At 43.0% G+C, this 576,716-nt stretch overlaps 10 protein-coding genes and 2 non-coding genes across 14 annotated transcripts; 5 read left to right on the top strand and 7 right to left on the bottom strand.

The window, feature by feature from the left end:
* Nucleotides 1–57,634: 57,634 nt before the first annotated feature.
* Nucleotides 57,635–185,316, bottom strand: TRIM66 (tripartite motif containing 66). Its single transcript, XM_043972397.1, has 24 exons — nucleotides 185,152–185,316; nucleotides 174,264–174,397; nucleotides 165,118–165,323; nucleotides 139,114–139,451; nucleotides 128,098–128,173; nucleotides 126,714–126,817; nucleotides 122,981–123,128; nucleotides 118,170–118,302; nucleotides 117,391–117,507; nucleotides 115,002–115,116; nucleotides 109,651–109,797; nucleotides 106,352–106,469; nucleotides 99,757–100,655; nucleotides 95,104–95,265; nucleotides 74,769–75,038; nucleotides 74,279–74,504; nucleotides 73,247–73,307; nucleotides 72,379–72,538; nucleotides 67,695–67,999; nucleotides 65,979–66,111; nucleotides 64,930–65,004; nucleotides 64,498–64,650; nucleotides 63,815–64,036; nucleotides 57,635–63,414 (listed from the first exon to the last, which is right to left on the bottom strand). The coding sequence occupies exons 6-24, from the start codon at nucleotides 126,720–126,722 to the stop codon at nucleotides 63,355–63,357; spliced, it is 3,513 nt and encodes a 1,170-aa protein (XP_043828332.1). The 5' UTR covers nucleotides 126,723–126,817; nucleotides 128,098–128,173; nucleotides 139,114–139,451; nucleotides 165,118–165,323; nucleotides 174,264–174,397; nucleotides 185,152–185,316; the 3' UTR covers nucleotides 57,635–63,354.
* On the top strand, nucleotides 185,274–188,071 carry RPL27A (ribosomal protein L27a). The gene is made up of 7 exons (XM_043972250.1): nucleotides 185,274–185,304; nucleotides 185,682–185,752; nucleotides 185,817–185,963; nucleotides 186,249–186,312; nucleotides 186,404–186,479; nucleotides 187,293–187,467; nucleotides 187,905–188,071. The coding sequence occupies exons 1-7, from the start codon at nucleotides 185,274–185,276 to the stop codon at nucleotides 188,031–188,033; spliced, it is 693 nt and encodes a 230-aa protein (XP_043828185.1). The 3' UTR covers nucleotides 188,034–188,071.
* LOC122733152 lies at nucleotides 186,714–186,844 on the top strand. Its single transcript, XR_006353745.1, has one exon. It is a non-coding gene; the product is annotated as a small nucleolar RNA SNORA3/SNORA45 family (small nucleolar RNA).
* Nucleotides 187,645–187,776, top strand: LOC122733151. The gene has a single exon (XR_006353744.1). It is a non-coding gene; the product is annotated as a small nucleolar RNA SNORA3/SNORA45 family (small nucleolar RNA).
* Nucleotides 188,072–197,824: 9,753 nt separating the features above from the next.
* DENND2B (DENN domain containing 2B) lies at nucleotides 197,825–410,320 on the bottom strand. The gene is given in 18 exon segments (XM_043970649.1): nucleotides 197,825–198,671; nucleotides 200,064–200,150; nucleotides 201,841–202,080; nucleotides 204,027–204,138; nucleotides 205,143–205,184; nucleotides 205,477–205,654; nucleotides 212,423–212,571; nucleotides 217,547–217,687; nucleotides 218,583–218,660; nucleotides 230,587–230,818; nucleotides 233,702–233,804; nucleotides 233,807–233,836; nucleotides 251,763–251,899; nucleotides 253,846–255,078; nucleotides 269,947–270,051; nucleotides 341,494–341,588; nucleotides 355,755–356,102; nucleotides 410,215–410,320. Coding segments are annotated over 16 exon segments (2,907 nt in total). The 5' UTR covers nucleotides 341,499–341,588; nucleotides 355,755–356,102; nucleotides 410,215–410,320; the 3' UTR covers nucleotides 197,825–198,636.
* Nucleotides 410,321–446,889: 36,569 nt separating this feature from the next.
* On the top strand, nucleotides 446,890–455,981 carry AKIP1 (A-kinase interacting protein 1). The gene is made up of 6 exons (XM_043971521.1): nucleotides 446,890–447,065; nucleotides 447,170–447,316; nucleotides 448,139–448,219; nucleotides 450,621–450,716; nucleotides 452,483–452,893; nucleotides 455,532–455,981. The coding sequence occupies exons 2-6, from the start codon at nucleotides 447,176–447,178 to the stop codon at nucleotides 455,670–455,672; spliced, it is 870 nt and encodes a 289-aa protein (XP_043827456.1). The 5' UTR covers nucleotides 446,890–447,065; nucleotides 447,170–447,175; the 3' UTR covers nucleotides 455,673–455,981.
* A 69-nt stretch (nucleotides 455,982–456,050) lies between these two features.
* Nucleotides 456,051–472,098, bottom strand: C6H11orf16 (chromosome 6 C11orf16 homolog). Of its 2 annotated transcripts, none has more exons than XM_043971886.1 (6): nucleotides 471,995–472,098; nucleotides 470,139–470,323; nucleotides 468,057–468,210; nucleotides 464,098–464,329; nucleotides 462,611–463,288; nucleotides 456,051–457,123 (listed from the first exon to the last, which is right to left on the bottom strand). In XM_043971886.1, the coding sequence occupies exons 2-6, from the start codon at nucleotides 470,303–470,305 to the stop codon at nucleotides 457,077–457,079; spliced, it is 1,278 nt and encodes a 425-aa protein (XP_043827821.1). In that variant the 5' UTR covers nucleotides 470,306–470,323; nucleotides 471,995–472,098; the 3' UTR covers nucleotides 456,051–457,076. The 2 variants fall into 2 exon arrangements, with proteins under 2 accessions (XP_043827821.1, XP_043827820.1); XM_043971885.1 differs by lacking the exon at nucleotides 471,995–472,098 and adding an exon at nucleotides 471,126–471,431.
* A 5,537-nt stretch (nucleotides 472,099–477,635) lies between these two features.
* On the bottom strand, nucleotides 477,636–479,870 carry ASCL3 (achaete-scute family bHLH transcription factor 3). Its single transcript, XM_043969606.1, has 2 exons — nucleotides 479,787–479,870; nucleotides 477,636–478,387 (listed from the first exon to the last, which is right to left on the bottom strand). The coding sequence occupies exon 2, from the start codon at nucleotides 478,176–478,178 to the stop codon at nucleotides 477,636–477,638; it is 543 nt and encodes a 180-aa protein (XP_043825541.1). The 5' UTR covers nucleotides 478,179–478,387; nucleotides 479,787–479,870.
* A 5,064-nt stretch (nucleotides 479,871–484,934) lies between these two features.
* Nucleotides 484,935–504,746, bottom strand: TMEM9B (TMEM9 domain family member B). 2 transcript variants are annotated; one of them, XM_043973043.1, is made up of 5 exons: nucleotides 504,562–504,746; nucleotides 498,225–498,316; nucleotides 492,428–492,536; nucleotides 490,192–490,326; nucleotides 484,935–486,086 (listed from the first exon to the last, which is right to left on the bottom strand). In XM_043973043.1, the coding sequence occupies exons 1-5, from the start codon at nucleotides 504,685–504,687 to the stop codon at nucleotides 485,931–485,933; spliced, it is 618 nt and encodes a 205-aa protein (XP_043828978.1). In that variant the 5' UTR covers nucleotides 504,688–504,746; the 3' UTR covers nucleotides 484,935–485,930. The 2 variants fall into 2 exon arrangements, with proteins under 2 accessions (XP_043828978.1, XP_043828979.1); XM_043973044.1 differs by lacking the exon at nucleotides 498,225–498,316 and having other exon boundaries at nucleotides 504,562–504,690.
* A 14,296-nt stretch (nucleotides 504,747–519,042) lies between these two features.
* On the bottom strand, nucleotides 519,043–549,459 carry NRIP3 (nuclear receptor interacting protein 3). The gene is made up of 7 exons (XM_043970733.1): nucleotides 549,062–549,459; nucleotides 532,432–532,593; nucleotides 531,357–531,439; nucleotides 523,318–523,457; nucleotides 522,827–522,879; nucleotides 522,637–522,731; nucleotides 519,043–522,268 (listed from the first exon to the last, which is right to left on the bottom strand). The coding sequence occupies exons 1-7, from the start codon at nucleotides 549,233–549,235 to the stop codon at nucleotides 522,253–522,255; spliced, it is 723 nt and encodes a 240-aa protein (XP_043826668.1). The 5' UTR covers nucleotides 549,236–549,459; the 3' UTR covers nucleotides 519,043–522,252.
* Nucleotides 549,460–553,508: 4,049 nt separating this feature from the next.
* LOC122731011 (serum amyloid A protein) lies at nucleotides 553,509–559,162 on the bottom strand. Its single transcript, XM_043970734.1, has 4 exons — nucleotides 559,084–559,162; nucleotides 558,166–558,281; nucleotides 556,957–557,095; nucleotides 553,509–553,767 (listed from the first exon to the last, which is right to left on the bottom strand). The coding sequence occupies exons 2-4, from the start codon at nucleotides 558,266–558,268 to the stop codon at nucleotides 553,626–553,628; spliced, it is 384 nt and encodes a 127-aa protein (XP_043826669.1). The 5' UTR covers nucleotides 558,269–558,281; nucleotides 559,084–559,162; the 3' UTR covers nucleotides 553,509–553,625.
* A 9,278-nt stretch (nucleotides 559,163–568,440) lies between these two features.
* LOC122730487 (serum amyloid A protein-like) lies at nucleotides 568,441–571,163 on the top strand. The gene is made up of 4 exons (XM_043969625.1): nucleotides 568,441–568,595; nucleotides 569,031–569,146; nucleotides 570,067–570,205; nucleotides 570,899–571,163. Exons 2-4 carry the CDS (start codon nucleotides 569,044–569,046, stop codon nucleotides 571,038–571,040), a joined length of 384 nt encoding a protein of 127 aa, XP_043825560.1. The 5' UTR covers nucleotides 568,441–568,595; nucleotides 569,031–569,043; the 3' UTR covers nucleotides 571,041–571,163.
* Nucleotides 571,164–576,716: the final 5,553 nt, after the last annotated feature.

Genomic DNA, 576,716 nt, shown 5'->3' on the forward strand with positions numbered 1-576,716 from the left:
GAAAAAAAAATCTTTTCATTTATCATTTATCCATTTTTATATTTCTTTGTATTTTCTACAAAAGATGAAAATACTTTGGAAACTTAGAAGTTACCTCAAAATTCCAAAATTCACTGAAACAATAATATCATGTTACATAATAGAATAAAAATTGTATAACTCTTAGAACAGAAAACCAAATAATAGCAAGTGCAGGGCATTTGCATTCAGTTGTTGGACTCCAAATACAATATAAATAAAAATCAATTAAGAAGCAATACTCTTACATGACATACAAAATCTTTCATCAAAATGATTTTGTTCTGCACCCCAGGGTTCATTAAATATACATTTTATGGCTCATGACTGAGAAATAGAAGAGGCAGAGAAAATATCAACAAAGATGCACAAGGAATCTTGATTAATGAGTCAGTCGTTTCTGTACTACCATGATGGCCAAGTAAACCATGTCTTAACACGCTTTGCAAAAGCCTTGTCTGTCTCATGGAGCTGTAAGCAGCACAGCCTTGAGGACTTCTGTGTTTAGTTTCCTAAACTATTTGTTGATCTAATCACTTTCCCAAACCCTCCCCCACCCTCTTGAGGTGTTTTTTTGTTTTTGTTTTTTGTTTTTTTTTCCCCCTTCAGGGCAATGAGGATTAAGTGACTTGCCCAGGGTCACACAGCTAGTTAGTAAGTGGCAAGTGTCTAAGGCCGGATTTGAACTCAGGTCCTCCTGAATCCAGGGCCAGTGCTTTATCCACTGCACCACCTAGCTGCCACCCCTCTCTTGATTTTCTTGATTCAGTTGAGAGTACGACCAACTGTAAGCTACATGCAGCCAGGAACCAAGAGGCTTCTCATCTTTGTATTCCTAAAGCCTAACATTAGGGCTCTGCTCATAGCTGATGCTTAGTAAATATTTGCTGAGTTGGAAGTCCAGGAAAATAGTTTTGGGTTTTTTTTCCATTCAGACACACCTCATCTACAGTGATCACCCTGATCCTCATTTCAGGAATACAATTGCATCTGTTCATCCCACAGTGTTTACTTGAGTGTTTTTGATCTTGCCAATGTGTTGTAGTAGAATAAGCAAGGGCTAGCAAACCTGGGCTCAAAGGCCAGCTATGTTCATTGTGGGAAAGTCATTTAGCATGTTTTTGTGTCAGTTTATCCCTCTAATAAAATGGGGGTGATATTTGGACTCCCTACTTTCCATGGTTATTATGAAGAAAGCATATTGTAAATCTTAAAGTCCTATAAAAATATGGGTTGTAATTATTATGAAGACAGTTGCCAATTATGTCATTCGATCTTATCCCAGGAATTTTGTTAGAAGAAGCTAAAAGTCTGACAAATGGCTCCCCCAAATTTCTATTTGCCTATGTGACTGAAATGTGTACAGTACAACAGTAGTTTTAACCATTTCCACAGGATCATCTCCCTGGAGAACTATCGGGCCAACCAACCTTCTCTTCAAGGAATCAAAAGCTTTGTGTCCAATAGGCTTCTCTACTTTTCTCAGTACTTCTTTCTGTATTCTTCTCTGTTATCCCTTTAAAAGCCTGATCCCACTGTTCTAGTCTCCTCATTGTCCAAGAAGCATGCCAGACTCATTCCTTTTTCTGTGTTTTCACTCAGACTATTCCCCTCACTTGAGGGGAAAAATCCTTCCTCCACCCTCCTCCTAATCAAATATTACTCCCACTTCCTTCTCAGATAAGAGAAAGGCTTTCCTCAACTGCTCCAGGCCTCACTGATCTCCCTTTTCTTCTCAATGTCTGTAGTAATCACAGTTTTTGCCACAAAATTTAGTCCCTTCTTATATACACTCAGGGAGCATACATTGTTTTCTCATGGGGGTTCATCTTGTTACACACACACCCCCAATTAGACTGTAAGCTACTTGAGGGCAGAAAGGCAGTGTGATATCATGAAAAGAAAACTATATTAGTAATTAAGAGACTTAGGTCCTAGTCTTAAACCTGTCACTTCTAAGCTATGTGACCTCAGACAAAGTGACTTGAGCTCTCTGGGCCTCGGTTTCTTCAAGTGAATAATACCATCTACCCCAGGTGCTTCCCTGGGTGGTTGTAAAGGAAATGCTTTATTAAATGTAAAATGTGAAATGTGTTATCTATTGCTATTATTATACTTGCTGCATATGGTAAGTCATATTGAAATTATTTTAGGTAACTCTTAATAAAAAGGCCAGTCAATCAACATTTAATAAGTGCTTACTATGTGCCAGGGACTGTGCTAAAGGCTGAGGATACACATACAGGCAAAATGATCATCCCTGTCCTTGATGAACTTCCATTCTAATGGCGAAGGACAATATAAACATGAGACATTATGAAAGCTTCGAGCTCCAGGCAGAATCCAATTCACATGAAGTGATTCACACTCCATAGTTAGTGGTGGTTCTGCACAAAATAACAAAATAAAGACCATTCCCTTCAGCTCTCCACACCTAGTCATGTTGTCATCTTACATCTACCCAAAACCCATCTGGAGCCTTCAGTGCCGGACCTCCTAAGACCTTACCCAACACTTGTTTTGGATTACCACTTGATCTAAGCTGTCCTGATTGGTGAGTGAGTATAAATTCATCTACCCCAGTATATCTAGGCACCCCCAGGTCATGCTTCACATCTGATCCATCAATGTACTTCAGCATTAATGTAACCACCTTGCCCCTCCACATTCCACTTACTCTGAAAACAAAAATCAAATCAGTATTACCAACCATTAGGAAAGGGTGTGACAGATGACTGCCTTAAACCCACTCCCTGTGACTCCCCAAGCCAAAGCTCTCTTTTATGCCTCCACTCCCCTATATGTGTTGCCTTCCCTATTAGAATGTGAGTACCTTCAAGGGGCTGCCTCATCTTTATAATTTGCACAATATAGTGCACAGCCCATGGGAGGCACTTAATGAATGCTTTTCATTCATTCATGTATTCATCTCAGAATCCTTCAACAGGAAGTTCTTAAATTTCACCTAGTCCAGTATTTCTCAACCCAAACTATACTATAAAAAGCTCAAAATGTCAAATTTCTCCACTACTTACATCTCTACCCAGCCTGTCCTTGGCATAGAAACAAACCCTCTGCAACTCAGAAAGGATAAATCAGGAGCTAAAAAGAAGAAAGAGGGAAAGGATGGGAAGAACACCACCCAACAAGAAGGGGGAAGGAAAAGAAAAGCAGGTTGAGTTTGCCTTTGCCTTTGACCTTGAAGCTTCTATGAAGGAAACAAAAACTTCTGGTATGAAAAGTTTTGTGAAATGGCAAAAAAATTGCTAGCGGTCAGCCACTGAGAAGTTCTCATCCAGACCTACTTCCTGCCTCCTGCAGGCATCACAGCTGCAGCATCATTGGCAGGATGGGCCCACAGCTTCACTGAAATGGACTTACCTACTCTTAAATAGCCTGAATATTAGGGAATGCTTCTTTATAGGCTGTGGTCCTGTGGTTTGTGCAACAGGCACAGTGTATCATAATTGAGCTAAAAATCACGCTGTTATTTCATATCACATTCTAAGTTTATCACTCTGCCTAAGCTCCATTTAAAATACCAAACCTTCCTAAGGTTCCATTTTCAGCTCTGTCACTAACGGGCACTGTCTCTTTTTTTTTTTTTTTTTTTAGTGAGGCAATTGGGGTTAAGTGACTTGCCCAGGATCACACAGCTAGTAAGTGTCAAGTGTCTGAGACCAGATTTGAACTCAGGTACTCCTGACTCCAGGGCCGGTGCTCTATCCACTGTGCCATCTAGCTGCCCCGGCACTGTCTCTTTAAGACTCCGATTCCTCAAATCTGGGCTCAGACATCTACTAGCTGTGTGACCCTGGGCAAGTCACTTAACCCTGTCTGCCTCAGTTTCCTCATCTGTAAAATGAGTTGGAGAAGAAAATCACAAATCACTCCAGTATCTTTCCCAAAAAAACAAAAACAAAAAACCCAAATGGGGTCATGAAGAATCAGACACAACTGAAACAATCAGCTGAACAACGACAATTGGAACTGAACAAAAACAGAATAAGGTGCCCAAAGCAGAAAATGAGCTTTATGTATTAAAACAAAGGCTAGATGTCTAATTGTCAAGCAAGATTTATTCTTTAAGTAAAGGTTTCTGGGGAAGCTAGGTGGAGCAGTGGATAGAGCACCAGCCCTGGAGTCAGGAGGACCCGAGTTCAAATACACACACACAAACACACACACACACACACACACACACACACACACATACACAAAGAAAGAAATTAAGTAAAAGCTTCTGACTACCCCTCCACCTCTAAGGATCTAAGGTATCATAGAAGAGTGCAAAAAACACAGGACAGGGGCAGCTAGGTGGCGCAGTGGATAGAGCACCAGCCCTGGAGTCAAGAGGACCTGAGTTCAAATCTGGCCTCAGACACTTGACACTTACTAGCTGCATGACCCTGGGCAAGTCACTTAACCCCAATTGCCTCACCAAGGAAAAAAAAAAAAAGAAAAAACACAGGACCTAAATAGCCAGAAGACCTAGGTTCAAATTCTTTCCTTGTAAATACAGCATTGGAACTGTATTGTTAAATAAATCATATGACCTCTCTGTGCCTCAGTTTCCTCAACTCTTAGTAGTGATCCAATCTTTTCAGGCCTTGGTTTTATCTTCTGTAAATTGGATTATATGATCTCTAAGGCTCCTTCCAGCTCTAATTCCTAAGATCCTATAATTTCTATGCTTTATTAAGAGTTTACTGGATTTATGTATATATGTATATGTATATATCAGAACAAGAGAATTTTACTGATATAAGGATCTTGAAAAACAGAAAGTATATCGAGGTAATTCAATACTGGTGACTAAGGCTCTTGAAGTCTCTGGGGAAGACCTTCTCAGTGTATCACAGAGCCTAACTGTTGTAACTGTCTAGTGATCAGGTTAATATTATTGTGAAAATGGCACAAATCAGCCAGGTAAGGAGGCAATAAAGTTTCCTTTGGCATGGAAGGGAGAAGCAGCCATGAATCTTCTACTTTAAGGCCACTAGAAATCAGAGAAGCTGCCCAAAGAAATCCTTTACTGACATTATGAAAGGTTCGATCTCCAGGCAGAATATATGATCTCCAACACTGAATTGAAAATCAATAATGCCTCATTCATACCAATTTCACAAAAGAGAAGACTGCCAGCCATGACAAAATGGACACCAATGAACTACCAGACTAGTTTCAATTCTCTATGTTTCCCTAAACTCCAAATCATCTGTTACTTTAGGGAACAAGCTCAATCAGTAAGGAAATAACATTTTAAACCCTTGCACACTATGTAGGTATTATAGCTTCCTAACTGTTATAATGTAAATGGCACAGAAACATATGGTCACATTTGTAGCTCAAGGGAAGGGTGATGTGACTTCTTGATAGCAATTTTTTCTCTCATCTAATGTGGAGACACTACTCCATTTGAATTTTCTTTTTGAATTTCTGAACTTTTTGAATTTTCTCATTACTACCAATTATGATGTAATAACTCTACTTATAGTTGAGACACATAATAATAAGTAAGAAATTACCTCATTTAGTCCCCCACTCACCTAAACATGAATCACCTCTATATCACACTTGATAAGTGTTCATCCAGCCTGTGTTTGATTTGAAGGCCTCTAAGGATAGAAAGCTCATTAGTTCCTCAGATAACCATTTCCACTTTGAAACCCCTCTATCAGAAAATCCACCCTGAATCTGAAATCTGCCTCTCTCCTACTTTTTCTTTTTCTTCCAAGTCTGGCTCAGAAGTCAAGCTAAGTAAGTTGAAATCTACCTCATTTAGACCAATGCTCATATGAGTAGGAATCCTCTTCATAGCATCACCTAAATAGCCAAGCAAATTCAACTTGAAGAACTTCAAGGAATGGAAATTCACTGCATTTTTTGAAGTACAATCTTGGGCAAGGTACAGAGAATCTTAGAAAAGGATCATGAAATCTAACCAGTTCAACCTCCTGATGTCTTTCTCTGGATTTGCTCCAATATATTCATTTTATTTCCTAAAATATGGTCCCCCAAATTAAACATAGTCATTCCATCTGTAACCTGACGAGGGTAGAATATAGCAAATTATTATTACCCACATTCTGAATACCATATTGCTCTTAATGTAGCCTAAACCAGCAATAACTTTGAATATCATGTCACACTATGGACTTATACTGAGCTTACCATCCCCTAAAATCTCCAGTTCTTTTTCACAAACACTGTTTTATAGCCCTTCTTTCCTCATTTTGCATTTGTGAAGCTGGTCTTTCAAACCTTAGTGCAGAATAATGCATTTATCTCTATTAAATTTTATCTTATTCAACCTAGTCTATCATTCTAGTTTGCCATGGTCTTTTTGGAACCAGACTCTATCATCCCAATGAGTTAATACATGGACCAAAAGTGTCTTGCAAATCTTAAAGTTATATGTGTTACTTGACACTTACTAGCTGTGTGACCCTGGGCAAGTCACTTAACCCTCGTTGCCCAAAAAAAAAGGTTATATGTGTTAGTTATTATTATTGCATTATCATCATCCAACATACTAGTCATCTCCCTAAACTTCCTATCATCTGCAAGTTTGACAACCCACAATTCTTCCTTCATCTGTCAATATCCAAGTCACTGATAAAAATGTTGAACACTAAAGAGTCAAGGACAGATCCTTCTGCCACGCTGAGAGACATAACCTCTAAGATGACAATAACTTATTAATGATAATTCCTTGGATCTCATCATTCCACTAGTTCAGAAACTGCCTATTATAACATAACCCACATCTTTCCATCATAAAATGGAATGCAGCATGAGAGATATTGCCAGATCCTTCACTGAAAACTAACTGAAATCTATTTACCACATTCTCTTCATCTACCAGTCTGGCTTCTCTATTGAAAAAAAAATAAGTGAGGACAATCTGGTGTAACCCATTCTTAACGAAGTCATGCTGACTTTTAGTGATCACTACTTTACATTCTATAAGCTCACAAACATTTCCTTAACAATTTTGTAAGAAATAAAGTCAAAGTTGTGGTCCAGAGTTTGCAGACTCTACTCTTTTTCATTTTTCAGAATGCTGGGAGAATATATGTCATTCTCCAGTCTTGTGATATCTCTTGGGGTCTAACGAAATCTTTCAAAGATCATCAACAAGTAACCTGGCAATCACATCTCCAACTTCTCTAAGTATCAGAGGATGTAGTTTGCCTAATCCTAATATCTTGAAGTCACAGAGGACAGCTAGATGTTGTCTGACTATCTCATATGTTATTGAAGCCCCAACTAAATGTTTTTGTTTTATATTTCTCAGTCCAAAGATCATTTTCCTTGGAAGAAAAAAACAGAAGTATTGTGCACACTCAGCATTTGTGTACATACATTTGAGGTCATGGTGATTAATGCCCTCTCCTGTGCATCATGGGGCACCTCCACTTGGTATTCTGGCTATGTCTTCCTACTTACTCCTAGCAGGTCTACCAGCAGTCTCAAGCAAGCTGTTTTCTCCCTTGCCTTCCTCTTAAATTTAAAGTATTTTGATAAGACCTACAGATCTTAAGCAAGTATATTCTTTTCAGCCCATGTTAAATGTCCTCCCATCTCTGGCCCCAAAGCCCATCATGTCTTTATTTTTAGCTCAGCTCCAGAAATCCAAATCTTGTTTCCCCAACACCATTTTCTTCCTTTATAACATTGGCTTCCATTGCTGTCTTTTCTGCTCTAAGGTTTCTCTTTTCAACTGGAGACAGTGATAATAATACCCACACTGTTCTACATATTTAGTCTTATACCAAAGAAATTGCAAAAGAGGTATTTATAGAACTGGGCAAAGGCATAACAAACATGAGTTAGAGAAAGAAAAGGCCAATAATATCAAAGCATATAATGAATAAACTGTATGTACATTTTGGGGGGAAAGAGAGAAAGTGCCACCAGAATTTAAACCATATACCAAAGCAGTAATTATCAAAACTAATTGAGGGGCAGGTAGGTGGCGCAGTGGATAGAGCACCAGCCCTGGTGTCAGGAGTACCTGAGTTCAAATCTGACCTCAGACACTTAACACTTACTAGCTGTGTGACCCTGGGCAAGTCACTTAACCCCAATTGCCTCACCAAAAAATAATAATAATAATAATTGGGACGATACCTCATCAATTATCGAATGGATAAGCAAGTTGTGGTATATTTTTGTAATGGAATACTTTCATGCCATAAGAAATGCTGAACAGGATGATTTCAGAAAAACCTGAAAAGACTTAAATGAACTGATACAAAGTGAAATAAGGAAAACTAGGAGAACATTATACACAGTAATAGCAATATTGTACAGGGAAGCTAGGTAGTGCAGTGGATAAAGCACCAGCCCTGGATTCAGGAGGACCTGAGTTCAAATCCGGCCTCAGACACTTGACACTAGCTGTGTGACCTTGGGCAAGTCACTTGACCCTCATTGCCCTGCCAAAAAAAAAAAAGCCAAAAAAAATTGTACAATGATCAACTGTGAATGGTTTAGCTATTCTCAGAAACACAATGATCCAATACAATTCCAAAGGACTTATGGCCTCCAGAGAAAGAAGTGATGGAGTCTGAATGTGGATTGAAGCATATTTTTAAAATTTTAATTATCATTCTTGGGTTTGTTGGGGGGGGATCTGTTTTTCTTTTACAACATGGCTAACATGGAAATGTTTTTGCATTACTGCACATGTATAATGTATGTCAAATTACTTTCCTTCTCAAGGAGGGGGTAGTGGAGGGAGGGAGAGAATTTGGAATGCAACATTTTTAAAATGTTAATTTTGCTTACATAGAATTGAGAAAAATAAAATATAAAAAAATTGATAAAATTAATTTATTTTTAAAATAGAAAAGTTGAGCAGTGGAAGAGGTTAGATAATTAAGACCTAGCACTACATATTGTGAAGTAAGAAATGAAAAATATAAGGAAATCAGAGAAACTTGAGAAGAGCTATAAAAACTAATGCAGAATGAAAAGATTACTATACACAGTAATTACAATAATGTAGAAGAGAAAACTACCAAGAAAAAGTCAAACTCTGAGTATTTGAGAAGCCAATGATTACTCTATAGAAGATAATGCAATATATTTCCCTCCTCACAAAAGGGAGGAAGTAATCTACCAGAGGAGAGGGTTGCATACTCAGTCAGATGTGGTCACTATTGCTTTTTCTTTATTACAATGATGTATTTAATCTGGAGAAGAACAAGAAAAGACTTCTTGCAGAAGGTGACAAGTACAGAGTCTTAAAGGAAGCCAGGGATTTTATTTTATTTTATTTTTAAATTTTTATTTTATTTTTTGCGGGGCAATGAGGATTAAGTGACTTGCCCAAGGTCACACAGCTAGTAAGTGTCAGGTGTCTGAGGCTGGATTTGAACTCAGGTCCTCCTGAATTCAGGGCCAGTGCTTTATCCACTGTACCACCTAGCTACTCAGAAGCCAGGGATCTTAAAAGGTAAGTTTAGAGATAAGCATGAAAGGGAGCTAGAAAATGAGGAGATTCAAGAGAGGAGTATTTATAGGGATAAAGATAGTATTCTGTCTATGCCAGCACCAAAAGGTTTTCTACTGTTAGAAATGCAGCTAACAACTCAAATAGTGTTGGGCAGCCCTAGTGTTAGCAGCCCTAGTGTTGCAGCTCATGTGTTAGTAGCTTGAGTGTTGGCAGCTCTAGTATTGCTAGCAGGTCGCAGCTCAAAGAATCCAAGCAGGCAGCAGAGGGTGAATGAGGGCTTCTTTATTCATCGTTGCAAAGATGGGCACTCTTCTGAAGGTGCCAGAGAATGCACTGAAGTGAGGTCCCTCACCTCTATTTATACCCACCAAGGGTCCTTCTTGACCAATCACAGAACAGTTGCTATTTGCATACAGCATTACAAAAACAACCAATCACAGCATATAGTACCAACCTTCCATATATGGAAACTGTAAGGACCAATCAGATTGTATCAGTTGGCCAATCAGACTGCCCCATTAACCAATCAGATTGCACCAGTCGACCACTCAGATTGCAGCACTAGGCCTTAACCTTATTCTGGGCAAGAATGTCCCCATTCCTCACTAGAACAGTGCTGTGTTAACACACATAACCATACATAACTTGTTAAGAAAGAAAGCTTAAGTGGGGGTTTGAACATTGGGGTCACGTGGAGATAACCTCAGGCCACTCAAGGTATACTCCCAACTTAGCTCGGGTCCCACAAAACACAGACCTCATTCCAGGTCCTGCTCAGGCCCAAGGCCCAGGAGCCTTGGTTCCCCAGAGCCTCATGTGCTGAGCGGCCCCCTACTGGGAGGTTTGGGCAACAAAATGGTAGGGCCTGAAACCAGACTCACTCCCTGCCTTTAAGGCTCTGAGAAGAATCCAAATACAGTCTTTTCTCTCACTACCATCTTTATTACTCTTTTTTTTCATGACCTTTAGCTATATGATATACATGGTTATCTGAAAGCATTTTCCCTTCCTCAGTCTCTTCACATATTAGATTATCATATGATCATATACTTAGGGGTGGAAGGATGTTAGTGGCCACCAAATTCAACCCCTCCTTTTCCAAGAATCTGAAGCCCAAAGAGGCTTGCCTAGCGTTACACAGATAATTAAGTTTTTGAGGCAGGATTTGAATGCAGATCTTCTGGAGTCTACATGAACTGCATCTTTTACTAGCACACAGTAAATTAGGTAGGAATTACACTCAGACTCAGGACTGTACTCCCCTGTCACACTGCCTTCTTCTAGCTTTTTCTATTGATTAACAAGGATCAAAGGGTATGTTGCAGCACACTACCATGAATTTCACTAAATATATTATGAAATTCTACTTCCAGTCTTTTTTTTTTTTTTTTGGTGAGGCAATTGGAGTTAAGTGACTTGCCCAGGGTCACACAGCTAGTAAGTGTTAAGTGGCCATATTTGAACTCAAGTCCTCCTGACTCCAGGGCCGGTGCTCTATCCACTGTGCTACCTAGCTGCCCCCTACTTCCAGTCTTTATCCTTGAAGGACAGAAATATTTCTATAGAAAAATTACTATCATTCCCTCATTTGATTGAGTTATAGATATAATCAGTTGTATCATTTTATCACCATTTGATCTAGAAATGACAGAATTGTTTGAAAACTAAATACCTGAAATCTGCTTCCAGAGAAACTCAAAGTATGTTTTTCAACTTTTAGTGGTTTGCACTTAGTGTCCAATTTTTAAATCAGATCTCATCATTTATGTAAGAAAAGGTTCTTCAAGATGCATTTCATTTAACAGTCAAAGAAAGTCTCCAGGTCAAAATTGCAATGAATTATGATGATCCCACAGACAACTAGAAGAATCAGTGGATTTGGTACTGGGCCTGAAATCAGGTTGATCTGGGTTCAAATCCAGACTCATTAGGAATCTCAAGGGGCTTTAGCAAAGCCTGGTTTTCCAGTGCTGTATTTCAAGAAATCATAAATGAAAGTACATGGAGCAAAAGAGTTAATTGTCCCAGTTTTTTTTTTTTAATGATAGAATAAATAAGTAGAGAAGAGAAAAAAATCTAGCCTGTAAACTCCAAGATATCTTGCAAGGTTTCAGCAATCAAATCTATCCTCATAAACTTACTAACTTTGTAACCCTGAGCAAGTCACTTAACTTCTGTTTGCCTTAATCTATTGGAGAAGGAAATAGCAAACCACTCCAGCATCTTTGCCAAGAAACCCCCATGGACAATATCGGTGTGCTATAGTCCATGAGATCACAAAGAGTTGGATAAGGGGCAGCTAGGTGGTGCAGTGGATAGAGCACTGGCCCTGGAGTCAAAAGGGCCTGAGTTCAAATCCGGCCTCAGACACTTAACACTTACTAGCTGTGTGACCCTGGGCAAGTCACTTAACCCGCATTGTCCCCCCCAAAAAAAAACATTAAAAAAACCCCAAAGAGTTGGATACAACTGAAAAACAATAACAATGAAAAAGATACCATTTGAAACCACTAATACTACATTCAACAATTCAATTCATAATAAATGGGACCTAAAAATACAATCTTCCAAAAGGACTAGAGTTCTTCCACCTCCTGTACTTGAAAAATCTAAGGTGTTAACTGTATATCCATGACATTTTATTTATAGTTCTTTTTTTAATCACTAATTTGTTATTCCTAAGGACTTCTACTGACTCAGAAATTTTACTTAGCTACATTCAAAAATCAATGTGACAAATCTTTCACAATAAAAATAAATTATTTTACTATGAGACCTAAAGATCATTGTAACAAATGGTCATATGATTTGATATCATAAATATAGTTTAACATGATAAAAGGCAGCTTTTTCCAACATCAAGAGTAAATATCAAAACTCTATGTGTGTTGATATTTACTTAGTGGGTTGTTACCATTAGTGTTTAATTTCAGCCTGTTTGTCCCAGCTACCTTCTAGGCAATTTCACACTCCCCATCAGCTGGTGTGTGCTAATATATTATAAACTAATTTTAAAATGTGCCTAAGTCAAACATGACTAAGAAGACAATACCATTTAAAGACAAATCACATGATGGATTTCAAAGCCAAAGTCAAATGCCTTGGAATATCTTTATCATAGGCTTCACAAGATAAATAATTGTGAACTGATGACAGTATTCTTCACACTGATGATAGGAGACATGATTAGAAGAGCTGACATTTCTCATATTGGTAAAAGTAAATATACTTACTTCACCACCATCCTGTGAGGTGGGTCATGCAAATATCCCCATTCTCTGGGTAAAAAAAAAAAGTGATGCTTATAGCAATGAAGTGACTTCCCCCACAGTGGACAATCTAGTGTCTATTAGTTGACAGTCCTAGAACTGGAACCCAGATCTTCAGGCAACAAATGAAGTCCTCCTCCTACCATATCACATTGCCTCAACCACAAACATTTTAGATTTTTTTTTTAATTTTTAGTGAGGCAATTGGGATTAAGTGACTTGCCCAGGGTCACACAGCTAGTAAGTGTTAAGTGTCTGAGGCCGGATTTGAACTCAGATACTCCTGACTCCAGTGCCAGTGCTCTATCCACTGCGCCACCTAGCTGCCCCAACATTTTAGATTTTGGAGATCATCTAATTCAGCTTCCCTCTCAATGGAGGTGTCCCTTCAAAATATTGCTAACAAGTGATTGTTCAAACTCCACTGGAACATTTCTGGTGATGGGGAACTCATTACATTTTATGCCAATATTGGACAACAACAATAGCTAGAAATGTCCTCTTTACACTGAAATAAAATCTGTCTTTCTATATCTTCCACTATTTAGTCCTAGACAGAAATAAGTCTATTCCCTCTTCCACCTGAAAGCCCTTCAAATACTTAAAGCCAACTAATGTGCCTCTCCTAAGTGTTCTCTTAAAATAGCCCCAGTTCATTCAATCATCCTTTACATGACATGATTTCCAGAACCCAGAGTTATTTCAGTTTGTCAGGGTCTCTTTTAAAATGAGGTACCCAGAACAGGGCATTTCACAAAGGACTGTTCTTACCCACAAGCAACTAAGGACTCTGAAAGCTAGCAGTCTGTCAAAGAGTTTGAGAGTGTCTGGTCACCCTGCCCCACCCTCCAAAAAATTAATTCTACTTTATAGAGGCTTTTCTCAAAATTCTTTCAATTTATTCATGTGTGTATGACAAGTGACATGTACTATGAAAATAGAAGCTGGACAGTCAGGAATTATTAATCAATAGCATCCAAAATCAAATGGGGGAAGGAGGAGGAATAAAGTGTGTGTGTGGGGGGGGGTATTATTGGTATGTGTGGGTGGGTGTAGAAAAATTTCCTCAGCATGTTCATTATGAAAAAGGCATTAACTTTTCAAGACCAACATATCTGAGTTAGCAACAGAGTTAATTAAGCTGTAAGATAAATACTAGTTTTAAGTATTGGCAATAAGCTTAATTACATATGTGATAGTCATATCCCTTAAAACTGGCAACTTTCATCACATCTCTGCCACATCAAATGGAATCAAGATTCCAGATGTAATTAAGACTGTTTAGTTTCCTTGAAGATTGTAGCAATTGGGCATGTTAAGTATTCTAGAAAAGAAACATTTGATACAATTAAGTAAATCTTATTGAAAAAATCAGTCTGTAGAACAGAGATAATAAGCTGCAAAGGAATGACTTATTAATAACTTTTAGTGCTGGGTATAATTAATACAGCTACTTCCATATATTGCCAGCTAAACTGGAAAAGCTTTAAAAAAGGCAGATTTCCTTGGAAATCTGGATCTTCGTTATGATTCCTCAAGAAATTTCAAAGTTGATGCTTTAATTCCATTACCTTACAATATTTTTTTCTTCTTGCTGTTCAGTCGTGTCTGACTCTTTGTGACCCCATTTGGGGTATTCTTGGAAAAATTACTGGAATGGTTTGCCATCTCCCTCTATAGCTCATTTTGCAGATGAAGAACTGAGACAAACAGGGTTAAGTGACTTTCTCAGGGTCACACAGCTAATAAGTGTATAAGGCCAGATTTTAATTCAGAGAAGACGAGTCTTCCTGACTTCAGGCCCAACACTGTATCCACTATACCACCTAGGTAATCCTAAATTAATCCATCACCTTTAATTTACCAATAAGGAAAACGTAGTATGGGGAAATTAATTGATTTTCTCAAAAACATTCAATAAGATAGTAAAAGAGCCAAGATTAGACCAAACACAAATATTGTCCTATTGTTGGGGGGGGGGGTGCAGGGAAGGGACGAAGGCAGATTCCCTAAACTACAGTGAGATGAGCTTATTAGAAAACTCTGAAACAGATTTTTATACAGGTGGTTTGTGAGCACTTAGGAAAGTAATTACTCTGAGCAAGCACAGATTTACTAATAAGTCACACCAAACTATCTTCATTCTCTTTTTTTCAATAGATTTACTAATCTGGTGGAAGAGTGAAAGATGGTACAAGGTAAAGTAAAACTAAGCTGAGCATTTACTTGCCAAGTAGTACAGTGGAAATAACTCTGGTTTTTAGTCAAAAGATTTTACCACCCATGCTGTAAGTCACTTATCCTCTCAGTCTCAGTTACCTTACCTAAAAATGAACAGATTGGACTAAAACCTCTAAGGTTCCTCCCAGCTTTAAATTTATGATCCTATGAAGACTCTCATAATAGGATGTGATGGAGAAAGGTAGGCTTACTGGATAGTCAGGGAATTCATAACCAGCTCATCAAGCTGACTCAAAGACTAATAAGTAGATCCAGATTAATTTACACAGTGGTTTCTATCTCTCCCTATCAACTTTGTAAAGTTCAACATTTTTGTCAACCACCTGAATAAAACAGAAGTCTACAAATAATACAAGGAGAAAAACCCATTATCTATTGCATTAAAAGACAAAATCAGGATTGAGAATAGACCTAACAAGGAGACAAAATATAAAGTTCTGAACTTGAATTTTTAAAATTAACTGCATAAATACATAAATGAATTTAATAGCAGTTCATTTGAAAATATGTAGATGGATTAGTTGAATAAAAGCCAATAAAGTAACAACATATGGCTACCCCCCAAAAAAACTATCATTATCTAAGGCTATACAGATAAAATCATAGTATATAAAACAAGGAAGCCAGACCATACATGGAGGATTGTGTTCAGTTCTGAGCACTTATTGTCATTGTTGTTGTTTATCCTTCATTCTTGAAGAGGACCATGACTTCCAGTGAATTGGACTTAAGTGAGGAATGGCTGTACAAAGTCACCAGCCTCACTCTCTCCTCCAGAGCCATCAGGGTCCAGTGACAAGATATATTATCAGGACAACTAGAGATGGCACTGGATGTTTAAGACAATTGGGGTTAAGTGAACTTGCCCTGGGTCACACAGCTTAGTAAGTATATGAGATCAAATTTTACCTCAGATGCTCCCAACTTGAGGGCCAGTGCTCTTTCCACTGCTCCACCTAGCTGCCCTGTCTGAGCACTTAAAGGAAGTGTTAAAAGAACTAAGGATATTCAAACTGGAGGAGAGAAAACTTAGAGAAGACAAAGAATAAAGGATTTAAAGCTACAAAGGACTTTGGAAGCCAGCTAGGCCAGTACTTAAATTTTTTCCAGTCTCGACCCCTTTTATGCAACTCCCGGACATATAGGTATATAAAATAGGTCTACATAAACTTTTACTGTTGCCAAATTTTTCATGACCTCCACATTCAATTATCCCCTATGGGATCATGACCCACAATTTAAGAAGCTTTGATCCAGAGGCAGTTAGTTGACACAGTGGATAAAGCACCAGCCCTGGATTCAGGAGGACCTGAGCTCAAATCTGGCCTCAGACATTTGATACTTACTAGCTGTGTGACCCTGGGAAAATCATTTAATCTTCACTGCCCCTCCAAAAAACAAAAACAACAAAGAAGCTTTGATCTAGGCCAACAGATAAGAAAACTAAGGCCCAACAGGGTTGTGACTTGCCCACAGTCATACATAATTGTTTTCTTTAAATATAAAAGGTTGCCAAATAGATGTGTAAGGCATATTCCATGTAGCTATAAAGTGCAGAATCAGGATAAAGGGGTTGAAGTTACAGAATTCTGTATTATACTCTATATAAAGAACTTTTCTACAGTTTTTTTTCACACAGAATGGGCAACCTCATAGTAAGCTTCCTGTCATTGCAAGTGTTCAGAGGTTAGATTATCTTTTTCTCCAGAAGACTATAAAAGGGTAACCTTCTGTGCATGTTTCCTCATGCCTGATTTATAGTAAGTGCTTCATAAATGTTTATTGATTGATTTATTGGCTGTAAAATGAGGGGAGGTAGATCTCCAAGATCCCTTCTAAGTCTAAATTTTATGATCCTTGAATTGGATATAAGATTGGGTTAGATCATCTCTGAAGTCTTTTCCAAATTTGATTCTATTATTTCATTAATATAACCCCCCAAAATTTACAGTTTTCTATATCATAGTGAAAAATAAATTTAAGCATATAAACAATAAATCAGCATATGTGGAATTAAACATACAAGTCTGGAAAACTTGAGAACCAGATGATCTCTGAGTTCCCTTATATATAGCTCTAAATCCTATGTCATATAAGTTGTTTTAAAAATTTCATCATTGTTGCAAATTAAAAACAACTCTGAGATACCACCTGACACCTATCAGATTGGCTAATATGACAAAAAAAAAGGAAAATAATAAATGTTGGAGAAGCTGTGGGAAAATTGGAACACTAATGCATTGTTGGTGGAGCTGAGAACTGATCCAACCATACTGGAGAGCAATTTGGAATTATGACCAAAGGGCTATAAAGCTGTGCATACCCTTTGACCCAGCAATACCACTTTTGGGTCTCTTTCCCAAAGAGATCATAAAAAAGGGAAAAGGACCCACATGTATAAAAATATTTATAGCTGCTCTTTTTGTGGTGGCAAGGAATTGGAAATTGAGGGGTTGCCCATCAATTGGGAAATGGCTGAACAAGTTGTGGTATATGAATGTAATGGAATTCTATTGTACTGTAAGAAATGATGAGCAGGAGAAGCTCAGAGAAGCCTGGAAGGACTTGCATGAACTGATGATGAGTGAGATGAGCAGAACCAGAAGAACATTGTACACAGTATCATCAACATTATTTGTTGATCAACTGTGATAGATTAGCTTCTTCTCAACAATACAACAGTACAAGAAAGTTCCAAAGGACTCATGATGGAAAAGACTCTCCAAATCCAGGGGAAAAAAAAGAACTGTGGAATATGGATGCTGATTAAACCACACTACTATTTCTTTTGTTTTTGGGGCTGTTATTTTTCTTTTTTGAGGTTTTCCCTTTTTTGCTCTGATTCTTCTCTTATAACATGACTAATGCAGAAATATGTTTAATGTTTTATATATATATATATATATATAACCTATATCAGATTACCTGCTGTCTAGGGGAGAGGGGGAGGGAGAAAAATTGTAGAAGCAAATGTTGAAAACTATCTCTACATGTAACTGGAAAATAATAAAATACTTTTATCAGGGAAAAATAAGATATTTTTTTAAAAAATTCATCATTTTTGGTATTTAAAATTAATGGAGGGGACAGCTAGGTGGCACAGTGGATAAAGCACTGGGGTGGATTCAGGAGGACCTGATTTCAAATTCAGCCTCAGACACTTGACACTGACAAGCTATGTGACCCTGGGCAAGTCACTTAACCCTCATTGCCCCGCAAAATAAATAAATAAAATTAATGCTGAAAATGAAATCATGATATCTTGAACACACTCACACACATACACACTACCACCACCACTACCATCAAATCAACCTGAAAACCATTGAAAGGAAAATTAATACAAATATCATTAAAATTGCAATAATAGAAACTCATACACTCCACCCAAGAGTTCAGTCATACTATTATCTTTAGGGCATAAGAGAGCTGCTTGTACAGATGCTAACAATATTTAGGTCCCTTAAGAGGGAAAGAATTTGAGAGAATTCAACTGTATTAAATGGAGCTTCAAACATCTTGTGTTTGCTGATTGCAAATTGATTCTTTCACAGCAGGCCCTCTATATGTCATTTCAGAGGAACATTTCATTATGATCAAGAAAATATAACTGAGTATAACTTGAAATTACCAAAACTACTACATGGATGTGGATGCTCAGAGGATGAGAATTTTCTTTCAGGGAATTCTGAGACAACCCCCCAAATGAGTTTTGGAAAGACTAAATGCCCAGATCAGGTATAACAGATAGTTAACATCAATCAAGATTTCACATTCCAAAAGAGCATTTTTACATATGCAATACAAAAAGTGAAAAGAAAGTAGTAAAGGACCTCTATTTATGAAGCTCTTTATTCTCATATATTCGAAAGGGTTTTCTTCTGGTTCTGTTTCTTAGGTAATATAGCATCCTCATTTAAATTTAAACTGCCAATAAGTCTTAAGAAAGATAATTAGTCTATTATGTATGGGAATGACATATTGATTAATTTTGTCCCTCATCCTATAAACCCTTCTAACATAAAATAGTTTCAGGTCAATAAAACAGTAGGGATTTGTGAGATAATTAGTTTCTTATACAACCTAATGCTTATCATATTTACTAAATTAATTGGGGGGAAATGGACTAGTTCAGTTAAATAACAACTTGAAACATCTTTTACTTTCTAGAATCCCTAAAATAACTCTCAGAAACTAAATGGCACTGCTACCATTTCTGACCGGGGTCACAATATTGTACGTTATATAGTATATAAAATGGGGAAACGTTTTCTGAAAGTATTTTAAAAGGATACATACATAAGCATGATTAACTCATAGTACAATAAAATCTCAAAGGTCACATAATCTAATACCAACCTGAATAAGAATTACCTATATATCCCCAACTAAGTGGTCATTCAGCCTTTGCTTAAAGGTTTCCAGCAATGGAAACTCAATACTTAAACTCCTTCCTTTTTTGGACAACTCGGATAGGAAGATTTTCCTTAAAAAAAAAATGTAATGAATGGGGTAGCTAGGTGGTACAGTGGATAGAGCACTGGCCCTGGAATCAGGAGGATCTGAGTTCAAATCTGGCCTCAGACACTAAACACTTACTAGCTGTGTGATCCTGGGCAAGTCACTTAACCCCAATTGCCTCACAAAAAAAATGTGATGAATCCACCCATCATCGATCTTAGTTCTGCCCTCTGGGACTAAGTAAAACAAATTCAATACCTCTTCCACATGAGTTTATTAATATTCAATTTTTAAATGTCTGCTTCAAAGCATGGAAACAAAGTTTCTTAATCCACATCACATCATAGGTATCTAATAAATGCTTTTTTCAAAATCACAAAATCATATACAGCCTCTCTTATTTCCTGGAAAACTTCATTAACTTCCTAAAAGGAATAATCATAGATTTAGTTCAGATCTTCAGCATCTCTCACCTAAACTACTGGAGTAGCCTTTTATTGGTCTTCTTATGTCAAGGCTCTCCTCTCTTTTATCCATCCTCCAGACAAATAGTATACTGACCTGATCATGATGCATTCTTGTTCAAGAAGGAACAATGAGACCTTACAGCTAGTCTGTTTTGGTATTTAAAGTCTTTCATAATTTGGCAGACTGATTACCTATTACTCAACCCCATGTGCTCTCTCTTCTAGCCAGACCAACCTACTGTTCTCCATACATAATATTCCATCTTCCACCTCTGGGCTTTTGCATATTTGTGTCCCCCATGCCACTCGCCTCACCTCCACCACCTGGAATTCCTAGTCTCCTTTAAGACTCAGCTCAAGTGCCAACTCCTATGAAAGGCCTTTTCTGATTCCACTACTCTTTAGTGCCCCCCCAAAATCTCCTCTGTATTTACTTTGCACATATTTTGAGTTTACATATTTGTGTACATATTACGCCATGCATATGCATAACCTACAGTAGAATGCAGGCCCCTTGAGGGCAGTAACTATTTCAATTCATATTTGTATCCCCTACTACAATGCCTAGAACATAGTAGGCACTTAATAAGTGTTTGTTGAAAGAATGAATGGATGATGGTACAGCTAGGTGGCGCAGTGGATAGAGCACTGGCCCTGGAGTCAGGAGTACCTGAGTTCAAATCCAGCTTCAGACACTTAACACCTACTAGCTGTGTGACCCTGGGCAAGTCACTTAACCCCAATTGCCTCACTAAAAAAAAAAATGAATGGATGAATGGATAATTGCATAGATGGATGTACTGATGAATGGATGGCCATTTGGGTATCTTTTGAAGAAGCTGGAGATTTGTAGCTTCCTGAAGACTTATAGAGGATAGATAGTCCTTAAAATAGTTGAAGGTAACTATCATATGAAAAGGTTTGATTTGTTCTGTTTAGTCCCAACAGGAAAACCTAGCAGGGAAATGGATCGCAGAAAGACCACATTAGGTCCAATGCAGGAAAAATCTTCCAACCATTAAAGTTGTCCCAAAGTAAAATCAGCTGCCTCAGAAGGTGGTGAGGTTCCTATCAATGGAGAGCTTCAGAGGCTTAATGGTCTGGCAAAGACATCCTATATGGAAGCTTCCTATTCGGATGTAACTAGGACCAGATGATCTCTGAGTTAATTTTCCAACTCAAACTTTTTGTGATTCTGGGAGCATTTTGAGCAACAAGAAGCCCCCCCACCCAGGTGGCTGGCCAGCAGCTGCTGCTACATTTGGCTTCAGCCTATTGCTCAATAGGTCTTCATGACAAGAGGGTATGTTAGTCTACCTCCCATGATACCCTAGGAGGGTAAAAAGGCATTAGCTACCTTCTGAGCACAGACTTTCTCTCACTCTCTTCCCTTTCTCCTGTGGCCACAGTTTCCACTAATATCTTTTTTTGGCCATTCTTTGAAATCCATTCAATGCACCTGCCACATCTCTTCTCTTTCCCCAGACTGAGTAGCTCTTCCTTCTTGGTGCAGTGTCTCTTGTGTTTTCCCCATAATGCTACAGCCTCTTTTCAGTCTCAGATACTTTTAACTATATGAGGCTACACATTCAAATAACCTTTTTAGAAAAGCTTTACAAATAGCTTATAACATAAGGTCACCTAAGGTGCCAAAATAATTTGTAAAGATCAAAGAAGACCCCTCTACCTAATAAAAATCCGTGTTTAGTTAATCTAGAACAAGCTTCATAACTTTTTTGTGTGTCATGTACCATCCTCAGGCAATCTAGTGAAGCCTATGGACCCCTTCCCAGAATAATGTTTTTAACTGCATAAAATACATAAGATTGCAAAAGAAACCACTTGTGTTGAAATAGTTACCAAAAATTCTTTTTATAAAATGAGTTCACAGAGCATAGTTTAAGAGCTCTGTATCTAGAAAGTGCTCTTAAGCACAAGAGATTCAGTTACACTTCTCAATAGTGAATTGTATCTCCAAAAATAACATGCTTGTTAGAAACAGTGTATAGTGCTGACTGATATAGTAGCACAACAATAAGCTCTAATGTCTCTTTTCAAATTTGTGTATATGGTAAAGTCTTTGCTATCAAATTAAGTTACAGCATGAGTTCATTTAGGGGGATGATGTGAACTTAAATAAGTAGGAGTTTAAAGACAAAATGCAAAGAAAGTAGGACAGTAGAACCAAAATATACATGCTCTGAAGAATATTAGTAATATCACAGATAGAAGATATTAGAGCTAAACAGTGCCTCATATCTCATATAGACCAATCTATTTATAGAAGTGGGAAACTAGGGCTTGCAGATTTAAGCCTGATTCCAAATGTTCTAACCCCTGCTTACATTGATCTGATATCTAATTAGATAATTATATTTCATCCTACTTTGGCCTGGAGTCAGGAAGACCTGAATTCAAATCCAATCTTGAACACTCACTAGCTGTGTGACCCTGGGCAAGTCATTTAACCCTGTTTGCCTTAGTTTACTCATCTGTAAAATGAGCTGGAGAAGGAAATGGCAAGCTACTCCAGATTGCCCGCATGGATGTGGGTTAACAGATTATTGTAGTTAGCTTGTAGTAGGTGAAACTGTCTGCTATGGTGATAACAGCCCAAACTAGAAAGCAAAACTAGATATGGAAGATTACAAAGGGAAAATCAAAAGGGCTTAAAGATTGCTGAATAGTGGGTGTGAGGGAGGAGTCCAAGACTGTAGGCTTTACTACTGAAAGGGCCTGGGGGCTCCCTCATAGTATAGAGGTGGTCTGAGAATCCAAGGGTGCTGGTCGAGGCGGGGTGGGAGGGTAAAGGGGGAGTGGAAGGACGGGAATTGACCCGGGTTTTTCTAGCCCACCAGCCTGGGAGAAGGGCAGCAGCACCGAGCGGAACCAGGGAAGGAGGAAGGGAGGGCAGTTTGGGGGAGCAAATGGTACCTCAGTACCGCAGGATATTCAGACCATCTCGGCCCTTGGGCAGCGTGAGGGGGAAGACCACAGACTCACAGAATGTCAGAACTCTTCTCGAGTGGGAGGGGAAAGGGGGGACAACCACAAAGGAGCCGGTTCTTCCTAAGACTCCAAGGCGCAGACCCGACGACGACATGGACGAAGCGGACAGACCGAGTGACGGGCCCTGGTGACCTCAGGAGGAAGCCGCCTCCGGGAAGCCCCCCCGGCTGAGGGGGCGACTGGACCCGGAGAGGGGCCAGGCCGGGGAGGAGGGTGGAGGGCGGCCCCGAGGGGTCCGGGGCTCCTGGCCCAGGCGGCCGGTTTACCTCGCGTTGCCGTAGCAACCGGACAGCGAGCCGGAGGCCGGGCCCGGGACCTCTGCAGACCAGACTGGAGAGAGGGGAGAGGCTGGGCAGTCACTCACCCCGAGACTGCCAGCGAGCGGGCGCCGGAACTGCCGGGCAGGGCGGGCTGGCCGGCGGGAGGCCGGCCCCCCCACAAGAAACTTTCCGCCCGGAGGCTCCTCGGTGGAGAAGACTGGGGCCGCGCGGGGACCAAGCGGGAGCGCGAGGGGCTCGGAGCGCGAGACGTGGGCGCACGAGAGCGTGGACGCGCGCTGAGGGGCCGAGGGGAACTGGGGGGCAGGCTGGGAGGGAGGCACAAGGGGCGATCGCTCCGCCCCTACCAAGGAAAAAAGGGTGCCCGTTGGTTTGGCTTTGTTTTATTAACTGAATTGTTATTTAATTAATACTTTTCCGGAATGTGTCTATTCCAGGTGGGGGCGTAAACAATGACCTCTTCTGGTTCTGGACTAGCACAGCTAAAGGCGATTGGGTGTACTGGAGAAATACTTAACAATTTAATGAAATACTTGCTAGGATTGGCAGTTTAGTGCGTATTAACTATTTCACTCACCATATCTTTTCCAATAAAACTTGTTTTGTGTTTTATTTTCTTAAATGGAAAGGCAGGGAAATCACCTGTACCTTGGATTCTGTGCTGAAAGATGCCTATGGCGAGTATAGGTCTCCCTGTTTTTACGTCTCGCCTGATATTCATGATCAGAGGGTTATGGGACAAGTTCTCTGTCGTTTTCTTTTTCTTTTCTTTTTCTTTTTCTTTTTCTTTTTTTAGTGAGGCAATTGGGGTTAAGTGACTTGCCCAGGGTCACACAGCTAGTAAGTAAGTGTTAAGTGTCTGAGGCCGGATTTGAACTCAGGTACTCCTGACTCCAGGGCCGGTGCTCTATCCACTGCGCTGCCCCCTGTCGTTTTATTTTTCAAGGAATGCTCTTGCAAGCCTTGATGCCCATTCCACCCCGCCCCCCCCCCAAATTATCTAGGATTTAATTTGTACGTGTAACAGGGCTTTCAGCCAAGCCTGGCGTGCTTGGGTTGTTTGGGGATTTTTTTAGAGGAAGGAGAGGTTGTGTATACATAGAATATACATACACACATATACATTTTATGTGTATGCATGTATAATATAAGTATACATGTCATTTTCCCTGATAAAATGTATCCCAAGCTCCTCACCCATTGCCTGGCATATACTCACATGGATCTATGATCTCATCGATTCAGGCTACCCTCTAAGAATCAGATTGCTACCAACCATCCTGTGCAATTCTTGTCTGTGTCCTTCCAGTATGTGGACTCCACAGTGGGGTCCACCCAACATGCTAGAGAGCTTCTTGCAACTTCTGACCATACAATTTCTGATGTTTGGAGTTTCTCATTGCTTATCTGTTTATATTCAACCTCTTCATAAGAATCAGATGCTTCTCCCTTACCCTCTGTATGATACTTTAAAAAAAATTCTTCATAGGTAATTGTACTTGCTGGCATATGTTGAGTACATGATACATAGTAAGCCCTGAATACTCTGCCTATCTTGCAATACTGGTACACTCTTAATATTAAAAAGATAGGCCTCTGCTTTCCAAAGAAACTTGAAAGTTCTAAAATACCTTTACAATTTCTAGAAAGCAATCCAGCTGGCTCTCCTCCACCTGTTCAAATCTGCACCTACCTGGTCCATTTGTACTTTCTGTGCCAGTTAGACATACTGATGAATATGTTCTAGAGAACATCCATCCAGATGCCCGTTAAAATCTGGGGAATAATATTTCATCCACTTGGTTTTTCCTCTGTGAATGGGCAGCCAAATCCCTTTGAATTATTATAGATCTCTTCCAGGAGGCACTGAAGTTATCTTGAGCTTGATGCAGTCGGCACATCATCATCCACAAACAGGAGAATCTGGGAGATCCCACCATACACAAGAAATCCCTTTTTAATCAAACTCTTTGATCACAAAGGCAAATATTGGTTCCTTCCCTACTGCCTTCAAACATACTCAAGTTTCTCTTATCCTAAAAACAAACAATCAAAACAAACATATAAACACCTGTTAGGGGGACCCTACCATTCCCTATTCATTAGTTATTTCTCCTCCTTTTCTCATCCAAACTCCTAAAAAAGTTTTTTTAACACGCATCAACAACACTTCCTTTCCTCTCATTCACTCATCAACCTTTTATACTCGGCTTTCCAATCAATCTCATCACTCACCTGAAACCTCTCTCCAAAGATTTCTTGATTGACAAACCTGGTGGTCTTTACTTAGTCCTAATTCTTTTTTACCTTTTCTGTTCCATTTGAAACCACCCTTTCCTCCAGGATACTTTCTCTGATCTCAGTTTCCATGACATTACTCTCTACTAGTTCTCCCTTTATCTGTCTGACCACTCCTCAGTCTCCTTCGATGGCCCATTCTCCATATCATTTGGCCTAATTACCTGTGTTCTTGATGCTAGTCCCTCTCCTCTCTCTACATTCTCTTTTGGTTATCTCAATAGCTCTGGTGGGTCTAATAATCACCCCTATGGGAAATCTATGTTAAGTTCTTGTACCTTGCCAGAGTTTGTCATGCATCATCAGACACCCGTTGGACATGTCAAACTATTTGTCTGGAGATATGTCAAATTCAATATAACCAAAACAGAGTTCATTGTCTTTTCCCAAAAAGCCATCCCTCTTCCAAAATTCCCTGTTTCTGTTTACTATGCCACCATTCTTCCAGTGTCCCACATTTATAGCTCTGGCATTATCCTTAACTGCTCATTCCCTCACCCCTTCCTCCAACATATTTTCTCAGCCGTCAGATTCTTCCCTACTGTCATAATATCTCTCACATCAAACCCTTCCTTTCTACTCACACAGCCACCACCTTAGTTATCACCTTTCACTTAGACTATTGCAACAACTTTTAATTGGTCTCCCTACCTCAAAACTCTCCCCACTTCAATCCATCCTTCACACAGTGAATGTTTTTAAATGTAGATGCCACCATGTCACTCCACTACTCAGTAAACTAAACTGACTTCTTATCGCCTAAAAGGCAAAATATAATCTCTTCCCTTCAGTTTTTTTTTTTGTGTGTGGGGGGCAATGAGGGTTAGGTGACTTGCCCAGGGTCACAAAGCTAGTAAGTGTCAAGTGTCTGAATCTGGATTTGAACTCAGGTCCTCCTGAATCCAGGGCCAGTGCTTTATCCAATACCCCACCTAGCTTCCCCCTTCCCTTTAGTTTTGAAAATTCTTTATCACCTGGCTCCAGTCTTGTTGCCTTCTGGTAAGTTCCATTTCTGCTACCTCTGGAAATACATCTGGAATTTTGATGGTAGAGTCCAGGTATGATGGTATACTTTCTTCAATGGTGAAAAAAGTTTATTAGAATCTTTGAAAATCTTTCCCATCTTTCTTCTGTCTGTTGTTCTTCCAATTTCATCTTTAACATCCTCAGAATGACTCCGTTTAGTTGGGTCATTTCCCAAACATTTTAAAATGGGCTTTACCCACCAATCCTACTCAATTTTTAAATGAGCCACTATTGCTCATATTCTTTCTTCTCTGTAAGACTTCCTATTCTAAACTGGGAATGCCTTTAGTTGCCATATCTCTCCCCTTAGCAAATAAATCAAGTGTTTTCTGACACTTCTAACAAATAGGTATTTCTTAGGCTCTCTTGGTCCCCTCTAAGAACATGTATTGAAGATAAAATAACATCTTGCCAGATATTTCCCTAGACTAATGAATCACAGATCTAGTCCTTAATGCTATTCTTAGTCTCAATATTATGTCAATTGAATTACACAGCTAAACACAAAAATAGCAAAATAAAATTATTTTAATCAAGGGCCATGCCCTTTATTCTGACCACATCCAATTTTGTTATTTCAGTAACTTCCTTAGATAGGTCAGTCTGTAGATGTTTATATTTCATGTGATATCTTTATTTACATCTTGAGGACAAGGGCATTTTTGTGTGTTCTAGGACACATTGAGTGCCCGTGCAATTTTTAATTACTCCCTGCTCCAACCCTGGCACCAGCACTACTTTTGGTCACTCTGAATTGGAATTTTACAGCCACAGAAGCTTATGAAGACATTCTATCCCCAATTCTAAATTGACTCATCTCCAATTAATTAGTGGGGCCAGAAATGATCAATTTATTAAGGAGGAAAATGGGGTAACAGCAAGAGCTCTAGACCAGGAGTCAGAAAATCTAGGTTTAAGTCCAGGGTGTGCTAATCCCAAGCTTTCTGAACTCACTTTAGTGGCAAGAATCCTGGACTTCAGATCAGAAGAAGTGGATTCGAATCTCAGTTCTGTTACTATCTACCTATGTGACCTTGGAGAAGTCACTAATGTCTCTGTGCTTCAGCTGCATCATCTGTAGAGTAAGAAATTTGGACAAGATGGTCACTAAGGTTATCTTCTGGTTCTAAACTTTAAGGAATCTGTAACTTGCTTACTTTGTGCCAATAAACACTGATGCTGAGTCTCCTCATTTTAATTTCATCAGGAAATATGTTGGTAAGCAGAAGAGTTGAAGTGCACAAGAAATTAAAACTTCATTAGTACAGTGATGTGAATCCTTGGTGTACCCTCTACTCCCTCGTCATGGCTTTGAGGTGACTGTGGGCTCTGAAAGGCTACAGCAGTGCACCACAAGCTTTGGCAGGTCCTACTTGGAGCCATAAAGGCTTCAAGTACAATCCCAGAGATGGACTGTGTTGTAATGGAAAAAACACTGGATTTGCATTCAGAGATTTAGTTTGGATAACAGTCCTGACACTTGTTTAACCTGTGCCTGGACAAGTCACTTAACCTCTCTTAGACCTCAGTTTCCTTATTTGTAAGATAGGTCTAGTTGTTCTATGTGACCTCTAAGGTCTGTTCCAGCTCTGCTCATATGATTCAATAATTATGCATCTGTCTTCTGAGGCAAGCCTAAGTTTAAAGAGGCCAGTCAACACAGGGCTGAATACCCAAGCTTTGGATTTATATGAGAATTATTCGCCTACTTCAGTACTAGGGAAACATTTAACCTAATTAATCAGATTATAAGCAAAAATACCCCTATCCACATGATTATGCTGATGGATGCAGAAAGCACAACACCCATTTATGTTAAATAGTTATGCCAACAAAATCCTACAAAACATGTAAAAAATTAAATAAAATATTAGCAAGGAGACTATAGCAACTGATCAACAATGTACTACAACAAGGTTGGATTTATATCAGGACTGTAGAGTTGGTTCAATATTTGGAAAACTATAAACATAATAAACTATATAAATAATATCAAAATAGTAATAAATGAGAAAAACACTTAAAAGCATAGAAATAATGTATCTTTCCTTTATATGATAAGTAGCATATATCTAAAACCAAGAGCAAGCTTTATATATAATGGTAATAGTAAAAGTTTCTCCAATAAGATCAGAGGTAAAGCAAGAATGTTCACTATTATTTCAATAGTGCTAGAAATGCTAGAAAAAGAAATTGAGGGGAAGCTGGGTGGCGCAGTGGATAGAGCACTGGCCCTGGAGTCAGGAGGACCTGAGTTCAAATTTGACCTCAGACACTTAACACTTACTAGCTGTGTGACCCTGGGCAAGTCACTTAACCCCAATTGCCTCACTAAAAAAGAAAAAAAAAGAAAAAGAAATGGAGGGCATAAACATAGTCAAAGAGGAAACTAAATTATAGTTAGGTCCTGATTAGTACGAATAATGAATCCCCTGAAGTGGGTACATTGTTCAAATTGATGCAAATTTACAGTTCATATTTCCATTGTACTGGAACCAATTACCATATTTTACATAATTATAACTCTATGTAGTACAAATTTGAATATATGTGACCACTTCAGGGAACTCATTATTAGCACTAATTGGGAGCTATTGTAGATGATATGATGGTTTACTTGGAAAACCCTAAGAAGTACATTAAAAAAAAATTGAAACAATTAACCTCAGCAAAGTTGGAGGATATAAAATTAATAATAATGATAATAAATTAATAAATCAGCATTCCTGTATATTACCTACAAACCACTATAGAAAAAGATAAATAAATTCCATTTAAAATAACAGAATCTATAATATTCCTGGAAAACTACTTACCAAGACACACACAGGAATTATATGAATACAACTGCAAATAATTCATTACAAAAATAAAAACATGCCTAAATAATTGAGGAAACCTTAATTATTCATGGGCAAGTTGAGCTAGTATTATAAAAAATATATCTAAGTTAATATTTTTATTTAATGCCATACCACTGAAACCACCAAAGGATTACTTTATAGAGCTAGAAAAAGTAGAAACAAAATTAATCAGGAGGAACAAAAGTTCAAGAATCTCAAGAGAAATAATAAAAAAAAAGAATGGAAAGGAAAGGGTTACTAGCAATGTTAAGTCTCAAGCCATATTACAAAGCAACAGTCAGTGAAATAATTCAGTAATGCTTAAAAATAGAGAGGTTGATCAGTATCACAGAAACAAATTCACTGAGTAGCCCAGCATTTAATAAACCCAAGATCATTTTCTCAGGTAAGAACTCACTATTCAACAAATACTGGGAAAACTGGAAAGCAGTCTGATGAAAAGTAGGTATAGATCATCAACTCACATCATTTAGTAAGATAAGCTTCAAATAGATACATGACTAAATGGAGACAGAGAGTATTACAAAAAATGTAATGGACAATTTTGCTTACATAAAGTTTTAGTTTTTTCACAAACAAAAATAATGCTATTAAAGCTAAAAGGGAAACAACTATGAAAAACTATTTGAAGCAAATTTCTCTGATGAAGGTCTCATTCCCAAGAATTAGAAGAACTGACTCAAATTTATAAGAATAAGAACTATTCCCCAATTGATAAGTTGTGAAAGGATAGGAGCGTGCAGTAGTCATAGAAAGAAATCTAAAATATCAATAGACATGAAAAAAATGTTCCAAATAACTAATAATTAGAGATATGTAATAAAGCACCCCTGAGGTTCCATTGAACACCCATCAAATTGACAAAAATGAAAAAGACTTAAATGATTAATGTTGGAGGGGTTCCAGTATAACAGGCACAACATTATCACTGTTGATGGAGCTGTGAATTATTCTAACTATTCTATGGAGCAATTTTGAACAATGGCCACTAAACTGTGCATATTTTTTGACTCATCATTGCTACTACTAGGCCTATATCTCTACAGAAATTAAATAATGAGGAATGTTTACATATACTTACAAAAATGTAGCAGCTTTTTTGTAGTAGTAAAGAACTGGAAACTAAGGCAATATCCATCAATCAGAGAATTACCAAACAAATTATGGTACATGAATATGATGGAACACTATTGTACTATTAGAATGATGAAGGGGGTGGTTGCAGAGAAACTTATAAGATGATATAGAGTGAAGTGAACAAAACTAGGTGAACCATTTATACACTAAAAAAAATCATAAAGACAACCTTGAAAAGCTTAAGAATTCTGATCAACACAGTGACCCATCATGTTTGCAGAGAAGTAATGATGAGATATGTTTTTGATATCCTGACAGAAAGATGATGGATTCCAGATGTAGATTGAGGCATACCTTTGTTTTTTTTGTTTTTGTTTTTTAACATAGCCAATAAGGAATATGCTTTTCTTGACTAGGATTTTTTCTTTTTTCCATGAGGGTAAGAGTTAGGGGAGGTGGAAAGAAAATAAAATAAGTGCTTGGTATTTTTTAATGAAATAAAAATTACATACGAATGTGTGAGTCAATCAATACCTGCATAAAGGTAATTGCAAAGTGCTTCTTAAAAAAATAAAGAACATCTTGTATCACTAGAGGAGTATTCAATATTCATGGCTGGACTGTAACAATATAATAAATATGACAAATTTTTAACCAAAGTTAATTTACATATTTGGGGCTATAACAATCAACTTTTTAAAAGGATACTTTATAGGAGACAAAATAATTATAAAATTCATTTAAAGATACAAAAGTTCTAGAGCAGCAGCATTCATGGTATATTCTAGAGAGCACTGAAAGGCCCAGGATCCTTTCAGGGAGTCCATGAGACCAAAACTATTTTTATAATAATAAAAAAGGTTTAATTTATGATATGATAAATATTAATATATAATTCACATACAGAAAAGCTTGGCCAGGCCGGGGCGGGGGGGGGGGGAGGTTCAATATTTTGAAAGAATGTAATAGCATTCCAAGGCCAAAAAAGTTTTGAGAACCACTGATCTAGGGTATCAAGGGAAATAATGAAAAGTGTAGGAATGAAGGACAAGAAGTACTTCCAATCCTCAAACTATATTATAGACCAGTATCATAAAAAAAAAACATTTGGTACTGTTTTAGAAAAATAGAAAAGAAGATAAATGGAACAGAGCAGACAAAGGAGAATCAGAAATGATTGAACTCACTATTGTTTAATAACCTGGAAACAAATTACTTAGGAAATAATTCCTCATTTTACTAGGAAAACCGGAAAGCAGTTTGGAAGAAATTAGATTTTGACTAATATTTACACCATATATCACAATAAATGTGAAATGTGTTTGTGACCTGAATGTTATATATCATACCATTAGAAAAATAGAAAAGAAGAAAATCATAATACCTTTTTATAGAAATGCATGTGGATGAATTCTTAACCAAACAAGGTAATAACTGGAACAGATAATTTTGATTACATAAATTGAAATACACATTCATGAATAAAAGTAATGAAACTCGGATTGAAAGGGAAACAGTTGGTGGGGATGGGGGGGAAGATTAACTCATCAGAAATATTTAGTGCAAAGAGTTCAATATTGGAGGAGTTATAGAAAGTTGAGAATGCTAATGCACTGTTGGTATAGCTAGAAAATGGCCTGACTATTCTGGAAAGTAATTTTGAATTATGTGAAGATAGTGATTAAAATGTCAATGCTCATTGCTCCAGAAATCCCCCTGTTAGGTGTATATTCCTCCCAAGAAGGTCAAGAACCAAAAAGAAAGGCCTCAAAACAAAAGACCAGAGACAAAGTAAATGTCCATCAACTGGGGAATAGCTAAACAAATTATGATATGTGAATGTAATGGAATATTTCTGTGCTATAAGAAATGATGGTGGGCAGCTAGGTGGCACAGTGGATAAAGCACCAGACCTGGATTCATGAGGACTTGAGTTCAAATATGGCCTCAGACACTTAACACTCACTAGCTGTGTGACCCTGGGCAAGTCACTTAACCCTCATTGCCCCACAAAAAAAAAAAAGAAAGAAATGATGACCATGATGAATATAGAGAAGCATGGGAAGACTTATATGAATTGATGCAAAGTGAAATAATCACAACCTGGAAAACAATATACAAAATGATTATAGCAATATAAATGGAAAAAACAATGACAACAAAAAATTGAAATTGATGCTATGGAATTATAATGATTGATTTTGCTCCCAAAGAAGAGATATGAGAAGATATTTTCCCTTGTAGGGAAAATAGGCATAGAACACAGCAAATAACATCAGACTTTTTCAATACATTGGTAAATTTCATTGAACTTTTTTTCCTCCCCCCAGGGAAGATAATATTGTAAGAAATGTAAGTGATATTAAAACAAAAGTGATATTAAACAAGAAAGATTTCTTTTTAATCCTACAAAGCACAGTCACAATGGGATCATGTTAAATATCATAAAAAGTATATATCTAAAATAAAAAACTAGCATAGTCTTCAATGGGGAAACATTTAGATCCTTTCTCAGCAAATATAAATAAAGCAAGGATGTCGTATCACCCCACTGTTAATGACATTTCTAGAAATGTTAGCAAAAGAAAAAAGGCAAGAAAAAAAGTAAAGGCATAAACATAAGCAAATATGATAGTTTACTTAGAAAACCCCAGAGAATCAGCAAAGAAGCTGATTTGTATCAACATGTAAAATAAATCCATAAAAATCAACATTTCTATGTAGCAATAACAAAATGTAGGAATAAAAGCCCCAACACTATTTACTTTTAAAACCTTCTGATGCTTCATCATGGTGTGGTGGTTACCACAGAATATTAAAGTTTGAAGTGACTTCAAACGGCATCTAATACAATCTATACCTGCCTTGAGATTCCCTCTACAACATCCCCAACAAATGGCTATCCAGTCTTTACCTGAAAACCTTTAGTGAGGGAGTACCCCCATTACTTCTAGATACAACTTTTTCTACTTTGGGATAATTATGAGCAAGTTTTTGTTTGTTTTACTATAAGCCTAAATCTGCCTTTCTGAAACTTTCAGCAGTTTCTGTTAATTCTTCCCTCTTCGCTTAATCCTTCTTCCACATCAAAACCCATTAAATTCTTAGAAACATTACCATCCTGGCTCTGCCACTTCCTAGCTGTGTGACTCCCTGGGCAAATCCCTTCATCTCTCCCATGAGTTAAATAAGATAATATAGTGTGGTGTAAAAAACATTGGATTTCATAGGATCCTAGATCTAGAGATGGAAAGAAATTTGGAGGTCAGCAAGTCTAACCCCTTCATTTTACAGGTGAGAAAATTGGCTGAGAGCAGTTAAGTGATTTGCCCAGCTAATAAATATCTGAGGAAGGGTCTAAATTCATGACTCCAAGTTTAACATTCTACTCACTATGCTATCTAACCAGAGATTCAAGGACTTGGGTTCAAATCTCTACTTTTTACTAGTTGTGTTACCTTAGACAAGTTATATGACCCTTCCTCACACCTCTCAGAGCTATTATTGTCAGAAGTCCTATCTGTTGAAGAAAAGACATATTGTGTTACCTGAAGTGTATTTAGGGGCTTTGAGTTTTCTTGCAAAATATTTAAGTATTAATGGCTTGGCGTTTGCCCTACAGTGGTAAGATGAACCTGTTTTCTTTTCCCCTGAGGTATTTATGTGGTCTTAGTCCAGGTATATCAAATATTATTGCTTGTTACCATAGCCAGGAGCCATCGATCTCCCATGAAATAATGGGCAGTAGTGCCATGACCTTTATTAAGAGATTGTGAGAGTAAATGGTTTCATCTATCCTGTATTACATTACTCTCATTCTATTCTAGTAATTGCTCATGTGACCCAGGAAAAGTATGGTTTGCTGTTTACTGAAATACTCCATGGTAACTTTTGTGGTAATAGAGTAATCTTTAATTCCTTAAGCTTAAGAAAATAAAATTGAATTGAAACTTTTCAGTTGAGCAAAGCCCAATACCATTGTAGATATCTGGCACTACTGAGCACAGTGTACCTCCAAGTTTGCTGACTCTGCTCATAGAGAATCACCAAGTTTCAAGTAAGGAATTGAGCTTCAATTGTCTATATATTGTTGGTCTATAGTTAAAGCAGTAATAACATTGAATTCTCCATATTACATCAACATATTTTCAAGAAAGAGTTATTGCCCTTCATGACTAAGTGCCCCCCTAATTTAGCTTTTTTAGTAAGGTCAAATGTTCATGTATTCGATTCTTAATGAAGTTTGCCTGCCTGTAATTTTTAAAAGTACCTTATGGTCATACTGAGCATACAATTACTTGGAATAAGAGTAGCTCACATTTGGACCAAGATTTAAAGTCTATAAAAAGCTTTGATACTTGATCCTACTGCCTGTGTGACCTTGGGCAAGTCATTTCCTAAGAACAGCTCACATTTCTATAGTGTTCTAAAGTTTACAAAGTACTTTTCTTACAGCCCTGTAAAATAAACAGTACCCCATTTTGCACATGAGGAAATGGAGGCTCATTTGTGAAGTGTAGTGACACATGGTTTCATCACTACAGCATGTTAGAAGCCAGAGTTGAACCCAGGTCTTCTGATGAGAAGTCCTCTATCCACTACTATACCACTTTGCTTCTCACGTATGCAGGCACACAAATAACTACAATCAAAAGGGAAGTTGTTTTTATCAAGTCAATAATGGTTCTTAGAAATTATTTGACAAATATTACATTTACATAATAAATATCCAAATAAAGAATGTTTTCTCTTTCTTTTTTATTCTTTCTTATAAGGAATGGCTCTCTGGATTCAGTTCAGTCCCTTTCCAGTTGTGTCCAACTCTCTGTAACCCCATTTGGGGTTTTCTTGGCAAAGATACTGGAGTGGTTTGCCATTTCCTTCTCCAGCTCATTTTACAGATGAGGAAACTGAGACAAACAGGGTTAAATGACTTGCTTAGGGTCATACAACTAGTAAATATCTGACACCAGGTCTGGACTCAGGAAGATGAGTCTTCCTGACTCCAAGACAAGCACCCTCTCTACTGCACCACCCAAATGCCTCTTGGTTCTCTGAATACAGGATAAATTTGGTTATTGCTCAGTCATTTTAGTCATGTCTGATTCTTCATGACCTCTGTCCATGGAATTTTCTAGGCAAAGATAATGGAGTAATTTCCCATTTCCTCCTCCAGTGGCATAAAAATGTTAAGTGACTTTTCTAAGGTCATACAGCTAGGAAGTTTCTGAGGCTGGATTTGAAATCAGGTCTTCCTAAGTCCAAGCCTAGAGCTCTATCCAGGTGATAGGGAACAAAAGATAGATGTAATTAGGAATTAAAGTGATATAAAAACAAGATAACTCTTTTTAAAGGTAGAATTCCCTCTGGACTATCCCACCCCCCAATTCAAACTACAAGATTGTGTCCCCTGGAGGATGACTACCTCAGGAGCAAGATACTTTATGCGTTACTATTCCTAAAACTATAACTCACAAGTTCCCACTAATGTGTTGACCTTCACTAATAAATAAGTTACCATAATTAGCTCAAAACAACTTCACTTACTCAAATGGCATAACATGAACAGTAGTAACAAAAGACTCCCCCCATCAATCTGGGATATACTCTCATACAAATGCATACAGCATCAATAGAAGAAGCACATGTATGCACAATGAACACTTGTAGAGAGACATCCATGAGGCCAAAGCAATTGAGACCTTTGGCACCTTGGGGTCCCTTGGCCCTTCTTTTCATACTGGCCCTCCTGGGTCTCAGGGGGAGAACTACTTTGATATAAGCACTCCAATTTATGCATGTATACAACCTCTCTAGCCTTGTAACAGCCCTTATCAACTTCTTAGGGTAAGGACAGGAAGTGCCCACCACCATGCCTATGGTGCATTCTGCCCAGAAAGTCCTTCTGAGGTACTGAAGTCTCTGTCCTACCAAAGGGAGAAGAAAGCCTCAGAACCATGAATCAGTTAAGGCTCTTTCTAGATCTTCCACAAATGATTATTCTCCTTTCCAATAATTTTTTATTGATTGACTGACACCTTACATTCTGAGAGGATTTTGCCCCAATTTATCCCTCTTTCCTGTTACTATGGAGAGCCCTAACAAGGTTCACAACCTTGATGTCATCCTGGACCTCACTTTCACTCACCTCTCATATCTGATCAGTTGCCAAATCTTTTCATTTTTACCTCCACAATATCTCTCACATCCACTCTCTTCTCTTCCACTCACACAGCTACCACCTTAATTAATTATCCTTACCACCTTTCACCTAGGTTATTGCAATGGTCTGTTCATTGTTCTCCATACATCTAGCTTCTTCCCTCTCCACACTCCTCCAAATAATTGCTAAATTGATATTCTATTAAAAAATTGTTTTAGTATTTTATTTTCCCCAATTACACATAAAAATAACTTTAACATTCATTTTTTTTAATTTTGACTTCCAAATTCTCTCCCTCCCTCCATTCCTTCCTCATTGAGAAGGCAAGCAATTTCATATAGATTATAAATGTGTAGTTATGCAAAACATATTTCCATATTAGTCATGTTGTGAAAGAAAACACATACAAAAAAAAGAAAGTTTTTTTAAAAGTATGCTTCAATATGCATTCAGACTCCATAAGTTCTTTCTCTGGGAAAGGATAACATTTTTCATCATGAGTCTTGGGATTTTATTGGATCATTGTATTGCTGAGATAGCAAAGTCATTCACAGTTGATCATTGTACAATATTACTATTACTATGTACAAAGTTCTCCTACTTCTGCTCATCTCACTTTGCATCATTTCATGTAAGTCATTCCATCCTGCTTGTAATTTCTTATAATATAATAGGATTCCTTCACAATCATATACCACTACTTGTTTAGCTATTCCCCAACAGATGTACATCCCTTAATTTCCAATTCTTTACCAACACAAAAAGAATTGCTACAAACATTTTATACATATAGGTGCTTTTCCTTTCTGTTTTTTTATCTGTTTTGGATACAGATCTAGTAATGGTACTGCTGGGTCAAAGGCAATGCATAGTTTCATAGTCCTTTGGGCATAGTTCCAAATTGCTCTACAGAATTGTTTGAATCAGTTCACAATTCCACCAACAATGAAGTATATCAATTTTCCCACATGCCCACCGACATTTGGCATTTTCTTTTTCTGTCATATTAGCCAATCTGATAGGTATGAGGTAGTATCTCAGAATTATTTTCATTTGCATTTCTCTAATCAATAGTGGTTTAGAGCATGTTTTCTCATGGCTATAAATAGTTTTGATTATTTCATCTGAAAACTGCCTCTTTGTATCATTTGACCATTTGTCACCAAATAGATATTCTTAAAGCTCAGGTCTGACCATGTTACTCTCCAATTCAAGAAATTTCATTGGCATCCTATTGAACTCAGCATATAATAAAAGCTATCCCATTTGTCATTTAAATCTAATCATACTCTGGCTCCAACCTATCATTCCAAGTTAATTACACTCACTCAACCTCATCGGGCCATGTTATCAGTGTTGTTAGACTGCATGAGTAGCTATAGAATTCATATACCTGTGTGAATCTAGCAAATACTTTTTTCACAGAGTAGCCCCCAGGATGCATTTTTCTAGAGAAAGACAAGGACAGGCAGAATTGGGGGGGCTTCCATTTACCTCCTTTAGATGTTAACATTAGAATTGCATCCCAGTAAGCATGAGTATAGAACAGCTCACTGCTCTTATTAAAAGAGTTTAAGCAGTACCAAATGCTCTCTCTCTGTGTTTACGAAGCAGGAAAATAAGTTAAATATAAAGCCAGCAAACACATTTGACATTAGTAGCTACAGAATTAATATAGTTGTGTTAATCTAACTAACAATTTCTTTCCTGAGTAGCCCCTAGCATGTGTTTTTCTAGAGCAGAGAGGTAATAAAACCACCCAGGGACCTCATCTCATAGCAACACTTGCTTCTGTAGAAGAGAAAGCACCTTGGGGCCTCCGGGGCCTCCAATGTTTAGCATTAATAACTACATGCAAAAATAATGACTCCAGCTGCCGGCTCTCTCTACACTGTTCTCTGGGTGAGATATATTAGAGGGTTTATTTCTGTGTACACAAGTATTTGAATGCGGGTGCTCCAACACCTTCAGCAATCTCTACACACAGCTGTTTGGATTCCTGAAAGGTGATAGATCATCAAATGTTAGAGCTAGAAGGACCCCTGGGGTCATCCAGTCCAATGTCTTCATGTTATAAGACCCCAAAAGAGGAAGGGGCTGGCCCAGGAGCACATAGCAAGATAGGGAATGGTAGAGCTAGAACCTTGTCAGCCAAACCCTTCACTTCTCCCTTGTTACTCCAGTATATGTTTTACTGTATTGTGCAAACTCAGATATAAATATCTCCCCAATTAATGGGATTTCTGCATTTCTCTGGAAAATGTGGGAAAATCACTTCAAGGACTTTTTTCTCATCCATCTACCAATGTCTGACAAAATTCCTTTTCCCCCAAAGCTACTAGAGGAAAGCTAAATTCCATGTGGGGTGCATAGGACTATAAAAAGCCAAAACTGGAAGGACCCTTTGAGATAATCTAATCCAGTCATTCAATCACAGCTAGGTGTCAAAGTGGATAGAGCACTGCCCTGGAATCAAGAGGACCTGCGTTCAAATCTGACGTCAGACATTTACTAGCTGTGTGACCCTGGACAGGTCACTTAACCCAAATTGCCTTAAATATCCAGGACCATCTCCAGTTGTCCTGATGTATATCTTGCTACTAGATCCAGACAGCTCTGGAGGAGCAAGTGAGGTTGGTGACCTTGCATAGCCATCCCTTGCTTAAATCAAAGTCATGACATCACCCCATGTCATGGTCCTCTTTGAGGTCAAAGGACACACAACAACAATAATAATCGATAAACGTTTATTAAATATCTACTACGTGTGGTAAGGGCTGGGTATACAAAGAAAGGAAGAAAACAAGCCTTGCTCTTAAGGAGCCCACAGAGAATTGGGCCTCAGTTGCATCACTAGGGAAGGGAACCAGATGAATTCTGGGGCCTCTCTAGCTCCAGTGCTCTACCTGGCCATCCAGGGTTCCTTCCACTGGCCCACATTGCCAAAACAAGTATTTCCTAGTCAGCACATGCCCTATATAAACATATAAGTAATAACATTACATTTCTGCATTTTAAAAGCACCTTGTATTCAATCTCATTAGCTATACTTGTTCAGGATGTGATACAGAAGATTCTTACTCACTTATGGGTTGGAGAGATGATCTCTTAGACATCTTCCAACCCCTAAAATTCTGTGATTCTTTGACCTTCTAATAATACTTGAAATAAACAACACTAACCCCATTTTTGAGTAAGAAAGCTGAGGCACCGTTTAATTTTGTTTGTTTGTTTGGTTTGGGGTGGGGGCAATGAGGGTTAAGTGACTTGCCCAGGGTCACACAGCTAGTAAGTGTCAAGTGTCTGAGGCTGGATTTGAACTCAGGTCCTCCTGAATCCAGGATTTATCCACTGCGACACCTAGCTGCCCCCAAGGCACAATTTTAAATGATCAGGTCAGATAATGACCCAATGGCAACCCTGAGTCTATTGCTTCCACACATAATCCTTCTTTTCCCAATCTACCAACTCACTACTACCGTTCTAAACAAAATGCAGAGTAAATAACTTCAAGAACTTTCCCATGTTGTCTGTAGTCATCGGTGTCTGAAAGAAGACCCTATTGTACAATATCCACTATAGGTTTCAAGCTGGGGGTGGGGGGTGGGGCTAGGAAGGGGGCAGGTAAACCAAGAGCATATGCCTTTATCCACACTCCCCCAGTCGATGTCCTGCCCACTCTAAGTGACCCCTCATAATAACACCTTGCTAGTGGTGATCTGCAGGGGACTGTGATACAGTGGAAATAGTTTATTCCGAATAACATGGCTTCAGGCTCCACCTCTACCAACACAAAATTTAGAGCTGGAAGAGACTTCAGAAATCAAACAGTCCAGGCTTCTCACTTTACAGACGAGGATACTGAGCCCCAGAGAGAAGACATGACTTGCCTGAGGTGGCGCAGGTGGTAAGTAGCAGAGTCAGAATATGAACCCAGGTCTTGTAATTCAGAATCCAGGGCCCTTCAGACCCTGGCACACTACCTATAAATGCAAATGTGACTTTGCAAGAAATACTGTGTATGGGGCAGCTAGGTGGCACAGTGGATAAAGCACCGGCCCTGGATTCAGGAGGACCTGAGTTCAAATCTGACCTCAGACACTTGACACTTACTAGCTGTGTGACCCTGGGCAAGTCACTTAACCCCCATTGCCCTGCAAAAAAAAAAAAAGAAAGAAATACTGTGTAACTCTTGGCCTCAGTTTCCTCATCTGTAAAATCCTTACACCATCCACTTCACAGGATTATAGTAAACTTCAGAGGAGATCATGGATGTAAACATCTTAGGAACTATGAAGCAGTGTACACTGTCCCAAAAGTCTTAGTGAAGCTTTAAGTTATTAAGGCTACCGAAACTTTTGGAACACCTTGTATATGTAATATATGTGTATGTATAAGAGACAGAGACAGGGAGAGAGAGAGAGAACAGAGAGACAGACAGAGACATAGAGAGAGACACAGAGAGACACAGAGACAGAGAGACAGAAAGAGAGAGAGAGAGAGAGAGAGAGAGAGAGAGAGAGAGAGAATATGAGTGTGTTTTTATTACTAATTCCCTGACTGCTAACTTTCTGTCTTGTCTTAGACAAATCCCTTCTTCTGAGCTTCAGTTTACCCATCTGTAAAGTGAGGGTTGCAGGGTAACTTATCAGATGCTTTTCAGCTCTAACATTCCATGATTGAATCTGCAACTTTTCTAGAATAAGCGAAAATAACTGGGTACAAACCCTCCGTGGGTTGACAAATACAGGGCCAAGAAAAAACATGGCGTCCACTTCTTAAAGAATCCCCACAGTCTGCATACCTCTGTGTAGGTCCTCAGTTCAGCCTCAGTCTCCCTTTGCTTGGCTCACTGAGAACTCCAGATTCTCCTTTGTGTCCCAATCTGCTTCCACTTAAACAAGCTGACCTAAGATCCGAGTCTACCCAAGCAGCGTCCCATCTAGAGCTTGACTTACTATTTCAGCACTCCAGGGACCTATGACAATAACAAGTATTTGTTAAGCACCTACTATGTACCAGACACTATGCTAAACACCGAGGATACAAAGAAAGGCAAAAAATTTTCCTGCCCTCAAGGAGGTTGTAGTCTCATGGGGAGACAGTATGCAAACAACTCTGTACAAACAAGATATATAAAGGATAAATTGCAGGTAATCTCAGAGGGAAGGCTCTATAAGAGGGATCAGGAAAGGCTTCTTACAGAAGGTAAAACCTTTGCTATGACTTGCAGGAAGCCAGAGAAGACAGGAAATAGAGATGAGGAGAAAGTTCTAGTCATGGGAAACAGCCACTGAAGTAATAGCTATCATTCATATAGGGTTTTAAAGTTTGGGACAACTATCGTAGAGTTTGGGCAGAGGTTTGAGTGCTGGGCCTGGAGTCAGGAAGACTTACCTTCCTGAGTTCAATTCTGGCTTCAGACACTTATTAACTGTGTGACCCTGGGCAAGTCACTTAACCCTGTTTGCCTCAGTTTCCTCATCAGTAAAAAAAAAAAAAGCTGAAGAATAAAATGTTGAACTATTCCAGAATCTTTGCCAAGAAATCCCCAAATGAGGTCACAAAGGGTTGGATACAACTGAAAAGACTCAACAACAAAAGGATTGGGAGAGGGGCCCCTAGGTAATACAATGGATAGAGCACAGGCCCTGGAGTCCGGAGAACCTGAATTCAAATCCAGCCTCAGACACTTGACATAGACTAACTGTGTGACCCTAGGCAAGTCACTTAACCCTGATTGCCTTGCCAAAAAAAAAAAAAAGAACTTGGGACAGCAAAACTGTGGTCACCATGATGCACCATAATCAGTGCTAGTGTAGTCCCCTAGTGGACCAAAAAACTCTTATCTGTGTCTTCCAAACAACCTCATTGAGGCACCAGGTAGAGCACCTCCTGTCTGGAAACATGTTATGAAGTTACTGGTCACAACACAGTCTATTTGGCAACAGGAGACACTAGAGAAAAGTCTAAACAGAGCACTGGATCTAGAATCAAGAAGTCCTGAGTTGAAATCCAGCTTCTGACACTGATTAGTTTATGACCTTGGGCAAGTCAATTTTACCTCTGTCTCAGGTTTCTCAACTGGAAAATGGGGATGATAATAATGCCAGCCACCTCTTCCCTAGGGTTGTTGTGAGGATCAAATGAGATAATATTTGTAAAGTCCTTAGCACAGGGCCCAGTACACAGTGGGTACTTTACTTGTCCCCTAACTACATTGAAAAATTGACCACACTCAAGTTTTAGATAAGATGTATTTGGGGGAGAAGGAGAAGCAGAGGTGCATGTGATTAAAAAAAAAAGTTGCCAGTAGCAGCTGACAATTCTCTGGTGAAATTATGGGAAAGGCTGAACCCATGGATCCTCCAGGGGAACCCTTTGTGACAGCTGCCAATAAAGTCCCAACATGGTAATTTTCCAGAACAGGGGAAACACCTTCCATTGATTCCAGGAAACCAGCTCAGTCCCAGCCTGACTCCAAAGAGCAGCTTGAGAGAAGGAAGCTAATTAAAGTTAATCATTCCAGGTGATGAGTTCCTATTTCTGGATGTATTCAAGCAGGGGCTGGATGAATAATCACCAGTGATTCTATAGAGGGATTCCTGCCCTGAGCAAGAAGCTGGATCACCCTTGAGGCCTCTTCCAGATCTCAAAGTTCATGAATCTATGGTTCTAAACCAAACCCAATTAAAAGGGATTAGGTTGAGATAGAAGTATAAATCAGCTCCCACTAATGCCTGCATATCAGAGGGATACCAAGGGAGGAAGCACCTTGATCCAATTATTCACTTAGTCAATCAATCGATAAACATGTGTTTAACACCTTATGGGGCAGCTAGGTGGCGCAGTGGATAGAGCGCTGGCCCTGATGTTGGGAGGACCTGAGTTCAAAAGTCATCTCAAGACACTTACTAGCAAGTAATCCTGGGCAAGTTACTTAACAACCCCAATTGCCTTAAACATCTGGAGCCATCTCCAGTCATCCTGATGTACATCTTGCCACTGGACCCAGATGGCTCTGGAGGAGAGAGTGAGGTTGGTGACTTTGCACAGCCCTCCCTCACTTAAATCCAATTCAGTGCAAGTCATGACATAAACCCCAATGGCATGGTCCTCTTTGAGAATGAAGGACAAACGGGGCAGCTAGGTGGCGCAGTGGACAGAGCACCGGCCCTGGAGCCAAGAGGACCTGAGTTCAAATCCAGCCTCAGACACTTAACACTTACTAGCTATGTGACCCCGGGCAAGTCATTTAACCCCAATTGCCTCACCAAAAAAAAAAAAAGAGAGAGAATGAAGGACAATAACATTAAACATGTACCCTGTGTTGGACACTGTGCTAAATGCTGGGCTTACAAAGAAAGGTAGCAGACAGTCCCTGCTTTCAAAGAGCTCAAATGAACTCAATAAACCATTAGTAAGTGCCCACTGTTTTCAGAACAAAGACATAATTATTCTACAGTTACCAAAGAGGTGGGGTGGGCGGTGGTCCCCTGAGAATTTGGTTGGGAATCCCAGAATTTGAACTAAAGTTACTAAGAGGAGATTGCAAGGTGCTCAGGGCAGGGACTCAAAGTAGCCTACACATCTTTTCTTCTCTTCTCTTTTCTTTTTTTCAGGGCAATGAGGATTAAGTGACTTGCCCAAGGTCACACAGCTAGTAAGTGTCAAATGCCTGATGCCGGATTTGAACTCAGGTCCTCTTGAATCCAGGGCCGGCGCTTTAACCACTGTGCCATCTAACTCGCCCCCCCCTACACATCTTTTAAAATACATATTTAGGGGACAGTTAGATGGTGCAGTGGTTAAAGCGCTGGCCCTGGATTCAAGAGGACCTGAGTTCAAATCCGGCATCAGACATTTGACACTTACTAGCTGTGTGACCTTGGGCAAGTCACTTAACCCCCATTGCCCCACCAAAAAAACAAAATAAAATACATATTTATCCTTGATGATTCATTGATTGAAATAAACCATTTCTCTGGGTCTTATGGAAGGAACTGGGTAGTCACCTGTTCCTTCCATAAAGAGACCTGCATTTGTGTCCTGGCTCCAACATTCCCTACCTGTGTAGCCATAGCCAGGGATAAGAATACTGCCTATCTCACAGGGTTGGGAGAAAAGTGCTTTACAATCCTTGAAGCACCTAAAAAATATGAACTATTATGTTTTTTTATAAACCTTCTGAACCAACTCCAACTGAGCTGTCCATTCTTTAAGATCTTCAGATAGGCAGAGAATATTCCTTGAAGCAACCTCTGAGGCCCATAGTTCAGGCATTATTGCTCCTATTTTACTAATGAGTGTCAGGAGAAGTAACTTACCCAGAGTCACATAGCCAGTAACTACCAGAGGCAGGATTTGAACCCAGGTCTCTTAATACCAAGTCAGTTCAATTCAACAATTATGAAATACCTACCATCTGCAGAGCATTGTACTAGGTGATAGGGGTCAAAGTTAAAAAGAATCACTACCCACAAGGAGCACATGTTCTTCTGGGAAGACTCAACAATTACATGGATGGAGGAATATAATATCATTTGAGGAAGGAGAGAACACTTATAGTTAGAGGGATCAAGGAAGGCTTCCTGTAGGGGGTGGCACCTGATTTTAAGAGCCAGAATGGAGGAGGGATCACATGCCAGACATGGGGGACAGATTGTATGAAGGCAGAAAGGCAAGAGGCAGAATTTCAACTTTGAGGAGCAGCAAATAGGCCAGTTAAGGACTACAAACCCCAGTTCCTTTCCCAGTACCACTGACCTCTATCTAAGGGGGTCTTTTGGATGATACAGAGTTGGAAAGAAGGGACCATTTTGTTCAGTTGTTTTTCAGTTGTGTCCCACTCTCTGTGACCCCACTAGGGGTTTTCTTGACAGAGATACTGGGGTGGTTTGCCATTTCCTTCTCCAGCTCATTTTAAAGATGAGGAAACTGAGGCAAACAGGGTTAAGTGACTTGCCCAGGGTCACACAGCTAGTAAGTATCTGAGGTATGATTTAAATTCAGGTTTCCCTGACTCCAGACCCCTGCACCACCTAGCTGTTATGGAAACTATATAATCCAGGGGCAGCTAGGTAGTGCAGTGGATAAAGCACCAGCCCTGGAGTCAGGAGGACTTGAGTTCAAATCCATCCTCAGACGCTTAACACTTACGGGCTGTGTGACCCTGGGCAAGTCACTTAACCCCAATTACCTCACCAAAATGAATGAAAGAAAGAAAGAAAGAAAGAAAGAAAGAAAGAAAGAAAGAAAGAAAGAAAGAAAGAAACTATATAATCCTACCCCCTCATTTTATAGAAAGGACCTGGAGCCTAGAGTGGTTAGGTAACTCACTCAACATCCCTCATATAAATAAATAGGTTGGGGCAGCTAGGTGGCACAGTGGATAAAGCACTGGCCCTGGATTCAGGAGGACCTGAGTTCAAATCCAGCCTCAGACATGACATTTACTGGCTGTGTGACCCTGGGCAAGTCACTTAATGCTCATTGCCCTGCAAAAATTTTAAAAAATTAGATAGATAAATAAATGAATAAATAAATAGGTCAAGAATTGAACCCAGACTGTCCAAATCCTATACTTTTTGCCCTGTTCATTCTTCCTGTTCTCTGGAAGGAGAAACAAAGGGAAATTTCTGCAGCACATACATGCTTTTCTTTATATTCTCCACTGACAACCTTGGGTCCCAAATTGTCCATTCAAAACATGCCTAAATGTTGACCTCTCTTGTTCAGCTTCTCCCAATAAGGATCTCCTCCAATGCCTGATCACAACAGGGAGGTGAGCCTGGAAGGTCAAAGGCCACGCCAGCTGAAGATAAGCCATGGCAGTCCTACCCACTAGAAAAGACCTCACAGACAGGCCAGCCATGAACCACTCAACTGTCATCCAAGGACAGGCCTCACCAAATGAACGGAAGCTTAACAGCACCAGTGGTTTACTGGCTATGGATAAATGTTCTCAGCCAAAGAAAATGGAGACATGAATACCAAGGACACCACTGGAAGGAACAGCCACATGGGTAAATTCAGCGTGCCTACTGACTACAAATAATTCTTTCATTGACCCGTGGCTCCACTGATGTGACCCATTTCTCCATCAGTGCTGATTGGAGCCCTTTCTTGCTTTAGGAGACAATTTGGAAAACTGCTGTGACCAACGAATTAATAATAATTATCGTCCCCTGGAGGCTGACCCTTGATGGCCACTCCCAGTGCTTACTGAGGCTGGTTCTATCAGCAAGCCTGAGCCCAAAGCCTTCCAGCAGAGGAGAACCTGGTACAGTTTTGTTCCTCTGGGCTAGACATTGAGAACCTAAGGTTCCCTTCACACCATCATGAAAGCAACAAAAGGGACTATAAAAACAACGCAATGCAGTACAATGTCGATTAAAAAAAACACAAAACAACAAGGCAGGGTTTATACCCAGCAGCTAGGTGGCACAGCGTTTGATCTGGAATCAGGAAGACCTGAGTTCAAATACTACCTCAAACACTTACTGGCTATATGACCCTGAGCAAGTCATTTAACCTTTGTCTGCCTCATTTTCCTCATGTGTAAAATGGGATAATAATAGCACCTACCTCCAAGGGTTGTTGTGAGTATAAAATGAGATATTTGTAAATCACTTAGCAAACTTTAAAGCACTTTATAAATGCTAGTTATCATTATCATTGTTATTATGCATCTCTTGAACCATAAATCTGAGTGCCTCAATGTTCATTGTTGACTAAGTATTTATTTATATATATATATATATATACATATGTAAATTGTTGACTAAATATATATATATGCATACATTGATTGATTGGTTCATTCATTTGTTTATTTGTTCATTCATTCATTTATTCATTAATTAATTTGTTTGTTTGATCTTTTATTTCTTTATCTGTTTATTTATTCATCTATTTATTTGTGCATTCATTTATTGATTTTTTTTGTTTGCCTGTTTGTTTGTTTAAAAGAAAGAAGAATTCAACTCGTAGAGAAGCAAATCATTTTCTGCTCCTTATTCCCACTCAGGGATCTAGGAGAAGTGACAAATGCTGGGTGTGCAGCTGACTTTTTCTAGTTTGGGGGAGTCCTTAGAAGCCCCCTCCCTCTGCAGAGAATATAAAGATCATTCCAACTTCCTTGGACCTCTGCATCAAGTCTTAAGGGAAAAGTTATGTAGTTTAGAAGCTCCAAGGTAGGAACAGGGAATAGGACACTACTGAAATACAACTCTCTTCATACCCTAGCCCTGGACTCCAGGAAGGTTTGGATTGCCTCCACCACCCCCAGTAGGTTACACCCCATTCTTGCTGGGGGTGACTTAGGTTATACTTACAACTCTCCTCTCACCATGGTCTCTTGAATCAGATAAAGTGCTGGTCTTGGAGTCAGGAAGATTTGGGTTCAAATCCTTGTCCAGATACTTCCTAACTATAATGACCCTCGGAAAATCATTTAAGTCCCTTTGTGCCTCAGTTTCCCCATCAAGAAAATTAAAAGTTGGACTCAATGGTTTCTTAGGTCCCTTCCTGATCTGAATTTATAAACCTATGAATCTCTCTGAGACTCCAGCACTCCTAACCCAAGTAGAATCAAAGACCCTTCTGTTCTTAATCCATATGACACACAGCTGGGATTAAAAAATAAAAACTTTTCTGGAAAATTAAGAGGGAAAAAACATTAAGGCAAATAAGGCACAAAAGTTTTCACTGGACTTGTTTGCTCAGGTATAGAGATGCTTTCCTATTGAGAACAATTATTATTTATTATATTAATAACCAATTATTAAATTAGGACTAAGGTTTTTCCCCTTTCTATTTCTTCATTCAAAAACAAGCCCCTGTGGGTTATTCAGCCAGTCTTTGAAGCATAGGGCTGATAATGAGATGAAATCTTGGGCAAAGCTTACCCAACTGGGAAAACTTAGAGCTGATCAAAAGGTAAAGAAATTCTAGTCTAGGTGAATTAACGAATTCCAGCTCGTTGTATTTTAGTCAGATGGGTCTGAGTTGGAAGTGGATTCCCCCTTTTGTGTAGTTTGCCCTAGACTGGGGTGGGACAAGATAAGTCCCTGTGTCCAGGACTGAGTGATCAGTCACATCTGGAGCCCCTTGTAAGAATAAGTCCACCATCATAATAATCATTCTCTCATTAATTGTTAACCAATCAGAGTTGATAGCTGCCTGTTGAGGGCACCCACTCTTCCAAGGGCATATAAGCATTGAGCGGCCTCTATGAGGGGGTCTTTGGTTTATGAGAGATGGCCAAATGATCATCCTTTTATTAATTATGTGTAACTATAATTAATAAAATTATTAGTTACCCAACAATTATCTCAAACTTTTTTATACGTCACATTATATAGCCATCTTTACTTCCAGAGCAACTTCACTTCCTACCTGGGATTTTTTCCTAGCCTGCCTTGTCTCATCAATATAAATGGAAATTGTTTCCACAGATCTCTCCCCCACAATCCCAACATTTCTTCCTGCTGACATACTACGCATCCTTCAGGACCCCATCCCCACGTTTCTTCCTCCAGGAAGCTTTGCCATTGGAGATATTGTCTCCTTCTAGTGATCTCATCCACTTTTTAAATTCTTCTGGCCCAATCATAGTCTAATTCATCCTAGAGTTGTTTCTGTCTTCCCTCCCTTATTTACTTCTGGACTGTAAGCTTCTTGAGGGGAGGCTCCATCTTGGTCTATGTATCCCCCCTCCTCCCTAGCTCTTGGCACTGGTTTTGCACATGTATGTGCTCAATCAATATTTGTTGAATGGGAATCCTAGGAGGATGTCCACGTGAGGAGTGACTGGTGACCTCACACCCTCTCCTAATTTTCTGTGGAAAGGAGTGAAACTGGCCTGGTTTGTCTTCAGTGATGGCCTGCCTCCCAGATAATTCTCATTTACTTGAGGGCCTTCCTCTCCTTGTGACACCAGCACCCTCACCTCACCGTGCCCCCGCTGGCCCTTTTTCTTATTAGCCCCTTCCCACATCCAAACCTACTTTCAAGAAAGGATCAAATAAAATCAATGCACTGGGTGGGACATGAAAGCCTCAGAAGACCTGAGTCTGAAACCCAGCTCCGTTATTTATTCCCTATGCAACCTTAGGCCAGTTATCTTTGCTCTCTGGGCCTCAGTTTCCTCATCTAAAAATAAAGGAGTTACATCAGATGATCTATAACGTGCCTTCCAGATCTAAATACCATGAACTTAAGGTGAGCTGATCTTGCCCAGAGATTTGTATTTCAGAGAACAAAGTGTTCTCTAAGGGTGAAATTCATGGTGGTGACATTTGGGGATTGGGGGAGGGGAATTGTGTTGGCCTTCCCAGACTTTGATCAAAATATATCATTCACCTATGCATATGTGCTAGTATTATCTGGGACTTGTAGAGATCTTAAATTCCAGGTGAGCTTTCAAACATCCTTTCCTTTCTCTCTGAGCATATGCTCCCTTACTAGACTAGAGAAGGACTCATCCTCTCCTTTCACTCTGGGTATATCTTCACGTACTAGACCAGAGAGGGAACTGGCTTTTCCTGAAGCATCACCTTGAGGCCAAGGGCTGTACCTTATCATTGCATCTCTCCTATTGGTAAGCATGAAGCCTGTCACCAAACTGACATATAATAAGCAATTTGTTATTGAATGATGAGGAGGGAGAGATGTTTGCAAATGTCCCGGCAATCCAGTGCCAATTGAGACAGGTTACTAGCTCCTTTTCAGCTACTTGAAAAGGCTTTGTGAAGCCAATTCTAACTTTGTTTGGTCTGCTTTTCAGCTTAGAAAAAAGTCCATAAAAATGATTGCTTCTGTACAGGAGAATTCAAACAAAACAACACCTTCTCTCCCCACCCTGACCCCCACCCCACTCTATAATTGTAAACAGTTTAGAGGTGTTATTCCAGCATAACCTGAAGCCTTATTTGTTGTAACTAACCTAAAGAAAATTGGGAAGATTTCACTTATTCTAGTGTGAATGGCCAAATTGAAAATAAACTTTAGGGGCAGCTAGGTGGCACAGTGAATAAAGCACTGGTCCTGGATTCAGGAGTTTAAATCTGGCCTCAGACACTTGACACTTACTAGCTGTCTGACCCCGGGCAAGTCACTTAACCCACATGGCCCTGCAAAAAAATTAAAAAATAAATATTACCAAAGGCATTTCTGCTTAATTATTTTAGTCACAAAAAAAATGAGATTGTGAAATCTAGCATGAGTCTTCTCTGGAATGAGTGTGCTAGTAGACTTTGCTCCTTCTCTGTCCCTTGCCCCTCCCAACCAGAGGTCTATACAGTTTGACCAACCCCACAGTGATTTATCCCTATACTTAGCAGGCTGTTGAGAGAAGGAAGTCAATTCTGGACCCAACTGCCAGGTAAAGCCTGGGTGTGCAGTTGACTTTAGAGTCACTACAATCCTTCCTAAGAAATGATCCCAACTCAATGGTCAGGTGTTTGCAGATGAAGTCATAGGAGGATCGGTAGAAGAAACTTAAGATATTTTTTCCTGAAAAATAGAAGATTTAAGGAAACTATGGTATCTGTATTAAAGTATTTGAAGACCCATCATGGAGAAAGAGAGATTCAGCTGTGTTCTGCTTGACCTGAGAGGGCAGAACACGAAGCAACTGGTCAGTGTGGTAGCAGATTTAAGCCTGGCGTAACAATAGACTTCCTCAGAATGGAATGGTCGACCTCAGGAGGCAATGAGCTCCTTTCCACAGGAGTGTTCAAATGGAATCTGGATGACCACTTATTGGGGAGCTTGCAGTGGGGATTGATGATTATTAAATGGGTTAGAATAGGTGACCTCTGAAATTCTGTGACTCAGACATGGAAGATTGCCCAGCAGGATGGTGTAGATTATAAAAGCTTTTCACAAGTGAACCTTTGATTTCTTGGGATAGTGTAGTCGTGGGAGTAAGAGGTGCCAGAGATACCCCTGGAGTATGAAATCTTTCATCCACTAGCTGCACAACAAATCTCTTCCCCAATCCCTTTCTCCCTGGATGGCTTCAGATTAAGTCAAAATGAGGGCTAAGGGCACCACCTGCTGGTTCTATGGACACATTGCAGCCTCAGAAGCTATTCTTTCTCAAGAATGCTACCTGTGCCCAACTCTAGGGGAAGAATTGTACAGATGATGTTATACAAGGTTGGACATACTCCCTCCCCACCCCCACCGGTCTCTCTCTCTCTGTCTCTCTCTGTCTCTCTGGGTCTCTCTCTGTGTCTGTTTCTCTGTCTCTCTCTTTCCCTGTCTCTCTTGTCTCTCTGTCTCTCTCTGTCTCTCTGTCTCTGTCTCTGTCTCTGTCTCTCTCTGTCTCTCTCTGTCTCTCTGTCTCTCTGTCTCTGTCTCTCTGTCTCTCTGTCTCTGTCTCTCTGTCTCTCTCTCTCTGTCTCTCTCTGTCTCTCTCTGTCTCTCTCTCTCTCTCTCTCTCTCTCTCTCTCTCTCTCTCTCTCTCTCTCTCTTTCTCTCTAGTCTTCATGATCACCCATAGTTGTGGGTCTTCTTCTATCAGAGAGGAAAGGTTAAGGAAAAACTCATGGAATATTCAAGACTGAGTCATGCCCAAAGGTACTTGTACTTTGAAAGAAGAGACTGGAAAGAATACTAAAAAGAATGAGATTCGATTTAGTGTAGATGTGGGTTCCAATTTGTTTTATCCGTGACTTGTTGTGTAAACACTTGCCCTCCATGGGCTTTAGCTTCTTCACATATAAAATGAAAAAGTCGAATGGTCCTTAGAGTCCCTTCTATCTCTAAGTCTATGGATCAGTATTTGTGAAATTTCAAGTTTTCCACAAAATCCATGAGACCTGGTATCTGAAAATCAACTTAAATGGCAAGGAAAGAAAGCCCCCTCAGGACAGTTAGGGCTGAAAGGGAGATCAGACCAAGGCTGACCTCCAAGAGAACATATTCTGGGGCAACTAATGAGGAAGCAGTGCGCTCATTTATTCATTCATTCACTGACTCATCTAGCCATTTATTCCACAAACAAGCTCCTCTAGAGAATCTAGGATTTTTAACCTGGAGGAGAAAAGTCTCAGGGGCCACAATCATGGTCTCCAAGTATTTGAAGGGCTCCCAGGTCTCTTAGACCTAGGATTAGATTTCCATGTGACCCCAAAGGGCAAGACTGGGAGGAATGTCTAGAAGTTGCTAAAAGGCAAATTGAATGGGCTGTCTTAGGAAATAGTGAGTTTCCCATGTTCCAAAAGAGATCTTCCAGTGGTGGCTGGATGGTCACTTATCAGGGATTCCTGCTTAGGTACCACTTTGACTACATAGTCCCTAAGGTCCTTTCCAGTTCTAGGATTCCAGCAATCTGTAATTTATGAACAGGCACGGTGCCTTGGCTCCCTGAGCTCTCAGTCTAGTAGAGATGCTAAAAAATGTTTACAAACAACCATAATACAAAGCAGATATAGCTTTTTAAAAAAGACTTGGGGGGCTAAGGCACTAGCCTTGGATTCAGGAGGACCTGAGTTCAAACCCAGCCTCAGACACTTACTAGCTATGTGACCCTGGGGCAAGTCACTTAACCCCCATTGCCCTGAAAAAAAGGGGGGGGGGAAGACTTGGAAAGTATGCAAAGAAAGTGTGATAAAATATCCCAGGAGAAAGAGAAAGAGATGATTTTCACTTGAGGAAGATCAACAAAGCCTTCCTGGAGAAGGTGGCATTGAAGCTGGGTCTTAAAGTTTGGGTATCATGTCAACAGGCAGAAATGTTGGGAGAGTACACCCTAGTGGAAAAAAAGGAAAGATCTCAGGGGCAGAGAATATCTCAGGCCCCTTCCAAGTTCAAGAAAATTAAGTTTTTATTTTAAATTATTTTAAAATTATTCTTAATTATTTAAATTGTTTTTAATTATTAAATTATTCTTAATCATTTTTATTGGTTTTCAAAATAGTGTGATGGTGATTGGGGGAGGGGAGTAAATTATTCATAAATTTTTATTTTAGCTGTTAGTGTTTAGGGTGTAAAAGGCAGGGTGAGTTCAACTCAGCCTGGAGACAAACTCAGGGGCAGTAGGTGTGTTCGTAGTGCTCTCCGATCTTCCTGAGCACTTTCTGATACACTAGAGATGATTTTCTGGACTACCAGAGCTCACAGGCATGGTAATTATCTGTTCAGCCTGCACATGGTTCACACCCAGGGTTCACTCCCAGAGAAAACAGAAAACTCACCACCCACAGGACCAAGTCCCATCACCAGCCTTCCTAACCATTAGAGCTGTCCAGAAATGGAAAGGGCTGGCTTAGGAGGTAGTGAGGATCCTTTCACTGGGAGCTTTCACACAGGCACAAGATAACCTTTATGGGCAATGTTGGAGCCTTCCTGCTTCAGGTCAGAGTTGGACTGGATTGTTCCCAAATGAATCATTTAGCTCCAGGATTCTACAGTACATTTGGGGGATGGCACCGAAATTTTAGACACTAACAGAAGCAAAGAGAGGTTTCAGAAGTCTCTAGAGAAAAAGCTTTGTCTTGTCACCCTCCTTCCTGCCTTTCTTAAGAAACTCTTGGAATGGGGAAAGGGACTTAGGACTGACCTCCCTAATCCCTTTATTCATCCCCACCCTTCACCCCCTGGTTGTCAGAAAAACCACCCAGGAACCCCTGGCAAACTCCTGCCTGTCTTCACCTTAAATACAAGTTCAGCCAGGCCCCTTGCTGCCAGGAGCCCCCAAGAGAAGCTTTAAAGGGTCTCATTAGCTTGTTCCAGGTGTGCCTAGTAGTTTAATTAGAAGTCTTTTATTAAATGGCAGGAGCGGCCAAATCTTCCTGGTGGTGCCTCCTGCTGCTGGAGGGCTGCCCAGCTGCAGGGAGGGCTGAGAGAAACGGATACTTCTATGACATTCAAACTTCTTCAGAAATCTGACACTCAACATTCTCTCAGCAACCCTGAGCCAGGTCAGGAAAATCCTCGCCCACCTGGCTCCTTTGCCTGAGCTTTAAGTGTTGATGAGAAAGACAGAGGAGAAACTTGTGAGAGTCATGACTTATACAGCAAAGCTTCACCAACAGCTTTCTGCTGCCCTGTCCTACGGTTTTAAGTTTCTTCCAATGACCTCTGCTTAGCTTATGTGTGATAATCTTTTCCCCCCCTTTTCTATATTTCCAATTCACTTCCTATTTATTCCAGAATATCAAGTTCTTGCTGTTCAGAACCCTTGTGTCTGCCCATCCTTGCATCCTGTCTCCCATGTTGGTGTATTGGTGTGTGATTTCCTCTGTTTACTGTGGACATTTTACCCCTCTATGCTGGTACAAGTGCTAACCTCTCCCTCCACATCTTCTCATCCTCTCATTTAATATCTTAGGGAAGGGGCAGCTGGGTGGCACAGTGGATAAAGCACCAACCCCGAATTCAGGAGGACCTGAGTTCAAATCTGGCCTCAGACACTTGACACTTACCAGCTGTATGACCCTGGGCAAGTCACTTAACCTTCACTGCCCCACCAAAAAAAATATCTTAGGCAAGATGGGGATGTTGTATGATTTATCAGACCAACCTATCTATTGTGGTGAGGAGCATGTAGTAAGATTGAGTGAGGTAAAAGAGGACAGAGGCTGGTTGAGACTGGGCATGGCTATAGCATCAGTGCTATCTGTACCTTGGTGTTTTCCCCTTGCACCATCGTTGTGGTAAGTGGAGATGTTGGTGGGTGAATCCCCCAGTACAAGATCAGTGTTTTTGCTGCTCCAGAGCCCATGTACATCATGCATTAAAACTGGAGAAGTGTGTACTGATGAAGCTGTGGTCAGATCCATCGCCATTGCACAGCTGTCCATCTGAATTGTGCCGTGTGGTCATTCCCAACCCCCATCCCCACAGAAGGCCTGGTAGCAGGCATCCCCATGGAGCCTCCATAAAAGATCCACCCAATAAGCCCAAGATCTTCCTCTTTTTTTCAATATGGGATGATTAGAGCATAGATGAGGAGGAAGAACTTCTGAGTTCATCCAGTCTAATCCTTGCACTTGAAAGATGAAAAACCAAGGCTTAGAGAGGTTAGTGACTTGTCTAAAGTCACATAGTGTGGGATCTGGAACACAAAAAACAGAATATCCATATAAGGGATGGAATGCGGATTCCAAGACATGCAGTATGGGCTATCCATATAAGGAAGAGCCATACAAGCTACTCTTAAAATGCATATAGAATGAGCAAACCATGCTTGAGTTCATGCAGCATTTAAACCAATCAGCATTCTCTTCACAAACACTGCAGTCAATGCTAGTTAGAACAAAAAAGGCTCCTTGCCATATGTAACCTACATATATAAATATCAGAAGGGGATGAGAGGGAATACATGGCAATTCTGCCCGCAGCCACGGATGCAATGACCCCCCTGTAAGTAAATCTCCTTTAAATAAATTCTCTCTCACACACCCAGGAGCTGCCAATGGCTTTCTTTGGCATTGAGTTTTCATCTGGGTATGGGGGCATTACACACCTGACCCCAGCCATACCTCACATATAGGTAGTGAATAGCAGAATTGGGATTTGAACCCAAGCCCTCTGGTACCAATTTAGTCATGCCCTTAATAATATCCTTTATGCCATTTCTCAAAAGCAAGTCTTCACTGATTTTTCCAATTCCCTAATGATAATAAAACATCAGTGTATCTGTATTGTGGAAAGTTGAGATGGTTCTGTTTCTCTTTTTTTCCTTAGAAAGTCAGAAATTATAATCTTATATTTATATATTCCTTTAGAGTTCACAAAAGAACCCTCCTGACAACAACCTTATGAGGAAGGCATATAATTATTATTAACCCCATTTTAGAGATGAGGAAACCGAGGGTCAGGGAGCCATACTTGTACATATGCACACACATGCACGTACATAGGCATATAGCACCATCTCCACAGACCATACTGTCTCTTGTATTGTCTCCTAAAGCCTCTTTGCCCTGTCAAATCCGAAGAACAGGTTCTGCTGAGAAGACTCTCCTCATTTTTGTGTAGAGAAAGCTTCCAAAACCAGGAAAGCTTCCCTGCCCCCAGTCATGCTAAGTGGATGCAGCTAAAGAAGGGGTACACATAGCTCAGGAACCATCAGCTCAGCTCTAAGGACAATGCTTTCTCTTATACCAATTGGGAACTCCAGTTCACGTTACATTGGCATTACCTAAGAGGGACTCCTCCCTCTCCAATCCAGGAAGATTGAGGCTTTGGTATCCCTTGTATAGCCACTGACTGCCAGATTGACTCCCCAGGCTGGGTGCCAGAATGCCTAAGGAGACAATGCATAGGCCTGAATTCTGTCCTTTTTGACACTGCTGTGATTGACAGATCCTCATTCACTAGTCAATGCATGGCCCCACTTCCTCTTCCCCTGTGCTCTAGCCCATCAGGGGCTTAGTCTTCCAGGCTAATAGCTCCAGGCAGAGAATCACAGAATCCTTTGAAAGAAGGGAACTTCTCAAGGTCATCTAGTCACCCATCTTGCCTCTGGACAGTACTGTAGCTAAATTAACGCAAGGAGACAAGCTAGACTATAACATTTCTATTCTGATATGCCTGCCTTGTTGGATGACTTAAGATAAACTGACAAGGCCTGGCCTGCCTTGGCTCAGCCCCTCTGTACTTCCCCCTTCCTACTCCCAGCTCTTAGGATACTGGAATGAAGAACACTTGCTCAAAGATCAATGAATATTTACCAGGACGACGAGGTGAATAACTCAGAGTAAACAAGTGTCAATGTCTAGAGGCCTAAAGGTTATCCCTGGCTAAGGACAGGAATGGGCACCCCCTGGAAAACTTGGGGTCTAGACAGGACTTGTCTTAACTCCCATGTGACCGGATTATGTTTCCTATGAGCTGTACTTTCTCCATGATTTTGGTCAGGATTCTGTTCACAAGGTGGAGGGGCCTAGGAAGTGATGTTTGCAGCGATGTCAGGGCAGGCCCTTTCCCTATACTTGTAAAATCAGCACGCTGAAGAAAGCCGCTGGGGTTGGTGGTTCTTTTAATGTTGCCAGTAAATCCTGTTTTACATTAAAAAAAAATCAAAAGCTTCCTCCCCCCAAAAGACAGCAGTGAGAGAAACACAAGCACTCGATGAACTGCTAATAAACAAAGAGGTGGCTCTATCCAATGAGTGTGAGAAGAACCATTCTCAGCCTCTGGGGAGCTGCCATTCATGACCTGAGTGAGGACTGATTTGAGGTCTCAACAAATACTGCCCTTCCCCCACCCCTTCAGTCCCATCTTGAGGCTGCTGTTTGGTAAGGGTCCTTCTTTTCTTTACTAACCACCGACCACCCAAATCACGCCCAAGTGAGGTCAAGAAGAGTTGCAAAAATGTCTTCCTATCAAGGCCAGGGAAGAGTCACCGAAGGGGAATTAGATTTTGGTCAGCCTGGTGTTTTTCTAGGACAATCAATAGACCGACCAGCAAGGCTCTTCTTCTCCACCCACTCCCCAGCCCCAGAACTCCGGAACAGTGAGTGGCACGATCTAGATAAGGCTTGGTGCTTGGAAAAGAGGAAGACATTTTTGGACCTAGCAACTCCTGCTCAGAGTTTGCTCAAAAAACTCTGGCTCAGTCCTGGGAAAAGGTCTTGGTAGCAGCTGCTACCAGGTGCCAGGATGGGCTGGAATCCCTCTGGATGGAGCTGAGCATGTTTGGAGCAAGGCCCAGTGTAACATGAGTTCATTCTAGGATGGTGGTCATCCTTATTCCTCAGCAACAACCCAGAAAGGAAGGCCAAGGGCAGGAATGGGCAGAAAGAAACCAGGACCTAGGTCATGCTAGGCCTCATGATGAAAGAGTGCTCTTCAGGGAGAAAAATACACACACAGGGATATCCAGCAGGCCCCTGAACCAGCGAGCGAGGTGCCCTGGGAACAGGGGTCAAGCACCAGTGTGTCCTTGCTAAAATGAGGTTTGGAAAAAAGGAGAAGGATCTTCAACATGATACTGAGGCCCCTCAGCACGGCAGTGTTTGGCATATGCTGTGGAGAGAATAATGAGTTATCCGGATGAAAAAGATAGTTGAACCCTGACTCTCCTTAAATATATTCTTTTAGTTCCAAAACTAGATTCTATTCAATTTAAAGCAAAAGTGCCCTTCCATCCCAAGGCAGAAGGGATGGAGAAAGGATAAAATATCAGTAACATCAATTCACAGTGAGAGGAAGGGGACATTTCCTAGGATCAGAACTGATATATGAATTGAGTTCTTTGTTCTTGATCCATTTTGAAAATGAATGCATGCTCACCCCACAATCCAGCTACTCCCCAGTTAGTTAAAAGGCCAGTTGTATCTCTTGGTCCAAAGGCAATAAAATAACCTTAAGTTCTCATAGGTCTACTTCTCCTCCAGCATCACCGAGGGCAGAATCATTTTCAAAGAGCCAATCTTTTTTTCAAATACTGCATGAAGTGACAATCTTCCTGGGCTAGAGGAGAAACAGATCCATCATCTAGGCCTGATGTGGAGTCCTCAGAAGACAAGATTATTCAAATCCTAGTTTGTTTCTGTTTGCTCTAATAAGGAGAATGATCCTCAGACTAAGGACTATGGAACAAAAATAGTTAACAAGGAATCCAAGCCCAAGATTACTGAGGAGATGGTAAGAGAGCTGACATCAATGAGTTTAGGTCATCAAGCCTGGATAAATGATATTCCATATTGTGAAAATTATTTCTTAAGAAAATATATTGGTGGGGCAGCTAGGTGGCACAGTAGATAGAGCACTGGCCCTCGAGTCAGGAGGACCTGAGTTCAAATCTAACCTCAGACACTTCATACTTACTAGCTGCGTGACCCTGGACAAGTCACTTAACCCCAACTGCCTCACCAAAAAACCCCATATATACATATGTGTGTGTGTGTGTGTGTGTGTGATCTTTGAAAAACTGTGGGAAATGGGAAAGTTACTACTGGGCTGGAAAAAAACCCAAATATCCAGATTGTCAAAATAGAAGTTATATTCTTCAGATAATAGGTCAGGCCAGGCATGGTTGGGGCAGGGGGAGAGGAGGGGGGGAGCCTAAGAGTGATGGATCACTGGGACTCTGATATTCTGAGCTGCAGCAGGGCTGAAACCAACCAGGCATCTACACTGTTTGGCACTGGTATGATAAGCCCTGGGAGGAGATGAACACTAGGCTGCCTAAGGTGTGGGGTGGGGGCCAGAACCAACCAAGGTCATAAAAACAGAGCAGGTTAAAGCTTCGGTGCCAGTCAGTGTTGATGCTGGGCATGTGAATGGCCCTGCACTTTCAGCCTGGAAGAGATAGGGAGACCCAGTCTCAAAAACAAAAACAAGCTAGATTTCATTCTAGAATACTTAAAGAGAGAGCTTTTGATTACCTACAAATCTCTGGTTTCCTTTGAGAATCGGTTCAAGCAATACCTCAAGCACAGCTGCTAGTGCTTCCTTCCCAAGGTTACCCGGTATGTGCTCTATAAGTATATATGTAAGGGCAGCAAGGTGGATCAGTGAATAGAGAATTGGGCCTGGAAGACCTAAATTCATATCCCGACTCAGACACTTACAAGCAGTGTGACCCTGGACAAGTCACCTAACCTCTTTGCCTGGGTTGTCTCAACTGTAAAATGGGGATGCTAATGTTCCCTCCCTCCCAGGTTTGTTGTGAGGACTAAATGATAGTATATATAAAGCGCTTAGCACAGCGCTTGGCATTTAGTAGGTGCTCTATAAATGCCTTTGCCTTTCCTTCTCTGTGCCTGCATATGTGTGTATCACATGCCCATGTCATCTCCCCCATTAGATTGTAATCTTCCTGAGAGCACAAACTACGTTTCATTTGTCTCTGTCTCCCCAACAGCTAGCATTGGGTCTAACACACCTGGTACATCCTTCTGATTGACTGATTAGAAAGGGAAACTGAGCCCAATGAAGCATGCTACGTTCATCAAGGACTTGTTATGAAAAAAGTAATTTCATTTCCTTTTCTGACAGGATTGCTAAATTAGCGTATGAGGAGAATTCCATCTACATAACATACCTGTCCTTCAGCAAGACATTTGACAAAGTTTTTCAGAATAACTGCGTGGGCGAGACAAGGGCAACTTGACCAACCAATGACCAGCCTCAAAGAGCAGTGACTCTGTGAGTAATGAGATGGTAGTAGAACCCATCAGTGGTGGAGGGATGCTGCTCATGGAACATCGCAGGGCTCTGTCCTTGGCCCATGAAAAATAACGACATAGTTATGTTTGTCAGAGATTTGCAGATGACATGAAACTGGAAGCAGCGGCTAACCTATTGGACAAAAGAAGCAGGATCCTGAGAGGTCTCTGCTGGCTCGAGAAATAAGCACAATCCAATCAGGTGAAATCAAGAAGGGACAGCTGTAAAAGCCATAAGCTTGCATTTAAAAATCTACTGTAGGGGCAGCTAGGTGGTGCAGTGGATAGAGCACTGGTCCTGGATTCAGGAGGACCTGAGTTCAAATCCAGCCTCATACACTTGACACTTACTAGCTGTGTGACCCTGGGCAAGTCACTTAACCCCAATTGCCCAGCAAAAAACAAAAAACAAAAAAACAAAAATCTACTGTATAAGGGCAGGACTAGGGGTGGAGTATACTACATGAAAGTTTCAGCTTACTAAAAAAAAGAAAGAACCTGGAGGTTTTAATGGATTGCGAGCTCAGTAAAAATCAACAGTGTGACATGCCAGTCAAAAAAAAAAGAAAGAAAGAAATGTAATTTAAGTTCCTAGGAAGCATAGTGTCTAAAATAAGGGAGATGACAGTCTTGCTGTCCTCTGCCCTGGAGTACTATGTTTAGTTCCGGGTACTGCATTTTAGGAAAGAATGAAGCCTATCTAGACAGGGTCAACCAGAAGATCACATAAGGATTAGCTAAAAGAACTGGGAATGTTTACATTGAAGAAGAGAAAATTAAGGGCTATCATAATCGCTATATTTAAGTATTTTAAAGGGCTGAGAGATAAAGAAGACATCGGACTTATTTTGCTTGACTCCAGTGGGCCCTGCTAAAAATAGTGAGGTGTGAGAAAAGCCCCAGACTTGGGGAGTCAGAGGAGCTGGATTCAAATTCTGGTTGCACTACTTCCTAGCTCTTTGACTGTGGGCAAGTTGACTGACTTCCCCTCTCTAGGCCTCAGTTTCTTCGTCACTGTAAAGTACTTTCCAGCTCTAAACCCTTTGACCCTATAGATGGACATCACTGAGAGCCAGATCTCAGTACAGCAGAAGGAAAACCTTCCAAACAATCCGAGCTCTTCAATGGTGGAATGGGCTACCTCCTGAGGTAGTGAGTTCCCCGTTGCTGGTGGTCTTCAAGAAGAAGCCGGATGACCACTTGCTGAGAATGCTATAGAAGATATTCCTGTTTAAGAGTAAGGTGGGTTAGATGACCTCTGGGGTCCCTCCCAGTCCAGAGATTCTATGATTTATGACACAAATGGAAAGCAGAAGGAAGGGAAACAAAATGAGGGCTTGCTCTTTCCTGGACAGATTCAAAAGGCAGGAGATCCATTGAGGCTCCTTCTACAATGTATTCTCCATGATGGTGATGAGGAAAAAGGCATCACTGTGGCCCCTGCACTGGGCCTGGGAGCTTGGCTGAGGGAGCAATCATGCTCTCTCCCTCCCACCGACAAGCCGGAGGGCCCTGGGATCCCAGGCACTATGCAAGATCAGGAAACACAGATCACAAAAGCAACCCCAGAAAACAAAGTCAAGGACTCAAACACAGGTGAAAAGATGGCTCTCAAGTCACAAGGAGACACCTTTGGAGCCAAGAAAAGAAGCTTCGGAGAGAGAGGTGCTTGTCAGGAATGGGAGGTGAGAACAGGCTAGAATCTGTAGGTGTCCTTAATCCCTCCAAAGGGAGACTTTAAATAGTTGTGTTAACGATCCAAGCAAAGCCACAGAGTGCAGACACAACCACAAAAGAGTGAAAAGGTGTGTTCAAAACTAGGGACAGGGGCAACTATGCGGCTCAGTGGATAGAGCACCAGCCCTGGATTCAGGAGGACCTGAGTTCAAATCTGGCCTCAGACACTTGACACTTACTAGCTGTGTGACCTTGGGCAAGTCACTTAACCCCCATTGCCTCACCAAAAAAACCCCACAAAACAAAACTAGGGACAGCTGAGTGATGTCAGGAAAGGAAAATGAAGAAACAGGGGCCCTTCCTCCTGTCTGCCTCATCACAATGAGGAACAGATACTGGGGGGTTCTTGGGGAACACAGGTTGAGGAGACTATCTTCTGGAAAGGCAGAGACTTCGGCCAAAGGTCCCTAAAGTTCCCTGTAAGGATTCTGTGGCCGCCAGGGATGGCAGCTTGGTCTCTGCAACAAAAGGAAGTTCCCAGGGGCCCCTTTGTGTTCTGTGTCAGGGATGACAGGGCAGCCAGTGTCTAGAGAGGCAGTGCTTCTCTCATGCGCCTCTGCACAGCTAAAGAGAGGAGAAGAAGCTGGACAGCCCAGTGTCCTCCCCAGGGCAGAAGCAGCCATGGGCTCGGAGGGCTGGCCCAGCCTGACCAGAGCTGTGCTCTAGACTCTGCCATTGTCGAACAGCAGCCAGACGCGGTCGTCCGCTGGATTCCTTTTCCAGAGTCCACTGGAAAGCTGCTCAGAGACACTCCAGAGGATGTGGCCTGAAGGATAATGAGGAATGGGCAAGGGGCCGGTGCGGTCACAATTCTGGGCTGCCTCCTGTTTCAGGAGCACAGTTTTCTCACACCTGGGGGAAGCTGCTGGCCAGACGGAATGAGAGTCTCTTTGCTCTCTCACTCTCCTGGAAAGAAAACATCAGAGTCATTTAAGACAGAGCCCCACGTTCCTTTGAAGGAAACCTGACTAGGTTTTCCCTAACACCTGGATGTGATCCCACCAAGGACAACGGCTGGGGAGGCTCCTAGAGACCTGGGGGTCTAACAAAAGGCTGTTGCCAAGCCTCCTCAGGGTGGCAGGAGGAGGAAGCATGTTTTTGTCTTCCACGGCCCCCCAAGCCTGTGTCATGGTTATTAGTGGCAATGACCACCCCCCCACACCCCCCGGCCTGACTGACAAATGGCACAGGCTTCCCTCACACTGAGGAGAAGGCAGTTTTTCTGTCAGTGCAGGGGTGATGTTCCCGAGGCCTCCTGCTCTGGCTGTCTCCAGGCCCAACAGACGCAAGCCCAGCTCCCACTCACGGTGTGGCGACGTCTCCTCTTGGGCTGGATGTATTCCTGCCCATAGGCGGGCCACGGGAAGCCCTGGGGAGTCCTGGACCCAGCCCTCTCGTTCTCAGCCTCCTCAGAGTCCGAGTCCTCCTGCCTTGGCCGAGCAAACAGCTTCTCTGGATAGATGTCCTTTAGCCAGCCCTCAAAGAAGACCTCTAGGCACCGGCCAGCCTCAGCTACCTCTGAGTCCGGCTGCACAGGAAGGAAACAACCCAAGGTGACTGGCCCCGTCCTTTGAACTAAAGTGTGAAGGCATGGAAGCCATTCCTTAAGTACAGTAAGATAGCGTGTAGGCCACAGTGGGAGATCTAGGAAGGTCACCATTTGGTCCATTAGCCTATGGAGAACCTCTCTCTGAAACCACCATTTTAAACATTGTGTTTTAACCGGGCAGTCAGGGAATAGGTTGTAACCCCCTGGGGTTGTCTCCCTCCTCCCTGTGTGACCTCAGACAAGCTGCATTACCTTCCTGGCCCTCGAGGTCCTCATGTGCACAATGAGATGGAATTAGACAATCACAAGCTCCCTGATGCCTCTAAAGCCAAGGCGCCTCCTTTCTTGCCCTTCAGTTCACTCGGGCCCAAAGCCTGAACGTGAGGCCAAGAACAAAGGCGCAATGGACGCAAAGGGGAGGAAGTGAGGACAGGACTCACGTAATTGAACTTTGCACAGTTCCAGAACATGAGGCGGACGTCCGCCACCACCTCCTCTGGGCTCGAGTAGTGGGCCATGTCCTTCTTCTGCAGCTTCCTCCGGATAATGGACAGATCCATGGGCCGCTTGATGATCTGGTAATAATGCCGAGCCTGGAGTGAAAGAAGAGGAAGAAAAGAAGAGCATGAGTGAAGGCGGAAGAGGAGGAGGTGAAGAGAACAGGAGGGAGAGGCAGAGAGTGGGCCCAAGGATGAGAGGATGCTGCCTGCAGGCACAGGGCCCGAGGGTCACACTGCCCACATCACACCTCACCCCTCTACAGCCATCCTCACTGGCCGGGGAGGGGCCACACTGCCCGCTGCCACAGGGATCCTCAGAGAAGAAGAGGTGCTCTGGGGATCCCACAGTCCATATGAAGGCCTGGCACTTACCAGTGGGCTGACCGGCTCGTGGAATGGGAGACTGAGGCTGCTACAGCACAGGGACAGCACCAGCTTCTCGCATTTCTATAAAAAGCAAAGTTGACAAGGACGCTATTTGGGGGTAGAGTCTAGGAGGGTAACCAGAGGCGACTGCTGGTATCAGTGCACCAAGTGATACATGAGCGCTTAGAGATCCCCTGCGGAGACTGATAAAGTCTGTTTTCTCCATTGTCACTTATTTTCCTTGCCTAAGAAAGGAGACCCGCCCAAGAAGCATACTAATATACTGCTGGCAGAACTGTGGATCAGTCCAGCCAGAATGACACAGTGCCCTCAAAGTCACTGACCTGTGCATATCCTTTGACCCAGCTATGCCACTAACTAGACCTGTACCCCAAAGAGACTGAGAAAAAGGATACATATACACAAGACGATTTATGGAAACTCTTTTTGTAGTAGCTAAGAACTGGAAAATAAGGGGGTGCTCATCTATTGCTGGAATAGCTAAACAAATTATGGTATGGTAGTATGATGCAAATGACAAAATGGGGCAGCTAGGTAGTACAGTAAATAGAGCACTGGCCCTGGAGTCAGGAAGACCTGAGTTCAAATTTGACCTCAAATAATGACTAATTGTATGACCCTAGGCAAGTCACTTAACCCCAACTGCCCCCCAAAAAAAGAAAGAAAGAAATGACAAAATAGATGGTTTCAGAGAAACCTGAGAAGACTTATGTGAAGTGATATAGAGTGAAGTGAGTAAAATCAGGATAACAATTTATAGGATAACAACATTACTGAAAAAAGGAAAGAATAAAAATAAATTTTAAAAAGGGGACCAGCCCCAGTAATTGACTATGGGCACTAATAACAACAGCTTCAACAAAAAATGGATGAGAAGGCACCACTTCCTTCTGAAATCTTCCTGTAAGCACAATAGGTAGCCAAGTTTCCTTGGACTTCATAAGGGAACTTCTCCCAAAGCGGCATGTATGCCACCCCTGGCCACCAAAGCCCAGTCTCTTTATTAGGGATCCCCCAGAAACATCTGCACCCACCTTCTGATCATACTCGCTCAGGCCAGGGAGTCCACGCCCTCCAGGATTGGCATGGCCATAGCGAGTATTGTCACAGTCATATTCCACCTCTGGCTTTGTTAGGCTCCGGCAGAGAGTACACACCCACTCACCCCTGCAGCACAAGTAACAGCATCAGTGTTGACTTCATTGGTACAAATGCAGAAGAGTACAAACTCATTCGTGCCTATCTGAAAAAATATTTAGACATGGGGAAGGAATGGCTCTTGTAGAAAGAGACAATATGGCTCCCACCTATCCTCCCATTCTGACTTAAAATATTTCAATAATCTAAGCCAACGAGCAGCTGTTAATCATCTTCTGGGGACAAAGCTAGGAAATTGCTGGGATACTAAGAAAAGGTCAAACAGTTTTCACCCTCCAGGAGTTTACATTCAACTGGAGAGAGGAGGCAGAATGCAAACAGATAAGGCCACACAGGATTGCTTGAGGAACAGGGGATGAAGACACCTGTACCACAGCCTCTGCAGAAGAGGCATGAAGGCAAAGCAGGGAATACTCCCCCTCATAAATGGTCCTGTGAGCCATTCCTCTACAGGACCTTCCATCTGCAGCCTCTGCACCTCATGCAGTTGGAATACGCAGCATTCTCAGCTCTGCCTGGTAGAATCCCTACCTTCCTTCAAAGCACAACTCGGGTACCACCACCACCTCCTGAATGAGGCCTTTGCCAATGTCCTTGGTCACCATAGCTCCCTCTCAAAATCCACTTGTGTAACTGTATATTGTGCATCTACACCATATGTGCACTGCATTTCCTCTCCCTTCCTCCCCCCTCAGTTCCTTGAGGGTGGGGGGTGTTTCATTTTTGTCTTTGTATCCCCTATACTTAGCCCTTACTAAGTCCCTCCTAAATGTGAATGAATTGCCGTCTGCCCCTTTATACTTTAGGGCTACAGCCTGATTACAAATCAACGAATCAAGCAAGCATTTATTAAACACCTGCTACAGTCAGACCCTGTGTATGGGTTAGGAAAACAAATGAAGACAAAAACAGGAAATGCCTGCATAGGAGCATGAGAGAGAGCACCATGTTTGAGGAGACCTGAGTCAGCCAGGAGGGCAAGACCAGAGAGTACACGGAAGGTGGGAAGACTTAAGGAGCCTGGAACAGCAGAACAGGGTTGGGCTGTGAAAGGCTTTCAGGCCGAACAGAGAGCTTAAATTGGACATAACAGGGAGCCACTGGAGATTACTGGGGAGAGCGCGACGCGGCCAGCCCTGTGCTTTAGGAAAATCATTTTGCCAGCTATAGGTAGGTTAGGCTGGAGATGGGAGAGGCTGGAGAGAGGAAGATCGGTGAGGACCTGAAGTAGGGTAGTGACTCTACAAGGAGAGACAAGGGGGCATTGGCAAGAAATGTTGTGGAAGTGGAAACAATAAGACTCGGCAAGTTCATGGACATCTGGGGTAGGTGAGAGTAAGGAGTCAAGGGTGGCACCGTGGTCTTGAACCTGGGCACCTGTAAGGATGGGGGGGGGACCTTCAACAATAGTAGGGAAGTCTGGGAAAGGGGTAGGTGTAAAGGATAGCTTTCTCAGGATAGAGAGGGCCTAAATACAAGCACGGTTCCCAGCCCTTCTGCCAGCTCTGGCAGGATGGAGACCTCAGTGCCCCAAAGGGCTGTTCTGTGCAGAATACATCATGGGCATGGTGGTGGGCACTGCACTCCCTTACCCGGGGAAGCTGAGCAGGGCTGGAACATGGCAGGAGAGGTGGTACACCTTGGGGCAGTGGTCACAACAAAGCAGCTCCCCCCCATTCAGACACACCGCGCAGAAGTCCTCATTCTCAATTGGGTCTGTGTTGGGAGCTGACGGAGACTTCTTGGCTCCAGGATTACTGTGACTCCTTTGTTCCCCAGGAGAGGGGGTCCCAAACAACGGCAGTTTTGGCCCCACTGGGAAGCCTACAGGGACATTTCGTGCTTCTGCATCCTCAGCCTTAGGCTTCAAAGCATCTGGCAAATTGTCCTGGTTGACCTTTGGAGAGAAAAGAAGAGCAGACAGTCTTAGCAATTTGGTCTCTAGTCCACTTCTGCTTAGGGCCCTGCAGGAAGATCACTGCCATGGGTGGCCTCACAGGAGACAGAACAGCCTGAGAGACTCAGGAAGAGTGACAGTGACATGATATGTCCCATATTCTTTAGGAAGACTGGTTGGTGGGAGGAGCACGGATTTCTGATGCCTTCTTTTCGATCTGAACTCTTCAGAAGGCAAGAAAGGGTAGAAAGGATTGGAGCAGATCTCCCTCACTCTACTCTGCTACCGTTTTCCTAGGACACACAAACACCAGTCGTTCTTCACATACCCCTCGTGGATATGAACTTGTTCTGGTCTTCTAAGGGGCCACAAGGCTTCAGATATGCACACTGAAGGATACTGTCGGACTTAATGCATGGCTCGAGGCCCAGGTGGAATGGTAAGATGAGAGCATTCAGACTAATGAATAGAGTCAGTGGACCAGGAAAGGGACCCCCTAAACCTGACTATTCGTGGCAGCCCAGGAGTCCCCTGAGTTTGAGGAGAAGTGCGATCATAGTAAAGAAAGAAGAGAAATAGGAGTAGGGCATCAATTGTAAAGTCAGACCAGAATATCTCCAGCGCCTTTCACCTCCTCTCTTTCCACATGATGCAACACCCAAACTACCACTGCATGGTGCCCTAGATCCTTCCTTTTAGAGGTAAAATATCTATGATAAAAGGGCCTTCCCTGATGGCTAGTTTGGGAGTGGGAAGGCTTTTTAATAATGCCAAAAGCATGTTATCTTTGGGATCTGGAATCAGAAACAATATATTAGAGGCATTAAAATGGAATGGGCTATCTTGGGGGTTATGAGATCCCTTTCACTAGCAGTTCATGAGATTGAGAATCAATAGACATATTAGAGGTCATTTAGTCCAGGGCTTCTTAAACTTTTTCCACTCACAACCCCTTTTCACCCAAGAAATTTTTATGTGACCCCAGGTATATCAATATATTAAATTTTGCCAAATTTTTCCTGACCCTCACTTTCAGTTATGTGACCCTATATGGGGTCTTGACCCACAGTTTAAGAAAGTAGGGATTCATCCAAGGCCCTTGTTTTCTAGATAAGGATCCCAAGGACCAGAGAAGCTATGTAACTAAAGCCGCTGGATCAGAATTTAAATGTAGGACTTTTGTTCAGCCAATATTTTTGACACTAGACCATTCTGCTCCTTTAAGGCAAGGCTGAAAGCCCAGTCACTAGGGATATGGTATATGGAATTAAAGCTTCGGACAGCAGGTGAAATAAACCATCTCTCAAGTCCTTCCCAAGACTGACATAGTAACCTTTCCTTTCACCTTTCCCAACCTGCGCCTTGCAGCAGACACCACAGGCCAGGCAGAAAAGCAAGGATGGCAACAAGGATCCATATCCAAGGACAAGTATCTGCTCTCCAGTGTGCTGAGGGCATATCTCCCAGCTCGGCCTAGGGAGCAGACCACAATAGGACACAGTTCCGAAGGAAAGAGAAGCCTAGATTGGGATGGAAAGAACCAAGCTCATGAAAAGAAAGTCTCAGAGGCCTTCCAGCTGTGGGCCTGTGCCACGGGACCCACAGCTGGCTTAGAAGAAACTGGATGATCAAGAGGGGCACTTGCTTCAGGTAGATCAGCAAGGGAAAGGCCAGAAGAGGTGGAAGAAATAGTGATCTCCGGGTCACCAGAGGCCAGGGATCTCCAGATAAGGGGGGAAGGGGCCTAAAATATGAAGGAAATGAATTTATGGCTCATTTAGGGAAGATTTTTTTCCTTATTGGAGCCCCGGGGAAATGGGAGGGGAAGGAAATTTTCTCTAGCTCCACAGTCTTGGGTGAGACTTCCAGTCGCCAACTGAACTAGACTAACTTCAGAGAGGGGCTAGTCCTAGAATCTAGGGTTTGACTCCCGTAATAAAAAGTTGGGAAAGCAGATTCAGGAAGAGTGAGACTGAAATAGTCTTGGTGTCTAAAGCCATAGCAAAGTAACCAGATCAATCACAAGGACCCAACTGGGCAAGTCACTTCACCTCATCTGTAAAATGAGCCGGAGAAGGCAATGGCCGACCACTCCAGCCTCTCTGCCCACAAAACCCCGAATGGGGTCAGGAAGAGTCGGACATGACTGAAACACCTGAACAGCAGCAGAACCTGGCAGGAGACAGTCAGGCAGAAGGAAAGGGGGGACCTCACCCCTGGACTCAGCCCTCTGCTACATGGATGCCCTCCTCCCCATCACTAAGCATGGCCATTCTGCAAGGCTCACCCTGGACTCCGCTCTGCTCTTTTTGCACTCTTTCTTTCCTTTGGTGCTTTCGTCGGTTCCCTTGGGTTCAATTACTCTCTCTCTGCAGATGGCTCCAAAATATACATTTCCAACTCTAATTTCTCTCCTAAACTCAGTGCCAAATTACCACCTGCCCAATGGAAATGCCCCATGGGCATTTCAAATTTTACATGTCGAAGATGGAACCCGTGCCACTTCTCCCCAAACCCATCGTTCCTGCAAAGCTTCCTACCTGTGTTGATGGTGCCATCTCTCTTCCAGGCACCCATGTTCCCAACCCTGGGGTTACTCTTAACTTCCCCTCAACTTCCCTCTTCAATCAGTTGCCAAGTCTTGTTGATCCCATCTCCACAACATCTCACCCATCCACTTCTCTCCACTAAAATGGGCTACAATCTAGCTCAGGACTGAATGAATTCTCTCTTGCCTGGACTATTGCAATAACCTCTGAATTGGTCTCCCTGACTCCAGTCTTTCCTCTTTTCAATCGGACGTCCGCACAGCTGCCAAACTGGCATTCCTAAACTGCAGATCTGACTATGCCACTCTCCCTACTTGAGAACCTTCAATGGCAATAGACACCTAGATAAAATACAAATTCCTTGTCCTGGCTTGTAAGAACCTACGCAGTCCAGCTGCCACCAAATTTCCTGGCCTTATTTCCCAGTCCTCTCCATTCCAGCCAAACTGGCCTATGGGCGGCCCCCCAAACATGGCAGTCCATCTCTTCCTGCATTTGTGTCTTTGCACCATGGACAGTCTCTCATACCTGGAATATACTGCCACTAAATCCAGTCTCCTTCAGTAATCAGCACTTAGTCACATTTGAAATTACTTTGTATTTTGTCTGTTCTTTGTATTTCCTGACTTTTGTACATGTTCCGTCCCTTCCCACTCTCTCCCCCTTCTCAAGGGCAATGAATGCTTCATTTCTGTCTCTCTCTTTCCTTGCTTAATAAGTTTTTAAATCAATCAACAAGCAATTATTAAGCGACCTCCCTGTGCAGGACACAACCCAGGGGCTTACATTTTATAAGGGCAAACATGTCCATATGGAAGTATACACAGTTACTAAAAGTGAGGACCAGATGATCTGGGATGGGGAGGCATGAGCAGCTGGTGGGATCAAGAGAGGCCGCATGGACTAGGCCTTAGGTCGGACCTGAACTGAGCCTTGAAGAAAGCTGAAGATTCCAAGAGGTGAAAGTGAGGACTGGGAGGGAATGAAGAACTGAACCAACAGGAACTGAATGGAATTGGATTGAATTGTTCATGACAGGTCAGCCTTAAAAACTTGTTACACATAAAACCCCTTTGCGCTCCTCCTTAAGAACTGCACAGTATGGGGGCAGCTAGGTGGCACAGTGGATAAAGCACCAGCCCTGGATTCAGGAGGACCTGAGTTCAAATCTGGCCTCAGACACTTGACACTTACTAGCTGTGTGACCCTGGGCAAGTCACTTAACCCCCATTGCCCTGCAAAAAAAAAAAGAACTGCATAATAGAAAATCCCCTTTTTAAAACTGAAGTGGCTGATATGCTATTAATGGGGAGCAGAAGAAAGGAAGACAGGAGGAGGGGAAACCCTACTGTGTTCCTACTGCTGAACCTCTGCAAAGAGGAAAAACTAGGGGGCGTGATGGCAGCCAGAACCCAGAAGACCTCGGACAGGATGTCCAAAGTGGAGTGATGTCACAAGGCGGGGGCAGCTAAGGGAAGCATTGGGGGGGAGGGTTCTTTCTGCCCCCCTCCCCTAATGTCCAAGCCTGAGTCACAAGACCCCACACTGGTGGTGAATAAATTTCAGCGGAATGCCTGCCTAAGGCGCTAGGGCTTAGAACGTCACCCCTCCTTGAAGCCCTGGGAGTTTTTTCAACGCTTCAAGGCTAGGGCAATGCTTCTAAGGCCCGAAGGAATGCTCCCCCAGTGGTGGCGTAAGTCAAAGGAATGTAACTCCACAGGGACACGTCAGGCTGCCCAACAGAATGCTTTCCAGCCTTCCTTTGGAGCGCTCCCCCACCACGCATGCCCTGGCAGTGTCTGGATAGGACTGGTTCTGGCCGGGGGATACCTTGATGGACATGCTGGACGACTCCGCCCCACATTCAATGACCAGCAGGAAGGTCCCGTCCTGCTCCCTCTGCAGCTTAAACACCGGCAGCTCCCCTGAGGCCGCCGCACGGATCTTCAGGCGCTCCAGACGAACGTAGGGCATCTTCAGCTCTTCAGTCCTGAAATCAATGGAATGCTATGAGGGTGGGGTGAGGGCCTCCAGAACTTCCCAGTCCCTGTGGTTTCTAGAAATCTGCCTGGGAGTCCTCCCGTCACTGTTCTTCTTCCTTCAGGACAGACGAGGCTAGCTTGTGCCCCATCTCCAGAGAACTGGCCTGAGCTCCAGAAGCAGGGGTTTCAAGCAATTCCTTGGGCAGAGAACGTAGCCAAGTTCCCCCAGTCCCCTGGAGTGATAAAAAGGTGCTAAAAGTTTAAGAGTTCTCTGCCCCTAACCTGATCCTGCCAGCCTCAAGGGATCTCTCATGGGGCTAAACAATGTCCCTTGGTCATGTTCTTCGGATAATAAAACTGGAAGGCAAGCCCCTGCTGCAACAGGGGGCTTCCTCGTGAGCTACCCATGGCTTCTGCCCATTTTGTCTGGCTAAGGAGCCAGACATCTTCGTGTAAGAAGGTCTTTTTAGCACCATCAGCATTGAACTTGGCGGTTCTAAAAATTATGGAAAATGCCAAAGTCATAAAGAGAGCCTCCGTGTCTTCTAGGGCAGAGATGGATGGGGGTAGGGGGATCAGGGTAGAGGGGCCGTTGAATAGCTGCATCATTATCTCAGTCATTTGGGATCAGCAGCAAAAGGGCAAACCTCTTCTCTCTTGGAGAAACTCACAGATGACGCTTCCTTCACATACTGAGGGGAGACACTATTTGTTACCTGATGTCTGGATTCCCCTTCGTGTGTGCCTCAAAAGGCTGCTGTTCAGAATGGCTACAATCTAGGACAGAGAAGGGGAGAGTCTGTCGGTAAGAAGCCAACCACAGGACTACTGCGCACCCAGCCCCCAGTTCTCATGGCCCCTAAAAGACATCTTTCCCCTTCACAGTGTCCCCCAAAGAAGGGGAGGGAGAGGCTGAATATATGCCAATATGTCTTCATAGTCACACAAAGTAGTGCAGAGCTGCCAGGAACCAGAGAAACAGGTGGATCACTGTGTGCTCAAAGGTTGGGGGGGGGGGCTGAAATATCCAGATGAGCTCACATGAGGAGGGCCCCAAAGAAGCATTAGACACTAAGTGGGTCTCCCCCCTCTCCTAAGAAAGCCCCAGCCACATCGTAACTAACCCCAGCAGGGGATCAGAGCTCACTGTGGAAGGAACTATGATAACTGGAAGGCCTGAAATTAGACTAATTAGTGTGAAAAGTCTTCTCAGAACAGACCTGATGACTCATCTCCTCATTTGGAATGGCAGCAGGAGGCTGATAATAAGGAAACTGACCCAGGTTTTTTCTATAGTCTCCATCCAGTATTCTCCTGAAGCCAGACTTGGGTCTCGCCACACATTTTAATGCAGTAGTAACTTGGCCCCTATCTTCCAGGGAGACAGAGTGGTATAATGGTAAGAACACTGGGCACCTGGGTTCCTGCCCAGCTCTGTCACTACTAGCTACGTGATTTTAGGCAAATCACTCCCTGTCTAAGCCTCAGCTTCCTCCCCTATAGAATGTGGATAATAATTCCATTTTACAGGTTTGTTTGCAAGTGTTGATTGAAATAAGATGCATAAAGGCTTTCAAGTCATAAATATGAATGATCATCACCTAAAGTCTCTGATGATCTTGTCCCCTCTGATGTGTTTTCCTAAAGGACCCAGAAACACTATGAGCCAACAGAGAGGAGAGAGCCTGCCCGACTGGGCTGGGAAGGGGCCTGGAGTCCCCAGGAAGGAAAGGGGCCTCTTGCTGTACCTTCTGTGTGCCAAAGAGGCTTTGCAGTTGTGGATGGCAGAGGAGAGGCATTGACAGCTGGCACTGGGGGAGAGGCAAGATGAAGGGGTTTCTTCACTGAGAGATTAATTGGTTCCTCTAGGATTTTTTGTAAAGGAAGAATTAATTCTTCCTGAGCATCGGGGCAGGCAGTTGCTGTGTTGTGTCCCAGAGAGTCACTAATGGGCTTGGAATCCTCGTTTTCCATCTTGAAAAAAAGGAAAGAAGAAAGAGAATGAAAATGGTACCATTAGTGGCCCTTGTACCATTGAACCTGGGGCTAGGACAAAACTTGAGAGATAACTAGCACGGCAGCAGAGACAGAATCAGAGTTAGGGAAGCACAGAGTGACAGAATCAGAAGGACCCTCGAATATCATCCAATCCAACCCCTCAGCTTAACAAATGGGGACACCGAGGCACAGCATTCTGTAGGCTCCCCAGCCCCACACCCACATATCAGAGAGACTCACCTTGCATGGTACATTGCCCAAGAGAACATCTCCCAAACACAAGTGGCTGGCCCCCTCCCCAGGGTGCAGGACCCGGGTGGCTGGTGGACCATAACTGGGCACCGTTTCCGGCTGCGTGTTGGAAGCAGGGCCCACGCTGTGGGAGCAGGAGCTAGGTGTCAGGCTGGTCACACTCTGGATCTGTGGCTCCACTGCCCTCCCTGTTCTTGGGGATGACAGTTCCATTTCCAGTGTATTGGAGAAGCCCATTATGCTCACCGAGGCTGAGCGCTTGGAAGAAGATAAAATATAGATCAGCTTCCAAAAGAATCCAAAAGTCCACATTACATGGGGCTTTGTGGCTTCAAAAGCCTTGGAAGGGAGCGTGAGTACCCTTACCCATTCTTGCTCTCAAGAAAACCAAGACTGAGGGAAGCTAAGCTCAGATTCAACCACTGATGCTCTAGCCATTCCTCCGCTTCATGCATGACACACCAGCTCCTGTCCTAGGGCCCTGCACTCTCCACTGTGACACCGGCCCCAGATCCACCATCCAGAAGCCCGCCTGCCACTCTACTTTGTGCCTCTGGCTCTGGAGATAAACAATCGAGTCAACGCTGCCATCCTGGAAAGGATGTGTCTGTCAATCAAGCAGCAGCACCCCTCTGATTGCCCTTCTATCTCTATCACTTCCCAGACAAAGCACCATCTCCTGCTCCCCATACGCATTGTATTTCCCCATTTGCATAGAAACTTCTCGCATGCAGGACCATTTGCCTTTTCTATTTGTCTTCCCAGCCCCCAACACAGTGCCTGACATATAATTCATGCTTAATAAATACTTTCTCATTCATTCATTCCATAGGTCATAGTTTCTTCCCCTGTAAAATGAGGGGAGGGGGATGGAGCAGATGGTCCCTGAGGTCCCTTCCGGTCTATGATGCCGTGAGGTCCGGATCATACAGCTAATACATATCAGAGTTGGGATCTGAACTTTACTCTTCTGAACCCAAGTCCAGCGCTCTCACTGCTAGTGAGAGAAAGAACATCTAACTTCACTTTATAATGAGCAAGGGGAGAGGCAGAAGTAAGAAGTGTCTTGCCCAAGCTCACACTGTTCTTAAGTGCCAGAGCTGGAAGTGAACCTCACACTTCCTATCATGCTCTCTCCACTAATGAAAGTATAATTGGGGGCAGCTAGGTGGCACAGTGGATTAAACACCGGCCCTAGATTCAGGAGGACCTGAGTTCAAATCCTGACTCAGACACTTAACACTTACTAGCTGTATGACCCTGGGCAAGTCACTTAACCCCCATTGTCCCACCAAAAAAACAAAACAAAACAAAACAACAACAAAAAGGAAAGTATAATTATCCATCCTCCTTTGCAAGAAGGAAACTGAGGCTTAGCATGACGAGACACAGGACCATAGATTTAGAGCTAGAAGGGGTCTTAGAGGCCATTGAGTCCAACTCTCTAATTATATAGATGAGGTAAGTGAAGCAAAGAGATGTTAAGTGACTTGCCCAAGGTCATACAGCTAGTAATAGTCCTGAGCCTATGTTCAGTGTCCAGTCCACCATTCCCAAGCCGCTCTAAGAGCGATCATATGTCTAGTAAGAGTCAAACCAAGGGACTTGAACTCAGGAGTCCCATGTTTTTATTTCCGTTTTACAAAGGAAGAAGTGGAACTTGAGAGGGCAGTAGTGACTTGTCCAAGGTCACGTGGTTAATAAGCATCAGTGCTGGCTCCTGAACCAGTATCTTCTGACTCCATGGCCAGTAGCAAGCTAGATAAAGCAATACCATTCATCTGGATGGCACAAAGGGGACAGGTGCCATCAACGCTAAGAAGACATTCATGGAACAGTCAGTCAGTCAGTTGACAAGCATTTTAGGGTCTATTATTTGCTGGGCACTGTGTTAAGTGAGGGAAAAACAAAAAAAAGGTAAAAAAAATGGTGCCTGACCTCAGGGTGCTGACCACTCAAATGTGGGGACAACATGCAAATAGCAGTGTAAATGGCAGGTAAGGCACTAGCAGTGCTGGGAGGCACTAGGGAGACCTCTGGCAGAAGGTAGGATTTGAGCTGAGTCCTGTAGAAAGCCAAGGAAGACAGGAAGTGGAGATGAGGAGGGAGAGGATGGCCAATGGAAAGGCACAGTTGGGAGATGAAGTGTCCTGTGAGAGGGGCAAGAAATCCCCAAATGAGATAGCGAAGGTTTGGACATGACTGAAAAACAACTGATCAACAGTAACTTCTATCTCTCTGACCATTCCTTCTCAGTCTCCTTTGTTGATTCAACATCCATTGATTCGGTGGGACCTCTGGATTCAAGTCCCAAGCTTTCCTTGATGTACAGTAAGAACTGTATGTTTATCAAGTCCAAATGACATTTTCAAGCCATATAAGACTTAATATCATCCATGGACATCAAGTGATTAATAATGCCAACATGTGATGCCTTCCTTAATTTGTAAGTCATACTTTTAGTTCTACTTAGGAAAAATAATCATGGAATTGAGTCTGAGCAGAACCATAATGGGTTCAAACTGTCACCCTGAAAAACGCCACATCCTCTGTTAATTGTTCTTAACATTTTTGTACTGGTAGTATACTTGTTTTTCTATGAGTTTTGCATATGGGCATCAAATACTCTGTGTTCTCGCCATCCTTGGATTTGTTTTAGATATTTGCAGTATATAAATCAGCCTTGAATTCGAAACTGAGTGAAAGGCTTTGTTATAATCATCAAAGGCTTTATAACCATTATTCTACTTTGGGCAATTTGTTCATCTAATTATTATTACGAAAACGATAAGTTAATTTTTATGCTCCTGGAACTTTTTGCTTCTCAGCCAATATGTTGTTTTCTTGCAGTTAAAGATTTTTTAATGATAGGAGTTATGAATGTTTTTATGAAGTACATAATCAAGTGACTGGCCTATATTTGCAGGAGTCACTGGTGTTTTCATCTTTTGGTAGTCCATATGTGATGCCTTCTATTAAAAAGTCGGATCAGGCTTATGTATGAGAGGAAGCTGGTAAAACTTTTTGCTAATAATTTGTGTACCATTGTGAAGCCCTTTGAGCCACTAATTATGGATATTATCTGGTCTACAACCTTCTAGTTTTACAGAGAAGCTAGAATTTCAGTTATGTGCACCAACAAAACCATCTGTCATTCATTAAAGATGCTCGAGCTTTCTGTCTCTCATTTGAACTAACTTGCATTTTTATTGTGCTGGATTTCGTGTGACCATTTAGATGACCAGAAATCTTCCCAATGTTCCTCTTTCTGTTGCAGAGAACGCCATCCTTCCAGTAACCTGGGTTTGTAATCTTGTCATTACTCTGGACTCCTGACTCTCCCTCAGCCTCCTTATCAGGTCATCTCTCATTGCTTGCTGTTTCTCATTTCCTTAGTATAACATCTCTCCCATTCAACCCCTTCTTTCTGCTCACACAGATGCCACCTTAAGTCAAGCCTTCATCACCTCTCACCTAGACTTTGTGAAGTCTCCCTTTGCAAAACCTCCCTTCCTCAAGGCTCTCATCTCTGCACGCCATCTTACTCACTTACTTCAGGAGGACTGGAGTTCAAATTCGATCTCCAACACTTGACACTTTACTAGCTGTGTGACCCTGGGCAAGTCACTTAACCCCAATTGCCTCACCAAAACGAACAAACAAACAAACCCTACCCAACCTGGCCAGTGTCTTTCCAGCTTCATTGGATAGTATTCTCCGTCCTGTTTGGGATCTGGCCAAATGGTCAAATTGGTCATGGCGTTCCTCACAAATGACACTCCATCTCCCATCTCTGCCTTTGCACTGACTGTCTCCTATACTTGGAAAGCAATCTCTCCTTTTCTTCAACTCATACCTCTTTTCTTTTAAAATGCAGCTTAGGTATCTTTTTCTGCATGATGAACCCTTTCTTGATCTCCCTAACTGCTAGTACTCTTCCTCCCATACTATCTTGTTTTTAACTTCATTATAAATTTTATTATACATTTATTACAAATTATAACTACTTTATTATAAATTTCATTTTTATTTTAAAAGTTAAATTTTATAAATTTATCAATTTTATTATACTTTATTTAAAATTGTATTACTTTCCTATAAATTTTAACTACTTTATTATAAATACTACTTGTATTAACTTTATATTTAATGATTTAAATATTTAATATGTGCTTGTTGCCTTCCCCATTAGAATGCAAATTCATGAGTAAGGATCAGTTTCATTCTTTGTACTTGTATCCTCAGAGTCTGGCACATAGTAGGGACTTAATAAATACTTGTTGATTATTGATTAAATCTTTAGGGATTCTCTCTTGCCTCTGATTTTTTTTAAATTCTCAAGCCTCTTTGGTGTTGAATTGTTTGTTTTGCTCTTCAAGATGAGTCATAACATTAATTCTTTTTTATTTTTACTTTCAATTGCTGATTAAGGGAAGAGAGACTTCCCGATATGCTTTTATTCTCCAGATTCCTTGGATTTCCATTCCACGGAAATGTTTCTCTTCCATTGTCTTTAATTAGACAACATGGAGTTCAAATTTTCTACTACATATACCAGCTTTACATTGATGCCATCTTCTGTAGCACTCCCTCAGGTGTTACTCTTCCCCAGCTCATACTCACAGGTTGAATGTCCCAGAGAGCTGACAGCTGCCCCAGATGCTATTAGGGGCATGGCCAATCTTCACTCAGCCAATGGCAATTGTAGAGATATAGGGCATAGACACAGCTTTACAGTTAACTTTGTAATGTAGCCCCCTATTTTCTGTGATTCTATCCTGAACTTTTGGGACTAAGGAGTTGGTCAGAGACTAGTTCCCTTATACTTCTATGGTCCTTCCCAATATCTTCAATGGTTCTTTCAAGTCTCTCTGTCACAGTGGTGTTTGAAGTCTATCCTTATAAGTATTCTTTGATAGTGCCACCTTTCCTTCTCTGGGTCTTACTACGACACTGTCTTCCACAAACAATTAAGCTCTGGCATGTTTTTACACTGTCAGATGCAAATTTGAGATGATGATAGCAAATGCTAGACTTTTTGAATTCCAATGTTTCGTTATAACTGATCTGCTAGTTGGTTTCATGCCATTAAAATCAAAAAGGGCTTTTCATGATTTGAGTCTGAATATGCTCATATCCTTTTCAAAATCACTTGAGATAACAGTGCTGATTTTGTCATCTGTTTTGTTAGTAAGTAAAATAACTTCTAGAGTTTGCAATAAGTGTAGATTTTCAAAAGCCTCAAGACTTTGACCTTTTCTCCCTTCAGATTTTAGCAGCTCCTCAGTTTCACCCCTTACTTTGTTTAGTCTAGGGTTAGGGACGACGTTTTTTGGTTTTTTCAATGATTGGACAGCAATGCACTGTTATGTGACTATTGTTGAGAAGCAGCAGCAGCATGAAACACTTGCCTATAACTGGTGAGATGTTTCTAGTTTTTGTTATGATATAATTCTTGTGCATAATGAAAATATTCATATCTTTAGTCCATTTTGTATGTACTGGAAGAAGGAGGCATCTCACATCATGAAGAGGATCTGAGGTCCACTTCATTAGAGGGGACCATGGACCTTTTAATAAAGTGCCATTGGCTCAGAGCTTTGCCTCAGTCTCTTTTATTGTAGGTTAGAAAATATTAATCCCCACATCCCCACCACCTTAGGGGCCATGGGGAGCTGCTTTACATCATCCTACTTGGTTTTCTCTTACTTTATAGTCCCATGCACCTTCAACTTGAACAATAAATTAGGCTTTAAATGAGCTATTATCACTATTAGTATTATTACTAATAATATTCTAGAAAGTCTTTAAAATTTGTTATATTAAAAACTGGGAGAAAAGATTGGGAATCATGACTCCAGGTATTTTATTGAATATAAGGGCATGTAGTTTGTCAAAAGAACAACTTAGCAAAGTTTGAAGAGACTCATTGCCCCTTTTAGTATCCCAAGTACTTAGTACAGTACCTGACACATAGTAGGTGATTAATAAATGTTTGATCATTTGATTAAAATGGTAATCATTTCTTTTGGTCACAGAAACTCATGAGGAATATCTCCTAAGGCATGAAAAGGAGTTGCAAGGGCACTGGTAATGGGAACACTACATGTTTTTTGAAGTGCTGGAGTAAGTACAAAGTGCCCCCAGAAGAAGACCTTCCTGTTATCCATTTTGTGCTGGTGCTTATACTGTTCACCTTCACGTAAAGGCCTTCCTCCTCTTTACCTGATGCATCTCTACTCATCCTGTACAACCCAATTTAAATGCCACCTTCTTCATGAAACCTTCCCTGACTCTTTGCTGATAATAATTTTCCCCTGGGACTCCACGGAGACTTCATTTGATACATAATATGGCAGAATATAGTGATATCTATTTGTGTCTTATCCCCTTCCCAGAATGTCATCTCCATGACAGGAATCTTGTATTATCTAAACTTCGTACCTATTTCCATGCCTGACACAGTGCTCCACAACCAGTAGGTGCTTAATAAATGTCTACAGCATGAATAAATGAATGAATGAATGGATGGATGGATGGATGGATGGATGGATGGATGAATGGATGGATGAATGGATGGATGGATGGATTTGATGTTACAGCCCTCAAATTATAGATCTTTTTTCTGTGAATCAGGAGCCCTTAACGGAAAAAAAAGTATCCCACCTGTTCTTTATACCAGAGTCCTCAGTACCCTGGGACTATGTATGAGGTCATGGACACAGGAGACACTCTATACACAAATCTCTTTGGTTTTAGCTTAGTACCTTCACACAACACACATTTCTGACACTGTGCTCAAACTATCTGGTCACCCAGGCCTAGCAAAGCAGACATTTAATACCTATTTTTGGATTTAGAGCTTATGGGATGGAAGCTACCCTACATGAAGTACATGAAGACACACTCTAAATAAAATTTGATCACCAAGGTCTGACCTTAACAAAGCTTGTTTCTCTAATTACACCACCCCTCTCCATGTCTCGTGTGTACCATAATTTTGAGGCTCTCTCTCCCTGGCCAGTAACTTCACTGTCACCCCCTAGCTGCCCAGAGCTCTCTGCCCAATGAGCTAGCATTCAATATAATCCCATGGCTACTAGATTTATCTGATCCCAAGTACAAGAGAAATGCTGAAAGAACCTCTTAAGGTAACCTCTATATATTTTAACAGAAATTGTCTTCAGGAGAAAATTCTCCTCTCTCTGTCATCTGCCACACACCATTTCCCAATCAAAAAAAAAATGACTGTGTTAGACAAACTAGTTTAGGATGCAAGTTCTGCTACTTCCTAGTTTGATTCCTTTGGACGAATCACTTAATGGGAAGTTTGACCAGAAGGTGTCTAAGGTCCCTTTCAGCCCTGAAGTTTGCTAATTCTGTGACAAAAGGTTTGAACTTGGAAGTCTGGTAGGCAAGGTATTCCTGGGACAGACAGGTGGCACCTTGCACTGCTTCTCCAACTGCATGATGTAAGTAGCTCCATAATCTGTACCTACCACATGTCAAATAAGCTCTGCCATCTTTCATCCATCTCACAGGTAGCCAGGTAGCACAATAGTGCACAAAGCACTGGGCCTGCAGTCAGGACAGACTAAGTTTAAACCCAACCTCAGATACTTATTAGCTGCGTGACCCTAGGCGAGTCACTTAACTCCTGTTTGCCTCAGTTTCCCCATCTGTCAAATAGGGATACTAATAGTTCCTACCTCAGAGGGTTGTTGTAAGAATTGGAAAACACTTAGCACAGTGCCTGGTCTACACTAAGCACACAGACCAAAGTAAAATGGTTTGTTAATAAATGATAGGGATTAATCAGGTCAGAGGTAGAGGGAACTTCTAGATAGGGTCTCCAGCCAGGAACTCTAAGATCCAATGACACTGGCCCCCTTACTGTTTTCCCCAAACACTCCGTCTCCTGACTCTGACTGTTTGTCCTGGCTGTCCCACATGCTTAGAATTCCCTCCCTTCTCATTTCCCATCCTTCCTTAGTATTCCTCCCTCATTCTCTTCAAGTCTCACCTAAAGTCCCATCTTCTACAAGAAACCTTCCCTAGTCCTCTTAATAATGTCAGTGCTCTTACTATCTGTGTGACCTTGGACAAGTCACTTAATCCCAATTGCCTCACCAAAAAAAATAAAAATAAAAATAATGTCATTGTCTTCCCTCTAAGAGCATCTTGAATTCATCCTGTCTATTGCTCATTTGTTATATACTCCCCCATCAGACTGGGTTCCTGGAAGGAAGTCATCTTTTGTCCTTCTTTGTAGGCCCTGCACTTAACACAGTGCCTAGAACCTTGTAGGTGTTGAATAAATGCTTGTTGACTTGACTTCTCCCTCAAGCATCATCTCCAGGCAATATGGGAGCATAGATTTCTATGGTATTTTCTCCCTAGAGCATTTCCCTACCCCCAAAACAGGGATAGTTCATCATATATTATCCTCATTTTATATTTGAGGAAACTGAGGCTGAAGCAGCTTGCCCAAGGTTTGAACTTGCTTTACTTGACTCCAAGACCCACATTCTTTTCTCTTCACATGGACTGTCACAACTCAGGAGAAAGAGCATTGATAAGGACATGTCTCCCACCCTCCATCCTAGTGTCAGCTCCCCCTCTCATATGCCCTGGGGGGGGGGCCTGCAGGTAATGTCTCTGAGACTCCTTCATCCCCAAAATGAGGAGGGGGGCCCTGTCCAGCCATGCCTTAGCCCTGGGCTTTTGTGAGATCAAGGGTAATAATGGGAATGAAGATGCTAAATAATGTGAGGGAGACCTTTATTCTGTTTTTTTTTTTTTTTCAGAAGAGACCTGTGAAAACAGATGGGCACCTGTATGTTTCCAGGGTAAAATTTTTTTAAAACCTAAGATAATCCTCCACACACGCAAAGTCTTCAGAATTCCAAGGGAAAACAAACCTTTATTTTGAAATTACACTTTGAAATTTTCAAAGAAATCAAACTTGCTTTGTTGTACAGAAAGAGCTATTAATGAACATTTCAAAGGACAGAGATAACAAGTGAGAAAATTTACTGATTCCTGTGCCTTCCAAAAGGTATGACAAAAACAGTGGTTAAATAGACACACCCTCACTCTCACCTCTCCTGGCTCTTTTTTCATCCTTTCTTTCTATCCTGGGTCTCTGGGTCTCTCTGCTTTCTCTCCTTTTGTTTTTATTTTGGGGTTGTTGGTTTTTTTGCCTTTTCCTATTCCATGTTATTCCCTTAACAAGCTTGTATTATGGAACTAAAGTGCTTTAAAATTTTAAATAATTTGATAAGTAAAGTTTTATGTCTCCTCTTTTAAGAATGGCAAGATGAGAAAACTAATACATTTCTCTCTTTAAAAGAAAATGAATTTGTTTGTTTGCTTGTTTGTTTTTACCCGTATGTGATCTCTGATTTGTGTGGGAGTGGCTTTTAAGAGGAAAAAAAAGGTTAATTTCCATATTTGCCACATCTCTCCTAGTTGTATAAATTAGAGATGGGAACTATTAATACATTTATGGTCCTCTGTTTCCATAAAATGAAGGGCTTGAACTGAATGATCTCAGAGGTACTTTCCAATTCTAAATCCTATGTTCTATGAATCCAGCATTATTAGCTTCATTGGAAAGAACACCGGATCAAGGTCAGAAGACCGAGAATGCCGGGCCAGCTCTAGCACATCTTTACCTGTGTGAACTTTGGCAAGTCTCTTCCCTTTTCTGAGCTTCAGTATCTTCATGTTGGACTGAATCCCCTCTGACACCCCTTTCAGGTCTAACCTGATGATTCATGCCCATATTAGCCCATACTCTTTGTCTCACACGCCTCTTCTAAGGATCCCGCAGAACAGAAGCATCATGATGCAGTGGACAGCACTGGGTTAGAAATTCAGAGCCTTGAACACTAGTCCTTGCTCTGCCCCTCCCCTGAGGGGCCATCATTTCTCTGGGGTACATTTCCTCACCTCTAGATTGACAGAATTCACCAGATGGTGTCTATGAGTCTATCCCACTGACTTTGATTCCCATGAGTTCAAGAAAGTTTAATATTCTGCCCATTTTTTAAAATGGAAAACTGAGATAGAGTGATTATACATCATCTATAGGGTAGCTCTGACCCACAGAGCAGCCTTGAGAAATATGTACATTTATAACACATGAATTATGACCCTATCTTTTTGCTGTTAATTACCCAGTTACTGATGTAAGGAAGAATGATTAAGGAGAAAATAAACAAATTATATGTGCATATAAACTGAATTTAATTTAATCACTGTTGCTAGAAAATAAGATATTCCACATAAGTCATTTTCCAGATAGCTAAAATATTCCCCTTTAGGTTCGGAAACTTAAAAAAAAATGAACAATCTTTGGTAGAAATCTTTCCTGCCTTTTTAAACGGAGACAAGGCATCATCTGATCTTTTCTCAGTGATTCAGGACTGGAAGATAGGGTGCCCTCAGGGACTGAGGGTGTGCTGATGTTTGCCCAGACATCAAATGGCCCTGAAGAGGTTCTCTTTTTAATTGGTAACTATGCTGTCTTTCCCTTCTTGTCAACTGTTCTTCACAGTATTCTAGGAGCCTCAATGTCTACCACTTCCGTATCCACCACCATCTTTTCCTCGTGATAATCTAGCAAGATCTGAGAGTTGCCAAGGGAAACCAGATAACTAACTCCTTCAACCAGTAATCTTGGTTTTTATCTACCAATGTAAGACATTAGACTTTGATGAGGGAATGGAGGCTGGCTCGATGACTCCTGGAGAAGGTAAAATACACTAGGACTTTGGAGTGGCTATTTTTCTTGATGTTTAGAAGCTTTTTTGCTTATTTCTGTGTTCTGAAGAGTTGAAGTTGCCAAAACTCTGACTTGAATAAAAGTTACCATCATCATACCTATTTGGGGAAAAAAGAACAGGTGACATGGAAATTGAATATAGGAAATATACTAGGCTACTCTTGAATGAAGGAAATGAAAGATGAGCCAAGAAAACTGAATAAACTAGCAATTACAGGATCACCGGTAGTTCTCAGGATTTTTGACCAAGAATCATGATCTGAAGGATCATTGTGAGAAAGAAATATTGATTTGGAATTTATATTGGCTCAGGAAACTGAAGGAATCTTTCTAGCTGGCTTGCTTTCACCAGTTCTGAAGTTATCTTTTGTGTTAACAGAGGGAGTGGCTGTCCCTGAATGTGCCAACTGGATGATGCTAAATGCAAAAGAGTCAAAAAGTGCAAGAGAATACAGGATTCAAAAGATACAGAGGCTATCAGCAAGTTCATCATCAGATGACAAATTTTTTCACAGTAATGCATAGAGAGAATCTCCTATAGCATGGAGGGTGGTTGCAGCCTGATCAGGCTGAGAGTCTACTAGAGCCTACTCACTCAATCAAACCACATACTCTTTAATTATAGTTTTCTCTTTATCTCACATCCTCCCCCCTGACTCTGGCTCCACAAAGACATGTCTTATCCAAAACCTGTGTCTTCTCCAGTTCCTAGCACAGTGCTCTGCACATGTATCAGCATTTAATATGTATGGAATTTTAATTAATTAAATTGAATGGATCAAACTGAAGAGCACACACAGCCATATATAACCCTGAATAGAAGAAATGTGAGCTGTCATCTCAGGACTTGGGGTAGAGGGAAGAAAAGAGTTGTAAAAAAGTAAACGATGAGAGGAATAAGTAGATTAAGAAAAACTAGAAGTGAGAAGTCTGAGAATGCAGAGACTTCTTTGGGAGCATGGAACAATATGTATGTAGCCCAAGTTTGGCCAGGAATTGGGGAAACAATCTGAAGATACTTAGCCAGGAGAGAGCTTTATTTTGAGCTGGAAATAAAAATAATAATGGGTAAAACCTAGAAGACAGACTTCTCAGAGTAACAAGAGTGGGCTGGGAAGTGGCTGTACTCTAGCTGCTAGACAAAGGGAACTACAAAGAAGGCTTGCTTCCTAGGCTGAATCACACAGGACCACAGAATCATATAGCAGAACAGGCAGAGACCTTACCCTGTCTTACACTGAGAAACTCACAATATCTCTGTAGTTAGCATCCCTATAAAGTCTGTGACTGGTAAAATGACATCTCTTCTAGTCCTCCTGAAAGGGTTACTGTGGTTATTGTACTACTATTAAGAGGTCCAGGAGATAGAGGGAGACGTCTATAATGTCAGAGAGAAGAAAATGGCAGGATAAATGTCAATGAAGACAGGTAATTTGGGGATTCATGCCTAACCCTTTGCCTCCTGCTCTGACACCTTGCCATCCTCCTCATGACCACTTTCAATGGCCTCCTTTCTCTGTATGCAGCAAACTGTGTTACACAGAAGGGAAGAGCCCACGTGTATAAAGAAGTGGTGGAGAAGAGAGTCAATGCTGACCAGTCCAACATTATACATTTCTGTTTCACACAAACTACTCCCTGTCCATGGCTTCCATATCCTATACTTGGAAAGTTTTTTTTAAATGTAAGTGTCAGGGCTTTACATTTGAATCCATAAAATCTCACTTTGTTAGATATGGCCCATCGCTCTAGCCTATCGAGTTATTTTTGTATCTTGGGACTTTCATCCAACATGTTAACTCTCCCAACTTTGTCATCTTAAAATCTGATGATCCTGCTATCTGTGTCTTCCTTAAATTCACTGATGGAATGACTGACTAGAAGAGCCAGGGATAGATCCTGGGGTATTTATTGGAGATTTCTCTTTACTGTTTGCCTTCTTGCTGCTCCTCAAACATGACACTCCGGCTCACATCCTAATGCCTTCATGCCTACTGTACCATATGCCTAGGATGGACTGTCAACTCCCATTCTCACAGAATCCCTTACTTCCTTGAAGACTTAGCTCGGGCGTCAACTTCTTCTACATGAAGACTTTCCTCACCTGCTCAGGCCCTCCCTCCCCAGAACTACCCTGTATTTATATTGAGCTCGTTCTGTGCATGTTTGCAGATATATGCACTGTCTCCTCCCACAGAATGCAAACTCCTGTTCCATGACTGCCTCTGTATCTCCAGCACATAGCACATTACCAGGCACTTACTAAAGGACTGAGGCACACTGGGTCTTACTTCATCCAAACTGAACCTTCTTGAAAGGAAGCATGGACTCAGCCTCAGAAGACTTGGGTTTGAACATCGGCTCTGCTACGTACTACCTAGCTGTGTGTAACCTTGAGTAAATCCATTGATTTCACTTTCCTGAGAATCAGCTTCCCCACCTCTAATAAAACCCATGTCTCTCCAGTGAAGTCTGAGAAAACAGAAGTGCATCAAGCGCTACCCAACTAGAAATTCTTCAAAAACAAGGCAGTAGTAGACTGTGTGTCTGTCAGCCTAGCTGAGTTCAGGGGAGGCTGGCCACCAGTGACAAATTCTTTGGGTCAAAGCAATTCATGAAACCATTTGTAAGGTATGAAGGGGTCAAAATCTGCACTGAAGAAGGAACTCTCCACACAGATGAAATTATTTCTCTTTTGAAGTATTCAACTAATACTTACCTCTTTTTCCCCTCACACGGTTATAAAGATTCAAATGAAATATCATATGCAAAGTTTATTGTTGATACTCTTGTTCAGTCCTTTCAATTGTATCCAACCATTCATGACCCCCTCTGGGGTTTTATTGGCAAGGATACTGGAGCGGTTTTCCATTTCCTTCTCTAGCTCATTTTACAGATGAGGAAACTGAGGCAAACAGGGTAAAGTGACTTGCCCAGGGACACTTAGCTAGTGTCTAAGGCCACATTTGAACTCAGGAGGATGAGGTTTCCTGACTCCAGGCCTGGCACTCTATGCACTATGGCGCCATCTAGCTGCTGCAGAGTCTATAGAATTGTGTCTACACCAAAAGGCAACAAAACAGCAATCTGAGATAGAGGTTCTCCAGTGAGATGCGGATACCTGCTCACAGGCCATCCAAGTAGCTCCCACAGCACAGAGAGATCCTGTGTCTGCTAAAGGTTTGCTTGTCTTACAGAGAACAAAGTAAGAAAGTCTCCCTCAAAAAAATTTTTTAATGTTCCAAATCTTGAACCTTGCACATTTCTCTCTCTCTCTCTCTCTCTCTCTCTCTCTCTCTCTCTCTCTCTCTCTCTCTCCTTTTTTTTTTTTTTTTTTTTAGTGAGGCAATTGGGGTTAAGTGACTTGCCCAGGGTCACACAGTTAGTAAGTGTTAAGTGTCTGAGGCCGGATTTGAACTCAGGTACTCCTGACTCCAGGGCCAGTGCTCTATCCACTGCGCCACCTAGCTGCCCCCTTGCACATTTCTCTTGAAGATGCAATGCCTGGAGTTAAATTTCCATTGATTTCTTTTCATCCCTTTAGTTACAAGTAGGTTCTGAAAGAATTTGGTTCTCTTGGATTTGTCTCAGGAGGGAGTAAATCAGGTCAAGGCACTTAGAAAAAAAAGAAGTCATCAGAACATCTTTCCATTTCACTGGGAGCTTCTTTCTGGTCATTTTGCGGTCACTTTGGAGGTGTGCAACTGTGACCTTTTCCCCAAATCCTTGGAAACAAAAATGAAAGTCTGTCCTCTGAGAGTAGCACCAAATGCCAAACATCAACATATTCTACCCTGATCCAGGAAGAAAGTTCTTCCTGAGACAGGACTGATTCACTTCCCTATGAACTCACAAAAAAATACCTGCTTCTTCTCTCTCGTTAGTCATTGTCTCTTTTCCCTTGGCAGGTCGGCTGTCATTAACAAAGCAGACATCTTCAAAGAGCAGACCTGGTTTGACAAAAGTCTGAACTACTTATACAAGATGGTCACTGAGCATCATCAGAGAGCATTAGTGATGCTCCGGGGCAGACAGTGGCCCCAGACAGGGTACCATGTCTTTAGCCTTTGACATTTTAATGTGCCATTTGACAGAAGTAAATATATTTGTGTCACTTCAACTGCGATCACCGCTCTCTAGTTTTCCATTTGGGTGCCAGGGATGTGCTGAGAATCATCATTTATCTTATAACAACAGCAAATTTACAAGCAGACAACAATGATTGAGAAATCTCTCCACCATTAAAGCTTTAACACACTGAAGAAGCAATGTCCCAGGAAAAGCTGTATACGAAATGAAAGATTCTGAAGCCTAGCTATCAGACCTGCTCCTACCAATATCTCATCAATTGAGGGGAAGTAGCCAGGTCTGTCTGGTGTATCAAAAACCACAGGACTTCAGGTAAAAAAAAACAAGCAAGTTTCCAAGTACAACCTGGGGAAAGGGACAGATAGCAGTTCATCAGAAAAAATATTTGGGGACTGTTTCATTTTTTAAAAATTTTCATATCCCTAGTCCTTACGACAGTGTCTACAATATAATGAGTTGAAATAAATAAAATGTTAACATTTGAAGGGATCTTAAAGATTATCTAGTTTAGCCTCTCATTTTAAAAATAGGGAAACTGTGCTCAGAAATGCAAAAGGATTTACCAAAGGTCACACAAGTTAATGCTAGAACCTAAATCCAAGTCTAGCTTTCTTTCTACCACATTGGAGGGTTAGAATTCTACTTCTAAACCAGAACGATTGGTTTAATGAATTGGAAATGTCCCATGGTGATGTAATGAAACAACACCAGCTTGCAGAGACATCCCCCAAAACTGCTTGTCTTACAATGTTGTCACAACATCCACCAGACAGACTCTGTCCCCCCAAAAATTAGCAGGCAGTAAAGATGTCCCCAATTCTAGGGTTGCAGATTAAGGGAGGGAACAGGCTGTTAGGATTACTTTGGCTCAGGGCTGAGCTATGGTCAAGTTCTGGAAAAGAACTAAATGAGAAATTGAGCCCCTGGGGGAAACAGGAAGCTGCAGGGGGGAAGTCCAGCAGTCTCATTGCAGCTCATTACAGGGGCAGGTGAGTGGATGTTCTCCTCCCATCCAGCTTTCCTGTGCAACCCAACACCAGCCACAGAGCTCTTCCTTTGTGCTGCTAACAGCAAAGCACCTGCTAAGCTCTCTTGGAGCAGTTGCTGCCAGGAGGAAGAGACTAGCTGTGATCCTTAAAATCCCGAATGACCTGAAATGTATAATATGATATGAAATAATGGAGATATGGACTGGCCCTGGGATTGCATTAAGAGAAGGAATTCCCCAATGAGAAGTTTCCTTCTGCAAGGGCAGGTTGGCTCCTTCTCTGCAACTTAGAAAGGCTCCTAGAGCATTGAGAAATTTCATGACCTGCCCAAGGTCACACAGCCAATAGACAGCAGAGGCATGACTCGGACCCAGGCCTTCCCAGCTCCAGGAAAGAGGAGGAAGAAAAGCAGGAGCAAGAGGAGGAGAAGGAAGGGGACAGGCGAGAGAGAGGGAGAGGGAGGTTGCTCATGCTGCTGATGATACAAACTAACTGAAGACTAGCTCATTGGAGCTCAGACTTGGTGACCGATGTAGAACATGCAATGAAATGGCACAAACTGTATAATGAGTTGTCATTGGCTGTAAACGTTTATCACCTACCAAATACTGAGTCAGACATGACCTAGTGGCTAGTATGTTGTTTGTGGACTGATATGATAAGTCCCCATGCTACAAACATCAAATATCCTGAAGGACTCAGCCAATTATTACACTGGCACTGAACCATATCACAGACCAAAGTGCTGCCCACAGTCTCTAAGACTAATATCGATTCATAAAAACTCAGGAATGACCTTTTTAATAGACGTCACCATCCCAACACTCATGAGACCAAGAGCTTTCAAGATTAGCTCGAGTCCTACCTACCTGAGGAGAGCAAAATGATTTAAGAACAGGGATCAGTTGAGAACTATCTTTACATGTAATGGAAAAAATAAAATATCTCATTAAAAAAAAAAAAGAACAGGGGTCATAGTGTGAGTGCTTTCAATATGCCTACAGAGGATGAGCTAGTATCGTAACACTTTTATTCGGGTACACAAAGCTATTATTTTATCTGCCTGAGCAATAGTCTGAGAAACAGGCTATAACAGTAGCAAGATAGCATTTTGTCCCAGGACCTGAAATCTATTTTTAAAAAATGAGAAAAACAGCTTGATGAGAAGAACCAAATGATAATAATAATAAAAGACATTTACAGTGTTTTACCTTTACCAAGTACTTTCTAAATATGTCAGTCAGTCAGTCAATAAGCATGTGTTAAGTGTTTCTTATGCTCCAGGCACTATGCTAAGCTCTCAAGGATCTCACAGTGTAACAGGGGAGATGACATGAGAAACATTATACACAAGATACAGAAGGAAGGGACTAGCATTAAGGGTTTTAGCTGGAACTTGAAGAAAGCCAGGGAAGCCAGGAGGTGGAGATGAGGAAGGAGAGGGCTCCAGGCACGGAGGATGGCCAGGGAGAATGTCCAGAGTCTGGAGATGGAGGGAGTGCTTTGGGTGGGGAACAGCAAGAAGGACAGGGTCACTGTACTGCAGGATAAAAGGGTGGGTAGCAAGTAAGGCACAAGAAGACTGGAAAAGTGGGGTGGAGAGCAAGTTGTGAAGGGCTCAGAATGACAAAAAGAGGATCCATCAGATCCTAGAGGTGATAGGAGCCACTAACAGTTACTGAGTGTGGGGCTAACATGGTCAGACAGCAGCCTTAGGAAGATTAACTTGACCGCTGAATGGAGGAGAGACTGGAGTTGGGGAGAGACTGGAGGTAGGGAGCCCAACCAAAAGGCTATTGCAATAGTCTAAGCATGCGATGGTGAGGACTCACATCAGAGTGGTGGCAATGTCAGGGCTTGTGGTCTAAGACAAGAAACAAGAACACAGTGCCATAGCACATTAGAACTAGAAAGGGCTTGGGGCAGCTAGGTGTCGCAGTGGATAAAGCACCAGCCCTGGAGTCAGGAGGACCTGAGTTCAATTCTGGCCTCAGACACTTAACACTTACTAGCTGTGTGACCCTGGGCAAGTCACTTAACCCCAATTGCCTCACTAAAAAAAAAAAAAAGAACTAGAAGGGGCTTTAAAGAGCCTAGAATCAAGTCTTTTACTGCTGCAAGATCATCTGCTTACTCCCCTCAATTTACAGGTATAGAGTCTAGGTCTGAAGAGGCAAAGAAAGCTGCCTACCACCATATAAATAAAAAGCCCTAGGGCTGGGATTCAAACCCAGATTTTCTAGCTACAAACCCAACTCCCCCTCACCTACTTCAATCCTTTCATGTGATAGAGGTGGAGATTGAGGCTCCAAGAGGGAGCCAATGACTTGACAAGATCATACCATGAGTGGCCTACCTCCAGACTTCTGGTCACAGGCTATTTCCACTACAAAGAAGTAAAGAAATACCAGCCATACGTCAGCCCAGTATGATGGTTCAACATAGAAGATGGACGTGCATAGAAGAAACATTGCTGTCTAGAGCTCCTGGGACCAGAAACTCTTTTTTGGCTCCCTGAGGTGCATAACATAGCTCAGACACGAGTGAATCCACATTAAAATTATATTCAATTTGCATAGGACACACATAATTCTTCTGCAATCTGCCTAGTTAAAGTTCTATTTTTTGTCTCCTTCCTTTCCAGCCTCCAGCTCCCTCAGCAAGCCAGATCCCTGCACCAGAACCCTGGCTAACAAACATGCTGGGGGTCTAGAGTGGGGGTGGGGGTAAGGGAAAGGGAAAGCGCAGGTGGGGCACAGTATTCAGGAAAACTTCTCAGGGGGTTAAAGATCCCTGAGAGGCCACAGGGATGCAAAACTCCCACCATACCAGGTCACTGAATAATACTTCCTAAGGGTAGTGCCAGCCTGTCTAGGATGCCCCTCCGACTCCCATGGCACCACTCTTTCCTTTCTATTAGAGATGCTTCCTAGACATGAATTAGTTAATGAAGATTGGGGTGAGGTGGGCAAAGCTATACTTGATAGGTAGGAAGAAATGGGACAGACAGAGACAAATGCCTTGGGCCAAAAGGCCTTGGAGTTTAACACAACAGAGCTAGGATATGTTGCTTAAAAAAACTTTTGGAGTGAGGGCACAGGGAAATTCAGTTACTGCCTAATCTGGGCTCTCCACCAGAGATTCTGATTCTACATTAGAATCAGATAAGACTGAATTTCAGATGGAATCTGGATCTTAGGGCTGGAAGAGCTCTGACTCTCACTGACTCCCTTATTCTATAGCCTGAGAAATGGAAGCCCAGAAAGGGCCCTTCCTAAGATCATTCAGCAAGTTAATGGCAGAGCAGAGCCTAGGATCATTGGATCTCCTGACCCCCAAGGCAGAACCCTTTCAACTCACAGCTGCCCTCAAAATTGTGGACAAAGGTGATGGAGAAGGGAGAGAAAGGGTAGACCTAAGCTATACACAAAAGAATACAGAGAGAGAGAGAGAAATTCATTAGACCAAAAAAAAAAAAATACCGATCTCTGATCTCATCAGAAGTCCCAGATTTGTGGAGCTGGGAGAACCCTCAGAACTCACTGAGCTTAATCCTCAAATTCTGCAGACAGAACCTTGAGGCTCAGAGAGGGGAAGGAAATTGCCCAAGGCAAATGCAGTAACTCTTTAGCAGGTAGCACTTACTCCAAATGTAGGTATAACGCTTAGGAAAAAATTATCTACATATAAACAGGTTTACATTGTTAACCCTATTCAGGAGCATTTTTTCATATTTTTCCCTTTGTCTTTCTTACTGATTATAGAACCTGAGACCTTAGAGCTGGAAGGTCCCTCAGAGATCATCTACTCCACTTCTCTTCCTTTCACATAAAGATCCTACATGAAATGCCCCACTTTGCCCTGAGACCTGGAGGCTACCTGGTGACAGCACAGCTGGCCCCTCCCACAAAGCTGTCAAGGCAATCGAATCTACACACGTAAATACAAGGACCAGCTTGGTCAGGCTCGGAGAGGTTCCTCATCTGAGGGGTGCGCATTAAGTGATGCATTTCTTTTATTTTTTCAGCCAGAGGACCTCTTGTGAAAGCCTCTCTATGAAGACATGGAGTGTTTATGATGTGCCTTGGCAGAAAGTGTCTACACCGATGAACTCATGTATTCAACAAGCATCTTATAGATACTTTGTTCAGAGACAAAGAAGCCACTTCCTTCTAGCTCTAATTCCTTTTCTCTCTAATCCAAGAAGCAGGCCAGATGTGGGACACTCCTCACACTTAGAAGAGCAGCAGTGTGACCACTGACAAAAGGATGTCTAAACCCAGAATTAAATGCCATCATCCATTTTTTCAGAATCTGTGAGCCACTGGGGCAAGCCCTGCCTGCCCTCTATTGTAGTCCAACCCTGGTGACCCCATAAAATGCTTGACTCTTTTACTACACCACCAGAGCCAGACTGGGGCTCATTTGGCTCCGGGAAAGCTGACTTCATCAGTACCTTTCTCACTGGATTAGGAGAGGAGGGCTGCAGGGTGCTGTCCAGAGGATGCATGCTGACAGGGGCATCTTCTGCCATGGCCTGGGATAGAGGAGGGATGACAGTCCTGTCAAGAGGTGGGACTGGCTTGGGGCCTTCGGTTCCACTGGGTTCCTCGCAGGCCTGCAAGGGAAAAGATGGATTTCAAACTTCACCACAGAGAAAGCAACCACAGAGTGCCCACCCCCAGCCCATACACCGCCCCACACCGCCACTGGCCACCTCCTCCCTCTCACTTTGCCTTCTTCTTTCTACCTTTACAACTTCTCTCACATACATCACCTTCTCTGTCCTCATGCAGCCCCCACCTTAACTCAGACCTGTATCACCTGTTGTACAGAGTATTTTAATAGCCTCCAGCTAGTCTCCCCAGCTCAAGTCTCTCCCTTCTACTATCACTGGACTGACTCAGACCCTCTGCCTTGGACCAGACAAAACTGGATTGATTTGGTTTCTCCACCTTTCATTAATTCTCTATCATTTGAGTGCTGAGTTTTACACCACACACACTGCTTCATTGCTCTCTTTTGTGGTTTTCCATTCTGTGGCTTTTAAGAATGGCTATTATTCCAAGGAAATATGCAAAAGTTGTGATGTTTCAAGAACCCACTTCAATGACATTAGCTATATTTCAGAAGCTACTGGCATGCAGAAGTCAAGTGTTTTAAGAAATATTCAAGTCCACAAAAAAATAGCATCATTCACATGGAAGTACCAAGAAAGTAGTTGAAAATGTAATTGGAGAGGGGCTCTTACACAGCATGCCTGAAATGTTTCTCTTTGTGGAAAGGACAAGGAGCATGCTCCTGAGAAAAGACTGATGAGGTAGAGAGACAAGACCGTGCACAGACACTCTACAGCTAGTTCTAATTAGCTAACAATATGGTTGGGTGAAACCTTTTTCAACTGGCTACACAGCCAGAATTGGCAGCATCTTCAAAAAGGCCGGAGTCAGCTTTGGCTACCTCCTCTGACCTCATTTGATAACTCCCTTACTCGGAATATTCAGGGTGAGAGACTGTTCTAAAGAGAAAGGGCTTAGGACTTTCTCACTATCAGCCTACATGGCCCTAAGGAACATGTTTCCATCTTTCCTTCGCCCTTTTCCATTAGAGGTGAAAGAAGTGGAGTTTCCAGCTTTGGAGATTTCAAAAGGTTGAAAGAATGAGCCACAGAAATCATGGGGACTGAAATAGAAAACTGAATTTTGGAGCCAGAGCAGCAGTGATGTTCTATGGAGTAAGGGATGACTTTTGAAAGTGACCTTCTATGGGGAAGGTAGGTGGCACAGTGAATAAAGCACCAGCCCTGGATTCAGGAGGACCTGAGTTCAAATCTGACCTCAGACACTTGACACTTACTAGTTGTGTGACCCTGGGCAAGTCATGTAACCCTCATTGTCCTGCCAAAAGAAAAGAAAAAGGAAAGGAAAGGAAAGGAAAGGAAAGGAAAGGAAAGGAAAGGAAAGGAAAGGAAAGGAAAGGAAAGGAAAGGAAAGGAAAGGAAAGGAAAGGAAAGGAAAGGAAAGGAAAGGAAAGGAAAGGAAAGGAAAGGAAAGGAAAGGAAAGGAAAGGAAAGGAAAGGAAAGGAAAGGAAAGGAAAGGAAAGGAAAGGAAAGGAAAGGAAAGGGAAGGGAGAAAGAAAGAAAGAAAGGGAGAAAGAAAGAAAGAAAGAAAGAAAGAAAGAAAGAAAGAAAGAAAGAAAGAAAGAAAGAAAGAAAGAAAGAAAGAAAGGGAGAAAGAAAGAAAGAAAGAAAGAAAGAAAGAAAGAAAGAAAGAAAGAAAGAAAGAAAGAAAGAAAGAAAGAAAGGAAGAAAGAAAGAAAGAAAGAAAGAAAGAAAGAAAGAAAGAAAGAAAGAAAGAAAGAAAGAAAGAAAGAAAGAAAGAAAGAAAGAAAGAAAGAAAGAAAGAAAGAAAGAAAGGAAGAAAGGAAGAAAGAGACCATGGAAGGCAACACAAGGACTCATCTGGCAGTTGCATCCCATCTGGAGATAAAATAATTGGCAGGACTTGTATTATGCAGGAATTGAGCTAAATTTTGAGTCCATTCCCCCTAGACCCAGGTTGTATGGGAAGAGAGTATGACATCCATCAAGGTGCTGGTGGGTGAAATGTTTATACTTTTCTTCTTGTTATAACTTTGAAGCAAATATCTCTTTGTAAAAGCTAATTGACGTTAAGTGGTTAAGTGCAACAGGGGTCCTAATTGCTTGTTCGTTACAAAGGGGAAAATAGCTAATGGCTCAAGCATAGGGCAGGATGTCACCTACAAACCCTTCAGGGTAGCCTGGTGCCCTGTGGGGAGAGAAGTAGCCTACCTAGCCCTAAAAGATGAGCCTGAACATTCTTGCTACAAAAACGAAAAATAACATCAAAACAGCCTGATATTACAATTTTCTGAAAACAAGCAAAGACCTTCAGAGAGACCTGGAAACTAAAGGGATTGTTACTGATTTCTCTACAGTGTGGCACAGGCTTTCCAAAGTTGGAAGAACAGCAAGAAAATCAGTAGAAAAACAGCTGTTACCATTGCTATGAAGCAAAAATGCTTGCGATGAGCAAGACAGTACAAAGACTATAATACTGAAGTTCAGAAAAAAGTTCTTTCACTGAAGAAACTCTCTTTTTCATTTGAGGCTATATAAAAACCCTTGTCAGCCTCGAACCTATAAGATCTAGGGCATCTTCATCAGACTTAAACCAGATGGGAAAATGAGTTTCAAAACAGCTGTATGACTGCCCAAAATCACTCAGCTATCGTGCAACAGAGCTAAAATGCAAATTTGAATACCGAGCTTAGGTCTTTGCAAGTAGTAGCTGTTAATAAATATTTATTAAATTGGGATAAAGGTCTTAAGTTTCTTGGGAGTTATAGTCCCCTGATAGCTAGATTAATCTATTTGGACAGCTTAGTAGACCGACTCCTTTAACCGTGAGAGGCTCAGATATGAGAGGCATATTTTCATATGGATGGGAGAAGGAAAGATGGTAAACATGAGCATAGGAAGCACAGACTAGATAGGATGAGTCATTTGGTATACGAACCTAGAAAGAGGGAGCATAAAGAAATGTATAATCATAGACTAGGAAAGGACTTTAGAATTCCTGGAATCTAACCCCCCCCCCTTATTTTATAGATAATGAAAATGAAGTTCAGGCCACACAATGAGTTAGTAGTAGAGCCAACACCAGGAGCCAGGCCTTGGGACTGCCAGGCCTTGGGACTACCAGCCCAGGTTCCATTCCACTATATCCCCTCCCTGCTAGGATCATGGGAGCAGGGGACTCCAGAGTTCATCTAGTTTCTCATTCTCTACATAACAACACTAAAGCCCATTGAGTAAAAGCTAGGTGGCTAAGATCTCACAAGTAGCTTAGTTGGCTTCATCAGGCCATCCTTGCCCAGTCAGTGAGGTATGTGTTAATTCTCTGAAATCCTGAGTTGTTTACTGGAGAGTCTAGTACTCCCTGGGAAGAGCTTGCACAACATAAAACAGAACCCTCCAGGCTCCTAATAAACATTATCTGGAGTATAAATTTTCCCAAGTACTGCAGACAAGGAAAAAGTCAAATTTCTAACAGCTGCCTCACCACCCACACAGAGAAGTGTTAGTATGAAGGCCAGTTAGGCTCAGAAATCCACTCATGATTGAGAGAAATAAGCCGTGGTGGTGGAAGACCCAGGCAAGCTTCAGGCATAGTGCACAGGAGCAGGAGCCCAGGAAAGCTTTTCTCCCTAAAAGAGAGAGTGCTGGGTCCAGAATTACTAGGACCACAGATTTAGAGCAAGAAGGGATTCTAGAAATGATCTAACTCAATTATCTTATTTCCCAGATGAGAAAACTGCCACCACACGTCCTCGAGTTCCTCTTTTCTGAAATTGGCTCCAATTCCCTAAATCAAGTTCCTCCCCTTATTAAAATTTCCTCCACAAGATTTCCTCTTACAGGGAACTTTCTCTGATGAAATAAGACCCAAAAGAATGATTCCCATTGCAAAGTAACCAATTATACTCTTGCTTTCATGGAGTCCTAAAGAAACTTCAATGATTTAATAGATAAATAGCAGGTTAAGGAAAACTGTATGGCACGCATAACTCCATGCGACTTTGGACAAGGGTCACAGAACCATAGAATTGACATTGCAGGTGACAAGAAAAGTAGTGAGTGGAGAGGAGAGGAGAGGTTTAAGAAATGTATCCTTGCTTTAATAAATCTCTTGCTTTTACTCTCTTATCACAAAGGCTTTTCTTGCTCTCAAGCTGACTCAAGGGTTGGTGTTTTTCTAATCAGAAAGCTCTTAGCCACCAGAGAAGGCCCTTTCCAGCTCTAGCACCAAGGCCCCATAACTTTCCCAAGTGAGCAGTTTAGGACAACTAGAAGTGCTACCCAGAGTTCTAGCTTCACAGTTTTACCAAGGGCTTTCCCACCCATCACCTCCTTTGATCCTCTCAACATCCTCTGGAAGGAGGTAGAGTAGGGTTTATCCCCATTGTTGTAGAGGAGGAAACTGAGTCTCACTGAAGGACCTGGCCAAGGAGTGGGCTATTGGCACAGCTCAGCCTGAATCCACACCTGGCACCTGCTGGTCGGGCCAGGGCAGCCTGAGGACTCACCTGGGAGACTTCTTCTTGGACTGGCTGAAGTGGGGCGGGCTGCCTCACTATGTAGTTTATTTGGCCCACGATGGTTTGCTGCACATGCTGAGGCGACTTGGTCTGGTTGAGCTGTAAACTGGGCTGTTGAGCCTGAAGGAGAAGCTCTAGGTCCTTCTGAATTTCCTCTAGCTCAAACTTATGGTGCATGATGTCCAGGCTAGGATGCAGGACAGGCTCATGGGCACCCTCGTGCTGACCTGTGGTCAGCGGAGGTGGTGGCAGTGGTGGTGGCTGCTGCTGTGGCTGTGGGGGCTGAGGAGGTGGCAGCTGCTGGTGCTGCTGAAAATGGCTGAACTTCAGCTTCTGGTGGTGGCCAAACTGGACTTGGACAGAGGGGGCCTGCAGAGGACGCTGAGTGTGCTGGGCATGTGCTGGTGGGGCCCCTGCACAGGCAGGATGTGGGCCCGGCTGCAGGGGCTGTGCATGGGTGAGCTTGCCCAGCCCCTGGGAGGCACCCTCTGGCTCTGTGTGCAGCTGGGGGTCCAGCCAGGGCTGCATCAACTTCACAGGAGGGGGACTACAGGCCTGATCTTTCTCACTGGGGGGTGCTGCCGTCGTGTACTGGGCAGACATGTGTGGTGGGGGCTGCATCTCAGGGGGCTGTCGGAAGCTCTGGGGATGGTGTGGGCTGGGGTGTGGGGCCTGGCTTTTGTGCACATGGAGGGGCGGGGGGCAGTGAGAACAGCAGACTGGTGTGGAACATGTGCCTGAAGCTTGGAACTTATGGGGCTGACTGCTAAGAGGATCCTGCTGGGGAGCTGGGGAGAGGTGACCATGATAAAAAGATGACCCTTGCATGTTTCCATAGCTGAGGGCGTCTGGACGGGGGAGAGGTCCACTTTCTGTTGTTATACAACCTATAAAGTCAAAGTGATTAGCTTTTGGAAGGTTCATTAAAGTTATTTTCTTGCCCTCTTCCCAACATGTTCCTCTAACTAAACATGAAAATTATCTTTGCATCAAATGTGTGACCTAGTACTTTTTAGATGCTCCCAATCAGAAGTGATCTTTCCCTCATCCAAATTCACACAGAATTTTGTTTATACCTCTCGTGCCTTTCTCACAGACTCATAGAATAGCAGAACGTCAGAGCTGGAGAGGACCTTATAACATAGAGTACCCAAGTAGGAAGAGATCTTACAACATAGAATGCTCAGGCTGGACAGCTTAGAACGTAGTATGTTAAGTTCTATTTCTTTTTTGTCTTTGTACCTCCCCCAATGCCTAGCACACAGCAGACACTTAAATGTCTGCTGAATTGAATAAAGAAAAGGACATGTAGAGAAATGCTCTTACAAGTTTTGCAAAGTGTCAACTCAGATCAACCTCATCAATCTCCCTTTGCACAGAATCTTCCTTCCCCTTCCACCCTTTCTCTAGTGAGGGCAGCCCAATGCTTGAACTAAAAATTGATAGCATTTGGAGTCAGCAGCCCGGGAGGAAAATAATTAGGTACGGGCTAGAAAATCAACCCCAAACCCAAAGCAAAAAGTAGAAATTGCACTTACAGAGTCTGACGACTCATAGCTAACTTATAGTCTTTTGGGGGGGAGCAGGGCAATGAGGGTTAAGTGACTTGCCCAGGGTCACATAGCTAATAAGTGTCAAGTGTCTGAGGCCAGATTTCAACTCAGGTCCTCCTGAATCCAGGACCCGTGCTTTAACCACTGTGCCAGCTACCTGCCCCCAATAACTTACAGTCTTAAAGAGTGGCCTTGACAAGGCCATGCAGCTAGGATGTGGCAGGACCTGAACCCAGGTCTCTGACTCTGAGGCTGGTTTGTTACCCATACTGCCATGCTAATTCTCATGAGGTCCTTCGGACAGGTTAAATGATTTGCCCATGGTCAAGCAGCTAGAATGCAGCAGAGGCAAAATCTGAACCCTGGTCTTCTTGATTCCAAATCTAGTACTCCACTAATTCAATGGAGTGTTTATTCATTAAATAAATTCACGTTTAACATTTGAAGTGCAAATGGAGAACACAATATTATCCTTCTCAGGAACTGATCTTTAGACCAAGATGTGGGTGTGTTTACATGTACATGTGGTTATGTAGTCTTGTATATTATAGACATCTAGATGTATGTTATTTATGTGTGGTGTACATATATGTAGAGAAGCATCAATTTGCAAATAGGGAGAAAAACATTACCTCGTCATGTGTTTGACAGGGATTGCCTAGTCAATGTGTTACTGGGTCAGTATAAAGTGGAATTGTTGGTTTGTTTTCATAATTTCAAAGAAAAATTTTCAAACTTTAATACGAGTTTTGAATTTTCCCTTTCAGTGGAAGTAGCCTTGGATTTGGTATTCAAAAAACTGAGGCTCACAACCTAGCTCTTCCAGCTGTGTGGACCTGGTCTGGCAGGGCCTAGAAATCTCTTTGAGCTTCAGATTTCTTTTCTGGAAAATGGGGATAATATTACTTATACTACCTACCCTCATAGAGGTGTTGAAATTTCCACACTAAAATGAAATCATTTCTGTTCAAAGTTTTGTAAAAGTCACGTAGGGCTGTTAATCTTTGACTACCCCTAGCCCAGATAGCCCATGATGTTACCACAACATATTAAAAAGATATTAAACTAACTATAAAAATTCAGCCATATCCAGCAATACTTTTACGAAGTTTGGGCACCAATCTGATTAAGTCAAGGAGGGAACAGCATTGACCAAACAAACAAATAAGCCATGCCCCTAGGTTCTTTAAAGAGTCAAGCCCTGGCCAAATTTCAATAGCTGAGATGTGGGAGACATTGAAAACTGGAAGTTTCCTGTGAAGGAAACCCCTAAAGTAGGGAAAGAGGGAATTTGTCTCTCCTCCCCAGCCCTATGGTCATGTAGCTTTGAAGGGGAGCTATCCAACCAGCAAGAGACTCTTGGAAGGAGAAACACTGCAGACCAACCCAGGAAGCAGCATCCTGGAATGGGTTCCCTGGCAGCAAAGAGAGCCAACCACAGAGAAGAGTTAGCCCCAGGAATTCAGCTGAGCAATGGCTCAGTAGAGACTCTTCACCCAAGAAGAACTGTGTAAAGAAAGACCACAGGAAGAGACAAAGACATTCCACGTTCCAGGACTTGTGAGTTTCCTCTGCCACACCTACTTCCTCCACAAGTACCTTGTATTACCCCTGCACTCTAAGTTTGATCCTTCTCTTCCAAGGACTCTGTGTGTTTGTGGAAAAATGTGGTCCTGGCTTATGAGGGCAAGGTTTTATCCTTTCCATTGTCCCTCAACTCCATGTCATCAGAGTCAGTGGCTTTTTCTACAAGCTCATTTTGTCTCCTGTATGACTGTCGATGGGAAGCCCACTGGCAAATGTTCTTGTGACCATCATCCACAGGATAAAACCCTAGAACTTGGGGATACAACCTCTGGGGGTCCAACTCATGAGTGGAAGTTTGGAGAGTAGCCCAAAGAAAGTTACATTTACAGTGCTATATCAGTGTAATCTATAATATCAAAACTATTAATAGGGGAATTGCTTTGGTAACTTTGTCTTTTTTTTTCTTTGAGGTGACTGGAAAGACAAAGATCAAAAGAATATGACAGGGGCAGCTAGGTGGCGCAGTGGATAGAGCACCGGCCCTGGAGTCGGGAGTACCTGAGTTCAAATCCGGCCTCAGACACTTAACACTTACTAGCTGTGTGACCCCGGGCAAGTCACTTAACCCCAATTGCCTCACTAAAAAAACCAAACAAAACAAACAAAAAAAAAGAATATGACAGGGAGATCAGTATGGTACAAGCCCGAAAAACTTATCTGACAGCTGCTTTTGAAGTAGTTCAACCCCCAAAGTGCTGCTTTGAAGGGCCGAAGTTGCCAATTTGAAATCTACTTTAGGAAAGTATGGGGTTTGTTTGCTTGCTTTATAAGATGATCTTCAATTCGGATAAAATTAGAACTGTATAGATTAACACATTTTACAGCCAGCTCAGTATCGGATTCTCAAGAATAAAACAAGTCATTTGAATTTGTGCATATGGGATGAGACAAGTTCAGAAAAGGCTTTAGTTCAGTCTGTACCCTGGTCATGTGAACATGTGAGAGAGAAATCCATAATCTCATAATCACAGACCATCTTAGGTCTGGATGGAGCCTCAGAGGTCACCTGGTCTGACCTGCCACACCACATGGGGATTCCCTCTACAACACCCTTGACAGGCAGTCATTTAGCCTCTGCTTGAATGCCTCCAGAAAAAGGATGCTCACTACTTCCTGGGCAGCTCATTTTACTGGTTAGGAAGCTCTTCCTTTATGGAGCAAAAACCTGCCTCCCCATAACTTCCACCTATTGTCCTGGGTGCCTCCATCTAGACAAATTACCCAGAGGAAATCTAACTCTTCTTTATGAGAATCCTTCAAGTTATATGGGCAATGTTCATTTCTTCCATAAGGCTCCTCTTGTCCTTTAATTGAACAATCAGCCTCAACAACAATAATTCTTCAATAATTGATGCTATCCAGTAGAGAAATAAGTTAGAAGATAGAAGATAATGAGTTGCCTATCACTGATGACCTCCAGGCAAAGGAGGGATAGCTCCTTATTAAGGCTATTGGGGAAGGAGTCCTTGCTCAGGAACAGGTCAGACAACATGCCCTCCGAGGTTCCTGGCAGCTCTTATTGTGCTGCAAATGCACAGGAACAATCGCACACACTACATGCATGCACACACATACATGCATACAGGCACACACATTCTCACACACAGAGATACATTATACATACACATACAACAGGCATACAAACATGAACATACAGGTACACATATATATGGTATATTTGTATATGTGTGTGTGTGTGTATATATATATGTTCCCATATCCACGCCCACACAAATATGAGGATTTTTAGGCTGTCACAAGATCAGAGATTTAGAGTTCTAAGGGACCTTAGATCACTTTGTCTGACCCCTTCATTTTACAAATGGGAAAATTAGACTTTGAAGAAGATAAGTAATTTACCCTAAATGGCACGGGTGGACAGTGGCAGAGTGGGGACTCAAATGCCCGTCCTCAACTCCAAATCCAGCACTCCCTCTACTGCACCGAGCTGCCCTCTTTAAATCCTTAAAAGTTTAACTTTCCTTTGACATGAGCAGTGTGTGTGTAAAACAAATAGCCTGTCATCTAAGCCAGTATTCTAAGCAGAGGTTCTCAAAACAGCAGCACTACATATGGAGCCAATCAAATGTCAGATCAATTGTCCTAATCTGTACCACCCATATTCTCCCTGTTCTCATCAATGTCCCTAGGCACCCAAAAGTGAAAAAATTCAGAATAGGTTTCCCAAAATTATCACCATACCCCATAGCTTACCCGAGCAATCCACCACCCTGAATCTACCCAGGAACCTGAAAAATTCAACATCAAATTCTTTAAAAAGGAAAAAAATAATCTAGCCCAAAATATCTCCCATTGATTTTTCAATAAAGAAAAATACCCAGGGGTAGCTAGGTGGCACAGTGGATAAAGCACAGGCCCTGGATTCAGGAGGACCTGAGTTCAAAGGTGGCCTCAGACACTTGACACTTACTAGCTGTGTGACCCTGGGCAAGTCACTTAACCCTCAGTGCCCTGCAAAAAAAAAAAAAGAAAAGAAAAGAAAAGAAAGAAAAAAAAAAGAAAAATATCCAGGTTTTAGCAAAAGTTTGAAAACCTCTCCAAAATTTCATAAACACATGTCTATGATTCCATCATAGGATAAGGAGATGATGGAAAAATTTAAATCCTGGCAAGATGCTTCTGCCCATTTGTAAATAGTTGTACTTCTTTGCAAATAGACTGTTTTAGTGTATGTATGTATGTATGTATGTATATGTGTGTGAACAAAAAGGGTTATGTCATTCATGGAGAAAACCAAGTGGCTTCCTGGTCTCTGCTGGGATTTTGAAACCAAAATGGTCCAGGGTGCCAAGGGAACATTCAGACTCTATCAGGTACTTGGAATAATGAATCCATCAGCTCAAAAAGAGACCTCTTGACTGTTATTAATCAGAGGTGTTTTAGAAGCCTTCTGACCCATAGGCCAGACTAAGGGTTATTTATTTTTTCTTTCTTTCTTTCTTTCTTTCTTTCTTTCTTTCTTTCTTTCTTTCTTTTGATGAGCAATGACCTAGCAGTGAATTAATAGATTGTTGGAGGACAATGAGAGGGAAAAGTTCCCTAATGGGACACAAAGACATCATTAACAACAAGCCAGGGGGGCAACTAGGTGGTGCAGTGGATAAAGCACCAGCCCTGGATTCTGAAGGACCTGAGTTCAAATCCAACCTCAGACACTTGACACTTATAGCTGTGTGACCTTGAGCAAGTCACTTAACTCTCATTGCCCTGAAAAAAACAAAAATGGGGCAGCTAGGTGGCGCAGTAGATAAAGTACTAGCCCTGGATTCGAGAGTACCTGAGTTCAAATCCGACCTCAGACACTTGATGCTTACTAGCTGTGTGACCCTGGGCAAGTCACTTAACCCCCATTGCCCCCCACACACACACACACACACAAAGGAAAGTCACCCTCTAACAACAAGCCAGGTCTCCTGACTTACCTATGGTTGTCAGCTGCTTTGTCCAGAAGGAAGGCTCCCAGGTAAACCTGATCTTCCATGGAGGACCAGCATCTGTGTTACAACTCGTCTCCAGCAAACGCTGCATCTGAAACACAATCTGACAAGAAGCCAGAGGGTCATTTTCATAAGCATCAAGGACACAAATGAAGATCTTTAACTTCCATGAGAGCCCAGGGCCACCAGAGGAAGCTTACTGCTTGGACTAATTGTGACTCTTCAATGCGAGAGCAAAGCAAAAAGTACTGAATTCATCAGCGCCTTCTGGAGGAGAGGTAACCAGGAAGTGAACTGAGTAAGATTCTTTTCTAAGTAGATTCTTAGAGAAGAACACATACAGAGAGCTGTCAGACATAGTCCATATGTTGGTCTGGGTGTTTGGGGGCTTTACTGTACTTTGTTACAAGAGAATATTCTCTGTGAGTTGGGGAGAGAGCCCAGGGATTGAGCAATGATAGCAATGTAAAAAGCAACAATAGGGGGGAAGCTAGGTGGCACAGTGATTAAAGCATCAGCCCTGGATTTAGGGAAACCTGAGTTCAAGTCTGGCCTCAGACACTTGACACTTACTAGCTGTGTGACCCTGATCAAGTCACTCATTGCCCTGCCAAAAAAAAAAAATAAATAAGGCAAAAATAAAACTTTTAAAAAGAAAGGTTAGGTAGCCTCTATGGACTAAAATTCTACACATTAAGTTGGCCCAGAAAGGATAGATAATTTTCAGGGATAAAGTTCTAAAGACTCAAAGTATGAAGAACACATTCAAATGAAAAAGGAAAGGGGGTGGTTGTCTAAAGAGTCCAATATGCATCCGTATCGACCAATTTACATTTTGTTAAAGGCATGTATAGAAGACAGAAATAAGAACAGGTATTGGAGGATGAATATAAAAATATAGCACCTTTCTATAGAAACAGTGTCAAGAATACTAATGCTGAACTGAGGCTGGTGTGGAAAACGAAGAAAACAAGGTTTTATTTTTGGCTATATTTGGAAAAGAGGAAGATGGATGGGTCAATGATAACAGAGCAAAGAGGGGGAAAGAGCTACTCAACTTTGTTTCTGTATTCTGTGCTGATGAATGACTTGGATGGGGTAGAACAAACATGGCTAATAAGAAGTTGATACCAAAATAAATGGGGAGATACTGAGATAGCACCTCCCTCAGGAAGTTTTCCTAGGGCTCTGAAAGAACTTGCAAATAGGATTATTGAACCACTGTCAGAGAACTTCCCAGAGCTACAGAGAACAAGGGAGGCACCACAGGGTTAGAGAATGAGGACAAGCACTGGACCTACGATGTCATCAAAGTGGGGAACTTCAGGTGAGGCATTTTTTCTACCTTGCCTAGAGCAAGAGACTTATCCAGAGCCAATACGTGTCAGAAGCAGGACTTGAAGCCAGGTCCTTCCCCTCTCCAAGGCCAACTCTCTACTATATCATGCTGAATCTCACTCCAAAGGACTGAAAGAGGGCAAATATTGCTTCAATTCTCAATAAAAGAAGATAATAGAATATGTAAAAAAACAGAACATAGTATTAAGGGAATAGTTAATGCACAGAGGAAAATGAAGTTTTGATATAAGGAAAACTGTCCTAACACTTATAACCTTCCCAAAGCAGCATAGGAGACATCAGGAGATTCTAAGATCCCCTCAGTGGAGGGGATGACCACTCGTGAATATCTTGTAGGGAAGATTCTTTTTTTTTTTTTTTTGCAGGGCAATGGCAGTTAAGTGACTTGCCCAGGGTCACACAGCTAGTAAGTGTCTGAGGCCGAATTTGAACTCAGGTACTCCTGAATCCAGGGCCGGTGCTTAGTCCACTGTGCCACCTAGCCGCCCCTATAGGGAAGATTCTTAAGACTTGGGATAGATGTTCCCTTCTAGCTCACAAAGTGTGTGATTCTTCAGCCTGAGTCCAAATCTCAGCTCTCCTCTTTACCATCTGTGTGACCTTAGGTGAGTCCCTTCCATCTCTGGGCCATAGCCTCATTCTTGTAACATGAAGAAGTTGGGCTAGATGACCTCTAAGGTCCTTTTCAGTTCTGATTTCAATGATTCTAGAATCCTTTTTCAGAATAAAGGGTTTCTGTCTCCTCTGAAGGAACATTTGAAGAAGTCTCTCACTTCTGATATGAAGATCAGACAAGATGCGAAGACTCAACGATTATAGATTTATGTTCCACTTCTCTACTTTTCTCTCCTTTTTTCAAAACCTCCCATCTTTGTTCTGTTGTAGAAAAAATCCTCCACAAAAAATATGGGGATTTCCTGGGATCAAAATAATCACAATATAATTGGGTTTTAAATATAATAATGTTTGTTATAATGCTGCATTGAGAAGGCAATGAGACCTGGAAATAGGGATGTGAGTAGTATGCAGCCTAGGTGGCTTAGTGACAAGGAGAAAAGCAAGCAGTAAAGTGGGGCTACGGAGAGCTGGTTTCATAAAGCATGATGATGGCTTGTGTAAAGAAGAAGAAGAAAAGCCTCTCTCCAACCCTGTCCTGAGCCACCCTGCCCCCAAGTCTGGTTCCAGCGAAGTGCCAGGGCTGCATTAAAAAGCAGTTTCCATCAGGAGCTGAGGGGTCCAAAAGAGAACTCACCATCTCAACTGACCAGAGAGCTTCCAATTTGACTGGGGCGAGTAGTAAGAGGAAGCTGGGATATGAAAGCCCAGTCTGTGTGTGACCTGGACTAGCTAAAGTGAGCCCTTAGACTATCCTGATAATTAATCTTCCTGTAAGCAGTCTTCATTCTGAGATCTCCAGAGACCAGTCAAGCATTGTAAACAGTATAGGAGAAGAACACAGCAGGGGAGTGGGACATCTTGTTAAGAGAAGCTGTTTCTCCCGGGGGGGGGGGGGGGGCAGAAGAAAGTTAGTGAAATCATGTTGAAAAGGCTTGAAAGACTTTTTGGAGAGGTTGCCACATGTACACGCTACGTCCAAAGAAATCTCTTCTTGCTACATCCCCAAACTCCTTAAGTTTGTAATGGCTCTCTAGTCCCAAGCTTCCCAGGAAACCATTTCACAATCAGAGGCAGAATCTTCCTGGCTGATGGAAGAGATGTTCAGAAGACATGAGGTACAGAAGAGCAGGGGCTCCACATGGGGACATAATTGGTGCCCTGAGACAGCTCAAAGGCAATAAAGGTGGGAAAGGACTAGACCTGCTCTGTTTGGACGCAGAAGGTAGAATTACAATAAATGGGGCAGGGACAGGGATGGGGGAAGAGGCTAGGGCAGGGGCAGGGGCAGGGGCTGCAAGCTCCCTTACCAGTTCTTTGCTGAAGAGAAAGGGGATGCTGTTCTTACTGCAGACTGCCCAGTTGATGAAGTTCTGCACATGCTCAAACTGGCGGTTTAAGACCATGATGCTCTGTAACTGCTGCTCCAGTTTCTGCTTCCTTTCATTGGTAAGTCCCTGGCATTGAAAGAGAAAACAGACAGCAGATAATTGGGTTGCGTTCCAAGATTATGGACAGAACTGATGTGTGAGGTAAACTACAGGATAAGTACAAATCCTCAGAATTGAGAGCACTGTGTACTAAAAATAAAAGGAAGAAGAGTAAGATTGAGAGAGAATATAAGAATAGATATGTTATTTTGATATGGACCACCCCCAAGTCATGTCAACCAATGGAACTGAATGATGCTAGCCAATTAGCTTTGAGCAGTGCATAAGGGCCACCTCTCGTCTGGTCCGCAGGAGGCTTACACTCTCTTCTGCTGGGAAGAGGGAACCAGCCACACCTTCCTCTTTCTCTCTCTATCTAGGTAATGTAGGGCTTGGGCTTATGAACTCTTCTTTGGAGCCATGTGCTCTCTCCCTCTGTATGATGTTGGGGAGTTTTGGTTGTGTTTGGCTTCTGCAGTCAACTCTTTACTAACATTTAATATTATTTAATAAATGCTTAATGACAAAAAAGAATACATATGTTAGACTATAAGCTCCTTGAGAGTAGAGATTGTTTCATTCTTTGTATTTTTATCCTCAATGCCTTGCATATAGTTGGCACTTAGTGTTTAATGTTTATTGATAATCAAAAAACTTTTATGAAGTGTCTACTCTGTGCCAGGTACCATGATAAGTGCTGAGGATAGAAAAGGAGGCAAAGGAAATTTCCTGACCCCAAGGAGCTGACAATCTAATGGAGAAGACAACATCAAACTATATACACAAAGCAAGTTATATATAAGCAGGAAGTAATAAACAGAGGGAAGGTACTGAAATTAAGAAGGGTTGGGGAAGGCTTCTCATAAAAGAAGGAATTTCAAACAAGAGATAGAGTATATTATAAAATGCAAAATGGATGATTTTGATTATATTAAATTAAAAAATTTTTGTACAAACAGAAGCAATGCATCCAAAATTGGAAGGGAGGCAGAAAACTGGGAAACAATTTTTGAGGCCAGTGCTTCTGATAAAGGCCTCATCTCTAAAATATATAGGGAATTAAATCAAATTTATAAGAATCCAAGTCATTCCCCAATTGAGAAATGGTCAAAGGATATGAACAGGCAGTTTTCTGATGAAGAAACCAAAGCTATCTATTCCCATATGAAAAAATGCTCTAAATCTCTAATGATTAGAGAGATGCAAATTAAAACAACTCTGAGGTACCACCTGACACCTATCAGGTTGGCTAAAATGACAAAAAAGGAAGATAATAAATGTTGGAGAGGCTGTGGGAAAATTGGAACACTAATGCATTGTTGGTGGAGCTGTGAGCTGATCCAACCATTCTGGAGAGCAATTTGGAATTATGCCCAAAGGGCAATAAAGCTGTGCATACCCTTTGACCCAGCAATTCCACTTTTAGGTCTTTTGCCCAAAGAAATCATGGAAGGGGGAAAGGGACCCACATGTACAAAAATATTTATAGCTGCTCTTTACGTGGTAGCAAGGAATTGGAAGTTGAGGGGGTGCCCATCAATTGGGGAATGGCTGGACAAGTTGTGGTATATGAATACAATGGAATACTATTGTGCTGTAAGAAATGATGAGCAGGAAGAGTTCAGAGAAACCTGGAGGGTCTTACGTGAGCTGATGATGAGTGAGATGAGCAGAACCAGAAGAACACTGTACACAGTATCATCAACATTGAGTGTTGACCTACTGTGATGGACTATATTCTTCTCACCAATGCAATGGTACAGAAGAGTTCCAGGGAACTCATGATAGAAGAGGATCTCCAAATCCAAGAAAAAAAAAGAAAGAAAGAACTGTGGAGTATAGATGCTGATTGAACCATATTATTTCTTTTGTTTTGGGTGCTGTTGTTTTTTTTTTTTCTATTTTGAGGTTTTGCATCACTGCTCTGATTTTTTCTCTTGTAATAGGATTAATGCAGAAATAGGATTAATGTTATTATGTGTATATATATGTGTGTGTATATATCTATATCTATAGGTATATGTATAGAGATATATAGATATAACCTATATCAGATTACCTGCTGTCTAGGGGAGGGGGGAGGGAGGGGAGGGAGGGAGAAAAATCTGAAATTGTAAAGCTTATATAAACAAAAGTTGAGAACTATCTTTACATGTAACGGAAAAAATAAAATACCTTATACATTTAAAAAAAATAAAAGAAGGAATTTTAGCTGAGACTTAAAGGAAGTCAGAGAGGTCAGTAGTCAGATAGGGCAAGGAAGAGCATTCCAGGCATGAGGGACAGCCAGAGAAAATGCCCAGAGCTAAGAGTTGGGGTGTCTTGTTCATGGAACATCCAGGAGGCCAGTGTCACTGGACTGAAGAGTAGTAAAAAGGCTGGGAAGGTAGGAGGGAGCTAAGTTTTAAAGGACTTTGAATGCCAAACAGAACATTTTGTATTTTCTCCTAAAGGCAATAGGGAGACATTGATATTTATTGAGTAAGGAGGGTGATATGATCAGACTTGAGTTTTAGGAAAATCACTTGGTGACTGAATGGAAAAAGGACTAGAATGGGGAGAGACTTGAGGCAGGCAGATCCACTGTCAGCTACTGCAATAATCCAAGCATGAAGAAATGGACCAGAGGGATGGCAGTGACAGAAGAGAGAAGAGGATCTATTTTAGAGATGCTGCAAAGGTGAGATTGACAGACCTTTGCAACTGCTTGGATGTGGAGGATGAAAGCTAGTGAGGTGTCCAGAATGACTCCTAGGTTTTGAGCCTGAGAGACTGGGAGGAAGGCATTTTCCTCTACAGTAACAGGGAAGGAGGAGGGGAGGGTTTGGGGGAAAGAAAACTCGTTCTGTTTTGGACAGATTGAGTTTCAGATGTCTACTGACCATCCAGTTCAAGATGTCTGAAAGGTGGTTGGAAATGAGAAATTGGAGAACAGATCAATAAGTCAACATAACATAGATAAACAAACCATCTATTCCTTTTTCCAAGTCATTGATAAACATGTCAAACAACAGGGAGTCAACAGCAGATCCCTGGGGTACTCCTCTAGAGACCTCCTGCCACACTGACATTGAACTATTACCAACTACTCTGAATCTGGGCACCCAACTAGATCTGAATCTATCTGATTATACTATCATCTAATTCGTATTTTGCCATGTTCTCCAGAAATAGTTTGAGATGCTTCATCAAAAGCTTTGCTAAAATCTAAGTAAACTGTACTCACAGCATTCCCCTCATCTGCCATGTTAGTAGTTCTGTCAAAAACAGAAGTAAGGTTAGTCCGACATGATCTGTTCTTGATGCAGCCCAGCTGGCCCTTTGTAATCACCATTTCCTAATTTTGATGTACACCATTCGTGTCTTTAATGATCCTTTTTAGAATTTCCCCTGGAATTTAAGTCAAACTCACTGGTCTCTAATCTAGAGATACTGTTTTCTTCCCTTTTTTGAAAATTAGTAATTTGCCTTTCTCCAATATTGTGACACCTCTTCCCTTTTCCATGATCTTTCAAATTTACTCACAGCGGCTCAGTAATCAGATTGGAAAAGAGAAAGGGGCTGTTAATCTATGCTCAAAATAACCAAACCTCAAGGTTAATTTTGGCAGTTTAAAAAAATCTGGAGGGGGCAGCTAGGTGGCACAGTGGATAAAGCACTGGCCTTGGATTCAGGAGGACCTGAGTTCAAATCCAGCCTCAAGACACTTGACACTTACTAGCTGTGTGACCCTGGGCAAGTCACTTAACTCTCACTGCCCTGAAAAAAAAAAACCAACAACAATCTGAAGTATTAGCATCTATAGAGCAGGAGAAAACCATTTACCCAAAGCTATGGTCTAAAGGAAGTCGTGAGTTCTCTTACTGGACAAATTACTCTGGGTTATTCCTAGAAGGGGAATACTCCATGTAGGACATAACAAAAGGCTTGGGGCAGGAATGGAATTTGTTTTACAAAGACTGAGCTGGTTTTCCTTTAAGGGCAGAGGATTTGGTCGGTCTAGGATAGCGCTTGAACCTTTAGCATGGCTTCCTTGTCCCCTCAAGCATAAAGAGCCCAGCCTATGGGGAAATGTGTGTGCCAGAGATTTAGTGGAATCCCCGTTGCCCTGAAGGGAGTCCTTCCCATCCAGCATTGCCACCATAATGAATGTGGAGTTGAAAGTAGCAATGTCCATTTTTCAGTAATTATAAAAAATATCCTTTAACATTTTTTGTTAAAAGTAAGATGACCTTTACTGAATTTCATAGTCCATGAGTACTTCACTGTGTTCCAATCCTGAGTCTGGATCCCTGAGCTGAGCTGACCTGGCTAGTCTCAGCCCAGAATAAGGCCAAATAAACCCTCCTTTTGACCCTATAAGAAAACAAGGCCTATGTGGGAACATGCACTGCCTCCACATCCCAATTCTGTTTATACAAAATGAACTGGTAGCTGAAGGTCCTCGTCTCTTCTCTCCCTACTCATGTCTCCCTACTCCTTTTATAGAAACTCCAATTGAGTTAAGCTATTTTCTGCAAACATTTCAGCAGTTCCTAACTCTATCTTCACCCATGTGGCAAAGGCTTTCTACACACCTTCTAATATCTCTGTAGCACTGGTGTCAAGGATGGCTTTTACATGTGGCTCTAAAATCGCCTCCTCCACAAAGCTTTCCATGACTAGCTCTGCTCTAGGATCTCTCAAGCACTTACTTACAGTTTGTCAACTATAACTTCACAACAAGAGGTGTACTCTAGTAACTTCAAGTGTGAAATGTTTGTTTCACCAACAATGCTGTGAGCCCCTAGGAGACCTGGAGGCGTCTTTTTAGTCCTTTTCTCTCCAAACAGTTAATACCGTGCAATGGATAGACCTAGATTTGAATCCTGGATCTAATGATCAGTAGATATATGACACTGGGTCACATTGGCATGGTATGGTAGATGGGTCCTGGACCTGGAGTCAGGACAACCTAAGAGCAAATACTGCCTCAGACACTAACTAGCTATGTGATCCTAGGCAAATGATTTAACCTCTCCAGGCCTAGATTTCTTCATCTATAACACGAGAGAGTTGGATGTAACAGCCTCAAAGGTCCCTTCCAGCATGAAATCTACAATCCTATGACCACTCGGAGCTTTATTTTCCAGTGTAGGCGAATATAAGGGAGACATAAGGCACCTCAGAAATGTGAGCTAGTGTGATCATTAGAAGGCAGATCCATCAGAGAGAGTGGCCCCAACACAAACCTCCAGCTGCTCCAAAAGTCCATTGGTTTGCTTGTTTAATTCATTCATCAGAACCATCTTGGCCATTTTGATCTGGTTTTCCACTTTCCTGTGAAGATGCTTGACTTCAAATAGCCTGGAAAGGAGAACAAAACATCACAATGTGCTTCAAGCCTCTTGTTTCTCCCTGGGCATCCATCACTTTTCAGAGGATCAGTCAAGAGAAATTAAATGCTAAAATTAAGACTATGCAGCCTACCTGGGGGGAAATCAGAGACCAACTCAAGAATTTCCTTTAGTGAGAAAACCCCTTGCCATTCTTCTATTCCTAAGCTCCCCAAAAAAGTGTTTATCTACAATGCCTTGCACAGGGACCATCCTATTTGATCAGCAAACCAATTATCAAAAGCATAACATGGGGGGCAGCTAGGTGGTGCAGTGGATAGAGCACCTCAGACACTTGACACTTACTAGCTGTGTGACCCTGGGCAAGTCACTTAACCCCAATTGCCTCAGCAAAAAATAATTAATAATTTTTTTAAAGCACAACATGACTTTCAAACAAACCCCAAACACCAAACCAAGTCAATTTCATGTTCTACCAAAAAGCACATAAATGACAAGAGAGTCATTTCACCTTAAGAATAAGATGCTAAAGAATCAGGATGGTGTAGCTAAAAGGCTTCCAGTCCCAACTCTGACCTCTAATTCCATGAAGCCTTCCCTGATCCCTCTCCTTGGTAACTACTATCCCCCTGAGCCCTCATCCAGCAGTGCTTTGGTTTCTAACCCTCTGATACATTACCTAATATTGTGTTAGGAACCACGTAACCATGTAATACTACAGTTATCTTTACGGGTCCCATGCCCTATAGCACTACACGATCCATGATCCTAGAAGCTGTCTTATGTAAACATTGCTTCTCTCCCACTGCTTAGCACAGTGCTCTGTACACAGTAGTCAAGTAGTACAAGGGTTTGTTGATGCTGAACAAATGACCATCGTTCGCTGTACAACCGAGGACAAATCATTTCACCTATCTGAGAAGTTTACTCTTCTGTCAAAAGGGTGGATTCCCACTTGCACAATACACCCCCTGAAGTCTGTTCTAAGAAAAGACTACAATGCTTCAAGGATCTGTGACTTTAATCAGTTTGGGCAGTCCCTTCCCCGACCCAGATCACAGCACCTCTCTGACTTAGGAAATGGTCTTCATGAGTTCCTGGGGCAGAAAGCATTCATCATGTTGTGGCCAACATAATAATGCCAACCTAGGCTAGTCCTCAGATCACAGTGTGCCCCTGCACTCAGTGTTTCCAGCCTGGGGAGAGCCCAGATCACCCAGGATCACCCAGGATCACCTTCCGGGTATGAGGAGGAAATGGAGGAGGGCTTTAGTCAGGGAAGTACTTTGAAAACCTTGAAATGCTATATACAGGTGAATTATAATGATGTTGCTGCATAAGAAGACAAGTATCTCTCTAAAGCTAGGATCTGTTATCTTCTGTGAATGAACACGGAGAACACTATGGAGAAGAGGGGGAGAGAGGCTGCGTTCTGATGAGTAACAGTCTGCCCTGAACAAGCTCATAGTGAGATCTGCTTAGGAGAAGGCTGCCATGGAAGAGCACCTGACTAAAGCCCGCCCACCTGCCATCCCTCTGGAGACACAAGGGTCCAAAGCACATCCAGGCTTCGTCCCTAGCTGGGAGTTTTACATTATCAGGCCTTATTTCATCATCAGCCATAGAGCTGGATAGCAGGTGCCTACAATGAGGCCTCCAACTTCATGACTGATAGGGAAGGCTGGCTCTCCCCTTTTTCATGCCACTGTGACCTAGACTCAGAGCACTCTGCCTCACCACCAAGACATGCAGCTGGTGCCACTAAGCCAACCTGTCCTTTTGTTCTCACAGTCCTGCCAATAAGCGTGCCCTGGATGATCTCAGCAAAACGAGCTGGTCAAAGAGACTGATAGGCTAAGCAGCCATAGGTGGGGCCTGTCTGTTGGTTGCAGTAGCCCCTGATGCTGGGCCAATGGTTGCCTAGGCTCTGGTGACAGGGAGAGTAGCCTACTCAGTGGCCCCATCACAGTACTTGGCACAAATGATTTTTGGCTGCGTGGGTGGTCTCCACTACTTGGGCAGAAAAAGTCTGTGAGGCCACACATGTGCACAAGAGCTCTGCCTACACAGCGTCAATGCCTATCACACTAACAGTAGATGCAGATTCACTAACATTTTACCCAATGTATGGTCTGTATCATTCACTGATTCCTTTTCCTTTGGATAAGCATGAAGTATGACCTATGGAGGGCATACATGAGCAGAGGGGATGAGCTGAAAATGGTGACCAGAGATGTCCCACCACCTCGATGAGAGCTAAAATGGGATGAACAAAACATGGTACCTGTCTTCAATCTGTTTAGCAGAAGCCTGTAACCCCGTTTTCTTATGCTCCACTTGAGTGGTCACATTTTCCAGAAGCATTCTTTGGTTTTGCAAAACCTCTTCTACATGCCTGCACCTGAATAAAAGAGGCAACACTGTGTACTAGCACACATTCTTAGGGAACTGTAGAATGCCCTACAATGGCTCTGAAGGAAGAGGAAATGCCTCCTGGGTATCCCCTGGATCCACTTCTGCTCAAGTTATTTTCCTTATTTCCCAGTATGTTCTAGCAAACTCCCAAGTACTCAAAGTTTGATGCTTTGATTTAGGACCATCCAAGGCCCTTTTTGCTTCTATTTTGTCTTTCTCCTCTTTGCTCCTTTTTAGTCATTTTCAGCGCTTTGCTAGAGGACAGCTGCAGTTAGGGGGAAGAAGCTAAATGCTAATGAGTCCGTTTGGAGGAGGGACAGGATGGTAGAGTGGAAAGATATTTAGATTAGGAATTAAGTTACTGTATGGCCTTAGTCAAGTCACTCACTCCATCTGGGACTCAGTTTCCTCAACCACAAAATGAAAAGTCCAGTTAAATGATCTAGAGGGATATGTTTAGCTTCAACATTATATGAATCCATCAATTCTATATTCTCTATGGATGTCTTCCCTTATAGCTACTGTGATGGAGAGAATAAAATGCAGAGTGGTATAATATGGAGATTTATATTGCTTGTTCTTGCCCTGGTCTTAATGATGAGAAAACTGAGAGTGATTGTCTGAGTCCAGAGTCACCCCCATCAATACCTGTGATCTTTGTGGTCAATCATCAGACAGCTGTGGCATGTGAGGACATCACACGTCTCGCAGAACAACTTGAGAATCTCTTGTCCATGCAATGGGCAGTACGAGGAAGAGTCACTGGGCACACTGTCCATTCCTACAAGAGAAGAATGGGAGAACTGCCTTAATCCAGTAAGCCTGCATTCTGCTGAGATGAACAAAATCAGCCAAAGCCATCCCAGAGCCTTGGGGCTTGAGGGAAGAGATCTTCTTTCAAAGAGAAGAGAAAGGAGAGGCTGAAGCTCTTTCAGCACTAGAACAGTGAAGTTCAGGCAATAACTAGAGGGAATATGGGTCCTACTCCTGGAAAACATGGTTAGTACCCCTGCATACTACACACAAGAAGAATGGGTCAAACTGTAAGGCAGGATGGAAAAGGTACAGTCAGGAAGAAGCCAAACTGAGCCTCGAAATAAGTAAAGACAACATTCACTCCCAAAAAATGAGAAAAATATCCTCTAAAATTCAAGCAAAAAATCTGCCTGAAACCATGAAGATTTCCTGAGGTTTCCACCTGCTGCTATGGAGAAGCCCATGAATTACAGCTTACTTTTACAGTTTTGACAAACGTTAGCCCACCTTCCAAGCAATGACATTCTAAGGTCCCAAGCAGAGACCTTAGGGGCCATCAAGTCACTGCAGGGGGCATTCAAACTCTTGAAAAAAAGGAGTTTTCTGTTTTTGAAATCTTGGACAGTTCCTAATACAGCACCAGACACAACCAATGAAGTAATCACAAAGTACCTATTAGAAACCTATTTACATTTCATATAACAGTTTACAACAAAAGTCAGGAGGAAAAGAAACAGGAGCACTAATGACAAGCAACAAGATAAACACTGAATAGTCAGGTGAATGAATAAAGAATAAAGAATACATAATCATTTTTATGGATTTTAAATAATGTACCAAACATTCAGGCTGATGAGGGAAAAACTTTCTTCTTAATCAATCAGCAAGCATTTAATAATAGTGCCAGGCACTTTGCTAAGTCTTCAGAATACAAAGACAAAAATCAAAACAGGGATGCTGTTTTATTAGCAGCATCCTGCTCTCAGGGAGCTTGCATTCTAATTCTAAAGACAATATGCACATGTATGCACATACGTCTACATACAAGAAGAGGAAAACACGGGTGGTCAGCCTGGACAGCATCCACGACAAACGGAAAATGGCAGCTGGTCACTTACTTGTCCCTAACAATGTCACATAAGCATAGAGAGTAAAGTGTCTCTTATTCTGACAGAATGATAATGCAAGAGAAAGAGAGCCATAGAAAGAGAGTCCTGGATTATCTTGCACAAGGCACTTCTCTCTGAGCCCCTGCTTCCCTGTTTATAAAATACGGATGATCTGACCAACAACAGAATTGGTATGCAGATCGAGTGAGATGGAATGGAAAGGACACTGGAATTATAAAGCAGGATGAAAAGGAATTTTAGAACAAGAATTAAACAATCTTGAAGAAACCATAACAATGTGCCAGATACTGAATTAAGAGAACCAAATGTTCCCTGCCCTGAGGTGAACAAGCATGGGGGGGCCTGGCCAAGCTGTATTCAAATCCTAATGATTTGCATCTGAAATTTTCAAAGGAGAAATGATCTTACTATTTATGGATGACAATGTAGGCAGAAGCACAATATTCTCCTTCTTTTCCCACAGCCCTCAGATTGAGGCTGAACCCGGAACACACTATAGTCTAGGCTTTAGACCTGGAAGGAACCATAGAGTTCACCTCATCCAATCCCCTTATTTTACAAATACGGAGACTGAGGCGCATGAAGGGGAAGTGACTTGCCCAAGGTCACACAAGTAGTATGTCTCAAAGGCAATATTCAAACCTAGGTCATTTAACTCCAAATCCAGCTTTCTTTCCTACTATATCCCATTCACGCCACCACTGCTATGCTGAGGACCTGGTAGCTAGCAGCTGTTTAAAGATGACCCCACTTCTTTTTTGAAATGACTAGACAGACGCCAGTGGAGAGAGAAAAGACAAATGTTTTCTTTGGGGGCAGAAAATTGGGAAAAAAAAAAAAAAAGCCTTCATCCTGCGGTCTGTGCACCAACACCTAAGACAAGAAAACCAGAGAAGCCTCTATAACTTGTACACTGGTATCTGAAGTTTCATGACAAAGATGCAAAAGGAAACCACAAAATCTTAGCTGTGCTTCCTTCCTCCTCCTGCAAGCCGTTTCACAGCTAGTTGCCCCCTAGCCCACCTTCCAGGCAGGTCTACATTTCGCTACTTGCATCTGCCATGTCTGTTATGCAGTTAAACTGGACCACGGCATGGGGACTGAATTAGATGTTCTCTAAGGTCCTTTTTAGCTCTGGGGATGCTACTGTTGTGCAGACAATATGTCCATTTCTGTCCTCTCCAAGAGCCACACTACCTGCCAAGACCAAAGCAATAGCTTAGTCATCTCTATCTGTAACCAGGATAACCCAAGGGCACCAATTAGTTGAGCTGAGCTGAGCTCCTGTAGACACCAAAGTCTCTCTTTTCTTGAACCCCTGGGGTCATTTATTTGACCACATGGGCAGCTGACAATGCCTTCACAAGTGATCACATCTAGAACTAGTCCCATAAATCAGGATAGATTTGGGAGGTTTAGAACTTGGTCCCACTGGGGCAGAAGAGAGCAGGGCCCTCCCTGTGGCAAGAAGAGTAACTAGGCATTTCATTCATCCTCAGGGAGCTCAAAAGCAATTACTATGAGCCCATGTGCATCCTGTGAATCAAGATAAGAGTTCAACAACAAATTCAATTCAACAAATATTTATTAAACACCCACTGCGTGCAGGCACTATGCTGGTAATGAGGGATATAGAAATGAAAATGGCAGCACCTCTCTTCAAGGAGCTTAAAATCTAAAAGGATCATCTCCACAGGACATAGTTTATTATCTGGTATATGGGGAGAACTAGCTAGGTGGTAAAGTGGATAGAGCACTCGGCCTGGAGTCAGCAAGATCTATATTCAAATTAGGCCTCAGATACTTACTTAAAAGCTGTGTGACCCTGGGCAAGTCACTTAACCCCTACCTCAGTTCCTCATCTGTAAAACAGGGACATACTGGAGAAGGAAATGGCAAAACGCTCCAGGATCTTTGCCAAGAAAACTCCATGGAGTCATGTAGAGTCGGACACAACTAAACAACAACAAAGTAAGTAAAAGCCAAGATTAAGCTGGCCAGGCAAACTGCAATAATGTCAAGCCAGAGGACAAATATTTTAGGTGACCAGCCACTGTTGTGTCCATTCTCACTCCTAGAAATGGGCAAAAAATGCCTGTTACCTTGCACAAGTAGCTGTGGTGCAGCTATCTGTGTGACCTTGGACAAGTCACTTAACATCTCTTGGCTTCAGCTTCCTTATTTTTAAAATGAAGGTGCTGGTCAGAGATGTCTAATCCCCCTCTGCAAAACTCCCAAGTGTGGTGGAGTCAGATTAAAATGTAATTAGAAAATGTTTTTTAAAATAAATAAAAATATAATAAAACAGAGAGAATGCTGATTTGTGGTTTTCTAGGTCACTGTGTGGCCAGCAGGGATCTGCTTGTTTGAAGTTTACATCACTGGTGGAGATGACCTCTGGAGTCCATCCTAGTTCTAAGTCTGTGATCTCCAACCAGGGCTGACCTCCTGCCACTGTTACTTACAAGACCTTGTATTATTTGCCGAGGCCCTGGTTCCTTCATAGTCATAATATCTGACATTTAAAGGTCCTTTCACATATGTTACCTTTCTATATTCTCAAAACTGCCCCCAGATTACAAGGGAGGAAAAGGAAGTTGGGAAAGATTCAAATGATTTGCCTAAGGTCATGTAGTGGTTCTCTGATTCCAAATTTAGAGTGTTTGTTCCATTATACTTGCACTGCCTCTTGGAAGGTCTCACTCAGTTCTAACATTGTAGAGTTTTTAAAGTCTCCATTAACCTCAGGGGTATATCCAAGAAGTCCAAGAAAAGAAAGGGGGCTGCATCTTCAAGTACAACATTTCTAATAGAGCTGACACAGAACACCAACTCTTCTCAAGAAAGGGAGGCTGTGAGCCCCAGACCAGCACTTCATACCTCTATTTGTTAAGACTAATCTTTCAGGAGATATTGCCTCACCCCAACAAGGGGATTCGGGGAGGGGTTGCCCAGCAAGGGACAGTCATTAAATTAGCAAACTTGGAAAGAACCACAGCCCATTTCCCTCTATGAGAAGAGCCATTTACTCTAGAGAAGTGGAAAAGAATGTCTTTCATTCAATGGTTCCTGAAAGGCCTAGCCACACTGAGAAGGCCCTAGACCACACTACCTGCTGGTGCTCCTAGGACATGCCACGCCTCTAGGAAATTTAAGAACACTGTGCGGTGGTGATGATGGTGTTGGCCCTGGGATTAGGGTCCAAATCCTGCCTCAGATAGCCTCTCAGAACCCTAGTTTGCTCATATGGAAAATGGGTCTAATGCTACCTACAATAATGTGAAAAGTACTTTGCAAACTTTAAAGTATTATATAAATAGGAGTTATTATTAGTAAGCATTTATATAGAGCCTTAAAGTTTGCAAAGTGCTTTACATATGTTAACTCGTTTGATCTTCACAATGACCCTGTCAGGTAGGTACTGTTATTATCAAAATTGTACAGATGAGGAAACTGAGGCACCAAGGGATCGCCCAGCTAGTAAATGCTAGTAAATCCTAGAAGAAAGGTCCTGAGATCTGCTAGGGCAGTACCCCCTAGGCCTGGGCAGTGGAGCAGATTGAGCGTTAGTACCTGAAGATCCCTTCTGGGCTAGAGAAAGAAAATGGTCTGCCATGTCCTTGGCATGCCGGTGCTCCTCGGTGCAAGAGCTGCACAGCCATCGGTTGCAGTAGGTACAGAGAATGTGTGCCGGTCTCTTCTCCTTGCACTCGGAGCAGCTCTGAACAAAGTGGAAGGAGAGAGGTTGGGGAGGAGAAGAAAGGAAGCAATGCAATTAAATGTCCACATAATTACAAGTCTCTGTCTCCAAAGAGCAGCTAGAAGGTTCCCTCCTTAAGAGACCGAATGCTGGTTCTGCTGAGTCCTCTACTAATTGGGAGCACGTTAATTAACAAAGAGCCTTCTCAGCCCACGGAGATGGGTCTGGGGCTCCTCTGCACCACGCTGTGAGAAGAGACCTGGTGGGGGGGGGCAGGAGGCAGGTGGATGCTTCCTCCCTGTGCTCAGCATGCAGGTGGTTGCCATGGGGCAGGTGCCTTTCGGGGGTTCTGACAGAAGGGCTTGGGGGAGGGGGGCATGCAGCTGTCCAGAGCTCATGGGCTGACTATGTCATGCCTGGTAGTGTGGGGGAGCCAGCACTGGGGGGGGGGGGGTCTGTGGGCAGCTATGGGGCAGCAGCTGTATTCCTTCGTCTATAGCATGATGATTGTCCGTAACGGGCTTTGTAGCTGGGGGTCTGCCACTGAAGGTATGGGCATGGTGGGCACTTTCGCCTGGGGCCTTGGGAGAGATATCACTGAGAGTGTATGCACTTCAGGATCTGTATAACTGGTGGAATCAAACCCAACCAACAGAAACCAAAACACACCAACTTTTTTCTAGAATTGAGCAAAGTTTGGGGCAATCATCCTTGATTCATTCATTCATCACTCATTCAACAAATAAAAAGTGCCACTATGACAGCAGCAGAAACTGACATTTAAAAAGAGCAGTGCAATCCTTTTAGGGTGCACAATTTAATTAGGATGCGAGCTCTCTGTCCCCAGACTTCAGGGCACCCTGTGGAGGGGACCCAAAGACTTAGAGAGTCAGCGACCCGGAGCAATGAGAGGCTTGGTGGTTCGATCACTCATGCAGCACATCAGTTGGAGGGACCAGGGCTTCTTAACTGAGAGCTTTTCTGTCCTCTACCCTGAGCTGTTTCTCAAGCAATCAAGAAGCATTTATTAAGTGCCTACTATGTATTAGGCACTGTGAGACATGCTAGGAGTACAAAAGGCAGGAATCAAACAGTCCCTTAACAAACTTACATTCTTTATATAGATAGAGATAGATATCACACACATACACACATATACACACATATACACATATATATATATATGCATATACACACACAGACATATAAACATATATAAAAGGGAGACAGGCACCAGCAGCTTGGGGAATTAAGAAAGGCTTCTTGTAGATGTCTCTGAGCTGAGCCTTGTAGGAAACTAGGAATTCTAAAAAGCAGAGGTGAGGGGCAATAGACTCTCTCCATTTCCTCTCTTCTCTCTCCACCTTTGCAATTTGACTTCAAGCCCATCACTTAACAGTACTCCTTTCTCGAAAGTTACCAATGATTTTATTCACTGAGTCTCCATCCTAATTGCCCTACCTGCTGCATTTGACTCAGCTAACAACCCTCTCTGCTGGATACTCTCTTTTGGGACATTCATCATCTATATGCGGCTCCTTACTCCTCCCTCATCACTGTGGGTATTGCCCAAGGCTCTGATCTAGTCCACCTTACTCTTCTCTCTTTACACTCCTTCAGTGTACTCATGAGCATCCAAGACCACCAGCACGCGGCACAAAAGAGCTATGGCCTCCCTCACTTGGGTTGTTCCGGTTACAGTGCTGGGCCAAGGTGCCTCCCAGAACAGCCCTGAGGGTTTCTTGGCTGACCAGCTCTACTCACCTCTCAGATCAACCATTTGTTTTCCAGATGAAACTTGGTAAAAATCTCCTGACTTCTGTAATGAGTGGACATGGTCACCAACCAAAAGGCAAAGCACAGGAGAGGGTAAGCCTGAATGTTTGGTCTCTCTCACAACAAAAGGGAGTTTTAATGTGGCGCCCCCAGGGGCTGGAACAGAAGTGTATTTCACCAATGGCCACCATTCCACTTCAGATGACTCCCTCTGAAGACTTGGAGCATAGGTACAAAATAATCATAGAGAGAGGAGGGAGGTGTTTCATCATTCATTTTCCAACCTGCCACCCCTTGGCTTTCTCATCCAATCCAACTAACTCCTGGAATGAAAATGCACACCCCTTGGATATGAATAATCCTCAGGGCCCAAAAAAGACCAGGCCTCTGAAGCCCCATGAAGGACATCTTTCAGGACCAAGGTTAGATAGCAAAACTGGAGAAGTGAAAAACAATGGATATATTCTACCTGGAAAACAGGCTAAATTCTCCCTCTGACACATATAATGGATAGAGCACTGGGTCTGCAGTCAGGAAGACCTGAATTCAAATCTGGCCTCAGACACTCACTAGCTGTGTGACCCTAGACAAGCCACTTAACCTCCATTTGCCTCAGTTTCCTCATCTATAAAATGGAGGTGTAAATTGTAAAGCATTTAGCACAGTGCTGTTAGCTATTATCACCATCATCATCATTATGATTCACTGTGTGACTATTGGCAAGGGATCGAGTCCCTCTTAGACCCAGCTGACTGATGTTCAAGTTAGACATAGAGAGTAGTCTAGGAGGCTTATTTCCCATATGGTGAAACTTCCATTTGTCAAGCCATGAAATCGACCTATGTTGTTTTAAAGAAATAGGCGGTGTAACCTATGTGGATGACACATGGCCATCTATTTTCTTTTAAGCTAATGATTTTTATGTAACTATTGAATAATGTTAGTTGATAATTGACTCCTATTACCAATACTTAGAACCCTCCTATCCAAATTGTGTCTTTGCAACATGGGCCTTTCAGCCTATGTGAATTTCTTAATAGCTTACTTGCTAAATGATTGCTTCATTATCTGAGCATCTAATAAACATACAGAAGAAAACAAGTGAAGAGGCTGTAAATCCACAATAGGAAACTCAATAGTGAGAAATGGGGCAGTAGACATATTAGTCAATGTATTTCAGGTAAATTTAATAGTCCCACCAACAACAGGAGAAGGAGATTTGGTGGAGACAAGCAATATGAATGGAGTCGTGGGTTTGGGCAAATGGGTAAATGAGCTTCCATGAGGGAAATCAAAAGTCCAACACTAATATTCTTGAGTAAGAAAATTTCATGAGTGAGAAAAGCAAATTAGGTACAAGAATTGACAGGGCAATAAAGGAAACACCTTAATATTGTCCCCGAAGGACCTCCAAGTACAAAGGCAGACTATGCAATTACTATCCCTTGGACAACTATGGGAATATGCTCACTAGTCACTTGGCTGTTATGCCTTGGTTAGTTTCAGTGACTTTAGTCATGATGAATTGGGTCCCAGAAACTTTCTGAAGTAGATGAATAGGCAATGGGGCACAGGGTTTAGGGTCAGAAAACATAGGTTTGACTCTCAGCTCTGCCTTTCCCTAGCTGTGCGGCCTTAGGCAAACTACTGAATCATTCTGAACATCAGTGTACTCATCTCCCAGATGGGTACCCTAATGTTGGTCCTACCAACCTCTCAGAATTGTTTGGAGAACCAAGTGAGATGAAATGAGAGACAATAAGACTGTGTCCACTGGGAGATGCAGTCTACATGAGATGATTTATTATTTTCCCCTGGATCCCCACTTACCCTGGCCATTATGGAATATGTAATAAAGAAACTCTGGAGAAAGAAATGTTCAGCTACATCTCTGGTAATGCAGGTCCATAGGTAGATGGGGCAGGAGGTGATTCCTGAGTAAGGGAAAGAACAGAGAAAGTCAAGTCAGTGTACCAGGTCACCATTAGGGCAAAAACACAGAGCTCTCCTATATTGGGCCTAGGAGCTGAGTTCAAACAGCTACTCCTTTGGGAAGGCAAAGGAGGGTCAGCACTATTCAGCTATAGTGACAAGCCAGCCTTTGGAAGGAAATTCAGAGTGACTTCATTGTACAAAATTTCTGCAAAGCTCTAGCACCTAGGTAGAAAATAGCACAACTCAATTGTACTTAGGATCACTGGGTTTAGACCAAAAAGGGACAGTGGAAATCTAGTCTCAGTCCCATTGTTTTACAGGTGAAACTAAGACCCACAAAAGGGAAAGGAACTCGTTCAAGGTCACAGAGCTGGTAAACAAGAGAACCAGAATTTGAATCCAGGTCTTCTGAAGTCCAGTGGTTTTATCACCACAGCATACTGCTTCTTAGAGTGGTCATGGTTAATTCCTTTCCTCAAAGAGTTTGAAGTAGAGTATGAAGAACCTGGAAAGATGATGTATCATTCCCATGCTTTGAACTTTGAGCTAAGAGCCTGACTAAAAATCCACAAATGATTTCTTTTTTGAGGGTTAACATTGCCACCCTTCCCCCCCCTGCCCCCCGCCGCAAACTGCCTCTTTCTGTGTTGAGTCAGTAGGGCACCTTAGGCCAGGCCAGCAGAAATGTTAGGGTCAGCAGTATTTTCAGAGGTACTTTCATGGCCTCTGAGCTATGATGCATCACAGGGACTCATTCACAGTGCTTCTAGGAAGTGCTGGTAACAAAAGGCAGTCAGATATTGATTCACACTAATTAACAAATATACAATAAATAATAATTACTTGATCATCTTGGAATAGAGGGAACAACAACAACCAAAAAAAAAGGAACAGAGGGAATATCTCAGGCTCACTACACTTCTGTCTGTGCATCTAAAAAATACCAGAGCTCCATGCAAAGTTGTAAGACACCAGGAGCTTGTATTTGGGTACAAAGTCAGAAAGGGAATTTGGTCCTGGCAGTTAACAACAATTTTTCCCACCTTATCCCTTAATTCCAGCTACAAATAATAGCTAGCATTCACATAACACTTGAAGGTTTGTAAAACATTTGATAAATATTATGTCATAGCCACTAGGGACTTCAGACCCTCAATGGCTTATGTGACAAAGAAGACTTTACAGTGAGTGAAAGGGTCAAGAATGACCACAAATGTATCTCCATGAATTTAGGGAAAGAAACCCCTTTTGAGCCCACGTGGAACAGCAAGAAACCTACCTGGTAAAGGAAGACAAACTTCTCTGACTATTCTCTTCAAGAGATTACCTCCAATGTCATTTCTATCAAGCTCTCCCTGGTAATAGGAAACAGAGAAAGCCTGGGTAACACAAATATACAGATGATGTCATTTCAATCAATATTTTCCAGCTTGCTAAGCCTTTCCCCAGAACTGTGATTTCTTTTCACTTCTCTTGTCTGTACATTTTGAAGAGATGTTGAGGTAGAGAGGGGTTGTGAGGATTCTAAATTATCTTCCCACTTCTCAATTATCCTTTGAGTACCAGAAAACTGACTTGGCATCCTGCTGTTAGCAGGCAGCGATATCCCCATGTAGGTAGTGCCTGGGAGAATGTGCAGAAGAGGAGACCATGCCACTGCAGTTTTTTCTTTCACTCTGACACAGATGAATTACTATCTTTTTAGTGAGTAGCTTTTTACAGTTTCTTTGAAGTTCTTGATCTCTTTTCAGTAATTTAGCTTCATTAGCAGAGGGAAAGGGGAAAAAAAGAATTAAATCACTTGGATGCTACCTCCTTCCCCAAAGTCCAACTGTAGGCTGGTAGATTTTAGAGCCAGATTTAGAAATAGAAGAAACCTTTGAGGTTATCTAAGTCACCACCTCATTTGACTGAGGAGGTAAGTGAAGCCCTAAGCAACCCCTCATTGGATGAATAAGAAACTGAAGCCAAGAGGTTCTGAGTAACTTGTCCAAGGGCACACAAGTAGTAAGTAGCAGAGTTGGCATTTGAATGGAGTCCTCTGATTTTCACTAATTTGCAATTCAGAGTTTTTTCAGTTCTACCAAGTTGCTACCCCAAGGCATTCTGGTAGTGTGGCACCAGCTTTGGGAGGTCCCGAACCAAGCTGGAAAGCAGCACTGACCCAGCAATGGACTATCCATTTATTGTCTGAGGACCAGTCCTGTTAAGGGCAGAAACCCCCTCACTAGAAGCCTGGGCACAAAGGGAAGAGTTGGGGTGACTACAGGAAGTTAGGATGCACAATCTGCTAAGGTGTAGAGGGCTCGGGATCTGTAAGTACACATACTCACCAAAGTATAGATTTTTTTAAAAATTAAGACAGTCTCAATTCCAAACCCTCCCTGCTCTCTTCTGCCCCTCCTTTGGGAATTGTGCTTGAGCATAGGTAGAATCATAAGGGAGCTATCCTTCCTCGTGGTTCCGGAGATCCTCCTCTAGACCAGCCACTATTAGTTGCTATGAGACCTAGCCATGTGCATGGCTAGGAAAAAGATGGTAATACTTCAGACTCCCAAAAGCCTCTGGTGAGATGAGAGGTGATAACCACCCTCTTCATTGAACTTAGCATGTGAGGCAGCTACAGTATGATAAAGAAAGGGGTGGTCTGAGACTTTCTAGCTTCGTTGCTCTTGAAAAAGACAACTTCTCTCAGTCTCAGCTTCGTCATCCGCAAATAGGAATAATAACATATGCATCATATAAATGGGGATAGTAATAGCACCTATCTTCCAGGGTTGTTGTGAGGATATAATGAGATATTATATTATAATTTATAACATATATTATATATTACATTATAAATGAGATGTATTATAATTTATAACATATATTAGATATTATATTAAAAATGAGATATTGTATTATAATTCATAACATATATTAGATATTATATTATGAATGAGATATTATATTATAAACTTTAAAGTGCTATATAAATGCTAGCTATCCTTACTATTGTTGTTATTGTTACTTCATAGAGTTGTGGAAAAATGTTCTGCAAATCTTAAATTGCTATATAAATATGAACTATCCTCACTGGAGACTATTTCTCCACTTAATTTCAAATAACCACATTTAAGAAGAGAAAAGACATGGATAATCCCAAAGAATCTACATAGACAGCCCATGGCACAGTTTTTTTTTTTTACACAGATAGGCACTTAATAAATACTGGACTTAGTTTAATTTGTCTCTGACCCCTCCAGTGCTCCCTACCAGTTATTTTCTTTCAGTCCACATCAATGGCAATAGCAGGAGACGGCTTCTCCTAAAGGTACCATGTGAGAGAGAAAATTCAGCCTAAGATCAAGAAGTAACTGGAAATGAACCACTAACTGGATAGTTCCACCTAGAAGTATAACGAAAGGAGGAGTTTTTCCTGGTTAATAACCAGCATACATGCATGTACTGTTGATAACGTATGCCCTGAACTCATCCTGTACATTACTGGGCCAGGATAACAAGTGGAAACCTACCAAAGAGCATATTTGTTTAGGAGCGCAGCTGAATAAAAGGAACACTGGCCTAGACCTCAGGAGAGAGAAAGAACAAAGCGGAGTTCTGGATTTGGGAACCCAAAGATGAGTTTCAATATATTCTCCATCACCTCGTCATTGTTGCTTGGCCATGAGTGTTATTTTAATTTTCTGGGCCTGAACTTTCTCATCTGTAAAATGAAAATCATACCTGCAATGACCTTCTTCCTGTGCATATTGTGACAAAAGTGCTTTTAAAGTGCAAGAGAAATGTGTATTGTTATTTAGTCCTGGCTGTGTGTCTTTGGGCCAGTTGCTCAGGTTTCCTAAGCCTCAACTTACTTCTTCATAAACTGAGGAGGGAGCACCAAATGATCCCAAAGCTCCCTTCCAAGCAAGCAAGCAAGCAATCACCAACTTGCTTTTATGTAGCCTAACCCTATACTAGGCACTAGGGAAACATAGACAAAAATAAAAGCTTGTCCTCAAGGAGGACAAATTCTGACATTCTATGATTTTAGATTTTTAAATTGTAATTTTCAAATACTACTAGACACTTTAATAGTTGTGCCCGAAATACTAAATCTTTCAGGTTATAGCTAAAAATCAATGAACTCGGGATTAGTCTCTTCCCTGCTTTCAGGCAAGACCAGATCAAAAACTTAGATCTAATAGTTTGCCATAATATAGCACCATTCTTCCAACCACAGAAATGTTTTAAAATAGTATAAAGGCTCAGCTTCTCTTCACCTCAGAGTTGCATTATGAATGGCATTTCCTCCAGTTGTTACATCATTATCAAACTAATATAAAATAGCCAAAGTGTTTCTTAATCATAAAGGACTATACAAATGCGAGCTATTGTTACTTCAATTCTGGCAAGCTAATTGACCGGGAAAGGAGGTTGGCTAGCCAAGCAGAGGCAGTGAAGGATAGCAGGTGGCCAGCCTACATATTTCATTGGCATCCATGAAATGTCAAGAAATCTGGAGGAAGGTCCCTATCACATTGGTTAGGTCCCCTATGGAAGGTTTATAGCAAGACATGGACAAGAGTTGTAGAGGAAAAGAAAGCAGGCCCCACACCAATGAGATCAAAGACCCACTGAAGTATCACTATCAATGTTGTATGTTGTCTCCCACATTAACATGAAAGTTCTCTGGGAGCAAAGGCCAGGTTTTTGCTTCCTTTTTGTGCCCCTAGAACTTAGCACAGTGCTTGACACCAAATAAACACTAAATAAATGCTTGTTGATGGATTGAACTGATGCAGAGTGAAGCAAGGAGAGCCAAGAAAACAATATACACAATGACTGCAGTAATATAAATGAAAAGAACAATAACCCCAAAGCAATCAAAAATTAATCTTGCAAAATTACAAAGAACAAGCTTGACTCCAAAGAAGAGTTATGAGAAAACACTTCTTCAAATTCCTTTACAAAGGAAGTAGGTTCTCAGGTATAAAACACTGTATACCTCAGATTTTCTCATCTGTTGATAGCTTTTGCTGATTTTTTTCTTCCTCTTTTCTTTTCTTTTTTTTTTTTTTAAGTGAGGCAATGGGGGTTAAGTGACTTGCCCAGGGTCACACAGCTAGTAAGTGTTAAGTGTCTGAGGCCGGATTTGAACTCAGGTACTCCTGACTCCAGGGCCAGTGCTCTATCCACTGCGCCACCTAGCTGGCCCCCTCTTTTCTTTTAAAAAGTTCTTTGTTATAAGGCTCTCTGGAAGGGCAAGGATTAGTGGTATAGGAAAAAATATATAGTGTAAAAACAAAAGATATCAATAAAATTTCCTTTAAAAACAAAGAATGTAAGCTCCCTGAATTCATATTCATAAACTGAACCTAGCATAAGGTTTGACACACAGTAGGACTTAATAAATATTTGCTGATTGGTTGCAACAGTAACTACTGCTGGGGGCAGCTAGGTGGCACAGTGGATAAAGCACTAGCCTTGGATTCAGGAGGACCTGAGTTCAAAATCTGGCCTCAGACACTTGACACTTATTAGCTGTGTGACCCTGGACAAGTCACTTAACCCTCACTGCCCCGCCAAAAAAAAAACACCCCAAAACAGTAACTACTGCTACACAGCAAGGAACTCCTCAGTGAAGAGAACTATCTGATTCATCCAGAATGATGCTAATCAGGATGAGGGAGGGAGGATGCTCAAGAAGTTACTCAGGGAATAGAAATCCTGAACAAGTAGAAGCTGAAAATCAGAGAGAGGAGTGCAGTGAGAAGAGCACTGGAGAAAGGGTCTGGTGACCTCAGGGCTACTACTTATTAACTCAACAACCAGACAAGTGACTTTCCCACCTGTAAAAGGAGGCAAGGATCATCCTTGCCTACACAAAGCTAATTGGGGCCACTGGGTGTGTGCTGCTGAAGTGGGGGGAAAGTCTTTTTTATCAACACTAAAACGTTTTTTCTTCTTAATCACCTGAGACGAATAGAGAAGCTCATACTACATGAGAAGAGCATCCTGGAATGAATCAGAAATCACAACTGAACCCCTCCGGAAAGCAGGGAGCACATTAAAGTGTCAAACAGATATGCTAGGAAGCCTCACCAAAGCACCCTCGCTGGCATCCCGGCTCTCTCCCTGATACACACTAAATGTGGAGGGAGAAGGATCACCTGATTCTGCTCTGGGGTCATTATTGGTGGAAATGTGATTCTAATTAGTTCCCCCAAAGGCACGGAGAGTTTCAGGAGGCAAGCTGGAATCCCATCACAAAAGCAAGGTCAGCAGAATTAGACTCAGAAAATAATCATTTTAGGCTATTTTTAAAAATGTGTTTATTTAATCATACAAATATTCGTCTACATCTCTGACCTCTCTTTAAAGCTCCAACTCCAAATACTTGCCAGACATTTCTGGTTGGACATCACACCAGTCATCTCAGAGAGATGAAAGGCTGGTATAGTGGATAGAGCTCTGGATTTTGAGTTATGAAGGCCTGCATTTGAAGTCTGCCTCAGACAATTACTGGCTGGGTAATGCTGGGCAATCATTTTGCCCCTCTAAGTTTCAGATTCTTCTTGCATAAGATGAGGATAATAATTGCAACTGCTTCACAGAGTTATCATGAGTATCAAATGAGATAAAAGCATTTAGAAAACTTTAGGGCACTATACACATGTGAATTATTACCTCAGACAACATCTAAAACTCTACTCCTTTCCCAAATCCATTCATCTTTTTGACATCACCGTATCTGTGAAAGACGCCATCCCTGTTTTCTCAGCTACTCAGACCAGGCAGTATTACAAGAGCCTCTTGTACAATCTTTGCCACATTTGTTTTTGGTTGTTGTTGTTGTTGTTGTTGTTGTTTTGGTGAGGCAATGGGGGTTAAGTGACTTGCCCAGGGTCACACAGCTAGTAAGTGTTAAGTGTCTGAGGCCAGATTTGAACTCAGGTCCTCCTGAATCCAGGGCCGGTGCTCTATCCCCTGCGCCACCTAGCTGCCCCAGTCCAGGTATAATTAAAACTCAGGTCTCCTGTCTCTGCCCTCTGTTAAATGTAGCACAGATGGGGGCAGCTAGGTGGTGCAGTGGATAGAGCACCGGCCCTGGAGTCAGGAGGACCTGAGTTCAAATCTGGCCTCAGACACTTAACACTTACTAGCTGTGTGACCCTGGGCAAGTCACTTAACCCCCATTGCCTCACTAAAAAATATAAAAATAAAAATAAAAATTATACCTGGACCACCACTGGGTAACCATAGAGTTATCAGATCCCTCCTCTAAAGGGAGAGAATTGCACTAGATGATTTCTAAAGTCCATCCCACCCCCAAGATTGTATGATTAGCCAATAAACCTGGTGCTTCACCCATCATGTCTCCTTCCCAACGCTTCTACCATCTTTGGGCTAAGCACTTCGAAGTTAGGAGTCATTGTGGGTGAGTCTGCTGGAGTGAGGGAGGAGCCTGGCAGAGAGCAATCTTTTACAATTTGTGTACTGTTTCCTGGAAGTGGTTTAAAAGTGTGAGCTCCTAAACAGCAGAGCCTTTGCAGGAACCCTATAGAAAGGAAAGCTTGGGGTTGGGAGGGAGAGAGCCTGGGTTCTACTTTTCCTCGGGCACTAAGCAATGCCAGACCTGGAGCCGTGACTCACAGAAAGTCACTTCCTCCCTCCAGGCTCCAGTTTCCTCATCTGTAAAATGTTAACTGTTGCCACTGAATCGAACGCTGACAAAAGCTTCTCCCAGATGTGAGAATAATACTTCTCTGATCGATAACAGGCAAAATTCCAGACACACGATAAGGATAGTGTCAGGAGGATGGAATGCATCTTGGGCCAAACTCTGGAAGGAGAATCTGACTTTTTCCCATCAGCTGGACATTTCATACATTTTTTTCTTAATGTCTCAGTTCCTTATAAAATCAAACTCAATTTTTTTCCTAATCAAAATGTTAACTTTCACACTAGAAAAGGACAAAGATTTCTTTTTCTCAGCTAAAAGTATTGTTTGAGAGAGAAAGTACTGTGTAAAACCAATAGAATATTTAGTTCTCCATTATTCTCCTAATAGTTCCAATCTGTTTCAAAAGTTCTCTGAGGTTCCACTGTTTTGAACACACCTCCTGTTAATTATCTTGATGCTCACATCAAGATGCCAGATGAACATGGGAGGCTTTGAAGACATTGTCTTAAAACCAAGAGATTGGCATTAATTCTATGCATGACTGAACCTCTACTGTCATCCTCCCTGGCAACCCAGATTCAGTCACCATTTTCCCTTGGGAAAGTACCATGTACACAGTTATGCCCACAAGGTGTTGTCTTCACCAGCTTTTGTTTCAAAAGCACATCTTGATCAGGGATAGAGTTAACTAAAGTAGATTTGCCATTGTATTAAACAAATTCAATCTAGCAAACAGTTACTGTCAATGATAACAATCTTCCATCCCCCAAGATGGGTGTTATCTGAAGTGCCAGTTGCCTGCTTTTTAACGATATTCTTCCCAAGACCGCGCTATTTCACAAAGAATTGGAGAATGTAAGAGTTGGACAAGACCTCAGAAGCCATCAAGTCAAATCTCTCACTGAAAAAGAAACCCTTTTAAGTCATCCTGCCATCTTTTAATTGAAGCCCTCTAGTGAAGATAAATCCATTACCTCCCAAGGTAACCCATTACATGTTTGGAGAGCATCAATTTTAGAGCACCATTACCTCAAGCCTGCATTTACCTCTTTGCACCACATTGGTCCTTAGTTTCTACCCATTGGAAACAATTATAAATTGCTGCAATTCTTCTAAGAGACCTTTCAAATATTAAGCCCTAAAAGTTAGCTAGCATGTTCTCCCTAAGCCCTTCTCTTCTCCAGGTGTAACATCCAATACTCCTATGGCAGGGACTTCACCATGAGCTCTTCACCATACTGGTCACACTCCTCTGGACATTCTCCAACTGATCAGAATCCTTCCTAAATTGACCACAATACTCCAGATTATTCTGACCAAGGCAGCATAGAGAAGGACTTCAGCTTCTTAATCCTGGACATGTCTAAATGAAATGTAAGGTAACATTCACTTTCTTGGCTGCCACATTACACTGTTGATTCATACTGTGGGTGTTTTCGGGGCTTTAGCCTCCCAACAGACCCACTATTTCTTCATCCAATTGAGTTACTCTGGCAGCAGACACACCACAGAAAAGCAACATTTGCTTCATGGGTTCCTGAAATACCAGTATGTAGTAATCAAAAACAAAACAAACAAATAAAAAAAAAACACTAAACAATGGCTGGTACCACTCTAGTAGGAGGGGAAAATCTGGCTAGCCACAAGGGAGAGGACTCGTCATATTAGGTCTAACCAATGACTTTTCCAAAAAAGGTGATCTTCTTTGACAATAGTATCCAAAGGGGGCGGCTAGGTGGCGCAGTGGATAAAGCACTGGCCCTGGATTCAGGAGTTCCTGAGTTCAAATCTGGCTTCAGACACTTGATACTTACTGGCTGTGTGACCCTGGGCAAGTCACTTAACCCCCATTGCCCCGCAAAAAACAAAAAACAAAAAATAAAAAAGACAATCATATCCAAGGGCATTTCATGGAAGGTCAAAGTGATCTTCCAAGCCATTCCTTTGAAAGGTTAAGGATGTACTGCCAACATCCTTATTTCAATGGCCCTGTTCTCTCCTTGCTATGGGTACTACCTCCACCAATGGCAGATCAAAACCCCTCCATTCCTTCTCACCCTGTGCAATATTCTTGTCCAAGTCTTTCCATAAATTTTCCTCCATAGAGAAGAAACCCAGGTATGCTGGAGGCCTTCCTCTGATTCTTTTAATACTCTCAGGACACTGCTGTTGCACTCAGTCTGTCCATCCCAAATATATTTCAGTCTAACCTCTCACTACTCACAGAATTCTGGAATCACAGCTCAGCAAGCTCAGTCCATAACTGAACAGGAACACCCCCTGCAACATCCCAAACAAGTAGCTGTTCCATCTTACCTAGTAGACCTCAAGAGAAGGGGAACTCTCTAACTCCTCAGAAAGAGTTAATTCCACTTTGGGACAATTCTCATTGTTAGATGGTGTTTTTTTTTCCATTCACAGAGCCCTGAAAGTTTGAGTCTACATTCCTAGTTCTGCCCTCTGGAGCCAAGTAAAACAAGTTTATTACTTCTAACTCAGAGATGCAGCATATTTAGTAGAAAGAGCACTAGACAAGGAATCAAGACAAGTCTGGGCTACAGTCCTGCCTCAGACACCCACTAGCTATGTAACCACTGGCTAGTCATGCTTAATGTCTCTAAATTTCAGATTACTCATCTGTAAAATGGAACTAACACCTGGAGAAGCTACCACAGAGGGCTGCTGTTACAATCAAATGTGATAATAAATGTACTTTGCAAACTTTAAAGTACTATCTAAATTGTGGCTATTGTTAGCCAAAGAAATCAATCCCACTGCTATGCCAAGACCCTAGATGCCTGGAGTTTATGGGTCCTAAAGAGTCAGAGTGTGTTTGTAAGTTTGAGAGGAGATGCTGGGTCCCAGGTCACCTTGGCACTGGCAAAGGTAGGGGAGAAAAGAGCTTGGTGTTCCTGATTTTCACTCTTGTCCTTATCAGTCTAGACCCCACTGGGCCTAGATGATGATTCTGTGATTCATTCAAGGAGCTGGGATATGAAACTCTAGCCTGGGCTGTTGGAAACTTTTATTCTTCACAAAGGTGTTTCCTGGCCCACCTCTTTGCAGCTGCTTCTTTAAATTTAATGATCCTTCTTGATGGGAGACTTTGGAAACTAGCTGTACAGACAGCCACAGACTAGTAGTGACTGTATACCTACCCCTCTCTGCGAGATACAGAATTCCCCACGCTCCTTTCCATCCCCTGACCCACAGACCCCTTCTCTGGCCTCTAAAGGTAGTCAGGCTAATGAAGAAGCCTTGGGAGAAGAAATAAACATGGGGGATGGGGGCATTTTCTGGTTCTTAGAATCCTTGACTTGGGGGAGGAGAGCACTCTCCTTTCTCCATTCCATCCCCCTTCCCCAACCCATCTGGGACTGTTCCTAAGGTCTCATGTGCAAGCATGCCTTGAATTCCAGTACGTGTCTGGTGTCAGGAAGAATGGAGGATATTTCAATGGAGCTTAAGAAGCTAGAATTTGGAGCACACAAAACCTTTAGGTAGGGAAAGGATCTCCATCCTCTATTTTATGTAGGATTTTGTTATTCTATTGACAACAACACAAACTCAGAGGCCACATCGATGCAGTATGGTGCAGAGAAGGAGAGATGGCCCTAGATTGGGAGTTAGAATTCCTGGGTTGTGACTCCATCACAAGCTTGTTTGGGGAAGTGAAAGAATAGAACTGCACATCATATCTGTCATCTGGAAAATGTGTTCATTAATTCCTGCTCTGTTGACACCATAGGGTTTTGTAGAGATCAAGAGAAATGGTGCATGTAAAGGGAGGGCTTGGGAAAAAACTGAAAGTGAGATAGCAATGCTTTTAGGTATTAAGGTAGCAGGCACTGGGAAGTGGCCTGGTGGTTATTAACAGAGTTTATGATCCAAAGGTTTGTTTAAGAAGGGCACTGGCAAACTCTAGTCTGGCAAGAGGAGGACAACCTGGTTTGTGAGAGGAATGGAGATCATGCCACAGAATAACTGGTTGAAAGAACTGAGGATGGACAATGTGGAAAAGAGTAGACTTGATGGGGAGCATGATTACTGTATTCAGGGGTTTTTTTTAGGAACTATCATGCAAAAAAAAAAAAGATTACATTTGTTTAGCTTGTCCCCAGAGGGCAAATTAGAGGAGAAGAGATGGAGTGAAGAAGCAAGTGATAGAAAAGAAAGGGGGACAGTTCCTAATAGCCAGTCATCCAAAAGTAGATTGACTTGCCTTGGAAACAGGGAGCTCCCCATCACTGGAGATTTCAGGTTATAGGATTTCATTTCTCTATCATATCCGATATGGCTGTGTGACCTAGGTCAGATCACTTCACTTCTTAGTTCCCCCACTCCCCTAAACTAAGACTGTAAATTGCAGAGACATAAGTGTTGACCTAAATTGGTAAGGAGAGTTTCCTCTCCTAGGAGTTACCTACATGAATGACATCATCGATCCAGTCCCTATCCCCATCTCCAAGGACAAAGAACTCACTATCTTCGAGGGCAGCCTGGATGACCACTTACCAGGAAACTGTGGAGAGAATCCTAGATGGGCAGCACTGCACTAGACGGATATTCTACTACTCCACCTGATATTCACTCAGCTAGTTAAATAAAGCCGTTATGCCTCACCTCCAAGTCTTCTTTTCTCCAGTCTAAACATCCTGCATTCCTTCCATCAGATTTTACATGGCACGGTCTCCAGTCTTCTCAGTTTCCTGGTTGTCCCCTTATGAGCTTACTCCAATTTTCTCGATGTCCTCCCTAAAATGTGGCACCCAGTCCTCAATACAATGCTCCCGGATGTAGTCAGCCCACAGATAATGACAGCGAGGGTATCACTCTCCAGAGTCAGCCTATAGCCACCTTAGCCTCGTTGGCTGCCTTGTCACACACACTGATGACCCCTCTACTAGATCCTTCTGCTGTGTGCAGCCTTCCTTTCCAGTCTAGTGATCATCTCATCACTCCTGCACAGATAAAACAAAAGCAAAATCAGTTTTAGGCCCAGCATCAAATTCACTGAGGAGATCTTCTACGGAGGATAGAGGAAAAGGCAAAGATCCGTTATACACAAGCTCCTAGGTATTTTGAATTACTTTTTTGCCTTCATATCCCTTTCCTCTTCACCTAAACTACATGTCCCTCAACCACACAGGGTAGAGAGACCTGCCTTATGCCCCTCTGTATGTCTAGGCCTAGGGCCAGCTAAGTGAAGCAGTGGAAAGAGCATTGGGCCTGGAGTTGGGTGTTCAAACCTGGCCTTGGACACTTGCTAGCTGCGTGACCCTGGGCAAGTCACTTAATTTCTGTCTGCCTCGGTCCCCTCAGCTGTGAAGTGGGAATAGCAATAGGCCCTGCCTCCCAGGGCTGCTGTGAGGCTTCAAATACATATCTGTAGAGCACACTGACACATAGTGCTTAGGAGGCACTCAACAAATACTGGGGTAATTGATTGCTACCCCATCTCAAATCCTGGTGTCCTAACTTAATCTGAGGACGCTGAAGATGGGTATTGATTACTGTTGTCGTGCTGAAAGAATTAAAAAAGGAAGTCACATGATAAGAATAAGTGGCCCACTGAGGGCAGCTAGGTGGTGCAGTGGATAGAGCACCGGCCCTGGGTTCAGGAGGACCTGAGTTCAAATCCGGCCTCAGACACGTGACACTTACTAGCTGTGTGACCCTGGGCAAGTCACTTAACCCTCATTGCCCCTCAAAAAAAAAAAAAAAGAAGTAGTGGCCCACCACAAAGCAGAGGTGGGGCATGTCAGGCCTGGCATGTCCTGCCTCAGTACGACTTTCTGTGCTCTCTACAGCTCTGGCTGTGTATGGTCCTGCCTCACCTGAGTGTTTAGACCCTTCATTTGTTACTGGGATAAGAGATGCATGGGAGGGAATCAGGCCTTATGCCAGAACTTCACAGAGGCACAGTCCATACTGGAGCTACGAAGTTAGCCTTGGCCATCCTCTGGCACTTTTCCTTGTGCTTCACAGCAAACACCTGAGGCAAGCTTCCTCCAGCCTAACTCTGCTAGGCTCCTGGCTCCAAAGCTGAGCTCCTTTGAGATGAGGAAGGAATATCTCAGGAAAGAAGCAAGGAGGTAGGGAATTCTTTTCACTCAAACTTGTTTCATCATCAGTTTGAACAAAGGCACACCAAATTTCCACTGTTTCAAAGTTAACATGGACCTAACCTGCTAACCTGGCAGCAGGATGCTACTGACTGGGAGACTAAAAAAAATGCCCTGTTCTAGATTTTACAGGGCACAGTGCAAGGAAAAAGAAGAATAATGTCGCAAGACCCCACTGTGACTGCAGAAGCCCCATAAAAGGTGCTCTATTATAATTTTTATTTAACATTTTAGAGCACATTTGACAGAAAAAGTATGTAATTGAAGTATGGACAACTCTTGATCATCCATGGGAGAATCACCTATGCTGTGGACTGTTCCCATCTTTTGCTTTCTCCCTGCCATTTATCAGCAGTTCCATCAGGACAGCATAGGGCCTTAAGAAATAAAGTGGGCCTCAAATCAAACAACTCTATTCAATATAAGACTTCTAATAATATAAGTCTTTTGAAAATAAACCAGGCATCTTCCTGGGACAGTGAGCCCCTCCACCCTAGAAATGTTCAAGCAGAGGACAGATGGGGATTTCTGACACTTGAGGTAGGCTGGATGTGAGAGCAAAAAGATTCATGATACAGGAAGGGGTTAGAGAAGACACCCCAGGGAGGTCTTTTCAAATACTCATCAAAAATCAGCCAAAATGTCTGAAGGGAGAGGAAGTTAAAACCAACAGCTAAAATGAGGTCTAGGAATTATCCTTGGAATTAAGTTATTCCTGATAACCCTGTTCCTCATGAGGAATGTCTGGCTAGAGCAGTCAGTCATAATGTTGCACAGTCCAGCTCCAGTGATAGAAGCATTAAGTAACATCGGATTTATTTCTCATTTGCAACAAATATTTTCCCTTCTCCTCATGTTTTCCCTAACCCCTGGTCTGTGTCTTTCTTTTGCTTTTATTTTGCACACAGGGCATATTTTTCCTATAAAAATGAAAATCAGTAAGTGTTACATTTGATTGCATTACTGGGTAGTTGTCATAACTCTTTTTTTTTACTGAGCTAAGAAAGATGTCTATTTGTGTCCTCAGAGTATTGAGGCTGTAAGCCCTAGAAGAATGGATGTCTTTAGGAGTCTGGTTACCTGGATGCTGTGTGAACTCCTCTCCTGAGTTCAGTTCTCTCTAAACCATAGCCTCTCAGAGTTCATTGCAAGAGCCACCTACACCAACCCATACTTGAGCAGGAATTCCCTCTACAATACCCCCCAAAATGGTCATCCAATCTCTGCTTGAAGATTACTGGGAATGGGAGAACTAGACCATTCTACTTTTGGAAAGCTCTGATTTGGGGAAGTTTTTCCTTATTGTGATCCAAAATCTCACTCTCTCCAACTTCTACCTAATGATCCAAGCATTGGCCCGTGGAGCCAAGGAGAAGTCTAATCCCTTATCCATGTGGCAGGTGAAGAGAGAAAGATCACTGATCTTCACATGGCAGAGTTCTGAGTCCCCTCACCATCCTGGTCACCTGATTCTGAATACTCTCTCATCTCTAAGCAAAGCAAAACCATCAAGGGCTCCTGTATGAGTCAGCGGGCTTCCTTGAAATGCTGAGCTAGTAGTTTTGTGAGATCTTGAGAGCTGAGAGTTCCGTGTTTTAAGTCCCAAAGATGGCCTTCTTTTTAGAGAAGAGTTGAATGGGACACAAACTAGAATAGAGCTTCAGAATACACAGATGAAGATCCTAATGATTTCTTATTTTCACTGGGTCTAATTTTCATAGATCCTATAGAGTTGAGGCTCTGAGATCCTGGTGAGTAATATCAGTTGTATGTCTAAACATACCTCTAGATGACTCCTGGCAAATGTGTGCAAAGCTGTAACCAGCATTGGGAAAATGAGGCACTGCCCCAGCATCTGGAGGCTGCACTTCCTGCCACTGTCCTCATCTCTTGCTTTACACCTCCCCTATCCTTCTACACTAGGAAATCAGTGACCCCGCCGCCCTCCACAGGGCCTCATCACCATGGTGCCACTAAAGGAGCTTGCCTTCCTCTGCCAACACAGAGGGCTCAGACTTCTTCCTTTTCTGTCACAATTGCACAGTGGTCATGCTGTCCTCTAGACAACTGCCATCCACGGCTACTGACCCCACAGCATGGCAACACATGGCAATCCCTCTACCCCTTCAATTCCAAGGTAAAACTATCCCTAGCAACTGTCCCGAGTGTATAAATACCCATGTGTGTTACCGGCTTTATTTTTGTAAAGTACCTTGTGTATACAACTGGGGAAGGGTTATGGAAGATATGAGACAAGTATATGTGAATGTAAAGGTACATATACGTATATACACAGATCAAACATCATGTGTTGCTGTGGAGTAGGATGGGGGCTCAAGAGTTCAAATGAAAATGACATAATCTATTAGAATATTAAAAGTACACATAGTTCCTGTGCTGTTTGCTAGCTTTCCCCTTGATGACATTCCTCCTCACTCCAAGTTTCCAGTCTTTCTTTATTCTCTCAGGTATTCATTCATTCATTCAACAAACATTAACTTCATGTTTTGTATAGAACAATGTATATTGAATGTGGGAAAAGAGCAAAAGTTAGGCAGGACATAGTCTATCCCCTCACGGACCTCACGTTCTCATAATAGAATATAACATAGATCCAGATTGCTATAGTACATAACATTGCAGGAGGGGTACAGAGCTGAGTGTTGTATGAAATCTGAAGGAAAGATCATTTCAAACTCATGAGAGTAGGACACCTTTCATGGGTGAGGTGGGGTTTGTATTAAGCTTCAAAGGATAGGTAGTAATTCAACAGATGAAAAGAGAGAGGGAAAATATTCCAAACACAAGAAGTGGTGAGAGCAGAAACAAAGAAAGGAGAACACCAAGTATAAAAAACTGAGATATGGGATATCTAATTTGGTTGGAGTGTGCAGTAGTAAATGGAAGAGAGCAATATGACATCATGCTGTGAGATGATAAAAGATGAGAACAGTCAATGTTGGAGGGGTGGTGGAAGGTTGGGCACACTAATACACTGTTGGTAGAGCTATGAAATGGTCCAACTATTCTGGAAAGAAATTTAGAATTATTCAAAGAAAGTAACCAAAAATATCCATAACTTTTGACCTAGAGATTCTACAGTGAGACATATACTTCAAGGAGGTCAATGACAAGAACAAAGATCTTATACATAAGAATCTTTATAGCAGCATTTTTTGTAATAGCAAAGAAATGAGAGAAAAATGGATACACATTGATTAGGGAATTGTTAAACAACTTTTGCTATATAAATGTAATGGAATATTACTGTGCTATAAGAAATTATTAATATGATAACTAGAAAAAACTATGAGAAGACTTACATGAACTGATGTAAAGTGAAGTAAGCAGAACCAGAAAAGCAATTTATATAATTACTACAATGGAAACAGAAAGCACAATGAAACTAAATGCTATAAAATCATAATGACCAAGCTTGGCCCTAAAAAAAAAAAAAAAAGATATGAGACAGCATCTCTCCTTATTTGCAGAGACTAATTTTTTTTCTTCTTTTTAAATATTTGTTATAATGAATAACTCTCTGGGGAAGGTATGGGAATGATACACTGGAAAACTTATGTATTGTAAAAACAAAATATGTGAATAAACATTTAAATAAAGATAATTTTTTAAAAGTAAGGTGGTGCTAAGTTATGGAAGGCCTTGAATACCAGGAAAAGAGGTTGAACAAAGTTGTTTTTCTAGCTGTGGAAACCTGCTCTTGGATGTACTCACAGGGAATTCTTTGAGGTAGGAAAAGACATGGATTTTAATCTTCCACAATCAATGGTCAGACCCTAACCAGAGCTTTAGGACCAGCTCTGGACACTAAAAATAAAGAGGAATGTGGTTGGGCAGCTAGGTGGCACAGCGGATAAAGCACCGGTCCTGGATTCAGGAGGACCTGAATTCAAATCCGATCTCAGACACTTGACACTAGCTGTGTGACCCTAGGCAAGTCACTTAACCCTTATTGCCCCATCCAAAAAAAAAAAAGGAATGTGGAAAACTTAAGAAGTTCAGAAAAGGGATACAGGTATGATTAAAGTCAGGGAGACAAGGGTGGAGAAAAGAGGTGACAGAAGCAACATAACAGCAGTCATCAAGTAATGCTCTTGAGGCCTCTGAGAATGATGACCAACAAGGGAAGAACAAAATAAAGATGAAGCTATAGCAAGAGGAAGTTTCACTGGAAGGGTTTCCTGACTCAATGTTCAATTCTCAAACGTAATGCTGAGGTCAGCCATGACTTTATAGGTCCTTGGGGATCCTCAAACACAGGTTATTTTCCCTGCTAGGATTGACTTTGGTAGTCCTACCTGGAAATTCCCAGACCTATAATTTCATCCAGCCTGGGATAGACCATATTTAGGAACACTGACTATACACAATCTGGGCTTTATATTTATTTATATTGGGTTTCACTTGTATGTCGAATTTATAAGAGGATTATTTTTTTTCTATTAGTGGATTTTCAGGGAGATTTTTGAGGTGGAATGTTATTTTATCTTTCTCCCTCAAAGACAGCTGACAAAAAAAAAAAACCTAAAAATAATAGCAGACAAGGGAGAAAGGCTTAGAAAACTCTTGTGGGTCCCCTTCAGTCCCAAGATTCATGGAGTAGTGGTTGTACAAATCCTTGTGATTAACATAAGGGCCTTCTTATGAAGAGCTCAGAGCCGCAAAAGAAATGTAGGAATTTCTATTTCAGAAAGAGGGAGGCAGAGCTTGAGATTTTCTCTCACTTGGCTGCTACTGCTGTTAATGTTAACATGTCTGGTTAACCATGAAGAAGGAGCCCTTATATGAGGACTCAGCCCAAGTTTACTGCTGCCACCACTGGCATCTGGACCACAGTATTTGCCAACCATGAAAAGGAGGTGAAGCTGGCATGTAGCTCTGATAAAACTTAGAACTTTTAGTCCAGGTAGGATCATGGTGACAAAATACTGAAAAGAAGTTTAATCTCAATTGAGTGAAAGTTCAAAGAACACAAAAGACAAAGTGGAGCCAAATAAAGTTTCTAACCTCAATTTGTGGAGCATGAATGTGTCAATTGGTTTTTCATGCAGCATTGTAGCTTTAAGGAAAGACCAGCCTAGTTTACCTCCTGAAATGGGCCCTTGCACAGGGTACCTAAGAGGCAGCATAAAGGAAGAGAAAGAACCCTGGACTTGAAGTCATAATCCCAGCTCTGCCACTTACTAGACACTTACATGTGACCATGGGTCAAAGGCATTAAATGTTTCTTCATCTATAAAATGAAAAGATGGTGCTGGATAGCCTATGTGGTCATTTCCAACCCTGAGGATGGTAGAGGTGAGGCAACTCTTCCCCTTTTTGTAGGTAGGAAAGTCATGTCCAGAGAAATAAAAATGACTTGCCCAAATCTATCTAGAAATTAAGCTTACCCCCAAAGAACACTGAACAGCTTGCCTGATTGACTCTGAGGCAATGCCCTCCCTCTGTCATCATGCACAAGTCACATTACCTTCCCATGCCTCAATTTTCTATACATAAAGTAGAAACAACACATTACACCTGTTTGCTAAGATATTCACGAAATCTACAACTCTGGGTGCAGTGTTTGATAGTTTTACCTTCTAGTCCCAAAGGTTTCATTAAAATCCTGTTATCCAATATCCCTAGCACATGGATCACAGAAAAGGGGGGCAGGAGCATTTTATATATAAACTACCAACTAACTATCACATCCCTGAAAAGTAAAAACATCTCTACTGAATCACAGAAATTCTCCTGGCTTCTCTTCCCAATGATCATAAAACAGTCTCAATACTGATGTCAATTCCACAGACTTGCTAGACATCCCCCATGTAAGCAGACAAGGTCTCTGGGTCACCCAACCAACCAACAAAATAATGCAACCCCCTCCCCATCCATGTGACCCAAGTCACATCAACAGAACAGAAGCCTCAACCTGTTTAACCTGCCCCCTTATGGCAATACTCAGACTAAATAAAAAACAGAATGCTCCTGGCCCATAATTTAACCAAATTCCCCCAAAGCATCTTCCTTTGCTTACCTGTAGTTGGTCCCCTGGGGCTCTGTTGCTAAAGCAGCCCACCTGGACAGAGAGCCAGGAAAAGGGACAGGCAAGACTGACTGACAGTCAAGAGGATGGGTTTGTAACTAAGCAAAAGGGCACATACAGCCCACTCCCTGGAAACAGCCTTTTCTGTACATTAATTGTCAGCAGCGCTGCCAGGAATGAGTATGGCTTTGTGCACAGCTATACCTCTCTACAGAAAACAGCCCTTCTTCTATCAGGGAACATTGCTAGCTGAAGGAGGAGGGGAGGCTGAGATAGGGAGTCAGCCCCTTCTTTCTCCCACTCTCACCTGACATACTCCTGTAAGGAAGGCCTCTGGTGAGTCATCCTGGATGAGTTTATCTGGAAAGCACTGCAACAACAATATTCCCAAACTGATCGGCAAGAGAGACAGTCTTAAAGAGATATATCTCTTTCCAGTTGTATCTCCTCCCTAAATCCTTAGGGTAACTCGTGGTGGATGCTCAAGAGGAAGAAAACAAGACTTTTAACTTTAGGGAACTCTGCTTATAGCTCTCTGCTTAGCTCACAAAGCTGTTTCCTCCCTCGGTATTGCAGGACCAGCTCCAGTAAGCCGTCACCCTCCATATTACCCAAAAATGACAATATTCATCTGTTGCTGGAACCTGAAGGTTTCAGGCAGCTCGTTTAAATATAGCTCATCATAACAACACTGTAGGTGGAGAAATGAGGAGCTGCCAAAGCCCTGGGGATTCCCTGTTTATACGTATGAAGGATGATGCAATCTCTGTTATCTAAATAGCAATCCAACATGGAATAACAGGACTCAAACAACAGTGTCTGCATAGCTAGAGATCAAGTTGATATACTCTGCCAGCCTCACACTGTGGCCATCAAGATGGTAAATATCATAACCTTGTTTCATCTTTTTCTAAAAAGCTACAAAAACTGCAAAAAAACGTACGTCCTGCCTACCTGTAATACACATATATATAGAGAGAGAGAGAGAGAGATAGATAGATAGATAGATAGATAGATAGATAGATAGATAGATAGATAGATAGATAGATAGATAGATGGAGGGGAAAGTCCTCCTTTGTTTACATAAAATCTCTATCTCCTACTGACTCACCTGCTCCTGCCTCTTCACCTGAAGTCCTCATCCTGTGACGTCACAATCAGTTTCCTTAGCAACCAATTGTAGAGTCACAAGCAAGGGATTAAGACTTAAGGAAGGGAGGGAACAAATTTATAGGAATAAAGGTCCTGGGCGTCCCTCAGCTGTCAGTGCTGAACACCAGGGACACATGGATGCACACACAGGAAAAAGAAGGGAGGGGAGACAGGATAGAGACAGTCAGTTAACAAGCACTTATTAAGCAGTAACTATATACCAGACACATAGGTCAGGTACTTGCTACTCCCTAAATTCCTAAAATCCTAGTGCTTGTGGTACCACGGCTAAGTAGACACCAGAAAAGGGGCAATTATCACTGGATAGTATGAGAAGGAAGAAAAGACCTTCGTTTTCCTCCAAAAGTCGTTTCTCAGTCTGAAAATGCAAACTTGGAAAGCACGAATTGACAGATGTGAAATCTTCCTCAATCTCTCTGCAACAATCCTCACCCCTTTCTTTCTTGAAACTCTCTCCTCCTGCACTTTTTGAGGCACTGAACTTTCCTGCTTCTCCTTCTACCTTCTTTACTTTATCCATAATACACTTGCTGGTTCCTCTTCCTAGTCCTGAAATCTAAGTATGGATAGTCCCCAAGAACTGAGCCCTTCACTTTCCCTCACTCAAAGAATTCATCCCATCTCATGGCTTCAAATATATTAAAGGGGATGAATGAAATATGTACCTTCAGTCCTGTCTCACAGGAGCACTAGTCCTACATTTACAACTTCCATTTGGGCGGCCTATATATTACCTTAAAATCAACATATCCAAACCTGCTATATCCATGATCTACCCAAAACTGGAACTCTTTCCCAACCAACCCATTTCTCTCAGTAGTACCACTATTCTTCCCAGCTAAAAAATTTGGACTTTCCTTCTCTTTCATTATAGAGAGAAATTGTCATCAAGTCTTGTTATTTCTTCTTCTGAAAATACGTCCATTTATATAGCCTCAGTCTAAGTACCTATCACCTTTTACCTGAGCTAGTGCAACAGCTTCCTTATCCTTTCTGCCTTCAGTCTTTCCTTCCTCTGAACTATTCCTCTGCATATATCACTAACATACTAATTTTTCTTTAAAATATGCGTGTATCCTATCACTCCCTAATAGAGAACCTAAAATAGCTTCCTATTGAATTAATCCAAATTCCTTTCCTTGACTTTCAAGGTCTGTCACAAATTCTACTTATTGAACTTTCCTTCCCAATACCCCTAACATGTGCCTCTGCCCCAGAAAGAAGGGTGTTCTTGTTGTCTCTGAACATGCCAAGTTCACTCCTACCTCTGGGTTAGCACTCTTCTTCCTCCCTCAATTAGAATGTTCTCCATCCCATTTCCTCCCCATCCCTCAAGCTTGGTTCAAATCTTCCTTCCTCAAGATACCTTTTCCACGTACTCTAAGCTATAGAGATCTTGTTTCTGACATCTTCCTGCATTTATAAAGAGAATCACATATTTAGCACATAGTTCTCTCATGATTTCATGGAAGCTGGCTTTGACTTCTCAGTTACATTAAGAGCTCCTTGAAGGCAGGTACCGTATCTACCATTATGCTCCCCATTGTGCTTAAAATAGTGTTAATAAGCACATGGCTGATGTTCAGAAAATTCTCACTGACTGACTGAGGTGACCCCACATCTCCAGAGCACACTGGAGCTTGGCTGGTCTAATTTACCCTATGAGAAAACCAGAGTAAACCCTGTGGGAAAAAAATAGTTGCCTGACGATATCTGCTACATAAATGAACTGGCTTCTGGTACCTTCTAACACAGCATTAACTTGAAATCTTCCAAACTGATTACAGAAGTAAAAAGATGAAATGACTGAATGTGCATCTAAACCAACCTGTGAAAAGATTTCATGGGTTCTCTTCTCCAGTCAAATTGGTCCATTTACTGTTCTCCAAACTCAGTATTATAACACCTGTTTCCAGGCCTTTGCAAAGGTCCATTCCTTTGAAAGGTCCATTCGTAGAATATACTTCTTCTCCACATCTGCTTTCTTCAAAGTACCACCTCCCTCTAGTTAGAGTGCTAGCTCCATTATCAAGTTACATATTGTATTCATTTATTCTTTCCTCTTATGATATTCATTCTTTTTATCTTTTAAATGTTTTGTGTAGAAATAGAAATTCCATAAGGGCAAGAACGATTTCTTATTTTTTCTCTGCATTCTTAGTACCTACCACACTATCTTACACACAGGAGGCCATAAATAAATGGAAGGAAGTATAAAGAATAAAGAAGGAAGTAAAAGATATAGAGGAAGGGATATGGAAGGGGAAGGAAAAGGAATAGGGAAATGTAGGGAAGGGGAAAAAGGAAAAAAAAAAGAGAAGAATGGGGAAAATTCTCCCATAGTCACATCAGGTTTTAAGAAACAGCAGCACAATGGCAGGGGTGAGGAGCGCCCTGGGATTTCATCTGGATAGGATGGAGGCATGCCAGGAGGTGCCAACACTTAGCTGGGTCTGATCTGGGAGCTAAAAGAGGTAGAGACATATACCCTCAGTCCAGGCAGGCAAGTTTAGATTAAGTAGAATTGATCTAACTAGGCAGCAAAAGTTGAAGGAACCTGGTAGAGTATGAATGTCAAGAATTGGAGGACAGGGTTAGCTAGGTGGTGTAGTGGATAAAGCATTGGCCCTGGATTCAGAGGGACCTGAGTTCAAATCTGGCCTCAGACACTTGACACTTACTAGCTGTGTGACCCTGGGGAAGTCACTTAACTCTCACTGCCCCTCAAAAAAAAGAATTGGAGGACAGAAATATCAATGGATAGACGTAACAGGGGGGCAGTTAGGTAGCGCAGTGGATAGAGCACCGGCCCTGGAGTCAGGAGTACCTGAGTTCAAATATGGCCTCAGACACTTAACACTTACTAGCTGTGTGACCCTGGGCAAGTCACTTAACCTCAATTGCCTCACTAAAAAAAAAAAAGAAGAAGAAGAAGAAGTAACAGGGAACCTCAATATCAGGAAAACCTTCTTCACCAATCAGAGCTGTCCTATGATGAAATAGGTTGCCTCTTGAAGTAGTGAGTTCCCTGTGATTTAGAGGAGCTCAAAGGGCTGGATAACCATTTGTAAATGTACAGAACGTTCAGGCTCCAGGTAAGGGGTTGGACTCTTAAGATTCTAGGATTCTGTAGCGACTCTAACACAGGCCAGAGGGATTGAATGAAGCATAGTGCTTGGCCAAAGACAAAGCAACCAGGGCCAGGAGTCAGGAGAACATAGTTCCAAGGCTGGCACTGCCTCTTAATTCCTTAGGTGACTTCAGGAAAGTCACTTCCCTTCCTCAGGCCTCTGGAAGGAAATGATAATGTCCAAGGTGGGACACTCTTACCTTCATTCCCATCAGCTACCTCCTGGCTCCTCATACAAATCATGGGCAAGGTGTTTTCTCAGAAAACCTACACCAGTAATTACTCTCAAAATCAATTAGAGGACCAAGTAGAGCAGGCACATCAGATGTGGCTTTTCCTTCCAAACCCAAAGACAGCCTCTGCCTCTCCTCCCCCACTCTAGGCCTGTTAGGATAATTACTCTCACAGAGTAATGTTCAGAGGTGCCAATGTTATTCACATTGCCTTGGAGACCCAATTAAGGGAGAGGAAACTGTTTTAAAGAGAGAGAGGAAAAAACCCTGATAATGCTGTTTTAGAGCTTTCTACTTATCTGACTGACCCCAAATATCCAGCTTGCCTTTATAGTCTGCCCCTCTGGCAATTGTCAGATTTTGGCCATCGTGTGGGTCAAAGAGACACCTGAGTCTGGAAAAACAGTTTAAAAAGGCACTGTGCTCTCACTGCTTTGTCTACATCAGAGGTGCCCTCTCTGCCTCCTTGATGTGGTGCGGTTTGCTCCATGCTGTTGCGAGTCAGCAGCTAGAGCAGGACAGGCTGCTAATTAAGACAACAGGCAGGCATTTCTCTCGCTGACTCTGTGGTTGTGATATATTGCATCACTTCCCTCCCTTGTTGCTGCGCAGAACCACCATAACCCGAAACCCTTAGCATCTGACCTCTGCAGTCTTCTATGGAAGGTAACCAGAGGGTGACTGCTTCTCCCTCAGAAGTCCAGCTTTTCATCTAAAGGATTGGTTCTTCCATCTTCTCAGTATCTGTGATTCTGTATGTTTGCACCACAGTCACTCATCAAATGAGGGGATCGTGATCATTGTAAATGGGCTGTCCTATTGAAGAGAAATCAGACTTATTCTATTGGACCCAGAGGGAAGAACTAAAGTAAAAGTAACAGTCAGTTTTCAATTCAGTTTAAGAAAGAACTTCCCAGGGGGGTGATCTACTCAAACAGGGAATGGGCTTTCTCATTTGGGAGTGACCTCCTCATCACCCAAGGTGATGACACAGGGGCTGGATGACCACTTGTCAGGGATTTAGTCAGTCAGCCAGTCAATTAACAAGTAATGTATTAAGTACTTACCATGTGCTAGGCATTATATGCATCAGGGATGCAAAGCAGAGCAAAAAAAAAAGGCTGCCTTTGCCTTCAAGGAACACACGTGTAATGGGGGAGACAGCAAGCTCAATCTCCAAAGAAGCCAGGGAAGCAGATTTGGAGTTAAGGAAGCAGAGCATTCCAGAAATGGGGGCCAGCTGGTCCAAAGCATGGCCATGGAGTGCTGTGTGTGAGCACCATCCAGCGGGCAGTGGGGCTGGATTGTAGGGTTCGTAGAGGGTAGCCGAGTGTAAAAAGGCTGGAAAAGTACGAAGAGGTCAGGTTGTGGAGAGCTTTCAACACCAGAGGACTTGATATTGGATCCTGAAGGTGATAGGGCACCACTGGAGCTCACTGAGCAAGAACATGACATGTTCAGACTGACCCTTTAGGGAGCAGCTAGGTGGCGCAGTGGATAAAGCACTGGCCCTGGATTCAGGAGGACCTGAGTTCAAATCTGACCTCAGACACTTGACACTTACTAGCTGTGTGACCCTGGGCAAGTCACTTAACCCTCACTGCCCCGGGAAAAAACAAACAAAACAAAACAAAACTCCAAACAGACTGACCCTTTAGAAAAGTCATCTTAGCAGATAAGTAGATGATATACTTGAAAGGCAGCATTAGAAAGCTCCTGCAGTGGTCCCAGCAACAGGCCTGAGCTAGTGCTGGTGCTGCAGGAAGGGAAAGAAGGGGGCACAAAGAGGGAAGTTGTAAGAGTAGAATGAATAGGTTTATCTTTAGATTAGGAAGACAGAATAAAGAAGACTGAGGAGAGGCACTGACGTCATTGGGTGGAGGGCCTGGAAAGTGTAGTTTGTGTCCCTGCTCCCAGAAGCAGGTCCAGGGCAGCACTGGCCCTCCCCAGTGAAGCCCACTTTTCCTCTCCTACATTGTAGCTGTTATCATGCTTGATGACCCAATCATCAGCAAGAAGACATTTAACTCATCCCAGAATACCTTTGCTCTCTCTCTGGCTTTCTGAAATCCCACCCACTCTTTAAAGTCTGGATCAAAGGCCACCTCAGTTCAATTCAACAAACATTTATTAAAAATCTACTGGGGGGGGGGCAGCTAGGTAGCTCAGTGGATAAAGCACTGGTCCTGGATTCAGGAGGACCTGAGTTCAAATCCAGCCTCAGACACTGTGACCCTGGGCAAGTCACTTAACCCTCACTGCCCCGCAAAAAAAATAAATACATTTCTGGGTGCCAGGTACACTGCTAGGATCTGAGGATACAAAGACAGAGAAGAAAGTGCATCCCCTCAAGGAGCTTACATTCTACTTGGGGAATTCGGTATGAACACAAGGGGAAGACACTAACAAGGAGGAGGCAGAGGAGTGTTGTGGAAAGGATGATGGGCCTTCCAACCATGGGGAACAGGTAGGGGAAATCAGCTGGCAGGAGTACTGGAAGGAGAGTAATCTATTAGAAAATTGAAAAGGTAGCTTAGGGCCAGGTTGTGAAGGGTTTTAAAAGCTAAAAATGGATGTTTACCTAAAAAGGAATCATTGTAGTTTATTGAGGTTCCATTTGCACCTGAGGAAGATGAGTGGCAGCAGTGGGAAGGGTGGACTGGGATTAGCCAATGCAATAACCCAGAGGAGTTGATGAGGGTCTGAACTAAAGTGATCTTTTAGAAGGAGGTTTATGTGAGAGGTTTTATGGAGATAGAAAGAGAAGGGAATAAGTATTTATTAAGCACCTATTATATGCCAGACACTCTGCTAAGTACTTTACAAATATTATCTCATTTCATCCTGACAAAATCCCTGAGCTATAGACAAAGGATAGATTTCAGATGGTTTGTTAACTTGGATGAGAAAAAAAATGGGTTTTGATTTTCACTAACCTCTAACTGAAATTTAGCATTTCCTTCAATTATTTAAAAGACATTCTTAAGAGAAGGGGTTCAAAAAAAAGAGAAGGGGTTCATAGGCTTCAGCAGACTTCCAAGAAGGTCCACGACACAAAAAAAAGATAAAGGAACCTTGTTCTCAACCAATATCCCTAATGAATGCTGATACAAAAAACTTTAATAAAATATTAACAAATTGACTACAGCAATATAACAAAAAGATTATCATACATTATGACTAGATTGGATTTATGCCAGTAATGTAAAATTGGTTAAACATAGGAAAACTATAAACATAATAAATCATACTAACAATATAAATAATAATCATATGACTATATAAACATATATAAAAAATTAAGTTCTTTTACAAAATCTAATTCCTGTTTACAATTTTAAAAAACACTGGAAAGCATAGGAATAAATGGGCTTTTCTTTAATATGATAACTTGTATTGATCTAAAACTAAAAGCAAGCATTTTATGCACCAGAGAAATGTTAGAGGCCATTCCAATAAGAGCACAGGTAAAGTATGCTAGAAATTCTACATATAAGACCCAGAAAAAGTAATCAAAGGAATAAACACAGTCAAAGAACAAAACTGTTTATTTTTGTAAAAAAGATGATGGTCTACCTCAAGAACCTTAGTCAATGAAAAAATTCATGGAAACAATACATTCAGCAAAGTTGAAGGATATGGAATAAATCCACATAAATCATCAATATTCCTGCATATTACCAACAAAACTCAGTAAGAAAAAAATAGAGAAAATACATTCGAAATGTTTAAAATATTTGGGAATCTATCTACCATGACAGTCCTAGGTATAATATGAAACCAAGTACAAAATAGTCCCTATAGAAATGAAGAGAGAACTAAATAATTTTTTTAAATCTCAATTGTTCATGTGTGGCTGATCATGCCAATATAATAAAATGGCAATGCCACATAAATTAATTTATTCAGTGTTATACCAAATTACCAAGGAGTTATTTTACAGAGCTAGAAAAAATAATAATAAATTGCATCTGCACGATAAAAGTGAAGACTCTCAGAGGAAATAATTTTTAAAATGGGAAAAAATGGGATCTAGCAACACCAGATCTCAGACTATACTACAAACAAGTAGTTATCAAAATGTTTTGGTACTGGATAAGAAATTGAGAGGTCAACCATTGGACCTAATTATGAGGCAAAGTTAGGTACAAAACATATAGAAAAAAAATACTTCAATAAAACCAAAAAGCACTGTTACTAGGCAGTATTCAATAAATGCTACTGGGAAAACTGGAAAGTGGTCCGGGAAATATTAGGTATAGACTGACCTCATGCCTAATACCAAGTTAAGCTCCAAATGGATATCTGACTTGAACATAAAAGATGTTATCATAAGCAAATCATAGGAGCATTGAAGAAATTATTTCTTGGATCTATGACCAACAGAAGAGTTTGTGACCAAACAAAGGATAGAGGGGATCACAGAAAATAAAACTGACAATTTTTATCATATAAAATTAAAAAGATTTTGCACAAACAAAACCAACGCAATTAAAATTAAAAGGAAAACAAAAGGAAAAAATCTTCACAGCAAGTTTTTCTGATAAAGCTCTCACAGAGAAGATGTGTAAGGAACTGATTCAAATGTAAAATAGGTCAAAAGATGTGAATAGTCACTTTTCAAAGAAGGAAACCAAAGCTGTTGTTATAAAAGATGGCTTTCGGGCAGCTAGGTGGCGAGGTGGATAGAGCACCAGCCCTGGAATCAGGAGGACCTGAGTTCAAATCCGGATTCAGACACTTAACACTTACCAGCTGTGTGACCCTGGGCAAGTCACTTAACCCCAATTGCCTCACCAAAAAAAAACAAACAAACAAACAAACAAAAAAAGATGGCTTTCTAGGTGGTAGGAGGGGAAAGCATATAAGAGTAAATCTAGGCTGTGTAAAAATAAAAGTTATCAATATAATTTTTAAAGAAGTGAAAGAAGTAAACCCAATGAAAGTAGATAGCTTTTACTATAAGTTTAGCTGTGAAAGGAGGAAGAGCTATAGGATGATAGCTTACTAGGTAGAGCCTAGTAAGGATTTTTTAAGAATGATGGAAATGAGACAGCTAGGTGGTACAGTGGATAGAGTACTGGCCCTGGAGTCAAGAGGACCTGAGTTCAAATCTGACCTCAGACACTTGACAATTACTAGCTTTGTGACCCTGGGCAAGTCACTTAACCCAGATTGCCTCACCAAAAAAAAAAAAAAAAAAAGAATGATGGAGAACTGCAAGTGTCTATAAGCAGCATGAAATAAGCCAGTATAAGAAAAGATTGAAGATTAAAAGAAAGGGTAGAATTAGAGGGGTGATCTGGGAGAAGAAATAGGAGGGGTGGAATAAAGGGTACATATAGAAACCAAGCCTTGGTGAGAAGGATCCTCTTCATTGGAAATTAGAATGAATGGGGGATGGAAAGGAGGAAAGAATGGAGGATGATGTCAATGGGTTTGAGGAGGTGAGACAACAGAGCTAACAGCAAATGGCCTTATTTTCTCAATAAAACATGAGAGATCTTCAGGTGAAAGAATGAAGAGAGGGGTGATATGGAGTGCTTGAGGAGAGAAGACAAAAGGGGTGATCAAGACACCCATTTAGTCATTGGGGAGCTTGAGCTTAAATTAGAACCTTACAAGACCTCTGATTTGTTATTCTATTTTCAGGGTAAATAGGGGGAAACGAGAAAGAATCCATTAACTGTACAAAACAAACGCTAATAAATAAAAGCTTTAAAGTTCCAAGATATCACTGACACAGTCTACAGACTAGTTAGAGCCTCAGTAGGGGAGACCATTGGATGGCAAAAGTGCTTGCATCCCTCTCTTTGAACATGGTAGTCAAACTTTTACTTCAGAATTAGACCTATACCAATGTGGACTTTAAGACAAACAAAAAAACAAATCTAGACTTGTCTGGAACTCCCTGGTTTTTCCTGAAGTCTCTGGGTTCCCACAACTGATTAAACACCAGAAGAAATCCCAGAATGTAAAGCAAATACAGCCATTTCTTCCTAACAGAGGTTTCATCAAGTTTATCTAAGAGAGTTGTGGTTTAAAATGTCACCTGTCCTCAGAGAAAGTCTCTTCTTTACCCTAGAACACACAATTTCTGGGTTTTCCTCTTCTCCGATTTAGATCTTATTCTCCACTCCCACCCCCAGTAGGTGGCTGCTGAGTGAGTCCCAGCTGTGCTTCTGGGCCAGCTGCTACATTAATTAAAGCTTTGCACCTGGTGACTCAAATACATATTCTGCTGGTTGGCTGGAGCTTTCCACCCAGATTTCCCCTGGGACACCCTATCGATGGTGAGCCTGTGGATTCAGGGAGATGATAACAATGATTCCTTATGTTCTACGGCACTTTATGTTTTTCCAAGTACTTTCTTAACATGTATCTTTCCACTTACTCCTCACAATCACAGGGCAAAGCCGACATTATGTTCTCGTTTTATAGATCAGAGACTAAAGCTCTGGGAAGGCAGTGCCTTGCCCAAGGTCACCCCCTGGCAAGTGGTGAAGCTGCCACAGAAAAGCAGGTGTCCTGACTCCTCTGGTGCACTCTTCACAGCCCCAGGTAGCCTTGGGTAAGGTGGTTATTGTTCCTCAGCACAAGGTGGTTAGCTTAGAAAACCCTGAATGCCAAAGTGCCAGGAATCGCACTAAGAGCCAAGGAATGTTGATTGACATGGTATCCTGTGTCTCCTTCCCTCTGTTTAGTACCAGATTATTTGGGGGCCACAGAAGAAGAAAACCCATCTTAGTAAATCATTGTTGGGTATCCCTTTTTTGCTGTTCTAAGACAAACTATCAAGCTTTATTTTTTCTTCACTGAACTTCTCTTTCTCTTCCTTCTTATCAGTAAGCATTTATTGAACACCTACTATGGAGCAGCTCAGTGGTACAGTGGATAAAGCCATGGCTCTGGAGTCAAGAGGACCTGAGTTCAAATCTCACCTCAGATACTAGCTGTGACCCTGAGCAAGTCACTTAACCCCAATTGCCTCAAACATCTGGAGGCATCTCCAGTCATCCTGATGTATATCTTGCCACTGGACCCTGATGGCTCTGGAAGACAGAGTGAGGTTGGTGACCTTGCACAGCCCTCCCTCACTTAAGTCCAATTGCCATGACATCACCCCAACGTCATGGTCCTCTTCAAGAACAAAGGACAAACAACAACAACAAAACTGTGTCAAGTACTACACCAAGTGCCAGGATACAAAGAAAGGTAAAAAGGAGCTCACAGTCTAACATCCAAATAGCTATGTGCAAGCAAAATATATTACAGGATAAATTAAAGATAATCACAGAGGGAAGGTACTAATAGTAAGGGATATAGGGGAAGGCTTCCTGTAAAAGGTGGGATTTTAGCTGAGGCTTGAAGGAAGTCAGGAGGCAGAAGTGAGGAGGGAGAGAGTTGCAGGCAGAGGGGCCCGCCAGTACAAAGTCCCAGAGTAGGGAGGAGTGTCTTGCTCAAGGGAAGCCTGTGTCACTGGATCAAAAAGGACATGGAGGGGGATAAGGTGTAAGAAGAATGGAAAGGCTGGAAGGGACCAGGTCACAAAGGGTTTTAAAACTAAATGGGGGGGCAGCTAGGTGGCGCAGTGGATAAAGCATCGGCCTTGGATTCAGGAGTACCTGAGTTCAAATCCAGCCTCAGACACTTGACACTTACTAGCTGTGTGACCCTGGGCAAGTCACTTAACCCCCATTGCCCCGCCAAAAAAAAAAAAAAAAAAACTAAATGGGGGGGGCAGCTAGGTGGCACAGTGGATAGAGTACCGGCCCTGGAGTCAGGAGTACCTGAGTTCAAATCTGGCCTCAGACACTTAACACTTACTGGCTGTGTGACCCTGGGCAAGTCACTTAACCCTGATTGCCTCACTAAAAAAAAAAAAAGAAAACTAAATGGAGAGGGCAGCTAGGTGGTGAAGTAGCTAGAGCACTGGTCCTGGATTCAGGAGGACCTGAGTTCAAATCTGGCCTCAGACACTTAACACTTACTAGCTGTGTGACCCTGGGCAAGTCACTTAACTCCAATTGCCTCACAAAAACAAAAACAAAAAAAACTAAATGGAAGATTTGATATTTAATCTTGGAGGTAACAACAGGGAGTCACCAGAGTTTTCTGAAGGAGGTGGGTTATCCTTTAAAATGATTGATTTATAACAGCTGCGCAGAGAGTGGACTGTAGTGGAGAGACATGAGGCAGGGAGATAAGTGGAAGGCTACTGAAAGGTCATGGAGTGATGAGGAACTGCACCTGGTTAGGTTCAGTGTTTGAGGAGAAGGGGGAACATACAAGATGTTCCAGAGAACTAATGGGACTGGGCAACTGACTGGATATCTGGGGCGAGTGAGGGGTTGAGGATACAAGCCTGGGTAACAGAGAAGATGGTGGTGATCTGGACAGAAATGGGAAAACTGAGAAGGGAGGAGTTGGGCATTTTGAGTCTAAGATGTTTGGGGAGACTTCCACCCTCTGGTGGTGTGATATGGATGAAGATCCAACAGAGCAGAAAGAAAAGGAGTAGTCAAATAGGTAGGAAGGGATAAGGAGAGAGAGAGTAGAAAGAAAAGAGTTTCAAGATAGCATCAAAGGCTATAGAGAGATCAAGAAGTACTTTTAAAAAAGGCCATTAGATTTAGTAATTAAGAGCTCAGTGATAATTTTGAAGAGAATAGTTTCAGAAGTCAAATTGCAAAGAGTTAAGAAGTGAGTGAGAGGAAAGGAAGTAGAAGCTTCAATTATAGACAGTCTTCTCGAGAAGTTTAGGCACAAAAGGAAGGACAGATACAGGAAGACAGCTATCAGGGATGGATGGACATGTCAGGTAAGGGCTTTTTAAGCTTGTGGGGAGATCTGAGGATATTTGTAGATAGTAGGGAAGCAAACAACAGATGGGAAGCTATTGAATAATGATGAGAGTGGGGATGATAGAAAGAGAAATATGATGGAGAAAACATGGTGGAATGGAAGACTCGTGCATGTAGAAGGGTTTGCCTTGTCAAGAAAAAGGACCACCTTTGCATGTGAAACAGGAATGAAGGAGGAGATGCTGATAGAAGACATCTGAGTGATGTGAGATGAAGAACAGAAGGGAAAAGGACACTCACTGCAAATGGTCTCATTTTTTCAGTGAAATATGAGGCAAAGTTATGAAAAGGAGGAGGAGGAGCCATGAAAGAGTTGAGGAGGAAAGGTATGAAAAGCTATTGAGTTAAGTGGGATAGTGAATTGGTTAGGGACACATAAAATGCCTGTCTTGCCACAGCAAAACCCAGTTGAGATTATGTCGCTTCAATTTTTAGTGGATCCAGTCAGTTTCATGATCCGTTCACATGCAAGGCAAGCTAGCTGTAGCAGCAAGGTATCCTGAGATCAAGAAACTTGGGAACAGCAGTGCCCCCAAGCCACCAGCCCTGCTTCCTGAACAGCCACCACAACCACCATTGAGGGAAGAAATCATTACAGAAAAGGGACCACCTTCTTTGTCACCACCAACTGCTCACCAACTGACACTAATAGGCAGATAGGCACAGGAACCCTGGGAGTGGCAGCACCTCCTTTTCTCCCCTGGCCCAGACCATCAGTTGTGCCTCTAGCCTAGTCCTTACAACCATCAACTGGGGAAGCAGCTCCCGTGGAGAATGAGCCAAGCATCTCCACTAACTACTACCTACTTCCAGGTTAGCTGAGACAGCAAGGCCCCCTAAAGGAAAGACGGGAGGCAGAGAAGAGTGTATGACCAAACAAGAGTCAGAAAAGATCACAGGAAGTAAAATGGATAATTTTGATCATATGAAATTTAAGCTTTTGCACTAACAAACCTAATGTAGCCAAAATTAGAATGAAAGCAAGAACCTATTTTTTTTTTAATTTATAGCAAGTTTCTCTGAAAAAGGCTTCATTTCTCAAATATTTAGGGAAATGAGCCAAATAAAATAAAATTAAAATAAGAGCTATTCCTCCATTGATAAATGGCCAATGGATATGAACAAGCAGTTTTTAGAAGAAACCAAAGCTATCAATAGAAACATGAAAAAAAATGCTCGAAATTACCATTGATTAGAGAAATATACATCACATTAAAACAATTCTGGAGTACCATCTCACATATATCAGATTAGCTAAGATGAAAAGGAAAATAACAAATGTTGGAGAGGATGTTGAAAAACTTTCCATATGTGTTCTCCCCATTAGAATGTGAGCTCCTTAGAGTAGGTACTGTCTGGCTTTTCTGTTTGTATTTCCATCACTTAGCACATTGCTTTGCACATAATAAGTGTTTCATCCATTCATCCATTCATTCATTCAGCAGCACTGTGAGTAGGACCGATCAGCAAATGGTAACCCAAGGCTGAGGCTTATTGAGGGTAAAATCAGCAATAGGATAAGAGTGCAAGAGACTCAAGAGAAGAGGGCAATATAAAGTTGAACTGGTTCACCAATGGGTCAAAATGGGGCAGTGAGGAGAGTGTGGCCAGTGATGAGGCCTGGGAAAGAATTGAAGGAGGGACTAGAGATTGCAGAGAGGATGAAGAACAAGGTTAAGGGCTACAAGACAAAGGGAGCAATGGAAAGACAACAGATTGTGATCAGATAAAGGAATTTTACAGTTCATGAAAATGAGAACGAAACACTTGTGGCAAGATGGCAAGCTCCAGGGTAATATGTAGTAGAAGTAGGGCAATAAAGTTGGTCAAAAAAAATGAGTAAGCTGAAGAACTGGGAGGTTAGGGTGTTTGAGGAACTGACAATATATCTGTTGAAGTCTTAGTAGGAGGGCAGGAGTTGGGGAGAAAAAAAGACTATGAGCTAGGCGCTGAGAAAGGAAACAATCATGCTCTCTAATTGTGAGTGTACCTCTATGTCCTTCCAGGCTCCCAGGTTCAAAACGTCTTCAGTGACCTCAACTCCTCATGTCGTACATACAACTAATCAGTGGCCAAATTGTCTTGCTGTTTCACCTCCACAACATCTCTTGCATTCACTCTCTTCTTGCTATGACCTATAACGAAGGCCTCCTCATGGTCTCCCTCCTCTCCACTCCAGCACCTCCTCCATACAGCTGCCAAAGTAATCTTCCTAATGCCCAGGTCTGACAATGTCATCCTGCCACCCGATTCACTCCAATGGCTACTTCTTGAATACTAGTAAAACTCCTCTTTTTGGCATTGAAAGCCCTTTATGATCTGGTCCCCACCAACCTATCCAGTATTTTTATACATTTCCCTTCCTGCCTTTGAGCATCTTGACAAATGGACAACATCTTGTTCCTCCTATACCATACTTCATCTTCTGCCTTTGCGCTGGCATATTCTCTCCATGTCTGCTTCAAAGAATCCCTTACTTTCTTTGTGACTCAGCTCAAGCACCACCTGCTACATGAAGTCCTCCTGGATTTCCCCTCCCCACCATTACTGCCCACTCTCCCTCAACTACCATGTATTTATTTTGTATTTATTTACATATATTTATATGTATGTATGTATATGTATATATGTGTGTGTTTTCTCCTTCAATAAAATACAAACCCTTTGAGAACAAGGTATTTTATTTTTGTTTGTATCCCTAGAACCTAGTCTGTCATTGTACTGACAAAGTACACATTGATTCATTGAAAATAGTAACCTAGAAGGAGCCCCCTTCCTGTATCATATTGTGAAAAGTAAAGCTACATTAATCAAATTGCCTTCCAATAAAGTAAAATTCTGTCTTCTGCCCTCAGCAGCTCACATCTGAAATACTGTTTAGTTCTAGACATGACAATGCAGGAAAGACAGAGAACATCCAGGGGATAGCCTAAGTGGTGAAGAGGCCAGGAAGTAGCCCATCAAAGGACCATTTGAAGAAACTAGGGATGTTCAACCAAGAAAAAAAGATGACTTGGGGGACATGACTGCTGTGTTCACATATCTAAAGAGTTGTCATGGGAAGGAGTCAGACCTATTCTCTTCAGCTATTGGGGAAAGAACTGTAAGTAACAGGCATAAGTTACAAGGAGACTGATTTCAGCTAAAATAAGGAGTTGAATAATTAGAGCTGTCCAAAAATGGGATGGAGCTGCTTCATGAAATATTGGATCAAGTGAGATAACGTGTGTATAGTGCTTTGTAAGTCTTAAAGGACTGTAGGAATGTCAGCTATTCCTATCTTTATTAGTGAGCTCTCAGCCAATGGATACGTTCAAGCAGAGACTAGATTCACCTTGTAGAGATGCAGCAAAGAGGATTCTTCAACTGGATAGGAGGCTGGACTAAATGACCTCTAAGGTTTCTCTAGCTCTGGGATTCTAAGATTTGATGGTAAGTGGCCTTATATTTTGATGATTTTGCAATAGAAAGATCATGTTTATTCCTTTTTCTCCCTCCCTGCCTTCATAAAAATGCATCCTTTGGAATCTTTTCATCAACAAAAATCTATTTTCATCCTAGTAGAAACAGATGATATGTTTACTGTCTGTTCACAATTAACATCCCTCATGAACAATGATTAACATTACATTTCCGTTTTTCATAAACACCAAGACACTTGAAGACTGTTTAAAACCACAACCTCTGCCTTGACAAAGAGCCAGCATGGCTCTCATTTCTGGGTACATATACCAAACTTGCTTAAAATTATGAGTAATGAGATAATGATGACAATACTTTCTTTCATCTAATAGGTGTAAAGCACTTCTGAAGCCCTATAAATACTGAAAGGTAGAAAGCAAACACAAGTTTCCTCTAAATGCATATGTGGTCATCAATAATGGCCCATCCAGACGCTCTGATATTGACTGAAATTGGGTGGAAGACCACAAATTCTTCAAAAATTGCCCCTCTGGTTAAAAACCAACTGCTGAGGCTGAAGGAGGAGGAAGATTTTATTAGATATATTACTCTTCTACATGATGAGTTCCATCGTAGCTCTATTAATAATGTAATTCAAGGAAAGCCTGGATATATTTACTTATGTTACTTATGTTTACTTCAAATATGCAATAGAAAACATCCAAAATTAATTGGAGACATTGGAAAATTCTGCCAAGTGATTTAAACTTCTCCTCATTGTGGTTCATTTACCCAGGAACACTATAGTTGAGAAACCAGCACCTGTCCAGAAAGGGTGTGCAGTCTCCCTTGATCTCTGTCCTTCCCAAAGAGGCAGCATCTTGGCATTAGGACCTAAACCCACAAAATTCAGGGTGGTCAAAATGTTTGCGGGGAATTGAATGGAGCTGTGCCCATCCTCAGAGATCTGAGATCTGCTTTCTCATTTCTGTGAATTTTACCTTAAAAATCACACAGCTTGGTCAGGTTCTTTTTAGTTGTCAGTCTTAGCAACCCAAACACAGCCCCTCTACTATGTCATCCTCTGCCCAAATATTGTCCTAATAGGAAGTTCATTCAACAAACATTTATGAAGTGCCTCCTATGTACAAGATCCTGGGGGAGACACCAAGATAAATAAAGAAGGGTCCTTGCCCTCAAGGAGCAAACGTCTAAGCTAACAGGTCTGGAATAAAAGCAAATGTTCCTCAATGTGTTTATTCTGTTACCAAAATATCACTTTGTTCAATATAGGCATGCCCACCTTCAGAAAATCTGACCTACAAAAATCCTAACTTAGAATAAAAATGTATGCATATACACATATACACACATATATGTATATATATGGAATACCCTTTTTTTACAAAAGAGTTCTCCACAGAGTTCTTTTAAATAGTGAGATTCCTTAATGAATTTAAAATAGGATTCCATTTACAGCACATTTGATTCATATATGCAATTTTTTGGAACTGATCAACTGCATAAAGTGAGGTTGCCTGTCCAGGACACAAATGACAGGAACTAACTACCCAATATTACCTTCACCCCGTGGAACTACATCCATAAATCAGACACTGAAAACAAAACAAGGCAGAAGGGAGCACACCTCTGGTCCCTTTTCTCTTCAGGTTCAGCTGGGACAGCGAGCAGAACTTCCACAGGTCCACACCCTCTGTTTGCTGACTCCAAAGACTGCAGGGTCTGCAGACGTTAGAAGGATCCCAGTGGTTCACGATGACTGCACCAGCTTTTCCATTTATAGACATACTCAGATAAAAACGGGATAGAATCAACAAGGGCAGAGTCAACTCCCTGTAAGGAAAACACCAAATAAAACTGATGGATTTCTTTTTTTAAAAAATTAAGTTCATTGTGACTGAAAATCTATCTATGCTTCCCCGGACAGTGCAGCAGGAATCTGCAAAGAGGAGAAGGTTAGGGACACAGTCGATGAGTGTGAGCACAAACCAGCCTTTTAAAATGAACCCTGATAGCAATCTTCTACCAAACTCTGAAACACAAATGCAGAGGAGAATCTATAAATAGCAAAACAAATATAATGACTAGTCTGCAGTCTCTCACTTCTGTATCATTTCCTGCCAATGATCCTTTCTGATGCATACTACTTTTTACGAAATTATTCCATTTTGGGGTTTTGTTTGTAGTGTTCATTAGGTATAGTAGACATTGTAAAATATCAGAGCTGAAAGGGTCTTTAGAGATTACCTAGTCCAACCTTCTTGTTTTACAGAAGAGGAAACGGGCCCTCAAAGAATAAGCAATTTGCCTCAAATCACACAGCCAGCTAGTGGCAAAGAAAAGACTAGAATTTAAGTTCACTTATTCCTAACTTGGAGCATTTTTTCCACTATACTCAAACAAAACCCTGCTTACAAATATGATGGAAGAGTAAGATAGGCAAATTATCCCTATTTGCTGATGACATGATGGTGTACTTTAAAAAATCCTAAGAAATTGAGCAAAGTTGTAGACTACAAAATAAACTCATAAAAATCAACAGTATTTCTACATGATAAAATCTAAAAGGGAATAATAGGGAAATCCTACTTAAAATAATCATAAAATACATAAAATATTAGAAGATCAATCTACCAAAACATACAAAATATTGTATGGACCCAATTACAAAGTGCTCCTTAAAGAAATAAAAAACATTTAAAATAGCTGGAGAAATATTAGGTGCTGATGGCTGGGCTGTTGAGACAAAATAAATGACAATACTACCAAAGTTAATTTATTGTTTTGATACTATACCAATCAAACCATCAAAGGGACACTTTACGGAATTTTATAAAATAAAAACAAAATTCATTTGGAAAAACAAGAGATCAAGAACATCAGAGGGAATAATGAAAAAAGGTAGTCATGAATGAAGAATAGCACTTCTAGTCTTCAAACTCTATTATGAAGTAACATTCATCAAAACTATTTGGTATTGGTTAAAAAACAGAGAAGAAGGGGGCAGCTAGGTGGTGCAGTGGATTAAGCACGGGCCCTGGATTTAGGAGGACCTGAGTTCAAATCTGACCTCAGACACTTGACACTTACTAGCCATGTGACCCTAGGAAAGTCACTTAACCCTCACTGCCCTGCCAAAAAAAAAGAGAGAGAGAGAGACAGAGAGAGATTGAGAGAGAGAGAAGAAAATCAATATAACGGAGTAGACAAGGGAGAACCAGAAACAATGGAACACAATAACCCAGTGTTCAATAAACCCCAAAACATAAATTATTTATAAATTCCCTATTTGGTGTAAAAAAAAAAAACCTTCTGGGAAAACTAGAAAGCAATATGGCAAAAATTTGGTTTAGGCCCATATCTTAAGCCATGTTCCATAATAAATTCAAAATAGCTACATAACCTTAGTATTAAAGAGTATAGCATTAAAAAATTAGAAAAGATCACACATCTTTCACAACTATGAGTTGGAGATGTAGTCTTAAAAAAACAAAAATGAAGAAACAAAAACAAAAACTGTCCAGTAAATTACAAAAAATGAAATAGATAATTTTGATTACTTTTGATAATTTGCTTAAAATTAAGAAGCTTTGATACAAACAAAATTAATAAATTGAGGTTAAGAAGGGAAGTGGGCAAATGGGGAAAAAAATCTTTGTATCAAATTTCTCAGATAAGGCTTTGGTAATCCAAGATACATAGACAACAGATATAAACTCACAGATATAAGACCAAAAAAACTTGGGGCGGCTAGGTGGCGCAGTGGATAAAGTACCGGCCCTGGATTCAGGAGTACCTGAGTTCAAATCCGGCCTCAGACACTTGACACTTACTAGCTGTGTGACCCTGGGCAAGTCACTTAACCCCCATTGCCCCGCAAAAAAAAAAAAAAAAAAACTTATACACTTATCCAATAGATAAGTGATCAAGGAGAGAGAGAGATGAATACAGACAGAAAGACACACATAGACTGAAAACAGCATTTATTAAGCACTTCCTATGTGTCACACTTTCGTATCCACCCCACCCTCCCCCTGCCCCATTCCAATTGAGAGCCTTGCCTCATATTTTACTAAAAATATTTAGGCCTTTGCAAAGAGCTCCCCCTTCTCCTGTCCTTTATCTCTCACATCACTCTCAAGTTTTCTGCCACTATCTCCTCCTTTACCCTATTTCCCATGAGGAGGTACCTTTTTTCCTTGCCAGGGCAAGCATGCACAAGTGATCCCATGCCATCCTGTCTTCTTTAGCAGATGCCCCCGTCCATCCCCACTTTCTCACTAATATATAGTCACTTCTTGTCTATTGACTACAAACATGCTCAGGTCTCTCTAATCCTCAAAAAAACGTTCACTTAATTCATCTGCAATTATCCTGCTGCTGCTGGTGGTTGTTCAATTGTGTCCAACTCTTCATGACCCCTTCTGGGGTTTTCTTGGCAAAGATACTGGCTTGACATTTCCTTCTCCAGCTCATTTTACAGATGAGGAACCAAGGCAACAAGAGTTAAATGATTTGCCCAGGGTTACACAGCTAGTAAGTGTCTAAAGCAGAATTTGAACTCAGGAGGATGAGTCTTCTGGATTCCAAACTCAGTGCTCTAGCTACTGCACCAACTAGCTGCCCCAATTATCCTAGGGCAGGCCCTCATTACCTAATACCTGGATGACCACCTTTAGCTTAGTCTCCCTACCCCCAGTGTCTCCTCATTACAATCCATTCTCCACTCAGCTGTCAAATTGATCTTTCTAAAATGCAAGTCTGACCATATCATCTCCCCATTCAATAAAATACAGTGGGTTTCTATCATACCCAGCATCAAATATAAAATCTTCTGTTTGTCTTTCAAAGTATTATATATCCCCCAACTAATTTATTCTATTAATTTCATTTATATACAGGGGAAAAAATTAAAAACCTGGATAGCTTTATAAGAAAGAAAAATTGGTACACAATGAAATAACCAAAGGCTGGCTCAAGTTCAAATTATATTGTAATCATCCATGAGGTATGGTAGACCAGCTTGAATTAAAAAGCAACTCACTTTAGTTAGATGTCCCTTGAGGTGAGGGATGGGGGAGAGAAAAGGGGCTGATGATGGATAAGCAACCACCTGATAAATAAAGGCCATCTTTGAAAGTATATAAGGGGCAGCTAGGTGGCGCAGTGGATAGAGCACCGGCCCTGGAGTCAGGAGTACCTGAGTTCAAATCCGGCCTCAGACACTTAACACTTACTAGCTGTGTGACCCTGGGCAAGTCACTTAACCCCAATTGCCTCACTAAAAAAAAAAAAAGTACATAAGAATCACTCTGTATACTCCTTGAAAGTTTCTGAGGAGGGGCAGCTAGATGGCACAGTGGATAGAGCACCAGCCCTGGAGTCAGGAGTACCTGAGTTCAAATCCGGCCTCAGACATTTAACACTTACTAGCTGTGTGACCCTGGGCAAGTCACTTAACCCCAATTGCCTCACTAAAAAAAGAATGAAAGTTTCTGAGGCCTGAAGAATAGGTGTTCAGACCAACCAGGATTGTGTATAACCGAGTCTGCCTTTGCGGGGAAGAAGGCCATGAGAAGCCACACGCTCCATGTAGCCTCCATATCACTGCTATTATCCCCACTGAGAGTCAAACGGATACTTTAATCCAAACTTTGTGAATGTGTGCCTCATGGAGCCAGAGAAAAGGACAGATTGCAATATCCACCCATATCGTGTCATGTCCAGTTCTCTTCTCATTACTGAAATATAGTTGAATTAAAATACTGATGATGAATCATGCCTCCCACCTCTTGGCAGAGAAGTGGAGGTGCAGAATGAGACATATCTTCTTATACATGCCCAGTGTGTTGATCTGTTTTGCTTGACTGTTTATTTGTTTCAAGGGAGAGCTTCTATTTGGGGAGTAGAGCAGAGATGAATTAGTAGGTAGTAACAAAAATAGTGGGGAAAGCATCACTAAAAGATTTTTAATGCAAAAAAATAAAAAATATATAGAATGAAGCACAAATAGTTTAATTGTTACTACCTCATTAAACTTCATATATATGATTTATATATACATATACATACATATTTCTTACACATATAAAATATTTCTTCTTTTAAGAAAACTGTAACAAGCCATTTTATGCAATCTTCTGTGCTCATTATATTTTGAAATGGTTGTATTTGATCATGATCCTCAAGTTTATAATAAAAATATAAACTTATAAAAAAAAGTATTATATAACCTGGCCCCTTTCTACCTTCCCAGTCTTCTTATATCTACTTCCCCTCCACATGCTGGACAATTCAGTGACACAAGCCACCTTCCTGTTTCTCAAACAAAACACTCCATCTCCCTATTTTGCAGCCCTTTTTTATACCAAGAAGAATGATAATTGCATTGGAAACAAGTAATAGGGAGTTAATACCTAAGATAAATAAGGTGATAATATGTGAACACCTAGATACCCCAGAGGAATTTAAGTAACCTAGCCCAGATGAACTATATCCTTTAGTACTGAAAGAATTAGCAGCTGTTATTCCTGAGCCACTGTCAGTGATATTTGATAAATCATGGAAAATGGGAAAGATGGCACAAGATTGGAGAAGGGCAAATATTCCAATTTTCAAATAAAAAAAGGAAAGGAAACAGAGATCATAAGCATTATTAAGCCAGTGAGCTTGACTTCAATTCCTAAAAAAAAAAAAAAAAATCTAGAAGGGATCACTAAAGAGCTAGCAGATGAACATTTAAAAGGGCCAGCATGGCTTCATCAAGGACGTGTGATGCCAGACTAAACTCATTTCCTTTTCTGACAGGACTATAAACTAAGAGATGAAGAGAATGCTATGACAATAATTTACCAAGATTTCAAGAAAGCTTCTGATAAAGTTTTTCAGGCTTTTTTAATGAAGAAGGTGGAGAGATGTGGACTGGATGACACAGTAGATGGACTCAGTGCTAGATGGTTGGTTCAGTGAAAAGTAGGAAGGCTCCAGGAATCTGGGCTTGGTCCTGCACTGTTTGACCTTTTTATATTTAGTGACTTGGATAAAAGCAGAAACAGCATGCTAATCAGATTTTCAGAGCACACAAAGGCAGGACAGATAGCTAAAACACTGAATAACAGCATCTAAAAGGATCATGACAGGCAGAGAGCATTAAAGTGAATCTAGTACCACAGAATTCAATAGGGATAAATGTAAAGTCTTACATATTAAAATAAAAATAAATCTAACAAGTACAAGATAAGGAAGGCATTATTAGACAGAAGTTCTAAAAAACATATGGGGGTTCTAGTGGATTGATGTAAGGCTTATAATGAATCAGCAGTGGTTATGGTAGCCAAAAAGCTACCATTATCTTCAGCTGCATTAATCTGTCTCAACAAACATTTAATAAGCACCTACTCTGGGGTCAATGAGTCAACCAGTATTTATTAAGTACCTACTGTGTGAAAGACTGCACTAATCAATATACAAAGGAAGGCCAAAAAAAATCCTACTTGCATGTAGCCCCCAGTCTAATGGGGGACTCCCCATGCAAAAACATGCAAACCATCATGTAGAAAGAAGCCATACAGAATAAATTGGAGACAGAGTGAAGGCATAAGCATTAAGAAGGATTGGGATTTTAAAAAAAAGGATTGGGATAAGTTTATTGCTTTAGCACACCTAACATGATTTTTACAGGACACTTTCTTATATTCATAATCTGTTGCCTGACCTTGCTTCCATCTTCTGACGTGTCACTTCTTTGCACAAAAAATATTCAGTGGCTCCCTACTATTTACCAAGAAAAGCTAAAAAATACTTTGTCTGGCATTTAAGGCCATCCACAATCTGGTACCATCCTATCTTTTTGAGATAGTTTCATATTACTCCCTGTAGTGCACTCTATGTTTTAGTCAAACTAGTCTACTTTCTATTCCCCACACCGAACATTCCATCCCCCAACTGTGTGCCTTTGCATGGCTTATCCCCCAAGTCTGGAATGTTCTCCCTCCTCACCTTTGCCATTTGGAACCCTCAGCTCCTTTCAAAGCTTAAGTCATGTTCTCCTTCTTCGAGACTCCTTTCCAGACCCTCTAGTTGTTAGCACTCTCACCATATATGTATATATGTTGTACTTACTTATCTATACTTTGTAACCCCAGTAGAGTGGAAGCTACTTGAGGGCAAGCATTCTATTTTGCTATCAAAATGTCATTTTGTTTGATAAAGGCATATCCACTTTAAAAAAATATGAACTGCCCCCCCCAGATTCTTTAATGCATTTAAAATTTTATTCTAATTCCATTCTGTTTGATTCACACATGTAACTTTCATAATTCCCTTTCCTTATTTTTCCTATCTTAAATTAGCTAGTGCTTTAAGAAGAGGTCTCAGTGGAATATACTTTATCCTCACTAGTATAAAAAAGCAGTAGAACTGAAGGCAACAGTTAACTGCTGTCACCTTTTCCTCTACTTCCCTCCACATCTGTCTTCCACCCTTTGCTATTTTTATCTTTGCCTCTGTCACAACTAGAATGGAGAAGCAAGGCTCTCTAACCCACTCCTCTCAGTGCACCTGATGAAAACCCAACCCAGATTATACTTCATAAACTGGAGTTGCAACAGTTGCCTGGTCAATTGGACTAATGTAAACCCCACATTAGAAACTTGAAAAGAAAATATATTCCAAATATAAACAAGTGATTAAAGTTGCAAATAATCTCCCTCCATCTCCTACATTCACAAAAACATTAATTTCAGCATGAATATATAGTGTTAACTCTAGATGAGTCATACAACAGAACTGAAAATTTAATAAACATGACTGAAAATTGCAAAGATTAATAAAGGTTGCCAAGGGTAGTGCTGGACCATGACCCAAATGTTCACTTAGTTATTCCTCATTTAATGCTTTATTATTCTTCCATAATTTTAATTCAGTTAAAGAAACCTGATTCCAGTGCCTTCTCACTGCCAGGCATTGTGCTAGGTACAGTAGGCCTAGGATATGAAGATGAAGCCAACATTTTTCTTCCTCGTTTCATTATCTCCTCCAAAAAAACTGGGTTTGTGGTTGAAAATGGACAATTTCATGCCATTCTTGTGTTTTTTTTCCTAGATTCGTTTTGGGCCCCACTTAAAATAAAGTACAACTCCCCTCCCCCAGTTTATCATATGGCCACAAATCTCCTCCTAAAGTCACAGATATTCCCCATTTTAAAGTGGAAATACTTTAGTACTTATTTTAATGAATTTGTGATCTCACCAATGTGAGTGTTCCTTCCAACAATACAGATCAAAACCCCTCCATCCCTGCCCATCCTGTGAGATTCTTCCATGTCTTCTGGTAAATCTGTGCAGGGGGGGTGTACTCAACATGTTGGTCCTAAAGAGGATATTTGTGTGTAGACCAGTTAAATAGAGACCAGCCTGTTTTTCATGGTTATATCTGTCGCTGATGACATCTTTAATGCCACTCCTCCTGGGTAATTATTTGAAATATGTTGCAGTCTGATTATGCCCACCATGAACCAAGCCATTGCTCCTCGATTTTAATTCTTTGGATACTCAGCTTTATAGCATCACCAGAACAATAATGTGAAAATATCAGGGAGAATCTTCAAGCTTTTCCTTTTAATCTGATTAACCTCTTTATAATTATCCCCAAACTGAGGAAACATGCCTAATTCTGATAGAATTTCCCCACTTATTTCTTACATTTTGCTACTATAGATTCTTTCTACCATAAGACCTTCTAATCTCATTTCCCTGAAAGGCTTCCAAGAACAAATGTATTGTACTGTCCTGTCTGTCTTTCTACACTTCCTCAATCCACTCCCCCCCCCCAAAAAAACAACAACAACAAAAAAAAACAAACCCTAAAGTAAAAGCTTCACAAAGCAAGAAGAAAAGCTGTCAGAAGTCTCAGCCCGTGAGTCAGATGATTTTTAATATGTTCTGAGGAAAACTCCATATGTATATAAGTATATAATTTTTTTAGAGTTTTGCCAAATGCTGTTTCATATTGAATCAGGGACTGGATTTCTGAGTCTGTCCCAAATTGTCATTGCTTAGAAAAGATCACACATTCTAGTTCTGAATAAGAAGCCCACTGCTGCCCTCTTGAAAAAGAAAGGCGATATAACCTTTCTAAGTCATGAAAAGCTGCAGAGCAAGAAAAACAGAAAACAACCTTTGTACTTGAAAGAATTTGAGAAAGTTCATATTTAAAGGCAGCCTACAGAAAACAACTTAATAATCAGTTCGATTTGACAAGCATTTATGAAGTGCCTACTATATACAAAGCACTTGTGGTAGGGATTTAAAGAGTATGCTACATTTACTGTAATTCTCTTCAAAATTCCAAAAAGCAAGAATGAGAAATTTCAGAGTGGAAAATAAAATTTTCCCTTGGATAATTTCTCTTCCAAAGTCTTATTGAAAGATTTTTAAAAGCACAATTCTATGTAGTGAGCTAGCTTCCTGTGTGCCCTCAAGATTGTAGGAATAACCCAGAAGGATAAAGAGGTTTTGGTTTTTTCCTAAGGCTATCAGCATGAGCCCCCATCCGATATATTCCACCAGTATCACTTACCAGTCAGTATATTCTCCATATCATTTAACCAGTTAATATCAATGACCTGCCAAGAATCAAATTACAGAAAGTTCCTCCTGAATGGGGTATACTCTTCCCTCTACACTTCAGTCCCTGGAGAAGGTGGGCTCCAGCTTAAATGAGAGCTACAAACATTCTTACTAGCATTGAGTTCACTTCTGGATCAGTCATTACCTTAATTACAGGACCCAGATGTTGGACCAATCCACTTCAGACTGGGGTGAGCAGGCCATTCTTCAGCTATAGTTTCTCGTTCATCTCAACTATCAGCAAAGTCAGCTACATAATCCAGTTCTTCACTCAAAAGCCTCCAGAGAAAGAGAATGGGAGTTCCTCTATTGCAACTTTTAGTTCAGCAACCAATGAAGAAGATTTTCTTCACCACACAGAAAGCAGACAGAAAATAATCACAGAATCATGGGGCCCTCATATCATCATACATTTCCAGAAGAGGTTCACCAAATCTCCCATTAGGCCAAATGCCCCTACATACTCAGAAGTCCTGACCCCCATCAGCTGATCCCCTATTACTTATGGATATCTTACCTCCCACCTAAACAAATTCCAGTACTGCTTCCAGTCACCACCCAGATTTCTATCAATTAACAAATATTCACTAAATATCTCTTTATTATGGGCAGAAGACTGTGGGGTATATAAAGAAGTATAAAACAGTCCTAGTTCTAGTCATCCTAGAATCTTACAGTTTAGGTGGAAAGAAGAAACAGAGACAAACATAGATATGCCAACGTCACAGATCTTCCCCATTTTAAAATGAAAATACTTTAGTACTTATTTTAACGAATCTGTGATCTCATCAATTTGAATATTCCTCCCTACAATACAGATAAAACCCCTTTATCTCTGCCTATCCAATGAAATTCTTGTCCATGTCTTCTGGTAAATCTGTGCAGGGGGATGGCTTGGTCACCATGAAGGCACAGTGCTATTCTTTATCTGTTTCTGTTGATTTCCATTCTTTCCTGCTTTTAGGTGAATCAATATAGGAGACAAACATGAAAAGTTAAACCATAGCAAAGACAATAATGTGGGATGGAAATTTGGGGTCAAATTGATCGTGAGTTGTCCCAAAAGAATTACGGGACTCAGTGACTCAGTTTCCCAAGTTTTATCACAAAACTGTGAGTGACCACAGGGAAAGAGCCAGAATATTGGAAATGTATCTCTCTAATAAGGAAAGGAAAGACAGTTATATTTATAGTATAGATAAATTGATTATCATTCTCATTATAATAATCTCCACCTTGGGGTGGTACAAGGGAGGGCCTGTCCTCATTATAATATTCTCTACCTAGGGGTGTTTCAGGGGAGGGCTTATCCTAATTTGGAGTTCCTGGGGTCCTAAGCCAACCCCCAAGGCGGGTACCTTTTTTAGTGGAGGTGTGTTTTTGGGGTTTACATGTCAGGTGAATCTGGGGACAAATTTGGCCTTTTCTGCACATGTCTCTTTCTGTTTCCCATGGCTAGTTTCAAAATATCTTCATTTTTCTTTAGAATTTCTATAGCCTTGTCATTTTAGTCTAAGGTCATCATGGCTTCTCTCCCTCTGTTCCCCTTATGGAGACTGATTTCTGTGGGTAGAAGAACCTAGTATTAGTTATCTATTAACTGGGGTCTGACTCCCTTTTAGAGCTAATATCTGAATTAGAGCTTGGGTCTTAGCATTTTGCCTCCTATATCATTCCCCCCTTTTCATATACCCCGGGAAAAAGGACAAAGATCATCTCTTCTGTTATTGCTTCCTGCTGAGTGGGGGTGAAGTAGGGTCCCACAGGGGGTTTATGAATTGAGGGAGATATAGGAACCAGTGTTACAAATGCAAGAACCACAACACAAAACACAAATGATTTACAAACAGACCAAGGGACAACAGGGACCCTAATACAGAATAAATCTAAGAGTTCCATGAAAAACTGGACAAAGCAAACAGTTGTGAACAGAGGTGTTCTGAACCATACAGACTCCGCCTCAGTCCATGACCACATTTGCCAGAGAGTTAAAGCACTCTTCCAATTCTTGTAACCCTAATGCAGTAGAGTTAGAAACTTATTCCATTACCAAAGTTAAATTTGTAAGCATAGCTTCATGCTCAAGTTACCCCACAAAAGGAATAGTGAAGGAAGCAGTTTTTTCAGAGCCACCAAAGAAAATTATCCCAGGTTCCTCTTCTGATTTTAGTATTAGAAGAGGCAATAGCATTCTTATTCTATAATCCAAAAAGCCCAAGATAGCATGGGTTTAAGCAGTTGGTAGTTAACACCAAAGGCTTATAATCTCCTCCTTGGTTTAGGAAGGGGAAATACCTTTGGGGCAAAATAGAGTGCAAGGGGACCAGGGCTAGGGTTGATCAATGAATGGACCTGGCAACTAATCTAGCAGCAAGGTTTGCTCTGTGATTCCCTTGTACTATGTAGTTGGTAGCTTGGTGCCCTTGGCAGTACATAACAGAGATCTGACTGGGCAGATCTATGGTAAAACCTAAAATACATAACTATGTTTCCTAGTTACCATCCTCCCTCTCATCTGCAATGGGGAGGAATTTCACTTTCTTCTAAACCAGAAAGATACCCAGTTAATTTAACCTTATCATTCTACCATGTAAGCATTAGCAGGCAGATGACAAACCTAAATATTAATATACCTTGTTGTTTGACATATCAAGTAACCATACATTTAAACTGAAAACAGTAAGACTGTACATACTTGCGTTGTGCTCATTTCTTCTACTGACTACTTGCTCTGATTATAGAAATCTGCTATAGAAGAAAAAGCAGGGACATGATTATAAGGCCAGGATAAAACATCCTTAGCTGTTTGATTTCAGGTAAAAGTTACAAGTGACCACCAGTAATATAGTACTAGCCAAATTTAGGAATAGCCAGGTGGGGAAAACATTTCCTATTCAATAGGGACACAATGAGCCAGAAGGAGCCTACCTCGGATTGAGTCCGAAATTGTACTCTCAGCTTTTTCCCAGATACCTCCACCTGTAAGCAGTACATTCCCTCTTGTGGCATTGATTTGTGGCATTCTCTCCAATACTTGGATTACTGGCTTAACCATCCAAACAATTATACCTGAATTCAAAACTCAAAACAATATAAATTACTGTCCCCAAAATATTTTATCTTAAATAGCAAACCTCTACTCTCATGAAATTGCAATGAGCAAAAAAAAGATTTACCAGGACACACCACACATGTTACTTGGTTTTTCCTTCCTTCTTCCCAGGTTTAAACTTTATCCTGGTGTAAAGATCAATCATTAGAAATTACTTCTATACAATAAGCAGCCTTATAAATACTCAGCAAAACCATTCCTTGTAACCATATTTTTTCTGGCAAGTTTACAAATTTTAAAAAAGTCTAGAAGGCCTTTTTCTGTGTAATGATTTACCAGCTTCCAATGCTTTCCGTTGTCTTAGAGGAAACAACTACTATACCTATTTTTGTTAAAACCATCAATTGCTTTTCCAATTTTAACACAATTACAAATTTAACACAATTTTAACACATATACATCAATTTAAAAATAACATTAAAACTTTAACAATACTCTTTGGTGTCTTCCAGAATTCACAAACCTTGAAATGGCAGGTGAACACTTAAAGTGACAGTGTACCTTAAATATACTACCCCCCCCCCCTTTTTTTCTCAAGATTCCAAATTCTTTGAACAGTCAGTACAAAATGGCACAGCTTTCTTTCTATCTGTTTTTACCAATAATTTAAAATACTCTGGCCAGTGTAACGATTGGAATAACGCCACCTGCTGGATACTTACTGTAGAGGAGTTCTGCCCATGAAGGGAAGGTCTTTGAGGGCAAGACCAGGAGTCAGGAAGTGACGCGGGCTAGTGGGAGGAGGAAGGAAGAGACTGGCGCTCAGTCTCGCTCTCTCTTTCCTGAGGACGCTGGCGGAGAAGGGAGCTAGAAATGTGCTCTCCCTTTAATAGATAGGAATCTAGGCCTTTCTCTCTCTCTTTACCAAATTCTTATTCTCCTTAATAAATGCTTAAAAGTCTAACTCTTGCTAAAGCTTATAATTTATTGGCGACCACTCATTAGATATTTTAGACAGACTAGCTAGAATTTTAGCCGTTAACAGATGGCTGACCACGAAGAGAAAAGCTAACCCTCAGTCTTCTTCTGATCTGCTGGTTGGGTAAGAAATTTCCCCTCCCTCTCCCTTTAACTGCTAAGTACTGGTGTACTGGCTGTGTTTTTCCTTTGAATTTTTTCGAATGGACCTTTTAAACTCCCTAATTATCCTATTTTTGATTTTAGTCTGTTTAACCAGACAAATGGGAGATAAGATCATGTTAATGCTTTGTTTTTGTGGATTTTCTATTTTTCTTTTTCTTTTTGTTAAAAGAGCCAGCAATTTACTCACACAAGGAAATATCTCTCCCTCTCCCAACCATGCTTTTTCAGAGAAACCTGAAGAGATTCCTGCAGCTTTTCCCAATTCTAACACTAATTGTTGCTCTAATTTTGCATGCCTGGAGGCAATGACCCACCCTCTAGAAGCTTTTAATTCCCTAGCACCTGGAGGCAAAGTGGGGGAAGAGGAATCCAGGCCTGAGTTCAAAATCAAGTCTGATTCAAATTGTGCTGGTCCCTCCCCTCCTCTCCAGACCCCACCCTCTACTCCTCCTATGGCCAAGCCCATAGCTTCCCCTGCCTGGGAAGTCCAGAGATCTGATGCGCATGCTCAACTTTTTCTACCTGCATTTGCAGCTTCAGGCTCAGCCCTTTCCCAGCCTGGCTGTGCTTCTGAGACAACCTTAGAAAGCCCTTTAAATTCCAGATATGCTTGTTTTGTTCATAATTTTGCTAACCTGCTTTTGTCTTTAATTAGTAATCTTATAAAGCATTTGTATGGTGAAAAGACTGACAGACAATATAGAGGGGTTAAAGAAGAAAAACTTAAGCTGAATAAGAATGACAATCATCACCATAGTTCAAGACTCTGCTTCTTTTGCCATGGAAGGGTACATATTTTACAGAAATGTAGAAGTAAGCAGCAAGGTATTGATATGAGTATTGGGGATTTTAGATATCGGAATCAAAAGTGTTCTGAATTCACTCAGAGTAATAATGTCAGTTCAGAGGTTACATAGGATTTCTATGCCATTACATATACATTTTGAAATTAATGGTATGGGTTTATTTTCATAGAGATTTTCATGCTTTTGAGATTGGGTCTTATACTTAGTTTCTAAAACAAGGAGAATATCTGTAAAAGTTTTTTATAGTCATGTGATCAAGTTTATATTTTATAATACTCTTATTAATATTAAGTTCATATTCATTTAGATTTCCCTAGTTTGAATTTCATTGTCTTTTATTGTTCCATGTGTATTTTTTTTCTATTTATTCATCTCTAATTTTGAAACATTGCAAGATGGTTTTGATTTCATAATACAATGTTAATTCTAGGAGTATTGTGCTCCCATATTCTGAGTTATTTGTTTTTGTTATTTTTCTCAACTGATTATTTGATCAAACTCTTTAAAGCATTTCCCTGGCAAATTGGTTGCCATGGCAAGTGTAAATTGATTCTAGAAGTATTATTTTTGATAAGCATATTCCAAAAAAAAAAAAAAAGAGGGGAACATTTGTAAAAGTTTTCTTTGGGATTGTGTTGTGCTTTAACTTGTATTTAAATATGTTCAGATTTTTCAAAAAGTAATTGTATACTAAGTTTAAAAAAAAGGGGTATTATTTGAAATTGTTGCATAATTATATATTGTGTTCTGAGTCAAGATGTATTCACATTTTTTGCAATCATTTATTATCCTCAATTTTAAATCCCTATGAGACTTGGATTATGGGAACTTATCATTTAAGACATTAATTGCCTTTATTCTGAGTTATCAGATGCCAGTTGGCCAAGATGCCATCCAATCACAAGAGGAATACATGCAAGAGCAGACACTGAACTGTCACATGAGGGGAGACATGCATGAAGTCAAGGTATGGTCAAGGGAACGGCTTTTGACAAATGTTGAGGTTGGATTCTCTTGGTTTAATATTTTATTTTATTTTTCCCCACAATATTGTACAGATGGCTGGAAGTATTGATCCCACCCATCTCACTTCTACACCTGGCTTCTATGCTCCCTCCTATATGCCTGATGCCATGGACCATCTTAATCCCATGGATCTGATTAAGTCTGACTCAGTTTCCTCCAATATGTTCGGTGGCATGGACGTATATTCCATCCACCTATTTTAAGCCTGGCATACTGTATGAGCAGTACATATTGCTCAAGTGTGGGAATGCTCATATCCCATCATTTCTCTGTTCTTTTATGGTAACCCCCATAATTATCTCAGGTGTCATGATAAATACAGTGTTGAATTTGGCCTTGACACCTGTTACCAATTATATTAGATTTTTTAATTTCTCATAATGGCATGAGGATAATTAGGCAGATGATGCAAAAAGTGATGAAACAAAGATAAAAAAATTATTTTTAAAAATTAATATCGCAGCAATTGTCTTCTCAATTACTCTCCATAAGGGGGGACTATAATAATAATGTAATTTTAAAGAATGGTTCAATTTTTGTTTTATTGTATGTTTCACATGTTAACAACTAAGATTCTGTATTCCCTTAGACATGTTTTTGAGAACTTTCATTGTTTGATTTGATTATTGACAAAGCTATTTTAAAGTTGTATTAAGCTCAATTTTGTAGGAAATTTCCTGGCTGATTACCAGTATCCACACATCAACCCCTGAAAAGACTTCCATTCCACGACTACACCTAGAGGATATCTGAGAAAAGACTTTCAGAGACTTTAAATGAACAGTTTTGATTTGTTGTTTTTGTTGTTTTTTTTCTCTTTCTGTTATAATATACACCATCTGTAACATGTATTCTCTGCAGAGGCCCTCCCTTTGCAAGACTAATGTCAAAGCGTCGGTTCATGAGGACAAAAAAAACGCCCCTCTGGACAAAACTTTCCTCTCTTCCTTTTCTATATTGTTGTTCACATATTATTAGTTAGCAATAGTTATCATATTGTTTTTACTGTTCCGTCAAGGAAACATTTTGTTTCTTGAGGAACAACAGGGGGGACTGTAACGATTGGAATAACGCCACCTGCTGGATACTTACTGTAGAGGAGTTCTGCCCATGAAGGGAAGGTCTTTGAGGGCAAGACCAGGAGTCAGGAAGTGACGCGGGCTAGTGGGAGGAGGAAGGAAGAGACTGGCGCTCAGTCTCGCTCTCTCTTTCCTGAGGACGCTGGCGGAGAAGGGAGCTAGAAATGTGCTCTCCCTTTAATAGATAGGAATCTAGGCCTTTCTCTCTCTCTTTACCAAATTCTTATTCTCCTTAATAAATGCTTAAAAGTCTAACTCTTGCTAAAGCTTATAATTTATTGGCGACCACTCATTAGATATTTTAGACAGACTAGCTAGAATTTTAGCCGTTAACACCAGTTTCTTAAGATTTTCTAAACATTCTCTCTCTCACCCACCACTCCACTCTGGTGCTGTGCAGCCAGACAGCCAGCACCTGAGAAGGAGGGGGTGGGGGGAGAAAGCAACAGCGTAAGTCACGCTTCACTAACTTTGAAACTTTTATACATTACAACTAGTTCCTGATTTTTAACCATTCCACTACAAAAGATTTCAAAGTAGCAGCATTTTCAAACCAGCTTTTACAAGGTTCATCTAAGGCTATGAATGCCTGGCAAAGAAGTTACATCTCAATTCCAAATTTAAACTCTTAAGTAGACACATACCTGTACAGATATCCAGAAGTCACAGGCACATAAGTACAAAATGAAAGATAAGGGAAGAGTACTAGGGGTTAGAATGGTCAGCCAAGTCTTCCTTAAAAAGTAGAATGCAAATTGGGTCTTAAAGAATGGAGATTTGGGGTAAATGGAGAGGATACAGGAGAATATTCTAGGCTGAAAGACGAATTTAAATAAGGAGTATGGCTTGTGATTTAACATTACAGTGCTCTCTGCCTTCCTCATAAGAATTAAACAAAGCCAGGGAAAAGGAAGTGCTTTCAAAAAGATAAAATGATGTAAAAATGAAAGAAATCATTAGCAACATAGAGAAGTATAGATAGATGACCCCTGGGTAAGGAAGACCTGGATTCAGGTCTCATCTGATGGGGTCCTTCACACTGGCTGTGTGACCCTAGGCAATTCCCTTAACCTCTCAGTACCCCCCCAGGCAACTAACTCCCTAAATCTTAGAGCAGTTATAGATCCACTTTAACGGGGAAACTTTCTGACTGGGAGCTCCCTACAGCAATGAAAGTAACTGATCAGGTTCAAAAAGAAAAAAACACTTGGTAAATCTGGTCCTCAGTTTCCTCATCTATAAAATGGGGATAATAAATATATGTGCACTCCACTTCCAAGAGTTATTATAAGGAAAGCACTTTGTAAACTAAAGTTCTAAAGAAATGTGAATTGTTGTTAATGTGTGCTAAGAATATTGGCCTTTGATGTCAAGCCATGGTGCTGTATGTCAATTTGTCACTCATTTAGCAGATGAACAGAATTCTTTTTCATGGAACATTAATGAAACTAATAAATGTACAAAGAATGTGTATAGTCAATCTGTTTTAATGATACATTCATCAGAGAAGCATCGATGTTTGACCCTTAAATTTGTTCATAATAAGCATCTCTTTGGAAGTTCCAAATGGGTCCCCATTTTTCTACAGAAAGTGACCTTTTGGTCATGAGACAGCACATACAATGCAATAGAAAGAGCCTTCTATTGGCTCTTTCTGGATGTTGACTTAAATCTGTTAAGGGCTAAAATTCTAGCTAAACTGTCTAAAATATCTAATGAGTAGTCGCCAATAAATTATAAGCTTTAGCAAGAGTTAGACTTTTAAGAATTTATTAAGGAGAATAAGAATTTGGTAAAGAGAGAGAAAAAGGCCTAGATTCCTATCTATTAAAGGGAGAGCACATTTCTAGCTCCGCTCTCCACCAGAGTCCCCAGGAAAGAGAGCGAGACCGAGCGCCAGTCTCTTCCTTCCTCCTCCCACTAGTCCGTGTCACTTCCTGATGCCAAAGAAAAGACTCCTGGTCTTGCCCTCAAAGACCTTCGCTTCATGGGCAGAACTCTTCTACAGTAAGTCTCCAGCAGGTGGCGTCATTCCAATCGTTACAAATCAAGACTAAGCTCTGACACTAGCTGGGATCCTAGGCAAGTTCATCTTTTTAAACTTATCCATAAAACAGGGATACCATCTTGTAGTACCTGCTTTACAGCTTATCTTTAAGATGAGAGGTAATGTTTATGCTACCTAACTCACAACATTATGAGGAAAGGGCTTTGTAAACTTTAAATGACTAGGGATGTAGTGTGAGTTTCTCTCCACTGACATTTTGTCAGCTCCTGGAGAGCAGGTGTTTCACTTTCTTTGTCTTTGTACCCCAGTACTAGATAGTTCCTAGCATAAAATGGGATCCAAAGATTGGACCTTTCATTGGCATAAGGCATTCCCAATTAAGGAAAACTCTAGCAATGCAGGTTGGCACCTTCCTCGAAGTTTTATAATCTTAGAAAGTGGCATAGAGCAAAGAGAGCTTGGGTGATTTGCCCAGGGTCACACAGCCAGTATGAGTCAAAAGTGGGACTTGGACCCAAACTGCCCTGTCTCCAAAGCCAGCCTTCTATTGTCTCCAACAGCTGGCAGCTAATAAATGCTTGTTGGTGGATTAAGTTCAAGCTGTGGGTGTGGTGCTGACACAGCACAAATCATTCTAACAATTTGTGCTTGTTTCCTCTTTTGTAAAATGTGAATAATACATTACCTACAGTCACAGGGTTATTGTGAAAAAAATGATTTGTAAATTTTAATATGCTAACATAAAAGTCAGTATTTATTACAGTGAGGCACAACTGTGAAGTACTGGGACTAATCATTTAAGTGTTGCCGTTTGTTCAAAGCAATCACCCTTAGAAGTACACACTCAGGGGCAGCTAGGTGGTGCAGTGGATAGAGCACCAGCCCTGGAGTCAGGAGTACCTGAGTTCAAATCCTGCCTCAGACACTTAACACTTACTAGCTGTGTGACCCTGGGCAAGTCACTTAACCCTCATTGCCTCACTAAAAAAAAAAGAAGTACACACTTACTCTGGGTGGTGTTGCCATTGTTCACATTTCTGGACTCCCCTTTGAAAAGGCTCCAGGAGCAAGTCCAGGCCATCCCTCGACTACCCCCAAATCAGAAACATTTCTGTATTACCTTTTATTTTGGAACAAAAGTCGTTTTATTCCATTTCCTCACTTGCCTTTATTGACTATATATGTCTTTGAATGACTTTTTTTCTCTTTCTAAAAACCAAACACATTCTTATGAGGAAGATTGGAGCAACAGATGATATTCTGGAAGTGGAGTCAGAAATGGTGTAAACTCTGACAGCAAGGTAGAGTGGTGCTTTTAAAAAGCTCTGTATTTGGAGTCAGAGGAGGTGGGTTCAAATTCGAATTCTGTTATTTACTACTTGGTGGCACAGTGGATATAGCCCTGGGTCTGGAGTCAGAACAGACTGGTGTTCAAACCCAGCTTCAGACACTAACTTAGCTGTATGAGCCTGGACAAGTTATTTAACCGATGTTTACCTCAGTTTACCCATCTGTAAAATAGGGATAATAATAGTATCTCCCTCCCAGGGTTGTTGTGAGGATCAAACAAAATGATAATTGTAAAGTTTTTAGTGCAGTGCCTGACAATAACATAAAAGGCAGCTATTATGGTTATTACTACCTGCAAGGCCATGGGCCACTTAACTTCTGAACTCTGCTAATTTACCTGGAAAATGGGAAAGTTGGACTGGATGACCTCGAAGGTCCCTTCAATATTTAAACCTGTGGCTCTGAGCCTCCTAACAGGACTACTCTGAAGGGGTCAAAGTTCAGGTAAGTATTGGCTTTTAAAAAATCTTCACTCCACCACCGGATGTCTGAAAGCGCAGATTGATGATTTAGGCAGGATAATAGTTAATAGCTAATGTAGCGCTTTGTTTGCAGAGCACTCTACTTACCCCACTCTGCGAATATTAATCCCCATTTTAGCAGTGAGGGAGTAAAGGCATAGGGCGCTTAAGGGGGCGTGTCAACATTGGCACAGCAACATCGGGTGGGCTTTAGTAAGTTACAGCGGGCCATGGCTCGGGAAGGCGGGCTCTCATTTTCAGGTAGGCAGCACAGACCCCGGATCTCGAGCTGGGAAGGGCCTGGGGCTGCCTTTAGTCCAGTCGCCTCATTTTGCAGAAGAGGAAACTGAGGCCCAGAAGGCGCTGGGGTCCGCCCAGAGTCACCACGGTCGGAGCTCTGACTCCAAATGCGGGACTCTTCCTTCCTCCTGCATCGCGACTGGGCTCGTTCGCGTGCCGAAGCCCCTTCTTCTTCTCGGAGACTAGAGGGCGGTCAATTCAGCGTGCATTTATTAAGCGCCTAGGGCAGGGCAGCTTAAACAGAGCCGAGCCCGGGGCCCTGTAGAGGTTGCCATACCAGAGTTCACCGAGAAACGCCTCCAAGACCCTCCCAGGAGGGGGTCACTAAAACCTGCCAGCAGCCAGGAGCAGAGCCGAGTCTACGACCGTCTCCGCCCTCAACTCCACCCCTCTCCGCGTCCTGCAGAGGGTGAGGCGGAAGGGAGGTAACCGCAGCCTTGAGGTGGGGCCCTTAGACCGCCCCCGCCCCGTAGCCGCATGCGCAGCAGCCCTTCCCCGCCCTTCGTTCCGCCCCTTTCCAGGGAAAGGAAGTGACGTATATTCTAACATCCCTCTTCTTTGCTCTTCTCGCGACACTTGCTGTGCAGCTTCCTTTTCTCTTTTGCAGTGCGTGCGACATGGTAGGTAACTGTGGCGGGGTCTCCGGGCCTGACCAACCTAGCCTGGCCGGGCCCGCCGGCGTGCTCGCGGGCGGGATGGCAGGGAGCCAGACCTCTGGCTCCTTCTCTTTCCCTCTTCTCCTTTCTCGGGGTCCCAGGGCCAGCGCCCGGGAGCGGCCACGCGACCCGGAGGCCATTAGGGAGGCGGCGCGGGCCTGAGCCCAGGGCGCACGGGGCCAGACAGCTCGGGGGTCCCCGCACGCGCCGCCTTCCGCTCCCTGACGTCCCGATTCTTTCTCCCCGCAGCCTTCCCGACTAAGGAAGACGCGGAAGCTCCGTGGGCACGTCAGCCACGGCCATGGGCGTATCGGTGAGTGATCGCCGGCGGGAAGGGCCACGCGGCGGGAGGGGGAGCCTGGCCCCGGGCCTGTGGTCGGTAATTCGGGATTCTTTCCCTCCAGGCAAGCACCGGAAGCACCCCGGAGGTCGCGGAAATGCAGGAGGGTTGCACCATCACCGCATCAACTTCGACAAATAGTAAGCGTTTTTTTCCTTGCTGGCGGCCAACAGATGTTTCAGTTCTGGTCTAAGACTAACATTTATAGAGCCCCTGCTGTGTGGTGGGGGAGGGATATAATAGCCAAACAGTTAACTGGGATCGAAGTAGTGTTTATCGATAAGTGCAATAGAGTCTTAGACTAAACTTGTGGACCTTAACAAAAGACTCATACCTACAGGGAAATGGTGCAATGACGAAGTAGATTTGCTGAAACCGAGACTTAGAGTCACATCTAGGCATTGCTTGTTGTCGTGGTGTGCTAAAGTACTCGAAGAGTAACAGCTAACTCTATTCACTGGCTGGTCATCTCGTGATCCATTCAGTCACCGGGTTAGGAATATTTATACAGTGTTGAAAATCCCGATATGCAATGGTTTTGGTTTAAATGGGTGTTTAGTAGTTTACCTGCGGGTCCCACAGCCAGTGAATGTCTGGAGGTGCGTTTGAACTTTTTTAACTTCCTGGCTCTGGAGCCCAGCCTCTGGAGTGAATGATCGCTTTTTATTGAGGAAATGGCATTTGCCATTGTAGATTTAGATTTAAAATCATTGTAACCATAGCCGAGTTACTTCCTATCTTTGTCTCAATTTTCCTGTCTTTAAAATAGGGTTGGACTCTGGTCTTTTTAAGGACCTTCGTGGCCCATACATTTTTGTTTACCTGTAAAATCTGTCATGTTTTGAATTGCATCAAATAAAATGAGGTTGTCTTTCCTGGACAGCTTTTGGCAATTAGGAATAGGCAGCTGACTCCAGGCGTGACAGTAAATGATGCTGGTTTCTTTTCATCAGTCACCCAGGTTACTTCGGGAAAGTGGGTATGAGGCATTACCACTTGAAGAAGAACCAAAACTACTGCCCAACCGTCAACCTTGATAAGCTGTGGACACTGGTCAGTGAGCAGACCAGGATTAATGCTGCCAAAAGCAAGGAAGGGCTTGCCCCTATCATTGATGTTGTGCGGTCGGTAAGTGAGCTAAACTTTCATTTGGCCCACCTGTATCCTCAAGCTTCAGATTTGTAAGCTCCTGAAGCAGGAGATAGATAGAATCATTGTCTTTATTTAGCCTTTCCATATAACCTGGTGACCATGTTTGCTAGCCAATTTCTCCATTTTACCCACAAGCCTGTCCTTTATCTTTGACCCGAGACTAGAGTCACATCCTGACAATAACTGTTGTCTTGGTGTGCTAGAGTCCTCGGAGAATATCTTCTGACCTTTATTCACTGGCTTCGGCATCTGGTGCCACAGTCAGTCACCGGGTCAGTTACATTGTTTTGGGTTTACTTCACAGACTAGTGGGACTGTGTAACCAAAAAAATGGTAGCACTAAATATTTTGATTGTAAATGGGTTGTAGAACATAATGGTTCTCATTTAAACTTTTCTCCCTCAACTTTTTAGGGGTACTACAAAGTCCTAGGAAAAGGGAAACTCCCTAAGCAGCCAGTCATCGTGAAGGCAAAATTCTTCAGCAGAAGAGCAGAGGAAAAGATTAAGGGTGTTGGTGGAGCTTGTGTCCTTGTGGCATAAAACCAATGTTATCAAATAAAACAAATGTCTTTATTAAACATCCTGGGTTGTTTTGCCCCTTGAAATTGCTCGAATTTGAATGTATATGGGTTGGGAGATTTGTAAAGCATAGCTATTATTCCTGATTCTTCACTATCCATTAAAAAGATGACTACAAAGTTTCCAAAGACATGGGTACTAGCTTGTGGGAGGAGATTACATGGTTGCACTATGAATGTGACCCGGTGTGGGGGGGTCTTTTTTATAGTTAACTTTTACCCCTTGTGTCTGTAATGTGTGGATCCACATAGGCTAGTTACTGAGTCTTGCGTGGGTTTATTAAAAAACAATAGAAAATGCCATGGTTCTATATATTTCCTCCAACCTGAAACGGCTACTGGAATAAATGATCTCAGTTAAGTCCCTACCAAGTGCTAGGCACTGGAGATTAAAAAGCAAAGATAGTCCTTCCCTGCCATCAGGCTCTTAGAAGGGATTCCTAGAGGCACTGATGAGGGAGAACATGAGGTAGCACAGACTGAGGGTAAAGAAGGGGTTATTCAGGGAGCCGCCAGTGAAGCAGTGGGGCTGGATTCTGACTTAAGTAGAGGGTAGGAAGTGTAAAAAAAACAGTAGGCAGGGGCCAGGCTATAATGACCAGTTTGTATTTGATTCCAGAGATAATAGGACTCCACTGGTGTTGGGACACAGCTGCATAGTCAGACTTGCTCTTTAGAAAAATCACTTTGTAACAGTATGAAGAATGAGCCAGTCAAGGAGAAACTGGCAAGGAGGCCTACCAGGAAACTAATACATCTAGGTTAAAGGTGATGGAGGACCAGAAAGAAGGTGGTGGTTGAGTGAGTACAGGAGGGATGCAGCGGCCAAAAGGATAACACCAGGTTGCAAATAACTGGAAAAATTGTATCCACAACAGCAATAGGGGAAGTTTTTAAATTGTATAGGTTTAGGGCTAAAAGATAATGAATTGTTTTGTGATGCCTATGAGGCATCCAGTTTTAAAAGTTAATAAGGCAGTTTGAAATGTGGGAACTGGACTTCTGATGAGGTTAGGAAATATAAACCTAGGGGTTACCTGCATAGAAAAAACAGTAATAACTACCATTTGTATAGTACATTTAAAGAGAAGTTTCAGTGTCAGTTCAATGGTGAGGTTAGGAGCTGGATTTGAGAGGGTTTGGAAGGCAATTCCTGTTAGTCCTGATATATTCAGGTGGTTTAATAGGGATGGAGGCACATATAGCACAAGTTAGCAGGAATAAGATGTGAATTTTTTAAGGCTAAGGAATATTTGGACATGATTATATAGGGGAAAGGGGGAAAATGTACCTGGATAAGATTAAAAATATATACAGGGGTTGTCATAGGTAAGGACTTGGCGACAAGTAGCAGGGATAATTTACAGGGAAAGTGATATGAGAAGAGGAACTTAGTAAGTGAATGGCCTCATTTTTTCAATTACTAGCTGAGAAGGGGGGTGGGGGAGTGCTATTGAGGCAAAGCTTTCAGCTCCACTAATAAAACAAAGCCATCAGATAAAAGGATTATATGTCCTCTTTATATCTGTACCAAGTGTCAGTTACTGTGCTAAACAATGGGGATGTATATAAAGACAACTATCCCCTCAATATGCTCATTATAATGGGGAAGATGTGCTTTATTAGGTGCATACAAAAAAGGTACAGCATAGGTGGTGGGGAGGGGGACCAGGAAAATCATCAGGTCACAATTAGCGACCTAATATCTCCTGGTAGCTAATTTTCTCTCGATCTTGGAAAAGATAGCCAAAGTATATGGTCTAGAGAAGGCCATTGGATGTGGCAAGTGGAGGTCATTGGTGACAACTAATGAAATAGTTTCAGTAATGCTAGAAGCCCAGTTGTAGGAGACTGAGCTAGAGTGGGTAAGGAGAAAGTAGAGGCACTGGGTGAAGGCAGCTAACATACATTTGGCCGTAAAATGTCTACGTGGTAATGCCAAGACAAACACGTTTCTGCCTACTCCAGTGTCCTCACCACTATACCACTGCTTCTCAAAAGAAATGGGCCAAGGTGTCCCTCTTAAGCCAATTGTGCTTTTCCTCAGTAGGTGTCTGGTGTCTGAGGAAATCTTTTCTATCATCTGAGAGCAGGAAATCCTAAATCACATTATTTATGGATTGCCAGCAACCCTGCCCAATGCTGATTAAAAACTACTGGTGGGTCAGCTGAAAACAAGACCAGCATTATCAGTATGAGAAGAAAGTAGGGGGACCTACACCAATATATATACCGGTTCCCAAATATTTTTGCTCTCGGGGTCCCTTATGCTCTTAAAAAATAGTTGAGGATCTTCCAAAGAGCTTTTATGTATGTGGATTATGTCTACTGGCGGTTGCCTTCCTAGAAATAACATCTTTGTATTATGAAAACCTGAAAGGGTTCTGGGAGCACCGGGCCCCACCACACTTGAGAATAGGTGTTAGCATTAAAGCATCCAGTTGAGTCAGGATGTGTCTTCTCCACTTAAATGGCCAGTAAGTCCCATATACTGGGCCCTACTTAGAGGAATGCTGAGACCCCATCTGGGGTCTTCTTGGCAGAGATCCTGGAGCAGTTTGCCATTTCCTTCCCCAGCTCATTTTACAGAGGAGGAAACTGAGGCAAAGAGGGTCAAGTGACTTGCCCAGGGTCTTCAAATTCCTGGCTGGGCCTAGTGCTTTACCCGCTGCCCACCACAGTACCCCAGTGATCCCACCGGCGAAAGGAATGGGGCCAGGTTAACCAACAGGCAAGAAAAGAGGCCAGACTGGAGCTGGACCAAGGCCTCGGGCGTAGGGGCTGGGTTGCTGTGGATGGACAGTGGGGCTCAGGTGATCTTCCTCAGCGCCTTCTCGGCGGTCCCGGTGCCATGCCCTCGCTTTACCGATGGGGAAACTGAGGCCGGCGTCCGCAGCACCAACGAGACTGGGCTGCTCCCATTGGATTGCGGAAGAAGACCGGGACGTGGACGAGGGGGAAGAGTAGGCCCCAGAGAACTGCTCGCACCCCGCCCGGCAAGAGCGTGAAGCGAGAGGGCTGCGCGGCCCCGCCCACGCGCCCTCGGAATGCGGGCACGAAGTTATCGCGAGAATAGCAGAGTACAGCTACTTCCGGACCCAGAGGTTTTTCACGCTGGTCCCTCCCAGAACAAACAGGCATGACTTCCTCCCCGGACGGAAACGGAAGTGGCGTTAGGGGGGGGCCCCTCCCTCCGTTTTCTAGGCCGGCCTATCCTCCTCTCTCCAGTCCCAACTCGGTGGTTTGCCTAGAGCTCCCGGAGTGAGAGTCCTCCGGGGTGGGGGGGTGCAGTGTAGTTGGGGGTGTATCCTATGAGAGGCGCCGACCGGCTCCCGAAGCTGCAGCCATCCAGTTCCGGGAAGAACGGACGGCACCGTCTCCTCTCAGACCCTCTTCCGTAGGACATGACCTGGAACCCGAACCACAGAGTTGATCCCCGCGTTCGCCCGCCTGGGACAGTCGTGACCCACGGCGACCTGGAGAGACGTGGGCGGGGAAGTGGGGTGCAGCTGGTCTTCGTGAGAACCAGGAAAACCTGGGTTCGAGTCCAGTCCCTGCCATATTTCAGCTGGGTTGTACTGGGCGAGTCATTTACGCTCGGTCTGCCTCAGTTTCCTCTTCTGGAAAATTGGAAGAATAAAAGCCCCCACCTCCCAGGGGTGTTGTGAGGATAATGCCTACTATGTACCAGGCCCTGTGCCAAGCGCTGAGGACCCGTTTACATCTTGTTCGCAGTTGTTTGCATGTTGTCTTTCCCGTTAGACTGTGAGCTGCGTGAGGACAGAGGCTATTTTTTGCCTCTGCATCCTCGAGGCACAGCGCCTGGCACATATAGGAAGCACTTCATAAATGCCTCTTGACCCCTGGTTCTTATAAAAGGGGGCCCGAGGTTGGAGAGAGGCCTTCCTCTCCATCCCAATCTAAGAAACCCCCGCCGACGTTTGTAAAACACTTGATAAGCTTCAAGGCGCTTTCCTCCCAACAAGCCTGTCCCCTATGAAACCTTATCCCGAGATACGGAGCTGGACACAGGCCGGGGAAGGTCTAGCCTAGAGTCGGACAAGGAGTGCTAGCCAGGGCTGAACTTGAACCTCAACTGCCCTCTGGTCACTTAGCCTGCCTACAGTCTCTCCCAACCAGAAAAAAGCCTCCTTTGATCTTTCCATCGTAGCTATTGTCCTTTTTGTCTTCAGCCCATTAAGAGTAAGTGCCTCCTAGCTATTGTCCTTTTTGTCTTCAGCCCATTAAGAGTAAGTGCCTCCGCTTCCCCTCCTCTCACTCTCTGCTTAACCCTTTACAATCCTGCTCTGGACCTCATAAGTCCACTGAAACTGCTCTCTCCAAAGTCACTCATGACCTCATAGTTGCCAAATCCAATGTTCTTTTCTCGGTCTTCATTCTTGACCCCACCTGGGCTGCCTTTGACTCTGTGGATCACTCTCCTTGGTTTTTTGGGTACAACTCTCTCCTGGTTCTCCTCCTCCCTCTCTGACCACCCATTCTCCATCTCCTTTTCTGAATCCTCCAGATCATTCCTCCTTTAATTATAGGTGCCCCTAAGGGCCCTGTCCTGAGTACTCTTTTCTTCTCCCTGTCTCTAAATTTGGTTATCTCATTAGTTGCCATGGATTTATGCTGATGATCCTTACAGCTCTCCATTCTGTCCCAATCTCTCTGGTGACCTCCAATATCACACTTTCAGATGTCGCAGACTGGACGTCCAGGAGACACCTTAAAAACTCCACATGTCCAAAACTAAACTCATTCTCTTTCCCCTAAACCCTCCTTCCCCCTTCCTTCCCTATTACTGCACCATCCTCCCAGTCCCTAAGGCCCCCAAAGTAGGAGTCATCCTGGATTCTTCACTCTCTTACATCCCATATCCTAGCAGTAGCCAAGGCCCGTCAATTTCACCTTTGCAGCATCACTTGAAGGGGTATCCCTTCTGTCCTGACACTGCCCCTACCCTAATCCAGGCCCTCATCACCTCATGCCTGGGCTATCATTACAATAGCCTGGCTCTGCCTATCTCAAGTCTCTCCCCATTCCATTTGACTATTAAAGTGATTTTCCTAAAACATAGATTGGATCATGTAATTCCTCACCCCACCCATCCCAACTCAATAAATTCTAAAGGCTCCCTATGGCCTCCAGGAGCAAATATAAAATGCTTTGGCATTCAAAGCCTTCAGAAACCTAGCCTCCTCTCACCTTTCCAGACTTCTTACACCTTCCTCCTCCACGTGCTCTGCAATCTGGTGACACCAGCTTCTTGGCTGTTCCACAAACAGGACACTCAATCTCTTGGCTCTGGGCATTTTCTCTGGCTGCCCACCATGTCTGGAATGCTCTCTCTTTTACTTTGCCCACTGACATCCCTGGATTCCTTTAAATCCCAACTAAAATCCCTTCTTTTACTGGAAGCCTTCCCCAATCCCTCCTAATTCCAGCATCCCCTCTGTTAATTCTTATTTATCCTGTATATAACTTGCTTTGTATATATTTGTTTGCCTGTGGTCTTCCCTATTAGATTGTAAGCTTCTTGCAGGCAGGGGCTGTCTTTTGCCTCTTTTTGTATCCCCAGTGCTTAGCACAGTGCCTGGCATATAGTAGGCACTTGATAAATATTGATCGATTAGTTGGTTGAACTATAGGATTTCTCTACACCTCATTCTTCCTGATGTCATTGTTTATTTGATGAAGAGGTAGCAGCAGTGGGGCTTCAGAAGCTTTATTGGGGAAAGGTTGATCAATCTGCGTAAAGACTTGGCTTGAAACTTGACACAGCCATTAACACTATCTGACCGAAAATATTCTTTCAAGAAGTTCTGGGTCTAAGTCAAGTCAAATCAGCATTTATTGAGACCTATTGTATACTGTGCGCTGTGCCACTGGAGGATTCAAAGGCAAAACCCATCTCCTGCTCTCCACAGGCCCACATTTTTGGTTTTTTAGGCTACATACAGCATAGCACAACTTGGTACAGCATAGAAAGGGGCAGCAAGATGAGCAATAAAGTGAATATTGCAATAAAGAGTCACACAAATCTTTTTGTTTCTCAATGCACGTAAAAGTTATGTTTACAATATACTGTAGTCTATTAAGTGTGCAATGGTATTATGTCTAAAAAAAATGTACATACCTTAATTTAAAAAATACTTTATTGCTGAAAATAAAAAATGCTTCAGCATGTTGTAATCTTTTTGCTGGTGGAGGGTCTTACCTCAATGTTGATGGCTGCTGATGGATCAGGGTCCGGGAGCTGAAGGTTGGAGTGACTGTGGCAATTTCTTAAAATAAGACAATGAAGTTTGCCTCATCTGTTGACTCTTCCTTTCAGTTGAACACTAAGAAGCCATTGTAAGGTTATGAACTGGCCTAATTTCAATATTGTTGTGTCTCAGGGAATAGGAAGGCCCAAGGAGAGGGAGAGAGATGGGAACAGCCAGCTGGCAGAGCAGTCAGAACACACAAAACATTTATCAATTAAAGTTAACATTCTTACATGGGCAGAGTTTGTGGTGCCCCAAAACAATTACAATAAAAATCTCCAAGATCACTGATCATAGATCACCATAACAGATATAATGATAATGGAAAAATTGGACTACTGCAAGAATTACCAGAATGTAACACTAAGACACAATGTGACCACGAGTTGTTGGAAACATGACGCTGACAGATTTACTCGACGCGGGATTCCCACAGACCTTCAATTTGTAAAAAACACAATATCTGTGAAGCGCAGTGTGCCTGTACTCAAGGAATCAAGACTTAGAAGAGGCCTTAGAATTCTTTTAGCCCAACTCTTACATGACGAGAGAAAAGTGAGACCCAAAGTGGAAGAGACTTTTGGCTTTGACTCCAACAACTGTACCCTCCGCTGCCTGACCACCTCCCCCACCCTACCACCCCACCTTTTCAGTTTCCTTTTGTTTATTGTCTTCTTTGATTAGATTGCAAGCTCCTGGAGGGAGGGCCTGTCTTTATTACTTGTATCCTGAGTGCTTAGCACAGTGCACAAAGCAGGCACTTAATTTGATTAACTATGACTATGACTATGACTCTAAAGTTTCGTAATCCCCTCTCAACTTTCCAAATGATAGCCTGCCCATGCTGTATATCATAATGACATAATTTACCTATTTTCAGGCTATATAAAGACACAAGACAACATTTTAACTTATTGGAAACTTTTCTTTAAAAATAGACACACACGGGGCAGCTAGATGGTGCAGTGGATAGAGCACCGGCCCTGGATTCAGGAGGACCTGAGTTCAAATTTGACCTCAGACACTTAACACTTACTAGCTGTGTGACCCTGGGCAAGTCACTTAACCCCAATTGCCTCACTAAAAAAAAAAAATAGACACACACCAAAGGGTAGAGTACATTCATTCCTGTGATTGCAGGGGAGCCTGACAGTTCAGGACAGGAAGAATTATGATCTAGGACTAGGTACCAAATGGTCAGAAATGATGGAATGTGACTAACTAGAAGGGGCACAAGTATACATGGCTCTCCTGGGTCTTGTTACCAGCGGACAGCTTGAGTTGTCAAGTATCTTGTTCTCCAAGGAGCTGCCCACATCTTACCCTCCATGCAGTATGGGCTTTAGAGCGATCCTGAGACCTGGTCCTAGCTGTCCTGCCATTGCATGAAATTTCAGAGAATAAGGTTTGGCAGAAACAAAACAATTTATCCTTGTCTCTGACACCATTCCCACTGAAGGCATGACATGGCTTATTCATTGGACACAATGAAGAAATCTTCCCAGTCCTCTTCATCCTTTAAAAACAAGCAGGAGGGGCAGCTAGGTGGCGCAGTGGATAGAGCACCGGACCTGGAGTCAGGAGGACCTGAGTTCAAATCTGGCCTCAGACACTTAACATTTACTAGCTGTGTGACCCTGGGAAAGTCACTTAACCCCAATTGCCTCACTAAAAAACAAAAACAAGCAGGAGCCAGATGTGGTGTCATATGCCTTTAATCCCCTCTACCTGAGAAGCTGAGGTTGGTGGATCATTTGAGTTCTGGAGTTCAAATGGGCTAAGCCAGTTGGGCATCCAAACTAAGTTAGGGGTTACCAGGAGGGGTGAACCCAGCCTGGAAATGAAGTCAATTAAAACTCTGTGCTGACCAGAGTAGGACTTGGCATGAGTAACCCTGAACTTCCAGTCTGAGCAAGAAAGGAAAACTCAGTCTTAAAAAAACACCTTAAATGAAACAAGCACAAAATCCTAAGTGAACATGAGCACTGGGGTTCCCAGAGATTAGAGGCAGTTTTGACCTAGACGACTCAGCACCTTTGTCAGGAGGTGATAGGTGGGTTCCCAGTCAAGGTGTTGTGGTGAAAGAAAGGGAAGGAGGGGAATAGGGAAAGGTCTGTAGGAAAGAAGCCATGATGGGTGGATGATGGGCACAGTTTGCTTCACTGTCACAGGGCCAATAAAAGTGAAGGTGCTGGGCTGATTGAACTTCAGTGTTAACATGACTGCAAATTTTTTTTACTTTCTAGACTGCTTGATAATGGTAGGATTCATTGCATCTTCAGCTATCCTCCATTGCATTTTTCAGTGTTGAATTCCTCACCCCCATCTGTAAACATTCCTTCTGCTAAAGGTAACTAAGACATGGCCCATGGTCCTTGGGCAGATGATCAGCCTGGATGGGGAACGAGCTAGGGTGGGTATGCAAAGCCTCAAAAAATTTAGGTATTTTACCTGTGGCCCTGTCACCACGTGGTAGCTGCTCACCTCTATCACCCTTAGGAAGTAAGTAACTATGGGGAAACTCTCCCATCCCAAGAAAACAAAATGCCTGAATTAGAACTTGTCAAGGCATTACAATGACTTGTTTGTCACACCATTCAGGGCCTGCTGGTCCTGAGATCCCTCTTCAATACACCCCTTCATTTTCTTTAGACACCTTCTACAAGCCCATTGTACAGAGACACCAAAGTATAAAAGGAGGCTCAGGCTGGGCTCATAGAGAAGAAATCTCTTCAATTCCCTATCACCACAAATCAAACACCCAGCTCTGGGCTGGCCCTCCCTCACTGCCCTGTTCTCTTGGTGCTGAACACCCTGCCTGACCATGTAGGGAGACTCTTTTCTGGGAGAAAATGTCTTCATCTTCCCTGCAGAAAAACTCTCCACTTTGCTCTATGAGGCAAGTAGCACCTCCGAACCACAGCTCGGTTGGAGACTGCGCAGGCCTCAGTGGACCCAAGGGACTGAGGTTATGGGTTGAAAGGGGTAAAACTGTGATGTGTCCAACAAGGAAAGTGCCTGCCTTCTGGGACCCTGAGCTTCTCCTCTTAAAGACTGGACTGATAGGCACCTCTCTGGGGATGCTTAGAGGGGATTTCTGTATATAATGGGAGGCGGGACTGGATGACTCCTAAGATCCTTTCCAACGCTGGGATTCTGTGATTCTAAATGAGCAACTCTTCTACAAAAAGGGGCTCTAGAGGTCACACCTTTCTATGTCACTGCACCTCTACCACCCCAAAATAGAAATTTCCTTTTTATAGACGTCTGGGTACAGGGACCATTGAAGGATACCAAGGGCTTACTGTCTGTTCTTGATGGGGAGCTCTGTGTAAAATCTCTAGAGGTTGAACTATTCGTGAGAAGTTGGATTCTGTTTGTGTGCTGGTGTTTATTTCCTTGGGTAATACTGATGCCCCAGCCCCTGGTAGTGTAGTGGCTTCCAGCAGGAAGGTCGAGGAACAACACACAAAGCCTTCGACCCAGACAACTGTACACCATTTATTGGGAACACCCGTACACTGTGGAGAACAGACACACTGTACCAAATGGCCACCGCTGCTGGTTGGAAGAAAGGGCAAACAGGGGCCAGTTGGTGTCCAGCAGTCATGATGTGGAGAGGCAGGGGCTCCCAACAGCTCACTGGTCATCATTTGGAATGGAGGGAGGCCCGGGGACATGGGTGTGAGTGTCTAGGAACCAAGTACCTTGCTGCGAATGTGGCCTGGCTGGCCTTGGTGTTTCCAAATGAGATAGAAAGAAAACTAGAGAAAAATAGAAACTCTGTAAGATAAAAACCAGTCCTCTTGCACCAACGCCATGGCTTCCCTGCCCTCTGAGGCCTAAGATCCGGAGCAGGGGCCTCGGGCAACCAAGTCCCTCTGCCACAGGTCTGGGCCAAGCGACAGACTCCTCTGAGGGAAAGGTCAGTGGTTCGGCTGAGACAGTCAGTTGCACACAAATGGCCAATCATTGGCACCAAGCAAAACCGGATCCATGCTATGGCATGGTCCTCCCGGGAATATACAAATATTTAACACCCTTCTCCTTGCTCGTTACAAAACCAGTTCCGGAAGCTTGCAGCGGATTATTTACAAACACGCATTCTGGCACATCCTGGGACATCCTGGGCATGGATGGGGCTTGGCAGCTGTGGTCAGCGGGGGTAGGAAGCAGGAACTCCGTGCCAGCAGCGGGGGAGAGAGACCCCATCTTTGCTGCGCCTGGCTCTGTGGGCACTGGGCTCTCTGCTCAATCTGATAAATAGTCTCCTGGTGGTGAGGGGGGGGGGCGTTAATTCTTCTTGTGAAGAAACTTCATTTTATTGCCTATGGACCAAAGAGAGAGAGGAAGCCCGAGATGCTCATAGGAATAGGTCAACATCACTGCTTCTTTAAGCACTTTCCTCCTTGCTGGCCACTTCTCCACCTCTCTCGGCCCCGAGGAGGGACAAAGTTGCAGATACCACAGACTCATTGTCTAAGCTAGTTGGCAAGAGAGCTGGGCTGAGAGTTCTTGACCCAGTTCTGCCAGTGAATAACTGAGTGGACTTTAGGCAGATCCCCTTCTCTCATTTACTTTGATGGGGTTGGAACTGATTTTCTCAGTGCTCTTCTAGGATTTAATTATTCTGCTGGGTGAATCAATACTATGTTTCCCTAAAGAAGATGGAGGCAGCTGGAGAAGGCCCAACACATTTGGTTTTTTCAGTCTTCAGTGAGGTTATATTCTATTGGGGGACACCATAGATACAAATCTACGTATGCATAGGGTCCATACAAAATAAATTCAGTGTGGAGGCCCTAGCAGCTAGGGAAAGGCTTCAGAGAAAATCGCACTTGAGCTGAGGTTCAAAGAGCTAGGAATCCTAAGAGGTGGTAGTGATGAAGGTATCAAATAAAAGGTATCAATAGTATCAAATGTTGTAGAGAGGAGGTCGAGAAAAATACTAGGCATGGGAGATAGACTGTAGAAAGGCACTGAGTAAGAATTGGAATGTTATGTAGAGGAAGAAAACGAGTTTGCCTGAACCACAGAGTACAAGGAAGGAAGAAATGTGAAATAAGCCTGGAAAGGTAGGTCAGAACCAGGGTATGAAGGTGTCTAAATGACAAAGAGAGAGTTTCTATTTTGTCCTAGAGGCAATAATGAGCACCATGTGTCTGCGAGAGTGGCATGGTCAGAGCTGTGCTTCAGGAACATCATTTGACAGCTATGTTCAAGATAAAATTGAATAGAGGAGAAATTCGAGGCAAGGAAATGAACCAGAAGGATATTATAATAGTCTAGGTGCTAGGTGATGAGAGCCTGACCCAGGCAGTAGTCATGAGAATAGGGCCAACACGTTTGAATCAGGCCATTCAGGAACTGCCCCTTCCCCAGGCCCTGTCCTCTCCTGGAAATGAGAATGTTCTGCATTGAGTCTGTCTCTACTGCCTACACAAAGAAACTCTTGCTCAACCCCTTGAGAAGACATATCTTAGCCTGGCCTCTCTGCAGGATGCTTGGTTCAAGAACCAAGGCTGCCCATGGCTACCTCCCCATAATGAGCCCCTACGAAAGACAGATCTCCCCCCTGGGAAGTCATGATAGGCCACCAATATTCTCTGAAGATTTCTGCCCCAGAATCACCTCTCTGGTCACCTCTTTGCCCTCCCTTCTGCCCTGTATGTAGCTGGTCAGCAGACCCCAGGGCAGTTCTTACCACAGTAGCCACTCACCCAGCCCTCGAAGAAATTTATTCATCCCACTCTGTTCTGTGTCGGGGAGTTCTTCTAAATACTGCTCCACTCGCTGCTCAAACAGGCCTGGGAAGAGAAGGGGGAGGGAGATCAATCACCAGAGGGAACCAGAGGGGCCAGGGAGATGGGGTAAGGTGACTTCAAACATTGTAGACCCCAATAAAGGAGATTCTTGAGATTTAGCTCTAGCATCATATAACCAGCCTATTAGAACATTAGGCAGTATGGAAGAAAGGGCTATACTGAGGGTCTGGCTTCAGCCCTGTCACCTTGTGGGCGAATCACTGCCCCTCTCTCAGGGGCCCAAAGGACAATGGAAAAAAGAATGACAAATCCAAAAATGATGATGATGATGAAAAAATAAAAGCAAGATCTATATAATAATTGTAAAGCACTTAGCACAGTGCCTGGCATATAGTAAGTGCTATGGAAATGTTAGCATTAATTTAGACAACGCTTTAAGATTTGCAAAGAACTTCACAAATACTATCTCAATTGATCCTCACATCAACCCTGGCGCAATTGTCATCCCCACTTGACAGATGTAGAAACTGAGGTGTAGAGAGATTATCTACAGCACGTATGACTGGAAAAAGAAGCAGACCAGGCACGGGTACAAGAGAGGTAGACAGGGTAAGGGGCTGCAATGGTCTCCACAAAATATCTGGGGGACCCCTGGAAGGCTTCAGCACCTGGGGAGGGGGGGCAGGCCTGGAACCTGGGGCTTAGCCCAGACTGTGCACACATTAGGCTACAATTCATGTTTGTTGAACGGGTTCAATCTTTTCATGGAGCTGGCTTTTCTCATCTGAGCCACTAGGGGGTAGGACTCCTCCTGATTCAGTTTAATAAACATGTCCACCATCTACAAATCTCTGTGCTAGGCATCAAGGACACGCAGAAACATACAGCGCAGATCCTGCCCTCCAGGAATTTATAATGGGATCATGGAATGTCCACGTTGGCATTGTTGGTAGAGCTGGGAATTGATCCAACCATTCTGGAATGAGATGCCCAAAGACTCACTAAACTATCCATCCCATTGGATCATCTCCCACTGACAGCACATCCTGGACAAGTGGTTGCCCAGTCCCAAGATGAAGCACTCCAGCCACGGGAACTCACAACCTTCTGCAGCTATCTGCTCTGTTTTGTTTGCATTCTTCTCCTTATATGGAGTCTGGGGCTGGGTCTCTGCACCCACCCAACTCTCCCTAGTCCTGCTGCCTAGGACAGGCAGAACAAGTCTGCAGAGAGGGTGCCCATCCCATAGCCACCAAGAGAATGATTCATTTGAACCTTACCAGCTGTGTGATCTGGGCAAGTCACTTAGCCCAGATTGTCTCCCAAAAAACCAAAAACAAACAAAACAAACAAAAAAAGGAGAATGATCCCTTTCCCCTATTCTGCCACATTCATCCTCAGCCTCCCCATACAGAGAGGGAAGAAGCTGTTGCAGTCACCATCCTGAGCTATATACTGGTAGAGAGAATGCCTTGGGGATGGGGGACTCATATAAGGAAGGGACTGGAAATCGGGTGCGAGGCCCTTCTCAGGCATCCTAGGAGAGGAGCTGACTTGCTCACTTCGCAGCCCTCTCCCTCCCTTTCAGGAGAAAATGGAAAGTAGAGGAGGTCTGACCCTTGTCCAACCCTGACACCGTGGAAGCTTCGACAATACAAGCACTGGTGAAGGCATCAACAAAAGGAAGAGGAGGCCACTGTGGCTGCCCCAGCCCCATCCTTCCCCTGCTTACCCTTGGCCCGACACTTTCTTAGCTCTCTGTCCTGGATGAAGCCGGCAAACATCTGAGACTCCATGAAAACCTCCAGGAAGCGACGGATGCTCTTAGAGGCCACAGATTTTCGGAAGGCCTCCCTCTGGAAGGTTCTTTCCCCCTTCTCATTCTGAGTTAGGAACAGAGAGTAGTGCCCCACGGTCTCCACAAAAAAACGAATAAACACCTCAGATACCAGCCCATTAAGGGTATTACACTCTAGAAGGGACAGAAAAAAAAAAAAAAGGAAAGTGACAATTGTTGGATGAGCTCTGGGAAGACAAGTAGACTCATACATTGTTGGTGGAGCTGGGAATTGGTCCAACCCTTCTGGAAAGTTGCTAAATTATACATCCCATTGGACCCAGCAATACCACTCTTAGGTATACATCCCAAAGAGGTCAAAGATAGAAAGAAAGATTCCAAATGTACAAAAAATATATTCGTAGCAGCGCTTTTTGTCAGAAAAAAAAATGGGTGCCCATTAAATAGGAAATTGCTTGACAAATTGCGGTGGCATCGGAATGTAATAGATGCTAAGAAATAAAAAAGAGAGAAATTTGGAGAAACCAGGGAAGACTCCACTGGACTAATGCCAAGTGAGGTGAGCAAGTCCACTTATACACTACAATTACACAAAGGAAAATACCTTATGCACTACAGTAAAGACTTAAGAAACCTGATGGATGAAATGAACCATCCTAAGTCCAGAAGGCCAATTGGTGGAGCACGCTTCCCACCTCCTGGCAGAGAGGCAACCAACAAGGGGCCCAGGAAGAGTCACCCATGTCCAAATGCTGCTGGTGTGAGAATTTATTTTCCTGGGCTGCACTTATTTATTTCAAGAAAAGGCTTTTAGCTGAGGGGTAAAGGGGCAGGAATAGTGATGCCAAAAAAATTAGTAAAAAAATATGCAGGAGAGTGAAGGAAATACAAGGTGGAGACATGGACAAACAAGACAATGTTGGTACTATCATGTTTAATATATAGCTTTTTTTTTTTTTTAGTGAGGCAATTGGGGTTAAGTGACTTGCCCAGGGTCACACAGCTAGTAAGTGTTAAGTGTCTGAGGACAGATTTGAACTCAGGTACTCCTGATTCCAGGGCCGGTGCTCTATCCGCTGTGCCATCTAGCTGCCCCCAATATATAGCTTTTTTTAAAAAAACACTTTCCATATTACAGAGTCTGACTCATATACAGAATCCTCCTTTTCGGTTCTTTGGGTGTTGGAATATCCATATTCGCTAAGTTTGTCATTTAAAAAATAAAATAAAGCAATGTTGTAAGGCAGGGAAGGGGAATCATTTGAACCCCACTTCCTCCCCAAGGCCTTGCTCAGAGCCACAGCCTGCACTGGACTTTCCCACTTCTCCAGCCTTTGCTTCTAGCCACAGACTGCTGCGTTTTGCTCCCTGATTCTGTTGCCTGCCTATGTCTTGTCTCCACAACTGAATTACTGGCTCCCAGAGGACCAGGCTTCTTTTGGCATTCCTCATCCTGCCTGGCATAGCAGAGTTCATGTTGTAGGTCCTGAATGAACACTTTCCATATGAATAAGAGCACCTCCATCCTACCCCTAACACATACCAAACACACACACACACAAATGTCAGGGCTAAAGCTGGGTTCTGACCCCATGATCAGTAGAGACCCTTCGTGGTCACATGTGTATCCCCCACCCCACCAGAGGCCCTGGGCAGGGCAGGAATAGTTCTGCAGGCAGACTTCTCACAGTTGGTCAAAGAACACCAAAGGAAGTAGCCGTTGGGACTCTCCTCACTCTTAGGATGTGGGAGAAGCTTAAACTAATACAAAGCTGAATGTTTCAATTAACTTCCCTGAAAGTGACCACAATGTGGACCTATGTAGGGGTACAATCTGGGAAGATTCTCCAGGATGGTTTACATTTCTAGATATCCTCTGAGAAATTACCATGATCTCCCTATGCCCCTGAGACATCGGGGGGATGTGGGTTTGAGGTATTCCAGTCTGAAGGAAGGGACCCGGGAAGAAGGTCTCTCCTCTTGTGCCTGGGACTCTCTGTTCTTTCATCAGACAGATCAGGCTTGGCCCAGCACAGACCATAGACCTCTTCTATACCCCTTGGTTATTCTCTTGGCCTGATCGCTATACCGGGGTCCAGACCAGTTAGTTCCCTTCTTACCATCCTCGGAGTCGCTATCAGAGTCCTGGGAGATCAATTCATTCTTTCTCTCCAGAGCCTGCTCCAGAGCCGCCTGTAGCTTCCTAGGCAGCAGGGTGTCCTCATCATCCATCTGCAAGAATGAAGTAAGAAAGGGCTGCTTAACTCTGTGGCCACAACATGGCGTTACATCCCACCCAGGCAGGTAAGAGGACCAGGCCTGCCTACCCACCCTGACTCTTCATTCTCCAACTCTGGCTTCAGAGAACCAGGAGCTGGACCCAAAGGGGACCTTAGATCTGTCTTACTGATGAAGAAACCTGAATACCTAGAGTTTAAGGGACATTGGCCAAGGTCGTCAAGTCAACAAGGGGTGGAGGAAGGGCTAGGGCCCAGCGTCTTGTGGCTCCTTGTCCAGAAGACCACCAAGCTTCCTCTCTGCTCAGAGGATGCCTGCTAGAGAAGGAAAGACCCTTCCTTCCACTGCCAATAATGAAGCCCCACAACACAGAGAAGTACAGGCCCGAATCCAGTCTGACTCTTGTTTGTGAGGGGTGAGCTGCTGAGAGGATGTATGTCTAGGGCTCTCATTCTTAAACCTTTGGTTAACGGAGAATTTAAGTTGTTTTTCTTTTTTATATTTTTCTAACTGAATTTTGGGTCGCTAGGAAATGCAGTGGATAGAATGCTGGGCCTGGAGTCATGAGGGCCTTAGTTCAACTCTGACCTCAGACACTTACTGGCCAGGTGACCCCGGGAAAGTCACTTAACCCTGTTTTGCCTTAGTTTCTTCATCTTTAAAATGAGCTGGAGAAGGAAGTGGCAAACCGCTCTAGTATCTTTGCCGAGAAAACCCCAAATGGGGTCATGAAGTCAGTCACAACGAATCAAATAAACAACAACAAACTGAATTTCAAGATGATTAGCTTCCTTTGTAATCCTATTTATTTTGCTTTATGCATTTAAAAATATTCTTCTGAGAAGAGGTCCAGAGGCTTCACCAAACTGTCGCCCGAGGTGTCCAGGACAGAAAATAGGTAAAGTGGTCTGTGTTAGGGGGAGCCCCGAAGGCTGTGGCCCAATAGCTGGTCAGAGGGTAGAGGCCACCAGCCGTGGGCTAGCTCACACCTTGCTCACCTGTCGAATGAATCGATCAGATCCCAGATTCACCATCAGGGCCTAAGAAGAAAAGAGAATTCTGGGGTAATGTAAGGTTCTCACCAAGCCATCTTCCTACCACCAAGCGTGTCCCAGAGCTTAGTAACTTACAGAGTGAGCTCGGGGTACCAACTCCAGCCCAGAGATGCCCCTCTGGAAGAAGGGGGACCGAGAGCAGAGGGAAGAGCCCAAGGATGGCAGACAAGGTCAGACCTTAGAAGATCAGCTGACCTCCCTTTCCTTTCCCCTCCCCCTTTTCCTCGACCTCCCCCTTCCTTCCCCTCCCCCTCCCTCCCCCACCATTAGGACCCACCTCCTCCACAGGCAGCTCCTTCAGTTTGGGGAGGGAACTGGAGAGCAGACCGACCAGAAAAGGGGTGGGACAACAGACAATGTCGATCATGGAGGCTGGTAGCACAGGGATGAAGGTGTGCTGCCAGGAGAAGGGGTACAGCAGGGCCACCACTGCATGGGAACAGCTGGACAGGGTGCTAGAGAGAAGGAGAAAGACAGAGCCCCTCAGCTGGTGCGAGAAGGGCGAAACATCAGCCCCAAGCCGGGGGAAAGGGAGATGAGTGCCAAGCCTCCCAAAAGACACCCCAAACCACTACAGGAATGCCAGACAGGGCAGGGCAAAGCTGCCCATCAATGAGTGTCTCCGGGAAGGCCCAGAGCTGAGCCATACCCAATCCTTTGTAAATCCCCTTTGATAACAGGGTGTTAGGGAGCACACACACCAGGGCTCCAGAGAGGGCCCGGCCCAGCACAAGGGAGCTCGCCAGGCCAAATCCACAAGTGTAACAGATGCTTTTCTGCCTACTCCCCTGGTTGTCTCCCTGGTCCTCCTCTGTCTCCTTCAAAGGTTCATCGTCTTTCACCTTCCCATGTGTGGGTCAAGGTCCTTTCTCTTCTCTCCCCTTGGCAATCTCAACCCTCCACTGTCCGTGGCTTTGTTCATCACAAACATGTGCTTTGCACATGCGTTTGTATGTAGCTGGAGATGAACAAATAGTGTAGGTGAGCAAAGGTTGAGTGCGTGTTTTAACTGGGGTTAAAGAGGGAAAAAAGTCTATGATTCACCAGCTCAAAGCATGTTGGAGCTGGAAAGGACCACAGAGATCATTCCAATCCAAACCCCTAACTTAAAAGAGGAAACAGGATCAGAGAGGGGAAGTTTCCCTGTACTGCTGCAGTTCTGGAGTGGACTTGGCCTAGGTACAAGTTCTTCCAGCCTGAGCCCCACCCTGTAGAGTCTTGTCTTTAGGGCCTCTTAAGGTGACTCCACCCACTGCCACCTCCTTGCCCGGGCAGGTCTAAGGTAAATAAGCTCTTTATCAAACCTGGTTGGCCCCTCCGCCTCTCTTGCAAGGTCCCACATTCTATCCCTTTATGGCTTTGAGCACTGCCCCATGTCTGCCTGGTAACTCGCACCCACAGATTCCCAAGACCCTTCTTGTGGCATAGACAGCTGTGGTGGTGGTTCTGGGGGAGCAGAGAGGGGCAGGGGGCCCTCTGCTCAGGCTTCAATGGGACAGAATGGCAAATGGGGAAGGTTACAGGATCTGTGGCAGGGCCATGTTCCTAAGAGGCCCAGGACAAGCTGGCTGGGTCCTCTAGTGGACATACAAATATTCATCCATCACCTGCTATGCATAAGGCACTGTGTTAGGCAAAATTATAGTTCTTTCTCCAACCCAAGCAGAGGAGAACAATCTATCTGAAATACTGAGATTTATCCAGCACTCCTTAGGGGTTTCTTTATTCCACAAAGTCAAGACCCCTTCTCTCTTCTCCCTCCCCCAAGCCAGTGGAAGCTTCTTCAGGAGCAAAGACTTGGAGAAGAAGGGAAATTTTTTTGTGATACCAACGAGCAGCACAATCCAGACCTTCTAGGGCAGTGGGTCTTCATACCCCAATCCTGCGTACTCCGTACCGCCTGCCCTCCCCTTCCCCCTGCCCCTGGGTCCTGGCATAGAACAGAATCCCTGCATGGCCAGCCAGCACTAGGAGAATGAAGGAGCCCCAGCCTTGGAATGTGTTCACACCGGCAGCCTGAAGCCACCACAGACAGAAACAATGGTCACATTCAGACCATGGGATATGATACTAAGTTGGGGAGGGGGTGGGAGGGGCAGAAAGGCTGGGCAGAGAAGGAAAAGCCAGAGGGCTATTAGGGGTTGGGTTTTTCAGGGTCATAAAATGATGGCTTGGTCAAAGCAGGAGCCCTGAGAATCAGGTGTGGCAGAGCAGGCTGAGCCAATCGGGAAGCTGGCTCCCTTGGGGGTTCCTATCCCCTGCAAGGATGATAAGCTTCCCAACTATGCCTTCATCTGAATCAAAGATAACACATATTAAACGGCACAGGGCCAAGGTCGAAATTCCCCAGGATACATCACTAGAGACACCTCCTTCTGTCCTGGCACCTACCCATTAATGCCCACTCATTGCCAGACTATAGTCAAAATGAGCACAACCCCGATTATGGGCGGCTGCCAACTCAAAAGCACCTGACTGTTTCTTACTGGAAAGTTTACCCTACTTACTGCCTTAGAGTATAAGAAATATTGGGGTTTTGAAGTAGGGGAAATTTCCTAATGTTAGTTTTGAAATGGGGGAAATTTCTTCTTTTCAAAACTTTGGCATATGTTCTTACAAGCATTATTGGTTCTCCTCTTCTTAGGGCAGGGAATGAGGGAGGCATAAGTAAGAAGAGAGGTGAGGGAGGAAGGACAGGCCTCTCCCTATCCCTATTTAATTCAACCAGCTGATTAAATGCCTACTATGTACAAGGACCCTTGTTACGCAATGCATAAAAGTGATACATTTATATAAATATACCTGTGTGTGTCTATAGCTATATGTATTTATAGATAGATAGATAGATAGATAGATAGATAAATAGATAGATGATAGAGATAGATATACATATGCAGGCATATAAAAACAGTATAGATCTATAACTGAAGAGGAAAGAAAGATGTATTCAATTTAACAAATATTCTTTAATTGTAAGGCACTAGACTAGGGTGTGTAGAGAGAGGAGGCTTTGGGACAGAACCTAGGGTGAGTCCCACCCCTGGATGGGAGGAGGAAGAAGATGATCCAACAAAGGAGAATTAGAATGGAGAAGCAGGATAAAGGTAAGATCTTGTCCTATGTTGACCTAGCCCCAAGCATAGGCAGATAGGTAGAAGTGCTGATAGGAACAAAGACAGAGCATGATAAAACAAGGCCTAGCCCTGAAGGAGACATTGTGGAAGTAGAAATAGTGGACTGGATGTGGGAGGCAAGCTAGGAAGAAAGAGGAGTCAGAGATGACCCCAAGGCTTCAAGTCTGGATGATGGGGCATAAGATTAGGGTTTTTTCTCCAAGAAGTCCAGTTGGGCAGACTTGATCCTTAAGGGTCCTTTACTCTGGCCACTGGGCAATGTGTCCCATCCCCTGAATAGCTCAAAAGCTTCAAGGCTGTGGAACACGTGGAATAAGGGACCAAAAGTGAGATCTCCCTCTGGGGTCCAACTCTACTATAGGGCTAAGTTCTAATTCCATCATGTACTAGATTTCACAGGTTCACAAATACAGAAGGAACCTTGTTTTATAATTCAACATGTTATTTTTCCCTCCCAGTTTTCTATCACCTGCAGATATGATAAGCTTGCCAACTATGACTTCATCCAAGGAAAAGATAAAAAAACTCAAATGGCACAAGGCCAAGGTCAAAATTCCCTAGGGTACTTCATTAGAAATATCTCCTTCTGTACTGGCATCTACCCATTAATGCCCAACTCATTGAGTGTGATCACTTAGCCACATTCAAATACATCCAACCCAACTATCATCTAGCTCTATCTCTTCATCCTGTCAATAACAATAGCACGAGTGACTGTCAAATCCTTTGCCAAACTCTGGGTAAAGTATTTGCTGTTGTTGTTTGGTCACTTTCAGTCATGTCCGACTCTTCATGAACCCCTTTGGGGTTGTTTTCCTGGTAAAGATACTAGAGTGGTTTACCATTTCCTTCTCTAGCTCCTATTACAGATAAGGAAACTGAGGCAAACAGGTTTAAGTGACCTGCCCAGAGTCACACACCTAGTGTCTAAGGCCAGATTTGAACTCATGCAGATGAGTGTTCCTGACTCCAGGCCTGAAGCTCTATCTACTGTGCCACTTAGCTATAGGTTTAAAGTTGGTTGATGGATCAAATGGTTGATGGATCAAAAAATAAATGAAGAAAAAATAAACATACCAGTCTTGTAAGCCTAGTGGCAAGGGGCACTAAAATGCAGAATGAGTGAGAATGGACAATAACAACAAAGAGGGCTTTTTAAAGTTATCTTGGGGAAAAGGAGAATCAGTGAAGGGACAGGACTGTTGGTTGCTTAGGACTGATGGAATGATGTTAACAAATGAAAGGAGATAGGATGAAAGCACCTAATTGCTCCTAATAAATTCAATTCAAAAGGCATGGGACTGAAAGAACTGGAAGATGGTGTCGGTTGAACACAGTGATTTTTGCAAAATGTGGGGAATAGAAGAGATGCTCTTCAGGACCAAAGAAGGAAAAATGTCCCTTTAAAAAAAGAGAGAGAGTATATTCTTTAAATGATAGACCAGTGACCTTGAGTCAAATTCCTGAAAAAAATTATGTATTATCAAAGGGATGGTTTGTGAGCATTTAGAAAGGAAAGCAGTGATCCCTAAAAGTCAGCACACACCTTCATCAGGAACACATCATGCCACATTAGCATCATATTTTCTGACAATGTTATAAAACTAGTAAGTTAGGAGAATGATATAACCATTGTATATTTAGATTTCAGCATAGCATCTGACAAAGTCTCTTGTGCTATCCTCATTAACAAGATGGAGAAATATGGACTGAATGATTGTAATCTTAGGTAGAGTTAAAACTAGCTAAATGTCTAGATCTAAAGAACAATCATGAATGAGTTGATGAAAATTTGGAGGGAAGTTTCCAATCATATATTCCCAGTGATATGTACTTAACCCACTGCTGATGTAGTTAAAAATTAAAAAAAAAAAAAAGACTTAGAGGGGCATCTAGGTGGTGCAGTAGATAGAGTACTGGCCCTGGATTTAAGAAGACCTGAGTTCAAGTCCGACCTCAGACACTTGACACTTACTAGCTGTATGACCTTGGGCAAGTCACTTAACCCTCATTGACGTCCCCTCCCCCACCAAAAAAAGACCTAGAAATAGAGTTGACAGATCTGAGATTTGAGTCCTGCCTCACTACCTATCAGCTACACAAGTCTTTGCTAACTATCTTTTTGTTTTAATCTTTAAAATGGGGATAATACCATCTTCAGTGCCTCTACATATAGGCTTATTTATATACAAAAAGGTTTTGAAAACCACCAAATAAATAAATAAGAAAACCACAAAAATCATATGAATGTCAGATACTATCATCTATTTTTATCAGTGAATTGATTGAGAGCTAAAATAATATGTTTATCAAATTTAGAGATGACACAAATCAGAAAGGGCTAAATTACTAGGTGTGAGAACAGAATCAGGATCCACAAAGATCTCCAAAGTCTAGATTGATTGTTGGGCTACATTAAGAATAACTTAATCGGGGCAGCTAGGTGGCACAGTGGATAGAGCACCGGCCCTGGAGTCAGGAGTACCTGAGTTCAAATCCGGCCTCAGACACTTAACACTTACTAGCTGTGTGACGCTGGGCAAGTCACTTAACCCCAACTGCCTCACTAAAAAAAAAAAAAGAAAAAAAAAAGAATAACTTTATGCAGGCTTAAAAGGTAGTTCAGGGGTGGCTAGGTGGCACAGTGGATAAAGCACCGGCCCTGAATTCGGGAGGACCTGAGTTCAAATCCAGCCCTAGACACTTGACACTAGCTGTGTGACCCTGGGCAAGTCACTTAACCCTCAGTGCCCCACAAAACAAACAAACAAACAAACAAAAACAAAAACAAAAACAAAAATGCATGATATATAGGAGTCAAGAAAGCTAGAATGACCCTGAGAGAGGTATCCAGGGGTAGGGGTGTGAGAGCCCTGGAGTACCTTGTCCTGCTCAGACTTCCTCTACAGTATTGTGTTCAAGTCTGGCCACTACATTTAGTGGAGGCTAAAGAGAAGATGGATGGGCTACATCCATCTATGATGCTTGAAGTCTCTGACTGAAGAAAATGGGAATGGTTAGCTTAGAGAACAGAAGACTTAGGAGAAACATGGTCATTGTCTGGAGACAGGGAAAAACCAACCAGAAGTCTGTTGCAATAGTCCAGGTGAGAGGAGGTAAAGGCTGCCAGGATGGTGGCTATATGCCTGGAGAGAAGGGATATATATGTAGGAGGTTGTGAAGGCAGAAATGGCAGCCCTTGGCAACAGATCAGATATGTGAGGCGAGTGTGACGGAGGAATCGAGGATCGCGCTGAACCTGGGGGATGGGTTATACTGGTGGTGCTTTTCACAGTAATAGGAAATTTGGTAAAAGAGGAAGGTTTGGGGAGAAAAATAACAAATTCATTTTTGGACAGTTGAATGTGAGAGGACAATGAGATGTTAAAATTCAAGTTATACAAAAGGCAGTTGGAGATTTAAGACTAGAGGTGAGGGGAGAGATTGGGACTGGGTATGCAAGTATATGCAGAATTATTTGCATAGAGATGGTAATTGATTGACCTTGGGAGCTGATGAGATCAACAAGTGAGATTAAAGTAGGAAGGGAGAAGAGAAAAGGGCCCAGGATGGGGCCTGTGGAGAGGAAGATACAGCAAAAGAGACTGAGGAGCGGTCAGACAGGCAGAGAACCCCTCAGGAGCGGTGTTGCTTGGAAGTCTCTCAGGAGAAGGTAGGTTCATTTGCTGCTGATGTGGAAGTAGTCCCCAGTGAGGTTTGCATTGGGCTAGGTGGGTTCTCACGTTTCTTCCAACTCTGAGCTTCTGTGCTTTTTGTAACTCCACAAACACTCCCTGGACTCAGCTAAACCTCAACGCACCCTATTCCTTCATAAACTCCCTTGCCCTTAGGACCATGTGTAGCTCTGAGGTGCTCACGGTTCCCTGTCCAGCCTGGGCACTGCCAAAACACTAAACACGCATGTTCACAAGAGACACATTCGTGAAGCCCTCACGTGATGCTCCAGCAATGGGACTCAGGGTCCCAGGGAGGAGAATACCCAGCGAAGGCAAATGGGAAGACCCTGGCTCCTTCCTTCCTTCCCTCTCTCCCTCCCTCCCAGACCCCACCACTTCCTCCCGGCCCTACCTGAGCTTGTCTGCAACAAAGATAACACGCCGCTCCAACAACAGAGAGGCAAAGATACGGATGAGCTGGCGCACGCTGAGGCAGGTGAACAGACACTCAAAGTCTACATGCTCCAGGCGCGAGTCCATAGGCCGTCGCAGCTCCAGCACCTACAGGGAGCCAGGCAGAGGGAGAAGGTGAGTTGTATGGATGAGGGGCTCCTTTCCAGACCTGAATCCACCCCCCACCCCCATCCTTCTACCTGAGAACCAATCCCAATACCCTCAGCCGATCCCAGGCCTTCCCCTTCCCTCTGGGCACCCCCAACACCCAAAATAGTCACAAAGAAATACCTTTGCCTTCTCTCTTGGCCAAGCTCAGAGGAGGGAAAGATGGAGAGAGGGAGAGAAGAGGGAGAGGGTGATTAAAGGAAGGAAGGAAGAAAGAAGACCAAGCTTTTGGCAGCAGAGGAGGAAAAAGGAAAAGGTTATCCTGGTGGGTCCAACTCGGAGAGACAGGAAAAATGTTGGGACTACAACTGGACCTGCCAGGAAAGAGCTCTTAGCCCATCCAGCCTCCTCACTCACGGGGTAGGGTGGGCTGAAGGAGTTAAGACTTTGCCCCTTGGCACCCTGATAACCTGAAGAGCAGTTGTCTAATCATTATCCCCTTGTTCTCCAGACAGAGGTGCTGGACATAGACTGGTTCTGCTCCCCCATCATCAGCCTTTATAACTGAGGAAGAATACCAGGTTAAAATGATACTCCAAAGATTGTGTCATCTATCTCTCTGCCTGTAGGTGGGGGCCACAGCTAACAATTCCAGGCTGTTCTTAACAGGCTGGGTAAATCTAGGCTCCCCTGTGCTAGTGCCTCCTTTAGGGAGCCCTTGCCACCCTCATCTTAACCCCCGGAGGGAGAGAGAAGGCCATGAAGTCAGAGTAACTTTCTGGAGAGAATGTCCATCTCCATATTTTATGCCTTGCTTGCTATTTCATAAAGGGCCATTGTGCCCGTCTAACTGGGTATCTTCACAGCTTCTCATCCACTTGGTGGTTTTTGGAGAAAACCATGATGACGTTCCTCAGGACTCTCTTGTCAGGAAGAGACAGAAGGATGGATGTTGTTGCCAGGGCACATGTCCCAGAATGTGGCACAGGCAAGCTCGCTGTGCTGATCCTGAGTCTCAAACACTTCTCAGGAGGTAGCTGTGCCCAAGGTTGGTGCCACTACCCAAGGGGCACACGTTCCTCCTCAAAGGCAATCCCCCAGAGAGGCAGCACACGGGATGGAGGTAGGCAGGAGTGGGAATTTACTATAGGGGTCTGAGTCCATAGGAATCAGGTATCTGATGGTGGGGACCCTGCCTTTCACAAAAACTTCTATCAGGGTCCAGAACCAAGGTATTGGCACCTACTGTTCTGGCTACTCTAACCTGAACAAGATAAATGAGCAGACCTCCAGAGAGTCCAGCAAACAGTGATTCCTTCAGCTGTGGAATACTACAAAGCCTCCTTAATGAAATCCACAGTGGCACAAAAGAGATCAGACACCACCACACTGGAGAAAAAATAGTTTCAATCAATCTGTGATCTCACAAGTGGGAATTCCCTCTGAGAGTGCAGATCACCACCCCCTACATCCTCACATCCTGTGTGATTCTTATCCAGTACTAAACACAGGGCTAGCCACGTAGGAGTCACTTAGTAGATGTTTGATAAATTGGCTTGTCCATGGCCTCCCATCAATCATTCACAGAGGATCTACCCAAGTGCTTGGGCCTTCCTCAAAGCCTTTTAAGATTCCGTGGGTAACAGAGGTGCTCGGGCTGTCCCTCTGTTACCTGCCATTCCTTGCTAGGTGATTGGCTCACCTCCTTTACCAACCACACATCATTTCCTGGATGACATCTCTTATGCCACTTGGTGAATGAGCCACGGGAGATGATACACAGCACCTGGATCACACCCACCAACCTTTTCTCCTTCACCTCATCAGCAATTTCAGGTCTTTGGAGACTGTGGGGTCTCATGATTTTCAGACAGATTACTTCAGTCACACAAGTGAGTGAATGGTGGAGAAAATATAAGACCTCTTGTGTTTATTGCTCATTGAGTTAAAAAAAAAAAAGGTTTTGACTTGGTAGAGCAAAATGTAGCCCTCAGAATTTCTCTCCTAATATTGTCTTCTATGCAGTGTCTGAAGACTACACAAGATACTTCAACAGATGAAACCACAGACAGAGCCATCTGGAGCTTTTAACAAACACAAGCTGTTCACACACATACTTTTTAAAAAATACCAATACCCCTCTTGGCTACTGGATGTGGCTGTAAATCATGGTGCACCACAATCTGGAAAAACCACCAAGGGGATGAGAGGCCGCGAGGACACCCAGTTAGACGGGGATGATGGCCCTCTGTGAAATATCAAGCAAGGCATCAAACGTGGAGATGGACGTGCTCTCCAGAAGCGTCCACCATTGTTACTCACATCAATTTCACAAGAATTCTTAAGCATTTGCTATGTAGCTAATATTGGGCCAATCACTGGGGAGACAATGACAAAAATGAAAACAGTTCTTCCCCCTCGAGGCATTTACATTCTTCTTGGGAAAAACCATGAAAGAGGGTGCTGGGTGGCATCCAAGAGGAAGAGGGATTCCCTATAAATGGTAAGATCCTAAAACTCCGGTTTGTGGGATGATATGATGTTGATTGCATCTCATTCCAGAATAATATAAGAGTTCCTCTCTGAATGAGATGCACACAAAAGAGATCAAAAAATCCAGAGATAAAAGCCCCAAGTTGAAGAAAAATGGCTGTCGTCTGAAATATGGTTTTCAGTGGGGTGGCAGCACCTTGAGTTAGCTCATAGTATGTATGTACGCGTATGTATATGTGTACATGTATATGTATATAGAAGTGGGCATAGACATATAGATATATCTACATGTCTCTTGAATAGGTGTTGCAGGCGGGCAATAAAGGATGGGCCCAGAATTAAACAAGCAGAGGAGAGTGGCTTGGATCAGTTTTAGAGAAATGTGCAGCAAAGCCTGTCAAGATAATCACAAGTTGCTCACACACACACACACACAGAGTTTTTATCCTTTGGCTACTGTACACGGCTGTAAATCATAGCACACCACAATCCAGAAAAACCAAATGGATGAAAAATCACTATGACACTCAGTTCCATGGGTAGCCTATGATAAGTACTGCAGCAGTCTGGGCCCAGAATTGAACCAGAGGAAGAGAAGAAGCCAGGTCACATTTGGGAAAGCAGGCAGCAGAGCTTTCAGTGGTCCCAAACGCTAATATTCTTCTAGGGATGCTTTTTGGCTAGAAACCCTTAGAGCCCCATGATCTCTTAGAAATTAAAATGGCAACTCAGAGACCAATGAAAGGACATTTGTTGAGTATAGGTAAGTTGTTGCATGTTACCAATGAGAAGGTTTGCTCATGAAAAGATGTGATACAATTCTCATTGTTGAACACGAGTGGAACAGGAGGTCAGCGGATCACATATTAAGAATGAACAAGGACAGCTAGGTGGCACAGTGGATAGAGCACCGGCCCTGGAGTCAGGAGTACCTGAGTTCAAATCCGACCTCAGACACTTGACACTTACTAGCTGTGTGACCCTGGGCAAGTCACTTAACTCCAATTGCCTCACTTAAAAAAAAAAAAAAAAAGAATGAACAAGAGGGGGCAACTAGGTGGTGCATTGGATAAAGCACCAGCCCTGGATTCAGGAGGACCTGAGTTCAAATCTGACCTCAGACACTTGACACTTACTAGCTGTATGACCCTGGGCAAGTCACTTAACCCTCATTGCCCCACCCCCACCCTCCCAAAAAATGAACAAGGTAACAGATGGCCAATGGAGGTGGGCCACCCATAGAACTGGGTGTCAGGGTGCTTCTTCATTCACTTCATTTTTTCTAGATTGTGGTGTGCCATGATTTACAGCCATGTAGGATAACCCAGGTACCTTGAGACACCCAAAAGCTTCAGAGAAGAGACTTTAATGCACCTCTCCTGGAGGATTTATAGTGTGTGGACTGGTGGGGTGGTCACACCTCCCATTAAACTGTGCACCCAGGCTCGGAAGGGTGGAGTTCTGTGCAGGGAAAGGCCCAAGCAAATGAAATCACAGCTCGCTGGAAAAATGATGTATGGTAGCATGGAGAAGACTAGCCCATGAGAAGAAGGCGTGAGATATGTGATCTGCTCTAAAGCATCGAACACCTACCTAGACCAAGGAAATCATCAATTATAAAAATATCTGGCCATTATCTCCCATGGGCCTCACAACAACCCTGGGAGGCAGGGTGAGAATCTGTCTCATTCCTACGGATGAGGACACTGAGGCCCCAAGAGTCTCTTCCTACTACGCTGAGGGTGCTTCATTACAAGCCCCACAGAGCACAAGAGGATTGTTACCCTGTCCCTCCAAGGATTTGGGTTTCCTACCTGACCCCCGGTAGAAACTCCAGCAATTATTACCAGCCAACACTGCTGGCCCAAAGCAGGAGGAGGCAGAGCAGCGTTTTGGCAGCAGGAAAAGAGCAGGTCTGGCTACCGTCCAGGGGGTGTATCCCAGCATCCTGCCTATGCCAAGGTTCTGCACAGGCAGTGGACAGAGGAGAAGGAGGCAGCACAAGCCAGTAGGCCCTGCCCATTCTGCAAATACAGAACACTAGAAGGAGGCTGGTCGCTAGGACTCTCAGGAGACTGAGGCAGGGTGGCTGGGGTGGTTCTTGCATTTTGCTGTGACCTGTCCCTTCTGGGAACATCAGGCTCTGTCTTTTCATGGCTAAGGTGCTCGGTGCCCCTGGGAATGGCCCAGGGGAAGCTGCCCAGCTATGTGATCAGCACCTCCTGAGACTACTTCCCGCCATCCCATGAGGGCTGCGGGGAAAGCCCGCCAAGCAGCTCCCACACCTAAATCCCAAGGCTGGGGAGTATCCATGCATTCAAGAGGCATTCACACCTATGACGTGCACAGCATCGCATTCGATCCCCAAACAAGGAAGGGGGGGCACACCCAGATTTCCAGACACGCCTGATGCTTAGTAGCAACCCCACAGTGTTACCACCTGGATCAAGGGGCCCACAAGATCTCGAGGGCCAGGCTGTACCTCGTTTCCTGAACCAGGCAAGAAGGTCTTCACTTTGATGGTTTTTCCTGGAGCGGGGAAGGGTGACTCCATGAGACTTCTCATGAAGGGGTACACCAGGGCGGCCGAGATCCCTCGACGGCGCTCCACCTCATCAAGGATCTGCCCCGAGCATCCAAGGAAAGACAACCACATCAACAGAGTACGTCCCCCTCCAGGGGCATGGCAGGGACTAGGAAAGACTGGGTAGCCAGACTAGGGGCTATGTTTCTCTTGTCTGCTGCAGAGAATCTAGAACCCTCCCCCCCACTCCAGCTTTGTGTGAATGGGACTCCCACTCCCCACCCACGACCACCACTATTCACCCTGCTGTCCAAATAAGGCCCACAGCTCTGTGCCCTGTAGCTGAGCATAGAAAAGACTTCCTGGGATCATTTGGTTCTCCCAGCATCCCATCCACATGCCCACAACCCAGAAGACTGAGCTCTGTCCCCAGTCTTTTGCCGGGCCTCAAGGGCTCTTTAGGGCTCCCTGTGGCTGCAGCAACTCAGGCCTCTGACCAATAAGGACTGACAGTGGCAGAAACATCAACTCTGTAGGGAGCTGGGCTTCAGAAACAATGAGAGCTGCCCCCCCCAACCCCCGAGAGACACACACACACACACACACACACACACACACACACACGCAGACGGTTTTCTCATGTGTTGACTACAGATGCTGCCCCACTCGCTGTCATCCTCACAACTCTCCATTTTTCTCTCTAGCTATGGAGAGCTAACATTTGTACGCTACCTTAAGGTCTACAAAGTGCTTTATGTATACATTGTCATTGGAGCCAGTCAACTCTGGGAGGTAAGAGGTGCTATCTATTATCAGTATTCCCATTTTACAGATGAGGACACGAGCTGGGATTCGAATCCAGGTTCCAGGACCCAATGCCCAGTGGTCTTTCCTTTGATCCCATGCTGACTTCCTAAGGGAACCCGGCAAATTGGTTTGTCCAGGAGGACCCTTGGAAGGGGCTCCCCCACTTTGCCCCGAGATCCTGCCTTACCTTGGAAAACAAGCCAAAGCAGCCAAGGCGGCTGATGACGCAGTACACCTCGGGGAGGCGAGGCCCTTTGCCACTCGGCTATGAGACGGAGGAGAAGGCAGAGACACAGAAGGAGCTGATGGTTACTGACCGGCTGGGCTTGTCCCCACACCACCCGGGGCAGGGGAGTTCCCAGCCCTCTGCCACCCCCAGAGGGAGCTGCCAGGACTAACCAGACCCCACAGGAGAGGGCACGTTGACGTCCTCCAATTGGCTTACCCTCATTTTAATGATTCAAGTCCCCCAAAGTGCTGGGTGATCCCATTTTGTCTTCCCTGAAGCCCCCTTTCTGCCACACCTCCAGAGGTATCCCCCACCAATAGCAGACGTTCCCCACCCCCATCCCCATCCTCAGAAGAACAGAGACTAACAATCCCCTCTGGGACCAACATAAAGGACAGAGGACCAAGCACTCACTAGAGAGTGTCTTGGGGGCATACTCTCCCCTGACCTTGTCCTGTGGGGACAAGAGGGTCTGAGGCAGCAGACACTCACTGAGTCAGGCAGAGGGGAAGCGGCCCGCGTCCCCTCATCCAGTCTCTCTATCTGCTGTTCTGGGGAGGGTAGAGGGAGACCTGACGAGGCAGAATTGGGGGGAAAGGCAGAGAGAGCGGAAGACAAGAAGCCAAAGGAAAGCAGAAGGATACAGGGGAAAGGAAGCTGAGGAGAGAGGGAGAGAGAGAAAAGTGAGGAGCCGGCTCTGACAGCCCATCCATCCCCCAGCCCGCTTGGTGAAGCTGGGCAGTGTTGTCCTGAGTGACTGGGACCAAACACAGGTGCTCAAGGGATACCTGGGGATGGGGCAGGGGAGGAGTAGCAGGTGGAGGCCCTGACGCCCTCTAGGGCTCGGCCTCAGCCCACTGAGCAAATGCAGAAGGGGGCTATTTCAGGATTCAGACCTGCTGGCCCCACGTCACAGCTCCAGAAAGAGAGTGGAATCCTTTTTTTTTTTGTCCATATTAGGCATGAAACTAACTCCTTTCTCTCGCTACACCCCCCCCCTTTTCTCTTCACTACCCCCCTCAAAAGCCCTGAGTGATTAAATCAAGTATGTGGGATTTGGGTTAAAATCATTGTGTCCAATCTGCAGGAATGCCGATCTGGTGCCAGCCCCCTTGGCTCGGGTCCAGGCTGGGCCGGCTCTGTGCAGGCCAGCACAAACACGCTGTTCCCTCCCAGGGCAGCTGTGAGACCAGGAACAAAAGTTGTTCCACACTCAAGCCCCGACGAGCTTGGAGAAAACTCCGCAGACCCCCAGGGACGTTGCAGGCTCCTAGCAAGCCTTGCCTGTCCTCTACCCTACACCCTGCCTCACTCCCATCAGGTCCTTAGTCCAATTTATTTCTCAACCAGCCCCCTATTTGACTCCCCTGTCCTCAGCCTGGACTTCTCCAGTCCAGCCTCTTTCCTGGTGTTATCTCCTGGCCCCCCACCCCCACCCCAACCTGGCATGAACCAAGGTGCTCTCCCTCTCACTAGGACTCAGGTATCTCCATAACTTCTGATATAGCGTAAGCTTCTCAAGGGCAGGGCTTGATTCATTTTTTTACCTTCCTATCTCCCATGCCCAGTCCAGGGTCTCGTACACAGGAGGTGCTTAATAAATGCTTGTTGACTGGTTGACAAACCAATCTAAGGATATCTTTTTTTATTCTTTTTTTTTTAAGCAGTTGGGGTTAAGTGACTTGCCCAGGGTCACACAGCTAATAAGTGTTAAGTGTCTGAGGCCTGATTTGAATTCAGGTCCTCGTGAATCCAGGGCTGGTGCTCTATCCACTGCACCACCTAGCTGCCCCCTCTAAGGATATCTTACTGGCCAAGAGTTTGGGAAGCAGCATTCTCCATCCCCACACTGGCTCTTGGAAATAGCGTTCCCCAACCCCCACACATTGTTAAGCTAAAATAAAGTGGTCTGCCCCCACTAACCAGCTGCCTTCCCTGCTGGTGCCCCTCAGGCACAGTCTCAGTCCATTTCCCAGGCAGAGTGAGTGAGTGAGACCCAACAGGGGCTATTAGCCCTCAAGGCCTCTCCAGTGGAGGCATTATCTCTCCCTAAGACCTCAGAGAAGAAATGATCCTGGGGAAAGCTGGTAGCACAGTGGATAAAACACCAGCCCTGGAGCCCGGAGGACCTCAGTTCAAATCTGGCCTCAGACACTTGACACTTAGTAGCTGTGTGACCCTGGGCAAGTCACTTAACCCCAATTGCCTCACCAAAAGGAAACAAAAAAAGAAATGACCCCGTCCTCACTCAGCTCCCAGGCCCACTGGCCAAAGTTCTGACTGACACCAAGAGTCATGAAACAGTGGAGGAAGCAAGAAGGGGGAGCCCAGGTGATATCCTGAAGCTAGATTCTGATTCTGACACCCCTATCACACACACCATTGCAAGGATAATGTCCTCACCCAACAGAGAGCCCAACCCTGAGCCCGGGGCCAGATCTAGCCCCAGCAAGAGTCAAGGAACAAGGCTGTGGACTCAAAAGCCTTGGAGAAGGGGGAGGGGCAGAGGGAACAAGAAAACAAAATCTAAAAATTGATAGGGGAGCCAACCATCAGGGAGAGTCGGCCACCCTCCAGCCCCAATTCCACACGGCTATAGTCTTTGGGGCCCCGCCAGGGATGTTTCCTTGATAATTCCCTGAGCCCAGGGGTCCCAGGATGCTCCAGCAGAGAGAAAGAGTCACAGACAGGCTTGCGAGCTAAGAGAGCTTCAAACCATCCCAGGGGCCGGGGGCAGAGTCTCCCCGAGGGCCCTCAGAAAATACCACTAAGGCTGGGAATCTAAAGAGGCCATGGGCTGCCTTCCCAAGAGCACTCTGTACCATGTTCCCTGCTCTCTTCCCCATTTGCAGCAAGGGACTCATAGATAGAGAGGTCTGCTTATTCTGGAGTGCTAGGAACACCCCTATCCCTGTCTCCTCACATCTCAGAATCGGACCCCTTGCTTCCTCCTAATCTATCCACTCTCTACCAACAAAAAGGCCATACTCACCAGTAACCGCCTGCAGTAACCAAATCGGCGGCTGCCATCCTCCCCCGTGAGCATGAAAGAGAATGTTTCACTGGAACAGAGAGACTCATTGTGGGAGGGGTCTACAGGATCTGCCCCATTGGACCAAGAAGCTGCCATCCCCCTCCACCCCACCTGTCGGGCCTGGGCTCCAGGCACGGAGCTGATGCCCGGGAAAGGGAGCTGCAGTGGGGTGAGGACCTGACTAGGTGCAGCCCCTTGCCACCACCCAAAATGTTGCTAAGGGGATCTGCAGGGAGACTCAAAAGCCAGGCCCCATCCCCACCACTCTTCTCTAGCCAAATCTGCAGAGATAGACTCACCTGCTGTAATCAGAGACAGGAGACCAATCCTTGCATCAGGGAAACAGAATTGGGGGATGCTTTGAGCCGCTCTCGGCCTCCCGCATCTGCTTGGTAGGTCTGTCCAGCTGGAAGAGCAGGTGGAAAGAGAAGCCATGATGTTATGCTGAGCCACTTGTATGAGGTGAGAGGGGGGGATGGACCCTGGGTATCGTCCTGATAGCTGGCATGACTCTACACCCTGTGAAGGATGGGTCCTCATGTCTCCTCCTCCACCTCCTCCTCCCCAGATGATGCAGTTGGCCAAGTCTGCAGACCCCTATGCTGTGATCCATAGCTGGTCAGGAGTAAACAGACCTGGTCTGTGCTGTCTCTCCCATGAGAACATCAGATCAGAAGAGCTTGGCCCAGCCTTGGAAAGTCTGCTGGCCCCAGGGTCAGAGACAACATTGCCTGAGCATCAGGGCTACCGTCATCTCAGTGACAGACCCCATCTGCAAAGAAGTGAGCCCTTGTTTCCCCAGCTCCACCCTGACGTGGTACCCGGGGGGCAGCATGCGAGCCCAGGGGGTTGGTCTGGCTGTGCCAGGGATGCCTCACCTTGGGAACTGGTAGGAGACCTCTGGGAGGTAGGTGTTTTCTGATGGGCTTCTTCTTCAGCGATACCACCACAAAGTACTCAAACAGCTCTCTCGCTCCTGCCACTCGATCAGCTCCAGTTCTAGCGTTCGGTAGCTGGGCGCTCGCTTCAGCATAGACTGGATGTGCACCAAGGCGCTGGGTGTGAGCTGGAAGAGGGCGGGGTTTATCCCGTCAACATCAGGGCACAGCCGCCACTGGGCTCTCGGGGTCTCTTAAGAGTAGGAAGGGGCACAAGGGAGCAAATCTGGGGTCTCAGGGTGAAAGTCAAGGACTGGTGCAAGGCACTCAGCTTGTTCTATCTGGGATCCCCTCATCCCCAGGATGAGCAAGAAAGAACACTGGCCAGTTCTTAAAAGGTAGACAGAAAATGGAAAAGTCAGATAATTGAAGATACAAGAGATCAATAAGGTTCTGTAAGAAGCTGACAGGAATGCGAAAGCCCAGATGAGCTGAGGCTTGAGAATAATGAAAAGTACAATCAAAACAGCTATTTAAACTACTGTTTTGTCCTTCATTCTCAAAGAGGACCATGACATCAGGGTGATGTCATGACTTGTGGTGAATTGGATTTAAGTGAGGGAGGGGCTGTCTATGCAAGGTCACAAACCTCCCTCTTTCCTCCCAGAGCCATCTAGGTCCAGTGGCAAGATATAGATCAGGATGTATGGAGATACCCTGAGTGTTTTAAGGCAATTGGGGTTAAGTGACTTGCCCAAGGTCATACAGCTAGTAAGTGTCAGACATCAAACTTGAACTCAGGTCCTCCCAACTTCAGGACCAGTGCTCTATCTACCACACCACCTAGCTGCTATTTAAACTACACTATACTGAGCACAAGAGAAGAACAAAGAGGGATGAGATCATTATTTGGGTGGACAGTGCCTCCTCCCTTCCATAGGTGATGTCCCTCTGGGTTTCAGCAAGGCATATGACAAGGGCTCTCATTATATTCTTAGGAACGTGACGAAGAGATATAGACCGGGTGATAGTACAATAAAATGGATTTGGAATGGTCGAACAACCAAACCCAAGTAATAACAACTCACACATATAGAGTACTTTAAAGGTTTACAAGAGGGCATGGGGGATAAAGTGATGGGCCTAGAGAAAGGAAGATTCTTCTTCTGAGTTCCAATCTGGCCTCAGACACTTACCAGCTGTATGACCCTGGGCAAGTCACCTTACCCTGTTTGCCTCAGTTTCCTCATTTGTAAAAGAGCTAGAGAAGTAAATGGCAAACCACTCCAGAATCTCTGCCAAGAAGACCCCACGTGGGGTCACAAAGAGTCCAACAACAAGGTTTACAACATACTTCTCTTGCCGTGAGGCAGGTGGTGAATGATCATCCCCGTTTTTACAGATGAGGAAACCAATAATTTGTGCCCAGGATAACACGGCTCAGAAGAGCCACGATGGATTGATCAGTGTCAGCCAGAAGGGTGATCTCTGGTGGGTCGCTGCACTGTTCTGGTTCTGAACCTGGCCTATTTAACACTTTCATCAGTGACTGAGATGAAAGTACAGTTGACATGAGCATCAAATTTGGAGACAACACAAGGGAGGAAGGGCTTGCAGATGGGCAGGTGAGAGAATTTAGGATCTTAAAGAAATCTCAAGAAGCCAGAAGGAGGGTCTGAATCTGAAATGATATCTCAGCAGGTCACACCTGGAGAACTGTCTTCAGGGCTAGGCAGCAATGCACAGGTGAAAAAGGACATCAACAGGCTAAAGTGGACAGAAAAGTGACTGGGAGGGCCAGGAACTCAAAGCCATGAGGTGGAGGCGGTGGGAGAGACTGGAGACAAGGAGGCTCAGGGGGACAGGACGCTTTCTTCAAACATCTCCAGGCTGTCTGTTCTTTTTTTTTTTTTTTTTTTTTTTTAGTGAGGCAAATTGGGGTTAGTGACTTGCCCAGGGTCACACAGCTAGTAAGTGTTAAGTGTCTGAGGCCGGATTTGAACTCAGGTACTCCTGACTCCAGGGCCGTGCTCTATCCACTGTGCCACCTAGCTGCCCCCAGGCTGTCTGTTCTAAGGAAGAGGGTTTAAGACTCGTTCTTCTCGGTCCCAGACAGAAGAACTGGAAGCAAAATGCAGGAGATGTCAATTACATAAGACAAAAAAATTCCTGAAGACAGTTGTCCAAAAGTCGAATAGACTTGCCTTAGGAAGGAGGGAGGTCTTCATCCATCACTAGGGGCCTTCTAGCAAATGCCCAATGACCAATGATCAGATATGTTGTAGAGAGGAGTGTAACGATTGGAATGATGCCACCTTCTGGAGACTTACTGTAGGAAAGCTCCGCCACGAGGAGAAGGCATCTGAGGGTAAGACATGTGGCTTTTCTTTGGCATCAGGAAGTGATGTTTGCTTGTGGGAGGAAGAGGGGGCGAGGCTGGTGCTCTCGCCGTCTTTCGCCAGGACTCTGGCGGAGAGCAGTGCTAGGAATGCTCTCTCCCTTTGATAGATAGATGAATCCAGGCCTTTCTTTCTCTCTTCACCAAATTTTTATTCTCCTTAATAAATGCTTAAAAGTCTAACTCTTGCTAAAGCTTATAATTTATTGGCAACCACTCATTAGATATGTTAGACAGTTTAGCTAGAATTTTACGGATTCTAGTACGGATTAGACCAGATACCTTCTGAGGCCAACAACTACAGGATTCTATGAGCCCAACCTCCAAGGATGGCTCTGGGCCTTGTCTCTTGGCTAAATCATGGTTGGGCCTAGTTCCTTGGGATTTCCCCAGGCCTTCCTGAATGTTTACTCCCACTGCCTCCCTTCTCCCTGCCCCAGAGACTGGGTCATAGTCAAAATGACCTCTGGAGACAGATCAAAAAACATGTCATTAGCTTCTCCTGGTATACCAATGGCAACCAAGACAGGACAAAAAGAGAGGAAAGGGAAGAAGAGAAGGAGAAAATTCCCATTTGCTTTAATGATGAGAGGCTGAGCTAAGTTTTCACCGAGGGCCCAGGCAAGATGGAGAAGGGGGGAAGGTGCTCACAAGGCCAGGCTAAGGGACTCTCCCCTTCTATCTGAGGGAAGAGTAGGAGAGGAACTCGAAAGGCCTGACTTCTAGAGGTTCGAGGCTCCTTTCTAGCCATCAGGAAGGAACCTCATCCTCCCCTGCCCCTCCTCACCCTTCCCATTCCCAGCACAATTTGAGAGGCACATCTGGCCTTCCATCCCACTGGCAGCAAATATGGTCAAAGGGAACCGTCTGGAGCTGGCTGCATCCCATCATGCCCCCATGATAAACACCTGGAATTCACTCTCAGCCATCCCCGTGGTTTCTCTTTCACCGTAGCCTGCTGCCTACTCCCTACGTAGCCACAGGCTCCGCACCCCCACCAGGGAGGGACTTCGGAGCCACAAGCCCATGGGACACCAGGCTGAGCCCGGGCCTGCTCGGTCCTCTGAAAAGGGGTGAAAATGGTTTTGAGGTTCTGGGGTTGAGTCCTTCTGAGTGGGCAATTAGGGACTAGCTCCTGCCCTTCTCTTTTGTCTTACGCTAAGATCCCTTGTCACTGTAAATCCAGTGAGTCTCTATGGGTCCCTAAAGGGTCACTTCTAGGGAGGACAGGGGGTTGGAAGTAGGTTTCAGCTTGTGGCAGACCACTTGCACCAGTATAAGCAAAGGTATGTCCCTCCTCGCCCCCAACAGTAACCCCAACCCCCTCACCTTTAAACCGGTCATCAGAATCGCTCTCACTCTCACTGTTCTCGTCTGTAAAAAACAAGAGAAACAACACTTCACCACCCTTCCCACATGACCGGTAAAGCACGTGCGGGGCATCTCAGGGGTGATGATGAGTTTGTTACTGGCCCTCTACACTCCCCATTTGTTTCTTCCTGTAGTCCATAAACATTTGTTTACTATGTGCTAGGCACCGTGCAAGCTTGATTCAGGGGTGCCCTGCACTATCTCAAACAGGCTCCCCAGAACCAATTGCTTAATGTTCAGTGTGAGCATTTATATTTAGAAATCATGCAAAAATGCTACAAAATCAGACTTGACATTTTATTGTCCTTGATTGTCTAGACTTGAGAAAGGTGATGGAGAAAATGTGGTAATGCAAATTAAACTTCTAAGTGTGTTCTGCATGGTGGTGGTGGGGTTTTTTTTGAGGGGAGAAACAAGGGGAGAGAGTCGGATGTAAATAACTTACCAGCACCCCTCTGGCTATGAACATAGTAAAGTTACCATGAACAAGAAAGGCTGGAGGGAGGAGGGCTATCTGTGGCCATGGGACAGAGGGAAGGTGGCAAATGCATGGTAGCACCTATGTGCCTCACTGGACAGATTGCTCTTTTTTTTTTTTAACCAACCACGTTAAGTAATCCCCAAATAAAATAAAGTTAGTGGGTCAGTGAGCTGTCCATAGGAGGCCCACATATATAGTCAGAGATAGGAACAACTGAATGCATGTGGAACAGAGGTTTCACACTTACTATGGTGAGAAGGGGTTCCCCTGCCTCTCCATCTTGCTGGACCATTACTCCCCCACTCCTACACACACACACACACACACACACACACACACACATGCACACGCATGCACACACCATTATCTTAAGCCAAAGGACCTTATAAGACCCCATCTAAGCCTTTCTATCCACTTTGCAAATGCCCAATGACCATGATCAGATATGTTATAGAGAGAAGTGTGGTTCAAGTATGGATTAGACCAGATACCTTCTGAGGTCAACAACCACAGCCTAAGCTTTCTATCCACTTTGCAACACTAGTAATAATGATAGATTACATTTATAGAGTATTTTAAGGATTACAAAGTACTTTCCTCATGAGAATCCTGTGATATAGGTAGACAAGTATTATCACCCTGATTATATAGGTGAGGAAACTGAGGTTCAGAGAGAACCTCATGGGGAATAGGAGGCCCGGACAGTGGGATGTCCTGGGAAGAATACTGGACTCGTTGTCCAGGTCTCCTGATTTCCAGTGTGCCCCACTGCCCCAGCCTCGAGTTCCCCACTGTCCTGGGGCAAGGGCAGAGGAGTGAAGAAATGAACAGGACTCTGATGGGGTAACACTGAGGCCGCTTCCCCTCCTCACCAAGGCCACAGTCCCTCTCTCCCAGAGGACAACTTAGGATGGGATAGTGGGCAGAAGTGGTGAGCAGATGTGCTCAAATATTCAAAAGTCCCAGCTAAGTCCGGGCACTCGAGTGCCTGTGCCAAGTGGAAGGCTTCCCAGCTTACCTCTCAGGATGCGGTTTCGATGCTAGACATGGCAGCTTCTTTAACCTCTTCTTGCCCCTCTTGGCATTATAGATGGAATTGATCCTCTGGGACAAGCTGGATGAAAGAATGCGAGAAGAGGTGGGTGAGCGGCAAAGCCTCTTCACCCTCCACATCAAAGGCACCCTCCCTTCCTGAGCTTCCTGCCAACGAAGCTACAATCCCCCCGGGGCTGTAGCCCTGTGCCCCACCTCATCTGACAATGGACCCATGACCACCATTGTTCAAGCAGTGAGCCGCAGCTCCTCCCAACATCAAACCACCCAGGGACGGGAAAGGATCCTTTGCCCAAATATCAGAGCCACGTGCTCTTGGTCCGGAAAACCCTCCTCCCACCGATCTTGCCACCATGACTTCTACTGCCCAGGAAATGATCACATCCAACTAGCACCCAGGAAGAGATTTTCCCCTTGGCATGATAACAGCATTCTGTGTCAGAATAATGACTGTACGCTGTTATCAGACTAGGAGTTTGCTGAGAGCAGGGATGGCTTCCTAAGATGAATGAAGCATCTATAGGGTGTTACTGGCTCTTGTGGAATCCAGTTCTCTGATTCCTCCTTGCTCTGAGGTACCATGAGAGGCTTCTGCAAACACACGGGACAGGGGTGGATGAGGTGAGAGACTCGTCCATCTAAGGGTGGATCCAAGCCTGCTACGGAGGCAGAGAGGAGAAATCTAGTGCCCCTCCCTGCCCTGCAAAACGGGAAAAAGCATTAGAAACTTTAACAGAACTGAGAAGCTGTGGGATCTCTACAACCTTCTCTTGATAGAATGAAATCACCTCTGTAGGCACAGCTTCCCAAAAGAAAAGACAGGAACAGGGAATCTGGTCCTTTTTCTTCCTGACTGTATTTGGGATGGGACAGGAAGGAGCTAATTCCCAATATATCCAAGCATTGTTTGTCGGCTAAAAATACCCCTTTGGCTAAATCCTGCTCCCTGCCCAGCGGCGTTGGGGGAGGAGGAAAAGACAACACATACTTGGGAAGTCAGTCTGAGAACTGCCTTCTTCAGAGAGAACCTCACAGATACAGAGCATCCTCTCTCATGGGTTGCCTTCTCTACTCACAAAGCCCCACCTCAGGTGAGGCCGTCAGCAGCTCTCACCTAGATTATTAAAATAGCTTCCTCCGTGGTCTCCCCGCTCCAAACTCCACAAAGGTGCTAAAATGATTTTCCTAAAGTGAAGATCTGAGCCCAATCACTCCCTGCTCCATAAACGCCAATGCCTCCTGCTTGTCTTTCAGATCAAAAATCAACGCGTTGCCTTGGTTTTGAAGTCAATCCATGGATCGATCAATCAATGAACATTTATTAAGCACCTACTATGTACCAGGCACTGGGCATACAAAAGAGGCAAAGGAGAATCCCTGCCCTCAAGGAGCTGACAATTTAATGTGAGAGACAACATGCAAACAAATCTATACAGAGCAAGTTATATTATATGCAGGACAAATAGGAAATAATAAACAGAGGGAGGGGACTGAAATTCAGAGGTGGGATGGATTTTAGTGGGGATTAAAAGGAGGTCAGGGAGGTCAGTGGTCAGAGTGAGGCAGGAGAGCATTCCAGGCACGGCGGCCGGCCGGAGAAAATACACAGAGCCAAAGAGTGGAGTGTCTTGTTCGTGGAACAGGCAGAAGGTGTCAGTGTCACTGGATAGAAGAGGACGTGGTGAGGAGTGAGGTATAAGAAGCCAGAGGCAGAAGGGGGCTGGGGTCCCAAGGGCTCCGAATGCCAATCAGAGCATTGTTTATCTGGAGGCAATAGGGAACCTCTGTGGTTTATTTGGCGGGGGAGAGAGGGGGTGACGTGATCGGACCTGTGCTATCTTAGCAGCTGAATGGAGAACGGATTGCAATGGGGCCAGCAGACGCCACCAGCAGCTATTGCAGTAGTCCAGGCGTGAGGTGAGGGAGGGTCTGCGCCAAGAGGTGACAGTGTCAGAGGAGGAGAAGAGATATTCTAAAGGGGAAGTCTTCACCACCTGGTCCAGCTCTACCCCTCCAAGCTTCTAAAGGAAAGCCTGTCTTGATCCCCCTGCTGCTGGTTCTCTGGCTCAGAAAGCGACCCCTTGTCTTTATTTTGTACAATTTCTAGTCTCCCCGTAGAAGGGAAGGTTCTGGAGAGCAAGGTTGCACCCCCGGCACCTAGCACAGTCCCTCCTACACCCTTGGTGCTAAATCAATGCTTGTTGATTTATTTGTGCCTGTGGTCCTAGAGATGAATTTGGATGTGGTTACATATAGAAATGTACATGTAAATCTATTTGTTATTCTGTGTGTGTGTCTCGCTCTCATCAGACTGGAGCTTCTTTTAGGGGAGGAATCAAGTCCTATAGATCTGAAAGTACTGGAAGGCAAGGACAATGAGTGGCTCTCCCTTTAGGCTGGAATCTCCCACAGGGGATCTTTTCTCCCTGACAGCAAATGCCTTATCTTTTCCATCAGACTGGAAGCTCCCCAGGTGTGTGGCCCTTCAGACTGGGATCTTGCCAAAGCCAAAGGCCGTCTTTTCTTTCCTTTAGAACCTTCTTGGCGCCAAGCATGGAGGTCTACTCCCCTCTTTGTTGATGGAGATGAGGAGGAAAGGACTAAATCAGAATCGCAGCAAAGATGGCCGGATGGGCGTGATACTTCCTGACAGTGCCCTGGGCAGTAGGCCCAGAAGAGATGAGCACGGCCGACGAAGGCCCCGGCAGCGAGATGAAATGCCCATCCCTCCCTGCCAACAAGGCTACCTTAGGGATGCGGCGGGCACGGCGGCTTGAGAGGAGTTCGCTCGTGGTACTGAGACTGTCTTCATTGAGGCTGGAGGGTGAGGAAGGCAAGCTCAGCTGGGCCAACAGCAGCATGTCATCGTGGCTGTGCCTCTTGGGTAACCGCGGCAACCGGTGGCCCTTCCTCTCGGACCAGTTCCCGATGCGCAAAGACTGACTGCCCGATTTCAGGGAGAGCTGTGGCGGAGGAGAGGGAACAGGGGGGAGGGGGCTCATTATAGTCTCCCAGCAGCTTTCTCCCGGGGCCTGACCCTAGGAACCACTGGCACGTGTTCCCAGAGTGCCCAGGCCCCTTTTCCATCACAGCAACTCTTCTGGTCTCCTTCTTCTTCCGGGGTCTCAGCTGTCAGAAAATGGACTAGCATGCCAATGAGGGTCCTTAAGCGGTCTAGGAACCAGAGGTCATGGGGGAATATAACCATGGACACCAGTAAAGGAGAAGGCAGAGGATCAGAAAACCCTTAGCTCACCTAAGAAAGGAGGGGAAATGGATAGGGGAAGGGCTGGGGGAAGGGAGAGAATTTGAAACTCAAAGTTTTTTTTTAAAAAAGAGTGCTATAAAATAAAACAAAGGGAGGGAGTATAGCGCTATTAGTACAAATAACAATAGTTAAAAGTCCCACATAGTGCTTCACACATGTGTACTCAATAAATGTGTCTGGATTGGAGGAACAAACAGGCAGCAGGACTGACAGACAGGCAGGCAGACGGAGACAGAGACAGAGAGAACAAGTGGGAAGCTTATCCTCTGTTTTGGGGACACAGCAAAAAGCTTGTGGCTGGGAAGGGACCTCAGATCTCTTCAAATGCAGGGGATAGAGGTTTCCCCACTGCCCATCCTTGCTTCCCTCCCAAGCCCTGGCCCTAATCCATTCTGGGTGCCAACACAAAAGCTCTGCAGGTAGAGGCACTCATATTCAGTGGCTGCCTGCCTACTCTGTATTAGCTTGCCTCACACCTCTAGGGAATATAGTCAACCTGTGCCCATCTAGGCTTCCACCACACACTGCGCCACCCCACCCCCAAGTTCTTGGACATCTCTATGAAGGAGCTCTCATTAACCTATGCTTATCCTTTCATCTTCTTCACATCAGCCCCAGCCCAGGAAAAGTCTCCCCTAGACTTTTTCCAAACTGAGGTCAGCCAAGCTGGTTCTCTCTATAAACAAGCTCCAGGTGGAGACCCTATTACATATGCCTGCTCTCTTTTACCACCTGGGCTCTACCTGCATTCTGTGGCATTCATCGTACTCTGGGTGAATAGGGCTCAGTAACCAAAAACCTCAACTGCCTTTTCCTTACTTTGTGAATATTGGCTCAGCCCCATCACTATCCAGCCAGGCCCCCCTCTTCCATTCTTCACTAAACCAACTAGTCAAGGAATGGAAACTAACAAAGAATGAAGATTAGTCCTGGACAAAGGATATTAGGTGACAAATCTGCAGAAAAACCGATCGTGTAAATCATTCTAAAACAAGGAAATCACTTTGGGGTTATATATTGTTCTGGGAGTATCATGAGAAAGGGTCTCTTCCATTGGCATAGAGCAGCAGCAGCAAACATTCCCCAGGATACTCCCTAGTACAGCCAGAATCAGATTAAATGTAATTAGGAATATTTAACAAAATAAATAAAAATACAATAAAGCATAAATAATATTACATTTAAAACTAGGTTGACAGGTGACCCACAAGGATCCTTATGTACAGATCATTGGCTCCTCTTTCTTTTCTTTTTTTTTTCTTTTTTGTTTGGCCAAAACTGACACAGAGGATCAAGATGAACTGAGGAAGCAGGGGACAGTGACGTAGGTAAGCATCTTGTGGGCAGGAGTGAATCCTATCTACCTCTTGATTTCCTGCAGCAGAAAACAGTTCTCTGTACTAGGACTTGAATACTGCCAAGATTCGTCAACGCTTCTCTGTATGCACTCCTTCTACTGACTCAGGTCTCAAAGTTTCTGCTACTTCATAAATAGTTTTCAAGAGTTGCTGGGTGGGAGGTGGGGCGGCTAGGTGGTGCAGTGGATAAAGCACCAGGCTGGATTCAGGAGACCTGGGTTCAATCTGTACTCGACACTTGACACTGACTAGCTGTATGACCCTGGCAAGTCACTTAACCCTCATTGCCCCGGGGGGGGGGGAGAAAAAGAAAAGAGTTGCAGTGGCTGAAACATTGATCACTTTGGGCTGGGCCTGGTAATGAAGGCTCCCTGACCTTAGTTGAATCTTCATGCAATAGGCATACAGTTTACTTCCAGGCCTCTATTTAAAAACCTTTGCCAGAACCTGTCCTCTGCTGGCCTAGCCCTCGAAAAACAGGGTCAGCCCCATGCCACAAGAAGCATTAGAGCAAGACTTCAGTGTACACAGCAGGCGTTAATATGTGTTGAATTTATAAAGTAGGCATTTCATATTGGTTGAACTAATGCATCCTAATCATCATATGTTCTATCCATCTACTTGGGATAAAATAGGCATGATGCCAAATGTACCTTCCTTCTGCTCATCATCTTTCTCTTGACTTCCTCTTCCTACCCTCCCCACTCTTTTAGAATCAAAGGAAGCCCTCCCTCCCCCACCCCCAACAGGCAAAGCATTACAGGTGTTAGCTTCACTGGTCCCAGAACCCTCTACTTCTCCTCCCCTTTCCTCCTCTGTGTTATATACTTAGGGGCTGCTGCCGGCCCTCCATACACCCCACCCCCCCAAGTCTTGGCTGAGGTCATTTCTGATAGAGCTGTTGAATGCAGCTTCTCTGACCAAAAGCATGTCCACTTAGGAGGCGGGAGTAATAAACAAGCTTTACAGCACGTCATGTCAGCACTGGAGCCTTTGCAGGAAAGAGAAAGGGATGACACAGGAGCCCCTTCTGGGTCTGTGGCACAGGAAAGCGCTGGCCCAGTGGGCTTGGGCCCAGAGACCCCCCCCCCCACTCCGGCCCCCACAAAGGCCGGTTATACTAAAGGGCTGAGCCTCTGAGGCCTTTAAAGGGCCTGCTCCCTTCCACCCAGGGCAGGACCCCAGGCCGTCTGCCAGGGTGGGGTGGGGGGCCCTTACCTGGGGTGGTGGGTTTGTTGGTACTTCCGTGTCCTGGGAGTCCACATCCTGTGCAAAGAGTCTAGGGAGTTCTCAGACAGTTGCTGGATTTGTCGTCCTGCCCGCCGGCCCTTTAAGTCCCATCCTCATATGGATTCTCCTTGGGCAGATCTCCTGCGATGAGGATGAGGGTGGGGTGGGAGGGGGAGAAGGGAAGAGGGCAGGAAGAAGGGAAGAGGGACCACACACACACACACACACAAGGAAAAAAGATTCCTGTGAACCAACTAAAGCTGCTTGCTCTTCCCCCCCTCAGGCCCCCTCGGCCCCATGAGTCATGCTGCTGTCTGCACTGGATGGCTCCAAACAGATCTTGGTCCTCTTGTCAGGAGCCGAGTTCCCTTTCCCTCCCCATCCCCAACCCCATCTCTCCCACCCCCGGTCCAAATGCTGGCTCAGGACAGGACCTTCTCAGCACCCTCCTTCCCTCTGTGCCCAGCCATGGAAGGAAGCCGGCCCTGGGAACCCTTTCCTATGCTGAGCACCAAAGGAAATGTGCCAACCTCACCTCCAGGGTCCTCCCTAGACTGGAGCCCCTGCCTCTGAAACCCCAGCTGTAGGACAGAACAGCTGATGCTCCCGGAGCACTTTGAAGTTTGCCCAGCAACCGGCATACACCCACGTATCCTCACAGCAACCCTGGGGAGACTGGAACGACACGTTTTCCTATCCTTGGTTATAGAAGGGTAAACTGAGGCTCGAGAGAATGAAATGACTGGGCCATGCCCACACAGCTATGAAGTATCAAGAGGCAAAATTCAAACTCAGAGTTTTTCCATTTCTACAAACCCCTAAAGAACCACCAATCATTCAGCTTGCCTGTCCCCTTGCCTCTAGTCATCCAATCTCTTTAGGATAAAATGACCTTTTTAACCTTGAGGTTGTTTTTTAAAATCCTGACTTTGGATTCTTTAATTAAAAGACACACACAAAAAAAAACTGAGTCCAGATCACATTTTCCAAACCTTTGTAAGTTCTTCCGCTCATGCTCTGTCCTTTGTTGTTGTTGGGGAGTGGGGGGATAGGGAGGAAGGAAAGGGGGCAGTCCAGATCTGCTTTTTCACTTTACCTGGTTTTAAAGATTTCCAGTGGGTCTCACTCTGTTGACTAGTCAATGCTCTACCAACTCTCAAGATAACCTAAATCTCACTTGCTGCAATTCCAGTCTATTTCCACACTTATCAGATGGGCCTCAGTGGACACAGTGACCAGTCCCTCGAGAATAACCCATTCCACAGGGATGGAAGGATTCTCCTAAGCAGCACACAGAAACACCAGAGTGTCACAGGGGTGGCCAAAAGATTCTGGAGCCTCCTCTCTCTGAACCCCAGCCTCTGCAAACACAGAACTCTGGGTCGAGGAGCATCTTGCCACATCACAGAAGCCCCTGCTTCAATCTTGCCATAACTTAATTTCTTATCAATAACTCTATGGGTATTCAATTGACTCATTTAAAAAAATATATTTGTGGGGCATCTAGGTGGAACAGTGGATAAGGCACTGGCCTTGGATTCAGGAGGACCTGAGTTCAAATCTGACCTCAGACACTTGATACTAGCTGTGTGACCCTTGGCAAGTCACTTAACCCTCATTGCCCCGCAAAAGAAAGAAAGAAAGAAAGAAAGAAAGAAAGAAAGAAAGAAAGAAAGAAAGAAAGAAAGAAAGAAAGAAAGAAAGAAAGGAAGAAAGAAAGAAAGATAGAAAGATGTTTAATTGTAGACTCTAATCAAGTAACTTTGCACATGTGAAAATAAAAAAAATATATTTTTACTGCATACTCCCCAGGAGCTTGGCCTTCTGTTAGTCACTTTGAAAGGGGAAGGGAAAGGAAACAAGCATTTATTAAACACCTACTATGTACCAGATATTGTGCTAAGTGTCTTATCTAATTTGGTCTTCACAACAATCCTGTAGAGTAGGTGCTGCTATCATCCCCATTTTTCAGTTGAGGAAACTGAGGCAAACAGAGGTTGAGTGACAGACTAAGTGTCTGAGGTTGAATTTGAAGTCAGGTCTTCCTACTCTAGGCCTAGCACTCTGTCCACCGTGTCACCTAGCTGCCACTGTAGGGGATAAATAAGAAAAAGAAAATTATACCACACTAATATACCAGAATACCAAAAGTAGGCATGGGGAGAGCACTGCAGATGACTAAGGCATACAGGTAGGTATGGCCTGTTTTGGGGCAGGGGGTGACAGGAGCAAGATAAGATTGGCAAAACAAGTTGAGGGGAAGCAGAGAAGAGCTTGAATGGTGAGAATGACAAGTCTGGACTGGACCCTGCAGACAGCAGGCAGCTATTAAGATTCCTGAATAATGGAATGAAGGGAGAAAAGCTGCATTTTTGGAAGATAAGTGTAGCCTGTCTATCCTGGGCCCTATTCTTTCTTTACTTCTCTCACTTGGTGACTTTATCAGGTCTTATTGGTTCAACTAATCACATCTGGCTCCAGTCTCTCTTCTAGGCTTCAGTTCTACAGTCCCAACAGCCTACTGGCCATGACGAGTTAGATATTCCACCAGTAATTCAAACTCAACATGTCAGGGCAGCTAGGTGGTGCAGTGGATAGAGCACCGGCCCTGGAGTCAGGAGGACCTGAGTTCAAATCCAGCCTCAGACACTTAACTAGCTGTGTGACCCTGGGCAAGTCACTTAACCCCAATTGCCTCACCCAAAAAAAAAAAAAGGCAAACTCAACATGTCCAAAACAGAATTAATTACCCTACCCCTCTTCCCAACTTCTCTACTTCCATTCTTCCAGTAGCCCAAGTTTGGAACCTTTCAGCCATCATCATCTTCCTTACCCTGCAAATCCAATTGGCTGGATATCCAGACTGCCTTCCTACAGCTACCTCATCCTCTGCATCCATTCCCTTCTCTCTAGACACACAGCTCCCTCTTGACTTGCAAATCAAGAATAAACTCTTCTGTCTGGTATTTAAGACCATTTATAACCTGGTTCCAACCCACATTTACAGCCATATTGTACATATCACTCCCTCCCCACCCTCTACAATCCAGACAAGCTGGTGTTCTTGTACCTGACACTCCATGTCCCATCTGCATGTCTGGAATGCCCTCCCCCTGCATTCCCAGAATCAAGACTTTCCTTCAAAACTCAGCCCAAGTGCCACGTGGAGCCTTCATTGTTGGTGCCCCCTCTCCCTAGGCAACCTGCATTTATCCACTTTGTATTTATTTACATATGTACTAGTTATCTCTCCTGTTGGACTGGGAACTCCTTGAGGGTAGGAATTATTTCATTTTGTTGTATTTATATCTCCAGTGCCTAGTGCAGGGCCCAACATAGAAGAGGTACTTGGTGGCTGACAAGTAGATTGTAGAAAAGAATTGGAAACAAGTTGGGTATCTATAGATTGGGGAATGGTTCGCGAATGTAATAGAATATAGCGTTGTAAAAAATATATATATATTCAGAGAATCATGGGAAGTCTTAAAAAAACTGGTGCAGAGTGAAGTAAGCAGATCCAGGAAAACAATATACATGATGACTATTGCAGAGTAAATGTAAAGAAAAAAAAAAGCTGAATGCTGTGTAATTATAGTAACCAAACCTGGCCCTAGAGATGAGATAGAAAGTCTACCTCTCTCTCTTCTTCACAAAGCTGGGGAACCTCAGCATAGGCTGTGAGTCGCAGCTGATGTATTAGTTTGCTAGATTTTTTTTCTTTTCTTTTTAAAATCTTCATTACAAGTGTGGCTTAATGGGTGGAGACACCTATATTCAAAAAGGAAGATAACATAAAAGCAAGATTTCAACTGTTTTTAAAGAGCAGATCAAGTCTGCAAGTGTCCTGACCCAAGGATAAGGTGGAATGTAGAATAGGCTAATTCTCATGATGTTAGACCGCTGGACTGTCCATGGGTTCAAGCCACTGATGATCTCTCTGGCTGAGGGTATGTTAACACTCTAGTCCCTGGACAGAGCACCTCAATGCCTGCTGAAGTGAACCTACGCTGGCCAAGAAGTAGTAAAGGGGCAGTTTTCTGAAAGTTAACAAACATTTATTAAATGTCTGCTATGTAGGGGCAGCTAGGTGGCACAGTGGAAAGAGCACTGGTCCTGGATTCAGGAGGACCTGAGTTCAAATCCAGTCTCAGACACTTGACACCTACTAGCTGGGTGACCCTGGGCAAGTCACTTAACCCCCATTGCCCTGCAAAAAAAAAAAAGTCTGCTATGTACAAGGATCAGAGGACTTAGAGAAAGAAGAGGCTTGCTGCAGGTCAATTAGTCCTATGATTTTACAGATGAGGAAACTGAGGCACAGGAAGTTCAGTAGCATGCCAAGATCTTATTTGTAGTATGGAGAATTTGGTCTTAAACATAGTTCTTTTGACTCCAAATCGGGACTTTTGCCGTGCTGCCCTTTCCCAAAGGGTTCGATATAGGGAAGGCTTGATTCTAGGGCTCACAATCCAGCTGATTCTCCATGCAGACCAAGGACTTTAGCTGTGGACTTGGCCTCCCTGTCAGGGGCCAAGGATGGGAAATGGAAAAGAAGCACGCCTTACCTTCAGGCAACTCTCCTACCAAGGTAAGGTAGGCAGGTCCCCAGAGATGAATGCTTCCTAAAGGCATCTTTCACCCCAGCTATTGTGGAAACCACCCTCTGACTCATCTTCCCTTGGCTTTCAATCCATTTTGTTGTTGCTGTTGTTCAGTTGTTCAGTGACCCCATAAACCACAGCACGCCAGGCCCTTCTTTCCTACACTGTTTCTCAAAGTCTGTCCAAGATCATATTTGTGGCTTCCATTACACTCTCTAGCCATCTCATCCTCAGCTACCCCCTTCTCCTTTTGCCTTCAATCTTTGCCAACATCAGTGTCTTTTCCCTTTTTTTTAAAAATTTGTTTTTGCGGGGCAATGAGGATGAAGTGACTTGCCCAGGGTCACACAGCTAGCAAGTGTCAAGTATCTGAGTCTGGATTTGAACTCAGGTCCTCCTGAATCCAGGGTCAGTGCTTTATTCACTGCACCCCCTAGCTGCCCCCTTCAGGGTCTTTTCCAATGAATCTCATCTTCTCAATATGTGACCAAAATATTTAAGCTTCAGTTTTAGTATTTATCCTTCCAATGAATCGTCTAAATTAATTTCTTTAAGTATTGACTGATTTGATCTGCTTGCCACCCAAAGAACTCTCAAAAGTCCTCTCCAGTACCACAATTCAAAAACATTGATTCTGCAGGGGTCAGCTTTCTTTATAGTCCAATTCTCACAGTCATACATTACTACTGGAAAAGTTTTGACTATACTGAACTTCGTTGGCAGGGTGATCTCTCTATTTTTTAACTATGCTGTCCATATTTGCCATAACCATCCATCCACTCAACAAACATTTGTTAACCACTTGAGTATATCGGATCATATATATCTGTCCATCCACCCACCCATTTACTTCTTAATTATATCATGCTAATCCCCCCCCCCACACACACACACATAAACTAGAGTCCCTTCTTGTCAGTCAGCAAATCCACAAATCTGGTGAAAAAGATTTGTTCTGACAAAGTATATCATCTTTGAAGCTTTGAAGGGGCCACCTATTTGGGGGTGAAGCTACCAAGCCTACTCTGACCTTTGCTATTCCTGCCCTCTGGTCCTCCTTACTTCAACCAACTGAAATCAACTCAGATGAAGTTTTATGAAGGGCAATGGGAAGCCAAAGGCAAAAAAAAATTTTTTTAAATCCCTGTTCTTGAGAAGCTAACGTTCCACTAAAAGAATCCAGAATCTAAACAAATAAAGAAATATCAAGATGGCGGAAGAAGGGAGAGAGCACTAATAAGTGCAGAGAGCAGGAAAACCTTTTCCCCAGAGGTGGCATCTGAACTGAACCTGGAAGAAAGCTGAGGAAGGGGTGCACCCCTGATTAGACTCCCTGGGTCATTGTTTCCAGCCTGAGGCTCTTACTTCCTGACAGTAGCTAGCAGGGGAAACAGGCCACCAATTCATTTACTCCACAAACATTTGTGATGTGCCTAGCACATGTAAGGAAGCTAGGGACCATTTAGAGATAAATAAGTCCTTGCCCTAGAAGGAAGATAGGATAAGGATAGAGATAAATAAAATACAAATTAAAATATAAATGTATTGGGGTGGAGGAGAGAGGGTGCTAAGTGCTATGGCAGAGGAAAAGACAAATTCCTATCACATCCAGAGTCTGGGACCCTGGGACTCACCAAGAGGGGAACAGAACAAAAGAACCCAAAGTATTTTTTTCTTTCTTTCTTTCTTTTCTTTTCTTTCTTTTTTTTTTTTGCAGGGCAATGAGGGTTAAGTGACTTGCCCAGAGTCACACAGCTAGTAAGTGTCAAGTGTCTGAGGCCTGATTTGAACTCAGGTCCTCCTGAATCCAGGGCTGGTGCTTTATCCACTGGGCCACCTAGCTGCCCCCTAAAACCAGTTTTTTTTCTTCCTGATTCTCACTGTTTAGCAGCAGGTCTTAAGGCCCAATAATTCCATACTTTCATTTTTCCTGACTTGGTACCCTAACATGGTTATTAATTAGCAACCAACTCCTAGCTGGTGGTGGGCCAAGTTAGAAAACTATATCCTTCAAAAACAAAAGAAAACAAAAAAGCCAAGGCAGATGCCCTCAGATTGCTGCATGGTAGGAGACCAGACGTGTCTTTGTTGGCAATAGAAAAGAAGACAGCTGATGAAGGCATGGGGTTTGAAGAGAAGAGAAAATGCCAGGAGGGACCCTCCAAAGTAAGAAAAGATGGCTCTCATGTTAATGGATCTCATGCACAGGATGAAACTCTATCCCCACGTTCCTGGGGATTTCACAATGTCCAAAGCCAAGATCCTCCTGAATCGGGGAATCTCAACTTCTTGTTGTTATCATGAAAAACCACAATGAATTTAGGAAATGCCTTTTAGAAGGAAAAAAAAAATAAAGGCAGGGGGAATTTTAGTCACAGTTAATTAGACTGCAGTTAGAGAAAAAAAAAAGTCTCTGTAAACTAATGAGTCAAGGAGGGGTCAAGAAAGGACCTGGGGGTGGATTAAGTGATTCCCAAACACCCAAGTACAGTAGAGTCCCCAGTGTCTGAGCAAGGATGAGCAAACATTTTCCCGTAACAGACTCATGTTATTAAAATGACTTGTAACTGTTCCAGAGTCCTGAGTAGGGCTGACCCTGGCAGTCAGACTTACAAAAGGGAACATAAAACCTACCAGCCCAGTAAATGGTTTCACCAGCTTGCCAAACTAGAAGTATCAAAGGAGTAAAGCAGATGAATGCAGTGTTCCTTTTTCCTTCCCCAGAGAAAGAGAGAGAGAAAGCGAAAAAGGAAGGAAGGAAGGAAGGAAAAAGGAGGGAGGAAAGAAAAGAACATGTATTAAAATCTTACTATGTACCAGGCACTGTACTCAACATTGAGGCACTATCTTAAACATAGAGTATATAATATTCCTGGGCGAGTAGCTATTTACAAGGCTGTGCACAGAGGAGATACATTCTTTTTTTGGGGGGGGGGTGAGGCAATTGGGGTTAAGTGACTTGCCCAGGGTCACACAGCTAGTTAGTGTTAAGTGTCTGAGGCCAGATTTGAACTCAGATCCTCCTGAATCCAGGGCCGGTGCTCTATCCACTGCGCCACCTAGCTGTCCCAAGATGCATTCTTTAAGTAGCAACAGAGTACAGCTGGTGTAGACCCAGCAGAAAGTCATAGCATCTCAGAGATGGACAGGACCTCAGAGGCCTTCTAATCCAACCTTCCCCCGAACAGGAACCCCTTCTATAATTCACATGAAGACCTCTAGTGAGGGGGAATCCACCACCTCCCAAAGCATCCTAACCCATTTCAAGGTGGTGCTGTTAGGAAGCTTTTCCTTAAATCAAGTCTAAATTTACCTTTTTTAAACTTCCAGCTAAACGCCCTCAGTTCTTTGAGCTTGAGGTCTACTCACTCAGCCGGCTCCCCTCCTCTGAACACCATGCCCTTTGTAAAAAGTGGCACCAAGAACTGAACACTATACTCCAATTGTGGTCTGGTGTTCACTATAAGGGGAGCACCAAGTGCTATGAGACAGGCTGAGGCAAACTTCCATCTCATCCAAAGCCTGGGACCCACCAGGGTTGGGGGGGGGAGAATAAAAAAAAAACCCCAAAGACCAGTTTTCTCTTCCTTTTCCAATTTAATGGCAGCAGCTTGCATTAATTCCATATTGCTTTGTTTCCTAAATTGGTACCCCAAGATGGCTACTGTTTAGCAACCAACTTCCAGCTGTCTGTGGGGCCAGGTGGAAAACCCTAAATGCACACAGCCAGGTTCGCTATGCCTCTCTTAAAGAAGCCCAAGATTGCATGAGCTTTATTATTAATATAAATAATAACTGACATTTCTATGGTGTGTCAAGGTTGGCAAAACACTTCCCAAATATCATCTGAATCACAGGACAAACCTATGAGGCAGGTCCCAAAGGTGTTATTACCTCCAAGTTACAGATGAGGAAACAGACTGCATGATCACAAAGCAAGAGAGGGTCAGGGATGGAATTTGAACACGGATCTTCCTGGATGCAAATCCAATGCTTTACCCACCATGCCAGGCTGACATTCTTCTTGGCTGCCTTCTCATGCTGCTGATATATTAAACTTGCAGTCTCCCCAACTTCCCTTTTTTTTCTTTTTTTCAGATAAACTGCTATGAAGAGGATTTTTTTTAACCCAAGTTTAAGACTCCACATTAATCCCTACGAAATTCTAATTCTGCCCATTATTCTGTCCTGTCGAGATCTTTTTAGCTGCTGACTCTGGATCCAGTGTGTTAGCTATCCCAAGCCTTACCTACAAATGGGATGAGCATGCCTTATCTGGTGAGCCCTTGGTTCCACCACATCAAATCTTGGGCCAGGAGACATTTTCAGGGGGCACCGCCTCCATCCCCCAGCCTACAGGAAAGCTTTACCTCGGCTACTTCAAACAGATGTTCTTAGAACTTCCATCATTTCTAAGCTGATGGGCTGTTACCTCAAGAATATGCCCTATTCCACTCCTGGCCAAACAGGGCACAAGGCTCTAAGGAGCTCACAGAGTTTTACAGACTCAAGCCCCTGCCCTGTATCTGGAGCCCTGGGATAACAACAACAACAACTGATAATGTTTATAGAGTGTTTTAAGGTTTGCCAATGCTTGCATGTGTTTGCTTATTCAGCCTGAAGGCACAAGCCTTTTGGGTAATGGAATCTTTTTGTTTTTTGTTTGTTTTTGCAGGGTAATGAGGGTTAAGTGACTTGCCCAGGGTCACCCAGCTAGTAAGTGTCAAGTGTCTGAGACTGGATTTGAACTCAGGTCCTCCTGAATCTAGGGCTGGTGCTTTATCCACTGCACCACCTAGCTGCCCCTGGGGTCATATTATTAAAGTAAGAGTTGGGATGCAAGGAGACCAGAGAGGCCAAGGAAAACTCACAAGACTTCTGATCAGGTGAGCTGAGTCATGAAGAAAGGGATTAAGAGCCTGTGTAGGAGCCCCTGAAGAGGAGAGACTGGGGTGAAGTGGAAGCTGGGAAGAGGTCACAATTCTCCAGCCAGGAGATGAACAGGACCCAGAGGAAGGATTGGTCAGCGTGGAGCAGGAAGCCAGACTGGGACTTTCACCTGAATTCTAAACCCTTCAGCCTGTGGAGAATATAGCACCAGGACAGCCCCCATGGTCCTGAGCTGCCCCTTGGACAGGGACACCAAGAGACCAGCTTTCTTCCCGGGAGGCTTGGCCCTGAGCTGCCCAGTTCCACCACAGCCCAGCTTGGGAAAGCTAGAGGTCTCAACCTTTCCCAGCTTTGCAGCTGAGATAAGAGACAAGGGCATAGCCAAGAATTTCCACTTTGTACTCTCAGAAGGGATTGTCAGAGGCTAAGCTTATCTCAGTAGTGTCTTTGGGGGCAGCTAGGTGGCTCAGTGGATAAAGCACCGGCCCTGGATTCAGGAGGACCTGAGTTCAAATCCGGCCTCAGACACTTGACACTTACTAGCTGTGTGATCCATGGCAAGTCACTTAACCCTCATTGCCCTACCCCCCCCCCCACAAATTTTAAAAATTAAAAAATCAATAGCGTCTTTGGCTAAAGAGAGGATACTGCCCAAGATGGCTTAGCCCCCACCCCCAAACCTCCTCACACTCCATCCTGGGGGCTGCTATGCACAAGGAGGCTCCGCTTATCCCACCCCTTCTCACTTGGCAAACCTTCCTTTCCCATGCGGTCCTGTTTACCCCTGAAGGTGATAGTCCTGGCTAGAAAGGACCTAGCTGCATAAAGGATGGAGAAGGGTAAAAACAGGACCCCAAGCGGAACCTCAGAGTCACTTGGCTGACATCCTAGAGACACAGTAGGTAATGTGGGGCGGCAGCCCCCAGCCCCCCTGAACACATTAAGCACCAAGCTCCAGATCCATTGCCTAGTCCCAGCAGAGTCTCGCTTCTCCCCTTAAGACTCAGGCACTCTCCACATGACCCCACACTCCTCCACATCCTTTTCCAGCCTCTCCTAAGTCTGTGAACAACTCTGGACTCTCAAAAGAGAGAAAGGTGGGATAAAGGACACACTTCTCCTGGAAACCAGCCCAGGGACATTTTGCCTGAGTCCAAGGGAGAATGAATGACCCGTGCTGCTCCCTTTCTAGCACCCCCATGCTCTTAATTCTACCCCCCATCTTCCCTTCTGAGGAGAGATTGGGGTGACTCCCATTCATGACTCCCACAATTTTCCTCTCCTCTCCCCTTCCCATGCCCTCTGCTCCTCTGTTTTCACAGCTCTCAGTACCCACACCCCTAGCTGCAATCACTCCCTTTCATAGTCCCCAATCCCTACCATCCTGCTTTCCCCAATCCCCCTGCTGCTGGCTCCCAAGCCCTATTACTCTCCCAGTACCTCTTGGGCCTCTTGTGTCCTGCTGCTCTCTCCATGCCCTGTGATTGCTGATAACCCTCCGTCGCCTCCCCGCCCCCTGCCGGGGCTGGTGAGAATGGGGAAGCTAAGCAGAGGCTAGAAATGCACTGTAATTCACGCTTAGTGAATGTGCTCAGGGTCACAGTTCCAGGTTCACTCTTTGGCCAGAAGGCCTGGAAGAGTTCTTTGTGCTGGCACAAGTGGATAGGGAGTGGAGTGGATGGGAAGTCTGGTCAGGCAGATCTGCCTCTCCATGCAATGGCTTCCTTGGACATTTTTAAGCAAGAGATGCAGAATGGAGATCGTCATCAGGCTCTGAACAAACACCACCTTTCAGGGGAATATTTCAAGTAGGTTGGACAATGATTAATCCCCTGAGGGAAGGGAAGAGGGAAAGGAAGAGGGAAGGGAAGTCAGCTCAAGAAGCAGCAAGGCAAAAATTCTCTTAGAAAAGCCTCTTTCCTAGGGGCAGCTAGGTGGCGCAGTGGATAGAGCACCAGTCCTAGATTCAGGAGTACCTGAGTTCAAATCCAGCCTCAGACACTTAACACTTACTAGCTGTGTGACCCTGGGTAAGTCACTTAACCCCAATTGCCTCACTAAAAAAAAAAAAAAGCCTCTTTCCTAAGACTCAGTATGATGAAACTCAGAGCTTCAGGCTAGAACCATTTCTACCGGCCAGCCCTGCCCTCCCCTACTTGAGGCAGGGTGGTCTAGCAGATAGAATGGTTATGCCAACAATCAAGAGCCTGAAACACAGTAGACACTTAATAAATGTTTATTGACTGAAAGACCTGGGTTCAAAGCCCATTTTGGACACTTACAGGGCCAGTCATTTAACCTTTCTGGGTCTCAGTTTCCTCATTTGCAAAATGAGGGGATATGAGTTAATGACCTCAAAGTTCCATTCCAACTAGAAATTTCAGGTCCTATGACCTTAGGTCAATCACTTACGGCCTAAGGCTGCAGAGGAGTTCCCCAGGGTCAAGTTAACACGGTCAGAAGAGAACCTAGGTTCTAGTTCTTCCTCTTTGCCAAGAGCCAAGCTCTGTCACACAGCAAACTTCCTCCTGGGGCACAGAGCCAAGCACCCCTCAGGTCAGAATTCTCAGACTCAATGCTAAAGGACCCCTCAGAGAGGATCAAAGTCAACTACTAGCTATACACTATCAACAGCACCTCTGGCAAGTGGGCATCCAGTCCTTTCCTGCAGACTTCAAGGGCCAGGCTCCAACCATGCTGTTGGACAGCACCGATGACTACAAAGTTTTACTTTGTTGTTCAGTCGTGACCCCGTTTGGGTTTTTCTTGGCAAAGGGACTGGAGTAGTTTGCTACTTCTCCAGCTCATTTCACAAATGAGGAAACTGAGATAAACAGGGTGAAATGACTTGCCCAGGGTCACACAACTAGGCAGTGTCTTCCTGATTCCAGGTCCAGCACTCCATCCATTGTGCTACCTAGTTGCTCACAAAGTTTTCCTTATTTGAGCCCAAATATCTTAAATAACTTCTGCTTGTCTGTCCCCATTCTAACCCTCTGCAGTCAAGCAGAAAAACACTAATCTCAATTCCATAAAGAAATACCTAATGGCAGCTATTAGGACCCCATTAACTTCTTCCTTTCACTAATCCTCATGTTTCAAGAACTCTAAGCCTCCCTTCCCCCCTATTCTGGGTCAGGCTGTTCAGGGAAGGCTCCAGTTTATCAAAGGCCTTTCTAAAATTAGGTATGCTGAAAACAATACCCCAGATGGGCTCTGACCAGGGCAGAGAACAATGGGATCATCACTTCCCTCTTTCAAGAATAACAACCATTTATGAAGTACCTACTAGATGCTAGACAGCAGGACTACAAAAATGGAAAATGTGCATCTCTTGTCAAAGAGCTAGCAACAGAACTGAACTTATTAGACCTTATGCATCTAACTAACTGCAGTCTAGATTGCACTGGCTTTTTCCATCGACAAAACCCACCCCATACCTCTCTGATGTGGGGTCCCCAAGGGTCTTTTCATCCTCTCTCCCACCTTGTACTTGGGTGGTAAATGACTTCACAGATTCAAATGCAGGACCTTACATTCATCCCTACACATCTAACCTTACTTTAAGTTCATCACTCCAGCGTTAGGATCTTTTTGGACCCCAGTTCTGTTACCCAGTTATTTAGTTATTCTTCATGATCTCCTAGTATCTGGAAATTTAATACAGATGCCATCTCTGTCTCTATCCAAGTTACTTGGAGGAAAAAACTGTAGAAGAAAACAATTTAGCTCCACTAAATGAGGAGCTGTCCTTTTTGGTAAATTGGTGTCCTTTTGTGGAGTCATTTCAGTTGTATCCGACCTCAATCCAAGCTGACACTGCTCCATTCACACATACTTGCTGGGGCACAGGACCAGAGATTTGGCTCAGGAGGGGGCCCTCATTTTACAGATGAAGAAACTAAGTCTGGGAAAGAAAAAGTGATTCGCCCTAGCTCCCACAGGTAGTAAGTGGTGGGTGGGATTTGTCTGTCTGGCCAACAATTTCTGTATTATCATTTAGCTCACATCTCTCCGTTTTGTCTCTGAGGATATCATGAGAGGCTTTGTCAGATATGTTGCTGAACTTTAGGTACACTCTTTCTAGATCTATAGATCTAGCTTTCAATAAGAGGCCATGGAGTCCAGCCCCAGAATCAGAGATGTAGGTATCTAACATATCAATTAGCAGCTAGGTGGTACAGTGGATAGAACGCTGGCCCTGGAATCAGGAAGACCTGAGTTCAAATTTGACCTCAGATAATTCCTAGCTGCGTGACCCTGGGCAAGTCACTTCACCCTGTTTGCCTCCATTTCCTCATCTGTAAAATGAGCCAGAGAAGGAAATGGCAAACCACTTCAGTATCTCTGCCAAAAAAAAAAAATAATAACAACAAAGACAAAAACAACCCAAATGGGGTCATCAAGAGTCAGACACAACTGAAATGACTCAACAAGAGGACACCAGTTTACCAAAAAGGACAGCTCCTCATCTAGTGGATAGTGAGCTAGCTTGCTCTTGAGCACACGCCCCGCCCCACCCCCCTCCCTGATTTTCTCCATCTGTCTCTCCCCCTACAGCCCTCGTTACCAAGATACAGTTGTAGTGGAGGGAGGTTGGCCAGGATCCCCTGATCAATTGGTTTTCCCTGCCCAACCCTTCTGGGACGAGATCACAGAGGTGGCAGATAACAGAGACAGGGTGTTCATGTGTTAGATGAAGTGTCTATGCTACCCCCTTGCCAAGTGGTCAGACGTTCTCTTTGAAGGGACCAGGGGCTCAGCTAGCAGCCTTTAGGAAGCTGGCTTGCCAGCTCTGAATGAGAGTCCGAGGCAGGAAGCAGCTCCGAGGAATGTGACCCCCGGCATTCCAGAGGAGAGCCAGAACAGAGGAGGAAGAGCCCAGCTATTGAGATGGAAGATCTCTTTGCCTCTTCCCTTGAACCCCTATCAGGGAGGGAGGGGGCATCTCTCCTCCCTCATCCCCATCACCCGTGGGGTCATTTGCATCAGAGCAACTCCCTAAATAGGAGACACAGGATCCAACAGGAAGCAAAGACAGTTGAAGCAGCTCCAAGGAAAGTGACCCCTGGCAACCATGGATTTGAGAAAGAGAATTAACTCTGATGATGGGAAGTCTAGCTTTGGAGAGGAGCAGGCCAGAGAGCCTGGCCGGGAAACCCTCCCCGCAGAGACACAGTGCCTGGGGGTAGGGGGATAATCATGAGGACCCTGCAAGAAGAAAAAGGATGTTGGAGATGGGAGCTCCCTGGGCTGCACGTGCTCCATCGAGGTTGGCCTCACTAGCAGGGGACTTCTCTATGTATATGCTTATTCTTCCCATGGATACCATGGGCACTGGTGGGAGAGGGTGCTCAGGTTTATAGGGGTAATGTTCTATAGCTACTGTCCTCCCTAGGCTATCTTAGTAAATGCTTTTGCTTTGAGCTAATGCACCTCGTGGCTGACAAAGGGAGATCATGATCCACAGTTTTAGGAGCAGTTACAGAGTAAATGGACATGAGGCAGCATCCAAGTCACCCTCCAGGAGACCCAAACTGTAATTCTGAAATGCCAATGGGGGGTGGGGATAGTTCCCAGAAAAGGTGCTACATAAACTCTTCAACGAGAGGCTCAGTAATCTTGCCCCATCCTAAGTGAAAGAAAATACCCCTGACAGACCTAGAAAACCAAAACAGAATAAGGAATCCTTGAGTCTAGGCAATGTACAGTTCTGAGAGCTCCTGCCAAGGCTAGAGCCACCAGTCACCAGATCTGCTGGGGAATAATGGGATTTAAAGCTGGAAGAGACCTCTGAGGTCACAGGGTACTGGAGCAGGGACCCCAAGAATCCAATCCACAATGGATCTAACGAATGGCCAGTCTTTGCTTGATGACCTCTGGGGAGGAAGAATCCACTTCTTAACCAAGGTAGACCATTCCATTTCTGCATAGCTCTAATTGTTTTTCTTTAATAAGACCTGATTTTGCCTCTTTGTACCCTCTATCCATCACTTCCTAGTTGGGTCCTCTAGAGGCATACAGATACTTCAAGACAGCTGTGCCAAGTCTATACACTCTGCCTCATCTAATCTTCAGGCTAAACACTGAAGTTTTCAACCAATCTCAAGGCTCTTGATGATACTGGTTACCTTCCTCTGGATGCCCTCTAGCTCATCAATATCTTTCCTAAAATATTGCACCCTAATATACCACCACAGATGGGGTCTGAGCAGGTCAAAGTAGTGTGGGATTATTACTTCCCATACTATGATTCTCTCAATACTGGCTAAAACAACAATGGGGCAGCTAGGTAGCACAGTGGTTACAGCACAGGCCCTGAAGTTGGGAGGACCTGAGTTCAAATCTCACCTCAGACACTTACTAGCTGTGTGACCCTGGGCTAGTCACTTAACCCGAATTGCCTTAAACATCCAGGGCCATCTCCAGTTGTCCTGATGTATATGTTGCTACTGGACCCAGATGGCTCTAGAGGAGAGAATGAGGTTGGTGACCTTATACAACCCTCCCTCACTTAAATCCAATTCAGTGCAAGTCATGATATCACCCCAATGTCACGGTCCTCGTTGAGAATGAAGGACAAACAACAACAACAAAACAGCAATAGCTTCTTGGATTATCTAACCCCCTAACTTCACAAATGAGAAAAGGGGTGTCCAGTGTGCATAAGACCACCCAAAGTCACATGTACACATAGAGGGCTCTTTTTTTTCTGAAGCAATCTGAAGGCAGCAACAAAGTTTTGATTTTTGTAACCCCAATACTTCGTATGGGGCTAAATGAATGCTTGCTAATTTGGCAGAATTTTTTTGTCTTACCCTGAATATTAACACTTCCCAACCTGGCAAATTTTTTTAAAACTTTTACCCTGACTATTGAATTATAGAATGCTAAAACTGGACAAGACCTTTGAATATCATCTAGTAAATTCTAGACTAATTCCCTTAATCTACAGATGACCCCTACATAACTGCTTCTTCCTCCTACAAAGAGAAGAAAGGGAAAGGGCTTTCATTTTTAAAAAAAATATATATATATATAGTTCTCCCCTTTCCCCAGAAAAAAAGAACCTTATACCCAGTTTACTCTCCATAGCTCAACTGACAAATCCTTCTTTTTATTGTACAGTCTGATGCTCCAAGACCCAGATCTGTTCATCAGGTACCAGCACACATACTATCCCTGCCATCCCCACCCCCAGTGCAGTCCCCTAATTGTTTTCCTGGTCTTCTCGCAAGTGCCCCTTGGTCTGGCCCACATTGTCCTGGCCCATCCCGATTCTAGTCTCCCCCAGAGATGTACAAGCTCCTACCTGTATCTGACCAGCCTGAACAGAGGCCCAGGTGCCAACACAAACCACAGTTCCTCTGGGAGTCATCCCCTTCTAGTTCTTCCCTCCATCATTCCCCGTCTAGGACAGGCCCTGGCTATTACCCTTAAGGGACTATTGTGATAGGTCTTTCTGTTTCCTCCGCTCTGACCACCAGGCTAATCTCCCTTAAACTGAGATCTGGCCACTCTATTTCTCTAGTCAGTAATCTCCAAAGCCTCCCTATTACCTACTCAGTCAAGTTAAAAATCTTTCTTGTTAGCATTTTAGATCCTTCACGATCCTTCCTAGGCTATTCCATATTATTGTTTCTCTCCAAGAAATCAGGGCTGAGGCCAAATGGGACTATTCGATGGCCTCTGGAAAATGCACTTAACCACGGTTTGCCTCAGTTTCCTCAGCTGTAAAGTGTGGATTATAATAGCACTTCTAGCCCAGGGTTGTTGTGAGGATCGAATGAGATAATATGCATAAAGCACTAAGCATGGTGCCCGGCACACAGCAGACCCTTCCTAAGTGGCTGGTCCCTTCTCTCCCTTCTCCTGGCCCACAGCAGGAAGAGCCTGAGACTGGCCTGTGAATCCTCCAGGCTTCATCTAAATAGGGTTAGGGAAAGCTGTCCTCCTTCCATTTACCCCAGGGCAGATATAATCTGAGCTGAGAAGGCCACACTCCCTAAAGCCCCCTTGTCATGGAAGCAGCCAGCACCCCAGCCCTTGTCACAGGCATCCATCCCATACTGCCCCCTTCATACAACCGCGTCATCTAATGCTCCTTCCCTTCCCCTCTCCTTCAGTCCACTGGGCACTAGCTCTTCCTTCTCTGACAACCCAAGGGAAAGAGGGAGGGGGTGCCAGGCGAATCACCTCGGGGAGGGAAAGCAGGGGCCGCCTGACACCTGGGGTTTCCTTCCTGCCAGCTGCCCCGCCCAGCCAGCTCCCCACATGGGGAAAGGTGAAGCCTTCCTTCCCCCCCTCCCCAGGTCCCTCAGAGGGGCAGGAAGCAGGGGAGGGACCTAGGGAGCACCCTTTCCCCTCTAAGAAGCGCATTCTCCAAGTGGGCTCTGTCTCTCCCACCTATTTGACGTTGATTTCTTAGGGTCTCGGCTGCAGGCAGTGGGGCTGGGGCTTGGATTATATTCCCAGCGTGTTCTCTAACCCGTATTCGCCGGCCCTCCCCCCCCCCCCCATCCCCAAGCTTCCCCAGAGCCTTGCAGGAGGTCTCCTCTGCTCCTCTGGGACCTTACCCACAATGTCCTCATAGGCATTCTCCTCTAAAGTGCTCTTGGATCCAAACTTGTGCTGGTTCTCAGTACCGTTCTCGGTGGGGGAGGAGGGGTACAGGGACTGGAGACTGGATGCGTCCTCAAACTCAAAGGATTTTCTGTGGATTCCGAGAACAAGAGTTGTTCAGTGGGGGGGACAGAGGGAGGGTCCCAAGCCCACCCGGTGGAGAAGGCATCCAGAAGCTATGCCCAGAGCCCATTTAAAAAGGGAAACTTATCAAGCTGCAAGGAGGAACCAAATCCCACCTCCCCTCCCCACCCCCCCATCAAAGAAAAAATGATCTCTTTGGCCCTGGGTCCCCTAAAGGGCCACTTTTTCTCTAGAAAAGATCTTAGAGACCACTCCTCCTTAAACACTTAAGGGGGTGGAAGGGCCTAGACATAATACAAATTCTGGGGAATAACTGATGCTCAGCAGGATGTTAAGCACTCAATTAAACATTTTAAAAAGATGCCCCTGAAGTAAAAGGCCATCCCCCATCACCACCATACTGTTGGCAGGGGAGTTTGGAGCCCACAGTAAGCCTGGATCCCAAAGCTTAGACCAAGGCTTTCCCAGCCACACATGATGAGTATTTTGTCATTCTCACACCAGGACAGAAAAGGCCCATGCCAGGGCACGGCCATAAGAGGTCAGGCAGAAGGGAGGGTATCCCATCCCCTCTTCCCACCTCCCAGGATCGGGTCAGGAAAGCCCTGTATAAATAATATAGTGCCACACAAAGCCCTATATTATTACTATCATCACCAAACCTTCTATATATTAGGGACCACCGGTCCTTGACAACCCTCTGAGCATGCTCTCCTCTGATCTGGCTAAAAAAAAAAGAATACAAAAATCATTTGTGAGAGATGGTCTCCTCCTTGTCTATTCTATAAGGCCTTGTGTTTTAGAATAGGCTTCCTGGATTGTAACTAGAGCTGATGGGGGGATGGGGAGGGTCGGGCTGAAGACCCTTTCCCCCAAAACTAAAGCATGATGGTGGAGGCCCAGGGGTCAGGGCATTACAGGAGGGAGACAAGGGATGACAGGTCTTCAGAAAAAAAGCTAACATTATCAGCCCAGCCGGACTCTGGGGAGAAAGGCACCCATGTGTGAGTGTCACACACCCTGGCTGGTCCCACTTCCCGGACAGCTCTGGGGGCCTAGAGCCAGGGAAGAAAGGAATTGGACAGAACCAAAGCCAGGCCTCCCAGAAGGCATTTCTGGGGACGCTATAGGCCCAACCTGTTCAGCAGACAGACCTGCTCTTCAGTAAAAGCGGGGCCTGTCTAATTGGCTTTCAGTGTTTCCCACTTCCCTTTCCCATTCTTCTTCATCAGCATCTTCCTTCCCATCCTCCACAGAGACCCAGTGATTCCATGAGGCTCTTCCTCTGAGAAGGAAGGGACCACATCAATGTATTCATTCCCACTAGTATTAGACTCATCAAGGGGGTGAGCCCCTCATGGGGGTGAGCCATGCTTTTTTTAACAAAGGAGCCTGCTTCAGAAGAATTAATCTCTCAAAGTGGAGTTTAAGGCATTAGTAGATAAGAGATGGGAGGGCTGAGAACATCATGCCCTTTAACTCCTTTTACACAGGCAAAGGCCGACTGTGCCCACGTGGGAGGCTGACCCCAAAATGGGGCCTTTGCCCATTGGGATCATGAACAGAGGTCAAGGCGTCCAAAACAAGCTGAACACAGACTCACTGAGCCTAGAAAGGCCTTTGGGGTCACCTGGTCCAACTTCCTCATTTTACAGACAAGGAGGCTGAGGCCCAGAGACATGATGTCAGTGGCCCAAGATAACAGGCAATGGCAGAGTTGGGATTTGAACCCAGGACACCTCTGCCCTCAAGCTTGGCACTCTATACCGCTCTGTCTCCCATCTTTTAAAAAGGGGGACTTTTTATAGCCCGTCATCAGAATGCTCAGGAAACAGAAAGAAGCATCTGATTATCTGTTATCTATCTTCTCCCTTGAAAAATAAAACTGCCACCACCCCCCACTACCAAACCAGGAGCCGGCTCAGGTATAAAGCACTGGTGGGCTGATGTTACCTGCTCTGGGACTTGCGGTGAAAGCGGGAGTCTTTCTTGAGTCTCCTGGTGACTGGGGGGGCCGGGGTGGAGGGCAGAGGTGGGGGAGCAGCAGGTGTGGGTGAAGGAGGTAGACCATTGCTCGGCTTATTCTTGGGGGTTTTGTCAGCCTCATACTCAAAGGTGCGTTTGGGCTTAGGGACGGGGTTCACGTCCAGGTCTGGGGGGCTCTCAGGGAGCACCTTGGGGGTGGGACTGCTTTGGGGTGGCTCCAGTTTACAGAGGCCACCTCCCTCACTCTCTGGGGGTGGGCCTGCCTCACCCCCAATCCCAACAGCACCCACTCCACGGCCACCACCCCCGGGGATCCCCGCCGACTCCTCCAAGGTGCTAAGGGTGCCCAGGGCGGTGGTCTTCCTCCTCCCTCGATCCACGCTGTAGCAGCTGCTGGGGAGCTGGGGGAGCCCCCGTCCAGGCTGCTCCTTCAGGGCCTGCTCGATCTTCTGGATTCGACTCAGCACGGCTGAGCTCTCCTTGCGGCCCTGGCCCCTGAGGAAGGCGCTGGTGTCGCTGCGGCTGGGCCGCTTCTCCAGCCGGTGGCAGGGGTCCCGCTCAGGTAGCGACTCCCCTTCCTCCTCCGTCTCAGGGTAGGAGCACTCTGAGAAGGTCCGGCTCATCCTCCGGAGGCCCTTGAAATCAAAGGTCTTGTCTGAGCTGCAGGGGGAGGGCAGCACGCTGGGGCAGCCCTCACTGGCTGCCCGGTCGCTCCTGGGGCCCTCCCTCTTCTCCCCAAAAACATTCATCCTGGGCGAGGCCTCTCGGCGGCCTTCCCATGCTGAGATCTTCTCCCGGATACCCAGGCTGCGAGTGCCAGGGCGGCCCCGCGGGATGCTCCGCAGGCAGGCCGACGGACCCAGGGATGGCGTGCTCTGGGCGAGGGGCCGGCCGGCTACCTCCTCCCCATTCTGGGCCTCCCCCTGGAGGTTCTCCTTCTGGTCTTCTCCTTCGCACACCGAGAGTCTGTTGTCCAAGCGGCCGATGCTGGCGGCCTTGACGTGGTGACTAGGGGGTTGGCTGTCCAGGCACAGCTCAGAGGAGCTGTCCGGAGAGGCGGCCTGGGGGCTCCAGTCCTTGAGGAGGAGTTGGGAGCCAGGGCCAGGAGGGGAGCTGCTGGCTGAATTTTCACTGTGGCTGAGTGGGTAGGCAGGGCTTCTTGGTGGAGAGAGCACTGGAGGTGGAGAAACCGATTGAGACCTTTGAGCAAAGAGAGAAAAACGGTATTACTAACCAGAAACATTAAAAAGTTTGGCTCCTGAGACAGTACCCCACAATCCACAGACCACCAGACTAGGAGCCAGGCAGGAAAACAGGTTCAAACTTGGCCTCTGATACTTGGTAGCCAGAGAACCTTGGCCAAGGTGTTGATTTTTCATGACTTCCTATTATGGGAAATACTCACAGATAACTGTCAGCATGGAAAGAATTGGAAAATGAATTTCCTGAGGCTGGGTTTGCTAAGTGACTAAGTGAAGTGACACAGTAGATAAAACACCGGGCCTGGGCTCAGGAAGACCTGAGATAAAATTTAGCCTCAGGCGCAGCTAGGTGGCACAGTGGATAGAGTACCTGCCCTGGATTCAGGAGGACCCAAGTTCAAATCTGGCCTCAGACACTTACCACTTACTAGCTATGTGACCCTGGGCAAGTCACTTAACTCCAATTGCCCCACCAAAAAAACCCCCAAAAACAAAAAAACAACAACAACAACAACAAAAATCCAGCCTCAGATACTTACTAGCTGTGTTACCCTGGGCAAGTCACTTTACCCTGTTTGCCTCAGTTTCCCCATCTGTAAAATGTGCCGGAGAAGGAAATGGCAAACCACTCTAGTGTCTTTGCCAGGAAAATCCCAGATGGGGTCATGAAGAGTCAGACATGAATGAAATACAGTTCAGAGTTGGAAACTCCCACCATTACAGTGGAGTATGATGGCAAGAATACTAGGTTTGTAGTCAGAAGACCTGGGTTCAGATCGCACTTCTGTTCCTTATTACCTGTGTGACCTTGGGAATAGTCCTGGGCCTCTCTGTGGCTTGTTTTCCAGACTACAAAATGAGGCAGTTAGACTAGATAAACTCTACAGTCTCACTCAATTCCCAAGTACTCCCACAATTTCTAAAAACAAAACAAAACAAAAACAAAAACAAAACCCTATGTAGGGAAAGCTGTGCCAGGGTTCACTGCCAGAAAGCCCCAGAATAGGGTTGGAAACAGCGCTCCCAAGCCAAAGGTTTCCTCTGCTCAGCTCCTTTCCCAGGAGGCTGTTGGCTTGGGTCTAACTTAGTATCTCCATAGATAGGTTCCTTCAGAGACTTCACGCATTCGTTCATTCATTCATTCGTTCAATAATTCATTCATTCATTCACCCACCCATCCATCCATTCATCCATTCATTCATCCATTCATTTACCCATCCATACATTCGTCCATTCATTCAACAAACGATTACGGAGCACCGTTTACTGTGTATCACTACAGTTCCCCCAGCCGTAAAATGAGGGTAGTGGGAGACAAGATATTCTTGGGTTTGGGTTTACCCCAAGACGCAGTTCACTAAGTCAGGCTAAGATGCACCAAGCTCTCAGTCACCAAGCTAAGTGGGTAGGAAGGATCCCAGAATGGATGTGAGCTGAGCCTGATGAAGAGAGCGTGTTAAAGGCAAGAAGACAGATCACCTCTAAGTTTGTTTCTCTAGCTGATGCATGATCAGACCGGGGCTGCTTGCAGAGAGAGCTTCTTTCCAAAAATGCTCCCATCCCTGGTCAAGGCTGAGATGGTCCTGCCAATGCTCCTGAGAGGAGAGCCCTGGTCATATCTGCTGGTCATTCATCCCTGCCACCCCTGACTGTGACTGTGTGGCCTCCAGGCTGCCCCTCTCCTCCACCACCCACATCCGGGCTATTAACCGGCCAGTGGGTCAGGCAGCTGCTATTGCTTGCTTTCACAGAGAGGACCCATGTATGGGTGACTCAGTACTTGGTCAACGTTCCCTCTTTAGGGTCATAGCCCCTGGCTGCCCCCAAACAACAGGAAACCAATGTGCTTTAACTTTTTATTTTAAGAAAAGCCCAGGTCCAACAAGAACTTCCCTACACACACACACACACACAGAGTTGAGAAAGCCTTGGCCCAGAGTTCCTCTAGGAGGTATCAATGGAGAGAAAAAGGGAGGAAATTCAATAAATGCAACAAACATTATGCACCTACTATATGCAAAGAACTCTATCAAGTACTGGGGCTATAAAGGCAAAAACAGTCTCTTGCTTTTCAGGAGCTCATATAATATACATAAAGTACTTCACTAACCTTAAAGAGGCTTGCTATAATCAATAATAGAATAGATGTTCGCTACTGCTATTTTTAGTGGAATCACCATCCAGAGCACATAAAGGTCTCAGGCCCCTCCTACTTGTTTGAGAGAATCATAGACCAGCCAAGAGAAGGTCATCAGGTCTAACCCTCAGCCTCCATGCAAAGCTCAAGATATGTGAGATGCAGAGCTGCCTGCCTGATTTCAAAACAAAACAAAACAACCTCCCCCCCATTGATGCTCTTTTCTCTTAAAACTAACCTCACTTAACAACTATCCCCCAACCCCCATCCCCAAGAACCCTCCCTTATAATGGATGTCTGATTCTTCATTTTTTCCTGGAAGGATGATTATAAACTTCCCTTAATAGCCTGACCCAGTGCAGAATTGGACCCAGATGGTCAAATATTTCTTCACAAAGTCCTGACATTTAAAATGCTGACATTTCACTCAGTTTCTCTCCCCTCTGAAGGATGAAGATGAAAAGATTGATCTATTCCTCCCAACATCCCTTCTCAGACCGGAAAGGCAGGACTGGTCACTCATCAACCTCCTCCTTTTGTAGTTTCTACAATACACGCATCTATAACGAGGGGTGCCTGCCAAAGGATCCTATGGCTACAAGCTAGTTTCAGCTGTTGGTGAGAATGGTTACAGCTGGCCATCTTTGAAGGAAACATGGAGGCTGGCCATATAGACTGGTAAAGGTGGCAACAAAGACTAATGCCAGCCGCTGGAACTTGGCCAGAAGTGTCTTAGGATGAGATTTCCAAGCATTGCTCCTTTGTTCTGGAAACCATCTTATTTTATCCTAGTTGCTATAAAGTACTTTTAAAAACAGCTCAGGGTGGTTCTAATGGCCCTTCAGTTTTGTGTATTAAGTTCCCCCTGTATACAATCTTTGATCTGTAAAAAGATCTTTCAGAAGAGGGATTAGTGTCCTTATCCCTAATAACTCATGGTTTTCAGGTAAACCAGGATTTGTTCTAAACTTAATACTCCCACAAGATATGTGGAAAGAGTAGCTTAAAAGAATAGGGCTGGACCCCACTGAATCAGGTAGGGTTAGACCCAGAGTTGGGAACTGACAATTTACATGGCTTTTTTCACCATGCCCCTAGGCTTTCTGCTTCCCATTTTTTCTATCCTTATATGCCTAGTAAAGCTATATTTTCTCTTATCTTAGCTCCATTTGGGAGAGAAGGAGGTGGTTCCTGGCCAATCCAAGAGAACTGGGGAACCCTAAGCATTAAGAGTGAATTGGGGGGGGGAGCAACTAGGTGGCGCAGCGGATAAAGCACCGGCCCTGGATTCAGGAGTACCTGAGTTCAAATCTGGCCTCAGACCCTTGACACTTACTAGCTGTGTGACCCTGGACAAGTCACTTAACCCCCACTGCCCCGCAAAAAAAAAAAAAAAAAAAAAAGAGTGAATTGGGAAAGAGCTGGTGGCAACCAGATCTCTAAATATGGTGGTGGTATACAAAACCCCCAGAAAGAAGGAGGATGCCTCAAGGAGGAGGAACTGTTTGGCTTGGATGAGCAGTTAGAGAAACATGTGAAAAGCATGATAAGAAATCTGGCCTATCTTAAGGTTTATCTCATGAAACCCCAAGAGAACATCTTGATAGGCCAAGACATTAGACAATACCTAATTAAGATGAAATTTAATAAAGACAAATGTAAAGTCTTATATTTCGGTCCCAAAAGTCAATCTGACAGGTACACGATGGGGGAGGCACAGCTGAAGAACAGTGGGAGTTTCGGTGGACTACAAACTCAACATCAATCAACAATATGGTGAAAATCCTCTGATTTAGCAACATGTCCACCAGGATTATAGACCAAGTGGTAATCTCCCCAAAAGATCAAAGCAAGAGGCAAAGGACCCATATATACAAAAAATTTATAGCAGCAGCTCTTTTCATGATGACAAGGAATCAGAAATTGAGGGGATGCCCATCAATTGGGGAATGGCTGAACAAGTTGTGGAATATGATTGTGATGGAATACTACTATGCTATAAGAAATGATGATCAGGATGGTTTCAGAAGAAGCTGAGAAGATTTATATGAACTGATGCAAAGTGAAGTGAACAGAACAAATTATAAAACAAATATTCTAAAGACAAACAACTCCAAAAGATTTAGGAACACCAATTACTGCAATGATCAACTGATAAATTCCTGAGGACTCATGATGAAAAATGCTTCCCACCTTCTGATAAGAGAGGAGATGGACTCAACGTGCAAGGTGAGACATATTTTTTAGACATAGCCAATGAGAGGTTTTGTTTTTCTTATTACATGTTTTTAACAGGGGTTTTATTTTCCTTTCTTTCTCAATTAGGGGTGGGAGGTAGAGAAAGCAGATTTTCACTGATGGAAAAAAATAAAATTTCATTTAAGAAAACAATATGATATGTAAGAGCAAAGAAAGCTAACGCCATCTTTGGATGCATTAAGAAAGATATAACAGGGGGAACTAGGTGGCACAGTGGATAAAGCACCGGCCCTGGATTCAGGAGGACCTGAGTTCAAATCTGGCCTCAGACACTTGACACTTACTAGCTGTGTGACCCTGGGCAAATCACTTAACCCTTGTTGCTCCGCCCCCCCAAAAAAGATATAACATCTAGAACTAGGGAGGTGATGGTCCCATTGTATTCTGCTCTGTACCCTATCTGGATAATTATGTTCTATTCTGAGCACTGTATTTTAGAAGCAAGCTGCAGACTGTCCAAAGGAAGACAGTCAGAATGGTGAATGGCATCGCATGCCACATAAAGATCTCTGAAGGAATTGGAGGTGTTTGAGAAAACATCTTGAGGAAGAAAAGATTGAGAAGGGAACAAACAGTGGAAGGACTATCCCACAGAAGAGGGATTACACTTGCTTTTCTCAGCTCCTCTGAGCAGAACTAGGCACCGAGTTTCAAAGAGGGAAATTAAGTTTGTTTAAAAGAAGAACTTTCTTTCTTTTCTTTTCTTCTTCTTTTTTTTTTTTTTGCAGGGCAATGAGGTTTAGTGACTTGCCCAGGGTCACACAGCTAGTAAGTGTCAAGTGTCTGAGGCTGGATTTGAACTCAGGTCCTCCTGAATTCAGGGCTGGTGCTCTATCCACTGCGCCACCTAGCTGCCCCAAAAGAAGAACTTTCTAACAATTAGAGCTAGCCCAAAGGGAGACAAGGCCGGTACTAGTTCATGGCTGACAAGGAATTCTTGCACTGGTACAGGCTGGACTCAACGGCTTTTGAGATCCCTTCCAACCTGATTTTGTGATATAAAGTGTAAAAATTTCATTAGGAGAGTGTACGTTTAGCATTGGTTTCCTCCCAGCCTCTGAGCAACTTTGCCCTTCCTTCCCTCTCGAGGGAGTGGAGGAGAGGGCCTCTGGAGGCAGGCACTATGAACATGCTCTCCCTTGTTGGTCCTGTTCATGGGGAGGCGCTGCCGATCTGCCCCAGTTGGGTACAGCTACCAAAACCACCACAATTATTTTGCCAGCACAAACATTTAGGCTGCTACTTGTCACCCAGGAAGAGAAACTCTAGCTGAGAGAGTAAAAAGCCAACCGGTATTAAATAATATCCATCATGCTCGGCGATTGGAATAGCCGAGATCCCACTGAAGAACTTGGCTGGGCTTCGACCTGACCCCTGGCAAACAGCAAGCCCTGCATGCTCAGAGGTGTCTGATTTGGGGATTTTCATGGGTGTGGCTTACTGGGGAAAGAATGTCCATGAAGCACATGACTGGTTTTCTATTTGTGTTTTTCTGTGATGTCGACGTGACCCTGTGGTCAAGCCAGAGAAGAAGAATGGAGAGAAACAATCAGTCAGAAGGGAAGGGCAATCAAAGCGGAAGGGGACAGAAAGAGTAAATGGCCGAGAAAGACAGAAAATGAAAACAAGAGAGAGGGACAGTGAAAGAGTGAGACAAAAAGAAGGGCTAATGGAAAAGAGACAAAAAAGTCAGGCAGACAGAGACTGGGACAGAGAGACAGCAAGAGAGAGACAGAGACAGAGAGAAGCATAAATAGAGATAGAGAGAGACACAGAGAGACAAAAATGGAGAGAGACAGAAAGGCTGAGAAAATATGAGATTAGGCTCAAGAGGAAAGGAGTAAAAGAAGTGGAAAGAAATAGAAAAATGGAGACAGAGACACTGATACAGAGAGATAAAGCCAGAGAGTAAGATGTAGGAACAAATACATGCACTCCCAATGATACGGCTCCCCTTGAGAACATGACCCAGCTCCCGAGTTAGTGACATAGTAGATTCTCAGGTAACACACCCAGACAATGAATTCTCGGCAGGGGATGCACCATTTATTGGCAAACCCAGCCAGGGACTTTTCCACTGGGGAGGCTACCTTTAACACCTGGGTGAGAAAGCATTTGGAAATTCAACTTGTATTAGGGTTGGCTGTTTCTGAACAAAGAGCTTCTTGGGCGTCTCACTTGGGTTTTGTGCCACCCTAGGCTCTCCCCATCATCACCCCCATGTCAAGGCATTCCCGTACATTGGCTTTACCTGGGTATTAACCATTAACCCTACTGTTCCCTCCTATTCACTTGGAAGGATGGAGACTCCAGCCAGAATGGCATCTCAGTCCATTCCCACTGAGACAAACCTACCCAGTTTCTGCCCCAAACTAGCTGGAGTCTGCTGAACAAAGAAACCATCAAGCCTGCCTGTCACAAGCCCCGGGGCTACAAGGCCACATGTGCCAACTACATCCGGGAGAAAGCAAACAAGGGCACAGATGAAAGAATGCAGCCAAGCCAGCTCCAGCCTGTGGGGAATTCAGTTATGAGGGAAGGTGGGAAGTGAATTGACTTCTGCCCAGCTGTCTTTCCAAACTAAGGAAGGGCAGGAGTCCAGTCTGTTGTTCTGAATATGGGTCAGAACCTGCCCTTATTGAACATCCTACCAAGAAGCCACACCCAGGAAAGAGTCTGCCCAAGTCCTTGCTCTTGGGGGTACCAAGGTCTAATGGGGGAGAGAGGGCACACACACACAATACAAAAACAATCTCCAACACAATTCTAGCCAGAACTAGAAGGGCTGTGACTAGAAGGAGGATTGGCGTGTTTGTGGTAAGGAAGTAACCGGTTACTCTGAAAAAGTTTCATGGGGGAGATGAGTTCAGGGCAGATCTTCAAGGGGAGTAATTGGGAGAGAAGTATGGCCCCAAAGAAAAGTCCAATAGTCTTTCACTTGCACTCTGAGCAGCCCTCCGGGCCACCCTGGTGGAATGAAGGCCTGCGTTCTCATCAATCATTTCCCACCTTTGCCACAGCTCTCAGAGCTCCACGAGCCAACCCTTGGTTAAAGGGCATGTTGGACATGGCAAATCCTTCTTGATGCTCCAGGGATTGAGAACTTGACTCCACACAGAGGTAGGAAGAGCCACCCATTCAATAGGCTATAAGGAGACCAGGGACAGCTGGTGAGAGGCGGAGCCTTTTTTTCTCCATCTGATCCTCCCTCCTCTTGCACACCCATTGGGAGTTGTTGTGCCAGGCATGAAGGCCCCTAGAGCATTCCCAGCTCATGGGAAATGCTAAAGTCTACTCCTGTTCCCTTTTCAGGATGGTGTAAGGGGTGGGGGTGTCACTCAAGGCCCCTTGAATGAACCAGTCAGATATACTGACCAGGTGTGAACAAAGCCTAGACATCTCTATGGAATCAAAGATCCCCATTTGAAGTAACTACCTTAACCAGGTGAGAACACCACGAGGCAATCAAACTATCAATCAAGAGCATTAGGAGCTAGTTCACATTCAAGAGCCCTTTATAGGGAGGGAAAGGGAAGAAGGAGGTGAGTCTCTAACTCCTCCCCCTCCCCTGACCAACAGAGAACCTCATGAACTTCAGAAAGTCTGAGGATTGAGACTTTTCACGGGCAGTCCCAGGAGCATCAAGCTGGCAGCAATGTCTGTACATCAGGGGCCAAGAATGAATTGGACACACTACAGGGAGCTACAGCATTCCTAGGGGGAACAGCTTGAAGACTCCAGTAAGAGGACCACCAGGAACTGTGAGTTACCCCCTATGCCATGTGCTCTAAGGTGGAGACCACTCCCTCCTTGACTCTATATACACTGGTGGAAGAGTGGGTTACATCGTGATGGAATATTACTGTGCCATAAGAAATGACAAGCAGGATGATTTCAGAAAAACCTGGAAAGATTTATATGAGCTAATGCACAGTGAAGTGAGCAGAACCAGAATGTTGTACACAGTGACAGCAAGACTATTTGATGAAGAACTGTGAATGACCTGACTATTCTCAGCAATACAATGGTCCAAGACAATCCCAAAGGACTAATGATGAAGCAGACTATTCACTTCCAGAGAAAGAACTGATATTGACTGAAGCATGTATTTTCACTTTATTTCTTTTTTTCTTTTATTTGATTTTTCTTATACAAAATGACTAATATGGTAATGCTTTCAATAATTACACATGTAAAACCTATATCTGATTGCTCACTACCTAAGGGGGGGGGGAAGGGAGGAATAGAATTTGGAACTCAAAACTTTAAATTAAAAATGTTTATTAAAATTTTTTCAATCAATAAATAAATATAATTTGTGCCAAAAAACCGAGTGGGTCACAGACTTTTGGGAGGATGTTTTGTACCAACTGTTCTTACTATATGCTATTTTTATAACATACCGTTTCTTAAAAGTTAATTAAGTCTGGTGACAGATATAAACATTATCATTGGGATGGAGGGAATGGGAAACTTTTGAGGGTGCTTATAAGCTATGGTACTAGAAAAATACCTCCCCCCTAGATCTGCTGGGTCCCCTAGGACCCTGAGGGGAGATATAGTAGCCACAGTCTAGGGACCCAGCCTGCTGGTATAAATAGGGGTGGAGAGGAAGTTGGAGCAAATGTTACAAAGGGAAGCCCAGAGCCCAGGGCCAAAACCTTGTCAGCTGGGCCTGACATGCTGCTGTAGTGCAAAGACAAACCCTCCTATGTTCAGGTCTCTTATCCACTTTAACCAACTATTCTTCCTCCTTTTCCTCCCCCTCCCTTCCTCTTCATTCGTGTCGCCTTCTCTCCTTTTCCTCTCTCTTCTTCCCCCCTTCCCCTTCATTCCTCACTCTCCCACTTCTCTTCCTCATTCCTTCTTTTTCTCTGACCTTTCTTCCTCCCCCCGCCCCCTTTCCTTCCTTCCTTCCTTCTTTCCATTTCCTGAGTACTCACTCCTTGGCAAGAGCCCTCTGCTTGGGGCTGCATAAGACAAGGTGATACAAGGCTGGCTCCTTGCTCTCTATGAGTTTATAGCTAAGTAAGGAAGATAAAACATACAAATGGCTCTAACATAAGGCATTTAACAAGGATCATAGGAACGTTCTGAACCAAGTGTTACAGGGCAATAAAGGAAGGATGGTTCAGGGCTCAGGGTCCAGGAGAAGACGGCACTTAAGCTGAGCCTTAATGGGTTTCACTGGGGGACAGGAGAGGTGGGGAGAGGTTTCTAGGCAAGGGAAACAACAAGAACCAAGGTACAGAAGTGGGAAAGTACAACATCACTTGGCAAACTTTAAGAACGGTGAGATGTGTAGGAGAAGTGGGACAAGATAAGCCTAGAATGGTAGGTTGGGGGGAGACAACGTAGGACCTTGAATGCAAGAATGAAGACCCACAAGGATTTCTGAGCAGGAGAGTGACAATACCCGACTCGTGTTTTAGGAAGATTGATCTGGTGGTGATGTACGCAGCATGGTGGACAGAACACTGGCTTGGGAGTTGGGAGACCTGGCTTTGAATCTGGCTTCGCTACTAACAACTTGGCCTTAGACAAGTCCCGCTGCCTTTCAGGACCTGTTTCTTAAGTTGTATTAGATGATCTCTATCTAAGATCAATTCTGGATCTGCTGGTCTATGATTTTACATGATTGGGGGGGGCAATGGGGGTTAAGTGACTTGCCCAGGGTCACACAGCTAGTAAGTGTCAAGTGTCTGAGGCTGGATTTGAACTCAGGTCCTCCTGAATCCAGGGCTAGTGCTTTATCCACTGCGCCACCTAGCTGCCCCGGTCTATGATTTTAAGGACAAAAGGAAGGAGGGACTGGAGGGAAGGAGATGAAGTAGGGGGTCTGTGGCAAATAGATGAGGAAAGAGGTGATAACAGCTTTTAGGAGACCAATGGCCAGAAGCTACCCAGAGACTGGGTTTCATATTATTGAATCTTTAATTGAGCCCTCACTGCTATAAGCCAATCTTTTTACTCTTCACAGTGACTGTTCCAAATCTCTCTCTTCAAACCTCCCACGCTCCCCTCCCCCAAGTCTTCCTCATCTCTCAGCAGAGGATCCACTCCTCACACTTGATTCAGAAAAGCAGGGGACACACACCCCAAGAACTTCCTCCACTCCATTTGTCTCCACCTCAAAGCCCTTGAGATCATCTCCCATTTTCTCTCCCTTTCCTTCAGTCTTGGGTAAACAAGTAATTCTCTTCACATCTCTAAGCCCAACCCCTTTGGTCCCCTCTATCCCATTCCTCCTCATCTTCTCCAGCAGATTTTCCCCACCGTCTCCAATCTCTCCTTTTCACAGGTTCATTCAGTTCTATCTCCAAACATGTGCAGGGTTCCCACATTTTAAAGCTCATTTGACCTTGTCATTGCCAAAAGCTCATTTAACCTTAATGAGTTTTAAAAATTCATTTAACTATACCATTCCCTAAAGATCTCTCTCCTTGCAAAAGCTATCTACATCCATTGCCTCCATCTCCTCTCCTTACTGGCTTTTAAACGCCTTATAAACTCCGTTTCCTGATCTCATTCCTCAATTGAAGCTGCTCTCTCCAAAGTTTCCACTGCTCTGTCTTAGCTGCCAAATCTTTTTCTCAGTCCTCCTCCTTCTTGACCCACCCCTCCAGTATTTGAGAGCCAAGTGCCATGTTGTGGATATTCTTTCCCTTTCCAGACATTTCACGACACTGTTCTCTCCCACTCTACCTTTCATCGATTTTCCCAACTCATTCTCATTCTCCTTTGTTGGATCTCCATCCATACCCCACCCCCTAACTCTGCATGGGTTTTCTTCAAGACTCTGTCCTGAGCCGCCTCCTCTTCCCTCTCTACAGCCCCTCTCTTGCAGTGATCTCATCAATTCCCATGGGTTCAATTATCTTCAAGAAGCCAAGTCCTTGATCTATATATCCAGCCATTATCCCTTTCTTGAGCTCTCATCCTAAATAACCAACTCCCTCTTAGACATTTCTGTCAATGCCCCATAGGCGTCTCAAACTCAACCAAGCCCCAAATAGAATTATCACTGCTCCTGCTCCACTCCTGAGAAAGTCCACACCTTCCCTCTATTTCTGTCAAGGACATCATGGTCCTTCTGGTCACCCAGGTTCAGGGTCATGCTTCATTCTCCCTCATTTCCCCATATTTAATTAGTTGCCAATTGTTGCTGATTCTACCTCTACTAACGTCTCTAATAATCCATCTCTTTGTCTCTAGTTACACAACCATCACCCTAATTCAGGCCCCCATTACCTCTTGCTTGGATGATTGCAATAGCCTCCTAATTGGTCTTCCCCCCTGCAGGTTGGCCCCCGAATAGCTGTTAAATTGATAATTCTAAAGCATGTCACTCCTCTGTTCAAAAAAGCTTCAGTGAGGCCCTTTTTGCTCCTCTGTTTAGTATTTAAAATATTTTACAGTCTGAACCAACCCACCTTTTCACATAGTCCATGTTCTAGCTAAATGGGTCTACTTAATGGTCCTCATACATAACATTCTATTTCCTGTCCCCGTGCCTTTGCCCAGGCTGTGCCTCATGCCTGTAATGCATCCTTCTGCTCACCTCTACCTCTTAGATTCCCTACATTCTTTCAAAACTCAGTTCACAAGTCACCATTATTAAAGCCTTTCCTCATCTCCCGAGTGGCACAGTGTCCCTGCAACCCTGTAAACTGCATTGTGTTTATTTTGCATATATTTCCTATTTTTTATATGTGTTCCTATTTGCCCCAATAAGATGTAGAAGTCAGGGGCTGTTTTATTTTTATTTCCAACACCCCAGCACCCAGCACACAAGGCAGGAATAGGGATTGGGTCTATGATTTCATTTATATTGGAAATTCCTGAATGAGATTCTCTCTACCAGTGTAATTACTCCTCCTCCTCCTGATAATAATGATGATATTAAAGATAATGATGGTAACAACAAGCATTTACAGAGTGCTTTAAGGTTTGCAAAGCACTGTACACATGTTATCTCACTCGATCCTCACAATGACACCATAAGGTAGCTAGGTATTAATAATATTAACCCCATTTCACAAATGAAGAAGCTGTGGCAGAGAGAGGATTGCACAGCCAGTGTCAGAAGTTTCCCACAAGCCACACAGTAGGCATTTTCAAACTCTAGAGCGTCAAATGCTAGAGAATCCAGTGAGGAGAGGTCATTAATTACTGAAAGCTAACAGCCAGAAGGATGTATGATTGGGGGAGCAAGAAGGCACCTGGAAAACACCACCAAGTGACCACAACCCAGAGTTACACCTGGGACAGTTACACCCAAACCAAGGAAAATCACAATATTTACACTCTTGTAATATATCAGGTTGGCTTTTACCACCACACCAATCAACTGCATTACAACAGGGATACTTGCAGGAACTGGAATGCAGTGGGGCCTGGTGGAGGATGGGCAGGTAGAAGGGTGATGAAAATTCTGCTTGTGGGCTCCGTATAAAAGAGAAAGGGGAAGGAAGGAAGGAAGGAAGGAAGGAAGGAAGGAAGGAAGGAAGGAAGGAAGGAAGGAAGGAAGGAAGGAAGGAAGGAAGGAAGGAAGGAAGGAAGGAAGGAAGGAAGGAAGGAAGGAAGGAAGGAAGGAAGGAAGGAAGGAAGGAAGGAAGGAAGGAAGGAAGGAAGGAAGGAAGGAAGGAAGGAAGGAAGGAAGGAAGGAAGGAAGGAAGGAAGGAAGGAAGGAAGGAAGGAAGGAAGGAAGGAAGGAAGGAAGGAAGGAAGGAAGGAAGGAAGGAAGGAAGGAAGGAAGGAAGGAAGGAAGGAAGGAGACAAGTGAAAACCCAAAGCAGCAGCAAAAGAGTAATGGAATTCCTGGACCGAGCAGGAGCTAGAACCAAGGAAGAGCAAGAACCATGAGCCAAACCCAGACTTTGCCCATCATTATGGCTGTGAGTTGTGTGAACTATGTAAATCCTAGAATTCCAGAGTTGGTCCTCAATCGCCCCCCTGTTCTTCCCCACTTAAGGAAGGGTCTTAACCCTAGAGTAGAACTAGGAATCTGGAGGCCTATCTAGGTCCCTGAAGGAAATGAAATTCACTGGAGGGCCCGGATGCTTGGCTCTCTTGCCAAGCACAAGTGCTTTCCCCTTGGGCTGGGTTGGGTAACCAAGATAGTAGTGTAAGTCTGGGCTGATCTCTGGGGAAGGACTGGGAGAGTTGTATTGAATGTTTATACAGATACAGGTGAGAGTTCCTTTCATTTTTTGTTGGGTTTGGTAAGAACTGTTTTATACTCAATGTGTTGTTATTAGCTCCAGCTCTTTTTTTTTTTTTTTTTTTTGGTGAGGCAATTGGGCTTAAGTGACTTGCCCAAGGTCACACAGCTAGTAAGTGTTAAGTGTCTGAGATCACATTTGAACTCAGGTCCTCCTGAGTCCAGGGCCGGTGCTCTATCCACTGCTCCACCTAGTTGCCCCGATTAGCCCCAACTCTTGCAGGAAAGTGGGGGCCCTTTACCTTTTCTGTAAAGAATCATACACAAGCTAATTTCTGGTGTTTCCAGGTTAGACGCTACATAGGGAGAAGAACGAAAGCATAGACTAGCAAGGCACCAGCAAGATTAAAGCTGGTTTTCATAAGCCCAGAGGTTTGGGTTCTGCATCACAGATTCCCTAACTCTCCTAACACTTAGAAAAAAAAGGGGCAATGTGGCTCTGTAGTTAGACTGGGGAGTCAGAAAGACCTAGACTCAAGTCTTGCTTTTGACGGGTACTGGCTGTGTGACCCTAACAAATCACCCAACCTCTCAGGGCCCCAGGCAACTCTAAGACTAAAGGGTGTAGAATAGGCATCTGCTTAGGTAAAGGGAGTTTCCTCCCTGGGAGTCCTCAAATCAATGAAATCATAGCTCAAGAACAACAGGAAACAACTGACTACCAATATGAGAGTCATTTCTGAATCAGATGTTTTGGGGAAGCTTTAGAGCAAAGGACCAGACCAACATCCAACCAGAGAGGACCCCCCAGACAAGTACACCAGCTCTAGCCTGACCTTTTCAGACCAAGTACTGAGAGCAGGATATGGAGAAAGGAACAGACATTGATATGTCTGCTGTGTCCCCCAGGCTTCGATTATCTTAGGAAAAAGTAAAGCAGAGTAGAGCATCTGCTATTTATTGCTCACCCTATCCCTCAAACCTCCAGGGGAGAGGAAAGGGCTCTGGTCTAACTCACTTATCTGCTAGGCTCTCTTGGAGATGATTGATCCTTGACAACCATCTTAGGGCAGGAGATGGCATGTACCACTGGATAACCCAGGCCAGCTACAACCCATCTCACCTGTTTCTGCTCGCAGAAAAACCTGATAAGGCTGCCCACTACTCTATTCACCCTGGGGTCCAGGCCAACTATTCCCAGGGGTTCTGGACCTCAGTCCTGCTACCTCTCGATCCCAAGGGCCATGGCTAATTTGTACAATGCTATCTCCCAGGCCGGGTCCTGAAGACACCAGCTCCCCACTCACCGGCCCAGGGTCTCCCGGGGGTTCTTAGTGCCTCCGGCTCCGTGGGTGATGCTGGCATTCTTGTTGGCAGTCATGGTCATCTCGGCTCTCTGTGAATGCAAGTCCCTGAAAAGGAGAAAGGATGCATGAGAAACAGAATCCCGAGTTGGTCAGCCGGTACCTCTGATACTTTTCAGAAGGCCTGGAAAACTACCTTTTAAACCAAGCATCAACTCCAAGTGTGACAGCATAAGAGGCAGACAGGCCAACCCACAGAAGCACATATGCATACAATATGAAATCCATTCTCAATATAGAAACCATAGTCAAAAATGAACTCTAATGCCCCATAGTGAGGGAGAATGATGATGATGTGATATCATTAGACATTATACATTATTAGAATTGTGTTTATGCTTAAGGGTCTCTTTTTTTTTCTTTATTGGTGGGGCAATGAGGGTTAAGTGACTTGCCCAGGGTCACACAGCTAGTGTCAAGTGTCTGAGGCCCGATTTGAACTCAGGTCCTCCTGAATCCAGGGCTGATGCTTTATCCACTGTGCCACCTAGCTGCCCCAAGGGTCTTTCTTTATGTCACATCATATGCATAAAAATTCATGTTTTTCCAGGTGATATCAGCTGTGAAACACACCACCCTCTGCCCACTCATCAAGGTTCAAAGACTGGCCTTCCTCAGATTCCTTCCTCTCTCCTCACAGCCAATCAGGTGGTAAACCCTATCATTGCTACTTCTAGAATGGGAATGTGTCCCTTTTTGCCCATTTATTTACACAGTCCCCTCCTGGCTCAGGCCCTCATTGCTCCTCCCCTGGAGTATTACAATTGCCTTTAATTTGATGGGAGGGTCTGTCTCCAGCCTTGTCCAATTTGCTATAGACAATACTGCCAGAGTAATCTTCCTAAATGCCGGTGATTCCGGCTCTAATCACGTCACCCCTTCTTGCTCACTTCAAAGACCTTCAGTGACTCTTTACCTATTAAAATCTGATTTCCTTTAATTGGCACTTAAGCCCCTCTATGACTTGGCCCAAACTAGCCTTTGTGATTATATCTCCAGTGATTCTCCCTTTTATGAACCGCACTTTCCAAACAAATTGGACTCATTTGCTATTATCCAAAGACACCCTCACCTTTGCTCAAAGTGTTCCCTCTGCCTGGAATGTCTTTTCCCCCCTCCTCTGTCTCCCCCTGATCATCCCCAGCCAAATGCCACCAGTCCAATTCCTATGCATCCCCTTTAATCTCTTTTAATATTTAAATGCTATCTCCTCCAGGAAAACCCTTCCCTGATCCCCAGAGGGAATGGATATTCCTATCCTCTAATCCAGTGGTATCAGACTGTAATAGAAAGGGTTGCCACTTAAGAATTCCTGTTTGAGACATTGACTTAGAAAACCACATTTAAAAAAATTTTTAATGAAATTAAATTTATTTTTTATTTTTTGGTGAGGCAATTGGGGTTAAGTGACTTGCCCAGGGTCACACAGCTAGTAAGTGTCAAGTGTGTGAGGTCAGATTTGAACTCAGGTCCTCCTGAATCCAGGGCCAGTACTCTATCTACTGTGCCACCTAGCAGCCCCATAGAAAACCACATATTAACATTATCTATGTTCTACTGTATTTTTATTTATTTTATTAAATATTTCCTAATTGCATTTTAATCTGATCTGGAGTATTAACCTGCCTTTGACACCTCTGCACATTTTTAGATTCTAGTTGATGTTATCTCCCTTAATTGACTAAACTCCAGAGAAGTGTGTCCAAGTTTTCTATATAGCATTTAGCAGAGGGCCTTGCTTGTCTTGTTCAATAATTATTTGATGAAAAATTATATGAAATTTGTGGTAAATATCATTAATTTCCACAAATATGCATATCTATGGTCACTAAGAGCCTTAATCATGCATCTATTTCCCTTAAAATAATTAGTCTTGATTTCAGATGCATAAACAGAATTCTAATTCATGATGGTGCCCACTAGTCTTCCATAGGGGACATGAAATACATGTTCTCTGAGAGCTTTTAAGTTCCTAGGGTCTTTTTTCTTGGGGAAAGGGGAAAGTAGGCTAATGTCAGTGTTTCTGTAGAGTTTAATTTAAGAATGGCTGCTCAGGGGCAGCTAGGTGGTGCAGTGGATAAAGCACCGGCCCTGGATTCAGGAGGGCCTGAGTTCAGATCCGGCCTCAGACACTTGACACTTACTAGCTGTGTGACCCTGGGCAAGTCACTTAACCCCCACTGCCCCACCAAAACATAAAGTGATTAATAAGAGGAATTCAGAGAAAGATGACATTTATATGAACTGATGGTACAGTTTAAAATAAGTAGGACCACATAATAATATATGCAACAAATACAAGGATGGATGGAAATCAGTGCATTGGCTAAAGCTCTGGATGTGGGATCAGTAAGACCTGAATTCAAATGCAGCCTCAGATACTCACAAACTGTGTGAATTTAGGCAAGTCACTTAACCAATGATGGGCAGAATAGCTCCTACCTCCCAGAGTGGTTTTGAGGATGAACTAGTTCTAAAGAGTTTTGCAAACCTTAATATTATACGCCAGCAGGGGCAGCTAAGTGGCACAGTGGATAGAGCACTGGCCCTGGAGTCAGGAGTACCTGAGTTCAAATCCGGCCTCAGACACTTAACACTTACTAGCTGTGTGACCCTGGGCAAGTCACTTAACCCCAATTGCCTCACTAAAAAAAAAAAAAAAGATTATATGCCAGCTATCAATATTGAAAATATTGCTCATAGAAAGCCAAACTGAGTTAACTGGAAAATTAGTAACAGTCCCAGAGTAGTTCAGGGTACTAAGAGGGCAGAGGGTCACATTATTGTTAGATGTAGTCACTGTATCAGTAGTTTTTGCTTTTTTTTCCCCTTTAGTACATGGGATGTAATAAAATATAGTTTAATTCCCAGGGTGAGGAGTGGGTTGGAATAGATCCAAAAATCACGGTGATAGAAAAGCAAAAGGCAGCAATTTAAAAAATAAAACATTAAAATGCAGTCCTTTAGGAAGTGTCAAAGTTGTGTATCAGGGCAGGAACTGAGGTGGTTTGAAGGCCCCTTGAATGTTATAATTGTGAAGAAGCTGGCATGATGTGTCTTGCCAACCCCTGCCAGTCAGTGAGAGGGGAGGATCCAGGCGGTGCCCCTTCCATCCACCATGACTTTAGTCATCTGGCAGAGCAGGTGGCCTGCAAAACTGTTCAGCATTTTTAATAACTACACTTCAAAACAATATCTTCCATCTACTTGATTTTTTTAATCACAGGAAGGGCAGCATGTCCTCTGTTTATTTGAGATAACTTTGATTTAGAAATTTTTTTTTTGAAAAGTTTCGTAAAAGGATTCAACAGGCATTGTCACAACCTCCTCAAAGTTTTTATGGAGGTAGAAGAATGGACCCAGGAGTCAAGGAACCATCTCCTGGTGGTATCCTGAAAGAAACAGAGTAATTCCATGTATTTTGTTTTGTGCGTTTTAAAACAATATTCTAACAAAATTCATCTGGAATAACAGAAGGTCAAGAATATCGATAGTGAAAATGAAAAATCAGTAATGAAAAATGCAAAGGAAGATGGCTTAGCCATACCAGATCTACACCTATATCATAAAGTGGTAATCATCAAAACAATCTGTCACTGGCTAAGAAATAGACTGGTGGATCAATGGAAAAGATTAGGTACACAAGACACAGTAGTGAATGACCATAGTAATCTAGTGTTTGACAAACCCAAAGACTCCAGCTTCTGGAATAAGAACTCACTATTTGACAAAAACTGCTGGAAAAACTGGAAAACAGTATGGCAGAAACTAGGTATAGACCAACATCTTACACCACATATCAAAAATAAGGTCAAAATGAGTATATGATTTACACATAAATGGTGCTGCCATAAGCAAATTAGGAGAGCAAGAAATAGTTTCTCTATCAGATCTATGGAGAAAGGAGGAATTTTTGACCAAACAAGAAATAGAGAGCATTATGAGATGTAAAAAAGATAATTTTGACTATATTAAAGAGTTTTTTACACAAACAATACCAATGCAACTAAGATTAGAAGGAAAAGAAAGCTGAGAAAATAATTTTTGTGTCAAGTGTCTCTGACAAAAGCTTCATTTCTCAAATATATAGAGACCAGAGTTAAATTTATAAGAATACAAGTCATTCCCCAAGTGATAAATGGTCAAAAGAGATGAACAGGCAGCTTTCAGAAGAAATCAAAGCTATCTATAGTCATATGAGAAAAACACTCTAAATCACTATTGATTAGAGAAATACAAATTAAAACAACCCTGAGGTACCACCTCATACCCATCAGATCAGCTAATATGACAGAAAAGGAAAACATAAATGTTGGAGAAGATGTGGGAAAATTGGGACACTAATGCACCATTGGTGAAGATATGAACTGATCCAACCATTCTGGTAAACAATTTGGAACTATGGTCATAAGGTAATTAATCTGTATATACCCTTTCATCCAGCAATGCCACTTCCAGGTCTGTATCCCAAAGAGATCATAAAAAAGGGGAAAGTATATACATCAGCTCTTTTTGTGGTAGTAAAAAATTGGAAATCAAGGGAATGTCCATCAATTGGGGAATGGCTGAACAAATTGTAATATACGAATATAATAGAATACTATCGTGCTTTAAGAATTGATGAGGGGGCAGCTAGATGGCACAGTGGATAGAGCACCGGCCTTGGATTCAGGAGTACCTGAGTTCAAATCCGACCTCAGACACTTAACACTTACTAGCTGTGTGACCCTGGGCAAGTCACTTAACCCCAATTGCCTCACAAAAAAAAAAAAAAAAGAAAAAAAAAAGAATTGATGAGCAAGCAGATTTCAGAAAAACCTGGACTTATATGAATTGATGCCAAACCAGATGAGTCGAACCAGAACACTGAACACAGTAACAGCCACATTGTACAATAATCAACTATGAATGACCTAGCTCTTCTTAGCAATACAACCATCCAAAACAATTCCAAAGGAATTGATGGAAATGATGGAAAATGCTATCCACATCCAGAGAAATAGCTTATGGAGTCTGAATGCAGATTGAAGTACACTATTTTCATTTTGGGGGTCTATTTCTTCTTTTACAATATGACTGAGATGGAAATGATTAACATGATTGCACATATCTAATCTTTATCAAATTTCTTACTGTTTTAGAGAGGAGGAAGGGAAGGAGGGAGAAAAATTTGGAACTCAAAAATTTTTTGTAAAAACGAATGCTAAAAATTGTTCACTTAACCCTCATTGCCCCACAAAAAAAAAAAATCCTGTTATTCTTAGCTTTCCTCACCAATCTCAACTTATTCTGAGCCTCAGCACTCCCAACCATGCCACAATTCACCCTCTGTATCTCTCTTTGATTCCATCTTTTGTACATTTAAAAAAAAGAAATTCTAAGTCACTTGGTGAGCAATCTGTAAATCCTTATCAGTCCCTTTAGACAACTCCCCTTTTGCTCCTCATCAGAAATGCTTCCTCTTTACGTGTCTTCCATGATTTCATTTTTGGAAGCTTTCCATCGCTCCTCCTGAGCTGACTTCCTTTGTAGAATTTCAATCCAAAGAGTTCTGGTTATCCTTCCACTGAGCCTTTTGAAATTTGCTCTTCAAAAATGTTGCACTATTCACAGTTTTTCCTCTCTATCACAAGCTCTAAAATGGAGCAATCCACCTTAATAGAGAAACAAAATGGAATCAAATCACGGATGCATTAACACAGCGGGCAAAAAGTTCTGTCCTAGAAAGCATCTGCCATTCTGCCATTGAGGAGAGAAGAGGGGAGAGAAACCGAGGTATGTCCCATTATCTGTTTTCTCTGACCTTCTTTGGTTTTTCAGTCACTCCAGCTTAAGTTTCCTTATTTTATTATCTTTTTCATTTTTATCTTTTTCACTTAGAATGTTGGAGTGACTGTGTACATTCTTTTCTTGAATTTTGGTATCAGATGATACAAATCTTCCTACGTTTCTCTGAATTCCTCACATCCATCATTTCTCATTGCACAATAATACAGCAACATCCCATTATCTTCATCTAGGCTTTTAAGTCATTCTCTAATTGATGGGCAACCATTTTTTTTCTTGGCTACCATGAAGTGTTGCTATGAATATATATATATATATATATATATTTTTTTTTTTTTTTTTGCGGGGCAATGGGGGTTAAGTGACTTGCCCAGGGTCACACAGCTAGTAAGTGTCAAGTGTCTGAGGCCGGATTTGAACTCAGGTCCTCCTGAATCCAGGGCCGGTGCTTTATCCACTGCACCACCTAGCTGCCCCTGAATATATTTTTATATATAGATAAGACCTTTTGCTTCTGTCTTCAGCTTCCTTGGAGTATATGCTCAATAGTGCAATGGATTAGTGAACCAGAGAGCTCAGTCAGTGCAATCACTTTTCCTGCATAATTCCAAACTGATCTCCAGAATGTTTGGACCATTTCACAACTCTACTCACAATGCATTAGTGTACTTGTCTTCTTCCCACAGCCCCTCCAACAACAACCATTTCTGGGAAACATTTTCAAGAATCTATTTCTTTCCTTTCCATGTATCTACCCAAGTCAATTTCATCCTGTCTTTTTCTATTTTCCTCTCTGTACAGAAGGGCAGGTCTTTGAAATGCTCTTCCTATTCTTCTGATGGCTTTCTTTTTGAGTTCCTTTGACTAATGGGTTGTTTTCTTGAGAATCTGTATCTGAGGGGCCCTCCAATCATACTGAACTCTGGTGCTGGTGGAACCAGGCATAATAGGGTGGGCAAAGAGGTAGGTAGGGAACAGAATGCTGAGAAACTGGACACTGCTTTTCTAGGCTCCAGGAAAGATGCAGTCCCAACCATAAAGAAACAAACTCAGAAGACTCAAGATTTCTTTCCATTTTCTTCTCACTGAACCCTTTCTGTTCCCTCCCACCCATTCCCAGATGCCTCCTTTTCCAACCTTATCCTCAAAACAAAATTATGAGTTCAAGTTTTTGGCCTAAGTTTTAAGTGTTTAGTTCTTTCTTTCTCCTACCAGATGGTCTGTCTCCACTTCAGCAAAAACAGATTTTGTAGAAGCCTCAAGTTGTATTTAAATACTTCCCATAAGAATAAAGTGGGGTAAGGGTTACTTGGGCAGTTCTAATCCAAAGGAACTCTCCCAGAGCTTCCAAGGTGACATCAAAAGACCATATATAACTGCATGCCAGGCTGAGAAATCTAGCCCTTGGTCCTTGCTCAGCCTCATCCTACTGGTTGTTTTTTTTTCCCGTCTCTGTTTCTCTTCATGTCTCTGTCTCTCTGTGTCTCATCTTCCCCCCTCCCACCACATCTTACCGCCCCACCCCCACCCCCCCAAAAAAAACCCCTTAATTTATTTTTTTGGTTTTTTCTGAGGCAATTGGGGTCAAGTGACTTTCCCAAGGTCACACAGCTAGTAAGTGTCAAGTGTCTGAGGCCGGATTTGAACTCAGGTCCTCCTGAATCCAGGGTTTTTATCCACTACGCCACCTAGCTGCCCCCTTAATCCCTATATTCTTCAACAACGAATCTAGCTAAATTCAGCTTGGATTTTTGGCATTTTCCCTGCCCTAATTTATAGAATTCTATTACCTACAAGCTGTGTTCTCTCTTAGAAGGACAATGGTTACAGGTTGGTTCAAAGGGCTGAATAAGTCTGTGCCTTACTCTTACTATTTGGAAAATGGGTCTTTTCGGGGGGGGGGGAGGGAGAGAATCCTTCTCTTGGGCCTCTCTGCATTTCTGGAAGTGCTCTTCATCTCCTACATCAACAAATATTACATATACTTACTGAATGATGAATATTGTTTTGGGCAATGGAGTGATACAAAATTTAGAAATGACATGGTATTATTTGATATCATTCCTTATCCTGACTGTCTATTGTGACATCTCCCTGGTCCTTGTAACTCAACATGTCCAAAAATGAACTCACTGACTTCCTCCTAAATCTACACCTACTTTGGACTTCACTATTTCTATTAGCAGTACTAACATTTGCCCAATCTCCCATGATCAAACCCCTCCTGTTCCCTTTGACTCCTCTCTCTCACCTCTCATATCTAAGTCCCATCAATTCTCCACCACCCTCCCCGTATCTCTCATTTCCATCCCTTATTTCATATTCTCACTGACACCACCTTGATAAAGGCCCCTCACTGACATCACCCAAAAAACCACAAGAGCCTCTAAACTGGTTTTTCCAAGGCCACTCTTTCTCTGATCTAATCCATCATTTTACACCACTGTCAGAATGAATACCTTTATGCATTCATCTTATCAAGTTACTCCTCTGTTCAAAACCCTTCCATGGCTTCTCAGGATAGTAGCTTTCTTGGTAATAGAATAATCATCATAATAATATCTTGCTAATGGCTTGGACTATTTGTCTCCATGCATTTCCAGCAATGTAGACCCACAGAACCTAAAAGCTAGCTAAAATAAACCCCAGGGGCCATCGGGTCTAACCCATACTTCAATAAGGACCCTCTTCTACAAGATCCCCCTAAAGTGTTCACCCATCCTCTTCTCAAAGACTTCCAATGAAATGGAGCATTCTCTATGTCCCAGGGACATAGGGTAGCTCTTTCCTTCTATCAAGACAAAATCGGCCTCTCTGAAACACTCCATTATTGTTCCTAGTTCCACCTTCTGAGGCCACATTAAGCTAAATGAATCTTTCTCCCATATGCTAACCCTTCAAGTCATCAATGAAAGTTATTGTAACACCCTCTAAACCTTCTCTTCCCTTGCTAGATATTTCCTTCAAATGGTCCTCACAAGGCATGTTGGGTAGGGTACAGGGGAACTATCACCACCCTTTTTTTTTTTTTTTTTAACCCTGGACCTGTCTTAATGTAGCCTAGAAGAGCAAACATATCTTTTGGCTCCATCACCCTATGGACTCATGTTGAACTTCTAGTCTGCCAAAACCCCCTAGACACTTTTCAAAGACACTGTTGACTAACTACACTCTTCCCAATCCTGGCATCTGGGAAGTTGCTTTTTAGAATCTAAAGTAGAACTTTAAATTTACCTCATTAAGCTACAACACCATCAACAGAGCCCATCTCTCTAGCCTATTACATGTTGTGTGTACGAATCTCTCAGACCTCACCACCATGTCTCAACTGCATTCCCAGCCCAGATCTTCCCTCAGCTGTTGGGGCCTCCTCAGCCCTTTTCTCCCATTGGTGAATGTCTTGCAGGGGGCTTGCATTTTAGGAAGAGACCCAGGTTGGCTGTGCTTTATCCCCCAATTGCTGACTCTCTCAGACCACCACCAGGCTTTGGGCAGATACCTTCTCTTTCCCTCTTCCTCTTGCTTTTTAGCTCCCTTTTATTCCTGAAGTAGACTGAAAGCTACTTGAGGGCAGGGACTGTCTTTCTTCACACTCATATTGGTATCCTCAGAGCTTAGCACATAATAACTGCTTAATAAATGATGGTTGCTTGCCTGTTGGTTGCCAAAGCCATAGAGACTTTTTTTTGGATTCAGACTCTGTCATCTGATACATTAGCTATTCTTCCAAAGTATGTGTCAGCTTCAAATTTGATAAGCATGACATTTATACCTTCATCCAAATTGTTGATAAAAAATGTTGAACAACACTGGGCCACGGGCCACAACTCCATGGAGCTCTCCACCGAAGACCTCCCTCCTGGCTGACATTAATCCATTAACAACTGCTCTTTGGGTCCAAACAGTCAATTAGTTCCAGATCTCCCCAAAAGGACTATTCCCAGAGCTCAGAGACCTCCATTTTACTCATAAACACAGAAGACACTACTGTCAAAATACTTGGCTGAAATCTAACTATCTTCCCCTTCTTACATGGACAAATAAATGAAATCCTGGCATGGCCTTTTCCTGATGAAGCCCTGCTGATGCTGAGTGATCTCAGTTACCCTCCTTTCTTCATTGCTCACAAAGCGTCCCTTTAATAATGTGTTCTAGGATTGCAGGGAGAGAAGTTCACCTCACTGGTCTAGAGTTGACTGAACTCTTTTTCTCTCAGGAAAACTTGGATAACATGTGCCCGGCTGTAGCCCCGCAACACTTTCTGCTTCTCCAAGAGCTTTCAGACATCACCGACAGTGACTCAGCAATGTGTCCTCTGGACTGCGTATGTCTCCAGGCCCGGCAGCGAGATGCCTCTTCACTTCTACGAGATCACTGCTCCCTCCTACCCGTTTTTGTTGTGTCCTTCCCAGTCCAGCAATCATTCTTCTTGGAAGGAAACACAGAAAATACATGAAGAGACGAGAAGGCAGCTTCTGCACCATCATCTATGATCATTCCATTTATCTAAACCTTCTCTCTTGTTCTCCTTTTATCCCCAACATAGCTTAAACAAACTGAAACCCCATTGGTGTCATCCTTGCACTTGTCACCATACCCAACCCGCCCAAGCTCTACACGTCCTGATGGTGTTTACAGGAGCAGGCTCCTCTCATGAGCACCTCCTCCTCCGTGATTAGCCCTTTCCTCTTCTGAACGTGTCTTCATAAAACGTGAATGGGTCAAGTTCCGTGTAATCAGCAGTGGTTTCTTCAAGGCGGCTCCTTTTTTCCCCATTTCATGGGAATCACATCCACTTATGTCTTCCTGAGGACTTCACATGTCTCTTGAGCCCATTTCCTCTTTCAAACATAGGCTAAAGGATCTCACCAATCCCTGCATACTTCTTGAGCTTTCCCACTTTTCTTCCTTTAGACTCACACTATTTCCTACACCTGGAACTTATTTTCTCCTCTACTCTACCTATTGAATTCTTGTTTTAAAAACAAAATCCATCAAGAAAGATTGTTGTTCAGTCACTTCAGTCCTGTCAGATTCTTCCTGACCCATTTGGGGTTTTCTTGGCAAAGATACTAAAGTCATTTGCCATTTCCTTCTCTAGTTCATTTTATGGATGAGGAAACTGAGGCAAACAGGGTGAAGTGATTTGCCCGGGTTCACATGGCTGGATTTGAATTCAGGTCTTCCTGACTCTAGGCCTGGGCTCTGTCCACCACACCAGTTAGCTGCCTAAGAAACATTAAGCACCTGTTATATTCGATGCAGTATGATAGGAAGTGGAGGAGCAAGACAAAAGCAAAAACGGTCCCTGGCCTCAAGGGGCTAAGAGTCTAGCAAGAAAGACCACCTGTTCATTTGCATGTGACTCAGCACTTGGGGGGCCTGGTGCTTTGGGATGATAACCCACTCCCCTTAACGGTCACTGAGTAAGAAGAACCAATGCCTAAAAGAATTTTAAAATTAGGGAATGACCTCGAGCCTGGTTCTCTCTGACTCTCCCATCTAGCCAATATTGTTCTTTCACTACACTGCTCTGAAGTGGCGGGGGAAGGGGAGGTAGAAAAGGGGGCAAGCCTGAGCCTATAGTAGCTAAAACCCAAGTCCTGCCCTAGGTGAGCCAGATCCTGGGTTTGGGACGGCATCTTGTATTTGCTCTTTTTTGATCTTAAGTGAAGGAGTACTGAACTCACCATGGACATGTCCAGACTTGGAGGCCACTCTGTGAGTTTGAGAGGTTCAGCAGACCTCAATTCTGTGGTCAGAAATGACTGGCATCAAGGGGAGGCGTCCTTGGCAACTATTCCAGAGCTTCGGGAAAAAACAATAAACTGGCTGGAGGATGAGCCCAAGCCCTCCCCTGGATTGGCAGAGGAGTTATTTGTATAGTGTAGAACTGAGATAATGCTCCATCTTTCCACATTCGTGACACAAAGGCCCAGCAGACTGTAACAATCATTTTAAGCTACTGATTGCTTAAGTTTTGTCATAAGCACTGTGCGCTTCTGGATTCTTTTGGCACTTCTTTTGTGAGTTGTACTTTAAGTATTTTTTTAGACTCACCCCTTTGGGGAGACTCTATAAATGAGCCCAAACGAAAACTATATGTAATTTTTCTTTTCTTTTCTTTTCTTTTCTTTCCTTTCCTTTTCCTTTTTTTCTCTTTTCTCTTTTCTTTTTTTTTTTGGCAGGACAATGAGGGTTAAGTGACTTGCCCAGGATCACACAACTAGTAAGTGTCAAGTGTCTGAATCCAGATTTGAACTCGGGTCCTCCTGAATCCAGGTCTGGTGCTTTATCCACGGTGCCACCTAGCTGCCCCCTATAAGTAGTTTTTCTTATGATGTCAGAGCAGGGATATAATGAGCTGAAGGGTATGTGAATGGGTAGCCTAACCCTTGCCAAGCTCTCCCCAGCCTGAATGCAGTCCAAAGTAGATGGGCCCTTCAGTGGAAAGGGAATGGATCCAGTGCCCCAGTCCCAGGACCCAGCATCAGTTTATCTACTGTTAGACATATATAGGTGTGAAAGGACCAATATCGAGCAGTGAATCCTCACAACACGGGTTAGGCCCAGCCCTCTTCCTTCCCTTTTGGGACAAAGGTTATAGTTTTCCCTAAACAGAGATTTGATTAGCCCATTTCCCTGATGAAGTTTCTCAATCATCTAAGGGCGTAAACAGTCTCCCTCATGTGTAGTCAGGGCCCCTCTGACTTGGTGAATTTTTGAAAACAGACATGTTTCCATGTGGTGACATGGGAGCCACGTCCAGAGAAGCTAATGCTTGCTATGTTAAGGCACAGTAGACCTCCTTTTGTTAACTGTTCAATGACTTACTTGCCAATGCCTCAGTTTGTTCCAACAACAAACATGAACCAAGAGAGGTGTTAGAGCTGCTTCTAGCCATAGGTACAGACAAAAAGATATGAGATGATTTTGAAGGGAAGGCACCAGCAGCTGAAGACATAAAGTAAAAACTTCATGTAGAATGAGCTCGGTCCTGGAGTCAGGAGGACCTGAGTTCAAATTCTGCCTCAGACACTTACTTGCTATGTGACCCTGGGCAAGTCACTTAACCCCTATTGCCTCCAAAAAGAAAATTAGCTCAGCCCTGAAGGAAATTAGCGACTCCAAGAAATGGAAGTAAGGAGGGAGAGTGTCCTAGGAATGGAAAATAGCTAATAGAAAAGAACAGAGACCCAAGATTCAGTGCCATGTACAAGGAACAGTAAGAAGGCCTGATAGAGTGCCTAGCAAAGTGCCCAGCACACAGCAGGTGCTTAATAAATGATTGTTTCCCTTTCCTCTTCCCTTCCCCCCATCCCAAGGAAGTAAACCAGAGTCAGATATTGCACTGAGGATCCTCTGCATAAAGATGATAACTGAACCCATGGAAGCCTATGAGACCCCCAGGTGAAAGAGGATAGAGAAAAAAGAGAAGCTGATAGGGGCAGAGCCTTAGTGGACATGACACGGGTGAAGACCTCACTAAGGAAGGATGGTCTGACAGGTGGACAGGACCACAAGGGAGCAAAGTCATGAAAAACCCAAAGAGGAGGGTGTAGCTGAGAGGGGAAGAATGCGGCCAACGGTGCCCAGTGATGCAGAGAAGTAGGCCAGGAGAGACGTGCCTGGGGAATTCAAAACATCCCCCCTCAAAACAAAAATAAAAACATTCCCCCTTTACCATGGAGGGGTGTGTGTTTCAGATCAGTGAGTATCCTTAAGTTACCATCCCTGCTCCTGGATGGAAGGAGCAGAAAGAATCCCCACCCCACCTTTGCTATGGAAGAAGGAAAAACCTGAAATCCCCAGAGACCTTTTATGGGCCACACAGAGGGGCTGATTCTTCAGTTGGACAGTCACCAAGAGTTTACTACTGCATCCCTTCAATTTGATTGTGGAAGTCTCCAAGCTGACCAGTGCCTGACGATGACCCGTACTCTATAATGTTATTAATTTGATCAGGGCAGTCTTCAGTTTGATCGTAGCCTCCTCCCTGACCCTTATCAACCTCCACTTACATTTCTAGTGACTGATAAAGCTTTATCCATAATAGACAAGTAGTAAATACCGGTTGCTTGTTTGATAGACATTATAAACTCCAGCTCTCCTACTGATACTGAACTGATAAAGGTCATTCCTCCATGGATAAAAGGCCACCACTCCAAAACTCAGAACTTGATGATGGTCTAGAACTGACCACCATAACACCTCCTGGTCATTCCTTTCAACTTGGATCAATACCCTCTTCCCCACATGCTTCTTTGCAATAGCAAAATCCTCTAGTGCTACAAGCCCCATTGGTGGATTTGAAAAAGGCTTACCCATGGGCGTTTGAGATGACAGCATCTGTCCACTTGTAAATGTCTGGGGCCCTCAGTTCCTCCTCCCTCCAACCCTACCCCACCCCCAGAAGAACAACTCAGGCATATTTACAAGGACGATCTTAAATTCCGCCTGGATCCGCAATGATGCTGGCACCTGCCTGCTGGCTTCCTGTAGCCCCCTAAAAGAAGGCCAGCTATATGTCTCCTATGACATCATTTGGCCACCACCCAAGAGATGCTAAGCCTTTCACTCTTCAGAGAGATAAAGTGCAGCAATCATCAACAATGGCAATACTGGTGTAATGGGAGGAAAGGCATCTCACTTAATTCCTGCCTCCCCCAAGGCTTCCCAATTGAAAAGTCCATTATTACTACCTTTCTTGACCCCCCCCCCACCCTTGGAGATAGCCAAGGGCTACGTGCAAGATCTGAGACTGGATCATGGACTGCCTTGTGTGACCTGGTGTGGCTACACTCTGGGTCACAGTCTGGAAACCCCCTTGTTCAATTCCTGGCAAGGCTGGCTGAACCAGCAGAGGAGGGAAAAGAGAGAAAAGGGAGAGGGGGAGGAGGGCTGGGGAGGACAGGGAAGGAGGGGACAGACCCACTGCTTCAGACTCTTACCTACCACCACAAGCCAAGCTCCTCAGTTTCATTCAAAAGAAAAGGGAATGGCTAGATCCTAGAACCAAATGGCGCTGAGCTGAGATGGAAGTCTTACCCCTGGGCTCCTTGATTCTGGATTGTCAGGAATATAAAGAAACGGGTACCTGCCAGGGTCCCTGGAAGATAGCAGGGAAGGGTTGGCTTCTATGGGCTCTCTCCTCACTGTATTACAATCTGCAAATCCTTTGGCGTCCATAGAGTCCTACATTTCTTTTCAGTGACAACAACCACCTTCTATCCCAGCTTTACTCTTACAGTCCAGACCCAACAATGGAAGATTATATATATATGCATAAACATATATGTGTCTGTCTGTGTATGCATATTTATAGGTACATAATACATATATTATAGTATATATTTTCTGTGTGTACATATACATTTATACATGTACATGCACATGCATGTGCACATACACATACACATATACATACACATACACAGAGAAGGACAACTATAATGGGCAGCGACTGGCTGGGCAGAGTCCAATGCCAAGACATCCTTTTCCTGTCCCCCCCCCCCCCCCCCCCCCCCCCCCCCCCCCCCCCCCCCCCCCCCCCCCCCCCCCCCCCCCCCCCCCCCCCCCCCCCCCCGCTCAAAGTCAGATCCCTCTTTTTCCTGCCCGGAGTAGACTGCAGCACAAAAGGAGGACTATCTTCTCCTCCCATTCCTATTGCTTCAACCACCCCCCCACCCCACCCCCCCGCCCCTTCCTGCTGCTCCCTGTGGGCAGCTGGGTTGGAGAGCAGACAGACTCACAGATCAATGTCAAAGGCCTTCTCCAGGCAGTGCAGAGCTGCTGTCCCAGGATGAGGTGGGGACAAAGGCAAGATTTCATTGGTCACTGATGTGGAGCCTGCTCCCTTGGGGGAGGGGATCCAGCATAGAGACAGAATCTCCTCTCCCTTCTCCCCTTTGAAGAAAGCAGGCGCTGCTTGGCGGCAGCAGCAGCAGGTGTTTTGAGGTTCTCGAGTCATGAGTCAAGTGGGTTTTCCCAGCATCTGCTGTGGCCCCTGCAGGTCTCTATGGGGCAGCAGGCTCACCTCTTTGGGAACAGGGCTGGCAGGTACCAGCCTCCCTTCCTGCAGCCAGGCTGCAAAGCAGAACAATTTCCTTCCCCCACCCCCACCCCGGGCCTGGAGAAAGGGGCCCGTCTGCAGCAGCCCCACCCCCTGGGTCCTCGGTCTCACCTCTGAACTCAGCAGAAGAGCCCCATTCAGGTCTGGCTCATGAATAAAACCCAGAGGCTGTCCTGAGGCCAGCCGGACAGCAGGGGGATTCATGGGCTAGCAAGTCACCATTCATCCCTCTCCTGGGCCAGTGGCAGCCCAAGGGAACCTGGGAAAAGCCCTGAATGGAGATATGAATGAAAATGGGACCTTTGTTCTCTTGTCCCCTTGAAGTCATAATCCTCGGTCTGTGACATCACAGTTGCTCCCACAATTGCCAATTGTTTGTGATGTCACAAGGTGAACTCTAACAGTTCCACGTGGGGCAGGGGCTGGAGCTAAGAAAGCAACAAAAAATAGGGATTTTCATTTTTTATTCCATTTCTTCAGGAAAAAAAAAAAGAAAAGGTATTCGATCAGAAAAGGGACCGGTGTGCTCCTAGCGTGGTACTCTACATTCTGTGGAACCAGAGTTGCAATCCAGCCTCGGATACTTGCTAGTGGTGTGACCCTGGGCAAATCACAAACTGTTTGCCTCAGTTTCCTCATCTGAAAAAATGGGAATAATAATAGCCTCTACCTCCAGGGTGGTAGCGAGGATCAAATGAGATCATCATTATCAAGCACTTAGCACAGCACTGGCATATAGTAAGTGCTATAGAAGTCTTAGCTATTTGTAGCCTAAGAGGGAAGTCCTCTGTAACAAGCCCAGGCCAGAGGTGAGAGCTTCTGCCCATTGTCCCAACAGTCTCCGATCCTCTGGTCTCTTCAACTCTGGGATCTCTCCCATAATAAACCGGTCCAAGCTCCGACCTGGACTAGGGTCTGGGTCCCTTGGGACTGAAATCCACCAACCAACAAGTACAAGGCAAAGTGGCGGCTATAGACACAATACGGGGCACAGTTCATGACCTTCTCCTCATAAATCAGGAGCTTACTCTGACCCCTAAACAATGAACCCCCTCTGGGGCTGGATCCCAGCTGCCTTAATGGAGAGGAATAATACCCAAGTCCCTCCTCAGTCTGGGAGGAGGAGGGAGCAATTCCCTGCCCATCGGTCTTCCATGGCTGTACAGAGGTTTATGCCAATTTATAGATAGGTACCAGATATAGCTAAAAGTTAATGCAATCGTGTGCTTGCAAACCCACCAGAACCATCCAGTCAAACGAATGATACCTCCCTTCAGAGGCATTGGCTTGTAAGAAATGATACTGTGCAAGGAAAACAGAAGCAATAGTCACAGAGGGAATGACACAAAATGATGGGACCAGGGAATAGATGGTGAAGCCCACCATTCCTCCTTTGGTAGAGGGCAGAATGGGGTATACCCATCAGAGCCCAGCCCTCAACTGGATGGTTCTGCTTCATTGTTCATTGTCATACGGGAGCCTTTCAGTGAGGGTGGCATAGGGAGAAATGATGGAGAAATGTCGAGAAAACGTTTAAAATAAGCTAAAAGTGATTGGGTAGCCTAACATACTAATTATAGTAGCTAGCATTTAAATAGCACTTTAATGTTTGCAAAGCACACATTTTCTCATTTGGTCCTCACTACAACCTTCTGAAGTCGGTATTATTTATTATCCCCATTTCACAGATGAGGAAACAGGCTCAGAGAGGTTAAAAATAAGAAGATTGTAGGTGGTGAAGGCAGGATTCAGACTCAGGTATTCTTGACTCCAAGGACTTCATTCATCCACTATCCCAACCTAGTTGCCCATTTGCCAAAAGCTGTCACTCATTCCCATGATGCTGGCATTGTCCAAATTGTGTCTGAAAGACCTGGTTGAGCTCTCAGAGCTGACAGCACCTTCTTTAAAATTTCCTCAGTAGTAGTGGCAAGCCTTTGTCTTTTGAGAGTGGATCTGGGGGCAGCTAGGTGGTGCAGTGGATAGAGCACCGGCCTTGGAGTCAGGAGTACCTGAGTTGAAATCCGGCCTCAGACACTTGACACTTACTAGCTGTGTGACCCTGGGCAAGTCACTTAACCCCAATTGCCTCACTAAAAAAAAAAAATTCAAAAAAAAAAAAAAGAGAGTGGATCTGGGGGCAGCTAGGTAGTGCAGTGGATAAAGCACCAGCTCTGGATTCAGGAGGACCTGAGTTCAAATCTGGCCTCAGATACTTGACACTTACTAGCTGTGTGACTCTGGGCAAGTCACTTAACCCTCATTGCTCCACAAAACAAAACAGAAAAAAAAGGGTGGATCTGATTCCATTTTATATACAAATAAATATTTCCAAACTATATTCTTAAACATTTTTAACATTCATTTTTTAAAATTTTGACGGTTCTATGTGGAATCTGAATGCAGATTGAACCATACTGTTTCTACTTTTTTGGGGGTTTTTTTGTTTTTTGTTTTTTGAGGTTTTTCCCTTTTGTTTTGATTCTTCTTTTACAAGACTAATGCAGGAATATGTTTAATGTGATTGTACATATATAACCTATATCAGATTGGTTTCTGTCTTGGGGAGCAGGGAGGGAAGGGAGGGAAGGAGAAAAATTTGGAACTTGAAATTTTATTAAAACAAATATTGAAAACTAATATGTGTGTGTGTGTGTGTGTGTGTGTGTGTGTGTGTGTGTATGTATGAGTTGTAATTCTCTTCCCTCCTTCCACACGGGTTTTGATTCTCTGAAACTAAAATCATTCTAAGCCATGCCTTGTAAATAAAGTGAAGTAACAAGCTGGAAGATAACTTTGTTAGGTTACTAAATATTAGTACTATTGATTTAGTAATATTAAATTTGCGGGCGGGCAGCTAGATGGTGTAGTGCATCAGGCCTGGAGTGTTTAAAAGATCTGAGTTCAAACACAAGCTAAGTGACCCCCTGAGCAAGTCATTTAACCCTATTTGCCTCAATTTCCTCATCTGTAAAGTGAGAGCAGGAGAAGAAATGCTAACCACTTCAGTATCTTTGCCAAGAAAACCCCAAAGGGCGGTCACACAGAGTCAGACACAAATGAAACAGCAACAACAAGCACAAACTATGATCATTAATAAAGTATGACAGACTGACTTTTCTGAGACAGGGTTATATAGTAGAAAGAGCAACTGATCTTGAGAATCAGAAGACCCAGGGGTTCAAATTCTCCCCCTAACATTCAGTTACTCCTCCAAGGGTCCCTCTTCGAGAAGGAAGGACCAACAACCCACAGAACAAAAACTATGATATGGAGACCAAGATAAGCACAAAAGATAAATGGTATGTACACAAGGATGTGCAGTTTCCTTGACTTGGTGAAACTTCTCTGGGTGAGAAGTAGGAACTCAATTTGCAGTGACTTAGTAGCTGAATCTCATCTAGGGAGTTGACTGGAACACAAAGTTGACTTGACCAGAAGGCATATGGCTGTTGTGTCAGACTGTGGGGCTTGTACCTATGTCCTCCTAACTCCTCCAAGCTCAGAATTCTATCCACCCCACAACCATACTGTCTCCATGAGGTACCCCAGCCCAAAGTGCTATATCTGAAGAGGGAGAGATGATTTTCACCTGCCAAGAAGGGAAGACACAGTTTCATTAAGGGAAGGGAAATCTGAGCTTGGTCTTGAATTAAGAGAGGGAGGGACTTCAGCAGATGGAGAAGAAGGCGGTGGAGAGGGGCTATCACAAGTATCAAGGGGTCACTCACTGGGAGACCATAGGCAAGTCACAACCTCTCTGCTAACCAACTATAAAATGAAAGGGTCAGACTAAGATGAAAAGGTTCCCTCTTGGGGGGCAGCTAGGTGGCGCAGTGGAAAGAGCACAAGCCCTGGATTCAGAAGGACCTGAGTTCAAATCCAGCCTCAGACATTTGACATTTACTAGCTGTGTGACCCTAGGCAAGTCACTTAACCTCACTGCCCTACCAAAAAAAAAAAAAAAGAAAGAAAGAAAGAAAAGAAAATTAAAAGGAAAAAGAAAAAGAAAAGGTCCTCTCTGGTTCTAAGGCCATGATTCTAATTCTGTGATTTGGTTGAGATTCAGAAAGACTGCTGTTACTTACTAAAACACATACTCAGATATGATATGAATACAACAACAAAACACTCTGTTTGTTTGTTTGTTTGTTTGTTTGTTTGTTTGTTTTTTGTGGGGCAATGTGGGTTAAGTGACTTGCCCAGGGTCACACAGCTAAGTAAGTGTCAAGTGTCTGAGGCTGGATTTGAACTCAGGTTCTCCTGAATCCAGGGCCAGTGTTTTTATCCACTGTTGCCACCTAGCTGCCCCAACCAAAATACTCTTTACAGAAATAAAGACAAACCTAAATAATTAAAGAAATATTAATTGTTCATGAATAGGTCAAGCCAACATAGTAAAAATGATAATATTATGCAAATTAATTTACTTATTCAGTACCATAACAAACTTTACCAAAGGATTACTTAAAAAACTAAAGTTTTGGTTTTTTAAAAAATTCATCTAGAGGAACAAAAATGAAGAATCTCAAGGGAAATAATGAAAGAGTTGGGAAGGAAGGGGGCTTAGCTGAACCAAAACCTAAAACTATACTGTAAAGTAGTAACCATCAAAACTATGTGATCCTGGTTTTTAAAAATGAGAGGTTGGGGAAGCTAGGTGGCGCAGTGGATAGAGCACGGGTTCTAGACTCAGGAGTACCTGAGTTCAAATCCGACCTCAGGACGATTGACACTTACTAGTTGTGTGACCCTGGGCAAGTCACTTAACCCCAATTGCCTCACCAAAAAAAATAAATAACAATAAAATGACGAGGTTATAAGTGGAACAGATTAAATACACAAGGTACTGCAAAACAAATAAAACACAATATGCCATAATGTGTAATAACCCAAAGCTCCCAGCTATTGGTATATAGCAGGAGAACACACACTGTCAAATTTGCTGCTGTTCAGTTGTTTTCAGTCAAATCTGACTCTTCATGACCCTATGTGGGGTTTTCTGGGCAAAAATACTGAAGTGGTTTGCCATTTTCTTTCTCCAGCTTATTTTACAGATGAGAAAACTGAGGCAAATGGGTGGTGTGAAGTGACATGCCCAGGGTCACATTGCTAGTTTTTGTCAAATACTCAGTATTTTGTCAAATACTGGCATAAAGTAGATATAGATCAACATCTTACCATATGCCATGATAAACTCCAAATAGATACTAGACTTGGACGTCATACAAGGGAATAGATCATTTTTAATGTCTCTGCCCTCAAGGAATTTATATTCACATTGGAGAAATTTCATGAGGTAGGGAGGGAGGTGGATGTATCAGGGTGGGCTTCCTGCAACGAGGTAGCATTGGAGCTGACTGTGGAAGGAAGCTAGGGATTTTATGAAGAGGTGGTGACTTGGCCAAATATACACATTTGGATATAACAGTCATTTGGCTATTAACATTCTGGCATGCTTATTTAACAGTAAGTCTCGTTACTGTAGTCATAGCCTGGGAGTTCCTTGGTGTGGTCCTGCTTTTCCAGTGAGATGAAGAAAGGGGAGCTTGGATTATGGGGAATGTGCCTATTCTCATTCTCTCTCTGTCTCCTGTCTGTGTCTCTGTCTCTCTGTCTCTATCTCTCTCTCCCTGTCACTCTCTGTCTGTTTTTGTCTCTGTCTCTGTCTCTGTCTCTCTATGTCTCTGTCTCTCCCTGTCTCTCTCTGTGTTTCTGTCTCTCTCTGTCTTTGTCTCTCTCTGTATCTCTGTCTCTCCCTGTCTCTCTCTCCTCTCTTTATTTCTCTCTCCTCATGCCAATGCAGAACATGCTCACTAAGTATCTATGTACACACCAAAAGCCACCCAAGTCAGACCCCACTCTCCCCACTGACTCATGCTATTACTCTCCGTAATGAGGCATGACATTTATCTAAGCTCTTGTATAATTTTCGAATTTCTAGCCTACAATTAGGCATTTTTGAGGGATGTAGTCGCCTGAGTGGCTTTGCTCAGCGACCTGTAATTATTCATGTTGGGCTGTTCAGGGAGACCCAGAGGCTGGGGAGGGGGCAGTTTTTAGCAGGGTCCCCCCCTTGACTGGGGTGATGGAAGAAGCGTCCACTTGTAACGTCCTGGGGAAACCCCAGAGCCTCTGCTCCTCTCCATGGACCAGAATGCTGGCCTGGGCTGAGCTGTCAGTTACAAGGAGGCATTTCCCCCAGAGGGTCAGCCAGGAAGGGCCACTTGAGCTTTCAAAGAAGCCAGGCCAGATCAAGGCCCAGACTGTGAGGGGGGTTGGGGTGAGGCACCTTGCCCCTACCTCTACCTCACTACTAGATATGAGCCAACTTCCCTTTCCCTAGGCCTATTGGGGGAGGGGGGACTGGCTATGGATAGAGAGAGAGGGAGCAGATGGGGTCCCCTACAGCTCTAGGCTTGTTGATTAACATTTAATATAGAGCCCCAGCAGTAGAAATTGTACAGAATCAGAGGGTCTCTGGTCCCAGGAAAAATATACATTCATTCACACAAATTGCACGGAATCACACAAGTTGGGCTATACTGAACTGGGAATCCAAAGGACCCCAGTTCAAATCCCAGCTCTTTATTATTATTTTAATAACAGTAGTCAAGTCCTCTCTCCTCCCTACGTCTCAAATTTCCTCCTCTATAAAATGCCAGGGGGGAAGGGGGAAATCATATGATCTCTAAATCCCAGTTTGAAGTGTTTAAGCTTTTGATTCCTTCCACTTCTTTCCCTTTCCTTTATTTAAGTGACATCAGGGAGCAAGGCAGCTTCTGGGAACTATCTGGGGAAAGGGGTGGGAGGCCATGCACTGACTGGGCTGAGCTGGGCTGGGCTGGGCTGGGCTGGGGGGATGCATCCTTGCAGCCATCATCTTCCACCCTCCCATGACAGGGTGGACCAGTCCAGAGGGCCTCTTCACCCCCCTCCCCAGTGGGATCTGGAGAGTCCTGGCTCACTCCTCAGGTCCACCTGAGCCCCCCACGATGTCCAGAGTGGGGTCTGCTGGGAGAGAGAACAGTGCCCAGCAGGAGCCTGACATTCATGGACCCCCCACGTGTCGATCCCTCAAGTATAAAACGTTGTGTTGTATACGTCTCGGTTACTAAGGCAACAAGGGAGAAAAAAGACCTTTGGAAAACTCCCCCAAGAACGAGGCTTTCTCATAAAGAAAGGGGGGAGGTTGGGGGGTCATAACTGAGACCTTAGTAATTCTCAAAGACAGAGGCTCTCCAAATCTATCCAGGAGCTTTGGTTCTCACCCTGAGGGGCTTGGCTTGGGGGGGGGGATGGAGAATGGGGGCAGGCAGGACAGGCCCAGGGTAGTTAGAACAGGCCTGGGAGCAGACAGTCGGCCCACCCCTACCGGAGGCTCTGATTGCTCCCAACTCACCTCTGCATGCTGACTCAACCCAACCAAGCAAGGTGTCCTTTTTGCAGTGGTCTTCCACAGGGTGAGAAGTGGAAATCAGCAGACCTGGGTTCAAATCCTGCCCAAGTCTTGCTAGCCATTTGAGCTAGCAAGGACAACCATTTCACTGCTTAAACCTCAGTTGCTCCATCTGTGAAATGGGGAGTACTCTATGCACTGGCTGGCTCCCAGGGGGGTGGTGAGGAAGGTCCTTTCTAAGGCTTTACTAGGTAAGGAGCTACACAGAGCCCTTCCTGCTGGGAAGGCCCTTTCCTCTGTGAGATTTAAAATTGGATATTAGATCAAGGGTGGTCCTTCAAAAACTGGCGTCTTTCAGTTATCCTAACCAACTGGTAAAACTTTCATATTTTACCACACCTCCTAGGTCCCAGAAACAGACTCTGAGGTCACTTCCCCTGAGGTCTGGCTCCCCCATGAGGATCTATTTCAGTTTCAGTTTGCTGAGGGCCTACTATGTGCCTGGCTCACTGTTCTGGGTACTAGGGACACATGGACAAAAAACAAAAAAAACAAAAACAAAAAACCCCCCACCACAGTTGTTTGACCCTGGGCAAGTCATTTCTCTCAGACTCAATTTCCTCATCTGTACAATGACAGGGTTGGATTTGATGAATCTCTAAGGTCCCTTCCAGTTCTAAATCTATAATCCTATAGTTAGTGTGGTGGGGGCAATATCTATCATGATCCCCGTCACAGAGGCCAGGAGACAGACAGACAGATAAATACATCACTTTTTGTTGTCTCTAAGACTTGACTGGTCCAGGGGGTTAAAGCTTCAGCCATTGAGACAACCTCAACAGTGGTCCAAAGACAAAGACAACTCTCTCAGACTTGACTTATGTCCCACCTCCGGGCTAATCACCACACCCTGCTGACCAGACACTTTCTGTATGGAGACGTGGTGGGCTGAGATATAGCGCTGAGGTGTATCCTGGCCATCCGATGGGAAGGTAAACTATTCTTCACCATTAGATGGTCTACTCAAACCTGAACTAGGTCTGACCTCCCTACAATCCCTTCAGTCAAAGGTGCTTATCCATGAAGCAATCTATAACCTACCCTCAAAAACATTCATTTTCTTTTTGCTTTTTCTTTTTTCTTTTTTTTTTAGTGAGGCAATAGGGGTTAAGTGACTTGCCCAGGGTCACACAGCTAGTAAGTATCAAGTGTCTGAGGCCAGATTTGAACGCAGGTACTCTTTTTTTTTTTAATTAATAAAGTATTTTTTTTCCTTTTCATGTAAAGATAGTTCTCATCTTTTGTTTATACAAGCTTTACAATTTCAGATTTTTCTCCCTCCCTCCCCTCCCTTCCCCCCTCCCCTAGACAGCAGGTAATCTGATATAGGTTATACATATATATACATAGACACACATATATACATATACATATATACACATAATAACATTAATCCTATTTCTGCATTAGTCATGTTATAAGAGAAAAAAATCAGAGCACTGATGAAAACACTCAAATTAGAAAAAACAACAGCACCAAAAACAAAAGAAAGAGTATGGTTCATTCAGCATCTATACTCCGCATGAACTCAGGTACTCTTGAATCCAAGGCTAGTGCTCTATCCACTGCACCACCTAGCTGCCCCCGGCAACATTCATTTTCAATGCTGGGTCCCAAAAGAAAATTTTGCCAACCCCTATTCACACTATTCCTAAAGAGCATAATAGCTGACACATGTTTAAAATGCTAACTATAAGATTATAGATTTAGATTATAGATTATAGATTTAAAGCTGGAAGGGACCTAAGAGGTTCTTCAAATCCACACCCCCCCATTTTACAGGTGAGAAAACTGAGGAAGTGACTTATCCAGGGTCATACAATTAGGAAGTAAATGCTTGAAATGGGATTCGAATCCAGACCTTCTTGACTTCGAGTCCAACAATCTGAACTCTATATCAGTGATGCCAAAAAGGAGCCACATGGTGACTGAGAAACCTACAAATGTACATTATCTATGTTGGAATATATTTTCATTCATTTTGTTAAACATTTCCCAATGTATACAACATTACCTTTTTAAAAAAAAAACTTTATATTTATTCTATCTCATTTGATCCTCCTGATAACTGTAAGATAGGATTAGGTAGTATCTACATTTTGAAGGTGAAAAAACAGGCAGCAAGCTATTAAGTGCATTGTCTAGTCACACAGCTAGTGAAGGGCAGAGCCAAGACCAAAGCCCATGCTTTCTGTAGAGCAGCATCTCGCTGGACAGTGGACCTTCCCCAAGCCATTCAGGACAGACCTGGGCAGTATCTAGCGCTTTCTACAGCCAGGTCCAATGAATGAAATCTGTCTGTCTGTGGAGCCTACCAGACAGTAAGCCCCATGAGGACTTATACTTATATAGCTAGACTTTTTTTACCTCCCCTGACTAGCAAGTAAAATCAAAAGATATCTAAAGAAAGGCAAAAAGCAGTCCCTTTCCTCAAAAAGTGTACATTCTAATTGGTGAAACAATGTTTAAATTATTAGGTACATACAAGATATATACAGATATATCTATGCATAGAATATGAAGTATATCTATAGAGTATCTGTTCTAACACTTCATAGCTGTATGACTGGACTAATTATGTAACACCTCAGTTTCAGTTTCTTCATCTGTACAATGGGATAATAATACCTGTGAGTCTTAACCTCACAAGGTTGTGATGATGATCACATGATTTTATATATATACATATACATGTCATTTATATATATATACATATACATGTCATTTATATATATATATATACATATACATGTCATTCTTTCAGACCTTAAAGTCATTATGAGTATTATTTTGAGCCTTATATGAACTGACCTTATCTTTGACCACTGATGGGTCTGTCTGCCATGGATTTTCTATCGCTGGAGTCCATAATCTCCATTTGGTTTCCCTGTGATGAGTCAACAGCATAGTTCTTTAATCATGCCTTGCCTACAGAGCTCCCCTTTCCCCCCTACCTTAGCTGATATCCCTGTCTCCAACCTGATGTTTGGGAAAATGCTTTGGCTTCTCACCGTGCCCATCAAAGTTAAGGCCACACTTGGTTCAGAGCCTATAATACCTAGGGACCAAAGGCATCTGGGACAAGCAACATCATGCTTGGCTTTCCAAGGCCCAGGTGGCAATCTGGACTCTGGGCGTGCTCATGGTCCAGCGATTTAGAAATGAAAATCCTATAACAACTGTTTTCTCTCTCCCTCCTTCTTTCTTTCAGGAGAAAAGCTGTTTATCCCCAGCCTAATTTCTGCCCAGTTCTAAGCCCTGTTGTGATGAGCCCTGAGTTTCGGTGCCAATGCTCTTATTCAAATCCAACTTCATGTCCTAAGTGAAATATAATTTAATAGGAATGTGATTTTTGGAATGATCTCATTGCAGAAGTATATCCATCCAGCAGAGGCCATGGGGAGCCTCTAGTCAGCCCATTCACACCCGGGGCCTAGGAGATTACAGACCCCTTTCCCTTAAATGGAGAATGTGTCTGCTGCCAAACACAGAGTGAGCCATCTACCCTCAGGAAATTGGACATATTGACCACCCGGAGATTCTTCACTGCCAGACTGTCAAAGGCCAGGGTCCAGGCCTAGGATGAAAAGGACCAAGCACAGACCTGTCCAAAGTAGCCAGGCATGTACGCCTCCCTCCCCAATCCCTACCCTCAATATTACTCCCATCCAAACTGTCATGAAGACTGCTCACACTCAGAGCAGACTCACATCACATCTCATCCTTACCAGAAGCCGTTTTCTTCTTCTTCTTTTCATTTTAAGATTTATTGCAATTCTCTGGTTTAAGGGACCAAAGGTCATTTTTACATATTCTCCTTAAAGTGAAGTGGCCACACACTCCACAAGGCGGGCTATAGAGACATTGTCAGAATCCAGCCATTAAAAGGATCCGACTGAAGGGTGGGTACCCTGCGGGGCCTGTCATATCCTACCATGTTTCTTACCAGTCCTGCCCAGCCAGCTGTGGGAAACAGGGGCCTGCCAAGAGAAAGGGTGAGGCTTTCCTCTCAAACCATCTCAGTAGGGTCCAGATCAAGCCACCCCAGGGCATACGAGAGAGGGGGAACAATCTACCCCAGCTGCATATTCGGAAACCTCAGTGGCCACGAAGGCATCTTCAGGAAGGACACCATTGCAGGGAAACCCGATGGCTTAGACCTGCCGTTGGATCCAAATGGCCCGGCTCCCTGACAGCGACGTCCCAACGAGGCCCTGTCACTGGCTGCCCCCCATGCCGACAAGGTTCTCCTTCCTCATCTCAGCCTCCAGACCTCCCTGGATTCCTTCCAATCCCAGCTAAAATCCCATTTCTACAGGAAACCTCTCCCAGTCCCCTTTAATGCCAGTGCCTTCCCTCTGTTTACATCCTTTTTATCCTGTAGATAGCTTGTTTATACATAGTTGTTTGTATGTGTCTGCAAACATTTATTGCTGAGGTCCTTGAGGGAAGGGACTGTCTTTTGCCTGTCTTTGTTAGTATTTATCCCAGTGCTTACCCCTAGTACTTATCCCAGTGCTTAGCACACAGTAGGTGTTTTAATACATGCTTGTTGATTGACTGAATACCCACACCTCACCACAAACAAAACATGTTTCTTTCTAGACAGTGTCTACCCCAACCCACCACTACCACCTTCAGTCAACCTTCATGGGGGGGAGCGGTCTCAGCTCAGACTTCCACATGGTATTTCCTTCATCTGACTTAACAACATGAAAGTCTTTGACTTAGCCTGAAGCAAAGCTACCGAACCTAAGAATGTACGTTGGTTGCTTCAGAAAGCTATTCCCACCCCTCTTCCCATGGACCCGAGCACACAGATACACACACAACAATTAAACTGTGTTAATTTGTGAACTAATTAATGGATTCCCTTGTTTCCCTGATGTTGTTAGACACCAGTTTAAAGAAGACCTTGGCTGTCAGTTGGCTGGATTTCTCAGTGCATTCAAATGTTTATAGAAAAGATCTGAATGGAAAGAGCCCTACTACGACTTGGGTAACCTGGTTCTAGTTTTCCCTCTTACCTTGAGACCTTGAGTCATTTTCCCTGATCTGGGCTTCTACTGTGAAGAGAATGGATTAAATATCTAAGGCCCCTTCCCCTTCCTCGGGTTGCTAGGTGGCACACTGGATAGAGCACTGGAAGACTTGAATTCAAATTCAGCCTTAGACACTTACTAGCTGTGTGACCCTGGGCAAGTCACTTAACCCTGTTTGCCTCAGTCTCCTCATCTGTAAAATGGGCTGGAGGGGAAATGGCAAAACCACTTCAGCATCTTTGTTTAGAACACCCCAGATCGGGTCATGAAAGGGTCAGACATGCCCGAAATGACTGAACAACAACAGAGGACTCTTTCAGTTCTATGACTAGGCTTTGCTCTCAACAAAAGCAGCCCCATGACTCTGGGGTCCCATAGAGCAACACATCAACATACATCAACATACATTATAAGGGAACCTTTTAAAAAAATAAATAATGCTGAGCCCCTCTGGCTTCTACCATCAGTCCCTGCCAAGTCCCTGGGGCAAGTGCTCTCTGGTCTCCCTCACTCTGGGTCAGGAGTTGTCACCACTCCCTATATTCTATGGGAAGCCTTGAAAAAATAAAGCTTTGGAGTGGATGTCAGGCTCTGGGATGTCGGCTACCTATGGAAGAAGGGTGGGGATGTTAGCCTAGATAATTATCCTCATCCTAGTTAAAGGGACAAGAGGCCAGGTCTTGGTACTTTAACCAGGTAAGAACCCAGCTCTCAATGGTTGACTAAGTAGGAACAAAACCTTAATCAATGCATCAATCAATCAATCCCAGCCTTCAGAGTAAGTGCAGAAAATCTCCTTGGTAATTTTGATGTCTTTGAAAGCCATGGATAAACGACTGATGCTGAATGGAAAATGTGTTCAGATTGATGGGGGAAACCTGGCCACGGTATATGAGTCATCTATAAGCTGCTTTGGGACACAGAGATTTGGGCAAGTGGTAAGCAGGAGAGGACAGTTCCAGTCAAGCCCCTGAGAAAACATGGTTTAGGGAAGTAGGAGAAGAGACCTAAGCCCTAGTCTCTATCTTGGTCTCTTCCCCAGTCCCTCCCTGGGCTGGAAGATGACTTTATGGGCTTTGAAGGGAGTTCCTATATTATCCTAACAGCATCCCCATGACAGCTGATGGCAATGGGAACCAAGAACAGACTGGACAAGACGAGAAAAAGAAGACACAAGACTGTACAAAGAGCCTACTGGGAGAGTTGCAGTATACCCAAGAGCAACATCTGGCAGACAGTAGCAAGAGGACTTCCAGGCCTTGTGAATTACTCCCTTTGCCACATGCATCCTATACTTGAGCACCCTGTGAATGTGTCACAGACTTTTTGCTTTGTTTTGTTTTGTTTTGTTTTTTGCAGGGCAATGAAGGTTAAGTGACTTGCCCAGGGTCACACAGTTAGTAAGTGTCAAGTGTCTGAGGCCGGATTTGAACTCAGGTACTCCTGAATCCAGGGCTGGTGCTTTACCACTGCGTCATCTAGACGCCCCCATGTCACAGACTTTTAAGGGGATATTCTGTAAAAGCTCTACCACCCATTTCTAAAAGCTAATTGTCTGCCATCTTGTTTGATTTTGACTGCTAAGCATGGGGAGAAGAACATTAGTGGGGGGTTGTGAGAAAAAATCACGTGGAAGACAACCCTCAGATGTGCCAGGGGAAAGGGAGTTGCCAACAACGCCAGAAGCAGCACAGACTGGTCACCTCCCAGCATGACTAGACGCAGTCCAGAGGCACAGCAAGGGGTTGGGAATGGTCTCTAAGGGAAGTGAGAGAGGGAACCAGCACGTCTTTTCTTCAGGCTAAACGATCCACTGCCTTTAATCAATCCTCATGTGACATGATGCTAAATTCGCTCACCATGCTGGTCACACACACCTGGGCAGTCTCCAGTCCTGGGACACTGTACTTGGAACCAGAAGGGGGAAGGATCAAGTTCTTGATCTAACACTTACTTAGTGATATAACCATAGTTAAGTGTCATCCCTCTTGAAACCTTCATTTTGGAAAGTTGGGGATGGTAAATGCCCAAACCTCCTGTTTCAAAGGGCTGCTATGAGCAAAGCCCTTTGCAAATTTCAAGGTGCTAAGTTATTGTCTTATTTTTAAAATGTTTCTCAATTAGCCCCTTCCTCTCTATTCCCACTATCATGACCCCAATTCCCAACTACAGGTCTTTGTCGTTTTATACTTGGACTATTGCAATAGCTTCCAGATTAAGGTTTGTGGGAGAACCAAACTGGTCTCAGGAACCACGGGCCCCAATCTGGGCAATGGTTTCTGGTTCCCAATAGGATTTAGTGTGTGAATTCTAAGTCATAGTGTGGTTAAGAAGAAAGAGTACTGGATTTGAAGTCAAAGGACTTGAATTTGATCCCAGCCCTGCCAATTACTTCCGGTATGACCTAGCTGCCCCCCTCTTCTTACTCTTACTCTTACAATAGCTCCCAACTGCCTATTATATGATATATTATGCATATATACATAATTATTATATGATATTATACAGGGTGGGTCAAAGTCATGATGTTTTAATAACTTTTTGAAATTTTTTTGTTCCTTATTTTTTGCCACTCAAGAGATTTGATTTTTCACAAGTAATATAAATTAATTTTCTATGTATACTGTGTATAATGCTATGGTATTGTAAATTAAAAACAAAAAATAAGGAGTTATTAAATATCGGAATCTCCTTCAGGGCCCTTTGGGCCCACCCTGTATTATTATATCAAGTTCAAATACCTCTAACCTAATTTTCAAGCCCCTTACCGACTGGCTAAAAGGCAGCCATTCCAGTATCTTTGCCAATCCCAGATGGGGTCAAGAACAACAGGACATGACGTAAACAACAAAATCCTACCAATTCAACCTCATTCTCCAGATATCGTCGTCAATGGCATTCATCCAAGTCAAATGAGATAATGCAGTTAGAAGCACTTTGCCAACCTTAAGACCAAGGGGGCAAACTCAAATAGAAACCCCCTTCGAAAAGCACAAATTCCAATTAACTATGATTCCTTGTGTTTTATTTTGTTAACCATTTCCCAATTGCATTTTAATCTGATTCTGCCTGCATTTGCATAAGGCCCCTGGGCTGGCAGTTAAACACCTCTGCTTAGAGCACTTGGCAAGTGTTAGTTATTTTTAATTAAATACCTGCTGTGTGCTGCCTGACACTGGGTTAGGCACTGAGGAAGCTACACAATTTAACTAAGAGGTATAGCTCTGTTCTCAAGGGGTTTACTTTCCAGGAGGGGGAGAAAAACCTCAACACCGAGAACGATAATACACAACATAATAAAGGCATTAAGGAATTACAAAAACAGAGTGGTCTGTGAGAGCCGAGTGTAAAGGTCATTACCAACATACACCTCTTTTCCAGTTAGAGCTGCAAATTTTATTAGTCCCGGGAATGGCTCACAAGGAGCCACTCCTAACCTCTTCCTGGTCGTCCTCATGACTAACTTTACTTAATTGACTCTTCCAAGGATCTATAGTTTCATCAGTCTATGTATGCCTTCCACTGAAGCAAACTGCAACCCAAAATGCCTTAAGAAATTGTCTCCCTGAGTTGTAACAGTAACAGCAGCAGTAGCAGTAACAGCATCTACAACAATCCATCAACAGGTGGCCAACCTGGAGAAAAGCCCCTCCACACTCAGCTAGGCTGATCCTTGGATGGCAAACACCCACATTTGAAATATTTCCTGCTTGGGAAGGCCTTCTAAGCCTGAACTTCACTGATACAGGCTTAGAGAACCCGCATCTGCTTCCCACTTGAAGGAGGTAGAAGAATAGACCTTGAAAGGAGGCAGAATGGTGTGATGGGGACACAAACCACACAACAAACAAACAAAACAACCAACAACTAGAATTGAAATCAGAAAACCCCGGTTCAAGTCAGTAGTAGCTGGGCGACTGGGCAAATCTCTTACCAACCCTGGGCCCTGGTTTCCTCATGTATAAGAGATGGGGTTGGACTACATTAACCCAGAAGTCTCTTCCAGCCCTAAATCTACCATCTATAGAAAACTACTATGGTCCTGGGGACTTTGGCACACAAGAAAAAGCCAGAAAAAACCCGAGGGCATGTAGATGAGAGAAAGTTTATTTGTCCTGATTGGCCCAAAGGACAAAACCAGGACCAGTGAATCAAAGCGGCCCTGGAGCAAGTTTCAGCTCAAAGTTAAAAAGCAAAGCAAAGACTTCCAACGACGAGAATGGTCCCAGGGGTAGCAGACTCCCCTGGGCAGAGGAGGCATGAGCCATCATCCTATTGACCTGATACCTATTCAGGTGTCCTAAGGGACTAGACACACACTTCCCAAATCTAAGATCCTATGACTAAACACACTGGACAAAAAAGAGCTGGTTGACATTACCCTGTAAAGTCTGGAAACAAGAAATGGGGATTGCTTGTGTGCAGAACATGACGGGATAAAGAAAGGACCTGAACTCTGTGCTGGTCACTGAACATCAGAAGGGGCATTGGTGCCTCTAGAGGAGACCAGAATGGTCAAGGGACCTCATTTTCCTTATTTGTAAAATGGGTCTAACAACATAACCCTCAGGCTTTAGGTGTGGTTGTTGTTGTTGTTACTGTTTTCAGAAAATCCATAAAACAACTTCAAGAAGTCTCAAGTCCAAATGATCCCAGGATGAGTATTCCCCAGGGTCATTCAGAATATCCTTAGACTATCCTTCTATTTTCCCTGTTATTCTCTGCTGCAATCACTCCACAATTACTGGTGTCAAACTCTCCCCCTACTCTTATCACCTCATGTCCACTCCTGTTATCCCTTTGTTATCATTTTTGTCCAGCCTTGGTCTCTCACCTCATTACTTACTCTACACATCTCAAAGAGCTCTCTCAGCTTCTCTACAGGGACTCACCCTGGAGCCAGAGTCCTGGTATCTCTAATTTCCTTCTCCTAAGCTGCTTCCCTTCACAGACTACCTCTTTGTCTTGCCACTAGGGGTGGGGAGGGGACGGTGAAGTAATCACATATTCTGAGCACGGAGGCAGCTAGGGTGACCTATTATATCTGACAAGAGTCCAGGTGGCCTTCCAGCCCTCAAAGAAGAAAGAGAAAGGTCCTATTCCCCAGGAAAACAAAGCTAATTTTCCGAAGGCCTCCTGGCCACCTCAGTGCATCCTCAGTTCTGTCTCAAGAGCCACAAGGGCAAATGTTTAACTACAGGTTACTTCATCACCACCACCACCACCACAGTAACAATGGATGATGTAGTAGAAAAGGCAGTACAGTATACTAGAGGGTCACCCTCCAAGTCAAGATGACCTGTGTTTAAGTCCCACCTCTGAAACTACTGGTTTTGTGACTTTTTTAAAAAAAAATCTTAGTGCCTCAGGCAAATCCCTAAGACTTTAATTAATTAAGGTTAGTGGTCTACCTTGGTAGAGGAAGCTTGCTCCCTGGAGGTTTCCACTGATGAAATCATGGATCTCGAACCAACCTCCTCTATTTGGGTGGGGTTGCAAAATGTAACAGAACACTGGTCTTTAAACCAGGAGTTTCTTCCTCCTCCTTCTCCTTCTCCCTCCCCCTCCTTCTCCTCATGGAGAACACCAAAGGTAAATGAGATTGGTTGATGGTAAGTATGCTCAACATGACCGCTATGTATGAATCAAATGCCATGTGAATGCCAGATTGGCTTCCTTTTACAAAAGTGTGGGGAAGTTGCACAAAGCTACTTAGATATTACATTTAATGAGATGTATCTTGATCTAGTACATTTGAATAGGAAACAAGATCTGTCCCAGTCTGATGTGATGCCAAACTTGTATGGAACAGCTTAGTGATTTACGTGCTAACCTGATTAGGGTTTTGGGTCACACTGAGTGAAAATGATGGTGGCTCTTTCCCTGTCGCCACTGAATGAGCGGAAAGGGGAGGCTCCTGGGTGTTTTCAAGATTTAGCTTCACCCATGAACCGACTGCCATGGCTGAGGAAGGCATTGCTGCTGGAGGTGTAATGGACGTTAACACGATTCTACAAGAAGGGCTGAAGGACCGCACTCATCCACAATGGCCTAGCTTGTGGAATTCCTGAAGCCGCCCAAAGCCTTGGACAAACACCAAGCCCATCTTTGTGTTCTTGCTTCCAACTGTGATGAACCTATGGATGTAAAATTGGTCGAAGCCCTGTGTACTGAGCACCAAATTAACTTGATCAAGGTTGATGACAGCAAGAAGCTGGGTGAATGGGTAGGCCTCTGTAAAACTGACAGAGATAGGATCCCCTGCAAAGCGGTTGGCTGCAGTAGCGTTGCTGTTAAAGACTATGGCAAGAAATCTCAGGCCAAAGATGTCATCGAAGAATATTTTAAATGAAAGAAATGAGTAAATAAAAGCCTTGGTCTGAAAAAAAAAGAAAAGAAAAGAAATGATGGTGGTGGTAGTGGTGGCGGCAGTGGCAGTCATGATAGCTATTTATATAGTACCAACTGTGGGCCAGGCACTGTGCTAAGCACTTTACAAATACTAATTAGCTATATGACACTGGGCAAAGCACCGAAAATCTCTGGGCTTTGTTTTCCTTATTTATAAAATGAGTCTAACCGCACTGTTCCTAAACCTAAGCTCTGTTCTCACTTCAGCCTCTCAATTACTCTAACCTCTGCTTAAATCCCTCACTCCCACTCTGGCCTCAAAACCACAGAATTTCAAAGACAGAAGAAGGGTCTTCGATAGTCATTGAGTCCATAAGAAATGATGAGCATGTGGGTTTCAGAAAAACCTGTTAAGACTTACATGAACTGATGCTGAGTGAAGTGAGCAGAACCAGGAGAACATCGTACACAGTAACAGCAACAACTGTGACAGAATCAGTTCTTCTCAGCAATACAATCATCCAAGATAATTCCAAAAGACCCATAATGGAAAAGGTTGCAGAAAAAGAACTATGGGGTCAGAATACAGGCACACTATTTTCACTTCCTTTCTCATAGTTTTTCCCTTTTGATTCTTCTTTTACAACATGACTAATGTGGAAATATGTTTAACATCATTGTACTGTATAACCTATATCAGATTGCTTCTGTCTTGGGAAGGGGAGAGGAAAGAGAAGGAGGGAGAAAAATTTGGAACTCAAAATATTACAAAATGAATATTGAAAACTTTACATGTAATTGGAAAAAATACATATGCAAAAAGAATCCTACATCTATAACACACCCAACTAGTATCAGCTGGCTTCTGTTTAAAGACCTCTACTGGGGGAAAGACCCTCACTGCCTCCCAAAGCAGCTTATTTGCCTCTCGGCACCTTCCAACTCTTGAACCTGCTCTGGTCTCTGGCCCAAGTCCAGAGGGGTATCCTAAAGGACTGAAGATGACCCAAACACCAGTAGTGCGTGACACAAGAAACTTGTCCCCAGTGTGTACCGAAGGGACGAATGTCAGCACAAGGGTCAGGATCAGGTCTGTGTCATGCACGGCCCTAGTCTTTAAGGCTTATTCTGTGCCTCATCAGAAGCATCCACTCATGACATTACTGACAGAGGAGACACCCCCAAGCCACTGCCCTGACATTCTCCCCTCCCGGCCCTCTCCCCTAAAGGCAGGGGCCCAAAACGTAAAGCATCTACTCATTCCCGGAATCAAACCACACTGTTCAGTCCCTTCCCACCTCCATCTCAACGCTTTCCTCCAAACTCAATACCCAAGTATGTGTCTGCGTGTGTGTCTGTGTTTTATTTACACGACCCATGTCTGTTGTTAGCAACAGGAGCAAAGTCCCTCAAGGCAGAGAAGGTGAGTTTGCCAACTGTCTTGTTGCTCACTGCCTGCTTCTGGGCCCCCAGGAAGAGGCTGGTAAAACACCCTCGCTACGCTCCCCACTCACTATCAGCACCCCAAGCTTGTGGCCCCCTTGGACTGGGATTCTGGCCTCAGGGCAGCTGCTTAAGGATCTCTGGGAAGCCGTGTGCCCATGTGACCGCTGCTCTATGCAAGAGGGGACAGAGAACACAGTCAGCCATTGTCCTTCCCTTCTCTTTGTCCCCAAGCCTTATATGAACAGAATCACCAAGTCACATTTTCAGAGCTGGAGGGACCTGAGGTCATTGAGTCCATCCCGCACCTGAACAAGAACTCTCTTCTACAATCTACATGACAAGGAGTCACCCAGTCTGCTGGAAGGCCTCTACAGAGGAGGAGCCCACCACAGCCCAAGGTGGCTCATCCCACTTGTTTCCCCTCTCACTACTTTTGTCAAACCTAACTTCTACCCCCGGTCCCTAGTTCCAAACGAGTCTCACCCTTCTTCCCCATGGCAGACCTTCAACAGATAGCAAGCTGTTAGCTTTCCCCTCAGTCTTGTTTTCCCTGGGTCAAACATCCTCATTTTCTTGTGTGGTTTCAAGTCCCCCTACTAGCCTGGTCCCCCTTTTCTCCACCTTGTCAACATTCTTCCTAAAATGTGGACTCCAGCAATGAACGCAACACTGGCTACAGTGCCACCAGGCCAAATTACAAAGGAACTCTCGCTTCCCTCATCCCAGAAGTGATGCTTCTGTTAATGTAGTTCAAAATGCCATTATGCTTTGGGGCAGCTCAATCACACGGCTGATTCATTTTAAGTTTGTGGACCACTAAAATCCTCCAGATCTTTTCAGAGAACTGATGTCTAGACATGCTTCCCCATCTGTCCTTGATATAGGTAGGCGGCATGAAGACAGCTGTCGGTCTAGAGTCAGGAAGATCTGAATTTGAATTTGGCCTCAGATCCTCCCTAGCTGTGAGACCCTGGGCAAGTCACTTACCCTCTGTCTATCTCAGTTTCCTCATCTGTAAAATGAGGATAATAATGGTCTCAATCTCCCAAGGTTATTGTGAAGAGTTGTATGACCCTACATAAGTCACTTATCCTCTGTTTGCCTTATTCTTCCTCATCTATAAAGTGGGGGTGATAACAGCTTCTACCTCCCAGCGTTCTTATGATATTAAACAAGATAATATTTGTAAAGCATTTAGCACAGTGTGTGGCACACAGTAGGCACTAAACATTAACTCTTGTATTGACTGCGATGATGTAGGCTGGGTTTTTTTTTTAACCAAATGTAGGACTTGATTTTTATCCCTATTAAATTTCAGCTTATTAAATTCAAATACACATTCTATTACCCAACATACTTACTATCCTTCCTCAGCCGTCATATGCAAGCTTGTTTGCTTATTTTTATCAACTAAGAATTTGCCTCTTCCTCCTCCCACTTCCCCCTCCCTTGAGAAAGCAAGAAAAACAAAACCCCTCTTATAAACATGTGTCATATAAAAGTTTAATGATCGTTCCATGTCTTCCTTCAGCCCTGTCATTGAGAGAAATGTTCAATAGCCTAGGGCTGAGCAGAGAGCCTTAAGGAGTTTGGAATCTTTACACAGACACAGCTCCCCAAGACACAAAACAGCCACAAACAATCGAAGATAGTATATCATTCAATGTTTAGTTTGGGGGTCCAAACTTTAACTGTAACAGAAATTCAACACAGGAGAGAGATCTATGAGAAGGAACATAGACAGAGAAGGCTTCGTGGAAGAGGGAGAATTTTCTCAATGTGATTTTTTAAAAAAATGTATGTCCCTTCAAAAGTACCTTCTGAGCTAGGCCTTGAATCATTTGGTTAGGAAGAGAAAGAAACTCATTGCTGGTGGAAAGAGTAACATGTGGGGAGAAAGAGAAAGAGGATTGAATGTGACATTCCTGGGGGAAACTGTATGGACCACTATTATCTCTTGGTTGTTGAGTAGTTTTATTGTCGTGTCTGACTGTTGGTCACCCCATTTGGGGTTTTCTTGGCAGAGATACTGGAGTGGTTTGTCATTTCCTTCTCCAGCTCATTTTACAGATGAGGAAACTGAGGCAGACAGGGTTAAGTGACTTGCCCAGGGTCACCCAGCCAGTAAGTGTCTGAGGCCACTTAGTTGCTCAACTATTAGCTCTATATACAACCAACACTTGGCTATTTAGAGAGGAGAATTTGTGAACACTAAAATCTTCAATCTCATCAGTGCTATACTTTCAACCTCCTCTATTTAAACTACAAACCAGCAGCCAAACGGGCTAATTAGTGTTTCTGTTATCCTATTTCTACTTAGTGTTTCCTTCCCTTATTTGCCATTCTCTAGGATGGCCCAAACCAGCCTCCTCCCAGATAGGAATTGAGGGGCCCAGGTCTGGGAGAGAGAAGACCCCAAAGCAATTTATCTTAGTGGAAATAGTGCTAGACTTGAAGTCAAGATGATCTAGATTAAAATCCTACCTCTGCAACGTGCTAGATATGTGACTGTGGGCAAGTCACCTAACTTCTCAGAGCTCACCTGAAAAACAAGAATAAAGAACACCTACCCCAGCAGGGTGTTGTGAGGTGCCAATAAGATAATATATGGAGATGTGCTAGATAAATGCCAAGAGGCATTCTTTGGTATTATGTCCCTCTTACAAGTCTTCCCAGGCTTGGGAAGGGTTTTCCATCTCTAGTCAGCCATGAGAAGTTATGGGCCTGCCTCTCACACGGTGACCTGCGACTCTTTCCCTTCCACTGAATCCCCTGGGAATTTGTAGGTTGGTCTGTAAAGAGTGTCTTCGACATTCCTACCTCAGCTTTCAGTCAACAAAAATGCCTCTAGAGGAAATGCAAACTTCTCCATCCACAGGGGGTCTGGGCAGGCTGAGCCAGGCCTGGAAACCTGCTGGGGAGCAGACTCATTCCTCTGCTAATGAGGAGGCCTTCCAGCGAGGGAAAGGGGCGCAAGGAGCCCTTTTGGCATCTGTGGTCCTAGGCCCTGGGCAAGAGGTTGGGGTGGGGCTGGCCACAGTAGAGCCCCAGCCCTCGCTGGAAGACCTCCTATAAACATCTCCTTTCCGGGCCGCTTCTGGGGGCAGAAGCTTCCAGTCTTCAACATTCTCTAAAGGTCACCCAGACTGACTGTCCTCGGCTCGTCACTTGAGCTGAGCAAAATGTCCAAACTGGGCCGGGAGAAAAGAGCTCAGGATCAGCAGGCCGTCTACTTTGCTATTTTCGATTCTGCTAAGTCGGGCAGAGGACACTAGTAAGCAGGCCCTCCTCGGGAAATACAGTGGGGGTTTCTCAGCATTGTTGGGTGGGGTTGAGGGAAGGGACGAGCCAGATTATCTCTTGAAGTAAATTCCGCTGGTTTCCTAAAACTACAGGCTTAATTTAAGCTGTTTGCCACCTTTGTCAGAGGCTACCAGGCCCATGGAAGGAGTAGTCAGGAGGAAGGAGAGGCAGGAATCCCTACCCCTGGAGGTTACTCTATCCCCCAACAAGGCTCATGAGGGTCAACGGATGGTCGTGGGCAGCAGTTCCATTCGGTGTCTCATACCCAGCGGGCATACAAGGCACTGAAGCAGCAAAATGAGAGGCGGCCAAATGAACTGCTCGCTGTACAAGTTCCAACCTATTCGCAGCCCCAGGAATAAATAGACTTTGTTGTCTTTCAGTTGTGTCTGGCTCTCTGTGATCCCATTTGGAGTTTTCTTGGCAGAGATACTGCAGCAGTTTGTCATTTCTTTCTCCAGCTCATTTTACAAATGAGGAAACTGAGGCAGACAGGGTGAAGTGACTTGCCCAGGGTCACCCAGCTAGTAAGTATCTGAGGGCAGATTTGAATTCAGGAAGATGAGTCTTTCTGACTCCAGGTCCAGCGCTCACCTAACTGATATTTATATAATGCTTTAAGGTCCCAAAAGATCTTTACAGATACCATGTTATTTAAGCCTCCGCAGGTAACCCGTTTTTACAGATAAGCAGGCCTTAGTAAGCTCAGAGTGACTTACTGGTTTGTTCACAGTCACACAGCTTTTAGATGTCCAATGCAGAATCTGTACGCAGGTCATGCCTAGAACCTATTCAATTCGATTCAATAACATTTATTAAGCACTTCCTATGTGTCAGGCACTGTGCTAAGCACTAGGGATTGTGTTGTTGTGGTTTGTCCTTCATTCTCAAAGAGGATCATGACATCAGGGTGATGTCATGACTTGAAGTGAATTAGATTTAAGTGAGGGAGGGCTGGCTGTGAAAGGTCACCAACCTCACTCTCTCCTCCAGAACCATCTGGGTCCAGTGGCAAGATAGACATCAGGATGACTGGAGATGTCCCCAGATGTTTGAAGCAATTGGGGTTAAGTGACTCGCCCAGGGTCACACAGCTAGTAAGTGTCTGAGGTGAGATACAAAAAGAGGCAAAAGATGGCCCTTGCCCTCAGGAAGCTTATGTCCTAATGGGGAAGACAACATGCAAACAAATATATACAAAGCAAGCTATATATAGGATAAATAGGAAGTAAGTAACAGAAGGGAGGCACGGGAATTAAGAAGGGTTGGGGAAGGCTTCAGGTAGGAGGTAATATTTTAGTTGGGACTTAAGGGAAGCCAGAGAGGTCGGTAGTCAGAGGCCAGAGAGCATTCTAGGCATAGGGGATGGTCAGAGAAAATGCCCAGAGTGGAAAAATGGAGCGTCTTGTTCGTGGAAGGGCCAGGAGGCCTGTGTCACAGGATGGAAGAGTACCTGGCAGGGAGGGAGGTGTGAGAAGCCTGGAGAGGTAGGAGAAGGCTAGGTTAGAAAGGGCATTGAATGCCCTCTCCAAATACCTGTTCACCACACCATGCCATCCCACAATAATAACTGTCATCTACCGTGCCCGTTAAAGTTTACAAAGAGAGTTACATACATTATCTCACTTGATCCTAACAGCAGGCCCATGGGATCCTTGGGGAGACGCAGCTCTGGCTTTAAACCACCCTCCAAAAGCCCAGGGGGGCCTGGGCATCTGGCTGGGCCTGCATCTCTCGGCACAGGAAGAATCTGGCAACCACACTGGCGATCTAAGCTCATACTTGGCCATAGTTGGTGAAGCAAAAACCCAGAACATGAAGCTAATCATGGAAGGGGAGGGACACTTGTCTTTGCAAGGTTCTTAATCCAGAATCAGTGAACCTAACTTAAAACTCTAACTCTGGGGCAGCTAGGTGGCACAGTGGATAGAGCACCGGCCCTGGAGTCAGGAGTACCTGAGTTCAAATCTGGCCTCAGACATTTAACACTTACTAGCTGTGTGACCCTGGGCAAGTCACTTAACCCCAACTGCCTCACTAAAAAACAAAAAAACAAAAAACCTCTAACTCTGTTCTCATAGAATGCTTCCCCCAAAACCCTATTTTATTTTATGCATTTAAAAACATTGTTTTGAGAAGAGGACCACGGACTTCTCCAGGCCATCCGAGGGTTCTATGACACACAGTGTTGCATTATGGGAACTTCGATGTGCACACTTGGGTATCTACCTCTTTCCTCTGATTCTGGGCTACAACGGCCCCTTTACAGTATAAGCTTTTAGAATAGTGTTTCCCAAAAACACACTCTGTGTAGCGGGAATAGGAGTTCCAGGAGAAAAATTCAGTAATAGCATTCTTTTCCCCTCTAAAATGCTAAATATGGAATTACCTAGGTGACTTACTACATAAACTATTTATTATACACAGCGGTTTTTTAGTATTAAAATAAGCTTAGTTGTTCCTGTTTGGCTCCAAAATTATGCCAGTCTTGTTGTTTGTCGTCCCAGGCCATAATCGGTGGTATGTCTGTCATCCTTCTAGCCCAGCATCGCAAATTCAAATATAAGTAACATTAAGTGCCTACTATACAGGGAGTACTGGGCTAGAGACAAGAGAGAAAACCTGGCCTTATGAGATACATCTCCTGCCCTCGTGGGGCTTACAATCGCCTACAAATGTGCATGGGAATAAAACACATACAAAAATAATGGCAATTATAATATACAATAAATACACTAAAGAATTTATGAGAAAGGTTAAGGGCCTGGAGCACATGTCCTATGAAGGCTGACCAAAGAAACTAGAAATGTTTGCATTTGATGTATTTGTAGGAATGTTCTCTGGAGTAGAGATTAGATCTGTCAGGCCCCTGAGGGAAGAAGCAGGAACAATAGACTGATGTTGTAAAAGATGAAAATTTGGGCTAGATATTAGGAAAAACTTTTTAGCAATTAGAAGTACCTAAAGTGAAATGGGCAGCCTCTGGAGACAAGCAGTCAGTCAATAAATATTTGCTAAGTGTGTAACATGTGCCAAGCATTGTATCAAATGCTGGGAATATGAATATAGGCAAAAACTAGTCCCTGCTCACAGGGATCAAACAGACAAGATGCAAACGATGTGCATAAGGTCTTCAAGCAAAAGCTAGATGACTACTTGTCACGTATGTTGCCTACAGATGGTGCAGGTATAGGTTTTGTATTAGAAGATCACTGGGGCAGCTAGGTGGCACAGTGGATAAAGCACCAGCCCTGGCTTCAGGAGAACCTGAGTTCAAATCCAGCCTTGGACACTTGACACATACTAGCTGTGTGACCCTGGGCAAGTCACTTAACCCCTATTGCCCCGCCCCCCCAAAAGGCGGGGCAGCTAGGTGGCACAGTAGATAGAGCACTGGCCCTGGAATCAGGAGGACCTGTGTCAAGTGTCTGGCCTCAGACACTTGACACTTACTAGCTGTGTGACCCGGGGCAAGTCACTTAACCCCAATTGCCTCACCAAAACACAAAAACAAAAACAAAAAACCACTGAGGTCCATCCATTTCAATGCTGAGAGTCAGTAATTCTGAGCTTTGTCAATATATGCCAACCCCCAAAGTGTACCATTGTCAAATCTGTCTGAAATGCTGTCCTTGAGGATTGGCCTGATGTACAAACATACACAATTACAATGCTGGAGTCATCTCGGGTGCTTGGCCAATTTTAAACAATGGTGTCCATCATAGAGTCCAAGGAAAAAGCTGACTGAGTCTTATACTTGGGGTCAATCAAGTTCTGACTTTCTCCCAAAAGCAGTAAAGCTGCATCCCATTTATACTTTTTTTTTTTTTTTTGGTGAGGCAATTGGGGTTAAATGACTTGCCCAGGGTCACACAGCTAGTAAGTGTCAAGTGTCTTGAGGCCAGATTTGAACTCAGGTCCTCCTGAATCCAGGGCTGGTGCTCTATCTACTGCACCACCTAGCTGCCTATTACTCATCTCAGATGCTCAAAGCTGGGAAAAGGCCCTCAGAAGCCATATCGTCCCACCAGTCCCCCAGCAGGAATCCCCTAACAAGTGGTCATCCAACCTCCTCTTGAAGACTTCCAGTGAAGGAGAGACAGTGTTCACCATTCTGCTCCTGGAGAACACTCTCTCCTAGAAGGTCAATCATTACAATAAGCCTGAATGTGCATCTGCAGTGATTCTAGATCTGCCTGCCAGTCCTAAGTAAAACACGAATAATTCTTCTTCTACAGGACAATCCTTTAAATACTTGATGATAGCCGTGTACACACACACATGCACACACCCCGCCCCCTATCTTCTTCTGGCATTATGCTCCAGTCACCATTCTGATAACCCTCCTGTGGACTGGCTACTGCATATCATTTTTTCTTCCTCTAGATTTTCTTTTTTTATTTAAATAAATTTTGTCAACAGTCATGTTTTTCCTCCTGCTTTTGCAGATGTCATGGCAACTGAAAAAAAAAAGTCACAGAGGTCAGGTACATGTACTTCTCTTTAACTCAGCCTCCACTTACTTCATCAGCTGTTTGACTCAATAAAATTCTATGAGATGGACATAAATGCTCAGGTCAAGGGCAAAGGCCAGTGCTATCTGTATCCCAGCCACTGAGAAGTTACCGCCTGCCTTTCTTATTATATCTCCCCAATCTAAAAAGGCCTTAATAGGGGAGTTCTGAAATGCCCAGTGTTGATGTTATTTATGAGTGAAGACTGCTTAATTTCCAGGTCAAAAGCAGACTCAAAGATAAAACAAAGATCAATGTGTGGCCCACCATGTACATCAAAGGGTCCGGAGGGAAGAAAGAGAAAGGAAAGCTATGTGGCTTGTTGGCTAGCTCAGACAAGAGCCCACATTTAGTGAGATTTGACATCTTTCTCTCTCCATATTTGAACTGCACAGTGCAAAAAGAACTAGCTTTAGACTCAGAGGACCCCAGTTCAAATCCTGGTCTTGCTAGCCTGGGGTAAATCATTTAACCTCTCTGGGGCTGTTTCCTTACATATGAAATAATGCTGATTGGAACAAGTGACCTCTAAGGCCTCTTCCAGCTCTATAGCCATGATCCTAGAATTCTTAATTGAGCATGTGATATCATGGGCAAGACAAATTTCCGCACCCCTCCCCATGGTTCATCTGGTTGGGATTGCTTCCCCTCCCCTGAACTTTGCTGGTCCCTATCACCTTCAGAACCCTATGAGCAGTCCAAATAACAAATGGGTGGATGGGCAAAATGGAAGAACTTCAATCAGACTTCCAATGTTTAAGACCATCAGCATCTGGGTCAAAGAGACCCAGAAGCTCCGAAGTGAAGCTCAGAATCAGAGGACTCAGAGAACATGCGATCATAACTGCAATACAGGGGACACTAAGAGAACCCTAGGCACTGGCAGGACCAGTATTTTCCCTCAATGTACAAGGGGAACATTACAATTCCTTCTCTTAGCAATTAGCAGATAAAAAATCTGGGTAGAGATTGTCCTGTTACCAGCTAACATGAACAAATTCCCTAAACAATTGTGAAAAAATGGAGTCTGGGGCATCTACCAAAGAGGTTTGTCCTTCCAGCTTCATGGCTGCTTGGATAGTCAGCCAGAAGAAAAGGGGTGTCTTCTATAAAAAATGTGTCCTCAGTATCAGTGTAATTCCCTACTCTGTACTTTTCTTTTCTTTTTTTTTTTTTTTTGTGTGTGTGTGAGGCAATTGGGGTTAAGAGACTTGCCCAGGGTCACACAGCTAGTAAGTGTCAAGTGTCTGAGGCCAGATTTGAACTCAGGTCCTCCTGAATCCAGGGCCGGTGCTTTATCCACTGCACCACCTAGCTGCCCCTACTCTGTACTTTTCTTATGGTATTCCCCTTCCCTGTCCATTTATCCAACAGAACACAATTGTCTAAAAATACAGACAACAAGGGGCAGCTAGGTGGTGCAGTGGATAAAGCACCGGCCCTGGATTCAGGAGGACCTGAGTTCAAATCTGGCCTCAGACATTTACTAGTTGTGTGACCCTGGGCAAGTCATTTAACCCCCATTGCCCGCCCCCCCCCCCTGAAAAAAAAAAAACAAAAAACAGACAAACATGAAGTAAACTATAGGCGCCTAATCTACAGTCATTCACTTTAGTTCGGCACCAATCCACATGGAGTCTAGGTTTTTTCAGCTCTTTTTGGTTCCCTTTCCTACTTCATTCTTCCTCTCAACCTGCCAAAGACATCTCAGTTCTCCTGCATCACTGGAAAAAACAAAACAAAACTGACTCTCTGGTCCTCAATTCCAAATCGTCACAACTCCTCCCCAGTTCTGGGTCCCCATTCCTATATCACACCATCAGAGGTTCTTTCTCCCCTTTTCTCGGGGCCAACGTAAGCCTATTCGTAAGTATCTTTCAAAGTCAGTTATCCTTCACTAGTCCTGCTAGATGAAAGGGTTCTTAAGTCACATGTGATTTTTTTATTTTTTTAGTGAGGCAATTGGGGTTAAGTGACTTGCCCAAGGTCACACAGCTAGTAAGTGTTAAGTGTCTGAGGCCGGATTTGAACTCAGGTCCTCCTGACTCCAGGGCTGGTGCTCTATCCACTGCGCCACCTAGCTGCCCCCAAGTCACATGTGATTTTGACAAGTAGTAGAGTTTTTGATCATTTGTTGTTGTTGTTGTTGCTGTTTTTCCATAGAACCTAAGCCTACTCTGCTTCCCTATCATTAGGGATTGAAGGATTCACTCTATACTACCAGACCCAGGCTCACTGATATCATTCTATAGGGAAAATACCCTCAGTTAAGCCTTTGGACCCCAAGGCTGACCGAGATCATGGTGTGATCTCTCCCCTCTTCTTGCATCTTCACATATTTCTCTGTTTCCCATCCAGTGTTTATAACATGACAGGTTCTCATTGATTAATGGACTCCTGCAGAGTCCTCAGGTGCCAGCAGAAGCTGGCTAGGGCCAGAGTATGCTGGCCAGGTCAGCTGCCTTAGTTAATGAATGGGAATGAAGCTAGAAACTGACTCAAAAAAGATGCCAGGCCTAATCAGATGACTTTTTACCTTAATACCCTTGCTCAGCAGTGGTCAATCAATTTCCAATCTGTTGACTCACCATAATCAGATAGTAAATCAACCCACAAGCATTTATTGTGTTCAAGATTTTCCTTGTTGTGTCGGGTTTTTTTCACTTTTGTCTGAATCTTTGTGACTCATTTGGGGTTTTCTTGGCAGAGACACTGGGGCAGTTTGCCATTTCCTTCTCCAGCTTATTGTACAGACGAGGAAACTGAGGCAAACAGGGTTAGTGACTTGCCCAGGGTCACACAGCTAGGAAGTGTCTGAAGCTGGATTTGAACTCAGGGCTTCCTGACTCCAAGCCCAGTGCTCTGTCCTCTGTACCACTAAATGAGACAGTCCCTACCCTCAAGAAGTTCAAGTTCTATATGGGGAAACAACATGCTTACATATAAATACATGCCAAATAAATGAAAGGTAATTTTTAAATGGGGAAGGCTTTAGCATCTGGGGGGATTGAAACAGAGCCTGTGCAGGGGGAAGCACCTGAGTAAAACCTTGAAAGAAGCTAAGGGTCCTAAGATGCAGAGGTGAGGAAGGACGGGTATACCAAGCATGAAGGTTGCTTAGTACAAAGGCCCAGAGAGGAGATGTGGGTTGTCCAGTGTAAGAAATGGCCAGTTTGTCTGGGCAATAAAAGATGGGAAGGGGAGTAATGTAAGGCTGGAAGGACAGAATGGGGCCAGGTTGCATCAGGCTCCAAATGTCCATAGAGAAGTTTAGATTTAATCCTAGAGATGAGAGGGGGGTCACTGGAGTTTCCTTGGGAGGGGAGTGACATGATGAGGCCTGTGTTTTAGTAAAATCCCTGTGGTGGAGGGAATAACATACACACTCAAGTGGGTATAGTATCTGTCTTGCCCTGAGGGAAAGTGGGAGGGGAAGGGGATAAGGGGGGAGAGGCAAAGTAAGGGAGGGCAGATTGGGTGAGGGGGCAGTAAAATGCAAAACACTTTTGAGGAGGGATAGGATGAAAGAAGATAGAAAATAGAGTAAATATCAAGGGGAGGGAATAGGATGGAGGGTAATATAGTTAGCAATTGTAACTGTGAAAGAAATAATGAGCAGGATGCTATCAGAAGGATGTATGAAAATGCAAACCATCAACAGAGGAAGGACTGATGGTATCTGAATACAGATTGAAGTGTAATTTTTTTTTCTGTTAGTTCCTCTTTCTAAAGTTATTTTGTCTGTTTTCTTTCACAACCTAACGTGGAGATGTTTTGCATGACTGCACATGTATAACTTATATTGAATTGCTTGATTTCTTAGGGAGGGGCGGGGAGGGAGGAAGAAAGAAAATTTGGAACACAAAGTTTTAAAAAATCAATGTGAAAAAAAAATTGTTTTTTACATGTAACTTGGGGAAAATTCTAAATAAATAAATAAAAGAGAAAAAAAATCCCTGTGGTGGCTGTGCAAAAGATGGATTAGAGAGGGGAGAGTTTTGAGGAAGGGAAATGAAGTAGGAGGTGATTTCAACAGTCTGGGCAAGACACAATGAAAGACTGAAGGTGGGGGAGTGGGGGGGGTGTGACAGCACCAAGAAAGTAGAGCTAAGGGGACTACATATGAGGGGGCAAGCTGTCAGATTATACAGGACCTGAGAATTTGAGACCTTTTCTTTGGAGGGAAAATGTGAAATTCCATTACAGGAAGCTCTAGACACATCTCGACGACTTGTCCCTAGATGGATAGGAACAGCACAATGAGCTGGAAATGTCACCAAACTTAACATATAGTAGGTGCTTAATAAATGCATATTCCTTTCCTTCCCCTCTCCCAGATTACTGTATCTCACAGGTAGTTTGCTATCCTAGTCATTAACTGAATGTAACCTCTTTCACAAAAATCCTACTGGACTTCATTCACAGAGAATCAGAATACCTGGGGCAGCAGAGGCAGCTAAAATGCTGGGAACAGTGAAGGAAAGTCCAGGCTTTGGAAAAGATTTAAGAGATGCAAAACGTGAAAGAGAGGTGAGGGCACAGAGAGACCAAGGGTAAGAGAGAGAGAGACAGAGACAAAGACAGAGAGAGAGAGGTGGGGGGGAGGATCCTAAAGAGAAATATAAGGCCAGTAAAATAGAGAAGCTGAGATAGAGAGATAAAGGAAGAGAAGACATAACATAAAATGAAAAGAGAAGAAGAATGATGGAAAGAGGGAGAAAACATAAGCCACAATGGGGAAAGAGTCATCCTCACCAACTAAGATGTAGAAAGCCCATGAGACTTACCTGAAAACATAGATCACAAAGAGAACAACTGACACTTTCTACAGCCATGACATCCACAGAGGGAAATCCACGAGTCAGCAGTATCCCAGCATCTCAGGAACAAGACCTGAGACCAAGATCTCTATCAGGAAGAAAAGCTGAAAGCCAAGGAAGCCACAGCCTAATGAAATCCCTTCTCACTTCGTGTTCTTCGTGTTCTCAACATCGCTGGTGCCAACAGTGGACTTTGCCCTTGGAATCCAACTCCTTGATGAGGAAGATAATCTAAAAGTACTGTGCTGTGTAAACCTGGCTAAACAAACAGAACACCCTTAGCCTTGGAAATTGCCGGCAGTCCTATAAACCTTAGTGCCAGGCACCCGATGCTAGGGCAGAGGTTGAGGTCTTTGCATCCTCTCTTTTAGAGGCTTCTCCTGGCAGAGAGGCAGGCACCGACATCTCCACTTGTCCTGTCCCTATGAAATAAAGGTTCCGGGGTGAGTATTTCCCCAAGTGAGTCAGTGACAAGATCTGGCTTGTTTCAAAGAGGAGGGAAAACACAGGTGGAAACTCCATTGGCAACTCGTCTGGACCTTACGGGAAATAGAGGAGCTGAATGAGGGGCATGGAATCTGTACATCGACTTTGTTGATGGTACGTTTAAACAGTGGGGAAAACCACATCAATTTCCAGGTCTTGATACTGTCTGGTTTCTTCGTTCTTCAACAAATCTCAGCTACTGGACCTCAGAAGGCTACAGTAAGTTTTGGAGGCTGGAGTATAGAGTTCTACAAGATTTTTGTTTGTGTTCTGCTATAAATAAACCTTTTTGGGGGGAAGGGGCTAAAATCCCCTTGTCAGACTGAGGAACTGGAGTGTCATCCTCTGTACTGTACAAGAAGTCTTCCCATGGAAACAGCAGGAGCTCCTCTCCTTTCTTTCTGCTTTGTGCCAAATGACCCTCTTCCTCTATGCCTGACTGCATGGGAACCACCTGACACTTCTCTTAAAATACCAGGCATGATCACGGCAAGACAAGTAGAAGATTCCGGCTAATCACAAAGAAACTCAACTGTATATGAAGGCGGTAAAATAGTCCAATCCCAAGTTCCAGGCTAAACTAGGAAACTCAAATCAAACCCTCCGACAGCTGTTCAGAAAAGCTCCTTCCTAAGCGGGGTGATGGCTGAATTTCTGTTTCATGTTTAAATGGCAGACCAGAGTTTATTAAAATGGTTCACACTATTGATTTAAGCACTGCGGCCCTATTAGATGTGGATGTGAATATTCCTTGTGGGGAAAAAAAATGGTCCCTGAAGGGAAATGTTGATATAGGATTTCCTTTTGTTCATGAGAAGAAATCAAGCTCTGCTAGTCAAATATGAGAGTTTTTCCTTAAACACCTCTGCCATCTGTGAATGGCACAGAAAGCTGATATTGAAACAAGAAGAGTACAGGGTAGCTTAACTGGTCAGTCGGCCAGCCTAAGTGCCAGGCTCACCAGAACACCAGCTTGCTGCATAACTTGAGGCAGATCGTGTAACCTTTTGGGAAAAGGTCTTTCAACTGCATAGCAAGGATCATAAACTCCTTGAGGGATGAATAAGAAAAGTCTGTTTTTCTCCTTGTCTAGACATAGAACAGTATCTGAATTTTCCTAGTTTCAAACCTGGACATGGGAGCTCTCAGAATCCTCAGCCCATGCTCACCCTTGTCTCTCTACCAAGCTGTTTTCTGTGTAAACTAAGGTACAAGCAGCTCTAGCATGGTAGGGAAAGCAATGGATTTGGAGGAAAAAACAAAACCGAACCTGGATCCATATTCTTCCCTGTCATCCATTCATGAGCCAGGTGACCATTTGCAAAGCTCTTCACCCCTTTCTACCTCAGTCTCCTCTTGTATAAAACAATGGTGCTGGATTAAGGTGATCCCTTAGGACCCTTTTCTGTTCTGAATCCTACAAGCTAAATTAGCTATGGCAGCCTACAAATTTCAAAATCTGCACTAGCTGCTAAGCCCTACCCTTGAGAATTATGAAGAAGGAAGAACTGAGGGATAAATACCATGCAACAGTAGAAAAGGTAGGATGATATAAAAGAAAGAAATGTTGATTGAGAGTTAAGAGAAGAGTTTTAGTTGCAACTCTGCCATCAATTTAGCTGTGAAATCATGGGCAAATCACTTAACCTCTTTGGACCTTAGAATTCTCAGTAGCAGATGCTGGTCTAGACCCATGGCCTCTCCAAATGTTTTTGATAACACACTCCTATCAGTAAAAAACAAAAACAAAACACCTTTTGAACAAACCCCTGTGATATGCATACATTTATTTATTTATAAATGATATATATGTACGACTATGCTAATAATTACATGCATAATAAAAATTACACAAAATAGGCATTTAAAAAGAGATAAAGATAAAATAATATTTGCTCCTATGACTAAAAAGGAGCCTTCTTGGTTGAAATGGGAGGTGACATAGCAAGGCCTGAGCTTAAGGGAAATCACTTTGATGCCTGTGCAGAGGAGAGACCTGAGTCATAGATAGATAATGCAGGTAAGAGGTGAAAAGAGCCTGGTCTAGGGTGATGGCTTTATGAGTAGAATCAAGGGATAAGATGAGAGATGTTGTGGAGGTAGAATCAATTCTTCAAATGTCTTCAAAGACATTTAGCTATGAAGAGGTTGGAGACAGGGAAGAGTAAGAGAGGGTCAGGATTTAAATAAGACACTGAAGTTGTGAATCTGGGTGACCCAGAGGATGGTGGTACCCAGAGAGAAATAGAGAAATTTGAAAAGAGGTGGGTTTAGAAAGAAAAATAATATAAATGAGGTCTGAGACACATATCACTACTCATCCAGGCTTGCTCATTCTGTGAGACTCTGTCTCACTCAGAATGAAAAGCGGAACTCATGTGCTCCAAACTGCCCCAGAAACCTCTGACAGGTGACTGACAAAGCCTCCCGGGTTACTTGGGAGAACAACAGGGAGGTTGTGGAGGACTGGATTTTCCCAACCCTAGGCAGCTGCTTTGGTTGGTGCCCGGGGTGTCGGGGGGGGATTGGCTATAACAGTCCTGAGGAGATAATACCAGGTTCAAAAGAGGGGAGACTGGTACCTTTTAAAGCAGAAAGAAGGGGTAGAGTCGGGGAGCGATGTTAGAGAAGGGTAGGGGTAGATTGTGTTTGTATTGGAGACAAGTCCCATGATTGGCTATCACAACGAAGATGGGACATGACCCTTCTTCCCAACCTCCAAATGGCTTTGAGATGATTATGATTATTACTCTTACTACTACTACTAATAATGATAGCTAGCATTTTGATAGCAAAGTGCTTTACAAATGTTATCTCGCTTTATCCTCACAACCCTGAGAGGCAGGTCCTATTTGAACAGATGAGGAACATGAAGCAAACGGAAGCAATTTAACCTTGCCCAGGGTCATACAATGAATAAGTGTCTTGAACTCAGGTCTTCCTAACCCTAAGTCCAGTGCTCTATCCACCATACCATCCAGTTGTCTCCATACTCCCACATTTGAAGGACCTCTGGCCTAGAACAACTTCTAAGATCCCTTCCAGCCTCAAAATTCTGTGATTCAATATCCTTAACATATTTTCAAAGTTCCAGTATGTGTGGGCTATGTATACAGATCTATCTATCTGTCTACATATATACATACACACATATATAATCTAATTACTACAGAATTTTTTTTTTTTGGTGAGGCAATTGGGGTTAAGTGACTTGCTCAGGGTCACACAGCTAGTAAGTGTTAAGTGTCTGAGGCCGGATTTGAACTCAGGTACTCCTGAATCCAGGGCTGGTGCTCTATCCACTGCGCCACCTAGCCACCCTGAGAATTTTTTTTGGAGTGGGTCAATGAGGGTTAAGTGACTTGCCCAGGGTCACACAGCTAGTAAGTGTCAAGTGTCTGAGGCCAGATTTGAACTCAGGATCTCTTGAATCCAGGGCCAGTGCTTTATCCACTGTGCCATCTAGCTGTCCCCACTACAGAAATTTTTAAATGGTATATTTCTGGATCCAAAAGATTAGACACAGATTTTAGACCAGAGTAGTGAATTGCATTATGAAGAAGTTCACTTCAAAATAAGGCCACTGTAAGAGGGGGCAGCTAGGTGGTACAGTGGATAGAGCACTGGCCCTGGAGTCAGGAGGACCTGAGTTCAAATCCGACCTCAGACACTTAACACTAGCTGTGTGACCCTGGGTAAGTCACTTAACCCCAATTGCCTCACCAAAAAATAAATAAATAAAAAATAAGGCCATCGTGATCTATTTATTTCAATTCACTCATAGTCAAATGAGACTAATAACTTCTTTAAGGTGTTCTAGAGGTCATTGTTTTGCGTGTTACTACATATTTGTAGTAAGTTTTATTTTCCATGTTTTCTCAATAGGTAGGGAATTTGAAACTGAAAATTAAAATTGATTAAAAAAAAAAAAAGGTTTTCTAAGTATCACCACCAAAACAGGTTCCTGCAGGAACCCCAAGGCCTGACCTAGAAGCTGCCTGGAAGATGAAAGGCCTCCTAGAGAGAAAGCCTTTTCTGAGTTCCTTGAGAGACACAGGTCCAGGCCTCCAGAGAGGTACAAAAACTCTCAGGAGACCAAGTTAAACTAGCTGCAGACCAGGAGGGAAAAGCCCAGGCCAGCAGAGGTCAAGTGAGCAATGGGCTTCCGGTATGCTTCAGGTAAATAGAAGGCTGAGTCACTCAGCTTTTAAAAATCTCAGGGGCCCTTTGTAATCCATCTACTGGTTAGCTGCTGGCCTGGAATTACAAAACTGTTAGGAGGTTGACCCAACAGTCCCTTTAAAAGAAAAATGAAGAAGCTTTTTTCTCTTCCACTTGAATGAGAATTAAACCAAACAAAAATTTCCACTTGTTCCTCCCAGTTTTCTTTATAACCCAATCCTTGCCACTTCCCTTTGGGCTGAATTAAGAAAACCAGGCAAGGGCCAAAGCCTGTCTTGCCACCCAGGACTGCACAGCCGGCTCTTAGCACAGCTGGCTGTAACTCAAGCCAGAAATGTAGCACGGTCCAAACCCAGAGAAACAAAGACAGTGGCGGATTGTGGACGATGCTGATTATTCCATATTCGACATGTCCATTTGTTTGGCACAGTCTCCATTTGTGTTGGGACACAGTAAGTAAGGACAGGGAACTCAGAGAGTGGAAGAGAACAGGGAAGAAGGGAGCAGCTATTTGCTTCTCCCCGGCTGATGGGCCACACATCTCTGCAGCTATCATTCACAAGCAGGAACCTCTTTTGGATTTCCTGTCCATTTGTATCTCATTTGGCCCAGCAATTGGGTACGACCACAAGCCTACACCGTTCTTGACCCAAGACACATAAAATATGGGCAGAACTTCACCAAATGGCTTCCAGACTCTTTGGTCTTTGCCATCTTTTGCTAATTATTTTCCTGGAAGCTAAATAAATCCTGAAGGTCACGTTGTTGCTGCCAAGATTTAAAAAAGAAAAAAATCTGGCAAAAGCCCCATGCCAACAAATTCACCTCTGACAAGGAGACCAGATTTCGTTTGAGAAAAAAAAAATCGCCCTAACAGACTCTCCTTTCCACACTGAAGTACCTACTTCTCTATAAACATATCCAGAATCACTCCATCCACCACAGAGTAGCTATAGCAGTTTAAAAGCTCTAATGAGCAGTCTCAGTTCAAACAAGAAGGTAGAATACAAAAGGCAGAAGCTGACAGTTTGGTTTTCAAGGCCCCCCGAAGCCCCAAATGATAAACAGCTTTTATCGGGAGAAAAAAAAAAGTTAAATACTCCCAAGAATTCCCAAGTCTGCCCCCATCCTGATTCAGACTCCAAGGCCTATAAATTGGTTCTGCTGATAAGACGGCATTTCCCTGCATGTTTTATAACTGCCAGTAACCCTGCAGCTTCCTACTTTAGGAGCATGTGAAAGAGATTTTAAGGACTTAAGGTGCATATAGGCAAATTTGACAGCAAACTCTCCTGCTTCCTCCCAATGGAAAGGTGAATTTAGCACTTTGTGGTGGATGCAGGAGAAATGTAAAAACTAAAACGATTCTCACCCATTCTTGGACTTTCAGCCTAAATGGTTAAATAGAAATTCCCAAAGGACACTCCTCTCCCCTCCACCTCTATTCCCCACTCTTTGCTACGACCTGTAGGATTCAGCACCCTTTGGAAACTACACTCCAAGGGGCTCATCCAACTCTCCCAAAACAACTATCATTCTTCCCAACCTGATTCTCTCTTCCTTACAATTTTCATTCTCCTTCCTTCTCTCACCTCCCATCTCTATCCTTCCATTCATCTTGCTCTTCTTCCCCCAACCCCAACCCCAACATTGTTGCCCGAAGCATCACTGACTAGATGCTACAACAGAGTTCTAACTGTCCAGATGGAAGCAATTGTTGCACACTTTGTTCTGGGCCGACTCTCCATCTTGTTTACTTTATTTTATTTTTTTTTTTAAACAAAGTAGTTAGGGCCTGTTAACTGGCTGGAAAATTAGTCTCCCTGCTCTGCTGATACAAGAGGTGGGTCTTCCCAAGAAGCAGACGGAAGGGAAGGTCAATACGTGTCCCAACAAGGCATATTGGCAACTGTGGGCCAAGACTGACCAGTGTGCTCCTGAGATGGTTAGCTGTGGAGGAAATGCTGAACAGCCCCCCTCAGCACACAGCCGCACACTTAGAGTGCCCCTACTTCTTGAAGTCTAGAGAAACCAAGGACAATGGTTCGACCATAAAAGTATTATAAATCTCCCAGCTGGCAGAGAAAGCTCCATCAAGATAAGCTGAAAGAGATAGTGTTAATTTATAGGCTAGTTTAGGATAAAGGGGAAATTAAATAGTCTTAGCAGCAACCAACCAATAAAGGAAACTTGCATGCTGCCTGACCGACGAGACTCTCTTTCTGACAGACGCCCTTTGTCTCTGTTGGCCGGTGGCTCTTTGCAAGCCTACTATAAGCAAGCCAACAGGCTCCATGGCTATGAGAAATAACCCCAGATGTTTCTTAAAGCCATAATAAAATCAGATCATTAACAAATATTTGAGGGACTACAACATTCAAACCATTGTGCCAGGTACTACAGTAGATCTAAGATATCACATGGTTTCTGCCCTCAGGACCTTGTAATTTTGTAGGGAAAATAAGACATACATACGCATTAAAAAGGATATCAGACAATGCATGCTAGCTATTATTCAATGAGAGGGACAGACAAGTACTTTAGGAATTGAGAAATGGGAGAAAGCCTGGAACCGAAGGAGGGAAATCTGAAGATATGAGGTGTAATTTTTAGCTGGATCTCTGAGGATAAGCAAGATGGAGGCAAAGTGAAGGCCGGAAGAAAGAAGGCATATGAGGGAAGGGAGCGGCAAGAATATAAAATGCCTCTTTGAAGGGCGATGAGAAGAGCAACTGGAACCATGGGTTTGTGTAGGGGAGGAACTTAAGTCAACAAAATCCATCAAATACTAGGTGCAAAGTACTGCAGCAAGTGCTGGGGATGCAAGGAGAGAGCTCACCCGGGTGTTATTCTCAAGCAAGGGACAGTGAGGTTAAGGGCTAAAGAGGTGACTGTTGGGAGATCAGGCTAGCAAGGTGGGTCAGGATCAGATGGCTGAAGGCCAGCCAAGAGTCCTACCCAGGCTGGCTGCTGGGAAAGCTGAAGGAGGAGACCTCCCAAGAGAGTCAAGACAACGCGGATATACCAGACTACACAGCGGTGGTCTAGGATTCCCTTCCCCCTTACATAAAGATGGATGAGGAAGAAGCCAGTTCAGGATGCTCAGGTGGGAAGGACCACTCCAGAGCAGCGGCCCTTGATCCTTACCAGAAACAAATGGAGAGAAAAATGCAAACTGTTTGTGTGCACGGAGCATGGTTGGAATTCTCTCACTTCAGCCGGTGGAATCCCTCCCCACACCAGCCCCCTCCCTTCCCGTTTTTAAAGACCCGGCAACAGAAGCACAAAGAGGTTTAAGTGACTTGCCCTTGGTCATGCAGGTAAATTCTTTTAGGTGGCTACATATTGTCTCCTCCTCCCATCCCAGCCCTTCCCTTTGACAGTGAGCTCCTAGAGCAAGGCTTCTTAAACTTTTTCCATTTTTACATGACCCCACATATATAGGTATATAAAATAGGTATACATAACCTTTTTCTGCTGCCAAATTTTTCGTGACCCCCACATTCAGTTACTCGACCCCATATGGGATCCAGAACCACAGTTTAAGAAGCTTTGTCCTAGAGAACAGAGATTGTTTCTGTTGTTTTTGCCTTTCTTTGCTTGGTATATAGTAGGTGCTGAATAAATGTTTGTTGATTGACTGTCAGAGGCAGAATTTGAACCCAAGAGTCCTGCTTGCTTTCCAGTGTACCATACTGCCTTTCTCATGACTGAAGAGATTACCCACACCAAAGTGGTGACAGATCCTTGAAAGATTATTATTCCAAGGAATGGGTCTGTGCATGGCTCAAATTTTTGTTGAACAAAAGGCCTATGCCGACCAGTCAGAATGTCAGAATTTCGGAGTCACGGACTTTCACCAAGGCTCCCACGGCTGACTCTCTGGACCTACCCCCAACATGAGCCAACAGGCAAAGTTGGCCATGGTCTGACTTGGCACTGAAGCTGAGTCATTTGTGACTGGCCTTGCTATATCTGCTCTCTTATTCCCCAACATAATGGGCTGATGAGGAAAGCCTGGAAACTACCGCAGAGACCACAAGTGGTTATGAGCTCTTTCTCCTCCTCTTCCCTTTATCCAAAAGGTCTTTTGGTAACAAGAATGGACTCTTCTTTATGTCATAGAGTTATCAAAAGGACACAGAAATGAGGGCAGCTAGATGGCGCAGTGGTTAAAGTGCTGGCCCTGGATTCAGGAGGACCTAAGTTCAAATCCGACTCAGACACTTGACACTTACTAGCTGTGTGACCTTGGGCAAGTCACTTAACCCCCATTGCCCAGCAAAAACAAACAAACAAACAAACAAAAAAACAACAGAGATGCCTACAGGGCCTTTGGTTTGGAGATTCTAACCTCTGGTTAGAATACCAAGGCAGGCCCATCTTAGCCTCATCCCTCCCTCCAGGGAGGACGATGAATACAATCTTATCTCTCAAAGACAGCACAGACTTGCTAACAATTTGTTCAGTCCTTTCATTCCTGTCCAACTCTTCTTGGGGTTTTCTTGGCAGAGATACTGAAGTGATTTGCCATTTCCTTCTCTAGCTCATTTTACAGATGAGGAAACTGAGGCAAACAGAGTTAAGTGACTTCCCAGAGTCACACAGCTATTAAGTGTCTGAGGTCAGATTGGAACTCCGGTCTTCCTGACTCCATGCACTGAGCCACCCACCTGCCCTTGACAACAACAATAGCTAACATTTATATAGTGCTGTAAGATTTCCCAAGTGCTTTACCCATCTGATTTGATTTGATTTGAGTAATTTGATTTGGTCCTTTATCAAGGACCAAGAGCATGCACAGCCCAGGCCAAATTCTGGAGCTATAAACAGAAGACACCAAAGTCGGGAATCTTTAAGGATCCAAAGAAACCTCTTTTCATTTTGAGGTAAACTGATGAAATGCAAAAGATCTGGACTTGGATGAGTCAGGGAACCTTGGAGTTAGTCAGTCAAAACCAGGCCCTAGTTGAAATCCTACCCATGTGACTTTGAACAAGTCACTTGGATCCCCCAGTGCCTCAGTTTCCTCAGCTGGAAAATGGGGTCGTTGGTCTCTAAGCCCCCATTCAGCTTTACATTTATAATCCTAACATAATAATCAGTGAGATATCATGGAGGTTTGTGGCATATAGAGCACAGAGGAAGAGGGGCGACACTGAGTTAAACATAAGGAGGAATATTTATCGGGATGGTAGGTAGCACCATAGTGCAGAGTACAGGGCCTGGAGTCAAGAGGACTCCCATTCCTGAGTTCAAATCCTGCCTCAGACATCTACTAGCTGTGGGACCCTGGGCAAGTCACTTAACCCTGTTTACCTGTTTCCTCGTCTGTAAAAGGAGCTGAAGAAGGAAATGGCAAATCGCCCCAGTATCTTCGCCAAGAAAACCCCAAATGGGGTCATGAAGGACATGACTGAACAACAACAAAGGAATATTTATCCCACGCCTGAATGAACAGAAAGCTTTTACCTGTCACAATGAATGTGAGTTCTTTAGAAGCACTCCTGGGAATAGCTGAGCTGACTAACCAGGTGTGAGTGACAAGGGGAAGCCATGCCTCACCTCTTATATAAATGCTAGCGTACCCATGCCCTCCTCCACCTCCCAACTCCAAGCCTCACCTCTCCTGGCTGGTCACCAGGCATATTTTGCTTTGCTACAGTTTAGTACAAACCCTGAATTTGAATCCCAGCTCCACTACCAACTCTCTGTGTAACCTTGGGGAAGACACTCAACCCTGGCAGGTCCAAGCATCTCTAAAATGAAGCTTTCAGGTTATATGATGCCTGAGATTCCTTCTGGTTCTAAATCCTATAAGCCTAAGTCATAAGCATCTAACACCTAGAAGTGAGAGACGATTTAGCCCACTATACTGTGAGGCTCCTCAAAAGCAGGGATTGTCTTTTGCCCTTTTTTTTTGTATCCCTAATACGTAGCACTGCATCTGGCATATAGTAGGTGCTTAATAAATGCTTGATGACTTCACTGGTTGACTAAGGGCACTCCAGTCCCTGGAGTGCTCACGCATATAGCCACAACCCATGGAGATTGGCCAGAAACAGACATCCGGAACCTATGGCCTACTATTTCTGAGCCACTGGGCAGAATTGGCTCTCCTCACCTAAGTCAATGGGAGTTATGTTTGGGAGGAAACTTGAACTGCGGTCTAAAGCCAACTTTGTGAGGAGGCAGAGCAGGGGCTACCCACGTAAGGAAATTATAGGACCCCAGAAAAGCTACTCCAACCAAAAATCCCTTCCTTGCTGTTCATCACAATGCCTAAAATTCCACCCTTAAGGTGTCTGTCTTTGGGTCTTGGAAGTTTTGCTTTCTAGAAGTCCCCTACTAAAATGTCACATCTCCCCTAGGGCTGATAGATAGATGGATGGATGGATGGATGGATGGATGGATGGATGGATGGATGGATGGATGGAAAGATAGAGAGATAGATGGATAGATATTTGCAGGACAAGGAGAGTTAAGTGACCCGCCCCAGGGTTACACAGCTACTGTCTGAGGCCTGATTTGAACTCAGGTCTTCCTGAATCCACTGAGCCACCTAGCTGACCCCACCAGGGCCATTATTAACTAACCCCAACACCTTACTGCCGATTAGCTTCAGAAGGGTAACAAGCAACTGGAAAAACAGTGCAGGGGTACAAAGGATCAAGGGGGAAGGGTAGTCAAGGACACCAGGCAGGGAGAGGAAGAAGGAAAGTTGGGCAATTTTGCAGAGGGCCAGCCCCACCCCTGGGATTCCCTGGAATTAACAGCCTGTCAGGATCCTAACAGCAATGCTTTGAGTGCTCAAGAGTGTGAACTTAAGGACCTTTGTTTCTATGGTCTTATACCTGGAAGACCCATCTGGAGTGTCTGATTCTAGGTGGGAAGAAAACAGCCTGAATCCCAAAGGACTTTGTCCATTCATTTATTTGTTTTGGCTTTTGGAGGTAACAGGGGTCAAGTAACTCACCCTGGGTCACACAGCTAGTAAGCATCTGAGGCTGGGATAGAACTTAGGAAGATGAGTCTTTCTGACTCCAGGCCTGGCACTCTATGTACTGTATTACCTAGCTACCATTTTACAGATGAGGAAACTGAGGCAAACAGGGTAAAGTGACTTGCCCAGGGTCACCCAGCTAGTAAGAGTCTGAGGCTGGATCAGAACTTGGGTCCTCCTGACTCCAGGGCCAGTGCTTTATCCACTGGGCCACCTCTATGTCCCTGTTCATTCATTTAGTAAAAAAAATAAATTCCCACCCTTGGGAGGCTTTGTGTGAAGCACTTAGGGGAAAGAAGTGATAAGACACACTCCTGCCCTCAAAGGGATGATACAGAATCAGAGGGATGCTAGGCCCGAAGTTGGGAAGACCTGAATTCAATCCAGCCTCAGATACTTAATAGCTGGGTGATCCTGGGCAAGTCACTTAACCCTCTTTGCCTTAGTTTTGTCATCTGTAAAACAAGGGTTAAAAATAGCACCTACCTCTTAGAGCTGTCATGAGGATCAAATGGAATATCTGTAAAGCATTTAGCAAAGTGCTCGGCACTTAGTAAGGGCTCTATAAATATTAATTATCAATATTTCCCAGGAGACAAATTTATACAAGAACGACTCAGGCCCAGGGTATTCCTAGAAGACAAAAAATGTTGACAGTCCCCAACCAAAAGACGACCTGAATTTTCTACTGGGGTTATTTTCACTGTCCTTTCTAAGATATAAGGGGCTGACGATAGGGGTCCTTCACTTGGGTTCCAATCATGGACTGAAATCCCCACATTTTATTGACTTCTGTTTCCCTACCTAGTAAAGGGAGTCAGTCAGCAAGCACTTACTAAGTACTTATTATGTTCCAGGAGGGCAGCTAGGTGAGCCAGTCCTGGAGTCAGGAAGACCTGAGTTCAAATATAGCCTGGGACACTTACTAGCTGTGTGACCCGGGGCAAGTCACTTTACCCTGTTTGCCTCAGTCTCTTCATCTGTAAAATGATCTGGAAAGGAAATGGCTAAACCACTCTAGTACCTTCGCCAAGAAAACCCCAAATGGGGTCATGAAGAGTCAGTCAGACATGACTGAAAAACGACTGAACAACAAATGAACAAATGTTCCAGGAATTGTACTAAGCACTGAAAATACAAAGAATGGCAAAAACTATCCCAAGGAGCTCCCACTCTAATGAGGAGACAAAAATCTACATAGCAAGTACATGGTGTATATGGACAGGGTGGATGGGAGGTTACATGAGAGGGAAAGGCATTAGCAGCCTGTGGGACTGGGAAAGGCATCCTAGAGAAGGTCCTGAAGAGAGGTGGGGAAGCTGAGAGGCAGAGATGAAGACCTAGAGAACTTCAGGCATGAGACTGCCCAGGCAAAGGGCGTGGGACCTCAGGTGGGGCTGGATCGTGAAGTGTGTGTGTGTGTGTGCTGGGGAGCCAAGTATAAGGAGTGTAAGCAAACCAGAAAGGTAGGAAGGGACCAGGTTGTGCAGAGCATGCGATGCCATGCTCTGGGTCAGATCTTGGAGGTTTTTAATGGGAATTCTTTGGAGTACATGGAGAGAGGCAGGGTGGTGGTCAGAGCTACACTTTAGAAGTTTGCTTTAGGGGCAGCTAGGTGGCGCAGTGGATAGAGCACTGGCCCTGGATTCAAGAGGACCTGAGTTCAAATCCGGCCTCAGACACTTAACACTTACTAGCTGTGTGACCCTGGGCAAGTCACTTAACCCCAATTGCCTCACCAAAAAAAAAAAGAAAGAAAGAAAGAAAGAAATGTGAGGCAGGGATATAATTAGGAGGATACTGATGCATTAGCCCAACCTACAGTAAAAGAGACTGAGGCAGAACCAGGGTGAGGGGCTGTGGGAGTGGGGACGAGGGACTGTCCCTGAGAGATGTCATAAAGAAAGACATGGGAGGCAGCTAGCTGGCGCAGTGGATAAAGCACCGGCCCTGGATTCCGGAGATCCCGAGTTCAGATCTGACCTCAGACACTTGACACTTACTAGCTGTGTGAGTGTGACCCTGGGCAAGTCAATTAACCCTCACTGCCCTGAAAAAAAACAAAAAAACATGGCAAGATCTGGAAACAGACTGAATATTGAGATAAATGTGATACGAAGGGTAACTACAATAGTGTTAGAAAGCTACCCACTGGAGACCCCGAGACAGCATGTGCAGTGCAAAGTGTGCATGTTGTGTGTTCCGAACCACGGCAGCAGCAACGCCCCCCACCCCCATTCAGTTACATAATACCACATGGGGTCTCCACCAAGAGTTTTAGAAGCTTTGCTCTAGACGTTTTTGAAAATGCATTCAGGAAGCCCCTTGGCCATCTGAAGAGCTGTCTTCTCTCTCTCTCTCTCTCTCTCTCTCTCTCTCTCTCTCTCTCTCTCTCTCTCTCTCTGTGATCCTTATCAATCCTTTAACCAACAAACATGGATTAAGCACCTACTACCAATCAATCAACTATTTGTTATCAACCAGCATTTATTAATCATCAGCTATGTGCCAGGAACTGGAACTGTGCTAAATGCTGGGAAAACAAATACAACAAATGAGAATGATACCTAATGTCAAGGAATTTACATTCTAACAGGGGCTACAAGAAGTGTGCATAGGTTTGCATGTATGTGTATTATGTATGTATGTGTATATATATGATGTATATGTGTGTATACACATACACACATTATGTGTATATATGCACACATACGTATATGCATGTGCACACATGCGTGTATATATGCATACACGTATGTATATGCATATATGTGAGATACAATTCTATACAAAATGAATATAAAGAGAATACATCCAAAGTAGTTATATAACTAATTCAGGAGGGGAGGAGCTAGCAGTTTGGAGAGGCTCGGGAAGGCTTCTTTCATAAGAGATGCCTGAGCTATGTCTCAAAGGAAGAAAGGACAGAGAATTTCAAAGATAAGGGACAATACTGCACAGAAATATTTATGGAAGCACTTTCTCGTCGTCACAAAGAACTGCAGACAAAGTACCAGTCAGCCAGCCACTGGCTGAATGAAGCACAGTGCATGAAAAGAATGGAACACTGCTGTGCTTTAACAAGTGACAAATACAATCAGGTTCCAAGAAACTTGGGAAAACTTCTACGGAATTGATTCAGAGTGAGGTGAGAAGAACCAACCAGGGGAAATGTACACGATTAACACAATGAAAGAAAAGAGTCTTGAAAGACATCAGAAATCTGAGCCGCCAGGTGACCGATCATGACTGGAGAAGACAAATGGCAGAGAGGTGACAGTTTCAGACAAGGTCAATGCACTGATTTGTTTGGCTTGGTGGTACTTAATTGTTACAAAGGAGGGTTTTCTGCAGGCAGGGGCAGCTGGGCAGGGAGAGAGAAAAATAAAAGAAAGAAAAAAGTGTCGATTAAACATTAAAAAACAACAAGAACAAAAAAGAGCAGAAAGAGGCTGAGAAAGGGACTCACAAGCAAGGCAGCTTGATTACTACTGTGCTGAATTTAATATGCACCTAAAAAAGAGACCTGCAGCTAACCGAAAGTTCACAATTTCATATATAACCCTCTTCTCTGCTCTTTAGATCTTGGAATGTTCACATGTGATGATGCGTGTTAAGTTAATAATACAAAAGAACACTTAGAATGGAAAAGAAAAAAAACATCGCTGGTAACTTTGAAGAGAGCAGCTTCATTGGAGTGATGAGGTCAGAAGCCAAATTGCAGAGAAGAGAGTGAGGAAAGAAAGTGGAGACAATGAGTTTGGCGGAGAAAAAGAAGAGAGTCAATAATTAGTGGGGATGGTGGGAGGCTTTTTAGGGATGAGGAGACAGCAGGGAAGGAGCCAGTAAAGGGAGACAAGGTTAAAGCAATGAGGAAAGGAACAATCTGTTGGAGAAGAGAAGAAAGACTAAAAAAATTGTCATCCTTCTTCAGATTGTGACTAGTTTAATTCTTATCTTCCTGGTTGCCCACACTTCTGCTAGACCACCTCTAGCATCAAGGTCACCTTTTGGCTTTCTCCTTTTGTTTTCCATTCTGTCAATCTCCAGCCCATCACGCGTGGGCATGAACAAAATGTGTACATTTAGAGGGTGGGGCAGGCCTGGTCATCATGGTGGAGAAAGAAGAAGCAAAGGGCTGGGGAGTCAAGAAAAACAATGAGCCCCTGCTGGTTCTGGTTCAGTGCTTTGGGTCAAAGGATCGGAAGCACTTTTAGGGCAGATTTCAGGATAGAAAGGTTAGTAAGAGAGTGTACGGATAGATGTCTGATCTGCTCATACTTGTGCAATGTATTTTCAAGAGATCCAGGATAGCAGTCAAGGAAAACACCAGGGGGCAGGGGACTGGGAGGGAAGGACAGAAGAGAAGTGCTGGCCTCTCAACACCCTCAGCTCCACCCCCAAACACACAACATATATGAGAAGTTAGGCTTAAGGTAAGTGCAGGCTGGCCAGCTTCCCGCCATCAGTGACATTCAGAGGATACCAATTGAGACAAATCCACCAAACGCTCCCCAGCTCCACACCACAAAAGCACACACAATAATGCAAACTTGCCCACAGGCTAAAAAAAAAGCCAACAACAGTTCTTTCCAATTTTGCCAGATGGTCATTTTTCTCATCAGTTCCCACTATATCCCCACCCCCAATGCATTTCCTAATGTCCCTCCCCCTCTTCTTCCCATGGTCCCTGAACTCAAAGAACCCAATTATCATCCTGTAGCTAATAGCTAAGTCTTACACTGGCACACGCGCGCGCACACACACACACACAGAGTGATTCCCACCAAAAAAAAAAAAACCACCAACAACAAAACACCCAAGGAATAGGAACAGAGGATTGGCCAAGCTTAACCTACTGACTATCTGATCTCATTTTCCTTCCACATCAGGCATGAGCTCTTGCTGGTACCACTGAGGCAGACATTGTACAAACACTGTACAGACCACAGCTGTACAGGGGGCAGACAGACTAGCTCAATCCAGGCCAGGGCGGCTTCCACAGAATCACACTGTATATCCCAGAGATGGCAGGACTGGAGAGCTTCTGGCTGAGACCAGACAGGAACCATTAACAAAGGTGTCAGTCTAGAAAAGGGCAAGCCGTGACCAATGAGACCAGCTCAGCCAGACAACAAAACCACAGAAGCCCTAGTCGCTTCTGAAGGACAGAGAAGGGATCCACGCTCAGGGAAAACAACCAACACTCACTCAGGGCGAGTCCTGAGCAGCCTCTGAATGAGGCTACCTGTTCGGCAGTGGCTAGCACTGCCCAGTCAGAGATGGGACCCTTCTGAACAATCACAGGTGGCCAGAACTCCCAAGCCCTGAAAAAATCAGCTACCAGGGCAGCCAGGTGGCGCAGTGCACTGGCCCTGGAGTCAGGAGTACCTGAGTTCAAATTCGGCCTCAGACACTTAACACTTACTAGCTATGTGACCCTGGGCAAGTCACTTAACCCCAATTGCCTCACTAACAAAAAAAAATCAGCTACTGGATGACCTCACTCCTCACCCTGCTGCACAAAAAGTTTCTTGGGCTCACCTGGAATCCCCTAAATTCAGAGACCAGATAAGAAATACAGAAAGAGCTGTAGGGCCCCATGAAGGCTGGGGGAGCATGTGTGGGGCATGCCCATCATTCCAGGCTCTCCCCCAAACCCTCAGCCTGGGGGCTGGTACTCTGCTGAGTCAATTTCAGGTACCTCTTTACACCTGGCCCTAGGGGTGGGGTGGGGCTAATCTCTGCCTTCCGGGGATAGGTTGCCACTAACTACCCATGTGACCTCATACACACTATTTTATCTTATTGGGCCTCAGTTTCCTCACCAGTAAAATAAGGAAGTTGGTCCAGATATCCTTTAAAAGGAACCTTCCAGGGGCAGCTAGATGGCGCAGTGGATAGAGCACCGGCCCTGGAGTCAGGAGTACCTGAGTTCAAATCTGGCCTCAGACACTTAACACTTACTAGTTGTGTGACCCTGGGCAAGTCACTTAACCCCAATTGCCTCACTAAAAAAAAAAAAAAGGAACCTTCCTGCTGTAATGTTCAGCAGTTTCATGATTCTAACAACGATCAATCAACATTTATTAATTGCCTACTATGTGCCTGGCATTGTCCACATGCTTAGTCTGGCCACAAAAATATCCTGAGCTGAAGGGAATCCCAGGGTACTCCCTTCAGTCACCACTTGTAGTAATTAGAGACTCCAGGACAGGGTGAGGAGACAGGGGCTGGGTCTGTGATTTCATTAGTATAGGGAATTCCTAGATGAACAAAATTCTTCTACCAGTGCAGGTCAGCAATTTCTTGGCCTCTTGCAGCCTATGGGCAGCTTTTCTCAAATTTTTTGGCCTCTGGATCCCTTTATACTCTTACAAATTACTGAGGACCCCCAAAGAACTTGTGGGCTGTATTTATCAATATTTAGCATGTTAGAAAATAATTGTGTTAGTATAGTTATGAAAATAATTTTGATCTTAAAAAGCACCCCCCAAAGGGTCTTGGAGACCCCCTAGGGATCCCACCCAAAGACTACATTTTGAAAACAACTGTCTTAAAAAGTTGCAAAGAAGAAATGAGAACGGTACTTTGTTAGTCTACTAGGGACCTCAGAGGCATGCAAATTGTGACTCACCTCTGGGGGAACAGAGATGGTCATTGGATCATAAATCTGTACCAGAAGGGGCCTTCCAATCCAAACCCCTCATCTTGAAGATAAAGATCCTAAGGCCTATGAAGAGAGGTTAGGTAACTTGTTCAGGATCACACAGGCAGTAAGCATCAGAGGCGGCATTTGAACCCACGGCTGCATGCTCTTTGTACTAGACCATACTTGTGAAATTGTCAGACCTTCCTGAGACTGATGGAGGGTGATGAATGGAAGGAGGGACTGGCACAGCACCAAGAACCCCACAGCTCAGGGACTGAGCTTCCCAGACACCACCTCAGGGCAAAGTTGCAAAGTTGACTGGCCCACAAAAAAAAGGGGCTAACAGGGTGGAAGAAAAACACATAATCCCTTTAACTGTTCCACCCACAGGGCCTGATCTCTGCCAACATCAGTATTAAGTCCTGTGATTCCTCTCTCTGGCCCATTCTGATGTCCTTTGGCCTCATGGCATATCCAGGAGGTCTCCTCTTTAACACGTTCCACTTCCTTCATTCTCTCTTTCTCTCTCTGTCTGTCTCTCTGTGTCTTTCTCTGTCTTTCTCTTTCTATTCAAGTTAACTCCTTATCACCAGGAGGAGAACAAGCACAGAAGCAGAGCCTCAATCCCACTTCAGGCTGCCCCTGTCCCCAAGCAGACCCCTCAGCAACACCCAGCAGGCTGAGTAGGTATCCCAAGGAACCAGGCTAGGAAACTAGAGACCCTTCTCCCTGTTAGCCGCTAGCCTTCTCACCAGTACAAAATGGGCTGCTGGCTGGTCCCGTGTCACCTTGGAGAAGTCAAATATCCTCTCTGAGATCTTCTCTTCCATCTGACAAACTTCCTAACAAGAGCTACTCAAAGTTAGAACAGGTCGGGCAGCTAGGTGGCACAGTGGATAGAGCACCAGTCCTGGAGTCAGGAGTCCCTGAGTTCAAATCTGGCCTCAGACACTTAACACTTACTAGCTGTGTGACCCTGGGCAAGTCACTTAACCCCCCTTGTCTCACTAAAAAAAAACCAAACAAACAAAAAAATTAGAACAGGTGGCCTTCGACGGTAATGAGTCCCCCCCCATAGCCAGCTGTCTTCACAAATGCAGGCTGAATGACCACTTGGAGATGGTGTTGAAAGAATTCATGTTCTGCTTAGGAGCTGGACTCCATAACATCTGAGGACCCTTGCAAATGAAATTCTGTGATACTATGATTTCATGTCTGTGGCTCTATCTAACCCAGGGAGGAGAAGCAACAACTTAGCAGCTCTCTCTACATCTCTCATCATTTCCACAGGCGTTCTTCATCTTTATAAGCTATGGCTGTCCTGGGTGTGTGGCGCTGGTATCTGTCATATGTAAAAGACTCGGGGGTGGGGGGTGGGGGCTGCAACATTAGAGGGTACTCCTCTATGAAGAACCTACGGGATAATGTAGATGAGGGAAATGGGAAGGCACAGAGGGGTTGCAATCTGTACCAGTGGATGGATTAGTCACAGCAATTAAATTACAGATCCAGTGACATGTTCATAATCTGGAAAAGGCAGAAGTTTATGGCACCGATTTTATTTTTTGTTGTTTTGTTGGTTTTTTTTGTTTTGGTTTGGTTTTGCGGGGCAATGGGAATTAAGTGACTTGCCCAGGGTCACACAGCTAGTAAGTGTCAAGTGTCTGAGGCCAAATTTGAACTCAGGTCCTCCTGAATCCAGGGCCGGTGCTTTATCCACTGCACCACCTAGCCACCCCAATGGCACCGATTTTAAAGATGGGGAAACTGGCATGGAAAGACCAAGTCAGTTGGCGGAAGTCATACAACAACCCCTCTATAGCTTTTTTTCATACACATGGAGCTGACAGAATCAAGGGAACCATTCTTTCCCAGACACATGATTAAAGGAGATCAGAGATTCTCAGTCTATACTTCCCTAACAGAGAAGCAAAAATGAGCTCCCCCCAAAATTCCAGGAGGCCTCTTCTCCATACCATATTCTTTCCCCGGAGACCAAGTCTCGTCTTGACCAACTGCATACTTCACACTCACCCCTGCATTAAGTAGAAATCACATTTAAGGCAAAGGAGGGGCGGGGTCCCTGAGAATGCCCTGAATGAAGGAATAACTTTAGAAGCGACCTTATCTAAGGCCCAGATTCTATGAGTCCATCCATGGATGCCGACTCCCAAACACAAATGCCCACATAAACACAGATTTAAGAATTACAGAGGAATGAACAGAAATCCGCAGCACAGTCACTGGCTGACATTGGCAGGCATACTCTGGGCCAATCAGGAGGCTCTCTCATTGTTTGCCAGAGTACAAAAGACATTCTGTTCAGAAAGTTCAAGAAGGGAAGGGGAAAAAAATAAAAAGAGCTGGGGGGCTTCCCTACTGTGTCCCAAGGAAAAAAGGCAATGGCCCTGACAAGGCTGGATGCTTGGCTTGGAGAAAGTTTAAGTTATTTCAAGGGCAGAGACAGAGGTGATAATTGTGTCACCTAGGCATTGGGGCTCCCAAAGATGTGATGTTGGATGGTGCATTCCACCTTTCTACCTCAGATAATATTGTCTGATCCCCTCAATACCTTGGACGGTCTCCACCAGTCCCACATGCTGATCAACGGTCTAAAGTGTAAGTAACCCACAGACTGTATTCTGAAGTCAGAACAAGTTGGGGGGAGTTTGTTTTTGTTTTTGTTCTTCCAAAGTACAAGACAATCAGAAGAGAAGGGGAAAGGAAGCTTGGATTCTTTGTGCTTTGGGCCAGCTGAGACACTCACTGTCTGCACCATCATACTTGGTTAGAATCTTAACCAGGGGCATCTACCCGCTCCAACTCCCAGCCCCCTCTCAGATTGCCAGGAGACTGGAAGAGAGACCCCCCCACCCCCAAGGCAAGCTACCTTCTGCCCTCCTTTTGTATCTCTTGGAAAAATCACCTCGGGTTGGTATTAAAGACCCAAGGAGGCTATCCTGAGCCTCAGGGCCAAACTGGGAAGGGGGGAAGGCTCCCCAGCTCAGGACTCCCCACCACACTCTCCCCATTCCAGCAAATGCTCCGGAGACACATGGATTCCAGAGCCGGCACCTAGTGGGGTTTAATTAGCTTTCATTTAAAATTACAGGCCGGGCAGAACCGCAAGTAAGAGACTTGAAAGCAGCGGGTGTGTACAGGACATGGGGATTTTCAGTAAGACTCAACGCAAAAACTAGTGAAAAGGGTTGTTTGTTTTGTTTTGCTTTTAAATGCAAAAATCCTCACGCTGAAATAAAGTCAACCCAGTGGTGCTATTTGTGCTCCAATACCTCCGGTTCTGCAGAAGAGCGAGCCTCAGCAAGGCCAGGTCGTTCAGCCCGGAAAGCTGGCTGTTTCCTTGCTGCTCACCTAATAGAATCCAACTGTTGGAGCATGACATCATTCCCCAGAGCCCCAGAGCCCCAGCAGCGAGAGAGGGCAGGCGTTCGCAGCCGCCGCCAGTGCCGAGTAAACACAAGAACCGGGAGGAGGGAAAGCTATCGGGCCAAAGTCGGGGGGGTGTTCTTTACCTGAAACTCCCGGGGCTTTCCTGCCCACTCCATTCTCAGCAGGGGATCGCTCACACCAAGCTCAGTCTGGGGAGCCCCGGGCCCCCAAATCCGTTCGCTTAGGGTCCAATACCTGCTGGGCGCTTCCCACAGCTCCTTCCTCTGACCTTTCCAAAGCTGCTCCCAGCTCCAATGAGCACAAGCACAACTAGCTGGCCAGGCCAGTTGTCATGGAGACCCTGTTCTCTCTCTGGCTCCTTCGCCCGCTCGCTTGCTCTCTCTCTCTCTCTCTCTCTCTCTCTCTCTCTCTCTCTCTCTCTCTCTCTCTCTCTCTCTCTCTCTCATACACACACACTCTCTGTGTTCTCTCTGCCTGTCTCTCCTCTTTCTTTGTCTCTGTCTCTCCTGTTCTCCTCTGTTACCCCACTGCCTCCCCACAACAATCCCTCTGTCACACACATGCACTCTTAAGGCTGGAAGCATCCATGAAATAACTGCCTTTTGATCGGTCCGGTTTTCCGCACATTCCACCCCCCTCCTACCTCCCTCCGGTCAAACAGAGGCACTGAGCTGTTCTGGGAACTTGCTCCAATAGCCCAGAGGAGAGAAGGGAGAAGACACTAGGCTGGCTTGTTCTCTCCTCCCTGCAATGTCGTCTCGATGTTGTTATTTTTGTTTTTTAAAATAATATAACTTGGAGGAGTCGTGAGTTACAGGAGGGAGCGGGCTAAAAGGATCAGGAGAGGAAATGAATGCCGCCCCTGGGCTCTGAAGTGGGCTGGGAGGATTGTGCTGCCTTGCTTTGACTTGTTTCTGTACTTGGGATTTTCCGGGCTGAGATGTGGGCGGAAATGCACCCACCTCATCCCATGAGCCCGCCCAGGTCCTGGGGATGGCTTTAGTCAGTGCAGGCAATCATGGTGCTGCGGTCAGAGCCTGGACAGTCGCTCATCTTCCTGAAAATCAAAACAATCGCTTAGTCAGGACTATCACGAGGCAGAGGGGAGAGCTGGCATCCCCTCCCCTCCCCTCCCCTCCCCTCCCCTCCCCTCCCCTCCCCTCCCCTCCCCTTCCCTTCCCTTCCCTTCCCTTCCCTTCCCGTCCCGTCCCCCCTCTTTCTTCCTTTTCTGTCCTGCTCAGGACATTGGCATGGCCCTCACTGACACAGTCAAGGGGCTATCATATGCAGGGAGCAAAACCCGATCGATAAGCGGAATGAGGGTCACACGTTATGGCGGAGGGCCAGAGGCTCTGGGGTCCTACCCAGGTCTAGAGGTCAAAGGCTCTGGTGGATCTCCAGAGGCGAGAGGGCATACCTCCTCCTGTCTACACTCACTAGGGAGAATGGGAAAAGTATTGTTCTTGGGAGTCTGAATGCCTGGGCTGAAGCTCCACCCGGACCAGCTCCCGAATCTTGGGCAAGTCACCAACATCCGAGCCTCAGAGGTTCCTGATGAAAAGGGGTTAATAAAAACCTGCACTCCCACTTCGAAGGCTTGTCCTGGGATTCAAAGGAGACGATAGAAGGAGAATCTCTGAACTATAGTTTAAAACTCCACTAAGACTTTTGGGCCATCTTGTAGCATCCACTCATAGACTAGAAGAAAAATACCGGGCTCCTTTACCTATGAATACTTGCTCTGGGCTTCCTTCCTGTGTGACCCTGAGCAAGTCACTTCCCCTCTGCTTTTTTCCTTCTACCTTTCCCCACATATAAATATCGAGGGTTGGACTAGCTGACCATTAACGTTTCCTTCAGCTCTAGATCTTATGAGAAATATAAATGGATAACTTTGGGCTTATATGATGCCTTATTTTTTTCAGTGCTCACACACAAATTCTCATTCATTTGAATTTCACAACAGCCTCATGACAAGGTAGGTAAAGGGAGGTGGTATTCTCTCCATCTCATAAAGGAGAAAACAGACATGCAAGAATTAAATGGCTTGCTCTAGGACACAGATTGAGTTAATGAAAGAACTCTGCAGATTGTTGGTTTCTCCACTCAAGGTACAGAAAATTCTATCCTACATTATTCTAGAATCTTTTAAAAAAAATTTATTTTTTTTTTGGTGTGGGGCAATGAGGGTTAAGTGACTTGCCCAGAGTCACACAGCCAGTAAATGTCAAATGTCTGAGGCCACATTTGAACTCAGGTCCTCCTGAATCCAGGGCCGGTGCTTTTTATCCACTGCGCCACCTAGCTGCCCACATGAATAGAATCATTATTGCACTGATCTTCATCATGGTGTTATAACATCTCAGGGTGCTTCTAACTATCTCAACGAGAGTTAAACATTTTAAGTTCATCATAGATTTTTAAAATACATATATTAATGTGGCATAAAGACCTCTGGTATCTACCTACTGTCACAGATGGATGTGATTTGGAGGAGGAAATTATATTATATACAGATATAATATCATATATACACATTCACTCACACACACACACACACACACACACATATATATATATACATGCACACACATATATATAACATAATGCATATATGTATGTAGGACAGCTGGGTGAAAACACAGGATAGAACGCCGAATCTGGAGTCAGGAAGACGCATCTTCTTGAGTTCAAATCTGGCCTCAGACACTTAACCAGCTGTGTGACTCTGGGCAAGTCACTTCCTGTTTGCCTCAGTTTCTTCATCTGTCAAATAACCTAGAGGATGAAATGGCAAACCACTCCAGTATCTTTGCAAAGAAAACTCCAAATGGGGTCAACAAAGAGTCAGACATGATTGAAACAACTGAACAGCAACAACCTATATATATGAAGACATTCACATATCTGTGTATACATGTACACATACTATATACACATGTATATATTTATATCTATATATCTGCATGCTTCAGTGATGTCAGATTCAAATAGAAATAGATCCCTGTAGCCACATATTGACTTAGAAAACACAAATTGACATTATCTATGTTGTATTGTATTTTCACTTATTTTGTTAAACATCCCCTAATTACATTTTAATTTGGTTCAAGCTACACTTAGGAGTTTTGCAGGCCAGCCAGCAGCAAATCTGACACTTCTGCTATATAGGATGTTTAGAAAGGGTTGGGGAAAAAGGAATGTTACAAAATCTAAAAGGGAAAAGCAAGGCATTACAAACATCAATGGTTGGTGTCTGAGGGCATAAAGTTCAACTCAGCAACTTCAAGCTTCAAAAAAAATGTAAGATTATCAAACCCCCTTAAAACCTCAGACCATCGAAGTCCTTATATTCAACCCTATGAACCTAGAACAGACCTAGTTTGGGATTTTTTTTTTGGTAGGAGGGGGAAAATGAGAGGAAAGAAAATGGTGAAAAGGAGAGAAATCTTGTCTTCTCTTCATGTTGTAAGGGCCATTTTTGCTCTGAAGAGACCTTACCTGAGTTCAAATACAGCCTCAGACTCTTACTATCTGGGTGACCTGAGTAAACCACAACCCATGTCACCTCAGTTTCCTCATCTATAAAATGGAGACAAAAATAGCACCTACCTCCTAAGGTTGTTGTGAGGATAAAATGAGAAAACATTTGTGAAATTTCTTTGCAAAGCTTAAAGCATTATACAGTGGGTCAAAAGTCACAAATATTTGGTAATGCTTTTATTTTTTGTTTTTAATTTACAGTACCATAGCATCATATACAGTAGATATAGGAAATGAATTTATGTTACATGTGAAAAATCAAATCTCATAAATAGCAAAAAATAAAGAAAAATAATTTTCCAAAAGTTATTGAAACATCAGACCCCTTCGTGACTTTTGGTCCACCCTGTACAAATGCTAGATATTATTGTTACTAAAGAGAACTCCTAACATGTAGAATCAAACAAAGTACAAACTAGAAGAGGCTTTAAAGATGATTTGATTCAACCTCTTCTTTTTTCAGCAGAGAGAACTGCAGTCCAAAAGGGGGGCAGGGAATATGATTTGCCCAAGGTAACTGGGTAGTTAGTAGCAAAGCCAGAGCCAGGATCTCAGTCTCCTGACTCCTTCTCCAGAGCTCTTTGTCATTCCGTTCCTGCTCTTACACTAGTCTTAACCGTATTTATCTGTTTTAGATGGAGTTCTGAGACCCAACAAAGGCCTTTGGCATAACTGAGCACATGGTATGTGTGTGTGTCTGAGGGCATAAAGTTCAACTCAGCAATGAACCCCTCCAAGATCTTGGGAAGTCGAGTTGCAGAAAAATAGAACCTTACAGTTCCCTCACTATGGTCAGTGATACTCTGGTGGGGTGGGGGTGGGGCAGTGGGGAAGGCTTGCCAATTGTTTTTTCAGCATCTGCTTGAAGAATCCTAGTTTGCCCTTTTTTCTTTGTGCCCCTGGCCTCCTATGCACACATAAAATCACTAGCTCCTGTAGATTAAAACCACAAAATATGGTAGCAGTACAAAGTACTGGGATTGAAGGCGGAAGATTTGGCTTTAAACCTTAGCCCTATGACCTACAAGCCCAGAGCCTGGGCTTCTGTTGTTGCTGTTTTCGGTTGTGTCTTATTCTTCCTGACCCCATTTGGGGTTTTCTTGGCAAAGAGACTGGAGTGGTTTGCCATTTTCTTCTCCAGCTCATTTTACAGATGAGGAAACTGAGGCAAACAGGGTGAAGTGACTTGCCCAGGGTCATACAGCCAGTAAGTGTCGGAGGCCAGATTGGAACTCTTGAAGTCTTCCTGACTTCAGGCCTAGTATTCTATCCACTGTGCCACCTAGATTCAGTTTTCTCATCTGTAAAACAGGAGGTTGGCCAAGGCGACCTCTAAGGTCTAGATCTAGATCAAAATGCTCAAGGGTTCTTCTTCCCTCCACTCTGAGTCAAGCATCTTCTTTACTCTATCCCTTCCCAACCCTTCACCCCAAGCTTACTACCCAACTATCTTCCTCCCCTCCCCAACAGAGATGAGTATTAAATTCCAAGTCCTTCTCCTGGTACACACCTAGAACTACACCTTCTGCCTGCCCATGCCTTTTAAGTTCTAGATCTGAGTACTACACATTCAAGAGGAAAAAATAAGACTGATCTCCATCCCCCTCATTCTAAAACACTATATATGATACAGAGGAATTGTGATGGAGGAGAAGGAAGAAGAGAAGGAGGAAGAAGAAAAGGAAGAGGAAGAGGAGGAGGAAAAGGAAGAAAAGAAGAAAAGAAGGAAGAGAAAGAAGAGAAGAGGAAGAGGAAGAGGAGGAGGAGAAGGAGGAGGAGGAGGAGGCTTGAAAGAACATCTGTCAAGAGCTTCACATGGCATTGGAGTCTGTCTTTAGAAAAAGTTACATCTCAAACTCCAATTTTAGTTTTGCTAAACCCTCCCAACTAGACACGGTATGTGGGCTAGTCGCCCCCTAGTGGCATGTTTGAGGTACATGACTTTCTCAGCAACTTCATGGTTGGGGAAGAAGCGGGGTTGTACACAGTAATATGGGCAATACTTTTAAGAACTTAATTTCTTGTCCTTCAAATGCTTAATTTGGAAGGAAACGAAAGAGGCTTCTCACTTTCCCCCTACCTACCACGTGCCCCCCGGATTCAGATCAAAGCAGATCAGGACCTTGCATCTTGTATTTAAATCTACAAGAGAGACTCCATTGCTTCTATTGGAAAGGCGTTTCCCAAAGCGTATTTCCAGAAGGTCCTTCCTACCATCTAGCTAGGGAACCTCTTGCTGTAATTAACAATGATTTCATCCTGTCCTGCACTAGGAGAAAACTTAGACCAGCTGTTCCCTTTCACTCACACAATATTCTTTCACAGACTTAAAAGCTGTAATTAAGTCTCCTTCCTCATTTGTCTATTGTCTATTGGCTAAACAAGCCCAGACTGTAGCTTCTCCTCAAAAGGCCTCTTTTTCCCAGACCTCTCTTCGGGTGCTTCTTTCCTCTGAACCCCGTCCAAGCCCTCCCCATCCACTCAATTACCAGTCCAAGAACCATAACATCATACTGTTGTCTACCAGACTGCCCAGCACTCAGTGGTGTCCTGACTCCGGCTGAGCAAGGGTAGCAAATCCCTAGCAAGACGTCATTCAACAAATAACAATCACTGGTTAATTCATTCAACTAAGAGGTACCATGCACCTACTGAGTACGGTACACCATAGTAGGCAGCTTAGTTGTTTAGTCGGGGGAGAGATTATGGGAAATCGGAGACCAAGGCCCTAGTGACTAAAAGAGCTAAAGATGATGGAAGGATATGAGGAAAGAAGGGGCCCGTATAAGGTCTTAAAGCCCCTGGTCTCCTCCCCTCGAGTCACTCACACTTCTCTTGGAACTCAGTTCTAGGAAGGGCCAGACTGATGGAAAATGAGAAACCAGTGTTCTTACAGCCAGCCTCAGTCTCAAGAGGAGAAGGCAGGGCTCTGCTTTAGTCATTGCCATCATGTGTACACAGGCTCTTCTAAGAGAAATGTGACCAAGTATCCCCCTCCATGAAGACAGAACGGGGTAGTTCACGATGAAGGGTGGGAGATTTAGGTTAAGTATAGTGTCTTGGATACCAGGAGAGTTAACAAGACAAGGTCTAGGTCTTTCAGGGCAAGAGAGACTGTAGTCTGTCTGAGAAGCCAGGGTTGAGCCTAAAGATTTGGGCAAAGACTAGATGACTCCTCAAGGTCCCTTCCAATGAGGGAATCCAATGATTTTTTTAAATCACATCACAAATTTTAAAAACTCTATTCTTGCTGGTTGCCTCTCAGAGGGTCTAGAGGAACTTGGAACAACTTAGAATTCCAGAATATCAGAGTAGGAAAGGAGTCCCGAGCTCATGGAGGCTGAGAAGTACCTAAATAGAGATGCCAATAAATCCCATAGCAATAGCCATGTAACCTTCTCTTGAAGCTCTTAAGAGTAAAAAGCTTCCCTCCTTCCAGACACAACCCATTCTGACCATTAGGAAGTTCTCCCCTCTCATGGAAAAGTTAGTTTCTCTGTAGCTACTGCTTCTTTTTCTTTTTTTTCAGGGCAATGAGGAATAAGTGACTTGCCCAGGGTCACACAGCTAGTGAGTGTCAAGTGTCTGAAGTCCGATTTGAACTCAGGTCCTCCTGAATCCAGGGCCTGTGTTTTATCCACTGTGCCACCTGGCTGCCCTTTGTAACTTCTAATGAAGCAGCAGCATGTTATAATAATAGAGTGCTAGACTTGGTATCAGGAAAGCCTGGGTTCAAATCTTCCTTTGGCCATTTACTTGATGTAGGGCCCTGGGTAAGTCACTTAATCTCATTCAGCTTCAGTATTCTTAGTCAGCTAATTAACATTTTTAAGCACCTACTATGTGCCAGACACCATGATAAGCAAGGAGAATAAAAAGAAAAGTTTAAAAAAAACCTGCCTTGGGGTCAGCTAGGTGGCACAGTGAATAAAGCCTCAGCCCTGGATTCAGGAGGACCTGAGTTCAAATCCAGCCTCAGACACTTGACACTTACTAGCTGGGTGACCCTGGGCAAGTCACTTAACCCTCATTGCCCTACAAAAACAAAACAAAAACAAACAAACAAACAAACAAAAAACCCTGCCTGAAGGAGCTCACAGTCTAATGGAAGACAACTATGTACCAACAAGTGATGTACAGGATAAATTGGGGGCGGCCTCAGAGGGAAGGCATTAAGATTAGGGAGGACTGGGAAAGTCTTCTTGCAGAAAGTGGGGTTTTCCCTGGGACTTAAAGGGAGTCAAGGAAGCCGGGAAGCAGAGATGAGAAGGAAGAGTGCTCCAAGTATGGGCCACAGCCAGTAGAAATGCCAGGGGTTGAGATGGAGTGTCTTATGCGATGAGGCCAGTGGATCCCAGAGTAAGATGTGAGAAGACTGGAAAAGTAGAAAGGGACTGGACAATCTAAAATGAGGGGCTTGGGCTTAGTATTCAGCTTTAAATCTATGATTCCTCCAAATTCTGCCTCCTCGGGTGTAGGGGTTTTGAGTCTGCTCACCATCCTGGCCACTTTCATCCTATCCAGATGGTTCTGCCACAAAGAGCCCCCCTGTCAGGCCACCCACCAAATCAGTGGCTCCCCACAGCTGCCGAAGCTGTTTCCGAGAAGAAAAAGAATTGCTCAGATCTTCTTGTTGGGCAGAATCCCTCCCCTCCCTAATGAATACCACCTCCTTCCCCTCCCAGGTTCCAGAGTGGATGGGGCCAGCCCCCAGAGGAGACCTGAAGCATCACGGCAGAGTAACATCTGGTCTCACAATCAAAAGAGTGAGTGACAACCTAGCATGCTGGAAAGAGTGACAGCCCAGGACTGAGGTCCTAGAGCTGGCTGCTGCCGTTACTAGCGCTATTACTGTGAACAAGTCACAACCTGTCTGGGCCTCAGTTTTTTCATCTGTAAAAAGAAGAAGTGGAAGGGGAAGGGAATAAATATTTACATACTGCCAACCATGTGCCAGACACTGTGCTAAATATTGCTACAAATAGTGTCTTCCAACCACCCTGGGAGCTAGGTGCTGTTATTATCCATCCCCATTTTATACTTGGGGAAACTGAGGCAGACTGAGGTTAAGTGACTCCTTCAGGGTCACACAGCTAGTAGGTGTCTGAGAAAGTCTGAGATGGACTTGATGGTTTCTAAGGTCTCTTCTAGCTCCAAATTTCTCTTCTATTCTAAACTCTCCCAGCCTCCTGTGGTTTAGGATTCTGGCCTGGAAAGAGATATCTGTTTTGTTAGGCTCATGATGTACTTGCTTTGTGGATCATCAACCAGGGAACACAACGGAAACAGCAGAGAGATTTCCTGGCTTCAGAAGCATCTGTAGAGTAAGGGAGGGGAGGAGGGAGAGAGAGAAACAGAGAGAAACGGAGACAGAGAGAAGGGGGTAGAGAGGGAAAGGGAGAGAGGGAGAGAGACCGAGAGAGGGAAGGACAGAGACAGAGAGAACAGGGTAGAGAGGGAAGGAGAGAGGGAAAGAAACAGAGAGGGAGAGACAGAGACAGAGAACAGGATAGTGAAGAAAGGGGAGAGGGAGAGAGACAGAGGGAGAGAGACAGAGACAGAGAATGGGGTAGAGAGGGAAGGGGAGAGAGAGAGACAGAGGGAAAGACAGAAACAAAGAGACAGAACAGGATAGAGAAGGAAGGGGAGAGGGAGAGAGACAGAGAGACAGGCACAGACAGAGAGAATGGGGTAGAGAGGGAAGGGGAGAGGGAGAGAGACAGAGGGAAAGACAGAGAGACAGAACAGGATAGAGAAGGAAGGGGAGAGGGAGAGAGACAGAGAGAGGGAGAGAGGCAGGGGGAGGAGGGGATGGGAACCTCAGGGCCTTGGGGTGATTTGCCTGAGGTCAGGCAGGCAGCCACAGACTACAAAGAGCCTCCCTTCCTGGAGGAAAGAATGGGAGTTTGGGGTTTCCTGTCTACGGGAGGGTGAGAGGCAGAAGAAAGGGACCAAACCAATACTTTGGGGAAATAACCTTAAGGTAGTGCCTGGAAGTGACTGGGGGCACACACTGTCTATTTTGGCCACCCCCGCAGTATGTAAGCTGGCCAAAGAGAAAGCCAGGCCTGCTCAGTTCTAATCACTCTGTAAGATGGGCTATGTCAGGAGCTCTGGATCCAGAAAATTCCAATAACCCAATATTAAAAGAAAACTCAACACTAAGCTGCCCAGCAAAGGAGGCCTGACAGGGCCAAGTATGTTATCCTATACTGGCACAACCCAGGGTTTTTACAGACTTCCCCAGAGGACAGGAAAAATGCCCCACTCAGCAGGTGCTGAAATCTCCTATGTTGCCAGGGTTATCATCAGGGGCCGGTGCCAGCTCCCTACCCCACACTCATCCCAGGAAAACAGTAAGGGAGTCATTTTTTTTTTTTTACTGTAGTCCTGCTAGTTTCCTCTCAAAGACCAAGAGGGAACTAAAATAACTTAATAGTCACAGAGTAGCAGAGGAGTAGGTCAAGAACTCAGAGGTCACCTAGTCTAACCCAGCCCTAAACAGGAATCCCTACTTTATCTCCAGCTCAGCTCCTATTTCCTCATATCCTCCAGCAGATTACTCACTCCAACATCCACGCTCTCACCTTCCAATCTGCACCTTCTTCCCATCCACTGGATCCTCCGCCATTGCCTTCAAACGTGCCCAAGCCTCCCTCATCTTAGACCCCACTATGCCCTCATGCCCCATGGTCCCATCTCACTCCTTTTCTCAGCTTCTAGAAAAGCTACTCATTGACTCTGCTTCCTCTCTTCTTACTCAATCTTTAACCCTTTGTTATCAGGCTTCTAACCCTGATCACATAATTGAAACTGCTTTCTCCAAAGGTACTAATGATCTCTCTCTGTCCCTGTCTCTGTCTCTCTGTCTCTCTGTCTCTCTCTCTCAGCAATTGGGGTTAAGTGACTTTGCCAGGGTCACATAGCCAGTGATTTCTTAATGACTAATTCTGATGGCTTTCTCAGTCTTCATCCTTTTCAATGTACCTGTTGCACTTGACATTGTTGATGCTCCTTGATTCTCTCTCTTCTTTGGGTTTTCTGGGTCACCTCCTGCCTCACAGCTCCTTCTCTGTTTCCATATTGTGCCCCTTAACTGTGTGTATTCTCCAAAGCTCCATCCTCAGCCCCCTTCTTCTCTCTCTGTCCTCTCTCTTTTGGTTACCTTATCAGAGCCCATGGGTTTAAATATCATCTCTGCAATGAGGTTTCATAGATCTATATATCAAACCCCAGTCTCTCCTCTGGGATTTCAGTCCAGCTTTACCAATTGCCTATTGGGAATTCAGACTGGAAACATCTCAAATGCAACGTGTTCAAAACAGAATTCATCATATGTCCCTCCAAGTCCACCCCTCTTCTAAACTTTTCTATTTCTAAGGTACAACCCTCCCTCACCTCATATATCAAGTCAGTTGGCAAATTTTTTCCATTTTGAATTCCTTGGTATCTCCCACAGCCATTTTATTTTCACAACAACCAGGTAGGTAGATGTCATTATTGTCTCCATTTTACAGATGAGAAACAGAGGCAGACAGCAGTTGAGTCCATGATCGCCTAGCTAGTAAGTATCTGAGGCAGGATTTGAACTTGGGTCTTCATGACTTCAGGTCCAGAAAGAACCTTGGTTCTCTGTCCAAGAAAGCAAACGTAAGACGTTCTGAAGCTGGGCATACCTAGGAAGAAAAACCAGACCCTTCAAGAAGTCATGGAGAGCAGAGGTCAAGGCTGGATTCTCCAACTCACCATAGACTGGAAACTTGTTGCTCTTTGTAAACCTTAAAGTGATATATAAATGTGAGCTACTGAGAGTCAATGGCAGTGGCATCAAACTCAAATAGAAACGGATCCCTGCAGGCCATACGCTGTCTTAGAAAACCACAGATTAATATTATCTACTGTTCTTATTTATTTTATGAACCATTTCCCATCTATATTTTCATCCAGTTTGGGCTGCACTCAGGAGCTTTTCCAGGTCCCATGGCCCACAGGCCCTTAAGTTTGAGAGCTCTGGTCTACAACCCAAGATTCTCTTCTGGTAGAGTGTCTTCTCGCACCCTGAACACCTGACCCTGACATTGCTGATTCCTCTGCTGCTTCTGCTACAACTCCTGGCCACTGAGTGAGGCAAGAGCTAGCTACAATCTCCAGATCATTGTCCAAAGAGGGGGCGGGCAGCAACAGGCATGTCCAATAGGAAAAACAGACCACCTCCTTGTTGAGGTTCCCCACCCTTCAAGGAGAGGGGGCTAGGGCTGGGGTGAAGGATGTCAGGGGCCTACTTTTCCTTATACCAACCTTCCAGTCACCCAAGTTCATCATTTCCTTGGAGGCCTTTGAAATTGTTTCTCTCTCTCTTCCCCATATCCAATCCATCCTGTCTTTCCCTAATATATCATCCTTCCCTACTTTCTCCCCATCTCCTATGAATTGAATAAATGAATGAATGAGTGAATGAATGAATGATGCATTTATTAAGCATTTACTATGGAAAAAGCACTATGCAAAGTGCTGGGAACACAAATAGGAAAAACAGCCCCTGACCTCAAAGAACTCTCATTCTAAAGGGGAGATAACACATACATATATGCATCGATGGACATTCAGAAATGGTCTTCCCTCCATCACTGAAATGTAGCCAGTCTTCACCTCTGCCTCCCAACAGTGTTCGAGGCAATCCTTCATTTCAGGTGCCACCTGTTCCAGGAAGCCTCCCTTACATCCCCAGATGCCAGTCCCCTCTGCCTTCTGAGCTTACCTTGTGCTGTACTTAGGAACCATATTCCTCCAGTGGAATGTTAAGTGCTTGAATACAGGGACAATTTTAGTTTTGTCTAAATAACCTTCTAACATTAGCCCACCATGAATAAAGTAGGTGCCTAATAAATGTGGTTTTTTTCTTTTAAAATTGAATTGGGGGTGCAGCTAGGTGGTGCAGTGGATAGAGCACCGGCCCTGGAGTCAGGAGTACCTGAGTTCAAATCTGGCCTCAGACACTTAACACTTACTAGCTGTGTGACCCTGGGCAAGTCACTTAACCCCAATTGCCTCACTAAAAAAAAAAAAATTGAATTGACAGGGGCAGCTAGGTGGCACAGTGGATAAAGCACCAGCCCTGGATTCAGAAGGACCTGAGTTTAAATCTGGCCTCAGACACTTGACATTTACTAGCTGTGTGACCCTGGGCAAGTCACTCAACCCTCATTGCCCCACCAAAAAAAAAAATTGAATTGACCAACATCCAGTTAGCTCAATGCTTGAAACTTCAGAGGCAACACTAGTATTAACACTGCCTCTCCTCACAGCCAGCAGTCAATAAACATTTATTAAGCACCTACTATGTCCTAGGCACTGTGCTAAGTTCTGGGGATACAAAGAAAGGCAAAAGACATTCTCTGCTCTCAACAAGTCTAATGAGGGACACAACAGGCAAACAATTATCAAACAATAACCAACAAAGGGAAGATATTAGCATTAAGGAAGACCAGGAAAGGCTTTTTGTAAAAGGAAATAAGGGAAAAGGTTATGAAGGGCTTTGAATGCCAAACAGAGGAATCAAACAACAATCTCAAAGTTGTCCAAGTGATGGATTAGTAAAACCACGGCTCTGCTGGGGCAATAATGTTTCTAGTCAGTTGTTGTTTGTCCTTTGTTCTCAAAGAGGACCATAACATCAGGGTGATGTCATGACTTGCAATGAATTGAATTTAAGTGAGGAAGGGCTGTGCAAAATTACCAGCCTCACTCTCTCCATCGGAGCTATCTGGATGACTGGAGATGGCCACGGATGTTTAAGGCAATCGGGGTTAAGTGACTTGCCAGGGTAACAGAGCTAGTAAGTGTCTGAGGTGAAATTTAAACACAGGTCCTCCCAACTTCAGGGCCACTGCTCTATCCACTGAGCCACTTGGCACCTCAGACACTAGCTGTGTGACCCTGACCAAGTCATTTAACCCCTATTGCCTCCAAAAAAATAATAAATAATGCCTGGGAAAACTTCTTTATAAGAAAGATCCATGGGAGGTAGGAAAGGAATCAGGCTTTACTATGACTCATCCACAACACTCTAAGTCTAGTCAGGGAAAAATTTGGCAGGAGTGGGCGTGCATCGTGTGCACTCTCATGAGATTTATCACCGCTTAGTAAATCATCTGTTCCTCTTCAAACCTCAGAGACTCTACAGAGATTGCTTTAAGCAAAGGGTCAGCAAGAGCATCCCCAACAGCCAACAGAAGAGCTGCGGTGATCCAGAAAAAGCCACAAGAGTTGTGCAAGGTAAAGATGGATATTTTCAGTATCTTTTTTGTGTGGATTAAAAAAAAAATAAACAAGCACTGTCCTGATAAGCTTCTGAGAAGCTGGGCAATGATTCCATTTAACTGGGGGCATCTCTGGGGAAGGGCAGCTCAGTCCTAACATATTCCAGCAGGGCTCCAAGGGGTAGGTGCAGACCAACTACATAGAAGAAAAGGAGATGACCACTCGTCCAGAGAGGAGAAACACCTTGGACAGTTCTTCCAACTGTCCTCCTGTCTGGTGAGGACCCCACAGCTGGAAGTTTCATTTCAGAAAATTCCTATTCTTTCCTCAATCCCCACACCAAAACGAAGTTGTTCAGTCATTTTGGTTGTACCTGACTCTTTGTGACCCCATTGGGGGTTTTCTTGGCAAAGATACTGGGGTGGTTTGCCATTTCCTCTCCAGCTCATTTTACGGATGAGGGAATTGAGGTTGAGTGACTTCCCAGAGTCACACAGCTATTAAATGTCTGAGGCTGGATTTGAACTCATGAAAAGGAGTCTTCCTGATTCCAAGCCCAATGCTCTATCCACTGCGCCACCTTGCTCCCAATCCCCCAACAATAAAATATCCCCAGACAAAAGACTAAAAATGAGTAGCTTATAGGACTATAACCCTAACCTGTCATGATGACTTGAGAAGAGATGCAATCACAAGGGTGTGAAAACAGAAGGCACCTAGATGGAATAGTGAATGGAATGCTGTACATGGACTCAAGTGAATTCAAATTCAGTGTCAGACATTTACTAGCTGTGTGACCCTGGGCAAGTCACTTAACTGCTGTCTGCCTCAGTTTCCTCTTCTGTAAAATGAGGATAATAACAGCACCTATACATCACAGGGTTTTTTGTGTGGGTCAAATGAGATAATATATGTATAGCACTTTTCTAATCTTAAAAATGCTATACAGCTTCCCAAAAGTCTTTGTGCAATTTTAAGCTATTAAAGCTTGAAATAAGCTAAAAAGCCTAATAATATCAAAGCTAGAGATAGTGAATAGCTTTAAACTATTAAAACTGCACCAAAATTTTGGGGACACTGAATGCTAGCTATTGTTGCCACTGTTGCTATTTCAGCAGCTAAAACCAGTACATAGGCAATCTGTGGTTGGCCAACAATGGCAATGAACAGCATACACACAGTGGTGGGGCTGGGTTACAGATCAGAGTCGGGGTCGACATTATTTCTTGCTTTAAAAGTGGTGAAAACGGGGACAGCTAGGTGGCACAGTGGATAAAGCTCTGGCCCTGGATTCAGGAGGACCTAAGTTCAAATCTGACCTCAAACACTTGACACTTACTAGCTGTATGACCCCGGGCAAGTCACTTAACCCTCATTGCCCTGCAAAAAAGAAAAGAAAAAAAAGTGGTGAAAAAAATACCTAAATTGAAATCAGCAGACCAGTATCGGCACCTTGCTGTTTGCCTGTAAGTGTCTGTGTTGGCTCGGAGAAGTCCCTGATAGTCCAGTTGCTTCAAGGAAATGCATCTTTCCCAGACATTATCAGAACAACCATCTCCAGCCAAGAGATGTCTACCAAGATTGGTGGGCATGAGGAATCCATACTGGGTTAGGGCCCAACATCCGAGGGGAACCCACGTTCCTGTGAGAAGAGCATTCTTGCAAATGTGGCCCTGGAAAAGCCACTGGTGGTCCTCATCTTTCTTCTTGTGTTCTTTCTCTAACTACTTTTCTTTTTCACTCTTTCTTGATATGAGACCCGAGGCCACTGATAGAGAAGAAAAGAAAAAAAAAAAGGAGGAAAAAAAATCAAAGGACTGGCTAAACATTATCAGAATTCCCTAAAATAGGCCCTGAAAAATAGCTTAGTCCACAAAAGCAAATACTCAAGTGATTTGCCAACCTCAACGTCCAAGAGAGGGAGGGCAGCAACATATTAAGAAACAGGAACTTCTTCAGGCTTTCTGGTACTGTCCTGTTCACAGGAAAAAAAAGTCTCATCTGCACTCATGCATGTGTAGATACTTCTCACCTGCTTCCAAACGACTCAGCACTTGCACCCTTGGAAAAGGGCCAACTTCTTGGTTACTCTCAGCTATTTGGTAGCCTAACCCTAAGAGGACTTTGGACTTTGCCGTGATGCAGAGCACCCTCAATAGCACCTTGGTCCTGCCCATTCCCATCATAGTAGCAGAAGGGAGGGGTCCTGAATCAGTTAAAAGGAGAGAGATGTCAGATGGCTTCCTCTTTTTTCAACCCTACAGATGACACCATACAACTCCTAGGTTTCTGTTAAGAGCTGGAGGAAAGTGCTGGCTCTTCCCCAGCCGGGGTCATGTTGACCGCTCTCTTATGAAATTCATAGGGATACTTCACCAGGCAAGCTTGCACCAAGTGCATGGCTCTCTTTTCTGATTTGTGTTTCCTGTCCTGAATGAATGACAGAGCATCAGCCTTGAGACAGATGAGTACAGGCAGGTGTGGGTTCAAGAAGCTTGAAGTTCCATCAAGTCCAGCTGACTTGTGCCAAGGAGACCAGGAAGAGGATGAATAGGAATTGTGTTGTTTTTGTTTGTTTGTTTTTTGGGGGGCAATGAGGGTTAAGTGACTTGCCCAGGGTCACATAGCTAGTAAGTGTCAAGTGTCTGAGGCCAGATTTGAACTCAGGTCCTCCTGAATCCAGGGCCAGTGCTTTATCCACTGCACCAACTAGCTGCCCTGGAATTGTTTTGACAGTGCAGAAGCAAGGTGAAATGTAGCCATCCTTATTTGACAGTGACACAAACAGTTTTATTTCCAGATGAGGTTGAAATAGCAACCTCCTAAAAGAATGTAACAGGAGTTATAAGTTATAATTCTTGTTGATTGACCAGCTTCCTTGGAATCAATCATTATCCATATTCAGATGACTCCCAAATATACAGCCCTCGTTTCTCTCCTGAACTGCATAGTCCTTCATCATCACCAACTGCCCAAGGGATACCCCTACATGGATGTCCCAAGTAGAGATACACTTCAAATTCAACATCCAAAACAATTCACAATTTACCCCCAAATGTGTGCTTCCTTCAAAGTCTCCCTCTTTCTTTTCATAACCTAGGAGACATTTTTCACTTTTGACTCTCTTTCAACCCAATTCCCATGCCCAATAACCAATTACCAAGTCTTAACTATGCCATCCCCACTAGAATTTATTGTATCCACCTCCATCACTACACTGACCCACATCAACATCAACCTAGATTAGTAGTCTATTAATCTGTCTCCCCCCTTTCCAATCTATCATCCAACCAGATGCCACAATAATTTGTCTAATAATTATCTAATTTCAAAAACCACTCTTCAGCTCAAAGATCTTCAGTGGGTCCCTACTGCCTCAATGCCGTTTTCTGGGTGAAGATACTAGAGTAGTTTGCCATTTCTTTCTCCAACTCATTTTACAGATGAGGAAACTGAGACCAATAGGATTAAGTGACTTGCCCAGGGTCACACAGCTAGTAAGTGTGTGAGGCCAGATTGGAACTCAGAAAGATGAGTCTTCCTTGATTCCAGGCCCAGCACCACCAAGCAGCCTTAATAAATACTGAACTTAATTGGTTCTAATCCTGTCTCTGCCATTAACTCACTGTGTAATCTTGTCTAAATCATCATGGCCTCTATGGACTTCAGTTTCCTTATGTGTAAAGTGAGGGAGATTAAGTCCCTTCTAGCTCTAGAAAATTGTGATTCTGCGATTTTCCCCAACATTCCAACTGCAATCAGTCAGGGGACTGGAAGGGAGAATATATTGGTCAAAGTTCAGTAATACAATATCCAATGACCAATATCCAATATCCAATTCAATCCCCTAACCAAGATTTTAAATAATCTTGCAATAAGAGAAAGCCAGAAAGCTGGGGGAGGGGAGAAGGGGGGGTGGAAAGAAGGAAAGACTGGGAGAAAGAGCAAAATGGAGAAAGAAAGAAAAAGGAAGGAGGAAGAAGAAAGGGAAGTAGGCAGGAAAAGAAATGGAGGGGAAAAGGGAATATATAGAGCTATTCAAATGCACAAGACTGGCCATACATGGAGCCCAGTATCTCTGCACTTTCACTTTCTGAATTCACAGCCACTTGGTCGCCATGTACTCAATGACTCCTGAATCTTTAGTTAAACAATTCTCCTGGCCCAGACCCCAGAAAAGAACTGGGAGCTTCTTCTAGGTGGGTGTGTACTTTGTTATTAATCCAATTTTATTTTTATTTTTATTTTTGGTTGGGCAATGAGGGCTAAGTGACTTGCCCAAGGTCACACAGCTAGTGTCAAGTGTCTGAAGCTGGATTTGAACTCAGGTCCTCCTGACTCCAGGGCTGGTGCTCTATCCACTGTGCCACCTAGCTGCCCCAATGCAATTTTATTTTAAAGTTCATATCCTCTCCCTCCTACCTCTCCCCTCCCCAATGGAAAAAGCAAGAAAAACAAAATGGTGGGCTAAACACTTCTAAATTCAAACTGTATTCAGACCACAGAGATTAGCACTTAATCATTCTCTACTTCCTATATATTAGTTTGTCTTTCCCTAATTAGACTATAAACTGTTGGAAGAAAGAAACTATTTATATATTTCTGGTATCTCCCACGAGACCTAGCATAGCACCTTGCACACAGTAGGTACTCAGTTAGTATTTGTGGGTTGACTATTGGCTGAGAATCAAAATTTTTGGTTGTCCCTTGGTCTTTGACCTTTCATCCAGCAGAGGACCAGTCCCTTCTCCATTGTCTTCTCTCCTCTCTACTTGCTTCCTGCAGCTGCAGTCAGGGAAAGAGGTTGTCAGAAGCCTGGGCAGAGTTGCATCCAGACAGGGAAAGTTATATTTAGCTTCATTGCTAACTGTCCTGATCAGCCTGTCTGCTACAAATGTCTGCTGCTCAGGGCTGGATGGTAATGGGAAGATAAAGGGGAAGGAGAAGATCGATAGGTTCGAAGCCCAAACTATAAAATATATGTAGCAGTCCGAAGGGCCTGCATTTGGGATTAGGGAAAGGATCACATGAGGAGTGCCCCCTCCCCCATGTGCTCTCAACACCCCCTCCCCAAAAGAAGAGAATTTCCCTAGAGAACTGGCTCTGTGTGGCAGGCTGTGCGGGTCCAGCAACATCAAATGAGCTGAACAGGGTGGGTGATTTTTCCCCCCTCTGATTCCAGGCATCAGCCAATATTGGGGGAGCAGGAAGTGGATCTCTCAGATCCAAGAAGAGCATCTGCACTATTAGGCCTTAAGTCAGAGTAGATGAAGAACTAGGGTGGGGAGCTTTTAGCCTGCTCCCCAAAAGACTCCCCAGTGACGGAGCCCAAGGCTTTGGGGCACAGCCACCTTCCACCTCTGGCCTCAGACCACAGGGAGTCCTCATCTCTATTCATATTCCTGTCTTCCAACCCCCTCCATGAATGTCTCAGCTCCACTATCTTTCCATTATGTTCAATAGTCCCTGACATGCAATATCATTCTGGCCCAGCCAGGACAAGCTCTCTTCCTCCTGAAGTGTCTATGGCCCTGACTTAATGCCCTGAGGTCCTTCCTCCTTTCTCAGACATCTCCTATGTCTGCCCTTCTTTCTTTCCATTTTTGTCTTAAGGCCTTAGTATGAAATAACTCATCGGTGCAGGCTCCCCAAGGAAAAGATTGTGTGGAGCAAAGAAAACACCTGCCAAAGAGCAAACACAGTTTGAAGTGGGAGGAGGGAATTCATTCACTCACTCAAGTATCATCAGACCTAGAAACCCACAAAGAATGCCAGTGCAACCTGTCTTCCAAGATCACACACACACACACACACACACACACACACACACACACACACACACACACACACACACACACACACCCTCCTGCCCTGACTCTTGAATTAATTCCCAAGACCAAAGAGTTTCCCCCAAACCCTAAAGAGCCTGAAAACATGCTATGCTATGGCCCTTGCTTTTCAGAGGTAAAAAAGGAAATTTTTCCCTCCACATGGTCAATCTACAGGAAAGCAAATAAGTTTCCAAAAAGAATGGACAATGTCTTTCCTCTCCCCAACATCTCATTCACTCCCAGTATTGGAATGATCATATAGCCTCTCACATTCCTAGAAAAGATACCCCCACACACACACATGCCATTGCCTCCAAACTTTTCCCTCCCCCACACTTGCCACCACTTCCCACACTTGCCATCACTTCCCGCCTTGCCACTGCCCCCGGCCACAGGGCTATGGAGCAACCTCTACCCACAGATTCCTCGTGGGAAAAGAGCTGGGCAGTAAAAGAATGCAAGTGGCTTCCCGGCAAAAATGAGTTGAGAAAGGAACCCAAACCAACTCACGTCTTCCTGGGTCCAGTAAGGAGCAGGACCCCAGGTCTGCAGGAGCAGCCTTCTGGGGTGCTCTGTTGGGCTTTGAGGCATCTAGGTAGCAAGGTGGAGAGAGAGCCAGACTTGGAAGTCAGGAAAATCTGGGTTCAAAACCTGACTCTGACATGAATCGTGTGATCCTGGGAAAATTCCTACACCTCTCAGTTTTCTTGTCTGTAAAATGGGATCCTATTAGCCCCAGCTTCACAAAGTTGATGTGAAGTTAAACGAGGTGGCATAGGTAAGACTCTTCACAAACCTTAAGGAGCTAAGTAAATGTGGCCCAAGTAGTTAGTCGAGGTAGAGGGGTACAGAGCAAATCCAAAACTTGGCAAGAAGGTTGAATGTAAGAAGCTTCTCTAGTTTTATGAGAAATGAGGGCATGAGGCCACTCTTCTTCCCATCTCTTATACATCACAGAACTGGAAGGGGCCTTGACCGTCATCTCATCCAATCCCCTCATTTCAGAGATATGCGGGCTAAGGCCCAAGCAAGATCAAGAGAGACAGGCAACAAGCAAGACTCATATTATCTGACTAAAAATCCAGAATTCTTCCACTGTACTGTGTCGTCTTCCACATTCCCTACTCTGAGGAGTTAGAGGGAAGCCCAAGAAACAACAGGGCAAGTGGGAATTCCTTGTCTCTACTGGCAGCAGCATCTGTCCCTTGCTTTCTGTGAAGGTTTCATTCTCCCCACCTGAGGGAGAAAAACTTCAAGGGGCCCAACATCTGGCAGGAAACCAGAACTGGGCAGCAGACGTGCTCCGTGCTCTCCTCTCTCCCTGCCAGAGTCACTCTTTGGGACCAGCTGGGCTCCCTCCCCACCAACACCCCACAAGGGTTGGGGGGGTAGGGTGGAGGATCTCGCTCTCGGCAGAAATGCGGCATTTTCTGGCACTGGAGGGATCAGGTGGGCTGTCTGCAGGCCTGGACCTCCCCAGAAGGCAGAGGCCCAGGCATCTGGCTGGGCTGGCCACGTCTTCCTTCAGTCGGCTGCCTGAAACATGACCATGGTAAGCCATCCAGTTCTGTCACCCTTCTGGGACAAGCAATGGGGGTGGGAGGCAGAGGCTGAGAAAGGTTTTGTGTTAAGTGAAGGCCTTCTTGCTTTGCAAAGCACTGACTTAGAGAACCTTGAAACAAAATTAAAACAAAATCTTTTTTTTTCTTTAAACAAACAAGAGTTAAATTAAAAACTGCTCTTCTTTCCACACAAAGGGCAAAATCCTCATCTCTATTCCACAAAGTATAAGCAGCCCTCTCCTTCCCCAGCCCTCTCCCTTGTTCCGCTACCCCCCCTCCCCCAAGCTTGGGAATCCTCATCTGTTATTAGCATTAATCCAAAACACACACACACACACACACACACACACACACACACACACACACACACAGAGTCCATTCCTAAAACTCTTTGGAACCACTGCCAAGTTTGCAAGACCCTCTCCAACCTTAGGTTCCCAAGGGAGAGCAGGAGGCCCTTGTTTATTTGCCCAGAGTCAGACTAAGCATTCCCCACAAGCAAGGGCCTTGGCTGCCCAAGGGGTGAGGCCATACTTTAGACATCCCCACATGTGTGAAAGGACAATGGATCTGAGCACCCAAGACCTTCCCTTCCTCCCACAGTACCAGGAAGAAATTGCTAATCTCATCCCTAGGAAGCGTGGGTCTGTCATCTGTCCACACCCCTTGTCCTCCGAGATTCTTCTTTGCCCCAACTGTCCAGTCAGTATCTGGCTGGTTAGCAAGTTAAACTGAGAGAACCGTGCTAATGAACCTCGGGTCAAAGGTTCACTTCAGTCAGTCCCACAGCCACATACTACACTCTGAAACTAGAAAAATAACTGAGTGCTACTGGTCCCTGAGCAAAGATCAGTTCAAATGTAGCCCCTATTATAATAGCTCAAGTCACGGTGGATCAGTTGAGTCATCTCTATCAACAAAGAATAAATACAACAGCAAAGAAGAAGCATCACTGAAATGCTGCCATCTCCAAGGAGGAATATGGTGGCTGATTTCATGGCCCCTACCAGTACCAGACAGTTCAGGATAAAAGACCAAGACAGATGCCCGTCCACCAAAGTACTTTTTCTGGAATTCTACTTTGCCAAGAAATGGCCCACAGGCAAGGAGGTTCTCTGTCCCTCACTGGGAGATTCTCAACCACTCAAAACCAGGGGGCTCCCCAAAAGTCACTCTCCACGGTCCTAGGTGGAAGGGAGGCAACCCTGGGATCTCCACCACAGGCTCTGACAGGTCATACTGTGCCTGTCATCCGGGGATAAGTCTTGATAAGTGGCAAAGGGGCTCTTCATCAGAAGGTCAGGGCATCAAATGATGATTTATTTTTTGGCTCTATCAGTTCATGGAGATAATCCACTAAGAGGAGGAGGTAGAGCTGTGATCGGAGGTGGTAGAAGGATTCCTAAAAGTTTCATTGCACAAGGGAATGCTGCAGTTAGCTCATCCAGAGGGCCTGGAAATATCTTCAATTTACATAAATCAGCAGCAGATGTACCCTACAGGAAGTACGCATGGCTTCAGACTAGAAGCTTTCCATTTAAGTCCTTATACAATATCATAACAGAATTTATTATTTCCTATTCAGAAAGGGGAGGAGGTAATTCAATTAACTCTATTAAACCACATGTACAAGGAATGTGTCTCGATCCCAATGAGATAGGGAACTTCAGTAATACATGAACATACAAATACATACATATATACATAAACCAACCTTTTTCATGCTTTAAATGAACCATGCTCAAATGAACTATCCTCTCAAGGAGTCTCTACTGATGGCACAGGAAGAGGGAGAAATGAGCAAAAGTACTAAAGCCAGAACCAGCAAATGGCTCCCTTTATCCCAGGCCTATAGAATTAGGTCAAAGGAGAAAGACCCAGAAGTTTTCCCCTCCTTCACACAGGCTGTGCTCCAGGCTTCCTCAAACAGCACTGTTGTTCTCCATTGGCAGCTGTTGAGTGAATCACTCCCATGACATTCCTACTGGGTAGGTGACAAGGGCAAAACAGACAGTGTCCAACTTTGAAATAGGCTAGATTCCAAAAATTCGCCTGCAAACTGGCCATTTGGAACTCAGAATATATTTTCCCACAGGAAAAAAAAAAGTTCTAAAGAGTGGTTAGGTTTCCAGACTATCCTATAAATGTCTACTTACCCCACCATAAAACCAAAATTTTGTAGATTTGCAATAAAAAGAAAGGGTCTTCCAGAGTTTCTGTACCCAAAAAACTCATCAGCTCACAACCAACCTGGTACTGTGCCAACTCAAACTTAGCTAGACCGCTTCTCGAATGGTAGATGTGCAATCCAGCACTAGACCCAAGCAGGTTTAATTAAAGGAGGATGAAGAGGTGAATGGAAATTCTGAAAGGGGATTTTGAGTACTTTCAAGGACTTTAGATGACACTGATCCATCTGTAATTTCATGTCAATACTTGGGACTTTTCTTGTTATGGTATATACTCCGGCACTACTTTTTTCTCTTATGCTTATCAGCCACGATTGAATGACGTTTTTAGCTCACAAATGAAATCATGAATGAAGGAGAGAGTGGAAAACCTTCCTGAGATAAGTGGGAGATGGTAGAATAGAGAAAAGATTGAAAGAAGGTGGCTCCAAAGGATGCGTGTGCTTATGGAAGAAAGACAACCTGAATTAACAATTTACTTTTTTTTGAGGCTTGGATGGTGAAAGGCACAGGGACAAGGGAAGCGGGTCTACAGTATGTGGAGAATGGGGGGGACAGAGAAGGAGAAGAGAAATGGTAGGAAAGAGATGTGAAATCATGAGATCTCTTCTATAAAATGCCAAGAGGTGACGGACAATCCAGGACACCTTGTTTCGGGGAGAAATATGAAGCAGGGAGCAATCGCAACTGAGTCCAGAAACTTCTATTAGGCTGAGCCAAATTATTGTCATACTCAGGAGGTATTCTAAGGGTATCTCTAAACCACATACTGTGCTACAAAAATCAATGCCTGATTAACCAGAGATTAACCAGGCCTTACTACAAGAAATTCTCTCTCCCCATGTCATCCACCACAAATTCCTTCAATGAGGAATTCTCAGACAAATTGGTATGAAACTTTATTTTTCAATCTTACACCAGGTGTCTCAAAAGGAGACAGGAAAGAAGGGGCAAGAAGCCACTGGCCAGAGGAAAGGCAACTCATTTCTAGTTCATACAATGACAGAACTTTAGGGTTGAAAGGGACCAGAGAGGTCATTTGGTCCAACTTATGATCCATCTGCCCAAAAGTCCCCTCTACAGCTTCTCAGAGAGCCATCCAGCTTCTGTTTAAAGATGCCCATCAAGGGCCAACCTACCTCCCAAAGCAACCCTTTATAATCTGTAGATAGTTCAAAGTGTTAGGTCATTTTTTCACTTATCTCAAGCCTAAATCTGGCTCTCTGAATCTTCTGATCATTGCCCATTTAATCCTTTCTTCCACAGGACCCATTCAGATGAAGATAGTTGTGCTGTCTCCCTTAAGTCTTCACTTCTCCTATCTAAACACCTCCAGTTCCTGTAGTCCCTCCCTGTAGAACATGGTGTCCAGGTCCTTGGCTCCTCAGACCATTCTCCAATTTACCAATGTCCTTCCTACAAATGAAAACAATATTCTAAGACAAAGTTTGAATACAGTAGGATTGTCATTTCTGAACATTATGCCGGCTATAAGGAAGTTTAAGATCACATTAATTTTCTGGGAAGAAGGAAGAACAAGGAGGGAGAAGGAGGAGGAGAAGAAGAGGGAGGAGAAGAAGAGGGAGGAGAAAGAGAAGGAGAAAGAGGAGAAAGAGAAGGAGAAAGAGGATGAGAAGGAGGAGAAGGAGAAGGAGAAGGAGAAGGAGAAGGAGAAGGAGAAGAAGAAGAAGAAGAAGAAGAAGAAGAAGAAGAAGAAGAAGAAGAAGAAGAAGAAGCAGCAGCAGCAGCACCAGGTATCTTACAAACATCATTTCATTTGATCCTCACAATAATTCTGGGATGTAGGTGCTATTATTATCCCCATTTTACAGTTGAAGAAACTGAGACAAACAAAGGTTACATGACTTGCCCAGGGTCGCATAGCTAGTGTCAAGTGTCTGAGGCCAGATTTGAACTCAGGTCTCCCCAACTCCAGGCCCAGCATTCTATTTACTACACCATCTAGCTATCATATCACCCTGATGATTTATACTCAATCTGTAATTCATTAAAAACTCTAGCTCTTTTCCCATGTGAGTTGCTACCTAACCGCTCTGCTTCTGTCTTATATTTATAAATTTGTGTTTATGTATGTATCTATATATTTTTTATTTTATTGGAATCCAAGTGTAAGATTTTCTACTTATCCTTATTAAATTTCATCTTATTTGAATTGGCTCAATACATTAGCCTAGCAGGAATTCTTGAGACAGCTCCGTCATAAAAACAAGTTAGAGTGGGCAGCTAGGTGGTGCAGTATATAAAACACCGGCCCTGGATTCAGGAAGACATAAGGTCAAATCTGAGCTCAAATACTTGACACTTACTAGCTGTGTGACCCTGGGAAAGTCACTTAACCCTCATTGCCCCGCCCAAACAAAACAAAACAAAACAAAAAAAAAAACCCAAACAAAAAAAAGTTAGAGATCCTTTCAAGTTTTATATCATTGGTCTACCTGATAAGCTTGCCAGCTATGGCTTTGTTCAAGACACAGATAAAAATATTTTCTTTCAGCATCAAGGACAGACTTCTAGAACACCTCAAGAGAAACCATTCAACTCCTTTGGAATCCATCTGACTATAATATTGACATCTCTCCATCTTGTCCACAAAAATACCATGATAATTTCTCAACTTTTTTGCTAAATTAGACTATATGCATAGCATTATTTTGGCCTGCCTATCTTGTAAGACTCTCCTATGACATTATTTGGAGGTTTTATGGAGCAATTGTGTCATGAGTTCTGAGAGCAAACTGCCTTTCTTCCGCCATCTTGGCTCTGCCCCAGAAATTCCTTTTTTTTTTTTTTGTGGGGCAATGAGGGTTAAGTGACTTGCCCAAGGTCACACAGCTAGTAAATGTCTAGTGTCTGAAGCTGGATTTAAACTCAGGTCCTCCTGAGTCCAGGGCCAGTGCTTTATCCACTGCACCACCTAGCTGTCCCCATAAAACTCTCAAAAATATATTTTTTAACTAATATGGAAATGTTTTACAGGATTGCACATGTATAAACTGTATCTGATTGCTTACTGTCTCAAGAAGAGGGGAGGGAGGAAATGATAGAATTTGGAACTCAAAACTTAAAAAAAGTTGAAACAATTGTTTTAATGTGTAATTGGGGGAAAATATTGTGTGTGTGTATATATATTATATATATATATATATTTTTTAACCTTTTTTAAAAAAGACAGGCATAACTTGGTTGTTTTTTCCAGGGCAATGAGGGTTAAGTGACTTGCCCAGGGTCACACAACTAGTAAGTGTCAAGTATATGAGGTCACATTTGAACTCAGGTCCTTCTGAATCCTGGGTTGGTGCTTTATCCACTTCACCACCTCGCTGCCCCTATAATTTGTTTTTGATGAAGCTATCTGGCTCTTTGTGATCAACATTTACTAGATGGTCACTAATTATGCTTTAAATAATGCATTCTAGAACTTTGCAAGGAATCAACATCAAATTCACTCGTCTAAAGTTTACAAACTCCACTTCACTTCCTATTTTGAAAAATTAGGACATTTCCCCTTCTCCTATGACAAACATGGGAAGTTAGGTGGCACCATAGTGCATAGAGCACCAGGCCTGGAGTCAGGAAGACTCATCTTCCTGAGTTCAAATCTGGCCTCAGACATGTGTGATCCTGAGCAAGTCACTTCATCATGTCTGCCTCAGTTTCCCCATCTGTAAAATGAGCTGGAGAAGAAAATGGCAAGGTATTCCAGTATCTTTGCCAAGAAAACACCAAATGGAGTCACACATGACTGAACACAACACAACATATGACAAACCTATGATATGCCTTTTGTTTTCTACTACAGTCTTTCAAAGATCTCTGACTCTGGCTCAACAACCACACTTTTTTTTTTTATTACTCTATCCCAGCTTGGTGACTTGAATTCAAAGATAGCTAACTGCTCTCTTAAAGATCTTACTACTTACTTTGAGTTTCAACTCCTTATCAACTTCATATTCTGTCCTGTTCTTGGTAGATAAAAGAGAGGCAAAAATAAAAAATAAACAGCTCTGCCACCTATCATGCATTATCATTATTCCATCCACCCTGAATAGCAGTCTTATCCTTTCTTTGATCATCCTCTTTTCCCTGAATTTGGCTAAAAAAAAAAAAGTCTTATTTTTTTTTCTTTTTTGTAGCTCTGATTCCTGTATTCCCTAAGTGAGTTTATCTCATTGGTACACAATGATAATCCAACAGCACTTTCTGTCTCTTCTATTCTTTTTGAACAAAGCAAATCCTTCCAGAGCCATATTCTTTTTTTGTTTGTTTGTTTTTGTTTTTTGCAGGGCAATGGGGGTTAAGTGACTTGCCCAGGGTCACACAGGCAATAAGTGTCAAGTGTCTGAGGCTGGTTTTGAACTTAGGTCCTCCTGAATCCAAGGCCAGTGCTTTATTCACTGCACCACCTAGCTGCTCCCCGCCCCAACCCCACCCCCAGCCATATTCTAATAATGGTCCCATCTTGACCAAGTTTCAATGATACCTAGGGAGTGCTTTTCCCCTACTTCCATTGAATCTCTTGTTCACTTTGTTTGTTATCAATAGTTTATATATTTGTGTACTGATATGAAGCCAAGTGTTCTGCTGCTGGCTGCACTCCTGGATTTTGTTTCCTATAAATTACTAGGTATCCTTACTGCCAAGCTGCTCTCTATGGTATCTACACATAAGCAGCTTTCTCTTTTCCTCCTTTTGTCAGTATAAGGTCCTTTTGGTCAGATTTTTATAATTTCAAGGTAATATATTTTTTTATTATTATTATTTTTTTTAGTGAGGCAATTGGGGTTAAGTGACTTGCCCAGGGTCACACAGCTAGTAAGTGTTAAGTGTCTGAGGCCAGATTTGAACTCAGGTCTTCCTGACTCCAGGGCTGGTGCTCGATCCACTGTGCCATCTAGCTGCCCCAAGGTAATACATTTTTGCTAGCCCTTACTGAGTATACTCCGTCCCTGGCTACAGGTCCATAATCACTATATTCTAAGTCAGAACCCCAAAATCTAAATCTCCATATCAGACATCTCTTTAGTCATCTGTCTGTTTCCTCAATATTCACCTCTCTCCCAAAGATCTTACCTTTGATCAGTAACAATGATTAAAAACAGCACCTGGGACTCTAAGGTTTTTACTTTCTAGCCAAGTCATCTTTTGTAGTTGTTCAATCATGTTTGACTCTGTCATTTTCTTGGTGAAGATACTGGAGTGGTTACCATTTCCTTCTCCAGCTCATTTTACAGATGAGGAAACTGAGGCAAATGAGGTGAAGTGACTTGCCCAGAGTCACAAAACTAGGAAGTGTCTGAGGCTGGCTTTGAACTCATGAATGCGAGTCTTCTTGATTCCAAGCCCAGTGCTCCATCCATCTCGCCACTTAGCTGCCCACCTCTGCCTGTCTTCTTAATCCCTAGCAATGCTCTGTAGTTCCTTCTGATGGAATCGCTTGTGCCCACAGGAGTCACCAGAAGCAGAGAGGGGTTATGTGCTTTGCAAAGTATTGAGGGGTTCTCTGTCTTGTCCTGGATACATACCCCAGTCACGAAGGACACCTCCCTCCTTAACATAAGCACTGCAGGTAGCCACCACCCACTCTGCTCTTGACTCTCCAGGCTTGGTCACCATCCCTTTTCAGCTGTCTTTGGCAGCCAGATGGCACAGTAGATAGAGCTCTAGGCTTGGAGGCAGAAAGACCCAAGTTCAAATCTGGCCTCAGAAACTTACTAGCCATGGGAACCTGGGCAAGTCACTTGTCTGCCTCCATTTCCTCATCTGTAAAATGAGCTGGAAAAGGAAATGGCAAACTACCCTAGTATCTCTGCCAAGAAAACCCCAAATGGGGTTACAAAGAGTTGGACATGACTGAAAAACCACTGAACAACAACAAATGCTTATTATGTGCCTGCTCCCAGTCCCCGCAGCTAGGAGGAACAAGATTCATCTACTAGGCTCTTGTTCCTCTGCCCATCCCTGGATGAAATCTCTCCTGACAGAAACATGACCAACGGAGACTGGAGTTCCCAAGAATGTCTATCCTGACAATCCACCCTTCCTACTAACCCTCCACACCCAGCTGCCCCCTCTACTCTTATTCCTTCCAAAGAAACAGGCAGGTGGGCATCAGTGGGGCTCTAACCAAATTCATCTCATGGCAGGAGAGAGAAATTAGAAAAGGAGGTTTACATTTTTTTTTTTGGTGGGGTAATGGGGTTAAGTGACTTGCCCAGGGTCACACAGCTAGTAAGTGTCAAGTGTCTGAGGCTGGATTTGAACTCAGGTTCTCCTGAATCCAGGGCCGGTGCTTTATTCATTGCACCACCTAGCTACCCCCCATGAGGTTTGCTTTGAAGAAGCTAAAAAGGATCTGGGTGGAACAGGTTGGAATGCTTCATCTTCTCTTGAAAGGTGGGCCTCCTCAGCCAAGGGCACAAACTCTTTCTCCTTGTCCCTACCAAAAGCTCTCTGAATGATGCTCCTCAGAAACTTCTACTGATTCTCACCTTTGTTTCATGAGATACCCACAGGATGCCAAGAAAAGAAGATTAAGGGCCCCAGAAGAGTTGGGGGTGTGATCTGCCTCCCTGGAAGGAACATCTCCATCAACCTGATGGTATAAACCAGCACAGGGCTCAGACATAACACCGTTTTTAAGGGCACGAGTTCTGAATGGCTGCAGACACAACAGGAACATTCAATTAATACTGCATTAGGCCAAGTCAGCCAGAACGAAGGGCTCTGGTAGCTAGCAGCATCCAAATCCCTCATCTTCATGCAACAGGGAAATCAAGGCCAGGTGAGGATCTGGGCTGGATTTCAACTATCCTTGGTTTTATGGGGGAGAGGAAGAATGCTGGAATTGAGCTCCCACATGCAAGCCAAGCCTCCCACATCCCACGGGTCACAGAAAGCAGGTGTGGACAGAGTGATCCTCCTGAAATCCACGTCAGTTTTCCTACAGAAAGGCCAGACTCAGTGTGCCCCACAGACAGATGACTCATAACTTGCGCTTATTTGCATGGTGCTTCTGCCTGTCTCAAAGCGTTCTCATACACCCAGTCTGTTTTATCCATACAGGCGACAACGGCTCCGATGCGTATTAGGACAGCCAACTCATGGAAGAAAAAACCTAAAACAGAGAAGTTCCAAGATCCCCATAGGAAAGTGGCATCAAACATGGACTGGCACCCAGGGCTCCAGCCTCCTAGGCCAGAGTTCTTTCTACTAAACCGTGCTGCCTTCCTAACAGAGGAAAGATCTCCCCTGGAACAACAAGACTGAAAGGAATCAAAACAGTTTATCTGCATATGTTTCTAAGCAAAACAACACAGCCTGAAATGTTTGGCAGAGACAAACTAAATATTTCCTCTGTGACCCATGCCAGAGGGGAAGGCTGTGGGAGTGGGGGAGGCGGAGGGAAACTGAGGAGAGACATGCATGTGAAGAAGGGCAGCATATGGGTGAGGAGAGGAGGAGAATGCAATTTTAATCAACAAAACAGATATTTCTAGGCTGGGGGAAGGGCAAGGGGAGAGTCCTGGGGGTGTGCGGGGGTTCAGAGAGAGTTCTGGGGTGGGGGGCAGTCAGAGAAAAGGGAAAGCTTCTCCGATAAGAAAGGAAGTGGGGTTTAAAAACTCAGGGCCGAGTCTGGGGGCGGTGACTATTTCATGGGCGTTTTTGAAGACATTTATATACAAACAGGAGCAGTACGATGAAGAAACTAAAACCTTTCCCTCAGTATCAAGGACTAAAGGAAAGTACAGCTTGGGAACCAAGCCTAATGACAAGGGTCTCCCAATTAAGAAAGGACTATTCAGAGGAAAGCAGAAAGGAATAAAAGTTAAGAATCATTTATTTTATTTAATTTTTAAAAAGATAAAGAATTATGGGCAGAAATGGAAAGGTAAGGAGAAAACTGCATGGAAGAGGGTGAGAGAAGCCCCAAGAAGGAACAGCCCCAGGGGCAGCTAGGTGGCGCAGTGGGTGGAGCGCCGGCCCTGGAGTCAGGAGTACCTGAGTTCAGATCCGACCTCAGACATTTAACACTTGCTAGCTGTGTGACCCTGGGCAAGTCACTTAACCCCAATTGCCTCACTAAAAAAAATAAAAAAAAAAAAAAAGAAGGAACAGCCCCAAAGAAAGAAAGGCTGGGAGAACCTGCCACCAATAAAATCAGAAGCTTAACAAAAGAATGGTCAGTGAGATGAAGAACAGGAAAGAGACAGGAGGGAATCTAAGCGGTGACTCTGTAATGTGGGGTCCAAGGATTTTAAAAGATTTTTTTAAAATCTGAATTTCTCAGGGTAGAGTGGATAAAAGGTCTGTAGGTGAGGTTATAGGGTGCCCCAAAGAACTGGAAGCCCAGAGCCAAAACTCTACTTTTCTCATGGCCAGGACTGGACTAAGAGGAAGGGCAGGCTCCAAGAGGACCAGTGAGAATCGGGGCTTCCCAGAGAGCATCATGGGGTAGGACCGGTCAATGTGAGTTTTACAGCCTCAACATTTCTCACTCTTTTAGGTATGGGTGAAAACTGGAAGATGGGTGTGTTCTTGAAGAGAAGGCCTAGCATCCTACTAGATACACCTGGAGCTCAGCAAAGGAGAGTGGCACTCAGAAATCCCAGCTACCTTTAGGCTCTCCCTTCCCTCTCATCTCTCCATACCAATCGATCAGATGCCAAGTGCAGTTAACTTTACCTACCCAGTATCTTTGCCATTCCTCTAGGCAGCCTTCGAGTTTGACAAAGGTTACATTTGTGTGTGTGTGTGTGTGTGTGTGTGTGTGTGTGTGTGTGTGTGTGTGTGAATTGGAGTTAAGTGACTTGCCTAGGGTCACACAGCTAGTAAGTGTTAAGTGTCTGAGGCTGAATTTGAACTCAGGTCCTCCTGACTCCAGGGCCAGTGCTTTATCCGCTGCGCCACCTAGCTGCCCCGACAAAGGTTACATTTTAAAAACAGCACTGGAAGGATAGGGGAATCAACCAAAGGACTGCCAAAGGGTCTTTTGGGATTTTAGTTCAATTCTGAGTACAATATACAGGTTGGAAAATATGAAGCACCTTACTGACATCCCCACTGGGCAGCGAGGTGGTGCAGTGGATAGAGTGCCGAGTCTGGAATCAGAAACCCATCTTGCTGAGTTCAAATCTAGTCTCAAACCCTCACTAGTTGTGTGATCCTAGCCAAGTCACTTAACCCTGCTTGCCTTAGTTTCCTCATCTGTAAAATGAGGTGGAAATAGCAAAACCACTCAGTGTCTTTACTAAGAAAATTCCAAATGGGGTCATAGACATTTGGACAAAACTGAAAACAGCTAAACAACAACAAATGAACTTGGATAGGAAAATAATTACATATTTTTTTTTACTAATTTCTAATAGAAATTTAGTATTTCCTCCAATTACTTAAAACATTATTCTAAGAAGGGGCCCATGGCTTCACCAGATCTACCAAAGAGGTTCCAGAAACAAAACAAAAAATCATAAAAACCCCCGTTGTAGAGAGTTTGCCCAGATGACATGCAAGATTCCTTTCAATTCTACAAATCTATGATTTTTAATATTCCTAATAGTTTCAAAACATACATATGATTTTCCTCCCCTAAGTAACAGGACAAGGTCCTATATGATACTGGTCTGAAAAGAATAAAGAAAATAACTGCCCTATTTCTTTGTTTTGTTTGTTTGTTTGTTTTGGTTTTTTTAGTTAGGCAACTGAGGTAAGTGACTTTGCCTAGGGTCACACAGCTAGTAAGTGTTAAGTGTCTGAGGCCAGATTTGAACTCAGGTCCTCCTGAATCCAGGGCCGGTGCTCTATCCACTGTGCCACCTAGCTGCCCCTGCCCTATTTCTTTTATGTTCTCTACCAGATACAATTATAATAAAAATAGTGACAATAATAACAATTCAACAAATAAACTGTACAGGAACCAAACCATTATCATGGAGAGAAATGCTGCTCACAATGACCCCTGGACATAATGCTGATGCACTAAAATTTAAGAATAAGGTTTTTTTTTTCTGTTTTTTTTTTTTCTTTTTTTTTTTTAGTGAGGCAATTGGGGTTAAGTGACTTGCCCAGGGTCACACAGCTAGTAAGTATTGTCTGAGATCGGATTTGAACTCAGGTACTCCTGACTCCAGGGCTGGTGCTCTATCCACTGCACCACCTAGCTGCCCCAAGAATAAGGTTTTTAATAGCTGGTGTCATACTAAATACTCAGTCTCCAGGGGGAAACCTTTCAGAACAGAAAGCCATATAAAAGAGATTGAAGCCCTTTTTAGGGGTCACATAGCTTATAAATAGGGGAGTGGAGACTGTCTGAAAACTTCTCTAACCTAAAATCTCCTTTTGAGGTTTTATGAGTCAGATGAAGAGTAACTGATATAGGATCTACAAGACAGATAAAAATATTATACAAGGTAAAAATCTCATGCAATAACGTCCAAAAACTTAAATCCTTAAACCTTCCATTCAGTGTCCCCCATCCCCTAACACACTACCTCCATCAGATGAGTTGTAGTAAACAAAAGAAACCTTAAAATCTTGTACTTCTGGGATCAGCTATGGGCATCCCTGTTCAGGACCACCATTTCAGTGGCATACTGAACTCTTCCTTTATTCTACAAGAAATAGTAGATTCTGGTACTACCTAGCCACATGTAAAAAAGGCAGAACAACTGGGGCTCAAAGCTACAGGCTAGAAAGAAAAGAGCTTCTGTCTAAGAAAAAAAGGAAACTGGAAATTCCCAATACTATCTGCCAGAAGTTTATTGTAGTCAGGGTCCTGAGCCAGGCCCTATACACACACACACACACACACACACACACACACACACACACACACACACACACACACACACACACAAGGTTACAGAAGCCCAGTCTTAAAAATCTGTGAAGCTCTGTAAGTGTGGGAGAAGAGGATGAGGATGAACCAAAGAATGAGAAGGGAAACCAGTGAAGAGCCACCAAGAGTACATAAGAAAGATTAAAATAACCAAAAGGCCAAATTGAAATACCAAAAGAGAGAAAAACTAATTCAAAACCTAATTCACAAGCAGATAAACAGAGATAATCATAAGGACAGATGGAAGAATGAGTAAAAACTTCAAAAAGAAGTCAGAACATTATAAATAAGTATTATACCATGAAGGAAAATGAACCAAAATTCCATGACCAAAAAGAGAATTCTGCAGACTCCCCAGAGAACATAGAACAACAACAAAAAATGCCAAAATAGTTCAAAAGAAATAATATTATTAAAAGATGTTAGGTGAGAAATCAGAGCTCTTGTGGTAGATTTCTAAAACTCAAACAGAAGAGTACAAAGCTTAGGAGACACAATGGACTTTCTTTCCCAAGTAATATTGGCTCTAAAAGGGAAAAAGAGAAGAAAGCAAAATTATAGAAGTGGAAGAAAATTTGGCAGAAAAGAAACAAAAGGCAACAACATTAAAAGAATACATGAATTCTATACAAGTCAAACAACTAACCTTAAAGACAAGATGCACAGAGATAATTGAACTGCCACTGGTCTCCCAACATGATATGACAAATTTTTTAAAAAATGAATACTGTAATGAAAGCAATAATACAACAAAACCATCCAGAATATTTGAACAAAGACAACAAAGTGTTGATTGATCATATCTGAAGATCACCATAGAAAAGGAAGAATGCTTGAAACTTCATGGTTTGCAGTGGTTAAATTCTGTAATTTCAACAGCAAACACCACATTTTACAAGTAGCCAGGAGAAACACATTCTAATATCAACAAGTCAACGATATTTATTAAGTACTCGCTAGGTGCTAGGCATAATACTAAGCATGGGAAATATAAATATAAGCAGAAAGAAAGAAAGGCCTTGTCCTCAAGGAGCTTACATTCTGATGGAGAAGACAATGCCTAAAGGGAAGCTGAAAAGGGAAGAGAGGAGGAAGAAATTAAGATATCCAGAATGAAGCCACAACAAAAGAAAGTCCTGGAGAGTTGGAGAAGTACACCCTGAAGAGGAATCAAAACATGAGGGGTGTGAGAAAACAACAATTTAAATAACCCCAAATTACTCCACAGTCACAATAAATCAAGAGAAAATAGAATTCCCAAATTTGCTTTCCAAAAAGCAAAGGATCTCAGGTTTCAACAGAGGGTAATATATCTTGTAAAATGGAATCTAATCATCCTTTAATTCTGTGTATTTCCTTTCCCAATCTATTGCTCTCCCTTTTGTTTGTTTGGTGAAACTGACTACAGATTCCAGTTTTTCTATTCTGTCCATTATTGCTGTCATACAGGTCATAACTTCTGCTCTCAAAATTCTCATTTCTCTTTTAAACGGTTTCATGTTTTCCTAAGGGATGCAGGGCCTTTGGTTTCACTGAGCATTGGGTTGTTTTCCTTAGTTTTGAAGTATTCAATGTAGATATCTGAACTTGTTTACTAGCTCTGGAGGCCATATTTCGGCAAATATTTTTCCTGTTGAAATATCTGCTTACATTCAAGTTTTCTTTTTCCTGATATCTTTGGAAATCTCTGGTTTTTTTCTTTTTCTTTCTTTTTCTTTTTTTTTGCGTGGGGCAATGGGGGGTTAAGTGACTCACCCAGGGTCACACAGCTAGTAAGTGTCAAGTGTCTGAGGCCGGATCTGAACTCAGGTCCTCCTGAATCCAGGGCTGGTGCTTTATCCACTGTGCCACCTAGCCACCCCCTCTTTATTTTTCCATATTGTTCACTGTCTGACTCCCTCCCCTCTGAGGGTAGTTTCTTTGGGGCATGGACCTCAGGGCATCTCAGTTTTCTCTCATACTTGGTAATTCACAATTCACCAGCCTAGGTCTCTGCTCCAGCTGATTTTTAAGGGGATAAAACAGGACTCAGCTGGATGTTGAGAGTTCGTTCCCTGAGGCTTGGTGGAATACTGTTCCCCACCCCCCACCCCCCCACACACATGGTAACCTGTTCCTCTGCTTTGTCCTATTCCCTCTGTTCCTCAGTTCTAAGTGCCAGTACCAGCAATTCAAATAGCTGCTACAATGGTGTTCTAGTATTGACTGCTGTTATTTGGGTGTCCCAAGGCTCTGGAAGGAGGGTAGGATGGGTGTGTGGAGCTCTATTTCAAACCCAAACATAAGTCCGGCCACTTCCTTTTTTCCTTAATCTGTTACAGAGATCTTCTGTAGGACAGACCACTGCCCCTGCAACAGTCTTCTTTCTATCCATGAAGTGCTGCTGAGAGGCAAGGCATCTAGAACCCAGTAGGTTTCCACCTCTGAAGCACTGACCACTAAGTGCTAACCATCTGTTGTGACCCAAGGAAACTTCCACAAGCCTGGAGCCAGGCTCTCCATGGCACTCCCTCTCCTGCAACCCACCATGCTACAAGCAGCAAGACTCCACTAGCCTTGCTGACCCACAGGGTTGCGGAAAAATGCAACCTCACACCCAATTCCCCTCTATCCAGTGCCATGAAGATCCAAGATCCAAACTACGGAAATTTACTAAAGCCTCAATTGCCAGTATCTCCATAGTGTTCTGTGCTACAAAAGATCGAACAGAGGGGAAGGGGATTGAAACAGAGCTCAGCCCCCACCTGCATCTCAGAGCCTGAGAGATCCCAACTCCAAATAACAGAAATCAGCTCAGGATGCAATAGCGCCAACATGGTAACACTCTGTACTGTTGTGCAAGAAAGCTAAGGAACAGAGGGAACTGCAGCCCACTCCTGTCCCTACAAGAATTTTTGGGCACAGGGCAGCTAGGTGGTGCAGTGGATAGAGTACCGGCCCTGGATTCAGGAGGACCTGAGTTCAAATCTGACCTCAGACACTTGACACTTACTAGCTGTGTGACCCTGGGCAAGTCACTTAACCCCAATTGCCTCTCTCTCTCTCTCTCTCTCTCTCTCACACACACACACACACACACACACACACACACACACACACACACACAAAGAGTCTTTGGGCACAGAGACCAAGGCTGGTAAGACATATATGTTGTCCAGTATGGGAAAAGACTGAGATGCTTTGAGACCCAGCCCCTAGGAAAATCACCTTCAGAGGGGAGGGAGTTATGAAGTGAATAATAGCAGAAAATATAGGGGGGAAAAGATTGAAATTAGCCCCAAAAATCTCAGAAGGAAGAAAATCCCAGAATCTCAAACATAAGCAGATAAATTAATAGAGAAAACAATAACAGCAGAAGGAAATGTGGCCTCCAGATTTAATAAACAAGTTCAGTATTTCTCTATAAATAAATGCTAGAAGACAAAGGAAAACAATCCAATACTTGGATGAGACAGACAACCCTGTGGAATTGGAGAACGTGGAACCACCACATGTAGTTCCTGAGTGGCTTAAAAGAGAAATGAGAATTGAGAGAACATAATAAATGGTTTGCACTTGAATCTGAGATGGCAAATTTCACCAAAGAAACAAATGAGAGGACAACAGATTGGGAATGCCAGTGCACAGAAGTAAAGCACAATTTAGAAGAATAGAAGCAGAAGCAACACTATTAAAGAAAATATGTTTTCAATTCAAACTAAACATATTGATCATGCAGACAGGATGCATAGAGATAACCTAAGGATTACAGGTCTACCAGAAGAACATAAGTAAAAAAAAATCTGAACACCATGATACAAGAAATAATAGATGAGAACTGCTCATAACTTCTGAACACAGAAAATGAAATACCAATTGAAAGAATCCATAGATCTCCAGAAAAAAAAATCAGGGCAGGAAATTTCAAGACACAGAGTAGTTAAATTTAACAATTCCACTGACAACAAATTCTTCAAGAAACCAGGAGAAAGATTTTCAAATACAAAGGAAAGGAAATTTGAATAACACAAAACTATTCTCCACCCACTAGAAAACACAAGAAGGAATGGAACAATGTGTTCCAAAGAGTAATAGAGTCCAGGATAGAAACCAGGGTGACCTACCTTGCAAATCTGAGCTTAACCATTAATTTTTTAAAAATTAATAATAGACAGTTGAAATAGTCTTAGAAAGAAGACAAGGCAGGATTAATTGCTTCTCAGACACTCCAGAATTGCAAAAGGGGTGAATGAATGAAGCATCCAAGGACAGTGACAGCCACAGAAAAGTAGAAGAGACACCAGGATGAACCTTCTTTCTAAACATGCAAAAGGAATCATGGATAAAGGCTGAAATCAGGTGGAGGTAATGGTGAAGAGGCAAGCCTGGGCCAGTATAGTCAAAACCTCATGGCACTACACCTATAGATGAATCCCCCCAAAATAAATTCTGGTGGGTTTAAATTATAAAATGAGAAGGTGCACAGAAGGAAGGAGGGGAAAAAGAGGATAGAGGTGAGTATATGATGTGCCCAGGTGAAGTAGAGGAGCAGAAATAAGGTGAAGGTGAATCTTGTGGTCTCTCAGGAAAAGAAGAGTTTACAGGGGAGCAGGGGAGAAGGGAGGATTGAAAAAATGGGGAAAGGGGGAAGCCTTGTTTTGGTTGTGGGAAGTGGGGGAACAATGATGAATGCTCCTATGGGCGAAGAGAGATGTTCTATAAAGGGAGATGGGAACCTGGCACGGGGTGTTTTCTGTAGGGATTTGGTTATTCTGCCTCATGGATGTGTGTGTGTGTGTGTTGAGGGGGGTGGGGGAGTTGGAATTCCTGGGGGCTATTAGTGCTTAGGGGAGTGGAAGGACATGTGCCCAGAGAAGAGATTTTGAAGAAAATGGAGAAGGAAGATGACCAGGCAGAGAATATAGGTCAGTGGTGGAATGCATAATTGGGGACTTGCTGTGTGCTGTGGGATGATGTCCTTTTTGTCACCTGAAGAAAACTGGCATTTTTCTTAGAGTGAGGCACAATGAAAAAGGAACATCCAGGTGCCAAGCTGTAGAAGGCAGGGACAGAAGCTGCTTAGAGGGGGGAACCCAGTTTTGATTCCTCTTAGAAATGCACAGAATACTGGCTGTGTGACCCTGGGCAAGTCACTTAACCCCAATTGCCTCACAAAAAAAGAAAGAAATGCACAGAATAGAGAGGGACCAAATAAATATAGGAACCATGAACCAGAGAATGAGAGTTTAGAGTAGTGAAGAGAGTGAGAGAGAGCTTTTTTCAGAAAAGGGCACCAAAAAATGAAATTAAAAAAAAACAACAACAACTAATGAACAGGACTAGTTGAAGGGAAGGAAAAGAAGGGGGAAATCTACATTATTAACTAAACAGAGGAAAGAGAAGACAAGATTTAAATAACTAAAAAAAAAAGCAAAACTCTAAAGAGAAAAGGATAACAAATGGGAGGGGGTGAAGCAGGAAAGGCTAGAGAGTCATTGGGGAAGCCACCTTAAAAAAAGATTAAGCTAAACTAACTGAAGAGACAGCAGAGTTTACAGCAAAAGAGAGAGGAAATCATAACTTGAAAAAATATTAGAAACAAACGGAGGAAAATTAAACCCAACTCTCAATACTTTAAATGTTAGTGGATTAAATGATTCAATAAAATGAAAGAGTGAATGAGAATACACAGCACGACACTCTGTTGCTTAAAAGAAATAAACCTAAAAAACAAACATACACAGAATTAAACTAAGGAGATAGGAAAAAAATTTATTCCACATCAAGTGTATAAAAAAAATAGAAGCTGCAATCATGCTTATAAAAAAATTCAAAAATAAAAAGGAATAAACAAGGAAATTACAGGATGCTGAAAGGAACCATAAACAACAAATAATTATATGCTCCAATGCCTTAGAATCCAAATTCATAAAGGAAACATTAACTGAGATACAAGAATACAAAGAAATTAATGCCATGGTGTCAGGAGACTTTAATGTCCCTCTTTCAGTTTTGGATAAGTCTATCAGAATATGAACAAAAGCAAATGTATAGAATTGAACAAACTTCTGGAGAAACTAGAAACTAAAAGATTAATGGCATCTTCTAATTGGGTATGTAAAAGAATGTGTGTATTTATTGGTACCACATGTAACTTTTACAAAATTGACCATGTATTAGGACATGAAGATATTGCAAACAAATAGAGAAAGACAGAAACAATAAGAGACTGAATTCAGAGGTAAGATTAAGCACAAAGAAGAATTAGATAAAGGGATAAAAAGATTTAAAAAGTTAAAGATTTAAGGTGAATTTAAAGAATCAGAAGAAGAGAAAAACTGAAGAGTGACTACTCCAAGTACTAAATCCTGTGATCCTATAAGTGAATCAATATCCTTTGAAGAACAGAAACACAGTGAGAAGTTAAAGAAATGGGAGTGAAGAAGGGTAAGAGACAAAGGGAAGCTATAGATACACCTTTACCAAGTCTGTGTAAGGACAGTGAAAGGAAAATCATCTTCTCAACAATAGTTGGGTGTGTGGAAGAACACATAAAAACAATAAATGGGAAAGGAAAGGGTGCAACTAAACAACCATTACCTTGGGGGTAGGAGGTGTATGTAAGAGAAAGGGATTTTATAATAGGCTTTATTTAGGGAGAATTTGCCCAATAGGAAACCACCTTTTATACCACTTAAGGATTATTCCCACCTCAGAAGAGGGAATTTAAGGAAAGCCAGTTCTTAAGAGTTAATAGGGTGACAAAGAACCTGAGATAGAATAATCTAGCAAACTGAGTGGAGAGTGTTCATTAGAGCAGGAGATACAACCAGATTCCATGACTTGGGAAACCCAGTGACTCCAGATGTGTGTGTATGTGTATGTGTGTGTGAGAGTGAGTGAGAGAGAGAGAGAGAGAGAGAGAGAGAGAGAGAGAGAGAGAGAGAGAGTTCAACTTTCTTTTGTCTGATTTAGCTGATTCAGATAAGTGTGAGGTTGGTATGATTCTTGTCCCCTTTGCCTCTTTCTCCATGTTTGTATAATGAGAAATAGTAAATTTAATCACCTTATTTTGCTTTTCTTTATCCCCTCTTTTTTCTCTTCTGCAAATCCTCAGAAGAGAATCAATTTGCCCTTCAGATCTTCTGTTTTTCTTAATTACCTACCTCAATATCATTTGAAGATATTACAGTTCTGAAGGGATACTTTTTTCTTTTCTCCCTACTAGGTAAGATGTTAGCCCTTGATCATCATTAACTCCCTCCCAAATGCTCAGATAAACTTAACTTTCTAGGTTTTTCTTGAGTCTTGTGTTTGTATTTCAAAATTTTTGCTTAGCTCAGGTCTTTTCATTGGAAATATTTGAAAGTTCTGTATTCCATTAAAAAATCCATTTCCCTCCTCCAGAATGATACTAAGCTTTGCAGGGTTAGCTATTCTTGGTTGTAAGAAGGAAGGGAGAGGCAGCTAGGTGGCACAATGGATAGAGCACTGGCCCTGGAGTCAGGAGGATCTGAGTTCAAACCTGACCTCAGACACTTAACACTTACTGGCTGTGTGACCCTGGGCAAGTCACTTAACCCCAATTGCCTCACCAAAAAACCACAAACCACACCCCCCCAAAAAAACCCCCAAAAACAAACAAGGAGGAAGGGAAATATTAAGGGAAATGAATATGCCGTAAAAACAAAAAACTTTTATAATATTGTTTTCTAAGACCTCCCCTTGTTTATAGTAGAAAATTCTAGGTTCTGCATTAAGGATAATGGACTGTGGTTCAGGGTAATGGCTTCTTTCTAGATAGATGCTTTTCATTCCTTTTTTTTTTTTAACTTGAAAACTATAGATTTTAGCTATGACATTCTTGGGACTTTTTATTTTGGAATTTTTAAGGAGGTGATTGGCCTCTTTTTATTTTCACTTTGCCCTCTGATTTCAATAGATGTGGGTAGTTTTAATATATGATTTCATGAAATCCAGTGTTCAGGATTTTTTAAAGTCATGATTGGGGGGAAGAGATTGGGGGAAGAGGGTAGATAATACTGGATAAAAAAAAAGAGTTGGAAAGCAAAACAATCTTCCTGATCCCAAAGGGGAATGGGAAGAAAATGAAAGAAAAATTGAACCAAGTCTATAATCTTAAGTGAAATAATGAAAAAAGGTAGGAACATAAGGGAAATAGCACTTCTAGATTTCAAATAATATAAAGTGATGATCATCAAAACTGTGTCATTCTAGCTTAAAAAAAACAGAAAAATAGAATAGTGAAAGAAACTAGACTAGAGAAGAATGAGAATACCTACAGCAATGTAAATGGAAAGAACAGAAACTTGAAATTTATTGCAGTGTAATTATAATGATCAAGTCTGACTCTGGAGAAGAGCTGAGAAAACTTCCTCACTCCCTACATTGCAAAAGAGAGGAAGTATGTGTGTATATAATTGCAAATATTGTCAGGCAAGGTCAATTCGTTTAGCAAAACTGCCTTTCTTTCTCTTCCTCTTGACATTTTTTTCTTACAAAGGATGACCTGCTGGCAGGGGAGGAGGGAGGAACATATTAGGGGAAATGAATGTGATGTAAAAACAAAAAATCATCAAAAAATAACATTTAAAAAATAATGATAATAAAACAAAAACACTACATTTAAAATAATAGACAGTGGATGGGACTAAAGTTCCTTTCAATTTGAAGATCTTTACCCTTCTCGGCCTTCATCTTTTCACCTTTCCATTTCCTGAGGGCTTCACACTAAAGGAGACCTGTCCTTTCAAAACAAACAACTGCATATCATAGACCTATAATTCACCTTGGAACAGCTAGCTGTCACACTCTGGGACTTCAGAAAAAGACATTTCTGACTACAGGATTCCTCTGCTAGATTGTCCTACACCAACTCAGTGATTCTTTAGAAGTAGTCCTCCAAAAATTAGTTACAGTGAAAATTTCCAAGGGAAGGTAATTTTCACCTCATGTGGTGGTCATATACTATACTTTAAAATTTTTTTTTATTGTAAGTTCAACAACCATCACAAACCTTTCAAGACACAAAAAACAAAGAAGAGATTATATATTATGAATGTCATTTCAGGCATTTAAGTGTCTGCTATGTGCTGGGCACTTTGCTAAATATTTGCTTTGCAAAATATTTATAAACATCTCATTGGATCCTCATAATCGTGCTTAAGGTTAGCATTATTATCCCTATTTTACATTTGAGGAAACTGAGGCAAACAGAGGTTAAGTGACTTGCCCAGGATCACAAGTCAGTAAGTATCTAAAGCAAAATTTGAACTCAGGTTTTCTTGACTCCAGACCCAGCCCAGCATTCTTTTTTTGCCCCTTTCTGTTTCTCTCCTCCCCTCTTTCCAATACCTTTTTTTTTTTTTGTGAGGCAATGGGGGTTAAGTGACTTGCCCAGGGTCACACAGCTAGTAAGTGTCAAGTGTCTGAGGCCGGATTTGAACTCAGGTACTCCTGACTCCAGGGCCGGTGCTCTATCCACTGCACCATCTAGCTGCCCCTCCAATGCCTTTTAAATGTTAAATGTTTATGTTTTTGAGGTGCTTATTTACACATCTCTCACTGCCATCAGTACCCAACAGTCCACTTCACTTTCACCTATCCCAACAGAAGCTCTCCCTTACAACAAATATGGATAATCAATCAAAAGAAATCAATTTGCTGGCTATGTCTCCGGAGCATACAGTTCTAAGCCCTAAGTCTACTATCTCTCAGCAAAAAAAACAGAAGGGATGTCGTCATCATCCATTTTCTGAAGTCATGATTGGCTGCTGCTTTGGTCAGGGTTCTGACCGCAAAAATAATAAGCTATACTTCCTGATATGAATTCAGAGTCATTTGGCTATTCCCACATTCTTCTATTCATTCAAGTATTTCATAACCAGCTAGTATGTGCAGGCATGGGGCTGAGGCTAGCAATAGAAAGGCCAAAAATTGAGGGGTTCTAAAGGAAGTTAAAGCAAAGAACATGAACACGTCGATATAAAATGCATTCCAATAAAAAAAAGTAATTTGGGAAGGCTGAGAGCGCGCTCACACCCCACCTTGTGGCCACCCTCAATTGCTCTCATCAATCTCTCCTTAAGAAAAGCCCGGTGCATCAGTCTGTTCAGTGGTGTAGGTCTTCCTTCCCTAAGATAACACCTGGTTATCTTGAAGGATTCCTTTTTCAAATCTGCACCTCTTGTCATCACATGGGTCCCCGGTGCCCAAGAACCAAGAGGCTGCTGAATTTGCACTTTTAAACAGGATTTGCTCCAGGGAAAGAGCTTGGATCCATTTGTAGACAGCCCAGGGGCATGTGATGCTGGTCCTCCCATACATTTCCACCCCTAGACTGAGCTGGCAGAAGCTTAGGGCTCAGGATGATCAGAGGCGGAAGGGTTTCAGCCTGGCATTACATCCTGGAAAGTATTAAAATGTGGAAAAACTTCTCATCCCAGCACCACATGGCTCTGACTGTTGCTGAATCCAACATCCAAAGGCTCAGATTGCAGAATTCAGTTCAAATAAACAAGAATTCATTAGGACCTATTATGTGCCTAGCACCGAGCATCGTATTATTAAATGACTGCTTCATAAAATCAAAACTTAGCTTTCTGAAGCTAAATCTCTGTACAAGCCAAATTAATCTCCTTCAGTGGCTGCAAACACTGAACCTGGTTTTATTTGGCGTCTTTAAATACCACCCTTCATATAAGGCATACAGATGGACAGTGTCTCCAATCCTGAAATCAATGGAATTTCCAGACTAAAGATGAGTCTGAATGAACCATGCCAGAGCCTAACGCTTGCCAAGTCTAGGACAAGAAATCAGCAAAGTCTGGTGCAAAGAGCAGTGGGACAGTAGTCAGGCTTTAAATATGAAGTTCTGGTCTCTCTACTCAGCTATCATCTAGGTGTGAAATCCTGAAAAAAAAAAACCAACCATCTGTTTCTTCCTTTCTAGGATAGAAATAAGAATTCCTAGGATGGGGGAGAAAGTAGGGCATTCTTATAGGACAAAGAAGTTAATATACAAAACAGCCTCTGAGAGTGGGGAAGAAAATCCCTTCGGGGTCACTATTATAGAAACAGAGCAACCCCAGAATTCATAGTTCAGGCAATAACTCAGCATCCAATCAGATTTCCTAATGGAATACTGCTCTTCCCTTGTATCTCCGTTCTAGGAACTGGGTCTTCCTTTGTTCCTTATGACCAAGTCCTCTGTTCAGTACTCGCATTCCTAGTAACTGGGTCTCTAGCTGGTTCCTGATCTATACCCTACTACCCCTAATTATTTAAATCCCTGCCTTGGTTTGCCACACCCAGTACCCCAGGGTTCCTTCCTTCTAGCAGAGGCTTTGTCTTATTCTCTTCCCAAACTGTCCTGGTGACTAAAACTCTACTCTAAACTCAGATTTTTCTAGCTGCTTCCTTCTTTTTTTGTTTTGTTTTGTGAGGCAACTGGGGTTAAGTGCCTTGCCCAGGGTCACACAGCTAGTAAGTGTCAAATGTCTGAGGCCGGATTTGAACTCAGGTCCTCCTGACTCCAGGGCCGGTGCTCTATCCACTGCACCATCTAGCTGCCCCTGCTTCCTTCTTGAAAATGACCACCTACCATCTTTCTGCTGATGCCACCATGGATCCAATCAGATATATAACCACTGCACCCTTTAGCACCCTCCCACCCATCTGAGCCTTCTTGCTATATACTCCTGATTCCAAGAACTTCACTATCTCATGGGCACTTCAATAACTCTGATGGTCAGAAGAGGATCTTATGATTTAACGTGGAAAGAAACCTTACAGATTACCTAGTCTAATTCCCTCATCACACAGATGAAGAAAGTGAGGCAAAGAATTAATCCTTAAACTTTAATTATTAAGTGCTTACTGCCTTGATTGGCACTGTGTCCAGCCCAGGACACACACACACACACACACACACACACACACACACACGTGTCCAACAGTTGCTACCCTCGGGAGCTTACATTCTGAAGACTCCAAATCCATTACATTTCCAATGTACAATACTGCCCCCATCCCTAGATCCCAGACCATCCTAGTTATTGCCCTTCTGGTCCAGCCCAAGGTTGACTCAGGCCTGATGCTGACACTTGCCAAACCTAGGACGGTTATTTAGACTATCATTTCCCTCATACAAAATCATCGTCCACCAACAGTCTGTGAAGGACATAAATATGGTATCAAGCTAACTTTTCCCTGGTAGCACAATAGAGCTGAGTTTCTTGCCTCTCGCCCCACCCACCCCCACACCATAAGAGTTTAGGATAAGAGCAAAAATGCTCCCGTCCCTTAACACTTTCTGAAAAACCTGAATTCCCACATCATCAAATACCAGCTCCATTCCCAGTGATTTTCCTGGCACACAGCACTGACCTAAAACCTACAGCTAAAAACAAGGCCTGGATATCTCATACAGACTAAACTGCAGTGAGCACACACACACACACACACACACACACAATTTTACATGCATAAATGTTTATGCTTTGTAATGTAAATCATTGGGGGGGGTCTTACTTCTAAGATCCACAAGCGTCCCCTGACAAACCCCAGCTTCAGCCGTAGCATTAGAAGTTTGCTCTTTATTATGGTGCCTTCCGACAAAGCTCAAATCTACCGCTTTTGCAAACCTAAGGGATCTTAACTCACCACAGAACCTTGCGATGGCCAATTAATTTGTACTCTCTCGAGCCACTAAGCTCCTAAGAAAAGTTGCACAGGCAGAGGTCAGCTAATGACAGACCAGCAGAGAGACTCAAAATTGCCCAGGTTACAGCTATTATTTCTTTCCATCACTGAAGGCAGCCAGCTCCTCCCCCATGCATAGCCCTTCTTTATATGGAATTCCATGGCTTCTGGGGAGCATCTTATAAAAATATTTTGCACCTGGGCACATGAAAAATATAGGCCGTCACATCCAAAACAGAACTTAGTATCTCCACCCTCAAGCCTACCCTCTTCCCAAAGTAAAAGGGGACGGAAGAGGGGGTGGATTTGATCCATCACCCAGCTAGCTGATGTACTCATATAATCACACATCAGGAAATGTTACTGTGGTAATGTGTTTTGGTTTTTCTTGATTTTTGGTGAGGCAATTGGGGTTAAGTGACTTGCTCAGGGTCACACAGCTAGTAGGTGTTAAGTGTCTGAGGCCAAATTTGAACTCAGGTCCTCCTGAATCCAGAACCAATGCTTTATCCACTGTGCAACCTAGCTGCCCCAAGAAATCTATTCTTAATAATTATTTTCTCACAGTAATAAGATATTAACCCCCATGGATCTCTTTACAAAATATGATTATCTTTCTCTGACAAAATTGAAGGGAACCTAAGCCATTGGGTGAACAAGAAAGTTGGTTCCACTCTTGGAACTTTCAAATAGCTAAGCCTTCCAATGATCAATCATTCAGAACAGTTCAAGAGAAAGCCAACCGTCAGGAAAGAAATCTAGCTCTCCACCTCTTAAGAGGGAGAGATTTTTTCTCCTACCCTACCCTCAATTTGCTTTGACATCTCTCAGAACTTCTGGCCCAATAGAAGATGGACACCTTAAACATCAGTGAAAAAGACAATTAACAAGAATTAAAGGCACATTTGGAAGAACAGAGACACATACTCCATAAAGACACTCAAGGGAGGAAGCACTTTCCAGGAGTGAGGCCTCTGACAGCAGAAAAGAGACTTGGCTATGAACTCAATAGAAAGCTAACCCTGGCAATTAAGAGTCAAGCAGCCAAGATAAGCCAACTCTGGAAGCTTTAGGGAGCAATCTCACCATCAGAGACACGGGACTATGGAAAAGTTTTGTAACACCACACTAGAGAAAGATTTCAAGATCCAACAGTGCCAGAGGACTAAATAAATAGCATTGGTCACACGTGTTCCCTGTATGTATGCCTCACTATAGTTGTACTCTGTTCCTGATGTAGGAGGCAAAAAAGGGTTAATATAAAAACCCAAGCCCCAAGCTCTAATTCAGATATTAACTCTAAAAGGGAGTCAGACCCCAGTTAATGGATAACTTATGCTAGATTCTCATACCCACAGAAATCAGTGCCCATAACAGGAACAGAGGGAGAGAGGCCATGATGACCTTAGACTAAATGACAACAGTATAGAAATTCTAAAGAAAAATGATTATATTTTGAAACTAGCCATGGGTATCAGAAAGAGACATGTGCAGAAAAGGCCAAATTTGTCCCCAAATTCACCTTATGACATGTAAACCCCAAAAACACACCCCCACTGAAAAAGGTACCCACCTCGGGGGTTGGCTTAGGACCCCAGGAACTCCAAATTAGGATAAGCCCTCCCTTGAAACACCCCTAGGAGGAGAATATTATAATGAGAAGGACAGGCCCTCCCCTGTACCTCCCCAAGGTAGAGATTATTATGAGACTGATAATCAATTTATCCATACTATAAATAGAACTGTCGTTCCTTTCCTTATTGGAGAGATACCTTTCCAATATTCTGGTTCTCTGCCTGTGGTCACCCACAGTATTGCAACAAAATTCAGGAAACTGAGTCACTGAGTCTTGTAATTCTTTTGGGACAACTCACGATCAATTTGACCCCAAAATTCCATCCCACATCATTCCCATGAATCCTGTGTGTATTTGTAGAAGAATGGATTTCAGGTTTAAGGGGGAAATGCTTTGTAGCTAGTATTCTTACTATGACATTTTAATTAATTCCTTTGCTAGGAGCTAATTGTGTCCACTGTCTGATTGTTCATGAGAAGCACACTGGTGGGTACTTATGAGCTACATTTTTAGGAGTGAGTACTTCCCTTGTGCCTTAGAAGTAACCACTCTCCCCCTTTTGTTCCAGAAGCCAACTTGAAAATCTGTGATTGCTGAGCTGGGGAGGTAATCCATCAAGAGTGATACACCAGGGTGGTTTGTGCAAGATATATTTGGATCCCCTATGCCTTTTCACGGATTAATGAGACTCTTCATCTGAGAGATCATATCTGAAATCTGAGGCTCTCTTTCATGGTTGCCCAGCAATGCAATAATCTAATTAGGAAGGGATTGTTACTTAATCTGAGGTCCATGGATCCCAAAGGGGTTTATGGGTAAATTTCAGAATATCTGTGAACTTGGATATGAAGAAAATTGTTGCTTCTTTTCATCAGTCTCCAATTGAAATTTAACATTTCCCTTGATTATTAATTATTTCAAAAGCATTATTCTAAGAAGGGGTTTATATGCTGCCCCAAACTGCCAAATGGGTCCATAGCCCACACAAAAAGGTTAAGAACCCCTGCACTCAAGTAGCATTCACATTATTTTTTTTTTAATTTTGTTTCAAATGGTAATTGAACCATCAGATTTCTGGTGTATTTCCTCGATAAGCCATGTCAGTTTCTATGATATAACGTGCTTGACTGAGTGATTATATATTAATATGTGCTGTATTACTGCATCCCATTATGAGTGTGGAAACCAATATGAGAAGTGTGGATGTGGTATACCCAGAATCTCGGGTAAAGCAATTTGTCTAGAGCACACTATGGGAGATCATCCACCTTCAATTTTTCATGTTTGAGCAGGCTTAGCCTATCAGCCTTACTATTATTACAGGAATAAAGGTTGATTGGCTGAAATCTTTATGGACTAGGATGAGGCTTTCCTGAGGACCTAGAAACATCAAGTGTTCAATCCCAGATGCAGACTCCCTTTGTGGCAACCCTACATTTCTTCGGGGCTTTTCTGAACGTGTTTTCCTTTGGACTTAACCTGCTTCTCCTAATAAGGGATGAGTTTGGATCCTCATTTGGATTGCTCTATGCATTGTAGGGGTCTGATAGGGGAAATTTTGAGTGTCTTAAATGACAAAGGAACCCAGTGCAAAATTTTGCCTGGCCTTCCTATAATTTTCAGGGATCCTTGGAGAAATTTGGGGTACCCTAGGTGGCATCCAGTATAATTTTCATCCAGGACCTATAGGCTATGTGGCTTACCCAAGGTCTGATAGGCATTTAGTGGAAGAAGGGACTTGAAAACTTCTAAATTCAAATCACGTTTTCTTTTCCACTGTACTATACTGCTTCTCTATTAATTTCCAGATTATTTGTTAACTGTCGCATAGACTTTGCCAAAGCAGCATCCCAGTTGATTTTCTGGGGCCTGAAAATGTATATCTGGGGGGACAGTTTGTTCCTCTCCCTCCCCCCCAAGTTAGTTGATGTAATCACAGAATGTAATTCTAGATAAAAAGTAGTGATAGCAGGTGATACCCTTTACAAAGAGTGAAGACATTTCTCTGGTGGAATTAGAAAAAAAACAAAACCTTGCCACAACATATTCCAAAAAATAGACAATAACAACAACATAGCCCTTTACACTCCCAGAGCCACCATCCTAGTTCAGAACCATTAAAGCTGTCCAGAAATGGAATGGATTGCCCTGAGAGCTAGGGGTCCCAACCCTCCCATCACTGTAGGTCTATAAGCAGAGACTGGAAAAAACCATTGGTCGGATATACTGTAGAAACGATCCTACTTAAGTAGAGGTCAACTTTGACAGTCTATGATGCTGTAATATCTGTATCAAGGTGGATGCTTCTAGGCATCCAGTTCAATGCTACATGTATTGATTGCCCATTGTTTATAAGATGCAGTGTCAGGCTCTGGGGAAGAAAAGACAAAAATTAAAGGGGCCCTTGCTCTCAAGGAAAAAACATTCAAATATAGGGATACAACATGCACACAAATAAGAAGGCTATAAGGAGGTTATTTGAGAAGGGAGCAACAGAGGATTAAGGATTCACAAAGGAGAGGGCATCAGAACTGAGCCTGGAAAGCAAATGAAAATTCTGAGCAGAAGTAAGGAGTGAGGGCATTTCAGGCATGGAAAATATACTGTGTAAATGCATGGAGGTGGGAGATAGAGGGTCAGTTTGGGAAAAGTTAGTAAGTTAATTTGCTTGGGACATAGAGTAGAATCATATGAAATAAAGCTGAAAAAGTAGAGGGAGGGGAGGAGAGCTAGACCTAGACAGAAGCATTTAGAGGCAACAGGGAACCAGTGAGAATTTTCCATCAAAAGAATGATATGGGCAGACCTGTGCCTAAGGAAGGTCATTTGGGTTTTTTTGGGTTTTTGTCTTCTCAAAGATTTCATTCTTTAAATAATTTTTTTTCAATTACATGTAAAGACAATTTTTAACATTAATTTTTTTTTTTGCGGGGCAATGGGGGTTAAGTGACTTGCCCAGGGTCACACAGCTAGTAAGTGTCAAGTGTCTGAGCCTGGATTTGAACTCAGGTACTCCTGAATCCAGGGCCGGTGCTTTTATCCACTGTGCCACCTAGCCGCCCCCAACATTCATTTTTTTTAATTTTGTGTTCCAAATTTTCTCTCTCCCTTCTCCTTCCCTGAGACAGTAAGCAATCTGAGAAAGGTTGTACATGTGCAATCATGCAAAACATTTCCACATTAGTCTTGTTGTAAAAGACTATACAGACCAAGAAGAAAATGGAAAAAAAAGAAAGTGAAAAATAGTATGCTTCGATAGCTATTCAGACGCCATTAGTTCTTTCTCTGGAGGTAGATCGCATTTTCCATCATGTGTTACAGAAGATTATTTTGGCAGCTAGATGGAGAAAGAATTGGAAAGGGAACAGATCAGGATCAGGGAGACCAACTGGAAGCCTATGATATTCGTCTAAGTCAAAGGTGATGTGGGACCTAAGTAACCTGATGGTTGTAAGAAAGTAGAAGAGGTAGCACTGATGCAGGAGAGGAGATGGATGTGGAATTGAAAAGATTAGGTAGTTAGAGATGAGTGAGTGGGGTGTGAGGAAGAGGGAACAGAAACGGGGAAGGCTGATGGAGGGGCAAGCTTACAGGGAAAGGGAAGATCCATTTTGGATGTGAACTTAAGAAACCCAAGGAACAACCAGGGAGAAATAATTAACAGACAGCTGGCAAGAAGGGCTAGAGTTCAGGCTCAATTAAGCCTCTCTATGTAGATATGGAAGTTACCAGAGAAGAAGTCATTATGTAATTCATGGGAGTTGATGAGACCATCAAAGGGACTAAGAATAAAAGAGTAAGGGAAAGGTTCTGCTCTGGCCACATGGATGAGGGTAACTCATTTTTGAAATGTTGATGTGAATCTAACAGCCTTAGGAAAGTCTCTTTCATGTCCATATCTGTTTATTCCAAATGTTCTCTAATGTACTGTTCCCTAGCCAGTAAGAAAGCTTATCTAGGTAAGGCCTCTCTACTCCAATCAAACAGAACACAGAGGGCTCAGACTTCTCATTGAATCAACCAAATATGCAAACTAGGTATAAAAATGACTAAATATGATCAAATCAAACACATAAACTAGACTTTTAAAATTCTTCATTAATTTGGAAAGAGTGAAATGCTTCAAGCTGGTGGATGACATAAGAAGTCTACATGGCTACCGAGATTAGTCAGAGAGATCAGCTGAAGATTCAGTCATGCCCTGTGGGGCTTTGATAAAATAGCAAGCCAGAGCAAAAGCAGGTATTGTGATAGCAGGCCAGCCTATCAGAGGCAGAGAAGCTTTAGAGAGGAAGTCATTTAATTCATGAATTGGCTAATTGCTATTGAGAACATATTAACTAAGTAAATTATATTGGGACATACCTGATAAGGGCTTGTAAATCAGAGTATGAGAGAGGAGAAATAGCCCATCAGGTTCAATGGAGGTTGGGAGAGTAAGCCCAGAGCCTTGCTACACCTGGAATTTTTAACATATGCCAAAGTTGGTTCAAATTAAACTTCATTTAAGTCTCAGCTCAAGTGCTGATCCACCTGAGTGCTAGTGTTCTCTCTTTCCTCAAATTACCATACATATGTACTTATCTTTGTGCGTGTTGTTTCCAATCTTATCTTGACCCCACAGATGGTGTAAGTGATCTCCTCGAAGGCAGGGACTATTGGGTTTGGGTCTTTTTTTTTTTTTTAAGTGAGACAGTTGGGGTTAAGTGACTTGCCCAGGGTTACACAGCTAGTAAGTGTTAAGTGTCTGAGGTCGGATTTGAACTCAGGTCTTTCTGACTCCAGGGCCAGTGACACTGCGCCACCTAGCTGCCCCTGGGTTTGGGTCTTTTTATTCCCGGGGTCCGGCACAATGCCTTGTACACAGCAGGTGCTCAATAAATGCTTGTTGAATTCAATTGGATTAGAAGAGAAAAAAGTCCAGAAGAACAGAGCCTTGGTGATACTCATGGGTAGAGGATGGAAGACCGATAATGGTCCAGCAAAGGAAAAGGTAAAGGAACAAACAGGTACAAGGAGAACTAAATGGAAACAGTGTTGAGGAAGCCAAGGAAGAGGAGTAGCCAAGAGTATGAAAAGTTACTGAAAGGCCAAGAAAGAGAAAGTCCGACAAAAGTCACCCAATCTGAAAGTTACAAGAACATCTTGGAGAAAGCACTTTTGGTAGAAGGAAGGAAGAAGGGAGTAAAGGAGAGAAAGGCTTTCTAGGTACCTGGAAAAATATGGAAAGGAATAGGATGAAGAACTGAGGAGTTGGCTGATGACCACCTGGCCATACTTGTAAGTGGCAGAGAAAGAGTCAGTAGATAGGGAAAGATGGAAGGGAGGAGGGAGAGATTGATGGGGAAAGCTCCCAGAGGAGATGGGAAGGGATAGATAGCATCATGGTACAAACAGAATGGTTGGACTTGACAAAGAGAAGGGCCACCTTTTCACTTCTTCCTCCAGGATTAAGTCAAAAACAGAGGCAATGGGTGAACATGAGGTATGAAACTGAAGAGTTGAGAGAGCTCAGGATGGATCACCTTGATTTTTCAGTCAAGGAGGAGGTAAGGTCATCTTTATCATGGAGATGAGCAGAAGCTGCAAAAAAGCAAATGTGGGCTTAATATAGGGGAAAAAAAACTTCTTAACCAATAGAGCTAGTGAAGTGGGCTACTCCGGAAGGTCTTCAGGCAAAGCCTGGATGAGCACTTTCAAGTAGCGGAGGAGATTCTAATTCAGAGAAGGACTGGACTAGATAGAGTCTCTGAGAGTACTTCCTAATGTGTGATTTTTTTTCATCTGCTAAGAAAAAAACAAATTAGGGAGGCAGGGAGGCACAGGAGCCTAAGAAGTGGAATAGCCACCAATAGGAATATGCTAAGTCAGTCGTGGGAAATGCCGTGCAACCAAAGAGGCCCAGTTGAGAATAGAAAATATGAATTTGTGCCAGACACCATCAATATGCTTTTGTCTTCCTGCATAACAACACAGCACTGGAATAAGGGTAGAAAAGGCAGATACTGGAGATCACTCAAGGTTAAGGATGTGAGCAGGGCAGAGCTGATTAGCTGAACTGGTCAGCTCTACCAATGTGGGGTGAAAGGACAAAAGATCTGGAAATTGAGATGCAATAACCAGAGCCAAACCCCACAGCAAGTTTGCATAAGTCAGTTTCAAATGCCAAGTGGAAAGGAGAAAAAACAACAACACAGAATACCACATAGTGATTGGAAATGTGATTTTTAAAAACTATCTTCTTCTGTCCTTCAACTTATTGTCTCTATATTTTATCTACTTTCTGCACTGCTTATCCAAATAAGACTCCTTCCAAATGATGGGAAGAATGCTGACTGATAACCTCCCCCTTCATTTATTCTGAGAAATCAAGACACATTTGGCCTCTTTCAGCCCCTTGGAAAGAAGCAAAGAGGATCAGTGTGAGAAAATTGGAATAAGTGAGTACAGGATGTCCTCTGCAATGGAGGACTCCTAGTCTATAAAGGCATTTTCATATCAAGAGGGAAGAGCAAAAGAAAAAAACTTTTCTCTGGGATGTGCCAGGTCTGGTGAAGGGGGCGGGGCAGGAGGAGCTTTTTTTTCTGTAGCTTTTTGTGAGTAGAATCTGCCTTTCATTTTCCTGAGCCCTAGAAATCAATAGGGTGGGGATAGGAGAGGGAAGAAGGGGGCAGTGCTGACAGTCTAGTCTTTATATGAAGTAGGGGGTGCCGTGCCTCCTGTGCCATCACAGCAAATATTGCAGAGGGGGCATAGAGGATTCTTTTGGAAAACATCAATTACGTGTCTACTAGAGGCAGGGTCCTCTCTGAGGCATGGGGACACAAAGCTTTTTCAAAGGTAAAGTTCCTGATGGCAAAGAGCTAATGCAGGGTCCTGTTGGTAGAAGGTAGAAAGAGGAAAATATGATTGCACAGAAATTCGTGTGATACAAAGTAGACTATTAGAAGGGCAAAGGGAAATTGGGCAAATATATATATATATATTTTTTTTTTTGAGGGTGGGTCTCTTTGTCACCCAGAGTGGAAGAGCAGTGGCCACTCAAAGACATAATCCCACCATTGATGGGCATGGGAGCTTTGACCTGCTCTACGGGTAGGTTTGTCCCTCCTTCAGCAGCCTAGTGGCCTCCTAACCACCCCCCAGGGGGCTGATCATATCAGTGCTGGACACCCCATTGACTTTAGCCCTGTTGCTGCTCAGAACTCCTGAGCTCAAGAGATCCACAGGTCTCAGCCTGGCAGATAGCAGGGGTCACAGGCCCGTACCACCATGCCCAGCAAAATTCCTAACTTTGATGAGGAAGAGCTCACTTACCTGTTACTTTCTAAGTTCTCTTCAAAGTTGAAAATGCCACTATTTAGAGGTTTTTATTGTATGTACAACTAGCTCGTGGTTAAGGGACTTTAAGATAATTTATTTAAGGAAGACTTGAAGAACAGATGTAGTAAGAGTCCTATATAATCAAAGCAGTTTCTGAGATTCAAGAAGCTCCCTGTCGGGGCAGCTAGATGGCAAAGTGGTTAAAGCGCTGGCCCTGGATTCAGGAGTACCTGAGTTCAAATCCAGCCTCAGACACTTAACACTTACTAGCTGTGTGACCCTGGGCAAATCACTTAACCCCCATTGCCCCCCCACACACACACACAAAAGAAGCTCCCTGTCCTGGGACCCACAGGCACTTAGATTTTAAAAGGCAGAAACATATTTCCCTACATTTCCCCCCCATACATGAGACATCATTAAAACTTTTCTTTCCTCAGTGTTGAAGGATACATAGAAAAATCAACCCCTGTGAAGTCAGGTCTATAGTCTAGACCTAACTGGAAACTGGACCTTGGGGAGGGTGGCATCAAAGATAGCAGGCACCCTAGGGTTAACATGCAGTCTCGTGTGCCTAACAAGATTTACAGATGCCCTAAGGGGCCATATGTCGTTACTTTTCTATAGAGTCACCCCCTGCTTGCCTCCCTGTACATTTCATAAAGAAAGGGGCGGGGGGGGGGGAGATGATAAGTGTTTTAAAGAAAAACATTTGGCTCCCCAAAGGATCACATGGAGCATCAACTGTTTTCTTACCATCGTGTTCCCAAAGCAATAGTAAAGGAGCAAATTTTGCAAAGCCATTACAGAGACAGGTTCAGTTCTAGTGTCCCTCCAGCCTTCTTAATCTTCCTCCATTTAAATAACTTTGCCCGTAGTCATTGCCCATCCTAGGGTAGCGCCATCCTTGAGAATGGGTCAGGTGAAGCTGTTTGTTGTCATTACCCTTTTGTAGAAAGCAGGCTCTCAAGCTGTTTGTTGGATGCAGGAGTAAAGCCCCTCATTCCCCAGCATGGAACTAGGAAACAATTCTCTTACTGAAAGATCCTGATGACTAGGGCCATGAAAATTCCTGGAAAGACAGGCAGCATGTCAAAGAACTGATGAAGAAGGGCACATAAGCTGGGATCCTCCCCCTCGGCCCCAGAACATCTAGAAACCTAATCCCAAACATATGCCCAGCTGCCTCAAGCTGGTTACTGTGAGTACTTAGTATAAAAGTGACCCTTGGGCAATTACAGAGATTCTGGTGGAGCAAAGGTTTGAGTTAGAGAAGGGAGAGAAAGGGTTTGGCATTTTCTGCCCCCCTCTGCTTATTCACCATAGAATTCTTTTTCTTTCTGTTCTTTCCGCTTAGACTGGGGTAGACAATGATAGGATCAAATCGGAGAGCACAGAAACACAGCATTTCAACATTGGAAGGGACCGAAGTAGCTACATAGGTCAAGTCATACTTGAAAATTCCCCCCACTACAACACAGCCAATAAGTACAGTGACTCTCCAATGAGGCCCCATTGCCTCCAAGGACGACCCATTCCACTTTGGGAAAGATCTAATTGTCTTGTCCTAACATAATGCTTCAATGTGCCTCTTGGCGACCTCTTGCCATTGCTCGCTCCTGGTTCTTTCTGGGACCAAACTGAATATAATAATAGTAATAATAATAACTAATGTTACGGAGCACTTTGCAAGGTTTGTGAAGCACTTTACATATGTTATCTTATTTGATCTTCACTGCAAACCTGGGAGGTAGGTGCTATGAATATGCCTGCTTTTACAAATTAGGAAATTGAGGCAGATAGTATTTAAGTGACTTGCCTAGGGTCACACGTTAGCAAAGTGTCTGAGCCTGAATTTAAAATCAGGCCTTCCTCACCTCAAATTCATCCTTCTTTATACTGTCTCTCTTCCACATGAGGAGACCAAGCTTTCAATACAACTTCAACAAAATCCTAGCTTTACATATACATGGTTATAACTGTTTTCTCAGCTCCCTAAAGACCACATTTCAGAGAGATGCAAAAAAAAAAAAAATCTGTGGGTAACACAGGTGTAGACAGTAGAGTTCTGGGAGCTCTCCAGCCTGAAACAATGATAGTCATCATACTTAGTGCACAGAGATTGACATGCCACCAGTAGCTTCCATGGAGGTCTCTTCTTCTCTCAATGATGCTGACCAAAAAGCTACTTATACAGTTCAGAATGAAGAGGACACAATGTAGTCTCCAAATGTCCTCCAGGACTTGAGTAACAATATGCAGTACAAATACTTTGGCCTTAAATGTGTCATTTTCAACTCAATTTGGTGGCATTGTAAACAGCAAAATATAACCTTTACAACTGGTGTTGCCAGTAACACAAGAGTCAGGAAGTAAAACCAAATAACTCTGCCAAACCCCCAAGTTTCCCAAGCTTGTCCAAATCCTTAATTCTGGGTTTTTATATGTCAGAATTAAAATAAATTTATTTCTACAGGAATAAAAAAATATTGCTGCCTTCCTCTACCTACATGGGTTTTCACAAAAAACATATATTCATCCTTAGCTAGGGAGCAAAATGAATAGAGTAGTAGGCCTGGAGTCAGGAAATTTAAGTTCAAATCCAGACTCAGACACCTACTAGCTGTGTGATGCTGGGCAAATTACTTAACTCTATTTTCCTCAGTTTTCTCATCTATAAAAAGAGTAGAGAAAGAAATGGCAAGCCACTCCAGTATCTTTGCCAAGGAAAGCCCAAAATAGGGTCATGAAGAGTCAGACACAACTGAAAAACAACTGAAGAACAACAACTGGTAAAGTAGGCAACATAAAATAATGGAAAGAATGGTTTTGTGAAGGAAAAAAACATTGAATTTTCCCAGCTTTGCTGCCTATCTGACCTTTGGTAAGTCACTAGACTTTCTGAGACCTCATGTCTTCCTCAGAAAAGTGAACAGTGTGGATTGGCTAAACAAATTGTAATATATGAATGTGATGGAAAATTAACACACCGTAAGAAGTGATAAGTAGGAAGAATTCAGAGAAATTTAGGAAGACATAGAAAATGCCAGTGTGAAGTAAATAGAACCAGGAAAATAATACATATAAGAGAATAAATGGAAAGATCAATTAAATGAAACTTAATTATGTATAATTATGCTGACCAAGCTTGATCTTCTAGATGGCATGAGAAAATGAGCCTCCCTCTTTTCAGTGGAGGGATGGGGAATTGTGGTATGAGATATAACATATGCAAGTAGAAAAAGTCAGTGTATTAGAAAGTGTTACTGACCTGCTGTCTTTTGTTTTGTTTACCTATCTTTTTTATTTCATCAAATATTTCCCAGTTACATGTAAAGGATTTTATGGGGGGGGGGCAATGAGGGTTAAATGACTTGTCCAAGGTCACATAGCTAGTAAGTGTCAAGTATCTGAGGCCAAATTTGAACTCAGGTCCTCCTGAATGCAGGGCCGGTGCTTTATTCACTGTGCCACCTAGCTGCCCCCAAAGGAATTTTTAACAATCTTTTTTTTTTTTTAATTTTGAGTTCCAAACTCCCTCCCTCCTTGAGAAGGCAAGCACTTTGATTTCAATTATCCATGAGGTCATGCCAAACATATTTCCATATTAGCTATATTGGAAAAGAAAATACAAACAAAAAAACACAATAAAAAAGTATGCTTCAATGTGCATTTATGAGTTTATCAATTCTCTTGCTGGAGCTGGATAATATTTTTCATCATGAGTCTTTTCGAACTGTCTTGGATCATTGTCTTGATCAGAGTAGCTAAGTCTTTCACAGATGATCATTCTTACAATATTGTTGTTATTGTATACAATGTTCTCCTGGTTCTGCTCACTTCACTTTGCATCAGTTTGTATAAGTCTTATCAGATTTTTCTGAAATCATCCTGCGTTGTCATTTCTTATACCACAATAGTATTCCATTACAATCATATATTGAGCCATTCTCCAACTGATGGGCATCCCCTAAATTTCCAATTCTTTACCACTACAAAAAGAGTTGCTAAAAATATTTTTGTACAAAGAGACTCCTTTCCCTTTTTTTTTTTTTTACTTCTTTAGGATACAGACCAGTTGGGGTACTGTTGGGTGCAAGGGTATGCACAGTGTAAAACTGCATATATAAAGTCCTTTAGGCATACTTCCAGATTGTTCTCCAGAATGGTCGGACTAGTTCACGATTCTACTAACAGTGCATGAGTGTTCCATTTTTTCCACATCCCTGCCAGCATTTGTCATTGTCCTTTTCTGTCATATTAGCCAGTCTGACAGGTGTGAGGTGGTATCTCAGAGATGTTTTAATTTGCATTTCTCTAATCAGCAGTAATTTAGAGCATTTTTTCATGAGGCTATTAATAACTTTAATTTCTTCTTCTGAAAATTGCCTGTTTATATCCTTGACCATTTAACAACTGTGGAATGGCTCTTATTTTTATAGATTTGGCTCAGCTCCCTTTATAGTTGAGGAATGTGGCCTTTATCAGAGAAACTAGTTGCCAAAATTTTTTCCCAGTTTCCTGTTTTCCTTCTAATTTTGGCTGCATTAGTTTTGTTTGTGCAAAAGATTTTAATTTCATGTAATCAAAATTTTACTTCCTTTAATCTCCTCTATCTTTTGTTTGGTCATAAACTCTTCCCTTGTTCATAGATCTGACAAGTACATTTTTCCATGACTCCCCTAATTTATTTATATTACCCTGTGAGAAAATAATTATTAATAATGAATTTCTTGAAGACCCACAGACCCAGTTTTAGTCCCTTTCTTTTGCATTGATATTCATTAAGGAAATTGGTCTATAGTTTTTTTCTCTGTTTTAGCTTTGATTTAGGTATCAGCACCATATTTGTATCATAAAAAGAATTTGGTAGAACTCCTTCACCTACTTTTCCAAATAGTTTATAAAGTATTAGAATTAATTGTTCTTTAAATGTTTGATAGAATTCATTTGTGAATCCATCTGGTCCTGGGAATTTTTTCTTCTTGAACTTCTTTTTGTAATCTAGGGTTATTTAAGTATACTATTTCTTCTTCTGTTAGTCTAGGAAGTTTATATTTTTAAAAAATATTCATCCATTTAAAAAAACAAAATAAAATATTCATCCATTTTACTTACATTGAGCAAAAGAATTCCTAATAATTGCTTTAGTTTCATCTTCACTGGTGGTGTATTCACCCTTTTCATTTTTATGCTAATAATTTAGTTTTCTTTTTTAAATTAAATTAACCAATGGTTTATCTAATTTATTGGTTTTTCATAAAACCAGCTCCCATTTTTATTTATTGATTCAATGCTATTTTTACTTTCAATTTTATTAATCTCTCCCTTAACTTTCAAGATTTCCTTTTTGGTGTTTAATTGGGGATTTTAAAATTTGTTCCTTTCTAGCTTTGGGGGCTTTTTTAGTTGCATGCCCAAAGCATTAAACTGCTCTTTCTCTCTTTTACTGATATACACAATTAGAGAAATAAATTTTCTGCTAAGTACTACTTTGGCTGCATCCCACAAATTTTGGAATGTTGTCTCATTATAGTCATTCTCATAAATGAAATTATTCATTGTTTCTGTGATTTGTTTGGGGAAGCTAGGGGGTGCAGTAGATAGAGTACTAGGCATAGAGTCAGGGAGATTCATCTTCTTAATTTCCAATCTGGCCTCAGATACTTACTAGCCATGTGACCCTGGGCAAGTCATTTAACCCTGTTTTCTTGAGTTTCCTCATCTGTAAAATGAGCTGGAAAAGGAAATGGCAAACCACTCCAGTATCTTTGCCAAGAAAACCCAGAATGGGGTCATAAAGAGTTAGACATAACTAAACAACAAAAATTTGTTCTTTGACCCATTCATTCTTTAGGATTAGATTATTTAGTTTCCAAATAGCTTTTGATCTATGCTTCCACGATCCTTTATTAAATGTAATTTTTTTTTGGATTATGGTCCCTAAAGAGTACATTTAGTATTTCTATTTTTTATGCCTTTGGTTGTGAGGTTTTTATGCCCTAAGACATTGACCCAAAGTTTTTTTAATATTTGTTAGAAGGAATAGCTTTTGCTAAGTTGGCAAGAAAAGGGCATATTTGGAAATGACTATGATGTCAAAGCAAAAGGCATCAATAAAACTTTTGTTTTTTTGGTGAGACAATTGGGGTTAAGTGACTTGCCCAGGGTCCCACAGCTAGTAAGTGTTAAGTGTCTGAGGCCAGATTTGAACTCAGGTCCTCCTGAATCCAGGGCTGGTGCTCTATCCACTGCGCTGCCTAGCTGCCCCTATCAATAAAACTTAATAAAAGAAAATACAGATAAAATGAGGGGGCTGGAAGAAATGACCTTCCAGATCTAAGGTTCTAGAATTTATAGGTAAAAACCTTTTGTGTACACAAGTACTGGTCTCAAGTTCAAAGAGGTATTTTTTTCCTGTGTGTGTGTGTGTGTGTGTCTGTGTGTGTGTCTGTGTGTGTGTCTGTGTCTGTGTGTCTGTGTCTGTGTTAAGGGGAAAGGCCTTTATATAGAACCAGATTACCACTTTCTAACATAGAACAGTTTTCTAACCATACTGTGGTCTGAACCTGGTAATGACAAATATGATCTGGGGTCCCAAATGAAATGAGGGATTGGATCTCACCTCAGTGTTCCGTGGAGGTCTACTTTCCTCAAAAATCTACACAATAATACTTCCAATGCCAAGCACATCCTTGCTGTAAACAATCTTACCACCTGTCCAAGGGGAAAGATTTGATGGGCCACATACAGATGTACTCAACTAAATCCTGTGTGTGTGTGTGTGTGTGTGTGTGTATTTTACTGGCTTCCAATATAAATACCCTAATAGAGTGTTTCTCAACCGAAAGTGAAGTACAGACTGATAAAATATCTACATTCTCTCCTAAGGATTACTCCTCCCTCTACAGCCTCAGGGCAAAGAAGGGGAAGATGGAGGAAGAAGATGAACCCAATGAATCGCAATAGTTCATGGACCAGAAGGAGGTTAGGGTTGGAGGACCAAAACCGAGAGAAAGATAAGGAAGAGTTCGTTTTTAATAGGTTTTAAGAAGTAAGGGATTTTGATAATAAAAGTTTTTGTGGACCAGTAAAATTTTGTCAGACCACAAATGTTTGATGGCAGAACAAAGCAGGCATAGATATCATTCTGTCCAATCCTCTCATTTTATAGGTGAGGAAAATAAGGCCCAGATGTCTTGTCCAATGTCACAGAGTGAGTAAAGGAAAGGAGGCAGGGGGAAGGGGGAGCCTCAGGGCTGGCAATAGACGCCTGACTTCCTATTTAGGGCTCCTACTACACCACACTTCCTCCCTCCTACAGAGCTCTTCCCAGGGGGATTTAGCCTCAACCCAGGTAGTGAGTTTGGCATGGACACAGCCTCAGATCAATTAGCCTCCTGGGAGGGTTTGTGGGCTTGTGGTGAGAGAGAAGCCTATTCCCAGACTATAAATATATGATTTCAAACTTAAGACTTAAAGATGGAAGTTTATAGGGTCATAGATTTAGAGAGGAAAGGAACAATCAAGGTTACCTAATACAACGGGCTTGTTTTATAGCTGAGGAAACTGAAGACAAAAGAGTTTGTGACTTGCTCAAGGTCACACAAGTAGGACGTAACAGAAGTGGAAGGTAGGGTTCCAGACTTTAAATTCAATGTTCTTTTCACTATCCCATGTTCAGCCACTCTGATACATGAAACCCTAAAAAATCATCCCGGAGGGGTGCTTAGAAATCTCCTGGTCCAGTCCCTTCATTGTACAAAAGAAGAAACCAAAGTCACCCACCCAGTGAACCAAAGGCAGTCCCAAACTCATTCAAACCCATGTCCTCCCACTCTCAGTCTGGTGTCCCCCATTACCTTCGCTGAAACTCAAAGAAAAAAAAATCACATATATACTCTTGCCCACTCAAAATGGACAATGGAATGAAAACTAGTAAACTACTAAGAAAAAAAAAAGGGCCAGTGTCACTGCCTGCATAGCCCCTGTCCAGTTATTAGAGGGGGATCCCACAAGAGGGATCTTTTTCTTTGATATTAGCACAGGGTTAAATGAGCTCAACCCAAAATATTCTCCAGGATCCCAGGATTTAATCAAATGATTTCTAGATTTCTGCTTTGGGAGTGACTTGATTGGATTTAAGTTTGTGACTTTCAGAACTTCAGTACACAGAATCAATTAAGGAAGAAAAAAAAAGTCAACCCAAATTGGGATATCATCAGAATAAGATGCACCTGGTAAGGAATTCCCTCAATTGAAGTACATTGTCCATATTTTCCTGTTACTCATAGGTTGTTTTAGAGAGTTGGGGGGGGGCACTGAGATAGTTAAGTGACTTGTCCAGGGTCACCCCTGTCAATTTGTGACAGATATGGGATGTAACTCTGTTCCTCAATGTCATGCTGCTTCAAAGCAATACTATCTTTAACCAGTTAAAAACTTTGGGCAAAGTTCTACTGATGAAAAGCTTTTAAAGCCTCCCTAGATTTAGCATAGTTACTCATACTTGAAATTTGTTTTAAAAAACAAACTCATTTTACTTCAAAATGTCCCCTTCCAACTGAAAGCTCTAAATGCCTGAATATCTGACTTCCTGCATAAAACATAAACAGAGTAACAAGAATAAGCACCGGTCTATAAGCATGACCTATGAAGAGAAACTGGGAAAGCTCATTTTGTTTAGCCAAGAGGAGAGGCCAAGGAGCAATGGGCACAGTATGTATTATTTGTAAAAAGTCACTACTAGGGGGGCCAGGAGAGGATAGTGATTTATTCCTGTTTAGGCCTAAAACACACATTGTTGGGTGAGCCTTTGATGTTTCTTAAGCTCTGGGAGGCTTGTACCCCTATCACTAGAAGTCCCTTTAAACCCAGAGAGATGTGGGGTTGAAGGGTGAACAGAGCAGAAGGAAACCTAAGGTAGCAAAAAGTCTCTTTTGTCAAAAGGGTGGAAAACTCTCATTTTCTCTCCAGGAACTATGCAAAATCTTTCCCTGGGGAGGCTGTAGAATTTCCCTCTTGGGAACAATTTAAAAATAGGTTAGAGTTAGTCTGGGTTCAAGAGTCCAGTGTTCCTCAACTGCAATAGATTATATCAGAGACGTATGAGGACTATTCCAGTTCTATTTTTCTAATTCTTTTTTTTTTTTTGTGGGGCAATGGGGGTTAAGTGACTTGCCCAAGGTCACACAGCTAGTGTCAAGTGTCTGAGACTGGATTTGAACTCAGGTACTCCTGAGGCCAGTGCTCTATCCACTGTGCTATCTAGCCGCCCCTATTTTTCTAATTCTTAAACAGCTTAAGAAACCCAAGTTATCCCTCTAATGAATCCTAAAATTGGCTGCTCAAGGAGTTTAAAAACATCTACAGGGCTAAAAACCATGCAACCATTTAGGACGGTCAAGTAGCAGAGTTGTTGATGTCTCTTTTGGAGACCCAACCCAAGAGCATTCTCACAGGAAACATCTTAAAAAATGTCCCATGGAATGATGGCCACTGTCACATGCTCCCTACAAGGAAATCAAGCTAAGATCTCCTTTCAGTCCCCCAACAAAACACAGCAGAGATAATGATGGCCTTCGAGGGGCCAGTCCCTTATACACCAGCTCCAAAATGAGGAAAGGCAATGCAGTCTCAAGATCTTGGTCTCCAAACCCAAGTCTAGACAGCCACCCTGCTGCTGCTGCAGGCCCAATCCCAAAGAGGCTAGCATCTTCAGCACATACGCATCTGTCTATGAAGTCAATCCCATGTGCCCCATTCTCCCAACCAAGGTTGCCTCTCTGGATCTGACAGAGGTTTTCCAAAGGAAAATGAAGCACTATGAACTGTAATCCTTCCCTGGACTCATGCTTTCTTGGATAGGGAAACACTCACACACACACACAATCAACAATAAAAAAGAGAAGAGAAAAATACTGTCTATTAACTTGATCCTTATGCTGTGGTGGGAAGGAGGGTATGAGGCATTTCACATACACCTCCTGTGCCCTCTTCTCTTAGGCCCAGGATTAGTGTATTTCCCTGACCCAAAGCCAGACCCATACTGCTCTAACACCTGAACTTTCAGAAACTCACCAGTTCAGAGGAAAAGGCCTTGTGGCTCCCCATAACGATAATACTAATGGGGCAGCCAGATGGCACAGTAGATAGAGCACCAGCCCTGGAGTGAGGAGGACATGAGTTCAAATCCGGCCTCAGACACTTAACACTTACTAGCTGTGTGACCCTGGGCAAGTCACAACCCTGACTGCCTTACCAATCATTATCAATAATCAATAATAATACAAACATCATTAAAAGGAGGGAGCAATTCAGGTCAAAGGGCTTCTAAAAACATGGGATGTTCAAGCTGGAAGGGACCAGTGGAGATCATTCTATCCAGTTTCTTAATATATAAATGAAGAAACAGACTCACAAAGGGGAAGTGATCTGTCCAAAATCATACAGCTAGTTAGGAGCAATATCAAGGCTAGAGCCCAGATCTCCCACCTTGTGGTTCAGGGCTCTATATATCACATCAAGCCTCAATACTGTTCACTGCTCCCTTGTCCTCTTATCTGCAGAGGACCAGAGGTCATGGGAATGTGTTTGAGCCAGAAATAAACAGTCCCGTTTAAGCTCCCTTTCTGCACATCTATAGTAAGCAAAAAGTAACAAGTGAATAAAAAGGTAGCATGGTGCGATCCCTGGAGATAGGAGTCCCTCCTCCCACATTCACTACTGGGTGACCAACATGGGTAATGTCATTTACCCTCCCTAAGGCTAGGCTTCTTCATATCTAACATGAGAACAATCAAGTCTGTGGTCCCTACCTCACAGGGTTGCTGTGAAGAGGAAATCTATAAAGTATTTTGCCAGTCTTAAACATGCTACATAAATCTTGGTTATTATTAGAAAGTTTAGAGAGATAAGAACAGTTTTCTTTAAACATTGGTCTAGCAGAAGAATGATTCTCCCCTGGAGTCCTAGTGGTTCCCAAAGGAAAACTAAAGAGTAGATCGAGATTTTACTTTCAATTAGATTCATTATTATGACAAACTTCTTAATTCATTTCAGATGACCAGTTATCAAGATGCTTTAAATTAAGATGCCAAATTTTTAGATGAGAATCTATGGAAAAACCAGGCACCTCAGACCATCAGTCTGGGCCCCTGGGTGGTAAGGCACTCTCTGACCCCGGAAGGGGCATCTTGAACAAGTTACAGCCTCATGTTATTATTGATCTACCTCCCAGGGTTGTTGGGAAAGAAGAACTTTCACCAAGGATGGTGAAACATTTTGCAAACATAAAGAACAAACAAGTGTTACTGTGGTTGGTTCTTTCATTGAACACATTCCATTTGCATCCCTACCTCAGTGGGTTCAGTTCTTTCCTGGTCTATGTAGCCATGTGGTCAGCGACACTAGCTCTTGTCCGGAGAACCATGCAATGTAAGGGCTTAAGAGAAGAGGAAGGTGCTAAAACCATCATTTATTTGGCCTGAAGTATCAATACAATACATTACTTGTGATTTCACGTGCACTGCTGCCAGGCTTATCTTCCTACATGAACATCTTGAATCCCCCCTTTTCTCCAGAACCCTACTCTCTTATCAAAAACTTTCACCAGATCCCCATTGCCTACAAGATCAAACCTAAACTCCTTAGCTCAAAGCACTCAAGATCCTTCATTAATTTGCCACCAGCCTCTCAGTCTAACCTGACCTCCACTGTTCTCCCAATTCCACCACATTATTGCAAGAATATGCCAAGTCCCTTCCTGTCTTTGCTCACACCATTTCACTCACCTAGAATATCCTTCCTCCATCTCTTCACCAGGTGGGTGGGGTTCAAATCCTACCTCCATGAAACTACCCAATTATCTCATTGAGGTGGCTAAAGCACTGGAGTCAGGAAGACTTGAGTTCAAATCCAGCTTCAGATCCTTACTAGCTGGGTGATCCTGGGCAAGTCACTTAACTTCTATCTATCTCAGTTTCCTCAACTGTAAAACAAGAAGACTAATAGTACCTACCTCCCAGGTTGTTGTGAGGATGAGATGATATAATAATTGTAAAGCACCTAGCATAGTGCCTGGCACATTCATTGACATCCCTTTCTCCTTTTCCCTTTGTGCTTAAAATAATAGCATTTAAAGCTAGAAGGAATTTTAGCTAACCCCCCTATTTTTTTTTACTGATGTGGAAGCTTACTGACTATTCCAGTCATAAGGAACAAGAATAATCATATAAGCTACTGCAAAATTCTCTGGGGCAGGAGCAGTGTGTCATACTTGGCATATAGCACTCAGCAGGTACTCAATGTCAATGATGCTATACGGAAAGAAAAATCCCTACTCAGAGAATGTTAAAGAAGAAACTTTAAGAATCTTTTAAAGTCCAACCCCTCATTTTCACAGTAGAAGACACTATTTTTAGTATTCTCTCCAATACACCCCCACCCCCGGCCCAGGCACCCAGTGTCAAAAATCTACCCTGTGTTGGAAAGTAGGATTACCTTTTTCTAAGTACCACCATCTGAATGTCCGGTAAATGTACTTAAGTTTGGAACTGGACAGCTCACTTAAGCTATGGGACTTAATGTGCTTCATACATAGCAGATAGAGTACAGACAGACTCTCCCCTTCAAAAGAAGAATGTTTCAAAGAATCATTTCTTGCTTTGCAGATTACCCAGAAACTTTTAGGTTTTTAAAACCCAAAGCAGCATACTTCTTAGAGCACTTGCAGCCGATCTCTTTAAAGGGGGTAATGGTTTAACACCTCTTCCAAAATCCCTTTAGCCATTCTCTTCCCTGTCCCTGAGAGGGACTTTACTGTCCAAGCATCGTCCTGCCCAGGCACCAGCTTAAAATATGTTACAAGAAGGTCTACACTCTATTCTTCCAAGGAAGTTCTCTTGGGTAAGAGGTCTTTAACCTGGAGTCTCATGGCCCAGATTTCAGGGTCTGTACACTCGAATGAGAGGAGGAAAAGGAAAAAAAAAACCCGCAGCTTTATTTTCACCAACTTCTAATTAGAATTTAGCATTGTTCCAGGGACTGGAGAATCCCAAACGCATAGAATCTCAGACTCAGAAAGCACAAGTTTTTCCAGAAGGAAAAACCTACCGTGCAGACACAACAGTCCAAGCCTATCCTAGGAATTCCACAGTCACTACATGACTGTGGAGCAAACATACCCATGTCCAAGGCGACTAAAACTGGAGGGGAAAAGAAGCAAGCATTGATCCCAGAGAGCTGCGCTGTCATACATAGCCCTTTCCCAAAGGTCCCTAAGGGCCGAGCAGCAGACACACTTGGGGAAAGGTGCTGGAGGGATTCGATTCCATTCGACTAACGGGGGAAGCCCGGGTTTTGTGCAAGAAGTAGCCTTGGGGTTCCCTTGAGCAAATTCTCCTCGGTTCTGTTCATGTTAAATACCTAAGGAGACCCCCAAAGCAAGGTCAATCAGCCCTTGGTAGAACACTTGTAGTCCCCACAATCCTGCCCCCCCAATCCCTGGCTGTGGCTGGGGAGCGCACCCTGGGAAGGGGAGACCATCCAGGACCCCTGCTTGCAAGTGGGGCTCTGGGCCCGGAGCCCAAGCGCGCCTGTGGCTGTTCGTGAGCGGCTCAGTGCTCGCAGTCCGCGTCCCGACTGAGGGCAGCTCCCCGCCAGGGAGGGACCCCGCTCCCCCGGCCCCGAGGATCTGGGAAGAAAGGCGAGCCCGGGCAATGGGCGGGAGGCCGCGCAGCGCAGTCCAGCAGTCGCCCCCTCCCGTCCACGCAGCGCCCGGGAGCCCGGGGCCGGCCAGCTGGCTCGGCGCTCCGGGCTCCCCATGGCCCCAGCAGCACTCACCTCTGCGGCCCGCCTGCCGCAATCGGGCCATCCGCAGAAGCGCCTCCCAGGGACTGGGCAGCCTGCGGCACAGGCAGCCAGCGGGACAGGCATCCGCACCCCCAGCTGCAAGCAGGACTCTGGGGGGGAAGGCGAGCCGAGCGAGCGCAGCAGAGCCAGGAGCAGATTTGGAAGGAGTGGGGCGTGGAGGAGGTGTGCCTCCGCCGGAGACTGAGTGAGACCGGGGGCGGGCGGGAGGAGGGGGGAGCGCGGGGCGGGGGGACGGGGTGGGAGGGGGAGGCCGAGGTAGGCGTGCAGGGACCCAAGGAGGGGTGTGCGCAGGATGTAGATGTGAAGGGAGCCGGGATGCAGAGCCGGAAAGTGTGCAAGGACAGATTCGGTGGGGGTCTGCTGATCGAGGGGGAATTAGGGGGATTTGGCCCAGGGGTCGTTCTGGGGTGGGTGCCCAGATTGAGGGGGCTCTACTCTCCTTACCTCCTCGGCGTCCGCCCCAGGTTGGTTTACTTTGAGCAGCGGAAAACAAGAAAGGCTGAAACTTTATGTCATTTTCTCACACACACGTGACCCTCCTGAAATCCAGATGGTTTCAATCATTGAAGGAAAAAAGGGACTTTGCTGGTATGCGTGAGCTGGGAGAGTCTGGGAAAAGCTGCCTGAGCAACTAACTTGCCTTGAAGCAAACCTCAAAGGTTTTTTCCTTTCTTCTAGTCCCTACGTCTAAGGGAAGCTGGTGAAGTCATATAAGGAGGAGGGTCTTTATGACTTACTACTAATAAATACTACCTGTAGCAGCTAATTCAGAAACCAGCGGGGAGCAGAGGCTATTTGTGCCCAGCCAAACCAGGGAGAGACCAAGTCTGCTCTGGAAGCTCTAAGGACTATGTGAGAAGGAATTCTAAATTCATTATGCAAAACCAAGACCTCCCCAAATTGTCATTTAATAATAAGCAACAGTCTACTGGGAATTGGCAATAAGTCTAAACCAAATGATCGATGGAATTCTGCAGAAGCCGTGCTAAATTGGATAGGATAAAGCAGATGGCAAAGAATCTTGCAACCCACCTAAAATTGGAGCCAATAAATATTTTCTAGGTATAATGTTTGGGAGACAAGACAGTTAAAAAACAACTTCTCTCCCTCCCTCCCCCTTCCCCCCTCATAAATTCTTGCAAATAGATCTTCCTATCTCCTTGCAACAATGAAAATTGTCTGGAATTTCACAAACCTAGTTACATTCTCAAGGAACAACGCTTAGAGAATGAACAAGAGCAAGATCTAAGGCCAGGGCATGTTTCAAAACACAAGCCAATTCCACTGTCAGGTTTCCTGAAGAAGTATTTACTCAGCTGCAGAGCCTGCATCAAAAATGATGGAGACTTTAAGATACATGCTGGAAATAATTTAACTAATTCATGATCAAATAGGAATAGTGGCAGGAACCAAAGAAATTAAATCTACCCCCCCCTTACCAAAGGAGAAGCAATTAAAAAAAACCATTTTTAGCATTAACCTTTTACAACTTATTGCAGTGGGTCTGCTCAAGGTTCACATGTCCTTCATAAACAACACTGTGGTGGCAACTGTGGTACTGGATAGGTTGCATTAGTTCCAGATTAAATGAAAACAAGAGTTTTTCAAGAAACCTCTGTAATGTTATAAAACATTGGAAACAATCTGAAAAGAGACTAACCTTCATAAGCCCTGGTAAGGTTGCAGCTCTTTTTTTTTTTTTTTTGGTGAGACAATTGGGGTAAAGTGACTTGCCCAGGGTCACAGAGCTAGTAAGTGTCTGAGGTCAGATTTTAACTCAGGTCCTCCTGACTGCAGGGCCAGTATTCTATCCACTACACCACCTAGCTTCCCCTTGCAATTTCATTATACAAAAGTAGATGAGTCCTTTCTTTAGGAGAACTGAATCCTACTTTGGACAAACTTTCCTTAAGCCTGTCCCAACTTTGAGCAAACTTCCCAGTCTCTTAACTGCGTAGTTGCTTAAGTTCTGCTACCACATCAAACAGAAAACTGTTTGGTGGGGAACTTCAGAAAATCACCATCATAGGCCATACATACACAATCCCAGGTCAATGACATCTGCAACTGAAAAGGTTCTTTGAAGGAGCTTTCCAAATTCTCATTTCCCCAAACCGAGCCTGTTCTAGGGGGGATTCAAGTTAACATAAGTACCTACTCTGTGTCAGGCACCACGCTAAGTGCTGGGGAATACAAAGAAAGGTAAAAAAGCAGAGCTTCCTCTGAAGAGGCTCAGGCAAATATAGGAGACTACATGCAAACACGGAGGGACAAACAAGATAAAGACAAGGTTAATTGGGGAGAATCACAAAGGGGAGGCACTAGCATTAAGGGGGATGGAAACACTCCTTGAAGAAGGTGGGATTTTAGCTGAGACTTGAAGAAAGCCTGGAGGCAGCCTAGAGAAGAAAGAATATTCAAGGCACGGAGAAGAGCAAGTAAAAAATGAGAAGGGAGATGGAGTGTGTGGTGTGAGGAACTACAAGGAGGCAGGGTCACTAGATTTACATAAAAGAGAGGAATAAGACCAACAGAGTAGAAGGAAGCCAGGTTAAGAAGGGCTTTAAAAGCCAAACTGTCCCCAATTGAGAAATGGTCAAAGGATATGAACAGGCAGTTTTCTGATGAAGAAACCAAAGCTATCTATTCCCATATGAAAAAATGCTCTAAATCTCTAATGATTAGAGAGATGCAAATAAAAACAACTCTGAGGTACCACCTGACACCTATCAGATTGGCTAAAATGACAAAAAAGGAAAATAATAAATGTTGGAGAAGCTGTGGGAAAATTGGAACACTAATCCATTGTTGGTGGAGCTGTGAACTGATCCAACCATTCTGGAGAGCAATTTGGAATTATGCCCAAAGGGCGATAAAGCTGTGCATACCCTTTGACCCAGCAATACCACTTTTGGGTCTTTTTCCCAAAGAGATCATGGAAGGGGGAAAGGGACCCACATGTACAAAAATATTTATAGCTGCTCTTTACGTGGTGGCAAAGAATTGGAAGTTGAGGGGGTGCCCATCAATTGGGGAATGGCTGGACAAGTTGTGGTATATGAATACAATGGAATACTATTGTGCTATAAGAAACGATGAGCAGGAGGAGTTCAGAGAAACCTGGAGGGTCTTGCGTGGGCTGATGATGAGTGAGATGAGCAGAACTAGAAGAACATTGTACACAGTAACATCAACATTGAATGTTGATCTACTGTGATGGACTATATTCTTCTCACCAATGCAATGGCACAGAAGAGTTCCAGGGAACTCGTGATGGAAGAGGATCTCCAAATCCAGGAAAAAAAAAAAAAAGAACTGCGGAGTATAGATGCTAAATGAACCATACTATTTCTTTTGGTTTTGATGCTGTTGTTTTTTTGCTATTTTGAGGTTTTCCATCATTGCTCTGATTTTTTTCTCTTATAACATGACTAATGCAGAAATAGGATTAATGTTATGTATGTGTGTGTGTGTGTATACACACACACACACACACACACACACACACACACACATATATATATATAAAACCTATATCAGATTACCTGCTGTCTAGGGGAGGTGGGAGGGAGGGGAGGGAGGGAGAAAAATCTGAAATTGTAAAGCTTGTATAAACAAAGGTTGAGAACTATCTTTACATGTAACGGAAAAAAAATAAAATACTTTATTAATTAAAAAAAAAGCCAAACTGAGGAATTTATATTTGATCCTACAGGTAATAGGGAGCCACTGGTATTTGTTGATGAGGAGAGTTGCTTGGTGAGACCTCTTCCCAACTTCAAAGAAGCCTACAAGGTTTCTTCTAGTGATTGATTCCAAGTCAAATGGGAGGCTGATAATAAGACATAAGTAATTATATATAGGAAAACACTCTTCTTTAAAAAAAAAAAAAGAAATCTCATGAGTTCATGTTTTTATTCAGAAATTAAACTCCAATAAAAAATTTTAAATGTATTACAACAAATCTAAATTAAAAGCAATGTTGGGTAGTTGGGTGACACAGTGGCTAAAGCACTAGGTCCAGAGTCTGGAAGACCTGAGTTCAAATTTTACCTCAGACTTTTATTAGCTGTGTGATTCCTGGGCAAATCACTTTACCCTGTTTGCCTTAGTTTCCTCATCTGTAAAATGAGCTAAGAAAATGGTAAACCACTTCCATATATTCTCCAAGAAAACTGCAGATGGGGTCATGAAGAGTTGGACATGACTGAGACAACGGAACAACAAAAATAACATTGTAATGAGACAACGGAAAAACAAAAATAGCAATGTTGGGCAATTTTATGAAGAACAGAAAGTAATTTATTCATTGTCTGATCTCAGAAAGGTGTTACACAATTGGCAGTATTCTTTTAATGTTGTCATTGTTGACATTAGCTGCAATTTGGACCTAACGACCAGGACATATATTTGGAAAATTACAGAAGATGGTTGCTGCAAACATGATATAATTGTCCATAAGAGAAACATGGAGTTTCTGATGTCTAATTTAGAGAGCTTTCACACACATTTGTATGTTTGTATCTATATTCCCCCTCCCTCCTCCAAACTCCCCCCCCAACCCTAGATCTTTGACTTCATTGGTATGGGGAACTCTCAATGAGAAAATGACCTCCAGTGAGGTAGATCTGCAGCTTACAGACTTAGAAAGTTTCCTGGGGCATCCAGAGGGTAAGTGACTTAGCCAGGGTCACTGAGCTAGTGTCAGAGGTAGGAACTGAACCTAGGTCTTCCTGCGTCTGAGATCATCTGAGGTCCATTATAACCACCTACATCTTTTGTAGCAACTATTATCTGCAAATGTCTGAATTATATGGCATAGATAGCATGTATATGTATATGTAATTATGTATGTATATCTTCCAATAAATCTCTGCTCTAGTGTCCCCTCATTCTTTCACGTAGGAGACATTCAGAGGCTAAGCTGCTGGAGGACAAGCACTAGCTGATCCTATCAGGTTGTTTGCTAAACCTCTAAGTATGGGCCTAGCTGAAAGCTCTGTGTCTGCTGTCTGAGGGCCAGCTAAGGTAGGTGCATGCAGATGATCAATTGTTTGCTTTCAGCTATAACTAACCATCTACAACTACTAAGTCAGAAAAGGCTATTATGTACATCAGGAGAGGAAGTATTCACACTGATTAAATTAGACATTCTCGAAAAACTAAGTTAAGACACATAGTGTCCCCAAAGTCTTAGTGTAAATTTTAGCTTAAATAGCTTAAAACTACTTAATAACAAATTAAACTATTTAAGTTACTTTTAGTTAACAAAAGCTGACTTTATTTTTTATATTTTATTTCCCCCAAATTATATATAAAGGCAATTTTCAATATTTGGGTTTTTTAAATTTTGAATTCCAGATTTTCTCCCTCCTCCCTCAACTTTTCTCTCCCCAAGATGGTAAACAATTTGATAGAGGTTATACATGTGCAATCATGTAAAACATATTTATATAATGGTCATGTTGCAAAAGAAGAAACAGACCAAAAGAAAAAAAAACACGAAAAAGTAAAGAAAAAGAAAAATAGTATACTTTGGTCAGCATTTGGACTCCATAAGTTCTTTTTCTGGATATGGACTGCGTTTTTAATCATGGGTCCTTAGGAATCATCTTGGGTCATTGCTGAGAAGAGATAAGTCATTCATAGTTGATCGTCATACAATACTGTTGTTACTGGGTACAGAGTTCTCCTTGTTCTGCTCACTTTACTTTCCATCAGTTCTTGTAAGTTTTTCCAGGTTTTTCTGAAATCTATCTGTTCATTTCTTATACCACAATAGTATTCCATTAAAATCATATAACACAACTTATTCAGCCATTCCCCAATTGATAAGCATCTACTCGATTTCCATTTCTTTGCTACCACAAAGAGCTGCTATAAATATTTTTGTACCCATAGGTCCTTCCCCACCTCCCTTTTAAAAACAAAACTCTGGGATATAGGTCTAGTAGTATTGCTGAATTGAAGGATATACACAGTTGCACAGTTTGGTTTCCCTTTGGGGCTCCAAATGGCTCTCCTGAAAGGTTGGATCTGTTCACAACTCCACTAAATGCATTAGTGTCACTCTTTTCCCACATTCCCACCAATATTTATTATGCTCCTTTTCTGTCATATTAGACAGTCTGATACATATGAAGTGGAACCCTGGAGTTGTTTTAATTTTTATTCCTCTAATCAGTAATTATTTAGAGCACTTTTTCATATGACCATAGATAGCTTTGATTTCTTCATCTGAAAACTGCCTATTCATATCCTTTAATGATTCATTTATCAGTTAGGGAATGACTTGTATTCCTATAAATTTGACTCAGTTCTCTATATATTTGAGAAATGAGGCTTTTATAAGAGATACTTGCTGCAAAATTGTTCCCCAGTTTTCTGCTTTCCTCTACCTCTACCTTGCTTTCTGGGGAAAAAAAACCCCATTAAATATGAATAGAAAGATAGCGCATCTACATCATAGTCTATAAATATCAGCACTAGAAAATCGATTGCTTTAATTGCATTTTAGCAGTGTCAGTCTCATGTTAAGTGGGAAGTCTCCTGTCCTGTGAAAGGAAAGGACAAGTGGTAGAAGTAAAGGAGAATCTTAGTTGCATTGGTTTTGTTTGTTCAAACCCTTTTTAATTTAATAGAATCAACATTATCCATTTTTCATCTTACAATGCTCTCTATCTCTTGTTTGGTCATATTTAAGTTATTAAAGTTAAAACTGAACTAAGACTTTCGGGACACCATGTATATTTCTTCCCATGCAACAAGTAATTACTTCAAAACCCTCAAAACCACGGATACCAGACAGGACTTCTCAGAATTCCAGTATTTGAGACTTGGAAGGGACCTCAGAAGCCAACTAATCCCACTCCTACTCCAAATGGAATCCCCACTGTAGCATATCTCAAAAGCCATCACCTCGGCTCTGCTTTAAAACCTCCGAGGAAGAAAATTCCAGCACCTCTCAAGGTAGCCCATTCTATTTGGGACAGCTCTAATTATTAAGAAGTTTCTCCTAACATCAAACTCAATTTTGATTTTCTGCAACTTCCACTCACAGATCCGAATTCTGCCCTTTAGGGCCAGACAAAACAAGCTGAATCACTTTTCCATATGAGGACAACCCTGCAAATACTTGAAGAGATATCATGTCCTCTCTGAATTCTCTACTCTGCAGTCTAAACATCCTCCTGTTCCTTCAACCAATCCACATGGATTCAAGACCTTTCACTTATCTTAGTTGCCTCACTCTGGAAACTCTCCAATTTGTCAATATCCCTCCTAACATGTACCACCCCAAACTGAATACAATACTGTAGATGTGGTATGTCCAAGACAGAGCGTAGAGACATTGGCAAATGTCATCTCATTATTCCCGAACACTATGCCTCTCTTAAGGTTGTGCTCACTGCCAATTCATATTGAGTTTTCAGTCTAGTAAAACATACTGGATCTTTTTCAAATAAACTTCTATCTAACCATGCCTTGTTCATCCTGTACTTGTGAAGTTGATTTGAAGGCAAGTATAAGATTTTTACATTTATTTCCATTGACCTTTGTCTTATTAGATTTAGCTCCATGTTCGAGCCTGCTGAGATTTCTTTTGGATCCTGTTATCCAGTTCATTAGCTAGACTCCCCCAAAATGCACACAGACTGGTTTCATCCACACATTTAATGAGCATGTAATCAATGTCTTTATCCAAGTTATTGATAAATAGATATTCATATTGAGAATAAGCACCCAAATTTAATTTGGATAGTCTCCACTCCTTTGGCCTCTTCCTCTAACTGGTGAGTTCCTCTCTGAACCACTATGTAAGGAAGCACCCACAAGAGCCACCAGGCTCTCTTCAAACCTGGCCAGCTTATGATACCCCAGACCATCTTTCCACCATGCCCCAGCTAGAGTACCTTCCATCCCCCATCTTTTTTTTTTTTTTTGCGGGGCAATGGGGGTTAAGTGACTTGCCTAGGGTCACACAGCTAGTAAGTGTCAAGTGTCTGAGGCCGGATTTGAACTCAGGTACTCCTGAATCCAGGACCGATGCTTTATCCACTGCGCCACCTAGCCGCCCCCATCCCCCATCTTTTTCAGCTCCATTTATGTATTGTTTTTCCCTACTAGAATATAAACTCCTTAAGGCAGGGATTGTCTTTCTGTTTTCTGGTGTTTGTATTCCCACGACTTACAGAATGCCTGGTATATAATAATTGCTTACTAAAAGTTTTATCTATCTTTATCTTTAGCCTGATTCTTGTTTGTTAAACCCCCTCTTTCATAGCTTCTATTCCTAAGTCATTTCCTCTCTATTAACCTTAATTAGCCAAACCAAATTTTCTCATGTTCAAGAAACCATAGCCTTAGATAGTTTGTGAAGGTAATTACAATATATCCTATATAATATATAACCACAATAAATAGTCATCTTTCTTAGAAGTCACAGCAGCATACTTATAATTAAGGCTCTGTTAACATTTTCATGTTTGAGGGATATGGAATTAAACTATTTTGTTCTTTACCTTTGACACTGTGTGGATAATAAAATGGCAAAAACAGTCCCTGTCCTCAGGGAGCTTACATTCAATTGAGGAAGACAGCATGCAATCAACTATGTACATGCAAGATATATAGAGTATAAATGGGAAATAATCCCAGAGGGCAGGCACAGTGACTATGGATATGATCAGGAAAGGTCTCTTGCATAAAGTTGGATTTGAGATGAGTTTTGAAGAAAGCCAGAGAAGTCAGGAAGGAGAGATGAGGAGGAAGAGCATTCTAGGCATAGTGGACAGCCGGTGAAAAGGTACTGAAGTGGGAGATGGAGTGTCATGTGAGAAAAACACCTGGTAAGCCAATGTCCCTAGATTGTAGAGTATATGGAGGAGAGTAACAGGTAAGAAGGCTGTAAAAGTAGGAAGGGGCTATATAATGAAGGATTTTAAAGAGATTACTTTATAAATATACCTAGAGGCATTAGGGAGCCACTGGAGTTTGTTGAGTAGTGGAGTAACATAGGCAGACTTGAACTTTTTTTAGATGAGTGGAAAATGGACTAGAGAAGGAAAAGATCAGGCAGGGAGACCAACCAGAAGAAGACTGCAATAGTCTAGAAAAGAGATGATGAGGGTTTGCAACAGGGTAGTGACTGGAGAGAAGGTGACCTATATGAGAGATGTGAAGGTAGAAAGGACAAGATTTGGCAAAAGATTTGATACACGGAGGATGAAAGTGAATGAGGAGTTGAGGATGGCACAATGGTCATGAGCTGGCATGACTGGGAGAATGGTGAGGCCTTTGACAATAGCATGGAAGTTCAAAAGAGTGAAGGGTTCAGGGAGCAGAGGATAGAGGAAGATAAGTTGTTTGGGATATAATGAATTTGAAATGCCTATGGAATATCCAATTCAAGATGTCCAAAAGGCAGTTGATAACACAAGACCAGAGAGAGAGAGAGATTAGGGCTGGATATTTAGACCTGGGAAACACCTGCATGTAGATGAAAATTGAACCCATAATAACTGATAAGATCACCAAGTATGAAAGAATGTTATTGTTGTTTTTGTCCTTAATTTTTCTTTTTAAAAATAGTATTTTTGGGGCAGCTAGGTGGCTCAGTGGATAGAGCACCAGCCCTGGATTCAGGAGGACCTGAGTTCAAATCCAGCCTCAGACACTTAACACTTACTAGCTGTGTGACCCTGGGCAAGTCACTTAACCCCAATTGCCTCACCAAAAAAAATATATATTTTTTAATTTTTTCCAGTTACATGTAAAGATAGTTTTCAAGATTCATTTTTGTAAGATTTTGAGTTCCAAATTTTTCTCCCTCCTTCCCAGCATCTGATATGGGTTATATATTACAATCATGTTAAACATATTTCTGCATTAGTCATGTTGTGAGATAAGAATAAGAACAAAAGGGAGAAACCATGAGAAAGAAGAAACAAAGAAAAAACCCACCAACAAAAGTGAAAACAGCATCCTTCTATATGCATTCAGACTCCATCATTCTTTTTCTGGGTGTGGAGAGCATTTTTCATCATGAGCCTTTTGGAATTGTCTTGGATCATTCTATTGCTGAGAAGATATGTCTACCACAGTTGACGATCACACAATGTTGTTATTACTGTGCACAATGTTCTCCTGGTTCTGTTCACTTCACTCAGCATCAGTCCACTTAAGTCTTTCCAGGTTTTTCTAAAATCTGCCTACTCATCATTTCTTTTTTTTCTCTTTCTTTTTCTTCATTTTTTTTTTTTGGTTGAGCAATGAAGGTTCAGTGACTTGCCCAGGGTCACATAGCTAGTAAGTGTCAAATGTCTAAAGTTGGATTCGAACTCAAGTCCTCCTGAATCCAGGGCCCATGCTTTATCCACTGTGCCACTTAGCTTCCCCTACTCATCATTTCTTTTTGGTAATGTAATCTTTTTTTGTGGGGGGGGGGCAATGGGGGTTAAGTGACTTGTCCAGGGTCACACAGTTAGTAAGTGTCAAGTGTCTGAGACCGGATTTGAACTCAGGTACTCCTGAATCCAGGGCCTGTGCTTTATCTACTGTGCCACCTAGCTGCCCCCTACTCATCATTTCTTACAGAACAATAGTATTCCATTACATTTATATGCCACAATTTGTTCAGTCATTCCCCAATTGATGGACATCCCTTAAATTTCCAATTTTTTACTACCACAAAAAGAGCTGCTATAAATATTTTCCCTTTTTTATGATCTCTTTGGGATACAGACCTGGAAGTGGTATTGCTGGATAAAAAGATTTCTTATAAGAAAAGAAGAGGTTCAAGATAAAAAGAAGATGTTCAAGATGAAAGAAAGTTAATTATAGAGCAGAAATTCTAGGGGGCACGGTGGAAGAGATGCATAGATATGGAATGGGACATTTCAAAATAAGGTTAAGATGGATAGGAATAAGGTAACAGACAGTTGGTGGTAAATAATGGAAGGTGTATACCCTGGGGCATTCAGAATCACTGGGGTAGGGAGAATCTGAAGAAGTGAGAGTATGCTAACTATTGAGGAATGAGTTAGACTGAAAGGTTGGCAAGAGAGTGGAAACAAAGATTGGGGAATGACTAAACAAATTGCAACACGTGAATATAATGGAATATTTCTGGACAACAAGAAACAATTAATTGAAGAATTTGGAGAAGCATGGGAATTCCGACATAAGATATCAATGAAGTAAGCAAATCAAGGGAAAACGTTGCAGTGGCAACAATATAAATAGAAACAACAACAAAGAAACTAAATGCTCTGTGGCTATAATAACCAAGCTTGGCACTAAAGAGATGAAAAAAAATATACTTCCCTCCCTTCTTCACAGAGGTGGGGGCTTGTGGGTATGGAACACTGGATATGCTACCAAACTCAGTGGATATCATGGCCAGTTTTGCTAAGCTGCTTCATCCCCGCCCCCTTTTATTCTTTGTCACAAGAGATGGTTTTCTGGCAGGAAAAGGGGAAAAATATATTTGGAAATAAGGGTAATTAAAAATGAAACATTAATAATGTTGAATTTTTAAAGGTATATTAATTAGAAGTATTTTGTTTGCCTTTTGCTGGAATTGGAGCAGAGGAACAGAATAGATTTTTTTTCTTGTTTTTTTTTTTTTGGTAGGGCAATGAGGGTTAATTGACTTGCCCAGGGTCACACAGCTAGTAAGTGTCAAGTGTCTGAGGTCGGATTTGAACTCAGGTACTCCTGAATCCAAGGCCAGTGCTTTATCCACCGTGCCACCTAGCCACCCCCTTCTTGGTTACTTTTATTTTTTAAATTGTTTTATTTATCTCCACCCTCCTTCCTCTCCCCTAGAGGAAGTAAGGGGGGGCAGGGCGGAGAGCCTATTACAAATATAGTCTTGAAAAACAAATTCCCACATTAGCCATGCCCATAAAAAGTAAAGAAAAAGAAAAAAGAGAAAAAAAAATATGCTTCAATCTTCACTCAGAGCCCATCAGTTCTCTGTCTGGAGGTGGATAGCATATTTTATCATGAATACTTACTAAGTGTTTCAAAGTAATTATCTTTGCTGTTATTGTATAAATTGTTTTCCTGGTTCTATTCACTTTACTTTGTATCAGTACACACAAATCTTCTCAGGTTTTTCTGAAATCATTCCCTTTTATCACTTCTTATAGCACAATAGTATTTTATCACATCACATCACATTCATATACCATAACTTATTTAGCCATTCCCCAATTGATATGCATCCCATCAGTTTCCATTATTTTGCCACTACAAAAAGAGCAACTATAAATATTTTTATACATATGGATCCTTTCCCTCTTTCTTTAATCTCTTTGGGGTATAGACCTAGTAGTGGAATTACTGAGTCAAAGGGTATACACAGTTTAAATACAGCTTTATAAAAGTGAATTAAATCTGGCTGCCTAATTGACATCAATTCATCATCACTGGAAGAAGCATACTAATGGGGGCTTGTGAGATAAAGCACTAGAAAATCATTTCCCTAACCCCTCAGAGTTAACCCCTAGAACCCTGAGGGGAAACCTGGGAGCCATCCTCTGGGAACTCAGCTTGTGACTGTGAGTGGAAGTTAGGAGAATAGCTTCAGAGCCTGTGGTGAACTCGCCTCTCAGATGGCTGTGATCTTGATTGTGATAGTCTTGTATTGCTAGCCCCAATTCCACATTCCCTTACACACACACACACCCTCCTCTGCTTTCATATTAAGCATTTTCCATTTGTGAGGTAAAATGTGCCCATAAGAGAGGCCTGAGAGGTAACATGGCAGAGCTTCAGTATTAGGAAGACCTGGATTCAAATTCTGCTTCTGTCATGTACTGGCTGTGTGACCTCTGGAAAAGTAATTCTTAATACCATCAGGAAATTTTTTACAACTATAAGTTGCTAGAAATTCTCAGCTACATTGTAAGGAAATTTTCCTTACTGGGAGATCTCCCCATTGAAGAAATCACAAGTGTATAACCACTCCCTCCCCCAAAAAATCATACCTATTGCTTTTAGCATCATTGGCTGGTTTGCTCCTTCTATGGAAATCACTAAGTCCCCCAAAGCAGCTTTTTGTCCAAACAATTTAGACCATCTATATTGTTTGCCCTAGGGATTGGGGTGATTTAGGTTCAGGGTTAAGTTTGAGTTTTCTTTTTAAGTTTTCCCTCAAGGGTGGTAAAGGAAGATGAGCTCCAGTAAGATACTTCTGAGTTCCCCTTTAGATAGATTTTTGATAGCATGGGATCAGGGGATGCTTCAGATAGTTACAGGAATGACTAAACAGCTATTGAGTTATGTGTTATTTGGCATAAATTTGCAAGGGATTCAAGTGGTAAGTTGTGCCCCCTGGCCCAATTTGTATGTTTTCATTATTGCAAATTGAAAAAATTAAGGCTAGAAAGTATGTGTTTCTCTAATCATTTTGTCCATGTTTGAGTGTTTTTTTTTTTTCTGGGAAAATCTTTGTCTTGTGTTGTGTTTAGTGTCGTTTGTAGATTTTCTACCTTGAGAGATTTCTAAAGAGAAAACACAGCCAGCCAGAAAAACTGCTAAAAAGCTGAAGCCAAAGAGTTTAGAATGCTGGGGAATATTTATAAAGTTTGATACTTGAAGCAATTGTCCCAAGAAGCAGGATTAACTCCTGCTTTAGGCTTGTAGTGGGAGATAAAATTAAAAAGAAAAAACCTTCAAGATACCCTTTTTTCTGTCATTTCAGCCTTGGCCATGTTGGAATTACAGAGACAGTCATATAATAATAGAAAGGAAAAATTTCCCCTAGTTTATAGACCTGCTAAAAACATCTTAGTAGCTTTTGGAGGTTTGGATGTTAAGGAGAACTGGAGATCAATCATTAAGGAGTTTGGAGATTAATCATTTTCACTTAGTAGAAGGTTAACATATGCTAAAATATCTTAGTGGGTTTTGTGGTAGAACTCTGTAGAAGTTGTTTCAAGGAAAAAATAAGAATTAAATTCTGTAAAAGTTTTAAGGGTAAATAACACTTAAATCACTTCCCACCCCCCACTCTGAAGATTGACAGACTTATTGTTTTAATGTGATGAATGAAGGCAGCTAGTTTGAAAGCAATCCCAGAGGGAAGAAAAAAAATATGTAGGTATAAGTTTTGCGGGTTAAATTTCCCTGGTACTTAACTCTTCTTTGATCATGAAAAGAGAAAAGATTGTTTAAATCAGGGACCCTCCAGAGCCCACCATCCCAGCTAAGAGGTCCTTCTGACTCCTATTCCAGATCAGGGACCCCCTGAGGGCCTCCCATCCCACCTCAGAGATTCCCCTCTGATTCTCACTCCAGTTCAGAGACCCACTGTGACTCTCCAGCTAAAAGACCACCTGGGATTGCCTCAGCTCAATGACTCTTCCCCTCTGATCCTGTTTAACAATTCTCATCTCAGATCAGATTCCCAGACAAAGGTGTCAGACAACAACAATAACAACAAAGAAATGCTGGAAAAATGCAGGGGAAGTTGAGCTACACTTTGGTCTCAGAAATTTATTAGCTGTATGATCTCAATCAAGTTAGGCTATTTCTGTTTGCCTCAGTTTCCTGATCTATAAAAATGAAAATAATAATGGTATCTACTTCCCAGGATTGTTGTAAGGACCAAAATAATGTAATGATTGTGAAATGCTTAACACAGTGGCTGGTTTATGACAAGCACTATAAATGTTGACCATTATTATAATTTCTTTATTTGAATGGAATTACTCCATATTTGATAACTCTATACTATATTTTAGATGTAACTGGTACAAAACACCAAAGATAGTAAGATTAACTACTTCTATGTAGGATAATTTGGAAATATGTTTAGTTGAATTGATGTAATCTGACTGGTAAAAGGTTCTGTTTCATGTTTTAAATACATGGTATTGTACATATTATTATGGTATTTCTAAATTATATTATTTTGTGAAATATGGGAAATCATTCATTGTATAAGAAATGCTGTTAGAAAAATAACTTCTTTTTTTACCTGGATGCTGTTAGATTATGAATTGTGCTTTTAAAAGAATGTGATAAAATAGATATTTTAAAATTTTAATACCCAATGGGATAGATTTTGTTTTAAAACATAACAATATAATAAAGAGTGAGTTTTCACTTGAAAATTTTCAGTTGTCACATAAAAATTATAAAAATGTACATGGTGGTATAAAGATGTAACTTCATTACATTATAATATAAGTCAGGGGGCAGCTAGGTGGCACAATGGATAGAGCACCAGCCCTGGAGTCAGGAGGACCTGAGTTCAAATCTGGCCTCAAACACTTAACACTTACTAGCTGTGTGACCCTGGGCAAGTCACTTAACCCCAATTGCCTCACCAAATAATAATAATGAGCCAACTATCAGGTATTTGCTGTAACACAAGAATGTGGTTAGTTTTAATTTATAAGTAAATGACAAATTAGATGTAACTGTTAGGGAAACATGAGGAAATTAATAATATTCAAGTCCTAGGTTGAGATTAGTGAAAATTTTCTATTTAAGGTAAAAATTCTTGGGATTATAATCTACTACTGTTTTGAGTTTGATTACAGGTTTTCTGAACTGTCATGAAGCCAATAGTAAAAAATTATAGGGGCCTGAAGTTAGCAAAGAGCAAACTGAGGCAATTCTCCAGCAAGATATTCTATATTAGGGGCAGCTAGGTGGCACAATGGATAGAGCACCGGCCCTGGAGTCAGGAGGACCTGAGTTCAAATCCAGCCTCAGACACTTAACACTTACTAGCTGTGTGACCCTGGGCAAGTCACTTAACCCCAATTGACTCACCAAATATATATATACATATATATTGTATATTAACAGGGGCATGCATCCTGGTAGCAAAAGGGGTCTTATGGCTAGCCTCCATTTGTCCCAAAGATTAAAGCAAGGGCTGATGGTGTCTTGCATACCTACATGTGTCTTTCTTCTGATTGGCCTGACAGTACATCATTTGGACTTTCCCTGGCAAAGTAAGACAAACCTGATTGGTGGACATTTTAATGAAGAGGCAGGCTAAGAGTTCTCAGCTCCTTCCTCTGATTTCATGGTGGGAGGGGAGGAGGCAGGGAAAAACAGGGACATCCCTTGGGCAGAGCCTCAGATCAAACTGATTTCTGTTTATGGGGCAAATACTTTCATACTGGCTTCTGTTTATGGGGTAAACACTTTCTTTCTTTTTTTTTTTTCAGGGCAATGGGGATTAAGTGGCTTGCCTAGGGTCACACAGCCAGTAAGTGTCTGAGGCTGGGTTTGAACTCAGGTCCTCCTGAGTCCAAGGCTGGTGCCTTATCCACTGCGCCACCTAACTGCCCCCTTATTTTTATTTTTTATAATTTTTTTTTGGGGGGGGAGGTAAACACTTCCAAGCTAATTAATGAGCAGATGCCTTGGAGGCTAGAATTACCTTACTCAGTTTCCCTTCAAAAGCAACCTGATCTTCAGAAATTGGGGTTTGAGGAAATGGATGGATTCACATAATAAATAATACAATTCAACATTAATTGTCTTCAAAATGGCATATGCTGAAGTCTGAGAACTGTACCTGGAGAAAAGTTGAGGGAATGACTTTGGCACAGCCTAAGGTAGGAGCCTCTTGACTCAGTTTCCCCAATGTGCCATTTCCTTTCTTAAGAGGAAATTTCCCCACCTGGTTAATCCTGAGCTTTGCTTTTGATACAATGTCACTATGTGATTGGCTGTCAGATATAACTGGAATCAAACAGAGCTAGGGGAGTTTTTTCCTTATTATTGTATATGTCAGGTCAGTCTGTGCCCTTGAGGGGACATCAACATTGTTATAACTATGTCCCTCCTTCTCCTTTCATAGAAAATTTTTATAATCAGGGCAGGTGAGAAGTAGAAAAATTTTAGTACAGTACTAAATCTATTAATAGATTGGTAATGGAACATCTCTGAGTTACTATAATAGGATACAAGTTTTTAAAAAATTTTATAATTTTAATCTGTATTTGTGGTCAAATTACAATATAGGGATGATATCGTCTAAATTAAACATAGGAGGAATTAGACAAAGTAATAAGACAAAGATGTAATATAAACATCTAATTAAATGGAAAAGTAAATTTTGAGAAAAGAACAGGATGAGATTTTTTTCCTCTGAGAACTATATACATATGGATATGATTAACTTCCAAGTGTATCTAGTATGAAAATTTGGGCTTTGATTATGTTTTAGTAATAATTTCTCAAAATAAGAGTAAGGCTTTTACATATAAAATTATATTGGGGCAGCTAGGTGGCGCAGTGGATAGAGCACTGGCCCTGGATTCAGGAGTACCTGAGTTCAAATCCAGCCTCAGACACTTGACACTTACTAGCTGTGTGACCCTGGGCAAGTCACTTAACCCCAATTGCCTCACTAAAAAAACCAAAACCCCAAAAACAAAACCATATAAAATTATGATAATTATAAAGAAAATGAAATTATTTTCTCATTTTTAAAGTATATGTCTGATCGTTTTAAAACACAAAAGAGTTCATTTTACAAGTTAGACCCTCATGAATTTTTTTAAAAGATTCTTATTTCAGATACAGGACTTAAGTAATTTTTCCATTCTTTTTTAAAATTTTGAGTTCCAAATTCCTTCCCTCCCTCTCACCACCCCCCTTGAGAAAGCAAGAATTTTGATATAGGCAATCATGCAAAACATATTTATCCATTAATCATGTTGTAAAAGAAAACACAGAACAACAACAAACCAAGAAAAATAAAGTTTAAAAAAAGTATGCTTCAATATGCATTCAGACTCTATCAGTTCTTTCTCTGGAGGTGGATAGCATTTTTCATCATAAGTCCTTCAGAACTGTCTTATATGGCTGTACTACTGAGAATAATTAAGTCATTCACAGTTGATCATCATACAATATTGCTGTTACTGTGCACAATGTTTTCCAGGTTCTGCTCACTTCAATTTGCATCAGTTCATGTAAGTCTTTCCAACTCATCATTTCTGATAGCACAATAATATTCCATCACAATTGTAAACCACGACTTATTCAGCCATTCCCCAAATGATGGGTTCCATGATCACTCTTAGTAGGGGTTGATAGTCCTCAGTTTATACCTGCCAGCTTACTCCCTTCCCACCAAATACTATTTACACAAAAGAAAATTGCAAATAGTGAATCATGAATAAACCCAAGCATTTTTCCAAGCAAAATAGCAAAAAAAAAAAATCATATAAATTCTACAGATTAGATTATACCTAAGAATTCAGCTGGAAATGAGATAGATCTCAGCTCAGACAAAAAGAGAGAAAACCATTTTACCCAGAGGAGGTCAACTCTCAGAAGTCTCTAGAATTGTAAGCCCTAGAGCACAAAGAACACCCACGTTCAAAGATCTCTTACTCTCAATTACCTTCCTGGGGCTCCTTATTCCATGTGTCTCAGAAGTTTCTTCCCATTATCTTCAAAAACTGAAGTCCCTAACACAAGTAATTCCATATAATGCTAAGCTTTCTTTCTTTCTTTCTTTTTTTTTGGGTGAGGCAATTGGGGTTAAATGACTTGCCCAGGGTCACACAGCTAGTTGTGTCAAGTGTCTGAGGCCAGATTTGAACTCAGGTCCTCCTGACTCCAAGGCCGGTGCTCTATCCACTGTGCCACCTAGCTGCCCCTCTAAACTTTCTCTTAGCTGTTCAGAAGTCACATTTGCATATGTGTACAGTACAGAGCTATTCTTCAGCAAAACCCCAGGCTTTAGTGGAAGCAGTTTTACTTACACACACACACACACACATACACACACACACAATTATTAGAAAAACTAAGTTGGTCAAGGTTTTAGTTAATTAACACAGTGGAGAAAAAAAAGTTAGAGAAATAAGTAAGCCTTGGGCTAATGACACAACTCCTCCAAAAAATCAAAACAAAACAAAAAACCCCAACCCTAACAATCTCTGTAGACCCTGATGTCTTCCTTTTGAGAATTTATCAGATAACTATAGGACTTGAAGACCAAGGTATTCATGGATTCAAGAAAGCCAAGTTAGAGTTGTAATGCACAATATGGTTTTTAATTTTATGTTTCCAAACGTGAAATCTTCTGTTACTAGTGACAACCTTAGTTTTCAGGTGATATTCTAACATAGCTGTAATGAGGGTTACCATGGAAACTATCATTTGCAATTTCTTGCTTTCAAAAGAATTTAAGTTTAATTTTGGATGAATATTTCATTAGAGCATCTTAAAAAAGGACGGGTGATAAAAATGAAGTTGTCAGAATGAAAGTCACATAAGGACTTTAAATGCTTTTTAAAATGTTAAGTATACAAATATTAAACTTGAACCTTTTCAATAAGTTTATGATTTGGTATAAAACACCTGATAATTAAGAGGTTGATATAATAGATGGGTGGTCCAACTGTTACACTATCATCAAAAATACTAAACTTAATAGAGCAACCCCCCACTCCCCCCACCCCATTCCAGGACATTGGGTAGATCTTTGGAGGATTTATGGACAAAAATTGAACAAAATGAGAAGGCAGGGAGAGGTTTTCAATCTGCTCTGATCAACAAAGTATCCATATGAATGAAATCACAAGTATCCACCAAAGGATCAAGATATAATTATTTTACTATGTAATCATTAAAAGTAATTGTGGGGGGGACAGCTAGGTGGCGCAGTGGATAGAGCACCAGCCCTGGATTGAAGAGGATCTGAGTTCAAATCCGGTCACAGACACTTGACACTTACGGCCTGTGTGACCCTGGGCAAGTCACTTAACCCTCATTGCCCTGCAAAAAAAATTTTTTTAAATACTTAAAATGTTACAAAAATGAAAAATAATTGTGGACGAGGCAGAGAGGTGACACAATGGATAAAGCACTGGCCCTGAATTCAGCCAGTCTCAGACACCGACACTTACTAGCTGTGTGACCCTGGGCAAGTCATTTAACCCTCATTGCCCCTACCCCCCTCCCCAAAGTAACTGTGGAATGGAACAGTATGCTTAGTATAGTAGGGGGGAAAAGAGTAGAAAATCACTCAGCACACCTGTGCAATATGAAAGGTTTGAATTGAATTTATTATTGTTCAACCAAACTTCCTCAACTTTGGCTAAGACACATTCTTCACAGTAACTTGCATATGTGCAAACTTGGAATTTAAAAAAATTGATCTGCCCTTGAATCTTCTGATCACTAAATAAAGCATGTGAACAGTTTCCTTTATATGCAGAACATGCATTTTTCAGTTTTAGATAACTCAAAAAAAGAAAAGGTCAAATAAGCTCTCTTTGGAAATTTATCCCCCATATAAAAAAAAATTGTGTTTTTAGCACCCAACAAGCATGACAAATACCAACCAAGTGTTTAAAAGTAAGAAAAAAGAAAAGAAAGTTGCTCCTCATAATGAGAATACCAATACAACTGCTACTATCATAATGTATAAAGAGTGTTCATTTATAGTCAGGGCATTAAATTTTGTTTTGTTTTGTTTTCTGAGATCCCTACTTTCTTGCCAAACCTTTGGGTTTGGTTTTTTTTTTTTTGTCTTTTCCCTATTGAACTGATGCTACATTAAGATATAAGTACAAACATTTAATAAGTGTTTTAAATTTGTCCAGTTGTTTGAGAAAGTCTTTTTTCTTAATTAACCAAAGGCATACGTGCTGGGTCAATGAAACCAAAACATAAGAGCGAGGAATTTTCATGAAGATAATAATTGCTTACAGATCAGCTTGCTTTAACTTGTTCTTTTAACAAAGAATATAATTTTATACCACATTTGCATTGCAGACTTTTTCTCTGCATCATCACTATTATAATATACACTTTTAAAAGAGAGATTATCTATAGGTAAAATAGTAAGGAAGTTATTAATTAGATTCCATCATCTCCAATATTTCACTTACTCAAACTCTACAATGACAAAAGAAAATTATGCTGGTTTAAGCAATGTTTTGAATCTTCATACACCACTTGTTTAATGGGCATAGCAGAAATCCAGGAGGGAGGTCACCTGGTTTTAATTCCCAGCTCTGCCAACTGAGAGCTCAGTCCACTTGCAAAGTGTCTTCTGGTTATGCCTAATGCCCCCCACACCACTCCCATATAAGGCCAAAGTGAGTTCAGTTCAAACCCCAGAGACCCAATAATCATAGATGTCATGGGGTATCTGAATCATAGCAGATCCTGAGCCTTAGGGCACCATAAGCAGGAAAGGGCCCATACCAAAAATGACTGAAAGCTAATAGAGAAGGGGCAGCTAGGTGGCACAGTGGATAGAGCACCGGCCCTGGATTCAGGAGAGCCTGAGTTCAAATCCAGCCTCAGACACTTGACACTTACTAGCTGTGTGACCCTGGGCAAGTCACTTAACCCCAATTGCCTCACCAAAAAAAAAAAAAAAAAAAAAAGCTAATAGAGAAGCTTAGGCTAAGGAAGCCACAGGTATTAAAGGGCCTTCAAGCCAAATAAGCCAACAAGCATTTATTAAATACCTCCTATGTGGCAGCTATTGTACCAAGCACTGGAGATAGAAAAGCAAAAGCAGAGCCTGCTCTCGAGTTCTCAGTCTAACAGGGAAGACAACAAGCAAACAACTGATTATGTACAAACCAGATCTAGCCAGGATAAATTGGATAGGGGTCTCAGAGGGAAAGCACTAAGATTAAAGAAGACCTGGAAAGGTTTCTTGCACAAATAGGACTTTAGTTGAGACTTGGAGAACTCCAAGGAAGCTGGGAGGTAGAGATGAGGAAGGAGAGTTCCAAACATGGAGGATAACCAGCAAAACATCCCAGAGTCTGGGGGCAGGTAGGTGGCCCAGTGGATAAAGCACCAGCCCTGAATTCAGGAGGACCCGAGTTCAAATTTGGCCTCAGCCATTTGACACTTACTAGCTGTGGGACCCTGGGCAAATCACTTAATCCTCATTGCCCCACAAAGGAGGGGTGGGGCGGAGAAAAAGAAACACATGGCAACATCTACATGAACTCATTTAAAGTGAAGTGAGAACTGGGAGATCACTGTGTACAGTAATAGCAAGGTTGTAATGTTGATAAACTATGAAAAACTTGGCTACTGTGATCAATACAATGATCCAAGACAATTTCAAAGGGCTCAGGATTACAAAATTTACCTCCAGATAGAGAACTGACAAACTCTGAGTGCAAATCGAAGCATCATTTTCTTGCTTTTTTTTTTATATGGCTAATATGGGAATATTTTGCATGATTTTACAAGTATAATTGGCATCATATTGTCTGCCTTCTGTCAGTGGAGGAGGGATAGGAGGGAGGAAAAGAATCTGAAATTCAAAATTTAAAAAGGATGTTAAAATAAATAAATATTTTTTTCAAAATAAATGAAAACAAGGGGGCAGCTAGATGGCACAGTGGATAAAGCACCAGCCCTGGATTCAGGAAGACCTGAGTTCAAATCTGGCCTCAGACACTTGACACTAGCTATATGACCCTGGGCAAGTCGCTTAACCCTCATTTCCCCACAAAATAAAACAAACAAAAGAGAGAGAGAGAGAGAGAGAGAGAGAGAGAGAGAGAGAGAGAGAGAGAGAGAGAGAGAGAGAGAGAGAGAGAGAAAAGAAAACAAGAGGGAAAAAAAAGTCAAACTCTGAATTGGAATGCTCACTCTTCCTTGTAGGAAGATGGGTAAACTCTGCAGGGCTTTAAAATTTTAAAGCTCTGAGCATTTCCCAGCTATAGTTATTTTAGAAAACAAATACCTTTAACATAGCCTTCAGATTAGGATGAAAAAACCTTCCTAAAAGGAAAAACAAATGCTTTCAGATTTTTTTCCCCCTCAAAGGAAAAAGGCTCTGTTTCTCAAAGACTAGACTGGAAGGGACTCCCTTCTCTAGAAGAGTCCTAGTACCAGGCACCTAGAGCTTTGGAACAGAGAGCTAGTAGAGACCCTCCAAGCTAGCTAATTATGCCGTCAGACTTAATTCTATTTTTTTTTTAATTCTACCTCCGGGTTGCAGCAGCTTATGTCAACAATTTCTAGTTTAAAGCTAAAGTCTATTGGGTCCTTATATTATTTCTAGTAGCTAAACCACAAGTATTCATCTATGTAGAAGTCATTCTTCCAGCAAATTGCCAAGGGCTCTCAGGTTTGTGGTTCAACAGTTTCTCAATTCCAAAACTCTTTTTCTCTTCCATGCAAAAGAGTGGGAGAGGGGAAGACACTGGAAAAATACTAAGCCCAGGAGGCAAGGTCTTATCTTCCTCCTGTCTAGCCACATTGCTGCTTTTAATATGCATGTGTGAAGAGCAAACACTAAGCTTTAGCCTATTTTTCTATAATAACAAGGATTCTAGTACCTGGATGAGCATGTGATCACTGTGGGTATTCCCTCCATCTGCACAGATCATAACTTCTCTAGGACTTCTCATCCTGTATGATTCTTGCCCAAGTCCACCCATAAATCCTGTATATGAGACCAACCCAACACATTGTCATCACAATGTCCCACCATGGTAGGTAAAGGAGGCTTTTACTGCCTTCCTCTGGGTCTTTTAATACCTGTGGGTACAACTGAATCATTCAAGCTGTCCATCTGTTCACAATTACTCTCACTAAATGACTAGTCTACCTCCTTTTCTAATCAGACATTTCCTGAATAATATATTTTATGCCACTTCATTTGAGCAAATAAATAAATCATTGTAATAGTTTGAAGCCTATTCACACCCACCAGGCTCTTCTTCATACATCACTTCAAATTTTACTTCTTTGGAAATTGTGGTATTTCATGATTCACAGACATATAGCATCACTGGAAGACTGCTGGTGTTTTGTTTTGATTTTTTTTTTTTTAGTGAGGCAATTGGGGTTAAGTGACTTGCTCAGGGTCACACAGCTAGTAAGTGTTAAGTGTCTAAGGCTGGATTTGAACTCAGGTACTCCTGACTCCAGGGCCAGTGCTCTATCCACTGTGCCACCTAGCTGCCCCTTTGTTTTGATTTTTTAAAGAGTTTTGGTGTCAGGTAGTAACCTAGGGTTCTTGAAAGCATTACACAAAGACAATCATGCCCACCCTCTTTCTCCTCATAAATCCATGCATATTTTCAGATCATACAAGAATGATAGATACAACCACAAGAACAATTTTATTGAAAGTTCTCTATCAACAAACACCTAGTAAGACACAATGTAGGCCTTTTATACTCATCAAATATATTCCCCCTATCATGGAATAAATCTGGTACAGAATCTAACTGGAAGGATTCCTCTCTAGCCTGTCAAGTCTTCAAAATATTCTTGTTTGTAGATGACACTCTGTTGACTCTGGCATTAAGCCCCAGAGTTCTACAGCATCTTCTTTTTTTTCATAAAGTATTTTATTATTTTCCAGTTACATATAAGGATAGTTTTCAACATTTGTTTTCATAGGATTTTTAGTTCCAAAATTTTCTCCCACCCTCCCTTCCCTCCCTTCTCCCCAAGACGGAAAGCAGTTTGATATACGTTATATATGTGCAATCACATTAAACATATGTCTACATTAGTCATCTTGTGAAAGAAGAATCAGAGCACAAGGGAAAAACCTCAAAAACAAAGGAAAAAAAAACATTCCAAAAGTAGAAACAGTATGGTTCAATCTGCATTCATAATCCACAGTTCTTTTTTCTGGATGTTGAGAACACTTTCTATCATGAGTTCTTTGAAACTGTTTTGGATCATTGCACTGCTGAGAAGAGCCAAGTCTATCACCCTTGTTCATCACAGTGTTGTACAGCACCTTCTTAAAGGAGGTCCAAAGCTACTTAAAAGAGACTGATAAAGAATTTCAATTGCACATTTTATGACATGCAGTTGGATGGGTAGTACATTGAGTTAGTCTATCAACATCCTAGACAGAAACTAAAGAAAGTAGATAATAAGTTTAGCTTAAAATTAGCTGGGCACCTGGGTGGTACAGTAGACAGAACTCTGGGCTTGGAGTCAGGAAGATTCATCTTTGTAAGGTCAAATCTGGTCTCAGACACTTACTAGCTGTGTGACCCTGGGCAAGTCACTTAACCCTCTTTGCCTCAGTTTCCTCATTTGTAAAATGAGCTGGAGAAGAAAAAGGCAAATGACCCCAGTATCTTTATCAAGAAAACCCTGAATGGGGTCATGAAGAACAGGACATGACTGAAAAAATGAATGAACAAAACATGTACAATTAGATAAAGAATATGCCAAACATTCTCTATGTGTTTTTTGTTGTTGTTCGTTTGGGGTGTTTTGGTGAGGCAATTGGGGTTAAGTGACTTGCCCAGGGTCACACAGCTAGTGTTAAGTGTCTGAGGCTGGATTTGAACTCAGGTCCTCCTGTTCTATCCACTGTGCCACCTAGCTGCCCCTATATGTTTTTTTTTTAATTGCCAAAGTTTTACTCTGAAGCTCTTCTTTGGAATCTTATTTAACAAAAACAAATAGAAAAAATAACAAAAAGGTGTTTAGAAGTATCATAAATTGAGATTTTTAAAAAATTCTATCATCATAAAGTAAAATTGTAGATATTGTTCCAAACCATCTTCAAAATTGAAGACCCAAACTTTTCTGTATATAAACTGTACATAAAACAAGGCACTACCCATTTTTGGTTTGTTTTTTGATATTTAGCAGTCTTACACTTTATGTTTTGCACTTTGGTAGGTGAATTACTAAAACAAAATAACTCTTTTTATTATAACATTTAAAAACATTTACATAGGGCCCTAGATAGCAATTCATAGGTGGTACCAAGGGGAAACAATGTGATGTCTGGAAAGGATAAACAGAAGCAAGTAGTTCCCTCAAATTGTTCCAGTGCTACTACCAAGGGCCTATCAGGAAATATATACAGAAACCCAATATAAACAAATTATCATCTTTTTAAGCAAAAAGATTTCCTTCAGTTTTTTACAAAGCAAACAAATTGCTAAGCCAGTACAGTGTATATAGTAAGCAAAAAAAAAATGATGCTGCTAGTATTAGGAATGATAAAGCCTATGGAATATGTAATAATCAGTTGGGCTATGAGAATTTTTTCTTAAAAATAATAATACTGATAAGAAAAAATAAGAAAAACTAGTGTTTACAGTTAGGTCCCCCTTAGTGTGAATACTGAATTCCTTAATGTGGCTGTGTTATTCAAATTGGCACTACATATTTCCATTGGGCTAGAGCCTATAATCACGTTTTACATAATTCTATCTTTGAATAGGGCAATCTGAAGACACAAAACCACTTCAGGGGATGCACTATTCACACTTATTAGGACCTAGCTGTATACAGCACTTTAAGCTTGCAAAACACTTTACAGATAGCATTATCTCATTTTATTTTCACAACTACCCTGGGAGGTAGGTGCTATTATTATCCCATTTTACAGAAGAGGAAAATGAAGCAAACAGAGATTAAATGGCTCTTCTGTGGTTACATAGTCAGTGTCAAGGCCAGATTTGAGCTCAGGCCTTCCCGAATCCTGGTCTAGCATCCACTGTTCCTTCCTTTACACATGAAACTAGCTTCATACACATATTTACATGTGTGTGTATATATATACACATACATATATATACACACACATATATATATCATGTAAGTTAAAATTTTTCCAGCAACTTTTGCCATAAGTTTCATACAATTAATCTTAATTTCTAATAGAAGTAGCTACTAAATTTTAACTGCATTATCATTATTGGTGTTATTGTTATACCTTGAATTTCTGTAGAACTTTTCAAAGTGCCTTTACATCTATTACCTCTTTTTGTTGTCCTTAAAACATCCTTGAATAGTAAGAAAGGAAGATATTAATACTGTATGTGTACACACATACGTGTATGCACACATACATACATACACACATACACACAGTGAAGGAAATGGACTGCATTTCTTGGTTGCAAAGGGCAATCATTCTTTGGGAAAACTTTTCAGGGTTCCATTTCCTATGAGTCTATATGCCTGTGGTACTGGGGAACTGTGTCCCAGAGAAATGACTAGTTAAAGACTTGATGAAAAGGAGAAGCCAGAGTGTGGGGCTGAGGGAGATAACACCCAAAAATGTTAGCATAGTCTGGGCCCCAGAAGAAAAGAATAATGTGTGTCATCCTTAATTCCACACTCCAATCATCCTACATATCAACTGGTTCCTAAATAATATCATACCTTTTTAATATCTCTCACACAAATCCTGTCCTCTCTGTTCACACAGTTGCTCTCCTAGTTCAGACTATCATCACCTCTCATCTGAACTATTTTCAATAGCTTCTTATTTGGTATCTGTGCCTCAAACCTCTCCCTACTTCAATCTCTCCTCTGCACAGCTGAAAAAGTCATGTTTCTAAAAGCAGAGGTATGATCATCTCTCTCTCTCTCTCTCTCTCTCTCTCTCTCTCTCTCTCTCCCTCCCTCCCGCCCTCCCTTCTCTGACTCTCTGTCTGTCTGTCTCTCACTCTCACTCTCACACACACCTCCAGATTCACTCACACTCCCTACTTCTACATTTCCTCACTAGCCACCTTCCTACCCTGGAAAAATCTCCATACTGAGGGTCACTCTCCTGTTTGATTAATCCTTAGCATAGACCACCATTTCATGAGAAGACCTCGGCATGCTTACTTTCATCCTGGTTCAACTCAGTCTCTGTATGCCTCTTCTTCCTCACCAGCTTCCTTCTCCCAGGTCCCCTTCCCTCTCAATCTCCCCACCCTTTTTTTAGTTCTCTTTTATGTTTTGTTTTTCCCTATTAATATTAAGCTCATTTAAAGATAGGAACTGTCTTTGCTTGTATTTGTTTCCCTAGAATTTATCATTGTGCCAAGTATATAATAAAGACTTAATACATGTTTTATAAAACTATTTGTCAATCTTTGTTGTACTTACTGATACATGTTGTGTATACATATACACATACACATATAATTTCCTTTATAAGTACATCTGGAACTGTGATATTAGTCTTTAAGTCTGGCAGTTCACTGTCTTTTTTTAAATTATTATTTATTTATTTGTTTATTTGTTTATTTTAGTGCCACTGTCTTTGATGGTGAAAAGTTTGTTTAAAAAAATCTTTGCAGATCTTTTCCATTTTTCTTCTGTTTGTTGTTCTTCCATTTTCATCCATAAGTGCCCTCAGAATGACTTTGTTTAGTTAGGTCTATTGCCAAGCCTTCTTCAAACTGGTGCTAAGAATTACATTAGTTTTCAGACAGTCTATAAACTTTAACTTGGCTGTTATTACTCTAAGTGTGAGAACCTTATCCAAAGACCAACAAGTTAGCATAATGCTAGAAGAGTTGAATCCTATTAGTTTTTACATTCTTAGTATAAATGGATGAAAAAAGGAAGTTGCAGCCAAATGAAAGGATGGATCATGGATGTTCCTTGGAGGGACAAAGAAAGGAGTTAGAGTTGGTTTAATTATATTGAAAGGAAACAAGAAATGTTACTTCATGAATATTTAGCCATCTTATATTGAGTATTCATGGCAAGTATTTGCAAAAAGACTACCATGAAATTAACTGCAGCTTAGACATCAACATTGATTCTAGAATATGGAAAAGATAGAGAAATTCTACAAGGAATTGTATAAGACCTCCAAATTAAATCAATATAAAATTTTATCCTTGGTGACTTGGTTGTAAAAGCTGTGAGAAATAATAATTAATAATCAATATCAATATCAGTGATCTCCCCTTCTTAGTCCTCTCTTCCCTCCACTCAAAGACAAGGTCTCTTTGAGAGATTTCATCAAATCTCATCTAGGTTAAATCCAACCCAAACCCAAGCCCACAACCAGTTCCAAGTAGGAACCATTGTGCTGCCATCAGCTTGGGTGGGGGTCCCTACATTTTTCCTTGTTATCTTTACTTGAGTCATGTATCCCCCAACTTTATTTTAATATAACCCACTTCCAAATCATCTCAACTACTTAGATTTGAATGATGTTAACCAATTAGATTTGATTGCTGTGTGATGGGCCTTCTATAGTGGGAAAGGTAGATGAACCAGACATGACCATAACTAAGGAGGGGTCTTTGGTATGTGAGATATGGCCATAGACCTCATTTTATTAATAACCTGCCAGCCATTTTTTTTGTTTTATCCTGCCAGCCATTTTGATAAAAAACTACCCAGATATTATGTCTCTTATATTTTTAATCATCACAAGATGGGAATAGGATGCTGAGAAACATATTAGGAAGTGTGGTCCAGGATGAAAAAATTAGAGGGTCTAAAGATTTGTACACTACAAAGAAACTTTTATATCATGAATAATTTTTTTTCTAGAAAATAACTAGTAGAATATGTCAAATACCAAATAACATTACAAAAAAATTATTATATGTTAACATATAGGAAAATACTCACTGTTGATGAGGAGGTCAGTGTTGAATCAGTTTTCTGCATATAGTAAAACCATTAACTTGCCAAAGCAAAGATCAAAATTAGTTTTTTTTAAAAAGCTAGAATCCTAGTAACAACAAAAAAACATAGCATCCAATTGAAACAACTCAAATCTTGAACTATTTAAGCAAATATTTGATAATGAAAAGTGGGTAATAGACAACAGAAATAACAGTCGCCAATTAAAATAATTTTGTAGAGAAGTTTAAAGTAAATCAATTACCATAACAATCCAGAAAGCCCCTTAGTCAGTAAATATAACATTTACTTGCCAGTTGTAGAGGAACGGTAGCTAAAGTCAATACTGGTCCAAACAAGTTTAGAGTAGAAACTTGTTTTTAAAATCTTATGAGGGGTGTTGGGGGGGCAGCTAGGTGGCGCAGTAGTACCAGTCCTGGATTCAGGAGAACCTGAGTTCAAATCTGGCCTCAGACACTTGACACTTACTAGCTGTGTGACCCTGGGCAAATCACAACCCTCATTGCCCTGCAAAAAAAGAAAGAAAGCTTTCATATGATAGATATGGTCATATATTTATAAAATCTTACAACTCAATCACAAAAAAGTTGACATCATAAATAACTCTAGCAAAATAGTCAAGAATGAGAAAAATTTATAAAAATAATCTTCATTTTCCTATATAACTAGTTAGCATTTACCTTTAACTTGAAGGTTTCCAAAATATCATCTTTGAAAATATAATCTCATTTTATTTTCACTACAACCCTAAAAGGCAAGTGCTATTATTATTATTCCCATTTTATACATTGGGAAACTGAGGCACAAAGAGGTTAAGTGAATTGTCCAGAGTCACACAGCTAGTAAGTGTCAGGATCTGGATTTGAACTCAGGTCTTCCTAACTCCAAGTTCAATGCTCTATCCACTGTGTCACCTACCAAAAAATTATAAAATTCAACATCGGTGGCTCTGCTGTGAAGCAAGTATGCTAGTTACTGTGAAGGTACAACTAGGAGAGTTATGGGAAGTACTCTAGCAACATCCAATAAGTTACAAAAGGGATGTGTAATCTTTGACCCAATGTTGTCCTTCTAGGACCCTTACCAGAGGGCGAGAGTATTATCATTTCAAAATTTCAAGAACTTGTAGGGGTGATCTGTATGGGTGCTACCTCCACTGAAGAAGTTCATTTATCCAACAATTTAGTAGATGGTTTAATGACTTGCTGTGGCCCCCCAAAACTAACCTGGTGGCTAACCATCTACTTACAACTTGTTCAAACAAAAGGAACACAGTCTGCCAGTGACCTTGGATTCCAGGGTTGTCCAGTTTGGTGGGACTTATCAGAGCTTTCACTCCAGCAGCATAGCCTTTTGGGAACCAGGGTCACTTTTGGGAACCACACCACAATGAAACATCAAAATGAGTCTTTTGGGGATGGGTATATCAATATAATGGAATAGTACTGAGCCATAAAAATGGCACATATGAAGAATACAAAACAGGGGAAAGCTTATACAAAGTGAGAGAGTACGGAAAGACCAATTAGAATAAATAAATCCTAACTATGGCTCCATGGAGATGTAGTATGGCACAATGGACAGATGACTGGTTCTGGGGTCAGGAAGTCCTACATCCAAATCTTTCCTCTAACTGGTTGTATAAGTGTAGCAAATTATTTCTCAGTGCCCTCAGGCAATTTTCTAAGATAATATAAGTTATATCTAGTGATCTGTATTGGTTAAGGGAGTTTCTATACCAGGAGTTCCCCATACTTATTAAATAATAGGCTTGGAATTTTTCAAAAGTGATTACATAATGATTATAATGGAATATTATTGTGCTATAAGAAATGACAAGCAGGATGATTTTTTAAAAACCTGGAAAGACTTACACAAACTGATACATAGTGAAGTGAACAGAAGCAGGAAAACACTGTACACAGTAACAGCAATACTGTTCAATGTAGAACTGTGAATGACTTAGCTATTCTCAGCAATACGATTCAAGACAAGCCCAGAAGTCTGATGATAAAGCATATTATCCCCCTCCAGAGAAAGAACTGATATTGATTGAATACAGACTGAAGCATGCTATTTTTCACCTTCTTTCTTTCATTTTTTTCTTTAATTCGAGTCCTTACACAAAATGACTAATGTGGAAATGTTTTACATAATTGTACATGTATAACTATCTGATTGCTTGTCATCTCAGGAAGGGGAGAGCGGACGGAGGGAGAGAGAAAGGGATAAAATTTGGAACTTCAAACTTTAGATAAAAATGTTTATTTTTTTAAAACGTGATTACAGGGGCAGCTAGGTGGCGCAGTGGATAGAGCACCGGCCCTGGAGTCAGGAGTACCTGAGTTCAAATCCGGCCTCAGACACTTAACACTTACTAGCTGTGTGACCCTGGGCAAGTCACTTAACCCCAATTGCCTCACTAAAAAAAAAAATGTGATTACATAAAGGTAGCTGAGTTCCTTGACTCTCCCCAGGCTTCCCTCCCCCTCCCCATATCTTTCTTACTTGGCACTCACAAGCTTGAAAGTTAAATCCCCTGGGAGGTGATTGCTCCCAGATTCAAAGATGGACCCACACATCTAAAACTCTTGCTCATGAACCCCACTGGTGTGTATACCTTTGACAGTCAGCCAAGAGACAAAATTAGATCAAAGCAAAAGCATTTACTAAGATGGCACATAAACAATGTGGAACAATTGCTATAAAACAATAGAACAATAGCTATCAAACTTTATTAAAAACTGTTTATGAAAAAAGCTTTAAAGCCCATAAATCTATGCCATGCTCTCCTATAAATCAACACATCATGAATGGGTTAGTCAGCACAAATAAAGACTACACACGTGAGGCACACAGGCAGGGAACAGATATGGCCAAGGCAACTCACAACTCAGGCACTGAAAGGCCCCAATGTCTGTCTGTCTGTCTGTCTCTTCCAACCCTTCTCCCTTCCCTTCTCAAGACAATCTCCTTATCTCACCCACACTGGAAGTGCAGGAGGCTATTTTCAAGCCCAATTCTACTACTGATTGGTGCAAGAAGTTTGAGCTGTTCCATTTCCATCCTGGGCTAGTTCACCCTTCCTTAGACATTCTGGTAGCCTCTTGAGGCTCCAAAGATCCCACCCTACTCATGTTGAACTTAGTTCAGACATCCCATCTGCATTTATTGCAGTCCCAAGATCAGGAGGTATTTCCCTGGTAGCTGGAATTCCAGCTCTCTTCTCTGCTTCCTGATATTTGTCTGTTTCTACCTGTCTTTCTAGCTGTCTCTGTTTCCCTTTCAGTCTCTGTGTCTCTGACTCTCTCTGTGATGAGGTGTGTAGACAAGTAGCTCCTGTGAGATGAGAGATAGGGGAAGAAAGCAATAGAATAATACCTTCCCCACTGCCTTGTGGTAGATGAGAAAAGGTCATATTCAACAAAGCTGCTTCATGTCAATTCTGACTCCTACCAGGGCTATTAAGGCTTAGCTTTTCAAAAGCAATCAGGGATGTGGCCAATACTGCCAGTCAACCTGCCCATTCCACCAGGGAAATAAACTTCTTCAGACTTCCTAACAGATAACAGGGCAGAGAGTTTAAACACACTAGACTTCCTTGCCTGGGTTATCTGCCCTTTATATCAATTGTGGTTGGGCTAACAGCTGCCCAGCCCCTCCCCCGACAAAATCAGATAAGTACTTGGGCAGAAAAGTAATGAGAGCAAATATGAGAAAGAGAAAAGGAGGGCATCCCCAAATAGCTTTTTAGAGGGGGAAAGGAAGAAATGGAACACAAAAGGTGAGAACAGAAATATGTATAAACATAGTATTTTATGGAATTCTTTTCTCTTTGGCTTTTCTTTGAGTTAGGGGCATACCTGCAATTATATTTTGGCAAATTAAGGACTGATTATGAAACTATATAATTAAGGGCAGATAACATTTCCAGCTTGTACTAAAGTCCCCTGCCACTGTCTCATAACTGTATGGAGGTGACACTGGGTTTCCCAAGGCCACATCAGCCATACTTGTAAACTCTGAAGGTTTCAAGTATGGCCTGATATACTGTGTCAATCATTTTCAAAATAGCCTAAGCAAATGTGGAAAGGGTCAGGTCTGAAGGAATGCAAACCAAAAAGATGGAATTTCTAGCCATAATAATTCAGAAGGAATTGCTATCTACAATTACCCTTGGAATCACATATTTTCCAATTTAAGTACATCAAGGGTCTCCAGAATACAAAAGGTATTATATAAGTGTAAAGGTTGCTTCCCACTCCAGCAAACTGTCAAATTTCTAACTTAAAGCAAAAACAGTCACATAAAAGAGGTGTTTAATTGGCATAAGATGATGAGTCTTTGGGAAATTAGAACTCTGTGTGAAATGTCCAGTTTTTTCCTAAGAGAATTATGAGATCATCCAATAGTGCAGAAAGGACAAGAAATGTAGAGTTAGAGAAATAGGTTTCAATTTGAGCTCTGCTACCTCCATGCTCTGTGTGACCTTGGGCCCTAAGTCACTTTTCCTCCCTGGGCCTCAGTTTCCTCATCTCTAAAACAAAGGAGTTGAGCTCAATGACCTTTAAGGCCCCTTCCAGACTACATTCCTACAATCCTAAAATTATTGTTCTTTTCATTTCTGATGGGTTTTTTTCTGGAACAGCTCACAGTAATAGCCCCCTTCTCCAAGTGTTTTTGCTCTGCAACTAGCTTTTAAACTTTCTATCTGCTTTTAGTGGATTACAGAAACTAATCCTCACAAGCATGATCAAGATGACGATTGGGATCAGTTCCCCAATAATCCATAGAGCTGATGTAATCAGGTAAAATGAATGACCTAATGAGATTCAGGTGGGTTAGTGCTGCTTGACAAAGCTGTAATGATACTAAAGCCTCTAATCTGCTGAAGAAATGAAAATGCCACTTGTCAAATAAAATGGTTTCTACTTTCTCTGGGATGCCCTAGATATAGTTTGTCTAACACTGACATGTTCCGTGATTTAAATACCTAAGTTTTTAACCTATGAAAGAGAAAACTTTTTCCTTTCCTTTTTCATATAAAGTTAAAAATATTTTTCCTCTTCTAAAATGAACATTTGTATTCCCTAGACATCTTTCCCTCTTTACCCTCCCTCCCCTCAGTGAAGTGGCCCCTAACCAGCAAACCATAGGTCTTTAAAATGAAGACTCCTCCCAAACCCTTCTGTTCCATAACACACTGCACCCCGCAAAAGTTCTGGTCGTTCTCTGTACTTGTACTAGATTAGCTATTGTGAAAAGGGTTACTGAGAAAGCCATAATCTGATAGACTATTTATTTGCTTTATCCACAGATGACCTTGTACATTCCTGAGCAGTGCTTAAACTAATGTTGCAATTCTCCATTTCTCAGTTCATTTCTATACTCTACTAGACTTATAACAACAACTAACATTTATAAAGCCCCTACTATATGCCAGGTCACATGCTAAGCACTAGGGACACAAAGAAAGGCAAAAGACAGTCCCTGTCCTCCAGAAGCTTTCAGCTGGCTATTTTTGGGGGGAAGGGGGGTGAGGCAATTGGGGTTAAGTGACTTGTCCAGGGTCACACAACTAGTAATTGTTAAGTGTCTGAGGCTGGATTTGAACTCAGGACCTCCTGAATCCAGGGCCAGTGATCTATTCACTGCACCACCTACCTGCCCCCTCTCAAGCTTACAATCTAATGGGAGAGCAACAGTTAAATGAGCTACCTACAGATAAATAAGAAAACAATTAACACTAAGACTGGGTTTCTAGTACCTGGCAATTTACTAACTCTTTGGCCTTACTTTTCTCATTTCCTAAATAAGGAAAGGGATTGAATCAGGTCATCGTTAAGGTCCTCTCCAGCTCTAAAATTGGTATTCTCTAGGAGGATAACAAGATAGTAAAGCAAGGTCCCATTCATCTCAGAAGGCTGCTTAGGAACTTGAAAGGAGTAGCTTCTAAAGACATAGTCCCAAATCATTTAAAGTCAATTCAACATCTATTAAGAAATGTGGAAGGGGTTGTGCTGGATGGTGTAATAATGAAATACCCACAATTCAATTATCGCCTTAACATTTACGAAGTGCATTTCTCACCACCCCTCTGTGTTAGGTATTATGCCCATTTTATAGATGAGGTAAAGCAACTTGTCCAGGGTCACCCAGATGGTATGTGTTGGAGCCAGAACTTGGATCCATCTTCTGAGTCATTTGATGAAAAGAATGGTGGATTAGGAGCCAGAAGGCAAGGATTCAAAACTCAGTTCTACTATCTTACTATCTGTCTAAACTTGGGCATGTCATTTGAACTTCTATGGGCTTCATTTCCCTCAACTGTAAAAATGAAAGGTTTAGGCCAGATTAACCCCTACACTGATTCAGGGTTCCCCATCTTGTGGCATATGAGCAAAGTGAGAAAGGGGTGGGGGTTACCAGATTTCATCACTATGAACCCTAACCCTAACCCTAAATACCTAGTTATTTATATGTTGCCCACAGTCCATTAGAATGTAAACTCCTTGAGGGCAGGGATTATGTTTTTGCCTTTCTTTGTAACTCCAGTGTTTGTTGCAGTACCAGGCACATAGTAGGTGCTTATCAGATGCTTGTTGATTAGAGGGCTCGGGAAGCCCACCCTTGGCCATACCCATTACCCATTCATTACTCATCCTACCTCTCCACTCCGCTAGTGAGGACTCTGCAACGAATCAGCCCGGGTCCCTCAGTTTAGCTTTCCCAAAGTGCAGCGCTAAACAATAGCTCCCAACCCGACCCTGGGGGTGTGGGGTACGGTCAGGAGGAGTGGGGGACACAAGCTGGGCCCCAAGGGCGGGGATCACCACCCCAGCGGCTAACGGAGGGTGTCCGGAAATGGTCGTGGTGGCCGTGGATTAAAGCACTGGATGCGGCCAGAACCCACTGTAGTTCGGGGCTCAGCCCCAGGCCCCCCTCGCCTCCCCGCGGGAGCTGGAGTCCGTCTCCCAAGGGAAATTTGTCCAGGGGCCTTCGTTGCCCCCCCACCCCTTCCCCTTAACGTTACCCCGAACCCACCAGAGCCGGCTGCGACAAAAGCAGACTGGAAGTTCCTTCTTCTCCACCCCAGTCTCCCCACCTCTCGGCCCACCCCCAGACTGACCGCCGCCCACCCGCATTCACAAAGGTCTCCCAGAGCGCGCCCACCGGGCTCTGACGTCAGGCGACAGCACAAGAGGCGGCTACGCATCCCGCGCGGAGCGGAGTCCCGCCCCTCTCTTCCCATCCTCGCCCCGCCATACCCGGTCCGGAGAGAGTCCAGAGCGCATGCGCCTTGAGAGTCGAGCCAGGTGAGGGGGCTGGGGCTGGGATTGCCGCGTGGTTGCGCGTTCCATCCTGCCCCACGTTCCTTAGAGCAGGGGCTAGAGTGCAGCCAGGAAGGAGGGTGTGCACACCTTTACGCGAATGGCTGAGGCCTTCCGTGGGCAATCACCCAGGTGAGGGGTCCTCTCCGTTCCTGCCGGGGTGGCACCGCACCTGCCCTCTGGAGGGGCTGTCCCGTGCTCCCACCCCATGCTAACGCATTTCTGTGTATGAGCAGGGTAGGATGGACGACTGCCCAGAGGACCGTTCACTGTACTGGCTGGACAGAGAAACCCAGAAGCGCCTATGCAGGCAGGGCCAGGAGGTGCTGCAGCGGGCGCAGACGAGAGCTGTCAACTGGTGCTCACTGGCGGAAGACCTTCGGGTCCGTGGCCGAGAGGTTTCGGGGGTGCACACTGACCACCACGACCCAGCCAGCCTAGAGAAGAGCTCTGCTGGTGGCTGCTGAGCCCCACTACCATCCTGAGTCTCCTGTACCTTTGTCATTGTTGCAAGGGGGTGGGACGGGTGGGGGAGGTCTTCAGCCTCCTAACCGACCCTAACCAGGAAACTGGATTTTGAACCCGGCAGCGCCCCACCCCCACCTCGTCAATGACCCTGGAAAGTGTTAGTTAGGTTAGGGGACCTGGGTTCTCTGGCCCTAATTTTGCTACTAACAGTAACTTGGACAAGTCCCGTTGCCTTCTCTAGGTGTTTCCTCCTCTGTAAAATGAGAGGATTAGACTAAATGTTCTCTAAGAAACCTTGCCATTCAGACCATTACGCAAGCTTATGTATGTCATTGCACAGAAAAGCTGTAAAATGTTAGTATTTTAGTGCCTCGGGATCGCAGAGAGATATTTAGACCGAGGGTTGATTTTTAATGTCTGCTTTGTTGCGAGTCACTTTGCCCCTCTGTAAAACGCAGGCATGTGACTAGATGATCTCTGGAGCTCCTTTTCAGATAATTAACAATTATCTTGCAGCTCCGTTGAAAAATTACTTCCCTGAGGTTATGGAGAGAATAACATGAACTCAGGTCCCCTGACTTTAAATCCAATGTTTATCAGTGGATAGCCAGGAAAGAATTCTGTAGTAGGTACCTCCAGAGACGTACATCACACCTAGAAAGTCCAATATCCAGAAGCTTTCAGAGGCACAAAATCTAGCGGATAGCTCACTAGTAATGTGCCATTTGTTTAAACAGGGAGAAGGGGAGCCAATGGGCCTGGATACTGCATTCAAAACAGTGATGGAATACATGGATTACGTTTCAAGTCAGTGTGGGGTGAGTCCAGGCAATAGCCATGCTCCTGATGAACCTGCTAGGTGTGTTACTCTTCTAGGAATTCATGCAACCTTCCTGTTCCTCTCCTGACCTGGGAAGCCTTGATTAGCAGAACTGCAAAAGGATCAGGTATAGGTCAGCTATGGCAGGATGGGGCAGCTAGGTGGCACATCAGAGTGCTGGATCTGGATTCATCTTCTTGAGTTCCAGTCTGGCCTCAGACACTTGGGGGCTGTATAACCCTGGGAAAGGCAGTTCACCCTGTTTGCCTCAGTTTCCCCATCTGTAAAAATGAGCTAGAAAAGGAAATATCAAACTATTCCAGCATCTTTGTCCACTCTTCCAAAAGCCCCCCCCAGAACCCAACCCAAATGGAGTTATGAAGAGTCAGACATGGCTGAACAACAAAGGAATATTTATCATAACCTTGAATGAAGAAAAAGCTCTCACTGAACAACCATAGGTCAGCTAAGAGGTGATGTGAAAGCCAGGGAGTTCAACTAAAGCATGAAACAAAAAATGGAATCCAAATTTTCAAAAATCTTGTAGGCCAATTTAAATGAGAATCAAATCTATATTTTTTTCTAAAATATTTTGAATTGGTAGCAAAAAAAAATTATCTCTGAATCAAACCTACAGTTCTTATTTCATCTGGTTCAAGTAACTTATGATGCTAGCTCTCAGGTACACATTGTGTACCTTATAAAGGTGAGATATAGGGACACCATGCAGAGCAAAGACCACCAACTGTTCACCTCCATTAACAGAACACGAGGAAATTGGCTGAAACTACAGCATACGAGATGTTAGCCCTTTCCTGATGATGACAGTGACAGTGGTTGCTTCTTTCTGTAGATATTTAATTCAGAATAGTTGTTCATCCATCAGGAGGGTACAAGTGGGCTGCTAACCTACCCATTGCGTAGCCTGTCAAGGTTCATCCTAACCTTTTCTATTAATTCACTGACATGTTTGCCCATTTTGGGACATTTAAGGAAAACTTCATAAAGGCTACTTCTCTTCTGATTGGGTATAGGAAGGAGACTAAGGGGTAAGGTCTGAGGGGCAAAGGAAGAATATAAAAGACATGGTTTCCTTCCAGTTACTTATATATGTTAGGCTTTGGAAAAGTCCCTTATCTCTGAACACTTTCAATTTGAAAGTCACAGTGACTCCAGAACAAGTTGTGAGCCATTGGTTCGATTGAAATGCAACAAGAAAACACCTTTTAACTCATGTTTCTATCAACGTTTGGGTCTGTGGATTTGGCAAATGAATATCCTTTTTGCTTTCATAAAAATCCCTCAGACAAGGAGGAGATATAATCACGGAGCCTCCCCTGTGTTTTCCTTGAGTGTTTTATTTAATCTGGGCATAGATACACAGATATATTATGATACCCAGGAGTGATTTCTCTGCTGTAAAGGGTTCCTCATTCTGCCCTTGCACTGTGGCTATAGTTAGCAAGTTCAGTGCCTTCAGTGAGTCATAATGGAGGAAGTCTATGGTTAACCCTGAGGGGGACTTCAAGAAGAGAACAGCAGCCACTTTCCACCCCCTTTTATTATTTAGCTTATGACTTCACCCACCTAGCACTAGTGGGGTGTCTGGTCAGCTGTTTGTCCTTTGCCCCTCTGGCCTTATTTCTAGATGTGGTAGGACCCCTCCCCGCTTCTTGAAAGATGGAACAGTAAAACATTTGACTATTCATTAGCGTCAGTTACTGCCCATGACAGGAAATGCATGGAGGGTATTTTTGTCAGTAACAAAAACAAAGCCACCTCGGCAAGTGGCTGCCCAGGTTGTCCTGGGAGGACTTTGCTCAGGGCACTATTGCTGCCCAGCTTTGGTAGTCCAGGTTGCTGCAGTTGTACAGAGAGAACAGAGAAGCAGCAGATGGCAGCAAAGTGATGCCAAGTATGTTGATTCTTAGCAGACATTTTGCTCAGCATGGAGTATAATCTCCCAGAGAATGGAGAGCTGTTGAACTGAAGAGACACCGACATTTCTCTCCCCCAGTTTTCCCCTTGGCCACTCTCAGTCTAGGTCCTGGAGAGTCTGTTGAGTTGAGAAGTCATGGAACAAGGCTAGAAGACTCACTTCTTTGAAATAGGAAAGTGGGGGGCAGATAAGTGGCAGAGTGGATAAAGCACCAGCCCTGGATTCAGGAGGACCTGAGTTCAAATCTGGCCTCAGACACTTGACACTTACTATCTGTGTGACCCTGGGCAAGTCACTTAACCCTCATTGCCCCACCAGAAAAAAAAAAAGAAAGAAAAAATAGGAAAGTGACTACTCCTGGGCAGCAGCAGCTTGCGTTAGATCACTTCCTGGGCCCCTTTAGCTCTGAGAGTCTCTGATTAGGACTTTGGGCTTCTCACTTCTGTGTTTTATTCTGCAGAAGTTTCATGCTCTGGCACCAGAAAAGGTAGCACTGAACCACGTCTGCAGATATCACCGAAACCAATTGAACCCATCACCTTACCAGTCAAGACAGGTGAGTGCCCAGAGCAGGTGGAACTTGTAAACCCTTGACTTTCCCATGACAGACACTTGACATGACACTATTCTCTGGTGTTAAAGTTTAACACCCAGTCCTCCCACCTCAAGCAGTGGCTGACTCTGACAGCCTGAGAAAGTGAGGAAGTAGAGGAGAGGATTTATGTCCTGAATCATTCCTACAGGCCTACACCAGGGTTATGGCTTTGCTGGAGGCCTTCAAGCAAAGGCTGTAGGGCCAGTTTGTAGGGAGAGTAGGGAGGGGATTCCTCTCTGGGTGAGGCTCAGACAAGCTGGCTTCTCTTAGATCTTTTAGAGCAATGTGATTTTATGGTAATTGTGACACTCAGCATTTAAGTAAAGTGGTCCTCTGAGTATTCTGAGCCTGCAGGGACGGACAGAGGAATTTACCAAAAAATATGTTCATGTCTTTTGCCTGAAACATAGTTAAAGATGATGACTGACTTTTGCTAAGGACTTTTCTCACAGTAACCTTAGGAAGGAAATGATGTGAGTTTTATGATCCCCATTTTACAGATGTGGAAGTTGAGGCCCATAGAGGGGAAATGAGTTGTCTCAAGGTCACACAGATAGTGAGTGGAACATTGATCAGGTCTCCTGACTCCAAGTCCAATGTTCTTTCCATGATACAACTCAGACATGTCTCTGGGGATCTTTTTCTTTAAAGGATTTTGGGGTCTCAGTTACAATTGAGACTAAGTTCATTTCAGTCAGAGCCTTTCCTTAGAGAAAAAACAAAACAAAACAAAACACCACAACCTACATTGTTGTCAATGCTCCTTGCCACAAGCTTATCTATCTACATCATTCTGATGAGTTCCAAGGATGTTACTTTTTTGAACTGTTACAATGAAAAAGACCTCAATCCAAAAGAACAAGGTACTTTGTTATAAGCCTAGTGAATTGAAGATTTTTGTGGTTAAACAAAATGGTTGTGAGTTGGGACCAACATTTCCCTCCAAGTTCCACTGTCAGCAGCAAGGCCTTAGGTTCTCTCTCCTTTGTACAAGCTGCTGATCCTCAGTTTCCTCTTCTGTAGAATTAAGAGTTGTATACTAGGTTAGGAGAACTTATTCCAGAGTCTTTAATCCAGAGCCTGTGAACTTTTTTTTTTCAAGATTTGATAACTATATTTAAATATATTTGGTTTCCTTTCTATGTTTTTTATTTTATGCATTTAAAAATATTCTGAAAGGTGGCTGTCCATAGCCTTCACCAGACTACCAGAGGGTCCGTGACCAAAAAAAAAGGTTAACAGCCCTTGGTCCAGATGATCTCCAAGGTCCCTGTTACCTCTGACATTCTATTGAGGGGAGGGAGGATAGTGAAAACATTTTACAATAAGATTGGGGGGAGGTTAAAGTTTTTATGAGAATTGGCCCTACATGCCCAGACTGGTCTTTTGCAGGATATACTACCCCATAAGAAATTCTAGATTTCTGGGTTAAAGGAGAACAGAGAGCATAAGAATTCATTTACACTATTTTTAAAAAACCAAGATGAAGACCTTATATTTTTTAAAATCACTTAGTAAAGAACTCATTGAAGGAAGCCTTTTAGAGTTCTAGGGATGCCAAAGTATATGTCAGGACATGAGCCCAAGATCAGTCTTAACTAAAACTTTACTAGAAAGAACTAGCAGAACAAGCCTGGGGAAAAGTTTATACTTTGTCAACAATCCAGAAAACTGGAGCTGACCTGGAACCCCATAAAACTAAATGCCATTCAAACTCTAATCCTTAGGAAAAATCTACATCCCACGACCCTAGAGAGAGCTACCAAGTAACAAAGATTGGCCCAGGACTATCCAGATTTGACCCAGGACCATCCAAGTTTGACTCAGGTCCATCCAGGTTTGACCCAGCATCATCCAGGTTTGACCCAAGACCATCCAGGTTTGACCCAGTATCATCCAGGTTTGACCCAGGACCATCCAAGTTTGGCCCAGGTCCATCCAGGTTTGACCCAGCATCATCCAGGTTTGACCCAAGACCATCCAGGTTTGACCCAGGATCTTCCGAGTTTGACCCAGGACCATCCAAGTTTGGCCCAGGACCATCCAAGTTTGACCCAGGACCATCCAAGTTTGACCCAGGACCATCCAAGTTTGACCCAGGACCATCCAAGTTTGGCCCAGGACCATCCAAGTCTGTGGTGAGTTCCTACCTTTAGCCTTCTAACATGATGGTGGTAGTTAAAACAGTACTGGATTTGGAATTGGAAGGTCCTGTGTTTCAATCCTGGCTCTCCTATGACCTTGGGGAAATCCCTCACTTTACCCTTGGTGAGATTCAGTTTCCTCACCTGTAAAATGAGTGCATTGGAACTAGATGATGGTTAAGCAACCTTCTAGCTCTAAAACCTATTGTTTCTTCCCTAGAGGTAGAACCCAGCCATTCCTCTGGGTATTACAGGCTACAGAGTTGCCTGAAGTTGGGACATTCCAGCACATTAAGGAAAAATGGTGCTTGCCAACTTTGGTTCACTAACTCTCCTCCTCCAGCCCAACCCTGGGCACCCTTTATTTGAAGCTACAGGATGTTCCTTGTGCCTAAACACATAGCTGTGGTTGGAAAGAATTTGAGGTATTTGAGTCCCAATTCCTGCAGTTAGGATGTGCCAACACCAGATTCCGATGAAATTCCACCAGCTGTGAAGTCAGCAGGAGTGGTCTGACCCTTTTGCTTCCAAACTGAAAATCCCTTTTTGAATTCCAAAAAGCAGAGCTTTGCAGGGGTCTGGTCCAAACAAAATGTACAGCAGAAGGCCATCAACCACTTCCCTCCAAAATCTTCTTGTCACAACAGATAATGACACTGCTTTTTCTGCACGTAGGATAAATAAAGTGACTCTTAACTGTGTGAAATGATTTAGGGGAGGGTTGGGGGGGCGGAAATTCACAGAAGAGTTCTAGAGAGTAATTGGAATTTGTTACCATCAGAATTTGCTTTAATATTTGCACCCAGATGGTTAATGAACCACAATAACAGAGTGTTACTGGTATTAACAACCAAGACAATGTAGTTGTGGGAGGAGGAGGAGCAAGGATCTTGGGAGACCTGCTTTCTAGTTCTAGCTCAAGCTGTGTGACCTTGGGGAAGTCACTTATCTAAGCTTTGGTTTCTTATCTGCAAAGTAAAAATGATGAACTCCACTGGCCATCTTACCAGAATGTTGTGAGGAGGGTGGGTGCCAATTTAAGCTCTTAGGCTGATACCCCATGGGGATGTTGATCTTTCTAGCATTTCCTGAGTTACCTGGAGCTGGGCTTCCAGGCAATCCAGTGTCTCCTAATGCACAGGATTAAAGGATAGTAACCACAGTGGCATTACCCTCCAGGATTCTGCAAGTCTGGCATAGGCACACTTTCCAAAAGCCATCTCAGTTTCTGTTCACAACATGCCAACAGTCATACACGGCACTTGTATGAAGCAAAATGTGTCTAGATTTCAGTGTTCATCTCAATCAGTGGCTGAAAATGAGAGGGTTTGTGGCCTAGCTTTTCCAAGCTGCTAGCTCTTTGTTAAATCATAAATATGGTGGATGCTGCTATTGCTACTGGCATGTGATCATAATAATTGAAATTTTTATGCTGCTTTAACACTTTACATTTATACTGTTATTTGAATACAGCACAGAGAGCTACTTACAGGCACTATCACCCCCATTTTACAGATGTGGAAATTGAGGGTGGGAGATATTAAATGACTTGACTATCACCCATACAATTAGTAAGCACCTGAGGCAGGATTAGAATCCTGATCCCTCCTGACTCTAAGGCAAGGCCTCTTCCGGCCTCTTTTATTAGAAATCCTGCCACACTGAATACATGCCTGCCTGAGTGACCTAGGCCCTTCCTTATCAGTCTTGTTCTTTGTGACCCTCATGACATCTGTGGTAAATGAAGGAAGTTCTGGTGACCTTTTGCTCCTTTCCCACATGGATTGTTAGAAAAGCTTCCTGATTTCCCTGTCTCCAGCCTGTCCTTCACACAGCTGCTAAAATAGGCTTCCCAATGTACAGATCTGCTCAAGTGTCTTTTAGTCAGTCAGCTAACAGTAAGGGTCCTACTACATGCCAGGCACCAGGCCAATCTATTGCCTAAAGGAAAACAAACTGCCTGGCATTTAGGACCCTCCAGAAGCATTGTTTTTCATTTCTATATCCCAAGCACCCATCCAACAAGTTACCTTAGACAGAGTAGGTGCTTAATTAATGTTTGTTGAATTGGTTTGAATGCCACATAACTTCAGGACATCCTTGTACTCACCATCTGTGGCCAGTGCTGAGCCAGAATCAAATCTTTCCCTCAACTCCCACTTCCTGTGGGTTGGCACTGAAAGAGAAAGCCAAGTTTCCAGTGGCTCTTCCTAGTCAAGTAATTTGGGCCACTTCAATGACTATATTGAAATCAACTCCCGGAGTGTCTTGGCTTTAGAAGCAGAGAAGTGCATCATCGTCATCACCCCCACCACCATAATCACGGGCTTAATAAAGCCTTGTTAATTGGGGGTGGTCCTTCATCCAGAGCACTTCCCTCCTCCTGCAAATCTGAGCTAATAAGCAAATGTCGGTGTCTACCTTCTCTTCCACAAACTACCAGCTAACTTCATAAAGAACAACTCCTACATACAAGCTGAACCCCACCCCATCTTTATTTTATTCTTACTTTGAAGCAGCAGCTACCAGACATCATCTGAAGGATGAAAAAGCCATGGCCCAGGTAGGGAAAGTGTGATTTTGAGAAGGACCACAAAGCTCTAATCCATCAATATCCAAATCTTCTTTCCAGGCCAGAACAAGTTCCAAGGACATCACGATAGAAGTTTATCCGGGGACCTACGCTGTCACAGTGGGGTCCCCTGACGTAACCACAACGCACATGGTGGAGGTTGATTCAGGACAAATCATTGATCTGAGTTTTCCCCTTTAACACTGGTCAGTGCCCTTTTTAAAAATAGCAAAGAGAATTCAACTAAACCACGATGTGGTTTCTCTTAGTCAGTATTTATACACAAACAATATATACTTGTAGTGCCAATCAAACAGGTCAGATCTCCTAGGAACTCTGATCTGTCTGTCTTGGGGACTGTTTTAACCTGAATGCTCTAACAGGGGAGAGGAAGAAGGTATCTCTTGCCTTCCCCCAGCCTGAATGTGAGGAATAATGTGCCTTAAAAATACTTGTTTGTAAAATTGTGATTGTTTTCTTTTTCCCTATAAAGTTAATCATGGAAATAAAGTGAGAAATTTTGTAAGTAAAGAGATTTCATTCAGATTTTATTACTTTGTATTGGGGGGGGGTAAAATAAACACCCTACAAAGTGGTCTAGGCCACCTTATAAAAAGTGAGACTGGAGACACACTTGCACAAAACAAATACCCTGTAGTTACTGTTATAGAAACATTGCATGTATATAAAATCTGATCAGCTCATGCATCCCCTTTCACAAAACCACCTGCAAAGAATAAAAGGCAATATAATATGGCAGAGACCTCTCATGGATTCGTTGGGGTGAGAGAACTCTAGCAAAACAAGGCAGGAAATGAACCCCATCATGTGGACAATAAGTATGTCCATTGTCAATATCACTCATGATCTTGGCCCTACATTTTTGGTTTCTAGAAAGCTTTTTTTTAAGCTATTAGATGAATGACTTTTATCTCTTGGTATTTCCTACGAGATTAAAAATAATGGCCCTAACATTGTATTTCATATTTCTCTAATGAAGAGGAGCCTAGATAGGCAGACTGGCAAAGTGGAAAGGACTCCAGACTGGGAGACAGGAGACCTGGGCTCAAGGCCCAGCTCAGCACCTTAACTTACTATGGACTTTGGCCCCAAACTTCTTCCCCTTTGTGTGCCTCAGTTTCCTCCTCTTCAAAATCAGCATGTTGGACGGATTATTTCAGATCCCTGCCATGTCTGACATGCTATGTTTTTAGGAAAGGAATCTTCATCTACAGTTTGGAGTTCTCTTACTACCTTGAAATAATATCCTGTGGGGCCTCTGAGCAATGTTTAGTCCCCTCTGCATTACCTGGGACCTCCAGGCTTTGTTCTTACAGAAATGCTCTAGTTCTCTGCCTTGAGCCTGCTTCGTTCTGCTCAGCCTCTTCCTCCCCAGGCAGAGTCTGCTCTGGTTTCAGGCCCATTTCTTGCCATCCCAGTGCCTCAGCTTTCCCCACTACATGTGTTCCAGCTTCTCCTTTGGCTGCCTCTTTCCCCCATGATGATGCAACAAACACTTTGTTCCTACACCCTAGAGTGAGTTAGTATGAATTGTGCCAAGATACTGAAGGTGTTATTTCAGGTAGTGGAAAGGACCCGAGTAGATCAGCTCTTCAGTCTCGGATGTCTCTGTTTCCTCTGTGACTCTTTACCTTTGAAAGGAAATGAAATTTCAGAGTTAGTAATCTGCCATTATCTGGGGGAAAGAACCATGTGGTTGTGTAAAACAAAGCTTCTTAAACTGTGAGTCATGACCCCGTAGGGGGTTACATAACAAAAAAATTGGCCACAGTAAAAGGTTATGTATACCTATTTTATATACTTATATACCCGAGGTTGCATAAAAATTTCTCAGGCAAAAAAGGGGTCATGAGTGGAAAAGTTTAAGAAGAGATGGTCAAATATAAACCATATTGTTCCATAAACTGCCAACAAGGGAAGCCAAGTTGATGTAAATCTAGGACGCTTGAACTATGCTGATAGACTCAGGTAGTTTATACTGATTATGAAAAAGCAGAGACAGAACATTCCCCAAAAAGTTGCTAAGCCAAATGAAGCTAGTAATGGCTGACATATAAGGCTTTAACACATTCATATCTCATTTGACAAATGAATGATAAGAAGTGATAAGAAAGGGGGAAGCAAATTTTTAGGAGCTAAGGGAACAAAAGTAACACTGGAGAGAATATAAAAAAATAAACCCCCAAACGACCTGATGGGAGTAAAATGAATGCCAGTGAAACACAATTCACATCTAACCTGGGTTTGTGAAGACCTCATCATAACTAGTATTTTATCTCTCAAAGAGCCTGTGATTCATAATGGTGAATAAAAGTAAAGGGGGGGTGGGGTGGTAAGAAGAAATGCACTTGAAACCCAATCTAAAAAGCAGAGTTGGACAGTTTTCATTAATAGCTAGCATTTATATTGAGGTCTGCAAAGCTCTTTACATAGGTTATCCCATTTGATTCCCACAACAACCCTGTGAAGCAGGTGCTGTTATTCTCATTTTACAGAAGAGGAAACTGAGGCACAGAGGTGGTTAAGTGACTTGCCCAGGGTCACACAGCTAGTGAGTACACTGTACAGTTTGAACTCAGGTTTTCCAGACTCTAAGCCTAGCTCAGCTCTCTGTCTACTGAACCACCTAGCTGCCTACTGATTTGGATAAAGGCACAAATGATATATGCACATTAAATGAAGCTAGGAAGAATAGCTAATGTATTGGATGACAGGAGCCGATGGGCTAGAAAAGCAGGCAGAAGCCAAGGAGATGAAATTTACTCAGAACTTTTACTATTTAAGTCGCGGAGGGCATGTGGTTTACAGCAGTGAAAGACCTTATAGCGATGAAATAATGTATCCAAATGAGAGAATATGTCTATGTGCTGCTTTGTAGACCTTAGAGCACAAGAGAAATGTTACAAATGGAGACATACTAAGTTGTTATAGAGTTTCAGATATTAAAACTTAAAAGCTTCACAATACCCTGTATGGACATGAAGAGGGACCAGTCCTGTGATTTCATTGGCATAAGGAGCTCCCAGATGAAGAAACACTCCCTCCCAATGCAAGTTGACTCTTCTTTGCAACTTAGTTGCTTAGAGCAGTAAAAGATTACATAACTTGTCTAGGGTCACACAACCAGTCAAAGGGGTCATTGAAAGACAGACAGACAGACAGAGGCAGAGAGAGAGAGAGAGAGAGAGAGAGAGAGAGAGAGAGAGAGAGAGAGAGAGAGAGAGAGCACGCTATATTGAGTTTCCAGTGCCTGAGTACAAGATGGGGAGAGGGAGACATGGTAAGAAGCAGTTCACATTACACAAAAACCTTGTGTGTGTGTGTGGGGGGGGGGGATCTATCGTGAACTGCTAGCTGAATGATTCTGCATTGTGACATGTAGACACCCAAACTCAATCTTAGATGACATCAATGGAAGAATAGGGTCCAGAACATGGGAAATGCCAGTCCTGTGGTCCTTGGCCCTGGTCAGGCTTGTCCTGAGAAGCTGTTAGTCTTGGATTGCAGCTTTTCAGAGGGTCATTAACAAGTTAGGTCTAAAGGACTGGAGGATTAATTGAAGAAACTGGGATATTTAAAGTAGAGAAGGCTGGGGAGGGGGTCAGGTGGTGCATGGAACACCAGCCTTGGGAAGACTTGAAAGGCTAGCAGGTAGAACAGTAGTTTTATCTTCTGGCCCTACAAAAACAATGGGCAGAAGTTCCAGGCTGGCAGATTTTAGCTCAGTGTTAGGAAACACTATCTAATGATGAGAGCCATTCAGAATTAGAATAGATGACCTTGTAGGTAGTTATCCTGTTATCGGGAGATCTTCAAGCCGAGTCTGGAAGCCTATCTTGCCAAGAATATTTCAATTTAGGTATGAGCTGGCTTAAATGCCCTCTGGTGTCTCTTTCCAACTCCAAGATTCCATAGAGTGGCTGACATTTACAGAAGATGCAATGCCTCTCCAAAATGTTCCAAAGGCTCTAAATAGCAGGTCCTCCAAAACCAGCTAGTGGAGAGAGAAACCCAGCACGTTTTCTATTTTTCCTGGTGAACCTATCAATGAGACCTTCCATGCCATAGAACCAGAACCAGCCCCTTCCATGTTCTACATGGGGGCTCTTGACCTCTTTTGTGTGTCATCCTCTCCTTCCCTTCCTTCCCCCCAGCCCTGGCCACCTTTGGAAATCTGTTGAAGTCTATGGACCCCATCTTAGAATGTTTTGCTGCCTACATTCATAACTGAAGGAAATACTCACTTTCCTTTAGAGGTTAGGAAGATAAAAATGTAATTGTTTTCCTATCCAAGTTCAAGTATCCTCCGAGATCTCTCTCTTGTCCAAAGATCCCAGGGTTAGGAAGCTCTAGTTGAGATAAACCCTCTTCACTAAGCATGGCTTCCCAACCAGTGGAGATGGCAGGTTACTCAAATGCTTAACAGTTTAGCCAAATGCCTGCAGCTCAAATAAGTCAGTCAATAAACCTGATCACAATTTAAGATCTCTTAATATTTTTCTTAATATCTTCTGATTGAGATTCTCTGAAGTTTAGGAGGGAGAACTTTTGAATGATCAGTAAAAAGTGGGAGATGAGGCAACATCAGTGGAGCTGAGTAAGGCATACTTTTCAGATTGGAAAAATGAATGTGGACCAAATTACTGTGTGAACCTGTCCAAAGCTGCCTTGGCCCACAAAACTGAAGATTCCATAAGCTGTTTAGAGGATGTGAATGGTAGAGCTGAAGTTAAGTTGGGGGGGGGGGGCGCATAGCTGTTTTGTACTCTCATAGGAAGGTACCTGGGACAACTCTGGCCACCAAAGTCCCTCTATCTCACTTGTCTTCTTCCCCATGGATGCCCTCTCTGTTGGGCAGTCAGTGTTCTGTTTTTTCCCCAGACTGTTCTGAACCATGTATCTGTGGGAAAATCAGCATGAAAACCCCAGGTTTTTGGGTGCCAATTTATCTATCACTCATTTGATTCTGAAAGAAGACAAATATCAGAAAACACTGGTTTATACCTTTTTTTTTTTTTGGCCAAGTTTGGTATTGGATTAATTCTATTTCAGAGGGGTCCGGATGTTCTCTTGGTTTTTCAATGGCAAGTTACTCCAAAGGGGAAGTTGATGCTTTATCAGGAAGTTCCTAAGCCTCTAGTGTCCCTACCCATGGGTTGGAGGAGATAGTATATCCATATAGATAAACCCACTCCAGGTTTCCTGTTTCCCTGAGGACACTAAAAGGCCTCTCATCATTCTAGACCATGCCACCAGACTACAGCCATTTCTACCAGTCTTTTAGTAAGGGTGGAACATGATGTCCCAGAATGGTCAAAGATTCCTATTAGTTTTTTTCCTATTTGCAAAATCTACGTGAACCCCTTTCACCCTCAATCTGAGATCTTGGCTTTAGGAACAATTTGAGGTCCCCATGGACTAGGAGGTCCATCATTGTAAGCAGTAGCCATGGAGATGGGACAATGGCCTCAAACAGGCTACTCCCATTGGCTAGGTATTATCATTAGTGATGCAGACAGTGAAAAGGTCTGGGCCTAGGGATTCTTGATCCAGAGAACTGTTCAAATTCTTAGCTCTTATAGATCCTGCCACTTAACAAGATGTAAGTTAGAAACAACCCTACAATTCACATGCTATAAACAGCCTTGTCAGCTGGAAAGGGTCTGGAACTGGGTTCGTGTTGTCCTTGCTCATGGCTAAGGAAGCTGCTTCCTGAAGGAACATATAAGATCCAAAAAGGGCCAATGAAAAGTCCAAGTAAACCACTCCAAGATGGGGAAAGAGACCTGCCTGCTTCACAAGAATGCCCCTGAGGGGCCCAGTCTGTCAGAATGGATATCCTCAGGACTTTTAAAAGGTAGAGGAGGGCAGTCTAAGTTCTCAGGGCAAAGTCAGAACCTGGGGCCATGCTGGGGAGGCTGAAAAGTGAGCCAACCTAACAGTGTCTTTCCCTGCAAGCCAAAGAGGGTCAGGATGGAGCAGAATGGAAGGGAAGACTCATTTTGAGAAGTGCCAGGTTCTTTTGAGTCACAAATCCCATGTCCTTCACCCTTCCACAGGCCAGATGGAAAAGAGTATGTGGTATCTTTTAGACAGCCTGGTAGAGCAGAAAGAGCACTGGACTGGGGAGCCAAAGGCCTGGGTTCAAATCTCAGCTCCTTCACTAGCTGTGTTTCCTCATCCCAGAATTATCATGAGGATACAATAAATGCAAAAAGGTTTTGTAAGCTTAGATAAGCTTAAGCATTAAGTAAATGAAAAGACTTCTTATTGAAATTCCCATTGGTTCTGATTAGCCCACGCCCCAGTTTAGATTTATAAATACAGGAATTCCTTTAATCAGTAGCTGTTGCTGAGAACCTGTCCACAGGTTCACAGCCACTGTAACTAGGCTCGAGCTGGGCTCTCATGGGTTTCACCTATAAAAGGGCAGCAACCATTTATGAATTTCAATGATTGATGAAGGTCAAGAAAATACAGTGCGTGGTTTGTTTCCAACTCTGAAATGTTTCTCGACTCTCACTACATTCTCTTGAGTTCACCAAAACCCATCAGGGACCAAATTTGAAGAAAGACGTTACTTTTACCCAACGTGAGAGTGGCCTCCATAGAATTACCATCAAGAAAAATAAAGATGGTGACCAGCAGGAAGGATTCATTCCTTTTTTCCCATCAGATTTTGCTATTTCAAATTCTAGTTTTTTCAAGTTGGGCAGAAATTCCTAGTCTTCACTTTCCTCCTGTGTGATCACCTTTAAGGGATTTCCAACCTGATGCCAGCACTGGTGAGATGAGTGCATCAAACTGGGTCAGGGACTAACCACCTATTTCTCCCCACCCCTCCCCACAAGGCAGGGGTGTGCTAAAGACAGAACCAGAGAGCCTACTGTTAAATACATACCTTGGGAATCAGGAAATGCTACAAATTAAGGCTTAATTTATTGTTTTGTTGAATGTGTAGACATAGGAAAATGATGGGGGAAATGTTAATGACGTACACTAAACTTAAAACTATGTCATGAGTATGATTCTTCCTCCCTGCCCCTGCCCCTCCCCAGCCAGTTGTTAAAACATTTACCAGCACACCCCAGCCCCCAGGTGCCTGAATTTAAACATACCTGGTTTTCTATGACTGGGCTCTAGGCCACTTCTCTTCCAGTATTTCCAGCAAGGCTGGCTGAGGACCTTCTGTCTCAGGGGCTTCTCAAAAAGGCTGGTGTCAGTGTTGACAGTGCTGTCCACCATCATTCTTTGAGGAAGAGCTTTCTTCAGATCACTCTCTGAATCCTCCTCTTCAGAAGGAAAGGAATAGGAAGAAGAGGAGGAGGAAGAAGTAGCATCCACGCAAACAGGAGCAGCCACTTTTTTGTTTCTGGGATTGTCTAACTCCAGAACCTGTGCTGTGGGTTTCGGCTCTGGCTCTAGGTGGTCCCCACTTATGACCTCGAATGTCCTGCTCAGAGGCCACCAGGTACGACAGGCTAAGGAACAGCAGCAGAGGCAGCCATCAGGCAGCAGTGGACAGTGGTTGTGGGACTGGGGAGGGCACAAGGGCGAGCCCAGAAGAAGCCCATCCTTCGTATACCCAAGGGCAGATCCCAGGAGAGGGCATGGGGGAGTCCAGGGGATGGTGCTAAAATGCTCTCCAGGCTTCAGCCCACTGGTATTTAATGACTTGTGCAACATCTCCACGGCCTTCTCCCAATCAGCTGGGGGTATCCATATGGCTACCCCAGAGGGTACTCTGGCTGTCTTGCCATTCCAAAAGCAAACTGTGATTTCTCCATCCTCTGAGGCTGCTCAGACAAAAACAAAAAAACAAAAAAACAAAAAAACCAAAGGTACAGTTAGCTGTGTTGTTATACCCCATCATCCTCAATGGAGGGAGGCGGCTCACGGTTCCCAGAGGTATTACTCCAATTCCCACTCCCTACCCAACACCTTTCCCACAAGGCATTGTTCTGTCCAGCACTCCCTTTCCAGGCCCAGGGACATTCTGTTGCCATTTCTATGCCTTATAAATCTTCATATTTCTTAGATTGGAAGATGCTCTGGGCATATCCTTTTGGGAATCTCAAAACCATAATGCATCTTACTGAAGGAACAAGACCCACACTATCCTCCTATGGACTTGTAAGTGCTGTGGATATTCTATGCATGGGAAGACTGCCATGATTACTGGAGTGACCCCAACATAACCACAGCAAGGCAAAGGCACTTAGCTTATCTGACTATAGAACATGAAAGCTAATTTGAAAGGACTTTCCTCTGAATATATATACTTTGATACTTTTTGGTACCAAATGATAAATATAGTCTACGCCACAGACCCTAAAGGTCATAGCCAAGAACCTCCCTGAGAGCCAAGTTACCAGGTAGGGAGAGGATAGGAATAGCTAGCTAGCTATAGATAGATGGTAGATGATAGAATATATATATGTGCACACATTTATATACATGTATGTACATGTAAATATACACACATGCATGCATGCATATGCACACACAGATGATGTGTTTCCTTGCTCTCCTTGATCCAAGTCACCCAGGTCTGCTCCTTCTCATCCCTGATGTCCTGCTGATAGGAGGGAGGCTGCTCCCTTACCTCTCTGAGGGTCTCTGGTCTCCAAGCCTTGCACCACAGTGCCTGGACCATATCTCTCTTGCTTTGGTTCCCAGGGTGCCAGAACCTTGTCTCCAGGCAGCAGGGAGTGTTTTAGAGCCCATGAGTGCTGGATGATGTCCTCTGGAGATGTTCTCTGTAGTGGGCCTGGGGACATTGGACCTGTGGCGTGGGGGGCCTCAAACTCTACAAGGAGTTGGCCCTGCCTCCCCAGCTGCAGGGGAAAAGGCAAAATGAGAAATGAGAAAAATGGCATTAGGGATCCAACAGGCCCCAGAGCCCAGGACCAGGACTCTGCTTGCAGGCAGGACATGCAGGAGCCTTCCTGTTCTGTCCAGAACTTAGCTAACTTAGCAGAAGAAACAACCTTAGATTCATGCAGATGTGGGTGGTCCTCTTGGTGTCCCTAGCAGGCACACCTCTTTCTTTTCACTCTCTGTCCTTATCCCCTTCTCTCTAGCTTCTTCACTCTTTTTTCCAACCTGTAACTCAAGACTACTAGTAGCATCCGGCATCTCCTATCCTCTCCCTTCGACACACACAAACATTCAGGCTCCTGCACAGAGCTATCTGCTCCCCCATACACACACGCCTGGGACATGCCTGGGCACATAGTACAAATTCTGCGTCAAGAACCAAAGACTTCTGGGTCACCAGCTCAAACTCTGGCTCCAACACTAACAAGTACCTATTTCTCTGGGTCTCAGTTCTGCTGTGTATAAAATGGAGACAATTCTAGTTGAACTAGCTACCTCATAGCTTTAAAAACCATAAAATATTACTTCAATATTAGTGGTTATGTGAAGAGTGTTGGAGGACCACCTAGGCTCAACCCTTCCCCTCCCACGTGTGAATCTGAGTGGGTTACTGATGTCACTGGGTGTCAGTTTCCTCATCTGTAAAGTGGAGTTGTCTAAGAGATCTCTACATGTATTTACAATAGCAAAATGTAAACAAATGAAGTGTTCGGGAAATGGAGAATGTCTGACTACATTGTGGTGTGAGAAAATATATATATATATTTTTTTTAGTGAGGCAATTGGGGTTAAGTGACTTGCCCAGGGTCACACAGCTAGTAAGTGTTAGTGTCTGAGGCTGGATTTGAACTCAGGTACTCCTGACTCCAGGGCCAGTGCTCTATCCACTGCGCCACCTAGCTGCCCCGAAAATAATTATTAATAACGGATTTCTTGGGGGGGGGGGACCCGGAGATTAGCTCAGTTGCTTTCTCCCCTCAGTCTAGAAAATTCAATTCAATTCTTGAGGAAGTTCTAATCTGTTTGGGGGTAAGGAGGGGCGGGAGACAAGCCCAAGGATACAATAGAGATGGAGATTGATTCTTCCATTTAGTTAAGAGGATTGAAGGGATTAAACCCCACCTAAAGACTGGATTTCACCCTTTGGAGGGTTCCTCCCATTAGGTCATTACATCATAATGTCATTGTAGAACTCACTTTAATTTGGACACTCAAATCACATCAACCAATGGAATTGAACGATCCTAACCAATTAGCCCTGATTAATGTATAGTGACCTCTATCTCGACCATAAGAGGGTCAGGAGGTTGGCAACATCTTGGCTCTCGATCTTGGCTTGGAATGCTGTCTCTTGGTGCTCACTCTCCTCTTAGGACAGAGTAGGTAACAAAGGACTTCTGAACTCTGCTTGAGACCATGTGTTGGCTCTATGAGAAATGGCCCGAGTCCTCTGGGGCCTTTTTCCTGCTTGTGCTGAACTGCCATGTGGTCAATTCTTTACTAATATATAATATTGATTAATAATAAATGTTTACTGCCAAAATAAATGCATTAGCAATTACTATATAAGTAGCAAATAATTTTAGAAAGCACAGTCTAGCAACAATAATTTAAAAAACACAGTGGTAATTTAGTAGTAATGGAACCTTATTGCACTCTAAAAAAATGACAAATGTCAAAAAAAGTCGAAGAAATATGGGCAGTCTCTTATGAAGTGATGCAGAGTGGAAAAAGCTGATCCAAATGAGCAACATTCCTCCTCACTACAACATGCAATGTCTGCAAAACACAAATTAAATACAATGAATGTTGCTGGTCCTTCCTTGTTAAATTTTTAAAAATGGAAGCCTACAGCTTTATTAAACAGTAAATTGAAGAAGTGGGGGGAGGGTACTGATTCAATAATTACTCTTGTGCTTTTTTACTTAACTGCCTCTGGGGGAGTATATTTTGTGATTTCTTGTAACTCGATATTAGTCTTTGTTAAAATAACATATCAATAAATATGTGGGAAAAAAGATGTGGAAGGCCTTTTGCTAGTTTACAAAGGAGATTTATCTAATGATTAAGAGATATGACACTGGTATGTAGCATTTTAATTACTGCTACATATTCATTTTTAGAGAATAATAAAATAAATCTATAATAATTTAAACTATTTTTTATTTTGGACCAAGTTTATTTTCATTAGTCTAAACTAGTATTCAGGATTTGATCATCTTAATAAAAAGAACATTTCTCATGTTCACGTAGAGCACCACCTTGGCTCCCAGTGATAGAATTTGTCTTTATGAGTGTCTTTGTGTTCTGGTGAAAAGGAAATCTGAAAGTTTTGAGATGATGTCTATTATGCCAGTAGTATAATAATAATGAAAATAGCAATAGTTACAGTTTCTGACAATTGTTATATTGATACAACACAGACTATGAGTGAGTGATAAACTCTTTTGGTTATTTCTGTGAGGCAGGAGCTTCAGAACAAAGTAAGCTTCGTAGCTTCATTTCTCTTTAGGCTCTTCCATGCTCTTTTCAGTTTCCCTTTATGTATTTTCTTTCTTTGTTAGAATGTAAACCCCTTGAGAGTAGGGAATAGCTTTCCTCTTGTCGTATTCATCTTTCCAAGACTTAACGCAGTGCCTGGCACCAAGCAATTGCTTCATAAGTGCTCGTTGGCTTACTGACTGACTAGTGCCTCTTGAATAGCAAGAATATGAAGAAATTGTCTGAGTTAAAAAAAAAAAAAACCACAACACCCACCAATATGGTGTAACACTAGGGAGAAGAACAGGAGGAGGCAAAGGACCTTGGCCCAGTTGTGCCACTTATTCCCCATATAACAAGGACAAGTCACTTAAACTTTTTGTATCCCAGTTCCCAAATCTCTACAATGAAAGAAAGAAAAGTCTAAACATTTTTGTTCACGCATATACCCTTGTCAGTAAAAATTGTAAGCAGATACTCTGATATATTCACATTCACAGACTTTTAAGTTATATATCTTTACTGCTACACTAATAATCACGTATATTATAAAACTTACACAAAAGAGAAATGTAAAAAAATGATGAGATTAAGAGGAAGTGATATTTTGAGAGGAATATTTTACTTATTAATGGTACAATAAACCTTTTTTGTTCTTACTACGAGTGTCTCTTTGTTTAAGTATAGTATAGTGGAAAGGATCATGAGAATTAGGAATATGAGGTCTTGGGTCTGAGTCCTGCTCCTGCCCCAAATAATTCACTAGCTGTGTGGTCTTGGGTAAGTCATTTTCCCTTTGTGAACCTCCATTGCTTAATCTGTAAAATGGGCACACCCACACCCTCCTTACCAAATTAATCTGAGGAACAAAGAAGAAAATGAATAATTTATCTGTATTACAGCATTACTATGAGTTCCTCTTTCCATGGGATAGGCCCACCACCACCACCACCACCACCACCACACCTTGGAGGTAGACAGTACAATGACTATTTTCTGAGTAGTGTACTTTTCATAACCAATATTCCAAGGTCAAGATATGACCACTAACATTTTCACTCTTAAACCTTGGAGGCAGCCAGCTTCTACCAACAGCTGAGCAAATAGGATACTTGATGCTGTTCTAGCCCATTTTATTACTATTTTCTGTGTGCAGCTTAAGTGGAAGCTCTGAAGAGGCCTTGAGAGGGTATGGGGACTTGCCTCTGGTGTTTGTTTTATCTGAGCCCTGTAGTAAAAGCCATCTGATTCCCTTCTGGCAAGAACAGGTGTGTCACCATCCTCTGGTCCCTCTGGTAGGCCTGGCCCCTTCCTTTGCAGGTCAGTCATGTGCAGATCTGGCCGACCCCAGGCACACCTAGGAGAAAGTAACCATGATTGGGGCAGCAGAGGAAAATTAGACTCAAGACCTGCCTCGAATACATTGAGAGAATAAAGTCACAACAATGTCGTATGCATAGATGTCTACATGTACAAATAGAGGAGGGATCCTGGGTCAATACCCATGTGAAAAATTCCTATTGAAAGTAGCCCCGGTCTGACTTAGGTATAACTGATAAAGTGTAACCGGGCTTTAGACATATTAGGAATTAGAACCAAGAGGAAGTGTAAAGTCAGAGAGCAAATGCCAGGGAAAGGCAATTCTTTCAATTGTGGTGTATGGATCTAATGGATGATGGTGTTGACACAGTGCAATTATGAAGAAACTTTAGGTTTTCTTTAGAGAAAAGGAGCATTCAGAAAGTATAATAATGCTTTAGAAGATGGATAGCTTCAGGAGCTGACCAGTAATGTTAAGTTAGTACAAAAAATTATTGGTTAATTAAGGAAAATTTTGCAGTTATCAGTCAAAGAAGTCTCTGGGTTGGGATTCATATAGCTCTGAGGTAAGCAGTTCAATCTATGGCTGAGGGTCAGTCTTAGGGTCCCAGAGAGAAAAAACTGTGTGAGTAACCCTGGGCTGAAAAAAATAACACTGGCTTTGACCTGCAGAGTGGTTGGAAGGGTGGACCAGGAAGGGAGCCACAAACCATTAAGCCCTGATCTGCATGTGAAACTGTACAAGCCAAAATGAGTATCTCAGACTCCCCAGAATCCCCTCACACTATTGTAAAATAGTCAACTGAAACAAGGAGAAAAGAATTGTGATCCTAGGGATCGTAGGGGCTCTTTGGAGGGAAAAAGGAGAGGAAAAGATCCCATTTTTTGATCATGTCCAACTCTCCAAGATCTCATTTGGGGTTTTCTTGGCAAAGACACTGGAGTGATTTGTTGTTTCCTTCTTCGGCTTATTTTACAGACAAGGAAATGGAGGCAAACAGGGTTAAGTGACTTGCCCAGGGTCACACAGCTAGAGGAAGATGAGTCTTTCTGACTCTAGGCCTGGTACTCTGTGGAACCACCTTGCTGCCTGATTCAGGACAGCTAACATCCAGCCTGTAAAGTCACTTTTTAACTTCTCTGGAAGTGGAAAGAGCAGCATGGTTCAAGCACTAGCTCTGCCACCCTGGCTGTATTTATCACCTTGGACAAGTCAGCTCACTTGTCTGAACCTGTAAAATTGAAATAAAAATAGTCATTGTACTGTCTACCTCCAAGGTGTGAGAAATAATTATCTTGGGGGGGAGGGTGGATTGAGTGTTCTCTTCTTTCATAGCCTTTTCTCCCCCACCCCCTCCAAGGTCCAGTTCTATTTAAAAGTAAGATCCCATTGACTCTCTTCATCTGGGTCAGGTCCCAACCTAAGCTTACAAAGAATCTTGAGTGGAGACAGATCCATTTATCTAGATAACCAAAGGCTTCTCCATGGAGGGTGATGGGGAAGAGAAAATCAGTCCAGGGGGAGGTCATCCCAGAGGAGCTCCCAATTAAAAAGGACATTCTTTGAATTGATAGCCCAAGGCTGGAGATAATCTCTCTGTGCAGGGGTCAGTTTGTGATCCCCATTGTCCATCAACTGTTTCAAGGGTATAAAATCCCTGTGCATCCACTACCATGGGGTCTTTGGCCTCTCTCTCTCTCTCTCTCTCTCTCTCTCTCTCTCTCTCTCTCTCTCTCTCTCTCTCTCTCACACACACACACACACACACACACACACAGCCATTGACCTGCTGGCCTATTAATAAAATGATTTAATTACCCAGAAACTGTCTCTTATATTTGTAATTGTCACAAAGATTTGTTGTGAATGAAAGCACTTTGAAAACTCTGAAGTGTTCTATTGAGATGTCATAGGCGCCCCTCAGTCAGGAGCAGACTCCTACCCTTTCCTTAAGAGGACAGTACCTTGCAACGGAGGGATGTCTGATAAAACAGGGAACCTGGAATACAAGAGGACAGGTGGAGAGGGTGTTCCAGTGAGCAGAGGCATTGGTGCAGCAGGGACCCTTCTGGGCCGTGGTCACACTGCAGTACTTGAGTGAAGGCATCCAGGGTCCTGCCAAGGATTCCATCCCTTTTTGTGACACTACCTAGGAGCAATCACCATCAATGAATTAGGATTCATTATTATTATTATTATTATTAGGTGGCACTTTTGTTCTCCACCATCATTATAACAACTCGCTGCTGCTGAGGCCCAGAAGAGGGATACATCTGACTCAACTCCTCTGCCTGGGTCATTGATACAGATTCTAGCTCTGAGGGCAACTTAAAAATATAACACTAATAGCTAACATTTTTTGTAGTGCTTTAAAGTGGGCAAAACACTTTACATATATTGACCCTTTTGCTCCTCACAACCAACTTGGGAGATAAGTGCTAGTATTAGTTCCATTTTATTGATGAGGAAACTGAGGCTGAGAGAGGTTACTTGACTTGCCCGGAGTCACACAGTAGGTGTCTGAGGTGGGATTCAAACCTAGGTCTTTCTGAAGCCAAATCCAGCCCTCTATCTATGCAAGCATTCAATTTATCAACCTACTTAAAGATGTGCGAAGTCAGAGAATGGTGGTTTTGATCGATTCTTTGGTACATAAAGCCCCACTGAACTCCCCTGTGGCTGAAAATTCCCCTTCCTGACCAGCTACCTCGGGGTGTGTCTCCTTTCTCCTAAAGAGGCCTACAGAAGCTGTGCCTCAAGTTGGGGCTATCTTCACTCTGAGACACAGGACACTGGGGGTAGGTTACATTTCCTCTAACTCCTAAGCTCTGACTTATCTCCAGAGCTGGCTCCAGATGGACAGGAAGCCCGGTGTAGTGAAAAGAGGGCTGGCTGACCTTGGGAGTTAGGGATGCTGGATTTGGATCTGCCTCCGAGAGAAAGTCACTTACCTCCTCTGGCTGGGCCTCCATGAGGGGTTTGATGACCTCTCAGGACCTTGTCAGCTCCAGATCTGTGTTCCTATGACCCCTGACCACACCACAGACAGAGCCCCAGTAGCATATAATATCCCCAACTGAATCTGTACATGAGCAATCCAGGTCTGAAGCTTAACCCTCTTTCCAGCCTGAGATTGAGCTCAGACCATGGCCCTAGATTGAGACCTAGCTCTGCTTACTGACTGAACCCCAAATTCATTCCTGAGCCACAACCAGCATAGCGCAAAAAGCATTGCCCCAGGTATCAAAGTTGAAGGAGACTGGATTCATCCCCAAAGGTACCTACAGCAGGGATCTAGCAGCAGATCACCAGAATCTGAAAGGGGTAGGGAGCCACTTGGGAAAGAAATGATCTCCCCTGTCAGCAACAAATGGGATTAAAGCACCATCTACCACTCTCCTCAGGCAGTGTTCCCCAGCAATGACTGCCTTCAACTGGGATTCAATTATGCTACCTGGCCTCAGGACCCCACAAACTTGGGACATTATAATCTGCCTACAGATAGAACTCTGACTAATTCTCTATCCTTAGGGTAATAGGGACCCCTAACTCCAGCCATTGCCTGACTCATGTTCCCTGGTCCAAGAGACAATGCCAACCTCCCAGTCTATCCCATCCCCAGCTCTGAATTTGCTCCCAAGTGCTGGAATTTCAAGTTTTGACCTGAGTTCCAGTCAGAGGTGGACCTTGACCCCTGTCCCAGACTATGCCTGACCCTTGTAGGGACGTTGGTCTCCTGTCCCAGCTGGGGAGAAGGCTCTGGTCCCATGCTGAGGGGTTTGGGGCTCCCCTAAACTCAGCAGCAGCAGCAGAGACCTACCTTTGCTCTGCCCAGCTCTCTTCATCGTCCTGGTGACCCTGGCTAACACTGACTTTAACAGCATTTGGCTGCTAGGCAAGTTGTCATGGAGACTTGGCCAGCTGGAACACTCATTCTGAAGGCTCTCTGAGCATGTGCAAACTTAAAACTTCGGCCAATGGGAGCGTGGCAGCAGCTGGATGGGGCGGAGCTAGGCAAGGTCTTATAGAAAGAGACTTTCAGGGTCACCCCACCCTTACCCCCACCCCCCACCCCAAACCCAGGAAGGAATGAATGGAGAGTAAATAGGAAGAAATGAGGTGGCCTGGGTGAAACACTCCACAGATAACAGTCAGATTAACAAACATTAACAGACTAACAAGCCCAGAGGGTTAAAGGGTCCCTAATACAAGTTGCTGTCATTCATTCAGACTCTGTGACCCCTACACAGTATCATACCAATACTGTCCATGGGGTTTCCTTGGAAAAGACACTGGAGTGGTTTGCTATTTCCTCGTACAGCTCATTTTACAGATGAGGAAACTGAGGCAAACAGGTTAAGTGACTTATCCAGGGTCACATAGCTAATAAGTGTCTGAGATCACATTTGGGCTCAGGTCTTTCTGATTCCAGGTCCAGCTCTCTATCCACTGAACCACCTAGCTGCCTCCTAATACAAATACTAAGTGGCAAATCCAGGATTTGAACCCAGGTCCTCTGACACTAAATCATTGCTCTTTCCCCCCCTACCCAATGCTGATCTCCCATAGATATGCCCATAGCCTATCTCCCACTTCTATTTCACTTGAAGACCTACAGAGATGATTCCTACCCCCAGCTTTAAAGGGAAGGACTGATCTTGAACCCTTCTCCAAGAGTTATTACCTGTGTCCCCACCACTAACTGATCCTTAACCCCATCAGAGATGAGGATCTGAGCCAAGCCTGAGACTGAGCTGTGTGTTGGCTCCCTGTTTCTGTCAGTAGCCCGGGCTCTCTTACCTGTTGCTGAAAAACACAGCAGCCAGAGGAATTGTGGTATGTTGGTCTACAATAGACAGAAGCACGTCTCTAAGGAAGACAGGTACGTCCGCTGGGTTAAATGCACCAGAGATGATATTCACCTCCTATTCCCATCCTTCCCAAATCAGACTACTATGTTTGGTTCTAGGACATTCAACCAGACTGTGCCAACAAGAGGGATACCAGCATGGTGAGAAAACCAGAAACCATATACTCTGGGAAGCATCTGAAGAGGCCCTGAGGATGTCAAGCCTGGAGAAGAGACTTAGGAAGAACCCATTTTTTTTTTTAAGTACTTGAAAAGTCTGTCAAAGTAAAATACCCACAGACACCAAATACACAAATTTGGTGGTAGTAAGGAATTGGAAACAAAGTAGATGACCATCAGTTAGGGAATGGCTAAAAACACTGTGGTACGTGAATGTCATGGGATATTACCTTGCTGTAAAAAATGCCAAATGGAATGAATACAGAGCAGGGAAATATTCAAATGAACAAAATAAGCAGAGCCAGAAAAAACGATATCTATATAATGACAACATAAATGGGAAGAACCACTATAAAACAATCAGAAGTGCACGCTGCAAAACTACAAAGAACAAGCTCAGTCTCAAAGAAGAAACAGAAGTCGATTCTTCTCACTCCTTTGAAGAGCTGGGAGGTCCGAGGGTGTGATACATTGCATATAGTCAGATTTAAAAAAAAAAATACTGATTGATTTTGCAGGATTGTTTTTCTTCCTTTAAAAAAAAAATTCTTTCTTATAAAGGATGACTCCCAAGGGGGGAAAGGATCTGGGGGAGATGTAGGTAATATTAAAACAAAAGATCAACAAAACCTATCTTTAAAAATAATCTTGTCAAAAGGAAAAGATTCAATCTATTCTCGATCCTAGAACAACGGGGAGAAGATGAGAGACAGATCTAGACCTGATGAAAGGAAAAATCTTCCTGTTCCTTAAACCTGTCCCAGTGTGGCTTGCCTCAGGAGGTAGTGTGTTCTACTTCACTGGGAGCATGCTAGGAGAGGCCCACTTGTAAGGGATATTGTAGAGAAGGGTATTATTCAGTTATGAAACCACAAATCATCATAGACACGGGAGCTTATTTAGTGTTGCTGTTATTGCTATGGGTTAGATAGGGCCTAGACATAGCAAAAAAAGAAAAAAGACCTATTCGTACAAAAATATTCCTAGCAGCTCTTCTTGTGGTGGGTAAGAATTGGAAATCAAAGGAATGTTCATTAATTGGAGAATGACAAAACAAGCTATGGTATATGATTATGATGGAATATTATTGTGCTATAAGAAATGACAGGCAGGATGATTTTAGAAAGGCCTGGAAAGACTTATATGAAGTGATGTGTAGTGAAGTGAGCAGAACCAGGAGAACATTGTGTACAGAGACAGCAATATTGTTCAATGAAAAATTGTGAATGACTTAGCTATTCTCAGCAATACAATGATCGGAGGCAATCCCAAAGGACTAATGATGAAGCATACGATCCACCTCCAGAGAAAGAACTGGTATAGACTGAAAACAGACTAAAGCATGCTATTTTTCACTTTCTTTCATTTTTTTTTATTCTAGTTATATAGAGGGACTAATATGGTAGGTAATGTTTTACATAATTGCACATGTATAACCTATATCTGATTGCTTACTGCCTCAGTGGGGTGAAGAGAGAAGGGAGGGAAAGATAGAATTTGGAGCTCAAAACTTTAAATAAAAATGTTTATTATTATTTTTTTTTAATTTTAATTAAAAAAAAGTGGGAGAGGCAGCTAGGTGGCACAGTGGATAGAACACTGGCCCTGGATTCAGGAGGACCTGAGTTCAAATCCGACCTCAGACATTTGACACTTACTAGCTGTGTGACCCTGGGCAAGTCACTTAACCCTCATTGCTCCACCCCGAAAAAAAAAAAGTTAGGACCTATGCAGGAGGGGAGAGGCATAGTCCAGTGGAGGTTTGGTGAGGGGGGATTTAAGGACAGGGAGATAACGTGTGAATTTGGAGAGCAGATGAATCGTGGGTAAGATCCAAACCATAGTTCAAGGCTGTCAGTGTTGCATACTCTATCACACCAGCTGGCTTTGTTGGTCAGTCACTGAACTATTTTTCTTGTCACTAGAGAAGGCTCTGGGTAGTTATAAAAAAAATCACTGAGATAAAGCATAAAACAAAAGCATCAATTAAAAAAAGACTTTATTCAACCATACAATTGGAAGGTGAAAAGAATAATTTTGCTTCTTACTCTCCCAAAAAAACTATCTCCTGAGAAAATATTTTATGTGATTAGTTGGTGGTTGAGGAGCTGTGGTATGTGTGAAAGCTTGAGGGAGTGATCCCTGAGAAAGAAGACATAATCTCTGCTCTCAGTTTTGGTAGCTGGGATAGCAAGCCCACCACTTAGGAAACAGTAAGCAAACGACACAACCAAGGATAACCCAGGACTAAATCAAGTGAAATAAAATATGCTTCATGAGTCTGGGTGGAACAAGTGTCCTCTGAAGTCTTTCACAAGAACTATGGCTCGGAGCCCCTTGGGGGTCATTTGGGGATAATCAATTTTGTAAATCATGGTCTGAGAGCCCCCACCAGAAGAATACTCTTTTCAGTGACTATTCTAGACACAAATTCAATACATTGCAAAGCATTTAATTGACATAAAACAATGAAAAAAACAAACCCAAAACACCCAACCCCAACAACCCTAAACTAAAAGAGAAATAACTGGGCAATAGTAGGGAATCAGTGGTATCACTCAACGGTATCACTCAGAAAGAAGTGGGGAGGAGGAACCTGTTATGGGAGACTAGAAGGTTGGCTTTGTATCTTGGTTGTGCTTACAATCATTTAGAATGCAGCAGGAGCTTCTAAATTACTCTAACTTTATCCATCTTTTGCCCTTCAGCTAGTTTTTTGGCTTCTCTTATTATGGGGGTTTATAAAGTTCAGATACCTGCTTCCCACCCAGCAATAAGAACTACAGACTTATAGAGCTATCTACATGTAAGAAACAAACACTAAAAAAACCAAAACAAAACCCAAAGTAGGTTCATTTTGGTTGGTTAGGATAGAATATCTTTAAAGTATCTGACAATGTGGCTGATAAAACTCCTAGAAACACAAGGGGAGGACAGCATATGGTAGAGTCCACCACTTAACGTCTCCTGCCTCTGTCCCCTCCTCCTATTCCCACTGTTACGACCTACTATAGGTCCTGTTATAAAATGCCTAGATTATTATAATGGCTTTTTAACAGCTGTTTTCCTTCCTTATTGGTGGAATAATCTTTCTTATGGTTAGATATGATCATGTCTATGCTCAAAAATTCTGTGGCTAGCTCTCTTTTGCCTCCAGGATAAAAGAAGTCCAAACTCTTTCCTTTATCTTGCATTCAAGGCTCTCATCTGCACCTCTTCACTTCCTCAGGTACGCCCTCCCATGTGAAACCTTTCCTGGTCTTCCGAGTTGTTCAGGATCCTCCTCAAATTATCTTGTGTTTATTTTTCTGTGTATATGTTATATTCCCAGTGGAAAAGAAGCACCTTGAGAACAAGGATCATTTTCCATTTTTGTCTTTGTATCTCTAGTACCTAACACAGTGCCTTGCAGTGCAAGGAGTTCACATCTGTTGAACTGCCTTGAAGCTGAGGCCACCCTACCTTTTCAGCCTCATTTCATAATATTTCCTATTATAACTCTCTATTCCAGCCTAACTGGGCTACTCTCACTGCCCTGGGCCTTTATTACCATTGATCCTTATTCCTGAGTATGTCCCCTTTTCAGTCTCACAAGGTTGTTGGGAAATGTACTGTTTCATTTGTCAAACTCCTAACCAGGCTTTAAAGCCCAATTTAAATATCTTCTCCCAGCAGCCTTCTTAGATTCTCCCTGGTTGGTAACAACCTTTCCTACTCTTTTGAACATCACATAGAACTTTGTTTTGCACCTCTCTGATGCACTTAGCTTGTATTATTTGTACTATAATTACTGATGTGTATATTGCCTTCCTAGGAGAATTATATTTATATCATTATATTTGTTTTCAGGAAGACAGGTGATTTGTCTGTGGGATTAGAGCATAGGAATGTCTCACCCAAACTTTGTATCCCCATTAAATTCCCAGAATTGTGTTCTCACATAGTAGACCCTCAATAAATGAATTAAAATCTCTTCCTTCCACATTAAAAAAAAAATAGCTCATGGGAAGCTACAAGTGAACAGAGACAGACATAAGTTGAGAAATCAGATGCCTTCCCCAAATTCCAGAAACTGATGTTCAAAGCTTTAAGAAGCCCTCTCCAAGTCATCTGCTGATGACAGTATTCAAGGCACCCATTTTCGAACATGCTGTACAAAGCTAATCACTACCCAGGGCCAGGTGAGCTCGGAGGTTATGAACACTGGCTCAATTGTTATTCGTAGTAACTGAAAGAAGCAAAGGCTGGATGAGTCTTTGCCAGGCATCCTTTACAGAGGAGAATTCAGACAGGTAATTGAACTCACTGGCCTCTAGGATTGCTTCTGGTGATAAGGTTCTAGCAACAAGACTATAAAGTTTGGTAAGAGATATGATTTGATTCTGTAAACACTGTGGCCTTAGGAAGCTACTTCTTTGGACCTTGGCCCTACTTACACAATTTTAAAAATGGGGTCCATCTGGTGACTGGTTGTTGCCACAATGGCCTGACTTTTCCCTGGTTTATTCTTGCCTTCAATCTCATCTTGATAAAGAAGAGACTGCAGGTAATTGATGTACTTGATGGCAGCTCTGAGGGTTTCGACTTTACTAAGTCGCTTCTCTAGGTACTCCTCAGGTAGGTGATGACGTAGCTGGGCATAGCCTTCATTGACACACTTGACTCTTTGCCGTTCCCTCTCATTTCTTTTCCTGATGAACGCTGGACCATAGGAATACTCACATCTCCCATAAGAGGCATATGGCATTTGAAAAGGGAAGGAACAAGGATCTCCAAAGTTTTCCACAATTAGCTGGTCAGCTGCAAAAGGGAGCCCGGGCAGGTCTTCAGAGTGAGGGGCTGGGGCAGGGACTTCTGGGTATACGTGGAAAGTGACCACGGGGTCCAGGTAGAAAGACCGAGTCAGCTGCATGTGGGGGGAGTCACTAAAGGTGGGCAATTTGTCTGTCAGATGACAGTAGTTTTTGTTATCCATTTTGTTATCTCTGTAACCTGGAAGGACAAACAAATGTATTCATTCATCCAACAATATATCAATATAAATAACACGATAATAACAACAATTCACTTTACAGTTAGAGATCTTCTGGCTCTAGTCCCACGTTCTTTCTTGTTAAGGCATTTCTGTTATTTGGGCTGCTCAGTATTGTTTGTCACCGAAAACCAGACAGTGCATGACGTTATCTGTTCAAGAAACAAAGAAGCAGTTCAGAACCACGTAAAATCTGAAGTATAGTATGACTGATAGAGTGTCTGATAAGTGAAAAATTAAGATTCAAAAGGATAAATTAGGAAGTAGATATTTACTTTACAAAAAAATACCCTAGGATTTTACAAAAATTATACTTCTATACCACTAGACATACAACCTGTTGGATAAACCAAAGTACCCCTATATTTAGTTCTCTCCTCATTAATAAAAAAGACACATGTGTCCTGACCCAGAGATGTGGTTTGGCTTGTTACTTCTTTTAGTTGACTCTATTATCATCAGTTTACTGTGTATTGCCATGACTTTTTGCCAGCATATACAATTTCAGAGTGGGAAGAAACTTTAAAGGCCTTTCTAGTTCAACCCTTAAGTGAACATGAACTAAGTATGTTCTCTACATGCTAACTCTTGGTCCAGCCTCCAGAACCCACCACCTCCTGAAGCAGGCTATTCCACTCATCATTTCTATTAAAGGGAACTTTCTCCTTATATCAAGTGTAAATTTGTCCAAAGGTTGGAAACCATTGTATTTATTTGGTTTTGACCTGGGATTCCATCAGTATTATTTTTCATCCGTAACTTAAATTCTTAGAGTTGATTAAGACACTAAGAACGCAGGAGACTTGTCCATGCCAAAACCCCAACTGGAACCCAGGTCTTCTCGACCCCAGAGTTGATGTTCTCGCTACTACACCAAGTTATCCATGTTCTATAATATTCTAAAACATCCAGTTCTCTTTCCTATATACTGCTACCCAGCTTCATCTTCCTGATCACCTTCTTACACAACTCAGCAGAAGCTGCACCAAGGCTACTTAGCTGCCAAGGGCTTTCCATGGGAAATGTTTTTACTTTCTCTGATGTCCAAATTAGCCATTGAAAAAATCTATCAAGAGTACATTTGTGGGGCAGCTAGGTGGCGTAGTGGATAGAGCACCGGCCCTGGAGTCAGGAGTACCTGGGTTCAAATCCGGCCTCAGACACTTAACACTTACTAGCTGTGTGACCCTGGGCAAGTCACTTAACCCCCATTGCCTCGCTAAAAAAAAAAAAAAAAGTACATTTGCTTGGGGCAGCTAGGTGGCACAGTGGATAAAACATCAGCCCTGGATTCAGGAGGACCTGAGTTCAAATCCAACCTCAGACACCTGACACTTACTAGCTGTGTGACCCTAGGCAAGTCACTTAGCCCTCATTGTCCCCCCCCCCCCCACAAAGTACATTTACTGTAAGAGCTCACTAAATATCAAATAAACTACTGAATATTGGTGCAGTGGCATACAGGGCTATTAAAATGCTAAATGTGACAATCAAAAGACATTTGGAAAAGCTTACTCAAAGCAAAGAAAGTAGAGCCAGAACTAGACTTACCTTAATTACACGAAATGATTTTTTTTTCACCAGTCTTGCGATTTAAAATTCTATAGGAAACACCCAGTGAAGACTTCTTCCTAGATGCAGATGACCACTTTTTCTGCAATAGCTTAGAGAGTTAGTTCAGGAACTGGAGGTTGAGGGGCTTGCTCAGAGTCACACATGCAGTGTGTGTCAAAGACAGGGACTTGAACCTGGGACTTCTTTCCTCTGAGGCCAGCTCCCTGTTGACTATACTATGCTGCCTCTTAAAAAGAAAACTAGAGAAATAAATATAAAGATGAATGGAGAGAGAATGAAAGTGACCCAAAGGGAATAACTAAGACATTGTTATACATTAAAAAATCATTTAAAAATGAGAATAGCTCTACTTGTATGGTTAATTGGTTTTTGTGTTTAAAGTTAAGTGCATGACAAATTATTTTTTAAAAGATCATTAATTAGCAAAGTTATGAAAAACAATATAGATGTTTCCATGTGTATCTATTATAGGACAAACCTGCAGGAGAAAAGGATCAGAGAGTCTCCGACCAATTTTCTAGTTCTTGACAACCCAGTATCAGAACAGAAGAGCTAGAAGACTGTGTCCAGCCTCCTTATCCCTGGAATGTACTCCCTCCCCCTCTAAGAATCCCTAGCTGCCTTCAAGGCTCAGCTCAAATGCCACCTCCAACAGGAAGCCCCCTGCAGGGGTATGCCTCCACCCCCACACCCCAGAAAATAGCTTTTATTTACCCTGTATGTTTTTTAAACTTTTGAGGGAAGCCTGGTATGATGCACACACAGAGAACCAGTCCTATAGTCAGAAGACTTGGGTTCAAGTTCTGACTGGCTGGCTGTCTCTGGGCAAATGACTTAGGTTCTCTGTTCCAGGGAGCTGTCTACATCTATAAGTTGCTGAGCACTTGCAGAGATATATTGGTATGAGGCTTCCTACTCCTTGAAATCACAGATCTAGATTACACACACACGTTTGTATTTACTTATCTGTGTCTTTTATTTCCCAAAGTTCCTTGAGAGAAGGGGCTGTTTCATTTTTAGCTGTGCACGTCTAGTGCCTAGCTGGTCCATGGTAGGCCATTAATACGTGCTTGCTGAACAAACTAACCGCTATAATTAAAGTAGGAGATACTGCTCTGATTCCTTGGAAAATGTCTAATTAGTCTATTAATGTGGCTTCTTAAACGGGGACAGGTTACAGATAATAAGGAAGCTGTCAAAGAAAAAGAAAGGGAGGGTCAGTCAGAAGTCAAGGAGAAATTCAAGTCAATATATATTGATTTGACTGCCCAGGGGCAAAGTACAGGGTGCTGGAGGCTGAGGATGCAAAGATGAAATGGAGAAAGTGCCTGTCCTCAAGGAGCTGGTGTCTTCTGATGGGACAGGGCATTCAGATGGATGGATGGATGGATAGATAAACAGACAGATAGATAGATAAGGCAGCCTTTGAGGAGTGAGGAACTCTGCCAACAACTAGGGAATCGGGAAAGGCTTCCTGCAGGAGGCAACACCTGGGCTGAGCCAGGAAGAAGGCTAAGGATGCCACAATGTGAAGTGAAGGATGACCAACGTCAGGAGACAGAATGCCAGCTTGGGAGAGCAGCGAGGTAACCAGTTTGGAGAGAACACCAAGTAAAGGGGAACTAATGAGAAGTCAGTCTGGAAGATAGTATGTAAATACTGGGAAAGGGCTCTTAATCCTAGAGGTGATTTCATCACACACAAGCCCAGGTAAAGCACAACACTGAAGGTCAGGAAATGAAAAAGGACAAAGGCCCTAAAATGACAAAACAAGCGACGCACTCCATAACCAATTCCCCCCCCCCCCAAGAAACATTACCTTAGGAAAAATAGAAACTAGCCATGGAGAAAGGGGGAATGAGAGGGGAGGGGGCATGAGAAGTGGGAGAAAGTTTCTGAATTAAAGGATCAGAAACAGCTCCCACTTACATGGTCCTTTAGAGAGGTTTGCCAAGTGTTTTCCCCACAACAACTGTACTAGTCATGATGTTGTCCATTTTCTAGATGGAGAAACCCAGTCTCAGAGAAGTAAAATAACTTACCTAGGACAAAAAAACCAGGGCAATTAGTCACTTAGGGGATTCTTCACGCTAGAGGATTCAGTCATAGATTTGGACTTCAAAGCTATCTCAGACCTCACCTAGTCTAGCTCCCCACATCTTACAGATGAGGAAACTGAGGCTCGGAGAGGCAGAGAGGTTTGAGTGACTCACCCAACCCAGGTCTTAACTCTAGCAGATGTCATTGGATTACCAAACTCTAAGCAGCAAATTACTGGCTAGTTATTCCTGAAAATACTTTGCTGATGAATTCTGTTTTGGAAATTGGATAAGCAACTGGAAAACTAGCCCCAAAATTCTGACTTGTGGCCCAAACCAAAGCCATCGGAAGCCTACTGAAGTGAAAATAGAAAAACTAATATCCCTGCTAATGATTAAAATATTTAATTTGGAAAAAGCTTTACTCTTATGTAAGACTAATAAAATTTTCTTTAAAATTTGACCCAGGGGGCAGCGAGGTGGCACAGTGGATAAAGCACCAACCCTGGATTCAGGAGGACCTGAGTTCAAATCCAGCCTCAGACACTTGACACTTACTAGCTGTGTAACCCTGGGCAAGTCACTTAACCCTCATTGCCCCCCCCCATTGACCCAGATGAAATTTGTAATAGGTAATTTAAAAATATGTTGTAATAAGAGGAAACATAATTCTTTGACAAGCAGAGTGGGAGAAATTCTGGTAACACAGAAACAAAAATCATCCAAAATCTATTTAAAAGAAAACAACTCAGGTGTTGCTAGAATACACACAGAATCTTACAGTTGGATATTTCCAAAAATAATTCATTGTTTTATGATACTGCATCCTCCTTAATTATAAATACCCAGACAATAAAAATTAAAGAAAGAGAATTACAGAATAATTGATTATACTTGGAGGAGAACTTGTAGCAGAAAATAAGGATCAGATATAAATATCAATGGAGAAGTCTTAGCTAGTGCCCTGGGCCGAAAGTCAGGCTTCTGAGTTCCATGAATACAACTAAAGGGGATCTCAGGCAAGTTTGTCTTAGTCTCTCTAATATAAAAGAGATTGAAAAGAGATAAAACTGGCCATTTCTTTGTTTCCTAGGAGAGCTATGATTAATAAGTGATTATAAAAACTTAAACGATTCCTTGCTATAACCTAAATAACTAAACTTTAAATAAATAGAATTTATCATACAATACAATCTAGCACAGAGAAACAAATGTTACATTATGGTTCTAATGATTGCAGCAAATTTGGGAGCTGCCAGTGTTACCAAGTCCAGCCTTATCAAATGGGTAAAATTCAATCCTATAATGATGATTAAAATGTAAAGCCATCATGGTACTAGGACCTAAGACAGTATTCGAGTGACATCCATTCTGCCCAGGAATTCTTTCTGAAGCAAGTACTGATATTGGATGGGTCTTTGGAGAAGAGCTCTTACCTTAGTTTTGTGGTCAAAATGTCGTCTGTGCAGCCAGGTCGTACCTGTCAGATTTATAGACTATTGGTGACAATATGCAAAGTAGCTTATGGTTAAACACACGTGTGGAGATCTTGTTTAGCCTTTTCCCACCCACTATGCAGATATGACAACAAATAGTACAACTAAAAATAAAGGTTCACTTGAAAAAACATTGGATTTTGATCTCAAACAATGGCAGTCAACCCAATCAAGTTCTTTCTTCATGATCAAGTATTCTTCAGAAGTACAGTCCCTATAAAGCTTAAATATTTTTTAATCTGGATCTAAAGAAAAAAAAATTTTTAAGAGTTGTAAAAGGGAATCATACAACTTCAGAGCAGAAAGGATCCTTAAAGATCAGCTAATCCAAACCCTTCATGTTATGGAAAAGAGGCCTAAAACAGTGAAATGATTTCAGATTATGTTGCTAGGACTAGAACCTAGTTCTCTGGCCTCCCTAGTTAAATCCTACATTGACTCCCTAGCCAAAAACCTGAGAAATTATTAGAGATCACTGTAGTGGACAGGTTCAAAAGTAACTGAATAGCTCTTCCGTGGTCTGAGGCTTAAGGAATGATCCAAGGGGCTCAAAGGAGAACCAAGCAGCCTTTTCCCATTGATGTCATGTGCACAGACATAAATAAAACAGAATAAGACTTCCAGGGTTTGTGCAGAACTGGCTCTGGCTGCTGGGAAAACAGATTAGAGTTGGGGGAGCCAGGACAACTGTTTGACTCCTGAGAAATGGCAGGAGCAGTTGGAAGCTGGGGGTACAGAGAGTATGCCAGAGTAATCTCTAAAGAAAGCACAAGAAAAGTGGGTCAGCTGACAGTGGACAGACCCACTTTTATCAGTACTCGAGTTTGTCTGGTGGACTAGTTTGTCCCTTGAATTTTGTGGGAATTGTGATTCAACCTCCAGCGTGGGAGTAGAGGGGGGGCCAGGGAAAGGAAGACAATGGTATTCATCAGAAGGTGGTTTATAATTATTCCTTTGTTATAACCAGACTTGGATGAAAATAGATTTTCCGTTCTTTGCATGCCTTTTAATAAGCCTATTCTTTATGTAAGTATTTATTGCTGGCCTAATGCTTGCTGGGGAACTGAAGCCCCCTAGTGGAGCACTTTAAACAAGCCAAATTCAGTTCTTAGCACTTAAGCCAATCCTGGGGCCATGACAGCCCAGGGAAGTTCTGAGCCACAAGTTACATGGGGAACATCACACTCACAAAAGGGATGCATTACTGACCTAAAGCTGTATATTTCTGGCCATAATGGTTTTTTATGTTAGCATTTTAAAACACAATTCTCATGACCTACCTATTGGTCTAAACTAAAAGCATTTACTTATACTTGGTACTGTTAGACAAAACAGGATCATACTGACCATTATTAAAAAGTGACCATTCTGAATCCCCTTTACAACATTCATGACAAAATCTTCCTGATTAGCTTGAACTTTCTCAGCAAGAGGGAATTCATCTAGTATCAAAGCAGCTGACTATTCTTAGATAGTTCTAATTGTGATAATGTTCTCCTTTATACTGAGTTGAATTTCCCTTTTTTATACAAATTTTATAATTAGGAACAGGAAAAGAAAGGGAACTACAAGTCAAGGACACCGGGGGGTGGGTTTTTCAAAAATTAATTTTTATTGTTACATTCCAGAGAGGATGTAGAAAGTAAAGAGCCAGTTATCCAATAACTGTCCAGGACCTTAATTACAGTTCAAAGACAGACAACAAAGGCCACCAGCCACCTCTCAAGATGACTGGAAACACTGAAGAATGTGCAAAAGCCACCGATTCAGGGAGGCTTCAGTTTTAAAGATGGATTTCTTTATCACATGGTTTCCAAATCTTGAGGCTTTTTCCCTAAGGCCATGAGAAGAGGGTAAGAAAAACCACATACACCAACACCATTTGTTCAGTCACTGAGAAAACTAGCAATGGGCCATCCCATCCCAGAATGCTCTGCATTAGACTGGAGAGTTTATCTACATCACAGTACTGAAGTAAATCTGCATTTCTGTCAGCAATATTTCACAGTCAACTTACCAAGTGTTGCCAAAAGCCAATCATCTGCTTAGGATACAGTCAGTGCACAAAATCAACTGAGCAAGTCAACATTTCCAGCAGAGTCTGACTCCACTGAAAATGAGACCAAGCACAAAAATACAATAGGAAACATCTATTTACAAAAGTCCATGAAATAAAGTGTCATGTAAAAGCTGTATTTCCCTCCCCCTACACACAAAGAGTGTGAAAATTGTCTTGAAAAATATGTTAGAATTAAGGTAATGAAGGAGTGCAGAAGGAAATGAATGTCTGCCAGAGAGAAAGGATCTCAAGGTAATTCATAGGTAGATTTAGCTTCATTAGGAAAAGCCAGAAAGAACTGTTTGTGGCTTTTTGGCTTCTGAGACATGTGCTTTAAAATTTTTCCAGTTATACTTTTTATTTTTTAAATTAAAAAAAGCTTGTTTCCCCCTCTGCTTCCAGTTTTGAATCATCCAGGACGTTTAGTGAAATCTCTCAGCAGCGGTTTAAAAAAATCAGGAAAATATGGGCAGTTTTTTCCAGCCCACCTTCCTTCCTTCCAGCCACGTTGGCACTGGATTCCAGATTAACTGAGGACCACATGCCGGTCAAACACAGATTTCCTCTGCTCTTGAACCTGAAGCTTCCAACGTTGCTGGGCATACTCCACTTTGTTGAGCACGTTAGCCCGGCTTCGGGATCGGGCTAGCACATCGTGGGCATTTGCAAATGGCTGGTGATCCTACAAGTCCAGGAATGGAAAAGAGGGAAAGGGAAGAATCAACCAATGGTGGAAACATACAAACAGGGAACTGCATGCCATGCACATTCATAAATCTAGGCAGTGCATGAACCTCTCAATCAACATTGAGCCTGTCCTACAAACAGTTCAACACAAACACACATGAGCCTATACAGATCTCACAAGTAAGAACCAAGAACCTCCATTATTGTTTTCACACTAGAAGGGGGAGGTTAATTATGGTAGCAGGGTGGCTCACAACTGATGAAGATTAGGAGCTCTGGGAGGTCCCATTTCCCAGGGGTAAAGGCAGAAAGACTTCTCTCAAGAAAAGAAGTCAAGACATTCCTGTATTAGTAAATACAGATAAGAGATGCTTCCCTAAGGGTTGATGGAAAAAATGCCTATGCTCACATCAACAGCATTTTCATTTTACCACTGTAGAAATTAAGGAACACAGAAATTCGGTGGCTTGGCCATTATTATACAGTGGTTCTGTGATAAAGGTAGGGCTTTAACCCAGATGTCAACTTATTCAGAGTTGGTCAAGTGGCAACCAAGACTTGTATTTGCCCAGGGAAATAATTTGATATGCCTTATCTGTGTTTATTTTTCCCTCCAGGTGAACTAGTTCTCTAACAGCAAAAATCTGAAAGCCCTTCCTACTTTAGAAGTTGGCCACCTTTATGAGAGGCTTTCAATTTCAAAAGGAATGCAGGACACAGGGATTTGCCTCAATTTCTACCAAGAGTCTCACCAGATTTTTAATATTCCCTGTAGAATAAACTAAAATATTACTAAAAACCCAATAGTATCCATGTTAGCCTGATGATTGAGGGCTGGGGTGGTATACAAGGTTTCTAGGTGGAAAAGCTAAAGTAAACCTACCCAACAGGGTGTTTATAGTCATTACACTGGAAAGAATTGTGTTAAATGCTCTAAAAATAAAACATAAACACAGCTGCCTAAATGACAAAAGCCTTCACTTGTCATTGATCGCTTTGTTTGGCCTTTCCTGGATCCCTTTCCCAAGAGCTCAGCCAATATAAAATCCAAGTCACAAGTCATGCCTTTCCCTAAACCAGACTTTAGCCTTCAGAGAAAAAAGACAATTTTTCTTTTAAGTCCATTTGAAAAATCTCAAGTACTAGACATATCTGGAGTATGAATGAAGAAGTTGCAAAAAACTATACAACAAAATGTTTATGATGCCTGACTTTGTTTTAATAACATGGTATGTTCTTTAAAAATGTCAAAAGCATCAATGCCTTTTCAACAATAGCTCCTTCCCCATGGCCCCCAGAGAACCCCCATAATCCTCTTCCTTCACTATATGCATATTTCTATCTAATGCTGCTTTGTAATATCGTTAGTACCCTGTAATCAAACCCCACCATATTACAGTGACATAAAGCCTTCCTAAAAGGGAGGCTAGGCTGTGTAGCAGATAATTGAGTTAGCAGATGTGGAGTTAGGACCATCCAGGATCAAATCCTGCCTCAGGCACTTTTTAGCTGTGTGACCCTGGACAAATCACTTCACCTCCAGACTTCAGTTTCATTTTTTTTGTTTTTGTTTTTTAGTGAGGCAATTGGGGTTAAGTGACTTGCCCAGGGTCACACAGCTAGTAAGTGTTAAGTGTCTGAGGCCGGATTTGAACTCAGGTACTCCTGACTCCAGGGCCGGTACTCTATCCACTGTGCCACCTAGCTGCCCCTCAGTTTCATTTTAAGTGAGCATGATAATAGCACCCATTTCACTGGGAGAATAAAATGAAATCATCTACAAAGTGTTCTCAAAGCTTAAAGCACAATGTAAACATTGATGATGATGATGATGCTGTTCCTAAGGAACTAGGGACTCCCGTTTCATAGAAGCAATTACACCTCCTTTCTTTACAAGTTATATTCTCTCCCTGCCTCTGTTCTCCAAAAGAATGTAAGCTCTCTGCAGGCGAGCAATTTTTTCTGGCTTTGTATTCCCAGTACCTAGGTACATAGGTACCATAGTACCTATGACTTCATTCATTCCCTAAGATAGTGTTGTATAATGAAAAGAATACTAGGCAGGCTCCCTGGCTCTGAGCCTTACCAGCTGGGTGACCCTGGGTACTGAGGGTCTTGCTGAGCATCTGTTTCCCCATCCATAACATACATGTATGCCTGTCTCAGAGGGGAGTAAGGAAAGTGCTTTGTAAAGCCCTCAGTAAGTGTGAGTTCTCTTCATTGTTAACACAATGTGCTGAGCTCTCTAGTAGGTGATCAGGAATATGATAACAATCAAAAGAACACAGCTCCTGTTCTCTTAAGGTCCCACAGAGGCTAATTAAGCCCCATACTGCAGAGCATGTTAAAGAGCAGACACTAAAACTCAGGCCTCCCAGCTTTCCACTAGCACCATCTCTGCTCCAAATACAACAACTGTGCTCATGGATAAATGGGTACTTAAAGGTCACAGCAGTAATATGAAGAATAAACTCTGTATATAAAATACTATGACTTGGGCTTGTTTAAATATAAATACAGGTAGGAGGAAGGGGCACATATACACTATCAGAGGCAGAGGACCTCTCAGCTTCCATCCCTAACAACTTATCAAGATAGGGGAAAATTTTCTTAAGGAACAAATTCTACAGAACAAAACAAACTCGGTAATCCTTTTAGTCTCCCCAACTATCAGAACAAGACTGAACTGGTTGCTTAAAGCCATAGATGCCTGTAGAACACAAACAGAAATTCACTCTTCTTATAAGCCTGTTCTTTTATACCTGATAAAATTACAATAAATACAAAACAGGTTTTAACGTAATGCTTTGATAATACTCATGATGTGTCATGGTTATATGATATAGTAAATACAGACTAACCGCCTGCTCAGAGCTTCCCAACTTTCACTGTCAGACTTGTGCCCTGGTTTAATATTGCTAATTAATAAAAAAAAAGTTTAGATGGAAACCTGAGTTTGAGTAAATTAAATGTTTTTCAATGAAGACTTTCAAAAGAGTTTTAGAATTAAAGCTGTTTTTAAACATCTCACAGCTTTATTCTCCAGACAAATCCTACTCTTCTGCTTTATCAAGTACAGAAGTAGCTCAGGCTTCTTGGGAGCCAGGCCAACAGAAGCACAGCAGCTCCTATCAAGCTGGAAAGGCATCAAGTGCAGGCCCCATCTTGACACGTTTAAGCATTAACAAAGGACATTCATAATGGGTTTGAAATCAAAAGGTAAGAGCTCTAATGCAACATGGAGTCATGATCCTCTCGAGTCATAAGGATGCCCTTCTTCAGAAAACAACCTCTTCACCGCAAAATAGATGATTTCACAAAATCCTCTTGGTGCCTCTGAAGGAGCAGGCAATGCTAAGTGCAAGGGCTGGAGCTGGGAAGTAGGAGCTGGCCATGAGGTGCATGGAAGAAGGGGAAAAAAGGGCTTCTGGTATCTTTTCTTCTTAAAAACATGTTTATTGTTGGTATTTCCCTCTTACCCCCCCAATTATCAAGCCTTTCTTTTCATCCTATCTCCCCTCCCTGCTTGGAAAACGGAATGAAACATAAAACTTATAATCAGTGAGCATAGTTGATTTCACATTAGTAGTGTTCAAAAATGTGCCCCTCAGTCTGATTGTTAGCCCATCATCTCTCAGTATCTTTTTCAATAGAATTGTGGAGAGATGGCAAATAGGCCCTTGCTTTAGCTGTCATTAAAGAGGGCAGAGATCTGGAACTTGTTTGCTTGTCTTCTTTAAGTTCGTTTATTAATCTGTAAAGATCTGGTGGAAAATACCTGAACTCTATACAATATACAAAGATTAAAAAGCAGTGAGAACAGATATTCTCAAACCATGATACCTCCTTGGATAGAACAACTTTCTCAGGAAAAAACTTATTACAACTTAAGTTTTAACGACAAAATGTGAATTAAGCTCCTGGCACTAAGTATAGTTTCTGACCCACAATAAGTACTTAATAAATGCTTGATGATCATCTTAATCATAACATGTCATAATGTATTAATTATATCTTATTACATAAATATATTTGTTGTCAATTATTTGACAGCAATTATCCAGCTGAACATGGATAGTTCAGAGGAACTATTAACTTACCCCAACATCATCATCACTTTGGATCAATTGGGAATGTCCAAAGAGACGCCTCTTCAAAATAGGCTCAACAAGTGTAAGGTATACCATGTACAGTAGAAGCAGGCCCAGAATAGACAGATAAATTATAATTGTAACCTGAAGGCAAACAGAAAATATATTACATCTCTGAGAAACAACAAAAAAACCCCACGGTTTTATACATCAACAAAGTCAGTGAAAATGTAGCTGTGAAGACCCATGTATCAAATATATCAGTAACACTGGGATCTAATCAACCTTGAGAGGGTCCTTTAACTCAAGGAAATTCTAGTATAAGAAACAAACTAAATTCTTCACAAAGTATCAACTGAGGGGAAAAAAGGGAAAGAAACCATTTTGTCCCTGGCCAGCAAACATTTCTCAAGGACTCCAAACATCACATATATACCTACTGTTAATTTCAGTTGCCACTGAAATAACCCTTTTTTTTTCCACCTGCACACAAACATCCCTGATTTCATGTCCCCAAGTTAAAGGTCAATATCACTAGGTTTTGTACAAAATGTAACTCTCAATTCTAACAATGCAGCCTGGAGACAGTTGGGTAGAGTGAAGAGTACTGGCCATGGAGATGAGAAACAGGGACTTGAGGGACAGCCATGCCATGTACCAGCTAGGGAACCCTGCACAAGCCATGGAACTTCTGAGGCTCAAACAACATAAACATGACTGATCTCATGGCAGGTGTGGGGACTGTGTACATTAATCTATAAAGCACTAGATAAATGTGTTACCACTTTCATGATATAGAAAAATCCAGATATGAGAGAATCTTGGGAGCCTTGAGCCATATTCTCTCAGTGTGGACTGGTTTCTACATAGCACAATTACCTGCTGTATAAGCTGAGTCAGTGGGTTCTTCTGCATCCCATCCAGTGGGAAAAGTTCCTAAGGCAGGAACTGCCTCTCAGCAGGAGATGGCCACCCAGGCCCACAGAGGCTGTGCCTGCCTTGAAAGGGGCTTAAACAGTCCTCTTGGGCTAAGGTATTACTCCTATTTCACTCTTCAAAGCTCTGTAATTTCCTCAGAGTGGTTTCTCCTTCTATCAACACAAACAGCCAACCCTCTAGGAGATGGTTTTGAAGAGCTGCTGCGGCTAGAAATTTGATCACTCTTTGGCCAAATTGGCAAATTAGCCAAACTGGTCTGAGGAAAACAAATACACAGTCTGTCACTGGTCTGTCAGTTTGATTGGGCCTATTACCTTATGCTCTATTTGTGAAGCCTTCAAGAATCAAGGGTAACCACACCATTCTGAAGCAACAATGCAGGGCTTTATGGAGGAATGCACTGTACTAAACACTGACTGGCATTAAGTAATATAGGTAAACAATAGAGGAGACTGGGCCAGTCAGTCTCCACGGCAAAACATCCAGTATTGAATTTGGGTAGTAGTAGGAAATGACTCTAGGTCACCAGAGAGAGGACCTTATAGTTTAAAAATATAAGGAAAATCTTAAGATCTAGAAAAGTGGTCAAATTAGAGAGAGCTTTAAGTAAGCCTAGCAGCATAAAATAGGTATCTAAACCCAGAAAAAAACTACATTAAATGTTTTTAGTTTTGGTTACATTATTCAGCTTTGAGGGAGTGGGAAGAAAGAAAAGGGATTTAATTACAGCTCATAGAATACATAGAGATATATATATACATATATATGAACTGAAATGACATACATCAGCTTTCTGAAATGTGCTAATTACACACTTTCTCCACAACAAATTAGTGGCAGCTCACACATTCTTCTAACGTTAGCTAATTAATCCACAAAGAATCACCTATGGTGCACAGGTAGCAGGCTAGTTTCAATTTACTTGTGAAGGGAATGATGAGAGAGCTAAGTGACTAGTAAGATGTTAGCTAAGGAAGTTAAAATTCCCAAGTGTCTGTTTGGGTCAGAAACCACGAGGCCCTAACTAACATCGATAGCAATACCTTACAATGGTACTGTATTTTGCAATGTTCAAAATGCTTTTACTTGTCATCTCATATGATTCCTAAAACAGCCTTGGAATGTAAGTAAAGGCAGAGTTAGTGCTCCTACATAACAAATGAGGACAGGGATTTGCCCTGGGTCACTGGAGTAATGAGTAGCAGAGCCAGGACTGGAGCCCAGAGTCCACGACCACTGCCTGTTATCTGACTGCTCTTTGGAAGCCTCTCTGTTGCTTCTCTGAACAGTAAAAATGGAAATTTACTTTGATTGTGACAGAACTTCTTTCTTCATATTTGCACTCACAACGCAGGCAGTAAGCTTCCACATCAGGTCCCCGGACTGGCATAGGTTCTACAACATGCAGGCAATCACTGCAGGAGAAAAGTTTTAAAGAAAATTAAAATGATGTTTAAAATTGGTTTGATTAGCTAAGCATCCAGGAGCAAAACTATCTGAAATTCAGAAAAAAAAAGCCATAATTAAGAGAAGTTACATGAAAACATCACAGAATCCTGGAATCTCAGATGTCATTAAATCTAATCCCCCCTGCAAGGAGCATACCAACAAGGTAAAACAAAACAAAATCTCTTTTTCAAGAAGAGTTTGGAGATACGACATCAGTAAAATTTAACAATTCATTACAAGGGAGGGATAGAGCCAAATTAAGTTGCCCTTTACCAAGGTACTAATGTATCTTTTACAAGGCTCAAGTATGAACAGCTAAATCACAGAAACTCAGGGTTGGAAGGGATCTGAGAGGCCACTGAGTTCAGCTCTTGCCTGTTGTGTGAATGAGTATCGACTCTCTACTCACAAACAACTGTGGTATAAGACTGTTAAACAGAGATCAGCATAGTCATATTTGAACTTGCTCATTTGAGCTCAGTTCTCTAGTAAAAGAGCTTTAAGGGGCAGCTAGGTGGCACAATGGATAGAGCACTAGCCCTGGAGTCAGGAGGACCTGAGTTCAAATCTGGCCTCAGACACTTAACACTTACTAGCTGTGTGACCCTGGGCAAGTCACTTAACCCCAATTGCCTTACCAAAAAAAAAAAAGTTTCCTTTTTTGTGTTTTGTTTTGCTTTAGCTTTACCTCCCATCCAGTAAACATCCAGTACCATCATCTGGGTAATCTCACCATCTGCTCTTGCTGCTGCTGACCTGATGCCTGGTTCTTCCTGAATCCTCAGCCCCAGGCCCTGGGTAAATAAGTCCACTCATCTTTGGAGCTCCCAATCTAGAGCACTAGCCTACTAACTGGTGACTGAGTGTATGAAAACAAACCCACTTAGTCCACCAGTTCTGGCCTTCATCATTCACCAGCCTATGCTTCCACCCCCTCCCTCATCCAGTCATCTCCCCTACCTTTCTTTGACCTCCCCTCTCTTCTGTGGTTACCTCTCTACTACATGTGCTGTCTTTCCTTTTAGAATGTAGGCTTCTGGAGCTTAGCACAGGGCCACCTGTGACTCAGGAAACACTTAATTTGTTTTATTCATTCAATCAGTCAGTGAATATGTTTTAAAGTGATTCACAGGAAATGCTTCTGAGAGCACTGATTTGTTCTCTTCTAAAAATATGCCTAAATCATCAAAATCCGCCTCTCAGAACTGAATGCCTTCTGATGTTATTAAGCCTACTATGTGGTTAGAGAATCAACATGGAAAAAAAATCACACATTAAGTGCTTCTCTTAATTAAAAAAGCCTATCAAAGAACATCTTCCTAGGGAGGAGACAATTCTAGGGAACATTCAAATAATTTCTCTGTCAGCTAAAATTTATTATATGTCCACCCAAAGTTGGACTGGTGGTGGCTGTGTTGCACTGTCAGCAAAGTCTGTCTCTGACACCTCCCAATTATTTTTGTGATTTTCTCTCTTATGCCACCAGTGTTCATATGTTGACTTCAACCCAGCTGCCCAGTGTCTCTCATTCTCTCTCTCTCATAACAAAAGACCTGGATTTGAGTTCTGATACTATAGTTTACTAGCTATAAAACCCTGGGCAGGTCACTTCGGGTTTCTAAGCCTTAATTTCCTCACCCAGAAAATGGCAGCAGGAATGGTTACAATACTAGTTATTGTGAGAAAGGAACAGAAAAGCTTAAAACACTACAAAAATGTGATCAGCAGTCCTGAACCCTTTATATTTATTTAGCACTTTACAATTCGTTTCCATTTTGGCCTCTGAACCATTCAGGAGGATTTCTTCCTGTTAAGGATGAAAAACCGAGGTTAGCATATCTTTCCTAAACTCTGCCTAATGACAGAGCAATCTCAATCAGCTCAATTCAACAAGGATTTAAATAAGTGCCTACTACATGTCTGACTGCACTAGAGGTGGTAGATAAAAAGACCAAAAAAAATCCCTTAAGTAGCTTCTAGCCAACTAAGAAAGAGGAAGGGAGAGATATTCCATAATAGCCAACACAATTTATCTTTATTTTACTTTTTTTCCCCCAGAAAGAGTGGTATGGAAGTCAAACCCCTACATGTGGAAGTCTAAAGAGCCTGAATTCAAGTCTCAGCGTGGGCACTTACTAGTTGTGGTTTCCGGTGAATCACTAAAATCAAACCTCAGTCCTCTGCAAAACAGGGAAAAGATACTTGTGCTACCTACCTCAAAGCACTACAGAAATGGTGAATATTATAAGCTAGTTCTCACACTAAAAGACAATCAACCCAATCCTACCAAAGTCTGTCACTGACAAAGCTTTCAATGTTAACATTCCCCTCCACCCCACTCTACCTAAGAGAATACACAGTATCTTTCAACAACGTATACCTGGAAGACACTTCCCTCAACTAAAGGCCAGAATCTTGAAGTGGCATTCTGAACAGAGGTAGGCCATAGAAGAGATATTTTGGCAGGCCATGTTGGTAGAAGAGTTGGTCACCTAAGACAAGCCCTATGAATGCCTGTGTGTGGCACAAATACTGGTACAGGCCAAATCCATGACAATGAAAGTAAAGCAAAGGGATTTCTAAGGCCTGCCTTTGGTCTATTTATTTCAAACAACTTTAAAGTTCAAATATAATGTAATAATTGAGATACCATGACAAGTGATCTGAACTGTATCACACAAAGTTTGAGAGAGAGTCTTTTGTCTTGTCGGGGCTGTTTCTCTAACAAGTGACATAGCAGGAAGTACAGAGGATAATTCCATTCACTAGACACTGCCAGGAAGAAGCCTGTATTAACTCTTTTTTTTTTCTCTATCAGGAAAAGCAATGGCTCTCCTATTCAATGTCTCTTCTTGTGGCCTTAAGAACCAGTCACTCTCCCCAAAGGGTGAGACGAATGTTCCTCCTGAAAAAGACAGACGGCAGCAATACAAAGGCACTGGAGGTCCAGAAGAAAGCCAGCCAAGTCAGAGGGGCTGAGTGGTGACCACCACAGAAGGCAATGAATGTGTTTGAATGGGCCATGGCCTTAGCAGCTCTCTCAACTGGGCCCTAGAGCACCTTATAGACCTAGACAACGATGCCACCTAGTGGCAGCAGGAGGAAGATACTGGCTTCAAGCCACAACCAGATAGGTTAAAAACCCTTGCCAAGGTGATGTTAAAGGTTCCTAATTCTATGACATGATCATATTTGATTCTCACATTCTGAGGCAGATAATGAAAGCATGATCACCATTTTCCATATGAAAAAGCTGAGATTCCAATCCAGTTCTTCTGACCACATTCCCAATGCCCTTTGCACCCCCTAACGGTGACCTTTCTTCTTTCCTCAAAGTCTCAGAACACCTTGGTCATCAACACCTTGCCTAAATTTCTGAAGCCAGGTGTTTTCAATCAGGATCAAGGAAGCTTACCAGCCCATGGCAAGGCCAGAGAGTCAAAAGAACCCTTTTCAGTGACTTACTGTCAAATCTCCTGATTCTCCCCAATAGTATCCCTCACCAGGGCTGAGTGATGTACAGAATCTATCTGAACTCGAAAGCAAGGGTAATCAGGGAAAGGACATAGGGCAAACAGGAAGGGTAAGTTCATTTATCATTCAAATAATAGGTAGCTACTGATGTGGATCTCATGTCTGGATAAACTAATTGTAAATGCCCATTATAGCCTGAATAATTTATCAGCACACATTAAAGATTAATTTTGGCCTTCTTTTAAATTACAAAGTGACTGTATGATATAAAGCCTAAACACGTGTAGCCAAGTCATTCTATAATATGGAGCAATTTAAGATGAAACAAAAAAGAAAGAAAAAGAGGCTTTACAAAAGCCTACTTAGCAAAGATGTGACAGAGCTACATGCTTATTTCAGAGATGCAAAGAACAGCCAGCTCTTACAGAATTCAAAATAAGCACCGGACTTAAAAGAAACAAGCACTTATTAAGTTCTTATCACGTACCACACACTGTGCTAAGCATTTTACAAATATCTCACTTCTACTAGGAGGTAGGTACCATTATGATCCTCATTTTACAGATGAAGCAGAAACAGGTTAAATAACTTGCCATGAGTCACACAGCTAGAATGTGCCTGAGGCTGGACTGGAACATAAGTATTCTAGCTCCATCCAATATGCCAGTTTTCATTGTGTAGGCAATTAAAAAGTTTTTGGTGGGGCAGCTAGGTGGTGCAGTAGATAAAGCACCAGCCCTGGATTTAGGAGGACCTGAGTTCAAATCCAGCCTCAGACATTTGACACGTACTAGCTGTATGACCCTGGGCAAGTCACTTAATCCTCACTGACCCACAAAGAAAAAAAAAAGGTTTTGGTGCCCAAACTATATACACTTATAGAAGACCCAGAGAATTTCAGAATGACAGAACTAAAAGGGATCAAAAAGATATAGATATGACTCAATCTCCTCATTTTTCAGATGAAGAAAATAGGGCTTAGGGATGTGGTAGAGCTCCAAGCAGGACACAGGCCCACGCTTTTCATCATGCCCCTCTAACACTGTATCCTAACAGAAAGGTTGCAGCTTTGCCTCTAAACTTACTGCATTTTCCTTGCTGTTTCTTTAGTTCCAAACTCAAATGAATGTTAGCTATATGGAAGCCTATCTATAAGAGGGTAAAATTTCCCCAAGCACTTGTTTCCTGAAATTCTTTCACAGTGACTATAAACAAACTATCCCAATCCAAACACCAGGCCTAAAGGGAAGACCGTCTAGACAGAGAAAAAACTCACAACACTCTTTATAAAGACCAGACAACTAGTTTTAATTTGTTACATGACACAATGAAGTTCAAGGTGGGGTTTTTTTGTTCTTTTTTTTGGGTGGGGCAATGAGGGTTACGTGACTTGCCCAGGATCACACAGCTACTAAGTGTCAAGTGTCTGAGGCTGGATTTGAACTCAGGTGCTCCTGAATCCAGGGCCAGTGCTTTTATCCACTGTGCTACCCAGCAGTCCCCGAAGTGTTTTTTTTTTTTTTTAAATAATCACCAATGTTCAATAATGAATAGCAGCAGATCAAGACCTACTAGGTAGTAGAGAACCCTAATCTAAGCCAAGAAGAGCTGCTTAGCTAACTGGAGGAGGCAAGGGAAGGTTTTACATATCCACTGAGAAGTGTACAGAAGGTGATTATGAACATTTTAGGGGCCTTACCCCAACTCTTGGGTAAATTCAATTTGGCTATGCTAAAGAGAGAAGGGGGGAAAGGAAGGAGGGAAAGAAGGAAGGAAGGAAGGACAGACACTGGACTGAGAATGAGAAGCTCTTGATTCCAGTTGCAGTTAGATGACCTGTGTGACCTTGGGCAGGTAAATACAGTCTCAGAACCTTAGAAATGGTGATAAGATTACTTCTATAGCCTAGAGCACCAGTATGTTGAAAGAACTAAGTAAGAATGTATGTAAAGCACTTTGTAAACATAAAGCACTATACACAAGCTAACATTATTACATTTACTTCCAACAGACATCTCCAGATCCAATCAATGCTTTTACTGTGACTATTTTCTAGGACTGATAAGATTAGATTATTGCTGAAGAAGAAAAAATTCTGCCAACACTAGGCAGTAATTCTAGGGCAGTAAAAAGCATCTTGGAAAGAGATTTCAGTTAGCTCAACAGCCCAGAATACTCACCAGTCTTTCTGAGTTATGTTCTTGTTATAAATATATCCCGAATGTTCTTTATAAGGAGGACAAATACATTTACACCGGACATCCTCAAAATTCTGCAACCAAAACAGGTAATTAGTCCAGAGCATTATGCATCAAAATGCTGCTTTATAAAACATTAATATGCATCATATTTAAGAGGACAAACTTTGCAAAGTATCTACTGCTGAAAGAACTTAAAACTCCAAGAATGGGGTGTTGCTTTTTTAAAAATTCAATTCTTTCCTAGTGAGTTTGATTTGAGTTGTCACCTAAAAGCTTTGCACAAAAGATACTCATCTCTTTTTACAATAATACAATTGCTATTATAAAACATCTGGTATCTATCAATCATTAGCCACTTTTATGGATCACATTACAGCCCAATTTATTGTGAATTCCTTCTTTCATCAAAGCCAGAAGAAAGCCTAATACAACTATATTGGTGAATAAGGATACCACATACAAGCAGGAAGGGAAGAATACAGTTAAAAATCCTATATGCTGGGGCAGCTAGGTGGTGCAGTGGATAAAGCACCAGCTCTGGATTCAGGAGGACCTGAGTTCAAATCCAGTTTCAGACACTTGACACGTACTAGCTGTGTGACCCTGGGCAAGTCACTTAATCCTCATTGCCTCGCAAAAACCAAAAACCAAACCAAACCAAAACAAAACAAAAATCTTTATACCCTACAGATCAGAGTTCTCCCCAGCAGACCCATTTGGTGTAAGGACAAGAATATAGGATGTAGAGACCCTCTTAGGATTAGGGTCAAAGTCCTGGCAAAGGAAAGAGGATCAAGAAGAAAGCTACTGCCAATTAGGAGACTGGAAAGGCAATCTTCAAACATCTTCAATGCCGTCATGTTGAAGAGGAATTATTCCGCTACGCCCAAGAAGACAGAGCAAAGATAGAAGACTATAAGGTCAACATAAGGAAGTTCTCCCTCACAATTAGAATTGTGCAACCATAGAATGGGCTGCCTCAGCAAGTACATAATGTAAGGAGGGAGAGAGCATTGACAGAGGGGAAAGAGAAGCACCAGAAAATGAAAAAAAGGAGAGTACTGTACAACTTGAGATAACCACATAATCCACCACAGAACGGGAAGGAGGAAACTTTAGGCCAACAGCACTGGAGAGGTTAGAATGTCTTGGATTGAGGGCTGGGGATGGGGAAAGAGGCCCTGAGATGGGGGAAACAGGAGTGGAAGTCATTCTTCCAGGGATCCAAAGGGGTGTAACATGAGACTGTGGGATAGTAGAAAAAACCTTAAAATCAATTTAGATCAACTCCCCCTCTAGGACTCTGCAACCCAGGCACACTGGTCTCTCTCCCCCTCACACAATTCAACCATTAGCCATCCCTATGGTAGGAATGTCCTCCCTCCTTACCTTGATCCTCTCTTCCTTTAAGACAGTTCAAATTCCACTTTCTACATGAAGCCTTATCTTGATCCCCTCAACTGCTAGTTCCTTCGCTCCCAAACCACCTTGTATTTGTTCTCCTTATATTTATTCTGTAATACAGGGAGTCCCCAAAGTGGTGGGGTAATTTTAAGCTACTAAAATGTAAAACTGCAGTAAGATTTTGGAGACATCCTGTATATTTACTTGCTGTTTCCTCCATCAGAATGTAAGTTCTTTGGGAGGGGTGACTTTCATTCTTTGTTTCTGTATCCCAGAACACAGTGCCTGGCACATTGGAGCCACTTCATGAATGCTCACTGATTGGCTGTAGCAGAATTGCTTTCACTTGAAGTCCCTGTTCTAACATGCCCTTCCTTGACTTTTTCTCGCCCTTGCCCTCGCCCACCATGAAGAATCCTTTTCCAAGTTCCACAGATTTTACCTCCACACATCTTGCACTGATCAGTCCACAGCCACTATCCCGGTTCTGGCCAAGTTCACCTCTCACCTTGGTTAATGTAAGAGTTTCTCATTGGCAACCTAAAAGAAGCGATCTCCTCATTCTCCCAATACTCAAGAATCTTCACTAACTTTCAACTTCCTCTAGGCTTAAATATAAACTCCTCAGCATGACCTCTAAAGCCCTGCACGATTTTGCTTCAACCTGCCTTCTCTCGTAGTACCTTCCTTTCATACATTCTAATTCCAGCCACAGCAGTCTACTAGCACCTGTGCACAGGTGTACTCCACTCCAGGAAAGGCATGGCTTCTTCCTTTCTGAATCTTAGGAACTTTTGCTTTCTACAAGGGTCAAATAAGGTGCTACCTCCAATGGAAGCCTTTCTCCCCAACTGTTGGTGCTGTAACCCTCCTTAAATTCTCTTGGGTAAAGCCCATTTGATCCTCATAACTACCTGAGATGGTTATTACCATCCCATTTCACAGAGAAGTAAACAGACTAAGAGATTCTTTACATGATCACACAACCAGCAAGTCTGGGAAGCACAAACATTATAGGCAATTCAACCTTCTTCATCTCCAATTTATCCTGTGAAATCTCATTTGTAGTTTGCATGTTGTGTCCCTCATTAGATTGTGAGCTCCTTGAGGGCAGGGGCTGTTTTTTGCCTTTCTTTGTATCCCCAGCACTTAGTATAGTGTCAGGCACATAGTAGGTGCTTACCACACTCTTATTGATTTGAAAAAAATAATTCTCTTGTGCTTATTATTTGTATATTTGCCGTATTGCACTGACTGTCCTTAAACTCCTTGAGGGCAGAAGCTGTTTTGGTTTTGTCTCTGTACCTTCAGTAAGTTCCTGGCAAAGAGTGGGTGCTCACTAAATGTTTGGAGAGTTAACCTATGAGAAAATCATATGACTTCCCTGACCCTCAAGTGAAGATGTGTGGCATGAAGAATACCCACAGGGGACATGACAGCTGTCCTTAAGTATCTTCTGTGTGAAGACGGATGATGTCTATTGTGTTTGGTCCCACAAGGCAGAACCAAGAACAGAGGGTACAAGTTTTAGGGAGGCAAATTTAGGTTTGACACCTGAAAAAACTGCCTAACAGATGGAGCTGTCCAGAGGCAAAATGGGAAAATATCGGTCATTTTCAAATAAGCAACAGAGCAGTCCGCTGCCTTAGGAGGTGGTGGGCTCCCACTTCCTGGAGGTCTGGGCAGAGGACAGGTAACCTCTTGCTGGCTATGTTACAGTAGGGACTGGACTAGATAGCTAAGATCTCTTCCAATTCCACAATTTTGTGATTCTATAAAACCTTCCTATCAGAACTATGGAGTTTGGTGGGGGAGGTGGAAGGGGAAAGAAGAGAATGAAAGGGAGGGAAGAAAGGGAGAGGGTGTGTGTGTGTGTAGGGGGGCGGGGGTTGAGGGAGACTGGGGATAGGGAATGGGCCTGGTATTAAGAAGCAAGTTTAAGTGTGTAGGAATGGGGTCGGGGGACAGTCATGTCATCAGGACTAGGGTTTTTTTCTGGAGGGGGTATTGGGAATCATTCAATCAGAACAACAGGTATCCAAGGTAGGATCCTATAAAAACCTAATGTTTTCTGGAATCAAGTTAGGTTTTAGGGAGGGCTCCCTGACAGGATTGTACTCAGAGGTGGGGAAGCTGGTCTATAGAGAGTAGAGTTCAGTGTTTGAAGGATCTCATTAGTGCCAGTGGGGGTGGTGGGGTGGGGACATCGTGCTTCTATGACAGACAAAGGGTGGATGGGTGGGTTTCCTGTGCTCAAAAGGAGAAAGTTCCCATCAAGATCCAGTATTTTTCACGTCCACTCGAAGCTTACTATGGGAGTGGAAGGGGAGGGTGTGGGTGTAAGGATGGATTTGTCTGAGCTGGAAGCTATTATTTTGGGTGGCAAGTCATGTAAGGTTGCCCCCTGAAGGAAGTGGGGATATGGGGGCCCTTTGCATTGGCCAGGTCTTATCAGAAGGGGAGGCAACTAGCAAGACTAAGAATTACAGAAGGCTCCCCCATCAGGGCCTGATACTGGCAGGGAAAGGATTGTCATGGCCTACACATACATACATACACCCCCACCCACCCAAGGTGGGGCGGGACGGGGAGAAATCTGTCAGGCCCCCATGTTTGGGAGGGTAAGGTTCCTATCAAAACCTGGTATTTGGGTAGCATTGTTAGGATTACATGTTTCAAAGGGTGGCCTCCCTAGGACTAAGGATTACAAGAGAGCCAGTCAGACCAAGTCATTGTGGAAGGGGGTTCTGTCCAGTTGTAAGGGGGAAGGTCCCCATCACAACTTACCATTTGGAGAAAGTGAGAGTGGAAGTGGAAGGGGAAAGCCTCCTGTCAGAACTGAGGCCTTCAATAATTCCTGTAGGAAATGAGGGTTTTGGATCCCCTTATCAGAGCCCAGGGTTTGGTTACTGGTCAGTTTCTTGGAACAGGTTCCACCAGGACAAAATATTACAGGGGACCCACTACCACGACCCCAAATAGGGGGAAAGTCTTTATCAAGACCTGGTGTTTTGGAAGTTTCTGTGGTGGCCAAAAGGTTTAGGAGAGGGGCTCTTGTCAAGACCCATCATTTTTAGGAAAAGGTTCCTGTAAAGACCTGAATGCTTGGGCAACTTTCAGTCAGGACTCAAGATTAGAAGGATTTACTAGAGGGGTTGGGGGCAAGTGGAGGAGCCATAAGGAAAATGTTGCCAGGGCTTAAGTGTTAGAGGGGATGGCAGGAACCCCAGGGCCTGGTATTTGGAGTAGGGCTTCATCAGAACTAGAAATTTCAGGGGAAAGTCTCGTCGGGACTAGATATCACGGAAAGTCTCGGTAAGGCCCAGTGTTGGTAAGGTGGTAGAGCTACTCCAGGGCCTGGGATGATGGAGTGGGAGGCCTGTCAAGACACACATTTGGAGGTAGGGGTGGGTGGGGGTGGAATATCATCAGGACTAAGGATAACAGGAGTCCTGAAAGAGCCAAGCAGTTTGAAGGGAGCTGGTATTTAGAGGAAGATGCCTTATCAAGATCACAAATTGTTGTTTGTTTGGGGGAGGTGTGTGCAGTTTCCTGTTAGGACTAGGGATGATGGCGTTGGGTCAAAAAAAAAAGGGAAGTTTCTGAATATACTAAAGGAAGGGTTCTTATCAGGACTAGTGACCTTCAGAGAAGTCTAGGGATGACTGAACTTCTATCAGAGCCACAGGGTGGACCCAATCAGGATCTGGTGGTATTTGTTGTCAGGGCTGGAGCTTTCAAGGGGAAGCCCCCTATCTGGTCTAGGGATTTCAGGGGCTCCTTAAGGCTTAGCATTGTGGGAATGGGGTGGGGGAAGTGATTCCTGTCGGCATCATGTGTGTGTGTGTGTGGGGGGCGGGGGAATGCTCCTTGTTAGGTATGAAAATAGGAGGCCTGCCCTTCAGGACCTGGCTTTTTTTTTTTTTAAATAAGTGGAAGGGATCCATGACCAAAGGTTTCACAGCCAGGGATTTCAGGGGCTCCTGACTGGGCCAGCACCTTGTGGAGGCTCCCCTCAGGACCTGGCATGGGGTGCAGTGTGGAATGGAGGGAGCGTCAGGGGCATGTCTTGTTAGGACCAAAGCACTAGCACAGTGCCCAGCACATAACAAGCTTAATAAACACTTGCTAACTGATCGATCAAATGGATGGGTTACAGTAACTAGTGTGATCCTGAGTAATGATAACAATAAAACAACGATGATAATAAACTGTTTCAAGGTTTGCAAAATGTTTTGCAAATGTGATCTCCCTTAGTCCTCACAGCCACCCTGGGAGGTAGCTGCTATCATCACCCCCATTTTAGCCAAGGAGAGGTGAAGTGACTTCCTCAGGGTCCCCAGGAACGATCGACCAGCGTTTACTAACGGCTCCCTCTGTGCCAGGCGCTGGAGATACACAGAAAGGCCCAGGGCAGGCCCTGCCCTCAAGGAGCTTAAAATCTAACGACCGAACCAACAAGTAAATGAATACGTACAGGATAAACAGGAGGTAATGACCAGGGGGAAGGCCTGAGCTTCCTAGAAGATGAGTGGAGGCAGGATTCGAACTCGGCCCCAGGTCCTTTAACCGCTCTCTGCCTCGGTGTCCTCCTCTGAGCAAACCTTGAAGGTTGAGGCTCACTTCTCTCCGAACGACTGGAGTTCCGACCTCTAGTTCCCTCAGGACAGCCCGGTATGGGGGGGGGGTGTCCTTGTCAGCCCCCCCCCTTCCCCCCACAACGGTCTGTTAAGACCCATCCCCACAGAGGTGTCCGAGGGCAGCGGCCTCCTAACACCGGATCCTCCTCAGGCCCCGGCGTCAGGGCAGGGGGCGCAGGACCAGGCCCCGGCCCCGGGGGGCGGGGCCGTCCTTCCCCTCCCTCTCTGACGAAGCCACCGCCTCCCCCCGCCCGGCCCTAATGGCCGCTCACCTTGGCCGCGTTCGCCAGCTGCACCAGCAACAGCCCGGTGAGCGCCAGGAAGGACAGGCCGAACACGAAGCAGAGCCGCAGGAAGCCGCTCCACGCAGTCTGCCCAGCCACCACCGCCGCCGCCATCTCGGCCCGGTCCGGCCCGGCCCCGGCGCCGCTCCGCTTTCGTCACCGATACTTCCGCTTAGGCCGACGCGTCACGGGACTCTCTGTGTCCTCTGGAGAAAGCCTTCCCTCAGAAACGCATGCCCCGATCGAAGGGTCCGGTGAAAAGGAGTTCCGCCCTCTTTCTCCTCCCTCCCCTGCCCGTTGCTCCCTTAACTCCTCCTTCCCCCTGCTTCTTGACTCCATCACCTCCCTGTCTGTCTGCGTGCTTCCTCCTCTGGGAGATGGTGATTGGTTATTGCGTTGAAATAATAATAGCTAACATTCACTCAGTGATTGGTAAATTACAAATAATAACTCAATTTATCTTCACAATGATCCTGAGAGGCAGGATTATTATTGTCCCCTTTTTACAGAGGAGAAAACTGAAGCAAACAGAGGTCAAGGGAGACAGCATTTGAACTCAGGTCTAACTACTTGTCCGCTGAACCACCTCGCCACCTCTAACCAATTCGATGAGAGTTCTTCAGTCTTTCTAAGCTGGTTGTCTTCACAATGTTATTGTATAAAATGGCCTTCTGGTTCACTTATTTCTTTTTATTATTCTTTTCTTTTTGTGGGGAGCAATAAGGGTCAAGTGACTTGCCCAGGGTCACACAGCTAGTTAAGTGTCAAGTGTCTGAGGCTGGATTTGAACTCAGGTCCTCCTGAATCCAGGGCCAGTGCTTTATCCACTGCGCCACCTACTTGCCCCTGGTTCTACTTATTTCACTCTGCATCAGTTTAAACAAGTCTTACACATGTATAATTTATATCAATTTGATATAATCCTTGCCTTTTCAAAGAAGGGGATGAGAGGGCGAGAATTTGGAACTCAAAATTTTAAAAAATGAAGGCTAAAATTATTTTTACATGTAATTGGAGAATAGAAAATAAAAATAATGTTAAAAAGTGTATATAAGTCTTCCCATCTCTTTCATAATTTCTTGGCACAATAGTATTCTATTACATGAATATGCCATGATTTGTTCAGTCATTCTATGAGTGATGGGCACCCCCTTAGTTTCCTGTTCTTTGCCACCACAAAAAAGAGATAATACAATTTTAAAAATATACTTATGGATCCTTTTCCTTTTTCTTTGATCTCTGGGATATGCTGAGTCAAAGAGTATGCCACAGTCAACATATAACTTTCTTTTTTACAATTCAATTTTATTTTATTTTCAGTTCTGTGAGAAAATAATTATTAATAATGGATTTCTTTGGGGGGGGGGGGACACAGAGATCAGATTCTCAGTCCTTTCTCTCCCGTCCTTCCATCCCACCCCAGAAAGTTCAGATCTATCTGAGACAAACCCAAGGGAACTAGATCAGTGAAGGACTGATTAAACCACACCTAAATAATGGACTTTGCCTTAAGCAACTTGAGTAAGGGTCTTTTGCATTCTTTCCCTTGAAGTCACCTGTAGAGTTCATTTTCATGTGTACCACCTTCAAATCATGTCAACTGATGGAGCTGAATGATGCTAACCAATTAGCTTTGATCAATGTAGAATTACCTGCCTCTGTGGAAGGAGGATAAAAACCTTTGGAAGAAGCCAGGAGGTCTCTTGGTGCTCTGGCTTCTAGGTCTACTGGGGCCTTTGAGGGCTTTTCTCCTGCTTGTGTTAACTGGCATGCTGAAGCTCTCTCCCTGCTTTCTCTACCACTCAGCCTGATTGACCATGACATGTGGTTAATCCTTATGCTTACCCCAAACTGATATGTATAGCAATAGCAGAAATTAATAATAATAAAATCCCCCACAATTCCAAATTCTTTCTTTCCACCCACCCCGCTCTCCTACATTGAGAGGGCAAGAAAACAAAACCCAATACAAATAACCCATAACTTTTGTTTCTCTTGAGGCAATTGGGGTGAAGTGACTTGCCCAGTCACACAGCTAGTAAGTGTCTAAGGTTAGATTTAAACTCAGGTTCTCCTGAATTAAGGTCTCTATCCATTATACCACCTAGCTGCCCCTAACCCATAACTTTCAAAGCTGTTCTCACCTTTCTCTTCTCTCATTTAAATTAGTGAAGAAAGATTTCTGAGCCACATTGGCAAGAATCTGGGGTTACCTCTTTGTACTCCCAGTGCCTGGCACACAGTAGGCCCTTAATAAATGTTTCTTGATTGATTAGACTTGAAGTCAGGACACTTCTACTCCTGACTGCTACTGTGTAAGGGGCACTTTCCACTTTTGAGACCTCAGTTTCCTCATTTAGAAAATAACAATTCTCTCTGTACTCCCTAGCCTCAGGATTGTGTGGAAAGTACTGTGTAGACCTTTTAGAGCTACAGACTTGTGGAATATGAGTGCTTGTAGACTCCTAAGGGCACTGTGGGACCCATCCACTTGCTTTTTAAATCGAAAAAAACTTCACTTTAAAAAATATGTGGGGGCAGCTAGGTGGCACAGTGGATAAAGCACCAGCCCTAGATTCAAGAGGACCTGAATTCAAATCTGACTTCATACACTTGACATTTACTAGCTATGTGACCCTGGGCAAGTCACTTAACTCCCATTGCCTCGCCAATATATATATATATATATATATATATATATATATATATATATATATATATATATATATATATATATATATATATTTATATACACACATACACACACATATGTATTTTATTTTCTCCCCAATTACACGTTAAAACAATTTTGGGGGGTAGCTAGGTGACACAGTGGATAAAGCACCAGCCCTGGATTCAGGAGGACCTGAGTTCAAATCTGGCCTCAGACACTTAACTGTGACCCTGGGCACTTAACCCTCATTGCCCTGCCAAAAAAAAAATATTAACATTTTTTTTTTAAATTTTGAGTTCCAAATTCTATCTCCGTGACCCTCCTCTCCCCCTTCTTGTACAATTATGTGACACATTTCCATATTAGTCATTTCATACAAGAAGACTCGAATAAAAGAAAAAGAATGAAAGTGAAAAATAGCATGTTTCATTCTGTGTTCAATCCATATCAGTTCTTTCTTTGGAGGTGGATTGTATGCTTCATCCTTATTCCTTTGGGATTGTCCTGAATCACTGTATTGCTGAGAATAGCTAGGTCATTTACAGTTCTTCATCATACAATATTTCTCTAACTGTACAATGTTCTTTCCATCACTTTGCATCAGTTCATGAAAGTCTTTCAGGTGAAAAAGAGTCACTTACAAGAGATCATCAGAAGCTCAGAACTGGAAGAAGTCATTCATGGAATCCAACCCCTTATTTTCCAGGGGATGGGGTCAGACAGAGGGAGAAGCACAGATATACACAACTTTGTCTCACCAACTTTGAAATCTAGGTCTCTGGACCCTGTATCCTGCTATGTCTGGGTACTGAGCTAGTCTAAGACAGTCTTTGTTGGCTGGGACTTGTCTAAATCCAACCCCTGGATGGCCTCTCCTTTCCAGCCTCAGGCCATATCTGCCAAAAGGATATTTCTACAGCACAGGTCTGACCACATTACTCCCCTGCTCTAAAAGTGGGGCTCCCAGTTGCCCTCTAAATGCAAACCCCTCTGGCATTTAAACCCCTTCACAAACTGGTTCCAACTTCCTTTTTTCCCAGGCTAATTATACATTACTCTCCCAACTGTTCTACCCTCCAGCCAAACTGACCTCCAAATGGTTCTATTTACACAACATTTTATTTATAATAATTCCTCCTCTGCCTTTGCTCCTGTCCTCCCAGCCTGTAACGCTCTTTTCCTCACTCCTGCCCCTCCAAATCCCTAGTTCCCTTTAAGGCTCCACCTTCTACAAGAGATTTCCCCCTCCTCCCAACTACTACTAATTGCTTTTTATTTATTTTTTATTCAATCATCTATCTATCTATCATCTATTTATCAATAAATTATCTCTATCTATCTAAGTATCTATCTATCATCTATCTATTTGTCATTATCCTTCCTTCTCCTTACCCCTACCCTTCAAGCTCCTGGAAGGCAGTGACCTATTCAATTTTGTCTTTTTGTCCATTATGGCTAACACAGTGCTTGACATATAGTAAGCACTTAATAAATGCTTATTGAATTTAATTGAATTCGGGGAGATGAGCAAAGGATTGTGGCAAGGATAATGATTCAGCAGCCCAAAGTACAGACCCAGCTTTTTGTTGGTTTCTGTAAGTTCCCCAGAACTCCCTTGATTTCCTTGTGATATTTCAACGTCCTCTTAAAAAGATATTGATCGGGACAGCTAGGTGGTGCAGTGGATAAAGCACTGGTCCTGGATTCAGGAGCACCTGAGTTCAAATCCGACCTCAGACATTTGACACTTACTAGCTGTGGGACCCTGGGCAAGTCACTTAACCCTCATTGCCCCCCCCCAAAATATATATATATATTGATGAAGCATCTGATATTCGTACTGCTGAATTTCTCAAATTGAGGAGATTCTAGTACTGGATATAAGACCATATGCTAGACCCTTACCCCAGCAAGCAAAGCCAGTGGGATTTCTTACCCTTAGAGGATCTATATCTTAGCACAGAAAGACACCATGGAAGTGTGTCAGGGTGGTGGTGGTGGTTGTTATTTTAGCCTGTAATTCTGGCAGGATGGGTTTATGTTGGGTTTAGGACTTAAATGTCCAAGGAAATGAGATGAGAAAATTCATTCCTGAGTTATCTGAGGCCCCAGTTCCCAACCATCTTCTTGGAACAGGCCTCAATTCAGAGTTTTAGGGGAGATTCTGGCCTGGTCCCAACCCAAAAGATTCCATTGTGGAAAAGTTGCCCTAGGTGAAGTTTTTTTTGTTTGTTTTGGGTTTTTTTTTTGTTGTTTTTTGTGGGGCAATGAGGGCTAAGTGACTTGCCCAGGGTCACACAGTTAGTAAGTGTCAAGTGTCTGAGGCTGGATTTGAACTCAGGTCCTCTCGAATCCAGGGCCAGTGCTTTATCCATTGTGCCACCTAGCTGCCCTGCTAGGTGAAGTTTTGCAAGATGCAAGGGCATCTTTATTCATTTGGATTGGCCTTCTCATTGAGCTCTGGGAAGTAGAGGCCTGTTGGTGGGACTGTATTTTATTGATATTTGTATAATAATAATAATAATAATAATAATAATAATTGCTAGCACTTATATAGCCCCTACTATGTGCCAGGTACCTCAATAAACACTTTACAAATATGATCTTATTTGATCCTCACAACTCCTCTGGGAGGTAGGTGCTATTATTATCCCCATTTTTCATGTGAGGAAACTGAGGCAAAGAGCTTAAGTGACTTTCCCAGGCCACTCAGCTAGGAAGTATCTGAGGCCAAAGTTGAACTCAGCTCTTCCTGACTCCATATCCAGTCCTCTATCCTCTGCACTGCCTATACAATAATCAATAAATGTGTGTGGGAAGAAAAGTGGATGAAAGATCTGACCTGCTGCACAAAGATCAAAAAGGGCACGACTTCCTGCCAGCGCAGAGGGCGCCCCTTTGAGAGGCAGCCAGACAGCATCCTCCACAAAGGCTAAGCTCTGCAAAAGGCTAACTTTCCTTCTTTCTTGAACTCTGGCCAACTGCTGGCTAGATTCCAACTTTAACCTCTCTCCTTTTTTATCTTACTTTGAATGGAAAGCATTTAGTGACATTTTGCCTCCTCCTGTGTGGGGATAGGTGGGGCTGGTGTCCCCATACCACTCAGGCCAGGTCTAGGGTCACACTGCCCAGTAGAGGCCATGGAAGGCTAGTGATGCCCTCCTCTGGTTTCCATGGCAATGGTTTAAACCCCTGGCTTCTGAGCCTTTCCTCCTCTTCCCGCCCCCCCCCTTCTTAATGGGCCATTAGGATTGACAGCTGTGGGATGAGTCATTCTCTCATCTCTACAAGACTCCCCTTATCCCAAATTGAGGAAGATTCTTTCTGAGAAGCCATGTGAGAGAAACGATCTTGTTTTTCTTTGTCCAGAGATAAAGAGAAGTGGCTTCCAGAGGGGGAGGGGCCCACTTTTCTTATTTCCCAACTCAACGAAGATCCACAGTGCCTATTGTGCAGAATCATGCATGTTGGTCTCAACTGCCACAACTAAACTTGCCTTTACCGTGTTTCTGTGGAATTTTCTCCTGGTCTTTTGTCCACTCTCCTCTTTGACCTCTTCCAGGTATCGTTTTCCTCATCTGTAAAAGGTAAGGGTCAGGGGCAGCTAGGTGGCGCAGTGGATAGAACACTGGCCCTGTATTTCAGGAGGATCTGAGTTCAAATTTGGCCTCAGACACTTAACAGCTACTAGCTGTGTGACCCTGGGAAAGTCACTTAACCCCAATTGCCTCACACACACACACACAAAAAAGGTGAGGGTCAGGTTATACAATCTGCAATCTCAAAGTATCATACACGCTCTGTTGGACATTCCAAGCCCTTCATAACCTAGCCCCCTCCTACCTTTCCGGTCTACTTACACCTTATTCCCTAACACATACATTTCAATCTAGTGACACTGGCCTCTTGGCTGTTCCACGGACAAGACACCCCATCTCTCAGCATTTTCCCATGCCTGGAATGCCCTCCCTGCTCTGCTCCAATTACTGGCCTCCCCAGCTCCCTTTAAGGACCAACTAAAATCCCACCTTCTACAGAAAGCCTTCCCCAACCCACTTTTTTTTTCTTTTTTTCTTCTTGGGGCAATGAGGGTTAAGTGATTTGCCCAGGGTCACACAGCTAGTTAAGTGTCAAGTGTCTGAGGTCGGATTTGAACTCAGGTCCTCCTGAATCCAGGGTCAATGCCTTATCCACTGTGCCACCCAGCTGCTTTCCACCCTAACCCTCTTAATTCTAGTGCCTTCCCTCTGTTATTTTCTTCTTATCCTATACATAGCTTGCTTTGTATGTTTGCGTGTTATTTCTCCCTCAAAAATTGTAAGCTCCTTGAGGGTAGGGACTGTTTTTTGAATCTTTTTCTATCGCTAGAGCTTAGTTTAGTGCCTGATATAGAGGAAGTGCTTAATAAATATTGATTGATTGATCTCAAGCTAGAAAGGACCTAGAAGTTATCTAATCCAACCCCCTTTCTTTTCTTTTCTTTCTCTTTCTTTTTTCTTCATTCATTTATCTATCTACTTATCTATCTATCCATCTATCCATTGATTGATTGATTGTGGGGCAATGAGGGTTAAGTGACTTGCCCAGGGTCACACAGCTACTAAGTGTCAAGTGTCTGAGGTCGCATTTGAACTCAGGTTCTCCTGAATACAGGGCTGGTGTTTTATCCACTGCACCACCTAGATGGCCCCTAGAAAATTCATTTTAAACAAAACAAAACCAAAAAAGCAAACTTCCTGAGAGCAAGAGGACAATTAGTTGGACGCTGTAAGCCAACAGGACTGGCTCTGCAGAGAGGCTATGGAATTTCTTAGAGCTGCCTTTGGGCCCCTGGGATGGGGGAACATGGCAAAGAGTAGAGAGCTGGGTGTGAACAATCTGCATCAGGGGAGCAAGATATAGGATTGAGCTCAAAGCAGGTGCAAGAACCCACCTGGACCTTCCTCTAAGTGACAGAAGCATTATAAAAACAAAGGAGTTGGGGTGGGATGAGAGATATGGGAATTATGAGGGACAACCTCCCAGAGTGTGGAGAGTTTGTCTGGAAGCATCGGGGTAGGAGATACAAGGCTATTTTAGGAGTGAAGAGGTGGGACAGTACCCTGTCCTGGCATTTTTTCTTGTCTTCCCCATGTTAATAGGTAGTTAGGGTCCCACTTAGTGGCTCTTCCAGACATATGCTGCTGGGACATCTAAGCTTCACCTTTCCATTGTAGGAATCTCCCAATTAGCATTTCTTTTCTTGACCCCTTTCACCTTCCTGTATGTGAATTTGACTTGCTTCTGTTCCTCCCCCCTTTTTGGGGGAAGCCATTGGGGTTAAGTGACTTGCCCAGGGTCAGTCACACAACTAGTGTTTCTGCCCTTCTTCACTCCACATCATTTCATGCATCTTACCATATATTTTTTGTGTGTGTCTTACCATATTTAGTTGAATTGCTTATACTCATCATTTCTTATGGCACAATACCATTCCAATACAGTCACGTTATCTAATGTACTTTTTGTTGTTCAGTCATGTCCAACTCTTCATGATCCCATTTGGGGTTTTGGTGGCAGAGATACTACAGTGGTTTAATATTTCTTTCTCCAGGTCATTTTACAGATGGGGAAACTGATGCCAACAGGGTTAAGTGACTTGCCCGGGGTCACATAGCTGGTAGATATCTGAGATGAGCTTTGAACTGATGCCTTCCTGACTCCAGGTCCAGTGCTCTCGCCACTGTACCACCTAGCTGCCTGATCTTTTTTGAATTGTAGGGCACTTACTTTGTTTCTTATGTCAGCCAGGCCTGAGTTAAAATGAAGCTTCAGACAATAACTGTGTGACCCTGGGCAAGTCACTTTGCCCTGTTTGACTCAGCTCCTTCCTCATCTGTAAAATGAGCTAGAGAAGGAAGTGGCAAACCACTCCAGTATCTCTGCCAAGAAACCCCAAATAGGATCACTAAGAGTAGAAAATGACTGAGTGACAACAATAACAAAGTTTGTTTCTTGTTCTTCAATATTACAAACAATGTTGCCAGGCCATTAACCTCTTCCGGGAGTAATTCCAGTTGTGGGACCACTAGGTAGAAAGGTGTGGACACTTTTGTAACTTTTTTGTTATAGGTTTATATTACTTTAAAAAAAAGGTTGAACCAATTAAACCCCTTAGCGCTGTAATAGTGGGCCTGTTTTGACCACAGCTGTGTTAACTGTGATGATCTTTTATTGTCTTTGCCAATTTGATGGGGGTCAGGTGGACCATCCCAGTTGTTTTGATTTGCGCTTATCTGGTCGTTTAAAAATTTGAAACTTTTTTCATGAGTTGGTTAACATGTTTTATTCCTTTCAAGAATTGCTTATTCATATCCGTTGACCATTTCCCTATTTATCTAAACGTAAGAGAATAGCCCTTGTTCTTAGAAATTTGTATCAGTTCCTTATATATTTTTTGCATAACAAGCATTCATTAGAAATGTTTGATACAAAGATTTCCACCCCCCATTCATTTTTTTCTTTTTAGTTTTGATGCATATCTTTTATTTAGTCTCATCATTTTTCTTGCCATGTTAATGATTTACTTCCTCTCTACAGTTATGAAAGATAGTAGTTGAATTAATAAAAATGCAGTGTCCAAAACAAAACAGATCTCTGATTTCTTATTATTGTTTACAAATATATATATTTGGATAACTGATTATAAATGTATTATGGTGTATGGTATCAGATGCTGGTCTGTTCTGGGTCTTAGTTTCTTTCCCCAGGGAAATGAAAAAGTTAAACTAGATTAAGGGTTATAGAACTAATGGTTCTCAGGTCTGTGGATAGATTTGGGGGTATTTCTTTTTCTTTGGGTTGTTATTTTCAGGTAAAGTAAAATATTGTGTATTCTCTCCACTGACCTAAGAGGGGAGGACGTCAAGGGAGTCTTGAGAAGCAAAGTAAATGGAGGGAGATGTCAAGAGTGACTACTTCAGCTCCAGGCTAAAAAGAAAAGGCAGCCCCTAGGGTTAATTGTGAGGACAGCTCTGGAGGAGATGACAGCTGAGGGCTTATTGTCTTCTTACCCAGGGTTCCCCTTCTGGGGTCTTCTCTGTGGGACCAAGGGTTTGCAGCCCCATTCTCCAAACGCTGAGGGACAGGAGGAGGCGGGGCTGTTGGTTGTCCTGATGGGCATGCTTGGGTCCCTCTGGCACAGAAGGAGTTGGGGCATTTTCAGGAACCCGGAATCAGGTAATGCTTCCATGCTGCTTTCCTCCCTCCTCCAACCAGATGCCTGTGTGTGGCACCCAGACTTCCCCAGACAGCCCACCAGGCTGCTTCAGCAAGCACCCCACAGGCACATTGGAGAAGAGGGTCTTGAGTTAGCAGTAAGCCATCCCCTAGCCACTAGATGGTGCTGTAGGTAAGAGCCCTGAACTCGGGAGTCCAGAAGACCCATGTTCAAACCCTGCCTCAGACATTTACTAGCCATGTGATCCTGGACAAATTACTTAAACCTCTCTCAGCCTCAGTTTCCACCTCCATAAAATGGGGATAATAATAATACTTATCTCAAAGGTATATTGTGAAAATCAAATGAGATTTTACATATATAGAGAAAGTTCTATACATGTATATGTATGTATGCATCTATATTTATAAACAGCTATACAAATGCTATCCCTATCACTAGGGGACCCAAATTCCCTAAGTCTGGAAGTCTTCCCCTGTGGCCCTTTATTGCCTGTAATTATTTTTTCTCCCCTTCACCCTCAACCTCAAGTCAATAAGCATTTATTAAGTGCCTACTGTATGCCAGGCAACCTTTCCTTTTCTTTTTCTTTGTTTTTTTTGGTCCCTCCAACCTTAGATGCTAATAGATGAAGGGTTGGAGAAGGGGGCAACTGGGAAAAGCTTTGTTCTTGTCACGGGCTCTGAAACCACAGTATTGTCTTGCTCAGTTTCCCCATCTATTAAGTGGAGGTAACAATGCTTGTCTCCTTCCCCATCCCCATCTCTAGATGAAGGAGATGAAAGTGAAGACTCCTAAAAGGAGAGTCCTCAGTTTGGACTGGGGACCAGAGGTGCCCCCCATATCTAGGCAAGGATGAATGGGTGATCCCTCTGGAACCTTAGAACTTCATCTAGAGCCTCAGAACCTCATCCAGTAGAACCTTTTTTTTTTTTTAACAGATAAGGAAGCTGAGGTTCAGAAAGCTTAAGTGACTTGCCCAAAGTCATGCAGGTAGTTGTGGGGAATATGTGTGTGTGTGTGTGGGGGGCGGTAAAGAAGCAATAGTTTCCAGAGACACAGATCACAATGCTTAGCCCGTCCGTTCGAATCCAGGACTATAACTCTGGACCTGTTGGGAGCAGTATGTGCTGGGCTTCCCTCAAGAGAGTTCCGAGGAACATCCTTTGCTGTGCTCTGAATGTCTCTTCCCAACACAACTCCCTTCCCTTCTCTCCATCCCCTCTTCCCCCCACCCCCCACCCCCAACCTCTACGGGACTGCAATCCTTTCCTCTCTTTGAGCCTTCCGTCCAAGAGGATGTCAGAAGCGGACAAAGGAGCTGTTTCTAAATTCGGGTCAGGCTGTCAGGAGGAGCAAAGACAAGAGGTGGCAATTTATGCATCTAGGACAAGGTGGGGGAGAGAGGGCGGGAGCCAAAGGCAGGAGCTGATAGTGCTCCCCCAACCCTGACAGTCCAGATGGAGAGTCTCTCACTGGCAGATATCTTGCCAGAGGGGCGTGGGGAAGGACTGGGAAGCAGAGAAAGCCTGAAGGTCTGACCTCCCTCTGCACCCCCTAAGTGCTGTTCAGGGGGGCTGGTCTCCTTTCTGTCCTGTGAACCCTTTTGGTAGTCTGCTGATGTCCAGGAGCCCCTTCTCAGAATCCTGCTTGTTGCCTGTCTTCATAAGTGAAGGAGGTGCTGCTAAATTTCAGTGAGAGGTTAGTGAAAATAAAGATGCAAATTTTCCCTCATTCAAGTTCATGGACCCTTTGAAATCTCTCTTCAGATCCCTGTGAACCCCAGGTTAAGAACCCCTGCTGGGGAGGAAGGAAAATCTGAAACTAGAAATCTCATAAAAATAAATGTTGAAAACTATCTCTACATGTAATTAGAAAATAATAAAATACTTTTATATATATTTTTAAAAAGATATCAGGGGCAGCTAGGTGGTACAGTGGATAGAGCATGGTTCCTGCATTCAGGAGGACCTGAGTTCAAATCCAGCCTCAGACACTTAACACTTACTAGCTGTGTTACCCTGGGCAAGTCACAACTCCAATTGCCTCACCAAAAAAAAAATTTTTTTAATTTTAAAAAAAGATATCATTGGTTTGAGCTTCCTAACTGAAAAGGAGATCCTGGGAGGAACCATCCAGTCAGTTGGAGAAGAGGGCAGGGCTGAAGGTTCTTCTAATGTGTGGAGTGAGCTTCCAAGATAAATATATATATCTTATGGCATTGTTGAAAGTCTTTTGGAAAAGAATCAGGAGTACAGCCCAGAGAGGAATTCACAAATACCATGTACTAATGTTATGATCTAAGTACATGAATCAGTCATACAACGTGGATGAAATTACAAATCTGTGAATTATTAAAGGGTTGTGTTCAAAACACAGAGTTAGGTCCCATGTTTGCAGAGACATAAGGTATATTTTGCTTTATATTGTTTTGTTTTGTTTTTGGCCAAAATCCTTTCCAGCCATATGATAATTAGGATATTTAGACTTAAATGTAGAGCTCAAAATGTGTCATCAGCAGAAAAAAAAGAAAGGAGTCAATACTTTTAGGAAAAATGCACTTAACAAGATCAGATATATTGTAACTAAGGTATTTTCTTTAAAGGACATCAACAAAGTGAGTCAATAAATCATGAGACCTGCCCAGGTTGTTACCATAGTGATTTATTATGAATGTTTTCCATGTCATTGCTATAACCTGTTGTCCTAATGATTTAAAATTAATTCAGGAAAAGTGGAAGAAAAAGAAACCTGTTGTAGGGTAATAAGTGAGTAGGATCATTGAGTTTCACCATCCCATACCTCCAGAAAACTCTCACTTTTCATCTTTCTTTCCTCATGGTCTTCTTTTCTTCCTTCCTTCCTTCCTTTCTCCTTCTCTCTTCTTCTACTTCTCCTTTTCCTCCTCCTTCTTGTTCTCCTCTTTCTATTTTTGTCTCTCTGTATCTTGTCTGTATCTCTGTTTCTCTCTGTCTCTGTCTCTCTCTATGTCTCTCTGTCTTTCTCTTTCTCTCCCTCAGCAAAATCACAGAAAAGGAGGCAGCCATGAGTGGTGAAAAAACATGGAACAAGGAGTCAGGATTCTGTGCTTAGCTCCATGACCAACCTTCAGTGTCACCATAGACAAATCACTTTCCCTCTCTTGACATTAGATTTGTCATCTGTACAATCACAAGATAAATCTAGAACTGGAGGGTACATCAGAGGTATTCTAGTATAATCCCCTCATTTTATAGAAAAGGAAACTGAGACCCAGGGAGCTTAAGTGACTTGCCCAAGGTCACACAGTGGCAGAGACAAGATTTGAACCTTGATTCAATGACTCCAGAGCTAACTCTCTTTCCCCTGCACCACTCTTATTTTTCCAGCCCTAAAATTCCATATTCTGTTATTTGTTCAGTTGTGGGCTATATATACATATATATTCATCTTTAATTTCCATGGAAAACTCACAGCTGTGCCAATCCACTTCTCTTGACTGATCCTGCCTTCTTTGGCTCTACCCATTCCAACATCCCTAACTCAATCAGTGAGCACCCTACCCTGGGGGAAACCCTGCACCCTCAGTTCACTTCTTTATTGTTCACTGGCCACTTGACTCCATCTTGGGCCATTGTTCTTTGGGCAATAGTTCTTTGCTCCCCTGAAACACAGAATTACAGAATTTCAGAGGTGGAAGGGACTTTTGAGAATATCTAAGGAATTCCCTCTGCAACGAGTGGTCTCCCTGCCTCTACTGGAAGGCCTCCAGTGATGGGGAATCCCCTTCCTCCTGAGGTAGTCCCTTCTGATTCTGGATAGCCCTGATTGTTGGCAAGTTTTTCCTTATGGTGAATCAAAGGAGCAGTATGATGTTGATGAAAGATGGATGAATCAGAGATGAGCAAATCCAGATTCAAATCTGGCTCTACCATTTACTACTGTGTGACCTCAGACAAACCATTGAATTTATCTGGGCTCTGACTTCCTCACCTCTAAAATGAAGGGAGCAGAAGAGATGACTTTTAAGGTCTCTTCTTGCTCTAAAATCCTATGAAATGGCATTCTTCTATCCATTGCCCTTAGAGGATTAACAGAAAAAGACCCTCTGCCACAAGTCCTTCAAATATATAAAGCCACTTAAAATATCCTCCCACATCTTCTTTTTTTCTAGGATGAACATCCACCAATACCTCAATGGTTCCTTCAGTGGCAAGGTCTCCCATCTAAAGTTGTTTCTCTAGAAATCCCAAGTGTAAGAGCTTTAGAGATCTAGCATGGTGGGTAGAATGTTGGACTTAGATTCAGGAAGACCTGAGTTGAAATCCTGCCTCTGACACTTCCTCTATGACCAACACCATGGATAAGTCACTAAACCTCTCTCAGTCTCAATTTCCTCAATTGTAAAATGGGATCCTAAAAGCACCCCCCTCCCAGGGTTGTCGAAATACTTGTAAAAACACTTAGCACAGTGCCTGGCATAAAGTATCCCTTCCCTTTTCCCTTCTCCCACCTCCATGCCACAGGGTTCAAGGTATGCCCCAAGACCCTCCAACTCAATCCCACCAGCTTCTCCACATAAGGACCATGTAGTCTCTTGAGATGAGATTTCACTTTATTGGTACATTAGTCTCACAGACAAACCAGACACAGCCAGAAACAGTGCAAGAAGAAAGTGCCAAAGAGGGGGTCCAAAGGTGAAGGCAGGGATGGACATCATCCCGCCTCTCAGCGCTCTGAGCCTAGAAAGCTATTTCACCTAGAGAAGGAAAGGCTGTTGCCAAGTGATCCATACTGAGGAGACTGGGAGCTAAGAGACCAGAAATGTCTATGGGAAGGACTAAAGGCAGAGAAATAGAAAACATCAGAAAATACCCATTCCTCAAATGCATTAGGCATAGAAATACTAAGTTCTAAAAACGTATTTTTAAGCTTCTTGTCAGAAACCAAACTCCTATTAAACATGGGCTCCAGTTACATAAAGTGAAACCCACTGTGGCCCTCTTGCCAGGCATGAATCTGATGCCCAGTATGACTGATTCAACCCCACAGAAAGCTTGTCATCCCAACCCTCACAAGTGACCACAGAGGAGGTTTTCCAGTTAACAAATATGGAGACGTTTAAAGAAAGCTAATGAGACCCTTGAATCCCCCTGCATGGGACTTGAAACATTCCCAAGATGCCTTTGTCAAGCATGGCTTGCTTGGAGTCTTAATTATTTGGTTCTGGAATTCAATTTAGGCTTGACCAAGAAGCACATTGGGTGAGGCAGTGATGTCACAGCTTAGTCCATCCAATCATTTTCTCTTCTAAACCTGGAAACCCTTAGGCACTGGGAGACTCTCCAAAGGTCACCTAATCCATTCCCTGTTCCTGGAGTCTTACCTTTAAGAAGTCAAAGAACATGGGTTTTCCCTACTCTTTAGATAGTCATCAGAGAAGAAGATTCCTTAGCTTTTCTTGGTCCCCAGTGCCATTGTCTTCAAACATGGGGAAGACAGGCTGATACATCATGGCATTAGCTTGACAGTGGGGTATATTCAGATTTTGTGAGGAGCCTTGATGGGTGGCTGGGCATTATAATAAGGGATGGGAGCATATTCAGCTTATTCTAGGTATCAGGAGCAGGTATGGTATGTGCCCTGGTGATCAGGAATGAATCCATTTCTGAGAGGTGAAGACAGGGCAGGGCCAGAGAAGGGAGATGAGGGGGTACAGAGAGAGGTAGGAGACTTGAAGAGAACCTAGACTGAAGTGGAGAGAGGCACAAGAGAGGCATGAGAGTAGGGCAGGAGTGGAATAGTCACAGTGGGAAAACAGGAGGTTCCAGAACCCCACAGAGCTCACTGTTGTTGCCCAGACTATTTGCTTGGATTGCATACATGCCTTCCCTTTGGCTGCCTGGGCAGAGGCTGGGAGGGAGGTATCTTGTGAACAAACCTGTGAAGCAAGACAGTGACAGTGTGGCCACAGGACTGTTCCCAGGAGTCCCAGTTGGGTGTGTCAAAGAGCTCAGAGGTATCTTGGAGGCTCATACTGTGAGTTCTGTTGAGAACTAAGTGGGTAGATGGACAGGATGAATTATCTTCCTCTCTATTTTGTCCCATATTTTACCATCTACTGTGAGGTGTGGGGACACTGACAGTGAATGAATAAAAGACTTGTGAATCTCTGCTAAATAATGATCATAGGGCAGCTAGGTGGTACAGTGGATAGAGCACTGGCCCTGAATTCAGGAGGACCTGAGTTCAAATCTGGCCTCAGACACTTTACACTTACTAGCTGTGTGATCTCGGGCAATTCACTTAACCCCAATTGCCTCACCAAAAAAAAAAAAAAAAAAAAGAAAGAAAGAATGATCATAGATCTGTGGAATTTCTTATGGGAATTCCAATAGAATCAGGATTGTCTTACTTCTAATTGGTTTACAACATGGCAGAATTATAGTGTAAATACCTACTCTCATACTCCAACACAAAAGGTGAGTAGCAAACTCTCACCGTCTCACCAGCTCCCTGCAGAATGTCAGAGCTGGATGGGATTTATCCAGTCCAACCCTCTTATTTTCCAGATGAGGAAACAGTGGAAGTGACTTGTCAAAGGTCACACAAGTTAGTGATGCAGATAGATGTAAACCCAGGTCCCTTGGCTCCTATTCCCATATTCCTTTGCCTGCTCTGCAGGGTCCTTCCCTCCCCACCTTCTGTATCCCTGGACATCCCCATCCCAGAAACCAACATGAGTCCACCCACATACCTGAGTCTTAAACTACCCCCTTGACTTCACTTTCCCTGTCCCTTCACCCTCTATGTCTTATGTTGTTCCCCTCAAGACTTAGCTAGCTGACTGAGTCCATCTCATAAAAATTGATTACAGGATTAATACCGGAAAATAGTCCTCAGAAAACCTATCTGTTCTCCTTTTAACCAGAATCCTTCATTCTTTACCCAAAAGGAGTGAGTGATGTTAGCATTCTAGACATATTCCCGAAGCACCCACCGACTCCTCATGGCAGGCCTCCCCCATCCTGGTCCCATGCCTCCTGCACTTCCTGCCTTCTTCCTTTTTGATTCCTCTTGCTGTCTCACCAGCCCTATCACTCTAACCTCACAACTCCTTTCACGGAAGAAACAGAATTTTTGAGTGAGAAATTGGGTCACAGTAGGAGGCAGGAGACCTGGGGTCTCTTCCACTCCCTTGATATGTAACTCTGAGCAGGTCACTAAATTCTAAGCCTTGGTTTCCTTATCTATAAAGGGAGTGGGTTGGATGAGATGGTGTCTAAGGCTGTTTCCAGATCTAAATCCTATGTGCTGAGTGAATAAAAACCTCGATGAATCTACGGCTTTCTGTGATGGAGCCAAGGAGTCGGTATCTTTTTCCTGCTGATTACATATTTGTTCACTGGAAAACAAGGCTCTAATATGGGACAACCCCTGGTAGCCCCAATACATGGCTAAAGAAAGCGAATTCCTAGAAAAAGAGTGAGCTGGGGGGACACACTCCAGCGACTAGGTCAGGGCAGTGTCAAAGGTCCATTGAACACATGATCAGACGTATAAAAACCATAGGTAAAACCGGACAGGATCTCTAAGCACAGGCTACAGTTGAGAGAGGCCCAGAGGGGAAGGAACTGATGGAGCCTCCCACAGAGGGAAGGATGTGGTCCAGGCAACAGGGACCTGTTTGGCATCTGGGCCAAGCCTGACAGCTTTCCTGAGCTGTTAGCTTGGGGGTGTATGTGGCTTGTATGTGTATGGGCCTGGGTGAGTGTGTGTTCACTCACGCACACATCTCACTCTTTAGTTATGCCTCTGACGTGCTGAAATGGAAAGAAAAAAAAATCAGAAGTGACAATGAGCCTAAAAGAAATCAGACTTTTAATAGAGACCTAAAAATTCCTTCCTTCCCCGACTTCTCCCATCCTGGCTTGCTTCCTCCCCATATCCATGCATCTCCCCATGTGACTCCCCACTAGGAAGTGGGGGGAGGGGGTCTGCCTGGGAGGGGTTTGGGGAGGCTCCTAGGAATTTTGAGGGGCTGGGGTTGTTGAGTGAGAGGATCTTAAGGGAAGGAAAGGTCGGGGACAGAGAGGGCAGGCTGCAGGGCTTGTCTGGGGCCTCACTGAAGAAGGGAAGCTCTAACCTGACCAGCTTCCCCAGGGGGATGAAAGTCCAACAAAGCACTCACTTATCTTCACTCCCAGACACAGTTTCCACAAAGGGGATCTCTTCCTTCTCTACCTTTCCCATGATGAGACGCTGCTTGTCCAGGTTTATGATACACTGAGGACAAAGTTGGAGATTGGCTATCACCACCACCCAAGGCCCCTCATCCCCAGACTGTCAGGGGACCTAGGAGGAAGGAAAGCCAACCCTACCTTCAAGGATCGAAGAGTCTGGAGTCCAAGAGTCAGATTTTTCTCATTGTCCTCTGGAAGAGAAGGAAGACTGTCTAATAAGAATCTGATACCTGCGGCCTCTAGCCATAGCTACAGAAAATGAGTTCCTGGAGGTGATAAATGGGGCAAGGGGTTTGGGGACTGGCTGGTGGAACCCTTAGCACAGGTGTGTGGGGAATCATTCCTTGAACACTGATGCCTAGGGCTGACAAGACTCCTCCACCTTGATTGCACGCTCCTATTTCTAATTAATTCTCACCAGGCCTCTAGAGGTAAATGCTTGGGATTACTGTCCCCATTTTATTGACCCTAGGCAGGATCATTGACTGACCCTAAAAACATTGGGGTGATAATTCAGCCAGAAAGAGGTCCAATGGAACTAGCGTGAGGCTTGGTGAAGTTTAGTGAGGGAAAGGGAAGCACTGGAGATGCTCCCTGGGTCTAGCCCACAGCCCCTGAGGTCCACTCACCTATCACAGCTGCTGGGCAGTCCAGGCGTAGGGATCCCAATGTAAGTGCAAGGTGTTCTATCTGGCCTACCACTTTGAGATGCCGGGGCAGGGAGAGCTTTTCCCCATCGTGTTTGTGGGACTTAACATGGTCCTTTAGCCTGCACCAGAGAGAAAAACATCCAGATCTGTGATGGCAGGTTTTATAAGATCTGGGGCCTGGCTTTCCTGATGTATATAACCAGGGGCTCAGGCCCATTTGCACTCAAGGATCTCCTGGTTGGTAGAGAATGAATACTCAATGACCCTTGCCTGCACCGTGGTGGTGGTGGGTGTGGGCGAGAGCTTGGAAGAAGAGAGCTCCTGACTGGTTTCCATCTTTTTTTTGTTTTGTTTTTTACATTATATATGCACAATCATGTTAAACCTATTTCCATAATAGTCATGTTGTGAAAGAAGAATAAGAAAAATCCCTGGAAAAACCTCAAGAAAGAAACCCCCCCCCAACAAAGTGAACATGGTATGCTTCAATCTGCATTTAGATTCCATAGTTCTTTTTCTGCATGTGGAGAACATTTTCCATCATGAGTCTTTTCAAATTGTCTTGGATCACTATATTGCTGAGAAGTGGCTTCCATCTTTGAGAGAGAAGATGCTCAGTTCCAGATTCTCTTTGAAGAGAGGTTTCTGATAGGAGAGAAAGATTCTAGGAAGAAGCCAGTAGTACCTTGCTTATGTTTCTATGCTCAGCTTACTACACTAGAGACTGGAAAATTTCTCCTCAGGTAAGAATCTGCAACCACACATTTTCTCTCTCTTGGCTAGAAGCCAGAAGACCAAGATCTTTCTTCTCCCAAGATCTCCCCAACTTTGTCCATCACACAGGAGCATTGAGTAATCAGTCTCCACCAATGAGGAGAGTCTTATGCAATTGGATGTGAGCTCCTGGTTATACTGGTATTCATTCAGGTTATGCCTGCTCCTGGACCCACATCAGGAATTCTATATGGGATCCCTTAGGAACATTTTATTCAGAGGGGTGCCAGTTGGTTTGCACCAAAGTAAACCAAGTCATGGTTCTTGACCATGAAGCTTGGGAGGCAGAGTGGTGGGTATAGTAGTGGGTTTGGTCACAGCATGTAAGTTTTAATACTAGTTCCTGTCACTTAATTGCCTGTAGTCTTTGGAAAATCATCTGTCTTGACCTTCATTTTCTCATCTGCAAAATGAGGAGGTTGGATGAGATAACCTCCAAGATCCCTTCTAGGTGGCTCGGTGGTGTGGTGGATGGAGTGCTGGGCCTCGAGTCAGGAATACTCATCTTCCTGAGTTCAAATCTGGCCTCAGATCTTTACTAGCTATGGGACCCTGGGCAGGTCACTTTACTCTGTTTGCCTCAGTTTCCTCATCTGTAAAATTAGATGGAGAAGGAATGGCAAACCTCTCCAGTATCTCTGCCAAGAAAACCCCAAATAGAATCACAGAGTTGGACATGACTTAAAGATGGCTAAACAAAAAGATCCCTTCTAGCTCCTATGATTCTGATTTACTTTATAACTTCTTGTCTAGAATAGACTAGACAGTAGTAGGGAGATCCAGCTATACAAGTGTTGAATGAGTAAAGCCTGGCTAGACGAAGGTTTGTGTGAAAAAAAAAGTCTGCAAGTTTTAGTGGACCATTAGCTTAACAGGAGGTATCCATAAAGTGACAACACTTCCAAAAGAGCTTGAGCAGAGTGTCTAGAATGAGGGTATTTATAGTCTTCTTATTTTCTGCCATGGATGGCTCACATGGAGATTATTGTGTTCAGTCCTGGAGGTGCCATTTTAAGAAAGGCCTTGATGAGATGGACCACATTAACAAGATTGCAACTTAGGTGCCATACAAGAGTTGTTTGAAGGTACTAGGAGAGCCAGCAAGTAGAAGAGGGTTAGACTTGTTCTTCTCAGTCAATCAGGATAGATTTTCAAGCCATGAGTAGAAAGTTGTAGAAGGCAGAACTTGGCACCACGTGAGCAAGGACTTCCTAATAAGCAGAGCTATCCAAAAGTGTAATGGACTGCCTTTGAAGGTACTGAGTTCCCCATGTCTGAAGGTCTTCTACAAAAAGACGGTAATGCAATTATTATTATCCCCATTTTTACAGAAAAGGAAACTGAGGCTCTCAGAAGTTGTGACAAGTCCAGCTAGCTAGTGGTATTTGAATCCATCCAGGTTTCTTGCTCCAAGGCCAGTGCTTTATGCACTGTGCCATCCTGTCTCTCATACATATATTAGGCTAAGAAGGTTAATGTCTGACCTACGTAGATAGCTGGGTCAAACAATGGATGTATGGGGCCACGGACTAACTTGTTGACCTGGGAGAGCCTCAGCTAAAATGCCCACATTAGGGGCCAGCTAGGTGGCGCAGTGGATAAAGCACAAGCCCTGTATTCAGGAGGACCTGAGTTCAAATTTGATCACTTGATATTTACTAGCTGTGTGACCCTGGGCAAGTCACTTAACCCTCATTGTCCCACAAACAACAATAACAACAACAACAACAAATATAACACTCACATTAGTGAAAAATTACACAGTTGTCTTTATAAGGAATCCCAAGGTGGGCAGTAGTTCTCCCATAGCAATGGGAGAAGCCATCTCACATCTGTGTACTGGGGCAATGGGACTCCTCAAAGGAAATACGGCAGACACATCTGGCTCTACCTCCATCCACTATTTGAGGCCACAAGCTTCCTTACTCTGCTGTTACCAACTTCCTTTTTTCCCTCAAAATTCAATTCAACACACATGTATTAATTGTCTGCTCTATGCAAGGCAGTGTTTCATGCTGGGGATACAAACTAACCCCATAGCATCTCCTTCATCCATGCCTTTCTTTCAATTCATAGAGCCCCTATCCTGGTTTGGGCCCTAGATAGGTCTTGGGTTATTTCATTAGCTTCCTAATTGCTTTCTTTACCTCAAGTTTCTTCCCTCTCTAACCATCCTCCCCACATCTGCCAAATTGATATTCCAAAAACCATATCACTCCCCTGCTAAAACTCTAATGGCATCCTTGTCTGGTCTCCAGGACAAAGTAGAAATCCCTGTTCAGCATTGAAACCCTTCACTGACCAGCCCCAGATGACCTCTCCAGGTTTATTGAACACTATCTATCTCCATGAACTTTACATTATAGCCCAATTGACTGGCTGTTGCCCTGTACATGACATTCCATCTCTCATCTCTGTGCTTTTACATACACTGTTCTCCCTTTCTAGAATGGACTCCTTTGCTGTAGCTCAGAGAATCCCTAGCCCTTCTTATAAAGCTTAGCTCACATGCCATCTCCTACACCAGACAGAACTTGACTTCCCCCAGTTGCTAGTTCCCTGCACTTTCTAAATTAGAGAGAGAGAGACAGACAGACAGACAGACAGACAGACAGACTCCATGAGGGTAGGGAGCATTTCATTTTTGGTTTTGTATCCCTAGCCCCTTGTTCCTGACACATAGTAGATGCTTAATAAATATTTTCTGAATGAATGAAGGTTGAAGCCAGACAAAGAAAGGTCCTAAATGCTTAGAAATTTGCATTTTCTCTTAAAGCAATAAGAAATCACTGAAAGTTTTTGATCAAAGGAGTGACATGGTTAGATCTTTGTCTCAAGATTACTTTAAGAGTGATGTGAAAAACTGATTGGAGAGGAAAGAAGTAGGAGGCAGGGAGATTAATTGGGAGTTTATTACAACAGTCCAAGTGAATCCTGATGAGGGCATGAAATAGGGTGGTGATAGCACAGGTGGAGAGGAGTGGCCCAATGTGAGAAATGTTAATGATGCAATCAACAGAATTTGTCAACTGTCTGTATAAGGGAAGTGAGGGTGTGGCAAGATTTAAAATCACCCTGAGGGGGCAGCTAGGTGGTGCAGTGGATAGAGCACCAGCCCTGGAGTCAGGAGGACCTGAGTTCAAATCCTGCCTCAGACACTTAACACTTACTAGCTGTGTGACCCTGGGCAAGTCATTTAACCCCAATTGCCTCACTAAAAAAAAAAATCACCCTTAGGCTAGATGGTACATGATTTGGAAGATGGGGTGCATTCTATTGAAACAGGAAAGTTTGGGAAAGGGTGGATTTAGGAGGAAGGTGATGAGTTCGGTTTTGTTCATATTCAGATTAAGGTGCCAGAAAGATATACAGGTAGAAAGATCCTGAGGTAGGTTGTTGTTGTTGCAAAACTGGAGTTCAGGAGGCAGGTGAAGACTGGATAGATAGATAGATAGACTGATTGATTGATTTAGGAATCATATGCTTAGAGGTGATGATTGAACCCAGGGAAGATGAAATCACTCAGAAGTGATAGGAAGAAAAGGAAGCACAGCATAAAATGCTGGTGGATATCCTTGTTTGGGTGAATAATAAACCAGCAACTGATACTGAGGAAGTCAGACAGGTAGTGGGAAAACCAGGACATAGAAATACTACAGGTCCCAAGGGAGAAAGGAGCCAGGAGGCGGGGATGTTGTATTGAAATTGAATCGGGGCAGCTAGGTGGCGCAGTGGATAGAGCATGGGCCCTGGATTCAGGAGGACCTGAGTTCAAATCCAGCCTCAGACACTTAACACTTACTAGCTGTGTGACTCTGGGCAAGTCACTTAACCTCAATTGCCTCACCAAAAACAAAAACAAAAAACAAAAGACGAAATTGAATCAGTATTGAAAGCTGGAGAAAAGTCCATTAGCCAATGAGCTCCTAAAGAGCAGGGCCTGGTTTTTGCCTTCTTTGTATCCCCAAAGCTTAGCACAGTGCCTGGTGTATAGTAGACACTTAATATAGGCTATTTTGTGACTGGCTGTTTGTCCATGGCCAATGTGTCTTAGATCCTTCAGGGCAAAACCAGGTCAACTTAATTCATGTTATGCATTGCCTGGGAGGGCAGATAATAAACACATTTTGGTGCTGATGATGGTGACAAATACCACTGGGATCGGATCCCAATTAATGATACTTAGTTGGGAGTGGGAGAACATGGCAAACAAAGACTGCAGGCAGTTATATAAGCTGATAGAAGTAACTAGCACCCAAGCTATTATGGGCTTGTGGGAAAATACATAATTACAGACTTTCTGTGCCAACACTTCTGATTTCCTCAGCAGCTTCATGGGACTGCTCTTTTTTTTCTTTTGGCCAATCTAGCCCATCTGATGAAAAAGTAATTGTGGTGTTTTAAACGTGGTTATTAATTCCTTGAGTCTCTAACGGCTCCTCTGGAATTATGTCAATCTGTGGCCTAGTTATATCTACAGACCATCATGGCTCTTTGTGGAATCTTCAAATCTCATCCCTTAACAGAAAGGCCCAAGACCTTCCCAGTTAAACAGAGTTAACTAGAACCCCCTACCCAGTGGTTTGCAATGCCCTTGAACTGACCTTCAAAGACTCTAGAGCTGGGGCTAACAATATCACATTACAGGAAAATACTCAATCACATCTAAGGGCTATTCCAGTTCTTCCTTTGCCTAGGAATAAGAGGAACTGAATATGGTTCAATCTGCACAAGTCTAGGGCTTAAGGATCTTTAGAGATACCAAGATTTTGACTGTGATACATTTGTCATAACTGGGCACTTAGGAGAGGGGAAAAGAAACTGAATTTAGATCCATCCACGCTGTCTAAATCCTATAAGGGCCCAAGTCTAAATTTAGACCTTATGGAGAGAGAATAGGGAGAGAAAAGGAAGAGAAGGGGAAGGTTGGAATGGAAGATGGCAGGGATTTTGCTGAGAATCTGCTTCCGAGCTGGAGAGCAGAATTAAAGCTGTCAAGAGAAGACTTCTAGATTTGCAATGCAGGGGAAAAAGGAAGATGTGATGAGAAGTCATGATTGGCAATCAAGGATACTGAGGCATTTATTTGTCAACTCAATAATAGAAACAGAGTGATCTATTGTTTTCCTGGATTGTGTATTGAAGACATAAGGAAAAACTCCCAAGACTTGTTAAACCCAATGACTTCTAACCACCCCCTGGTGATCCACATGGACAAAAATGATACTGCCAGAAGGAATCCAGAAATGAATGCTAAAGATTATGAAGAATTCAGTAAGAAAATGAATGCCTTAGAGTACAGATACCATTCTCATCCTTGTTGCAGATTTAGGAAATTAACAGCCTAACAGGTGAATAGCTAAGAAGATGGTGCTGGGAGGGGGGTTGGGAATTCTGGACAATAACTATCAGTCTTCCCTTTAATTCCTGGCAAAATTCTAAACTGCTGTATTAAAGGAAAGTTTGATAACAGCTAGAAGAGGAAGTAATTGTCATAATGGGCAAGCATGGCTTTATCAAGAATAGGTCATGCATCTTTACCCCCCCTTTTTTAAATAAGGTGACCAGACTTGTAGATTAAGGGAATGCTGCAGATATTTACCTGGGTTTTAACTCTCAAGGATTAGTTCATCTAAAAAGTATGTGAGGGTCTTGGTAGACTACAAGGTCAACATGAGTCAACAATGTCCACCCCCCAAAATTAATGTGCTCTTAGCCTCCATTAAGAAAGGGCCAATGTTGGGGCAGCTAGGTGGCGCAGTGAATAGAGCACCGGCCCTGGATTCAGGAGGACCTGAGTTCAAATGTGACCTCAGACACTTATCACTTACTAGCTGTGTGACCCTGGGCAAGTCACTTAACCCCAACTGCCCTGCAAAAAAAGAAAAAAAAAGAAAGGGCCAATGTTGAGAACAAGGATGCTATATTTTACTTTGGTCAGACCACATGTAGAATATTATGTTTGGTTCTAGGGGCCTCATTTTAGGAAAAATTTGGGTACATTGAAGAATGTCCAAAGGAGGAGAGAAAACCAAATGCTGAAGGGGTCTTAAGATCAAGCCATGTGAGGACTGGTTGAAGAAACTTGGCAGAGCTAACTGGAGAGAACATTTAGGAGGCACAACATAGCTATCAAGTATTTGAATGCTGTCATGTCTAAGGCAGCTAGGTGGTGCAATGGATAGAGTGAATAACCTGGAGTCAGAAAGACATCTTCCCTGGGTTCTAATAGGACCTCAGATACTTACTAACTATGTGACCCTGGCCAAGTCATTTAACTGTGCTTCAGTTTCCTCACCTGTAAAATTAACTGGTGAAGGAAATGGCTAAGCACTTCAGTATCTTTGCCAAGAAAACCCAAAATGGGGTCACAGGGTTGGAAATAACTGAAATGGTTCAACAACAACATGTGTAAGAGCCACACAGGGGTGTGCTGGAGTCATCTTGAACTGCCTCACAAGAGCCAATTGTTAAATTTTCACAGTGGACATTGACGCCACCAAAATCGGCAACCAGTACAAACCAGACTTTGATTTGTTGCTTTGTTGGTTGTCTACTAGACTTAAGAAAGTGATAGAGAAAATGTTAATAATATAGAATAAATTTTAAAGTGTATCATAAATATTTTTTCCTTCAGAGAGCCAGTTGTTAAACATTTACTAGCATACTCCTTGATAGAAGTATTTTTTTTTAAGTTTCTTTGGCTCCAAAAAGTAAGACTGGGATCAATGAGTAGCAATTACAAAGAGGTTAATTAAGATTTGATGTCAGGAAACAATTTCTAACGTGTAGAGCTAGCCAAAAGTGGAAGGGCTGCTTTGGGGAGTTGTAAGCTCCCAAGCAAAGATTGAATGATCATTTGTCAAGGATGCTACAGAAGGAATTCTCGTTTAGGTTCAGTAGGGCTCAATGCAATTCTGAGGTTTGGGGAACTTGCAACAGAATCAGAAGACCTGAATTTGAACCTCAGTACTACCTTTTATAAGCTCTGTAACCTTGGGTAAGTGTCTGGGCCTCTCTGATCCTCAAAGGTCTAAGGTCCCTTTGAACTGATACCTTGTAATCCCTTAATAACAACAACTGACATTGGTGCAGCACTTTGTCGTTTGCAAAACCACTTTACATACATGATCTCATTTGATTGTTATGACAATGTGGGGAGGCCCATGCTGGCTGGAAACGTCCAGTGGCTCAGAAGTGGAGTGCTAATGTCTGACTTCATTCCATCACAAATTGCTACTCACCCTAGTCTGTCCACACAGGCAGAGGAGATGAGATTATGTTGACAGCCAGTGTCAACCAAGGCTTTCAAGTCCTTTCCAGCGCACTGTGGGAAGAAAAACCATGAAGCTTGACAGGAACAGTAACTGCAGATGCAAAGGGGAGAGGGACCAAAAGAGAAAGATGCAGAGACTAAGAGAGAATTAGAGTGAGGCACAAGTACAGTATAGCCTTGACAGCTATAGGTAGCTAGGTGCAGTGCTGGGCTCAGAGTCATGAAGACCTGAGTTCAAATCCAGACTCAGATATTTACTTACTAGCTATGTGTCCCTGGGCAAGTCATTTAACCCCTGTTTGCCTCAGTTTCCTCAATTGTCAAATCAGGATAGTAATACCACTTCCCTTCCAGGGATATTGTGAGGACCAATTTGCAAAGTGCTTAGCAAAGGGGTTGGCATATGGTTGGTGCTTAATAAATGCTTGCAGAAGGTAGGTCAGAGAGGATTTCTCTGGGACCTGGTTGCCTATTGTAGCTAGAGAAACATTCTTCTCCCCAGGCTTGATCTAAGAATTTTTGAGCTGTAAGGATTCCCCCAGAGGGACATTTGACCAAAGGATTAAGGAATTAAGGGTTTGAAGTAACCTTGGTAACCATGTAGCCAAGTCCTTCATTTTTTAGATGAAAAAAAAAAAAAACCAAGACCAAGGCTGAGGGAGGTTAATGACATCCCTAAAGGCAAAGAGGGAGTGAGTGGTGCCTGACCGGCTTAAATTCTAAGCATACCTATATATCCTGACTCTGATCCTCCGGGTTCCCTTTGGCCCAGCTTCAACCTAACCTAGCCCCACTATCTGGATTACAAAAATAGTCTGGGCCCTCCAGTTGGCCTGGATACCCTGATTCTTTCTTTGGTTTGACTACAATTAAGGACATCAGTCTGGTTCCTCGGTCTTCTCTAGGTCAAAGCTGTCTGTCCCGAGTTCTCTCTCTACCGAGTAGGACTGGGGGAGGCCCTCTAGTCAGAGAGGTCCAGCTAATCCTTGGACAGAAATGCAGTCTCCCTCCCCACCCCACAAACCCCTTGTGTGGCCTGTTACCTGGCAGGACACCAGGATCATGTCCCCTTCCTCAGCCTTCTTCAGCCCCTCAGACTTGGCCTGATTGAATCTGTTGGTCTTGGGGGCCCAAGGGACCCGGCTGTTGCGGAGCTTGGAGAGGTTGGTCTCCATGAGGCGCCTCTGCAGGATATTGTGGGGTTGCTTGAGGAAGACAAAAGAAAAGCATCTTAGAAAGTTGGCTGGCCAGGACCAACCAGGTCCTTCCCTCCTTCCTCCAGCCCCCCTCCCCAATTGTATTCAGGTATTAAAGCCAATGGCACAAACTCAGAGTCTCAGTGAAATTTACGTGTTCCTAAAAATAACTAATTATACTTCTGCCTTCCATTCCTTTAAGAAAAAGATTTTTATTGATGTTATGAGAATTTTTCATTTCCGTTTATTAACTTTTATTATGGGGGTGATCAAGGCCATTTCTCCTAGTTAAGAGGATTTTGAGCTGACTGAAATGTGTTTCGTGGGATGTGAAAAATTTACTTAAGACCTCAAACATTCTTCAGATAAGAAGCCAAAAAGGCAGTCCAGGCTTCCCAAAATAATCTGACCTGCCTTATTTGAGGAAAGATTCTACTGACTTGGACTCTGTAGGCATGCAAATCTCCCCTCTCAGTCAGCCCATTGTGAACACTCTCAGTGCAGTTTAATTTGTAACCTGACTTGGTCTTTACCTATGGAGTCAGTTTTAACTAGGTTTGTTTTCTTAGGGGATGGATAAGATTGTGACTCAGTTTGAATTTATTCAATTTTTATGTCCTAAGAAGTTGTGTGAGATTGCAAATATGTCAAATAATTTATTTCTCTCTCTGCTGTAATTTTGTCTATAAAAAGCCTCTTTAGAATCCTAATCTTGGTTCAGGAGTTATTGGAGGGTTTTTTTTTAATCCTGAACCTGTGCATAAGCACAATAAAACATAGTTTTTTACCTCCATAATTTTTACAGGTGTGGTAGATTTATTTTGGCAACCATAACCTACCACGTGAGTAAATATTTCTCCCATAACATTGTTATCTTTTGATTTTTGTATCGCTTAGATTTCTCCCTCTATCCCTCCCTCTCTCAGAGAGACATGCCTTATAACAAATTTCTTCCAGAAAGGAAAAAAATTCAAATCCAAACTGATCAATATATTGAAAAAACTAATGCTTTGTACAGTGGACCACACCCACAAACTCCACCCCCAACCCTAACCGTTTGCCTCTCATTTCTACTTTGTGTGTGTGTGTGTGTGTGTGTGTGTGCAGGTTTACCTGAAATTCTGTGCCTAAAGAGGAACTGCAGGGGAATTCTGGGTCAAGACTATAACCACTGGGGAGTATTGGAGGGGCACTGCCCCTAACTTCAGCTGGAAGCACTTGCTACCCCCTCCCAATTAATTGTATTTGCAACAATACCATTTATACAGGATGTCCCAAAAGTCTTAGTTCAGTTTTAAGGGAATAGTTTAAATAAATAAATGGCTTGTTCAAGCTGAATAGCTTTAAGACTATTGCATGTACTAAGACTTTTGGGACATCCTGTATTGGCACTTGGAGGCTGACAAAGTGCTGTCTTAAAAACAACCCAAAATATGTTTAACATGGTTGTACTGTATAACCTATATCAGATTGCTTGCTGGCTTCCGGAGTAGGAAGGAAAGGGAGGGAGGGAGAAAAATTTGGAACACAAAATCTTACAAAAATGAATGTTGAAAATTATCTTTACATGTAATTGGTAAATGGGATTTTTTTTGGTGGGGCTATGAGAGTTAAGTGACTTGCCCAGGGGTACATAGCCAGTAAGTGTCAAGTGTCTGAGGCCGGATTTGAACTCAGGTCCTCCTGAATCCAGGGCTGGTGCTTTATCCGCTGCTCCACCTAGCTGCCCCCTTCACATGTAATTGGAATAAACAAAATAAAATGCTATTTAAAAAACAAACAAAAACAAACCTCAACCCAATTGGAGGGAGGTAAATATATTATACGTAACAGATTATATAATTATATTTATATATAAAAGACAGGTGTGTATACAAATACAATATCTTTTATATATTAAATTATATATGTATATATTATATAAAACATTATACTGTATGTTATATATTATAAGAAACCATACGTAATATATTTATATAGGACATTTAATACATTAATTCATACATGCATATAATATATAAAATATGATATTGTATATATTACAATGAATTCTATATTTAATATATAAAACATGTATATATACACATGCAATGTATTTCACATATTGATTTATATATCATATAAATATTATGCTGTATATATCATATATACACACATATATGATGTCTTTAATATATATGTATATATATTATATTTACTTAGTTGTTTGCATGTTGCTTCCTCCATTAGAATGTGAGCTCTTTTAGTCAGATTTCAGAAAAACCTGGAAAGACTTACATGAACTGATACTTAGTGAAATAAGCAGAACCAGGAGAACATTGTACAGAGTAACAGCAACATTGTTCAATGATCAACCATGATAGACTTAGCTCTTCTCTGCAATACAATGATACAAGACAATTCCAAAAGACTCATGATGGAAAATGCTCTCTACACCCAGAAAAAAGAACTATGGAGTCTGAATGCAGATCAAAGCATACTATTTTCACTTCTGTTGTTTTTGTTTCTTCTTTCTTGTGTGTTTTTTCCTTTTGTTCTGATTCTTCTCACACAACATGACTAATGTGGAAATAAGTTCAACATAATTGTAATGTATAACCTATATCAAATTCCTTGCTGCCTTGGGGAAGGGGAAGGTGAGGGAGAAAGAAAAATTTGGAACTCAAAATCTTACAAAAATGAATGTTGAAAACTATCTTTACATGTAATTGGAAAAAATTACTATAAAGTGAAAAAAAAAAGAATGTGAGCTCTTTGTGGGCAGAGACTCCATTTTTGCCTTCCCTTGTATCTCCAGATCTTAGCACAAAGCCTGGCATATAGTAAGAACTTAATAAATGCTTATCACTGGAGTGTTTCCTATCCTACTGAGACTTTCACTCCTTTGAGGATCTTTTTCAGGCCTGGTCATGCCTTGCATAGAGTGAGTTGGGGCTTCCCAGGAAGGGTCTCCTTCCCCCTTCCTTATTATTCTTCTCAGCATATAAAGTCCTTGCTAAAATAGTCTGGAAAACTGCTTCTGTCTATCCTGTGGACACCCAAATGCCCCTCTCCTTAAGGCTAAGACATGCTTGACCCTCCCCAGTTGTGTGCCCATTATCCACCCTCACACTCAGCAGGACTAGAATCAGAGAGAGCATTAGAAGGGACCCCAGAAATCAAAGCATCAGAGAATGGTAGCGAACCTCAGGGGTCTCCTAATCCAACCTCTTCATTTTATAGTTGAAGAAATTGAAGCCCAGAGAAATCACCCTCCTAGTCCATCTAGGCCTGGGGGGTGGGGGTGGGGAGTGTATGAAGAGGAGGGGGATACAGTAAACCCCAAGAGAAAACCCTCACTCCTGCACAGTTGGTTAATGAGGAATAGACCCCTCTAGAATCAGAATGACTTATGGTAACCCTGATGGGAGGAGCAGCTTCCCAAAATATCCTGGTTGTTGGCAAAGCAGGTTTTAAATTAGTATCATGGTGGGGAAGAGGGAAAGTTAGTTGGGGTGGGGGAAGGGTGTGCCTTTACATAGAAAGTGAGAGCTTAATTTGATAAGGAGTAGGTAGAGGCAGGGATGACTACTTGTCATTTTCCCCAGAATTCTGGTGTGGCAATAAGGGGCAGAATCACACAGAATTTAGCCAGATCACGGATGGGTTTGGATTGACTTAGACTGCATTAAACCCTGTCCAAGCTGGAAAGCTGTCTTGTATTCAGAGAGTCTGATGCCAACGACGGGAGCCCATTCATCCCTCAGGCAGAAACACTGTTTGGTTAAATTGCTTTGCAGGTTTAAAAGAAAAATGTGGAACTGAAAAGATTATGGTCTCTGTACATTTTCATTCAGAGAGAAGCAGTCAAAAGCAGGACGCTGAGTTAGGGAGATGTGCAAGGCAGGAGGGAAATCAAGAACCTGTTCTCCCTCTCCCGGCCTATCCATGAGTTCCTTTTTTCTCTTGGTCTTTTGAACTATTCAAAAGTTTCAGCTCACCCAACAAAGACATCCCTGTTAGGTGCTGCTGCTGGGGCTCAGAACAGGCTGCTTTGAGTTGTGTGGGAAGGAGATAGAGCAGAAGAGGTGTAAAGAATCTTAGAAAGGCCAGGAAAATGGATGAGGAGGAGGGATAAGAATGACTGCCTTTAGACAGAAGAAGATGAAGTCAGGGGAAGGGATTGGGGGTTGGAGAAGAATATCAAGATGAATTATCCCTGTATAATATGGGACATAATTCTCCCCCTTATGCTGATTCCTCTTGTCACCTCTTATCCACCATCTTTCATCAATGAAAACTAAAATGGAGGGCGACAATGAGATGGAAAGTTGTGAGAGAAAGTATGGCACAATGGAAAGATCACTAGCTTTGGTCTTAGAGGTTCCACCTTTGACTCTACCTGGGTGACCTTGGGCAAATCACTTAACTTTTCTGGCCTCAGTTTCCACCTCTGTAAAATGGACTAAATAGTCTCTAAAGTCCCTTTCAGCTCTAGATGTATGATCTCCTGACCTGGGCTCTAGGTTACCTTGCTGTTCCACCTCTCACTCCATGGTCCATTGGTATTAAAAGCTCCTTGAGTTATGAGTACTCTCAAGTGAGAAGTACCAGACTGTCCTATGTTATTTCAGGGTCAGAGACTTAGAGTCAGAAAGAAGGAGAGAGCCAGGACTGGGAGAAGAAAGAAGCACAGAGGAGGTTTTTTAAGTCTATAGGTTTTTGGTTTTGTTTTGGTGAGGCAATTGGGGTTAAGTGACTTTCCCAAGGACACACAGCTAGTAAGTGTTAAGTGTCTGAGACTGGATTTGAACTCAGGTCCTCCTGAATCCAGGGATACTTTATCCACTGTGCCACCTAGCTGTCCCTCTATAGGTTTTTAAGAAGTAAGTTATATGGGTAGTAAACATTTTGTTATGGATTGGCAGGTGAGAAATGCTGTTGTCAGGTTTCAGAGCAAGCCTTCTGTCCAAGATGTGATTAACTTTTCAGATGGTCACCATGGCCCCCTACACCACACAAACCTTTGGTCCCACGGTTCCATTTACAAGACTCCTAGATCTTCAGCCTTGGCCTCTCCAGTATTCTAGTTCCCATTTCCAGCAATCTTCACTTTGAATGAAACCTGCCATGTTGAAAACTGAACTCATCACAGCCCCAACCACACCCTTACCTCTTTTCCATTGTCAAACACAACATTACTACTTATCCTGCTCCCTGGTTCCACTAGCTCCCAATGTGTCATTTATCTCTAGTTCCTATATGTACATCACAATTAACATCAGTACTTGGCTCTAGGGTCAACAAAATAATAGCTAGCATTTTATAAAGCACTTTAAGGTTTGCAAAGCTCTTTACAAATACTTTTATTTTATCCTTACAACCACCCTGAAAGGTGAGTATTATTATTATTATTATCATCACCATTTTACAGTTGAGGAAACTGAGGCAGTCAGAGGCTGTGACTTGCCCAAGGTCTCAAAGCTATTAAATATTTGAGGCTGGATTTTAATTCAGGTCTTCTTGATGCCAGGTTCTGTGCTCTATGAACTGAACCACCTAGCTTCCTAAGCTTAATATTCTTAAGACTACATTAAGATTTTTGGGATACCCTGAATAATCCCTTTCCTTCCATTACCACCTTCCCACCCCTGGAAGAAATAAATATCTGAAGACAATGATGTGCTTTAAGTCCTCTCTTTTTCAGGCTAAACAGCCTCAATTCCTTCGGTGGGCCCCTCAGGTTGAATGGCTTTCAAATCCCCTCACTGTGCTCCGTGCTCTTCTCTAGACATACTCCCATTTGTCAACATCCTTTCTAAACTGTGGTATCCAGATCTGGAAACAATACTGCAGATGTGGTCTGACCAGAACAGGTCATAGCGAGGTTCCAGCCTCCCTCAGTCTGGGCATTCACTCTACTTCTATTAATGCAACCTAACCACCATGTTAACTTTTTGGACCATGAGTTCTGCAAAGGTGATTGTTTCATCTCCCTTCACGGTGCCCGGGGCAGTGCTTCAATTTCTTCCTAAGGACTTGCCTGAATTTGTTCTGCAGGTATCCTGTGGTGTTCTGGAATAACCAGGATGAACCTCCTGGGAATTAAGCCCCCTATTTCCAAAGCAACTGCAGTAAATGCAGATGCTGAGCTGTTCCTGGTCCCTCGCAGGAGGCCTGGCTGCTGATCTGTGGCTGAGAGACCTCCCCACCCCCCATCCCACTGTGGGGTGGGGGTGGGGGGGGTCTGTGCGAGACCCAGTGAGTCCTGTGTTTCCTGTTCCACCATCAGGCATCTCCACAGTAATTGGGTACAGTGGGCAGCTGTTGTTTTTCGGATGGGGGTGGCAAAGGAGCCTCAATCTGGCTCTTGGTCTGTTCACCATCTTCTTCACCCAGGCTATACTGGGGAAAGGAGGGTGGGAAAACAAAGATGATTATGGAGCTGGCCGACTGAGACCAGTAAAAATTATTGTATTCGTCCCCATGAATCTATGCCCAGGCCAGGAAGTTGGCGACCTGGGTGGATTCTTGCATGTGATGTGCAATTTTTGGTACATAGAAATGGGCTGGCCCATCATTGGCAAGAAAGACACAGATCTGGAGTTGTTGTTTTTTTGTTCCAATAATGGTGATAGATTGTACTAATCCATCTGTACCCCGATCTGTAAAATGGGGCTAATCGCAACACCTACTTCCCAGGGTTGTTGTGAGTATGAAATGTGATGATATAGAGATGGAGATAGACATAGAGATGGATTATATAGTGCCTTGCACGATTTGGGAAAGCTATATAATGGTGGTGGAATGGTTAGAGTGCCAGGACTGGAATCAAGAAGACGGTTCTTCTTGAGTTCAAATCTGGCCTCAGATACTTACTAGCTGTATGACCCTGGGCAAGTCATCTAACCCTGTTTCCCTCAGATCCTCATCTATAAAATGAGTTAGAGAAGGAAATGGCAAGTCGCTTAACCGTCTGCTTCTGCCTGCCTCAGTTTCCTCATCTGCAAAATGAGGACCATAATCTACCTTGCAGGGTTGTTGTGAGGATCAAATGAGGTAATTTTTGGTGCCTGGCACATAGCAAGAATTTAATAAATGTTTATTCCCTTCCTTTTCTTTCCCTTCTCCTTGTGCTTGAACTTCTAACTTGGTTTTATTGGTCATCCACTCTGACCCCTGAGCTAACTGTCTGAGACAAAGAAGAGCAATTCTATTATCAACCTTCACCACAGGTCTAGCATCTCAAGTCTGTATGTCAGAAATAAGAAGATATGTGCAGGCAACTTCCATGCTTCCCCCTCAGCTTATCTGCACAGACAAAAGGCTGCATTCTCACTAGCAACCGAACTGGAGGTCATTGAGAATTATATTTTTTTGGCAGGGAAATGAGGGTTCAATAAGGTTAAGGGACTTGCCCAGGGTCACACAGCTAGTAAGTGTCAAGTATCTGAGGACGGATTTGAACTCAGGTCCTCCTAAATGCAGGGCCAGTGTTTTATCCACTGCACCACCTAGCTGCCCCTGGTAATTGAGAATAACCAAGAGAACTCTGCACTTCAGAGCCTTCCTTGGGTAGAGATTGGGAACCCTTGTACAGAGGGTCAGTCATTGGCCTAGGAAGGTGATAGGAAAGCATGATGCTCAGGGCTGATCAAGGGATAACCTTCAAAAAGAATTCCTGAAAAACACTACCCCATTGACTCATAGGAAGACCTTTAATAGGAAAAATGGTGTTACCCTTATGGCTCCAGACTATTTGTATCCATAAAATCACAAGTGCTTTTAGAACTGGAAGAGATATTAGAGGTTATCTAATTTTATGGATGAAAAAAATGGAGGAACAAAGAGGGGAAGGGATTTTGTCTAAAGATATAATAATGAGTAGTGGTTGAACAGGGTCTGGAACTCAGGTCTCTTGACCCATTCTATGCTTTTCCTATATCAGGGCATCATCAATCACTAATGGGTCCCACTGACTGGGAGATGGTAGTCTTAGAAGAGTACACCCCCAACCATATGAGCCTGTGAAGTGACCACTGGTCAGCAGGGTTCTGTGGATCAAGGTGCTGGTACAGGACAGGCTTACAAAAGGAAGGGGCTGCTGGAAGAGGTGACCCCAGCCAGGGTGGGCAGAAGAATTACTGACTCTCCGAGGCTGGCCTTCCATACTTGCTGCAGAGCTGTGAGCATTTGGTAAGCAATAGGATCAGACAGCTGGCTGCACATGATGCAATCAGAAAGAGGGAAGGGAGAGGGGAGAGCTCCCTTTTAGCAAGGCTGTCACAAGGCAAAGAGGCGAAGAGTCACAGGAAGCCTGGAGCAGAGTCACAGACGGCCCTAGGCAGGCTCATGGATGCTTCTGGGCAGTCTCAGTCACAAGGACAGTGTGCCCATGGACAGGAGTAGGAAGGGGTGTGGATTCACATTAATCCTTTCAGGCACAGTGCACATAGGTCCATGGGCTAGCACAGCTAGTGAGGTCCTTTCAGAGACCAAAGGTCTAAGACATTCACAAGACTTGACACGAGAGTAAAAGGATGTAGAAATTTAGTCACAACCTTGGTGTGAAAGCAAAGGGGACTTTCAAACCTTGCAGAAAAGAGATCTGGAATGGTGTCAGCTTTAAGTCCCATACACGTGTCTGTGCATGCAATCTCTCTGCTCCTTCCCTCCCTCCCTCCCCTCCTCTCTCTCTCTCTCTCTCTCTCTCTCTCTCTCTCTCTCTCTCTCTCTCTCTCTCTCTCTCTCTCTCTCTCACTCACACACACACAATCCTATAGACACTTGGCTGAATTATGATTGAGAAGTTCCTTTCTAGCTCTAAGATCCTATCATTCTGGGTATGAAATTGCTCAACAAACCTCTGTGAAAGTCCCATTTCCTGCCCTCCCTCCTTTCAAGAACCTTCTTTTTTTTTTTTTGCTGGGCAATTGGGGTTAAGTGACTTGCCCATGGTCACACAGCTAGTAAGTGTCAAGTGTCTGAGGCCGGATTTGAACTCAGGTACTCCTGAATCCAGGGCCGGTGCTCTATCCACTGTGCCACCTAGCTGCCCCTCAAGAACCTTCTTTAACCACATCCTCCTTACAGAATCCCAGAATCTCAGAACTGAAGAGGACCTGAAAAGGCATCTAATCTTGGAACACTTAAAATCTTCATTTCTCACACTATATTGAATTGTAAATTTTCTTTTAATAGGGAAACTAGGTGATACAGTGGATAGGGCACTGGAATCTTGAAGACATGAGTTCAAAACTGGATTCACACTTACTAGGCACATGACCCTAGGTGAAAAAATTAACCTCTGTTGGTCACAGTTTCTTCATCTGTAAAATGGGGATAATACCACTAATCTACCTGCCAGGGTTGTTGGGAGTATCAAATAGATAATATTTATAAAAAGTGGTTAGCTTAGGGCCCAGCACATAGTAAATATTATATAAATGTTAGCTATTACTATTATAATGTGTCTTACCTCTCCAATTAAATAGAAAACTCTCTAAGGACAAAGGTTGTATCAAATAAATCTATGTATTCCTTATTGGGTAAAGACCGTGTCTTAAATACGCCTTTGTATTCTTAGCACCTAGGACAGCACCCCCTGCCTAGAAAGCACTCGATAAATGTTTATTGATAATAATAAAACTTCTGTTATGCAGGAATACATGAAATCTATCCTGAAGTTTGATGTATGATGTCAGCCTACTCTGTCTATTTCCTGATGGAAAGCGTCAAGATAGATCAGCATCAATCCTTCATCACTGCTGGCAGACCAATTCAGTAGACATTTTAGTAAATGTTGCTGCTCAAAAAAAAGGGCTGTGCTATGCCTGATAGATACAAAGACCAAAGATCCAATCAAGGAGCTTACATCCTACAGCCAAAAGTCTATGATGGGGTGGGCTGGGAGCAAGACAGCTGGGTTCTTAGTCTAGCTTCTTGATATTTGTGCAATTTATTTAACCTTTCTGGTCTCATCGAAGGAAAGGGGAATTAGACTAGATACTCTCCAAGGTTAGCATATGTGAACCCAGTCCCTGAAAGAAACAAGAGACAATTTAAACTCAAGAAAGAAGGATTCTTTTTTGTTTGTTATTGCATTTTGTTGTTGTGCAGCTTCATTCTCTCATTGTATTGGGTTAGTTTAATCTTAGTCTTACTAGGTACTTCTCATTAGGTAGGCAAACCAAAGATAAATGAAGCAAGCTCTAGATAGAAGAAATAGCTGAACACACAAAAATACATGGGAAATAAAAGGAATACTCCAGTAGGTTTTGTAAAGATCTTAGGGAATCATGGAGAAATCTGAAGTTAACATGGATACAACTAAGATGTGATTGTGTTAAAGCAAGGGAATCTTAGTGTGTGTGAGAGACAAATAGACAGAGACAGAGACAGGGAGACAGAGAGTGATGGAGCCGCTAGCAGTGTCTGTTAAAGCCTATGGATCACTTCTCAGAATAATGTTCTTAAATGCATAAATAAAATACATAGAATTGCAAAGGGAACTAATTATATTGCAATACAATTGCCAAAATATAGTTAAGTCTGGGTAAGGGACCTCTTTTTTTTTAAAGTTTAAATATATTTTTGCTTTTTCTTCTGGCAAACTAAATAATTTATCATTTATGGTTTTATATATAATTTTATTTTTGTTTTATCTGATCATTTTCTGATTGATAGTTTCTTGTAAAAAACATTTACAATAAATAAAAACAACAGCAAAAGAAAAGGTCCTAAAAAGTGTGACAGCCAAATACATCCAAGTGCTACAAGGGCTAAGGGCTACTGTTATTTGCCCAGGGGCACCCTTACAGTAGTGACTGTCAAAATGTGGCCTGTGGACCCTGGGGGTTCTCAAGACCCTTTCAGGAGGTCTGCAAAGTCAAAACTTTTCCAAATAATATTAAGATGTTATCTGCCTATTAAAATATATCTTTCCAACTATGTATCTTTGTAAGGCTTGATTTTCTTCATATACTTCAACCAAAACAACAGATTGAAGGCAGAAGCAGAGATATGTCCAGCTGTCTTCTATTAAGCCAGACTTTAAAGAGATTTGCAAAAACATGTAAAACAAGACCATTGTTCTCATTAAGTTTTTAGAAATACCATTACTTTTAATTGAAATGTGTTATTTATATTAACACATAATATATACTATTATTTTTAAATAAATAAAATATTTTAAAAATGCAATGGGTTTAACTTTTAATATAGTAAATATTGATAGATATAACTCCACATAAACAAAAGTTCTTTGGAGTGTAAACAGGTCCTGAGACCAAAAAGTTGGAGAACCCCTGGCTTTGAGAGGACAGTGATGCCGGTGGGGGTGGGGGAAGGATGTAGAATAGCATCAAGCAGCAGATCCTTGAAGAAGCAATATTGTTGGGGACCTGACAACTGTCCTTGCAATCCCAATTATTGTTATCGATACAATACACTAACACAGACCTCACTGACTTTAAATGACTTTGTTCTTTCTTTCTTAGTCTCTGCCTTTCATTTCCTTCTTTCTCTTTCTTTTTTCTTTCTTTCATTCTCCTTCCTTCCTTCTTTCCTTCCTTCCTCCCTTCCTTTTTTCCTTCCTCCTTCCCTCCCTCCCTTCTTTCCTCCCTTCCTTCCCACCTTCTTTTCTTCCTTGCTTCTTTCCTTCCTTCCTTCCTTCCTTCCTTCCTTCCTTCCTTCCTTCCTTCCTTCCTTCCTTCCTTCCTTCCTTCCTTCCTTCCTTCCTTCCTTCCTTCCTCCCCCCCCCTTGCTTTTTCGTCTTTTCTTTCAGAAATGAATGGACTCCACGACTTAGCTTCAGGCCAAAACTTTTTAACCTTCTTCTGCTTTTCCCCAAGTCTTAATGTTAGCCTGAGGGATTGGAGCCAGTGTTATTTCCCAGATCCATGGTGACAGATATTGTAAGGTAAAATTCATCTCTCTAGATTGGAGTACATTTACAAGGTCATTTCTGAGGCTTGTGGGAAGTCCTTGCAAAGAGAGAGCACTGCCTAGTTTCCAAGCTTCCCTGCCCACATTTACAAAGATCCCAACCCCACTTATGCTGGTCTTTGCAGCTGTGACCCAAGCAAATCAAATCAAATGTCCAATTAAGCCCATCAGAGGTGTTGAAGGAATGAGTGAGGGAAATCACTGTCATAATGGAGCAAAGGTGAGATGGGAACTGGTTTTGTCTTCCTGTTCCCCTGCTGGGTGCAACATCTGGTTGCTGTTTGACATCACATTGCTTCTTATGGATGCTCCCTTCCTCTCCTCTTGCTTTCTGACAGAGGGGGGGAGGAGGGAGAAGGGAGAGGGAATGGGAGGGAGAGGGCAGGGAGAAGGAGGGAGGAGGAGAGAGGGAGGGAGGGAGAAGGAGAAGGAGGAGAGCGAGCCAGCACTTCTAATGATGGCAGCTAGCCAACCAGAGAGGAGCAGAGGTACCTTTCCCCATACAGGGCACAGTAGCTTGGAAGGGAAATGAGAGAATTGAGAATCCACTAGAACTAAAGTTCCCATCACAACCCAAGCCCAGCACAGAAGGAAAAAGGAAAGCAAAGGGCTTTATGATCACTCTATAGTCCCTTCTCCTTGTTTAGTTTCTGAGGCTTCCAAGATTTATGTTATTTAAGCTGAGGTCTGATTTTACAAAAAGGAAAAAAAACCCAACCCTACATATCTTTAATGTATAAGGGAAAGATCTTTCTTGTTTTTGCTCAGAATGAATTTGAGCTGGCTTAGAGATTTCGTTTTTAGGATCACAGCATTTAGAACTGAAAGAGCTCTCACAGTCACTCATTTTACACATGAAGAAACTGAGGCCAAAAGTGGGTCGCAGAGTTTGGATACAAACCCTGGTCACTTGACTCCAAATTCAGCACTCTTGAATGATTATGGCCCAGCTGCCTCCTAACTGTGAAGATCATGGAAAACACGAGACAGTTTTGGCTGAGGACAGGGAGTTCCCTCCCTCCCCCATCCACAGCAGCAGCAGGAAGGCTCAGACAGCATCCCAAATTCCCTTTCCTGACCTGGCAGGCTGACAATTTCAACTGTCTTCTGGTGCCACAAAAGAGGGTTTTCTCAAGATGGGCACCAACAGAGGCAGCAAGACTATCTGACTCTTTGGAGCCACAGCTGTCTGGGTAGCCCCCTCTTATCCTGGAAAAGAAGAGTGGGTGCCAAGGTGTTATGGGCCTAGCACCCCAGAAGTTCTCTGGGGTAAATCAAAGAACCTTCTCCTTGAGAAACTAAACCAAAGGACAGACACACCTAAAGAAATAAGTGGCACCCCTCAGGACTGAGCTAGCTCCAGGACCACCACCCTTCATTCCAGTCTCCCCCACCCCTGGGGAGATAAGATTAGGTGTGGATGCTGCCTTTGTGTCGAAAGGAGGAGAGAGATGGCTTGAGAGATCTGCAGCCACCCCTCACCCAACTCCCCCAGTCATCACCAGTGGGGGATGGTCCTCCCCCAATAAGGGAACTTTCCAGTCAGATGATCACCCCCATCAGTTTTCTATAAAAGTATCTGCCTGGGGCAGCTAGGTGGCACAGTGGATAAAGCACCAGCCCTGGATTCAGGAGGACCTGAGTTCAAATCTGGCCTCAGACACTTGACACTTACTAGCTGTGTGACCCTGGGCAAGTCACTTAACCCTCATTGCTCTCCAAAAAAAAAAAAAGTATCTGCCTGTCTCCTGCTCGAGGAGATAGGTACGTCAGAGCCATGTTCTGTGCCATGTCTTCTCCCCATGAGAAGTCCAAGGATTTCTCTCTTGGTTTCCTTTCCCTAGCACCCTAAATAAACTATTATTTTATTCTAATTGGATTCGTGTGCAAGAGGGTATAATTCTTTTTTTTTTTCCTGTGAGGCAATTGGGGTTAAGTGACTTGCCCAGGGTCACACAGCCAGTAAGTGTTAAGTGTCTGAGGCTGTATTTGAATTCAGGTCCTCCTGACTCCAGGGTCGGTGCTCTATCCACTGCGCCATCTAGCTGCCCCGAGGGTGTGATTCTTTAAAGAGGAATTCCTAAGAACCTCTATCCCAAATCCCTTTCCTGAACCCCTACCTATTCTCCCCATAACAAAGGGAAGATGCCTTTTGTAGGTTACCTAACTGAAAGTGACCTCCATGTAAATCTCTGTGTCACAAAGGCCCTGGGAGGGGCAAGCCACCAGTGCTGGTGTCTGTAAAGAAGCAGGGTGTTAACAATGAGAATGGAATAGGGCCTGCTCTCTCTAATCACCTGTTCAGTGGTCACACACAGAGGCATGAGTCAGTTTCAATAAATCAGGTCTGATAAAAGTCCCCAAATTAAGTATTCAGAAAATCCAAAGTGAAGGAAAGGGAAGAAAATCAATAGAGTCAGCTAAGTGATACTCAGGGTGCTGGACTTGGTTTACGGAAGACCTGATTTCAAACGCTACCTCACACTTGACTGTGTGACCCAGGGCAGGTTGCTTAACTTCACTATTCCCCAGTTTCTTCATCTGTAAAATAAGATTGTTGAATTTGATGGATCTAATGTCTCTTCCAACTCTAAAATCTATGAGCCCCTGATGAATACAAATCTCTCCTAATAGTAAGCATGATATAGGTACTGAATAAATGCTTATTGAATGAATGAACGATGACATCTCCAGATTCAAAAGGAAGCTCAGGAAATAGGGCAATCAAGTTAATGAAAATAAATAAGCAAATAACAACAAAAACAACAAACCAATTCCCAGGGGTAGCAGCCCCTGAATCTAGGAAACCTGCCCCAGTGTCAGCATCAGCTAAAAGTGAGTTTGTGTCCTTGGAGCCAAGCACCGCCCCCCTCTAACCAGGGGGTTTGCAAGGGATCCGGAATGTTTCTGGTCTAACACCATTTCTACTTCATTCAAGTCTGTGGGACAGCCAGTGTCTTTGGGAGCTATACAAACTATCTCCTTCCATATAACTTGACTTTCCATATTCTGTTCTTTCATCAGGGGTAGATGCGTCACAGGTACCAAGGCCACAGGGTCAGACCTTGAAAACTGTGGCCTGGATCTGGCTAAAGAACCCTCCCTCCTCGGGCAAAAGAGATCCCCTAGAATGGGTACCCGGGCTCCATTTATTTATGAGTTGGTCTCTCTTCTTTACCTTTGCTAGGGAGACCACTAAGTCCAAACCTGAAGTCAAACCTGAAGCAGCAATCTCTAGCGTGACTTTACTCCTTATTGTTAACAGTTTAAAGTAAACAAATAGGTCGTAGGCTCCTCTCCAGTCACAGGTGGATATGACCAATGTAAAACCGGGAACAGGGCATGTGGGAAAGTCACCATACATAAGAGTTTGGGGTTAAAACATCTAATGTAGGAGAAGGGCTACATCAGAAGCCATTTGGAGATGTCGAGTCCCTTAAGCCAGCTAGCTTAATTGCCTTTCCCATCTTTCTCCCTTCCCATCACAGCAGCTCACACCTATTTAAAAAAAAAAAAGAATCATCCTGGCCTGAGTCATCAGACCAGCCCAGTCTTAGCCCAGCTGGACCAGGCAGATGAGAGAGCTCAGAGCTTTTTCCCATTGTTATGCTAATCTGCCTGACTGTGATGAAAAATTATCAGAAGAATAAGTGGAGGGGGAAAAAAGACCAATGGCTGCAGGAGGGGGTGGGGTGGGGAAGAGGGAAAGGAAGTGACAGACTCAGGAAGGTCAGATTTGCTTTTCTCTGAGGAAAAAGATAGAGAGGTTCAAAGGGAGGAGGCCTCAGAGCAAGGCAAAGAGAGAAAACAATTGGAAAAGCATAGGCACGTCAGAGATGCAGAGGCAGGGGGGCCAGGCAGAAGTCACTGGTGACAAGGTGACATCAGCAGAAGAGAGTGGCAGATAGTGATAAAAAGAGTGAGAGTGAAAGACAGAGGAAGCAAACAGTGGCAGAGGTGGCAACAGCATTGACAGACTGAGGGGGAGTGTAAAGACAGAGGAGTAAGAGAGAAGATGAGTAAAGGATGTGATGACAAAGAATGAGACATATGAGGACAGAAACAGGGTGATGGTGACACGAAGAGAGACTGACAGATACAGGCTGGCAATGATGGACAGAGATGGGTCTACAGCACCAGTGACAGAGAAAGGGAGGGGGGGACATAGTGTGACAGCAACAAAAGAGTGGCATAGAGACAGAAACAAAGAATGTGTCAGTGGCAGAAAGCGACGGCATGATAGCTTTGGTGCTAGAGAGAGAGGCAAGGGTGACAAGGAGAGATGGTGACAGAAAGAGGATGTTGTGCGACAGGGGCAGGGACCCACAAGGGGAGTGGAAGTGACAGAGATAGTGCTACCAAGATGGGACGGTGACAGAGAAAGGACAATGAAAGGGACTTAAGTCATCTCCAGGGGCAGAGGCGGAGTGGTAGTGACAGACAGCAGGAGAGAGAGGGTGACGGGGTCCGAGCCACAGATTCGGCGAGCGGGGCATCGGCGGAGCCGGGGGCGCAGGGCAGGCGGGAGGCTAGGGCGGCCAGGTGGACTCACCGTGTCCTTGGAGGAGCCCAGCTTCTTGAGGCCGTCCAGGGGCAGCAGGTCAGCAGAGTCCTTGTGGATGAACTGCACAGCCTGCTTCATCCGGCGCTGCTGCCGCAGAGACGCTGCCTCCCGCATATCGGCTTCCTTGCGGCCCCCCTCGGTCAGGAGCCCTGAGTAAAACATCGCTGGCTCAGCCGCGGCCCCGGCCCTGTTCACGATGCCTCTGGCCCTGATGGTCCCAACCTCAGCACCTGCCTCTCTCTCTCTCTGGCTCCAGCTCTGGCTCCTCACTTTATAGCCACGGCTTGTGACGTAAGTGGGGAAAGGGGGGGCATTTCTCGACTTCTTCCTTAAGCCACCTCCTCCTCACACTCCTTTGAGGGGGCTGTCAATAGAAGGGACAGAACGAGGGAGAGGGAAAGGAAGAAAGATAGAGGAGGGGGGGCCAGGACAAGGGAGAGGAGAAGGGAAGGGAGAAAATATAAAAGGGGGGAGAGGAGAGGAGAAGATAGGAAGAGAGGGGAGTGGATGGAGAAGGGGAGGAGAAAAGAAGAGAGAGAATGGAAAGGAAGGCAGAAGGGAAGAGGAAATGGAGGGGAAGGAAGGCAAAGAGACAGAGGAGGGCAGGGGAAGGAAGAAGGGGAGAAGGGAGAACGATGCAGAGGAAGGGAGGAGATGAGGGGAAGAGGCACAGAGGAGAGGTGAGAACATAGAAAGGAGCTGGCAAAGAGAGGGAGGAAGAGGAGAAAGTTGTTGGGTGGAGGAGAAAGTTGAGATGTCCCAGCACCCTCTGCAAGGGCATACCTTGAGTCCTGATTCAGGACCCCAACTTGTACCATTCATGAGCCCCATTCTTACCTTTCCATGCTGTTGCAGAGCCTGGGATCACAGACACCTTGTCTACTTCTTGGACCTCAGTAGCCACACAGCCTCCATCCTCTGAACACATCCATGGCATGGCACCCTGCCCTCAACCCACACACAGAGGCACACACACCACAGAGAGCCCTACTCTAGGACAGTGACACCCACTGAAGTTCCAAAATTTTCTCCAATTTGTGGTCTGTCCCCACCCACTACACCATGTGACTGAATGAGGATGGGGTGGAGGGGGAGAAAATGTCCTTAAGGGTCACTCTGCTGACTGGCTTCCTTGGAGGACTTGTCCTTCCCCCAAACAACTACCCCGCATCCCCACCTTGAGGGCAGAGGCAAAGGGACAGACACTGTAACAGTCAGACACACAGGGTGATTATACTTACTTTCTCTAGAGAGTTGGAGCCAGTGTTTCCAGCTCTGGGGAGGGAGGGGCTGGTGGAGATAGAAGCAGGTTATACTGGGGAGGAGGAGAGTCCTGACAAAGCCAGACACTGCTAGCCATAGAAGAGATTCACAGGTATTGGCTCATCCATCAGAAATGGATCACTAAGTTAACCCAGCAGTCCCCAGAGATCTGGAAGAATTAACTACAAAGTTCTCATTTTAATGGAGAACGACCAAGAAAGGCAAAGTAAAGCTAGCTCTTCTCTGGTATCAGCCTCACCTGAAATAAGAATGGCCAGTATTTATATAGCATTCTACAAAGCACTTTGCATATGCTATGACACTGGGCCTATGTGGTCAGCACAGAGAGTGTTTTATGTGTGGGATACAGGGGACATAGGCTCCTAACTACATGGGATCTTATAGCTTGACAAGCATAGGCATGCAGGAAAAAGTCAGGCACATGTGCATGCTTACACACACACACACACACACACACACACACACACACACACACACACACACATACACTCAAAGATGCACAAGATAAACTCTTTGGAATCTCCAAGGAAAGAAAATATTGATTCTCTCTCCTGATCACTCACACCCAAAGGTCGCAAATCATTTCCCCTCCTTTAGATCTTATTTCCTCACCTCTAGGGTGTGAAAAGTAATTTAGCCCCACAGCTTAACATACCTTTCCAAACATAATCACCTATGGTTCCCCTAAAGCACAGGAAGTACTCTGTCCTCTCTCCTCTGCCCCTCTCCAATAAATTCTGTGTTCTCTTGCTTCCAAACTTTTGTTCCCACCTCATTTCCTGGAATATCCTTTGGTCCCTTCTTTCTATCCATATTTTAATGCTCAACTTAAGTGTCACCTCTTTATTGGAGGCTTTCTTGATGTTTACAATCATAGTACTTCATTTTGTGACTTTTTTTTTTGGTGGGGCAATGAGGGTTAAGTGACTTGCCCAGGGTCACACAGCTAGTAAGTGTCAAGTGTCTGAGGTCAGATTTGAACTCAGGTACTCCTGAATCCAGGGCAGGTGCTCTATCCACTATGCCACCTAGCTGCCCCCCCCCCATTTTGTAACTTCTAATACACTTGCAATGTATTAGTGTGTATTCTAGCTGTTCGTGTTTTATTCAGAGCTATGCATACAACAGACAAGTAAGACATATTTGAGACTCACATGCTCAGAAATACTACATCCAGAGCAAACCCAAATTCATAGGGCAGACTCAGAGACGAAACATCATCGTCATAGGCAATAATAACGATAACAACAACAACAACAATACTAAATAAGTTTACTTGCCTGGCTCTCCTGGATTGAATTAAGAGTTCCACCAAGCCTGGGAGATGATACTTTTTTTCAATTTTACCTATGAAAAATTCATCACAGACAATCCTAAACACAAGAGGCCACAGGCCAGGTGAGAGAGAAGCCAAATTGTTCACCTCCCCTGGGGTCCTCTTGGCAATTATCTTGGCTCTGTGAACAATGGTGGCTCCCTCAAGCCTGGCTATCAGAAACCATCCCTTCCTCCTGGTCACCTGGACCCCTGCCTGGTAGCTCCCTCCTACTCCATTACCAAGGGAACCAGGCAAGAGACAGCCTTTTCTTTGTCACATAGAGGACCTGTTCTTTTGTACTCAGCAAACCAGCTGGGCCAGCCCAACAGTGAGGGCTGTGTGACTTAATTTGGGGGGGAAATAGTCACCCTTCACCCATATCCCAATAGAAGTAATATTCCTTGGGCAGTGAAGTATAAGAACACAGATAGAATATAACTACCCTCCTCCCGGCCAAAAAATAAACTCTTTCTCACAGACTTAATCAGTGCAAATACCACTGATAAACATCCTGGAAAAACAAAGGCACCCCTTTAACAGCTCAAATCCCTTACAATGAACAACAATCTCTACTCTGGCTAGACTGAAATTTGGTTATATTGAATACTACTTTAAATGAGTGAAATCGGTTGTTTTAGAATTTGTTGAAATGTGATGTGATCTAATTGATAAAAAGAAGTATGGTAGCTTGAAAAGTGTATGGCCTCTGGAGTCAGGGGACCTAGGTCCTCTGTGACCTTGGGCAAATGACTTTGTTTTTTCATCTGTAAAATGAGGGGGCTAGCCTAGATGGCTTCTGAAGTCTCTTCTAGGTCTATGACCTGTACCTCAAAAGCAAGTTGGACCTTCCACCCTGATATTTTTGATTCACAAATTAGAAATATTGCAATCTACTTGGGAGAGTAGGAAATAAATTTGTTCATAGATCTTTGGTATTAACAGTCAACATGCCATATGGCGGTGCACTGGATAGAGTGTTGGGCTGGGGAATCAGGAAAATCTGAGTTTACTAGCTGTGTGATCCTGGGCAAGTCACTTAACCTCTGTCTGCCTCAATTTTCTCAACTGCAAAATGCTTTGTAATAATAGCACCTTCCTTCCAAGCTTGTGTGTGAGGATCAAATGAGATAACATTTGTTAAGTACTTAGCACAGTTCCTGACACATATTAGGCACTTATTAAATGCTTGTTCCTTCCCTTTCCCCTTTCTTTCTTCTTCCCAATAAAGGAGAAAATCTAACCACTAGGTTACTTGGAACAGGTGTCCAAGAGAAGTAGCTGTCATTTTGTATTGTGTTAATGATTCAAGCTCCCTTGATTATTTCCCAAATGCAGAATGTATAGGTTAATTTTTTGGAGGGAAGAGTCCCTTCTAAATACCCTGACACAATTAGCCATCCCATTACCCATTTCCATTACTCCATACTATTCCACAACTCTGTTTGGGAGAGGGGGCAACCAAGTAGTACAGTGGCTGGGAATCAGGAAGCCTTATCTTCATGAGTTCAAATCCAGCCTCGGACACGCACTAGCTGTGTGACCCTGGGCAGTCACTTAACCCTGTTTGCCTCAGTTCCTCATCTATAAAACAATCTAGAAAAAGAAATGGCAAGCCACTCCAGTATTTTTGCTGAGTAAACCCCAAATGGGGTTACAAAAAGTCGAACATGACTGAAACAATTGAACAACACATATAAATGTCAAAATGGCAGAATGAAAAGTTACACCTGAGCCTGGCTGCCCAAGAACTTCCCCAGAAAACATTAAAAAGCTAGACGAAGCAACAATCTATGAAATGAAACCAAAGTATAAAGAGAGTCAGGCAGGCTCATGATCGGTTAGAATTCCTGTTTATTGAATGTCTACAGCAGTTACAGCTGTATGCATCCAGGAGGCTCTAGGAAGAGATCACAACATACATGGAGAAGGGAACAAAAGGGAAAAGCCAGCTCAGTATTTGGGATCCAGGCCTGGTGGTCTGAAGTGATTGGGATCTTTGCCACTTCGGCCCCATCTGTTGGCTTCCTGGTCTGCCTTGGAATCTTCTGCATATCGGCCAAAGCTGCCCCCCTGTAAAAACTCCCGGGTATCACTGAAAAATAAGGAGTTTAAAGAAATCAGTGGTTCGCCTCCAGACCAATCCTTCTGGGCTCCATTTCCCTCATCTCTGATGAGAAGGAGGATACTGTCATAAGTGGAGATAGAAAGCTGGGGAGGGGGTGCTGCTGTTCAATCTTGCTCCCAAGCAGTGAGGTCTCAGAGCTCAACCCTGTGTGGTGCATAGCTCAGCTCTTGCCAGGCAGCCTTTCCCTAACAGAATCAACCCGGTGGGAGTAATTGATTTAGCATCCTCCCTCACATGGCTAATGAGGAATTGGTTTTGCTTGCCTATACATATTTATAGTGGGTTTTGTTTTTCTTGCTTTCTGAATGGGTGGAGGAAGACAAGGTTGAGTGGGAGAGAATTCAGAAGTGAAAATAAAATAAAATTTTAAAAAATCATCCTTCAGGGGCAGCTAGGTGGCGCTGTGGATAGAGCACCGACCCTGGATTCAGGAGGACCTGAGTTCAAATCCGGCCTCAGACACTTAACACTTACTAGCTGTGTGACCCTGGGCAAGTCACTTAACCCCAATTGCCTCACTAAAAAAAAAAAAAAAAATCATCCTTCAACTAGTCTGTGCCAATAGGATAATAATGAAATGAGAATGCTATCTAAGTGAATTGTTTTACTCAGTGCTATACCAAACTACAAAAAGGGTTACTTTACAGAATCAGAAAAATGATAACAAAATTCATCTGGAGGAACCAAAGATCAAGATTCTCAAGGGAACTAATGAAAAAACAGTAGGAAGGAAGAAGGCCCACAAGTACTAGCTCTGAAAATAGGATACAAAGGAATAATCATTAAAACGTTTTCATACTGCTTTTTAAAAAAAGAAAGAAAAGATGATCAGTAGAACAGATTAAGTATGCAAAAGACCCTGACAAGTAGGGCTGGATCTCACTATTTAACAAAAACTATTGGAAAAACTGGAAAGCAGTTAGGGAGAAATTAGATGTAGATTAACATTTTATACCACATACCACATACCACAATAAATTCCAAATGGCTATAAAACCCAGATATAAAAGTTCAAAGCATCAATAAATTAGAGGAAGAGGGAACAGGATACCTTTCATAAGTATGAAAAGGGATAGAGTTCTTGCACAAATCAGTAGAGAACATCATAGGAGATAAAAATAGGCTATTTCAATTTTAGAGAATTGAACAGCTTTTGCACAAACAAAAGGGATGATGTTAAATTAGAAGAAAAACAGTTACTGGGGGAAAAGTCTTTGAGGCAAGTTCCTTGATAAAAGTTTGATGTCCAAGATAATTGCAAAATGAATCCAAATATATAAAAACAAGAACCCTTGCTCAATAGATAAACGGTCAAAGGCTATGAATGGGAAGTTCTCAAAAGAAGAAAGGTAAGATAACAATAGTCACATTAAAAACATTTTACAGGGGGCAGTTAGGTGGCAAAGTGGATAAAGCATTGACCCTGGATTCAGGAGGTCCTGAGTTCAAATTTGACTTCAGACACATGACACTTACTAGCTGTGTGACCTTGGGCAAGTCACTTAACCCTCATTGCCCCCACAAAACACAAACAAACAAACACATTTTACAAATCACTAATAGTAAGAAGAGTATATATTAAAACAATTTAAAGGTTCCACCTCATCTAGATCAGACTGGAAAAGATAACCAAAAAGGAAAATGACGATCCTGGGCTGGGCTATAAGAGAACAGGCAGACTAGTTCACTGTAGATGGAGCTGTGAATTGGTACCACCATTCTGGTGTAAAGAATTAATTGTTATTTGAGGTTTTTATGCCTCGGTGCGCACTGGCCAGGGGCTCCGCAAACCCCACGGTGCTCCACCCACTGGTTGTAGCTGTTGCCATGGTGCTGGCACCTCATGTCATCACCACTCTCCGACACCTACATGGGCCTAGCAAAATTAAAATGATTGGAAGCCTAATGAGGGCAGTCATGTAACTGTCAGAGCGGCCATCCCATTGGCTGGGGCTGTGTGGGGTTTTTCTGGGATTGGGGGAGGAGAATTGGGCATTCTAGCTGGTCGCTGGAAGGCGACAGGAGTTCTGCTGCGTATTCTCAGCTGATTCCTGGGCAGTGGTATCTTTTCAGGTTGTATAATTTCCCTTTCCCCATTTTATTTCCTTTCCCTTGATCCTACTGATTCTGTTTGGGTGTTTGTTTGTTTTTTAAGTTCGTTCTTGTTCAAATAAATCCTGTTCTGTTTTGAGGGAGGCTGCCAGTCTCCTTCCTTGCCCCAATATTGCGGCGAGCCACTTAGCTAACACTCCCCAATTAAAAATTGGTCCCCACACTGGAAAGCAGCTTGGACCTATACCCAGTGAAGAGATGTACAGAAAAATGAATAAACCAGGAAAACCATTTATTTGATGGACACTACATTGTAAAGAGAAACAACTTGGAAAAAACAGGGACTCATCTCAACTTAAAGAGCACAGAAAACTCCAGAAGATCAGTGATGAAATATGCTTCTCTTATCTTGACAGGAAGCTAATGGGCTAGAAAGGCAGAATGAAGTATGCACTCTCAACAAGTGAAATGTCTGCATTAATTTAGCTTGACATTATTCATTTGTTATGAAGGAAAGTTTTCATAAAATTATTTTCAGGAAAGAGACTTGGGAGAAGAGGACCAGTGAGAAGAAAAGGGAAAGGGAAAGAAGGAAAATAGCATCAGTGAAGCATTTCAGAAAGTGCAGAAGAGAAGAGAAGGAAGTTTGTGGGTAGGCACTAACAACCAGGATAGCTTTGGGACTAACATGTTGAACAGATAACATGCTTTTGAAAAATTGGTTATAATAGAGATTCGCAGTGATACATAAACTTTTTGATTTTGTTATTCTTTACATATGGAAATGTTTTTGTTTGCTGGTGTCAGACAAGTTCAGAATAACTACAGATAAAAAGCTGCTTAAAGAGGAAAAGTCAAACCCTCTCTCAAGCCTGCCTCTCATTTGATACAGGGTCAATACTGATGACACCACATCAGGCCCTGCTGCTTTCTCTGTTGGCTAGACAAGACTGATGACTCCTGCTCAGGACCTTTCGGGGAAACAGAGGAGGAGGAGCACCTTCAGGGAATACAGTGAACTCATCTGAGGGCTTCTCTAAGCCTCTGAGAGTCCCCAGACAGGCTAAATCAGCTCCATTTTTGGAACCATTCCAAAATTCATACCTGATCACTTCAGCTGCCCAGACCCCGCCAGGTCCCCTCTGGGCAGCGTCATAGTTCCCACGAGCATGGAAGTATTTGTCTGAATTTTTATAATTGGCTTCACGCATGTCCCTGTAGGCTCTCCACATGTCCCCAGCACCTAGAAAGGGAACATTGATGACAGAGGCACCCTAAGAGGCACCCTAAGTCACAAGGAGGACTTCAGCAACATGGACCTGGCTCTAGTGGGGAACAAAACTTCTTCCCTAGGTTCAAGATTTTTTGAAATGGATGTCATGGAAAAGCATCTCCTCAATCATTGACCCCCAATGGAAATGACAGATCAAGATGAACCTTGTAAAGCAAGTGTCCCTTCACTGTGCTTATGACACCTACAATATGAAACAGTGGACTCTGAAAATATCATTTCCCCCTGAAAATGTAATGTTTTAACCCCTCTTTTATTATTGCTCCATTTCTTTCAGAGAAGACCCAGAACAGCAACATCCACCCTGAGTTGTTCCTGTTTCATAACTAAAGAGGGGTGGGGGGGACTTACCAATGCAGCTAAACAATCTTTCTTTCCACTGGGAGGCAAGGACCACACCCACCAATTCTGCCCTTGCCTTTGCTCAGCTACCAGATTCTATTTCTGGCTGCACCTGCTACCACCTCCCCTTCTCCCTTCCAGGCACCTTCTTTCTGTGGGTAAAACAATCTTCCTCCTCTCATCATTTACTGCTTCGTGTAAAGCAACTCTATCAAAGGTGATGTGCTCCAGCATCAACAACATTGTATGTTTGATCAACTGTGGTAGACTTGACTCTTCTCAGCAATACAATGGTCCAGGAGAGTTCCAAGGGACTCATGGTGGAAAATGCTTTCCATATCCAGAAAAAAAAAAGAACTATGGAATCTAGATGCAGATTGAACCATACTATTTCTATCTTTTTTTGTTTTTCTTTTTTGAGGGTTTTCCTTTTTGTTCTGATTTTTCTTTCATAGCATGACATGCAGAAACATGTTTAATGTGATTGTACATATATAACCTATATCAGATTGTTTTCTGTCTTGGGGAAGGGGGAGGGAGGGAGAAAAATTTGAAGCCAGAAATCTTATAAAAACAAATGTTGAAAATTATTTCTACATGTACCTGGAAAATAATAAAATACTTTTATGAAAAAAATAAAAAATGTTTTAAAGTTAAAAAAAAAGGTGATGTGCTCTTACCTTGACGAGCCTGATTAAGGAAGTCCAGAGACTCTCGAAACCAACCCTGACTGTTAACACAAAGGACCAAGGAGAAGAGAAAGAGGCTTGTGATGAGCTTCATTGCTCCTGTCGGGCTGGAATCAGGAAGGAGATGCTCAGAGAGACCTGCCAATGCTCATAAACCCTTTTCTTTTCTTTTGTTTTCATGGTCCTGTCTCCACATTTACCTTTGCCTTCATGAAGTCCTTCCTTTTTTTGAAGGACAAGTTTGAAATCTCTAGAGTTGTGTGGACTGAAAACAAGCCCTCCATTCTAACCAGGTTCCATCAGCTCCATGGAAAACCCTGCTGGGTCCCTTAGCATGAAGAGGGTACCACTCAGCTTTTGGGGACTTTGCTCCTAATTTTGTCATTCTCCTGCAGAGGTCAGGCAATGACTAAGCTCTCAGGAGGAGCTCTATGAACCAATTCAATTCATTTCAAAAACATTTGACGGGGGGGGGGGCAGCTAGGTGGCATAGTGGATAAAGCACCAGCCCTGGATTCAGGAGGATCTGAGTTCAAATCTGGCCTTAGACACTTGACACTTACTAGCTGTATGACCCTGGGCAAGTCACTTAACCCTCATTGCCCTGCAATAAATAAAACCAAAACCAACCAACCAAACAAACAAACAAACAAAAACATTCGACAGTGTCTTTATTAGGTGCCAGCTACTTCACTATTCCCTGGGGATTAAAATGCACAGAAAGGAAGCAGTCCTTGCTCTCAGGGAGCTCACATTCTACAGGTCCATTAACAGGCTTTGTTTAGTCCTAAAGCCACACAAAGGAAACAGAACACAAAGAGCCTGCCCACAAGAATGTTGTCACCTAGGTGTGATAGAGGCTTTCTGGAGGAGAAAGAAGGGAAAAGCCTCAGAGAAACATAAGCTCACCTGAGGTTCCTTCTCCTTTCTCAGGTTGGTGGGGAGACTCAGCTGCAGTCTGCTGAGCATTGGAGAGGAGACCGCTATTTATACTAACCTTTCATCAATAGAACAAACAGGGATTGAGTCTGTTAGCCATTTGTGGATGGGGTAAGTTTGGGAATTCCCCCTCTAAAATTTTTCCTGGTTGAGGATAGAAATAAGTGCCAAGAAACAAAATCTATCATTTCCCCAGATTGCAAAATGTCCAATTTGGGTATTTTGGCAGGTTTTCCTATTTGCACAATTTTTTCCACATTCAGTGCCATGATAAGAAAAAAAACAAATTTGGTTAACTTAACAAATCAGATAATCATGGCACTGACACTGCAGTCTCTATGCACCATTATATCCAACCTATGGGGACTGGGCTTGGCTTAGTTGTGAGTAATTCTGTTTTTTTAAAGCCCTGTTATTTATAGTTTTTTAAAGCATTTAATGCATACCTCTTATTTAAGCTTCACAACAACCTCATGAAGTACATTTTATTTCTATTTTATAGATTAAGAAACTGAGGCCTGAAGAGGTAGTGACTGAACCATGGTCATATCCAGGAAAAGTTACCAGGTTTAGGCAAAGCTTACAGAATTAAACTTTATTTGTTTTCTGGTTTTCAGTCATGCTTGAGCCTTGACTCATGGCTTTTATCTGGTATGGAAAGCTTCCTCTCATCTACCTATGTAAAACATGTGCTTCATGATTCAATAGATAAGCCACTTCCTCCATGAGGCCTTCTCTGATTACTCCAGACTGCAGGATCTCTCCCCTTCCCTAAGTAACCTTCCTAACTTGCCCTGATGTGAAACAACATGGCTGGGTCCGAGTGTCAGAGGTGAATGTCAAGGACTCTCTCCAGGTGTAGTTGAAGAAAGACAGATACTATATTTCAGCCTTTTGGCATTTCGAGCACCTCAGTGCTGGTATGCACTGGCCTGGTTAACCTATTCTGTGTGACTCGGTGTATGGGACAGGGGTAAGAAATGGTACTTAGAGATCCAAGAAGATCATCTGTGGTGGTCTGGTATTGTGCCCACCATGTTTCTTAGGGTTGTGTGGGGCCCAGGTTTCAGTATGGTATGCTTCATATGGTATATCTCCTTTCTCCCATACCTTTCATGGGTCAGGTTCAGCCCCTGGACTGCAGCAGAGCCAGAACAAAGAGTACATGTGAGAGGTGATCTGAGCAACAAGACCTCATTCTAAGCACTCAGTCAGAGCAACACAAGTCACACTTTGGGAGGGCGGAGCAAAGGTGTCTGAGGAAAGGCAGTGACTTGCCTGAGCTCTCCCCAAATACCTTCAAATAATGCCATAAGACAATTCCTGGAGCACCAGAACCCACAAAAAGACAGGGCAAAATAATTTTCCAGCCAAAGACAACTTAGAAGGTTGGCAGGAAAGGTCTGCTGTGCCCAGGTGAGAGTAGAGCGCAGCCCCATGCAGCCCCAGCACACCAGGAGCAGGCCCTGGGAGCCTCTGAATCAGCAGCAGCAGCAACTGCTTCTGGAACTCAGCCCACAGATGGTAGGTGGGTCAAACAATTGGCCAGAAGGAGATTAGAGGGATCTCTTTACTAGCACTGAGGCAGGACCCTGGTGCTTTGCCCATACTCATACAGGTCACAGTCTTGGGTAGCAGTCCCAGGTGGGGAGGAGCACAAGCCTATTGGAGCTTGCAGCCACAGTGGAACAGGACTCTGTTCATAGTTCCAGGGCAGAAAAGCAGTCCTGTGGTTGCTTGTAGACTACAGTACAGGCCAGGAGAGTAATAAACATACCTCTCCTTAAATCATACTACCTTGGAAAGTAGTACAAATTCCTAGAAGTATCTCTGAAAACAGCCGCACAAACCCCCTGAAACTTGTGACAGTGCACCCTCCACGCTGGAAGCAGTGCTCCACTTTAACAAAGAGTTTAACAGTCAAGAAGTAGGCTGGGAAAATGAGCAAACAGGAAAAAATGTGGACCATGAGTCATACTCCACAACAGAGCTGAATCTCCCATTGCCAGGGAAGTTCAGCAGTGAACATTCATGATGACCATTCATTGTATGATGACGATTTACCTCTTCTCCCAAAGAGATTGCCAACTCTATGAGGATGGGAGGTGTGTCTTACACTTCTACTGTATCAAAGTCTTAAGGAATCAAATAGAAATGGAATATCAGAATTGGAAGGGATCTCAAAGGCCACTGAGCCTAGTCCATATCAAACCTAGGATTATATAGCTAAAAATGGAATTATAAACCCTCTCACAAACTTCCAGGAATGAATAAGATAGATTTCTGGGAAAAGGGAGTTGGAGATTACAGCTTTGGCTTTAAAGAGAGCACAGAGAGATCAGACATCTACTGAAGGTAGACAGGCCACCAGCAAAGGGGTTGGACTTATTCCTTCTTCTTCTTCTTCTTTTTTTTTTTTTTGGTGAGGCAATTGGGGTAAAGTGACTTGCCTAGGGTCACACAGCTAGTAAGTGTCAAGTGTCTGAGGCCAGATTTGAACTCAGGTCCTCCTGAATCCAGGGCTGGTGCTCTATCCACTGAGCCACCTAGCTTCCCCTGGACTTATTCCTCAAGTACAAAAGCAATGGACTGAGTATACCTTCTCTCATCTCTTCCTCCCTTCTTTTTATCTACTTTCAGGGACATTTTTTCCTTAGAATTCTATCCCCTTTATTGTACTGTATTGTAGTTTGTCCTTCATTCTCGAAGAGGACCATGACATCGGGGTGATGTCATGACTTGCAGTGAACTGGATTTAAGTGAGAGAGGGCTGTTCCCCTTTATGGAATATATATGGCTGAACAGGTTGTGGTATATGATAGTGATGGAATGCTACTGTGCTGTAAGAAATGATGAGCTCAAAGATCTTAGAAAAACATGGAAAGACTTGCAAGAAATAATAAAGAACAAAATGAGCAGAATGAAGAGAACATTGTTTACAATAACAACAATATTGTTTCAAGAATGACTTTGAGTGAATAAGCTATTTTGACTATTATAAATACCCAAATTAACTCTATAGGACATATGAAGAAAGATGTTATCTGCATTCAGAGAAAGAACTGATAAACAGATATGTAGAATAATTTTACATATTGATATGTATACATACATGCATATATATCCATATATCTATATGTGTGTGTGTGTGTGTGTGTCTAATGGTAGCCATCTCTAGGGTGGAGTAGGGGGAGGGTAATAAAAAGAAGGAAAAAAAAGAAATTTACATGATAATTTTGTTGTATATTTGAATAGCAAGTCGTGCAGCTTCATGTTCATCTTTCTTATTGTACCATATCATGGAAATGCTTGTTTTATTTCATAAATATGTATTAATGTAAAAATAAAAGGGAAAAATAAAAATAGATAAAAATAAGATAAAATAAATAAAAAGTAATAAATAATTCTATCCCCTTTATAGGATTGTTCTTTGTGCAATTTTAAAAAGCTCCATTCACTTAAATAAAATGTTTGTTCTTTATTTTTTGTTGAGTATGACTGTAAATTCTACCCTAGCATGTGAATGAGGTGAGGGGAAATCATTAAGAATAAACTATGAGGAAGTTTTTGTTTATGCTTCTGTGGTAAAAAAAAAAATGAAGGTTTTTAACAGTTGGTTAGCGATAACGGAAAGACGCCAGTTTTTTGAAGGACCACCCTTTCAGGGAGGAGACCGTGACAAACCGCCAGTGTGTCTGCTCAGCTTCAGAGGTGGCCTTGGGTTTTTGGTAAATCCTATACGGGTTTTGGTGAGTTCTATACGGAATATAGACTAAGCTTAGATCTAAGACTATTTGTTTGTATTTCTACTTTCCTATCTCTCTAATCAACATCACCTTGTAATTTCCAAACAATAAAAGCTCTAACTAAAGATCAGAGGCTTCTTCCACTTACTGGTCAGGGAGATAAATAAGGGAAAGGTTAAAGGGGAGTTTAATGCTCTTGTATCGAATTTTAAATCTCATAGTTCACAGATTCCTCACTTCTTGGCTTGGGAGTACATTTTAAAGAACTGTTTATTCTCTCTCTGTATCTCTCTCTCTCTGAATCTCTGTCTCTGTGTGTATTTACATACACACACACATATACATACATACATACATGTGAGCTTCCAGTCCACTGAAATCAACTGCCAGACCTTCAGATCTTTTCCAAACAAACATCTTGCAATCTGTGCCTCTTAGTGTTTTTTAACTCTCTTACATTTAATCTTATTTGATTGACTCTGTCAAGGAAACGCCAAGATCTTTTTAAATCTAACTCTGTCAACTAGTGATTTAGGAATTTCCTCATAGCTTCTGTTAATCTGTTGATGCCAATACAAAAAGGATGCTGTATCAGAGTGGTTAGTAAAAATGTGAAATAGCAAATAGAGAAGCCCAGATACCAAAATTATTCCACTAGAAACCATCCTTCAAGATATTCATTGAAAAATTAATGGTCAGGGCAGCAAGGTGGCACAGTGGATAAAGCATTGGCCTTGGATTCAGGAGGACCTGAGTTCAAATCGGGCCTCAGACACTTGACACTTACTAGCTGTGTGACCCTGGGCAAGTCACTTAACCCTCATTGCCCTGCAAAAAAAAAAAAAAAGAAAAGAAAGAAAGAAAAATTAATGGTGATCACTAGGCTCCAGTCACATTACTATTGGCAAGCCCATCCACAAGAAATGCATCAAAGATTTCGTCAAATGCTTTGCTAAAGTCTACAGTGTTTCCCTGGTTTGCCAACTGAAAAAAAAGAAAAGGAAGTTAATCCAGCACATGACCTGTGCTTAATGAAGCCACAGTAGATACATTTGCCTTCTGCTTCTGCTCGATGTTCACTAGCCATCCTTTTAATAATATGTTCTAACATTTTTTCAGGAATTGAAGCAGGTATCCCTGCCACATATGGTCCACAGAACCCACTCTCTTCCCTTTAAAGAAAATATGCACACCATTTACCCTGCTCCAATACTCTTTTATCTTATTTGAACTTTCGAAACAATCCCAACTCTCAGTTATTTCAGCATTTCGGGATGTAGTTCAACAAGGCCGTGTAGTTTAAATGCATCAAAAGTCCCTATCCAAAGATCATAATTCTTACCAGAAAACACAACCAAAAAACCCCATTTAAATATCTCCATTTTCTCTCTGCTGTCAGTTATCATTTCTGCTTTTCATATTCATCCCAAGCCATGGTCCTCTCCCTTCTTTGATTATCTTCCTTTTGTTTTTCTCAAAAGAAAGACTTCTTTCTGAGTTGATTGTATTATGTTCTGGACACACCATAGTGGAATGGACACTTGTGTGGTTTTAGAATGTTGCAAGGACCCTAATTGTCCTGTGTGTTGAATAAATACCTTAGCTGTCATTCCAGACTGACCAAGCAACTCTTTCCAGTAACTCTCTTGTCACCTATCCTGGTGTATGTTTCATATCAGAACAAAACATCACTCTGTCTCTTAACGTTTTTAACTTAGCTCATAGGGTCGGAATTTTATTTTATTTCTTTTTTCATCCTCAAACAAGTTCCAAGTGATTTGGTAGAGTTTTCAGCTGAAAGAAAAAAACCCACCACACCTCTGCAAGCAACTGCATTTGCTAGGGTCACTCACTCATTCACTTCTGAAAAGTCCTGTCCAAGGATCCTGGCTGCCCTTGGGCTATGCTTGCAAAAGACAAACATTTCATTCCATTTCTTCATGTAGGACATGAAACTCAAGGTTTACTGTGGCAGTCTTCCAGTTCTGGGCATGAATGCATACTGGCCCAGGCTGGAGTTAGAGTAAATCTTAACAATTCCATTTCAGGAAAGGGACAAAGCCAAAGTAAGATCAGTTAGATCTCAGTAATGGGCACCAATAAAAGAAAACATGTAGATAAAAGACTGAAATCTGGGGACATCATCCTTTGACATATCATCATCTGACAGAAAATGTATAAATGATAGGCCAATATTATTGATTATAAAAATGTTGATTAAACATATTGATTAGCTGCCAAATAGAACTAATAGCCTATCCCAAAATTATCCATCAAGACCAAATAGTGTTTATAAAGCAACGTCAGTTTAATATTGTGCAGAAAAGTAACCCAAATTATATTAACCAGAAACATCTATAAATGATTATTTTCTTTCTGTTTGCTTCCATTGATCTGAAATAAACCTATTAATTCCCTGGGCTTAGTGAACCAGAACTCTGAAAGAGATATTGTCAACAGGAATCCAGGCTCTCTGAAATAATGACGTTTACAGGTTATCTGCATTAAGGCAATAAACCAGAGAATTGAAAATGTACCCTCCCCCAAATGTACCTGGTATTGGCAAAAACAAAAACCTTTTCATTAAAACACACTATTGGTTTATGATGTTTAGAAAATAAAATTGCACAGGAATGTAAAGAGAAGTAACTAATCTGGTCAAAATTACCTATTTGAAACTGATGTCTAATTTTCTAAATATGAGGGTGGAGTGTAAGAATGTTCATCAATATTGAAATTCAAATCTCAGGGGAACAAACCTGTGAGTTAGGTGGCAAAGTCACAGAGAAAGAAGATAGAGTGATCTGGATGGTCATCAAAGCGCAGAATTAGAATGAGATGGTAAAGGCAGTTGTTAGAACATGGACTTGAAAGTGACAAGGGGAACCAAAGAGCATGTGAAGCATCTTGAAGTCTTTCTATAAGTGGGAGAAAGGAAGAGCCAGCATTAGGGAATGAGACCATTTTGTTTGTTTGTTTTACATCTTTTTACTTTTATCCCCAATTGCATGTTTATTTTATTGTTTTTTTTTGCAGGGCAATGAGGGTTAAGTGACTTGCCCAAGATCACACAGCTAGTAAGTGTCAAGTGTCTGAAGCTGGATTTGAACTTAGGTCTCAAGTCCTCCTGAATCCAGGTCTGGTGCTTTATCTACCACCTAGCTACCCCCCCCAATTACATGTTAAAACATGTTAAAACAATTTTCAAAACACTTTTTTTTTTGCAGGGCAATGAGGGTTAAGTGACTTGCCCAGGGTCACACAGCTAGTTAAGTGTCAAGTGTCTGAGGCTGGATTTGAACTCAGGTTCTCCTGAATCCAAAGCCAGTGCTTTATCCACTGTGCCACCTAGCTGCCCCTTCAAAACACTTTTTAAAAGTTTTGAGTTCCAAATCTATTTCTCCTTCTCTCCTTCTCCCTCTCTCCCTGAGGTGGTAAGCAATCAGATATAGGTTATACATGTGCAATTATGTAAAACATTTCCATATTAGTCATTTGTATAAGAAGATTTGAATAAAAGAAAAAAATGAAAGAAAGTTAAAAATAGCATGCTTCAGTCTGTGCCCAAACAACATGGGTTTGGGGGGCAGCTAGGTGGCATAGTGGATAAAGTACCTGCCCTGGATTCAGGAGGACCTGAGTTCAATTCCAGCCTCAGACGCATGGCACTTACTAGCTGTATGACCCTGGGCAAGTCACTTAACCCTCATTGCCCCCCCCCCCAAAAAAACTCCAAAAAACAAAAAAACCCTCCAATATGGGTTCTTTCTCTGGAGGCTGATAGTATGCTTCATCATTAGTCCTTTGGGATTGTCTTGGATTATTGTATTGCTGAGAATAGCTAAGTCATTAACAGTTCTTTATTGAACAATATTGCTATTATTGTGTACAATATTCTCCAGGTTCTGCTCACTTCACTTTGCATCAGTTCATGTAAGTCTTTCCAGGTTTTTTCTGAAATCATCCTGTTTTTCATTTCTTATAGCACAATTATATATCATCACAATCATATACCACAGCTTGTTTAGTTATTTACCAACTGATGGGGATCCCTTTGATTTCCAATTCTTAGCCATCACAAAAAGGGGCTGCTATAAATATTTTTGTATGAATAGGTCTTTTCCCCCTTTTTGGATGTCTTCGGAATACAAACCCAGCAGTGGCATTGCTGGATCAAACAACTCCACCAACTGTGGATTAGTGCCCCAGTTTTCCCACATCCTCTCCAACATCCATCATTTTCCTTTTTTGCCAATCTGATAGATGTGCATTTCTCTAATCAATAGTGGTCTAGAACATTTTTATATGACTATAGATAGCTTTGATTTCTTTGTCTGAAAACTGCCTGTTCATACCCTTTGACCATTTATCAATTGGGGAATGACTTGCATTTTTATAAATCTGATTCAGCTTTGTATATATTTGGGAAACGAGGCCTTTATCAGAGATAATTGTTACAAAAAATGTTTTCCCAGTTTTTGAACAAGGCCATTGTTAAGAGATATGTCTAAGTGTAGGAATGGGAGAGTGCCCTCCTTCCTTCCTGCTGTCTGAACTGATTTTACTATTCTCCAATTCATGCTCTAAATTAGAACACACAGCCCATGTGTCCCTCTTCCTTTCCTCCTCCTTTCCCAGCTTTGATCCTAGAACACTAGATTTTCTGATGACCGCATGCCCTTTTTGGCCTCAACGATGCTACTCAGTCCTGGTGCCCATAACTAAATTTGGTGCTGACAATAACCACAACTATCCTTCTGAGCAGGAGCAATCATAGAAAGCCTCATGGAAGAGAGAATATTTTACTTGGCTTTCCAAGGATGACCTGGATAAGTAGGGGAGAATAGGCACTCCAGACAGAGGTATGATAAGAGGAAAGGATTAGAGTCAAGAATGGGCACTGCAGGGCAGCTAGGTGGCACAGTGGATAGAGCACCGGCCCTGGATTCAGGAGGACCTGAGTTCAAATGCAGCCTCAGACACTTGACACTTACTAGCTGTGTGACCCTGGGCAAGTCACTTAACCCCAATTGCCTGCAAAAAAAAGTTATTCAAGAATGGGCACTGCACATTTTGAGGGGTAGTGGGCACATCCTGTAGACCAGTGAGCATACTCAATTGTCCTAGAGAGTGGGAAATCAAGTAGTATATGTTGGTTTGGTTTTGGGCTCAGACTATGGAGACTGAGTCCTTACCAAAAATGACCCATAACTAGAGATTTCTAAATACTGACTTATAGCTCATGGTGTTCTTCTTCCTCTGGAGGATGAAGAACTAGAAAGGCCCCTCTCCCCAAAATAAAAAGTACCACAATCACTGCAATTAAACAGCAGAAAGGGAAAGTGGAATTGTACAATCTAATATTTTGATATTTATATATGATAACATATTGATATTTATTCGTTTGGTATTGACAAAATGCAAGTCTAACTAAAATTTGGGAAACTGAAATTTGAAGAAAACATGCAAATAAAAAAGAGCCAAGAAACCAAAGATTTGTGTTGTGCAATCTGGAAAAGTTAAAAACCTGGTGACCCTATGAAATGACTTCTGTCATTCTGGGAAAAACACCCATGTGGGAATCTCCCAAGTCATATTGTTTATTTACCAAACTGGATTCCCATTTGTTCCTTTGAATGATGGACTGGGATAAATAATAGCCCTCTCCTCCACTCAAAAGCTGCACTCTCCCCTCAGCTTCCCTAGGGATCAGAGAGGAACAGAGAGAACACACAGGTGAGTTCCCATCTCATTGAGGAATTCTCCTCTTTTCTTAAGCGATCCTTTTTTTGTAACTTGATTCAAAGTTTCTTATGGGCAGGAACCATGTTTCATGATTCCTTAGCATTAGCAGAAGATGACACTTGATAAATGACATGCCAAATGATTCAATGAGCCTCTATTGGAGAGTACAAAATGGGGAACAAAGCCTAAGAGAGACAGGTCTTCTCTACCTCAGAACTAGCTCGTGATGGTTGGTAAAATGGGTGGTGGTGAGTGAGAAGGGATTTGCCATAAGGTGCTTCTAGATCTTTCAAATGCCAAATAATAGGAATTTAAATGAAACCAAAAGAAAATTAGGAAGTAGGCTCATTGGTCTTAAAATTTGTCAACAGGGAAGTGATCAGCATTGTTGTCTCTCCCTAATCATCTCCTTCCTAAACAATATAGCCCATATGACGCGATGAAGTTCACTACAATCTTTCTCCTCTTCTCCTTGGTCCTCTGTGTGAAGAGCCAGAAGTGGCTTTTTGATTCTGCAAGATTTGTGAAGCAGGCTGGTCAAGGTAAGGTCCATCCAAGCTGGGATGAGTTCCCTAAACTGCCTGTCCTATAGATATAGTATGAATGGAAGGCAGATTTGCACTTGAAACTGGCACTCCCTAAGAAATATACAAAGATAAATATGCCTTAGGTCTTACCAAGTGGAATAGCAGTGTGGTGCAAGGGATAGAGAGTGGTCTCCAAATCCAAAGGCCCTGAATTCATATTCTGCCTCTGAAACCACCGGCTCTGTGACACTGGGCAAATCATTTAGACTTTGAGTACCCAGACACTTCTCCAAGACTCTAAAGTCTAGAGCAAGTGCCAATCCTTGTGAAGGAGTTTCCCACCAGAAGTTCCCCATTAAGAAGGTCTAGACTGGACAGTCTAAGCCAGAACTTCAGTGCTTGAGGAGTTGGTGGCATCCATATATGAGCTCATCCACATGGTGTGGTGCTCTGATGCCCAGCCCAAGGAAGAGGACCACCAGGATGGGCAACTGTTCTACACCAACATAGGCCTCTTCTCTGTAAAAAACAGAGGTTTGGAAAGGGAGGAGGGGGATTGAGAGAAGAGAACCTTGAGAACCTTGTACCTGAGCAATGGCAGTGGTATGGTTTGGGTGTGCGGAGGGCCAACCACAAATGTATATAGTTACACGTATGAGCCATACAAGTTGTGATAAGGGGAGAGACAAAAACCACAGATGGATACTGATCAATATTTAAAAGGGGGAAGAAATGACAAATTTTGAGTTGTATTTTCAGATTAATTGTCAGAAATGGTAGGTGTTTTTTAGTAACATAGGTAACATGGTATTTCCATGAGTACCAGGAAGAGGTACTCTGCCCAGGAAGATCAGTCTTTAAATCAGCAGAAGAATGCCATCTGCCACTGGGTTTATGCCACTGGGTCCACCAGACTTAACATAGTCTTCTTCTAGGTGCTGGGGACATGTGGAGAGCCTACAGGGACATGCGTGAAGCCAATTATAAAAATTCAGACAAATACTTTCATGCCCGTGGAAATTATGATGCTGCCCAGAGGGGACCTGGTGGGGCTTGGGCAGCTAAAGTGATCAGGTAAACCCCTGACAGTGGAGCGCATCTCTGAGCTCTTTGATAACTCAGAGATGAAACCAGGGAAAAACTCACCCTGAGGATTATATTTCCTTCTCTTTCTTTCTATATCTCTCAGTCTAAAGACCTGCAGAGCAACCCCTCAAACTGCCTGATTGACACAGCCAGCAGCAGGGACTGGGATATTGTTGTCAATAGAGCTAGAATGAACAGTTCTGACACTTTGATACCAGAGGCGAAGTCAGGATGTGAATCTTTGAGCCCCTTTTCTGAGAGTATGATGGAAGAGCATCAGCCCACAGGCCTCTCTCCACGCATTAATAACTACTCATGCTCCTATAGGCTCTAAGATTTATAAAGAACTTAGTACTCATAATCTCTATTGGAGGGATGTTATGACATCTTTTTATGTCCATTTTACAGATGAGCTCATTGAGACCCCCAGGGTTTAAATGACTCAGTAAGTAGCAAACATCAGCCTCAGGAGTTGTAAGCTGGTCCTAATAACTCTAAGTCCAGTCCTGTCTCTGATGCCACACAGATTCTTTGTATAGAAATACTCTTGTCCTAGTTGTCCATATGCCAAATGTCAGAAAGGCAGGCGAGGAGAAGAGTCCCAAGAGAGTTAGTTGTCCAGGATAGGATTTTGGAATTCAACTTGTTGACATCTTTTTTTCCTGCTTTCCTGTTTTTCAGTGATGGCCGAGAATTCTTCCAGGGTGGCAGCAGTGGCAGGGGCGTGGAGGATTCCCGGGCAGACCAATTTGCAAATGAATGGGGCAGGAGTGGCAGAGACCCCAATTTTTTCAGGCCACCTGGTCTGGACCCCAAATACTGAGCTGACTTCTTCCCTCCTCTTTTCCCCTCCTCAGCCCCACCCTCTTTGCTGCCTGGATGGAACACGGGCACTTTCTGTGTGGACTAATATGTGTATTCAATAAACATCCAAGTTAAGAACAAATCTGCTTCATTCTGTGTGTGACAAGCCTGACAAGTGTGGAAAGCAAGGAAAGCATGGGGGAGGACTGGAAGAATTGTAGGAAATCAAAGGACCAGAGTTTGCTACTAATGTAATGAATGATATTGAGGGAGAGCATAGAAAGTGAGGAATAAAGACTTCCTCAGAGACTGGAAGGAGAAAGATTGTAAAGGAGTTTGGCTCTTCAGAATCACACTGAAAAAGGGTGGCTGGGTAATGGAGTTTATATAAAAACATTAGAAACACACATACTATTTCTAACTCCCCCTTAGCTCCAGAAAGACAAGGAATTTAATGGAGATGAATTTTTGTTTGTTTTTGGTGAGGCAATTGGGGTTAAGTGACTTGCCCAGGGTCACACAGACAGTAAGTGTTAAGTGTCTGAGGTCAAATTTGAACTCAGGTCCTCCTGACTAAAGGGCCGGTGCTCTATCCACTGAGACACCTAGCTGCCCAATGGAGATGAATTTTTAAACATTTTACTTCCTGTTCTGTTCATCTGGGCACTTTGTATTTTTGTATATATTTTTCTATATCACTCAGATTGTCAGTTTTATTTATAGGAAATATAAGAAGAAATGGTTCCTGATCATCGTTTTTATTTCTTCTTCGCTGGTTAGGAAGTCACCTTTCCCCCCCCCCCCCCCAATTCTGACACTGTTGATCACACCCTCTTCCTTGATACTCTTTCTCCATTCTCTTCTGGTGCTCTTCCTACCCATCTGACCACTCCTTCTTAGTCTTTTTTACTGGATCCTCTTCCCATAGATGTGCCTCAGGTCCCACATCTATTCTGTCACCTCTTTTCTTCTCCCTTTATACTACTTCACTCAGTGATCTCATCAGCTCCCATGGATTTAGTCACCATCTCTATGCTGATGATTCTCAGATCTATCTTTCTTGCCCTAAATCTCTCTGCCAACCTCCAATCTCATCTCTAGTTGCCTTTCAGACACCTAAAACTGGGGGTACAGTAGTTATCTTAATGCCATATGTCCAAATTTGAACTCTTTCTCTTTCCCCTCAAACCCTCCATCCTTTCAAATTCCCCCATTACTGTCAAGGGCACCACAATTTTCTCAGCCCCTCAGTTTCACAACTGAAGTGTTTGCCTTGACATTTCTATATATGTATGTATGTATGTATATGTGTGTATACACACACACAAACATCTTGCACCCCATATACAATTTCTTGCAAAGGCCTGTTGATTTTACCCTTGCAAAATTTCTCAAATATGCCTCCTTCTCTCCTCTGACACCACCATAACTCTGGTGCCAGCCTTTATCACTTATACTTGGACAACTGCAGCGGCCTAATGGTCAGTCTGTCTGCCTCAAGTCTGTCTCTACCCCAATCCATCCTCCATTCAGCTGCCAAAGTGATTTTTCTAAAGCTTGGGTCCAAATATGTCACCCTCTTTTCCATACACTTTAGAGTTTGTCTCAAACAAAGTACAAAAACCTCTGTTAACCCTAACCTAACCCCTGCCTACTTTTCCAGTCTTCTTATACCTTACTCCCTGCCACATACTCTTCAATCCAATGTCATTGGTCTCCTGCTCTTCCTCAAACAAGCTATTCTATCTCTTGGCTCTCGGCATTTACTTTGTCTTGTCTCCCATGCCTGGAATGCTTTCCCTCTTCATCTCTTCCTGGTGTCTTTCAAATCACAAATAAAATCCCACTTTCTATAGGAAGCCATTTCCATCCCCTCTTAATTCTACCTCCTTTCTTCTTGACAATTTCCTATTTATCCTATTTATAGCTTGTTTGTACATATTTCCTTGCTTTTTCCCTCCCCTATTAGGTTGTAGGCTCCTCTATTTTTTCTCTCCCTTTTCCTTAATGTCTCACTTTCCTATTTGTCATTGCATTAAAACGTGTTTCTGGACCCAACTGTGTATTTATATGTATTGTTTCTTCCTTTAACAGTTCAGATGAAATTGAGATTCAAGTATTGTATACTCTCCTCCTCTATTCCATCCTTATTGAATAAACTCTTCTTGGTGCATCCCATTTAAGTAGGATAATTTCTTCTGTTCTTTACCTTTCTCCTTTTCCCAATGCATTACTCTCCTGTCATTCTATTTTTTCTTTTGAGATCATTCCAACACAACAGAATCACACTCAAGCCCTCTGTCTAATTAAACTCCCTCTTTGAGCCCTGGTCATGATAAAGTTCTGAGGAACTCTATGTATCATTTACCAATATAAGAATATAAACAACTGAACAGCTGAACCTTTTTTTGTTCCTTATAATATCTCCCATGTTTCCCTTTTTATTCTTCTCTTGACTCCTATATTTACATGTCAGATTCTCTATTCAGCACTGCTCTTTTCATGAGGAATGCTTGGAAGTTCTCTAATTCATTCATAATTCATTTCCCCCTGTAAGATTATAATCAGTTTTGCCACACACATTATTTTTGGTTGTAATTCTAGATCCTTTCCCTTCTGGAATACTCTATTCCAAGCTCTCTGCTTCTTGATGCTGGTGGCTGCTAATTGTGCCTTCACAGTACTTAAATTCTTTCCTTCTAGCTTGCTTGTGGTATTTTTTTCCCTGACCCCTAAGTTCTGGATTTTAGCTATAATATTCCTAGGAGTTTTCATTTGAGGATTTCTTTGTGGAGGTGACTGATGAATTTTTCTATTTTGCATTCTGGTTCCAAGATAGCTGGTCAGGGTGATTTTTATGATTTCTTGAAAGATGATTTCCATACTCCATTTTTGGTTCATGGTTTCCATGTAGTCCAAAATTATTATTAAATCTTCTCTCCTTGATCTGTTTTCTAGGTTAGTCGTTTTTCTATTTTTTTTTCTGGTCTGACTTCCCTGATCAGAATTCAGTCTGGTACATTTTCTAGATCTTTCTTGAGGAGGCATGTTGGGCTATTAGAGTCTATACTGTCATGATTCCTCTCTCTGTGCCATTTTGATTATACCTCCTAGAGATCTAATTTTTGGGAAAAAATGGAAACAAAAGCAAAAGCTCCCAAAGGGTTCATAATGATTAAAAACCCCAAATAACCCCCAAACCTAAACAATTCCAAAGATATCCAGTGATTGGTAAATCCTTTCAAACACATTTCTGCATTAGTCATATTGTGCTATCTACTTTTTTTGGGGGGGGTGTGTGTGACAATGAGGGTTAAGTGACTTGCCCAGGGTCACACAGCTAGTAAGTATCAAGTGTCTGAGGTTGGATTTGAACTCAGGTCCTCCTGAATCCTGGGCTGGTGCTTTATCCACTATACCACCTAGCTGCCCTAGTAGGTCCTTTCAAATGTAACTCAGAACAATGGAGAATATTGAAAAAATGTTTTCAACTAAATTTTACAGAATTGCCAAAATATGAGTATTTCAAAAATTGAAAGTTTCCACAGGATCTCAGCAAAGAATAACTTCAAATTCTAATCTTCAAGTCAAGTAGGGAATAGAAACCAGATACGTGATTTCAATAATACAGGGAAACCCCAGTTGAGCAAACTCTTTCACAATGAAGGTTGTCACCTTCTGGGCAACTTACTGTCTTAGAGGATGACCTAGAATACTGAAAGATTAAGTAGCAGTGAACAGTCTGGAACCTATGTCTTCTGGGCTTCAAGACCAGCTGTCTATACACTGGGCCATTGTGCTTCTACACTTATAAATAAATACAAAATATATACAAAATGATTTTCAAGGGAGGGTGCACATTTGTGCCATTTAACAATGAAATAAAGGTTTTTGTTGTTCAGTTGCGCCCAACTCTTTGTGACCCCATTTAGGGTTTTCTTGACAAAGATACTGTGGTGGTTTGTTATTTCCTTCTCCAGATCATTGTACAGATGAGGAAACTAAGGCAGACAGAGTTAAGTGACTTACCCAGGGTCGTATAACTAGTAAGTGTCTCAGGCCAGACTTGAACTCAGGAAGATGAGTCTTCTTGATTTCAAGCCCAGTGCTGTATCCACTGTGCCACTTAGCTACAAAGGAGAGATGAAGCCCACTTAATTGAGAGCAAGGGATTGGGGAGATGCAGAAATCCAAATATTCTGACTGGAGCCAGGGCTGACACAGCAGATCGGGGAAGGTGGATTTGATTATCCATGTCTGAAAAGGAGAGTTGGAGAGCAACAACCAGTGGGAAAGCAGGTGCATACATGTATGGTGGCAGGGCAGATGCCCAGTTCTGGTATTATCTTTTGGCCAAGGCAACGTTTGGTAGACTTCAGGGGCCAAGCTGGTTTTAGATGAGTGAGGCACATTGGAGGTATTCACTTACATTGAGGTCACTGTACCTCTTCACCAGGACTCATTTAAATTCAAATGAATTAATATATGCAAAGTACTTTGCAAACCTTAAATCATTACATAAATGTTAGCTATTAATATAATTAATTAAATTCTTTCTGAAGAGTGAATGGAAGGAGATGGAAGGGACTAGGGGCATCTTTGGCCAGTGAATTGTATGAAGAGGGAAGAATATTAGAATAGATATCTAGGACATCTGGTAGTCAAAGTATGTGTAGTGGAGTACTGGGGCTATGGTGGTTATAGAGAGAGTTATAGAGAAGTGAGGTACATTTGAGGCTCAGCTCTGAACCAAACATGATCATGCCAGTATTGTGAATGGAGTGAATTGTACAACGTCATTGGAGCTGAGGGAATTAGGGAATTGAAAAGTCAAGCTGTCAGAAAGTTTATACAGATGAATGTTGAAGACCCTAAGAATGATGGCTGGGAATAAGGCAAATAGAGAAATAGTATTTCAGGGAGCAATGTTATTGAAAAAATGGAGAGAGTAACCAGATTGTGGGCAGATGACACAAGTGATGAGATTATAATAGAGATATTTCATGAACCCCCAAATGTAGAAGTCATCAAGATTTGGTAGAGGAATGTTCAAGAAGTGGCAATGTGGAGCAAGGAATGTGTATACCATGTTGCATCCCCAGAGAAGAGTAAGGCTTTATTCAGGTAATGTTGATTGAAATTACTCCTCAATTTGGTGAAATTATTGTTTGTCCTTTGTGTTCTAAGAGGAACAAAATGACATCATGATGTGGGGGTCAATGTACAGTGTGTTCAGCTGTGGCTGATAAGACCAATATAAGCTTGGAAGGCTCTACCACAGGCCAGGCTCAAATAGTCTGTTTGACAATTTGGAAGGGAGATGTCTCTAAATTTGTGAATCTCATGTTTCTTTTGAGCTACCACAATTCTGTTTTGCTCATAGAGGGCAGTGCCTTCTTTGATGCAGGCACACCATGCTGGGCATTCCTTGCCACTGTCTCCCAATGATGCAGGGGGTGGGTTTAATCGATCAAATTGATCGTGAGGTATCCTAAAGAATTACAAGACTCAGTGACTCAGTTTCCCAAGTTTTATTAAAATACTGTGAGGCCACAGAGAGAGTCCCCAAAGGTGTCTCAAATATGGAGAGGAAAATGGTTATATTTATAGTGAGAAAAATTAGGTTATTTCCTCATTATCTTAATCTCCTCCTTGTGGGAGGTTCATGGGAGGTCTTATCCTGATTTGGAATTCT

This window comes from Dromiciops gliroides, chromosome 6 (assembly GCF_019393635.1).
Source record: "Dromiciops gliroides isolate mDroGli1 chromosome 6, mDroGli1.pri, whole genome shotgun sequence".
NCBI classification, from domain to species: Eukaryota; Metazoa; Chordata; class Mammalia; order Microbiotheria; family Microbiotheriidae; genus Dromiciops; species Dromiciops gliroides.

Bases quoted from the DNA above. Each gene is read 5' to 3' on its own strand.
- TRIM66 (XM_043972397.1), bottom strand. The intron at 118,303-122,980 runs GTACTAACGCTC...CTTCTCTTGTAG, and splicing joins AGCCCAGAAGGGATCTTCAG to GAATGGACAGTGTGCCCAGT. The intron at 75,039-95,103 runs GTACTGATGAAG...TCTTCTTCCAAG, and splicing joins CTCCTAATCCAGTGAGAAAG to CGCTCAGCCTCGGTGAGCAT.
- RPL27A (XM_043972250.1), top strand. From the start codon at position 185,274: ATGGCTCGGGAAGGCGGGCTCTCATTTTCAG. The intron at 185,964-186,248 runs GTAGGTAACTGT...TTCTCCCCGCAG, and splicing joins TTTGCAGTGCGTGCGACATG to CCTTCCCGACTAAGGAAGAC. The intron at 186,480-187,292 runs GTAAGCGTTTTT...TCTTTTCATCAG, and splicing joins CGCATCAACTTCGACAAATA to TCACCCAGGTTACTTCGGGA.
- AKIP1 (XM_043971521.1), top strand. From the start codon at position 447,176: ATGGACGACTGCCCAGAGGACCGTTCACTGTACTGGCTGGACAGAGAA. The intron at 450,717-452,482 runs GTGAGTGCCCAG...TCTAATCCTTAG, and splicing joins CACCTTACCAGTCAAGACAG to GAAAAATCTACATCCCACGA. The intron at 452,894-455,531 runs GTGAGTTCCTAC...TCTTCTTTCCAG, and splicing joins CAGGACCATCCAAGTCTGTG to GCCAGAACAAGTTCCAAGGA.
- C6H11orf16 (XM_043971885.1), bottom strand. From the start codon at position 471,146: ATGGAGGCCCAGCCAGAGGAG. The intron at 470,324-471,125 runs GTAAGTGACTTT...GATTGCTCCTAG, and splicing joins TGGAGGCCCAGCCAGAGGAG to GTAGTGTCACAAAAAGGGAT. The intron at 468,211-470,138 runs GTACTGTCCTCT...ACTTTCTCCTAG, and splicing joins AGACATCCCTCCGTTGCAAG to GTGTGCCTGGGGTCGGCCAG.
- ASCL3 (XM_043969606.1), bottom strand. From the start codon at position 478,178: ATGGATAACAAAAACTACTGTCATCTGACAGACAAATTGCCCACCTTT.
- TMEM9B (XM_043973043.1), bottom strand. From the start codon at position 504,687: ATGGCGGCGGCGGTGGTGGCTGGGCAGACTGCGTGGAGCGGCTTCCTG. The intron at 498,317-504,561 runs GTGAGCGGCCAT...TTTTGGTTGCAG, and splicing joins AGCTGGCGAACGCGGCCAAG to AATTTTGAGGATGTCCGGTG. The intron at 486,087-490,191 runs GTAAGTTAATAG...CTGGACTTGTAG, and splicing joins AAAGTGATGATGATGTTGGG to GATCACCAGCCATTTGCAAA.
- NRIP3 (XM_043970733.1), bottom strand. From the start codon at position 549,235: ATGTTTTACTCAGGGCTCCTGACCGAGGGGGGCCGCAAGGAAGCCGAT. The intron at 523,458-531,356 runs GTGAGTAGCAAT...TCTCTGGTGCAG, and splicing joins GCCTGTGTGGACAGACTAGG to GCTAAAGGACCATGTTAAGT. The intron at 522,732-522,826 runs GTAGGGTTGGCT...CTTTGTCCTCAG, and splicing joins AGACTCTTCGATCCTTGAAG to TGTATCATAAACCTGGACAA.
- LOC122731011 (XM_043970734.1), bottom strand. From the start codon at position 558,268: ATGAAGCTCATCACAAGCCTCTTTCTCTTCTCCTTGGTCCTTTGTGTT. The intron at 557,096-558,165 runs GTAAGAGCACAT...TTCCCTTTCTAG, and splicing joins CCTTAATCAGGCTCGTCAAG to GTGCTGGGGACATGTGGAGA. The intron at 553,768-556,956 runs GTATGAATTTTG...CTTATTTTTCAG, and splicing joins TGGGCAGCTGAAGTGATCAG to TGATACCCGGGAGTTTTTAC.
- LOC122730487 (XM_043969625.1), top strand. From the start codon at position 569,044: ATGAAGTTCACTACAATCTTTCTCCTCTTCTCCTTGGTCCTCTGTGTG. The intron at 569,147-570,066 runs GTAAGGTCCATC...GTCTTCTTCTAG, and splicing joins TGTGAAGCAGGCTGGTCAAG to GTGCTGGGGACATGTGGAGA. The intron at 570,206-570,898 runs GTAAACCCCTGA...CCTGTTTTTCAG, and splicing joins TGGGCAGCTAAAGTGATCAG to TGATGGCCGAGAATTCTTCC.